General features: G+C 37.1%; 5 protein-coding genes across 25 annotated transcripts; 1 reads left to right on the top strand and 4 right to left on the bottom strand.

Moving 5' to 3' along the window:
* Positions 1-47,263: 47,263 nt before the first annotated feature.
* LOC137246929 (uncharacterized) lies at positions 47,264-113,953 on the bottom strand. 2 transcript variants are annotated; one of them, XM_067777970.1, is made up of 3 exons: positions 113,501-113,953; positions 91,582-91,655; positions 47,264-47,710 (listed from the first exon to the last, which is right to left on the bottom strand). In XM_067777970.1, the coding sequence occupies exons 1-3, from the start codon at positions 113,519-113,521 to the stop codon at positions 47,491-47,493; spliced, it is 315 nt and encodes a 104-aa protein (XP_067634071.1). In that variant the 5' UTR covers positions 113,522-113,953; the 3' UTR covers positions 47,264-47,490. The 2 variants fall into 2 exon arrangements, 1 of the variants encoding a protein (XP_067634071.1); XR_010951741.1 differs by lacking the exon at positions 91,582-91,655.
* A 52,788-nt stretch (positions 113,954-166,741) lies between these two features.
* On the bottom strand, positions 166,742-429,885 carry Hr3 (Hormone receptor 3). 5 transcript variants are annotated; one of them, XM_067774875.1, is made up of 11 exons: positions 428,115-429,885; positions 410,204-412,391; positions 407,338-410,070; positions 189,873-190,100; positions 189,622-189,787; positions 179,507-179,670; positions 178,669-178,772; positions 178,378-178,524; positions 176,896-177,139; positions 176,682-176,832; positions 166,742-172,261 (listed from the first exon to the last, which is right to left on the bottom strand). In XM_067774875.1, the coding sequence occupies exons 3-11, from the start codon at positions 408,848-408,850 to the stop codon at positions 172,141-172,143; spliced, it is 2,838 nt and encodes a 945-aa protein (XP_067630976.1). In that variant the 5' UTR covers positions 408,851-410,070; positions 410,204-412,391; positions 428,115-429,885; the 3' UTR covers positions 166,742-172,140. The 5 variants fall into 5 exon arrangements, with proteins under 5 accessions (XP_067630976.1, XP_067630977.1, XP_067630979.1 ...); XM_067774876.1 differs by having other exon boundaries at positions 407,338-412,391; positions 428,122-429,885; XM_067774878.1 differs by having other exon boundaries at positions 407,338-412,246; positions 428,122-429,885.
* LOC137244985 (probable basic-leucine zipper transcription factor O) lies at positions 321,455-365,186 on the bottom strand. Of its 15 annotated transcripts, none has more exons than XM_067774883.1 (3): positions 364,954-365,186; positions 360,560-360,794; positions 321,455-322,633 (listed from the first exon to the last, which is right to left on the bottom strand). In XM_067774883.1, the coding sequence occupies exon 3, from the start codon at positions 322,327-322,329 to the stop codon at positions 321,868-321,870; it is 462 nt and encodes a 153-aa protein (XP_067630984.1). In that variant the 5' UTR covers positions 322,330-322,633; positions 360,560-360,794; positions 364,954-365,186; the 3' UTR covers positions 321,455-321,867. The 15 variants fall into 15 exon arrangements, with proteins under 15 accessions (XP_067630984.1, XP_067630989.1, XP_067630990.1 ...); XM_067774888.1 differs by having other exon boundaries at positions 321,455-322,566; XM_067774889.1 differs by having other exon boundaries at positions 321,455-322,563.
* Positions 429,886-491,106: 61,221 nt separating the features above from the next.
* Positions 491,107-523,248, top strand: Hdc (histidine decarboxylase). Of its 2 annotated transcripts, XM_067774873.1 has the most exons (11): positions 491,108-491,454; positions 505,548-506,126; positions 507,831-507,940; positions 511,584-511,637; positions 511,717-511,892; positions 511,955-512,223; positions 512,288-512,542; positions 518,440-518,585; positions 518,646-518,697; positions 518,765-518,926; positions 519,250-523,248. In XM_067774873.1, exons 1-11 carry the CDS (start codon positions 491,427-491,429, stop codon positions 520,344-520,346), a joined length of 2,928 nt encoding a protein of 975 aa, XP_067630974.1. In that variant the 5' UTR covers positions 491,108-491,426; the 3' UTR covers positions 520,347-523,248. The 2 variants fall into 2 exon arrangements, with proteins under 2 accessions (XP_067630973.1, XP_067630974.1); XM_067774872.1 differs by having other exon boundaries at positions 491,107-491,454; positions 518,440-518,697.
* Positions 521,682-529,938, bottom strand: LOC137244983 (protein lifeguard 3-like). Its single transcript, XM_067774874.1, has 6 exons — positions 529,011-529,938; positions 528,785-528,929; positions 528,602-528,727; positions 526,626-526,775; positions 526,356-526,543; positions 521,682-524,011 (listed from the first exon to the last, which is right to left on the bottom strand). The coding sequence occupies exons 1-6, from the start codon at positions 529,142-529,144 to the stop codon at positions 523,912-523,914; spliced, it is 843 nt and encodes a 280-aa protein (XP_067630975.1). The 5' UTR covers positions 529,145-529,938; the 3' UTR covers positions 521,682-523,911.
* Between the last annotated feature and the right edge of the window lie 243 nt (positions 529,939-530,181).

The following is a 530,181-nucleotide window of genomic DNA, read 5'->3' as shown; positions in this document are numbered from 1 at the left end:
ATGCACGCCTATTAAACAACGGTGACTAATTTTACACCTTCTTGTCTTAGCCTTAGTTTACAGAAAGTATGTATTTTAATCGGAAGTCCAAGTAAAGCACGAGTATATACAGTCTATGGTAGAGTTGATCAACTGCAGTTCACTTGGCGTATCTGACTAAACATGTGTCGCCCGTCGTTCTTAGATTTCAAAAATTTTAGAAGTTCCCTTTCCATGGCTTAGTTAAAGCCAAAAAATGGATGGCTGACCTACTGCTTATTAAAAAACATGCTCCTTCGCGGTTCCGCTAAAATGTTTGCATGAAGTTGCATTCTTTTCGATTGTTTTGATATACAGCATAATAGCAGTGGCAATTTTTATTTAATTTCGACAATAAACTTCCTTTTTCTTATGTTCGATATTATAAGAAAAAAACTTCTATAAACTTAGTAACTTAAATTATGCCACTCAATATCTTCAAATTTTTTGAAAAAGTTCTAAAAAAAATTACCAAAATTCGAGCTTTTTATTTTATGTTCACTGAACTTTTTGAGTATATAGTTTTGTACCCCAATGAATTTTTGTAGGACACAAAGTTTAACTAATAAGTCTCTGAAAATTCGAATTTTGAGTGACCTATAACTTTTACCTTGTCCGACTGAAATTTATTTGGCTACGAAACTGCATACTCAAAAAAGAATTGGGAGAATTCCAAATAAAAAGTGTGATGATTTCGTAAAACTGTCTTGAATTTCCGCATTCTTCCGAATACTTTTTTGAGATTCGTTCGCCCAGTTTCAAAAGTCCTAGAAGTTTTTTCTACAGATATCTAAAAAAAAAGAAAAAAGAATTAAATTGGCGAAATGTGAAAAAAAGTTGCCATTACTATTTTTCTCTTCGTTGTTGTACGTAATTAATTGAAAATAATAACTGGGACCTCATTATGCGCTCCAGAGAACTTTTATGAAAACACAACCTTACGTACCTACTAAGAATCGAAGCTGTCAAAAAAGTCCGTCAAAAGGTTATAATGGAGGGCCGTTCTCTAAACAACACAAAGATCTTCAATGGCACTAAAGCGAACCTGTAGCTGCAACTAATTTCTTTTTCTAATCCACCACAACTCAAACGAATATTCCACTCCCGAAATGAATCTGCCCGCTTTTAAGCTGTGTGTTTAAAATCTTGATTTTCTTTTGCACTGTCATTACCTCTTGGCACCTGCTAACAACAGACACAAACTTTTTTGCTCTTCTCGTACTCGTATTTGTAATGTGCTCGCTGATCTGAATCGAAGCGCAAAGTAAAATTCAGGTAAAATATTTCAATTGCAGTAAAATATAAAAGAAGCAGTATAAGAAGCATAAGTTGACTTGCAGCAACAATAACAGACTACAAAAACAATAAACGTCCACCCCCAAGAAGCAGGAAGAAGAAATCACACCTTTGTGCAACACTTGAAATTGGAACATTTTGCAAGCGTTTTTGTTTACCAAGAGGAGGACGAGCACTTCCACTATGAAAACCAAGTGCTGAGAAACACTCAATCATTGGAGTATACAACAAAAGTTAAGTATACTCTCACTGAATGCGTGTGAATATGACTCGTACATCAAGGGCACGAGCGTAGTCGTCGTTATGTGGTGAAATGTGCTCAAAATGCAACAGTTAATATTTTGCCCATTCGAAGCCCTTGATGAGTATCTATGAGTATTGGGTTAAATAAATACAAACAAAGATAAGCAAAAGAGATTGACGGCTGGTGCGTAACTTGAGTGCCTTTAGTCGGTTTCAAATAAATGGTATGGAATCAGCGCTGCCATAAAGAGTCATTTGCCTTAAAATGGAGATTTCTTTAGTGGTTTTTCGTGAGCTATTTTTATACCTTTCATGAAAATGAAATGGTATATTAATTTCGTCACGAAACCGAAAATTGTAAGTCCTTAAAGGAAAATAGATAGACCCACCATTAAGTATACCGAAATAATCAGGTTGAAGAGCTGAGTTGATTTAGCCATGTCCGTCTGTCCGTCTGTCTGTTTGTATGCAAACTAGTCCCTCAATTTTTGAGATATCTTGATAAAATTTGGTGAGCAGGTGTATTTGAGTGTCCGATTAGACATTTGTCGGAACCGACCGGATCGGACCACTATAGCATATATCCTCCATACAACCGATTTTTCAGAAAAAGAGGATTTTTGTAATATCTTACCCAATTTAACAGATTGAAGCTTCAAACTTCACCATATACTTTCGTATATTGCACATATTGTTGCCTGAAAAAATTTATGAGATCGGTCGAATATATAGTATATATCCCCCACAACCGATTGTTCAGATAAGGAACTTTTCGTAATTACTGCCCTATTTTAAGAGCTAGAGGCTTCAAATTTCAGCGAATGCTTACGTATATAGCATATATTGTTGTTTGAAAAAATCATAAAGATCGGTGGTATATATAGTATATATATGGTGGTATATATAGTATATATATATAGTATATATATATATATTTTCGCAAATTTTAGCCCCATTTTAACAGCTAGAAGCTTCAAATTTCACCGAATATTTACTTATATAGCATATATTGTTGTCTGAAAAAATCATAGAGATCGGTTATATATATAGTATATATCTCATACAACCGATTGTTCAGATAAGAAACTTTTCGTAATTTCTACCCCATTTTAACAGCTATAAGCTTCAAATTTCACTGATTGCTTACGTATATAGCATATATTGTTGTCTGAAAAAATCATAGAGATCGGTTGTATATATAGTATATATCTCATACAACCGATTGTTAAGATAAGAAACTTTTCGCAATTTCTACCCCATTTTAACAGCTACAAGCTTCAAATTTCACCAACTACTTACGTGTATAGCATATATTGATGTCTGAAAAAATCATTGAGATCGGTGGTATACATAGTATATATCTCAGACAACCGATTGTTCAGATAAGAAACTTTGCGCAATTTCTGCCCCGTTTTAACAGTTAGAAGCTTCAAATTTCACAAAATGCTTTCGTATATAGCATATATTGTTGTCTGAAAAAATCATAGTGATCGGTGATATATATATTATATACTTCATATAAACTGTCATATTGACCCCTTTTTTACGGCTAGAAGCTTCAAGATTCATCAAATTTCATCAAATAGTTACGTTTACGTCATATATTTTTGAAATACGTGATTCGTAGCCATAGTTTTTACATGCAGACCACAAAAAACGTGAAGCTTTGCATCCTCACACAGATTACCTACCTATTTTTTATTTTATATTTATCTTAAAAATCGTTTAGATATGTTCAAATTTCACCAAATGCTTACGTGTATAGCATATATTGTTGTCTGAGAAAATCATAGATACCGGTGGTATATATAGTATATATCCCATACAACCGATTGTTCAGATAAGAAACTTTGCGCAATTTCTTCCCCATTTTAACAGTTATAAGCTTCAAATTTCACCGATTGCTTACGTATATAGTATGTATTGTTGTGTCAAAAAATCATAGAGATCGGTGATATATATAATATATATATGATGGTATATATAGTATATATATATAGTATATATATATAGTATATATATATAGTATATATATATAGTATATATATAGTATATATATATAGTATATATATATAGCATATATATATATTTTTACGATTTCGGCCCCATTTTAACAGCTAGAAGCTTCAAATTTCACCAACTGCTTACGTGTATAGCATATATTGATGTCTGAAAAAATCATTGAGATCGGTGGTACACATAGTATATATCTCATACAACCGATTGTTCAGATAAGAAACTTTGCGCAATTTCTGCTCCGTTTTAACAGTTAGAAGCTTCAAATTTCACAAAATGCTTATATTGTTGTCTGAAAAAATCATAGAGATCGGTCGTATATATATTATATACTTCATATAAACTGTCATTTTGACCCCTTTTTTACGGCTAGAATCTTCAAAATTCATCAAATTTCATCAAATAGTTACGTTTTCGTCATGTGTTTTTGAAATACGTGATTCGTAGTCATAGTTTTTACACGCAGACCACAAAAAACCTGAAACTTTGCATCCTCACACGAAGTACCTACCTGTTTTTTATTTTATATTTATCTTAAAAATCGTTAAGGTATGTAGATCTGTTCACTATATATTTCTTATCTTATACATCCGATTATTCGGAGATTACGAACGGGATAAGATTATTGTTCAGCCCCATTCATGAAAGGTATGAAGTCTTCGGCACAGCCGAAGACAGTCCCGTTCTTACTTGTTTTAAGTAAAGGTTATTAAAATTCCATTAATTACATTTAAAGATGGCCAGAATATTGATTTCAATGTTTGACATGCGATTTTTCCGTTCGTGTTTGTTTTATTGATAGGTACTGAAATTGCATACTTGAGTATGTGATTCTACAATTACCGAGAGCATTGAGTTATTGAACCCTAGTGTCGAATTGACTGCAATGAAGTAATAATTTTCAGCTACGACATATGTATGTAGACGTGTTCAATGTTGTAGCGTCACTACATACCCACAAGATATTCCACATAGTCATTACTCGCGGAGGGTAGACAAAATTATGATATCTTTAGTCATGGCAGCTTCTCATAGATTTCCTATCTAAACAAATATATTACAGTCGAAAACTTTCAGAGATAGTCTAGATCTTTGGAGCTAAGAGAAAAAAAAAATCGGTATCGATATTTGAAGTTTTGAGTCCTTCTCTTCGGGGAGCAAATATTTAAGAGCTAAGCTGGGAACGAGTACCATATAAATACTTTTCATTCATCATCGCGTCCCTGGACTTGCTTGGTTAGATTGTAGAATTCACTCCTGTTGAAATTGCTCTCAATGAGTGCTGAGTAAAACGCAGCGGCTGCGCTGGTATGTTATGCGAATGAAAGATGACGCTCCGGCTAAGAAAGTTTTCTATCCGAACCCGCCTATGGAAGTTGAGTAAGAGGGCGGCCTCCACTCCGCTGGAAGGAACAGGTGGAAAGCAATTTAAACTCCCTTGGAGCCAGTTGGCAGGGCGAAGAAGCGACTGGCGCGCCTTGTTGGACGGCCATAACCGTTTAAATGGTTAAGCGCCAATTAAGTAAGTAAGCAAGTGTGCTAAACGAGATATATTCTTCTTCTGGGATGCTTTCAATAGTTTATTTTAATATATGGACTTGGGTAGAAGTGAAATATCCACTTCTGTCTCCACCGAAAAAGTATCAAGAGAACGAAGCTCTAGAAATTTAGAATAAGGATGTAATGAACTGAACCCGCTTCCTCACAGGGAGGAAGTTTTCCTACCTTAACACTATGGACACATTCAGTCCGTGTGAGGTCTTTATTGACCGGCTAGTTCCTATCATAACATTATCATAACTTCATATCTATTGCTGAATGGAATATCATCCTATCTAGGCTGGTGTTTCGGAAACTCTCTATATCAGAAAACGTTTGGATAACGCCCCATTGCGGAATTTGTGTTAAAATGTTCCTAATATCCTAAGAACAAAAACGCCCTACCTTGGATTGAATTGAGTACGTTTTGACATTAGCTGAGTATCTTCTGAAAATATTCTCAGATAGACCGTTTTCGAACTGACATCTGAGACAGGTTGATATTCCATTCAGCCGTCGATATATAGTACAATCTGACCATTTACATAATTCACCCAGGAGCTGTAAACAAAATAACTCGATACTTGCCAGGGCTCAAATTTTATTGGCCTAAAAAACAGCAAAAATCTATTTAGTCAACAAAAATATTCCACCTGGAAGCCTAACGGGGATGACTAGCCAGCCTTTCGAAGAAAAAATGTCTCTTCTTTTGCATGAGCTTGCTTTTTTAACAAAACGAGAACCATACTTGAGTTCGTATTTTATCAACTCTCTTTTAAATGTAAATAAAGGTAGACCAGACTTTCAAAGAAAAATTTTATTGGCGTTGTTATAGCCATTCAACGCCAGCCAGGTCTACGCAGTATAATGTGAACACGTCAAAGGGTTGTTATCTTATGATGCCACGAGAAGGCGTTCGTTGCAGGTCATGAATATAAATTACTTTTCCCCGATAATTTACCTAGCAGAGTAAAAGAGCTTAAGGGCCTGTGAAGACTTACAAATTAAAATTTATAAACTCTTTAATATCTCCCATGCCTTAATTTTAGATTGATCACCACGTATGCAGAACATATTGTATCCCAGAAACCATTATAATTTCGATTTGAATACTGATGTCAACTAATGATCTGATCAGGTCAAACCTACAAAAAATTATATAAACAACACTAGCATGACATTTTCTTCGAGGGCCCATTTTATTTAAAAAAAAATCTAACCAGAACCTTTTGCAAAAATGAGTTCCATTCTCTGTCCATGTTTCTTTGAATATAAAATTTAGGGCAACGCTATCCGGCAGGAATTGAAAATTGTTGAGCTTACGAGAATTAGCTTGAATTAAAAAAATTATTCGCAAAAATGGCAAATCTATGAGATCTAATATTATAAAAAGAAGAGGATGAAGATAGACAAATTTTAGCTGTCTCGCGTAGTGATAGAACGATATGAGTACTGAGTGAGTAGTATCGATACTTTTACAAAAAATACTCGAATATTTCGTACCCTATGCTTTTCATCAAGAACTAAGTAAAGTATCGATACTTTTTATAAAAAGTTTCTTGTATTTTTTTGGTAAATATTCCGAAGTACTCACCTGGATAGAGAATACTCACTACCTTTTACTGAGTATAAGTATAAGCATCGGTACTTTGATTCGAGTATTTCAAATTAGGACCGGTATCGATACTTTTTCTAAAGGTTCTATCACTAGTCTCGCCTATAATTGAAAATTAACGTGTCAAGATATTTCATGGAGAGGGGCGACTCGTAAATTTCACTTCTTTATTTATATGACTTGTATTCCGCAATCAAAGTTTGAACGTCCCAACTTACAGCTGAAGATATTGTGACGAATATTAGCAACGCTTAGGGAAACTATCATCTCTAAGCCGATGCTAAGCAGTGACTTGTATGCACATCAATAAATCAATCATTATGTCTACACAGATGAATGTACACGCAGCGGAGAAGAGACGCACAAACACATGCAGATATCTTATCTGAGATGCTCCCAAAAGAATGCAATTATAATTGTGTTCACACATACACGCGCGTATGAGAAGCAGGGATGCACCTTAACGTTAAGCTAATCGTTTATCTAAATTTCCACCGTTTCCGTTGAAACACTTCGAAATATTATCGATAAAGAAATTATCAAGATAAATTGTATCTCGTTTTTAACCGAAACGAAAAGCTTTCGTTAACGTTAAAAACGTTAACAAAAACGTGATACTTTATGTTTGAATTGTGCTGGCAATTCTATAGTCATGGTGAAGCCGTAAGGTGGTAACAACGAGCGCACATACACACACAAACTCCATGTAATTTGTTTGTGTAATTCGTTGGTGGTAACGTCAAAAATACTCTGAGAAATGTTCGTAGTGTCAAAATTCATGAGAAAAGTTGCAATCAGCTTGGCTAATGCTTTCACCTTTAATGACTCCGCCATCAATCAGCTTTGCCAGCATAGTTTGAAATTAATAATCAACATAAACGATTTGATTTCGTTTTGATATGGCAGAAAACGAAACGAAATTATTTCGTTAATTTGACGTTCTTAACGTTAATAAACGAAACGAAATGACTTTGTTTCGTTTATTAACGTTAATTAGCGTAACGAAATGATATCGGTTCGTTGGTTAAGCATGCCTGATGAGAAGCTATAAACGTATTAATTTTATAACTAATGGCCAACTAGTAGATTCTGGAAATGGAAGCGCCTAGAAGATGCGAACGAGAAATAACATAGTATAAAAGCAGCAACAGTAGAGGCGCGACAATCAGTTTGCTTAAGACGCTATCTGGCGAGCAATAGTAGTGTTATTGTAAAGAACTTTAATAAAGGCCATTTTGCATTATTGAATAGTGGAGTTATTTATTCAACAGTTTAGTGATTCGAACGTTAGCAGAAAGTTGCAAATAAGCAGAATTTCAGTAAATTCGTTACAATATTTAAAAAAAAAAAAGAAGAGTAATTTCAAATTACTTGATCTGGCGAAGCTCGTAGGAATGCGAGCAGGTTATTGTAATATGAAGAGAGGGTTGCATATAAGAGTGTTTTTTTTTTTGTATTTCCCTTCTGAAAAAAAAAAACAAATTTTCACAAGCAAAATGTTACTGTTCAAATGTTACCTAAAAAGATCTGTTTTTTTCACAACAAAGTGCTGGTGATGTCTGTTGAAAGGCGCCTCTTGGGGGTTCAGTTGATTGGACGCGTTATGAAAGCTCATTATTATGTTGTAGCATGTAAATAGTCAATGTTATGATGACATTTTAGTGAATAATAATTAACAAATGAATAATATGCATAGTAATAATGATGTTGTACTTGAGTGTGTACATTTGTATGTAGAAATGTGTGTGAAGGCATATGTCCACAATTTTGCTCACTTTTTGTGTTGTTTTACCATTAACGGTGTTGTTGATGTTGCCACGATAGGATGACGTTGATGACAAAGATAATTATGCGTGCTAAAACCGAAAACGAAAATGCTTTTGTGAATTTGCGTATGATTTGTGGGTTGTAAGAGGCGGTGCATGTCTGCTTTTGGCACATTTACTATGAGTATATGTGTGTGTATGTATGTGCATGTATACGTAAATGCTGACAGGCCCAGATAGGTAAATATTTGAGTTCAATGAATTTAGACAAGTATAAAATAACACAAGTTGTCAACAACAAACATAATAATAAGTATCTATCGATGTAGTGAACAACTGGTTTAATTGACAATGGACGGAAGGATAATATAATTGAAAATTTTATTGAATGAATAAAGGGAAATTTTTATTAATTCTAGCTTGCCTTGTTAACAATACCATTGAAGTCAGTTAAGAACAAGTAAGGAAGGCTAAGTTCGGGTGTAACCGAACATTACATACCTACTCAGCTGAGAGCTTTGGAGACAAAATAAGGGGAAATCACCATGTAGTAAAATTAACCTAGGGTAACCCCGGAATGTGCTTGTATGACATGGGTATGAAATGGAAGTATTAAATAGTATTTTAACAGGAAGTGGGCCTTAGTTGTATAGGTGGAAGCCTTTTCGAGATATCGCCATAAAGGTGGACTAAGGGTGACTCTAGAATGTGTTTGTACGATATGAGTATCAACTGAAACATATTAATGAGTATTTTATAACGGAGTGAGCCTTGGTTCTATAGGTGGACGCCTTTTCGGGATATCGCCATAAATGTGGACCAGGGGTGACTTTGAATGTGTTTGTACGGTATGGGTATCAAATGAAAGGTGATAATGGGTATTTTATAAGGGAGTGGGCCTTAGTTCTATAGGTGGACGCCTTTTCGAGATATTGCCATAAAGGTGGACCAGGGGTGACTCTAGAATGTGTTTGTATGATATGGGTATCAAATTCAAGGTATTAATGGGGGGTTTAAAAGGGAGTAGCTTCTAGTCGTATATGTTAAGGCCTTTTCGAGATATCGAACAAAATGTGGACCAGGGTAACCCAGAACATCATTTGTCGGGTACCGCTAATTTAGTTATATATGCAATACCACGAACAGTATACCTGCCATGATTCCAAGGGCTTTTGATTTCGCCCTGCAAAACTTTTTCATTTTCTACTACTTAATATGGTAGGTGTCACACCCATTTTACAAAGTTTTTTCTAAGGTTATGTATACTTTGCGTCAAAAAACCAACATCAATCACCATGTTTCATCTCTCTTTTCGTATTTGGTATAGAATTATGGCATTTTTTTAATTTTTCGAAATTTTCGATTTAGAAAAAGTGGGCGTGGTCATAGTCAGATTTTGGCCATTTATTATACCAAGATATAGTGAGTTCAGATAAGTACGCGAACTAAGTTCAGTAAAGATATATCGATTTTTGTTCAAGTTATCGTATTAACGGCCAAGCGGTAGGACAGACGGTCGACTGTGTATAAAACTGGGCGTGGCTCCAACCGATTTCGCCCATTTTCACAGAAAACAGTTATCATCATAGAAGCAATGCCCCTAAATTTTTGTTCGACTTATGGCATTAAAAGTATTCTAGACAAATTAAATTAAAAAGGCGGAGCCACGCCCATTTTGAAATTTTCTTTTATTTACATATATATATATATATATATTCACATATATATATATATATATATTCACATATATATATATTCACATATATAGTAATAATAGTAACGTTTCTGCCAAATTTCGTTATGATATCTTCAGCGACTGCCAAATTACGGCTTGCAAACCTTTTAAATTACCTTCTTTTAAAAGTAGACGGTGCCACGCCTATTGTCCAAAATTTTGGAAATTTTCTATTCTGCGTCACAAGATCAACCCACCTATCAACTTTCATCGCTTTATTTGTCTTTGGTAATGAATTACAGGAACCTACATACCAAATTTCATCAAGATACCTCAAAATTTACTCACGTGTTCACGGACAGACAGACGGACGGACATGGCTATATTAATTGTATTTTTCGCCCAGATCACTTTGATATATAGAAGTCTATATCTATCTCGATTGGTTTATGTCGTTACGGGGTACCGTTATGCGAACAAAATTAATATACTCTGTGAGCTCTGCTCAGCTGAGTATAATTAGGTAATGAGTGTACAGTTGTGGGTGTAAATTATAAGAAAAGTTTTGGAAAAAAGACGGTTGGGCCAGAGAAGTAACTAGAACATAAAGCAAAACTAAATAGAAAGCTTAAAAAACTTTAAGGAAAAAAAAGGTTAAAACAGAAAGTTTTTAAATATAAAACTACGGATAGAAATTTAAGCCTGAAAAAACTACCAAAAATTATAAACAAAAACTAAACTATAAACTTCAACTTACAAACTATTAACCATACGCTCTAAAGAAGAAGACAAACTGGAATTCGTTTAGGTAGAATAAATTGGGAGCCATATCGAAAGGAATGATTTCAAAATACGGAAAAGATTTTCGTATAGTCCCTAGAGATCCCTAATTATTTTAAACCGAAAACAAACTGAAATATATTCCAAAATATTTTTGAAATCGGGACTATTTATCTTTAAAGCAATCCCGCAATGTTATAAAAATTCAATAAGATATATCAAAGTCATCCCCTTAAGCATCCCAAAAGCACTTTCTATATCAACCCGAAAACAAAATGATCCTTAAATAATTCAGAATTTACTACAAAATTTACCAAAAATGCTTCTTGAGAAGAACTGTGAAATGGTATCGGAATTATCTAAACCAATTGGTTCCAAAACGACTTTAAAAATAGTGTGGAACTTATCGTGAAATAGTTGCGAAATTTGCCTGAAAACAAGTCTAAATTTATCCAGTGGTGGGTCTAGAATAATCCAGGAAAAGTGCCGGATTGATGCTTTAAATAATCTCCTTTTCCTATTGATAGCATCGAAATAATCTATTACACTATCCCAGAAAAATCCTGAAATGATCCAGATGTAGTCCCCGAAATAGATCAAAGTTGGATTAATTTAAGAACTGTTCCGGGAATGGTTTAAACAACAGTCCAGCAAGGATTTTGGGATCCGATTATCGACTATCGCTAAGCTGAAGTGAAAATTAATCGTTAGTATCTTTAAAATAATCGTCAACTGTATCAAAAATTAAATGGAAATATGTTGATATAGTTCCCCTCAAATACGCCAGAAGCACTTTCGATAGCGAAATATGTAATCTCCGAAATATACCAAACAAAATCCGGAAAAGTAGAAGCAATCTATTTAGTATTTGGAGCGATTGCTCCAAAATAATCCCGAATTTATCCCTGAAATAAACTCGAAGAAGACTTCCGAAATTATTACTAAAAAAGCCAAAATTAATCGAATAATTCCTCTGGATAGAACCAAGATGATCAGTAACATTACCGCGGAATAATCTTGAAATAATCAAGAAGTGGTCCCTGAAATGATATGAAATAGTACCAAATTGATTTCAAAATAGGCCTGATGTGGAGGTTACATATTCTTAAATCCCGAAATAGTTCTGAAGCAATCCACTTCTTACTTTTATAACTTTGCTTGGATCTTCATCTGAATAAGCCATTTTCAAAATATTTCTTCTCTTGGTCACAAGGAAGTGTTACAACGATTGAATGCAAATAGCAGTATCTACCTATTGAATCTTCAATGTAGTTCCATTTCAAGCATTTAATTACACTATTTTCTAAACCATACTTTCACGGAAAGAAAAGAAACAAATAGTTCAACTTCTTTATTGAATATAAGACTTATACTCGCACTATAGCAGCCAACTTAAAGTTCTGTTTCAAGTGCCACAATAGCGCTAAGTTACCAGTTTATTATAGTTTTACGAGTTCGGAATTTATAGAAAAATTTTCCAAGCATGTACTCTTGTATACAAATATATATACATATATATATATAAGGTACTATAGTAAGGGATTAACGTTCGTATCGGCAAAAAGTTTCAAACGCCCAAACTCTTAGAGGTTTTTTATTACAATTTAACTTAGTTTGTCCTACATTTGGAGTTGATATGCATGGACTTGACACGCACACATACTTACCAAATATAAGGAAATATTAACATTGCTTGCGTGGGCGAGAATTGTATTGTTTGATATCTTGGTATGTATTTACTCCCACTTTTGTTCACCAAAAATTACAAAAGATTAATTCATTTCCTTCTGCATAATTATGTGTAAATTCAACAAGCACAAGAAAACACACTGAGTATTTACAAAAAGAAAGTTTTATACCAAATGCATAAGTGTTTTTAGGTTTGTATAAAAAACCGATATATTCTGCTATGAGTATGAATATGAAGCACACAGAAAGCTAAATCAGGTCACGATAAAAAGAGCGGCTTGTCTCAGACATGCTTCGGATGGCAACGAAAAGAGCAGAATTGATATTACTAACAAACAAGTAAGGAAGGCTAAGTTCGGTTGTAATCGAACATTACATACTCAGATGAGAGCTTTGGAGACAAAATAAGGGAAAACCACCATTTAGCAAAATTAACCTAGGGTAACCCTGGAATGTGTTTGTATGACATGGGTATGAAATGGAAGGTATTAAAGAGTATTTTAAGAGGAAGTGGGCCTTAGTTCTATAAGTGGACGCCTTTTAGAGATATCACCATAAATGTGGACCAGGGGTGACTCTAGAATGTGTTTGTACGATATGGGAATCAAATGAAAGGTATTAATGAGGGTTTTAAAAGGGAGTGGCCCTTAGTTGTATATGTGAAGGCGTTTTCGAGATATCGGCCAAAATGTGGACCAGGGTGACCCAGAACATCATCTGTCGGGTACCGCTAATTTTTTTATATATGTAATACCAGGAACAGTATTACTGCCAAGATTTCAAGGGCGTTTGATTTCGCCCTGCAGAAATTTTGTCATTTTCTTCAACTTAATATGGTAGGTGTCACACCCATTTTACAACGTTTTTTCTAAAGTTATATTTTGCGGCAATAAACCAATCCAATTACAATGTTTCATCTCTTTTTTCATATTTGGTATAGAATTATGGCATTTTTTCATTTTTCGTAATTTTCGATATCGAAAAAGTGGACATGATCATAGTCGGATTTCGGGCATTTTTTATACCAAGCTAAAGTGAGTTCAGATAAGTACGTGAACTAAGTTTAGTAAAGATATGTCAATTTTTGCTCAAGTTATCGTGTTAACGGCCGAGCGGAAGGACAGACGGACGACTGTGTATAAAAACTGGGCGTGGCTTCAACCGATTCCGCCCATTTTCACAGAAAACAGTTAACGTAATAAAGTTTATGCCCCTACCAAATTTCAAAAGGATTGGTAAATTTTTGTTCGATTTATGGCATTAAAAGTATTCTAGACGAATTAAATGAAAAAGGGCGGAGCCACGCCCATTTTGAAATTTTCTTTTAGTTTTGTATTTTGTTGCACCATATCATTACTGGAGTTGAATGTTGACATAATTTACTTATATACTGTAAAGATATTACATTTTTTGTTAAAATTTGACTTTAAAAAATTTTTTTTTTTAAAGTGGGCGTGTCTTTATCCGACTTTGCCAATTTTTCCTTAGCACACATATAGTAATAATAGTAACATTCCTGCCAAATTTCATCATGATATCTTCAACGACTGCCAAATTACAGCTTGCAAAACTTTGAAATTACTTTCTTTTAAAAGTGGGCGGTGCCACGCCTATTGTCCAAAATTTTACTAATTTTCTATTCTGTGTCATAAGGTCAACCCACCCACCAAGTTTCATCGCTTTAGCCGTCTTTGGTAATGAATTATCGCACTTTTTTGGTTTTTCGAAATGTTCGATATCGAAAAAGTGGGCGTGGTTATGGTCCGATTTCGTTCATTTTAACTAGCGATATGAGATGGTTACCCAGGAACCTACTTACTAAATTTTATCAAGATACTTTAAAATTTACTCAAGTTATCGTGTTTACAGACGGACGGACGGACATGGCTAAATGAATTTCTTTTTTCGCCCAGATCATTTTGATATATAGAAGTCTATATCTATCTCGATTAGTTTATGCCGTTACGGATTACCGTTATGCGAACAAAGTTAATATACTCTGTGAGTTCTGCCTAGCTGAGTATAAACAGGACAACTCACATGAAGTTGGCTTGGAAACACTCTCTGAAAACAAAATCCCAAATAGGGTATTCAACCATTTAGAAGCGCGATTAGACTCCCAACTAACAAACTGCGTGCAAATTCAACTTACAACCGAGAACAAAGGTAAGCTGCTGATGGACACCACCCTATCCACACTCCTTTGCTGCTCCGAAAACTGCGTAAGCATACTTTAGAATATAGTAAATAAAGTTTTTATCAAAAATACTGAACAACCCAGAAGAATGGCAAGAAATCGGCAGCTTCATAGGCAGCACACTTAGATAAAAATTCGGAGCCTGGGCGAAGGTACAACAGAAGGCTATGAAAAATGGGGCATGTGAAATGTCATTCTGAAACAATGTGAAATCACAGAGAGGTACGGTTCCTAATGACGGATGTTTTGTAGTTCACGGTCAAACGGTTGCCGAAAAAATTACAGTGATGTGGAATACCACGTGTGTTGGAGGTGACTCAAGATTTTAACCTCTTACATGTTCAATTCGAAATTGTGTGGCACTGACTCGCGTCTCACTGATAAGTCATCTTTTCTACTTCAGCGAAAATAGGACATTTGGTTCTGTTAACAAAGCTCACAGGGCGTTACTTAGATACATAATTTATCAAGCCTGTGTTGCTTATAAAGATATCCCATTATTTAACTAGTGCAGTTTCTGCGACTTCTTCTTCGTTACTAAATAAACCCCGCAAGCTTTGGGGAGTTAGGTCGATGTTGATGGTCAGGCATGTTCCAGAATATCCATAGATACATAACACCATAAAGGTACTAGCCCTACCATTTCGGAAACGATTTCATATGGCCACGTTGAGTCTTATAGGGTAACCAAACCCTCCTTCCCTCGGGGTTGCCAGCCCCTAATCTGCTGCAAAAACAGTATTCACCACGGGAAGCTTGAAAATTGGGTTGCAGAAGCTAGAGCTGAATCAAACTGTTATCTGCTCGGAAAAGCTGGTTTGTTTCATTTCAGTAAAGCCTACCTGTTCGGGATTTCATTTCACACTATAATTTTGAGCATTTTCACCTCACTATGTGAATCATTAAGCATAGCGAGAAAAGCTGTGGCAATGCTATGTAATGTGTTAAAGCGGGACTGCAGATTTGTCAAGGGTGTGTATTTTAAGTTGAACGACCATACTTGCGATAGTTATACAGTCGTTTTGCCAATTGATTTATGTACTGCTGGTAACGCCATTTTCTCAATTGTTGCCGAAAAAGAACTTGAATTGAATTAAGAAAAATGTGTAAGTCTCAAACAGTATATACATATTTACTAATTACCAACTTTTTCCTACAATTTAATCACTTCCTTCAGCTAATTATATCACGGTCAGTCAAGAAAAACAACAAAGCCTTTCAACTGCTTATCGTCATCGAAAGCAATTATCACAGGTATGCACGCAAATTTATTTCAGTTATATGGAATTCCGTGATTGAGGTATTTGTGGCGGATAACTTAATTTGACTACAACTTGCAAATTGAAGTGCCGTTCATGCTAGAGTAACTTCAGCTTGAGTCCTATTTCGGTACAAATGTTCCATATTTGATATGCATGAGCTTTCGGTTACGACTTACGATTCCGATTTCAGATGTCGGTTAGCAGAAAAGTTGAATGGAAAAATGTATAAGGCGACTTTGTCTGGCCTCCATATAAGATATCGGTGTCTCCCTATAGTTGTTCCCTGGGCATGAAAATAAAGAAAAACAAGTAAGGAAGGCTAAGTTCGAAGGTAACCGAACATTCCATACTCAGCTGAGAGCTTTGGAGACAAAATAAGGGAAAATCACCATTTAGCAAAATTAACCTAGGGTAACCCTGGATGAATGTGTATGACATGGGTTTCAAATGGAAGGTATTAAAGAGTATTTTAAAAGAGGGTGGGCCATAGTTCTATAGGTAGGCGCCATTTCGGGATATCGCCATAAAGGTGGAGCAGAGCTCACTCTAAAATGTGTTTGTACGACATGGGTATCAAATGAAAGGTGTTAATGGGTATTTTAAAAGCGAGTGGGCCTTAGTTGTATAGGTGGCCGCCTTTTCGAGATATCGCCATAAAGGTGGAGCAGGGGTTACTAGAATGCGTTTGTACGATATGGGTATTAAATTAAAGGTATTAATGAGGGTTTTAAAAGGAGTGACCCTTAGTTGTATATGTGAAGGCGTTTTCGAGATATCGATGAAAATGTGGACCAGGGTGACCCAGAACATCATCTGTCGGGTACCGCTAATTTATTTATATATGTAATACCACGAACAGTATTCCGACCAAGATTCCTAGGGCTTTTGATTTCGCCCTGCAGAACTTTTTCATTTTCTTCTACTTAATATGGTAGGTGTCACACCCATTTCACAAAGTTTTTTCTAAAGTTATATTTTGCGTCAATAAACGAATCCAATTACCATGTTTTATCTCTTTATTCATATTTGGTATAGAATTATGGAATTTTTTTCATTTTTCGTAATTTTCTATATCGGGAAAGTGGGCGTGGTCATGGTCGGATTTCGGCCATTTTTTATACCAAGAGAAAGTGAGTGCAGATAATTACGTGAACTAAGTTTAGTAAAGATATATCGATTTTTGCTCACGTTATCGTGTTAACGGCTAAGCGGAAGGACAGAACTTCGACTGTGTATAAAAACTGGGCGCGGCTTCAACCGATTTCGCCCATTTTCACAGAAAAAAGTTATCGTCATAGAATCTATGTCCCTACCAAATTTCGCAAGGATTGGTAAATTTCGAACTATGGCATTAAAAGTATTCTAGACGAATTAAATGAAAAAGGGCGGAGCCACGCCCATTTTGAAATTTTCTTTTATTTTTGTATTTTGTTGCACCATATCATTACTGGAGTCGAATGTTAACATAATTTACTTTTATACTGTAAAATTTTTTGTTAAAATTTGACTTAAAAAAAATTTTTTTTTTAAAAGTTGGCGTCTTCGTCATCCGATTTTGCTAATTTTTATTTAGCGCACATATAGTAATAGGAGTAACGTGCTTACCAAATTTCATCATGATATCTTCAACGACTGCCAAATTACAGCTAGCAAAACTTTTAAATTACCTTCTTTTAAAAGTGGGCGGTGCCACACCCATTGTCCAAAATTTTACTAGTTTTATATTTTGCGTTATAAGGTGAACGCACCTACCAAGTTTCATCGCTTTATTCTTCTTTGGTAATGAATTATCGCACTTTTTCGGTTTTTCGAAATTTTCGATATCGAAAAAGTGGGCGTGGTTATAGTCCGATATCGTTCATTTTAAATAGCGATCTGAGATGAGTGCCCTGGATAGGATAGGATAGGTTAGGTGGTAGCTGCCCTGATAAGGATAGCTCACTTGGACAACACGAAGGTCCGTTGTGATACCACATACACCAAAAATAATGGTGACCTAGATCCAGCTACTTAGAGAATCGTTGGGTAGCAACGATAAAGCTCCGAATGATACCGATCTCAACTTTGGATATATCCTCGGGAGATCCAAGTGAGTCGCGACCGAAGTACTTTTGCCTAATTCTGGCAAAAGCTGGACAATCAAGCATAAAGTGATTTGGTGATTCCACCTCATCATCCTCCATACAGCTGCAGCAGGATGGAGTTTCCAGTATATTGAGACGTACCGCATGGATACCCATGGGACAGAGCCCTGTCAAAACCCCAATGACCATTGATAGGTGAGCCTTAGTGAACCCAATTATTTCAGCAGACCTTCTGCCATCCTCTTTCGGCCAGAAAGATCTTGCTACCCTGCAAGACGTGGTATCCGCCCAACGTTTGCTGAGCTGATTCGAGGCCCAGCTATGGAGGAGCAATCCACAGGTGGCCAGCGGGATCCCGAAGTCCCTGCAGCCATCTTCATCCGGTTCAGTTGTACCGATGCGGGCTAAGAGATCCGCTTGACAGTTACCCGGGATATCACTATGGCCCGGGACCCACATAATCTTAATTGTAAAATAATTCGATGCAATCGCAAGCGAGGTCAGGCACTCCCAGACCACCCTCGATCGCACTGTAGTTGAGCTCAAGGCCTTGATAGCCGATTGGCTATCAGAGTAGATGTTAAATTCCCTAACCGTGGTAGCACTGGATAGCATTCCATCCACCGCATCCTTAATCGCAGCAATTTCCGCTTGGAATACACTGCAGTGATCAGCCAACTTAAACTTGCGGCTTAAATTTAGCTCTTGACAAAAGACCCCCCCCCACCAACCTTTCCATCCAGCTTTGACCCATCCGTGAACAAGTTAACCGGTCCCATGCCCCAGATAATTCCTCTTCCCCAATCCTCTCTCTCTGGAATAACTGGGGTGAAGGTTGTATAGGGAGCTGTTATCGGCATACAGTAGTCCGTTCTGTCCGGGATGAAGTAAGAAGGCTAGAGTGTCCGCGGTCAGAAAGTCTATATCCCATATCACGAAGCCTGACCAACTACCTTGCCGCGGCCGCCTTTCCCGCAATATCTACTGGGTATATGTTCAGCATGACGTTCAGTGCCAAGGTAGGCGTTGTTCTGAGAGCGCCACTGATACCGATCAGCGCCGTCCGTTGCACTGACACTAACATTTTGGAGGTGCTCACCGTGTCCAGTGCTTTCCACCAGACCAGCACCCCATATAGCAGAATCGGTTTGACCACCATCTCATAAAGCCAGTGTACTATTCTTGGCGAGAGTCCCCATCTCTTTCCGATAGCTCCTCTGCAGCAGTACAAGGCAATGGCGGCCTTCCTGGCCCGATCTTCCCCATTGGGTCTCCAGGACAGTTTCTTGTCCAAAACAATCCCCAAATATTTAACCCTATCAGAAAGTACCAACGGTACCCCTCCAATCGAGGGAGTTTTGAAATCGGGCACCTTATATCTTCTTGTGAAAAGGACCAATTCCGTTTTTCCCGGGTTGACCGCCAATCCACATGATTCAGCCCACCTAGCCACAGTATCCAGGTAGCCCTGAAGAACATCGCGCAGGGCGCCCAGAAATTTGCCTCTGACTAGGATAGCGAGGTCATCTGCATAGACAACCACGCGACAACCATTGGCTTCCAGCTCCACAAGAAGCTCGTTGACTACCACAACCCAGAGGAGATGAGATAGGACACCCCACTGTGGCGTGCCCCTGCACACCTTCCTCTTAATTATGGCCCCTCCCCACTCCGCTGCGACAATTCTGCCGCATAGAAGTTTGCTAATAAATTCAACCAGAGCCGCCTCGACTCCTAAACCCACCAGAGCTCTTTCGATTGACCCCGGTAAGACATTGTTAAAAGCTCCCTCGATGTCTAGAAAGGCACCCAGAGCATACTCTTTGTGTTCTAGGGACTCCTCTATTTGCTTTACAATCGAATGGAGAGCCATTTCCGTCGATCTGCCCTTGCAGTACGCATGTTGTGTAGCCGACAGTAACCCCCGAGGTATCCTTTCCCGTAGGTACAGGTCAATCAACCGCTCAAACGTCTTAAGAAGAAACGACGAGAGACTGATTGGCCTGAAATCTTTAGGTGATACATGAGAGCTTCTGCCAGCCTTCGGAATGAAAATAACCCGTACCGTGTGCCAAGACTTCGGGATATAGTTAAGCCTGAGGCAGTTAGTATATATGATGGCCAACCAGCGGCAGGAAATCCCCAAAGACCTTTGAAGCTGCGAAGGAATGATTCCATCCGGGCCCGGAGACTTATAGGGCTTGAACGACCCTATAGCCCAGGTTATCTGACTTTCCCGTATTGGAATGGCAGGCACTTCTGCATGGCCAACGACCGCCGACCATGCAGGCGAAGATCCCTGCGCAACTGGGACATCGGGAAAATGATTGTCCAGTAAAAGCCTTAGGGACTCCTCGCTACTCATCGACCAGTCCCCACCATCATCTCTCAGATACCCCAGAGGAGCGGGGTTCCTAGAGAGCATTTTCCTAAATCTCGCGGATTCATTGCAGCCTTCTACGTTTTCGCAGAAGCTTCGCCATGCATCTCGCTTGGCTATCCTTATTTCATATTTATAAATCCCCAGACTCACCTTATAGAGCTCCCAGTCCGAGGGTAATTTACTCCTCCTGGCTCTGTTGAAGAGCCGCCGACTGGACGCTCTTAGGTCGTCAAGATAATCCGACCACCAGGGCGGCTTGCCCTTCCCCCTGTAAGTTTTCAATGGGCAGGACAGCTGAAAGGCGCTATTGCTTGCCGAGGTGAAGTTTTCCACCAGAACGTCTATCTCAGATTCGGACAGGCCCGAACTAATGATAGGCACCGCAGGCAGTAGCTCTCCCAGCTTCCTACAATACAAGTCCCAGTTAGTACTTTTAGGGTTCCTAAAAGATATTTTACCGGGACGTTCTTCGTTCACTGAGAACTGAATATATCGGTGATCAGAGAAGGAGTGCTCGTTGAGAACCCTCCATCCAGATATCCGACCTTCCAGTTCTCTACTAACCAGGGTGAGGTCCAGGACCTCCTCCCTTAACGCAGTAATAAAAGTCGGGTCATTCCCTCTATTACATATACAAAGTCCCTCATCTACAATAAAAGTAAATAAAGACTCACCTCTAGTGTTGGTATCCGAGCTTCCCCAAATGCTATTATGGGCATTTGCATCGGCACCGATGATCACGCCAACACCTCTCCGCCTTGCTTCAACGGTGATTTCACCCAGTATCGCAGGTGGTGGTCCCACTACGTCCCCGTGGGGCATGTACGCTGAGACCACCCACATTTCATTACTTCCTCGCTCGAGGCAGACCGTGGTTACGTTAGCATTGCTGAAATTAGAGAGAATAAAAGCTTTAATCTCTTTTTTAACAAGCACACAGGATCTAGGCCTACTTGCCTCCCCATGCACCAAGGTGTTGAATTTTCCAGTCCTTAATCCAGAAATCTTACTGCCGTTACTACTCAGCCACGGCTCCTGGGCAAGGACTATATCCACTCCGCCTTTTTCAAGGCAGAGCACCAAATTTGCGGAAGCCGCCTTAGAGTGCTGAAGATTGATTTGACGGATTTCCATCAAAAGCGCTCTTCTTCCGCACCCCATCCTTGGCGGATTCGTATTAGTATTGTCCATTCTAAAGAAGTCCCCCCTCAAGGCCGCTATCCGGAGCCGATTGTGTAGTCGCCCTTTAACGATATCGTGGTTATCTATGCTACGCAGGGAGGCCACGCGAGGGTTGACGCATTACCTTATGAGTAATGCGTTCAGAGCCAGACCGGACGCGAAGCGGGAAAATCTTCAACCGCACCTACACCACCAACTTAACGGCGACGGAGCCGGAACGTACCTTGAGGCCCGCCACGGTTTCAACGGGACGTGGGCAGGTGCAGCATTAGCCTACCAGCCATTTTGGTAGGGTTTCACCCCGACCTACTAAAGTGGCAGAATACCGCACCTACCCGCCCAATGTCATCAAGTCAAAATGTAATGTGAAATCAAAGTCCTAAAACAGTCCAGTTCGTCACCGTTGTGTACCGATCTTGACTCTCCCTCCCCTGAGCTCGGCACAATGACTCAAGGGGTGCGGGTTTTATCGAGTTGTCCTCTCTAGATCCGCCATTATCAGTAGAAGCAGGGGCACCTCGTGCAGGACGTGATAACTAATCACGCGTGACATTCGTCACTATGGCCGGTCTAAGACTGATATCAGTCCCTGATCCAGAGCCTGAAACCACTTATGATATCCAAGCCAAGTATCTTAGTCCCCGAGTGCCCTGGAACTCACATACCAAATTTCATTAAGATACCTCACAATTTACCCAAGTTATCGTGTTTACGGACGGACGGACATGGCTAAATGAATTTCTTTTTTCGCCCATATCATTTTGATATATAGAAGTCTATATCTATCTCGATTAGTTTATGCCGTTACGGATTACCGTTATGAGAATAAAGTTAATATACTCTGTGAGCTCTGCTCAGCTGAGTATAATAAAAAAATAAAACCAACGCGCAATATTTATACCTCCGATGAGATTTAGGCCAAGCTGCCTTTCCAATTTGCACCATGCTCCTTTTTATACCTTTCATGAAAATGAAATGGTATATTAATTTCGTCACGAAACCGAAAATTGTAAGTCCTTAAAGGAAAATAGATAGACCCACCATTAAGTATACCGAAATAATCAGGTTGAAGAGCTGAGTTGATTTAGCCATGTCCGTCTGTCCGTCTGTCCGTCTGTCTGTTTGTATGCAAACTAGTCCCTCCATTTTTGAGATATCTTGATAAAATTTGGTGAGCGGGTTCATTTGGGTGTCCCATTAGACATTTGTCGGAACCGACCGGATCGGACCACTATAGCATATATCCTCCATACAACCGATTTTTCAGAAAAAGAGGATTTTTGTAATATCTTACCCAATTTAACAGATTGAAGCTTCAAACTTCACCATATACTTTCGTATATTGCACATATTGTTGCCTGAAAAAATTGATGAGATCGGTCGTATATATAGTATATATCCCCCACAACCGATTGTTCAGATAAGGAACTTTTCGTAATTACTGCCCCATTTTAAGAGCTAGAGGCTTCAAATTTCAACGAATGCTTAGGTATATAGCATATATTGTTGTCTGAAAAAATCATAAAGATCGGTGGTATATATAGTATATATGTGGTGGTATATATAGCATATATATATAGTATATATATATATATATTTTTGGCAAATTTTAGCCCCATTTTAACAGCTAGAAGCTTCAAATTTCACCGAATACTTACGTATATAGCATATATTGTTGTCTGAAAAAATCATAGAGATCGGTTGTATATATAGTATATATCTCATACAACCGATTGTTCAGATAAGAAACTTTTCGCAATTTCTACCCCATTTTAACAGCTATAAGCTTCAAATTTCACCGATTGCTTACGTATATAGCATATATTGTTGTCTTAAAGAATCATAGAGATCGGTTGTATATATAGTATATATCTCATACAACCGATTGTTCAGATAAGAAACTTTTCGCAATTTCTACCCCATTTTAACAGCTAGAAGCTTCAAATTTCACCAAATGCTTACGTATATAGCATATATTGTTGTCTGAAAAAATCATAGAGATCGGTGGTATATATAGTATATATCTCATACAACCGATTGTTCAGATAAGAAACTTTGCGCAATTTCTGCCCCGTTTTAACAGCTAGAAGCTTCAAATTTCACAAAATGCTTACGGATATAGCATATATTGTTGTCTGAAAAAATTATAGAGATCGGTGGTATATATATTATACACTTTATACAAACTGTCATTTTTGCCCCTTTTTTACGGCTAGAAGCTTCAAAATTCATAAAATTTCATCAAATAGTTACGTTTACGTCATATATTTTTGAAATACGTGATTCGTAGTCATAGTTTTTACATGCAGACCACAAAAAACGTGAAGCTTTGCATCCTCACACAGATTACCTACGTATTTTTATACCTCTCATGAATTAATTTCGTCACGGAACCGAAAATTGTAAGTCCTTAAAGGAAAATAGATAGACCCACCATATTTACTGCCCTATTTTAAGAGCTAGAGGCTTCAAATTTCACCGATTGCTTACGTATATAGCATATATTGTTGTCTGAAAGAATCATAGAGATCGGTTGTATATATAGTATATATCTCATACAACCGATTGTTCAGATAAGAAACTTTTCGCAATTTGTACCCCATTTTAACAGCTAGAAGCTTCAAATTTCACCAACTGCTTACGTGTATAGCATATATTGATGTCTGAAAAAATCATTGAGATCGGTGGTACACATAGTATATATCTCATACAACCGATTGTTCAGATAAGAAACTTTGCGCAATTTCTGCCCCGTTTTAACAGTTAGAAGCTTCAAATTTCACAAAATGCTTACGGATATAGCATATATTGTTGTCTGAAAAAATCATAGAGATCGGTGGTATATATATTATATACTTCATATAAACTGTCATATTGACCCCTTTTTTACGGCTAGAAGCTTCAAGATTCATCAAATTTCATCAAATAGTTACGTTTACGTCATATATTTTTGAAATACGTGATTCGTAGCCATAGTTTTTACATGCAGACCACAAAAAACGTGAAGCATTGCATCCTCACACAGATTACCTACCTATTTTTTATTTTATATTTATCTTAAAAATCGTTTAGATATGTTCAAATTTCCCCAAATGCTTACGTGTATAGCATATATTGTTGTCTGAGAAAATCATAGATACCGGTGGTATATATAGTATATATCCCATACAACCGATTGTTCAGATAAGAAACTTTGCGCAATTTCTTCCCCATTTTAATAGTTATAAGCTTCAAATTTCACAGATTGCTTACGTATATAGTATGTATTGTTGTGTCAAAAAATCATAGAGATCGGTGATATATATAATATATATATGATGGTATATATAGTATATATATATAGTATATATATATTTTTTTTACGATTTCGGCCCCATTTTAACAGCTAGAAGCTTCAAATTTCACCAACTGCTTACGTGTATAGCATATATTGATGTCTGAAAAAATCATTGAGATCGGTGGTACACATAGTATATATCTCATACAACCGATTGTTCAGATAAGAAACTTTGCGCAATTTCTGCCCCGTTTTAACAGTTAGAAGCTTCAAATTTCACAAAATGCTTACGGATATAGCATATATTGTTGTCTGAAAAAATCATAGAGATCGGTGGTATATATATTATATACTTCATATAAACTGTCATATTGACCCCTTTTTTACGGCTAGAAGCTTCAAGATTCATCAAATTTCATCAAATAGTTACGTTTACGTCATATATTTTTGAAATACGTGATTCGTAGCCATAGTTTTTACATGCAGACCACAAAAAACGTGAAGCATTGCATCCTCACACAGATTACCTACCTATTTTTTATTTTATATTTATCTTAAAAATCGTTTAGATATGTTCAAATTTCCCCAAATGCTTACGTGTATAGCATATATTGTTGTCTGAGAAAATCATAGATACCGGTGGTATATATAGTATATATCCCATACAACCGATTGTTCAGATAAGAAACTTTGCGCAATTTCTGCCCCGTTTTAACAGTTAGAAGCTTCAAATTTCACAAAATGCTTACGTATATAGCATATATTGTTGTCTGAAAAAATCATAGAGATCGGTCGTATATATATTATATACTTCATATAAATTCTCATTTTCACCCCTTTTTTACGGCTAGAATCTTCAAAATTCATCAAATTTCATCAAATAGTTACGTTTTCGTCATATATTTTTGAAATACGTGATTCGTAGTCATAGTTTTTACACTCAGACCACAAAAAACCTGTAACTTTGCATCCTCAAACAAAGTACCTACCTGTTTTTTATTTTATATTTATCTTAAAAATCGTTAAGGTATGTAGATCTGTTCACTATATATTTCTTATCTTATACATCCGATTATTCGGAGATTACGAACGGGATAAGATTATTGTTCAGCCCCATTCATGAAAGGTATGAAGTCTTCGGCACAGCCGAAGACAGTCCCGTTCTTACTTGTTTAATTTTTCTTTTAACTCCGAGCGGCATCTGTACGCAGTTGCATTTTGCGGGAGAAGATTTTTATGGCAGAAATACATCCGAAGTCTTTGCTAAATCACTGCTACGGCAACTTTGGCTAGACAATTTTTATTTTATTGATTAATATTTGTTTTTTTTTTTCAAAAGATTTTCACGCTGCTATTACCGGGTATACATCTTCCAAATAAACAAGAATGCGGAGGATATATTGTACACGCAGCTTGGCAAAATGTCGTTCGGCACAGGAAAAATTTACATGCGACTCAAGAAAAGAAGACCTGACGATAAAAATCCTAACACGCCAGAGAAAAGCCTAAAAGAAAAAAGACAGGTGGAGGTAGCCGACGTCACCACGAAGGTGTTAGAATAGGAGCAACAGCCAAATGGTGCTGTGACTCGCACCGAGGAACACTCGGCACAACAGTTACGAGAGGCTGAAGGGGGCCTCGAATACTCTAAACCAAAAGTACAAAGGGAGGACGACGACGTCACGACGAAGGTGCTGCAGGGGGACAAAGAGCCTGATGGGCCTGCGAGTCCTACATATAAACCTCCAACACTGCAAAGTGGCATCGAGCGAACTCCTCCTAACTCTTGAGGAGGGTTCGTTTGACATGGCGCTGATTTAGGAGCCGTGAATCTCTGGAGGAAAGGTTTCTGGACTTAGCACGCGCTGGTTTGTCGTTTACTATGCGCAAACGGAAGGACGGGTGCGAGTCGTAGTAATGGTAAGGAAACAGCTGCATTCATATATGCTGCCTAATTATACTACTGAGGACTTCATGGGGGTGTCCGTTGAGCAAAAGAATAAGCAGGCATTTATCCTGGCATCCTGCTATATGGCCCATGCAGCGGAGGTGCCACCGATTGAGTGCAAAAGGGTAGTACAGGAGGAAGGGCGCAAAGGGCGGTTGGTCATAGCCGCAGATGCAAATGCGCACCACAATGCTTGGGGAGGAGCATATACGAACGAGAGAGGCGAATCTCTATTTTGTTACATCCTGCAAACCAATTTGCAGATATCGAACAGGGGAAATGTCCCTACATACATTGGTCCGACATCCAGTAATGTTTTGGATATTAAATTGAGCTCCGAGCGTGATATATCAAGGTATGATTGGATGGCTCTTGATAGACCATCCATCTCCGACCATGCGTACATCAGCTTCAGCATCCCCCTAAACAGGGTAGAGAAGGGAGGAACCTTTAGAAACCCTAGCTCAACGAACGGGACTAAATTCCAGAAACAGGTAGAAACAAAACTGGGACAACCCAAAGAGGTTGCCAATGTGGAGGAACTGGAGGAGTCGAATGAATTCCTAACAAGGACGCTTATGACTGCGTATAATAAAGATTGCCCTATAAGAAGATTCAGAGGTAAAGCAAAGGTGCCATGGTGGAGCAATGAGCTGAGTCTTCCAAGAAGACAGGTAAAAGAAGTGTTTAAGCTAGCAAAGACCGCGGAAAGCGAAGCATGTCGGGACGACTACAGGGATCTACTGAGGATCTACAAGCGTGAAATTTCGAGGGCGAAGAGAATCTCATGGAAAAGTCTCTTTACGGACATAGAGTGCTCCAGAGAAACAGCACGGTTGAGAAAAGTCTTAGCAAAGGGAAACATAGTCCACGGACTAATAAAGAAAGAGAACGGGGAATGGTCACGTAATAGTGATGAATCCCTTGAGGTGCTTTTCGACACACATTTCCCATCGGGAGACGGTTCAGAAGAGCCAGCAGATATCACTCACACTTCGATCACGGAGAGCGTAGTACCGGTCTTGGTGACCGATACCAATATTGAATGGGCAGTGAAGACGTTTTCTAAGTTTAAATCGCCGGGCCCAGATGGTATATTCCCGGCCATGCTACAAGTTTCAAGTATGGTGGTCGCGGAATGGCTTAAATAATATTCGATGGGTACATACGGCTGAATCATGTACCGCACTCTTGAAGAACTGCTCGTGTAGCTTTCCTACCAAAGGCGGGGAAGATCGGTTACATGTATCCCAAAGACTGTAGACCCATTAGCTTAACATCATTTCTGCTCAAAATCTTTGAGAGGCTGATAGATGTGTACGTAAAGTCCAACGTGGATGAAAAGCTGCTCTCCACAACACAGCATGCGTACACCAAAAGCAAGTCGGTAGACACCGCATTGCATAGAGTGGTAATAAGCATAGAGAAATCCCTGGAATATAAGGAATGTGCTCTAGGAGTCTTCTTGGCCATTGCCGGGGCTTTCAATAGTGTTTCTAAATGTGCGATTATGAATGGAGTACATCCAGCCTTAACCAGATAGATCGGCTGCAAGTTAAATTGCAGGAAGATTACACATTGGGGATTGTACGAGGCCACGAAATCAGTGGACAGGGGCACGCCACAGGGAGGGGTGCTATCTCCTCTGCTGTGGACGCTGGTCATCAACCAACTGCTCAGGCGATTCGATGAGGCACCCGTAAAATTTACGGCATACGCAGATGACGTTGCAATTGTCATAAGTGGAAAGTGCCTTCCAACGATTAGTTCTTTGATGGATCGGGCGCTTCGGGATATTCATACCTGGGCATCTAATGTCGGGTTGAAAGTAAATGCGGAGAATACGGATATGGTCTTGTTTACAAAGAGGTACAAGGTCCCAAATTGGACCAGACCTAAGTTAGGAGGGGTGACTTTACAGGAGAAACCCTGCACAAAATATCTAGAAATCATCCTAGACAGTAAGCTGTCATGGAAGCTCAACGTGGAGGAGAGGGTGAAGAAGCCCTCAATGACACTTTATGCATGCAAAAGAATGCTGTGGTGTACGTGGGGCTTATCGCCTTCTCATTGGGTTTTTACAGCGATTGTAAGCCCTATTCTATACCATGGAGTTCTTGTTTGGTGGAAAGCCACACAAAAAACCACATATCTCAAAAAATTAGAGGGAGTATGCAGACAATCGATGCTTGGCATTACGGGAGCCCTGAAAACAACCCCGACGGCTGCACTGTATGACATTCCACCTGTAGACCTGGTAGCAAAGAACATATCATTAACAACTGCAACCAGGCTCGGTGCCTCGGGGCAGCTTCAGCGCCGACCATATGGCCATAGTAATATAGCGTCATCAATCACAAGACGAACAGACGACCTGATTCCTTTTCTGCGCTTCGAGGAAGATCTTAAGGCCACAATATAGGTGGACTCTTGGCGAAAGGGTGCGCAAATGGCGGACGAGGCGATACATGCGTACACAGATGGTTCCAAAGTAGTGGTAGGAGTAGGGTCTGCGGTATACTGCTCTGATCCGGAAATAAGCAGATCCTACAGGATGCCGGACTGCTGTAGTTTAAGCTGCAACCGTGTTAACTTTTATATTGACAGTCAAGCAGCAATTAAGGCAATAATCTCGCATAGCACAGCATATAAATGAATGTTAGAGTGTAAGCAGTCCCTGGAGAGAATCGGGACAGGGAGAAGCATACATCTATAATGGGTCCCAGGGCATATGACTTCCCAATTAGACTGGGCGAGATTAAGCGAAAGCAAGAGGTGTACATGACGACCAATCAGAAAGGCGTAGGTTCAAACGCGGGGTTGTAAAGTGTAGAAGATTATGTGTAGGTCTTACAACCTTAGACTAACAAAGTTGCCCCTATCATTAAAAAGAGAGGACTGTAGACTCATGGCGGGTATTCTGACTGGACACTGCCTTCTGGCGTCACATGGCTTTAAATTAGGCTTGTTCAGTGATAGCAGATGTAGGAAGTGCGGATTGGAGGAGGAAACGATCGAGCCCGTTCTGTGCTCGTGCCATGCACTTGCCAGGCTAAGACTCCAGCTATTAGGGGTGATACAGCTGTCAGATCTAGAAGCAGAAAGTGGCTTAAGTCCTAGGAAGCTTCTAGTATTTGCCAAGAGGACGCAGTTATTTTATAACATAGGTCCTGGTTTTTGATAGGGGTTTTCAATTTGGTCGTTAAAACACACACTAATCAGTCTATGTGATTCCAGTTTAACCTAACCTAACCTAGTGGATGATTGTGATTGTGATGATCTGCACTGAGGGTTCTTACGGGCGTCATCACATGTCACTGCGCTATTGCACAACTGTCAAAATGAGGCGGAAGCAGTGTAGATTTACTCCTCTTTCGTCGGATTTTCAGGATTGCTAGCAAGATGACTCTGATTTATAGGTGCACGATTTTTTGATGGTCTGTTGGATGTAAGTAAGGTGGATCTCGAATTCCTTCTTAAATAAATATGGAAAAGGAAGTAGGTTAGCCGGTAATGTCAATTGCGAACAAAATACTATATCAAGTTCTATTTTTGGGAACTCATTGGATGTAGGTCTTCCTAGTCCTCTTCTGTAGACTTTTAGAATAGAATACGTCAAGGGAGAGCCATCCCATTATCTTTAGACACTAGGATGGTTTTGATGCGAGACTTATAGCATACGATTTTTGTTCATCATGGGAGACCGCCGTGGTGTGGTGACAGTGTGCTCCGCCAAGTGTAAGTTGAATACCTCAAACATTTTTATCAAATAAGTACTATCCGAAGCTTATCCAACCCTGCTTTATAACAAGCTTTCATACCTACATACAAGCGTAAGCTATCCTTGTTTAATAACTATTTTTGCCCACTTAGCCAATGCAATGTACATTTGGGACGAATAATATTTGGTACGCCTCCTTGTAGCTAGAAATACTATACCTATATCTATACACATAATTATATAAGGATGGTCTTTATAAATCAATTAGGTAAATGTTATTTTTTCCAGTCTCGCCTCTTCGCACGACATAAAAATCTTGGTCCAGATTAGAAACAGGTAAGACGTGTTGTATAGGAATCCAAGGTCAGGTTGCCACATGAGGAATTAGTGAGTGCTAATAGCGACAACCCTACCATACCCAAACGCGACCAAAACTTACATCTGATATTTCCGACGTAGGTATTACCGTATGAACGGATGAGAATGGAAAAAATCGCTAGTTTGAATTATACGAATCACCTTAATGTATAAACTCTCGAAGAATTGATCATTTTTACCGCCATGTCTCAAAATGCATCTTCACACATTATCTGTCATGTCATTGCAATTGATTCTCCTATGTAATCAGCGTTTTTTTGTCAAATGTGTCAACATTGTTTTTGTGGTCGCTTCGTACATCATCACTGTCAGAATATATAATTATTTGCAAGTCGCAATGGTTTTGTTGTGGTAATGTTTTTGGCAATATACTACATTTGTACGAGCTAGCGGTCTCTACACCCAAACAATGACAAGTTATTTCAACTAAAGCCAGCTATTTAGTTAGACCAATTGCTTAGCAAACTACGTAGCAACTAAGTATGCAATATTAATCAGAACTTACTTACTTACTTAATTGGCGCTTAATTGTCTAAACGGTTATGGCCGTCCAACAAGGCGCGCCAGTCGCTCCTTCGCTCCGCCAACCGGCGCCAATTGGTCACACCAAGGGAGTTTAAATCGTTTTCCACCTGGTCCTTCCAACGGCGTGGGGGCCGCCCTCTATCTAGCTTCCATAGGCGGGTTCCGATAGAACCACTTTCTTGGCCGGAGCATCATCTCTCATTCGCATAACATGGCCTAGCCAGCGCAGCCGCTGCGTTTTAATTCGCTGGACTCTGTTGATGTCTGCGTATAGCTCGTACAGCTCATCATTAAATCTTCTTCGGTACTCGCCATCGCCAATGCGTAGAGGTCCATAAATCTCTCGAAGAACTTTTCTCTCGAACACTCCCAAAGCCGCTTCATGTGCTGTAGTCATGGTCCATGCTTCTGCCCTATATAACAGGACGGGCACGATAAGTGACTTGTAGAGTATGATTTTGTTCGGCGAGAGAGGACTTTACTTTTCAATTGCCTACCTAGTCCAAAGTAGCATTTATTGGCAAGACTGATTCTTCGCTGGATTTCAGTGCTGATGTTGTTGCTAGTGTTGATGCTGGTTCCCAAAGAAACGAAGTCTTTTACTATTTCGAAATTATGGCTGCCAATAGTAGCGTGGTTGCCAAGGCGTGTATGCGCTGACTCTTTGCTCGATGACAGCAGGTACTTCGTTTTGTTCACATTCACCATCAAACCCATCTTTACCGCTTCTTTTTCCAGTTTGGAGTAAGCAGAACTAACAGCGCGGGTGTTTAGGCCGATGATATCAATGTCAAAGCTTAGATGTCAAAACCGAAGATGGAATTGAAACCGGACGGCGTGTTATCAATTTGTTTCCGATAGGTTGTCGGTTTACTATCGAGGGAATATTCCCGCTTTATAGTTTTACGGTTCTTATCGGTGCGGCGGTTTCAACGAGTGATAGACGAGTTATCGCTTTTTTTCGAAGTGTTATAAACTACCTAGGGTTGTTTTTAGAAAACTAGCGATTTTTTTTATCGAAAAGCTATTCATTATTTACTGATACGTTGTCGTTAAAGAAAGGAAAAAAATACTGTTTTGCTTTCAACAAGTTATTTATTTATTTTCGAAAAGCTCTCGATTTGTTATCAGAGTTTTATCGATTCGTTATAGAATAGTAATCAATTTGTTATTCAAAAGCCCTATTATTGACTATATAACGATTCTATCAAAAATTTATCGATTTGTTATCGAAAAGCATTCGATTAATTATCGGCGTATGGATTTGTTTTCTTAAACTTATTGATTTTTTGTTATGTATATAAATAGGCTATTTCTGACCACAGATTTGCGTTAGTGCAAAATAAATGAAAACTCCACTATTTCGGCTCCACGTTTCGCTAAGCAACTTATCTTTTCAGGAGCGAAGATATTTAAACATATGTAGCAATATCTACATCAAGGCGTCAAAAGAATAAGATCTTTTGTTACAAATTGTATACATTGTGCAATGTAACGTAAAAAAGCGAAATCAAATAAATAAGTATGGCACTCGATGTTTGCAGTACACTTGTCAGAGTGCTGCCAGTTTGTTATCGGCGTGTGTGTTATCGATTTGTTATCGACCACTTATCGGTTTGTTGTGAAACAGATCCTGATAAAACTTCAATATAAAATCAATAAAACATCGGTAATCTGCTGATCGGCAGTGTTTGGCAAGCGTTCCGAGTGTATTTCTGCCATGAAAAGCTCTCAGTGAAAACTCATCTGCCTTGCAGATGCCGTTCGGAGTCGGTCAACAATTAACTTAAATCCTGATCAAGCCCTAGTTTAGTTAAAAATATAACTTTTCTAGACCTGAATATTTACACATCGAACTTCAAGAATACTTGGCACTCATTGGAGCACTTAAAAATATTGGAATAATTGGATTAATCGACTATTCGGTTTTAAATTTTTGTACGCCTATTAATCGAATTTCACTATTCGAATAGTTGATTTATCTTATAACTTTAAACGAGCAATTCTTGTGTATTCGTATATTTGTATGTTTGTATAGCCCGGAACGGCTCAACCGATTTAAATGAAATTTGGCACAGAGATAATGTATCACCTTCTAAGCCTTTCTACCTAGGTGTTGCCACTAAGAATGTTTCACAAGGTTGCCACCTATTCGAAATTAAAAAAAAAATTGCATGAGATATGCTGGTATGGGTATCAAATGAAAGGTATTTCACTCCGAATTACAATAGCGACATTTTTGAGTTGGGTTGCCACTTAGGGTTGGGGTAGTTAGACGAAAAAGTATTCGGATAATGGTATGTTTGTATAGCCGGACGATCTCGGGAACGGCTCAACCGATTTAAATGAAATTTGGCACAGAGATAATGCATCACCTTCTAAGACTTTCTACCTAGGTGTTGCCACTAAGAATGTTTCACAAGGTTGCCACCTATTCGAAATTAAAAAAAGATTGCATGAGATATGCCGGTATGGGTATCAAACGAAAGGTATTTCACTCCGAATTACAATAGGGACATCTTTGAGTAGGGTTGCCATCTGGGGTTGGGGGAGTTAGACGAAATAATATTCGTATATTTATATGTATGTATAGCCGAACGATCTCGGGAACGGCTTAGCCGATTTAAATGAAATTTGTCACAGAGGTAATGTATCACCTTCTAAGATTTTCTACCTAGGTGTTGTCACTCAGAATGTTTCACAAGGTAGCCACCTATTCGAAATTAAAAAAAGATTGCATGAGATATGCCGATAAGGGTATCAAACGAAAGGTATTTCACTCCGCATTACTATAGGGACAATTTTGAGTAGGGTTGCCATCTGGGGTTGGGGGAGTTGACGAAATAATATTCGTATATTTATATGTATGTATAGCCGAACGATCTCGGGAACGGCTTAGCCGATTTAAATGAAATTTGTCACAGAGGTAATGTATCACCTTCTAAGATTTTCTACCTAGGTGTTGTCACTCAGAATGTTTCACAAGGTAGCCACCTATTCGAAATTAAAAAAAGATTGCATGAGATATGCCGATAAGGGTATCAAACGAAAGGTATTTCACTCCGCATTACTATAGGGACAATTTTGAGTAGGGTTGCCATTTAGGGTTGGGGTAGTTAGACGGAATAGTACTCTACTTGCTCATATTCTATTAAGGCTTTAAAGGAGAACATTAAAGTTAAAAATCTTTGTAAAAAAATCTTACTCATGATTCGACTTAATTTTCTTAATTTCACACACGCTAATAAAATTGAAATGCAATATCAAGACACCGTGGCAAATTCTAGCAAAATATATTTAAATGCATATTTTTGGCAAATATGGAATGAATAATTGCAATTTCTCACAGATTACTATTAGAAAGATTTCTCGACATAGCAAAAAGATATCTCACCATGGTAATTTGCTACCGATGAACACTAGAGGCATATGTTGAATTTGAAAACATGTAACCATTTAACTACTAACCAACAGATGGCGCTTAGGGAAGTAAGTTGCCACCTAATTAAACTAACTGATAGTTGTCATTCGTGAAATTTACAAGTTTTTGGAATGTAAAATAACGTGAGACTTTCATAGTGTATAACTAACAAAATATTTGAAATTAATAATTTGGCGATGATGACATGTAGAACAAAGTATGTTATGGGGCATACTCGAAGATTGCCGAGCAAAGCTCGGTCGCCCAGGTACTTTAGATTATTCCAATAATCGCAAGACAAAAATTATTCGATTTTCAAAATCAAACTTTGATTTATAGAAAAAAAAAAAAAAAAAATTACATATCGTTAGCTTAATGTGAAAATGTGCTAAGTCACTGTTTTTGAAAAATTGTATTTTAATGCAGTTTTAGAACTGAATTCAAAATACATCGATCACCAAAAAAAATTTTTTTAAATTTTAATTTTTACGTGCTGTGGGCAATGATGTGTAAATCTGCTAAGTCGTCAGCTGTGTAAAAAAAATGTGCTAAGTCAACCTGTCAATAATATCAATCTGAATTACTAGTCATTTCTTTGCGCGCGCATTTTATTTATTTATTTAACTCATGCAGTCTAAAAGTACATCTTTTTTGTTGTTGTATTAACGATAAAGACACTTTCAGAAGGCTTTGGGAGTGTTACTGATGTTGATGGCCCTTTGCCGGATAAAGATCCGGTACGTTCCGGTAACAAAGCACTATTAAGGTACTACTAGCTCGACCATCTCGGTAACGATTTATATGACCACCCCCTAGTTCCAGGAGGAACTTGTGGTCGCCAGAGCCTCGGCTCTCAATGAAACAGGATTCGCCACGATTAGGTGAGTTGACAATTGGGTTGGAGAAGCTATATATTGTGTTGGAAACCCCTTGAGAGGGTTGCGAACACAACCCCTTGAAATTGGATTTACCCAATTGAGACATGCCTTTGGTGTATCATAAATGTTTTGCGCTGACTATAATCTACTTCAATTCTTACATGTCTATAACTACATGCTTTCTTACAGGCTAGTTAAAAATATAAAACAATTCAAGCTTAAACTTATATAAGCTGTTATTAAAATTAATAACACTACTGAATCGATTTGCTAGATGTATAGTCCTAGTTATAGGTTCATTCATAGCATAATTCGTTTTATGAGTCATTTCGATAAATAATCTATAGGAGTTAGATTCATAGAAAGGATTCCATATTATTAAGCAATATTCAATACCACTTCTGACCAAGCATATATAAAGTGCCTTCAACGTCATAGGGTCTTTAAAGTCACTGGTGTTACGTCTATTGAACCCAGCCATTGCAACAAATTTTGAAACAACGAAATCAATGTGACTAGAAAAAGAGAGTTTGGAGTCAAGAATTACACCCAAGTCTTTACTGTCTTGACAACGACTAAGAGATTTAGTTTGTAGATAAAGTATGTGGCAGTTGTCTTTATGGAATAAGACACAACACGGCATTTGTTTGAATTGAAAAATAAGTTATTGTGTGCACACCATCCGGCTAAAGAGTCCAGCTCAGCACCGTTATAAATAAAATAAATAAATAAATGTAAGGCGCGATAACCTCCGAAGAGATTTTATGCCGAGCTTCTCTTCCAATTTACGTCGTGCTCCTATTTTTTAATTTTTCCTACGAATTGGCGGGACGGGACCTACTTGTTTTATGCCGACCCCGAACGGCATCTGCGAGGCAGATTAGTTTTCACTTAGAGCTTTTCATGGCAGAAATACACCCGGAGCGCTTTCCAAACACTGCCGAGGGGCGACCCCGCTTAGAAAAATTTTCTTCTAATTGAAAAATTTATTTCTAAAATTTTGATGTTGCTTTGTCCGGGGTGTGAACCCAGGGCATTCGGTGTGGTAGGCGGAGCACGCTACCATCACACCACGGTGGCCGCCAATAGTTAGAAATAGTTTGACAAATAAATAGTAGATATTTTTTGTGAAAAATATAGTTGTAGTGCTATATTTCAATCATTAAAGGGGAGGAGTGATGGGGAAACCTATTGAGTAAAAAGTGCTAGGAGAAAAAATTGCTTTTGAGTGAGGAAATTGTGCTAAGTCATAAAATAGCTGCTGGGTTAGCATATATGATTTTTATTTATCTTTTTCAACGCTTTTACACTCAAAAGTATTACAACTAAGGTATCCTCATTCACAGTTTTGGAAAAAAAGGTTATTTCAAAAATTATTCAGTTTTTTTCGTCTCCTGTAAAATTCGTAAAAAGTGACTTAGCACATTTTCACATTAAGCTAACGATATACGCCACATAATACGCATATTCCACATAATTCTTCATTTTTGAATCTTTGTTAATTTGATGGATTAGTATTGAAAACTTGGAATAGTTTTTCTAAAAATGTGATTTGTTATAAGTATGTTTGGAACTGACCGGCTATGGGTTTTGTTATCGACATTTTGTTGGTTTTTTTTCGTTTTTTTTTTTGTTTTGTTTTATCGATAACAACACTTTGGTTGTCGTATTTCGGTTTGCTTTAAACAAGTTGTCAGTTTGGTATCGGATTGTTATTGATTTGTAATTGACGTTATATGGGTTGATTGTCGGCGTGTTTTTGGTTTGTTATATGTTTGTTATAGGTTTGTTATCGATGTGTTGCCGATTTCTCATCAATAAGTTATCGCTTTTTTGAGGAAGCAATTGATAAATAAATTTAAAGAAGTCACACCACACCCTTTTTGATTCGAAATTGTAAAATCCTTATACTAAAATGAGACTTTGGTATATGTTTGAAAGAAGAAAAAAACTTATTTTGCTTAGGTCTAATATAAATACATATGTACATATTTATACATAATAATAGCAACTGCAATTTAAATATTGGCTATCCAGTTTTATAAATTTGTAATTTAAAATTTGTTTACAAATTTACGCAAATAAGCTGAGTCTCGACTAGACAGAGAGACGAGAAGTAAAATTGAGAATGCTGGCTGAATTGAGGGTTAGTAAAGCTTCGTTGTAAAGCTAATCAGTAAGTATGAAGAGGATTTCAAGTATTCAAACTTTTTCCCAATCCAGGTATGTAAATATTTTGACATTTATTTTTACAAATATTTGCTTTGTTCTGAATGATAATTGGAATTTGAGGAAAATGTTTTTTTTTTTAATGGTGTGTTCAATTTATACTTATTATAAAGAATTCATGAGCTTAACACCGGCTTATAATAATTGAATATGTAACTATTGTGTTTTTCTAAGAGAAACTGAAAAGAAACAAAGAAACATTTGCTGGAATATTGCGATGGTACCATTTCGAAATCAGCCAAGTAATAGCATTAAATGTTTATTTCTTTCTTTTCAGTTTCTCTTAGAAAAACATAATAATTGAATATTCAATTATTATAAGCCGGTGATAAGCTTTAAGGAAAATGTTTAGAATTTTAATTGAAAGCAAATGTTGTAATTCAATAAAAATTATTAAATGATACATAGAAAATTTACCTTATGTTTTCAAACCCAGAGGGTAAACTTTAAAGTTTTTTTCTCCGCACATCTTAATACGCTTGAATGACCATGCTTAAACATACAATGTACCAAGCATGTAATTTTTATTTTCCCACATTTTTCCAAAATTTCTTGTTGTAGGTGAAAATTTTCATATATGTAAATTCCATGAACCAAGTGAGAGATTGCGCATTAAAGACAACGACAAAGAGTGAAAACTCTTGATGTGACGTCACGCTTTCGAAATTAAAAGAGGACAAAAAAAATGTTTGAATTGGACTTTTGTTGATATGTTTTGAAGCTTCTATAGGAAAAACTAAATTCATGTTATTAATTTATGAGAAAACTTAAATAAAAATTACACAAAACTTTATTTTGAGACATTAGTCATGGATTTTAGATACCGCGACGAAAAAATGTCAGAGGTTAGTGCTCTTTAAGTTGCTAGCTGTCAGCGCTTTAGGGGATGATAAAGAAGCATTGTTTTTAAAGCAACTGGCCAGTTGCCTGACTTAAGGAAGGTTGCAGGGTTGTTAGAATACTGACAGAAAACAACGAGGAGCCTAATCCACACAGTGTCCTTTGTTATTCATCCACTATCAGCTCCATAATTCAAACTGCTTCAAAATATATTTTTCACATCGTGGTTGCAGCTTAATAGGGCGTTTCTGTGAATGACACATTTCCATTTCACAGAGACAAAAAAGGGGGCGGATGCGGAGATAGCCCGATTCCCGTTTGGTTGTTGCTTTAGCAGTGCTTTTCCCCATCTAATAGGTGCGACCACTAAGAAATTGCCATCAATTTCCTCTAAAGGAAGTCCGCGGAAGCTAGATGTTTCAACAATGTTGTATCAAAGAAAGTCAAAGTCGTTGGTGTCACATTGCAACTGAAAAGGTGGTTGATGTCCAACATTCAGGATATACATTATATGTTTGCCGGGGTTCATTCTTGATAGATAAAGGTTTAACCTATACGGTATTCAGCTCGAAATTGTGCCACAGCGACTCCCTGGATTTCGCTTTCTTCAACTGCGAGCTTCGGCTATTGAACCCTGAGAACGGGTTTCGCCTGGCATTTATTGGCTTAGGACATTTCCGACGCTTTTTTGGTTCACGTGGTGAATATTGTCGCTGCAGAATAGGCCGGTTATAATGTCAAATTTCATAAGGCGAAAAAACGCCAAAGGTTGGGAAGATAGTTGTTAATTTTATAGCAAAGTTCATAGATGAAATGGCAGCACCTGTTGCAATTATCGTGGAATCATTGGCCTAGAAAACAATGGAAAGTGCTTCGGGTGGGAAACAGAGCTTTGATATGTAAAAATTACACAATAGTGGGGATGGAACACGCCCTGCGGCATCACTTAATAAATTATTCTTGGTTTTGATGATACTATTCAACAACAAAAACGATTAAAAGTCCCTTGGCTTAGATTGAAAATAATAAACAATCGTAAGGAAAAAATCAACTCTTACGAAATTTAAATGTTTATTCGTTAAGAAAAATCGTCAATGAAAATTTAAAGAAAAATAAAAACTTCAAAAGCGCTACGTCATTTGACAGTAACTTTTCTCCTAAATTAAATTATAAATAGGTACATGCTTGTGGAATTGCGGGATCTTTAGTCATTGGTTCATACATAAGTTCTGTCCAAAAGCATTGTACTCTCGTTTATTTATATATGTGTGCATGTAAAAAAAAAAAAAAAACAAAATTCCAGCAAAAAAAACTAAGAATATGCGCAGAAAGAAAATTAAATTTTAACTTGTTTTGGATTTTTTCTTTCAATCTAAACACAAAAGTTCTTATTGTAAAAAATTGTGTACCATTAAATCACAAACATATTTCTACACACATACACAATCACATTCTAAATTTATGTGCTCTCATCCAAATCTTAACAATTATCTTGAAAAAGTTTTGTTCTATTCAAAAAAATTAAAGCGAATATTTACCGACGCGTCCTTGACTTTATTATTTAGTACTTATGCAGAAGATTTTTGCTGTCACCGAATATTTTGCCGCTAAAAGTTTTGTTTATCTTCTTTTTCATCCTGATTTCATTTTCTTGCCATATGCTTTAAAATGCTAATTCAAAGTTTACCGCGTACAAATAAATCTGTTAAAATTATTTCTTGATAATAATGCTGGTATTTGTTTATTGGAGTATTAGGGTATTACATTCATGTGCCCTTTTATTCATAGTAGAGCCTTGTATGGGGTCTTTTGAGGAGTATTACCATGTTGATGGTCATTTCCCGGATATAGATTCGATAAGTTCCGGCAGCAAACACCATTCGGGTGCTAACTCAACCATTTTGGGAACGTTTCAATATGACCACCGTGAACCTTCTTTTCCCACCCGTGTACATCGAGATAAGCAGCAGTTTTTGTTGTTTTTTTATTACAGGCCTCCAGTGAAAGTGGAACACATGTGACGTTCTTAAGTACAATGTTAATAGCGGTCCCGATCTGCATCGTAAATGAAATGTTGTTATTGCTGTAGTAGTCGTTGTAGCAATGTCTTGCCCCGTTTACACTGAAAGAAAAAGACTGGTAACATCAACCGAAATACGTGTCAATTCAACCGAAATTTCTGTCAATTTTTATCCATTGCAACAAGATGCTGAATCAACTGCACACAAATCGTTGATTCGTAATTGACCGTTTTAGTAGTCAAATGAATAGAAAAAGTTGTTGCGACAGTTTTGTACGAAAGTACCTATGTTGCGGCATTTGCAAGGCAGATGAGTTTTCACTGAGATCTTTTCATGGCAGAAATACACTCGGAGTGCTTGCCGAACAGTGCCGAGGGGCGACCACGCTTTGGAAAATTTTCTTCTAATTAAAATATGTATGTTGCTTTACCCGGGGTGTGAACCGAGGGTCTTCGGTGTGGTAGGCGGCCGCCATATACATACGTAAATATGTGCATACATATAGTACACAGCATACATAAGTATAAAGTAGAGAGCGCAGTGAGCGTAAACTTCTCTTTGAAATTTGCTCATATATTGACAGTTGATCGCCATTGAAATGACCTGTAAGATCAGTTGTGGTAACAGAAAACTCAGATTGATTAGGAATCTGTCAATTTTACAAAATTTTGTTAACTTAAGTGCGACAATTTCTCTTCTGTTGAAATGACTAAACTAATTTTTTCGCTTGACAAAGAACTAGGTCGAATTAACCATAATTCGATCAATTTCACCGAATCTCCGTTAAGTCAAGAACAACAGAACCGATTTGTTGATTTTACTACCACCATTTCTTTCAGTGTATTGCATATGCGCTTGCAGAAATTTTCATCAAAACACTCTAACTGAACTCCAAGAAAGTTCACACTTTGAATGGGGTTGTACCTTAAAGAAATTACTGCTAGAGACATTGGTTCCACAATTACAATTAAATTGTTGGTTTGTACCTGAATGGTTAAGAGTTTAACCGGTTACAATATCCAGAACCAAGTTGAGCCAGAGCGACGCGCGACTACCTCGGAAATTTATTTTCTTCTGCAGCGGTGATTGCAAGTGCCGTTCTGACAACGAAGTTCACAGGAAGCGACTTTCCAAGGGAAGTCACCAACTCCGTGTGGACATGGTTGCCGGCCTGCGAGTATTACTTCGCATCAAATGGCTAAGTTTGGTGTGGCCGCATCTTATCAAAGTATTTACAGGTGCGTCCTTAACCATCTAGAAAGGCTGAGTTGCATAGATTTTCTGGACATAAAGTATATTCCATAGTCAGGTATTAGGGAATCGTAAATCATCTTCCTGACTTCGTAAAAAGAAGGAGATGTGATTCGTCGATAACTTAAGCAACACTTATACGACCGTAATTGAACGACAATATAATTACAGCATTTCTAATTTCTATATAGGAGTCACTCCTCATCGCCGTAGAGATTTAGGTCGTTTCGTAGCAAATCACAACAGGTATTCTTGAAGAATTAAAGGAGGTTAAGTCGCAACTCAGTGAAGGTCTCCCCTTCCTCTGCTTTAAATCTGCGGGATTGAAATACTTTCTTGGCCGCAGCGTCTCCGTCCATTCACATATTTCACCTAGCCAGCGAAACCGCTAGACTTTTATTCGGTACCTTCACACTTCAGGAGCCATCACACTTCTCTCAACATCGTCGTCTTTATATGGAGAAGCCTGTGGTCATAATCGACAGACAGAACGAAAACAGATTGCTCATTGTACTGTGAAATATGCTTCCTCGACGTAAAATTTCGAGGAATCAAGAGAAAAGAGTAGAATAGTTCATAGTGCATGAAAGTTTGGAACCGAATATTTTTAGGAATGCGTAGCAGAAATGGTTATTGGGTATAATCGGTAGAAAATGTGAATAAGAGCACATATAAATATAAAAGATCAATACAGGTGGAATGGTGGTTAGTGATGACATGGAATGCATTGTGGCACTCCTTAGAACAAAGGCTTGGTTGCGGAGTTTCATTGCCCTCAACATAAAAGTTTCAAGCAAGAAATGTGTTCGATCAGGATCATCAGACCTACAAAGCTGATTGATGTTACCAAATAAAGCACTAATAGACAACGATGTTAAAACAACAGCCACAATGTAAACCCATGTCAGTATGCTAATCAGTTTAATTTTAACTCGTTGTTAATGAATTATTCTAAAACTCGAATGTTTTAATTTTTAATACTATTATGGGTTTTTGCGTGTATTTATTTGACAATTGAGTGAAATGAACCCAGAACAATAAATCTATAGTTCATCGAATTCATCACAATATAGTACCTCGTCCATTTTGGCAATGAACACGGGTCGACACAAAATTTGACCTTGACTTCAAAGTAGGGCTGGGAGTATCTGCATTTTCAATTATCCGGATATCCATACGGATATCCGTTGACACGGATAAAATCAAGATGGCATGGATATCCGGTTAATATTCTTTTGTGAATTTATCCGGATATCCGGATTTATGAAGATCCGGTTAATAACCGTATTTTTGGATATCCAGTGAAAGCAACAAATTGATGTACCATATATGTTTATTTAACATTAATAACAATAAATTAGTGGGACATTTAAATAAATTAACAGCGTTTTTGTGAATAATTTTTCGATGTTTGCTTCGTTCAATTCTGATATGCAGATATTCAACTTTTATATTCCAGTATCCGGACATACCTATATACGGATTTTCCGTTTACGTATCCGGATAGAAGAACAGCAGATATCCCGATTTTCCGTTTATGAATCCGGATATCCGGATATCCGAATTTTTTTCTTAGGTATCCGGTTATTCGAATATCCGGTTTATCCGGATAGTTGAAAAATCCAGATGCAGTTCACAGCCCTACTTCAAAGCATTAAATTTCAATTCTTTAGGTAATTTTGATTTGAAAATGAAACAATTCAAATAAATATTTTTTTTTCAGTTTTATGATAGAAATAACTTACAAAACTTACAAAAAAGTGGAAAATGATTTAAAAGTATACACTTTTACTTTTTCTTTTATGTTCATGTTCAATAAACCCCAAATATAGGCTCGCATCATGTTTTCATTATATCGGCCTTGATAACGTTGTTCGAAGAAAAGCCTGAAAGCTCCGCTTTACTTTTTGGTAAATTTAAATCTCTAATCAAAACATTAAAAACCTCAGTACTGATGAAATGATGTTTTGGTTGTTCTGGTGTCGGTAAAAACTCCTTATCGGCATTGCTTTTATAGGAACTAAGAGATGAGCCACTTCTCTGCGATACGTTTTTCGGTGGCTCTGGTAGTGGTCGTGTCAGATCGTATGCGACTGGAGCAGACGAAGATTCAAGATCAGGATATTCGTTAGGTTTTGCATTTTTACCTCTACGTCTTTTACTCGGATGCACAATGTAAAAGTAGCAGTCTTTAACGTGGTCTTTTGGTTCTCGCCAGATTCTTGGTGTTGCAAATTTCATAGATCTTTTCTCACCTCGATACCAACCTAAAATATATAAAGAGAAATCAATATGTCTACTATATTTAATTTACTATATCCAAACATCTTTTACAATAACTACACGCAACATGTCGAGCCCATGTCTTGTCTTGATTCCAAACAGGAGAACCAAAATATGCTTCGTAGGCTTCACAGAGGATGAGCGATGTATTTAATTCATATTTTATATCTCGAACTTTAATAAAATGCCCAAATATATAACAAAAAGCATCAGCTTCATATCTACACTTTCGCGACGACATTATTATAGGTTATTCTCGATTTGTACAAAACACCTGGTCGTTGTTTAGATATCACTCTAGCGCCATGAGTATTGTTACTATAAATATTACGAAAGCAAACTTTATACCGAAAAAAGGTGTTTTCTTTTCGTTTTGGTTTATAATAAAACAGAAAATCATGAAATAAAATTTAGTACAAAGAACCAACTTTTTTTTTTAGAGTCGTGGTAGTATTGTAAAAAGTTCTATAATATGAAATCGTACTACTATTATTAGTATTTGCGTGTATTTATTTGACAAATCAGTGACACGAACCGATAACAATCAATCGAGAAATCATAAAATTCGTCTCAATATGGTACGTTGGCCGTTGCTGTTGTTGTAGCAGTGCTTCGCCCCACATAATAGGTGCGACCGATCAAAAATTGTCATCAATATCCTCTAACGGTAGTCCAAGGAAACTTGCTGTTTCAACATGGGTGGACCATAATGAAAGGGTTGTTAGAGGCGTTGGTTCCACATTAAAATTAAAGAGATGGTTGGTGTCATGTGGGGACACATTGCAAGCGGGGCATACATTTTATATGTCGGGGTTGATTCTAGATAGGTAAGAGTTTGGGCTGTTACAGTATCCAGAACGAAGTAGAGCTATAGTGACTGGCGTTTCCCTGGGGAGTATGCGTTCCTCTTCCGCATGTTTTGGGTACTGTTCTTTGAGTACTGGATTTACCGGGCAATTCCTGACATAAAGGTCCGACGCCTGTTTGTGGAGTTCACTGAGGACCCGCTTGTGTTTTTTTGCTTCATACGGCTGAGTTCTCAGGTGCCGTATTTCCTCATAATACTTACGGAGATGACTCCTTAAGCCACTAGGCGGTGCTGGTTCATCAATCAGATGTCTGTTGGGATGCTCAGGTTTCTGGGTATTCAACAGGAACTGTTTGGTCAACATCTCATTTCTCTCCCTGATGGGGAGTATTCTCGCCTCATTATTTAGATTGTGTTCTGGGGACATAAGAGGACAGCCCGTGGCAGTTCTGAGAGCAGTATTTTGGCAGGCCTGTAGCTTCTTCCAGTTAGTAGTTTTTAGGCTTGGCGACCATATAGGGGACGCGTAGCATGCAATCGTCTGGCCAATTGCTTTGTATGTGATAATGAGCGTTTCTGTGTCTTTTCCCCAAGTACTGCCAGCAAGAGATTTGAGGATTTTATTACGGCTCTGGATTTTCGGTACAATTGCGGCTGCGTGCTCACCAAAATGTAGATTCTGATCAAATGTCACACCCAAGATTTTGGGGTGTAGGACAGTCGGTAGCGTAGTGCCATCGACGTGGATGTTCAAAATGGTCGAAATTTGGGACGTCCATGTTTTAAGTAAGGCCACGGAGGATTTAGTCGGTGATAATGCCAGGTTTCGCGAGGCGAAAAAACTGGAGAGATCAGGCAGGTAGACGTTTATTCTGTTGCAAAGCTTGTCGATCTGTGGGCCTGTGCGTGTGGCCATTATTGTGCAGTCATCGGCGTAGGAAACGATAGTAACTCCTTCTGGTGGCGAAGGTAGCTTAGATATGTAGAAATTAACCAAAAGTGGGGACAGGACACCACCCTGTGGCACCCCTTGCATAATTCTTCTTGGTTTTGATGTTTAGTTTCTAAATTGCACCGATGCCTGCCGACCACCCAGATAATTTGCGGTCCACCTTTTAAGACATGGGGGAAGGGTAGACCATTCTAGGTCTTGCAGTAACGTGCCATGGTTGACTGTATCAAAAGCTTTTGATACGTCTAGCGCAACGAGTACTTTTCCATGGTGGGGTTTTGATTTAAACCACAATTTATCTGGATGCTAATGGCATTTAGCGCGGTGGTGGTGCTATGAAGTTTTCTGAAGCCATGCTGATGACAGGCTAGTTGCAAATTTGCTTTGAAGTAGGGGAGCAAAATGGCTTCAAGCGTCTTGGCTACTGGCGATAGGAGAGATATCGGGTGATATGACTCTCCTATGTTAGTTGGTTTCCTAGGCTTTAGTAGCGGGACCACCTTTGCCATTTTCCATTTTTGGGAATGACAAAGGTGGAAAGAGACAGATTGAAGACATGTGCTGAGTATTTGATGCCCTCTTTCCCTAGGCTTTTAAGCATCGGCATGTCTATGCCGTCTGGGCCCATTGCGTTGGCCATCTTTACCGTTTATAGGTTAGTTAGGCCACAGCCGCCATACAGGGTCTAGTTGAAATACATTTTTATCTAATTTTTTCTGTCAGCAATGTTTAAGCGCAAGTGTTAATTTCGAAATTTTTTAAAGTGCACTCCCATAGAAATGAGGCTTATATTCATTGCGTTTTGCTTGCATCGCTATGTTGCTGGTTTGTTTTCTTGGGTTTGTTAGTTTTGTCTAAGTTCAGTAAATTTGCTGATTTCTAAAAGAGCTGTATCCCTAATACGATGTTTTGTTTGCAAAGCAGCACATGATTCCAGGATGAAGCTGCTACTTGAACTGCTTAGAGCAATGTTTAAACGTCAACAATTTAATTAAAAACAAGTGAATATATATATTTACATACATACATATAAATAACAATACATAATTGTTTGGAAATTTAATAGCTATTTGTGAATCACATTTGACCTTTGCCCTTCACTTCAACCTTATTTAATATTTTCTTTGCTTTCTCCAATTGCTCAGCAACATCTTACATCCTTTTCCTTCAAATTGCTACGCCTGATCTATTTTACTCCTCATTTAAAAGCGCTTCATATGAACGGATGTCTAGGTTTTCTTTTTTTCTTTGGATAATCATAACTTTCATAGCCTTCAAAGTCGTCCTCCTCATCGTTTTCATAGTGATGATGATGATGCTCCTTAATGGGTTTGTGTTCCTTTATCGGCACCGGTATTGGTAGCGGCACTTTCCTGATGATGGTTTTTGTATGTATGTGTGTATGATGTTTAACGGGCACATGTATACGAATTCTGTAAATATAAAGCGAAAAGAGTAGAATACCAGAATAAAAATAATAGCTTTAATAATACAACTGTAAATATTTATATTTTTCATATTATTTGAATAAAGGGACAGAGAAAATCCTTAGTTTAGATATGTGTGTGTTTTTCTATTTATAATACGTATGTATGTTTGTGTGTATGTTATGAAAAGAAATTCTGTTTGACATGCCTTCAAATTTATGCATATTTTGCATTATAGTAAAGTGTGTTTGTATGTATTTGTGTGCATTAAAGATACAAAATTCTATAGAGACAGCAATATTTCGTGCCTTTTGTAATGAAAATGGAATTATCATCGATGCAAAGATGCTAAGCTTAATGGTGCTGGTTTGTCAAAATCACAGTGCTCGTAAAATATAATAACATACATACAAAGATACATATGCATGGATTGGGCATCCTATGGAAGAGAGTTTACTGGAAACGGAATCGGGCTTTCACGTTTGCTTTAGCGACAACAGAACCAAAGACGAAAGTAAAGGCAAGGCTTAATATATACCAGGTGCCCAATATTACTTTTTTAAAACCATTTACAATTTTGAAACCGCTTACTTTTTTTAGAACTGGTTACATTTTTACAACCGGCTTGTTTTTTTAACTGATTGTCATTTTATAAACGTCTACTTTCTATAATCGGTTTTTTTAGTAACTGATTACTTTTTGGAGCCGGTTATATCCTTGGAACCGGTTATATCTTTAGAACCAGTTAATTCTTCGTAATTAGGTCCTTTTATACAATCGGTTACTTTTTATACTCAGCGTGCTTTGCACACTTTTATTGGATAACGGTTGGTTGTACAGGTATAAAGGAATCGAGATAGATATAGATTTTCTTATATCAAAATCATCAGTATCGAAAAAAAATTTGATTGAGCCATGTCCGCCCGTCCGTGCTTCCGTCCGTCTTCACCAAATTTGGTACACTAGCTTATCTGGACCTAGAATAGATTGGTATTGAAAATGAGGGAACTCGGATGATGGCTTGGTGCCCACTTTTTATATATATAAAATTTTGGAAAACACAAAAAACTTGGTAATTTAGTAAATAATATACCTAGAATGTTGAAATTTGACATGTGGACTAATATTGAAACTCTTGATAAAAATTTGGAAAAAATTTTTAAAATGGGGTTTTTAAAAGGGCCGTGGACGCATAAAATAAGCTATAACTTAGCAAAAAATAGTTTTGAATCAATGATATTTACTTATCAAGTTTTATTGTAAAAGGAAATGTGGAGACATTTTTTTTAAAGGGGCGGTGCCACGTATTATGTAGAAAAGTAATTTATCTGAAATGAAATGTACAATTGAAGCTCACGCTGAGAATATAATGTTCGATTACACTCGAATTTAGACACTTTCACTTGTTTATAATGTTTTTTTTTTAACCGGCCACTTTTTTAGACCAGGTTACATTTTTACAACCGGTTACTTTTTTATTACGGGTTACTTTTTTACTGCCGGTTACTTTTTCAATGGTTATTTTTTTAACCTGAAACTTTTTTATAGCTTGCTTCTTTTTTAAAACTGGTTACATTTTGCATAACCGGGTACTTTTATGAAACCGGTTACTTTTTAATTACCGGATACTTTTTTATAACCGATTACTTTTTAAGTACCGGGTACTTTTAAAAAACCGGTTACATTTTAAGTACGGGGTTCTTTTATGAAACCGGTTACTTTTTGATTACCGCCTACTTCTTAATTACCGCCTACTTGTTTAGGCAACGTTTTACAAGACGGTGCACCACCTAATTTTTATCAAAAATTATCAATGGTGGTATCAAAAAAACGCGTCTCGACCGCGGAAATTAAAAATTTAATTTCTGTCGAAAATTATTTACAAAAAACCGTAAAATGACCCCGAGAGGGTCCGAAATATTGGGTGGTGCACCGTCTTGTAAATCGTTACCCTTGATTATAACCGATTACCAGGACCGCCGAGAGAAAATCCGGGCCCGGGGGCATCCATACTAAAATGGGCAAATTCTCAAAATCAAAATTACCATATTTTACATATTTATATGTACTTGTATATACATGTATATTTAAGCGTATACATGCATACATGTAAGTTAATCTCTCGTGTCCTGAGAGATATAAAAATTAAAGGTGCGGCGAGCCCACTGTTCGCCGATACTAATTTAAAAGTAAAACACGAACAACTTCAATTTCAATTAATCACAATTTATTACGTGCCACTTGCACGTCCCAAAATTAACTGAACTAAACATCCAAATTAACTTATTAGCTAACCTATTACTGCTAACTATTTATGCTGCGGTTGCAGTTCCCACATTTCGCAAGTCAAACGCTTGTGCGTGTAGACAGGAAATGCTTATATTGCAATTCCCATGATTTCAATAATTTCGATACCTGAACTGATCGTTGGTTGCGCGTGTGCTGCGTCAGCGAAGTTAGTAAGTGGAACAATATGATCACATGCCTGGCAACGTGAGTAAAGGGTGTGTCATTAGTTAGTATTGGGATTACAGGTGAGATAACTTATATATTATATTCAATGAATATATGTGACCCGGTCTAAGAGAAGATGGCTTATGGCTCAAAAAAAAAAAAAAAACAGAAACAGCTGTTAACAGCTGTTTCTCGCAATTTCTTTTTTGAGTCCTAAGCCACCTTTTCATAGACCGGGTCACATATAGTTACGCACTTCCATTAATCTACACATTCATACAGATCAACATATGAGTAAATATGTTTACTTAGAAATATACATATTCTTCATAAAGTATTAATATATTTGTATAAAATAAATTATTATATTATGAGGTGGGTTTTGTCTAAGGCTGGGGTAACACTCAGTCAATCCAGAGTCGAGTAAAGGTCCCACAAACCCCTACTGAATAAATACACGATATTTATGTGTTACGAACGCACGCACACACGGCTGGGGATATTAGGCGGACAGCAGCTTTCCGTGCAAGGATGGAGGCGGTGGCTAATAGGCGTAGTAGTAGCGGAGGGGTCAGTACGGTGGTTTAGCGGCGGTGCAGTAGCGGGCGGGATGGTACGGTTGTCCGGGAGCAGCGGCGGGATCAGCGCGGCGGCCGGACGGCGGACAGTATTAGCGGACGGATTGGTACAGTAGTATGAGCGCAGTGGCTGGACGGCGGACAGTATTAGCGGACGGATGGGTGTAGCGGTATAGACGAAGTGACGGCACCAGCGAACTGGATAGACGGTGATGCAGCGGCTTAACGGCGGTAGGATGGCGAGCGGCCAACGGTCGTTGTAGCAGCGACGTGACGGGTGCAGCGGCTTAACGGCGGTAGGATGGCGTGCGGCCAACGGTCGTCGTAGCAGCGGCGTGACGGATGCAGCGGCTTAACGGCGGTAGGATGGCGAACGGCCAACGGTCGTCGTAGCAGCGGCGGGACGGATACAGCGGCTCAACGGCGGTAGGATGGCGAACGGCCAACGGTCGTCGTAGCAGCGGCGGGACGGATACAGCGGCTCAACGGCGGTAGGATGGCGAACAGCCAACGGTCGTCGTAGCAGCGGCGTGACGGATGCAGCGGCTTAACGGCGGTAGGATGGCGAACGGCCAACGGTCGTCGTAGCAGCGGCGGGACGGATACAGCGGCTTAACGGCGGTAGGATGGCGAACGGCCAACGGTCGTCGTAGCGGCGGTGGCACCAGAGGGGCGACGGTGCGACGGCAGCGGCGGTGGGCTACGGAGCGCGTACCAGGGCAGAGAGAGAGAGAGAAAATAGGCCGGTGACGGGGTTTACCTGGACAGCGGCTGCGTGTTCCGGGCGGGGTCGGATAGGCGTACCAACGGGCTGGTATTGGTCGGTCGGCTGCAACGGGATCTCTAGTCGCTCTTCTTCGGCAGCTGTGGTAGTCGCGGGGTCAGTCACCTGCGGAAGAGACTGCGAGGACTCGTTAGTGCTGGTTTCACTGCTGGACACCCCCGCCTCCCTAGTTGCACGCTTATAGAAGGTGCGTAAGAGGGGCGGGGCTGTACCAGCCGATATACCGTGGATCGATCCGTGCGCGGAGGGGAAGTGCACCCTAACGGCACAACGGTAGCCCCTTATGCGCACGCATCGACTCACGGCCGAACCCAGAGTTGAGGGGGAGGGGGGGTATAGTCATTAAGGCGTCGGGCCGCTTAACACCCAGGGGGGCGACGGGTGGCAATAGCACAAAGGCATCCGCCCCGCTCGTCCTTACCCGGGTGAAGGGTGACCCGTGCCATGACGGCTCCCCTTCCACTCAACTAGCCGAAGCCAGAGCTGAGGGGGAGGGGGTTATGTAGTCTTTAGGGCGTCGGGCCGCCCAACACCCAGGGGGGCGACGGGTGGCAATAGCACAAAGGCATCCGCCCCGCTCGTCCTTACCTGGGTGAAGGGTGACCCGCGCCATGACAGCGCCCCTTCCACTCAGCTGGCTGAAGCCAGAGCTGAGGGGGAGGGGTGACATAGTCATCAAGGCGTCGGGCCGCTCAACACCCAGGGGGGCGGCGGGTGGCAATAGCACAAAGGCATCCGCCCCGCTCGCTGGCTAGCAGGAGTGGCAATTTTGTCTTTAAAAGGACAACCACTCCCGCTGGCTCACCTGCGAGGACTGAATTGCAAAAATGCAAATTCAGTGTTTATATGGGTGGTGACACAAACTGGTTGAGAATTCAACGCTCCGTTATTGTGTTTTTCATTGGTTTGCTATTTTAGTGGTTGTTGGCTACGCTATTGGTTTGCAATTTAGTGGTTGTTGAATATGCTATAGAAAAATGAGTACAGGGAGGTTCAGGTTTAAGTGAATAAGGAAATACAGGGGGTGGTTACGTTATTGTAACGCTACGTTACAGTCCCCCTCCCACTTCGGTTGACGGAAAGCTGCGGTGGGGGAAAGGTGGATCTCCAGGCGTGGCCTAGGTGTTATGCCGGTGTGCGTGTGGGCGAAGCACTTTATTTAAAAATTATTATTGCTTTTTTTCAAAAATATACAGAGTCATTCCACTTATATATATAACAGAGTTAATGTTAACATTTCAGGTTTTAATGGCAAAAAGTATTGTTTTTAAAAAAAAAAAAAATGTATCTTTCATTTTCCTATTTTTTTTTTTTTTTGTCGGGGATGGAGTCGTACTAAACTGTATCCGTTGTCGTACTTCTCTTGTTCCCTGTATAATGTTATGTAGATATATGTGTATATATATATTGGTTGTTATTAGTTTTTTTTTTTTGTTGTTGTTTTTGTAGTATATATTTTTTTTTCTTATTATTTGCAACATAATTCACAATTCATTTATGTCTTAAGTCTAACAGTTTTGTAAATGGTATAAGTGTATATAAAGAAAAGATATATATTTCGGCCTCCTCTCTTCGTGTCTTATTCGATTGGTACCACCCTTTTTTTTCCCCATCAGTGAAACTGTCGCCTGTGTTTTGTCTATTATTTTTATCTTGACCCGCTTGGTTTTCCAGCGGAACGTATAGCTCTTCCTGTCGTCGTATGATGTTTTTTTCCCTGTTTGGTTGTGTTCGGTGTCGCCCCGTTTTTGTTGTTTTGGCGTAATTTCTTTAATAGACTCCTCTGGGTCCGGCCGTTCATTTATTGCCTTCTCTGTGGGCACCTGTTTTGCGTGCGGGTCGGCTTTTCCTTTCTCTGGTGCCACCTCCTGTTCCCTGATGGCCATTAGGTGGTCGTAGATTGGTGGGCCGTGAAAAATTTGTATATTTTGGATTTTTGGCTTGTTCGCCGGCCATAATGTTGCCTCAAACGGTGGGCGCCACGGCCGTATTGGTTGTGGTGAGTCCGGTGGTATGGGTTGCCGGTGTTTTCGACTCATATTGGACGGTCTGGTTCCTGCAATGAAGAGGTAAACGGGTTGTCTATGATTTGTACGGCTTTAAGTCTTGCAAGTGCGCGTGTGCACGTTGCTGCTTTGGTTGCTCTGGGTGGCCTAATTTTACCGTGTTCGTCGAAACGTATTCCATCACCAAGTACGGGCCGGAAAATTTTGGTGCTAACTTCTGGGCGAATTTGTCTGCCGCGGATGAGAGTGGGTGGTCCCTTTTCATCACCTGCTCGCCTATACGTGGCTTCCATTGCCGTCTGCGTAAGTCGTAGTGTTTTTTCTGTTGCTTTGAAGCTTTGGCTAGGTGCCCTTTTATCTCGTCCCACAACTTGGTGATGGACGGTGGTACGGTTGGTGGCTCTGCTGGTACTGCTCCCTCCGTGCGCACTTGCTGCGGTGCTGTAAGGTCTCTACCGAAGTTGATTTCTGCTGCTGATGCTGTTGTAGATTCGTGGCTGGCCGTGTTTATCGCGAATGCTATTTGCGGTATCTCCTGGTCCCAGGTGCGGTGGTCGTCCTTGCATCGCTGAGCCATCATGGTTTTCACGACTCGGTTGGTTCGCTCGGTGGGGTTTTCGTGCGGGGCGTAGGCTGCCGTAAACTTGTGATCGATGCGGTGGTCGTTCAAAAACGTTGCTAATGCCTTCGCGACGAATTGTTTGCCATTGTCTGTGAGGAGGGTTTTCGGGCAGCCAAATCGGTATATGACTCTTTCTTGGAGTGCTTTGATTACGCTTGCCGTTGTCGCTTGGCGCACTGGGATCAACTCCACCCACTTGGAGAATTTGTCCACCATGACGAGGAGGCAAGTATTTCCTTGCTTGGAACGGGGTAGTGGCCCTACGAAGTCAGCGGTTACTATTTCCCACGGTCGTGATGATTGCATGGTTGCCATCAATCCTGCTGGGCGTCTTTGCTCGACTTTGTATTCTGCGAATCTGATACACTTCCGTACGTGTTTGAGGACATCGCGGAACATCCCGGGCCAGTAATAGTTCTGTTGTGCTCTCTTAAGCGTCTTCTTCACCCCGAGATGTCCGGCGGCGGCGGCGTCGTGGACTTCCTGTAGTACGTCCTTTCGTCGGTCGGCTGGGATGCACAGCTTCCATTGCGGTGACCGCGACAGTTGATTTCTCGGGGAAATGTGGCGGAAGAGTCGGTTATCGACGATCTGGTAATCTGGATGTGCTTGAGGTTTTTCCCGCACCTGTCTTGCTTTCCTCTCGTGCCAGTCGTTTGTTCCGTTGGTTATGGTGTACAAAATGTCGTCATCGGCGTGTTGTAGCGGGCAGCGGGAGAGTGCGTCGGCTACCACGTTCTGTGCTCCTTTTCGGTATTCTATCTCGAAATTATATTGTTGCAATTCCAGTGCCCATCTTGCCAGACGTCCAGAGGGGTTTTGGAGTGAGTGCAGCCATTTTAGTGAGTGGTGGTCGGTGATGACGGTGAAGTGATACCCCTCCAGGTACGGTCTCATCTTACGGATACCCCATAGCACGGCGAGGCATTCTTGTTCGGTGGCCGAGTATCGCCTTTCCAGCTGGGTTAGGCTTCGGCTGGCGTAGGCTACTACATTCTCGTGGTCGGAATGGCGTTGATAGAGCACGACGCCCAGACCCTCTCCGCTCGCGTCGGTCTGGAGAAAAAACGGTCGAGAGAAGTCCGGACAACAAAGTATTGGCGCGCTGGAGAGCTTATCCTTGAGTGCTTTGAAAGCGTGATTTTGTTGCGCCTCCCATTTCCAGACTTGTCCCTTTTTCAGCAGTTGGTTAAGCGGCGCGGCGAGCGTAGAGAAGTCTGCCACGAAGCGGCGGTACCATGACGCGAGTCCAAGAAAACGGCGGAGCTCTTTGAGCGTTTTCGGTGCGGGCATCTCCTGTACAGCGGATACTTTTGCTGGATCGGTGTGAATTCCTTTCGAACTGATGATATGTCCTAGGTAATGGAGTTGTTGCTGGACGAAGCTGCATTTTTCGAAGTTTACTTGCATCCTGTGTCTTTGTAGGCGCTCGAACACTTCCCTCAAGATCGCCAAGTGTTCTGCGAAGGTATCTCCCAATACGATGATATCGTCCAGGTAGGCGAAAGCTTTTGGTTGGAGTTCGGGTCCAAGTATCGAATCCAGAGCGCGTTGAAAGGTCGCCGGAGGAGAGTGTAGGCCAAATGGCATGACTTTCCACTGGAACAACCCTCTGCCAGGAACTGTAAATGCGGTGTATGGTCGGGATGCTCTGGCGAGCGGGATTGCTAGTAGCCGTTCTTCAAGTCAATGGTCGAGATGAATTTCGCCTCTTTCAGCTGGTCGAGAATGGCTCCAATTTGCGGCAACGGGTAAGCGTCTGGTTCGCTGGCGGCGTTGAGTTGACGGTAATCGATGCACATCCTCCACGTGCCCTGTTTTTTGCGGACTAGCACGATTGGCGAGCTGTACGCGCTTCGTGATGGTTCTATTCTTCCTCCGGCTAATAACTCGTCTACCTCTTCGTTGATTACTTGTTGCATGGCCGGGTTGCGGGGATAGTATCGTTGCTTCAGCGGTCGGTTGTGTTTGAGACGAATCGTATGCTCGGCTGCAGTGCTTGGTCCGATGATTTCGCCAAACCGCTTTTGGTGATGCGCCAGGAAGTTTCCCAGTTCCGTGTTTTGTTCGTCGCTCAGGTGTTCTCGGCTCGTCAATGTACATAGCGTATCCAGTTCGGGTGCTCTCTTGGTCACGGTGGCCTCTAGCGGCTGACCATCCAGCGTGAGGATGATTCCCCTCTGTCTTAGGAAGTCCATTCCGAGGATTACCTGTTCGGCCAAGTTTGGGATAACGGATAGCATCGCGTCTGTGGTTCGTCCTTGATACACAATCCTTGCCGGGTAGGAGTTCGAGGTAAAGACACACGTTTGGTCTGCCAGCTGGATGCTTCGCTTGTTGGGGCGCGCCTTGATGTTGTTCCTTTCTAGGTGTTTCCGTACGGTGTCATCTACATAGGATAGGGTGGCGCCGATGTCCACTAGTGCGCGCACGCTCATGTCCTCGATGAGCACTGGTATATAGAATCGGCCATCTACTTGTGTTTTTGCGGTCGATTTGCTGGCGGGTGGTTCCTTCGGCTTCTCTGGTCGGACGTACGGTGCTTGGCGGCTTCCTTTAATAGCGTTGGACGGCGTTCGGGGTGCGTTCTCGGTAGCTGGGCTGGTCGGAGGGCATGGGCAGTCCCTGGAGAGGATGTTGTCTTGGCCACACCGGGAGCAGAACTTCCTCCAGGGGCCCTTACATTGGAAGCGTTGGTGTCCGCGTTCCTTGCAGCGCCAACAGCACTCTTTGCTGTCGTATTCCATGGGTAGGTGGTATAGGCTGTGGGCCACCATTTTTCCCTGTTTCGCTTCCTCGCCTCTTAACAGCTCATACTCTTCCGTTAGCTCCAGGAGCTCCTCGATCGTCCTAAACTCGCTGCGTTTGACAAAAAGCGGTATTCCACGCGTAGACCATCATAGATCCGTTCGAGGTGATTCTCTTCGCACATCGTCGGGTGTTGGCGGATCAGCGTTTCCAGTGCGAGGATGTAGTCCTTGGCCTTCTCTCGGCCTTGCTGTTTGCGTTGTCGGATGGCCTCTTCCAAATGTCGTATGTGTCGCTTAGGTAGAAAAAAATTTTGCACCTCCCTCCGCAGATCGCTCCAGCGGTGTATGTGTTGCTTACGGACGCGGTACCATTGCAGTGCTTTCCCACGTAGAAGCTCCGGCAGTGTTGGGAGGAGTCGGTCGACGGGGATGCGGTAGCATTCGGCAAGCTCCTCTATCCTCTCAAGAAATTCGTGCAGTGACTCCTCCCCCGAAAAGTGCAAGTCCCAGCGGCGAACGGTATTCATAAGTTCACCGTCGCTCATTTCGTCTCGTTTTGGTAATGCGTTCTCTCCCTTTCCTCCGTGCGGCTGTGGGCTGTGGATCTGGATTGAAGGGATCGGCTTTGTTGTTGGCTGGGGTAGCGTAGCGAACTCCCCCTCTTCCTCGTTCACTTCTCGTTCCAGCTCTTTCAACAGGTCTTCACTGGATTTCCTGGCGCGTTTCGCTCGCACGTAAGTACTCAGTGCGCGGCGCAGCTCGGCTACGGTTTGGCCTTCCACGTCGATTCGGTTTTCCTTACACTCCTCGATCAGCTTCTCCTTCCTAAGTAGGTAGATCCAATTGAGCGAGTCGGTGTTCAGCAGCGTGCCTTCCGGAGCCTGTGTGTGTGTTGTTTCTAGCGGTGCGTTCGTCGAACCCGCCCCGGCAGTGTTGGTGGTGGTTGTAGTTGTTTTTCCACGGTCATCTGCGGAGGAGGGTCCCTGCTCGGGCGCCATTTATGAGGTGGGTTTTGTCTAAGGCTGGGGTAACACTCAGTCAATCCAGAGTCGAGTAAAGGTCCCACAAACCCCTACTGAATAAATACACGATATTTATGTGTTACGAACGCACGCACACACGGCTGGGGATATTAGGCGGACAGCAGCTTTCCGTGCAAGGATGGAGGCGGTGGCTAATAGGCGTAGTAGTAGCGGAGGGGTCAGTACGGTGGTTTAGCGGCGGTGCAGTAGCGGGCGGGATGGTACGGTTGTCCGGGAGCAGCGGCGGGATCAGCGCGGCGGCCGGACGGCGGACAGTATTAGCGGACGGATTGGTACAGTAGTATGAGCGCAGTGGCTGGACGGCGGACAGTATTAGCGGACGGATGGGTGTAGCGGTATAGACGAAGTGACGGCACCAGCGAACTGGATAGACGGTGATGCAGCGGCTTAACGGCGGTAGGATGGCGAGCGGCCAACGGTCGTTGTAGCAGCGACGTGACGGGTGCAGCGGCTTAACGGCGGTAGGATGGCGTGCGGCCAACGGTCGTCGTAGCAGCGGCGTGACGGATGCAGCGGCTTAACGGCGGTAGGATGGCGAACGGCCAACGGTCGTCGTAGCAGCGGCGGGACGGATACAGCGGCTCAACGGCGGTAGGATGGCGAACGGCCAACGGTCGTCGTAGCAGCGGCGGGACGGATACAGCGGCTCAACGGCGGTAGGATGGCGAACAGCCAACGGTCGTCGTAGCAGCGGCGTGACGGATGCAGCGGCTTAACGGCGGTAGGATGGCGAACGGCCAACGGTCGTCGTAGCAGCGGCGGGACGGATACAGCGGCTTAACGGCGGTAGGATGGCGAACGGCCAACGGTCGTCGTAGCGGCGGTGGCACCAGAGGGGCGACGGTGGGCTACGGAGCGCGTACCAGGGCAGAGAGAGAGAGAGAAAATAGGCCGGTGACGGGGTTTACCTGGACAGCGGCTGCGTGTTCCGGGCGGGGTCGGATAGGCGTACCAACGGGCTGGTATTGGTCGGTCGGCTGCAACGGGATCTCTAGTCGCTCTTCTTCGGCAGCTGTGGTAGTCGCGGGGTCAGTCACCTGCGGAAGAGACTGCGAGGACTCGTTAGTGCTGGTTTCACTGCTGGACACCCCCGCCTCCCTAGTTGCACGCTTATAGAAGGTGCGTAAGAGGGGCGGGGCTGTACCAGCCGATATACCGTGGATCGATCCGTGCGCGGAGGGGAAGTGCACCCTAACGGCACAACGGTAGCCCCTTATGCGCACGCATCGACTCACGGCCGAACCCAGAGTTGAGGGGGAGGGGGGGTATAGTCATTAAGGCGTCGGGCCGCTCAACACCCAGGGGGGCGACGGGTGGCAATAGCACAAAGGCATCCGCCCCGCTCGTCCTTACCCGGGTGAAGGGTGACCCGTGCCATGACGGCTCCCCTTCCACTCAACTAGCCGAAGCCAGAGCTGAGGGGGAGGGGGTTATGTAGTCTTTAGGGCGTCGGGCCGCCCAACACCCAGGGGGGCGACGGGTGGCAATAGCACAAAGGCATCCGCCCCGCTCGTCCTTACCTGGGTGAAGGGTGACCCGCGCCATGACAGCGCCCCTTCCACTCAGCTGGCCGAAGCCAGAGCTGAGGGGGAGGGGTGACATAGTCATCAAGGCGTCGGGCCGCTTAACACCCAGGGGGGCGGCGGGTGGCAATAGCACAAAGGCATCCGCCCCGCTCGTCCTTACCTGGGTGGAGGGTGACCCGCGCCATGACAGCGCCCCTTCCACTCAGCTGGCTAGCAGGAGTGGCAATTTTGTCTTTAAAAGGACAACCACTCCCGCTGGCTCACCTGCGAGGACTGAATTGCAAAAATGCAAATTCAGTGTTTATATGGGTGGTGACACAAACTGGTTGAGAATTCAACGCTCCGTTATTGTGTTTTTCATTGGTTTGCTATTTTAGTGGTTGTTGGCTACGCTATTGGTTTGCAATTTAGTGGTTGTTGAATATGCTATAGAAAAATGAGTACAGGGAGGTTCAGGTTTAAGTGAATAAGGAAATACAGGGGGTGGTTACGTTATTGTAACGCTACGTTACAATATTAATTGCGAGAAATATTACACTTTAAAAATCGGTGAATAGAGGTGTGAAAGCTAATGAAAAAATAAGTACAGTTTATTACTTATAGAGTTTTATATAAAGATTTCATTAATTGTATGAAGTAAATTTCTTTAAATTGCAATACAAATATTTTTTAGTAGTAATGTGGTATATTAAAAGAGTTTAATTAACACAAGTGGGCTTTCCTGGCCTTAACATGCTCATCCATGTATCCAAATTGCCACAAAGAAGAATTGAAATTAAATTTAAAACGATTGCTAAATACGAAAGGTGATTAAAGGTGTGGTTTGTTTATTTTCTGTAAGCAAAATGCTTGGATAGCATTTAGAGATTCCCCGGGGTAAATGAATCCCTCAGCCCCCCCCCCCCCCCGCCCCCCCCCCGCCCCCCCCCCCCCCCCCTCTCGTCGGCCCTGCCGATTACTGTTCTTATAACCAGCTACTTTTATAAAAACGGTAGCTTTTGTGAAACCGGCTACTTTTGTGTAACCGGTAACTTTTTGAACTGGTTATTTTTATATAACCGGATTCTTTTTTAACCGCTTGTACTTTTATGACCTGGTACTTTTTTATAACCGGTTACCGTCTTATATTTGGTCACTTTTCTTCTACTTGTTATTTTTTTATTGGCGCTTGCTTTTTTATAACCGCTTACATTTTTTAACCGATAAATTTTTCATAACCAGTTACTTTTTATTAACCGGTTACATTTCACATAATCGGTTACTTTTATCGCCCATTATTTTTTTATAACCGGTTCCTTTTTTAGCTGGCTGTACCTTTATGATAAGGTACTTTTTATAACCGGTTATATATTTATAGCTTGTTACATTTTGTAACCTGTTATTTTTTTTTAACCGTTTACTCTTTTTTATTTTTTTACTTTTTTAAAACCGGCTGCTTTTAGAACTGGTAATTTTTTATAACCCGCTTCTCTTATAAAATTCGCTACCTTTTTGAAGCGACTATTTTATACCAACTTTGTTGGAACCGACAGCCTCTTTTAGATTGGTATTTTTTAGAGAATCTGGTTTTCTGTATAACTCAGTCAGAACAAGAGTCTGAAAAAATGTAAGTAATAATCAATCGGCCTAAAATCTCGTTATCGCGCCTTACAATATTTTATTTTTTTAATAATAATTAATCGGAAGCTCCCACGTTTCGGAATCAAATTGAAATTGGAATTCCGTAACATCTCTAAAATGAATATAAGTAGTATGTATGTATAAATATTTATCTGCCTGTGAATAGTATACTAAAAAACTTTAGTGAGAAAGACAATAACACATCTCAGAATAACATTAAGCTAAGATAATTTTGAAAAATTGCATAGATTATTTATCAATTTTGCCAATTAAATAAGGTCAAGTTGCCAGTTGCGGATGTCATACTTACAAGAGACCATTGTGATGACGCTAAAAAAGGCTACTCCTGTGCTATCCGACCCACTAATTTTAAATATTGGCAATGCAGTTTCAACGTTGAGTATGAAATCAGTCTTTCGATAATGACAAAGAGAGGAGGGTAAGGCTCCTTGGAACTTACGGTTACGGCACAGCAATTGCAGGGTTAAATTCAAGCCAACTATAACTGTGTGGTTCTACACACAAAAGGAACGAAGAAGTACTTCATCGGACGAAATATTTTAAAAATAAAAAAAGGCCCTTAAAGTGCTAAAATAAACGAAACAATAAACGAACAAAAGCAACAAACACAAAAGATAAGTCAGCCGCTTAAATTTTCTGACAAACCTTCTTCAACTAACCACAACAACGGTTAAACTCATACCTTTTCTGAATGTATACGATACTTCAAAGAGTTTCATAACACCAACACACATATAATAAACCAGTTTAAAATGATGCTGAAGAAGGTACTATACCGTCAACCGTTCGCTTCCAAACCACATTTGATAAGGTGCTCAAATCCCAAATATACAACAACTATCCGAAGAGCCTTATTAGCACAAGGCTGGCTGATCAGTTTGTATAAACTGATATGTAATGGAACCTTATATCAACTCCAAGTTAAATCTAAATTTGACTCTACTTATCAAAAGAACAGAGAAGGTTGTGGTTATCGAATCAAAGAAGTGTTAACAATAGCCGTTTTTTTTACATGTATATACATCTACATTTGCAACTAAAAAAAGGTTCATAGTGATAGTAGTAATGTATGGAGACACAAAAAATTTAGGTCATTGTGTATGACGCGTATTGAAAGTGGAGAATAGTGGAACAATTTCATAAGTGGAGATAAAGTTATGCACTTAGCAGTCCATATAAAGTTTAAGTGCATGTGTATATACATGTAAAAAAATATAGCTAATGCTAATAAACTTTTCGGGTAATTATTGATGCAGCGGATTTTACCCTGTCCAGTAATTTCACTTTCAGGGAGTACATATTGTGACGAATATTAGCAACGCTAAGGCATACTATCATCTCTAAGCCAATACTAAGCAGTGACTTATATGCACATTAACAAATCAATCATTATGTCTATACATATGTCCATACAAGCAGCGGAGAGCACAAACACAAGTATATATCTGAGATACTCCCAAAAGTAGGCTATCATCGGTGGAAGTATCACTCTCATATACACGTGCATATGAGAAGCTATAACATGCATCTGTAGTTAAAGCTGGTAATTTTATACCTGATAAACAAGTAGCAATTTCTAGAAATAGAAACGCCTGGAAATATGTCAACGAGGAAACCAAAGAGTATAAAAGCAGCACCAGCTGAGGCACGACGAATCAGTTTGATCTAAGCACGCTATCTGTCGAGAAGTAGAAGTGTTATTGTGAAATTAGTCTAATAAAGACCATTTTGCATTATTAAATATTGGAGACATTTATTCAACAGTTTAGTGATTCGAACGTTAGCAGAAGGTTGCAAATAAGCGGAATTGCACTGAATTCTATACAGAGAATGAGGCGAAAGTTTTAGCTCTTGCCTCTACAGCTATGCGATTACGAGTTTTCTGAACCCATTCTTAGTTGACTTGAATTATTTCCGAATAACAACACTCTGAGTCTTACTGGTTCACGCTTAACCATTCAAACAGTTTTGGCCGCTAAACACATCGCGGAAGTCACTTTTTTGATTTTTTGAAATATCTAACCATCTGATCCCGGAATATAATCATATGACGTGTTAATACCTAATAGTCAAATATAGGCAGCGGTGGGAATTTCGTATTTCCGTTCGTCTTTACACAAGAGCAGTCTGTTCTTTGTCAGTTCACAGTCTCAGCCCAACTAAGCAATTATTGAGCTCACAACAATATTTGGTAGAATGATACTCCTTGGGTTTACGAATGTTAATAAAATTAACTAAAAAGTTAAATATAAATTGACTGTAAAGAAATATAACACTTTATAAGTTCATTGTAACCTTTAACGATAATTAGGCTTCTTCGTCTGCAACATAAAATTCCATATTGTATATAATTATATATTTTTAACATTAACACTTTACACCTAAATTATTAAATCTTACAGTCTATATCACAGTCCTAATTGTTCTAATAAAAAGCGTGTTAAATTTTATTAGAACAATTAGGACTGTGATATAAACTGTAAGATTAATAGTTTAGATGTAAAGTTTTAATGTTAAAAATATATAATTATGTACAATATGGAATTTTTTTGTCGCAGACGAAGAAGTCTAATTATCAAGGTTACAATGAACTTACAAAGTGTTATATATCTTTACAGTCAATTTATTTTTTACTTTTTAGTTAATTTTATTAACCAATAATAAAAGCTTATTTAAAAAAAATTTGTTTTCTTTAATTTTATTTTTTACTTTTTAGTTCGTTTTATTAACAAATAATAAACTCTTGCTTGTTCTTAGAAAAGCTTTTTTCTTAAATTTAATTTAAATATCAATTTTCTTTTAAATTTTTAGTTGGGTAAAATATTGTTTAAATTAGTTATGTAATCTTTACTTAGTTATTCGTAATATTTCTCATCTTATCCATTTCTTTGTTCTTTATTAGACTACTTTGAAAATACTACACAATAACACTTATAATTCGCAACTGATAGCGTGCTTAAATCAAACTGATTGCCCATGCCTCAGCTGGTGCTGCTTTTATACTCTTCGGGTTCCTCGTTTGCATATTTCTAGGCGTTTCTCCTTATAGAATTTACTACTTGTTTACCAGCTATAAACTCTCCAGCTATAAACTACAGAAGCTTCGGGGTACCTTGAGCGCCGACCATATGGCCATAGTAGTATAGCGTCATCAATCACAAAACGAACAGACTACATGATTCCCTATCTGCGCTTCGAGGGAGATCTTAAGGCCACAATAGAGGTGGATGGTTGGCGCAGGGGTGCGCAAATGGCGGACGAGGCGATACATGTGTACGCCGATGGTTTCAAAGTAGTGGAAGGAGTAGCGTCTGCGGTATACTGCGCTGATCCGAAAATAAGTAGATCCTACAGGCTGCCGGATTACTGTAGCGTTTTCCAAGCGGAAATAGTAGCCGTAACCAAAGCAGTAGAAACCCTGAAGAAAATAGCCCAAGCTGCAATCGTGTTAAATTTTATATTGACAGTCAAGCAGCAATTAAGGCAATAATGTCGCATAGCACAGCATCTAAATGCGTGTTAGAGTGTAAGCAGTCTCTGGAGAGAATCGGGACAGGGAGAAGCATACATCTATATTGGGTCCCAGGGCATATGGGAATAGATGGGAATGAAAAGCGGACGAACTTGCTAAAAAGGGCGCATCCCTAGAAGCTTGCTCAGTAGATGTCCCAATTAGATTGGGCGAGATTAAGCGAAGGCGAGAGGTGCACATCATGGACCAAGCGGGAAAGGCGTTGGTTCAAGCGCGGGGCTGTAAAGTGTCGAAGATTATGTGTAGGTCTTACAACCTTAGACTAACACAGTTGCTTCTATCATTAAAAAGAGAGGACTGTAGACTCATGACGGGTATTCTGACTGGACACTGCCTTCTGGCGTCACATGCCTTTAAATTAGGCTTGGTCAGTGATAGCAGATGTTGTAAGTGCGGGTTGGAGGATGAAACGATCGAACACGTTCTGTGCTCGTGCCCTGTACTTGCCAGGCTAAGACTCCAGCCATTAGGAGTGATACAGCTGTCAGATCTAGAAGCAGCAAGTGGCTTAAGTCCTAGGAAGCTTGTAGTATTTGCCAAAAGGGCGGAGTTATTTTATAACATAGGTTCTGGTTTTTGATAGGGTTTTTCAGTTTGGTCGTTAAAACAAACTTCTGGTAACACTACGGACTCAATCAATCTATGTGAGGTCCTCATGGACCGGCCAGTTCAACCTACCTACTTTGCCTATGTCGCGTTCAGTTTACAACTACTCATTGCAGATCTCTGCTCTGTTTTAAAATAAAATTCCAACTTTCACTTAGCTAAAACTCCATCGCCAAAAATCTGTAAAACAAAATCGCAGGAAAGTACGCAACATTTCGCGATAACAGCCTAACTTCTACGTTGGTGTATACACAAACAAATCGAAGTTACCTGCGTTCTTGAGGACTTAGGATTTTATGCCAAAGTAACTACAAATCTTTACCGATAACTCTGTTATCGATTAATTTATCGAATTCTCGCAAAGTAATATTGCATTCTCATCGGAGCTAGAAATGCGCGCAAAATTTCAGCTCAATCGGACACCGGGAAGTGTATCAAATTTAACTTGCAAGATTTGATTACAGACAACAGCCAAGTGAAACTAAATAGAAGCTTATAATAAATAAATATCCACCTTGTGCGGAAATAAAAAAGGAAGCATTTAAAATAGGTATAAGTAGTCGTAGTCGGGGTTATTTTCTTATGGGGTTATTTTACTTCTGAAAATAGTGTCGCGCTTCTGATTCTTCTCAGCTTTCCCAGGTAAACTATGGGGATAACATTAGCTGAATTGTACTCATTTTTTCTTCTCAGGCTAATATAGTAGGTATAACAAGGACTGAAAGAACAAAACTGGTATATAAGCAAGTTATTGTACTATGACAACAGACCATTAAGAACTTTTTAACAATTTTCTTAAGTGGCTTCTTTTTTTCACAATCCTTTAACCATTTTCTCCAATAAAGTTTCCCCTTTTGACCTTTTATCAGTTTATGAAATGGCTTTTTGAAATAGTTTTGTTTTTCCTTTTAAAACGGTTGCTCAAAGTATTAATGTCATAGCCGCGATAATGTAACGAAACGTATCGTGGTAGCTTTTTTTAATCTTAACCGTTACGGTTCCTGATTTCATCTACTGCCAATAGAATAAACATAATAGAATTAAAACAGTACTAGCTATTTACTGCACACACACACAAATATAGAAAATTAATCAAATAAAATAATTCAAATGCAAATATTTGCTTAAATGAATACATACGAATTTGCATGGTTAAAAAGAAATAAAAAGTGAACAAAAATGAAAGAATGACTTTGAATTTTGCTTACCTTTTCCCTTGTATCAAAATAAATAACTACCTAGATATGTGCAGCAGCCAACGGAAAAATGGCAATGCATAATCTAATCTAATTTCTAATATCTAATATATATTATAAATGGCAAAGTTTGGATGTGAAGATGTTTGGATGTTTGGATGTTTGGATGTTTGGATGTTTGGATGTTTGTCCAGACGTTTGTCTTTGTGACTCAATCACGCAAGAACGGCTGGACCGATTTGGATGAAATTTTGCACACATATAGCCAATAGTCTAGAAGGATCTACTAACTATATATTTTTGAAAAGGGGCGTGGTCCCCGCCCCCTAGGGACAGTTATAATTTAATTATTATATTTTTTCGTCTTTGCGACTGAATCACGCCAGAATGGCTACACGGATTTTGATGAAATTTGGGACACAGACAGTAGTGTACTAGCGAAATTTTTTTCGAACATGGAAAGAGGGGTGGGGGTCCCACGACCCCTTCGAGAAATTATTTTTCAATAATTTTTACACATTATAACTTTACGTATACTGGCCTTCACCAATATCACAGACTCAAGGGGTCAAATAAGTCGAGGGCTTACAAAGTAAGCAGTGACACCCTCCGCCCGCCCCCTTCCTTTATCTCCCCCTCTGGTGTAAAATCTATAAATTGTTATAACTCAATATAAATTTTCTCCTAAATCAATAGTTTTTAGTATCTGGTACATACAGAACGAGATCTAGACAATTTTGGAGGAACGATCAGTGGTCCTCTCCTCTACTCCCGCCAACCGCCCTCCTTCAATTGTTTTTATTAGCACGCTTTTATTAGCTTTACCTGTATGTTTCTATGTAACTTTTTATTCGCTCCAATGCGCCTGCTGCCTTATTAACATGGTTTTATAATTAGCTTCACCTTATTTGTAATCCCGTAAGGGTCATATCGAGACCCTCCGGGATCATTTCTGGATGGTTTTCGGGATCGGTCCGGGATTACGCCGGGGTAATTTCGGGACTTTTTCGGGACTATTTCGGGATCATTTTGGGACCCTTCCGGGATCATTTCTGTATAGTTTTCGGGATCCGTCCGGGATCCCGTCGGGGTTATTTTGGGACATTTTCGGGACTATTCCGGAATCATTTCGGGACTATTTCGCGATCATTTGGGGACCCTTCCGGCATCATTTCTGGATGGTTTTCGGGATCCGTCCGGGATCCCGTCGGGGTACTTTCGGGATCATTTGCGTACCTTCAAGAGATAAATTCTTGATGGTTTCCGGGATCATTACGGGACTTTTTCGGGGTTAGTTTGGGTCCTTTCCGTAATCATTCCTGGATGGTTTTAGGGATCCGTCCGGGATCCTGTCGGGACCATTTCGGGGCTATTTCGGGATCATTAGGGGTATCTTCCGGCTACATTTCTGCATGGTTTTCGAGATCCGTCCGCGATCCCGTCAAGGTCATTTCGGGACTATTTCGGGATAATTTGGGGTACCTGCCTGCATCATTTCTGGATGGTTTTCGGTATCCGTCCGGGATCCCGTCGGTGTCATTTCGGGACCATTTGGGGTCCATTCCGGCATCATTTCTGGATGGTTTTCGGGATCCGTCCGGGATCCTGTCGGGGTCAATTTGGGACTTTTGCGGGATCATTTGGGGTCTCTTCCGGCATCATTTCTGGATGGTTTTCGGGATCCGTCCGGGACCCTGTCGGGGTCATTTTGGGACTTTTGCGGGATCATTTGGGGTCTCTTCCAGCATCATTTCTGGATGGTTTACGGGATCCGTCCGGGATCCTGTCGGGGTCATTTTGGGACTTTTGCGGGATCATTTGGGGTCTCTTCCGGCATCATTTCTGGATGGTTTACGGGATCCACCGGGACCCTGTCGGGGTCATTTTGGGACTTTAGCGGGATCATTTGGGGTCTCCTCCGGCATCATTTCTGGATGGTTTACGGGATCCGTCCGGGATCGTGTCGGGGTCATTTTGGGATTTTTGCGGGATCATTTGGGGTCTCTTCCAGCATCATTTCTGGATGGTTTACGGAATCCGTCCGGGATCCCGTCGATGTCATTTCGGGACTATTACGGCATCATTTGGAGTACCTTCCGGCATCTTTTCTAAATGGTTTTCGGGATCCATCCGGGATCCCTTCGGGGTCATTTCGGAACTTTTTCTCGACTAATACAGGATCATTTGGGGAACCTTTCGGCATCATTTCTGGATGGTTTACGGGATCCGTCCGGGATCCCGTCGGCGTCATTTTGGGACTTTTTGCGGGATCATTTGGGGTCTCTTCCGGCATCATTTCTGGATGGTTTACGGGATCCGTCCGGGATCCTGTCGGGGTCATTTTGGGATTTTTGCGGGATCATTTGGGGTCTCTTCCAGCATCATTTCTGGATGGTTTTCGGGATCCGTCCGGGATCCTGTCGGGGTCATTTTTGGACTTTTGCGGGATCATTTGGGGTCTCTTCCGGCTTCATTTCTGGATGGTTTCCGGGATCTGTCCGGGATCCTGTCGGGGTCATTTTGGGACTTTTGCGGGATCATTTGGGGTCTCTTCCGGCATCATTTCTGGATGGTTTACGGGATCCTTCCGGGATCGTGTCGGGGTCATTATGGGACTTTTGCGGGATCATTTGGGGTCTCTTCCGGCATCATTTCTGGATGGTTTACGGGATCCGTCCGGGACCCTGTCGGAGTCATTTTGGGACTTTAGCGGGATCATTTGGGGTCTCCTCCGGCATCATTTCTGGCTGTTTACGGGATCCGTCCGGGATCCTGTCGGGGTCATTTTGGGACTTTTGCGGGATCATTTGGGGTCTCTTCCGGCATCATTTCTGGATGGTTTTCGGGATCCGTCCGGGACCCTGTCGGGGTCATTTTGGGACTTTTGCGGGATCATTTGACGTCTCTTCCGGCATCATTTCTGGATGGTTTACGGGATCCGTCCGGGATCCTGTCGGGGTCATTTTGGGACTTTTGCGGGATCATTTGGGGTCTCTTCCGGCATCATTTCTGGATGGTTTACGGGATCCGTCCGGGACCCTGTCGGGGTCATTTTGGGACTTTAGCGGGATCATATGGGGTCTCCTCCGGCATCATTTCTGGATGGTTTTCGGGATCCGTCCGGGATCCCGTCGATGTCATTTCGGGACTATTTCGGCATCATTTGGGGTACCTTCCGGTATCAATTCTAGATGGTTTTCGTGATCCGTCCGGGATCCCGTCGGAGTCATTTCGGAATTTTTTCTCGACTAATTTTGGGGACCCTATCGGCATCATTTCTGGATGGTTTCTGGAATCCGTCCGCGATCCCGTCAGGGTCATTTCGGGACTATTTCGGGATAATTTGGGGTACCTGCCGGCATCATTTCTGGATGGTTTTCGGTATCCGTCCGGGATCCCGTCGGTGTCATTTCGGGACCATTTGGGGTCCATTCCGGCATCATTTCTGGATGGTTTTCGGGATCCGTCCGGGATCCTGTCGGGGTCATTTTGGGACTTTTGCGGGATCATTTGGGGTCTCTTCCGGCATCATTTCTGGATGGTTTACGAGATCCGTCCGGGATCCTGTCGGGGTCATTTTGGGACTTTTGCGGGATCATTTGGGGTCTCTTCCGGCATCATTTCGGGATGGTTTACGGGATCCGTCCGGGACCCTGTCGGGGTCATTTTGGGACTTTTGCGGGATCATTTGACGTCTCTTCCGGCATCATTTCTGGATGGTTTACGGGATCCGTCCGGGATCCTGTCGGGGTCATTTTGGGACTTTTGCGGGATCATTTGGGGTCTCTTCCGGCATCATTTCTGGATGGTTTACGGGATCCGTCCGGGACCCTGTCGGGGTCATTTTGGGACTTTAGCGGGATCATATGGGGTCTCCTCCGGCATCATTTCTGGATGGTTTTCGGTATCCGTCCGGGATCCCGTCGGTGTCATTTCGGGACCATTTGGGGTCCATTCCGGCATCATTTCTGGATGGTTTTCGGGATCCGTCCGGGATCCTGTCGGGGTCATTTTAGGACTTTTGCGGGATCATTTGGGGTCTCTTCCGGCATCATTTCTGGATGGTTTTCGGGATCCGTCCGGGATCCTGTCGGGGTCATTTTGGGCCTTTTGCGGGATCATTTGTGTTCTCTTCCGGCATCATTTCTGGATGGTTTACGGGATCCGTCCGGGATCCTGTCGGGGTCATTTTGGGACTTTTGCGGGATCATTTGGGGTCTCTTCCGGCATCATTTTTGGATGGTTTTCGGGATCCGTCCGGGATCCTGTCGGGGTCATTTTGGGCCTTTTGCGGGATCATTTGTGTTCTCTTCCGGCATCATTTCTGGATGGTTTACGGGATCCGTCCGGGATCCTGTCGGGGTCATTTTGGGACTTTTGCGGGATCATTTGGGCTCTCTCCCGGCATCATTTCTGGATGGTTTTCGGGATCCGTCCGGGATCCTGTCGGGGTCATTTTGGGACTTTTGCGGGATCATTTGGGCTCTCTCCCGGCATCATTTCTGGATGGTTTTCGGGATCCGTCCGGGATCCTGTCGGGGTCATTTTGGGACTTTTGCGGGATCATTTGGGGTCTCTTCCGGCATCATTTCTGGATGGTTTACGAGATCCGTCCGGGATCCTGTCGGGGTCATTTTGGGACTTTTGCGGGATCATTTGGGGTCTCTTCCGGCATCATTTCGGGATGGTTTACGGGATCCGTCCGGGACCCTGTCGGGGTCATTTTGGGACTTTAGCGGGATCATTTGGGGTCTCCTCCGGCATCATTTCTGGATGGTTTTCGGGATCCGTGCGGGATCCTGTCGGGGTCATTTTGGGACCTTTGCGGGATCATTTGGGGTCTCTTCCGACATCATTTCTAGATGGTTTTCGGGATCCGTCCTGGATCCCGTCGATGTCATTTCGGGACTATTTCGGCATCATTTGGGGTACCTTCCGGTATCAATTCTAGATGGTTTTCGGGATCCGTCCGGGATCCCGTCGGAGTCATTTCGGAAATTTTTCTCGACTAATACAGGATCATTTGTGGACCCTTTCGGCATCATTTCTGGATAGTTTTAGGGATCCGTTCGGGATCCCGACGGGGTCATATCGGGACCATTTGGGGTACCTACCGGCATCATTTCTGGATGGTTTACGGGATCCGTCCGGGACCCTGTCGGGGTCATTTTGGGACTTTAGCGGGATCATTTGGGGTCTCCTCCGGCATCATTTCTGGATGGTTTCCGGATCCGTCCGGGATTCCGTCGGCGTAATTTCGGGACTATTAGGGGGTTATTTGGGGACCTTTTCGGCATCATTTCTGGATAGTTTTAGGGATCCGTTCGGGATCCCGACGGGGTCATATCGGGACCATATGGGGTACCTACCGGCATCATTTCTGGTTGGTTTTCGGGATCCGTCCGGGATCCCGTCGGGATCATTTCGGGACTATTTCGGGATCATTTGGGTACCTACCTTCATCATTTCTGGATGATTTTCGGTATCCGTACGGGATCCCGTCGGAGTCATTTGAGGACTTTTTCGGGATCCGCCCGTGATCCCGGCGGGGTCATTTCGGGGCTATTTCGGAATCATTTGGGGTACCTAGATGGATAGTTTTCGGGATTCGTCCGGGATCCCGTCTGGATCATTTCAGGACTTTTTCGGGATCATTTGGGGTAACTTCCGGCCACTTTTCTAGATGCTTTTCGGTATCCGTCCGGGATACCGTCAGGGTAATTTCGGGACTATTTGGGGATAACTTGGGAACCTTTCCGGCATCATTTGTGGATAGTTTCCGGGATCCTTCGGGGATCCCGTCAGGGTCATTTCGGAACCCGCGACTAATGCGGGATCATTTGGGGACCCTTTCGCCATCATTTCCGGATGGGTTTCGTGATCCGTCCGGGATACCGTCAGGGTAATTTCGGGACTATTTGGGGATAACTTGGGAACCTTTCCGGCATCATTTCTGGATAGTTTCCGGGATCCGTCGGGAATCCCGTCAGGAGCATTTCGGAACTATAAGGGGATCATTTCATTTTTCATCTTTCTTTAAGGGGATCATTTCACCTTCCAGGATCATTTCTGTATACTTTTGGGGATCCGTCCGGGATCCCGACGGGGTCATTTCTGGCCTATTTCGGGATCATTTTGGGGTACCAACCGGCATCATTTCTGGATGATCCGGGATTCGTCCGGGATCCCATCGGGGGAATTTCGGGAATTTTTCGGCATCATTTGGGGTCCCTTCCGGCATCATTTCTGGATCGTTTTCGGTATCCGTCCGAGATCCCGTCGGGTTTATTTTTTTACATTTTCGGGAAAATGTCAGGGAATTTCGAGACTGTTCTTGGATCATTTGGGGATCCTTCAGGGATAATTTCTGGATGGTTTTAGGGATCCCGTCGGGGTAATTTCGGGACTTTTTCACGACTATTTCGGGGTCAGTTGCCCTTAAAGATCATTTCTGAGTGGTTTTCGGGATCCGTCCGGGATCCCGTCGGGGTTATTTCGCGCCTTTTCGGGACTATTTCGGGATCATTTTGGGACCCTTCCGGGATAATTTCTCTATGATTTTCGGGATCTGTTCGGGATCCGTTCGTAGTTTTTCGCGACTTTATCTGGGATAAATTGCGGACCATTTAGAGATCAATTCTGGATGGTTTTCGGTATCGGTCTGGGATCCCCTCAAGGTCATTTCGGGACTTTTTCGGGACTATTTCGGAATCATTTTGGGCCCCTCCGGCATACTTTCTGGGTGATTTTCGGGATCTGTCCGGGATCCCGACGGAGTTTTTTCGGGACTTTTTCCGGGCTATTTCTGGATTATTTGCGGACGTTTCAGAGCTCAGTTCTGGATGATTTTCGGGATCTGTCCGGGATCCCGTCGGAGTTATTTCGGGGTAATTTTGGGACCCTTCCAGGATAATTTCTTCATGATTTTCGGGATGGGTCTGAGTTTTTCGTGACTTTCGGGACTATTTCGGGATCATTTGCGGAACCTTCAGAGATCAATTCTGGATGGTTTGTGGACTTTTCCGGGATCATTTGGGGATCCCTCCAGAGTCATTTCTGGATGGTTTTCGGGATCCCGTCAGGGTCATTTCGGGCCTTTTTCGTGACTACTATTTCGGAATCATTTTGGGACTCCTCCGGGATAATTTCTGGGCGATTTTCGGGATTTGTCCGGGATCCCGTCAGAGTTTTTTCGGGACTTTTTCGGACTATATCGGGATCATTTGCGGACCGTTCAGGAATCAAATCTGGATGGTTTTCGGGATCCGTCCGGGATTCCGTCAGCGTCATTTCGGGACTTTTCGTGACTACTTCGGGAATATTTTGGGACCCTTCCTGCATCATTTCTGGATAGTTTTCGAGATTTGTCCAGGCTCCCGTCGGCATCATTTCGTGACTATTTGGTGTCATTTAGGGACACTTCCGGGATCATTTTAGGTCTCTTCGAAACCGGTAATTCAGCACACATGGCCGTGGATTTACGGCAAATTATTCGTAATTAAAATTCGGTATGTTTTATCTTTAATATATCACAGCTTTTTCGTTCTATTTTTAAATGAATCCTGTAAAGAACTATTACAACTATAATTAAAATTTTTGTAATATTTTAACCAACTAAATACCCGAAAAAGCAACACTGCTTTCATTTAAAAACTTCTTTTTGGTTTTAGCAAATTGCAGTTTCACTCCTTTGTTCTATGAGTAGTAATTCTTTCACCCCTGTCATATCAATTAATTTAACTTAGAAACAAAATGTATTTTTTTTAATTCGAAAAAAGTGTATTGTACTATTCATGTAAGCGTGCCCATCAGCTCAGTTAGTTCTTTTTTTTACTGTATTAAAAAATAAAATACTTGGACAGAAAAAATGTTTAAACAGACAACTTGATAAGCAGGCTAACGTGAATAGCACATATATTTATTTTCTCCTTGCGGACGGGGCCGCGGGTAAAGGCTAGTCTAATATATATTATAAATGGGAAAGTTTGGATGTTAAGATGTTTGGATGTTTGGATGTTTAGATGTTTGGATGTTTGGATGTTTGGATGTTTGGATGTTTGGATGTTTGGATGTTTGGATGTTTGGATGTTTGGATGTTTGTCCAGACGTTTGTCTTTGTGACTCAATAACGCAAGAACGGCTGGACCGATTTGGATGAAATTTTGCACACATATAGCCAATAGTCTAGAAGGATCTACTAGCTATATATTTTTAAAAAGGGGCGTGGTCCCCGCCCCCTAGGGTCAGTTATAATTTAATTATTATATTTTTTCGTTTTTGCGACTGAATCACGCCAAAATGGCTACACGGATTTTGATGAAATTTGGGACACAGACAGTAGTCTACTAGCGAAATTTTTTTCGAACATGGAAAGAGGGGTGGGGGTCCCACGACCCTTCGAGAAATTATTTTTCATAATTTTTACACATTATAACTTTACGTATACTGGCCTTCACCAATATCACAGACTCAAGGGGTCAAATAAGTCGAGGGCTTACAAAGTAAGCAGTGACACCCTCCGCCCGCCCCCCTTTATATCCCCCTCTGGTGTAAAATCCATAAATTGTTATAACTCAATCTAAATTTTCTCCTAAATCAATAGTTTTTGGTATCTGGTACATACAGAACGAGATCTAGACAATTTTGGAGGAACGATCAGTGGTCCTCTCCTCTACTCCCGCCATCCGCCCTCCATCAATTGTTTTTATTAGCACGCTTTTATTAGCTTTACCTGTATGTTTCTATCTAACTTTTTATTCGCTCCAATGCGCCTGCTGCCTTATTAACATGGTTTTATAATTAGCTTCACCTTATTTGTAATCCCGTAAGGGTCATATCGAGACCCTTCCGGGATCATTTCTGGATGGTTTTCGGGATCGGTCCGGGATTACGCCGGGGTAATTTCGGGACTTTTTCGGGACTATTTCGGGATCATTTTGGGACCCTTCCGGGATCATTTCTGTATAGTTTACGGGATCCGTCCGGGATCACGTCGGGGTTATTTTGGAACATTTTCGGGACTATTCCGGAATCATTTCGGAACTATTTCGCGATCATTTGGGGACCCTTCCGGCATCATTTCTGGATGGTTTTCGGGATCCGTGCGGGATCTCGTCGGGGTCATATGGGGACTTTTTCGGGATCATTTGGGGGCTCTTCCGGCATCATTTCTGGATGGTTTTCGGGATCCGTCCGGGACCTCGTCGTGGTCATTTGGGGACTTTTTCGGGATCATTTTGGGGCTCATCCGGCATCATTTATGGATGGTTTTCGGGCTCCGTCCGGGATCCCGTCGGGGTCATTTCGGGACTTTTTCGCGACTAATACGGGATCATTTGGGAACCCTTTCGGCATCATTTCTGGATGGTTTTCGGGATCCGTCCGGGATCCCGTCGGGGTCATTTCGGGACTTTTTCGCGACTAATACGGGATCATTTGGGAACCCTTTCGGCATCATTTCTGGATGGTTTTCGGGATCCGTCCGGGATCCCATTAGGGTAATTTCGGGACTATTAGGGGATCATTTGGGAACCTTTCCGGCATCATTTCTGGATAATTTTCGGGATCCGTCCGGGATGCCGACGAGGTCATTTCGGGACTATTTCGGGATCATTTGGGATACCTACCGGCATCATTTCTGGATGGTTTTTGGGATTCGTCCGGGATCCCGTCGTGGTCCTTTCGGGACTTTTTTTCGACTAATACGGGATCATTTGCGGACCCTTTCGGCATCATTTCTGGATAGTTGTCGGGATCCCGTCACGGTCATTTCGGGACTATTAGGGGATCATTTGAGGACCTTTCCGGCATCATTTCTGTATTGTTTTCGGAATCCTTTCGGGATCCCGTCAGGGCCATTTTGGAACTTTTTTGGGGCTAATACGGGATCATTTGGGGATTCTCTAGGGGTCGTTTCGTGACTTTTTCTGTTTTATTTCGGGATCATTTGGGGACCCTTCCGGCATAATTTCTTGATGGTTTGCCGGGTCCATCAGGGTCATTTCGGGACCATTTTGGGATCATTTGGGGACCCTTCCGAGATCATTTCTGGATCCGTCCGGGATGCCGTAGGAGCCATTTCGGGATTTTTTGTTACTTTTCCGGGATAGTTTTCGGACCCTTCCGGGATCATTTCTGGATCTGTGCGGGATCCCATCTGGGTCATTTCCGGACTATTTCGGGATCATTTTGGGATCCTTCCGGAATCATTTCTGTATGGTTTTCGCGATCCGTCGTTGATTCCCTCGGAGCCATTTCGGAACCTTTTCTGGAGTATGTCGGGGTCATTTGGGGACTTTTTCGGGATCATTTGGGGCTCTTCCGGCATCATTTCTGGATGGTTTTCGGGATCCGTGCGGGATCTTGTCGGGGTCATTTGGGGACTTTTTTGGGATCATTTGGGGGCTCTTCCGGCATCATTTCTGGATGGTTTTCGGGATCCGTCCGGGATATCGTCGGGGTCATTTAGGGACTTTTTCGGGATCATTTGGGGGCTCTTCCGGCATTATTTCTGGATGGTTATCGGGATCCGTCCGGGATCCCATCAGGGTAATTTCGGGACTATTAGGGGATCATTTGTGGACCTTTCCGGCATCATTTCTGGATAAGTTTCGGTATCCGTCCGGGATGCCGACGAGGTCATTTCGGGATTATTTCGGGATCATTTGGGATACCTACCGGCATCATTTCTGGATGGTTTTTGGGGTTCGTCCGGGATCCCGTCGGGGTCATTTCGGGACTTTTTCTCGACTAATACGGGATCATTTGCGGACCCTTTCGGCATAATTTCTGGATAGTTGTCGGGATCCGTTCGGGATCCCGTCACGGTCATTTCGGAACTATTAGGGGATCATTTGAGGACCTTTCCGGCATCATTTCTGGATAGTTTTTGGAATCCTTTCGGGATCCCGTCAGGGTCATTTCGGGGCTTTTTCGGGATCATTTAAGGATGGCTTTCAGGATTCGTCCGGGAACCCGTCAGGGTAATTTCTGAACTTTTCCGAGACTATTTCGGGATCATTTTGGGACCTTCTCAAGATCATTTATGGATGGATTTCGGGATTTGTCCGGGATGCCCTCAGGGTCATTTTGGGACTATTAGGTGAGCATTTGAGGACCGTTCCGGCATCACTTCTGAATGGTTTTCGGTATCCGTTCAGATTCCCGTCGGAATAATTGCGGGACTTTTTCGGGATCATTGGGGTCCCTTCCAAAATCATTTCTGGATGGTTTTTGGGATTCGTCCGGCATCCCGTCGGGGTCATTTCGGGACTTTTTCTCGACTAATACGGGATCATTTGCGGACCCTTTCGGTATCATTTCTGGATAGTTGTCGGGATCCGTTCGGGATCCCGTCAGGGTCTTTTCGGAACTATTGGGAGATCATTTGAGGACCTTTCCGGCATCATTTCTGGTTAGTTTTCGGGATCCTTTCCGGGTCCCATCAGGGTCATTTCGGGACTTTTTCGGCATCATTTAAGATTGGTTTTCAGGATTCGTCCGGTATCCGTCAGGGTAATTTCTGGACTTTTCCCAGACTATTTCGGGATAATTTTGGGACCCTCCCAAGATCATTTCTGGATGGATTTCGGGATCTGTCCGGGATGCCGTCAGGGTCATTTTGGGACTATTAGGTGATCATTTGAGGACATCTTCGGCACCACTTCTGGATGGTTTTCGGTATCTGCTCAGGATCCCGTCGGAATTATTGCGGGACTTTTTCGGGATCATTTGGTGTCCCTTCCGGCATCATTTCTGGCTGGTTTTTGGGATTCGTCCGGCATCCCGTCGGGTTCATTTCGGGACTTTTTCTCGACTAATACGGGATCATTTGCGGCCCTTTCGGCATCATTTCTAGATAGTTGTTGGGATCCGTTCGGGATCCCGTCAGGGTCTTTTCGGAACTATTAGGTGATCATTTGAGGACATTTCCGGCATCATTTCTGGATAGTTTTCGGGATCCTTTCGGGGTCCAGTCAGGGTCATTTCGGGACTTTTTCGGGATCATTTAGAGATGGCTTTCAGGATTCGTCCGGGAACCCGTCAGGGTATTTTCTGAACTTTTCCGAGACTATTTCGGGATAATTTTTGGACCTTCCCAAGATCATTTCTGGATGGATTTTGGGATCAGTCCGGGATGCCGTCAGGGTCATTTTGGTATTAGGTGATCATTTGAGGACCTTTCCGGCATCACTTCTGGATGGTTATCGGTATCCGATCAGGATCCCCTCGGAATCATTGCGGGACTTTTTCGGGATCATTTGGGGTCCCTCCCAAGATCATTTCTGGATGGATTTCGGGATCTGTCCGGGATCCCGTCAGGGTCATTTAGGGGTGCGTTCGAGATCCCGTCAGGGTCATTTAGGGAATATATCGGGATCATTTCTGGATGGTTTATGGGATCCGTCCATGACCCATTAAGGGTCATTTCGGGACTATTAGGTGATCATTTGAGGACCTTTCCGGCATCACTTCTGGATGATTTTCGGTATCCGTTCGGGATCCCGTCGGAATCAATGCGGGACTTTTACGGAATCATTTGGGATTCCTTCCGGCATCATTTCTGGATGGTTTTCGGGATTTGTCCGGGATCCCGTCGGGGTTATTTCGGGACCTTTTCGGGGATAATACGCGATCATTTGGGGATCCTCTAGGGGTCGTTTCGTGACTTTTTCTGTATTATTTCGGGATCATTTTGGGACCCTTTCGGCATAATTTCTTGATGGTTTGCCGGATCCATCAGGGTCATTTCGGGACCATTTTGGGATCATTTGGGGACCCTTCCGAGATCATTTCTGGATCCGTCCGGGATGCCGTAGGAGCCATTTCGGGATTTTTTGTTACTTTTCCGGGATAGTTTTGCACCCTTCCGGGATCATTTCTGGATCTGTGCGGGATCCCATCTGGGTCAATTCCGGACTATTTCGGGATCATTTTGGAATCCTTCCGGAATCATTTCTGTATGGTTTTCGCGATCCATCGTGGATCCCCTCGGAGCCATTTCGGAACTTTTTCTGGAGTTAGTCGGGATAATTTAGGGACCCTTCCTGGATATTTTCTGGATGGTTTCTGAGATCCGTCCGGGAGCCCGTCAGGGTAATTTCGGAACTTTTTCGGGACTATTTCGGGATCAATTTGGTACCCTTCAGACATCATTTCTGTGTGGTTATCTGGATAAGTCTAGAATCGTGTCGTTGTCATTTCGGGTTTTTTTGGGACTACTTCGGGAACTTTTGGAAACACTTCCGGGGCGTTTCCGGGTGGTTTTCGGGATCCGTCCGCGATAGCGTCGGGGTCATTTCGCGGCTTTTTCTGGATAATTTCGTTATCATTTTGGGATCCTATCAGATTATCAGCTCATAAAGTTCGTTTTTTTACTCAATTACAAAAATAAAATGCATTAGACAGAAAAAAAATTTTAAACAGATAACTTTATAAGCAGGCTAACGTGAATAGCCCACATATTTCATTTTCTCCTTGCGGACGGGGCCGCGGGTAAAGGCTAGTATATTATAAATGGCAAAGTTTGGATGTTAAGATGTTTGGATGTTTGGATGTTTGGATGTTTGGATGTTTGTCCAGACGTTTGTCTTTGTGACTCAATAACGCAAGAACGGCTGGACCGATTTGGATGAAATTTTGCACACATATAGCCAATAGTCTAGAAGGATCTACTAGCTATATATTTTTCAAAATGGGCGGGGTCTCCGCCCCCTAGGAACAGTTATAATTTAATTATTATATTTTTTCGTCTTTGCGACTGAATCACGCCAGAATGGCTACACGGATTTTGATGAAATTTGGGACACAGACAGTAGTCTACTAGCGAAATTTTTTTCGAACATGGAAAGAGGGGTGGGGGTTCCACGACCCCTTCGAGCAATTACTTTTTAATAATTTTTACTCATTATAACTTTACGTATACTGGCCTTCACCAATATCACAGACTCAAGGGGTCAAATAAGTCGAGGGCTTACAAAGTAAGCAGTGAAACACTCCGCCGCCCGCCTCCCCCCTTTATCACCCTCTGGTGTAAAATCTATAAATTGTTATAACTCAATATATATTTTCTCCTAAATCAATAGTTTTTGGTATCTGACACATACAGATCGAGATCTAGACAATTTTGGAGGAACGATCAGTAGTCCTCTCCTTCTACACCCGCCATCCGCCCTCCTTCAATTGTTTTTATTAGCACGCTTTTATTAGCTTTACCAGTATGTTTCTATGTAACTTTTCATTCGCTCCAATGCGACTGTTGCCTTATTAACATGGTTTTATAATTAGTTTCACCTTATTTGTAATCCCGTAAGGGTCATATCGAGGCCCTTCCGGGTTCATTTCCGGATGGTTTTCGGGATCGGTCCGGGATCCCGCCGGGGTAATTTCGGGACTTTTTCGGGACTATTTCGGGATCATTTTAGGACCCTTCCGGGATCAGTTCTGTATAGTTTTCGGGATCCGTCCGGGATCCCGTCGGGGTTATTTTGGGACATTTTCGGGACTATTCCGGAATCATTTCGGGATTATTTCGCGATCATTTGGGGACCCTTCCGGCATCATTTCTGGATGGTTTTCGGTATCCGTCCGGGATCCCGTCGGGGTACTTTCGGGATCATTTGCGTACCTTCGAGAGATAAATTCTTGATGGTTGCCGGGATCATTACGGTACTTTTTCGGGGTTATTTTGGGTCCCTTTAGGCATCATTTCTGGATGGTCTTCGGGATTCGTCCGGCATCCCGTCGGGGTCATGTCAGGACTTTTTCGCGACTAATACGAGATCATTTGGGGACCCTTTCGGCATCATTTCTGGATGGTTTTCGGGATCCGTCCGGGATCTCGTCGGGGTAATTTGGGGACTTTTTCGGGATCATTTGGGGGCTCTTCCGGCATCATTTCTGGATGGTTTTCGGGATCCGTTCGGGATCCCGTCGGGGTCATTTCGGGACTTTTTCGCTTCTAATACGGGATCATTTGGGGACCTTTTCGGCATCATTTCTGTATGGTTTTCGGGATCCGTTCGGGATCCCGTCATGGTCATTTCGGGACTTTTTCTCGACTTATACGGGATCATTTGGGGACCTCTTCGGCATCATTTCTGTATGGTTTTCGGGATCCGTCCGGGATCTCGTCGGGGTAATTTGGGGACTTTTTCGGGATCATTTGGGGGCTCTTCCGGGGTCATTTGGGGGCTCTTCCGGCATCATTTCTGGATGGTTTTCGGGATCCCGTCGGGGTCATTTCGGAACTTTTTCGCTTCTAATACGGGATCATTTGGGGACCTTTTCGGCATCATTTCTGTATGGTTTTCGGGATCCGTCCGGGATCCCGTCATGGTCATTTCGGGACTTTTTCTCGACTTATACGGGATCATTTGGGGACCTTTTCGGCATCATTTCTGTATGGTTTTCGGGATCCGTTCGGGATCCCTTCAGGGTAATTTTGGGACTTTTTCTCGACTAATACGGGTTCATTTGAGGTACCTTCCGGCATCATTGCTAGATGGTTTTCGGAATCCGTCCAGGATCCAATCAGGGTCATTTCGGGACTATTTCGGGATCATTTGGGGTACCTTCCGGCTTCATTTCTAGACGGTTTTCTGGACCCGTCCGGGATCCCGTCGGCGTAATTTAGGGACTTTTTATCGACTAATACGGTATCATTTGGGGTAGCTTCCGGCATCATTGCTAGATGGTTTTCGGGATCCGTACGGGATCCCGTCACGGTCATTTCGGTACTATTTCGTGATCATTTGGGGTACCTACCGGCTTCATTTCTAGATGGTTTTCGGGATCCGTCCGGGATCCCGTCAGAGTCATTTCGGGACTATTTTGGTATCATTTGGAGTACCTTCCGGCTTCATTTCTAGATGGTTTTCTGGATCCGTCCGGGATCCCGTCGTGGTAATTTCGGTACTTTTTCTCGACTAATACAGGATCATTTAGGGTAGCTTCCGTCATCATTGCTAGATGGTTTTCGGGATCCGTCCGGGATCCCGTCGTGGTCATTTCGGGACTTTTTCTCGACTTATACGGGATCATTTGGGGACCCTTTCGGCATCATATCTGGATGCTTTTCGGGATCCGTCCGGGAACCCGTCGGGGTCATTTCGGGAGTTTTTCTCGACTAATACGGGGTCATTTGGGGACGCTTTCGGCATCATTTCTGGATGGTTTTCGGGATCCGTCCGGGATCCCGTCGGGGTCATTTCGGGACTATTTCGGGATCATTTGGGGTACCTTCCGGCATCATTTCTAGATGGTTTTCGGGATCCGTCCGGGATCCCGTCGGGGTCATTTCGGGACTTTTTCTCGACTAATACGGGATCATTTGGGGACGCTTTCGGCATCATTTCTGGATGATTTTCGGGATACGTCCGGGATCCCGTCTTGGTCATTTCGGGACTTTTTCTCGACTTATACGGGATCATTTGGGAACCCTTTCGGCATCATTTCTGGATGGTTTCGGGATCCGTCCGGGATCCCGTCGGGGTCATTTCGGGACTTTTTCGCGACTAATACGGGATCATTTGGGAACCCTTTCGGCATCATTTCTGGATGGTTTCGGGATCCGTCCGGGATCCCGTCGGGGTCATTTCGGGACTTTTTCGCGACTAATACGGGATCATTTGGGAACCCTTTCGGCATCATTTCTGGATGGTTTCGGGATCCGTCCGGGATCCCGTCGGGGTCATTTCGGGACTTTTTCGCGACTAATACGGGATCATTTGGGAACCCTTTCGGCATCATTTCTGGATGGTTTTCGGGATCCGTCCGGGATCCCGTCGGGGTCATTTCGGGACTTTTTCGCGACTAATACGGGATCATTTGGGAACCCTTTCGGCATCATTTCTGGATGGTTTCGGGATCCGTCCGGGATCCCGTCGGGGTCATTTCGGGACTTTTTCGCGACTAATACGGGATCATTTGGGAACCCTTTCGGCATCATTTCTGGATGGTTTTCGGGATCCGTCCGGGATCCCATTAGGGTAATTTCGGGACTATTAGGGGATCATTTGGGAACCTTTCCGGCATCATTTTTGGATAATTTTCGGGATCCGTCCGGGATGCCGACGAGGTCATTTCGGGGCTATTTCGGGATCATTTGGGATACCTACCGGCATCATTTCTGGATGGTTTTTGGGATTCGTCCGGGATCCCGTCGTGGTCCTTTCGGGACTTTTTTCGACTAATACGGGATCATTTGCGGACCCTTTCGGCATCATTTCTGGATAGTTGTCGGGATCCCGTCACGGTCATTTCGGGACTATTAGGGGATCATTTGAGGACCTTTCCGGCATCATTTCTGTATTGTTTTCGGAATTCTTTCGGGATCCCGTCAGGGTCATTTTGGGACTTTTTTGGGGCTAATACGGGATCATTTGGGGATCCTCTAGGGGTCGTTTCGTGACTTTTTCTGTTTTATTTCGGGATCATTTGGGGACCCTTCCGGCATAATTTATTGATGGTTTGCCGGATCCATCAGGGTCATTTCGGGACCATTTTGGGATCATTTGGGGACCCTTCCGAAATCATTTCTGGATCCGTCCGGGATGCCGTAGGAGCCATTTCGGGATTTTTTGTTACTTTTCCGGGATAGCTTTTGGACCCTTCCGGGATCATTTCTGGATCTGTGCGGGATCCCATCTGGGTCATTTCCGGACTATTTCGGGATCATTTTGGGATCCTTCCGGAATCATTTCTGTATGGTTTTCGCGATCCGTCGTTGATTCCCTCGGAGCCATTTCGGAATCTTTTCTGGAGTATGTCGGGGTCATTTGGGGACTTTTTCGGGATCATTTGGGGCTCTTCCGGCATCATTTCTGGATGGTTTTCGGGATCCGTGCGGGATCTCGTCGGGGTCATTTGGGGACTTTTTCGGGATCATTTGGGGGCTCTTCCGGCATCATTTCTGGATGGTTTTCGGGATCCGTCCGGGATATCGTCGGGGTCATTTGGGGACTTTTTCGGGATCATTTGGGGGCTCTTCCGGCATCATTTCTGGATGGTTTTCGGGATCCGTCCGGGATCCCATCAGGGTAATTTCGGGACTATTGGGGGATCATTTGTGGACCTTTCCGGCATCATTTCTGGATAATTTTCGGTATCCGTCCGGGATGCCGACGAGGTCATTTCGGGATTATTTCGGGATCATTTGGGATACCTACCGGCATCATTTCTGGATGGTTTTTGGGATTCGTCCGGGATCCCTTCGGGGTCATTTCGGGACTTTTTCTCGACTAATACGGGATCATTTGCGGGCCCTTTCGGTATCATTTCTGGATAGTTGTCGGGATCCGTTCGGGATCCCGTCAGGGTCTTTTCGGAACTATTGGGAGATCATTTGAGGACCTTTCCGGCATTATTTCTGGTTAGTTTTCGGGATCCTTTCCGGGTCCCTTCAGGGTCATTTCGGGACTTTTTCGGCATCATTTAAGATTGGTTTTCAGGATTCGTCCGGTATCCGTCAGGGTAATTTCTGGACTTTTCCCAGACTATTTCGGGATAATTTTGGGACCCTCCCAAGATCATTTCTGGATGGATTTCGGCATCTGTCCGGGATGCCGTCAGGGTCATTTTGGGACTATTAGGTGATCATTTGAGGACCTTTTCGGCATCACTTCTGGATGGTTTTCGGTATCCGCTCAGGATCCCGTCGGAATTATTGCGGGACTTTTTCGGCATCATTTGGTGTCCCTTCCGGCATCCTTTCTGGCTGGTTTTTGGGATTCGTCCGGCATCCCGTCGGGTTCATTTCGGGACTTTTTCTCGACTAATACGGGATCATTTGCGGGCCCTTTCGGCATCATTTCTAGATAGTTGTCGGGATCCGTTCGGGATCCCGTCAGGGTCTTTTCGGAACTATTAGGTGATCATTTGAGGACATTTCCGGCATCATTTCTGGATAGTTTTCGGGATTCTTTCGGGGTCCAGTCAGGGTCATTTCGGGACTTTTTCGGGATCATTTAGAGATGGCTTTCAGGATTCGTCCGGGAACCCGTCAGGGTAATTTCTGAACTTTTCCGAGACTATTTCGGGATAATTTTGGGACCTTCCCAAGATCATTTCTGGATGGATTTCGGGATCTGTCCGTGATCCCGTCAGGGTCATTTAGGGGTGCGTTCGAGATCCCGTCAGGGTCATTTCGGGACTTCTTCGGGAATATATCGGGATCATTTCTGGATGGTTTATGGGATCCGTCCATGACCCCTTAAGGGTCATTTCGGGACTATTAGGTGATCATTTGAGGACCTTTCCGGCGTCACTTCTGGATGATTTTCGGTATCCGTTCGGGATCCCGTCGGAATCAATGCGGGACTTTTACGGAATCATTTGGGATTCCTTCCGGCATCATTTCTGGATGGTTTTCGGGATTTGTCCGGGATGCCGTCGGGGTTATTTCGGGACCTTTTCGGGGCTAATACGGGATCATTTGGGGATCCTCTAGGGGTCGTTTCGTGACTTTTTCTGTATTATTTCGGGGTCATTTTGGGACCCTTTCGGCATAATTTCTTGATGGTTTGCCGGATCCATCAGGGTCATTTCGGGACCATTTTGGGATCATTTGGGGACCCTTCCGAGATCATTTCTTGATCCGTCCGGGATGCCGTAGGAGCCATTTCGGGATTTTTTGTTACTTTTCCGGGATAGTTTTTGCACCCTTCCGGGATCATTTCTGGATCTGTGCGGGATCCCATCTGGGTCAATTCCGGACTATTTCGGGATCATTTTGGAATCCTTCCGGAATCATTTCTGTATGGTTTTCGCGATCCGTCGTGGATCCCCTCGGAGCCATTTCGGAACTTTTTCTGGAGTTAGTCGGGATAATTTAGGGACCCTTCCTGGATATTTTCTGGATGGTTTCTGAGATCCGTCCGGGAGCCCGTCAGGGTAATTTCGGAACTTTTTCGGGACTATTTCGGGATCAATTTGGTACCCTTCAGGCATCATTTCTGTGTGGTTATCTGGATAAATCTAGAATCGTGTCGTTGTCATTTCGGGTTTTTTTGGGACTACTTCGGGAACTTTTGGAAACACTTCCGGGGCTTTTCTGGATGGTTTTCGGGATCCGTCCGCGATAGCGTCGGGGTCATTTCGTGGCTTTTTCTGGATAATTTCGTTATCATTTTGGGATCCTATCAGGTTATCAGCTCATAAAGTTCTTTTTTTTACTCATTTACAAAAATAAAATGCATTAGACAGAAAAAAAATTTTAAACAGATAACTTTATAAGCAGGCTAACGTGAATAGCCCACATATTTCATTTTTTCCTTGCGGACGGGGCCGCGGGTAAAGGCTAGTAATAATAATAAATGCTGAACTATCGAATTAATAACCCCAATATTCAGTACGGCAAAATGGTCTTTATTTAGACTACTTCGGAAATAGGACAATTATCGCGTACTTCACTAGAGCGTGTTAAAATCAAACTGACAGATTATTCCCCATCTTGCGCTATTTTTATACTCTCTGTTCCCTCGTTCGCATATTTCCTTGAAGGTCTAGAATTTTCGCGAACATACCTTCTGGAACAGTTGTATCTCATACTTGGTTACTTAGCTATAAGAGTGTATATGTGTGCGTAACAACTTCTACTCTTAGCTGATGATAACGATGTGTGATTGTTGCTTGCTTTAATGTATATATGTACATAAGTGTGCCTGCTTGCTTTATTATTGTTGTGTAGTTATTTAGTAGCAGCATAGTGAACTGCTAATATTATATTCACAAAAATACACTTGTTCACCTGTTTATTGAAATATTTTTAGATATCAAACATACTTTTGATGAAATGTAAATGAATTTTGAAAATAAATCCATATAGTTTTTAGCATTGTGGATAAAACAAGTGTGATATCTTATCCGTCAACTGCCTGACAGGATGTTCAATATGGCTGCTTTTAAGCGATTTGGCAGCGCTTTGACAGGGTGTTTAATATGGCGGTGCATAGGGCCGGCTATCTTCACCGGAAGATAGAAAAATATACAGAATGAGACAGCGATAGTCAATAAAAAATCAGCTGATCCAATCTATTTGTAATTTTGACGTCTATGCAGAAGTCATCACACTTGTCTTATCCACAATGGTTTTTAGTTTTGAGTTTGATTAAAAGCGAGAAGACTGAAATTACTCCGAATGTTTAATTTCTTACAATGTATTTAAGCGTGATAATGTTGTTAATGGTGAAGAATACTTACATCTAATGAAAATTCTTTTCCGTTAAAAAAACGTTTTGTTAAAGTTCTTAAAGAAAAGGTTTTTTTGTATGTTTGTATGTTTGTATGTACGTGTATGCTTATGTTTGTGTACTAAGGCGATTTAATCTATCTACATATATACACGTATAGACAGAAGGATGTACATATATTTGTATGCAGCTTCTGAACTCCGAGGCGCCGTTTTATTCAAATTTGCGACGTTTCACTGTAACACCGAGAGTGTTCCTTTGCAGTTTCTTTCCGGCAAGTGGTCCAGGGACCTATATATTCGAACAAATTTTGTTCATAGTTCGATTTATCTAAAACTTGGTATATAGGTGGCCCTTTTTATCATAAAAAAAAAAAATAAATAAATGTAAGGCGCGATAACCTCCGAAGAGATCTAAGGCCGAGCTTCTCTTCCAATTTGCGCCGTGCTCCTCTTGATTTTCCCTACAAATTGGCGGAACGGGACCTACATGTTGTATGCCGACTCCGAACGGCATCTGCAAGGCAGATGACTTTTCACTGAGATCTTTTCATGGCAGAATTACACCCGGAGCGCTTGCCAAACACTGCCGAGGGGCGACCCCGCTTAGAAAAATGTTCTTCTAATTGAAAAAACTTATTTCTAGAATTTTGATGTTGCTTTCCTGGTGTGTGAACCCAGGGCATACGGTGTGGTAGGCGGAGCACGCTACCATCACACCACGGTGGCCGCCGTTATTTTAATTAATTATTTGCATGCAATTAAGAACTATTTTTCATTAATGATGACACAGACGTACACACCTATTTTTTTCAAATTTCATCAACAAAAGTTAAATTTTTTTTATTTCCTTTTATTATTTGCGAAAACCTTCTATGAATTTTGTAGCTGAACCCATGTAAAACAATTTCAATTCAAAAATTCTTGAAAAGTTTTCGAAAAATTTAAAATTTTTATTTGGAGCTCTCTAAATTTTTTTGATTATACAGTTTTGTAGCTTAATAAATTTTTGTCTAACTAAGTACAAGTGATAGATCTCTAAAAGTTCGCTGTAGTTTTTGACAGTCGTTTTTTAAAAAGTTTTTCAGATTTTGCTCCATAAAAAAATTTAATTTTTTTCTTTTTATTTGCAAGAAAATCTGAAACACTCTTCAGAAAAGAGTGTCAACAATCAATTTGAATTTTGAAAGACATAACTTGTACTTTATTGTACTAATACCAACTTCACACAGAAACTTAATGGACTCACAATTTGTTTTAATGAAATATTTATTTTTTCCTCTTCACACAGGACCACTTCCTTCATCAAAGAACATCTGTAAGTAGCCCAAATAATTAATTTTTACAAAAAACAGTTAAAGTGCATGGTACCTAAGAAGCGAGGTTAGGTTAGGTTGAACTGGCCGGTCCATGAGGACCTCACATAGACTTAATAAGTCCGTAGTGTTACCAGAAGTTTGTTTTAACGACCAAACTGGAAAACTCTATCAAAAACCAGGCCCTATGTTATAAAATAACTCCGCCCTCTTGGCAAATACTAGAAGCTTCCTAGGATATAAGCCATTTGCTGCTTCTAGATCGACAGCTGTATCACTCCTAATAGCTGGAGTCTTAGGCTGGCAAGCGCAGGGCAAGAGCACAGTACGTGCTCGATCGTTTCCTTCTCCAGTCCGCACTTCCTACATATGCTATCACTGAACAAGCCTAATTTAAAGGCATGTGACACCAGAAGGCAGTGTCCAGTCAGAATACCCGTCATGAGTCTACAGTCCTCTCTTTTTAATGATAGAAGCAACTTTGTGAGTCTAAGGTTGTAAGGCCTGCACATAGTCCTCGACACTTTACAGCCCCGCGCTTGAACCCACGCCTTTCCCGCTTGGTCGATCATGTGCACCTCTCGCCTTCGCATAATTTCGTCCAGTCTATTATGCGCCCTATTTAGCTAGTTCGTCCGCTTTTTCATTACCATCTATTCCTATATGCCCTGGGACCCAATATAGATGTATGCTTCTCCTTGTCCCGATTCTCTCTAGGGACTGCTTACACTATAACACGCATTTAGATGCTGCGCTATGCGAGATTATTGCCTTAATTGCTGCTTGACTGTCAATATAAAAGTTAACACGATTGCAGCTTGGGCTATTTTCTTCCAGGGTTTCTACTGCTTTGGTTACGCTAGGAAAACACTACAGTTCTCCGGCAGCCTGTTGGATTTGGTTGTTTCCATATCAGTACAGTATACCGCAGACCATACTCCTTCCACTACTTTGGAATCATCTGTGTACACATGTATCGCCTCGTCCGCCATTTGAGCACCCTTGCGCCAACCGTCCCCCTCTATTGTGGCCTTAAGATCGCCCTCGAAGCGCAGATAGGGAATCAGGTAGTCTGTTTGTCTTGTGATTGATGGCGCAATACTACTATGGCCGAGCCTGGTTGCATTTGTTAGCACTATTTTCTAGCCGCTTCTCAACTTTAACAAGTAAGGACGGGACTGTCTTCGGCTGTGCGGAAGACTTCATACCTTTCATGAATGGGGCTGAAAAATAATCTTATCCCGTTCGTAATCTCCAAATAATCGGATGTATAAGATAAGAAATATATAGTGAACAGATGTACATACCTAATCGATTTTTAAGATAAATAAAAAATAAAAAATAGGAAAGTACTTTGTGTGAGGATGCAAAGATTCAGGTTTTTTGTGGTCTGCGTGTAAGAGCTATGACTACGAATCACGAATTTCAACAATACATGACGTAGACGTAACTATTTGATGAAATTTGATGAATTTTGAAGCTTCTAGCCGTAAGGGGGCAAAAATGAGAGTTTATATGGGGTATATAATATATATACCATCGATCTCTATGATTTTATTAGACAATAATATACGCTATATACGTAAGCATTCGTTGAAATTTGAAGCCTCTTGCTCTTAAAATAGGGCAGTAATTACGAAAAGTTTCTTATCTGAATAATCGGTTGTATGAGATATATACTACATATACCACCGATCTTTATGATTTTTTCAGACAACAATATATGCTATATACGTAAACATTCGTTGAAATTTGAAGCCTCTAGCTCTTAAAATAAGGCAGTAATTACGACAAGTTTCTTATCTGAACAATCGGTTGTGGGGGATATAAACTATATATACAACCGATCTCATCAATTTTTTCAGACAACAATATGTGCAATATACGAAATTATATGGTGAAGGTTCAAGCTTCAATCTGTTAAATTGAGGAAGATATGACAAAAATCCTCTTTTTCTGAAAAATCGGTTGTATGGAGGATATATGCTATAGTGGTCCGATCCGGCCGGTTCCGACAAAAGTCTATTCGGACACCCAAATACACCCGCTCACCAAATTATATCAAGATATCTCAAAAATTGAGGGACTATTTTGCATACAAACAGACGGACATGGCTAAATCAACTCAGCTCTTCATCCTGATTATTTCGGTATACTTAATGGTGGGTCTATCTATTTTCCTTTAAGGACTTACAATTTTGGGTTTCGTGACGAAATTAATATACCATTTGATTTTCATGAAGGGTATAAAAACGATCAAAATTTGTATTTTGTATGGAAGATTGAGCTACATAATAAGGGATTAAATGTAGAAAACTAGACTAATTATTCAATTCAACTTTTTTTGTGAAATTGGCATGATGAGTGTGCTACACAATTGTATACTCAAAAAAATTCTTAAAACTGCAAATAAAAGGTTCCAAAGTTTACTTAAATTTTCCCCAATTTTCGAAATCATTTTTGAGACTGTTTTGCGGAATATCGGCTACAAAGTTCATAATATTTCCTTCTTAAAATATCGAAAATAAAAAAGTTGAATTAAATTTCCAAATTTGAAAAATATTTCCACTGCTATTTTTCTGTTCGCTGCTGTATATGTATAAGTATATTACCCTTATTCCAGCTAATACACTTACTTTAATGTCTCCTTGGAAGGATAGCCGCCAGTGAGTGCAAATAACATTGTTATGATGACGAGTAGTGAAAGCAACTGCATACGAAAATAAATTTTTTTAATACGTATATGTGCGTAGATATGTATGAGTGAACGATATGCAAATAGAGAAAAAATATAAAAATGTTATTATATAGTGGAAATAAAAATGAATGAAATAAAAAAAAAAATTAAATGTGTGAGAATAAAATTAAATGGGATTATCAATGTTAAGATGTGCTTGCCAACGCAATTGTTGTAGTGTTTGGATGTAAATCTGTCCGTCTGGCAAATGAATGAGTATGCCTGCATGTAAGTATGTCTAATCGTAATATTATTACACTTGTTTATATACAACATCCGCTTTAGTAATAGAAAAAATATACATATATCATTTCCATCAACTTTATCAAATAACATTGCACACAATCAAAATTCATGTATCAAGTACAGCAATTCATATAAATTTATATATATTTTGCAAACATATCCTTCTTTATATTTGTACAAGGGGTCATTCCATATTTATGGCTTTTAAATTCGCTCTTTTGAGTTCAAGTTAAAAATAATTAAGTAATTGTTTGATTTAGTGAAAGTTAATGGTCGAGAATTGCGAAGGCAAAATTTAGATTTCCTTTTTCCCTCCTACGCGTTTCGAGGCTATCACGTGATCCTCAGGGAGGCTGAGTGGTTTTTTGTTAACGAAATGCTTTTAAAATACAACAAGTAAAGAAGGCTAAGTTCGGGTGTAACCAAACATTACATACTCAACTGAGAGCTTTCGAGACAAAATTGTCTCTTTCATGGATACATACAAATGGTAATACTAAAAAGAGGAGCAACTTGCCTTTGCTATCTTTCTTCAGCTTTCAATTCGTTTTATTTGAATATTCTTTTTAAATATTTAAAGAGTTTTTTAAAAGGGAGTGGGCCTTAGTTCTATAGGTAGACGCCTTTACGAGATATCGACCAAAATGTGGACCAGGGTGACCCAGAACATCATCTTTCGGGTACCGCTAATTTATTTATATATGTAATACCTGCCAAGATTTCAAGGGTTTCTTATTTCGCCCCGCCGAACTTTTTCATTTTCTTCTACTTAATATGTTAGGTGTCACACCCATTTTACAAAGTTTTTTCTAAGGTTATATTTTGCGACAATAAAGCAATCCAATTACCATGTTTCATCCCTTTTTTCGTATTTGGTATAGAATTATGGCATTTTTTTTCATTTTCGAAATTTTCGATATCGAAAAAGTGGGCGTGGTCATAGTTGGATTTCGGCCATATTTTATACCAATACAAAGTGAGTTCAGATAAGTACGTGAACTAAGTTTAGTAAAGATATATCGATTTTTGCTCAAGTTAACGTGTTAGCGGCCGAGCGGAATGACAGACGGTCGACTGTGTATAAAAACTGGGCGTGGCTTCAACCGATTTCGCCCATTTTCACAGAAAACAGTTATCGTCATAGAATGTATGCCCTACCAAATTTCACAATGACTGGTAAATTTTTGTTCGACTTATGGCATTAAAAGTATTCTAGAGAAATTAAATGAAAAAGGGCGGAGCCACGCCCATTTCGAAATTTTTTTTTATTTTTGTATTTTGTTGCACCATATCATTACTGGAGATGAATGTCGCCATAATTTACTTATATACTGTAAAGATATTAAATTTTTTGTTAAAATTTGACTTTAGTTTTTTTTTCGTCATCCGATTTTGCAAATTTTTAGTGAGAACACATAGGAGCAACGTTCCTGCCAAATTTCAAAATGATATCTTTAACGACTGCCAAATTACAACTTGCAAAAGTTTTGAATTACCTTATTTTAAAAGGGAGCGGTGCCACGTCCATTGTCCAAAATTTTACTAATTTTCTATTCTGCGTCATAAGGCCAACCCAACTACCAAGTTTCATCGCTTTATCCGTATTTCGTAATGAATTATCGCACTTTTTCGGTTTTTCCAAATTTTCGATATCGAAAAAGTGGGCTTGGTTATATTCCGATTTCGTTAATTTTAAATAGCGATCTGAGATGAGTGCCCAGGAACTTCCACACCAAGTTTCATTAAGATACCTCAAAATTTACTCAAGTTATCGAGTTTACGGACGGACGGACGGACGGACATGGCTAAAAGAATTTCTTTTATCGACCATATCATTTTGATATATAGAAGTCTATATCTATCTCGATTAGTTTATGCCGTTACGGGGTACCGTTATGCGAACAAAATTAATATATTCTGTAAACTCTGCTCAGCTGAGTATAATTATCAGACTCCCCGAGGAAGACGTCAGAGCGTCGAAGCGCGAAGTAGGAAAAAAGGAAAATTGAACTCTGTCTTCTCATTTTTCGGTTGTAAAGCGCCATCAAAGCAAACCGTAAGGTGTAAATTTGACATAATAAAAAAAACAATAATTGACTAAGTAACTTTCACAATGCCAGCGAACTTAAGACCAATATAAAATTTATGTTATTAACATAATATGACAATTTGTGAATTCAACTATAGAGGGTATTCATAGAGTATCATAAAACCTTTTACTTAGTAACAAAATACATTTTATAACAGTAATCATTCTATTGTGTATGGTGACAATATGATGAGTTATGATTCGTTGTGAGTTCCCCAATTACGCTTCGTCACATTGGCTATAGGCTAAAGTGGTTGCTTCACAGCAAAGCAGAGGCACACACACATACCCCAGCTGGCTGATATAGATATTACTGGACTTTGCAATATCTAAGAAATGCCACCAATTTGTCCGTTTCATGTAATGTAGAATATTTTTGATGTCAGCATAGCGAATCACTGCAAAACAATCGCACATTATAGGAGCTTTAAAGGAGGGTGAAATATCTAGATATCACTACCAACACTTCAATCTTGGGCCGGGTTTGACGTTATATCCTACATTTTACACATGGCTCCGTAAGATGCATAGATACCAGTTAAAGCCTTCCTGGCAATGTCCTCGTCATGTTTGTTCCAATGTCATTTTTGTATTTTGTAGTGCTGGTAATATAATCATTTTAGTCATCGCAGCATTCAGGTTCGTTGTAAGTGGTTGCACCCATTTGATGAAGCAAACCACTGCCAGAAGAAGAAGAAGGACTGATGCCGTCTGCAGTAGGTCTCAAAATCAATGATTTTCGGTTGCTGTTAGAGGTATGTCGTCAGCGAAGGCGATAGTTTGCATCCAGTCCTTTTGCATCAGCAGTAAGGTATTCATCCTTCGGTTATGCGTACCGTATACTGTAGGAGACCTGCCGACTTGATAAAATAGCTCTTCCCGCAAAAAGTTCATCCAGGTATTTCACTATCTTGGGATCCAATCTCCTTATATCGAGAAGGATGTCTAGATTAAGATCTATTAAGAGAATCTCTTTCTCTATCCCGATGGCTATAGCGTGGAGAGCTGTCTCGACGGACTTGCCCTTGGACTAGATAGCTCTTATCAGGGGGTGGGGGGGGGGGGGGGGGGGTTGAGAGTTTTATATAGTAGAAAAAGTTTTTCCACAGTCGCTTTGGTCCTTATTGATAGTTTTCATGAAAATTTTTATGGTATACTATTAAGACTTGCCTACGAGTTCCACCATAGTATTTACACCTTTTTCCTTGGCCGATAAACAGGACAAGATATGCTAGATGTAAAGTTACAAGGCTCCGGCAACACATCTACTGCCTCGCCAACTTCGTTTTCCAAGTCAGCATAAGTGAGCTTATCTTATTAACTAAAGAAGAATGTGTGTGTGCGTGCTGAGGAACCAAAGTTCTCAAACCGATCTTGACAAAATTTCTAGAAGTGGGCTCTTGTGTTTGCTCAGTTTTTTCTGGTTATAAAGACCTATGGAAAAGTGCGGGATGCTTGAGTAAAAATAGTAGGCGGCGCACAGTGCAACGAAATTGAAAATTAGGAACGTAGAACTTTAAATGTACATTTTCGTATTCTGTGATCTTTTTCCATAATTTATTGTTATATAACTTTTTTTCCTAAAACCTAATTTAAAAAAGTTATGACACTTTTAGTAACCGGGTTTCATATCGACATACCCTAACGAGCATATGTGTACATCTAGGTATTTTTTCCAATTTCCAGCAATTTTGGCTTCACTAAAATAATTTTTAATATTCAGACTGGTTTATTGGTAGACGTGGTAAAGCAAGGGCACGGTACAACGAATGATGGAAATACCGCTAGACGATATTTCGCTGACATTAAAACTACCGTCTCTATAACTGGTGTTAGTGAAAATCTCATTCAAAGATTCTCTACAATATTAGGGGCACTTTCATGTGGGGTTCAACATGTACGCCAGAGAAACCATTCGAGTTTACGTCGAACTATATGAATGGTATTTCATGCCTTCAAGTGTACATACAATTTTAGTACACGGAGCTTCAATAACAGAGCATTTTGGTTCCATTCCTATCGGAAAGTTGTCCGAAGAAGCCGCTGAATCCAGAAATAAAGATTTTAGAGCATATCGTCGAGACGATGCACGAAAAATTAGCCGCAAAGCCACAAATGAGGACATTTTAAATAATTTGTTAGTTACTTCTCCCCATTTATTTCATCGAGGAGATCGAAATTGTATAGTAAGCATGAGGAAATATTCGAAGAAGTGAAAGCTCTACTACTCCTATCGCAAAACCTCGACTATGATACAGAAAACTAAATATTTTAGTTTCTCAATTTTAATTGGGTACGAATATACATACTACATATAAAACGCAACATTTACTTAAAATAATAAAACTTGTTTTTTTTTTTTTAGGTTTTTTTGGTTACATACCTATGTATATGTATATTTGAAGATTTCGTGGACTATTGAACGATCGAAAAATTTTTGTTTTTAATTACTCTTTGGTACTAACGAACAACCTGGAATAGTAAGCATCATAAAAAAACAAGTAAGGAAGGCTAAGTTCGGGTGTAACCGAACATTACATACTCAGTTGAGAGCTATGGAGACAAAATAAGGGAAATCACCATGTAGGAAAATGGACCTAGGGTAACCCTGGAATGTGGTTGTATGACATGTGTATCAAATGGAAGGTATTAAAGAGTATTTTAAGAGAGAGTAGGCCATAGTTCTATTGATGGACGCCATTTAGGGATATCGCCATAAAGGTGGACCAGGGCTGACTCTAGAATTTGTTTGTACGATATGGGTATCAAATGAAAGGTGGTAATGATTATTTTAAAAGGGAATGGGCTTTAGTTCTATAGGTGAACGCCTTTTCGAGAAATCGCCATAAAGGTGGACCAGGGGTGACTCTAGAATGTTTGTACGATATGGGTATCAAACGAAAGGTGTTACTGAGCATTTCAAGAGAGAGTGGGCATTAGGTCTATAGGTGGACGCCTTTTCGAGATATCGCCATTAGGGTGGGCCAGGGGTGACTCTAGAATGTTTGTACGATATGGGTATGAAACGAAAGGTGTTACTGAGCATTTTAAGAGGGAGTGGACATTAGGTCTATAGGTGGACGCCTTTTCGAGATACCGCCATTAGGGTGGGCCAGGGGTGACTCTAGAATGTTTGTACGATATGGGTATCAAACGAAAGGTGTTACTGAGCATTTTAATAGGGAGTGGGCATTAGGTCTATAGGTGGACGCCTTTTCGATATATCGCTATTAGGGTGGGCCAGGTGTGACTCTAGAATGTTTGTACGATATGGGTATCAAACGAAAGGTGTTACTGAGCATTTTAAGAGGGAGTGGGCATTAGGTCTATAGGTGGACGCCTTTTCGAGAAATCGCCATTAGGGTGGGCCAGGGGTGACTCTAGAATGTTTGTACGATATGGGTATCAAACGAAAGGTGTTACTGAGCATTTTAAGAGGGAGTGGGCATTAGGTCTATAGGTGGACGCCTTTTCGAGATATCGCCATTATGGTGGGCCAGAGGTGACTCTAGAATGTGTTTGTACGATATGGGTATCAAATGAAAGGTGGTAATGAGTATTTTAAAAGGGAGTAATCCTTAGTTCAATAGGTGGACGCCTTTTCGAGATATCGCCATAAAGGTGGACCAAGGGTGAATCTAGAATGTTTGTACGATATGGGTATCAAACGAAAGGTGTTACTGAGCATTTCAAGAGAGAGTGGGCATTAGGTCTATAGGTGGACGCCTTTTCGAGATATCGCCATTAGGGTGGGCCAGGGGTGACTCTAGAATGTTTGTACGATATGGGTATGAAACGAAAGGTGTTACTGAGCATTTTAAGAGGGAGTGGACATTAGGTCTATAGGTGGACGCCTTTTCGAGATATCGCCATTAGGGTGGGCCAGGGGTGACTCTAGAATGTTTGTACGATATGGGTATCAAACGAAAGGTGTTTCTGAGCATTTTAAGAGGGAGTGGACATTAGGTCTATAGGTGGACGCCTTTTCGAGATACCGCCATTAGGGTGGGCCAGGGGTGACTCTAGAATGTTTGTACGATATGGGTATCAAACGAAAGGTGTTACTGAGCATTTTAATAGGGAGTGGGCATTAGGTCTATAGGTGGACGCCTTTTCGAGATATCGCTATTAGGGTGGGCCAGGTGTGACTCTAGAATGTTTGTACGATATGGGTATCAAACGAAAGGTGTTACTGAGCATTTTAATAGGGAGTGGGCATTAGGTCTATAGGTGGACGCCTATTCGAGATATCGCCATTAGGGTGGGCCAGGGGTGACTCTAGAATGTGTTTGTACGATATGGATATCCAATTAAAGGTATTAATGAGGGGTTTAAAAGCGAGTGGCCCTTAGATGTATATGTGAAGGCGTTCTCGGAATATCGACCAAAATGTGGACCAGGTGATCCAGAAAATCATCTGTCGGGTACTGCTAATTTATTTATATATGGAATACCACTAACAGTATTCCTGCCAAGATTCCAAGGGCTGTTGATTTCGCCTTGTAGAACTTTTTCATTTTCTTCTACTTAATATGGTAGGTGTCACACCCATTTTACAAAGTTTTTTCCAAAGTTATATTTTGCGTCAATAAACCAATCCAGTTACAATGTTTCATCCCTTTTTTCGTATTTGGTATAGAATTATGGAATTTTTTTATTTTTCGTAATTTTCGATATCGATAAAGTGGGCGTGGTTATGGTCGGATTTCGGCCATTTTTTATATCGAGATAAAGTGAGTTCAGATAAGTACGTGTGCTAAGTTTAGTAAAGATATATCGATTTTTGCTCAAGTTATTGTGTTAACGGCCGAGCGGAAGGACAGACGGTGGACTGTGTATAAAAACTGGGCGTGGCTTCAACCGATTTCGCCCTTTTTCACAGAAAACAGTTATCGTCCTAGGAGCCAAGCCTCTACCAAATTTCACAAGGATTGGTTAATTTTTGTTCGACTTATGGCATTAAAAGCATCCTAGACAAATTAAATGAAAAAGGGCGGAGCCACGCCCATTTTGAAATTTTCTTTTATTTTTGTAATTTGTTGCACCACATCATTACTGGAGTTGAATGTTGGCATAATTTACTTATATGCTGTAAAGATATTAACTCTTCTTTTAAAATTTTAATTTAAAAAAATTTTTTTTTAAAAAGTGGGCGTGGTCGTTCTCCGATTTTGCTAATTTTTATTAATCAGACATAAAGTAATAAGGGTAATGTTCCTGCCAAATTCCATCATGATATCTTTAACGACTGCCAGATTACAGCTTGCAAAACTTCTAAATTACCTTCATTTAAAAGTGGGCGGTGCCAAGCCCAATGGCCAAAATTTTACTAGTTTTCTATTTTGCGTCATAAGCTCAACTCACCTACCAAGTTTCGTCGCTTTATCGGTCTTTTGTAATGAATTATCGCACTTTTTTGATTTTTCGAAATTTTCGATATCGAAAAATTGGGCGTGGTTATTGTCCGATATCGTTCATTTTAAATAGCGATCTGAGATGAGTGCCCAGGAACATATATACCAAATTTCATGAAGATACCTCAAAATTTACTCAAGTTATCGTGTTAACGGGCAGACGGACGGACGGACGGACGACTGTGTATAAAAACTGGGCGTGGCATTAACCGATTTCGCCTATTTTCACAGAAAACAGTTAACGTCGTAAAATCTACTCCCCTACCAAATTTCAAAAGGATCGGTTAATTTTTGTTCGACTTATGGCGTTAAAAGTATCCTAGACAAATTAAATGAAAAAGGGCGGAGCCACGCCCATTTTGAAATTTTCTTTTATTTTTGTATTTTGTTGCACCATATCATTACTGGAGTTGAATGTTGACAGAATTTACTTATATACTGTAAAGATATTAAATTTTTTGTAAAAATTTTACTTTAAAAAAAAATTTTTTTTAAAAGTGGGCGTGGTCCTTCCCCGATTTTGCTAATTTTTATTAAGCGTACATATAGTAATAGTAGTAACGTTCCTGACAAATTTCATCATGATATCTTCTACGACTGCCAAATTACACCTTGCAGAAATTTTAAATTACCTTCTTTTAAAAGTGGGCGGTGCCACGCCCATTGTCCAAAATTTTACTAATTTTCTATTCTGCGTCATAAGTTCAACTCATCTACCAAGTTTCGTCGCTTTATCGGTGTTTTGTAATGAATTATCGCACTTTTTCGGTTTTTCGAAATTTTCGATATCGAAAAAGTGGGTGTGGTTATAGTCCGATATCGTTCATTTTAAATAGCGATCTGAGCTGAGTGCTCAGGAACCTACATACCAAATTTCATCAAGATACCTCAAAATTTACTCAAGTTATCGTGTTAACGGACGGACGGACGGACATGGCTCAATCAAATTTTTTTTCGATCCTGATTATTTTGATATATGGAAGTCTATATCTATCTCGATTCCTTTATATATGTACAACCAACCGTTATCCAATCAAACTTAATATACTCTGTGAGCTCTGCTCAACTGAGTATAACAAAAAAAAATTACGAACAAGCTGGAATAGCTAAATTTTTGATTTGAACCTTTTTTGGATTGTTAAATGTAAATTCAATATAAAAAATTAAATGTATATGAATTAAACAAAAATATTTCGGTTTTTAAATTCTAACCAAAATTCAAAAGTGATTCGCAATACTAAAAAAAAAAAAAACAAAAAAAAAAACGCTAGCCTTTTCGAACCATGAAACCGAGTACCTACATTACATAGTATATAACCCTAACTATATAAATGAACTAATCAAGTTTTGAGGAAATGTAAGGAAAATGAGTTAACGGTAAAAATATGATTTTTTCCATACATAAAATTTTTTTATTTGCTATAACTTTTTTATTTAAGACTTTATGAAAAAATACTCATATATAAAAACGTCATGTAATGAGACTTAAAACCGATCTCCATCAAATTTTTGCGTTATTAACTAATATTTTTTCATTTCCCTAAGTCCACTGAAAGCCAAATCCAGACCGCTGTGCGGCGGTACGCTATTAGGAAAAATTTAAATTCGCTATATCTCCGAAATTTGGAGCAGGTAGATTCCACATATGAGCCCTTGATTTTGAAAGTGGTCTAAGTCATATTTTCCTTGTTTCGAGATAATTAGAGTTTTGCGTTATAAAGGATTGAAAAATATTTTTGCACTATGGAAAATGATTTTTCGACAGTAAAGTAGTGCCAACAAACAAGAATTTATTATGGTTGTGAAATTTATTACCATTTTTAACTGGAAATGTGCTTTTGAAAGGTTGGAAATGACTTAGACCACTTTCAAAATTAACAGAATGACTTTATAAATGACTTATACCAAGGAAACATTTTAATTAGTAATTAACATTTTATTCAAACTCATTTCATTATAACAAAGTAAATTATTTATTATGACATATTTAGGGAAGTGAAGTGTTTGTGAAAAATTGGTGGGATATAGGGTAGTAAATCCATCATATCTTTATGTTTTTCTTTTGTTATTGGTCTAATAGTTGTGTATAATGGAGGCAAATCAATATTTGCATATATTCTAGGTCTTCCTTTTTTAGGTGAGAGGTCTAATATTTTGAATTCGGAATTGTCATCCAAGGAAGTTTTATAAAACAACTTATATGGAGATTTTTTTAGAAATCTGATCCATTGAATTTTAAGCCAAGACACAGCTTCTCCATTGGTGTTTTTCTTTCTATTATTCGTTGAATCTTTAAGTTTTTTTGTCGAAATAAAGTTTCTCTGAGCCATTTGTACCACCAAAAATGGGTTTTTCTTTTTACATACTTCTATTAAACTATAATAATGCTCAGGTATGTATAAATAATTTGATTTTTTAATTTTAGTTTCTATTAAACCAAAATCCCGATCATTTGGCAAAAAAGAATGGCCGGATACCATAAATTTATGATCAACAGTTTCAACATTATTATCAGATGACTGAACAATTTTTAACCAAATTAAAGCTATGTTGATGTTACGATTTTGTCCTGTGCAGGCATCACTGTAAGCTATGACATGCTTTTGAGTGGTAATGTCCTGAATGTGCTTTAAGATGCAAGACGCAACTTCCTGTGATCCCCTTGAAGCGATTGTTTCATCCCATACATACATTTTAGCATTTTCATTGTGGAAATTATGAAACCCTAAATTGTATACATACATGTTGCGCTTATAATAAGCTACCGAGACAGAAAGTTTTGGGTAAGAAAGTGCTTTCTGTAGATCAAATGTGAAACCGTAATATTCACTCGGGTTATCTTTTGCTCTTTGTATGTCTTCTGTCAAACTTTTTCTAGCCTGTTCGGTACTGTTAAGATGGGAATCATGAATTTCCATAAGATGCAACTTCTCGTCTTCGTTACTGGATGCTTCTATTTTTAGTTTTAGTGAATCACACTTTTGGCAAGTGTCCTTGCGAGGAGTATGAAAATTTAAGTTGAACTCCGTATTGAAAATTTTCCTGTAAGTCCACTCCTTCACACGTGGTGTATTATTTTCATCACATTTTTCTACATACAGCTCATACATTTTTCGAATATCTAAGTCAGCACTTAAATACTTTCGACCTGAAGTGTGATGTGATCTCGTGTAATGGCTCTCACATGCTGGAAAATTCAGAATATATTCTCGTACCACTTTAATTTTTTCTTCATCTGTTTTTCGCGATGAACCAGTCATTTTGCCACATAAATCCATTCCAGGGGATTTAGCATTTAAGGCACGGCTTAATCTTCCGTAAGATATTTTAAAAGTATCCAAAAAAAAAAGTTCTACAAACAGAAACTTCTGACATCCGTAAATTTATATGAAACTTATAACTACATTTTCTCATGTATCCTTTGTTATTTCTGGGTCGCCTTTGCTTTATTAATAGTTTTCCAACCAAACCATGCAGAAACAAATTCTGTTTTTCGAAACTTGCTAATTTCCAAAATGTATCAAAATTAGCTTTCCTGTCTTCATATCCAATTGCATTTATACATTGTTTGGAACAAAGGCAATATTTATTTTCGAAAAGTTTGCCACTCACAAGCTTAGACTTTTTTGTTTCATATTCCTCTCCCCTATTTCTCTTAATTTTTCTTAAATTTTGTGCATAATTATGTTGATTTCGGCTCCTCTTTCTTGATTTCATGTTAATTTCTTCCATTTGTAGGGGTTCCGAATTCACTTTTAAAGTATCAGTTGATTCATCTGAAGACGATATTACTCTTATTCGTTTCCATTTCTTGGGAGCATTACTTACATTTCTTCGCAGGATAATGTCTACAATTAACTATGTATAGAACATTTTTACATTTTAAGGATTACTTGATCATACCTGAATCGTTATCTGAAGGCATTACAAAATTACTATTTATTTTCCAAAATTTCTCAACAGACTGACTTAGACCACTTTCAAAATAAACAGTTTCTATATTTTGTTTAACAACCAAAAAATTCTTCAATTTTACGAGTTAATTTTCATGGCATACCGCCAATCTCTTCAGATTATGTTATTTTATTATGGTTAGATAACAAGTAGCTGATAAACTCGATTTTTAAAAATTTTGACTTAGACCACTTTCAAAATCAAGGGCTCATATATGAAAATTTAGGAGGGAAAGGAGATGGAAGTGAAAGCTGGCGTGGGTGTATTAGTGGGCTTAGGGAAGAAAGTTGGATTTTGAGTTGGAATGACGTGGCTTCCAGTGGAAGTGGGAGAAGGAGTAGAAGTGGGAGTAGGATTAGGAGTAGGAATAGGAATAGAAGTATGAGTAGAATTAGGAGTGAAAGTGAAATTGGAACTTTTAGTAGGATTGCTATTATTTAAATGTTTTCAAAAATATTTGACAATTACTCTCTATTTTAGAGCACTCAAAATTATTCAACGTAGCCTGTTACATTCAATGTTTTTTTAATCGCTTAATCAGCATCATTGCTGTCCATCTGCTGTTCATCATTTCCTTGTAGTTCTTCACTTCTTGTTCTTCTTATTTTAATGCACCTTTCCCTTATTTATCTTTTTATTCTTCTGTTTTCTTTTTCTGTTCCATTTCACATTGATGCATTTCAATCGGTTTCTCCCCAACTTTCCTTTTTACTCTTGCTACGCCTTAGTCGCATTTTTTGCCAAGTTTCCAAGCTTTTGCGCATTTCCGGCTCTCTCTCCTGTTATTTATGCTGCAAGTTTATTCGAAAAATATTTGGTATCGACTTTTGTGGAATGCGCCTTATGTAAGTAATTTCTACACTTGTTTGCACTCTGTTGTCATCTTGTGCGCTTGGATCCATTAAGTGTGTCCTTTACAAACATGTCATAAATATTGGAAATAACAGTAAAATCACTTCGTCCCACTCAACTTTTCAATTTTATGAGCACTTAATCTTTGCTTCTTAGGAAAATTTAATTTTCATGCTTTAGTCAAGTAGGTAATGAAATAATTGTCAGTTCAGTTTTGAAAATTGTAGTATTCGCATTTTGTTGTTTGGATGAGAAATAATTTTTTTGTTTGGTAATATTTTAAACTTGTTTACATTGTTAAGTATATTTTATGTGCAGTTGTGTAAATATTTTTTAGATATAAGATTTTAAGTAGGAGCTGGTAATAAAATTTGGTTTATTATGATATTAATATTTCCAACTTCATTGTTTTTGTTGAATGGCTTAGCGCTCAAATATCCACGCAACTTTGAAGAGCACAGCTGAAGCTTTCGTTTTCTTTAATAACTGAAAAATGACTCAGCACAAAAGTTCATTTGTGCTTTAAGTTTTTCCTATTAACATTTCTCTTCTGATTTGGGTCGTGCTCCTTTTAGTTTTTCCTTCAAATTGGCGGGACTGGCCATACTTGTTTATTGCCGATTCCGAACAACATCTTCAAAGCAGATGAATTTTCATTGAGAAACTTTTCATGGCAGAAATACACACGGAGTGCTTGCCAAACACTGCCGAGGGGCGACATCGCTTAAAAAATTTTTTTTCTAAATTAAAAATTTTGTTTCTAAAATTTTAATGTTGATTTGCCCGGGGCGTGAACCCAGGATCTTCGGTGTGGTACGCGGAGGACGCTATCATCACACTACGGTGGCCGTGCCTTAAGTTCACAAACATAATGCCTCTTACTCTGCCTCCTCTCTCTTCCCATTTTCCTTTACACTCCTCTTTCTTTCTCTTTCTTCTTATTTTTCGCTCCATCTATCCCTATCTCTGTATCTTCGTCCGTCTTTATCTCTTGCTCAAAATCATTCTCTTTCTCTTTCCCTCTTTTATTTTCTCTCCAGTTATTTTATTCTTTTCCATTCCAAGTCCCAGTCCCTATCCCGATCGGCCCCTGGTCCATTTATCGAAAAAAAATGTCGTGAATACTAATTTAGGGAAAGGGCAACCTGTACACCAAATTTCAGGCAAATAGTACCGTGAACAGTTTTTTTTCGGATAGATCGGTTCCTGGCCGACTTCCCAGAAAGAAAAGTATCGTCAATACTAATCCAGGCAAAGGGCTACCTGTATGCCAAATTCAAGACAAAGCCAGCAATGAATGAAATTTGTTCGAATAGTTCAGTCCCTGATCCACTTCCCGGAAAAACAAGCATAGCAATCACTAATCTTGGCAAAAGGCTAACTGTATAACAAATTTCAAGCAAATCGAACTGTGAATAGAATTTGTTGCAATAGATCGGTCCCTGGTCCAGGTCCCGGAAAGAATCTTCACAGAAACACTCTGCGGGTTGCTGTGAAACTATACTACAAATTTTATTAAATTGGAGTGGTTTGGGAGTCTGCTGCAAACAAACACACATTCTTATTTATATATATAGATAATAATGATCAAAAATGTTACGTATACGCACCGGTACCCGTCTTTTCGAGTGGTATGGATATGTTTGCGTGTAATTTGGTGTTGGCGTGGTTTTAAATTAAATAACGAGCGCTATTTCTTTAAAGCAAGCTGCCAACACAAATTTTGTAAAAAATGAAAATTATTACAATAAAAGATTTCAAGCCAAACGTTCACTGTTTGAATAACTCGTATTTGCCTTAGCACAAAATTCGTAAATTGGGTAAATATTCTTTTCATTTAAGCCATTTTCGATATTTTTAAAAAGAATATGCCATCCAAAGTTTTATATTTCATTAAATTCTTCAAAGGTTTTGTTTGTTATGTAAGTTTCCTTGTTGCAATATTGAAAATAGTAAACTTGTACGATTTCTAAGTATATAATTCGACTATGTGAAAAAAATTCTTCCATTAGATTTCCCTTAAACTATTTGTAGCGTTCCTTTCGAATTGAACCCGTTTAGTGCAAAACCCAACTATGAATTTAATTAAATAAGCTGTTGCTTAGTTTCAAGTTATTATGCATTATTCGTTTGCTGTAGCGCGGTTTCCCTTAATACAGATATTATGTTAAAGGCAAAATCATCAAGTAAGGAAGTCTAAGTTCGAGTGAAACCGAACATTACATACACAGCTGTACGCTTGAAATGCTGTTGTTGTTTGTTTTGTGTGCTTGATAGTGTTACAAGGCTGCGCAATAATACATATACATATTGTAACAAATTTAGTGAAATTCCGCTTATTTGCAACCTTCTGCTTACGTTCTTATCGATAAACTGTTGAATAAAAAACTTCAATATTCTGTATTACAAAATGGTCTTTATTCGACTACTTTGAAAGTACTTCGCAATTAAACTTCACTTCGCAACTGATAGCGTGCTTAAATCAAACTGCTTCGACATGCTTCAGCTTGTGCTGCTTTTATACTCTTCGGTTTCCTCGTTCACACATTTCTCCTAAGGTCTAATAATTTCGTGAACCTGATGCTTGTTTACCAGCTATACATATGTATATTTGTAATTTGTATCCACATGCGTGTGTATATGTGAGTACTACTTCGCTGATGATGACATGCGTTTGTGAGTATCTCTCTGTTGCTTTGTATGTATGTGCGTACATGATGATTGATTTGTTTATGTACATACTGCTTAGTATCGGCTTAGTGATGGTAGTATCGCTTAGTGATATTAATATTCGTCACAATATGGTTCTATTCTGAACTAATTTTTCTTCGTGTTATGGCTCCTGAAACATAGAAAATTGGTTAATCATAAAAGGGGCGGTGCCACGCCCATTTTTTAAAATTTGAAAATTTTCCTATTTGTTGTTATAAATCCACTTGAGAAATGAAATACAGTTGATATAAAGCTCTCTTTTGCAAAGATACACCTTATTTTATTCGTCCACGACCCTTTTAAAAATCTTTTATATAAAAGTGGGCGTGGTCCTTACCCGATTTCGTTAATTTTTCTTCAAAGCATTGCTTGTAGTAGAGGCAACCTCTCTGCCGCATTTTTTCATGATAGGCTTAACGATTTTTGATTTATGATTAATAATATTTGTAAAATTTATTTTATCACAAGTGGGCGGTGCCACGCCCATTTAAAAATTGTATTTCAAATTTTTATCAAAAGTCCCAATGTCAGTCCACACGTCAAATTTCAACATTCTAGGTATATTATTTACTAACTAATCCGGTGTTTTATATTTTCCAAAATGTTATATATAAGAAGTGGGCGTGGTTATCTTCCGATTTCGCTCATTTGCAATACCAATCTATTCTGGGTCCAGATAAGCTCGTGTACCAAATTTGGTGAAGATATCTCAATATTTACTCAAGTTATCGTGTTAACGGGCAGACGGACGGACGGATATGGCTCAATCAAATTTTTTTTTGATTCTGATGATTTTGATATATGAAAGTCTATATCCATCTCGATTCCGTTATACTTGCACAACCAACCGTTAACCAATCAAAGTTATAATACGCTGTGTACAAGTACTTCTTGATAAAAGTGAGCGGCATATTTTGATGCCCGTTTAGACATTTGAAATCTGATTGAAGAGGCCCCGCCTCCCAACGCCTTAAGAATTCATCTCCGCAAGCAATACGAGGAAGGACTGCGCATGAGAAATTAGGCGTAGATTTGTATGTAGAACAAAAGCACAGAGATGTTGTTGTTGTTGTTGTATTAACGATAAACATACTCGCAGAAGGTTTTGATGAGTGTTATTGATGTTGATGGTCCTTTGCCGGATATTGATCCGGTACGTTCCTGTAACAAAGCAACATTAAGGTACTAGGACCATCACGGGAACGATTAATATGACCAAATTAAACCTTCTAGATCATCGCTCTTACCCATCCAGAATTAACACCGACATAAATAATGTACGTCCTGCTTGTAATATGCCCTCACATGACACCAATCATCTTATCAATTGCAATGTGAAATCAACACCTTTAACACCCTTTTCTCTCTGGTCCACCACTGCTGAAACTGCAAGTTTCCTCGGACTGCCGTTAGAGGATATTGATACAAATATTTGAGTAGTCGCATATATTATATGGGGCTATATGCTACAACAACAACATGAAAGGTTCATCGTCATAGCTATCTCATATAGACAGCAAGAACAATGCAAATTTTTATGATGATTTCCAAACAGTTATTTTTTTAACACTTTTCGAAAATGTCGCTAATATCTGTTCTCCTTACTTTATATATCTCAAACATACGACTATTCAGATATTAAGAATTTTTGAAAAATTTCTTAACCCGATAAGGGGTTTAAAATTTGGGCCTAAACGATCCGATTTTTCTATATAAGGACTGGTACTGAAAGTTCTGCAAAATCAGAACTCCCTATACGTTTTTTTTTTGTTGTTGTGACATAGTACGCTTTGAATAAACTGTTTCTGAATTGGTGTTTCATGACATTTTTTAGAATATATTAGCTTCAGAAGTCAGTCCTTCAACAACGAGAAAAGTGAATACGAACGAAGAGCTATCTAAAAAAAATAAATAAGAAAACCATTTTAAGTTAAACGGTTTTATCGAAAACAATACTTGCATTAATTATAGTAATCCTAAAGGCTAGAAAATAATTAGGTAGATCCTATGTAATATTCATCATACTCATCATCAATCCAGGGCGTTGTTCAGACAATTAAATATAAGCGTTGGCCGCATCAAATTTCTATTGATAGTCTGATCAACGGCCCAGATTGATGAGGAGTGTAATGAATAGTACCTAGGACCTACCTAATTATTTGCTAGCTTTTAGTATTATTATTACTTCATGTAAGTATTGTTTTCAATAAAACCGTTTAACTTAAACATTTTTTTATTATTTTATTTTCAAGTTTTTATACTCAGTTGAGCAGAGCTCACAGAGTATATTAAGTTTGGTTGGATAACGGTTGGTTGTACAGGTATAAAGGAATCGAGATAGATATATACTTCCATATATCAAAATCATCAGGATCGAAAAAAAATTTGATTGAGCCATGTCCGTCCGTCCATCCGTCCATCCGTTAACACGATAACTTGAGTAAATTTTGAGGTATCTTGATGAAATTTGGTATGTAGGTTCCTAAGCACTCATCTCAGATCGCTATTTAAAATGTACGAAATCCGACTATGACCACGCCCACTTTTTCGATATCGAAAATTACGAAAAATGAAAAAATGCCATAATTCTATACCAAATACGAAAAAAGGGATGAAACATGGTAATTGGATTGGTTTATTGACGCGAAATATAACTTTAGAAAAAACTTTGTAAAATGTTTGTGACACCTACCATATTATGTAGAAGAAAATGAAAAAGTTCTGCAGGGCGAAATAAAACACCCTTGAAATCTTGGCAGGTATTACATATATAAATAAATTAGCGGTATTCAACAGATGAGGTTCTGGGTCACCCTGGTCTACATTTTAGTCGATATCTGGAAAACGACTTCACATATACAACTACCACCACTCCCTTTTAAAACTCTCATTAATACCTTTAATTTGATACCCATATCGTACAAACACATTCTAGAGTCACCCCTGGTCCACCTTTATGGCGATATCTCGAAAAGGCGACCACCTATAGATCGAAGGCCCACTCCCTTTTAAAAATATCCACTAACACCTTTCATTTGATACCCATACGGTACAAACAAAGTCTAGAGTCACCCCTGGTCCACCTTTATGGCGATATCTCGAAAAGGCGACCACCTATACAACTACCACCACTCCCTTTTAAAACCCTCATTAATACCTTTAATTTGATACCCATATCGCACAAACACATTCTAGAGTCACCTCTGGTCCACCTTTATGGCGATATTTCGAAACGGCGTCCACCAATAGAACTAAGGCCCACTCGCTTTTAAAATACTCATCAACACCTTTCATTTGATACCCATATTGTACAAACGCATTCTAGAGTCAGCCCTGGTCCACCTTTGTGGCGATATCTCGAAAAGGCGACCACCTATACAACTCCACCACTCCCTTTTAAAACGCTCATTAATTCCTTTAATTTGATAACCATATCGTACAAACAAATTCTAGGGTCACCCCTGGTCTACCTTTATGGCGATATCCCGAAAAGGCGTCCACCTATGGAACTAAGGATCACTCCCTTTTAAAATACTCATTAACACCTTTCTTTTGATACCCATATTGTACAAACAAATTCTAGGGTCACTCCTGGTCCACCTTTATGGAGATATCTCGAAACGGCGTCCACCTATGGAACTAAGCATTACTCCCTTTTAAAATACTCATTAACACCTTTCTTTTGATACCCATATTGTACAAACAAGTTCTAGAGTCAACCCTGATCCACCTTTATGGCGATATCCCTAAATGGCGTCCACCTATACAACTATGGCCCACTCCCTCATAAAATACTCTTTAATGCCTTTCATTTGATAAACCTGTCATACAAACACATTCCAGGGTTTCACTCGGTTCATTTTCCTACATGTTTATTTTCCCTTATGTTGTCACCATAGCTCTCAACTGAATATGTAATGTTCGGTTACACCCGAACTTAACCTTCCTTACTTGTTAGTCTTTATTTAATTGCCTATTATTTCTCATTCTATTTAGCTCATTTAGTAACTCATTATTACAATGACTCTTTCCTGACAATTTGTTACAATGTAATTCCTCAATACATAATCCTTCCAAAGACTTTACTCTACTCGGCGCAACGTACGCTTGTCCCTCCTCGAACTGCAAAGTATTTTGATGTCACTTCTACCGGACTGTATGTAATATTTGGTCCAAATATGAGCCAAATCGGACCACAAATACGATTTTTTAAATATCTCCATAACTGCGCCGCCTAGCGGAGATTTTTTTCATAAGTCTCTTTCTATTTCTGTATGCAATATGTGTTCCAAATATGAGTCAAATCGGACCACAAATACGATTTTTTGAAATACTTCGATGCATGCGCCACCTACCGAATTTTTTTAAATCTTATTATTGCATTGTCACGGGGTTCTGAACCATATTCCCAGTATCAAGCTTGTAGCTTATCGGGAAGTTACTTAAATTTTAATTAAAAATTCGTTCACAACGACCGGCCGGTCGGTCAAGTCAAGCTAAATAAAATCGTTTAAAAATTTGGAGAATATTCCCAATGTTAGTTACAAAAATTTGACGAAACACTAAGGATCATTATACGACATTGCCCGAAGAACGGGTTTGTGCTTAAAAGAAGGTGGCCTAGAGAAGGCAAGCCAAGAAGTGGTCGAAAAAACTCGGCAGACGCAGTTGGAGAATAATATGTTATACCTAATTTGAAAACCCCGATTCATATCAATTAGAAATGTAACCAAAATAGCTAAAACCACACATGTGAAAGTCACACTAATCAAGCACAGAAATGGTATCAAAACGTGAAAAAATTTCTAAAACAAGGTGAAAGAGAGACGGTCAAAACACATTTCGCTTGCAAGTAAGGTCTATGAGACCAAATTGGCAAACAAAAATTTTTTTTTTTGTGTGATTATGGGACGAGGAAAGGTAATTGAAAAAGCCCCTGAAAACTTTGCCGCGTACTTTAATACTTGCAATCTGGAGAGGAGATTGCTAGTTCAAAAAAAGCTGTCCATATTGAAAAGTTTGACAGAAAGGTTCTGATTGGACAGGCTATTTGTGAATGCGGCCACAAATCCATGCCACTCTTTACGATGGGAAATTTACGAGAACGGTGTCTTCAAAAATGTCTTTTACTCTTCTATGTCGTTATAATTATCCAACTTTATATTGGCTGGTCTTGGCTTCAACAAATGGTGCTCGTTTCAACCAAAAGTGGTTTGAAAATAAAAAATATACACTATGTTAGGAAGAACTTGTGTCCACCCAACGTGCTTGAGTTGCGCGGCAAATTGGGCGATAGTGTAGCCTGATAAAAGCAAATGTTTTAAAAATAGAGAAGCCGCCAAAAACCGTTACAGAAGTAGAAAGAATGGGGCGAACAGTGTACCAGTCCTTATCTCGATTCATACGGTTGTTACAGAAACTTTTTGTCATATGTATTAAATTATTATTGAAACCTGAACCTGATTTTAAATTTCAAGTCTCTAGCTCACCAGAAACTTACTTAAAAACCGATCACTTGATTCCAAATCTCGTTTGAATTTTGTTATTATCTCGACTCGTGTCCCACCTATCGGAACTTTTCCCTAATCTTTGGCCTTGTCATGATGGCCTGAGCTATGTGTAATGTTTCAAATTTCTAGATCAATTTTTGTTTTGTTTTTAGGATCGCTGATTATAATTACTAAATTAACTTGAAAAAAAAAACGAAAATGTTACTCTAACATAAAATCTATTTCTGCGTGTTGTTGCAAAATCCATTTGTTGGCACTTATTTATAAACAGACGCTTCTCTCGAAGCGAGATTGCAGTAACTTAACAAAAAAGTTGTACAATCAATGACCGCATCCAACATTATTTCTTCACATGCACACATACAACATTTAATCTTTACATTTTAATGAATTTCATAAGGATGAACATATAAATTTCCGCAAATTTGTAACTAAAATATCGCGCAATCACAACAAAATAAATGATTACCTAATCTAAGCTTATTAAAGTACTTCCGCAGATCATACACTCAATCATTTATTTATAAATAATTTAATATATATTTTTTTGCAGACAATTGGCTTAGGGGCAACAACATTTGCACGTTTTGCACTTTTCTTCGAGACCATGGCCAAATAATGGCTGAAATTATAATTTTGCATGCTCATTGTTTTTCCCAAAGATTTTCTTGTATTTCAATGGTAATTGTTATTTTCATGCACACACACACACACACACACAAAGCCATTTAAACAGACTGCATATGGAAATAAGTACTGGAGAATATCCGCTATGTTGGCAAGTGGTTTTTACTGTTTTTGATTACTTCGATTATTGTGTTGTTGTAAATTTATGAGGTTTGTTGTTGTTATTGCTGTTATGATTTTCTATTGTTTTGCTTTCATTTTTCTTTGTTATTTCTTCACTTTATTTTTGAACGAAATTTATGCTTGTGGCGCTCTGGTTGATTACATTTTGCTGCTGCTTCACAAGTACAACAAGCACAACAACAGCAACAACAACTACATTTGGGTATAAACACTAACAGCAACAAAACTTACACTATTCGATAGCAGCAACATGTTGCAGGCGTAGATACCTTAACGCAAAATGCAAAACAAAAAGCAATAACAACAACTTTAATAAGCGTATAAACGCCGGAACAAATAAAGAAAATTGAAAAGGCGTTGCCGAGCCACTGAACTTTGTTTCGTTTAACTTTTACGTTTTGATTGACTGATTGTTGTGAAAACAAATGTTTGTTTGTTTGTATATATTTATGTTGTTGTAATTGTTGCTTGCAAAACTTATGCCGTTGTGGTTGGTTGATTGTCCGCAGTCGGATTTGTTGCCACTTTTTATTAGCTGATGCAGACAATGATTATGATGGCTTTATCGCAAAGAAAGATTTGATTTTCCGCCAGCAGCGTTTTAACAATGTATGCACCACGAGTATTGCACCACAACAACAAAGTTTCCCAAGTGTTACTTGTAACGCGTCGCAAACGATATTGAAATAAGTTAAGCTGTTGCATGCTGTTTAAATATGGAAATGTTTTGCTATTCCATGGGGAAAAAGAAAAATTGGTTGGCATTTTTTTATTTTTAATAAATTTTTTTTTTTTGCCAACACTCAACAAGTTGTTAGGGTATTCGAGTATGAGTGTGTAGGTGTTTCGTTGTGTGTTTAAAGTAGTTTTCCCAATTTTAAGCGGGGGCTTGATTCGGGTTGTTATTGTTTTGCTGACAAAGGAAATCAGCAATAAGTGGGGCATAAGTCAGTAATAATATGTAATATTTATAAAAAAATAAAACAATTAAGGTAATAAAATTGTGGTTTATGTTGAACATATTATACCCTACTGTGTTGTTGAACTATAGCTCAATTATATTAAAGGTTAAAAGAAAGATAAAGCCGAAACCGAAGCCAAAACCGATACAGAACCGAAACTGGACTTTGTGTTATCAATTTATTATAGCAGTGATTTTTCATAGGGTGTTATCGACGAGGTATGGACAATTTATCGTGCGTTGGTAGCGTCTTCCGCCTATCACACCAGAGATCCTGAGTTCAAGTCCCGGTTAAAGCATAATCAAAAATTTAGAAACAAGTTTTTCAATTCGTAACAAGTTGGTCGCCTCTCAGCAATGACTTGGCAAACACTCCGAGTTTGTTACTGCCATGAAAAGCTTCTCAGTGAAAACTCAACTGGATTGCATATGCCGTTCGGAGTCGGCGTAAAACGTGGAGGTCTCATCCCACCAATTTGTGGGAAAAATTCTAAATTCTAAATTCCTAAATCTCTTCGGATGTATTAGCCTTGTTACGGGAGGAGGCCTTATAGTTTTTTTCAATACATTTGCTATCGATGTAAGTTATAGATTTGTTGTCGCTTTGCTATCGAAAAGCCATCTCATTTTTATCGAAAAGTTTTTGCTGCTATCAGAAATGTATCCTTTTTTATCGAAAATTTTTTGATTTAGTATCAAAAAGATATCTATTTGTATCTAAAAGTTAAATAATTGTTATTGGAGCATTACCAATTTGTTAACGGCGGTTTATCGATATTTTATCGACTTATTATAGAAAAGTAATCGGTTATCGATTTTATTTCGAAAAGTTCTCGATTTCTTACCGACGTGTTACCTCCAGCGCTTTTCTTCTCTCGTTCTCCGTTTCTTCCTTTTTCCCTTATCCTTCATATTTCACTTTTCTACTTTTCTCTTTCTCCTTATCTTTATATTTATCTTGATCTTCCAGCTTCCCTCCCTTTTTCACTTTCTTTTCCACTTTTTATTATTACATCATGTGCAACTATTATTGTTATTGAGTTGATGGATTTTTCTAAAGATAGCGTCAGGAAGTCTAAATTTGACTTCTCCCACTTTGTACACTACCTTCTGCAAGATAGAATAAGCATTGCGCTGACATATGTCCCATAGCTGAACTGTAGTGGCAACACGCTCCTCGAATTGCGTACAGATAAATGCAGTATATTTTCACACGACCAGATAAGGGCTAATATGGAACTAACAATGGATATAAAAATTTCCCTCATGTATAATTTCAATAACGGTGAACTAAGAACGATCTGAATCGAAACATAGCGCAATGAAGTTGTTGATGGTCCATGCCAATGTTATGCCAAGCTGGAGCAAGGTGGAGGGCATTAGGAATTAGAGATATACGCCGCCGATTTTTGTCGGTTATCGCACGCCACCGCCGAATGTTAAAATATCAGCGCGGCGGCGGCGTCGTTCGACGCGTTTCTATAGTTTCTACTCATTTAAGAATGTTGTTGTTGTTGTTGTAGCGATAAGGTTACTCTCTGAAGGCTTTGGGGAGTTATAGTTATGGTTTATTAATTTTTTCTTCCATCGTAACATCATTTAGATTGAAATATAAGAAAAAAGATAAAGCATTCTGTAAAATATGATATAATAGTGTTGAATGCTATAACTACATAAATTTGGGGAGTGTTATCGATGTGACCGTCCTTTGCCGGATACAGATCCGGTACGCTCCAGTAACACAGCACCATTAAGGTCCTAGCCCGACCATCTCGGAAACAATTTATATGGCCACATTAAACCTTAAGGCCATCCCTCCCTCCCCACCCCCAAGTTCCATAAGGAGCTTGGGGTCGCCAAAGTCTCGTCTGTTAGTGAAACAGGATTCGCCGCAGGTAGGTGAGGTTGACAATTGGGTTTGGAGAAGCTATATATTGCGCTGGCAACCTGAAGGGTTGCGCTAAACAGCCCCTTGAATGTGGTATTTTAGTCGCCTCTTACGACGGGCATACCTACCGCGGGTATATTCTGACCCCCTAACACGCAGGGGTGCATTTAAGACTGTCTAGGGTATTTATTGTTCATGTCAACGGATTCGCATCACTGCTGTTATAAGAATCCAATTGCGAAATTTAACTCTTTTCACTCACAGTCGCTTTCAATGCCAGCTTAACGCGGATTTTGCATCACCCAATTCAACAAGTTGTTAAAAGAAATAAGGAACAATGTATTCAAATAAATGACCCAAGTCGTACATGTTTTCAAATTGTTCTCAAGTTGTTAAAAAAGCAAAATACCCAAAAAAAGTGCAGATTTTTTCAAAAATTCTATATTCCGATTGGCTGAAATAATAAGCGAAATCAGTGATGCAAAGTCCTTTATTAGGTTCCAGGGGTTTAAACACTCCTTTGAAATGATTCCCACCTCATACTTAAGTTGAAGATATATGTAAGTATGAGAGGGTTTGAAAAATCATTTGGCCTTATACTCAAAGATATTTGCGAAACTTTAAAATATCGTCTGAAATGTTAATGTTGATTTTCACACTTCATCATTCAATACCCAAGTCTCTTGGTTTGACACTGCTTAAAGTTGGCGGTCATATCCCCAACTAGCCCAATGGAGTGAATCACATTATTTATAGCCTACCAAGAAAGTTTAAATATAACCTACGCGTTACGGCTCCTGTTACATATGTGAATACGTAGCCACATATATTTACCAGGTTAGTCTTTGTCCTTCGCAAGAATACTCAAATTGGTGAAGCTAAAGCTTTCCCAAGACAGTCGAACAAATGACCGGGTGTGCTACTACCCTAACGTAGTGGACAGTCGAACTAGGCTGAAAACTGAAGCTACGCGGTTATTTATAATGAATTCTTGTATCAAAACGCATGAAAACAACAGTTTGGACTGAGCCTAACATTAACATATTTCAACCTAAAATCGGTCGACTTTCATTCTTAAATATCGTTTTGGTTTAACGAAGACTACTGAAATCAATGTTTCGAGCAGAAGCGTAAGCAAGTTTTGGTCTACATTCGAAAAAAAATTATCCAGGTCTTTGTAAAATTTATTATGTAGGATTATATTGTGTTCACCTATAAGTTACGCAATAATATCCACTTGGACTGCTTATGATTTTGAGGGCGGCATCCTTGGCCGAATAGTTAATCCATAATGTTTTAAGGTGTATTTCTAGTAGCGTTCGGCAGCATAAATAAATAAATTTAAGGCGGGATAACCTCCGAAGAGATTTTAGGCCAATTTGCGTCGTGCTTCTTTTAATTTTTCTTACAAATTGGCGGGACTGGACCTACTTTTCCCGGCTCATGAACCCAGGATCTTCGGTGTGGTAAGCACACTACCACCACACCACCTCGGCAGCATAGCGCGACAAAAAAAATCTGTTAGAAAGTCTTCAGTGTTACACCTAGGGCTTCTAGGAAAGAGACGTCCACGAAGGTATGAGTTCGAAGTCGCAATCCTATAGCTTCTGTGCTGGCATGTGGGGTGAGGGCCAGGAGGATTACTACTGTTCGCACGTCGGGAATTGTAGCTCCTAAAACAGCCGAAAAAACTAGAGGCACCTATGCCGCAATCAACAATAGGCCAGCGTTGGATTTAATCGTTAAAACTGTGCCACGAGAGCCATGAGCATTAAAAGGCCATTAATAGCAACCGTAAGTTGCCTTTGTGCGGGACCAGCAAGGGGCCACAAATAATATAAAGAAATCGTGTCTACAAGACGCCTTTGTGCGGGACCAGCAAGGGGCCACAAATAATACAAAGAAATCGTGTCTACAACGATTATTAGGCATTCGACCAGAACATCTCCTTCGGTGAAACTACGCTTTGCATACAGACAAAATTGTGACCATTTTAAATTTAAATTTTTCCATTAGGCCAGGGTTAGTCTAGAAGCCCCCCTGGAGTAAGTGAATGCCGGACAGTCCCTCGGTAAGGAGCTGAATGATCTGCGAAGCTTTGAGGCATACCCCCGTATCTTTCCGAAATGGCCAATACGTTGATTTCCTTAAATACATACAAACAAAACCTTTCGCAAATATTATTTTTTAAATAGAAAAATCAAGCTTTTTAAAGTAAGAACACCGCCGTAAACCGGCGCGCCGCCCACGCCCCTGCCGCCGGTATATTATAGTGCCTACGCCGTCTCCGCCGATATAGTTGTCGGCGTAAGCCTCTAGTAGGAATTATCGTCGGAGTCAATGTGGTATATGCGCTATGGTATAGCGTAAGCCCCATAGTTTGGGCTTAATCACTGCTTGATTTCATCTTTAGATTTTGGATATGTGGGATGGACGCAAGTAATGAAATTTTCCAGTACATAGGACCGAATGCCTTGCGAAGCGGATCCGGCTGCCTGGGAAAGCAGCCAACATAGGAAAACCAGACGCCAAGACTGTTCAAGCCATTCTGCTTTCCTATTTCACTGCAAACGTGTGTCTTGCCTACATAGCACTACCACCGTAACAGTAGTCGTAGCGCTAGACTTATCAAAAGATTATGATACAGACAATCGTGGCACGTTACTGCAAGACCTGGAAGGGTCCTCCCTCCCTCCAACTCTCAAAAAATGTACCCTCAGTATCTGTCTGGTCGGAAGGCATCGGTGCAATTTACGAACGTAATATCTAAGCCCAGAAGAATTGAACAAGGGGTAACACAAGGTGGGGCCCTATCTCCGCTTTTGTTTAACATCTACATATCGAAGCTCCATTCGCTACCAGAAGGAGTCACCATTGTATTCTATGCCGATGACTGCACGATAATAGCTGCATGTACCGGCCCACCCATTGATGAGCTATGTAATAAAATAAACTGCTATCTCCCTGATCTTTCCAGTTTTTACGCCTCGCGAAACCTGAGATTGTAACCGACCAATTCTTCGGCGACCTAGTTTAAAAAATGGATGCTGATATCGACCATATGGGACATCCACGTCGATGGCATTACGCTGACGACTGTCTTACATCGAACAAGTAAGGAAGGCTAAGTTCGGGTGTAACTGAATATTACATACTCAGCTGAGAGCTATGGAGACAAAATAAGGGAAAATCACCATGTAGGAAAATGAACCTACTAACCCTGGAATATGTTTGTATGACATGTGATTCAAATGGAAGGTATTAAAGAGTATTTTATGAGGGAGTGGGCCATAGTTCTATAGGTGGACGCCATTTAGGGATATCGCCATAAAGGTGGACCAGAGGTGACTCTAGAATGCGTTTGCACGATATGGGTATCAAACAAAAGGTCTTAATGAGTATTTTAAAAGGAGTGAGCCTTAGTTCTGTGGGTGGACGTCTTTTCGAGATATCGCCATAAAGGTGGACCAGGGGTGACTCTGGAATGTGTTTGTACGATATGTGTATCAAATTAAAGGTATTAATGAGGCTTTAAAAGGGAGTGGTGGTAGTTGTATATGTGAAGGCGTTTTCGAGATATCGACCAAAATGTGGACCAGGGTGACCCAGAACTTCATTTGTCGGGTAACGCTAATTTATTTATATATGTAATACCGCGAACAGTATTCCTGCCATAATTCCAAGGGCTTTCGATTTCGCCCTGTAGAACTTTTTCATTTTCTTCTACTTAATATGGTAGGTGTCAAACCCATTTTACAAAGATTTTTCTAAAATTATATTTTGCGTCAATAACCAATCCAATTACCATGTTTCGTCCCTTTTTTCGTATTTGGTATAGAATTATGGCATTTTTTTTTAATTTTTCGTAATTTTCGAAATCGAAAAAGTGGGCGTGGTCATAGTCGGATTTCGGCCATTTTTTATACCAATACAAAGTGAGTTCATATAAGTAGGTGAACTGAGTTTAGTAAAGATATATCGATTTTTGCTCAAGTTATTGTGTTAACGGCCGAGAGGAGGGACAGACGGTCGACTGTGTATAAAAACTGGGCATGACTTCAACTGGTTTCGACCTTTTTCACAGAAAACAGTTATCGTCGTAGAATCTAAGCCCCTACCAAATTTCACAAGGATTGGTCAATTTTTGCTCGACTTATGGCATTAAAAGTATCCTAGACAAATTAAATGAAAAAGCGCGGAGCCACACCCATTTTGAAATGTTCTTTTATTTTTGTATTTTGTTGCACCATATCATTACTGGAGTTGAATTTTGAGATAAGTTACTTATATACTGTAAAGATATTAAATTTTTTGTTAAAATTTGACTTTAAAAAAATTTTTTTTAAAGTGGGCGTGGTCGTTCTCCGACTTACTATTTTTTGTTAAGCATACATATAGTAATGGGAGTAACGTTTCTGCCAAATTCCAGCATGATATCTTCAACGACTGCTAAATTACTGCTTGCAAAACTTTTAGATTACCTTCTTTTAAAAGTGGGCGGTGCCACGCCCATTGTCCAAAGTTTTACTAATTTTCTATTCTGCGTCATAAGTTCAACTCACCTACCAAGTTTCATCGCTTTATCCGTCTTTGGTAATGAATTATCGCACTTTTTGTGTTTTTCGAAATTTTCGATATTGAAAAAGTGGGCGTGGTTATAGTCCGATGTCGTTCATTTTAAATAGCGATTTGAGATGAGTGCCCAGAAACCTACATACCAAATTTCATCAAGATACCTCAAAATTTACTCAAGTTATCGTGTTAAAGGACGGGCGGACGGACGGAAATATATGGAAGTCTATAGCTATCTCGATTCCTTTATACCTGTACAACCAACCGTTATCCAATCAACGTTATTATACTCTGTGAACTCTGCTCAACTGAGTATAAAAATATAGGGTACGACGTTCGATCAGGATCTACATGTGATTACGATTGTATCATAAATACAGAGCTGTAATGAAATCCCCAAATCTCTTGCCGGCAGCACTTGGGTTAAAGACAAAGATACGCTCATTGCCACTTACAAAGCAATTGGCCGGCGTCTTACTTACTTACTTAATTGGCGCTTAACCGTCTAAACGGTTATGGACGTCCAACAAGGCGCGCCAGTTGCTCCTTCGCTCCGCCAACCGCCGCCAATTGGTCACACCAAGGGAGTTTAAATCGTTTTCCACATGGTCCTTCCAACGGAGTGGGGGCCGCCCTCTACCTCTGCTTCCATAGGCGGTTTCCGATAGATGGGTTTGGCCGGCGTCTTGCATGCTAAAATGACTCACTGGAAGAAAAGATAGGCCCGACAAGATACTGCTCTCAGGATTAGAGAGAAAAATTAAATGCTAAACAAACAGTTTTTGCTGAATATCCAGAAACCTGGGCATCCCAACAGGCATCTAATTGAAAATGCCCCACGTTCCAGGGGCTTAAAAAGCCATCTATGACAGGAATTGCTCAGTGAACCCTGTTTTTAAAGATAAATACCTTGAACTCGCCGAAGAGAAAGGCATTATCTTTAATTGCAATGTGAAACCAACGCCTGTAACACTCCCCTCATGATCTCCCCTGTTGAAACTGCAAGCTGCAAGTTTCCTTGGACTCCCGTTAGAGGATATTGATGACAATTTGCGAGTAGTCGCACCTATTGGATTGGGCGAAGCACTGCTACAAAAACAACAACAACTTGGCAACATTTTTATGAAAAATAATTGAATACATACAACATGAAGTTCCAAATTGCATTGAAATTGCTGGCTGGTATTGTATTATTAGGCCTATAAATATAAAAAAAACAACACTACTAAATTGTATATGTTTAGATATAAATTTTAATAATATGTATGCTTTCAGGTTCATTACGACTATGAAAAAGCGTCCATTTAAAAACTTGTTCTTAAAGCCAGTATTGCCTAATTGTTGAATAACTTTTTGAAACAACTTGCGAATTGTATTGAAATCGACTATTTACACATATACATACATACTTATAAACAAGAAATACTAATAATAGTAATGTCAACGAAGAGCTAACAACTTTTCAAGTTACGGAAAGAGTTCATTTATTTACTTCCTGTTTGTTTAAAAATGAAATGCAGGTGAACAACTTTAACTTTGTATTAAATATTCATGAAATTGAACATTAAATAACTCGAATATTACAATTTACAAGAAATATAATTTTTATTGTATTTGAAATTGTAAACACAAAATATGCTCGCTAGAGCATAACTTTAAGATAATTACAAACGCGATTACATAAGCATAAACTTTCCATATTTGAGGAAAAATAGTTAGATATATATACACAAGGGAATTCATATTAATACTAAAAGCAATGAAATGGTGCTGGAAAGTGTTTACGGATTATTAAAATTTTTATTTAATTAAGGGAGTTATACAGCACGTCAGGCTTTATGAGGAACTATTAGAACGTGTTTTTGTTCGTCGAGGAAGGGCATGTCTTAGCGGCTACCTTGTCCATCCTATGTATGACTTGTCAACAAGATTGATTTTTGGTAAGATTTCTAGGCTAGCATTAATAGCAGTTACCCCTGAAGCTCGAACAGATGAAGTCTTTCAAAAGCTGCCTTGCAAAAAATTATGCGATTAATCCAAAAAACGAGGGGTCTGCGATTGATTTCTTTTGTCTATATAGGAGTTTAATTGATCCCCGTCTAGTCCCTTTTGGGTAGTTTGAAATGTATGTAGCCAATTTTAAGAAAAAAAGGGCAAAGGAATCGGTGAAATAAAAAAATTAATGGAATTAAAATTAATTATTTAAGCAAATTTCGGAGCCCTTTACCGAAACTATAATACCGCGGTGTGGTGATAGCGTGTTCTGCCTTGCACAACGAAGATCCTGGGTTCAAGCACCCGACAAAGTAACTTCAAAAATTTAGAAAAAAATGTATCATCCCTCGGCAGTGATTTGGCAAACACTCCAATTTCTGTCAGTGAAAATTCGTCTGCCTTGCAGATGCCGTTCGGAGTCTTCATAAATATGTAGATCCCGTCCTGCCAATATGTAGGAAAAACTAAAAGGAGCACGATGCAAATTGGAAGAGAGGCATTTATTTTATTTACTTATTTTATATGTTCCATTATCGTTGTATTTGTTTTATTTTTATTGTTCTACTATATCGATGCGAAAAAAATTTTAAAGTTTCAATTAGATTAAAAAAAAAAAGATAAAATAGCTCAGAACTCCCGTATGGTTAGAAAAATTACTTATGCGACAGTAGGGATACGAAGTGAAACCGCCCGACAGTGCCCGTAGCGATACAAAGAACCTGTCCGACACTACCCGTTCACGCGTAAACGGATGCAATTGGTCTCTCCATTGGACATAAACTCAAACAAAAAGGATCACTGCAACCAATACGAAGAGGTCAAAACTTACTATAGTCGCATATTCCTTGCAACTCATACTGGATTCGTCTTGGTCTAATCGCATTTTGTGCAAAGTTGGAACATGGTTGTGTGTACCATGCACGATCGAATGGTTTTGGTAATATCGTGGATTTATTTCAGGACCAGTTTTGGAATATATGAACGAGTATTTTGTGTTTATTGGTCCGTTACGAGACTTTATTTTCGTGTCATTAGGGACCTGTTGATAGGTACCTATAGGTCTACTTTTTATCCTGAAGATAATCCAGAAAGCTTCCCCAAGGAATATCAAATTAGTGTCGAAGTCAGCCAATGATACTGATCTCCTAGCGAAATGGTCGAAAATAGTCCTGACATGATTCCAACGGATACTTTAGATGAAACTCGAACTTACCTTTAGCGTTAGTGTCGTATAGCTTCAGAGATGAGTTGTAAGTGGGATTAAGTTTTAAATGTGAACCCATTGCTGAGATAGAGAGCAAAATATGGACCAGGGCAAGATAAAAATGTGTTTTCACAATATAAGTATCAAAAAGAACGTATAAATTACGGTTTTAACAAGGGGTGGTAGTTAAGGAACAAAGCTAGAGGGAACGCAAAAGTTATACGAAGAGTTAGGTAAAATAAGGGAAAAATTAAAATAGGATATAGAAATGGTTATTGGAGAGGGGGAGAGGAAGAAAAATAGAGAAACAGTATGGGAGAGCAAAGAAAGTGAGAGTAAGAAATCGTGATAAGAATGAAGAAAGTGCAAGGGAAAAATTAGAAATACACTCAGAGAAAAAATCGTTCTAAAACGAACGAAACAAGTTTAAAATTAAGAACATTCGTTGACAAAATTCTGTTAGGTACGTTTTTTCTTTACTCGTGACCGATGGGCTTGTTTTAAGAACAGTTTTTCCAAGCACAAATTTCGTATTTTATGACCACTTTGGTATTGATGTGTGAACCTTCTGTGGTCATTTTAAGCACTACTTGGGCTTGATTTAAGATTTTTCGTTCTCACGCTTCGAGAACGTTTTGTGGTCGATTTAACAGTTTTCGGGGTCAATTCAAGAACGGTTTGTGCTTGATCATTGGTAGGAGGAAGGAAATTTTTAAATTTTTACCCATTTATTTATTTATTTTTTATTAATAAAAAATATTAAAAACAAAAAAACTATTATTAAAAGCCAAAAGGTTTGAAAAAAAAGCATAATATGCATTTTCATATATTTATCTTATCGAGAAATTTTTCTTATTAGATGATGCAATCTAAATATATATTTAAAACATTTCATAACAAGTTTGAGAATTACCTGAATGGAACTGAACGAAAAATAAGAGTTATAAAAATATAATATAAAAAAATTGTTTTAAAAAACTTCAGAGTTTGACGGTGATCGAACTCGCGCCACACGATCGCAATCGCAACATCGTAGCCGCTGTGCCACTACAACTGCTTAATAGCTTGTGCCAAATGTTGTATTTAACATTGTAGTAGACACGAATTGTACCGTTTCTTTTTTCTTGAACTTAATTTATGAACATTGTGCTTAATTTAAGAACATCGTTCTCATAAATAGAACATTTGCTCATATTTTAAGACCAACCGTTCTCTTTTCAAGAACATGGTTGTCAGTTCAAGAACAAGGTTATTGTTTTGACAACAGGTCGTTCGTTTTTCAAGAACAAAGAAGTAAGAACATGAAAAGCTTGAATTGAGTCCGGTGGTGCTGGAGTTTAGAACGGCGCTTTTCTCTGAGTGTAAAATAAGCAAAAGAAGGAGGGATATGAAGAAAACTAAAGGCAGATTGAATTGATTGGAAAGAGAAATGGGTGTTCTAGTCGAGAAGTAGTTGGAGTGGATGTGAGAGTGGGAGTGGAAGCAGTGTGTGCTTGGGAGTGGAATTGAGAGTTTGAGTATGATTGGGAGTGGGAGTCGGAGTATGAATGGGAGTGTGAGTGGGAGAGACATAAATGGAGCAAAGGATGGACCATAATAAAAAGAAAAATGTAAGACAAAGCATGACAGAGGAGGATGGAGAGTGAAGAGGTGAATGTAAACTCACTTTTTAGATGGAGGCAAACCGATCGGGCAGAACAAAGTCTGTCCGGTGTTCCACCTAAAAAAATATATTCATTATAAGGAAGGATAAAACAGACATCTTAGAGTGAAAAAACGAATTTTTGTGTTATATCAGGGTGCTAAACAAATATTTTGTATCACTTTTCTTCAGAAGATTATTCTCAACTTTTTTCTGATACGCTCTAATCGACATATTGTGACGAGCCTACTGACCACTTTGATGTTGCCTTTCTTTTGCATTCAGATCCTGTTTCGAAAAAAGTGGACTCTGTTTCACTGTTGTTTGATTGACATTTTTTACATGTTAATTATGTGGGACAATTTAAGTGGCAGTAATTAAATTGCTTTTGCCCCATTTCACCTCAATCAATTCACTTTAATTTATTTTATTTTACCTATCCACATAATTAAGTCAATCAAACTGAATATTGCGTATCAAAGCAGTTAATATCTTCACCAAAAACACGTTAACGCTTTGCCACATTTATCACGAATTCATAAATTTTTTGTTTTTTAATTGTCAAAACGTTTAATGGCTACTCATAAATAAAAATAAGTCCACTTTTTCAAGTTTAATAGCAACAAATTAATAAAGTCGTTATTCTTGCATTTTGTGCTGTCGCTCGCTTTTGTCATTAATCTCACACAAATTTACTCGTAAATTCCACACTCGTATGCAATTTGCAAAAAAATGCACTCACGTGCAACACCTTTTACATATACACAACTCACACATAAATGCAATGTGTAAAGCGCACCGACCGAAGAGTAAAACAAGGAGATTAAAAAGAAAAACGTGTACGAAAAACTTGTTACATCCTGCATCATCCGGCTAAGAGATATATGGCATACCGGAAATGGTTTAAATCGTTAACGGTGCGAATAAAAGTAAACATATACATATATATTTATATGTGTGTGTATGTGTTAGTGTTGATTAAGAGAAAAAGCGCGAAATCAAGATTTAACGAGAAGTCTCGAAGCATAGTTGAAACGTGTTTTCGAATTCAGCACGTCAAAACATTGCACAACATAAAAAATAATTGGAAGTTGAACAGAAATAATGCAATCATAGCATAATTGAAAAATATAACAACAAAACAAATGGATGACCAAGCATAAAGGATGGACAAGAAAATTGATCATTAACCCATAAACAATGGCGATTCTACCAGTTTATGCTGGTTAACGCCTTTGTATACCCAATTGTAATGCGGTATGGCTGTAGCTTAATTATAAAATTTGCTGGATTTTTTAGGACTATCTCATGACAAATAAAAACTTACGAAGAAGTGTCTCACTATAAAATAGAATTGCTGTTTTGACGAACAGATAGCTCAGACCAGTGTCCACAAAACAAATGAGATATCTTATCCGTCGATTTTTTTTTGTATTCATCTCAATTTGCTATAGCTAAAAAAACAAACAAAATCCCTAAACAATGTTAAATGTATTAAATTTGCTAAACAATTTTGTCTAAAAAAGTTTCTTTATGAAAAATAAACCCACAAAATAGTTTAATACGAATTTTTATAAAAAAAGTGAAATACTTTTTTCGTGAGTTTATTTTAAATTTTGAGGAAAGAAAATAAAATTTTAATCATGAAAAAATATAGAAGAGAGGAAGCTTGAAAATTATTTATAGTTTTGAAACCCCTTATAGTTTTTCGAGAAAAGACCGATTGGTAACTTAAAAAGGTAAAAGTAAAAAATAAAAGAAATTGTACTAAGAAACAAAGAGAAGAGAAAGCTTATGAAAAAAAATAGTTATTTTATTTTTATTCAAATATTTCTCGAGTTCTTTATATTTTTCGATTTTCCAAGAAAAACGATTGTTAATAGCTAAGATATGAAAGAAAAAAATTGGTTAGGGGGAAAAAATAAAAGTCTTTATTGAAAAAACAGGAAGAATATTTATTTTATTTTTTAAGGAACATTTTTTGAACTAAGCTAGCAAATACACATGGTTCAATTACATGGTTGGCTCATCTCGTCAGCTGATTTTATTTATTTCATTGCATGGCCGATGGGATTGTCAAATGGAGATGGCAAACTCAAAATGAAGCCAACACATTGGCAAAATTTTCTTACACATACAAATACTGCTAAGTTTTATGTTTCCATTCCATACCGTTCGCACCAATACCAATACATAGATTTTGACAATTTTAACAGACATATTTTGTTATTGTACAGATGAGCAACCATATAACTGAACCATGCAAATACATGATGGAAAATGAAAAAAAAAAAAAAAAAAATATTTGATTAGGAAAATAAATAAATACACTGGAGTTTTGTTGACTTGCACTAACTACTAGTTTGTAAAAAATATATATTGTTTTCTTAAGATTTTTTGAATTCTTTAATGAAACCATGGATTGTTGTTAACTAATTTAAAGAAGAACAAGTAAGGACGGGACTGTCTTCGGCTGTGCCGAAGATTTCATACCTTTCTTGAATGGGGATAAACAATAATTTTATCCCGTTCGTAATCTCCAAATAATCGGATGTATAAGATAAGAAATTTATAGTGAACAAATCTACATACCTAAACGATTTTAAGATAAATATAAAATAAAAAATGGCAAAAAACCCCTTTATCTGAACGATCTTGTATGGGATATATATTATATTTAACTCCGATCGAAATGATTTTTGCTATGTTAGAATATATATCACCAAGTTTCACGTTTTTATATTGGAAACTAAGGGAGAAATTGCCAAAAATCTTTCTATCTGAACGATCGGTTGTATGGGATATATACTATATATAGATCCGATCAAAGTGATTTTTTCACAAAATCTTCTATGATATTTTAAAATATATATCAACGAGTTTCACCTTTATACTTTCGAAATTAAGGGAGAAATGGCCAAAAATCTTTCTATCTGAACGATCTGTTGTATGCGATATAACTATATATAGCTCCGATCAAAGTGATTTTTTCGTCTTATCTGAACGATCGGTTGTATGGGAGATATATGTTATAGTGGTTCAAACCTACCGGATCCGACAAATGTCTAATATAATACAAAAATACATCTTTGTGCGAAATTTCATTGAGATATCTCAAAATTTGAGGGACTAGTTTGCGTTCAAACAGACAGACGGACGGACAGACGGACGAACGGACGGACAGACGGAAATGGCTATATCAACTCAGTGCGTCGCCCTGATCAATTCGGTATACTTAATGATGAGTCTATCTTCTATATTTCTCAACGTTACAAACATCGGACCAAAGTTAATATACCATTTCATGATTGAGACAAAATAAGCAAAAAGATTTTTCTTTATGTGAAAATACACAAAAAGTATTTTTTTCGTTTAATATTTATGGAGTTCTATATTTTTTACGACTTTTGAAAAAAAAATATTAGAAATTGCTTATATATGAAAAAAAGGAAAATCAGTTTTGAGTGAGAAAAAGAATTTTTACTGGAAAAATAGAAAACAGAAGAAATAAAAATTACTTAAAAATTACTTAGTCTTGACTTATCAGGAAAATAAAGAGAATAAACGCAAAAAAAAAAAAAAAAAATAAAAAAAAAGTTGGTTTGAAAAAGTAAAAAAAATATTGTTTTGTTTTTACTACAATATTTGTTGGTTTTAAGCTTTTTCCGATTTTCGATAAAAGGCCGAGTAAAAATATGAGTAAAGAAAAGACTTAAGAAAAAATAAAAATTGTATATTAAAAAAAAAAAAAATTTAATATTTTTTTAATAATTTTTTGAATTATTATATTTTTATTAAATATCGAAAAACGCGATTTTAGCTAGTTTATATGTATTTTCAATGAAATAGAAAAAAATTATTTTAAGATTAACAATGGACAAGAATCATTTGTAAAAAAAAATTAAAAAAGAAAGAAACGAAAAGAAAAGAAAAGAAAATAGGAGCTTTATTGACCTGCACTGATAAAAAATTTCGGTCAAAAAGCCTAATTTTTACAGTTTTTGAATTTTTGGACTTTCTCCAAATTGGAATCTAACATATTTCATATCTCACAATTGAATCACTATCACAAGAAATACTGAAGAATATTTATATTTTATGAAACACCCGTACCGAGTAATTTGTTTTCATTGTGTTCATATGAGCATAGCCAAATTGAAAAGAAAAAAACAAGTAAGGAAGTCTAAGTTCGGGTGAAACCGAACATTACATACCCAGGTGTACACTTGAAATACTGTAGTTGTTTGTTTTGTGTGCTTAATAGTGCTAGCGCAATAATACATATACATATGGTTCTATTCTGAACTAATTTTCGTTTAAAAGAAGCAAAAAGGATACAGAGGCTAACAACAAAGACCTTGAGGGGGTAATAGCAGTTTTCCTTCAGATATGGGGATTTCCCTACTGTTTATTTTAAAATATGTTATATGAACAATAAACCCAAACACACAAGTGCCATTGTACTAAAAAGCGTTATTTCAAAAAAAGGGCAGGGGTATTAACGAAATTTTTCAACTTTTACTAGAAATAGCTTATTACCTGCATCTACGCACTTTTACAAAATCTTTTATGTTAAAGAAGGCGATTTAACCGATTTAGTCCATTTTTACTGAAAATATTTCCGGTTAAAAGGCATACGTGTGCACCAAATTTTTCGTCGAGTTATGGCGTTGGGAATTGCATTGTAAGATTTGAATTTTTCCCATTTCTTGTTATAACGGCACAAAATACGATTGGTCAAAACTATTTTTCGCTAAGATTTAACTTATTATTTTTGCCTATGACCGTTTTTAAAGTCATTTATATAAAAGTGGGCGTGGTCCTTAACTAATCTTATCCATTTTTACTGGAAATATTTTTTGCTATAAGGAAACTATGTGTACCCAATTTTATTACGATCCGTTAATTTTTCTTCGAGTTATGTCTCCCGAAGCATAGTAAATTGCTTAGTCATAAAAGGGGCGGTACCACACCCATTTTCAAAAATTTTTGTGTTTTGCAATTTAATGTTATAATTCAACTTAGAAAGTAATATTCTATTGATACAAAGCTTTTTTTCGCTAAGATATAGCTTATTATTTTCGTCTACGACCCTTTTAAAAATCTTTTATATAAAAGTGGGCGTCGTCTTTAACCGATCTCGTCCATTTTTCTAGAAATGTTTCCTGCTATAGGGAAAATTTGTGTACCAAATTTTATTACGATCCGTTAATTTTTCCTCGCGTTATGGCTCCCGAAACAGAAAATTGCGGTGCGGCCATTTTTTAAATTTTTAAGTTTTTCCTATTTATTGTTATAAATACACTTGGGAAATGAAATGCCATTGATATAAAGCTCTTATTGTGCAAAATTTAGCTGATATATTCGCCCACGACCCTTTTAAAAATCTTTTATATAAAAGTGGCCGTCCTTAACCGAATTCGTTAATTTTTCTTCAAAGCATTCCTTATAGTAAAGGCAACCTCTCTACCGAATTTTGTTACAATAGGTTTAACGATTTTTGATTTATGATTAATAATATTTGTAAAATGGATTTTGTCACAAGTGGTCGGTGCCACGCCCATTCTAAAAAAAATTTCAAGATTTTTATCAAGAGTCTCAATATCAGTCCACATGTCAAATTTCAATATTCTAGGTGTATTATTATCTAAATTATGAGGTTTTTTGTGTTTTCCAAAATTTTATATATATAAAAAGTGGGCGTGGTTATCATCCGATTTCGCTCATTTTCAATACCGGACGGACGGACGGACATGGCTCAATCAAATTTGTTTTCGATACTGATGATTTTGATATATGGAAATCTATATTTATCTCGATTTCGTTATACCTGTACAATCAACCGTTATCCAATCAAAGTTAAAATACTCTGTGTGCAAAGCACGCTGCATATAATTAGGGAGGTCTTCATACTCCTCATCAATGTAGGGCGTTGATCAGACAATTAAACAAAAGCGTTGGACGCGCCAAATTTCTAGTAATAGTCATATATAAGACCAACTGAACCTTAATAAGGTTATGCTACGCCTCACATTTTTAGAAATTTTACGCGCCCAACGCTTTTATTTAATTGTCTGGTCAACGTCCTAGATTGATGAGGAGTATGATGACTAGTACCCAGGACCTACCTAATTATTTTCTAGCTTTTTGTATTATTATTACTTCATGTAAGTATTGTTTTCAATAAAACCGTTTAACTTAAAATTTTTTTTTTTTATTTTATTATAAAAAATACAATCTTCAACTGGGTATATATTATGCTTTTTCCACTGACTTTTCATCAACTCGCGTGCGGTGCAACTGACATTTGTTTTGGTTCCTATTTAGGAAAAGCTTTCCGCTAAAACCACACTTAATACACCAACAAATAAAAGATAAGCTTAATATGTAATAATTGTTATTATATTATTCCAAAATTAGCAAATATGCGGCAGTAAGTCAGTCAGTCAACCAGTTAACCGCTAAATAATAAATTATTTTTCATAAAAACTAACAAGACAAACAAAACTGCGTATTTGATGTCGTAAATCCTTTTTGGGTTGCTCTGTTCACCTATGGGATCTTTCTGCTAAACCAGCATTGCAACTGCATTGTTTACAATTTTCATTTTTTGCTGCTGTTGTTGTTGATATCACGGTTGCCACTTTTGGTTCTTTTGGACCAAAAATGGTCCCTTCCAATTCCATTTGGTCCGCTGGTCCGTTTTTTCAATTTTGGTCCTTTTTAGGCAGTAGCCACGGTTTTGGTCCTTTTCTCCCTTTTTCACTGAGGTTAAAATTCACAACTCTGTCCACAAAATTTGGAACACTTTCATTACACATATAATTTTCAATTTACTTATGTATATACTTACCACAAAAATTGTTCAGTTAATAAAATGTAGCAGACCAATGACATTTCTTAGGAGATTTTTTAGGCGATGATGCATTAACAAGGAAAGTGATGGATCTAAGGGCAAACACATTACATGGACTTATCAGAAAAAATCTTGTTTTAGTATCCAGATATTTCGATCGGCTATCAAACACTTTTCGGGATAGATTTTTTCACTAGTTAGGCTAAGAAAATTTTTCTGAAATACACGTGTGCCTCTAAGAAATTTGGCAGGACTTCCACTGATGGAGCCATTACGATGGCCGTCGAGTTAAGATTTGAATTGAAAACTAAGTAAAATAATGAAACTAATTGGTTTCATGTTAGGTAACACTTAAAAAATTTTTTGCAAAGAAATCCTATGTAAAAATTGCAGGAGTATCGTGGTGTTCCAGGAGGTTTGGGTGTTAAGGCACGCCGAATACTTGAAAACTAAGTAGCTTGGCATAAGAAATATTTTAACTGTAAATAAGGCAGCAATACCTCTTGAAAGCGGTAACTTTATAAATAAATAATGAATCGCCATTTAACAAATTTACTTTTATATTCAGATTTTTAAGCAAATGTAAAAAAGATTTGATTTCGAAAGAAATGTTTTGAGTTTTATTCTCGTAGGTACAGAACCCCATAAACTTCATAAACCCCATAACAACACTGTTAACTAATTTCTAGTACCTACTTAAATGTATTCGGGTTTCGTTATTGCACAGTTGAAACTTTTAAGACGTTTGATTTTTAATCTGAAGCCTGGGGCTAGATTCAGTAAATGTGAGTTTTCCAAAAATCTAGGCTTTGGTATGAAATTTCAAGGTTAAGGGAAAAAGTAAGCATCATTTAAGATTTATTGAGTTTGCTCATATTTCGGCTACACCAAAACGCAAATTTTCAAGCCTTTATTACTAATACCTAACTGCGCTATACATTTTATTTCTTTCCAATTAACAACATAATTGGCCTGAGTACGATGGGGATATTGATGACAGTATATCCCATTTTAATAATGTATTATACGGAATATTTAAAAAATGCATACCTACGTCAGAAACCACTGCTATATCATCGTCGGCTTGGAGCACTAAAGAATTGAAACGCCTGAAAAACCAGAAGACGCGTTCATTCAAACGTTACAAACTTTCTGGATCAATGACTGACTATGCGGCCTACTCAATTTTACGTCACAAATATAACACATTGAACAGAATTTGTTACAAGAACTATATCAGTAGGATTAAATGCCAAATTTTTGTCAATCCTAAGTCGTTTTACAGCTTCGTTAATTCAAAAAGGAAGATAAAAGAGTTTCCTTCTACAATGAAGCTAAATGATCAGATTTCCAACGATAATTTCGAAATTGCTAACATGTTTGCGGATTTCTTCGAATTTAATTATTCAAACACCTATGATTACCCGCCATCGAATTATCCTTTCAGATTGTCTCCTCTGGATTCCCAGGCAGTCCCATATATATGTACTGATGATGTTTTAACTCATCTGGAAAATCTAAAAATTTCTTACTCTAGTGGTCCGGATCATATTCCGTCGGTAGTGCTGAAATTTTGTGATCGATACTTATATCGACCTCTAACCTGTTGGTTTAATGCGTCCCTGAAGCAAGGGCTATTCCCCAGGAAGTGGAAAGAATCATTCATTATACCACTGCATAAAAATGGAAGCAGAACGTTGGTTATAAATTATAGAGGAATAGCCAAACTCAACACTATTCCTAAGCTATTTGAATTGATTATCACAAAACAGATTGCTTTTAGAGTATCTTCATTAATTGACTTTTCACAACACGGCTTTTGCAAGGGTAAATCAACGGTGTCCAACCTGCTCGAGTTTACAACCTTTGTATCCAAAAGTTTTAAGACTAATTGTGAAGTTGATGTTATTTATACTGATTTTAGTAAGGCATTTGATAAAGTTTCTCATTCTATACTTTTATTCAAACTTGATCGGTTAGGATTTCCTCCTTTCTATCTTGGGTTTCTTCTTATGTGAGGGAAAGAAAACAAACAGTTATATTTAATAATTGTTGGTCTCGGTTCATAAACGTAACATCTGGTGTTCCCCAAGGCAGCCATCTTGGTCCAGTTTTGTTCCTGTTGTTCATTAATGACCTTACTAGTGTTTTGAAGAGCTGTAAGCCGTTGATGTACGCTGATGATGTCAAACTTGTAATGCCTATCCGCTCACCCGTGGATAGGGCATGTCTTCTGGCTGATCTGAATAGTCTTGACGACTGGTGTAATATAAACGCCATGTCACTAAACCTACCTAAATGTAAGTTCATGTGTTTTACAAGGAAGTCCTTCCAATCCCATGATTATGTTATTGGCGACTATGTAATCAAGCAAGTTACTAGTTTTATTGATTTAGGCGTTACAATGGACCCAAAACTCGATTTTAAACTTCATATTGAATCTTGCGTGAATAGCGCGAAAGGTACTTTGGCTTTCGTTAAACGTTGGTCTAAAGAATTTAATGACCCATACGTTACAAAAACTCTTTTTACCACATTGGTCAGACCTACTTTGGAATATGCTTCAATAATTTGGAATCCGCGTTATCAGGTTCATTCTGACAAGCTGGAATCGGTCCAGAAACAATTTTTGCTTTTCGCTTTAAAACACTTACCATGGGATCCTTCTAAAAATCTTCCCCCCTATTGCAGCCGGTTAAAACTAATACAGCTACCTACATTGCAGAGCCGCAGGGAGATGCTGGGTGTCTTATTTATTGTTAAATTAATAAGAGGGTCAATAAATAGTCCATTTTTGCTTGGTGAAATTAAGTTTAACGTTCCTATTAGGCCATCTAGACATTTTCAATCAATTTTTGTAGCTACATGCAGGTCGAATTATGAAATGCACGAACCACTTCACTGCTTATGTCGTGATTTTAATAAACACTGTAAAAATTTAGACGTCTGCGGCTCGTTTCTTGGTATTAAAAAATACCTTTTAACTACATTAAATTTGTAATTCGAAATGAAGCAAAGAACGCTAAACCGTGATATACTGTTCAACCCTCTGTTTCAAATTTGAAGTACCAGTTACTTGAAACTTGGTTGCAAAATTGCGTTGTGATCATTATTTTTTTTATGTATGCAATCAAATTTACTCTGTATAAATTCTATTCTGTATATATTTTATCTACTATTAATTTGCTTTATTGTCAATTTCATAAATTATTATTTACTAGCTCCTTCATGAGTACATTTTAACACATTTTCAACATTTTATCTTTTGCTTACTTCTAAGTTTTCAATTGAAATACTGTTTAGATATTACTTTAAAATTGATGACTGCTTATGTTGTTTATATCGTGTATTACATCTGAGATTTAAGTGTCGGTATATTTGGTCTGTATAATTGTTTAATTTGTAGACTGATAAATAAATAAATAAATAAATAAATAATGCTGGAACTAAGAGCTTTGTCAGCAAAACTACATTCAAAACGTTTAGTTAGTGAAGGCATAGACTTATGCTAGAAATTTGAAAATATAATACCTAAAAGTAGTGTTTTTGTAAGTTCAGTTTGAATTAAGTCTCCTATTCGCTAAGTTTATTAAAAATTTTTATAGGAAACCATGGAAACATTCTGAAATTTTATATTTAACAACGACTACGACACTTTTGTGAATTGCTTGTATCACAACCAAATAAAACAAAAATTTGGTCCTTTTTTCTGAGATTTGATCCTTTTTTCAATACATTTTGGTCCCAAATGAAAACATGGTGTGGCAACCGTGGTTGATATTTATATGCCTTATGCGGAAGTTACTCACGAACGTACGTACCAAAAACGTGTCAGCTGACACGACCTATCGTATGAGTGTGCAATGTAAACGAAAACTCACCGACGTGCAACGCCCGTACGTACGTAGCCCGGAACATAGAAATCAAAACAATTTTGATTTTTTCCGTAAGAACGTGTCAGCTGATCGCTCTCTCACTTGACAGAGTTGCCTAGTAAACTTTTGTGTGCTAATTTTTGACCTTTTGCAGTTTTATGCAAAAACACATAATTAAAGTTTGAAAATTTGTGAAAATAATTCGAAATAATTATGTAAAAGTGCAGATTATAAATATGTAAACTACTTATATTTATTTAATAGTAATTCCAGCCTTTTACAACATCAAAAATTAAATTGGAAAAAGTTGATGTTTCCATGAGCATGCATGCAAAATGGTCAATGGCAACAGTGCTTATCTGTAAATAATACACACACAAATATGTTATGTACATGTACACAGACGCACACATTGATTCCTACGGGCTTGAGGCTTCGGTCAAACGTGTTTCGTACGACAAACTTCCGTACGTATGGCACACGTCTGTGGGTAATTGCCGCTTTACATATGTATGTAAGTTGGCTTTTTCATTTGTTTTGGTTTCCGCTGTGCGTTTTGAGCGTTCTCAAATTCAACAACATTTCCAATTCAGACGGATGTTAACCGTGCCCCCGTGCCCGCATATTCCGCTGTTGAATTAATATTAGGGGGACTCATGATAGCATATAAACTTATAAGGTGTAAAATTATATCCATTTACACACGCTGTTATATGAACGCACCTAGTAATACTCTTGATAAACTTGATTGTTTATCAGCTGTATTATTGCCGAACAACATTTTTTGATTGTTACACAAAATCAAAACTAAAACGCCTTTACTTGCTGATGTTGGAGATTTTTGATGAAAATGTCGTCTGTAATGTCTGCAAGGTTGCATTCCTTTGAGTTTACCGCGTTTACACAATGAAATGTGCACGTAAATTTATACAGATTGTGTAAATGATTTTTCATACAAAATTTGACAGCTCGTGCGTAAACTAGATAAATTTATACGTTTACACACTTTATAAGGCATTTATACGGTTACATGAGTCCCCCTATTATTTTTGTTTGTCAGTTGCGTCATATTGGCTTGGTGCTGTCCATCACAACGCACTTTTAGTTGATATGATGGTTGGTTGAATTGACTATTATCCGAAAAAAACATATGTTGTGGTCTCGTTGTACATAATTTATTGTAGTTTATATGTACTACGTTTATTTACCGTTACTGTAACTCACTCCGCGTGCACGTATGTATGTGTGAATTTATGGGTATGAATTGTTTGTTATTATATTTATTTGTGTTTAACTGGCATCATTAAAATACAAAAAAGGATGTCAAAAGGTATTGCCGATTTTATGGTGCAGAGCGTCCTGAATTCGGTGCACCATGGAATATGCAATAAACTCATATTTGATTGCATGCGAGCGAAAGCAGTTTAATAATTTTTTTACGCAAAGTCGATAAGATCTTCCCACTTTGAGCATGTTAATAGAGTGAACGTATAAATTGGATTGACGTTTTTATGTAAAAAACCCTGGGCGAAAGCCTATTGAAGCGGAGTCAGGCTAACCGATACAAATCAGATATTACTAAGAAACAAAGATTTATCAAGGAAAGAAGTTTGTTGTTGTTTTTTTTATTTGTTCAAGCACCTACAGTACACTTAAAAGCGAACTAGGACCCACCAAAAGAAGTGTATCATAAAACTTTCCGGCTGCAGACGTTTAAGTAAATTCTAAAGGGACATGAGTGTTCAAGCGAGCGACTCCAAAAAGGAAGGCGCATTACGAATGACGGCTAGCTGCGATGATATTTCGGCACTCTCTCAGCTATAATGAAGCTAAGTTGTCTGTTGTTGTTAGTGTTGTAGCGAAAAAGACACTCCCCGAAGGTTTTTGGTTGGGGAGTGCTATCGATGTTGATGGTCCTTTGCCGGATATAGATCCAGAACGTTCCGGTAACAAACACCACATTGAACCTTCGCCCCCTCACATCCTAGTTCCATGAGGAACTTGGTGTCGCCAAAGCCTCGCCTACCAAATATGCATATGATGCGGGGTTCACCTCGCGTAGGCGCGGTTGACAATTGGATTGCGAAAGCTATGAATTGCTCTTATCAAACCCTCGAGAGCAAAGCTCAGTTGTCTCGCACACTGGAGTGGGTCAGGTGCGTTTTGAGCGAATCCGACTCAGTCTCGAAGCAGAGTGCCACCGATTAGCCGCTAAATGATTGTGGGGCAAAGACAGGGGCAAAAACAAGAGGATAGAGGATAGAATCAAGCGCTTAGCAAAATGCTAGACGTGCCACCAGCATAACTCTGGGTGTCCTGGCTAGGAGCAAAAAAAACGGGGCATCTCAATTAGAGTTTGGAAGTCCTTGCGGTATAAATGGTTGCCGTATGAGAGTTTCGTGGAGCTCAGCCGTTCTTCGAATATGTGATATGATATCACATGTTCTAACTGTCGCGTGTATGTACCAGGGCATTTTTTAAGGATTTTTCACTAGGTGGCCAAAAGAAAAATATCTCCTCGACATGACTGACCACAGGAATTATCTGGGGCATGGGACCGGTTAACTTGTTCACGGATGGGTCAAAGCTGGATGGAAAGGTTGGTGGGGGGGGGGGGGGGGGGGGGTCTTTTGTCAAGAGCTAAATTTAAGCCGCAAGTTTAAGTTGGCTGATCACTGCAGTGTATTCCAAGCGGAAATTGCTGCGATTAAGGATGCGGTGGATGGAATGCTATCCAGTGCTACCACGGTTAGGGAATTTAACATCTACTCTGATAGCCAATCGGATATCAAGGCCTTGAGCTCAACTACAGTGCGAGCGAGGGTGGTCTGGGAGTGCCTGACCTCGCTTGCGATTGCATCGAATTATTTTACAATTAAGATTATCTGGGTCCCGGGCCATAGTGATATCCCGGGTAACTGTCAAGCGGATCTCTTAGCCCGCATCGGTACAACTGAACCGGATGAAGATGGCTGTAGGGACTTCGGGATCCCGCTGGCCACCTGTGGATTGCTCCTCCATAGCTGGGCCTCGAATCAGCTCAGCAAACGTTGGGCGGATACCACGTCTTGCAGGGTAGCAAGATCTTTCTGGCCGAAAGTGGATGGCAGGAGGTCTGCTGAAATAATTGGGTTCACTAAGGCTCACCTATCAATGGTCATTGGGGTTTTGACAGGGCACTGTCCCATGGGTATCCATGCGGTACGTCTCAATATACTGGAAACTCCATCCTGCTGCAGCTGTATGGAGGATGATGAGGTGGAATCACCAAATCACTTTATGCTTGATTGTCCAGCTTTTGCCAGAATTAGGCGAAAGTACTTCGGTCGCGACTCACTTGGATCTCCCGAGGATATATCCAAAGGTGAGATCGGTATCATTCGGAGCTTTATCGTTGCTACCCAACGATTCTCTAAGTAGCTGGATCTAGGTCACCGTTATTTTTGGTGTATGTGGTATCACAACGGACCTTCGTGTTGTCCAAGTGAGCTATCCTTATCAGGGCAGCTACCACCTAACCTATCCTATCCTATGACTGACCATACCGGTCAGCTTTTGAATATTGCCATTTTTGGTCAAAAAAAAAAACATGCTGTGGCAACCGTGGTTGTGACTCACTCATACCAAAACATTTGCAATAAAAGAGTAATCCCAGGAATAGTTATTTTTCATATCCAACTTATTACATACTTGGCCAAATTTTTTTTATTATATGCTGACAAAAAACCCTCGAGCACGTGCAGAATTTGTAGAATTTATATATGTCACGGAAGTCGTGAGTACCTATGTTCTTTTCCATATAAATCCTCATTGATAGTATATTTGATGAACTATCATTAGAGTTGGGATTCTACCGGGTATTTACCATTTTTATGGGTAAATACCGGGAAAATACCCGGAATATTCCTTTTTTGTATCTTTTTTTGCGTATTTAAAAATCGTTTGAATCGAGGCTGCTTGGAATTACAATTCAGCAATTAAATTTATACGCCATTTGAAATTAAAAAAATTTCGTTTTTATTTTAAACAAACAACCCAGCAAACACTCGGAGTCAACAATTAGTCTGAAAGGAGTCCAAACTTTGGATCGTTTGTACTCGTTATGAACTCATTTAGGAACCTGAAGCGAATGCTATATGCTTATATTTTGCCTCTAACATAAGTCTTATACAGACCTTCTTCCGATATCATATATGAGCCTTATTGGCGTCATATACTGCTAATTTTGAGCCTTTTAATGACACTACTTCAGGGCTTTTAGGAAGAATTTTTGACATATATCCGAAGCGGAAAACATAGGGGAGAATGTGATAAAACTCACATGAGGATAAGATAGAAATGAAATAAGAATTAGTTGAGTTAATTATTTATTTAGAATAAATTGTCGCAGAAAAATTTCAGAGTTTTTTTCCGGAGCTGCCTAGTTTACTAATTCTAATATTTTTCGTTTGTTTATAATTTCATCAAATCGGAGTCATAAAAGACTCTAAGGTGATAGCATTTTTGAAGCTTTTGAACCATATTAAACTCCAGAACTGTAAGTGAATATTTATAAGGGACACATATTTACCCAAACAAACAGGCTCACGGCGCTCATAATTTAAGAATCCGAAACGAATCCAAAATAAGTGGGCAATATAGGAATCAGAAAAGCGTCGAAACGCGTAGGAGGGTAAAAGAAAATTTAATTTTTGCCTTTTATTTAACGGCCTAAAAGCTCCTAATCTTGCATGCAAAAATTATCATTTATCAACTATTTATGTTCGTCACAGCGAGTTTGGAACAAATTTTGAATCTTTGTTACGATCACTGTTCATTTTAATACAAAATGAATTACATTTGTACATTATTTTTACCCTTCCTATTCTTTTATTGTATAATAGGCCGGGTCGATTTATGGGGAGGCAAAAAAATCGCCCATTGATCTGTGAAAATCATATTCTAGGGATCAAAATAAGAAACTTTGCCGAAGGAACCATACCTCTAAAACGAATTCGAATTTGGGTCGAACTTGCAAATTTTGAAAAATCCCACTTTGAAATGCCTATGTTTTTTTTTCTTTTTGGAGTTTATTTTTCTCTTTAGAAATTTATTTAGTCAGAACATATGTAAATGAAAAAATGAATTTAACTTAGTAATAGAAAAGAAATTAAAAAATTATTAGAAATTAGCGTTTTTACAACCCCCTTTTAAAAGCAAGGCATCACTGTGATAAATTTGCATGTCGTAAACATAGTTGTGTGGGTTTTTTATTGAACCATTTTAAAAAATGAAGGTATCACTGTGACACAATTGCAGATCGTAAAATTACTTGTGTTGTTGTTTTTAAGCCACCACAAGACACAGCAGGTAGAATTAAAATTGCCCCTACCCAAAAGTTCGACCCAAAGGGGGGGACATCAGAATTCGTTTTAGAGGTATGGTTCCTTCGTCAAAGTTCCTTATTTTGATCCCTAGAATACGATTTTCACAGAGCAATGAGCGATTTTTAAATCGACCCGCCCTATTGTATAAGCATCTTTTTTAGGCTCAAATGATTTACGTTAATAGGCTCATATAGGACGACTATTGCAAGAAGGAAATACATTGGTTTCGGCCTCCCAAATGAGCACATACCGGCTGTAAAGGCTTCAATTTAGATATTTTTCCGACTCTTTTTCGACTCAAAATGTTTACTGGGTAAACTTAAATATTTGCAACGGCATGCATTATTGGCTAAATATTTTTGAAAAACGCTGGATTACAGGTTAAAACTAATTCAACCGATAGCATAATGGATAACTACCCACCAATATAGGACAAATTGGATACATTTTGGAATGAATTTGTGTGTTGGTTTCCCATATTTTCCAAAAGATTATTTTTACCCTTAAAAATAAATAAATAAATGTAAGGCGCGATAACCTCCGAAGAGATCTAAGGCCGAGCTTCTCTTCCAATTTGCGTCGTGCTCCTCTTGATTTTCCCTACAAATTGGCCGGACGGGACCTACATAATTTTATGCCGACTCCGAACGGCATCTGCAAGGCAGATGAGTTTTCACTGAGAGCTTTTCATGGCAGAAATACACCCGGAGCGCTTGCCAAACACTGCAGAGGGGCGACCCCGCTTAGAGAAATTTTCTTCTAATTGAAAAACCTTATTTCTAAAATGTTTGATGTTGCTTTGCCCGGGGTTTGAACCCAGGGCATCCGGTGTGGTAGGCGGAGCACGCTACCATCACACCACGGTGGCCGTCGTGGGTATTTATTTTGGGTAAATATTTGGGACTTTACCCATTTTTACCATGTATAACCAATTTACCGTGTATTTACCATTTGGGTATTTACCCCTTTCCCATCTCTAACTATCATTCATTCGTTGATAAATTTCTTCGATTAGTACCAAAAACTTCATTAGAATTAGCAAGTTATATATATTTTGACATTTTGGGGAAATCATGTATGTTCAGAAAATTTCTGACATTATTTCAGTTAGGTGTTGTTCACGCATTTTCGAAATTTAGTTGTGGCCAGATTATGATTACTACGTGGCCACGGCGGACTACTACGTGGCCATTTGGCCACGTTCGTATTACTTAAAAAATGCCCTGGTATGTACTAACGGTGAGCGCTGGTTTTCAAAAGAATATTCTTTTTGTTTGGAGAGATATGGCAAGGAGCAAGGCTTGTACACCGTTGCAGTGAGCTCTTTTTGTGATCAAGGGCACAGGAATGCCTTCCTGCGATACATTCGACGCCACAAGATATCTTGGAACTAAAAGGGACAGCAACCATTTCTTTACGGATTATAACTGGAGGACTATCAGGCCAGTAGAATCCATGGGTCAACGTAGGCAAGCGATGATTCTGCTTAGTGAGGAATCACACCGTTGTTCTTTGACAGAAATCGATCTCAAATGTGTTGGCCGCGTGCTCCATACGATTGAGGAAGACAGGCTTTTTGCTTCGGACAGCGGAAACGTCAGTAGATAGTTGCTATTGTGTAATGAATGATGACTCGCCAAGTAAACCTTCAGCACGCTAAGGTGGTCTCTGCAAATATTTTACTCCGCCTTGCAACATATTGATAATACAGTGGTGGTGGCTAAGTAGAGATGGCAACAAAACCCAAGCACAAAAGACAGTTAAATACAACGCCAGGGTGCATGGGGGGCAGGCATGCCGAGATCTTTTTTGTAGGTAAAAAGAAAGAATAAAGCGTTTCAGCTGTGAAATTTCATTGATAACGATATTAAAGGTATATTATTTTAAATGTTAATGCTTGTTCCTCATACCCGCCTAATGAATAGAAAATCATAACACCATCTCGTACATTTTTTATAATTCAGATATATTTATTAAGATTGAATTGATTTATTTTTATGTTAATTGTTATTAGTCTATGGAGTATAATATATATTAGTGTATATATATATATATAAATCGATTTATCTAATAAAAAATTAAAAAAACCATTTACAAACATAAATGAATTAATCTAGTTGAAACTTAATGCAAATGCATCTACATATGCATGTGTGTGTGTGTGTGTTTGTGAGCGTATGTTTTTTTTTTTTGATGTGTGAGTTGCCGGATATATGTACGTGTGTGGTTGCAAATTTATTTATGCACGTTTGTTAATTTGTATGATTTTTGTATTTAAATTTTTAATTTGTAGGGCGAGTATCTAGGTCTCTATGTATTTTGGGGTATTTGCTTCACTTTATTCCGCAGGTAGATGTAAACAATTAATTTTCACACACTTATTATATAAGTCATGTTGTTGTTTTTGTATATTTAAGTTACGAATAAAATTAGCTTTAATGCATCGACATACTCGTTAACATCTGATTATTTTTTTGTTTTTTATTTTTCATGTAAATTTATCAATTCAATATCAAAGACCAACAAAATTGTATAATATGTATATATATATTTTTATTGTTTTTGTGTTGTTAATATTTTTGAATTTTGGTTTTATTATTATTACACATATACTTGTTATGTATATATGTATCTATATTTATATATAAATATAAATACAAGATACTCATACAGCCCCACTCTATCAACACATAAACATTCTTAGTTAATGCGCATCTTTTTGCATTGAAAAAAAAAAAAAAAAACAAAAACAAAAAAAAATTTAAAAATTTAAAAAATTAAGATGTAGGAATTTTTTTTAGAAACATAAAAAATATATATAATATATATATAAAAAAAATTATTTTTTGTTGGTTTTTGGCCTTTATTTTGTAAAATGTTTGTTGGTACATCCAACGATTCCTGAAGATGACTTCTAATTGAAGTCGAAATATCGATAAATAAAAGAACGACAATATATAACATATATAAATAAAAAGTTTTTGTATGTTATTTAATATTGTATGGCCTCGAGATCGAAAATTTACAAACATTTTATAAAAAAAATTAAAAAAAAAAAGAAAAAAAAGAAATAAAACATTTTAGAAGCTCCGATTTAAAATCTATATATATAAAAATAAATCGTGGTGAGCGTATGTTTGGATACTTAAAACTTGAAAACTACTGTACCGACTTTTATAAAATTTTGTAGGTATGTTATCTAGATACCCCAATAGGCTATAAGCTATATTTCATACCGCTGGGAGACTAAAACGTGGAACCGGGTACCACTAGAATGTGTTTATACAATATGTATACCAAATGAAAGCTGTTGATTTTACTGCAGAGCAAACCTCTGGGTGACTAGGGTCTCGAGATATAGGCCAAAACGTGGACCCAGATACCCCTAGAACGTGTTTATGCAATATGAATATCAAATGAAAGATGTTGATAAGGGCATTCGTAAAGAATATTTTTTATACCGCTGGGTGACTTGAAGTAACAAGAAGGTTCAAAAGATGCTTATCAAGCAATATTTCATCCCATTACTGCGCGGGTATGGGATTAACCATGCTATTTTATATGAGAAAAATGAGCATTGTAGAGTCGTTCATTCGCCACAAAGTGGGACGGCTGCAACAGGAATTCACCATACGCTTTGCCCCTGCTTCGATTTCACCATCTGGATTAAAAAAGTTACAAGCCTGGGCATTCGCGCAGTTTTAGTGATGTAAATTGCTTGGCGCCAGCGCCAATGCCGATGCCAGCTCATTGACGCAATGACTCCAAGCGAATTTTTGACGCTGCTCAGTAGTACATTTTACTTGCGCTATTGATTGATACGATTTGTGTGTGTCAGGCACGAGTTTGGTGTTATTGGCGCTAATGGCAATGATGACACTGAGCTGATGACGGTAGCGCTGGTAGTTCAGCTTTTGAATCAGAGAAAGAATTGATGCCCCATGTAAATTATTATGGCTTTGGCTATTATCGGTTGTGTGTTTGAACCAAATAAATGCTGCGGACATAACAACCGAAGTCATTTTTGAGTTTTATATTTTATATTTAATGCAGAATTAATATGGGAGTGTTTGAGCAGAAGTAGTATTGCTAAAGTACTGCTGAGTTGATGGAGATGATCAATAGATTGTCAACATTTCGTTCAACGAACGCGCGAAATTACCACATCTGCTCAAATTTTGCTGAAGAACGTTATCCGCTGCACATAGGTAGATAGACATTTAGGCGACCATAATTGAATTTCTGAAAGTTGCCACAATTACAAAAAAAGTACTCCCACAGCTTGAGAATAGACAGGGGAACAATAATTCTATCCCTACCCATCCATCACATATTTGGCGTTAGCTGTCAAATAATCGGAATTTAGCTATTTATGAAACGCGTGTTATGTTTTTTTTTGTAACCTATGTGAAATCGCATGTTTTAACGTGAATATTTTAAGTTTCAAGACAATTAAATTAAGTAATTGTGATGGATTCTGATATCTGAGGCAAATACTAACATTATTAATGGTGTTTGTGATTTTTAAAAGTTATAAATTGATAAAGAACCTATTTTATTTAGGATGTTAAAAAAATTGTTTATTTTTTTTTATTTTTGGTTTTCAAAACCAGTTTTTTTATGTTTCCAAGTCCGTCCAACTGAAAGTTAGTTTTGAATGTGGTACTTGGTACAATTAACTTGCCAACTGCATTAAATTTAGCTGCAGATACTTGTAGATAGGGGGTTAGATAGATGGTTTGATACACCCTTGTTGCTGTACAACAAGAAAAATAGCCTCACTGCGCCGGTATTTTTTTAGTGTTACACAGTGTAATATCTATTCTAATATAACCAATTAGTTACACAAATTATTATAATTTTTCATTTATTAAACAGTTTTAAGAAGATATAGGCAATCGAATATTTTTGGCCGCCTGAAACTTGAAAATTTACCTATGTGCGCTGTCAAAAAAGTAACACTGCTGCAGCTCGAACACACCCTATATCGAGAAAGTAAGAAACAAATAGACAAATTAGTTTTTTTACCCATCGCTTGGCTGAGATTATCAATTGTTGATTTAACTTAAGCTGTTATGCCAATATTTTTCAGCCAGCTTATTTTCAAATAAGTAATTTTTCCAAAGGCAAAATAAATTACAGAGTTATATATCCTTAAATGTTGAGACGGACAGCATAGCAAAAGGTATGGTGAATTCCTCTTATAGCCGTCCTACAATTTCCACAAAGTTTTAGAACTACAATGCACCATCTTATATTTAAAGAGTCTTTGGTTGAAGTGTTGAGAATTGATATTATGTCGAAGATGTGTCTGTAGTGGTACTGCTGTTAGTGGCGTCATTGCGCCACGGTATAACGAAACGGTGTGCTAACTTCTGTGACACCAGCCCCCAAATTCCAACTTTCGCTAAGCTAAAATTCCATCGCCAAAAATCTCTAAAAGAAAATCAAGTGCGCAGAAAAGTGTGCAGCATTTAGTACTATGGAGTTATAAGCGATAACAGCCTAACTTCTATCACTTAGGTGGTATTTGCTTGCTATCGACCACATGGTACTAAATATTGCATGCTTTTCTGCGCACTTGATTTTGGGCAAAACGAAGTTTGCCGGGGTCAGCTAGTAAATATATATGGGGTATTCCATTCCAGTTCGACCAATTTTGAACCCGACCCCTTTAGAATTGGCTGAAAGTTTTTCTTCTTTTTATACCTTTCATGAAAATGAAATGGTATATTAATTTCGTCACGAAACCGAAAATTGTAAGTCCTTAAAGAAAAATAGATAGACCCACCATTAAGTATACCGAAATAATCAGGTTGAAGAGCTGAGTTGATTTAGCCATGTCCGTCTGTCCGTCTGTCCGTCTGTCTGTTTGTATGCAAACTAGTCCCTCAATTTTTGAGATATCTTGATAAAATTTGGTGAGCGGGTGTATTTGTGTGTCCGATTAGACATTTGTCGGAACCGACCGGATCGGACCACTATAGCATATATCCTCCATACAACCGATTTTTCAGAAAAAGAGGATTTTTGTAATATCTTACCCAATTTAACAGATTGAAGCTTCAAACTTCACCATATACTTTCGTATATTGCACATATTGTTGCCTGAAAAAATTGATGAGATCGGTCGTATATATAGTATATATCCCCCACAACCGATTGTTCAGATAAGGAACTTTTCGTAATTACTGCCCCATTTTAAGAGCTAGAGGCTTCAAATTTCAACGAATGCTTAGGTATATAGCATATATTGTTGTCTGAAAAAATCATAGAGATCGGTTGTATATATAGTATATATCTCATACAACCGATTGTTCAGATAAGAAACTTTTCGCAATTTCTACCCCATTTTAACAGCTATAAGCTTCAAATTTCACCGATTGCTTACGTATATAGCATATATTGTTGTCTGAAAAAATCATAGAGATCGGTGGTATAAATTAATCAAATTTCATCAAATAGTTACGTTTACGTCATATATTTTTGAAATACGTGATTCGCAGTCATAGTTTTTACACGCAGACCACAAAAAACCAGAAACTTTGCATCCTCACACAAAGTACCTACCTGTTTTTTATTTTATATTTATCTTAAAAATCGTTAAGGTATGCAGATCTGTTCACTAGATATTTCTTATCTTATACATCCGATTATTCGGAGATTACGAACGGGATAACATTATTGTTCAGCCCCATTCATGAAAGGTATGAAGTCTTCGGCACAGCCGAAGACAGTCCCGTTCTTACTTGTTCTAGCTTACGAAAGACGTTTTTCAGAAGTTTTTCAAATTTTTTCATCCAACTCAAAAAAAGTTATGAATTTTTAAAAAAACACCGTTTTTGTTTTCAAAATGCTATAACTTTTTCAAAAATTGACCGTTTGGGATCTTTTTTCTTTAAAAATTTGTTTTTAAATGTACTTTTCGGAAAAAATTCAAAAAGCTTTTAAAGTTTTTTTTTTTTTTGTAATTTTTCAGTTTTTCGAGATTTTCCGAATTTCGCCCTTTTTTTTCTCATAAAAAACTTCAATCAATTCTGCAATCAGCCCCACTAATCCCGGAGTGGGCCGAGAATTTTTTTTTTTTTGTTTATTTAATGGGAAAACAACTTTAAATTTTTGTTTGTATTTTTTTCCGAAAAGTACATTTAAAAACATATTATTTTGGTCTCGGTCCACTCCAGGATTAGTGGGGATGATTGCAGAATTGAAGTTTTTTATGAGAAAAAAAAGGGCAAAATTCGGAAAATCTCGAAAAACTGAAAAATTACAAAAAAAAAAAACTTCAAAAATTTTTTTGAATTTTTTCCGAAAAGTACATTTAAAAACAATTTAAAAAAAAAAGATCCCAAACGGTAAATTTTTGAAAAAGTAATAGCATTTTGAAAACAAAAACGGTGTTTTTTTAAAAATTCATAACTTTTTTTGAGTTGGATGAAAAAATTTGAAAAACTTCTGAAAAACGTCTTTCGTAAGCTAGAAAAAGAAGAAAAACTTTCAGCCAATTCTAAAGGGGTCGGGTTCAAAATTGGTCGAAATGGGATGGAATACCCCATATATAAAAACATTGAAATAAAAAAAAATGTTTAGAAACATAAAATTTATGCTTTCAACAGCCTAAACATTATTGATGTAATTAAAAAAAAATAAATTTGCAAAAGTAACATATATTCTTGAAGAAAAACAAAAGTTGTGGAATACAAGTGAGACATTGGTTATTATGAAATATGTGTATAAAAAAAAACAAATAAAAAAATATTAAAAAAATAAAATTAAATAAATGAGGAACTTAAAAATACGTCTAAGTTAGTAAAAATATTAACTTACAATAAAAGAAGTTCCGAAAACCATGAAAGAAAATATTATAAGAACAAAAAGAAAACTATTGGTGGTAATCACAAATAGAAAAAAGTTTTTAGTCAAGCTAACTGAATGACTGGATTTTCAGAGTATCACATTGTCCACAACTAAAAAATATGGAAACATACTGCTGACAACAATGAGATGAATGACAACCTGGAACAATATCATGAAGTTGAACATGAGCATCTGGGAGGCTTGTTATACGAAAACTCGGGATTAACAGTATACTGTCCCAAGACCCAACATTTATCTATGTAAACGAAGATTTGAGTTAGGCTCATTGCGTAGAAAAGGTGGCTGGTGTAAAAATATATGGCGGCAGTGGTTTTACAGCAACGATGCTTCAACAAATCACAGCTAAAAGACTTACCTGATGGGGGGAAAAACGATGGAAAGAACTTTATTTTGAACAGCTCAAGCTAACCCTGGCAACGTTTAGACAAACATGAAACACTCTCACCGTATTATAAAACCCGATAGAGATTGCTTTGATTTTATCTATCTTACCACCTGTCTCTTCTCTGTCTAACACTCTTCCTCTCACCACTGCATTTTATAGTTTACCTTGATCGGCCAATTATATTTCCCTATCTCTTTTATTCTTGTGTAAATCTTCCCACTCTTGCTCCTATCTAAGTCACCCTCACTATATCTCTTCATTTTGTCCTTATTCTTAATCCTCCTGTTAATCTATTTTTACTACTTTCTCTGAAACTACTACCCTTATTTTTACTTTTACTCTCACTCTCTATCTTCCTCTTCTTCTCTTTACTTATCCGCCTTCCCTCCAACTTCCTTTTTTTATTTTTAATTTTTTTTTGTTGTACTACTAACTACTGTTAATTCGATAGGAATTAGCATTCTGTTAACTTTGTTGCACACAAAAAAAGTTAAGTGCAGTGTCAACAATTTTCGGAGTAATATCAAGACTAATTTTGGAGTCAACGCTGTTGCTCGTTGTATTGAATAATGGGATATGTAAGCAGGAAGCTGCAGTGGTGAGGCGATAGCGTTAACCGCTTTTCACACCGAACGTGCTGGGTTATAGTCCTGGCTGAAGCAACATCCCAATGAGGTGGCTCTTGGAGTTTTCGAGAGCAAAGTTCTCCGGAAGATTTATGGTTCGTGGTGCTGACGTCGAGTATCGAAGGAGGGATAGTGATGATCAGTATGAGCTTTGCGCAGATATTCAGCCCTATTCTTGAATCTATCGTATATTCGATTTTCATAAATTCTACGAAAGTACGTTTACTGAATCCATCGTAAGTTCGAAATTCGTAGAAAGCCTTCACTGAACACACTCGAACTGCCAAATCTTAAATTTTCTACGACGGGGACCAGCTTGCGGGAAAAAGTAAAATCATTAAAAATTCAAAATAAAAAGGTATATTAAACAAATAAAATGTAAGTATATTATTAAAAGTGATATATATACTAATTCAATTACAATCTATTGTTATAATAGGACAAAAATTGTGACAACTCGCAAATAATGTTCCCGCTTACTTGGCCTATTGCAGTAGCAACCTGAAATGGCGCAAGGCTTTACAAAGTGCCCAAAGGAGGAGGTTAACACATTTTGGGAAAACATTGCAAAGGAGCTAACTAGTCTTGCGCCACCAACAAAAGATGCAACTACCTGGAAAAAAGTAATGCTTTTGTAATACGTATGCATGTATGTATGTGATTTCATTGTTTCCTTTTGTTTTAGGTATATTTGGACTAGAAGTCGTATGTAAAATGCAAACTCTTGGAAAATAAAAGGGGCAGACAGAAATGACTGATAGCTGTCTAGCAGGGAAGTGTATCAATTGTGGACATAGCCGCGTTTGGAAAATTAGTAAGGCATCTTTCAAAACTTTGGAAAATGTGGACTGACACATCGGAGAGTCAAAATCTTTTCCAACTCCGTGCTGATAGCTACCTTCCGCAAACAACAAACGTAATACCGATGCTAAGCGTATTATAGGACTCCTTGAAGATGACCCTCCGAACGGTGTACTTCTTTCATTTATTACACCGAGCACGTAGGTAAACATAGCCTTGTTTAGGCGGAAAGTTTTTACAAAACTGAATTTTTTAAAAACTTTATAAGTTCATTCACGGATCCTTTCACTTGCATAGCCTCTTCTAATCTCAAGACTCTTCGTAATTTTTAAATCACGTCTTTCATGCTCATTTTCTTCTAACAAAACTGCAAATGATATGGAATCCATTTTAACCACTAAACTTTTTTTTTAAATTATATAATGCAATTTTAAACTAAAATTTAATTTGAAATTTTTTATTTACAATTTACAGCTGACTTCAAATAACCAAAACTTGACATTTTATGTTGGCAGCACTTTTTTCGGTTTCACATGAGTTGAGTGATAGCAAAGTCTTCGTATTCGTAGCGGAGTGTTGTATTCGTAAATTTCTTACGATGGATTCAAGAATAGGGCTGATTACGATTGTGCAGCGAATAAAAACGCAAAGGCTTCGCTGGCTAGGTCATTTTATGCGAATGGACGAAGATGCTCTGGACAAGCAAGTATTTCAGTCGACACCGTAGTTTCGAAGCAGAGGAAAGGGGAGACCTTTGAATTGGCAGAGACAGGTGGAGGAAGACTTGACCTCCCTTGGTGTTCGCAATTGGCGTCAGTTATCGCGAAATTGAGATAGCTGACATGACTTGTTACGAAACGGCCCAAGTCGGTTAAGCGCCGATTATTGATGAAGATGAACAATTACATAGATGGTGCTTACAGACAGATTTTATTATCTGGGTAAATATAAAAAGTGTTAAACTTGCCACCAAACTGTGTTTACCCTGCATATTCAACATATGTATGTATTTACAGCAAGTTTAAGGAAAAGAAGATAGAAAAAATAAAACCGTTTAAAAAACGTCAAAAGATAAATAATGTAATTCTCAAGAAGAAAATTTGAAAGTTATAAAAATGTATGAACATGAAATTTTAGAAAATAGGAGAAGAAAAAATTGTAAAATTAAGAAGAAAACCATCGAATATGCAATTTTAGAACAAGGAAAAAGAAAAATTAAAAAAATGTGAAAAATTAAAGAAAAGAATAAGAGTGCTACTATAATTAAAGAAAATAAAAAAATTACACTTTAAAGAATAGTCTGGAAAAGAAAAAAAATTACTAAACAGATAAAAAAGGGTTAAAAAAATATTTTTTTATCGTCCAGAATGAAGAAAAATAGCAAAATATTTAACAAAAAAGTATATAATTTCTAATTTAAAAATACAAAAATATCTGAAGAGATCTTTCGCAGGATCGAAATAGCTATAATGTTAGCAATTATGTTAAATCCTTTTCAGTTTTTCCATCATAATAAAAATAATGATTTAATGAAAAAATTATTGTGAAAGGCGTATAAAAGTAATTTGAGAAGATAAATATACGACTAAAATCCGATATAAAAAAAAACCAAATTAAAAGTTCGGATATTTTTAAACCTTGCCCATATTCTGTTATATGTTCTATGATCACGTATTGTAAAACGCTTTCACTGAAACGCTAAATATGAATCCGTCAAACAATTCGTAAATATGATAATGAATTACGGATCTAATGAATACTCGAAGCCCCTCTTTCATAAATTTTCTTAATCCGATTGACCGCTAAAAGCTAGTGAGATTTAAAAAATTAATTTCGGTCACAGATCGTATAACACGATTCGGGCGATGCATTTTTCGGGCGATGAATTTTCCCTGAGAAGCTTTTCATGGCATAAAAACCAAATCACTTTCGAGAGGCGATCCCAGCTGAGCAGAGCTCAAAGGGTATATCAATTTTGGTCGTATAACGGAACCCGTAACGTCATAAACTAATCGAGATAAATATAGACTTCTATATATCAAAGTGATCTGGGCGAAAAAAGAAATTCATTTAACCATGTCCGTCCGTCTGCCCGTAAACACGATAACTTGTGTAAATTTTGAGGTATCTTAATGAAATTTTATATGTAAGTTCCTGGGCACAATCTCAGGTCGATATTTAAAATGAACGAAATCAGACAAATGTGTCCGTTTTTAGAAGGATTCACAAAACATAAAATTTTGCTTGAAGATCCTCTTGAGATACACTTCAAAGTTAGAAGCGGTATGTACTGTCGGTCTTCAGTTAGTTTACGTTGGGTTCCTCCATTGTCATAAAACTTATAATAAATAATTCTTCTGGTCTGCTTGAAACTTTGCGAGATATCTTCTTGAAATGTTAACTCTTTTGCTCTTTTGCTTATCGGCTAATAATCTCGGCAACTAACGACGTTTCCAAGGTTTCTTTGAATACTGTAATATGAGATCCCTATGGCGCTATCTCAGGGAATTATATGGATGGGCATCCTATGCTAGTCTTTTGACAATAGCCGTGTTTTTTTTTACACGCGTGTACGTTTACGTTTAATAGTATATACTAATTTTATGCGCGGAAATTTCAGAAGAGTAGATAAAGTCTGACGCTTAGCAGTCCATATAAAGTTTAATCGTAAACGTGTATAGATGCAAAAACAAACGCAGCTAATGTTTTTGTTCCAACATAAACTTTTATAAAGAGAATAGTGCCCTATTAAAACCAATGAGAAGCTGTGTATGTCATCGGTAGAAATTATTTTCGAACAGAGGTATTTGATGATAGCTCTGGTTTCATTTTTGTCCACTTTGGCGTTCATGTGTTCATTCATAACCATTTCATTTTCAAAAGAATGTAGCTCCCGGAAATCAGAGTTTGAGCACTGCTAAAACAATAAAAACAGGGTCTGAACATACTTACACTCCAGCATGTCTGAGATATTTTTGTTTATACTTAAATATTTAGGGGTCACACGAGGCATTTGGCAAACTTGCAACAAATCTGGAAGATTTAAAACGTTGCTGTCTTAAGAAAATATGTTGCCCTCTACAAAGCTTAACATCTTATGCGAAGACTTAAACTATCACAGTTCTCTACTTGACACCAGCGGGAAAAATGTGAAAATATGGTGATTGAAGAAATGATGAACATTTCAAGTTACTTATTTTATAAGGCCCAATACTCCTTTGGAACCAAAGCATAAGTTTCAGGATTCTGCACACATGGCCTAAGAACACCTATGTATACCAGTTTAACCTTTAAATACAAATCAAGAGTAAACTAGATGAGCTGGAGCAAATGGTTGTTAAAAAAAATTTCTTTGAGATACCACCTTTTGGAAAAATGAAAAAAATTGGCTGCACAGCGTTATCGTCAATGCTTGAGTATGGCGCTGAGATGTTATCTACAATGCCTTAAACAGACAGAAAACTCCTATTATGTAGTAAAATTTGCCTAATATTTCATTAAGTTTCCTTGATTTTTTAATTTAATTACCGCATCATGACAGCACAAGCAGGTTAAGGGGCTTAGAAATAATGACTAATATTCACAAATCCATCAGTTTTATACTCGCCAAAGGACGGCCTGCATCCCTTACACATTCATAAACCTGCAAAAAGAGCAGTATTGTTCTATATCATCCGTTCCATATCCCCACTCTCCTCAATCACGCCAACCTGCTTTTTGGAACATATCGGACAAAATTCGATGTGAAAAAAATTGTTCTTGGCACCCTGTGAAATCAGCTTTATCGATTTTTTCCAGAATTTCTATTTTTTATGCTCGATTTTATCAATATATAGTACTTAAATATTTACATGTGTGCTTATGTTTTAATTATATAATATATTCGTTTAATAAAACATAAATCACATATTTCACAGGGTGAACAAACGTTTTGTTTTAGAGGTTCTCTTGAGTTATGTTTTCATTCCGGTGAAAACATTTTCAACTTTCTTTCTGTATACGTCGTGATGCGCTCCACCGATTTTGTTATCATTGTCACGAATGCTCTCACATATAAATTATTGAAATTTTGTTGTAGAACCACATTGGGGGCCTTGCTCCTTGTTTGTTGTGAATTAAAATTAAAAAAATTTAAACACGTACATATCTACTAAAAGAGTTAAACTATGGACTGGTACAGAAAGTTCTGCAAATTTATAATTCTCTATTATAAGTTTTTCAGTAATGACAAAGTAGGCTTTGAGTTATTTAGTCTAAATAGGAGTTTTATAAAATTTTTAAGAAAGTATTAGCTTCTAAAGTCAAGCCTTATACAACAAAGGAAATTAGTCTTCTGCCGTTCTTACGTCTCCCTAATGTTTATTCCATATTTTGAACAGACTTGTTCAAGAACATTGTGCTCGTGGTACCCAACACGATATTGGGCTCAGATGAAATCCAAACTTTTGAAAATAGGAAAACCAACAAGTTGTCAGAATTATTTGAGTATATCGTTAAACAGAAAATGTACTTCTCCGTAAGGCATCTAATCAATGAAAATCAGCACGAATTCATGTTCGGTGGGTCCACTCTGACTAACCTTTCAATTTTATCTGATTTCTGCGTATCCGCTTTCAACAGCCGTCTTCAAGTTGATGTTATATACATGGATTTCTCAAAAGCGTTTGATAAGGTTAGTCATTCAATATTGATTTCTAAGATAGCCTGTCTGGATTTTCACTCAATATTCTTATCTTGCTTGAGATCATACTTTAGCCAAAAGAGCTGTGTGGTAGCGATTGACAACACTTACTCAAATTCTTTTATGGCCACCTCTGGCGTGCCACAAGGTAGTATCCTGGCGCCATTGCTGTTCGTCATTTTCATAAACGAAATTTCGTCCTGCTTCGAGTACTCTAACTTTCCCCTATACGATGACGACTTAAAGATTTTCAATACCATATCAAATTCTTCTGATATGGAATTGATTTAGTCAGACTTGGACAATGTTGCAGTATGGTGTGGAACAAATAACCTACCGCTGAATGTCAACAAATGCTTTCATGTTACCTTCGCTAAGTCGCGTAGCCACATTCCCACCTCGTATTCCATTGATGGTGCTTGTCTCTCAACTCTGAGAGAGATTAAGGAATTAGGGGCAGTTTTCGATTCAAAATCCCCATTTATGACTCACATAATTAGTACTATTGCTAAATCATATTCAGTCTTGCTTTTCGTTCGGCGTTGTAGTTCAGATTTCACTGATCCTTATAGTCTTAAATTACTTTTCACGTCGCTCGTTCGTTCTCAGCTGGAATATGCTTGTTTCATTTGGCGACCGTATCATGAGCGCTATATTATGAGGCTCGAACGGTTGCAAATAACTTTTCTTCGCTTTGCGTTGCGGCCGTTGAAATTTTCTGAACCGACTCCCTCATATGAAGCTAGATTTGCACTCATAAACCTTCAGTCACTTCAATGCAGAAGAACCATCTTTTCTCTTACTTTTGTTTTTGACATTATTAGTGCATCCGCTTCCATGCCCCTAACAGGACTCTTCGTAGTAGATATATCTTTTATACGGATTTTTCGAGGACCCTTTTTGCCTCTAATGCACCTATGTTTAGGGCAATGACAGAATCTAATAATATCTCAAGTTTTTCAGTCATTGATTTCCCTTTAACAAAACCCATGTTCAAAACAATTGTAGCCGATATATTTTCATAGTGAGTTAAGTTTTTAGTATAGAGTCGGGCCTCGATTATCCGTGATCCGGTTAACCGGTAACCCCGATTAAGCGTGATGGCCAAAGATTAGACTATTGTTTTTTCTTTGCAGTGTTTTCAAGTTGTTTGCTTCGATTAACCGTGATTACCTCTATTATCCGTGATGGCAGCGAAAATTGTGTTTGTGTTAATAGCACGTCACTGTAGGTGAATATATACATATATATGTATAATAAACATGAAAACGGGGAATTCGCTTGTTTGACGATGAGCCAAAAGCATTTACAAGTTATTATTGTAGTTTAATTTTGAAATTTGATAAGTGCGGGTGGTTAGATCTAAATATATTTTGTATGGCACCGTTATCAGTGGTAAAAAGAAAAAGAAACTTTTTAAATATTGAAGATAAAGTAAAAATAATTAAAGAGCATTTGAAAAGTAATGTGAGTATTAAAATGATAGCTCAAAAATACGAAGTTGGGATGCAAACCGTTTATGACATTTTAAAAAGCAAAGACAAGCTTTTAAAGTTTTGTGCAGGGAGTGATTCGGTGGTTGGATTTCGTAACCGAAAAACTATAAAGACAGCTGAAGAACCAAAAGTAGATTTGGCACTTTACGAATGGTTCAGACAAGAGCGTTTTAAAGGCACTCGAATTACAGGACTGATGATAAGAGAAAAGGCTAAATATACCACACAAAAATATACCACTGAGTGTGAATACTCCAACGGGTGGTTGCAAAATTTTAAGAATAGACATGGAATAAAAAGACTTCATGTGGAAGAAGAAAAACCTTCAGCAGACTATGTAAGTGCCACAATGTTTGTAGAACAATTAAATGAATTTATGTCAACGGAAAATCTTACCAGTGAGCAAATTTATAATGCGGACGAGACGGGCCTTTTTTGGAAGTGTTTGCCCGAGAGCAGTTTGGTTTGTCATAATGAAAGATTCATAGATGGACATAAGGTGTCAAAGGAAAGACTAACCACTTCAGTTTGCGCTAATGCTCCTGGTACACACAAGTGCAAAGCTTTAGTTATTGGTAAAAGTGCCCGTCCAAGAGCCCTAAAAAATGTATACTACCTTCCCGTAATTTATAAGGCCAATTCAAAAGCATGGGTAACGCAAACAATATTTTTAGAATGGTTTACCAAAAACTTTGTGCCAGAGGTAAAAGAGCATCTTAAGAAAATCGGTCTTACGGATGATAGCAAAATCCTTCTGTTATTGGACAACTACCCGGTACATCCAGACGTTCACGATTTTAAGGCTAAAAACGTTATGGTAAAATATTTGCAACCGAATTGTACGTCCTTGATCCAACCGATGGATCAGGGTGTAATATGGAGTTTTAAATGCCATTATCGTAAAAATATAGTGCAAAAACTAGTCTGATCAAATAATATAGAAGATTTTAAGAAATTATTTAATATAAAGAAAGCTCTGTGGTCCATTGATAATGCTTGGGACGCTGTTACTTCTGAAGTTTTGAAGACCGCTTGGAATAATTTGTTATGCCCAGATAATGAAGGTGCTTAGGCATATTTTTATAATTTTATAAAATATTTTCATGCAAAAATTCATTGATTTTTGTTATAGGTATGGACATATCGAATACGCACGTGAATGTGGCACAAATGATCAATATTACGGATGACTTTACCATAGAGGATATAGAGAAATGGCTGAAATGTGATGAAAATGCGTCCCAATTTGCTGTTTTGTCAGATGAAGAAATTATAAGCATGGCAAACAGTAACTCAGATGAACCTAAGCGAGGCAATGGATTGGAAGACACTGATGAACACGATGTAATTGTTTCAGAAACCACTTTAGAAGAAGCGATAGAGGCATCAAGCACATTGCTGAATTTTCTGGATACATTACAAAGCAGGATAAAATTCAAGTTTATCGCATACAAGAAAAACTTATAAAAGAAAATTATAAATTGAAAAATATTAGACAAGCAACATTACACGACTTTTTTTAAGAAATTGTATTCTTTTTTTGCTTGAAGTCATTTTTTTGCCTCATGTTTTCAGTAGAAAATTTCATGTATACATACATTGTATTTAATATAAAAATTTACATAATTTTCTTGAGTTAATTTTTTTTAATGTAAATATGTATGTACACCAATGTTCACTTTTTAAATAATAAAAATATTAAAAAAACTATAATCAAAATTGTTATTCCATTAACCGTGAAAATCGATTATCCGTAACGCTTCTGGTCCCGACCATCACGGATAATCGAGGCCCGACTGTACTTGTTATCTATGTAGTCTGTACATTTATTGTTACTAGTCAGTTAATGTTTTAATCAATTTATAAGTTAACCAAATCATTATAAATCTACAAATGTTATCTAGTCTGTAAGCTTTGTAATACCATAGACTGAACTAAAATAAATAAAAACCGTTACAGAAGTAAAAATACAGTCGTCGGGTCTCTGCAGAAAAGTTCGGTTATGCGGACAACGAGTAGAATGATAAAAGTTCTTTACCTGTCATTGCTTAAATATATTTCCACACTTATCAAAAAAAAAAAAAAAAAAAAAATACAAAGAAAGTAATTTACGAGCATCTTTAAATTTGCTGAACTTTTTGTACCACAATAACACAAAAAATGTTTAGGAACAAATAAAAACATATTTTAAAGAAATGGAGAAAGAAAAAAATTTACTATTTGCAATTGTGAAATGGAAAAGCGTTGATTTTTTTATTCTTGTAAAATTTATGAAATGAGACACGTTTTATGTGTTGTATACAAATAGTATGTAACAAGTTTCTTGTTGTGGCTAAAAAAGTATAAAACTCAGGTTTATGTTCTATTTTCTATTTTATTAAATTTATTTTTTGATATTTTTTTGTAAATAATTTTTTTTTTTTGATAATAAAAAGTCAAAATATGTATTGAATTAAATGTGTTTTTTATTAATATTTTTTTTTCATTATTTCATTAACTACTTTTTACCGTAATATGTAAGTATGTATATTAATTATTTTTGACATGTGTACCGTAGTTCCTCTACTTAAACAACATACTCTTGCTTTATTGTATATTAAAACTTTCATTAGATTATATAGTAAATGTATATGTGTGTGTATATAAATATGAACTAATTTTAATTAATAATAATGTTTTGATAATAGATGTTACACAATTATAATAACTGTAATAATAATAATATAATTAATTATAATAATAATGATAATTATAATTATATAAAAAAAAAATAACCATTTCACTAGTTGCAATAAAAACTTACAATATAACATTAACATTATTATAATTTATGTATGTATGTATAACGCTGGAGTTTTTTTTTTGTTTCGTATTATACATATGTAAATATTGATTTATTTAATTTTAATTGCCTTTTTTATAATTAAATATTTTCTATTACTAAATATTAATTTTTGTTTTTTTCAATTTCCACATTAGTCCTTGTATATATATATTTTTTTAGGGATGTATGTATTGTATATGCGTGTATGAATGTCTATGTGTGTTGCTTGCATGTGTATTCATATTGCATTTATTATTTTTATACATATATATAACTTTATACTGTATATATATATAGCATATCATTGTTTTTCAAGTAATTTAAGGCAAAAATATTGAAAGAAATTTTATTTTGTTTTTGTTCTAAATTTTTTTTATGCTACTGCGTTTTTCGGGTCAGCTATACATTTTTTTTTATCATTTTTAGTATTATTTATTTTTTTTTAATTAAAATTTAGACTTAAAATTTTTTATACGTTTCTCGGAATCGGCTCAAAAATCAATTCGCAATAAAAAAATCGTGTTAATCGTTACAATAATTAGAGTAATATTAATAATAGTTGTGATAAAAAATTAAAAAAAAAACGCATGTATAATTTTTATTTTTTATATTTTTAAGACACACTAATTATCACCGTCCTCCAAGTGTTGTTTTTATTTTACTTTCAATTTTAAACAATTTTTTAATTTAATTATTTATACACCTATTGATAATAAACTAATTGCTTGTGGTTGTTGTTTTGATGTTGGTGTGTTTTTATAGGCGAGGTTAGGACATGCAATTCGCTTAAATCGGTTTTGCTCAAATGTATGCGGAAAAACTTTTTTTTTTAATTTTGCAAAAATTTTTAAAGCTCATTGAAAAGCTATTTTTTCCCAGCACGCGTTTGGCCACCACTGACTTAAGTATCTGCTTGTCTGTTTGCATGCATCCATGTACGATAGTTGAGCTTAATGCTTGAATTGTGTGCGAGTTGAATTTTTTTTTTATTGAAATGATCGTGAGATATGAAGCTTAAATATAAAGTTCAGACTTTAATTTTATATTTGTGTGAAAATGTCTATGCAAAACAAAAGCAAAAATTTGCAAAATTATTAAAACTTGTTTATATATGTATGCATGAACGTTTCAAATAGTAAATCAGTCATATGCCTATTAATTTTAAATGCGCTGCTTGTCCGTTTTTTGTATTACTTATTTGTTTTTATTAAAAAAAGGTCAACTTAAAGAGTGCAACAATTGCTTTATTGCGTTAATATGGTAAAAATTTATAAAAAATTGTAATAATTAAAAATTTAAGAGCTTTAGAGAAACTTAAAAACAATGTAGTAGCTTAAAGACGAAGTAACTAAAATATGTGAAAGCTACTCAATTAAAACCCGTAACACAATGTACTCACTCAGTCTATGTGAGGTCATAACGAACCGGCCATTGCAACCTAACCAAACCTAGACGCTTAGAACTTGGCTGTGAACTTATTGAAACTTCAGTTATTACTCTGTGAAAGTAGATTGAACCGATTGCGAATTCAAAATTCCAAAATTGATTGAAAAGCTTTCCAGTAAAACTTAGGATCATTTGAAAGCATTTGGAATTTACATGCTTTAAAGCTTACAAATATATTTAAAATTAAGAGTTTTTAGGCAACGAATAAAGTGGTAAAAAAATATATGTCACCCGGTCTATGAAAAGGTGGCTTATGACTCAAAAAGCAATTGCGATAAACAGCTGTTAAAGATAAACAATGCATTTCTTCAGTTTCTTAGTAGTTTTTCTTTTGCATTATAAACAGTCATGCCCAAAAGGCAAAGCACAAACCAGTTTCTGCCCGATATTTTGGCTCCATTGCCATCGAAAAAAAATGCTATCAAAAAAACCTGAGGATGCTTCACCAGCCACCAAAGTGGCATCGAAGGAACCAAAGGCTTCATAGTCTTTCATTTGTGCTCTTCTTTCTCTACATTTTTAGTACACTTCTAAGCAAGTTAAGACTTTCTAGTTTTCACCGCGTGAAGGAGCGTCTCAAAAACTATCGAAACCAGAAAAAAAGTGGAACAATTTTTTTTGAGTCATAAGCCACCTTTTCATAGACCGGGTCACATATATATGAAAATAACATACACTAAGTACTTTCCGCAATCTATGGTTTTAACAGTGTGGCTGAGGAATGGCTTTCCCATAACAAATTTTCTTGTTCAACATAGCAACGCGCTTTTCTCTGCTATGCGGTTTGTTGCTGTTTTGCACCTTCTTCAGGTAGTCTATCAGCAAATATATTTCAACCAATGTTGTGCTAAATTCTATTTATTTTCATGTAATATTTTTAAGTGCTAATTCTGGAAAGATTTTGAGCTATTTCTTACTTGCTTATTATTATACTAAAATTTATTGGGCTACAAAACTGCATACTCAAAAATTTTCTAGAAATTCTGAAAAAAAATTTTAAAATATTGATGGACATTTTTGAAATTTTGATTAACTCTCCTTACCTTTGAATAACCTTTAACTTTTTTTTAAATGTGGTTTCTGTTAGGGAATTTGCGATATTTTAAATGAAAATCTATGAGGCTGTGAGCCACTGCATTTGAGTTTTTTTCAGCATAAGCCAAGTGTGTACTTATTTTTGTGAGTAACCGTATCTACATCAGAGATTCACAACTCTAACAGAGCCTCAAATGCAAACGTAAAATTTGTTTTGCAGAAGTATTGGTTTACATGGAGAATAGCGAAAAAAGGTTTCAGCATATAATATACATAGATATTTACTGCTTCAAGTACCAGCGAAAACTGCCGCTGCGCTCAGACGACTTGTAGTTGAATAACGAAAACTTTTCCGTTGCTATGCGAAGCTCTCAAAAGTATCTCTGCTCTACATGGTCTTATATTAACTCGATGCATTTGGTCCTGCCCTTTTTCAACTTCTTAAACCTCGACACTTCTTATTTGAACAGAATCATTTACCGCACAATTATTTTTTTATGATTGAAAACCGGCGATAGCAGATGCTCTGAAGCCCGGAGAATATGACAACCAGATGAGGTTTCATTTCATCACATAATTCATAAATTTATTGACTGCACACATAAGCGACTTTTCATTTTCTAGATTAAACAGCACTTCTCCTTTCGTCAAATGCGACCATTCAAAACATTATAGAATAACATTTAGAAGTTCGTAATAAAATTCATTGCGCATCTTTTACGCTCTGCAAGATAATCAATGTCAATTTTACTCCCTTGTTGGGCGACAGATACACCTATATCTTTTTGGGTGCACGTATACCCGGAGATATCTACTTCCTTTGTATATAATAGTATGCTGTAACGCTGCTATATTTTTCATGTGCGAATATTCATGTGAAATATGATGAACCCTCTCAGATGAGATGTTGGTAGTCTTAGCTATTTTATGAAATGTCATTTTCCCTACGCCTATATGATTCATTGGATTTTTGCGATGTTTTATTGCATGGCGACTTAACTATTTTGGGCGACCTGCACGGTCAGCGCCATTTGTGCTGCGACGACCAAAACGGAACTGAGTAGCGCAGTTATTAACAATGAAAATGTGTGGTTTAAAGTCTCCATAGCATTTCTCAAGCTTTTACTTGGTTTGCGCTAAGGGTTTTTTATGCAAAAAATAAGTCACTAAGTTAGCACAAAAACTGCACTTGCTTCCAGCGCTGTTAAACTTCAAGAGGTCGCTCGTGTCAAATACAAACTACCTAAGTATACACAATTTCTTCGCGATTTACCTCCGAGAAAGCCCCACTTAAAAAAACGTTTTCCAAAACTTAAACCCACGATAAGCTAGGCGAGTCACGCTACCACCACATCACGCGGGCCGCTGTATATTTATTTCTAGACAAATTCAAAAAAATTAAAAAATATTAAACAGCCCTTTTATCAAATGTACAAGACTCTTTGAAGAAGCGGTAAAATAGCAACGAAACGCGTCGTGGCAACGCCAGTTCAGCTAATTAGCATAAAAAAGATTCCTCGATAATTTTGTACTTTTATCTACAAAATCGTAGTGACGTATTAGATTGAAAAAATTTCGGTTTTCGCAGTAAATACATACATATATTTACTTTGGCATTAATTAAGTTTCAAATCTCCTCTTTTCTTAAACTTGTTTCAGTATTAAAAAAAAACAAGTTTTGCCTAACACACAATTACTAAACTCTAACTTTAACAAATATATGTATGTATAGCTTGTCAACAATACTCAAACAGGCCATTTTTGTTTTCAGTTTGAAGTATAAAAATCACTCAGCAAAGCTCTAACGAGGCTGAACACAAATGTGGTGGAAAATATCTCCTTAGTATTTATGCAAATATACAAGAAAAGAAAGAAAGCTTAAAGCTAAAAAACATATTAAGAAACTAAAAGATAGTAAACTATTAAACAAAAATAAAAGAAAGAAATTTACTAAAACAATAAAAAATATATTTTTTCACTAATACATGCATACATATTTAAGTATTGGTTGAACACTATTAGCTGGTGTAAAATATCTCAGCTTTTTTTAAATTTTATTTTGTTAATTGTGATATTATAAGGTTAGTAGTATAATGCCGACTTATAAAATTCCAATAAACATAATCCCAAACAATCCAGACACGTTAAAATATGGAACAAACATAAAATCGAAAATGCACAATCCGCACACAAATCATAACAAATAATAAATTTTTTTTTTACTATTTCCCATTTTCCGCCCACTATTATCACTAAAAATATTTCTGAATTGTACCTTGAGGGATTTTAGAGAGTTTTCCATACACTGAAAGTCGGCATTATTTTTAGTAGATGAAATTAAAAACAAAGACTTCGTCCTATCCATTGAAAAAGGCCTGCACTTACTTATGAACACAATTGGATAATGCCAGTTATTTAGCTTTGCATGAATGACTTTCATATACACTTTCAACATTTATAATTAATGGGTACCCCTGATTTGATTATTTCTTGCAGGTATGTTCAACAAAAAGCATTTTTTTAAACGTCAACACAAGAAAATTTCCTTCATTACTATGATAAATTGAGGAAAAAGACCTACCGCAAAAACTACTCCCATTTTCCTTGTTCTAAGGAACAGTTTCTAAGAGCTTTGGAAAATTATCCGCAGATTTAACAAAGCAAGCTATTGCCAGCACAAAAAGAGTTTACTGGCGCTGTGTTGCGAATAGTGTGTCAACGCAATAGCTCATCACTGCACAGAGTTGAACAGCCTTAGCTTGTACTTCATATAGTAAACATCTCATATGTAAATTTAATGCTCAAAATTAATAATAAAAAGGTTGAGCAAAACCCAAAATTTTTCTCTAATCTATTTATTCACAAGAGCATACTTTCGCACTTTTATTTACGGGACATGGAGTCATTCGCATGTTTGGATTATTAGTTCCTGTGGGAAAGCTTTCTGCTAACCAAGATTTGACAAGACATTGGCGAAGGCTACCGAAAGATTCCTACATTTCTAACCACCTCTACAAATTTTAACTTCCGAAAATACCCCATCGAATTAATTACTTTCGTGATACAGAACTACTATCTTCCTCGACACTTTTCGTCTTATCGCTTTAGCAACTTTTTTTGCTATCGAAATAGTTTCCAAATACTGTGCCGCTTTGGTATCTTAATTTCGTTTCGCTTTAGGGGAATACTTCTTCCCGAAAGCTGATAAGAATTCGTAACAAGGGCGATATCTCCGGCGAGTATCTCTTCTGAAATGTCATATGGAATAAATGACTTGGGCAATAGAAAATTCTGGTAGGGATCATTCCCTCATTGTACACTATTTAAAAAAAATTGCGTTTCTATTCGAAGCTCTGCCATCATTGTGCACCTCTGATCTAAAAACAACTTTAAATAGCCGTTTCATTTTTTTTTAAACTCTCTTGTACTTGTACATTATCTTAAGGCATAACGACTCCTTTGATCACTGTCACGGGGTGTTTTCTAGCTTAATGAGCACACGCATCGAAATTTCATGTACTATTATTCACAGCTGTGGTCAAATAGGTTACTACTAACACCAGATCGCAAGATCTTAATGAAGCCAAGCAATCAGTCGAACTCTTTTTCACTTTTTTAAAAGACGTATTTCAATATAGGTAAAAAAAATCGAGGATGTTAAATAATGATTATTAATGGTAATGATTACCCGTCCAATTGGTTATTTTCTTTAAAAACCATATAATGATTCTTTGCCATTATTTTCTATTTTTAATGATTCATTTTCAATTGATTAAAAAATAATCAAAAAAAAAAATATGATTTTTTACGATTATTGAAAAAATCAAAAATAATCAAAACAATTTTTGATTACTTTTGATATTTTTTATTTTTTCAATTATTTTTGATCTCTTTTAATTTTTTTTGATTATTTTCCCGTTTTGTTGAAAAAAAAATTTTTGTTCACAGCCGAAAAATATAATCACAAAAAAGATCAAAAAAAAAAAAAAGTAAAACAAAAAATAATCAAAAGTAATCAAAAAAATATTTTTTTGATTATATTTGATTTTTTTTCAATAATCGGAAAAGATCATGTTTTTTCTAATGGTAATCAGTTAGTAATTGCTTTTTTCGGAAAACAATTGAAATAATCATTGGCCATTAAAATAGGCATCTAATTAATTGATTACTAATGCTAATTCAAATTAAACAGGTCTGTTAGGAACTAAAACCTACTTGCGATTCACTTCGAATGTATGAAAAATGCACAAAAATTAATTAAATTATGAAGTAAGTCCCTAAAAGCAGTCAAATACCAAACTATCAAATGAAAAAAAAAAAAAAAAAATACAAATAGTGAAACAATACAAAAGAAGGGCCTATAGTTTGGATTCAAGAATGAAGTAAAGTGAGGAACTACGAAAAAAAGGAAATAAAAAAAGAAATAAGTGTCAGAAATTTGTATACATAATTGCATGGCGAATCCATACAAGGTGATAGCAAAGCGAGTTCAATTCGCCGTGCAGAAGAATGTCAATTCAAAAGAAAATTAGCATTGATTTCGATTAACTGACTTATTGTTGTACCAAGGCGGGTGTATGAAAAATATCAAGAAGAAGCAATCAGCTGATGGGATACCCCCACCTGGCATTGAATTCGAATTAACTTAATTGTTTTGAAGGATAGGAAATTCCAAATAAATCCATAACAAGTCAAGACAAAATATTTGAATTCTCATAAAAAGTACTTTCTTTGCTTTGTCATTTAATAAATTTTAAATTAGTACTTTTAGCGATTTTTTTATGCCAATAAGAATAAAGCTGTCCCCATTCATACGCAAATTTTCATAGTGGACATAAAAATAAAAAATATTCATACGAACTTTCCGTACGAATAGCCGCTTTCTAACAATATCAAATTTCGTTGGAGATATTCGAAGCTTAGTAGGAAGAATCACACGAAAATTTGAATAAGAAGATCGACCTTAATTTCCTTGGGGGTAAAACGCGCAAAGTATTTGTTTTTTATTTAAAAATTAAATGTAAGAAAATTTAAATTATATACTTTTTGGTATACAAAAAACAAAATTTTGGCATACCTAATTAAACTTGCTTCTATATAAAATCTACAAATGCGCCTAAAATTATATTAAGCAATTAAAAAAACTGGATACTCAAGCAACTAAATCTCACTCAATTCGCACTCACAGTGGGCCTATAGCAATAAATATTACAAAAAGTCTTTTCGTATGATTTTTACGATTTTTGCGTCAACTATATGCAAGAATTTATTCTTAAAGAAGGTTTAAGCTCAATTTTTCTAAAATACAAATTTCGTAATCTAAACATTTTTTTTTTTTTGTAATTTTTAGATCTTTGTTTTTATATATGTATATTGAAATGATTTAAAAAGATTTTTAGTACAAAAATGTACTTAAGTCATTTTGAAAGATATAAAAGTTAATTATCAATTTAAATTAAAAAAAAATGTTACTATTATTGTTTTCTTCGTAATTAAAAAATGTGGTTATTCGAAATTTATCGAAATAATAAACATAGGCTCGTAAATTTGACTTTTTTTTTGTAATTAAAAAATCTTTAAATAAATAATTTTCATGCCGGCTTGAGGTTCAATTTTGTAAATAAAAAATTCAAAAATGATTGAGTTTTGAGTTTTTCAATATATTTCGGTTACCTATGTAACCGTCTTCAGGATTGACTATAACAATATAAAGAAACATAAACAAAATAAAATAACAATTGCCATCAAAACAAACATTCATAAAAACATTGTTTACATACATTATTTTACGCGTCTTCACTGCTCAACGCTGACTTTTGTACTCTCCGTCTGTTTGTTATCAATTGTCTGTATGAGCTCGCGCTATTATCGATGTCCGTCTTGTAGTTCATTCTTATGCTGGTTGGTGTGTTAATTATATGCAGCATTTCCAGTGTAAATATTTTGTTATAATTGGAATAATTTCTTCTTTTTCTTATAATTTCTTTTGATTAAGGTTTTGATAACATTGTCAGCAAAGTCATTACTTTTTAATATTAATTTAATTTCTTCTTTTAAAATCTCAACTAGCGCAACATAAATCCGACTTTAAATATTGCCATGAAACTATTAACCAAAAAACAGCATTAATGACACACTGTGCAACGAAGAACCATTTTCCAGACTTTGAGAAAACGACGGTACTCCAACAAGAACCAATTATAAAGTGACAGTTACCCACCGACGTGTGCCGACGAGTCAATGTGTGCGTCGGTGTACATGTACATAACATATTTGTGTGTGTATTGTTTACAGCAAAGCATTGTTGCCATTGACCAGTTTGCATGTATGCTTATGCAAACATCAACTTTTGGAATTACAATTTTTCATGGTGCAATTGGCAGAAACAAATACTGAATAAGAATTTCTAGTTCATTTATTCGTTCCAATTTTATATAATAATTTTAGGATATTACAACAAAATTTTAAACAATCATTAGGCCTTTTTGTATAACCCTGCAAAAATCGTTGGACCATGTGGTCCACTAGAGTACTTACCATTCTACTCCACTGTAATGCAGCGATGGACCAACTCATGTTTCTACACGAACATGTTGTAAGCCGATCATTGCTCGTTTTTAACGATTGTAATCACTACACGATGTTTATTGAACTGTGGGTACTCCATGGATTACTCTGATGTAATGCAGAGCTGGAGTATATGGTCCAGTCCTAGGACATCGCAATGTTAATTGGACCATATTTTTTGTATGAAATGTGGTTAATTTTGGAGCACTCGCTTGGTCCATAGCGAGTACTCCATACATGCATGCATGGAGTACTCGCGATTTTTGCAGGGCTCATAAGTTAGGTCGTGTCAGCTGACACGTTTTTCCTACGTACGTTCGTGGGTAATTGCCGGTTAACAAAATATTTACACTGGAATTGCTGCATATAATTAACACACCGACCAGCATAATGACTGTGACACTGGCGCCATCTGATATTGAAAAGTAACCAACTCCCCAATTTTCCTTGCAAAAATCGCGAGTACTCCATGCATGCATGTATGGGGTACTCGCTATGGACCAACCGAGTACTCCAAAATTAACCACAATTCGTACAAAAGTATACTCCAATTAACATTGCGATGTCCTAGGACTGGACCATATACTCCAGCTCCGCATTACATCAGAGTAATCCATGGAGTACCCACAGTCCAATAAACATCGTGTAGTGATTACAATCGTTAAAAACGAGCAATGATCGGCTTACAATGTGTTCGTGTAGAAACATAAGTTGGTTAATTGCTGGTTTACAGTGGAGTATAATGGTAAGTACTCCAGTGGACCACATGATCCAATGAGTTTTGCAGGGTTGTTTCAAGCAAATCATATGAAGAAGAATTTGACATTTGCTTTGGCTAAGGGTGTTGGAACACTTTGCAAGTGAAATTCTTTTTCCCACTGGTTGGTAAATTTTCTAACATTTTTCACAATTAAAAACTGCAATATAACAATCGAATACGACACAAAATATGTTAGCAAGTATTTTTGTTGTATTGCGAGAATGTTTACAACAGCGCTTCGCGAAATTTTGTATGTGAATGGGCAAAGCGTAATAAACTTCAATTGCCAAGTTTGAAGTTCCTTCATATTTACAAACGCAACATCTTGGTTGATTGTGGCGATGTTATTGGAATGCATAAGCTTGTGTTAAATGCATCTATATGAAAAATGTCAAAATTGGACCTCAAGCCGGCAAGAAAATTATTTATTTAAAGAGGAAAGGTCGCTTAAAACTTATAATAAAAAATCTTTTATTAAAAATTTATTGGAATAGTAAAAATAAATTTTGCACAGAAATGAACTTAAACCCTCCTCAAAGGACCACTCATATGTTGCACGTCTTACAAACACGGATTTTTTGGGGGCATTTAAATGTTCTCATACAATATGTATTTTCATTTTTTTTCTCTAATTTCGTGTGTGTGTTTGTGTATGTGAGCTTATGCATGTACTTTGTATGTGTTTGTGTGTTTGCAAAGTCTTTTCAATAATATTTGCAGGATTTCCAGTTTTAATTTGTAATTTGAGACTTTTCTTCTCCTTTTTTGTTTTTAGAAAAAAATTTGTGCTGGTTCGAGTTGAACAGATTTGATTTTCTTTGACCGTTCGTCGATTGCGCCGGGATTACTGAATATTTATAAATGTTTTTCTTTTTTGTTTTGTTTAAAGGATGAGTTAGCATGATTTGATTGGCAACGTTTTTGAAAGTTGAATGTAGTTTCCTTACTTAGGTTTTTGCTTTTTTGTTCGGGTTTTTGTTTGTTGGTTGTTTTTTTTTTTTTTAATGTATGACTTAAAGTGTTATTTTATGTAGGCGTATGCGCATGAATTTTATTTGTTGTTGTTGACTTACATATTAACTTGTTTGTTTCTTTCTTTTTCTGTTTTGCCTTATTGCTAAGGCCTAAATGCTGTTTTAAACTTCCTGTTTTTTGTTTTTTTGCGCTTTTCGTTTATAAAGTATGAATTTCGTATTATTTACTGTTTATTTAGATTTTGTTGTTATTGTTATACCAATTTCGTATAACGTATAGTGTTTTTAACTTGGTCTGCTTTTTTTGTTTTTTATTTTTTAACATTATTTTTGTTTTTGTTCATATGTTTAGTAGCTTTTTGTCTGTCGGTGTGAAATGTGTTTTTTTTTTTGTGTTTGCCTTTTTTGGTGATTTGTGTGCATGCAATGTGTATGTGTTTTTTCTGTTTTCTATAAATATTTTCCTTTTCTGTTTCTATTTAAATTCTGTATAAATATTCTTAAACATAATTTGCTGCTTAAATTGTTGTTTTCTGTTTTTCGCTTTTAAGTGAATTGAAATTATTTTTATAAATTTTATTGTATTTGTTCTATTTCTATTACTTGATTTGCTATTTGTTTGTTGCTTACTTAGTATTCATAATATTTATATTTTTCTGTTTAACAATGTAAATATGAGCGAAACAATTTTAATATTTGCATATTTTTTTGCTTTTGATACCAAAACAAAAAAATGTTTATTGCATGATTTGACTGTTATTCTTTAGGAGCTTTTCTGCATTTCGAAAATAAATAAAAAAAAATCGCATGTTTTTATGGTTGTTTGTGTTTGCACGTATGATTGTTCTCTTGTTTTTATGTAACACCTTTTGCAAACGCTTTTTAACAAAATAAATGACAAGCCGTTGCAGCAGCAGCAAACCAGTTTTTATATTACTTGCCGTTGTCGTCGTACACGCCGTCGCTTAACCTACGTTAACGCATCTAACTTGTCTGGCGCATCGATCGCGATTGTAGTTTCCACAAAATTTTCTTGATGTTATGTTAGATCCTGGGGTGAGTCTATTGAGAATAGTTCTTTGTATAGCGCCGGAAAGACGACATTTGGATGTTGTTGCTTAAATTTGCTCAGTGCTTCCATATGCAATATGGAGATATCGCTGTGACAAATAAGGAAAAAAACAACTGACGTTAGGATTTTGTTAAGATGTTAATTTTTTAATGTTTATGATTTTGTTACCACTTTTCGCTGCCCTCATCTATTTTAACGCCTTACGTCTAAGTCTACGTTTACGTCTAGGTCTAATTTAACGTTTACGTTGAGCCTGCGTCCATATATACTTCTACGTCTAAGTCTATGCCATCCATTTCAACGCCACGCCTTAAGTTTGTGTCTACGTTTACCTCCCCGCCTACCTCTACGCCTCGGTCAACGTCTAAGTTTGTGTCTACGTCTTCGTCCATGATAAATTCTGCGTCTAAGTCTACGTCCATGCCTAAGTAAAAGTTTATGTCATCTATTTCACGCCGCGTCTAAGTTTATGTCTACGTTTACGTCCCCGCCTACGTCTACGTCTACGTTTATGTCTATTTTTACGTCCACGTCTATGTCTGCGTCCATGTCTAACTCTACGTTTACGTCCATCTCTACGTCTACGTCTATGCGTCTATGCGTGCATCTAAATCTACGTAGCTATTTAAGTTTACGCCTATATTTGCAACTACATCCACGAATACGTTTACGCCTGTAAATATGACCATGGCCACGTTTGTGCCTACTCCACTCCGAATGCATCCATGTTAACATTTACATCTTACCTAAGTATGTTCACGTCTATGTCCACTGCTATCTTAACGTCTTATTTATTTAGTTTTTATACTCAGTTGAGCAGAGCTCACAGAGTATATTAAATTTGATTGGACAACGGTTGGTTGTACAGGTATAAAGGAATCGAGATAGATATAGACTTCCATATATCAAAATCATCAGTATCGAAAAAAAATTCGATTGACCCATGTCCGCCCGTCCGTCCGTCCGTCCGTTAACACGATAACTTGAGTAAATTTTGAGGTATCTTGATGAAATTTTGTATGTAGGTTCCTGGGCACTCATCTCATATCTCTATTTAAAATGAACGATATCGGACTATAACCACGCCCACTTTTTCTATATCGTAAATTTCGAAAAATCGAAAAAGTGCGATAATTCATTATCAAATACGGATAAAGCGATGAAACTTGGTAGGTGAGTTGAACTAATGACGCAGAATAGAAAACTTTTAAAATGTTGGACAATGGGCGTGGCACCGCCCACTTTTAAAAGAAGGTAATTTAGAAGTTTTGCAAGCTGTAATTTGGCAGTCGTTGAAGATATCATGATGAAATTTAGCAGGAACTTTACTCCTATTACTATATGTATGCTTAATAAAAATTAGCAAAATCGGACAACGACCACGCCCACTTTAAAAAAAAATTTTTTTTAAAGTCAAATTTTAAAATTATATAAGTAAATTATGTCAACATTCAACTCAAGTATTGATATGGTGCAACAAAATACAAAAATAAAAGAAATTTTCAAAATGGGCGTGGCTCCGCCCTTTTTCATTTAATTTGTCTAGGATACTTTTAATGCCATATGTCGATCAAAACATTACCAATCCTTGTGAAATTTGGTAGAGACTTAGATTCTAGGAAGATAACTGTGAAAAAGGGCGAAATCGGCTGAAGCCACGCCCAGTCTTTATATACAGTTGACCGTCTGTCCTTCCGCTCGGCCGTTAACACGATTACTTGAGCAAAAAGCGATATATCTTTACTAAACTCAGTTCACGTATTTATCTGAACTCACTTTATATTGGTGTAAAAAATGACCGAAATCCGATTATGACTACGCCCACTTTTTAGATATCGAAAATTACTAAAAATCAAAAAAAAATGCCATAATAATATACCAAATACGAAAGAAGGGATGATTGGTCTATTGACGCAAAATATAACTTTAGAAAATGACTTTGTAAAATAGGTGTGACACCTACCATATTAAGTAGAAAAAAATTAAAAAGTTTTGCAGGGCGAAATCAAAAGACCTTGAAAGCTTGGAAGGATAACTTTTCGTGGTATTACATATATAAATAAATTAGCGGTACCCAACAGATGATGTTCTGGGTCACCCTGGTCCACATTTTGGTCGAAATCTCGAAAACGCCTTGACATATACAACTACCACCACTCCCTTTTAAAACCCTCATTAATACCTTTAATTTGATACACATATCGTACAAACACATTATAGAGTCACCCCTGGTCCACCTTTATGGGGTATCTCGAAAAGGCGTCCACCTATAGAACTATGGCCCACTCCCTTTTAAAATACTCAGTAACACCTTTCGTTTGATACCCATATCGTACAAACAAATTCTAGAGTCACCCCTGGTCCACCTTTATGCCGATATCTCGAAAAGGCGACCACCTATACAACTACCACCACTCCTTTTTAAAACACTCATTAATACCTTTAATTTGATACCCATATCGTAAACACACATCCTAGAGTCACCGCTGGTCCACCTTTATGGCGATATCTCGAAAAGGCGTCCACCTATAGAACTAAGACCCACGCCCTTTTAAAATACTCAGTAACACCTTTCGTTTGATAACCATATTGTACAAACGCATTCTAGAGTCACCCAGGTCCACGTTTATATTCATATCCCCAAAAGGCATCCACCCATAGAACTAAGGCCCATTCCCTTTTAAAATACTTATTAACACCTTTCGTTTGATACCCATATTTTACAAAAGCATTCTAGAGTCACCCCTGGTCCACGTTTATGTTGATATCCCGAAAAGGCGTCCACCCATAGAACTAAGGCCCATTCGCTTTTAAAATACTTATTAACACCTTTCGTTTGATACCCATATTTTACAAAAGCATTCTAGAGTCACCCCTGGTCCACGTTTATGTTGATATCCTGAAAAGGCGTCCACCCATAGAACTAAGGCCCATTCCCTTTTAAAATACTTATTAACTCATTTCGTTTGATACCCATAGTGTACAAAAGCGTTCTAGAGTCAACCCTGGTCCACCTTTATAACGATATTCCGAAAAGGCGTCCACCTATAGAACTAAGGCCCGCTCCCCTTTAAAATACTTATTAACACTTTTCATTTGATACCCATATCGTACAAACAAATTCTAGAGTCACCCCTGGTCCACCTTTATGGCAATATCTCGAAAAGGCGTCCACCTATAGAACTAAGGCCCACTCCCTTTTAAAATACTCATTAGCACTTTTCATTTGATATCCATATTGTACAAACGCATTCTAGAGTCACCCCTGGTCCATGTTTATGTTGATATCCCGAAAGGGCGTCCACCCATAGAACTAAGGCCCATTCCCTTTTAAAATACTTATTAACACCTTTCGCTTGACACCCATATCGTACAAAAGCATTCTAGAGTCACCCCTGGTCCATGTTTATGTTGATATCCCGAAAAGGCGTCCACATATATAACTAAGGCCTGCTCCCTTTTAAAATACTCATTAACACTTTTCATTTGATACCCATATCGTACAAACAAATTCTAGAGTCACCCCTGGTCCACCTTTATGGCAATATCTCGAAAAGGCGTCCACCTATAGAACTAAGGCCCACGCCCTTTTAAAATACTTATTAACACCTTTCGTTCGATAGCCATATTGTACAAACGCATATCTCGAAAAGGCGTCCACCTATAGAACTTAGGCCCACTCCCTTTTAAAATACTCATTAACACCTTTCGTTTGACACCCATATCGTACAAACAAATTCTAGAATCACCCCTGGTCCACCTTTATGGCGATATCTCGAAAAGGCGTCCTCCTATAGAACTTAGGCCCACTCACTTTTAAAATACTCATTAACACTTTCATTTGATACCCATATCGTACAAACAAATTCTAGAGTCAGCCCTGGTCCACCGTTATGGCGATATCCCTAAATGGCGTCTATCTATAGAACGATGGCCCACTCCCTCTTAAAATACTCTTTAATACCTTCCATTTGATGCACATGTCATACAAACACATTCCAGGGTTACCCTAGGTTCATTTTACTACGAGGTGATTTTCCCTTATTTTGTCTCCATAGCTCTCAACTGAGTACGTAATGCTCGGTTACACCCGAACTTAGCCTTCCTTACTTGTTTGGTATACTTTTAAATAAGCGAAAAACGCGTTACGTGAACTCTACGAATTTTCTCACGCTAGCCGTATCCCACCTGTGAATTTCGTCTATCATGTCAATGATGACACTGCCAGTGGATAGATAACTAAGAGTAAAAGTCGACCTCTTCATGTGATTCAGGTATAGATTCTTTTTGAGAACTTATTTCAGGCATCATTTTCCTGCTGATACCTTCAACCCAACAATAGCTGTGCTCTGCTACTGTGTAGCTCTTGACCATGACGGTTATTGTAGTAAGCTAAAGCAATTCGCAATGCCTCTCTTCGTTAGAACGAAGTGAAGAACTCGATCGTCATCGTCATTCACATCGTCATCGTCATACTCAATATAAAATACTCGATTTAAAAGACTCACCGGAAATTCGGTATATTGTTTAACAATGTATCTAAAACAGTCACGTCACCCTTTAAGGGCGCATGATTCGCTTCAAGCTCCTGTCTTATTGCATTCATGCTTAAATTGAAAAGCCTCTGGATTTCTGTATTGCCGCGCACGCCATTTCGTTCTATAGGAAATAAAATGTTAAGTTTTAATTTGTATTAAATGTTCATGTGATCTGTATTTTTACCCGGCCAGAGTAGCACTAAACTTTGATATAGCGCCAACTCTGTTTCAGTCAGTTTCAGTTCAGCTATCGATTTAGCCGTTTGAAATACACGCGATACTAAACGCATTTCGTCTGAATCGGATGTATAGAATGCTTCCTGCGGCAGCATAACGTCACCATAGAGTACCGCATTCTGTGAGAGATCGAGCAATCGTGACATACGCACGATGGCCAATTCGAATGATCCAGTTTTCAATAGCAGAATCTGTTGGAGAAAGAAAAAAGTTAAAACAAAAATGTTCCAGGTAAGGGTAGTACTAAAAGAAAAAAAGTTACAACAAAAATGTTCGAGATAATGATAATACTAAAAGAAAAAAAGAATATTTATTTTATCATATCGCCTGAGTAATCTATATATAGTGACTTCTTGCCTATACTTCCCTACAACCTAATATCATATCGCTTCTGTTTAGTTTGAACTGTGTGATCGCCATACATATAAAAAAACACAAACAAAAAACTTACACTATGTAAGTATTTAAATTTCAATAAAACATATTATATCACATCATATAAGATGAAAATATATCATTCGATATCGCCATCACATCACAAAAATGTAATATGAAATTGTTTTATCGCATCATATTAACCACATTATATTCCATATATTTCCTTACGAAAGTCATCTCCATCACATATTTATTAAATCATATCACCCGAAATTGTCATATCTATAGACATACCCAAACATAAATTCACGTCGCCATGATTATCAATTCTTCTTTAGTTTTTGCCATAGAGTAAAAAATACAGCCACACAAGCAGATAGCCTGATAAGCATGCCTACGTAAGATTATTTAGAATTTATCAAACAAATCACATCGCACCACATAAGATCGCCATCACATCACAAGCATATCACAACGACATATCATTTCACTGATCGTCATATAAAAAATATTAAAATATCGCATCGAATTTCACCACACACCATATCATGTCATAAAATATCATCTAAAAACAAGCACACTGTCTCACAAAATGTTATCAAACAGCAAAACCAAAAAAAAAAAAAAAATGTCTCAACCTTTCACATCACACTAAATCAGATGTAGACGTAACATAATATTTAATTTTTTTTTGGGAAAACACAAACAAAACCTAGAAAGAAATACCAGAAAAATCCTGAAATAGTTTGTTAAATTTGTTCTGTTAAATTGGATACCAGTTCAAAACATACATTCCATATGAAGTGAGACGAAATCATATGATGACAGATGATCATATCGTAAATTTCTATAGTATCACGTCCAACATATCAAATCAAACATGCCTATCACATCTTAATATCCCATTACAAATTTGCACACATCATACTAATTTCATAGTTCACAATACCAGATGATACTAATACGTATTGCATCACATCGCCTACCATTATATGCGTATCACATATAATCATCGTTTTCTTAACAAAGTTACAAACTATATAGAACTCACCTGATCATCCTGACTTAATCGCATAAATCCTGGTATCAGCTTCGCAAATTCGATAATATTTTGTATCATTTGTGTAAGCTTTTCGGCACAGTCTAACCACAGTTCCTCCTGACCCAGATTCTTGTAGTAAAGTATTCTCGATATATCCTTATGAGCGTAAGCCGAAAATGGGGTTTAAGAAATAAGTAATAAATTCATATAAAAAGATAAGGAAAGAGAAAAAAATAAAATATGCCAATTAGTTGCAGTTCGCGCACGAACAAATTAAAATACAAATATCATCGGTTTTACCTGAGGCTTGCGAAACATTTCGTGTACCGCTTCGAGTTTGGTGCTTGTATTTGCATGTGCCTCTGCTAAGGTTTTTATGAGAACATCATTGATGTCGCCATCAGCTGGTTGATTGTGTGGAGAGGAGAAGAAGCAATGTTTAAAGGAATGTACAATCAAAATAATTACCAATGATTCTAAATATAATTGTTTTCTTTCTGTAGATAATAGCGCAAGATTGATGTGGCGTAAAATATATAAAATATTGTCCCTCCCACTTATTAACTTGTAATGAATGTTTATGCCAATGATAAATGATTAATAAAAATTAATATCAACTAATTTAGAAAAAGAATTTTTGAAAAATTCATAATATTTATACGCCCACCTACATTTTCTAATTCAATAAACGATTGCGATTATTTCTAAAACATATCACAATTATTACATTTAGTTGTTAAAGTCCATGGTTGTAACGCAAACGCAACTCAATTACTTACAATCCACACACACTCACTTCTAAACAATGCGCTGACCAAAAAAAAAAGAAATTATAGCAAAAATAAGTAATAAAAGATTTGATGCAAAAATGTGTAAATAGTGTGCGAAAAATATTGATAAAACTTGAAACCGTGATGGGCTCACAGTATGAACTTGATAACTGTACTGCATAACTTCAATGATGACTAAGTTGAGTAGTAGTAGTGGTAGCAGTATTGGTAATAAATAGTGGTGGTAATGGTAATAGTAGTAATGGTAATGCGTATGATAAATGATTATACGAGCATTAAATGCTGATACGTCTCTATTGTTATGCACATTGGCACGAGTTTTTGCTGTGCATTTTTGTGTCTCCTACCATGACTAACGAAATCAGGGTCCACCATCGTGCCACGCGGTTCGTATGTGGTGCTGTCGACATAATTCGCTGATATATCGTAGGCCATGGTTTGTTGCGGCGTCACCGATGCCGAGTAGCCATAGGGGCTGCCAAAGCTCACTTCATTGCTCGAATAGCCATAACTAGAAAAAAATATGTTGAGAAAAGCGTGGAAATTGAAATAAATACATATTTTAATAATTATCATATATACTGTTGGGTGGCAATTATTACTTTTGCAATTTAATTACTCTCAAAGCACAAACACAAAGAAATTTAATGAATGAATGAATGAATGCAAGGCGTGATAACCTCCGAAGAGATTTTAGGGCGAGCTTCTGTTTCAATTTGCGTTGCACCGACACCGAACGGCATCTGCAAGGCAGATGCATTTTCACTGAGAAGCTTTTCAAGGCAGCAATACACTCGGAGTGTTTGCCAAATCACTGCCAAGGGCGACCCCGCTCAGAAAAAATGTAATACCTTTACATATATCTGAAAAATTTCGTAAGTACGTATTTATATTTTAATTAGTTTACAAGTAATCTTCTTCCTCTAATTAAATTACTCCAAATTGCAAGCTCAAAAATGCGTAACTCTTATTCAATTACTGGACCATACACTCGAAATAATTCGATTACTTCACACCTATATAAAAAGGGTTTTATATATTAATTTTAATCACATTGAACCTTCGTCCAATTCAGTTGTCTTAAAAGCTAAAAAGATGTACAATTATTATGGGATTCCTCACGCCTTTCCTGTACCTTTGCTTTAAAAAAAAGCAGGGATGGAAACTATTATTCCTTTTATAATATAATTCCTTGCAAAACTATTAATTTTGGACTTCTAATATGTTTGGATCAAGATAAAAATTATTTTGGGATTTTTTTACCTGAGTCCGATAGAACTAGCTAAACTCGGACTTTTAAAAACAAAAGTCCGGAAATAAAATTTAAATCCGGACTTTTATTTTTTAAGGCCAAAATAAAAGTCCGGCTTGATAACAAACAAATGGCTTATCCGAATTAAAAAAATTTCATACCAATCGATTCTCCTGGATTCCTAAAACTTAAAACCTTATAGACTTTTGAAAATTTATGTTAATAATACTAGAAATTTATCATAAACAAACTATATTTAAAATCTCGTAGTATAAATAGTGAACATGCAGTGGATTTTTGCAATAAATTTCGTTCCAATACAACTATTGTAGTGAAAATTGGTACACCACATCCTGCTATGATGGGAAAGTTTTGTAAAAAATGGGCGTAATCGGTCAGTAGCCACTCCCCTTTCTGTATATAGAAATTTCCGCACAGAACATGCGATATTTGAGTATCTAAAGAAGACACGTTTTTTAAATTTGGCGTGTAAATTACTGACATTGCATGTAGTTGATCCAAATAATTTTTTTGGACAATGGGCGTGGCAGCGCCAACTTTCCAAAAAAGATTTTTTGGACTTTCAAGCGCGATAACTCGTACATTATTTGAGCTATGTTTTTGCAAATTGGTAAGCGAACTTCGTATTTGTATTTGTACAGGCCGACAGAAAAATTTAAAAATCGTATTAAAGCCACACCCACTTGTATATAAACCCTGCAAAAAATTATGCGATTAATCCCTAAAAAGATTGGTCTCCGATTGATCTCTTTTGTGTACATTTCTGCATAATTTGTCCCCTTTAGTCCCTTTCGGGTACAGTTGAGATTAGTCAGTTTGAAATCTATGTAAGCCATTATAAGAAATATTAGAAAAAACGGCAACAAAATTAGAAAAATAAAAAAGATAACACGGGATTGAATCGAATTATTTAAGAAAAATGCGGAGCCCTATACGAAACCTAAATTACTAGGACTTAACGACCACGCCGGAGTTATGGTAAAATTTTCGGAGAATATCTTTTATTCCTTCTTGAAAAGCGGGCGGTCAACTTACATCAAATAGATTTGGTGGCTGGACAAACCTTTCGATTCTGTTTCTGCCATGAAAAATGCGACTGGTCCCTATTTGAGTCCTTATTGAACCGAAAAGGGCATAATCTTCATATGGGCCCCTATGGGTATAAAGGGAATTGGTCCTATCGATCCCTTTCGGGTGTAAATGGGTACAATTAGTCTCTTCATAGGACATTATCACTCAACTCATACAAAGAGATCAAAACTGGCATTGGTCGTATACTCCTTTGCGACTCATTCCGGATTCATCCTGGACTAATCACATTTTGTGTAGGGAAAATATCAAAACTGGCTACTTGAAGTCATTGCTAAGTACGTGAATATGTGTGTACATAGTTGCATTTATATATGGGGTATTCCATCCCATTTCTACTAATTTTGAACCCGACCCCTTTAGAATTGGCTGAAAGTTTTTCTTCTTTTTCTAGCTTACGAAAGACGTTTTTCAGAATTTTTTCACATTTTCATCCAACTCAAAAAAAGTTATGAATTTTTAAAAAAACATCGTTTTTGTTTTCAAAATGCTATAACTTTTTCAAAAATTGACCGTTTGGGATCTTTTTTTTTTAACTTTGTTTTTAAATGTACTTTTCGGAAAAAATACAAAAAAATGTTTAAAGTTTTTTTTTGTAATTTTTGAGTTTTTCGAGATTTTTCGAATTTCACCATTTTTTTTTTTTTCTCATAAAAAACTTCAATCAATTCTGCGATCATCCCCACTAATCGCGGAGTGGGCCGATTTTTTTTTTTTTTTTTTTGATTAATTGAAAAAAAAACTTAAAAAATTTTTTTGTATTTTTTCCGAAAAGTGCATTTAAAAACAAATTAAAAAAAAAAGATCCCAAACGGCCAATTTTTGAAAAAGTTATACATTTTGAAAACAAAAACGGTGTTTTTTTTAAAATTCATAACTTTTTTTGAGTTGGATGAAAAAATATGAAAAAATTCTGAAAAACATCTTTCGTAAGCTAGAAAAAGAAGAAAGACTTTCAGCCAATTCTAAAGGGGTCGGGTTCAAAATTGGTCGAAATTGGATGGAAAACCCCATATATACTAGCCTTTACCCGCGGCCCCGTCCGCAAGAAAAAGTTAAAATACATGTGCTACTCACGTTAGCCTGCTTATCAAGTTATCTCTTTAAAAATTATTTTTGTCATTGTATTTTATTTTTGCAATAGATTAAAAAACATAACTAAATGAGCTGATAACCTGAAAGGAGCGCTTACGTGAATAGTACAATACAGTTTTTTCGAATTAAAAAAATACATTTTGTTTTTAAGTTAAATTAATTGATATATATTGGCGGCCACCGTGGTGTGATGGTAGCGTGCTCCGCCTATCACACCGTATGCCCTGGGTTCAACTCCCGGGCAAAGCAACATGAAAATTTTAGAAATAAGATGTTTCAATTAGAAGAAAATTTTTCTAAGCGGGGTCGCCCCTCGGCAGTGTCTGGCAAGCGCTCCGATTGTATTTCTGCCATGAAAAGCTCTCAGTGAAAACTCATCTGCCTTGCAGATGCCGTTCGGAGTCGGCATAAAACATGTAGGTCCCGTCCGGCCAATTTGTAGGAAAAATCAAGAGGAGCACGACGCAAATTGGAAGAGAAGCTCGGCCTTAGATCTCTTCGGAGGTTATCGCGCCTTACATTTATTTTTTTAATTGATATGACAGGGGTGAAGGAATTACTATTCATAGAACAAAGGAGTAAAACTGCAATTAGCTAAAACCAAAGGGAATTTTTTAAATGAAAATATTGTTGGTTTTTCGGGTATTTAGTTGGTTAAAATAGCACAAAAAGTGTAATTATAGTTATAGCAGTTCGCTACAGTATTCATTTAAAATAATCAAAAATAGAATGAAGGGAAGGGCCTCAAAATGATATCAAAATAGTCCCAAAATGATCGCGATGGGATCCCGGACAAATCCCGAAAAATATTCAGAAATGATGCCGGAAGGATCCCCAAATGATCGCGAAAAAGTCCTAAACTAACCCTGACGGGATTCCGAAAGTCATCCAGGAATGATACCGGAAGTATCCCCAAATAATTCCGCAATAGTCCCGAAATAACTCCGACATATTCACGTACTCAGCAAAGAATTCTAGTACCCAGTTTTGAAATTTTTATATACAAGTGGGTGTGACTTTAATTCGATTTTGAAATTTTTCTGTCGGTATGTACAAATACAAATATGAAGTTCGCTTACCAATTTGCAAAAAATAGCTCAAACGGTGTATGAGTTATCGCTCTTGAAAGTCAAAATTATCTTATTTGGAAAGTAGGCGGTGCCGCGCCCATTGTCCAAAAAAAATATGTGGATCAACTACATGCAATGTCAGTAATTTACACGCCAAATATAAATAACGTGGATTCTTTAGATACTCAAATATCGCATGTTCTGTGCGAAAATTCCTATATGCAGAAACAGGCGACCGTTTACGCCCATTTTTAAAGAAAGCTTTCCCATCATAGCAGAATGCGGTTTACCAATTTTCACTCTAACAGTTGTATTGGAACGAAATTTATTGCAAAAATCCACTGCATGTTCACTATTTATACTACGAGATTTTCGACATATTTTTTTTATGATAAATTTCTAGTATTATTAACATAAATTTTCAAAAGTCCATAAGGTTTTTAATTTAACGAATCCAGGAGAATCGATTGGTAACAAATATTTTTTGTTATCAAGCCGGCCTTTTTTTTGGCATTAAAAAAATAAAAGTCCGCATTTAACTTTTATTTCCGGACTTTTCAAAAAATAAAAATACAAATTTTACTTTTATATGTGGACTTTTATGGCAAAAGTTCGAAAAATAAAAAGAATGCATAATACGACATGATATTGCTATAGGGATACCCGGGAACTCAAACATTTTCCCCTAGGACCATATTTTGACTCGGACTTTTTCGACTCCGAAAAAAATATAATAGTTATTTTCGGTCCCTGAAAAAGAGTTACTTTACAAGTAAAATTTTCTACTCAACCGAGCCATTTCATATTAAATTATTATCAGGGGCTTCAAAGAGTAGCATTACATACCAATACATTACATTTAAACATAGCATTCCTGGTAACGGCGGCCACCGTGGCGTGATGGTAGCGTGCTCCGCCTATCACACCGTATGCCCTGGGTTCAACTCCCGGGCAAAGCAACATCAAAATTTTAGAAATAAGATTTTTCAATTAGAAGAAAATTTTTCTAAGCGGGGTCGCCCCTCGGCAGTGTCTGGCAAGCGCTCCGATTGTATTTCTGCCATGAAAAGCTCTCAGTGAAAACTCATCTGCCTTGCAGATGCCGTTCGGAGTCGGCATAAAACATGTAGGTCCCGTCCGGCCAATTTGTAGGGAAAAATCAAGAGGAGCACGACGCAAATTGGAAGAGAAGCTCGGCCTTAGATCTCTTCGGAGGTTATCGCGCCTTATATTTATTTTTATTTATTCCTGGTAATGCCAATTAAAACTCGTCAGTTTTGAAATTATTTTTGGAAAAGTTGAATATTCAATCTATTTGCGCTATTGATTGCTATTAGCAATTACTTTAACTATAATGTAATTCCAGAGTATTTTAGTGCAATTTTTAATAGTAACACTGGTTATTTGTTGGCGATGAATTGAAATAATATTGTGATGCAGGTCTAATGTAAATGTAATGCAGCTGCAATTTTTTTTTAATTTTATGATAATGTAAGCGGTGGCCCGTTCCACCAATTTGTCTTATTGATTTATATTTACCATTGAATTGATTTGCTAAAATAATGTGATGATGTTATACTAGGTTCAAACACACACCAAATTGGCAATTTATACTATTTGGGCAATTTATTACGCAATTTGTCATATAATAAATTGTAATAATAAATTGCCAATTTAAAACAAGTAAGGAAGGTTAAGTTCGGGTGTAACCGAACATTACATACTCAGTTGAGAGCTATGGTGACAACATAAGGGAAAATAACCATGTAGGAAAATGAACCGATGGAAACCCTGGAATGTGTATCAAATGAAAGGCGTTAAAGAGTATTTTATGAGGGAGTGGGCCATAGTTCTATAGGTGGATGCCATTTAGGGATATAGCCATAAAGGTGGATCAGGGTTGACTCTAGAATGCGTTTGTACGATATGGGTTTCTAATGAAAGGTGTTAATGAGTATTTTAAAAGGGAGTAATCCTTAGTTCCATAGGTGGACGCCATTTCGAGATATCGCCACAAAGGTGGACCAGGGGTGACCCTAGAATTTGTTTGTACAATATGGGTATCAAAAAAAAGGTGTTAATGAGTATTTTAAAAGGGAGTAATCCTTAGTTCCATAGGTGGACGCCGTTTCGAGATATCGCCATAAGGTGGCCCAGGGGTGACCCTAGAATTTGTTTGTACAATATGAGCATCAAACGAAAGGTGTTAATGAGTATTTTAAAAGGGAGTGGGCCTTAGTTCTATAGGTAGACGCCGTTTCGAAATATCGCCCTAAAGGTGGACCAGGGGTGACTCTAGAATATGTTTGTACGATATGGGTATCAAATTAAAGGTATTAATAAGGGTTTTAAAAGGGAGTGGTGGTTGTTGTATAGGTGGTCGACTTTTCGAGATATCGCCATAAAGGTGGACCAGGGGTGACTATAGAACGCGTTTGCACGATATGGGTATCAAATGAAAGGTGCTAATGAGTATTTTAAAAGGGAGTAATCCTTAGTTCCATAGGTGGACGCGGTTTCGATATATCGACATAAAGGTGGACCAGGGGTAACCCTAGAATTTGTTTGTACAACATGGGTATCAAAAGAAAGGTGTTTATGAGTATTTTAAAAGGGAGTAATCCTTAGTTCCATATGTGGACGCCGTTTCGAGATATCGCCATAAAGGTGGAGCAGGGGTGACCCTAGAATTTGTTTGTACAATATGGGTATCAAAAGAAAGGTGTTAATAAGTATTTTAAAAGGGAGTGGGCCTTCGTTCTATAGGTGTTCGCCTTTTCGAGATATCGCCATAAAGGTGGACCAGGGGTGACTTTAGAATATGTTTTTACGATATGGGTATCAAATGAAAGGTATTAATGAGAGTTTTAAAAGGGAGTGGTGTGAAGGCGTTTTCCAGATATCGACCAAAATGTGGAACAGGGTGACCCAGAACATCATCTGTTGGATACAGCTAATTTATTTATATATGTAATACCTGCCAAGATTTCAAGGGTTTTTTATTTCGCCCTGTAGAACTTTTTCATTTTCTTCTACTTAATATGGTAGGTGTCACAACCATTTTATAAAGTTTTTTCTAAAGTTATATTTCGCGTCAATAAAACAATCCAATTACCTTACCATGTTGCATGCTTTTTTTCGTATTTGGTATAGAATTATGGCATTTTTTCATTTTTCGTAATTTTCGATATCGAAAAAGTGGGCGTGGTCATAGTCGGATTTCGTTCATTTTTCATACCAAGATAAAGTGAGTTCAAGTAAGCACGTGAACTAAGTTCATTAAAGATATGTCGATTTTTGCCCAAGTTATCGTGTTAACGGCCATGCGGAAGGACAGACGGAAGCCTGTGTATAAAAACTGGGCGTGGCATTAACCGATTTCGCCCATTTTCACAGAAAACAGTTAATGTCATAAAATCTATGCCCCTACCAAATTTCAAAAGGATTGGTTAATTTTTGTTCGACTTATGGCGTTAAAAGTATCCTAGACAAATTAAATGAAAAAGGGCGGACCCACGCCCATTTTGAAATTTTCTTTTATTTTTGTATTTTGTTACACCATATCATTACTGGAGTTGAATGTTGACATAATTTACTTATATACTGTAAAGATATTAAATTTTTTGTTAAAATTTTACTTAAAAAAAATTTTTTTTTTAAAAGTGGGCGTGGTCCTTCTCCGATTTTGCTAATTTTTATTAGGCGTACATATAGTAATAGAAGTAACGTTCCTGCCAAATTTCATCAAGATATCTTCAACGACTGCCAAATTACAGCTTGCAAAACTTTTAAATTACCTTCTTTTAAAAGTGGGCGGTGCCACGCCCATTGTCCAAAATTTTACTAATTTTCTATTCTGCGTCATAAGTTCAACTCATCTACCAAGTTTCGTCGCTTTAGCTGTCTTTTGTAATGAATTATCGCACTTTTTCGGTTTTTCGAACTTTTCGATATCGAAAAAGTGGGCGTGGTTATAGTCCGATATCGTTCATTTTAAATAGCGATCTGAGATGTGTACGCAGGAACCTGCATACCAAATTTCATCAAGATACCTCAAAATTTACTCAAGTTATCGTGTTAACGGACGGACGGACGGACGGACGGACGGACGGACATGGCTCAATCAAATTTTTTTTCGATCCTGAATATTTTGATATATGGAAGTCTATATCTATCTCGATTCCTTTATATATGTACAACCAACCGTTATCCAATCAAACTTAATATATTCTGTGAGCTCTGCTCAACTGAGTATAAAAAAAATGCGTAATAAAGTGTTTCAAATTGCAAATGCAACATTGTAAAGTGTGTTTATTGAGTATTTTTAAACGTCAGTTACGCATGGCTGAACTATATGGTTGGCTCATCTCATCAGCTGTTTTTATGTCTTTCATTTCACTGGAGTAGGGATTGTCAAAAGAAGATGGCAAACTCAAAATGAAACCAAAACATTGAACACATTTTCTTACAACACACAAAAATTTCAAAGTTTTATGTTTTCATTCCATTTCATTCGCCCAATAATGTGCGTGTTCATTTTGACAGTCTGAACAAAGGTATGTTCTTGCTGTAGAGATGAGTCAACCAGCTATCAAATTACTATTGTGTAAGCTAAATCGAGTTGTATGAACAGCATTCAATTCAAATCTAAATTTCCTCAATTTATTTTTCTGTTTGAACATAGTATTACTGTTATGCAAGTGTTATTTAGTTATAATGTAGTTTATATGTTAATGATGTAAATGTCAGTAATTATGTTTTAGATTTGTTTTATAATCATATTGAAAAGGTAATGCGGTTTCAAAATAAATGAATATAACTATTCATAACATATCAATTTTTATATTAATGTATATTACTTCCAGGAGTATTTTTATGCAATTTTTATATACTTATATTGCATATATGTAGTTCCAAAGATATATAGTTATAAGACAACTGTAATGTATATTTTTCTTAAAAAGCTAATTATTTCGTAGGGAGTATAGGTACTTTTTGGTACTTTTCGTAATTTCTGCCCCATTTTAACAGATAGAAGCTTCGAATTTCAAACAATGCTTACATATATTACAAAAAATGTTTTCTAAAAAAATCGTAGAGATCGGTGATATATATAACTTATATCACATGTTTGCAACGCATCAACAAAAATAAACTACGGTTTTTGAGGTTGCGTATTTGCCATGACGTAGCAAATGCAAAGCCGTATATAATTTTTTGGAGAATACAATGCTAAATATCTATTACTTTTGGAATGCAATCCACAAAGCATGTTTTTTGATCCAAATTGTGTGGTATATTTACAGGCGCGCATCAACAGAGCCTAGTTACATTGGATTTTTAGCAGCGCTTTATTTAACAAGGCCTCCGCTGTTCACTACCTTATCACTGACTGATATAGAGAATTGGAGATAAATTGGAAAAATATTATAATGCAATGGTAATGTATGTATTATTTAGTTGTAATGCAAGCGCTATGTAATTGTAATAGTATTTTCATAAGTTTGTGATGTAGTACTTATATGTATAAAGACTAGAGGTTGCAATGTTAACGTTTTGCAGTTTGATTGCAGTAATATAATTCTCAAGTAACTGTAGGCAGATTTAACTTTGTAGAAAAAAAATGGGACGTTTTTGTTATACAATTATAGTTTAATTGTATTGTAATTTTAATGCCTAATGGAATGGTAAAATAGCTTTAAATTAAAAGTATCGGAATTTTTAGGTAATTTTAATTAAGTATTAAAGTAAGATTGATAGTACCTAATATATAAATTATACAAAATTACAATATATGTTTTTTAATACTATTATAATGTAAAGTTATTGTAATGAAATTCTAATTAAATCATAATATAATCATTACATTTTATATAATTTCATCGTAACAGCATTACCACCCAGCAAACAAAGCTAAGTAATCCAAAATGCATACCCATTATAATTATGATGCAGTTGATCACTACTCGATGGTGTTTGTGTATCGAACACTGAACTATCCGGCGCCGCGTCACTTTGTGCTCTCAATTGCGCCTTATGAAATTCCACCTCTTCTTCTACCTTTTCACGCTGTTTCTTCGACATTCTACCGAATTTTACAGCTACACATTTTTTTTGTGAATATTATTTAAATTTTTTGTTATGTACTGCAGCATTGCTCTGCTCAACTATCTTTCAAATACTCACCATCACGACTCATTCCCAATTTTAGGCACTTTTGCAGTCTACAGTATTGACACCGATTACGATTAACACGATCGACAACACATTGTTTATTGCGTGGACATTGATAATTTACCACAGAACTTTGTGAACGACGAAAAAAACCTTTACATCCCTCACATGTTATAACGCCATAATGTACACCAGATGATTTGTCACCACACACTTTGCATGGAATTATTTCAATTTGAGCTAAAATGATACGGAGGAAAGAAGCACATTAGTTATTTGAAAAAAAAAAAAAAATAGATATATATATATAAAATTGTTTAAGTATTCAATATCAAATATAAAAAATGTCGAATAAATATTTAGCAGATATATTATTTATGTCCTTGTCATTGTTTGCTTTTGCGAAAATAACTAAAAATTTGTTTACTTGCTCGAAATGACCTAAAATGATCCAAGCAATTAAATGCTCATAATATCTCTTTTTTTTCTCAAACAATGCACGTCATCTATAGTGTATCCGCTAGTTTTGTTGTTGAATTTGTTTCTTAGGTCAGGTTATTTTTTGGATGAATTGAAAGTGACTTCTGTTACTCCAGTTTTTAAGAGTGGGAGTAAGAATCTGGTTTCAACTATCGTCCTATCTCTAAAATTACTAATATTGCTAAATTATTTGAAAAAATCATTAGCTCTAAAATATCTTTTGCTATCAAGCCCTATATTTCGTATACTCAACATGGTTTTATACCGGGCAGATCTACGGTCACTAATCTAACTGTTTTCTCTAATTTTTGCATTTCAGCCTTTTTAGATGGCTTTCAGGTAGATAAAATCTATACTGATTTGTCAAAAGCTTTTGATAGAGTGTCTCAATTTTGGCTTTCATTATGCTTTCTTGTCATGGGTCAAATCATATCTAATAGATAGAATTAACTATGTTGTTGTTGATGGCGTAAAATAATTTTCATATAGAGCTACCCCTGGGGTTCCTCAAGGTAGTATCCTTGGTCCTCTATTTTTTTGTTATTTTCATCAACGGTTGCTCAGAGTATTTTTCCTTGTGTGAACATCTACTTTATGCCGATGATTTAAACATTTTTAAAAAAATAGCAAGCTGCTCTGATATTGAAATTATGCAAAATGAGATTAACAAATTCCAGGAATGGTGTGATCGAAATATGCTAATGATCAATATCGAAAAATGCTACTCGGTCACCTTCAACAAAATTAGATTGCCACTCATATCTTCGTACTCTATTTCTGGCTCTGTTCTCAGTTCTAGTTATAAAATCAAAGACCGTATATCTAAAGCATATTCCTCTCTAGCTTTTATTAGACGAAATATTTCAGAATTTAAGGATCCTTATACTAAAAAATTATTGTTTAGTACATTTGTAAGGTCCAAATTGGAATATGCTTCTATAATCTGGAATCCGTATTATGAAGTGCATTCCAATAGACTTGAACGTATACAAAAAAAGCTCCTAAAATTCGCATTATCCAGTTTTAGGTTTAATAATCCAGTATAAAGGTTTAGACTGATCAGTCTGCATACTCTTGCAGTAGGCGATTGATATCTGGCTTAGTTTTTATTCGAGATATTCTCAATGGGACTAGTGATTGTCCGTTCTTATTGCGTTGTATTAAACTCAATGTTCCAGCTAGAAACTTGCGACATCATGATTTATTGGCTATTGACCTCTGCAAAACCAGGTATGCTCAAAATGAACCAATTATCAGACTGCTATCGGAATTTAATTTGTTATGTAGAGAAATAAATTTATATATGTTTGGAAATCGCAATGAATTTAAAGAAAAACTTTGTATGTACTATTTTTAATAAAATTAATAACCTATGTACGTCTTAGTCTGTAAGGTTTCTAAACCATAGACTTAATAAATAAATAAATAAAATATAAATACGTAAGAAATAGATCTAAACTCCTTTCAAAATTTTTAAGAAAATCAATGGTGTTTTTGTTGCAGCGATTAAAACACTTCCCGAAGGTTTTGAGGAGTATTATCGATGTTTGTGGTCCTTTGCCGGATATAGATCCAGAATATTTAGGTAACAATCACCATTAAGGTACCAGTACGACCATCTCGGCAACGATTTTATATGACCACATTAACCTTCTAGCTCTCCCCCTGCTCCATCCCCGCGCCATGAGAAACTTGGGATCACAAGAGCCTCGCTTGCTAAAGAAACAGAATTCGTCACAGGTATTTCGACTATTCAGTGGAATATCACCCTATCCTGGATGCTGTTTTTCAAAAACGCCCTAGCTCAGAAAACGTGTAAATATCGCCCAATTTTAGAAAGTTATACAAAAGAGTAAGGGCGGAAATATTTTTGACCTCATACCTTTCATGAATGGAGCTGAACTGTAATGTGTTGAAATTTCAAAAATTCATAAAATCTTAACAATCAGTTGTATGAGATGTATTTTATATACGCGACCGATCTTAAATGTTTTCAGACAACAATGTTTGCCTGTGAAATTTCAAACTTTTAGCTGTTAAAGTGAGGAATAAATGGCACAAACCCTCTTTTTTGGAAAATCGGTTGTATGGGGGGTATATGCTAGAGTGATCCGAGCCGGTCGGTTCCGACAAATGATAAATCGAACACCCGAATATACCAGCTCACTAAATTGAGGGACTACTTTGAGTCTGAGAACCACCTCTACAACAACAGCAACTACTTTGAGTTCAAACATACAGACAGACGGTTAGGCAGACATGGCTAAAACAACTCAGCTCGTCATTCTGATCATTTCGGTGTACTTATTGGTGGGTTTATACTTTTTCCTTTGAGGACTTACAATTTTGAGATTCGTGACAAAGTTTATATACCATTTCATTTTCGTAAAAAGCTCTATCTCAGAATTTAGTCAAAGAACGCGCTATTTCAGAATTTGTTGCCAAAACGCCCCAGCTTATGTCAAAATGTATTAAAATTGAGCTCTGATAGGCATATAAATTGCGCTGCATAACCCCTTGAATCCCGCAAACCAATGTTAGCAAAGGAAAACGTCTGCTCGATTTGCCAGTGCAGTATTTGTTATGTGGGTACGTTTGACATCCGATTTTCTAAATTTTCATAAACCTACTTTATTTTAAATTAATTTTAAGCACGTCCGTAAATATTTTGGTTTGTATGCAAGTATGAATGTAGTTTTATTGTTATTTTATGCGCACCAAAACTAATAATACTTAAAAACAATTGTCATCGATTGTTTGTATAGCCTGACTTTACAAAAAAAAAAAAAACAGTATAAGAATAGAATGGGACTAAGTAAAGCTAGTGTAACGAAGTAAGTATGAGTGTTTATACGCTTATGCTAACTTGGCTGCGGTAAATTCAACTAAAAATGAAGCCACACTACTTCCTCTACAAGCGGGTTCTTTTTGGTTGTATTTCCTCAAAAACTGTGTCAAAGCTTTAAAAAGGTTTTTTTTTCTTTAAGCACCAGCGCTAACATTAAAATAAAAGGTAAACACATAAATAAGTATAGAATAAATGGGTTGGTGGCGATTTTAGCTTTAGAATAGCAACAAGATAAATAGAAGCCAAAAAGATCGACGAGCAGGTATTCGCACATTCGTAAATTAAATAATTAGATAATAGATTGCAAAACTAATGTAGGTATTTATATTCATATGTATGTGTATTTTGCCGCATTTCCCCGTAAAATACGACATAGGCTGAATAAAGGAAAGTGAACATAAATTTGAACGCAACTGGGTTACCTTAAATTTAATAGAAAATATAAGGAGTGACGATCTGCGGGATCCCGGTAGCCCGGAATTTTTTCTGAAGTCCCGAAAATCCCGGGAAAATGCTTTCGTGTTTTGTATTTTTGACAGTAAGTCATTATGAAATTATAAAAAGACAAGAAGTTAACTGATGTTAAATGTGCCAAAATGAACAAAATCGGCCGACGCAATCAAGAATTCTGTAAAACCAAAAACGCCATAAAATATACATTAAAATGTACTGGCTAAATTTCGGAATCCTAGGATTGAACTTTCAAATCTCGAAAATCGTGGGTGGCAAAAAATTCAGGTAATCGTCATAACTAGTATATACCTAGGAAGCTCCACTAAAATTGGTTTACCACAAATATTTAATGTGAAATTGAACTGAACCTTTTGCAAAGATCTTTCGTGAAAATTAATTTAATTTTAAAATACTTGAATGCGAGACTATTCGGAACGGTTATGGGCCGTTTAGAGACCTTTCTTGAAATCATTTATGGACTATTTCTTATTTTCTTTTCAGGGTTTTTTTTTTTTTGAGGGTTGTTTCAGCGATCATTTCGGAGATATTTCAAGTTCCTTGGCTCTGAGGTAAACATAACTTGAAGCGGACTGGGATGCCTACAGATGCAGTTTTAAAGAAAGGAATCATGTCAACATACAGTGCCTGCATACAACAAGTGAGGTATCGCAAAATAATATCTGGATCAAACGTAACCCTAAGCAGCATAAAGAAGCGTGATGCCTCAAGGTCGTTTCAAGTGATGAAATTTCGGAGGCCTTGACGGAGACACATTTTCCGGGGTGCGCGGATACGAGGAGCATCACTATGCTTTCAAATCATACGAACCTTTCAAATCGGTGGGGCGGGATGGAATTTCAGACCGCGAGCGACAAATTGATAGCCCATCTACATGGTATCTTTCCAAAGTTTATACAAGATTGTTATATTCCTGAACCCCGGAGAAGTGTACGAGTGGTGTTCGTTCCTAAAACAAGGAAACTAGGTTATTCGGAAGCCAAAGACAACCGGCCAATAAGCCTCTTTTTCTTTATCCTTAAAACACCGAAGATACTTATTAACCTCCATATAACACATACTCCTGCAGGATGAACGCAGCGCAACATGCATACAGGAAAGGCAAATCAGTTAAGAGTGCCCTTCACGATGAAGTCAGCGTCATCAAGAAGTCACTGAACTGCATAGACATTTGAGTGTGCCTTTAAAAACGTTCAAACAGTGGGCATCTGTCGTGCACTTATACGACATGGAACCCAAGATTTTGAAGTTGCATGGATCGATTCTATGCTTGGGAGTAGGGTGTAAAATGGCCACCAGAGGCGCCCCACAAGATGACCTGCTATCTTCTCTTCTATAGATACTGGTAGTTAATGAAATTCCATGAAACTTCAGGGCAGAGGGAACGAGGGCAAACGCACTCGTCAACGACTTAATGATCATAGGTAAATACCGGCATACGATTAGCGAGTTCTTGGCAATGGTTCTTTGCTGCATGTCGCGTTTGACAGATCAAAACGGGATAGCGTAGATACTATAAAAACAAAACTTCAATTCTTATTCTGAATCAAATATCTTGGCATGATTCTCGAACTCAAGTTAAGGTGGAAAATGAACATTGAGGTGAGATGAAAGAAAGCTCTGGCAGCATACTATACCTTAGTTTTTGGGATGAACTGGCTACTGTCATCCGACCAATTCTAACACATGGAGTTCTTCTCTGGTGAAAGGCGTGATATAAGGGAAAGAAACAGTGAGTAGGGAAGGTGCAAAAGCTAGTGAGTAGCGCAGAGAGCGGCTTACCTCAGGAAGGGTTAAACGTAATTTTTTACTTGATTCTCTAACAAAAGTTCCTGCAAGAATTGACCGCTAAAAGGGAACTGCGACCAAGAGAACCCACTGTATGGACATCAACCAAATACGGGAACGTGAAGGTATTAGATGACTTAGCAAGACGGTTAAACGGAATATTAACTGACCTAGCGTTCGACAGAAATCATACACTTTGACCGAGGAGTGCCAAGACAATGCTACGAGCATAGCAATCTACCTATCTAGAGCTGGAATATACTCAAAATATCTGCAGATAAATTAGTCGTACCGACTTCCTGACTCATGAAGTTTCTCCCAGGTGGAGGTCGATGTCATACAGGGAGGATAGCCAGGCCGCGTTAAAGGCATTAGCATCCACCGTTATAAAGTTAGCGTTCAAAAGACACCTAAATGTCGCGCTTTGCTGGGTCCCTGAACTTGGCGGCATTGAAGGAAATAAATGAATTCACAATGAAAATTTTTTTCAAAGTGAAAGTGTGGGAAGCTCCCATTTACATCAACTCAACTTAACCTAACCTTGTCACAAGGCCGAAGCTAGAGAGAAACAGGAAGTGAAGAGGAAGAGAAAAAGGATGAAAAGGTGTAAGAAATAAAGAGCGCTGTAAGGGACTTGAATTATTCCCGCGCCAGGCATGATTGTCATAAGAGACGATTAAAATCCACAGCCCTGAAAGTTTAACTGATTTAATAAAATTGTTTCCGCAGCAGCCGCGGTAGGGTGCGCTAAGGTGCTGGATTCTTATCTGCCAAAAACTGTTCAGGCGGGGAATAGAAGAAAGGGTACAAGAAAGAAAAAATATTTTTGTAAAGATGGGATGAGAAGGGAAAGATGACAGTTTATTAAATGAAGGCGAGCAAATTTTCGTGTCGGACAACATCTGTCAGTTACGTTAGTAATAAGTATCTGGCGGGTTAGGGTGCTAAGAATATAACCGCGGTAGGTATGTTTGTCGTAAGAAGTGACTAAAATGCCCAAATGATTTAAGGGGATGCACAGCGCAATCCTTTCAAAGGGTTGCCAACGTAACTTATAGCTTCTCCAAAGTAGTTTTCAACCTCGCCTAACAGGAGCGAATCCTGTTAATTCAGCAGTCGAAGCTCTGGGGAATCCAAGTTTCTCAGGGAACTGGGGAGGTGAGTGATGGGATGGCACAGAAGGTTCCATGTGCTCATATTATATCGTTCCCGAGATGGCCGGGCTTGTACCTTAATGGTGGTTGTTACCAGAATTTACCGGATGTATATCCGGCAAAGGACCATCAACAACGATAGCACTCCCCAAAACCCTTAAGGATGGTCTTTATTGCTACAACAACAACAACAACATCTAAGGCCTTTGATGATGCCTGACTATTTTAATAGAAGTTCTGATAAAGTAGCTGGCAGTCTTGGCCTGAAGTAAGTAGAACATATGCTCCAGAAATGGAAAAATAGAATTGAAGCCTGAATTTTTGCAGAGTATTGCATGATTTCAGGCTTTCCGGTCAGGTAGACATATTTGGTGTTTTATCAAGAAAATGAACCGTGTTAACTTTTATATTGACAGTCAAGCAGCAATTAAGGTAATAATCTCGCATAGCACAGCATCTAAATGCGTGTTAGAGTAAAAGCAGTCTCTGGAGAGAATCGGGACAGGGAGAAGCATTTATCTATGTTGGGTCCCAGGGCATATGGAAATAGATGGGAATGAAAAAGCTGATGAACTAGCTACGAGGGCGCATTCCTTGAAGCTTGCTCCGTAGACGTCCCAATTAGACTGGGCGAGATTAAGCGAAGGCGAGGCGTGCACATGATCGACCAAGCGGGAAAGGCGTGAGTTCAAGCGCAGGATTGTAAAGTGTCGAAGATTATGTGTAGGTCTTACAACCTTAGACTAAAAAAGTTTCTGCTATCATTAAAAAGAGAGGACTGTAGATTCATGACGGGTATTCTGACTGGACACTGCCTTCTGGCGTCACATGCCTTTAAATTAGGCTTGGTCAGTGATAGCAGATGTAGTAAGTGCGGGTTGGAGGAGGAAACGATCGAGCATGTTCTGCGCTCGTGCCCCGCACTTGTCAGGCTAAGACTCCAGCTATTAGGAGTGATACAGCTGTCAGATCTAGAAGCAGCAAGTAGCTTAAGTCCTAGGAAGCTTCTAGTATTTGCCAAGAGGACGGAGTTATTTTATAACATTGGTCCTGGTTTTTGATAGGGTCTTTTAGTTTGGTCGTTAAAACGAACTTCTGGTAACACTACGGACTCAATCAGTCTATGTGAGGTCCTCATGGACCGGCCAGTTCAACCTAACCTAACCTATCAAGAAAATGCACAAATCAACTGTCTATTTTTTGAATTTGTATTCTACTAGACCCCAGACAACAAAACCTGCGATCACCTTTGCACTACAATACATCTAATACATAAATTTAAGAATTAATCATTTCATCAATCGGCAACTTGGAACGCATAGGCTGACTACTTAGAACCAACCTTACGTTTAAATATTTAAATATGCAAACAGATACTATGAGTCAATACATAAATAAACTAGCGTATGGTTTATGTAGATATGTAAATGTGTATTTAATGTTTATTTGTGAAATGACAAGTATACAAAAATGTCAATGAACTTTCTTGCGATTTATGTATGAGCACTACATATGTACATCAAATGGCTTGTATTATCAGATAGTGTTTATATTTCTATTGCTTTTGTTGTTGTATATAGTATAGAGTAGAGCACAGTACAAGATATGTACTGTGTTTTCCAAAGCTGTTTTGGCGCGCGCACATGAATATTTGAAAACAATTTGAATAGAAGAAATGACATGAATGAAAAACTACTAAATAGAATCAAATATCTGCATATTGAGTAATAAAAGCTTTGAAAGCTTTTGCTAACAATATAACTTTCTCTTTTAATAATTAACATTACACTCTTAAAATGTGTGTTATTTTTGTGCTCTTTATATTTGCATTTTTCTCTTTAGCGTGCGCTTTTCTTTAATTTTATATTTCCTAACAAAATTGTAAAGCTTTTTAAGTTTTTAATGTGTAAGTTGGTTTGTATGTACATCTGTGAGCAAGTATATATATGAATATATGTAAGTATGTATTTTTAGTTTCTAAGTATTACATGACATTTTCATGCACATAACATAATCATACATAACCCTGCAAAAAATCGTGCGATTAATCCCTAAGGAGAGGGTCTGCGATTGAACTCTTTTGTCTACATTGGGGTATAATTGTCCCCTCTAGTCCTTATTGGGTATATTTGGCATCAGTCGGTTTGAAATTTATGTAGTCATCGAAAAAAAAATAATAGAAAACAAACAGCAACGAAATGAATAAAATAAAAATCTTAAATATGATTGCAAAGAATTATTTAAGAAAAATACGGAGCTCTATACAGAACCTAAAATACAAGGACCATGTGCTCCACTATCGTAATTTTTTTTTATACTCAGCTGAGTAGAGCTCACAGAGTATATAAACTTTGTTCGCATAACGGTAATCCGTAACGGCATAAACTAATCGAGATAGATATAGACTTCTATATATCAAAATGATCTGGGTGAAAAAAGAAATTCAATTAGCCATGTCCGTCCGTCTGTCTGTAAACACGATAACTTGAGTAAATTTTGAGGTATCTTGATGAAATTTGGTATGTCGGTTCCTGGGCGCTCATCTCAAATAGCTATTTAAAATGAGCGAAATCGGACTACAACCACGCCCACTTTTTCGATATCGAAAATTTCGAAAAACAAAAAAGTGCGATAATTCATTACCAAAGACGGATAAAGCGATGAAACTTGGTAGGTGCGTTGACCTTATGACACTAAATCGAAAATTAGTAAATATTTGGCCAATGGGCGTGGCACCACCCCTTTTAAAAGAAGGTAATTTAAAAGTTTTGCAAGCTGTAATTTGTGAGTCGTTGAAGATATGATGATGAAATTTGGCACGCACGTTACTCCTATAACTATATGTGTGCTAAATAAAAATTAGCAAAATCGGACGACGAACACGCCCACTTAAAAAAAAAAAATCTTTTAAGTCAAATTTTAACAAAAAATTTAAAATCTTTACAGTATAAAAGTAAATTATGTCAATATTCGACTCCAGTAATGATATGGTGCAACAAAATGCCAAAATAAAGGAAATTTTCAAAATGGGCGTGGCTCCGCCCTTTTTCATTTAGTTGTTCTAGAATACTTTTGATGCCATAAGTCTCCAAAGCTCTCAGCTGAGTATGTAATGATCGGTTACACCCGAACTTAGCCTTCCTTACTTGTTTTTTTTATTATTGTACAAAAACCAATACGAAAAAATTTAGAATATTGTATTAAATTTAAAAAAAACTGCAACATCTGTAAGAATTCCCGTACGAGTAGAAAGAGGAATTGTCCGATAGTACCCATAGGCGAGCAAGCGAATCTGTCTGACAGTACCCGTAGGGGTTCAAAGGGGACGCATCGAACAGTATCCAAAGGGATACAAAGAAGAAGTATCGAACAGTACAAAAAGGATCTGTCCGAAGTACCCGTAGGGGTATAAAGAGGACCAGTCCAACACTACCCGTTCAGGCATAAACAGTTACAATTGATCTCTCCATAGGACATGCTCAAACAAAAGGGATCACTCCAATCCATATAAAGAGATCAAAACTGGCATTGGTCGCATACTCCTTTGCGACTAATCCCGGATTCATCCTAGACTAATCGCATTTTTTGCAGGGAAGCTGCACACGCATACATACTTGCATTCATACATACATACATACAAATATTTGCATGAACTACTATGTATCCCTTCCATTCTTTGTTGCATTGCTTGCAGTAAAAAAGCTTTTGTTTGTTGTATTTGTATGTTGTTGTTGTTGCACGCTAGTGATTAGACGTTTTGCTTGTTTAATTTTGACTGATGAGCGCGACTTACAAATGCGGCAACATTTTTTCCACATTCGCTATGACTTTTTGTTTTTTTTTTTCAATTTTTTTATTTTTATGTTTTATGCGATTTTAGTTGCTTACAAAGCGCACATTAAAGCTGCTTGTTGCTTAAAGATAAAATTTGTAATTTAGATTTGTTAGAATTTAAATTTCAACATATTTAAGCACTAATCTAATAGTTGTCATAGTTTTAAGTGGCATTTTATTGTGTTCAGCTTAAGCAACGGCGATTTGATTAATTTATAGACTCATAAATTTTAAGAACGTCTGTCTACTTGTCTTATTGAAAGTGAAAAATATGAAAACAATAAAATATTTACATCAGCAAATAGAAAAATAGCAGTGGATTTTTTTAAACAAATTTCGCAAATTGGATTCTTGATTTTTTACTTTTGATATTTTAGAAAAAACATCGACGATTTTTGCAACTGGAAGCATGCAACCAATTTCAAGAACATTTTAGAAAAAATCGAATATTCGAGAATATTTTTCGAAGTTGGGTATGCAGCTTTATAGGTCTCTCCAAACTTGCACTGATTTTTGACAATTTGTTTCAAAGGGGGTTTTAGATTTTTTCTCTAAAACTCTAAAACTAATCAAAAACTTCCTTCCAAAACAAATTGTCAAAAAACAATCCAAATTTCGTTATAAATACTTTGTGGGACTTATAACTTGTACTTTGTGAGACTAATGCTGTTTTCTTTTCTGGGAAAAATGTTGCCCTCATGTTGCACTATTTTATTTTAACTTTTCAATTAGGTTATCTGGCGCTATGTAAATTGGGTCTAATTGTAGGTGATGAAACTCAGTGGAAAATATTTTGTGAAAGAAGCACGCAAACTTCCGAGAGAGCTAAGAAGAACCCACAGGGCGACATTTCCAGAAAGGAAAACAACATATCGTCGGTCCAATGCCAAAGTCACGAATGTGCATATTTGATGTTTTGAGAAAAACGCGCAAAACATTGTTAAAAATATAGATTTAATTAATAGAGATTTAATTTTGTATTTTTCAACCACTATTGGAATGTTTACTTTTGTAAACCACTAAGTAATGTTAATTGAAAAATGATTTTTTAATTTTTTTTTTCAAAAAAATGCACATTTGTTGTTTTGACTTTGCAAAATTTGACATATATAATATTTCGTTAAAACAAAAATTGCACATTCGTAACTTTGGCATTGTACCGACGATATATTAAATTGATTGTGCGACTCAAAAAAATTCATAGAACTGCAAATTAAATGTTCGAAATTTTAGTAAAATTTTTCCAATTTTCGAATATTTTCAAGAACGTTTTTGAGATTGTTATGCACAGCTTAGTTACAAAGTTACACCTTTCTTAGATTTAGTTGAGAAAGTTGCAATTGAGGTTCAGATTTTTCAATTGAAGCTCAGAAAATTATAATTGAAGTTCAGATATTTCAACTGAAGTTCAGAAAATTACAAATGAAGTTCAGAAAATAACAATTGAATTTCAGAATCTATTTGTAGTTCAGAAAATTTAATTGAAGTTCAGAAAATTACAATTGAAGTTCAGAATTTTCAACTGAAGTTCAGAAAATTTAAATTGAAGTTCGTATTTTTCAATTTAAGTTCAATAATAAAATTTTGAAATGATAGTTATCTGAACTTCAATTGCAAATTAAACTGGAAAATCTGAGCTTCAACTGTAAATTTCTGAACTTCAATTCCAAACTGAACTCAAACTAAAAAGGGTGTTGTTCAGATTTTGTTTTAAAGGTCGATATTAAAGAACAGAATAAAATAATTTAAAAAAAATTTTTTAAGTTAAACGGTTTTATTGAAAACAATACTTACATAAAGTAATAATAATACTAAAAGCTAGAAACTAATTAGGTAGGTCCTAGGTACTAGTCGTCACACTCCTCATTAATCTAGGGCGTTGATCAGACAATTAAATAAAAGCGTTGGGCGCGTGAAATTTCTAAAAATGTAAGGCGTAGCATAACCTGATTAAGGTTCAGTTGGTCTTACTTATGACTATCAATAGAAATTTGACGCGTCCAACGCTTTTATTTAATTGTCTGATCAACGCCCTAGATTGATGAGGAGTGTGACGACTAGTACCTAGGACCTACCTAATTAGTTTCTAGCTTTTAGTATTATTATTACTTTATGTAAGTATTGTTTTCAATAAAACCGTTTAACTTAAAAATTTGTTTTTAATTGTTTTATTTTCAAGTTTTTAGTCTTTAGTTAATTGCCTATTATTTCTCATTCTATTTAGTTCACTTAGTAACTCATTATTACAAGAACTCTTTCCTGACAATTTGCTACAATCTAAGTCCTCAATACATAATCCTTCAAAAGACTTTACTCGACTCTGCGCCGCGTATGCTTGTCCCTCCTCCACCTCCAAAATATTTTGATGTCACTTCTACCGGACTGTATGTAATATTTGTTCCAAATATGAGCCAAATCGGACCACAAATTTTTGTGAATATATCGATCCTTGCGCCACCTAGCGGCGATTTTTTTTCAAAGGTCGCTCTCTATTCTTGTACGTATTATGTGTTCCAAATATGATCAAAATCGGACCACAAATACGATTTTTTGAATATCTCGATCTTTGCGCCACCTAGCGGCGACTTTTTTCATAGTTCGCTTTCTATTCTTGTATGTATTATGTGTTCCAAATATGAGCCAAATCGGACCACAAATACGATTTTTGTGAATATCTCGATCCTTGCGCCACCTAGCGGCTAGTTTTTCTTATTATTGCAATGTCATCGGGTTCTGAACTATATTCCAAGTTTCAAGCTTGTAGCTTATCGGGAAGTTACTTAAATTTCAATTACAAAATTCGTTCACAACGGCCGTGCATGCGGCCTGCCTGTCAAATCAAACTAAATAAAACCGTTTAAAAACTAAATTGATACAAACAAATAAACATAAAAACTGAGCCCAAGTTTAAATATAGTACACAAATAATCTTCTACAGTGAAGAAGAGTGGTACATTAACAATAACGAAAAGCACACCTTGTACAAATTTACGTAAAGACAGAATATCTCAAATTGTGCGAGAGTGTGGAAAAGGGAGTAAAACTGAAATTGGCAAAAAAAAAGCAAATACAGCACAGTAGTTCAATGGTTGGGCTATTGTGCCGTGGTTCGATCCTCGATGCGACGTGTTAGGAAAACATTACGAAATTGCCTGACTATGATGACATGGTGGTTTTCGAAATGGCCCGGTATTTTCAGTTTCCCTAGTAAACAATAACTGACTACGTCTTCTATTAAGAAATAAAACCGCGAGCAAAAAATAGCAGTGGTAGTTTTTATCAAATTTCCTAAATTTTTTTTTTTTTTTTAATTGGCTTAACACCAATTAATAATAATTGAATAAGCTCATTATTCCAAAAACAAAAAAAATACGAAATTTGATAAAAATGACCACTTGTATTTTTTTGCTCGCCGGTTTGTTTCTTAATAGAAGGCGTAGGTCAGTTACGGGGTGAGTAACCTTTTGCGTATAGACAATGTTAAAAGTCTCGAAATGGTTGGAATACTTTGACACAATACCTTATTGCATATAAATCTTTAATAAAAACTCATAGTTGCAGGAGCCAAATATTTGAATTCACGTTAATTTATGATATAGCTGTGAAGTGTTTTGTCAAAAAACATTATATGGAACAGCAATTCTAAAACTCATCTTTCTGCAAGGGTTGTCAGTCACCAGTATTCATGAAGAACTTTTGAAAATAAGCAGCAATTTACATACCACATTCTATTATATTTAGATCATAACACCTTCCTTGTTCTGTGAGCAATTTTGCAATGATTATTTTTGTTTCCAATATGCTTGTGAAGTGCTATACTTCACAAATTTTCAGTGGTTCCATTCAAGTTATTTAATTTTTAGAGGATTAGAGCTATATATGTCTTTATGTGTCATAAGCCGGCAAGGAATTATGCAAAGACCTATGAAAAAAATATCGCCATAGCTTAAGTTATCCCTACGTAATCTAGTAAAACTTTGATATCGGGCCGGTGAGTCGGTTTGAAGGACCATTAGCGAAGAGTAAAGTAAAAAATTTTAAACTTCATAGTTATTCATAAAACAGGGTTTCACTAATAAATATCCCGGTTCCACTAATAAATATTCTGTTATTAGTGATTAATGGTCCCACGATTCATACAGAGGGGTCTTGGGAAAACCTAGAAATTATATTGGTACATATGGGGAAGTCAATCTAGTTCGCGATATCTAAGTTTGGGGTTTTGTAGGCCGAGTATTTTATTTTAGCTCGAAAAACCAAGGCAAATCAAACAAGGCCGAGTTGGCAAGTGAAGTAAGAATTTTGTTTTTTGTAGAAATTCTTACTTAAAAATATCATAAGCAAGTGCATTAACTCGTTGTGGGCTGACTGTATATTTTGGTATGTACACAAGTCATTTGTAACATCCTGAAAATATATAGATTTTCTGGACTTTTACTGGTTGAGAATCAAAATTATCAGCGAGATTTAAATCCTTATTCGGCGAATAATATAGATATATATGTTTTGGAATATCCGAGGGAGAGTTGTTTCAAAATTTTATGGATCTTTGCATGCGGTAAGCGCCGAGTATGGAAGATTTTTCATAGCATAACTCGATTCGAAGGAGGGTGGGGCCGTGTGTAGAAGTCCACGAAAGTGGGGAAAGCTTCTGACCGCCATTCACCTGGGAATGGCCAGAGCGATTCTTTTGCATGCGGTTCAAACAGCTCACTACTGCCGGTCGCTTGCGGCCAAGTATCCTCTGGGTAGCCGCTAAACACCCATTTAGCGGTGAGCTAATGTGAGAAGGTGACAACCTGGCTAGGCCACTCTGACATAATCGGTTTAAGGGCTAGCCGGGGGGAGATCTCATCGGCAGCGTCTGTACACCTCTAGGTGCGGCTGCAAGCGGGCGTCTGTCTTGGAGCAAGCGGCTCGCTATATAAACGTGCCAAGTAATATTTTCACCCCCGCTGAGCGGGTTGTGCGCTGGGCTTGGGACCCGCCACGTAAACCCATACTCCAATGAAATATAACAGCAAGCCTCGGATAAATACACTCTCTATTGATGACGACCATGGCAAACGTTTGAAGGACAATGAATTGAGGGCATGCACCTGGAACGTCCGCTCCCTGAATGGGATTGGTGCAGATGCCCGGCTGGTTGATGTCCTCGTCAAAGCAAAATCTGACATCACCGCCATCCAAGAAATGCGTTGGACGAAGCAAGGAAGAAAAAAGATCAAAAATTGTGACATATATTGGAGTGGCCATGCGAATAAGCGCAGTTTCGGCGTCGGATTCGTGGTGGGAGAGAGACTTTGTCGCCAAGTGCTGGCGTTCACGCCTGTGAACGAGCGTCTCGCCGCTATCCGAATAAAAGCAAAATTTTTTAATATATCATTCATCTGCGCACATGCGCCGACAGAGGAGAAAGACGATGAGGTGAAAGACACTTTTTATGAACAATTAGAACGCACATACGAGCACTGCCCCCGTCATGATATAAAAGTCGTGCTTGGCGACTTTAACGCCAGGGTGGGCAAAGAAGGTGTTTTTGGCCCTACAGTCGGAAAGTTCAGCCTACACAATGAAACTTCTCCTAACGGACTGAGGCTGATTGACTTTGCCGGTGCTCGAAACATGGTCATATCAAGCACGAGGTTCATGCATAAAAAGATACATCAAGCTACATGGCTGTCTCCTGATCGAAATACTCGCAATCAGATCGATCACCTTGTGATAGACGGACGGCATGCCTCCAGTGGTTTAGATGTGCGCACGATCCGAGGACCTAACATCGATTCCGACCATTATCTCGTTGCAGCCAAAATACGCACCCGCCTCAAGGCGGCTAAAAACAAGGAACAAAAAACACAAGGAAAGCTAGACGTCGAAAAGCTTCAATCACAACAGACTGCCAATGATTTCGCAACTCGACTCTCACACCTGCTCTCTGAGGGCATAACTCATCCTGAAGGAATACAGGAGCAGTGCGAGCATATCTCCAAAGCACTTCGTAACGCCGCCGAGGAAAAAATTGGTTACCGGCGGCCACGAAAAAACAACTGGTATGATGAAGAATGCCGCGTTGCAACCGAAAGAAAAGACGCTGCCTACAGGGCTACGTTAAAAGCGAGCGCGACAAGAGGAGTGTGTGAACGCTATCGTGAGTTGAAAAGGGAAGCGAGACGCCTTTTCAGGAAGAAAAAAGCAGAAGCAGAAAGGCGTGAGTGCGAGGAGCTTGAGCTGCTAGCCACCAGGAATAACGCCCGAAAATTCTACCAAAAAATACGGCGACAGACGGAAGGTTTTAAGACCGGGGCAAACTCCTGTAGGAATGAAAACGGTGACCTTGTAACTGATGTCCAGAGAGTGCTTAGATTATGGAGGGAACACTTCTCTGCTCTCCTAAATGGAGGCAGCAATTCACCGCGCAGAGATGAAGAACCCGATCCCGCAATCGATGGTGATGGAATATATGTCCCCCCGCCCGATTATGACGAAGTTAGAATAGCAATAACCAGATTGAAAAACAACAAGGCCGTGGGCGCTGATGGATTGCCTGCGGAGCTATTCAAGTTCGGCGGCGAGGAGTTGGTAAGGCGCATGCAGTAGCTTCTTAGCAAAATATGGGCGGACGAAAGCATGCCCGACGGTTGGAATCTAAGTGTTCTTTGCCCAGTCCACAAGAAGGGGGATACTGCAAAATGCACCAACTATCGTGGAATCAGCCTTCTTAATATCGCATGTAAGGTCCTTTCAAGTGTATTGTGCGAAAGATTGAAGCCCACCGTGAACCGGCTGATTGGACCTTATCAGTGCGGCTTCAGACCTGGTAAATCTACCATCGACCAGATTTTCACAATGCGCCAAATCTTGGAAAAAACCCGTGAAAAGAGAATCGACACACATCACCTCTTCGTCGACTTTAAAGCCGCCTTCGACAGCACGAAAAGGAGCTGCCTATATGCCGCTATGTCTGAATTTGTTTTCCCCGCAAAACTTATACGGCTGTGCAAAATGACGTTGAGCAACACCATCAGCTCAGTCAGAATTGAGAAGGACCTCTCCGAGCCGTTCGAAACTAAACGAGGTTTCAGACAGGGTGACCCCCTATCGTGCGATTTCTTTAATTTGATGCTGGAGAAAATTATACTAGCTGCAGAACTTAACCGCACTGGAACAATATACTATAAAAGCGTGCAATTACTGGCATATGCTGATGACATTGATATCATCGGCCTAAACACCCGCGCTGTTAGCTTTGCTTACTCCAAACTGGAAAAAGAAGTGGTAAATATGGGTTTGATGGTGAATGAGGACAAAACGAAGTACCTGCTGTCATCGAGCGAAGAGTCAGCGCAAATGCGCCTTGGCAACCACGCTACTGTTGGCAGCCATAATTTCGAAATAGTAAAAGACTTCGTTTATTTGGGAACCAGCATCAATACTAGCAACAACATCAGCACTGAAATCCAGCGAAGAATCAATCTTGCCAATAAATGCTACTTTGGACTAGGTAGGCAATTGAAAAGTAAAGTCCTCTTTCGGCGAACGAAAATCATACTCTACAAGTCACTTATCGTACCCGTCCTGCTATATGGGGCAGAAGCATGGACCATGACAACAGCAGATGAAGCGGCTTTGGGAGTGTTCGAGAGAAAAGTTCTTCGAAAGATTTATGGACCTCTACGCGTTGGCGATGGCGAGTACCGAAGAAGATTTAATGATGAGCTGTACGAGCTATACGCAGACATCAACATAGTCCAGCGAATTAAAACGCAGCGGCTGCGCTGGCTAGGCCATGTTATGCGAATGAAAGATGATGCTCCGGCCAAGAAAGTGTTTCTATCGGAACCCGCCTATGGAAGCAGAGGTAGAGGGCGGCCCCCACTCCGTTGGAAGGACCAGGTGGAAAACGATTTAAACTCCCTTGGTGTGACCAATTGGCGCCGGTTGGCGGAGCGAAGGAGCGACTGGCGCGCCTTGTTGGACGGCCATAACCGTTTAGACGGTTAAGCGCCAATTAAGTAAGTAAGTAAGTAACTCGATTCGAAAGTAAATTGATTACAATTTGGGTTGAAGGGTTAATCCACAAGAATGAAGTTTCTCAGTTGGCCCTATCACCAGAAGAGTAGCAACTTGCAAGAGACCGCTAGTCAGTGAGCAAAAGTATTGGAAAAAGCATTCAGGCACCAGCAAAAAAATTTCAGAAAGGTCAAGCTCCCGTGACTCGCCGAAGGTTATCGACGCCAGCCGTCCTACTTTGATAAGCTATTGCATGCATCAATTCATTCCGCGCTTCCAGAATAGATGCACATACATTATTAATTCAATGTTGTAAATTTGTTTTTCTCATTTGACGTAAGAATTCTCACAGAAAAGAGAGAATTGTCAAGTTCACTATTACTTTATTAAATATACATATTTGGGCAAAACCCCTGATTTGGACCAAAAAACATAGCAATGTCTTTGGAATATGTATTTCATAAAGCGGCCAATAAAGGAAGCAAAGAAAAAAATGCATATATAATTTACACAAATTAATCATGTTTAATTATTTAATCAATGCGTTCTAAAGTTTAGCTCTATTTTTCGGAGTATTGATAATTTCGCATTTTATAGTGTCAGGTCCTTAAAAATCAGGGAAATAAATAGAGAGAAAAGCAGTAACGCTGAATTTGCGTAGAGCTATTGCGGCCGCTGTGGTGTGATAGTAACAAAAAAAATTTAGAAACAAGTATTTTCAATTAGAAGCCATTTTTTCTAAGCGGGGGGGGGGGGGGGGGGGGGGTCGCTCATCGGCAGTATTTGGCTAGCACTCCGAGTGTATTTCTGCCATGAAAAGCTCTCAGTGAAAACTCATCTGACTTTCAGATGCCGTTTGGAAAACATCAAGAGGAGCACGACGCAAATTGGAAGAGAAGCTCGGCCTAAAATCTCTTCAGAGCACTGAAAGAAATGGTGCTAGTAAAATGAACAAATCGGTTCTGTTGTTCTTGACTTAACGGAGATTCAATGAAACTGATCGAATCATGATTAATTCGACCGAGTTCATTGTCAAGCGAACAAATTAGTTTAGTCATTTCAACAGAAGAGAAATTGTCGCTTTTAAGTTAACAAAATTCTGTAAAATTGACAGATTCCTAATTAATCTAACTGATTTTTTTGTTAACACAACTGATCGCATTGATCATTTCAACAGCGATCAACAGTCAACACATGAGCAAATTTCAAAGAGAATTTTACGCTCACTGCGCTCTCTACTTTGTACTTATGTATGCTGTGTACTATATGTATGCACATATTTACGTATGTATATGGCGGCCGCCGTGGTGTGATGGTAGTGTGCGCCGCCTACCACACCGAATACTCTGGGTTCACACCCCGGAGAAAGCAACATAAAAATTTTAGAAATAAGGTTTTTCAATTAGAAGAAAATTTTCCTAAGCGGGGCTGCTCCTCGGCACTGTTCGGCAAGCACTCTGAGTGTATTTCTGCCATGAAAAGATCTCAGCGAAAACTCATCTGCCTCGTAAATGCCGCAACATAGGTACTTTCGTACCAAGCTGTCGCAACAACCTTTTTTGTACATTTGACTACTAAAACGGTCAATTACGAATCAACGATTTGTGCGCAGTTGATTGAACATCTTGTTGCGATGGATAAAAATTGACAGAAATTGCGGTTGAATTGACCCGTATTTCGGTTGTTACGAGTATTTTTCTTTCAGTGCGGTTATCACGCCTTACATATATTTTTGTTTTGTTTTATTGACGCATTACTTAGCCTTGACGCTGTGACTATTTGAAAAACTTCAATAAGGCTGGAGAAGAATTGGAGAATTGTGTTGGATATAAACTTAAGTACTATAAATTTCTTAAAGGAATTTTTCGATGTTTGTTAGGTTTTCATTGCACACTCAATATGTTGCACATACGACTCGGCACCCGTTCGCTCAACAATTCCCAATGACGCTATGACGCGAGTTTATTTAGGGCAATGTATCAAAGTAATGAGTATTCAATAATTTGCTTAGAAAATAAAAATAGCAATAAAAACATTTTAAATTAAACAAAATCCCCAAGTGATCCATTGATTTAAAAACGTATGTACTATTGAAATTATTTACGACACCCGCGAAACACGGTCACATTAAGTTATAAAATTTTAATTAAATAGTGATTTAATAAGAGCCACTACCATTGGATTGATGACATATTTTCAAACTTGATTGGCACGACATTCCAAATATTATTAATGGCAACAGTAGCGCGTATCCAACACTCTAGAAATGGCTTCAGCACAAAAAAAAGCTTAATTTTCACATTACTACATTCACAAATTTTTTATTGGACTTATTGAATTAACAAAGCTACAACAAAATTACAAAAAAAAATTTAAAATTTTTAATTTCCAGAATGATGGCTACGCGGTATCTCACCTTCAACAATATTTTTGTTCATTTATCTATATTATTAATTTTTATGTTCCTTTTTGTCTCTTATCGCTATTGTTTTTAACTTGTCATTTTTCTTTTGTTTATTTTCTTAATAAATATTATTAGTTTTGTTTCGCTTGGAATTCGCAGCTGCATATCAACATCGAAAATGCGTGTTTAAAATTGTTTAAAATGACAAAAATAGGAAAACCCATTGAAATCGCATAACAAATGCGTTTATTGAATTCTTTTTACTTATTTTCGTTTTCTTGTTTGGTTTTTGTTTTTTAGCCACAAAAGTTGTCACAGGTGGGAAGCGCTTAAATTTGTTCAATGCATTGAATTAATGCATACAAATAGCTACATATACAGTCGAGCAGCGCGTTAGCACACACATATACATACATATGTGTATGTAAGTATGTTCATTTATGTGAGTGCATAAATTTACGCACTGTTGTATTGCACTTTGTCACTCGTTTTTGTTTTTACTTTTTTTTGGGTTTGAGGTTTTGTACTTTTTGTGCTTTTCTGATTGTATTCGTTATTACGAGAAGGTGACTCGCAGTCCATTCAGCCGCCAACCTTTTCGTTCACCTTATGTTAAAAACTGCACGCGACGACAACACAAGATAAGCATTTCCATAAAAATATATATGGACATATAAACAGTTTGTTTACTTGTATAATATGTATATTCAAGTCATTTACAGATGCACTTCCCTGCAAAAAATTCGATTATTCTAGAATGAATTCGGGTTGAGTCGCAAAGGAATATGCGACTATAGCTAGTTCTGATCTTTTTATATGGGTTGGAGTGATCCCTTTTGTTTCAACATGTCCTATGGAGTGATCAATTGTACCTGTTTATGCCTGAACGGGTAGTGTCGCACTGGTCCTCTTCATATCCTTACGGGTACTGTTGAACATATCCCTTTTGTACTGTTCGACACTTCCACTTTTTACCCATTTGGGTACTGTTCAACGCACCCTCTTTGTACCTCAACGGGTACTGTCGGACAGATCCTTTTCTACTCTCCGTTATTCCCTTATGGGTACTGTTCGTCGCGTTCTAATACAATATTCGTTATTTTTTCGTATTAGTGTTGTAGAATAATAAAAACATAACAAATATTACGATAATGGAACGTATGGTCCTAGCCTTTTAGTTCGGTATAGAGCTTCGCATTTTTGCTTAAATAATTCTATTCAATCACATCTAAACTCTTTATTTTATTAATTTCATTGCTGTTAATTTTTTTCAATTGGCTACATAAATTTCAAATTAACTGATGCCAAAAAAATGCAAAAGGTACTAGAGGGGATCAATTATACCCCAATATGGACAAAAGAGATCAATCGCAGGCTGCTCTCCTTTGGAGCATAATCGCACGATTTTTTGCAAGGTTATAATATATACTTTTGTATATATGTAAGTAGGTTTGAACGAGTCAATAAGTATAAATGCATGCCATTGCTTTTAATAACTATACAAAAATAATTATATAAACAAATTTTGGTTATTGTAAAATTTTAAATATTATCAATCCGAATTTTCATATACTTCCAAAACTTTACTTCTTATAAATTTCAAATTTCTGTGAAAGGCAATTCCCATTCTAAATGTGCAGGGAGATGTATTTTTGGATGGTAGGATGGTAAGATTATTTCACTTTCGGCATTAACGGTCGGAGGAAAAAAGGGAGTTTTATTAAGATTGAACAAAAGAGCAACTTATAAACATATCCGGTGCGGTAAAGTAAACAAAACTGGCAGTAAAAATAGGACTTATTCAACTAGGACACATAAATTTGCATAATGATAATAAAATAAATATAGGTTGAAAAAAAAAACTAAAAAACACGCAAATATGGTCTCGTTTTAGTATCAGCAATCCACTTAGATATTTGATGTTGATAGCACCGTAGCCAAGAGGTTTGTGTCTCCACTATTAAGCACAACTCGTTTTGTAGCGAGTTAATTAACCACTGCCTCGAGTCATCAATAATTACCGCTAGCTGTGTCTAACTCTCCTTTGCGCGCCTAGCCTAGAGAGTTACGAAGAAGCATACATACAAATAAAGCTAATATAAGCGTGTTAAAAGAGGGACTTGATGGACTTCGTTCAAATTTTGTTTTGGAATTATAACGTATATTTTTAAACCATTTTTGGGATATTACGGGACTGTTTCGAGAACATTTCGGAATGACTTCAGGAGCACTTTATGATTTTATAAATAGTACTTTCGAAATTATAGCGGCGCAGTTTTGGGGCGATTTCCGAATCACTTCTCGATTATTTTCGGAAAGATTTCAAGACTATTCGAGGGTCAATTTGAAATAGCTTCAAAACTACTTCGCAACTATTTTAAGTATCACTTGGGGAGAACTTCAGGATCATTTTGAAACTATTTCGCAACCATTTTACAGCATCACTTTGCGATTAATTTAGGTATAATTTCGGGATAGCTTCTGTACCATTTCTAGACTATTTTGAAACTATTTTAGGCTTGTTACAGAATAATTTCAAGACTATTACAAGATCATTTAAAGACTGTTACAATATCTCTTCGGGATTATTTTTTCGAGACTATTCCGGCACTAATTTGGAACAGGATTTCAGGATTACTTGGGGATTATTATACTTATCATTTTGGGAAAACTTCAAAATAATTCCGAGCAATATATCGTAGGGAAAATACCATCAAATAAATATTTCGACATTCGACGCGTTGACCAGCGGCTACACTCAGAGAAAAACGCCGTTCTAAAATCCAGCACCACCGGACTCAATTCAAGCTTTTCATGTTCTTACTTTTTTGTTCTTGAAAAACGAACGACCTGTTCTTAAAACAATAACCTTGTTCTTGAACTGAGAACCATGTTCTTGAAAAGAGAACGGCTGGTCATAAAATATGAACGAATGTTCTATTAATGAGAAAGATGTTCTTAAATTAAGTTCCAGAAAAAAGAAACGGTACAATTCGTGTGTACTACAATGTTAAGTACAACATTTGCCACAAGCTACAAAGCAGTTGTAGTGGCCCAGCGGCTATAATGTTGCGGTTGCGATCGTGTGGTGCGAGTTCGATCACCGTCAAACTCTAAAGTTTTTTAAAACATTTTTTTGTATTCTATTTTTTAACTCTTATTTTTCGTTTAGTTCCATTAGCATATGTACAGGTAATTCTCAAACTTGTTATGAAATGTTTTAAATATATATTCAGATTGCATCATCAAATAATAAAAATTTCTCGATAAGAGAAATATATGAAAAAATGCATATTATGCGTTTTTTCGAACCTTTTGGCTTTTAATAATAGTTTTTTTGTTATTAATATTTTTTTATTAATAACAAAAAAGTTATTTATTAATAAAAAATAAATAAATAATGGGGTAACATATAAAAAATTACCTTCCTCCCACCAATGATCAAGCACAAACCGTTCTTGAATTGAGACTGAAAACTATTAAAACGACCACAAATCGTTCTCGAAGCGTGAGGACGAAAAATCTTAAATCAAGCCCAAGTAGTGCTTGAAATGAGCACAGAAGATTCACACATCGATACCAAACTGGTCATAAAATACGAACGGTGTGCTTGGAAAAACTGTTCTTAAAACAAGCCCATCGGTCACGAGTTAAGAAAAAACGTACTTAACAGACTTTTGTCAACGAATGTTCTTAATTTTGAACTTGTTTCGTTCGTTTTAGAACGATTTTTTCTCTGAGTGTACTACTTCCCTGCCCTGCTTCCCTGGCCCATTGTTTAGATATACAATTACCCCACATAGAAAACAGAAGTTCCAAAAGATCAGTCAGTTTTGGAATTCAGCAGTTCCCGAAAAGGATCTATACAACGAGCTTTGGTAGTTGTCAAAATTCTTCTTTCTTCTATTCTAATTTAAACAATTTCTCATTTAAGGAAAAATTAATCATAACAATAATAATGTTAAAATAGTTATTGTTAGGCCTTGAGCTAGCTTCGAACCCGCGATCTTACAAATCAGTAGGCCGATATAAAAACAAAAAATTGTTAAAAAACTTCATCAAAAAACAAAAAAGTTAATAAAAAAATCAAAAGTTATTAAACAATTAGTTATTTTTAAAAAACCTCGAGTTTTTTTAAAAGATTATGTTTAATTTTAATTCAAAAAAAAAAAAAAATTATGGAAACCTTTTTCCGAAAGAAATTGGTGATACAAAAACGCGACTGTGATGAAAACCACTGAATTTTTTTTGCGAAAAAAAATGAAAAAAAAAGTTTTGTAACAAACTGTACTCTTAAAATTATTTAAAGCATTACAAAAAAAAAAAATAAAAAAGTTTTTAAATGTTTTATTTTAAAATTTTCATATTTCCACATAAATAAACAAAACAAAAACTGGGTGATCTGTTTTGATTTGATTTGATAAATTCTAATTAGATTACATTCCCACACAAAAAATATGTCAGACCAGCACATGTATTCCTAGGATAGGCCTAACGAGATGTGATTTGGCTATTACTTTGAAAGTCGAACAAAAAATCTTTGGCGATCGACCGTTTCTGAGCTCAGGGCCGAATTGGTCAATTCTGGTAGCGGATTCGTGTCGCATTACCAGTCTTAATATTTCATTAGTAATAGCAACTAGAGTTTAAAAAAAGTTTTATGTTTTTACAACGAAGCTGTAACATATTTACTTTTTTTTCTTTATTATTTTTAACAGTTGTAATAATTGCAATTTTTTTTTTATTTATTTAACATATTTATTACTAAATAAAATTTATTTTTAAACATATTCAAGCTTAAAATACCTATATCATAAAAAATTTATTTTCTTAGTAATTGTTATATGTTATTACCTTCAATAATTTTAAAACACAAAAATTTTTTTATTTAGCTTGGTCTAATTACTTAATACTTAAGAATAACAGGAGCACAATAATCATAAGTAAAGTTTAAAGCAATCATATTTTTACAACAATACAATTAAAAAATTAGAAAAAAATGAATGAAAAATAAATAAACAAAAAAAACCGTTCAAGTTTTTTTTACATTTTATAGGTTTTTATTATTTTTCACTATTTTACAAACTTCTGAGTTTTTTTTTTTGTTTTTTTTTTTTTTTTTTTTTAAGAAGATAAGTTTATAAAGATTTGGCTTATTTTTTTATTACTTTTAATATTTGTACTTTAAATATTTGTTAAAGCTCCTGATATCTTGAAATAAAATAACAAAATTAACTGAAAAAGTCAAAAAATATATATGTTAAATGCAACGATACTGTGAAATAATTGAAAATATCCAAAATTAAAAAAAGGAATTTAAACAAATTTTTCTTGTTATAATATTTTTATTTGCATTTAATATTTTTACCAATTAAAAGTTCAGTGTAATATTTTTTTTTTTTTTTAATTTTTTAGTTTTCTTCAGTTAATAAACTTAAATTAGCTGTGTTTTTTATCATTTATATGCATACGCACTTAAACTATATATAGACTGCTAACAAAAAATCCATAGATGTTTTTTTTTTATTTTACAGATAAGATAAGATAAGGGAAAGATAAAAAATTTCATAATTTTAAAAATTACTGTTTTTTTTTTTTTTTGAATTACAATTATTAATTATAACAGTAGTGCAATCAAATTCATTATTAATCATAACTAAAAGCTATAAAAATAAAAAATTAAAAATTACACTTTTTAAATGATTTTGTTATTTTTGGAATATATTTCATCATTGCTTAATACTTTTTATACTCAATTGAGCAGAGCTCACAGAGTATATTAAGTTTGATTGGATAACGGTTGGTTGTACATATATAAAGGAATCGAGATAGATATAGACTTCCATATATCAAAATAATCAGGATCGAAAAAAAATTTGATTGAGCCATGTCCGTCCGTCCGTCCGTCCGTCCGTCCGTCCGTTAACACGATAACTTGAGTAAATTTTGAGTTATCTTGATGAAATTTGGTATGTAGGCTCCTGAGCACTCATCTCAGATCGCTATTTAAAATGAACGATATCGGACTATAACCACGCCCACTTTTTCGATATCGAAAATTTCAAAAGACCGATAAAGCGACGAAACTTGGTAGATGAGTTGAACTTATGACGCAAAATATAAAATTAGTAAAATTTTGGACAATGGGCGTGGCACCGCCCACTTTTTAAAGAAGGTAATTTAAAACTTTTGCAAGCTGTAATTTGGCAGTCGTTGAAGATATCATGATGAAATTTGGCAGGAACGTTACTCTTATTACTGCATGTACGCTTAATAAAAATTAGCAAAATCGGAGGAGGACCACGCCCACTTTTAAAAAAAATTTTTTTAAAGTAAAATTTTAACAAAAAATTTAATATCTTTACAGTATATAAGTAAATTATGTCAAGATTCAACTCCAGTAATGATATGGTGCAACAAAATACAAAAATAAAAGAAAATTTAAAAATGGGAGTGGCTCCGCCCTTTTTCATTTAATTTGTCTAGGATACTTTTAATGCCATAAATCGAACAAAAATTAACCAATCCTTTTGAAATTTGGTAGGGGCATATATTTTATGGCGCTAACTGTTTTCTGTGAAAATGGGCGAAATCGGTTGATGCCACGCCCAGTTTTTATACACAGTCGTCCGTCTGTCCTTCCGCATGGCCGTTAATACGATAACTTGAGCAAAAATCGGCATATCTTTAATGAAGTTAGTTCACGTGCTTACTTGAACTCACTTTATCTTGGTATGAAAAATGAACGAAATCCGACTATGACCACGCCCACTTTTTCGATATCGAAAATTGCGAAAAATGAAAAAAATGCCATAATTCTATACCAAATACGAAAAAAGGGATGAAACATGGTAAGGTAATTGGATTGTTTTATTGACGCGAAATATAACTTTAGAAAAAACTTTATAAAATGGTTGTGACACCTACCATATTAAGTAGAAGAAAATGACAAAGTTCTGCAGGGCGAAATAAAACACCCTTAAAATCTTGCCAGGTATTACATATATAAATAAATTAGCGGTATCCAACCGATAATGTTCTGGGTCACCCTAGTCCACATTTTGGTCGATATCTGGAAAACGCTTTCACATATACAACTACCACCACTCCCTTTTAAAACTCTCATTAATACCTTTAATTTGATACCCAAATCGTACAAACTCATTCTAGAGTCACCCCTGGTCCACCTTTATGGCGATATCTCGAAAAGGCGTCCACCTATAGAACTAAGCCCCACACCCTTTTAAAATACTCATTAACACCTTTCTTTTGATACCCATATAGTACAAACGCATTCTAGAGTCACCACTGGTCCACCTTTATGGCGATATATCGAAACGGCATCCACCTATAGAACTAAGGCCCACTCCCTTTTAAAATACTCATTAACACCTTTCTTTTGATGCCCATATTGTACAAACAAATTCTAGGGTCACCCCTGGTCCACCTTTATGGCGATATCTCGAAAATGCGACCACCTATACAACAACCACCACTCCCTTTTAAAACCCTCATTAATACCTTTAATTTGATACCCATATCGTACAAACACATTCTAGAGTCACCCCTGGTCCACATTTGTGGCGATATTCCGAAAAGGTGTCCACCTATAGAACTAAGCCCCACACCCTTTTAAAATACTCATTAACACCTTTCTTTTGATACCCATATTGTTCAAACAAATTCTAGGGTCACCCCTGGTCCACCTTTATGGCGATATCTCGAAACGGCGTCCACCTATGGAACTAAGGATTACTCCCTTTTAAAATACTCATTAACACCTTTCTTTTGATACCCATATCGTACAAACAAATTCTAGGGTCACCCCTGGTCCACCTTTATGGCGATATCTCGAAACGGCGTCCACCTATGGAACTAAGGATTACTCCCTTTTAAAATACTCATTAATACCTTTAATTTGATATCCATATCGTACAAACGCATTCTGGAGTCACCCCTGGTCCACATTTATGGCGATATTTCGAAAAGGCGACCACCTATAGAACTAAGGCCCACTCCCTTTTAAAATACTCATTAACACCATTCGTTTGATGCCCATATTGTACAAACAAATTCTAGGGTCACCCCTGGTCCACCTTTATGGCGATATCTCGAAACGGCGTCCACCTATGGAACTAAGGCCCACTCCCTTTTAAAATACTCATTAACACCTTTCGTTTGATGCCCATGTTGTGCAAACGCTTTCTAGAGTCACCCCTGGTCCATCTTTACGGCGATATCTCGAAAAGGCGTCCGTCTATAGAACTTAGGTCTACGCCCTTTTAAAATACTCATTAATACCTTTCATTTGATACCCATATCGTACAAACGCATTCTAGGGTCAACCCTGATCCACCTTTATGGCTATATCCCTAAATGGCGTCCACCTATAGAACTATGGCCCACTCCCTCATAAAATACTCTTTAATGCCTTTCATTTGATACACATGTCATACAAACACATTCCAGGGTTTCCCTCGGTTCATTTTCCTACATGGTTATTTTCCCTTATGTTGTCACCATAGCTCTCAACTGAGTATGTAATGTTCGGTTACACCCGAACTTAACCTTCCTTACTTGTTATTGTTATTTTTAAAGATCGGAACTTGTATCCTAATTTTTTTTTACATAAAATAATAAAATAACAAATGCAAATGAAATAAGCAGTAAAAAATATGTTTATGGCAATGAAACCGTTAAAGAATCAAAAATACCCAAAATTAAAAAGAAAAGTTTAAATGATGAATTTTTTTCTAAAACTTTTTTATTTTCATTTAATAAATCTCAGTGAAAACTCGTCTGCTTTGCAGATGCCGTTCGGAGTCGGCATAAAACATGTAGGTCCCGTCCGGCCAATTTGTAGGGAAAATCCAGAGGAGCACGACGCAAATTGGAAGAGAACCTCGGCCTTAGACCTCTTCGGAGGTTATCGCGCCTCACATTTATTTTTTTTTTAATTTACCAATTAAGACTTCAGTGTGAAAGAATATGTAAGTAGAAACCATAATTGAATTCTAAAAGTTTTAATATTATTTTGCAAAAATTTTTTGTTAAAATTCGTTCTCTTTTACATACACAAATAATAAGAAAATTTTCTAGTTCCGGCACTTAATAAACTTAAATTTAGTAACCATTATCTAACAATTAAAATAACCATCTAATCATTTCTTTCGTAATCCAAATTCAATTTTAACAGGTCACTAGAAAAGCTCCCGTGGACCTATTGATAAACATGTACCTACATGTATGTATGTATATATGGGGTGTTCCATCCCATTTCGACCAATTTTGAACCCGACCCCTTTAGAATTGACTGAAAGCTTTTCTTCTTTTTCTAGCTTACGAAAGACGTTTTTCAGAATTTTTTCAATTTTTTTCATCCAACTCAAAAAAAGTTATGAATTAAAAAAAAACACCGTTTTTGTTTTCAAAATGCTATAACTTTTTCAAAAATTTACCGTGTGGGATCTTTTTTTTTAAATTTGTTTTTAAATGTACTTGTCGGAAAAAATACAAAAAAATTTTTAAAGTTTTTTTTTTTAATTTTTCAGTTTTTCGAAATTTTTCGAACTTCGCCATTTTTTTTTCTCATAAAAAACTTCAATCAATTCTGCAATCATCTTCACTAATCCCGGAGTGGGCCGATTTTTTTTTATATTTTTTTTTTTTGTTTAATTAAAATGACTCGCTTTCGCTGTCCAGCAACTGCATTTGGCCGGTATACGTAGATTACCATAATATATAAAGAAAAGAATACTTAAAAATCATTTTCTTAAATTTTTTTTGTTATATAAATAAAATTGATAAAAAAAAAATTTTATTTTTAAAAATTTTTTTTCAATTAGATAAAAAAAAAATATAAAAAAAAATCGGCCCACTCCGGGATTAGTGGGGATGATTGCAGATTTGATTGAAGTTTTTTATGGAAAAAAAATAGCGAAATTCGAAAAATCTCGAAAAACTGAAAAATTAAAAAAAAAACTTTAAAAATTTTTTTGTATTTTTTCCGAAAAGTACATTTAAAAACAAATTAAAAAAAAAAAAAGATCCCAAACGGTAAATTTTTGAAAAAGTTATAGCATTTTGAAAACAAAAACGTTGTTTTTTTTAAATTCATAACTTTTTTTGAGTTGGATGAAAAAATTTGAAAAAATTCTGAACAACGTCTTTCAGCGAATTCTAAAGGGGTCGGGTTCAAAATTGGTCGAAATGGGATGGAATACCCCATATGTAGTATGTAACAAGAAACTACATATATATATACACACTACAAATATATATGTATATGTACATATAGTATCTGCATTACGGTCTGCTATTTTTAGTTTATCTTGTTTTATTATTATTTTTTTTTTAATATCAATCGCACATCAACAAGGAAGTTTCCAAGAATTCGTTAACTATTCAAATTGCATACAAAAAATATTTGTTTTGAGTATTATCGTTTATTATTATAATTTACATTTTATTGTTATTGTTTTTAATGTTTTTTTTACGAGCATTTTTGGGCAATGGACAGCAGGCATGAATGTTTTTTTTTATTGAGTCGTTGTTTTCGTTATGATTGTTTCACTTTTTTAATTATTGTTGTTGTTGCATTCCAGTAACAGAAATTGCCAAGCACAAATTTTTAAGCGACAACAAGCGAAACAATAAAAACGCAATGTAAACAACAAAAATGACACGTACATATGTATGTACGCTCCCACATACGCAAATATAAATAAACATACATGCACACACACATACCTACATATGTCAGTGGCTGTGCCTCAGCATGGGAATGATGTGATGTCGCTTGGAAGGTGCAACGACTGCATGCCAAAGCTGCATTGTTGTTCTTTTTGAAGACTTACATGCCAATAGGCAGTTCGTATATGGTTTTTTTTTGTTTCTGTTGTAGTTGTTTTTATTGCGTTTTACGTTATAAAGCGGGTCTGTGGGCCGGTGCAATGCAGTTTGTACAAAATGCAAAATTCAACAAGATAAAACAATAAAAGTTTCAAAAAAAAAAGGAACAACAATAAAAACAATACCTAAAAAAATTCAACTCATATTCAAAAAACAAATGAAAAAGCTGTTGATGAGTGACCAGCAAGCGTGCGGAGCGGTAGGCGCAGGGAATGATTGCACAAGCGTCACGACATACAACAGCAACAACAACAAGCAACGATAATGACAAAAACTACAGAAGCAGGCGCACACAAAAAGCCGCACAATAACGTTAAAGACTTTAGTGACAGCAGAGCAACGACAACAAACAAGAAGGCACACAACTCAAAGCAACCAGCTATCCGCCATTAATAGTAGCACCGCATCGCACCTCAGCACTTCATACAGCGCGCGCCTCCGTTAAACAATCAACCAACAAACCAGCCGGGCAGCCACATCACAGCAAGCAATGCTGGTGCTGCTACTCAATCGCTTGCCTCGTCACTCAACCAGTCAACTTCGTTGCATATTCGTATTCGCAGAGCAACTTCGTAAGTGGGTCAACGCGATGTGGGGTCATTGCACTGCAGAAAACACTTTGCAGTTAGCACGTTGCTGGCGCAGTACAAAAGCAAACGCACACATACTTTCATTTATGTATGGATGTGTGTAAAAACGCGCGCTCTCATACTCAGCATGAAATGCCTACATGTGGCTCCAATATACAAAAGTGGCGGCAACAGAATCAACAACACAACCAGAAAAGGCTTGCATGCCATCAGCGGCTTTTACTTTACACTACCTACACACATTCATATTTATATGACAATCGGCGTCAACGTCGTTGCAGTCGTCGCCAATTGTTTACAGTGAGTAAATTTGCCTCCAAAGCATGCATAATTCTCTGCTTAGCGAGTATAAATTCGAGACTGCTGTGTGAACGTCGACAGCAGCGCTAGCAGCTACGTCAGCGAGCACATTGCGAGCGCCACATACATTCTGAATGCTTTTGTGTATTGCCGTTGTGCTCCCTTAAATTGGGGGTATTGCTTGCTCTTTACTTAAGACAGCTCACTTGAATGCTCACTACACACACCTTCAACAAAACAAATGCAGACAATTTGTTCTATTCTATTCGTGCTGTTGATGTTGTTGCTGCTGCCACATTGGAGCTCTGCTGCTATTTTTTTCTTTCTATATTTTATAGTTAACTATTTTCTATTCAACTTCTATACATTTATTAATTCGTTGCTATTCTATTCAAAATATGATTGTATTATGCATGAATGTGAATTTCTATCAACTATTTTGGTATTCGATTTTGTTGTCTGGTTTAGTTTGGTTTGATTTAGCTCCTTTACGAGTTCTAACTCCAAAGTGGAAATTTTTTATATATACTATATAGTTAAAGATAATTGTAAGGTTAAATATATTTTTTAAGTTTTTTTTTTTATTCATGCATGTATTTATTTATTTTTATAGAAAACTCTACTACTATGTTTGTAATTATATTATAACTTTGTCCAAATAACGGAGGTCTTAACGTTATCAGGAAATGATCCAGAAAAATCCATACATAACCTGGGACCTGCCTAGTTATGCCTTATGGTAGGTAACACTTTTTGGTCTCCCCTGAGCAGCCTTCAATGTTGTAAACGGACTTTTGTCCTTTTATGGGCAGTGCGCCATAAATTCTGTAGCTGCATGAGTTTACATGCTGCTCAAAGCGAAAATTTCATCTAGCGTTCGTAAAGGAATTATCTATGTTTTTCTTAGTTATTACATTTTCTGACTGTCAATTTGCTGAAAGGGCCTGTCTAGTTTTTTCTGGATGATTATATTTATTTTTTCTAAGTATACTTTTTTCTTTATTATAATATATCCTTCCTAAGCGTAAAATTCTATAAAGGGGCCTGTTCGGTTTAAGCGCCTTTCCACATTATTCCAAATACTAGCTAGATTACTAAAGACCCTGGATGGCTTGAAATTATTCTAAAAACGGTATCTCGGTTTAACTCAGTAAAATAGTGTCGCTTGATGGCTGAATAGCAACGAGGTTTCCACAAAGTTCATTATGACTCCCTTTGTTTAGGGATACATTTTTGTCTGCTTTAATCCATTTTATGAAAGGGCCTTGTAGCTACAGATTGATAAAAAATTACAACCTTATATGTTCTGACCGGTTTTAGACCGGTAAAAACTACATTATGTGACCTGGAATCATGAAAGGGGCCTATTGTGCGAAAACAAGTTTTCGAGAAAAACGCGTTTAAAGTTTTTGTTTAGCTTAACTCTATGTAGCGGCCGGCCGTTGTGAACGAATTTTGTAATTAAAATTTAAGTAACTTCCCGATAAGCTAGAAGCTTGAAATTTGGAGTTTAGTTCAGAACCCGATGACACTGCAATAATAAGAAGAAAAAACAAGTAAAGAAAGCTAAGTTCGGGTGTAACCGAACATTACATACTCAGCTGGGAGCTTTGGAGACAAAATAAGGGAAAATCACAATGTAGGAAAATGAACCTAGGGTAAACCTGGAATGTGTTTGTGTGACATCGGTATCAAATGGAAGGTATTAAAGAGTATTTCAAAAGGGAGTGGGCCATAGTTCTATAGGTGGACTCCATTTCGAGGCGCCTTTTCGAGATATCGCCATAAAGGTGGACCAGGGCTGACTCTAGAATGCGTTTGTACGATATGGGTATCAAATGAAAGGTGTTAATGATTATTGAAAAGGAAGTGGGCCTTAGTTCTATAGGTGGATGCCTTTTCGAGATATCGAGATATGAGTATCAAATGAAAGGTGTTAATGAGTATTTTAAAAGGGAGTGGACCTTAGTTCTATAGGTGGACGCCTTTTCGAGATATCGCCATAAAGGTGGACCAGGGGTGACTCTACAAATTGTTTGTACGTTATGGGTATCAAATGAAAGGTGTTAATGAGTACTTTAAAAGCGAGCGGTCCTTAGTTCTATAGGTGAACGCCTTTTCGAGATATCGCCATAAAGGTGGACCAGGGGTGACTCTAGAATTTGTTTGTAGGATATGGGTATCAAATTAAAGGTATTAATGAGGGTTTTAAAAGGAATGGGCCCTTAGTTGTATATGTGAAGGCGTTTTCGAGATATTGATCAAAATGTGAACCAGGGTGACCCAGAACATCATCTGTCGGGTACCGCTAATTTATTTATATATCTCATACCACGAACAGTATTCCTGATTTTCCAAGGGCTTTTGATTTCGCACTCCAGAACTTTTGCATTTTCTTCTACTTAATATGGTAGGAGTCACACCTATTTTACAAAGTTTTTGCTAAGATTATATTTTGCGTCAATAAACCAATCCAATTACCATGTTTCATCTCTTTTTTCATATTTTCTGTACTTATGGCATTTTTTCATTTTTCGTAATTTTCAATATCGAAAAAGTGGGCGTGGTCATAGTTGGATTTCGGCTATTTTTTATACCAAGATAAAGTGAGTTGAGATAAGTACGTGAACTAAGTTTAGTAAAGATATATCGATTTTTGCTCAAGTTATCGTGTTAACGGCCGAGCGGAAGGACGAAAGGTCGACTGTGTATAAAAACTGGGCGTGGCTTCAACCGAATGCTGACATAATTTACTTATATACTGTAAAGATATTAAATTTTTTGTTAAATTTTGACTTAAAAAAATTTTTTTTTAAAGTGGGCGTGTTCGTCATCCGATTTTGCTAATTCTTATTTAGTACACATATATGTGTATGTATATCATCATGATATTTTCAACGACTGCGAAATTACAGCTTGCAAAACTTTTAAATTACCTTCTTTTAAAAGTGGGCGGTGCCACGCCCATTGTCCAAAATTTTAGTAATTTTATATTTTGCGCCATAAGTGCAATGCACCTACCGAGTTTCATCGCTATATCCGTTTTTGTTAATGAATTATCGCACTTTTCCGGGTTTTCGAAATTTTCGATATCGAAAAAGTGGGCGTGGTCCGATTCCGATTTCGTTCATTTTAAATAGCGATCTGAGATGAGCGCCCAGGAACCTACATACCAAATTTCATCAAGATACCTCAAAATTTACTCAAGTTATCGTGTTTACGGACGGACGGACGGACGGACATGGCTAAATGAATTTCTTTTTTTGCCCAGATCATTTTGATATATAGAAGTCTATATCTATCTCGATTAGTTTATGCCGTTAAGGATTACCGTTATGGGAACAAAGTTAATATACTCTGTGAGCTCTGCTCAGCTGAGTATAAAAATTGCGATAGGTGGCGCATGGATCGAAATATTTCATAAAAACGTATTTGTGGTCCGATTTGGCTTTAAATGTTATTTGTTAGAAAAACTAAGAAAAATAGAAAACTGCGGTTTCTTCCATTGGAAAGAGCGTTAAATTTCCTATAAGAATCACTCAATCCACCTACTTTTGTACTTGTAAGATTTAGCAGCCACTAAATAACCCTGCAATTTAGTAAAACGTGTCTGAGGCTAGGAATGGATTGTAGATGAAATTTTAAATTTTTAAGTTTTATTTAAATTTGTTCTCGGAAAGAAATAAAAGAAATACCACAAGTGGCATTGTGGATGAGCGCGGCAGTGTGGCGACCTACATATGCAAAGATCACAGTTAACGACAGCCCGTTCACAATGACGCTTTTACCAATAATAGCAATCACAGACTCAAACACAGTTTCTGCCACAGGTGCAATTCGCTGCTATGCTATGATCCAATGAGTTTTTTTCTTAGACTATGACTGAATGACAATCGATGTCGCTGTAAAATGCCACAGAGGCGGCTATGCAAACGGTCCTCTAACAGGCGAATTTCACTGTTAAATCTATGACTGCCAGCCATAACAGCCAAAGTTATATTTCAGAGATTTTCAGGAGAGTTGAATGTCATGAGGGTATTACAATGAGCTGGAAATTGTTATCGCCAGGTGCAGGTGAATAAGTTTCTGGTATATATATTTTAGTAACATTCAAAGGAAAAATTAAAAAAAGAAGTTATTGTGGTATTAAGTTATATTAAAATTTGAAAATCTCAAACAAATTTTTGCATAAAACAAGTAAAGCTGTCTAAGTTCGGGTGTAACCGAACATTATATACTCAGCGTGAGCTTAAATTGTACATTTAATTTCAGATATATTACTTTTCTATATAATACGTGGCACCGTCCGTTTAAACAAAAATATCTCTCCATTTCCTCTTACAATAAAACTTGATAAGTGAAATATCATTGATTCAAAACTATTTTTTGCTAAGTTATAGCTTATTATTCTAGTCTACGACCCATTTAAATTTTTTTATATCTAAGTTGCCGTGGTCTTTAACCGATTCCGTCCATTCTTACTAGAAATATTTTCTGCTCTAAGGAAAATATGTGTACACAATTTCATTACGATATGTTAATTTTTCTTCAAGTTATGGACCCCGAAACATAGAATTTTAGTCATAAAAGGGGCGGCGCCACACCCATTTTCAAAAAATTTTGTTGTTTCGAAATTTAATGTTATAATTCAATTTAGAAAGTAAAATTCTATTGATACAAACCTCCTTTTTGCTATGATATAGCTTATTATTTTCGTGCACGACCCTTTTAAAAATCTTTTATATAAAAGTGGGCGTGGTCCTCAATCGATCTCGTTAATTTTTCTTCAAAGCATTCCTTATAGTAAATGCAACCTCTCTGCCGAATTTTGTTACGATAGGTTTAACGATTTTTGATTTATGATTAATAATATTTGTAAAATTGATTTTATCACAAGTGGTCGGTGCCACGTCCATTTTAAATGTTTTTCAAATATGTATCGAGAGTCTCAGTATCAGTCCACAGATCAAATTTCAACATTTTAGGTGTATTATTTACTAAATAATCAGGTTTTTTGTGTTTTCTAAAGTGTTATATATATAAAAAGTGGGCGTGGTTATAATCCGATTTGGTTCATTTTCAATACCAATATATTCTGGGTCAAGATAAGCTCATGTACCAAATTTGGTGTAGATATCTCAATATTTACTCAAGTTATCATGTTAACGGACAGACGTACGGACGGGCGGACATGGCTCAATCAAATTTTTTGTCGATACTAATAATTTTGATATATGGAAGTCTATATCTATCTCGATTCCTTTATACCTGTACAACCAACCGTCATCCAATCAAAGTTATTATACTCTGTGTGCAAAGCACGCTGAGTATAAAAAGTCAAACTGTATATTTTGTTATATATCTTCTAAACAAAGTACTTTGAATCTCAACTTATTTAGTTACATCTAGCGTGTTCTGATTTCATCTTAAACGATCTTCTGTAAAATGATAAAAAATTACTTTAACTGCTATGTCTTTGAGGTGCAAAAGTGTCGCCATAAAAGCAATTTTATATAAAAGTTAATGTCACATCTAGCAGTGGAAAGTGTGAACTAGGATTTATATCAGATTGCCGTTCTATCATTATTCAGTCGCGGATAAATACCCGTGTGACTGTAAACCCTAACTTTTACCCCATGCATTGGCACAACAGCACACTGACACTCAGAGTATCTGCATTTTGAGCCGATACTCAGCAGGAGTACAGTAGCATCTTCATTCTACAGGCATAATTAGTTCCGAAATAATTTTTCAATTTTCTATTGTTGTTATTAACAAATCCAGGAATTGCAAAAAGTCGGGTTTCCTTAGGAAACATATAAAAAAAAAAACTTAGCCATAAGGGCTCACAATTTTCTGAACATGGGAATAAAACCTAATTTTTAGGCTTTCATATTCTCCTACATAAGCACTTAATCTGCATCAGCTTGCAGATAATGAGTTTAAGCTTGGATTATGGAAGAATTTATGTCTCTGCCAGTCAAAACTATTAACAGCATGAGGTGCGAACAAATTTCATTTCTAACACCTTTCAGCATTTGGCAAGGTTAAAAGCAGGTGAGGACTGTACATGATAAACCAAACGGGGAAGGCGTAGAAGCAAGCGGGGGCTGCAAAGTATCGAAGATCATGTGCAGGTCTTACAGGCTTAGATTAACAAAGTTACTCTTATTATTGAAAAGAGGGAACTTAAAGGACACCGCCTTCTGTCTTCAAATGTTTCTAAACTTGGTCTTTTCAGTGATAGAAGGAAGTGCTGATTGGAAAAGGAAACAATTGAGTACGTTTTATGCTCGCGCCGTGCGTTCGCGGGGCTAAGACTCCAAAAGTTGCACAACTATAAGATCTAGAAGCAGCAAGTAGCGTTGAAAGCTTCTAGTATTCTGGATTGTTCGTTGAATAAACTTCTGGTAACACTAAGGGCGCATTCAGGCTATATGAGGTCCTCACTGACCGGCCAGTTCAACCTAGCCTTACGTTCCATCGTCTGGACTATCATAAAAGTTTAAGTCACACAATACGAATTTTTAAAGTAGAAAACTGCATACCATAATGATAATAATATACATAATCGATATTTTGAGCAAATTAGTATCCTCGGCTTAAAAATAGGGAAAGTTTTATTAAAAATATGGAAATATCTATAAATAAATGCTGAATTTTGCGAAATAAAGTAACAATAAAAAACAATCACAATGAAATCAACATTTTCTAATTCTGTTAAAATAAATCTGCATTAATAATTATGTTTTGAATTAATTAAGCTTCGCTAAGAATAGAATTTTTCGTGTGATTTCAATAATAATTTTGAATTGCTAATAGAAATCCAAAATTATTGCAAAAAAATTATACAAAAGAAATCCAAATGAAGATATCACCAAAAGATTAACGACCGCAAAAATGAAAAAAAAACTGTAGCCCTGACGAATCGCTACTTAATTTCATTGTTTTGTATTGTTTTTTTGTTGTTTTCTGTTTTTGTGCGCTAAATTTTGGTTGTTTTTTTTGGAATGTTGCAAATGCGGTTGAGGTTTGGAAGTTTTTTGTTGCACTTTGTGCAGCAACCGATTTGGTTTAGTATTTCATTTTTTGTTTTTGCCAGTGCACTGTACAGTTGCTTATATTTTTTTTTGGTTTTATATAATTTTTTTCTGTTCTTTCTGTGTGTTTCTTGCCGGTTTTTATTGTTTAAGAACAAAACTTTAGACAAAAGCCTTGAGGCTGAGTGTTGCAACATGGCCACAAGCGGTTACGCATTGTTGCAACGCCAAAATACACACAACAACAAAAATAAACAGTGCAAGAACTGCGAGAAATATAAAACCAAAAAACAAAAATATATATATAAGAAAAATCATTTGAATGGAAAATTGCAGCAGCAGTCAAAAATAAAAATGCATTAAATTGCACGCAACAAGAACCGCAAAATTCAGCTGGAAGTAGAAGAGACAAGAGAGTGGGTGCAGAAAACAAAAATACAAACAAAATTTCATACATACAAAGAACAACAACAATTATTCAATAAATATAAGAACTTTAACAAATTCAATGCAAAAAGGATTTAGAGATAAACTTGGGTTAAAGAAAGAAGTAAGAAATTGTACAAGTAAAACAAAAAAAAAAAAAATAACAACAACTTGAATAAGCCGATAACTGGTTTATGTTTGACCAATTACAGTAAAATAAATAGAATACTTCATAACATTTAAAACAGCTTCCATATTCATACACAAGAAACATCATCGCTGGAAGAACAAAACTGCGTATCACACTATTACTAAACTTTGTATATAAACCCAAAACTATTGATGTGAGGATGTTTTGTAAAATGCGCCACCGTAGAGTTTCACATATTTGGGACATTCTTGAAACGAATTCTTAGATAGGCCGATTAAGCACTCACGAGATTTGGCGAGGCTGCAAAAACTCGACAAGCCAACTACTTACTTTTTTGAGCTGGTAATATTTTCTAAACCGATGACTTACGTTTTCCGCTAAATCCGGTTACTTACACTGAACTCAGCTACTTTTACTGAGCCATGTAATTTTTAGTGAACCCGGTTACTTTTAGCGAACCTGGTAATTTTTACTCAATTCGGTCGCTTTTACTTAATCCGTTTATTTTCACTGAACTCGGTTACTTTTACGGAGCAAGTTAACATTTATTGGACCCGTTTGATTTTGTTGAAGCCGGTTGTGGTGTGAAGGTAGCGTGCTCCGCATACCACACCAAAGATCCTGGGTTCAGTTCCCGTGCAAAGCAACATCAAACAATTTTGAATTATGTTTTTTCAATTAGAAAAAGTTTTTCTAAGCGGGGTCGCCCCTCGGCAGTTATTTGAATAGGAGCTCGGTCTAAAATCTTTTCGGTGGCTATAGCGCCTCATATTTATTTATTTTTCATTAACTGAACCGGTTAATTTTATTTAGATCAGCTACTTTTACTGAACCCCGTTAACTTTAACTGAACCGGTACTTTTGCCAAACCGGGAACTTTAACTGAACTCGGTACTTTTACCAAACCGGGTACTTTAAATGAGCCCGGTACTTTTACCAACCCGGTTTTTCTCTAAACCCTGTTACTTTTACTGAGCCGGTTAATTTTTTTAAACTTGTTACGGACCTAGTTATATTTTTTGGACCGGCTACTTTTAATGAACCAACTAATTTTTAGAAACGGTTAGTTTTACTCAGCCGTTAATTTTTTTCAATCGATTACTTATACTGAACCGGTCATTTTTGTGGAACCAGCTAATTTTACTGGAACGGTAAATTTTACTGAACCGGCTACGAAATACTCTCTCCGAAACGAAGAACTTTTTTGGAACCGTCTAGTTTTCTGGAATCGGTTCTTTTACTCCTATGGAACCGGTCACTGCTACCGAACGGATGAATTTTTTGCATCCGGTTTACTTTTGCAGAGCCTATTAATATTAAGGATTTGGTTAATTTTATTGAACCGATTAAGAAGCGGGTACTTCTTTGAATTTGAAAAGCTTTCAATTTAAAGAGAATCTTTTAGTTGTTTTTGAATCAGTTACTTTTGTAACCGGTTACTTTTCAAAACCGCTTAATTTTTCGAAACCGGTTACTTATTTGGATTCAGATAATTTTTCGAAAATGAAAAAGCCTTCTATTTTTTTGGCAAAAAAAAAATATTTGGCTTCATTTAACTGATTTTATATTACCATGAAAATTAAATGTACAGTCGTAAAAATTATTTTTATTATAAAAGTTTCAACTGTTTGGGTCCTTGGAAAGTTTACTTGCCTGCTTTGAAATATTTTCTTTATTTGATTGGAAAAATAAGGTTTGGAAATTTGAAAGTCAGTCAAATAGGTTCGGTTTGGAGAGTATTTCCGTTTTCGCGAGCCTCTTCAAATCAACCCTTTCTAAAGCTTAAGTCTATCATGAAATTATTGGTGAATAGGCGGAACATATTACAATGTATATAGCCAGAAAAACTAATAAAGTCAGCTACAGAAGCCGCATCTGTAGTTGTTATTGTAGAAGAACACTAAAGAAGAAAAGATACAACAACAATATGCCGCAGACATTAAGGGCGTCGACACAACGATTTAATCGTGTTTTAAGTGCATTGCTGAGTAAATCACAACAGCATTAGAAACAACAACAAAAAATACAACAACACAATATAAATACATATAATAATAATAACGAAAGTAAAAATAAAAACAACAAAACAAATTTTAAAATGCATCAAGTTAAAAAAAAAGAGAAAAAACTCAAACATATAATGAATAACACCGTCGGCTAAGAGTGCAAACCTGCTAAGTGCCATTTTTCCCCGAACTGACTTTTCGATGCAGTTTGGTAAAGCAAGCGGTAAGGCATCAACCAGGCACAACTTTAATATACAATTTTAGTAAGACACAAAGTAAAACAACTTTAAGATGAGTACAATTCCTATGCTTTCAATGAAAAATTTTAATAGTTTCTTGCGTGCCATGTTCAATTTTGTTTATGTCAGTTACCAGGTTTGCACTCTAAGCTGACGATATTTAAAATAAAATGAGGAGTTCCAAATCAAACCGCAAGAAATGCACCCTCACTTTTTTTCTAAAACCTATGCAATAATCTTTATGCGAAGTAAAAACAGAATATTTTTAGCCATTCTAGAACGTTTCATAGCAAAACGTAATAGTTTCACATAACTTTAAATTTTTGATTTGAAAATTCTGTTTTGTTCAAATGAATGGCGCTCAGTTGGGGAATACTGGTATAGTCCTTACGGCCTATTTAAGAAGTACTTTAAGAGTATTTAGGTATTACAAGAGAACTCCATAACTGATCCTCAGACGTATAAATATTCTAATAAATTTACATTGCGATGTCCTGGGCAATGATCACCTACCTCATTTCGAAATACTCCTGCAGAGTTCTCCATGAAACAACTACGGGATCAAACTTTCCAAAAAAACCCTACAAATTTACTTAAACAGTGAACCGGGGACGCAAAAGGAGCTTTAAGCTTTATGCTTCAGAAAATAATGAATAAAACACTGAGGAGAGAGAGGGTCTGACGAAGAGAAAAATCCAGTTAGGTTCTTTAACGGCTTACATGGTATATATCCCGTAAATATACAAACATGTGTTTCCATAAAACCGTTCTAGGCCGCAGAAAGTATTAACTATCCTACGTTATATTTAACCAAGGCCTGGGTTATGTATACATTTTCCTAGATTTCTTTACAACCGGCGTAGTTATATAAAAATATCAGAAATATCTGATATCCCTTAAGTGGTACCTTACGATACCAAGAATGATGTTTTTATTACATTCTGGATTACATTTTGTTAGATTGATTTCGAAAGATCATTGTGAACGTAGAGCTTTTATGCATTTCACGCCATTTCTTCGGTCACTTATGACCACAGTAATACCCTGCAAAAATCGCGAGTACTCCATGCATGCATGTATGGAGTACTCGCTATAGACCAACCGAGTGCTCCAAAATTAACCACAATTCATACAGAAAATATGGTCCAATTAACATTCCGATGTCCTAGGACTGGACCATATACTCCAGCTCCGCATTACATAAGAGTAATCCATGGAGTACCCACAGTCCAATAAACATCGCATAGTGATTACAATCGTTAAAAACGAGCAATGATCGGCTTACAATATGTTCGTGTAGAAACATGAGTTGGTCCATTGTTGCATTACAGTGGAGTATAATGGTAAGTACTCCAGTGGATTACATGATCCAACGATTTTTGCAGGGTACCAGCTAGACCCTTTTAATCCGTACATCTCATAAAGTAAAATTCCTAAATTACTTTTAATTGCAATAACTTCGTCGGAGGCTGCCGTGGTGCGGTTTTAGCGTGCGCTGCCTGCCAAATCGAAGGTACTGGGTTCAGTTAGAAAAACGTTTTTTAGGCCGGCTCGGCAATGGGGTTGGCATAAATTATACCAATATGTAGGAAAAATTAATAAGGAGCACGATGCAAATTTGAAGAGAAACTATGCCTAAGTCTCATCGGAGGTAATTAGCGCCAATTATTATTAATAAATTTTTTACGATATTTCGATATATTTGATTTCGGGATGACTTCCTTCAGAATTCCCCCTTGCACGACGTGCCGGACGCACAATTGCAGCCATATTGCAATTGCACTCACTAAGTTAGTCAGTCATTCAGACAGCCAACAACAACATGTAAACAACAAAAACAATCGCAGCAAACTAAAAAAACAACAACTACTTGAAAAGCTATGTACATTAGAGCACCAACATAAAAACAGACATACATAGATATTTGCAAAAGCACACAAACCGATTAACATCCATACACAAAATAGAGTTTTCCCCACTAAATAGTTGTTATTTTTGTAAATTTGCAGTTTTATTCCATTTATACGTTTTGAAAAAAAATTGTCTCAGTATTCGCGCATTTTGCTTTTGCGTTGTTTTTCTCTTCTAACTAATATCCGTCCTTGGCTGGTGTGTTCAACTTTGTCCTACTTATTTTCATTTCTGTTGGCTCTAAACTCGGTGCTTCATAGTTGCATGCGCGCACACAATAACAACAACAAAACCAATTATAACAACAACAACCATAATATCGGCTATAGAAAGAGCAATAGCAACAACAATAACAGCAATAGATTTTCATGTAAACGAACGAATAAAGATACTAAAAACCAATAGGTGAACACACACACACTCACACTGTCGTACGCATACAAACAATTGCATTCATTTGCAGCACTCATCGCTTGGCTGGCGTTTGCATTGTTGTTTATGTTTTTGGGCGCGGTGGCAGGCTTTTGGGTGGGTGGCGCGCGGTGGCCCGATGACACAGTTGCACGCAGGCAAATCGGCAAATTGGCGATAATACAACAACAACAGAAGGAAATGCAACACAGATACACAGCCAGAGCCAACCGATAATCGCACACCGCTGCCTGCACACACACACACATATGCAACAAAGTAAACACAGACACAAAGCGAAAAGGCAAAAGAAGCAGCAGACACAAACGCAAATAGTAAAGCGGCATAAAAGCAATTCGACATGCAAAATGCAATAGCACTTATTGGCGATGTATTGTAAGTTTGCGTGTAGTTATGTGTTTAGGTAAGTCTTATGTGTTGTTATTTGACTGGTTGTTTGATAAGGCGGTGGGGCAATGGGCCGCACATCAGCGTACCCCGTACGCACATTCATGCGTTCTCAAATAGGCGTAAAGTGTGCAATGTATGTATATACATATGTTTGTATGAATGTAGCTAAAGTACGACCCAGCGACCGATCGACCAACCAACCAAACGACCCATCACCTAAACCGAACAAATGGTGATCACAAAACTTGAAGTTCTAGTTGCTAGCGGAGATAAGATACGCAGATAACCATTTATCTATGTATTTTGTTATGTAAAAATTTATGTAGGTATGTTCACCTGTAAGTTGCGTTTTACTAGATTGCAATTTGTCGCTGCGAAAATAACAACAACAACGACATTAGATTTTCAGAAATAAGAAAAACCCGATTATACATTATCTCGTTGATTTCAAGCACAGTAAGTCTACTGTTGAACAAATATTCATAATACGCCAGTCGTGCAGAAGACCTGATAATTTAAGAGTCGCAACGCGTTTTTGAGAATTTAAATGCACCTTTCGGAGGCATGACGATTTGTCTAGATTTTCGACAAATGAATTTAAAACACCTTCGTCGTCAAAAACGGTCCAAAGTAGCATTTTTAATCAAGATTGGAAATAGTTTGTATTTGAAACTCACGGAGAAGTAATTTACAAATTTCCCAGTGGCTGGATACATTTAGTAACCTCAAAGCTTCAAGTCGGCAGCTCCTCAGCGGGGCAAAAGGGATTAAACTAACCTAAGGAGGGGTTGGGTATTTTTAAATGCGAGAGCCATTCGTGACTCCTGAGTAAGCTTTTGCCAAAACGTTAAAAAATTTAGGGGTTCCTGAGAAATGTGGATGGAAACGAGGCGATGACCCATGAGGAGTTTTTTTTTGGGATTCTAAAGCGCAAGCATTTTCTGTGCTTCCCAACTGAGCAGCAATCGGATTAATTGTCAGCGACTGCTGGTCTAAGAAAAATGCTTCACATCTCCCTTGGTTAAACGATTCTGTATCTGTACTGGGTTAACATCGTGGGAAAAATAGTCGGAGTCCAGGCGGGACATAAGCTTTTGAACCACGGTAGCGAATATGGGGTATGAGTCTGGTCAACCTGTTCGCAGATGAATCCATGCTGGACATTAAGGCAAGCGGGGAAGGAGTAGGGGGAATTAACTACCTGATCATTGAAACGTCTTTTATGAGAAGATTGTCATTGTGGTAGCGAAATACTTTTTGGAAAAAAAACTATTTGGGTTTTCATGACCCCACTGTCAGAACTATATCTTGGCCCTAACAGTCAGTTGCGAACTGAACGTGGCACACCTACGCGAGGAAATTCTTTTACATATATGAATTTATCAACTTGATAGACGGTTCAATGTGATAGTATTAAATCGTTGCCGAGATGGTCGGACTAATACCATGCCATGTTACCTGAATGTACCGAATCTACATATATCCGCCAAAGGAACGTCAACATCGATAACACTCCTCGAAACCTTTGCCGAGTGTCTTCATCGCTACAAAAAGAAAAACAACATGTAAAGGTGTCTAAGCTCGGGTGTAACCGAACATTATATACTCAGCGTGAGCTTCAATTGTGCATTTGATTTCAGATAAATTACTTTTCTACATAACACGTGGCACCGCCCGTTTAAAAAAAAAATTCTCCCGATTTCCTCTTACAATAAAACTTGATAAGTGAAATATCATTGATTCAAAACTCTTTTTTGCAAAGATATAGCTTATTTTATTCGTCCACGACCCTTTTAAAAATCTTTTATTTAAAAGTGGGCGTGGTCCTTAACCGATTTCGTTAATTTTTCCTCAAAGCATTCTTTATAGTAAGGGTAACGATAGGTTTAACGATTTTTGAGTTATAATTAATATTTGTAAAATTGATTTTATCACAAGAGGGCGGTGCCACGCCCATTTTAAAATTTTTTTTCAAATTTTTATCAGGAGTGTCAATATCAGTCCATTTGTAACATTCTGGGTGTATTATTTACTAAATAATTAGGTTTTTGTGTTTTCCAAAATGTTTTATATATATAAAGTGGGCTCATTTTCAGTGCCAGTGCATTATGGGTCCAGATAAGTTCGTGTACCGAATTTGGTGAAGATATCTCAATACTTACTCACGTTATAGTGTTAACGGACGGACGGACGGACATGACTCAATCAAATTTTTTTCGATACTAATGATTTTGATATATGGAAGTCTATATCTATCTCGATTCCTTTATACCTGTACAACCAACAGTTATACAATCAAGGTTAATATACTCTGTGTGCAAAACACGCTGAGTATAAAAACAACATGGGATTCCGCTACTCTGTGCTTACCGCTTTCCATATGTTTCTGTTCTGTTATTGACTCCAAGTCCTCCGCGAAACTATAGGAGTTCGAAAAGTTCCTTACCAATTCTTACGCAGTTGGTGGGGTTTCATTGCGTTATTTGGCAAATCCTAACGTCAAAGGTAGCTTTAAATTTCACGAAAAGATGATGAATGCTGATTGTCTTATCGTTAACGCATGCTCCTTACGAACTCGTAAAGTATTTTCCGTCATCAGTGATAATAGTATCGGGCGCGTCGTCCCTTACTAGCTAGCAATGAGGAGAAGTGCTTCCTTTACAACTTAAGCGCACTCTATATATCAGTTACATTCTCCCAAAGGAATATCCAACAATGAAATACGTCTTATCCTTACTTTGTCGTGCCACCCAGCGATTGCGCTAAGTAAGTGATTGGAGGTCAGTATCACTACTAGATATTGCGGAAGCAAAACGGATCGAAAAATTGTCCAAAGAGTTTTCCTCTAACTGCGCTGCGGCCTAAATAGGTTGAAACTATTTTTGCTACTAATGGTGGTTCCAACAGTAGAGAGTAAGTTGTCGTGGAAGCTCGATGTGGAGGAGAGAGTGAAGAAGAATCCGTAGATGACTTAATTGTATTGGACGAGACCAACAGAAGATGAGAGTTGCTCATGATCGACCAAGCCTGTAAAGTGTCAAAGATCATGTGTAGGTCTTACAACCTTAGACCAACAAAGTTACTCCTATCATTAACAAGTAAGGAAGGCTAAGTTCGGGTGTAACCGAACATAACATACTCAGTTGAGAGCTATGGAGACAAAATAAGGGAAAATAACCATGTACGAAAATGAACCGAGGGAAACCCTGGAATGTGTTTGTATGACATGCGTATCAAATGAAAGGTATTAAAGAGTATTTTAAGAGAGAATAGGCCATAGTTCTATGGATGAACGCCATTTAGGGATATCGCCATAAAGGTTGACCAGGGCTGACTCTAGAATTTGTTTGTACGATATGGGTATCAAATGAAAGGTGTTACTGAGCATTTTAAGAGGGAGTGGGCCTTAGGTCTATCGGTGGACGCCTTTTCGAGATGTCCCCATTAAGGTGGACCAGGGGTGATTCTATAATGTGTTTGTACGATATGGGTATCAAATGAAAGCTGTTAATGAGTATTTTGAAAAGGAGTGATCCTTAGTTCCATAGGTGGACGCCGTTTCGAGATATCGCCATAAAGGTGGACCAGGGGTGTCTCTAGAATGTGTTTGTACGATATGGGAATCAAATGAAAGGTGTTACTGAGCATTTTAAGAGGGAGTGGGCATTAGGTCTATAGGTGGACGCCTTTTCGAGATATCGCCATTAGGGTGGGCCAGGGGTGACTCTAGAATGTTTGTACGGTATGGGTATCAAACGAAAGGTGTTACTGAGCATTTTAAGAGGGAGTGGGCATGAGGTCTATAGGTGGACGCCTTTTCGAGATATCGTCATTAGGGTGGGCCAGGGATGACTCTAGAATGTGTTTGTACGATATGTGCATCAAACGAAAGGTGTTACTGAGCATTTTAAGAGGGAGTGGGCATTAGGTCTATAGGTGGACGCCCTTTCGAGATATCGCCATTAGGGTGGGCCAGGGGTGACTCTAGAATGTTTGTACGATATGGGTATCAAACGAAAGGTGTTACTGAGCATTTTAAGAGGGAGTGGGCATTAGGTCTATAGGTGGACGCCTTTTCGAGATATCGCCATTAGGGTGGGCCAGGGGTGACTCTAGAATGTGTTTGTACGATATGGGTATCAAATGAAAGGTGGTAAGGAGTATTTTAAAAGGGAGTAATCCTTAGTTCTATAGGTGGACGCCTTTTCGAGATATCGCCATAAAGGTGGACCAAGGGTGACTCTAGAATGTTTGTACGATATGGGTATCAAACGAAAGGTGTTACTGAGCATTTTAAGAGGGAGTGGGCATTAGGTCTATAGGTGGACGCCTTTTCGAGATATCGCCATTAGGGTGGGCCAGGGTGACTCTAGAATGTGTTTGTACGATATGGGTATCAAATGAAAGGTGGTAATGAGTATTTTAAAAGGGAGTAATCCTTAGTTCTATAGGTGGACGCCTTTTCGAGATGTCGCCATAAAGCTGGACCAAGGGTGACTCTAGAATGTTTGTACGGTATGGGTATCAAACGAAAGGTGTTACTGAGCATTTTAAGAGGGAGTGGGCATTAGGTCTATAGGTGGACGCCTTTTTCGAGATATCGCCATTAGGGTGGGCCAGGGTGACTCTAGAATGTGTTTGTACGATATGGGTATCAAATGAAAGGTGGTAATGAGTATTTTAAAAGGGAGTAATCCTTAGTTCTATAGGTGGACGCCTTTTCGAGATATCGCCATTAGGGTGGGCCAGGTGTGACTCTAGAATGTTTGTACGATATGGGTATCAAACGAAAGATGTTACTGAGCATTTTAAGAGGGAGTGGGCATTAGGTCTATAGGTGGACGCCTTTTCGAGATATCGCCATTAGGGTGGGACAGGGGTGACTCTAGAATGTTTGTACGATATGGGTATCAAACGAAAGGTGTTACTGAGCATTTTAAGAGGGAGTGTACATTAGGTCTATAGGTGGACGCCTTTTCGAGATATCGCCATTAGGGTGGGCCAGGGGTGACTCTAGAATGTTTGTACGATATGGGTATCAAACGAAAGGTGTTACTGAGCATTTTAAGAGGGAGTGGATATTAGGTCTATAGGTGGACGCCTTTTCGAGATATCGCCATTAGGGTGGGCCAGGGTGACTCTAGAATGTGTTTGTACGATATGGGTATCAAATGAAAGGTGGTAATGAGTATTTTAAAAGGGAGTAATCCTTAGTTCTATAGGTGGACGCCTTTTCGAAATATCGCCATTAGGGTGGGCCAGGTGTGACTCTAGAATGTTTGTACGATATGGGTATCAAACGAAAGCTGTTACTGAGCATTTTAAGAGGGAGTGGGCATTAGGTCTATAGGTGGACGCCTTTTCGAGATATTGCCATTAGGGTGGGCCAGGGGTGACTCTAGAATGTTTGTACGATATGGGTATCAAACGAAAGGTGTTACTGAGCATTTTAAGAGGGAGTGGACACTAGGTCTATAGGTGGACGCCTTTTCGAGATATCGCCATTAGGGTGGGCCAGGGGTTACTCTAGAATGTTTGTACGATATGGGTATCAAACGAAAGGTGTTACTAGCATTTTAAGAGAGAGGGGGCATTAGTTCTATAGGTGGACGCCTTTTCGAGATATCGCCATTAGGGTGGGACAGGGGTGACTCTGGTATGTTTTTGTACGATATGGATATCAAATTAAAGGTATTAATGAGGGTTTTAAAAGCGAGTGGCCCTTAGATGTATATGTGAAGGCGTTCTCGTGATATCCACCAAAATGTGGACCAGGTGATCCAGAAAATCATCTGTCGGGTACTGCTAATTTATTTATATATGCAATACCACTAACAGTATTCCAGCCAAGATTCCAAGGGCTGTTGATTTCGCCTTGTAGAACTTTTTCATTTTCTTCTACTTAATATGGTAGGTGTCACACCCATTTTACAAAGATTTTTCCAAAGTTATATTTTGCGTCAACAAACCAATCCAGTTACCATGTTTCATCCCTTTTTTCGTATTTGGTATAGAATTATGGCATTTTTTTCATTTTTCGTAATTTTCGATATCGATAAAGTGGGCGTGGTTATGGTCAGATTTCGCCCATTTTTTATACCAAGAAAAAGTGAGCTCAGGTAAGTACGTGGGCTAAGTTTAGTAAAGATATATCGGATTTTGCTCAAGTTATTGTGTTAATGGCCGAGCGGAAGGACAGACGGTGGACTGTGTATAAAAACTGGGCGTGGCTTCCACCGATTTCGGCCATTTTCACAGAGAACAGTTACCGTCATAGAATCTATGCTCCTGCCAAATTTGAGAAGGATTGGTAAATTTTTGTTCGACTTATGGCAATAAAAGTTTTCTAGACAAACTAAATGAAAATGGGCGGAGCCACGCCCATTTTGAAATTTTCTTTTATTTTTGTATTTTGTTGCATCATATCATTACTGGAGTTGAATTTTGACTTAATTTACTTATATACAGTAAAGATATTAAATTTTTTGTTATAATTTGAATTTAAAAAAATTTTTTTTTAAAAAGTGGGCGTGTTCTTAATCCAATTTTGCTAATTTTTATTTAGCACATATAGAGTAATAGTAGTAACGTTCCTGCCAAATTTCATCATGATATCTTTAACGACTGCCAAATTACAGCTTGCAAAACTTTTAAATTACCTTCTTGTAAAAGTGGGCGGGGCCACGCCCATTGTCCAAAATCTTACTAATTTTCTATTCTGCGTCATAACGTCAACCCATCTACCAAGTTTCGTCGCTTTATCTGTCTTTTGTAATGAGTTATCGCACTTTTTCGGTTTTTCGAAATTTTCGATATCGAAAAAGTGGGCGTGGTTATAGTCCGATATCGTTCATTTTAAATAGCGATCTGAGATGAGTGCTCAGGAACCTACATACCAACTTTCATCAAGATACCTCAAAATTTACTCAAGTTATCGTGTTAACGGACGGACGGACGGACGGACGGACGGACGGACATGGCTCAATCAAATTTTTTTTCGATCCTGATTATTTTGATATATGGAAGTCTATATCTATCTCGATTCCTTTATATATGTACAACCAACCGTTATCCAATCAAACTTAATATACTCTGTGAGCTCTGCTCAACTGAGTATAAAAAGACAGGCCTTTAGACTCATGACTCAGGCTAAACAAACTACGTACTCATTCAGTCTATGTGAGATCCTCACGGACCGGCGAGCTCAACCTTACCTAACCATGGTGTTTCCAAAAAATACATAAAAAGATTCTGGAAAGACGTGGATTGATACATATAATAAATTGATGAGACTCACATTCACATCTTATCGGAATATCTAATTGTAAAAGAAGATCCAATCTTGCTTAGCAATGAGTCCTACTGTTATATAGATATGTATGTCCATATACAGTACACAGTTTTAATTTTATTTTCTTAATTTATCTTTCCGATTCAAACTTCTTAAAACAAAAATATTACACCTGCTTCTAATTAGGATAATTAACTTGCTTGAGACAATCGGCAAGTTGTGTTTTGCTTTTCTCATACACACATCAATGTGAAAAATCTCAATTATTACAAAATTTCACACGACACGCATACAAAGATAAAACTTATATAAACATATCAGCAAACATGGCAGAGCATAGAATTGCTTTGAAAACTGCAACAAAGAATTTTTTTAATTCTTTATCTATTTTCAATGCATTTTCTTCTCTGCGTCTTTTTTTATATTATGCGTGTATATATATATGTATGCGTTTTTTTCTGTGCTTAATGAATCTTATATACTCAAACTATGAGCATATCCGCAACAAATTGTTTCAGATGTGTAGATATTTCTGGCAATTATCCATCATCTATCTTACTTTACATATGTATGTACTGAAGTATATTTTCAAATCTACAAGTGCGAACATCACGCATAATAGTTACATACATACATACATATATTTGTACATATTTGTAGCTGCATTAGAAATAAATGTGCAGTTTTGAAAAAATGCATTTTACATATGTTGCTGTCGATCAAACATAAATTGTTTGTACATACTTACAAATGTACATATATTGCGCGTAACCGCAAAATAATTGCACACACTTGTAAATAATATAAATTCATCGACATGCACACTTACACATACCCACGCAAATAATAGTTCTCATACGCCCCGGTGGCCATGCAAGCGATAAGCGATGAACCAGAAATTTGCATTTTATCTTAGCAACATTTGCTGTTGTTTCATAAAGCATACAATTTCTTATTTGTGGTACAATCATTTAATTCATGTTATTGTTTTACACTGAAGGAACAAGACTGGTAAAATCAACCGAAATTTCTGTAAATTTTTATCCATCGCAACAAGATGTTGAATCAACTGCGCACAAATCGTTGATTCGTAATTGACCGTTTTAGTAGTCAAATGAACAAGAAAAAGTTGTTGCGACAGCTTTGTACGAAAGTACCTATGTTGCGGCATTTGCAAGGCAGATGAGTTTTCACTGAGATCTTTTCATGGCAGAAATACACTCGGAGTGCTTACCGAACAGTGCCGAGGGGCGACCCCGCTTAGGAAAATTTTCTTCTAATTGAAAAACCTTATTTCTAAAATTTTTATGTTGCTTTGCTCGGGGTGTGAACCCAGGGCATTCGGTGTGGTAGGCGGAGTATGCTACCATCACACCACGGCGGCCACCATATACATACTATATGCACAGTGTTTAAGGTAGGCTTGGAAATATTCGTAGAAGTGGTATGCGTCAAGCACATTCAGGTAGTAAGCAGGGCGTGTCAGTCCCAGTGTTAACCATACCGCGGCACTATCTAAGTACAGCAAAGTGACCCCGACAGACGTAGAGCTTAGTGCTCAACCTACCTCCCGACGGAATACTTGACGGTAGTACCGGGGGGTAAATGGTACTCAGACGGTAGGAGGTTGAGTGCGGTTAAAGTTCCACACTGACTATGAGGTTTCGATGCTTCCTCCCCGTAAAAAAAAAAAAAAAAAAAAAACATATACATACGTAAATATGTGCATACATATAGTAAACCGCATACATAAGTGCAAAGTAGAGAGCGCAGTGAGCGTACAATTCTCTTTGACATTTGGTCATGTATTGACTGTTGATCGCTGTTGAAATGACCAGTGAGATCAGTTGTGTTAACAAAAAAATCAGTTATATTGATTAGGAGTCTGTCAATTTTACAGAATTTTGTTTACTTAAGAGTGACAATTTCTCTTCTGTTGAAATGACTAAACTAATTTATTCGCTTGACAAAGAACTCGGTCGAATTAACCATAATTCGATCAATTTCACCGAATCTCCGTTAAGTCAAGAACAACAGAACCGATTTGTTGATTTTACTAGCACCATTTCTTTCAGTGTATTAGTTTTAAAAGTTTAATTACCTTGAGGTCGTTGTTTTTTCACACTGATTTATTATCATTCTGGAAAATCCAAATAAGTTCGCCTATTTGAAGGTATTCTTTATACTAATTTTTGCCATGATTTTAAAAGTTTATATTTTCTTCAATTATATAAAGGGAGTTCGGGATTTAGTGCAAGTGGTCTAGCATAATTGCACTACAAACCTTGCGTAGCAAATTTTTTACATTACACTAACAAAATACACGGCTATGCATTTGAAACGTCATTGCAAAGATGCAACACCAAAAACCGTGGTTAATTTTTTTTTAATGTTGAATAGGAAATCAGCTTTTGTCAATACAAAACAAAATTTGGAAAAAAGAGTTGAAAATGAAAAAAGTTGCTCACGATCACGATACAAAGAAGGAAGTAGTTCCATTTAATGTGACGTTAGCCACTTGACTTTTGCGGGGATAATGACAATTTCATCAAATACAAGCTACCAGATTGAAAAATGTTACGAATTTGTCTAATTTTGATGGATTTACATTAAGTGATAAGACTCAATTTCTTTCATAGTTATTTTAAATACAAAAAAAAAAAATAGCCATATGCGTTGGAAATATTTTAATACAAATATCAGTCTATCAGCCTAGAAAAGAAGGTATTTAATAAGTTTTTCGAGCTCCCGAAAATTGCTTTGATGGAAGAAACATGGATCGAAGTATGCAAAGCAAGGGAATATAGCCTTCCCAAGTGTCTGTACGAAAATTTTGATAAAACATTCACGTTTGTCAATTGCTTGCCCAAAGAAGGTATTTCTAAACCGACGCCGCCTTTTCTTAAGAGCTTAGCAAGTATGCTAACAGATTTTTATGAAATTGCATGGTGATAAATTGGCTTCATGTACACATTTTTATACCCAGCTGTACTTGTACACAGGGTATTATAAACTTGATTGGATAACGGTTGGTTGTACAGGTATAAAGGAATCGAGATAGATATAGACTTCCATATATCAAAATCATCAGTAAAGAAAAAAATATGATTGAGCCATGTCCGTCCGTCTGTCGGTCCGTCCGTCTGTCCGTTAAGACGATAACTTGAGTAAATATTGAGATATCTTCACCAAATTTGGTACACGAGCTTATCTGGACCCAGAATAGATTAGTATTGAAAATGAGCGAAATCGGATGATAACGACGCCCACTTTTTATATATGTGACCCGGCCTATGAAAAGGTGGTTTATGACTCACAAAAAATTGCGAGAAACTGCTGTTAAAGATAAACAACTCATTTCTTCACTTTCTTAGTAGTTTTCTTTTGCATTATGAACAGTCATGCCCAAAAGGCAAAGCACAAACCAGTTTCTGACCGATATTTTGGCTCCATTGCCATCGAAAAAAATGCTATCAAAAAAATCTGACGATGCTTCACCGGCCACCAAAGTGGCATCGAAGGAACCGAAGGCTTCATCGTCTTTCATTTGTGCTCTTGTTTCTCTACATTTTTAGTACACTTCTAAGCAAGTTAGGACTTTATAGTTGTCACCACCTAATAGAGCGCCTCAAAAACTATCGAAACCAGAAAAAAAGTGGAAAAATTTTGTTTGAGTCATAAGCCACCTTTTCATTGGAAAACACAAAAAAACTGATTATTTAGTAAATAATACACCTAAAATGTTGAAATTTGACGTGTGGACTGATATTGAGACTCTTGATAAAAATTTGAAAACATTTTTTAAAATGGGCGGGTCACCGCCCACTTGTGATAAAGTCAATTTTACAAATATTGTTCATCATAAATCAAAAATCGTTAAACCTATCGTAACAAAATTCGGCAGAGAGGTTGCCTTTACTATAAGGAATGCTTTGAAGGAAAATTAACGAATGGGCGTGGTTTTATATAAAAGATTCTTAAGAGGGTGGGACGAATAAAATAAGCTATATCTTTGCAAAAAAGAGCTTTATAACAATGGTATTTCATTTACCAAGTGAGTATATAACAATAAATAGGAAAAACTTCACATTTTAAAAAATGGGCGTGGCACCGCCCCTTTTATGACTAAGCAATTTTCTATGTTTCGGGAACCATAACTGGAAGAAAAATTAGTTCAGAATAGAACCATATGTATATGTATTATTGGGCAGCCTTGTAACACTATTAAGCACACAAAACAAATAACAACAGCATTTCAAGTGTACAGCTGGGTATGTAATGTTCGGTTTCACCCGAAGTTAGACTTCCTTACTTGTTTATTTTTTTATTTGTTCTATAATTCAAGCGTAGTGCTGGATGAAGTAATTGTTAAACCATTTTTTAGACAATATTGCTCTGTAGTTCTGCAGGTTAGCCACTAGTTGTGAGAGTTCTTATGCCCGTTCTAGCAGGGGTAACCTTGGGGCAAGCCTCGCTTTTACACATTCTGTGCCCTTTTAGCATTGACATGGATGTGACATCCCACAAACCTAACAAAATAAATACCTACTACACACTGCAGATTTTGGAGGTACACTTTTTCTGAATATGCCTTGAACAACAGGGGCTTTCTTGTTTTTTTTCTGTCTTGACGTCAAGCTTCCATTAACCACTATTTTTCAACAAAATTGCATGTTTTACTGTATTCTCAAACGATATGCATGCACATAAATTGTGCCAACGCATATTATTATTGTCTCAGATGACCATTTTATTTTCATCCTGAAAGAAATTCCCATCCCGAAAAACCACAATTTCGCCTTAAACAGTAACGGTATGGCAACACTTCTTGCATAACAAGAAAAATTATGAAACTTCAAAAATCCCCAAATACGTCAAAAATTTGTATTTAGCTTGACTTGACAGGCTTGTTGGTTGGCTGGCTGGCACGAATTTTGTAATTGAAATTTAAGTAACTTCCCGATAAGCTACAAGCTTGAAACTGGGAATATAGTTCAGAACCCGATGACAATGCACTAATGAGAAAAAATCGCCGCTAGGTGGCGCACGGATCGAGATATTCACAAAAACCGTATTCGTGGTCCGATTTCGCTCATATTTGGAACCATAATACATACATGAACAGAAAGCGACCTATAAAAAAATCGCCGCTAGGTAGCGCAAGGATGGAGATATTCACAAAGATCCTATTTGTGCTCCGATTTCGCTCATATTTGGAACACATAATACATACAAGAATAGAAAGCGACATATGAAAAAAATCGCCGCTAGGTGGCGCAAGGATCGAGGTATTCACAAAAATCGTATTTGTGGTCAGATTTGGCTCATATTTGGAAATCATATTTGACGTACAGAAATAGAAACCGCTTTTCCTGAAAATGTGAGGTGTAGCATAACCTGATTAAGGCTCAGTTGGTCTCACTTATGACCACAATAGAAATTTAACGCGTCCAACGCTTTTATTTAATTGTCTAATCAACGCCCTATATTGATGAGGAGTGTGATGACTAGTACCTAGGACCTACCTAATTATTTTCTATCTTTTAGTATTATTACTACTTAATGTAAGTATTGTTTTCAATAAAACCGTTTAACTTAAACATTTTCTTTAATTATTTTTTTATACCATACTCACGATCCGTAGCTATATTTGCTATAGCAACGTCAAATACCCAAAATTCTGGACTCCCTTATAGTTTTTTCATTTGTTATTATGTTTTTCGGTTAGTTTTAAAACAAAACAAATAAATTTTTTAGTCTATTTTTAAGTTGCTTTCTATAAATATTGATAACTGAATTTGAAATGAAAGCAAATAAGTATTGTTTGGTGACGCACGGATCAATGTATTTTGACAATTCGTACAAATATAGGAAACAGCAGAACATAGTATACACGTGTGTGCCGATGGAGCCAAATTAATGGAACGAAGTGAGTCTAAGTCTGCTGTTTACTGTGTCAATCCAGAAATAATTAGATCCTTAAAGCTGCCAGACTACTGTAATACCTTTCAGCCAGAACTTGTAGCCGTAACGACAGAAATTCTGTAGAAAGCATGCTGAAGCTGTAGTCTATATTGATAGTCTGGCGGCCATTAAGGTAATAATCCCATACACTACTTTATTAAAAAATGTCCTAGTGGGCAAACAAGCATTGGAGAGACTTCACATGGCTGCGCCATACATTTTTACTGGGTCCTAGAAAACTTGTAGTATATGCCAAGAATACGGAGATGTCTTACAGCACAAGACCTGGTACCTAATTGGGTTTTTCCGTTTGACCGTCAAACAATTCTGGTAACACTACACTGAAAGAAATGGTGCTAGTAAAATCAACAAGTCGGTTCTGTTGTTCTTGACTTAACGGAGATTCGGTGAAATTGATCGAATTATAGTTAATTCGACCGAGTTCTTTGTCAAACGAACAAATTAGTTTAGTCATTTCAACAAGAGAAATTGTCGCTCTTAAGTTAACAAAATTCTGTAATATTGACAGATTCCTGGTCAATCTAACTGATTTTTCTGTTAGCACAACTGATCTTGCAGGTTATTTCAACGGCGATCAACTGTCTATACATGACCAAATTTCAAAGAGAATTTTACGCTCACTGCGCTCTCTACTTTGTACTTATAACGATGGTGCCACTTGTTAAAAAAATACCAAAATAAGAAAACCATAGAATCGAAAAACACACAAAATGGGAAAACAATAAAAAAAAATAGTTTTTCAGTTATCAATACAAAACGAAAACCACCTTTTTTGAATTTACTGTGCAAAAAATTATGAGATACCGGGACACTTATCTATCGGGTACAATTTTGCAACTTCTCTTCCAAGCGAAATGCAAAATTGCGTCCTCTTGTTGCAAAAGCTTTGTTTGAACGAACAGGATTTTTCTAAAGTTAGTAACATTTTGTTCAAGTTTTAACGAATTTTCACTCACGCGAACGAATTTAATAAGATAACAAAAACATCCTTTTTTAGTGCTGATGTTTACGACAAAATAAAAGTTTGAGTTGTTTTGAAATCGTTTCAACTTAAAGTGTTACGAAAATTAAACTTACCGAATTACATATAAAGTTACTCCAGTGGTGGTCTTTACTTTTCTATAACTTACAAGTTCTCTATTTAAAATGTTATTTCAAACATTTATACTAAAAGTTTTGTTCGAAACAATCAAGTGTGGCAACTACATGCGAGAGGAGAAATTGAGAATGAGCTGAGCTGCAACTGAAAGAATTGAGTATCAGTTTTGTGGCGACTATTTTCGTTTCTATTTGCAAAGCGAAGTTCAAAACTATAAATTAAATAAATTATAAAATTTGGTGAAAGTTCGTTTAATAAAACAAAATAATAAAGTGTATAATGTTTAATGTGTGCCAGCATATTTTATGTAGCCCAATAGTAGTTAGTAAGTGCCACCGTGGTGTGATGGTAGCGTGCTCCGCCTGGTACACCGTATGCCCTGGGTTCGCACCCCGGGCAAAGCAACATTAACATTTTAGACATAAGGTTTTTAAATCAGAAGAAAATTTTTCTAAGCGGGGTCGCCCCTCGGCAGTGTTCGGCAAGCGCTCAGAGTGTACTTCTGCCATGAAAAGCTCTCAGTGAAAACTCATCTGCCTTGCAGATGCCGTTCGGAGTCGGCATAAAACATGTAGGTCCCGTCCCGTCCGGCCAATTTGTAGGGAAAATCAAGAGTATCACGATGAAAATTGGAGAGAAGCTCGGCCTAAAATCTCTTCGGAGGTTATCGCGCCTTACATTTATTTACAACTTTTTTGTTCATTTGACTACTAAAATGGTCAATTATGAATCAACGATTTGTGCGCAGTTGATTCAACATCTTGTTGCGATGGATAAAAATTGACAGAAGTTTCGGTTGAATTGACCCGTATTTCGGTTGATTTTACCAGTCTTTTTCTTTCAGTGTATGGACACTTTCAGTCTATGTGAGGTTTTTGTTGAGCAGCTAGTAACGAGAGTTAAGCCAAAAGCTCAAAAGTACACCCAACATGTAGAGAATTGCCGCGTGGTAGTAAGCAATCATAAATCGAACTTATACCAGTCCACTGCCTCAGATGTAGGGCGCTTTCAGTGTCTACATTTAGCTGAGTCAGACATAATATCCTTTCAAAGTTTTCAGCTCAATATTAATTTTAAGTGAAACGGATGTTATTTGAATACAACTTCGATAACAAAAAGATAACACGCCGATAGTATATCGATACATTTTTTTATATAAAACCGATAAGTTTTCGATAACAAATGGAAAACTTTTCGTTAATAAACCGATAAAACTTGGAAATAAACCGATAACTCTTCCATAATAGTTGTTATGGAGAAAAGGCTGCTAACACGTCGATAACAAACCTAAAGCCAAAAAATGATTTAAAAATAGTCGCTAATACAATCCTGAACCCTAATTAAACCAAGATAATTCCATAATGACCTCAAAATTGTCGCGGAAAATCATTATCTACATTTTTGACAAATTTTGTAAATTAGCTCTGAGCTAAAAAAATGCCTTCCCGTTCCGCAAGTGGGCCTAAGAGTTTTAAAAAACCGTTGGCGAGAAAATATTTAAAAATAAAAATTAATCACTGTAAAAATGAAAAACTGAAAAAACTCAAAAGCAAACACATCTACTCTGAAAGCCCTTTTTTGTTCTCGGATATCAGTGGTAATCCGAAACAAACCGAATAGCTTTTTCTGATTAACCGTTAATTGCAATATCTGGTATTAAATGCCGAACAAGGGAAAATCTCATATAAAGCCTAAAGCAGTTGTGGGAGCCCTAGGCACTGAGGATAAAATTTGGCCCCCAGAAGTGACTACAGAGAATCTTAAGAATCTAAAACGCGGAATGCGGCTTGTTTCTAAACCGAATTTGACAAAGGATGACGTAAGATTGTTTCAATATATGTACAAGAAATAAATTACCTTAACTTAAGTGTTTAATTTAATTGTCAATATTCGGGCTTTTTACCTACAAGAAACTGACACTATTGCAAAGCTAAATGACTCGAAACCCTCAGCCCCAGCGGCTTAGGGGCCTAGAGTATACCCGCGGTAGGTATGCCTGTCGTAAGAGGCGACTAAAATACCAAATTGATTCAAGGGGTTGTATAGTGCAACCCTCTCAAGCGGTTGCCAGCGCAATATATATCTTCTCCAACCCAATTGTCAACCTCACCAACCCGTGGCGAATCCAGTTTCATTAACAGCCAAGGCTCTGGCGATCCCGAACTCCTGATGGATCTAGGGGGTGGGAGAGCGGTATTGCTTAGAAGGTTGCATGTGGTCATACCAAATCGTTCCCGAGATGGTCGAGCTACTAGCTTTATGGTGCTTGTTACCGGAACGTACCGGATCTGCATCAGGCAAAGGACCATCAATATCGAGAACACTCCTCAAGGCCTTCGGGGAGTGGCCTTATCGCTACAACAACAACACCAACTCGAAACCCTGCGCCACACGCCGACCGCAGCTACTAAGGAATGATAAAATAAATCTTGGATGTGGCATATAGTAAACCCAACTAAATTAGAAAAATATTTACTTTTATCATAAAATGTTAAGATCAATTCTTCATATAAAGGAAACAATCTTGATTTATAGTAATGGTGAAGCCAAATAAAATATTGAACCTCCGTAAGAAAAACTTAACAGGTTAAATACTGCATCTACTTTATAAAGTTATATAGAGCTAAGTTTCCTCCCGCTTTGTTAAATATTAAATATTTACTTAGCTGTATGTGGAAACAAAATGCACTTTGAGTTTAAAAATGTTTGTATTATTCATATGGAAAGTTTTATGAAAACGCTATTATTTTGGTATAAAAGAAAATCTTCAACAAATTGTTTTGCGATGTGTCAATTAAAAACAATTTCATTCAAATGCTTTGCATAAGTAAGAGTACGGAAATACTCAAATATTTAAGAATCACAAAAATTCGAAAAGGGCATTGACCACCAATAATAGATTATTATTTGATTCTTACAGAAAATGAGTTTGCACGATCACTAATGGCAATCTTTGTACGTGAATGTGTATGTAAATGTGTGTGTAAACTCGAAGAAAATTCAATGTAAGATTTGTTAATTATAAAGCACAGCATTCAAATAAATTATCCATAAATCAATAAAAACTGCTTAGAACCGTATATGTACATACATACATACATATGAATGCATGACTATTCACACCCATACAATTTAAGTAGGCACAAACCCTTTAGGAAAAATATCTAGTTGAAATTATATTTTTATAAAAATTGGTTGTGTCAACCACGCTGACAAACATTTCGACGAGAGCAAATAATGCATGTGGCTGCCATAATCAGATAAAATCAAAGTCTCCTAAAAAAAACCGATCTGGCAAGCCATTTGCTTAAGTGGAAAGAAAAGCCCAATTTGCCTGCCGATATTGCCATTCTTCAAAGAAAGTGATAAGTAGGCAAAGGTTTATGCGGCCAATACCTAAAATAAATGGTGTAATGCGCAACTCGTCCGATCAGGAGCATTGTGGAATCTTGTGCGAGAACCATTACGTCCTCTTTTCACCATTTTTGATTTAACTCGGGGCTATTTCAAGCCAATTATTTATCACCAACTCGGGGATATTTTGAAATAGTTTCGGCATTATTCCAAATCACTACTGATATATTTTCGGGTAGTCAGGAACCATTTCGAAATGGTTTTCAGGATCATTTCAGGAGTAATTTGGAATCAGTGCAGGACTATTTCGTGCTCACTTCGGATCATACCGGAGCTATTTCTGAAATTGTTTTCGTGAATTTTAGGCCTTTTTCGCGAAACTTACAGAATGTAATAACTTATGGATTATTTCCGGTATAATTTGGGAATTGGAGATCATTTCAGGACCCTTCTGAAGCACATCGGATGTATCTTGGGACCGTTTTGGAATTGTTTAAGTATTACTTCGGAACTATTTTTGGAATTTGGTTTCGAATAATTGTAGCATCAGAGGGAGGTTATTTAGGGATGCTTTCGGATCTAAACTCAGATCGTCCCAAGATCATTTCAACAATGTTTTAAGGATGAATTCGAGGCTATTTTCGTACAAATTTGGGATTGTTTTTGTTTTTTTATTTTGAAATAATTGAAGTGGAGCCGCGAATAACGTTTCAAAAGCCAATTTTTGCAAAACGTGTTTATTTCAGTTTTCCGTTACTGTTACTCTCTTGCTTCTCTAAAACATCAAATAAGTTAAAATTACGTATTAAAGGGCAATTAAAAACCAATTAGAAGAAATCAGTCCGTGGAAGAACGTTGTAAGTTACACGTAAAATGATACGATCGCAGTTGTCGCAGGTAATTCGTAAGTGTAACAAAGGTACAAAAAGGAAATGTAATGTAGAAAATTGGAAAGATATTAAAAACAAAAAGTTAAGAAATAGTGGAAGTGCATATACAACCAGGAAAAACAAAAGCATCCCTCAAAAAACGCTCCAGAACAAGTAATGTGGAAAAACGTTTTAAGTGCACTTGCTGTAATTTTTATTTTATTTATTGTTTATATTTAGGTTTGTGATTGTCGTTGCTACTTCAATTGCCATAAATTTAGTGTTGCTCAAATGAAGGACTATTGGCCTGAGAAGTACGCAGAGTTCTATAAATCGATCTGCAGTAAATAAAGATTGTATATAAATCTCTTACTTGAACGAGCACCCTTACACGATGGTTTGTCGCCCTCTTTATCTAAAAGTCACCGTGAAAACACTCGGAAATTAATATTTAAAAAGAAGTAAACAAAAAAGATAGGTTGGAAAATTATTGTGTAAATGGGCTCAAAGCAAACCAAGCTTTATTCACAGTTTTTGGAATATTTTCATTTCTGTTTTGAACACATTTTTGTTTTGATGCCGAATTAACTTTTTGTATGAAATAAACTGTAAGCATTCTATAATATACTCTTTATTTAAAAAACAAACCAATACGTATTTTTTTTGCGATAGTAACATTTTAAATCCGTTCGTACAAACCGTTTTGCTCAGTGGAACAACGTTTTAAAAGCCATCAGTACAGTTGCTAAGCATAATGGAAAAACGTTTTAACTGCTGTCGCGTTTGGGATATGAAACGTTTTTCCACAGAAAAGTTTTAAAATGACCCCTTACTTGTAATTCGAAATTGAGGTTCCTCAATTTTTTTCATATAAGTTATTAATGTCATGGTTTTGGACAAGCCAACAATACAGGAACAAAAAAAAAAAAAAATCACAAAGCCTCCAAAAAAACTTTTTTTATTTCCTGTAAAAAACGATTTTGTCATTTACAACGTTATTCGCTGCTCCGCTTCAATTGCAGAGTTGTTTCCTGGATACTCTTGGCAGCTGGAGGTCTATTCGGGATGACTTTGGGTCTATCCTCTAATCAGTTCGCGACCATTTTGGTATTGTTTAAAAATGGTTTTGGCGTTTAAAGATTGTTTTCGATATAATTTTGGTATCAGTCGGAGATCATTTCAGAATTACTTCAAATCTATCTTCCGATCATTGCGGGCGCCATTACGAAAATGTTTCAAAGATGTTTACGAAGATATTTTAGGTTAATTTCAGAAATACTTTTGGATAATTTTGTGGTAGTTTTGGGATATTTTTAAATCATTTCGGGACTATTTGGAATCAACTGGTACCTATTTTCGGATTATGCCCACACCATTTCGAAACTCTCTAAAGTATAATTTCTTAATAATTTTGGGATTTTTTCGGAATCACTCGCAGATTATTTCCATACCAATTTGGGTTGAATTCTATGGAATTGTTTAAGCGTAATATTAGGACTATATTGAGATAATTTCGGGATCACTTTGCAATAAGTTTGATATAATTTGGGATGTAATTAGCGACTGTTTCGCGATTAACTTTGGTTGATATCTCAACTTTTTCTGGAGTTCTTTAACAATTATTGGTATCATTTTGGTATTGATTTTAAAACATTTTTCAACTGTTTCGGGAATATTTTTAGGACCGTTTCGGGATGGTTTTAAGAATCAAGTCTGAATCATTGCAAGATTTGTGTGTCTATATTAGTATATGGTTTCTAGGCTTTAACTGCATTATAGATTGTAGTACGGATACCATAAATTCATCTACATTATTTTGAACCTCGTATAAAGTTATTTCAATACCACAAGAAATGAAATATAATGGTACGCCTGAACTCAGTTTAGATGAGAGTTCATCTCACTATACATATTTTTAACATCCTGAATTTCTAAAAAAATTTTAACATTTAAAACAATTTTTTTTTTAAGAAATTGATTATTTCCGATTTGTATAAAGCTATATGTAAAAAGCTTAACTTTAAATTGCAACAAGTTCTAAAATAGATTTCGTATCACGAATCCTTGATATTCCAATAGGGTTTACGCAATTATTTATATATAAAGTGTACGACGAGTACAATGAACTTTAGCAAAATTACTCATACTGCAAATTTGAAACTAATTTTATTTTATGTACATCATTTTATTTTATTTTTTCAATATTTATATGTGAAAAACGTGCATATTGGCAGGTACATATGTACATATATATCTACGAGAATATTTTTTTTTTACGAGAATATACATTAATGCATATGCAAATAAATTTCTTTTTGTTTATTTTGTAATGTGAAAAAAATTGTGGGCCGTCATTCTTACGCCTTCTCGATTACTAATAAATTCTGTGGCAAACTATTTTTGTATGCATAAAAATATTTTTATTAATAAATAATTTTTTGGTAAAATTTAATCCCAAAAATGTATTTGGCAAAACATCCTTTGTGTAAGTAAAAGGGTTCAAAATGTTATTCAACCACACAAAAGTATTAAATATTAAAAACCATCTCTTGATAAAAGGAATAAAAAAAAAAAAAAACAAGTAAAGGTGTCTAAGTTCGGGTGTTACCGAACATTATATACTCAGCGTGCGCTTCAATTGTACATTTCATTTCAGATAAACTACTTTTCTACATAACACGTGGCACCGCCCGATCAAAAAAAATGTCTCCCGATTTCCTCTTACAGTAAAACTTGATAAGTGAAATATCATTGATTCAAAACTATTTCTTGCTAAGTTATAGCATATTATTCTAGTCTACGACCCTTTTAAACTTGTTTTATATCTAAGTTTCCGTGGTCTTAAACCGATCCCGTCCATTTTTACAAGAAATATTTTCTGCTATAGGGAAAATTTGTGTATATAATTTCATTACGATCCGTTAATTTTTTTTCGAGTTATGGCTCCAGAAACATAGAAAACTGCTTAGTCATAAAAGGGGAGGTGCCACGCCCATTTTTTTAATTTGAAGTTTTTCCTATTTGTTGGTATAAATCCACTTGGGAAATGAAAAACCATTGATATAAAGCTCTTTTTTGCAAAGATATAGCTTATTTTATATGTCCACGACCCTTTTAAAAATCTTATATATAAAAGTGGGCGTGGTCCTTAACCGATTTCGTTAGTTTTTCTTCAAAGCAATCCCTATAGTAAAAGAAAGCTCTATGCAGAATTTTGTTACGAGAGGTTTAACGATTTTTGATTTATGATTAATAATATTTGTAAAATTTATTTTATCACAAGTGGGCAGTGCCACGCCCATTTTAAACATATTTTCCAAATTTGTATCAAGAATCTCAATATCAGTCCACATGTCAAATATCAACATTCTAGGTGTATTATTTACTAAATTATCAGGTTTTTTTGTGTTTTCCAAAATTGTATATATATAAAAAGTAGGCGTGGTTATCATCCGATTTGCCTCATTTTCATTACCAATATATTCTGGGTCCAGGTAAGATCGTGTACCAAATTTGGTTAAAATATCTCAATACATACTCAAGTTATCGTGCTAATGGACGGAGGGATGGACGGACGGACGGACGGACATGGATAAATCAAATTTTTTTTCGATACTGATGATTTTGATATATGGAAGTCTATATCTATCTCGATTCCTTTATACCTGTACAACCAACCGTTATCCAATCAAAGTTAATATACTCTGTGTGCAAAGCACGCTGAGTATAAAAACTCTCAAGTCGTGGGAATAAATGCGATCATAATCCGCATTTACAGCGGTAGCGCGTGCGCATGCTCACCAAATTGCTTATGATCGGTGATCTAATAAAAGTGATCTGTTGAGTGATCGTTGACCAGATGGCATTTAAACCTTTCAAATGTTTTTCTTTTTTCGAAAGATGACTCTCAATGTAATTTCACAAATGCGCCAACTATGAAAGTCACCTAAAATCGCAGGCATTCATCATCGCAAGCTCGAGGTTAAGTTGAGTGTATGTACATATGTACATTGTACATATATAGCTAATGTTTAGAACTGGGTGTGTGACGTTAAGCAGGTAGAAATCAGAACACTGTGGTTGATTATCGACAATGGAAATATTTTTTGCATGCCTCTAGAAAGCGATGTGTGGGAATCTTACTTACGACAACCAATGCACTTGGTATTTTATACCATAATACCTGCATGTGACTCTAGAGTGCTAATTATTTGTCAAATTTACGGTGTTTCGAGTCTGACTGAAACACTAAAGGGTGTCGCATAAGGTTCAGAATTTATTATTCTCTTTGGAGACTCAACAACTACCTACAATCATTTTTTTTAATTATACCAAAAATCAACCATACCATAGTTGGCCATATTATTTATATATTTTGGTTCGATTGGAAACCGTAAAAGTGTGTTGCACTGGGGTTCAAATTCCAATTTTAAGGGTGACATAAGGACAACGGCCATAACGTCAATTGACCTTTTGACCACAACAGATGGTCACGCACACAATTGAAGTTATGACCATATGAAATAGACACAACGTCAAATTTGAAAGGGCTACAATGTCAACGATACTGACATTTTGACCATCTAGCTTTTGTGCTGATTTACAGTTAAATCTTATTGTTTTCGCTATACTTTTTGCTTTCATTATAGCGAAAAGTCAAATGAAAACTGGCCCAATGAGTTGCTGTAAGATGTAAGAAGTGCTTATTCAGCTAAAAGTTTAGAGACATTTTAGAATAAAAAATTGGGTTATTTTTCCTTCGATTTAAAATCAAAATCGGATTGAAAGATGGGTAGGTGAGGATTCATCAATGGAATCGAAAATAAGAAGAGCATATGCAACTAACGTCTTACCACAACTTGGAAGTTTTTTGCACAACAAGTTGGGGATCTTAGGCTGACGACAGAGTGGAATCGAGAAACGTTTAATAATAATATAAAAAAAGCTATGAAGCTTGTTTCTTATGGAAAATTGTAAAATATGTCAGAGACCCAGAAACGTTTCGAGCTTGTAAAATAAATGAAAATAAATATGTCTTCCCGCCTAGCATAGCTTATAGCGAACACTCTGCCGTGAGCCTTAGGATCCAAGTTTTAACTTTTTCCAACTTTGAAACTAAAAAATAAATTTTTTTACTGTTTTAAGTATTTTTTCAGATTCTTAAAAATTGTCTCAAGGTTGTAAATGGTTTGTTAAGTAACAAAAAAAATTAAAAAAAAACATTCGAAATTTTCAAAAATACAGTTTTGTTTAAAACATTAAAAAAAAAAAAATTCAAAAACTACTTTTTATCGGAGATTAGAAAAATATGCCCAAATTTCAACGAAATTAGTGATGCAAAATCCATCAGCAGTACGAGTTGGCGCGGAAAGCCCAATACGTTATATGTCTTGTGGAAAGTTTTAATCGAATTGTTTCTTCAATTTTATATAATAATAGAAAGTATAACGAATTATGACTCTTTAGGTTATACAGCGCTACAGGGGTCTGAGTGCGATAAATTGTATTTATTAAGCCTTTTTAATTTAATGTCCTCCAATAATTCACATGCTACATCATTGACCGCGGTACTACTTTTTGAAAGTGTCAGACTGAAAAAAATAGTAAACATGATTATTAAGGAACACCCCAAAGTTCCTTATAGATACGTATGTAAGCTGTGCAGGTTTTTTTGAACGGACACCAATGCCCGCGATTCAAAAGTTATGACTAACGGTACATGATGCATGTCAGACTTTGTAATAGGTGAGTCGCATTTCAGCAATGTGAAATTTAAATTGTTACTCAAAAATAATAAATCTAAGGTGCGACCAAGTAGATTTGGGTAACAATTAATTTGCCTTAAATCAATGCTTATTAGTTGTGGGTCTATCAAAATTCGTATTAATTTTTAGCAACTTTTTCCCAAAAATGTTATTAAAGAAAACAATGAATTTCAAGAAACCTCTAATTTTTATTTTGATAGACTAAAATAGATTTTGCTAATACTTGACTTGTCTAAATAAAAAGTTCAAAAGTTTCCGAATTTTTTTTGGAATTTTCTATTTTTTGAAGCAGGTTTTTGAGATTGGTTTACATAGTTTAATTTGCAAAAGACATTTTTCTTGAAAAAATTGTATAAAAATTACTCGTGCTTTTGGTATCCTTTGCCTTATATGGATGTCTCTTTCATACTGAACATTTGTTTCGTATCAATTTCTACGGATATGTTTGTAAGTTTCATTACTATTCAGTCTTGATATAGATCCATTTTTATTGCCGGACATACATTTATAAGCCGAAAGTAAATGAGGCACGCATGTTTACAAAAGAGTTTAGAGTGCAGCAAAGTAGTCCTACACCCGCACGGGAGTACCCCGGAACTACTTAAAAGTTTTCTCTGGTTCTATTGGAATTAAATGAAAACGACTGAAAATTTTAAATATTTTTTTCCCTAATATAATTGGTATGTAGGTAAGTGTTATACAAAAATCGGAATTCTTAAATATTACCATTGAATATTTCGTAATTCAGGGAACATTTTTTAAGAAAATGGTTTCCCAGTTTAAGGACTATTTTTTCTGAGATCAGCTTGTTTAGCATCTTGCCTGCTAAAAACAAGAGAATTGTGTACGCTTTTGTTGAACAGACTGTGAATTCTATTTTCTTGTTTTGTTTTGAACTATCGGTTATTGGCCTGATGGCACTACACTCGCATACACTCTTTTTCCCTATCTGACTCTCATCTACTCGCATGTTAAGTTCTAATAATTATTATAACTATGTACGTACATATACGAGTATGTACCTGCCGACATACATATACATATACATATGTACAAACAGCCAAAACATTTTTGGACATATACATACATCTAAAAAAAATTATCTATGCGTTAACCAGCTGTTTTTAAACACCGCTACGCGATATCCCGCAATCTGCGTAAACGTTTTATAACTGTAAAAATTTCGCCGCTATTTAAGAAAGAATACCACATCCATACAAACATACATACATAGGTACCTACAACAAAACGATCATACGAAATTAAAGGCGCAGCAGAGAAACAGCTGGACTAGCAGAGTGTCGACTTCTAGGCGCATCATCACCATGGAGAACGCAGAGCGGTTGGCGCTGTCGTCGTCACCTACAGACAGTTCAAGCTAACGTATTGGCGGACACATAAACTAACACGCATGCAGACAACACCGTAAACCCTACTAGCGTATGTGTGAGGGGTGAATGACCGCCGAAATAAAATTTTTGTCGATTTTAGACTTTTACTATGTTGACGTTGACGATTACGGCGTCTTGCGCGTACACCATATCACAACAACAGCGCGGTACACAAACGAGGAGTCCCTCCCTACTGCTCCCTACATCACATCGTTCCTACGTCAGAATTCTCGCTCATTTATTTTCTTTCTTGTTCGTTTAATTGTCGTATCGGTAGCTTTGTACTTTTTCCTACTGGTTTCTTGTATTGCATGTGTTTTTTATACTCAGCTGAGCAGAGCTCACAGAGTATACTAATTTTGTTCGCATAACGGTACGCCATAACGGCATAAACTAATCGAGATAGATATAGACTTCTATATATCAAAATGATCTGGGCAAAAAAAGAAATTCATTTCGCCATGTCCATCCGTCCGACCGTCCGTCTGTCCGTAAACACGATAACTTGAGTAAATTTTGAGGTATCTTAATGGAATTTGGTAAGTACGTTCCTCGGCACTTATTTTTGGTGTATGTGGTATCACAACGGACTTTCCTGTTGTCCAAGTGAGCTGTCCTTATCAGGGCAGCTACCACCTAACTTAACCTAACCTTACCTGGGCCCTCATCTCAGATCGCTATTTAAAATTCGGACTATAACCACGCGCATATTTTCGATATCGAAAATTTCGAAAAACCGAAAAGTGCGATAATTCACTACCAAGGACGGATAAAGCGATGAAACTTGGTAGGTGGGTTGATCTTATGACGCAGAAAAGACAATTAGTAAAATTTTGGACAATGGGCGTGGCACCGCCCACTTTTAAAAGAAAGTAGTTTAAAAGTTTTTCAAGCTGTAATTTGGCAGTCGTTGAAGATGTCGTGATGAGATTTGGCAGGAACGTTTCTCCTATTACTGTATGTGCGCTGAATAAAAATTAGCAAAATCGGATGACGAACACGCCCAATAAAAAAAAAAAATTTAAGTCAAATTTTAACAAAAACTTTAATATCTTCACAGTATATAAGTAAATTATGTCAACATTCAACTCCAGTATTGATATGGTGCAACAAAATAAAAAATTAAAGAAAATTTCAAAATGGGTGTGGATCCGCCCTTTTGCATTTAATTTTTCTAGAATACTTTTAATACATAAGTCGAACAAAAATTTACCAATACTTGTGAAATTTGGTTAGGGCATAGCTTCTATGACGATAACTGTTTTCTGTGAAAATAGGCGAAATCGGTTCAAGTCGCGCCCAGTTTTTATACACAGTAGACCTTCTGTCCTTCCGCTTGGCCGTTAACGAGATAACTTGAGCAAAAATCGATATATCTTTACTAAATTAAGTTCACGTACTTATCTGAACTCACTTTACCTTGGTATTAAAAATGAGCGAAATCCGATTGTGACCACGCCCACTTTTTCGATATGGAAAATTTCGAATAATGAAAAAAATGCCATAATTCTATGCCAAATATGAAAAAAGGAATGAAACATAGTGATTGAATTGGTTTTTTGACGCAAAATATAACTTTAGAAAAAACTTTGTAAAATGGATATTAAGTAGAAGAAAATGAAAAAGTTGTGCAGGGCGAAATCAAAAGTCCTTGGAATCATGACAGGAATACTGTTCGTGGTATTACATATAAAAATAAATTAACGGTACCAGACAGATGAAGTTCTGGGTCACCCTGGTCCACATTTTGGTCGATATCTCGAAATCGCCTTCACATATACAACTAAGGGCCACTCCCTTTTAAAACCCTCATTAATACCTTTAATTTGATACCCATATCGTACAAACACTTTCTAGAGTCACCTCTGTTACACCTTTATGGCGATATCTCGAAAAGGCGTCAACCTATAGAACTAAGCCCCACTCCCTTTAAAATACTTACTGACACCTTTCATTTGAAACCCATATCGTACAAACGCATTCTAGAGTCATGCCTGTTGTTGTTGTTGTTGTAGCAATGCTCGCCCCACCTAATAGCCGCGACCGATCACAAATTGTCATCAATATCCTCTAACGGGAGTCCAAGGAAACTTGCCGTTTCAACAGGGGTGGACCATAAGGAAAGGGGTGTTAGAGGCGTTGGTTCCACATTACAATTAAAGAGATGGTTGGTGTCATGTGGGGACACATTGCAAGCGGGGCATACATTTTGTATGTCGGGGTTGATTCTGGATAGGTAAGAGTTTAACCTGCTACAGTATCCAGAATGAAGTTGAGCATTCCCTGGGGAGTATGCGTTCCTCTTCTGCGAGTTCTGGATATTTTACTTCAAGTACTGGATTCACCGGGCAATTCCCGACATAAAGGTCCGACGCCTGTCTATGGAGTTCACCAAGGACCTGCTTGTGTTTTTTCGCTTCATACGGCTGGGTTCTCAGGTGCCGTATTTCCTCAAAATGCTTACGGAGATGACTCCTTAGGCCCCTAGGCGGTGCTGGTTCGTCAATCAGATGTCTGTTGGGATGCCCAGGTTTCTGGGTATTCAACAGAAACTGTTTGGTCAGCATCTCATTTCTCTCCCTGATGGCGAGTATTCTCGCCTCATTATGCAGATGGTGTTCTGGGGACATAAGAAGACAGCCCGTGGCGATTCTGAGATCAGTATTTTGGCAGGCCTGTAGTTTCTTCCAGTGGGTGGTTTTTAGGCCTGGCGACCATATGGGTGACGCGTAGCACGTAATCGGCTGGCTAATTGCTTTGTATGTGGTCAAGAGCGTTTCTTTATCTTTTCCCCAGGTAGGTACTGCCAGCAAGGGATTTGAGGATTTTATTACGGCTCTGAATTCTAGGAACAATTGCGGTTGCGTGCGCACCAAAATGTAGATCCTGATCAAACGTCACACCCAAGATTTTGGGGTGTAGGACAGTCGGTAGCGTAGTGCCATCGACGTGGATGTTCAATATGGTCGACATTTGGGGCGTCCATGTTGTAAATAAGGTCGCGGAACATTTAGTCGGTGACAATGCCAGGTTTCGCGAGGCGAAAAAACTGGAGAGATCAGGGAGATAGCCGTTTATTTTATTGCATATCTCATCGATCTCTGGGCCTGGGCCTGTGGCCATTATTGTGCAGTCATCGGCGTAGGAAGCGATTGTGACTCCTTCTGGTGGTGAAGGTAGCTTAGATATGTAGAAATTAAACAAAAGCGGGGATAGGACACCACCCTGTGGCACCCCTTGTTTAACTCTCCTTTGTTTTGATGTTTCGTTTCTGAATTGCACCGATGCCTGCCGACCACCCAGATAATTTGCGGTCCACCTTTTAAGACATGGGGGAAGGGTAGACCCTTCCAGGTCTTGCAGTAACGAGCCATGGTTGACCGTATCAAAAGCTTTTGATAAGTCTAACGCTACGAGTACTGTTCTATGGTGGGGATATTGATTCAAACCGCAATTTATCTGGGTGCTAATGACATTTAGCGCGGAGGTAGTGCTATGGAGTTTTCTGAAGCCATGCTGATGAGGGGCTAGCTGCAAATGTGCTTGGAAATAAGGGAGCAAAATGGCTTCAAGCGTCTTTGCCACTGGCGATAGGAGAGATATCGGACGATATGACTCACCAACGTTAGCTGGTTTCTCAGGCTTTAGTAGCGGGACCACCTTGGCCATTTTCCATTTCTCGGGTATGACAAAGGTGGAAAGAGACAGGTTGAAGACATGCGCTAAATATTTGAAACCCTCTTTCCCTAGGTTTTTAAGCATCGGCATGGCTATGCCGTCTGGGTCCACTGCTTTGGATGGTTTAGCGCGACCAATGGCGTCCTCAACCTCTCTAGCGGTGATGGTAATTGGTGACGCGCTGAGTTTGTGTTTATGTGCGTGTCTATTGGCTCTCCGTCTATCTTTGTCGACCGTAGGATGCATTATATATTGTCGGCAGAAAGCGCTAGCCCATTTTTTCGCATCCGACAGCACCTTATCGCCAAAGGCGATGGAAACTTTGTCTTTGTGCTTAGTCGGATTCGATAGGGACTTTACGGTGGGCCAAAGTTTACCTACAACGGTAGAGAGGTTACAACCTCTTAGGTGCTCTTCCCATTTCGCCCGCTTGTGTTCGTCCACAAGCAATCTGATGCGTTGGTTTATATCCCTTATTTGGGGGTCGCCTGGATCAAGCTGTCTTATAAGGTCGCGTTCCCTCGCTAAGCTCGCGGCCTCCGCCGGGAAGTGGGCCGGATTTCGGGAATTCTCCCGGCGGGAATGAAATGTGCCGAGGCGGATTCAATGACCTTACGGAAGGCACGCTCCCCTTGGCGGGCATCAGTCGGGATGGGGAGGGCAGCAAAGCTGCTGTCTGTTGCAGATTTATATTCTTCCCACTTTCCTTTTTTTAAGTTTATGAAAGTGCGTTTTTCGGTGACGATGAAGTCGGCGGTACGCTTGAACGAAATAAGTATGGGCAGGTGGTCGGATGCCAATGTTACCATCGGCTGCCAGTTGACGCAGGTTACGAGTTCTGCGCTCACGATTGAGATATCTGGCGAGCTATGACAGCTTCCTACCATACGTATGGGGGCGTCTCCGTTTATTGTGCAGAACGTCGTTTCGTCTATTTGATCCGCCAACATCTCACCCCTACTGTCCGCCCGCAAGTTTGAATGCCATAGGTCGTGATGGGCATTGAAATCGCCTAAGATAATGCGATTGTTGCCAGTGAGTAAGGCCTCGATATTAGGGCGGTATCCACTGGGGCAACAGGTGACAGGAGGGATGTAGATGTTGATGATTTCTAGATTTGCATCGCCTGACCGGACAGATAGGCCTTGACGTTCTAAGACATTGTCCCTGCGGTCGATGCCAGGATCAAATATATAATATTGCACAGAGTGGTGTATAATAAACGCGAGCCGCCTCCATTTCCGCTCTCGCGGTCTTTCCTGTGGACATTATAACCAGAGCAGGTCTGGAATGCAGATCTTGCTGTGAGTTTAGTCTCTTGAATCGCAGCAATGCGGATGTTGTGCCGCTTCATGAAATCGACTATCTCCTTAATCTTCCCAGTTAGTCCATTACAGTTGAACTGCAGAATTCTGAAGTGCATGAGGGGTGACGCCGCCACTCTAGTGGTAAGTAACGGGTGACTACGCCTAGGTTGTGGAAGGCCAGGACGTAATTGCTGTTGTGGCCTTGGGACTGGGCGCCCTTGGGCAAGCATTGGGGTACCCGGATGATTTGGGTTTGCGACCTGGCAACATGGCGCGATGAAACCCGTCGAGGGGTTGCCGTCGCGGAGACCAGCACATCTAGGAAAGTGGCACCACCCAAGGCAGGAGCTGCATTGAGCGGATGTCGCAAACCTATATATTCTGTGCTGGCAGACGGTGCAAACGGAGGCAGGGACTAAGAGTCTGTTTCCCTGACCTGCACGATTGCTGCCAGAAAAGAGGGGGGGAGAAGAAGACGGGGGCAGGGGCTGATGCTCAGCATTGCTACCAGCTCTACTACGAAGGCAGTAGTTATGAGTGGCATCAGCTGTTTGAGTTGTTGGCGCCGTGGGGCGCGAGCAGCAGCGGGTACTTGTTGTGGCCTGCTGAGCAGCGAAGCTGCTGGAAGGTAGAGGGGATACGCTTAGGCGTAGACTACGGGACGCCCTTGGGCGTGAGCAGCAAGGAGCCACAAAAGATTTATAAAAGTTACGTGGACGTCGGGTTTTGGGATCAAGCCCAGAACAACCTGTCTGATGCAACCATCCCTTGCACGAGACACACTGAACAGAGTATGACCGTCCTAAAAAGATTATTTTCTGGCAAATGCAGCAAAACCATTTCTCAGGACCGGGGTCAGGAGACGGACCCGGATTGGGTTCGATACCTTCCCGGAGTAAGAGAATATGTAGCAGTCCTGCTGCAAGGAGCTGCTGGGAGGATGACAATTTGTGGGAGGGACGAAACAAATTAAATGGGGTCACACTGAAATGACAGTCCTTGGTCGGGAAAAATTCCGAGTCGCTCCGGTACATAGAACCGACTGCCTTGGGAAGCGAAGAGTCATCCCTGGTCCACCTTTATGGCGATTTCCCAAAAATTCGTCCACCTATAGAACTATGGCTCACTCCATTTTAAAATACTCTTTAATACCTTCAATTTGATACCCATGTCATACAAACACATTCCAGGGTTACCCTAGGTTCATTTTCCTACTTGGTGATTTTCCCTTATTTTGTGTCCAAAGCTCTCAGCTGAGTATATAATGTTCGGTTAAACCCGAACTTAGCCTTCCTTACTTGTTTTCTGTTGAGGCTGACTTACACATTAGGGTGCACCTGAAATACATATATGACAAAATAATTAATAATACTAGTTGTGATATGCAGGGTTGTTGGCTGAATTGTTGATGAATTATGCAATGGAAACTAACAAGTCTTTGATATTCCAGCTAATTATTTGTATAGGCTCGTAACTATATAAGTGTCAGTAATATAACCCTCGCGCACAGAATCTTCTTCAGAAGGATCTTGGTGATAATATGCAATAATATACAATCTGCTGTGTTACTAAAGCGTTAAACCTACAGTCAATAAAAATTCCTAGAAAATTCTGAAAACAAAGAAAAAAGGGGATTGATTTTGCGCCACTTCCCTTAATCTAGACCAGATATTTTCTTAAAAATTAAGATGTTTTGTTTTCTTGGTACAGGAATACATTTCTTAAAAATGGAGAAACTTGTAAATCTGTCACTCCCGGGGATTCCTTGTCGAGGTGTCCAATTTTGCATACACGTTTAAATGCTCAACCGTAACCTCCTCTGAAGAATATTTCGCCGAATCATTATAATTACAACGAAGCCAAATGAGCTCTAAAGACGTACAAATAAATCAACAATGCGAGTACTAATACAGTAAAATCGCGCAAAAGTTAGTTCTTCAAAAAGTTGGGCGCCCGGCTAAAATAGCCTAATTTGAGCGTCCAAGAACTATTCTAAAAAGTTAAATAACATGAGGGCATTTTGGCTAACTTTTTCGAGATTCTACTGTATCTCCAACTTAGTGTATGGATCAAATCTCTGTCACCTGGAGGCAGGTAACTTCAAACTCAATTAAGAAAACTCGTAGAGAAAAGGGTAACCCTTCCGAACTCTTCGAAAAGCCATACAAGGTTTTTCTGCAACGTAAGGTTTCTATATAACAATAAATTCTGATGCTATAGCATATTCCATATGCAGTTTGTGGTAGGTATAACCGCTATTTGTAATATCAACATGTTAAAAAGAAATTAGTATATGGTAACTTTGAGATCAAAATATAGTGCATCTATCCATCGTTTCGGCTACAATGGGCTAACGGATATAGTAAGAACTACTCAGTCTTAAAACAATAAAAATGTTGGCGATAACAGTTTTTTGAAAAAAAAAAAAAAAAATATTTTTAGGGCTTTGAGGGGTGTTTTGGTCGAAAAATGTACCCTTTCGCCATTTTTTTTTTGCAGGCTCGAAAATTATTCTTTTGGGTATGCGTAGTGGAATTTTTTTCCTAAGCCCAAATCCTATCGAAAAATCGATGGCACGATATCAGTTAATAAATCGACCCAGTCTAATATATATGCTTCGAAATCTCGATTGCACGTTACCGTTTTATTTATCAGAAGACCATAAGTTTGTCTCCTCTGTTCCGTTAGAGCTTAAAAAACACCAGTTTAAATTATTCTCGCTACACAATTCGTCAACACAAAGTCATTGGAATTCTATCCCAACTGCTGTGACAAACTCTTTACACCAAACCAACTACTTCTTAGCAAAAAGGGAAGCCAACTTTAAATGCGGCCTTTTGGAGAACTTTTATGTCAATTAATTGTTGCCGTTATAATTTACTCATTAACTAAAAAAATATATTATCATAAAATATCCAAATGGAAAGATAAATAATGGATTTTTGGAGTGAGTCTCATTTTAGGGACTGATTTTCAATTAAAAATAATAAAGGACACTTCACATTTTATGCTCAGAATATAGTAATGTAATACAATCACATGACGACTTCCAGCAATAAAGAAATATGTTGACTCAAGACTCATTACTTTTTGGTTTCAGCTGTAGAGCTCTTTATTTCGTTAAAACAATTCGATTTCAATTTTGCGTTTGAGCTAAATAATGCCCTCCTTTATTCAATTGTGATCGATCTGTATAGCCGAGTCAATAATAACGAAATCGGATAGTGATTGAAATTAAAAAAAGGGTTCACCCTTATATTCACATAACCATTGAAACATACATATATGCTGTGGCTTCATGCAAATACGCACATATAGGCATGGCGAGAGCGAGATATTAACGCACTATCGTGAAAGCAATCATCGGGGAGTAAGCAAATTTATCAGCCACAATTTCGTAAATATTTGTGAATATGTATGATGTTGTGTATCTGTGTTTATTTGGGTATATGAGAAAGTGAGCTTACGAAACAGTGCACGCACTGCAAATTGCTTTTGGGTATGTTTTATTTCGGCAGTGGTTCGCTCTCTATCCGCTTCGCTCGTAGCACTACCATTGTACAGTGAGTATGATGTGCTTATTTTCTGTTCAAAAGTGTTTACCAAAAATTTTAAAGGTAAATAACTTTGTGAATCCTTAAGGGCCCCATTACTCATACTTAGCATAGACTTGACTTGACTTGAGAACTATCACTTACAGTTCTGTTCAATGAACATTGCTTGTTACTGATTACTCAAAACTTGGCAATACTTAACTTGACTTAAAAGTCTGTTGAATTTTGATTTTCTATGTAAGTTCTAAGTGGCGTTTACATTTTGAGATGCCATTTGTTTGTTTCCATTTCATTTTGACATTTTGTCATACAAATTGACATTTATTTAAAAATAAATTTCAAAGCTGGTTATGATGCCAGATTGTATGCGCTAAGTGGAGTATAATCGTGGCTAAGTTGCCAAGTTTACGCCAAGTCAAGTCAAGTCTATGCTAAGTATCAGTAATGGGCCCTTTACCCATTTCGGTTACGCAGCTGTAAGAGAAACATAAAAATTATATAGTGCATCCTCTTTTAAGGATAAGAGATGGCTCAACTTCAAGTTTAAATGCATGAATTAATTTTAATTGAACTTATTTGAACTTCAATTGAAATTTTCAGAATTTTAAATTAAAATTTATGAAATTCCATTTTAATTTTCTGAACTAACGAAAAATCAGGATTACAATTGTAGTTTCTAAGCTTCAACTTACAATTCTGAATATACGGAACCACTAATGAAGATTTTCTGCAAACATCGACTATGGGAACTAATAATACAGTGATAAAAATTCCAATGACACTAGCACCAATAAACTGAAAGTAAATATGCATTTATTAAAATTCCAGCAGTCCTCCTTCATAATTACCAACTTTGGAAAAAGCTATGTATTCGCTAATTTTTGAGTACTTTCCGCGTATAATATCCGATTTAAACTGTAATTACTGTCTCAAAGTAGAATTCTGTATTTATCCCTTATTACTACTATATGTAAAGTATCCGAGTATCTTCGTAATTTAAAACAAAATTTTTCCTGAAACTGTTGAAAATATACATACATTAGTAGGCTGTATGGATTGGATCAAATGGTCCTTAACATTTTTTAAATAAATAAAAAATTTTGGCCTATAAATAAACATCAGTATAAACCAATGGTCTGCATTGTCTAGGCGAATTTCATTCAATAAAGAGGTAAACATATATTTTATAAGACGCAGTTAGATCACCTTCTAACAGAACCTTATTTGAACGTTATAAGTAACTACCTCGAAAAATGCAGGGATACTTTCATGTACATAGGCTGCCAAAATCATACCTCTTAATGTTTGGTATTGTTTTGGTATAACACCTGAAAAATTAAAAAAAAATGCTACTGGTATACCCAGTTTTTGGATTTCTTATTGTACTTAAATAAATTCACATGTACATGAAGTATAAAGTGTAACTTTATCCCGACGCCAATTCTGTTTAAGTGAAGAACTACTGGTTAATTATCTGATAATTATCTAATAAATACCAGTAGTATGTTTGCAGGGTCAGGATTATAATTATAACTTTCAGTACTAAATTCTGTAGCTTGTTGATATGCGATATGTAACGTGGTGTTTATTGAAATATCTTTTTTTGCTCTTACTCATACGAAATAATGTGTTTTTTATTATTACACACTATATACAAAATTTGTTCCAAATGTTTCAACATTCTACCCACAGTCATTGCTGCTATCTCTATCTCCTACACCTACCAACCATTGAGATACACCTTTTTTTAATTGTATGCCAAATAAGTGAGAGAATTTTTAATTTCACTACCCTATCAGCTTTTTACACACATACATACATATATTTGCGTATGCAAGTTTATACCCTACAGTGAATATGAATACACCTAGCTGGATTCTGGACCAGCATGCATTTGGCCAGTCACCATGCCTTGTGATCTTGAACTTGGTACTCGTAATATACAGTACTAGTACTAGTACTAATATTGGGATAGTGTACAAAAATAGGCATTCCTGCAGGATTGCAGAGTATACATTCACTCACATACTTGTACAAACCTGTAGGGGACGTATTGTTTTACATTGGGTATTTTTGGACAGCAGGTTTTATTTGTATATAGTAATGGCTCGACCAAGTGGCATGAACGTTGTCCTGCTTGTTAACCGACAAAATAAAAAATAAATTCGAGAAGTTCTTCTCTCCTCTCCTTTGCTCCTTCTTATCTCCTATAACACATTCCTGTCCTACGGCCTCTATTTTACCTTTTTCTTAAATTTTTATTCCTATCCCTCGCTCCGACATTCCTCTATATATTCCTTGAATCATAACTGGCATATTTTGAATAGATCGGGTCTGTGCGCTATAACACCTTCATTACCACAAATTGTATTCAAGCCAAGCCTCCTCTACTTGTGTTGGTCTGATGGAACGCACTGGACACTGCATGCAATTTTAAAAGGTCCTGACTGAAATTGGCAAGGCCCTTCGTCCAACGCCAACTCTGGATTTGAGCGCGTTGTTAAATATATGCCCTATGGACATTGTCCGAAAGCCAGCCGCTGGCCGGGTTGTAATCAGGCTTCGTGACGCAGAATTTGGACTTGGAGACTGATTCCTGTGCACCCGGTTTTGTCCGGCTGTTAACTTCACAACTATATACCCACGCGGGACAAGTGGGGCGGGGAAAACATTTAGTGCGGTCCAAGAAAGATGGAAAGGAAGAAGAGTGCGTATACTTACAAGAGCTTGGAGTTAGCCCAAAGTTAAGACCGGACTTACCACTGCCGCGACTTCAGGGCGAAATTCGCCGCTATCAAGAATGCTATCCTGTATGTCATATGTCAGAAAGTTTCGCGACTACTCGGATAGTCAAGCGTCTATCAAAGCGCTGTGCTCTAAAGCTATGCGGTAGAGTGTACTTACCGGATCTCGAAATCTTTCTGGCCGGTTGTGGATAACAAACGCTCAGCTACAGTACAGTTGTTTAATAATGCCCATCACTTAATGGTAAATGAAGCATTGATGGGACACTGCCCTAATGGAGTGCATACAGTGCAGCTCATTATTCTGGCAAGCCGTAACTGTGTCAGTTGCATGGAAGATGTTCAGGTGGAGTTTTCCAATCAACTCATGCTTAATAGTCCAGCTTTTACAAAGACAAAGCGGCGGCTTACCAATAACTAGGTACTGATCATTTTTAAAAACTAAATTGCTAATAAATTAACTGGCTCCTTTTCGAATAACTCTTAACAACTCTTAGACAATCGGCATACGAAATATCGCTTTATTGAATGTATTGTACTTAGTCTGACAATAAGGTCACATGACCATTTTCGTAATGCAAACTTTTACTTTTATTTCGTATTTATAGACACATCGGTGAAATAATTATGCCGTTCAATCTCGTCTTAAGTAGGTTCAGTCGCGTTAATTTTTAAGAAAAATTAAAGAGTAGCAGAAGGCAAGCTGAAGGAAAAATTCGAACTAAATGTCCTTGGAGGTATATCGGAGGTTTATCTAGATTAAGGTAAGTACTCAAATGTTGATTAGCAACATCGATGTATTCAATGAAGGAATTTTCAAGTGTCAAGGGTGAAAATCGTATTTTTTTCCGGTAGATAAAATGCGTCAAGGTCTATAAACTTTGTTTTTTCTAATTTACTCGTTTCATTTTACTAAAATAATAAACTTGCTCTTGAAGATAAGAAATCAATATAAAAATTAATTATTTACAGACCAGCAAAACCGAACATAACATTAAATACTTTCAGTCTACGGAAAAAGCACCCTGGAATTCTAACAAGAGCAAGAGCTTAAAGAAAACCCATATGGGCTGCAACAAAAATCCTCGTCTAATGAGATAATAGCACCTGATTGGCGCACTCAATTGATGGTGGTAAAGAGTAAAAACAACAAACAGTAGAAAACGAATTATAAATAAAAACTTGCAAAGTGCATTGAAAACGGATTATAAATAAAAACTTGCAAAGTGCATTGATGGCCTGATGTGCTAAATGTCAAGCCTTCAATGTGTGGATCGCTGATGATATATCGTCATGGGTTTTGAAATAGTCGGCTATACGGTCTATGAACTTTGTTTGTTTCTAATTTATTCGTTTTCTACGTATAATATTTTAATATAATATAACTTGTAAAATATACATTTTACAAAAATAATAAATTTGGTTTTGAAGACAAGAAATTAATGTAAAAACAAGTAAGGACGGGACTGTCTTCGGCTGTGCCGAAGACTTCATACCCTTCATAAATGGGGCTGAACAATAATCTTATCTCGTTCGTAATCTCCAAATAATCGGATGTATAAGATAAGAAATATATAGTGAACAGATGCATATACCTAAATGATTTTTAAGATAATATAAAATAAAAAACGGCAAAAAAACCCCCTTATCTGAGCGATAGGTTGTATGGAATATATGTTATATACAGCTCCGACCGAATTGATTTTTACAGGAAATCTTCTACGATATATTAGAATATATATCACCAAGTTTCACGTTTTTATATTGGAAACTAAGGGAGAAATGGCCAAAAATCTTTCTATCTGAACGATCGGTTGTATGGGATATAACTATATATAGCTTCAATCGAAGTGATTTTTACAGGAAATCTTCTATGTCATATTAGAATATATATCACCAAGTTTCACGTTTTTATATTGGAAACTAAGTGAGAAATGGCCAAAAATCTTTCTATCTGAACGATCGGGTGTATGTGATAGGTATATACTAGATACATATAGCTCCGATCAAAGTGATTTTTTCAGGAAATCTTCTATGATATATTAGAATATACATCACCAAGCATAACATTTTTGTATTGGAAATTAAGAGAGAAATTGCCAAAAATCTTTCTATCCGAACGATCGATTGTATGGGATATAACTATATATAGCTCCGATCGAAGTGATTTTTACAGGAAATCTTCTATGATATATTAGAATATATATCACCAAATTTCACGTTTTTATATTGGAAACTAAGTAAGAAATGGCCAAAAATCTTTCTATCTGAACGATCGGTTGTATGGGATAGGTATATACTAGATACATATAGCTCCGATCAAAGGGATTTTTTCAGGAAATCTTCTATAATATATAAGAATATATATCACCAAATTTAACATTTTTATATTGGAAATTAAGGGAGAAATTGCCAAAAATCTTTCTATCTGAACGATCGGTTGTATAGGATATAACTATATATAGCTCCGATTGAAGTGATTTTTACAGAAAATCTTCTATGATATATTAGAATATATACCACCAAGTTTAACGTTTTTATATTGGAAACTAAGTGAGAAATGTCCAAAAATCTTTCTATCTGAACGATCGGTTGTATGGGATAGGTATATACTATACACATATGGCTCCGATCAAAGTGTTTTTTCAGGAAATCTTCTATGATATATTAAAATAAATATCACCGAGTTTCACGTTTATACTTTCTAAATTAAGGGAGAAATGGCCAAAAATCTTTCTATCTGAACGATCGGTTGTATGGGATATAACTATATATAGCTCCGATCAAAGTGATATTTTAAGGATATCTTCTACGATATATTAGAATATATATCACCGAGTTTCACGTTTATACTTTCTAAATTGCGGCAGAAATGACCAAAATCGTCTTATCTGAACGATCGGTTGTATGGAGACGTATGTTATAGTGGTGCGATCCTACCGGATCCGAGAAATGTCTAATATAATACAAAAATACATCTTTGTGCCAAATTTCATTGAGATATTTAAAAATTTGAGGGACTAGTTTGCGTTCAAACAGACAGACGGACGGACGGACAGACGGACATGGCTATATCAACTCAGTTCGTCGCACTGATCAATTCGGTATACTTAATGGTGAGTCTATCTTCTATATTTCTCAACGTTACAAGCATCGGACCAAAGTTAATATACCATTTCATGTTCATGAAAGGTATAATTAATTATTTACAGACCAGTAAAACCAAACATAACATGCGTCAAGGAATACACCTACTTTACCTAAAATTATAGGCCCGTAATCATAGTCGATATAAAATATACTTTTATTGGTTTAAACATGGTTTTAAAATAAATATCATTTTAAGTCTGTTATAGTCCACTTAAACACTATTTTATCTCTAAAAAAGTATTTTTTTAATTTAAAATGACATGAGCCCGATTTTAACTTTTTAAAATAGGTTTTAAGGTGGCGGTCTGCTCTCAAGAGTTGCGAGAAATTAAACAATTTCCTATTTAAACGCGACGAACTTAAATGGAAGTGAAAAAAAGCTTCTCGGACAAGCAAGTATACGTCAAGAGCTAATTTATTATACCTAGAATGAGTATTAATATGTTTGTGACGAAAATTACACAATCGTAAAATGTGCGATGGTAACTTGGCTCCACATGCGAAATATTTAATTAAGACTATTCTGCATTCAAAGGTATTTGTGAGTTTTGATATTTTAGTATCTTTTGAGGAAAAAGTAGCATCCTATACTGGTTTTGGCATTAAATTTAGAAATAAATATTCAATGGAAGGAAATATTTACCACAGGCGTCGATTTTTAATACATGTCTAAAAATTTCGGCAGAGGTGTCAAATGACGCGTTTTAATTTCGGAAGCAATAACCCGAAGGCGGCAAATTAATCATTTTACTCTGTCAAGATATTTTTGCAAAAAAAAAAAGCTTAAGACTTTCATGTGGTTGATCTAATTTTGGTGATATCGTTGTACACAGAAAAGAATTAACTAAAAAGGCGTTTTTGCGCTAATACAATTTTCACTAGTTTCGCAGCCGTTTGAGGGTAATTATTCGGTTTTTTGTGAATATCTATTAATAAAAGAGCAATTTCTTATTTTCGACTTCTAATTATTGAATTACATTACAGAATTCTTGAATTCAATTCTGCTGACATTTCCTTTTGTGTGTTCTATTCCCCTTTAAATTTGCCAATTCCTCTTAAAAGAAATCGTGAAATAAAACACGGAATACAACAAGAATTAGCAACAAAAATTTTAAGAACTGCTTGGAACGGGCGCTGCTGAACTACTCCCCCTCTTTATCACCCTCTTAGTGTATGTCATCGACTTGAGTTCAATGATTGTCTAATGTAAAAGGGACATACACTTTGCAGGTCCATGTGCAATGGCTCAACATTCTAGGTCACTTCATTCCTATGGAAAACTATACTAAACTCCCTTTATTTATGCTGACTTTGCTAAGACAAACCTAAATTTGATTTAACCTGATTATCATTGAATGTCCTGCATACTTATTCCCTGCAAAAATCGTTGGACCATGTGGTCCACTGGAGTACTTACCATTATACTCGGTTTCGGGTCTATTAAATTAAACGGCTTTAACGGGTAGGGCCACCTAACATTTAAGGTTTGCATCATTTTGGCCGTCACATCTCTCTTAATGCAAACAACTTTTCTTTACCACATTCTTACAAACTATTCAACATCAGTATGAGTGGATAGCCTTGTTGCTTCCTCTACTTTAAGGAGCCCAAATCCGCTTTAACTACTTATTCGTTTATGTTTCGAGATTTAAATAATTTTTTAAGAACGAAATTAAGTAAATTTTCTTTAAATAAGTATGTGCATGTTCAATTAAAAGATTGTGCACTCAATTTTAAATTGACGGCTGATAAAAAACAGCGAATTTTTACAAAACGTTTGCTAATAACTTTTAAATAGAATTGAATTATAATTACCCGCCACCGGATTATGATCAAAAGGCGTTTTCATGTACTCCTTTGACAATTTTTGTGGTATTGTAAGAGTCTTTGACAAGTAAAAAACAAGTAAGGACGGGACTGTCTTCGCCTGTGCCGAAGACTTCATACCTTTCATGAATGGGGCTGAACAATAATCTTATCCCGTTCGTAATTTCCAAATAATCGGATGTATAAGATAAGAAATTATAGTGAACAGATGTACATACCTAAAGGATTTTTAAGATAGATATAAAATAAAAAAAATGGCAAAAACCCCCTTATCTGAACGATCGGCTATATGGCATATATATTATATATAGCTCCGATCGAAATGATTTTTACAGGAAATCTTCTATGATATATTGGAATATATATCACCAAGTTTCACGTTTTTATATTGGAAACTATGCGAGAAATGGCCAAAAATCGATCGGTTGTACGGGATAGGTATATACTATATACATATAGCTCCGATCAAAGTGCTTTTTTCAGGAAATCTTCTATGATATATTAGAAAAAATATCACCAAGTTTAACGTTTTTATATTGGAAATTAAGGGAGAAATTGCCAAAAATCTTTCTATCTGAACTATCGGTTGTATGGGATATATACTATATATAGCTGCGATCAAAGTGATTTTTTCACAAAATCTTCTATGATATATTAAAATATATATCACCGAGTTTCATGTTTATACTTTCTAAATTAAGGGAGAAATGGCGAAAAATCTTTCTATCTGAATAATCAGTTTTATGGGATATAACTATATATAGCTCCGATCCAAGTGATTTTTTCAGGATATCTTCTATGATATATTAGAATATATTTCACCGAGTTTTACGTTTATACTTTCTAAATTTCGGCAGGAATGGGCAAAATCGTCTTATCTGAACGATCGGTTGTATGGGAGATATATGTTATAGTGGTCCGATCCTACCGGATCCGTCAAATGTCTAATATAATACAAAAATACATCCTTGTGCCAAATTTCATTGAGATATCTCAAAATTTGAGGGACTAGTTTGCGTTCAAACAGACAGACGGACGGACGGACAGACGGACATGGCTATATCAACTCAGTTCGTCGCCCTGATCAATTCGGTATACTTAATGGTGAGTCTATCTTCTATATTTCTCAACGTTACAAACATCGGATCAAAGTTAATATACCATTTCATGTTCATGAAGGGTATAATTACCATTTTTTATACATGGAGTCAAGTAACCACGGTTGTAAGGAACAGGGTGAACTTTTAAAATTTCTAAAAAATTTCTTCATAGCGCCAATCAAAACCTTTTTTCATGCGGATACCCTGCCCATGCATATTTTAGCTGAAAACTGTGTTTAATATGTCTATGATAGACCAAAATTTTTAATCCCATTTTTTATTTAGGCAAGATTCTAACTAAAGAGTATTTTAGTCAGCGACTATGATTACGGGCCATAATATTTAAAATTGTCAAATTGTGCGTATGCCACAATTTCTATTATTTTTGCTCTTTCTACCATATTTTCGTTGTTTTCTTAGTGTTGGTAGAATTTTTTGTTTTATTTTTTTTTTTAATTTTTGTTTTTTTGTTTTGCATACTTATTTACATACATACACACACAGTATATATTGTACAATTCGTATGGTTACCATGTGGGGCCAAATGTTCCGTCAACGCATTTCTCTTTGTGCAACGATGACACCAGCGACCGACAGCAATGGCAACTTTACATACTCAAATTCATTCGGAGAAATTTTACCTAAAAATATATATATGGGCATATTTTGGGCTTTCTTTTTTACCACTACAAGTACACGTGCCATGGCGTTTCTGGTTGCGTGTGCAAGCACTTTTTACCATTTCACAGCTCTCAGCACACTAAGCAAACACAAAAGCACGCATAGGAAAGTTTGAGCAAATGAGAGCTAAACCAATGTAGTGTATAGTGTGGGGTGCGGAGGACGGTGGGCAGTCACGAGAGGTTTAGCAGTTAGCTACAGGGCTTGCATACACAGCTTTTTCTATTGTTTTTATTTATTTTTTATTTTGCTGCTTTCGCTGCGCTGATTCAAAAGCGATAAGGAAATGAAATACAAGTCAAAAGAAAGGCGAGGTAAAGCAATATTTGTGGAGTTAGGCAAACTAACAGTGCGTGCGATGTCAAAGAATCATAGCACACGAGCGAACGCATCACGATCAACAACAAAAAATTCAAAATACTTATGACTCCTAGTTCCCCAGCATTTGGAGCGCTTTATGACTCGATTCTCCAATATTAATGTCTAAGAAGTATTGAATGTTTCTGAAAACTTATTTAAGTCTTTCAGACTGGGGTCTACACCGTTCCTGAAGTCTTTCGAACTCACATCTGTGTCTGCTAAACGAACTTATTTTTATCTTGGGTTAACGATTATTATCTAAGCAGGCAATTTAAGTACTTTACTTTCTACTTTGGAAAAGTAAAGTTTTCTCCCGACGAACGAAAAATTGCACTCTACAAGTCGCTCATCATACCTGTCCTAATGTACGGCTCCAAAACATGGACGGTGTGTAGAAGAGATAAGATAGCTCTTAGAGCTCGGCCTAGATCTCCTTGTTTACAGTGGTTAGTATTGGACACCGTTATGCAAAGACTCCCATATACGTCTAGAACCTCACTGAACTTTGAGTGCTGTAGGAAACGATGAATTCATAGAATAGTCCTTACTCAGAGGTCTGATTCTCCAATGGATCAATATTTGATAAAGGTAAAACTGGAGCTGGTATTAATGATCTGAACTACAATATATTGATACCAATGGGATGTTTAGCCACTAGTAGATTAAAAACTTAGAATATTCCCGCATTAGGTATTCCCATCAAATAGTAAACAAAATCATTGAAAATACTGTCGGGCTAGTACTGTGGCATTTCGGATTTATATCCGTAAAAGGAACAACCATAACCCTCACATTCCCGCAAGCTTGCAAGGACTGAAAATTAACGTAGTTATACGTATATCGCCAAGTTATTGTTTTGATGTTCAAGGAATTTCAAAGTTAGAGCTTGTCCATTCCAACAGAACACACTAGCCCCCTTCCCTCTACGGTGGATCTTAGTTCTGCGTAGACTGAGTTGATAATGCTTGTGTTTGGACTTTAGGTGCTTTCTGCATATGAGTGAGTAGGAATGTATACGAACACGAAATGCGTTGAAAGTGTTGGTGCTGGTGTCGATTTGTCAAAGGTTATTGCCACTAAATACAGTTGCCTTTTTGTCTAATCACTAATATTTTCATGTAAATTTGTATATCGGTTTAGTTATTGCTTTTATTAAGCACTCGCTGGCCATGGTTGCGCGAGGCTTCGCCGAAAAATTATATTTTGAAAATTTATGTTGCATATATTTGCTATTGAATTTTAAAACAATATGCAAAAGCAGTATCGTTTGCATAAACTAAATGCGGCAAATAATTTGTGTCACAAAGTTTTGTTATACCTCGGTATTCATTCAACCTTCGCTAATGATAAGGAAGTAAAAACGAAAATAGAATAAATAAAGCGCGAAAACAAAACAAAAATATTAATAAGCGTGCGAAAAACGCAGCTCAACAAATATCTGACAGTTTGGTAAAAGACATTTCACATTACACTTATTTAGGCCCAGTTTTTTATTAGTTGGTAAAGCTAAGCTTAAACCAAGTTTGCTTAAACTCTAGTCAAATTTAAACTCCAGTTAAACTACTGAGTAGTTTTGCAGTCACAGTTTGGGGCCGCCTTTGGGTAGGCTTTTTGTAGGGCAACATTGTGTTTTTATTATCTAGATAATTTGTAGATACGGCAAAAGCTGGATTTTGTTAACCCAACAAACATGGCAAAAATATTTCTGCAGCCTTAGAGGGAATCTTGGCAGTAATATGGCGAAAAGGAGTCCACCTATAGAACTAAGGCCCACTCCCTTTTAAAATACTCATTAACGTCTTTCATTTGGTACCCATATTGTACAAACGCATTCTAGAGTCACCTCTGGTCCACCTTTATGGCGATATCTCGAATAGGCGTCCACCTATAGAACTAAGGCCCACTCCCTTTCAAAATACTCATTAACACCTTTCATTTGATACCCATATTGTACAAATGCATTCTATAGTCATCCCTGGCCCACCTTTATGGCGATATCCTGAAATGGCGTCCACCTATAGAACTATGTCCCACTCCCTTTAATACCTTCTATTTGATACCCATTTGGTTCACGATTTCATTATCTGTGTTTTTTTTACATCTATATACCTTTACGCTTAAGTTTTATATGGACGGCTAAGCGCTAAACTTTATCTACTCTTCTGCAATTGTTGCGCAGAAAATTATCTAGTACTCCTAAATTTCAATACGCATTATACTCAGATACAACTGAAATATGTGTCTATGTTTCACCTCTACACTACCTCTATGTATTACCTCTACAAATGGTGTGTGTCCACCATTCACCGCAACAGAGTCAGCTAAAGCTTATGCACTATGTCCAACAGATGTTTATGGCTCCGCTTTTCGGTGCAACATGTTCTGTAGCTAGTTGCCGCTAGATGGGTATCCTAAGCATTATCTAAGTGAGGATAAGCGTTTTTTACGTGGAAGCGTAGACGTCTGAACGTGTTAAATCACGGCTATTTTGTATGGAGAGATACGCGCGCAACACTATCCACATTTAGCTCTCCAAAAAACATAAAAAAAAAATAAATGTAAGGCACGATAACCTCCGAAGAGATCTAAGGCCGAGCTTCTCTTCCAATTTGCGTCGTGCTCCTCTTGATTTTCCCTACAAATTGGCCGGAGGGGACCTACATGTTTTATGCCGACTCCGAACGGCATTTGCAAGGCAGATGAGTTTTCACTGAGAGCTTTTCATGGCAGAAATACACCCGGAGCGCTTGCCAAACATTGCCGAGGGGCGACCCCGCTTAGAAAAAATTTCTTCTAATTGAAAAACCTTATCTTACCTGGGGTGCGAACCCAGGGCATACGGTGTGGTAGACGGAGCACGCTACCATCACACCACGGTGGCCGCCAAAGAACATAGCTTGTAATAATGCGGGGCTAGTTTAAAAACTTTATTCTTAAATATTTCAAAAAATTATGGGTTAGTTCCTTTAATTTTAAATAACTACCTTTGTACAGCTAAGTGTAAGACTTTTTTAATTGCTTTCATTACGCATGAGAGTAATAATTTTTAACCAGCCCCTTTGTGCGCTAGCGGTACTTTCGATTTCCCCTTTGTATTATACCAAAAAAAAAAAAAAAACAACAAAAAATGGTTGTTAATGGTTGTTAACCTTTTATTGAATATATTTTACATAATACATCTTATACAACGGTAGATACTACAGTACATTTATAATTAAATGTTACCACATACCAATACATACAAATCAGTTCATATAACAACAATTGCAATAGTTTGGGTTGTGTTTGGGATTTGTTCATTGTTGCAAATGAGTAATGCAATAGTGAGTTCTGAAGTATCTAATTACTGGATTAATGTTATGCGCTTGATACGCGCCAAATAGACGGAAGTATATCCGCACCACCTGAAAATATGAGTGCCGGTGCGTATACGTAACATTTTATTATTACGTATAAACATATAAAAATTGCAATAAAATAATATTGCGACTATAAACTGAGATATAACCTATCATATATATCAAATTAGATCAAACTACACACGGGGTACAAAACAAATTCAAAATCGGTTTAGTAGTTTAGGAGTCCATCGCGGACAAACAATGTGACACGTGATTTTTATATATAAAGATGATGTATATTGGAACGATTTTCCGTCATCCCATTTGGTTTCGAGACAACGAAAATGGACAGTGATGATGGCACAACGCCGAAACCGGTTTGTCTCGAAACCAAATTTGACAAGGGATGACGGAAAATCGTTCCAATATACATCATTTACCCACCCTTTAGGAAAATCAACTATACAAATATGTTTTGTGTTTTTGTTCTCAGTGAGCAAATTTTTTATTATTTTGCGAAAATGTCCCAAATTTGGTTGAAATTGCAAATTCTTGAATGGGTAACCTGGCTGAGTTCAGTGTTATTAAATCTCGTCTAAGGAGCTCTTCAGCTTCTTCTTTAATTGACGCTAAGTGATTTTGGTCGTTCGTCACAGCAGCTCTGCCTGCTTCGCGATAACTGACGCCAATGGAGATAAAGTCTTTCTCCACCAGCATCTCCCAACTCAGTGGAGGTTAACCCTTCCTCTGCTTCGAAATTCGATTACAGATTGGAGTACTGGAGGAGAGCCTTTGTCCATTCGCACAACATAACCTGGCCAGCAAAGATTTTCGAATTTAACTTCAAGAGCCACCATCTTCATATTCTCATCTTCTTTTGAGACCGTCCATTATTTAGAACCAATGATTCGTGACTTTTTGAGCATATTTTTGTTCGTCGAGAAAGGACTTTTCTCTTCGATTGCCTTCGATTTTCAAGGACACATTATGTTTACTGTTAATTCTGGTTCATATCATCAACATACCACCGCAATTGTACTCTCTTATAACAGATTGTACCATCTCGGCTTAGGTCCCGCAGCGGGCTAGGGGATCAGAATATACCCGCGGTAGGTATGCCTGTCGTAAGAGGCGACCAAAATACCAGATTCAAGGGGCTATGTAGCGCAACCCTTCAGGTTGCCAGCGCAATATATAGCTTCTCCAAACCCAATTGTCAACCTCACCTATCCGCGGCGAATCATGTTTCACTAACAGGCGAGGCTCTGGCGACCCCAAGCTCCTCATGGAACTTGGTGGTGGGGAGGGAAAGAATGGTCTGAGGGTTTAATGTGGCCACATAAATCGTTGCCGAGATGGTCGGGCTAGCACCTTAATGGTACTGTGTTACCGGAGCATACCGGATCTGTATCCGGCAAAGGACCATCAAATCGATAACACTCCTCAAAGCCTTCGGGGAGCAACTTTATCGGTACAACAGCAACAACAACATCTCGGCTTAGGTCTGCTGCTAGAACTATCTTCTATCTCGTTTTAGTTTCGAAGCACTCGGAACGATTCGTCTCAATTTTGCGGAGGTCATGGTGTTATGATATACAATTCATTTAATCATAATTTTCAAATAGATGGCAATCCTTTAAGGACATTTCCAGTAGAAACACATAAAAAAGGGTTTTAAAGTAGAAGAGTTTGTGCTGTTACAAAGTAAGTAACATTACAACAAAAATGTATAATTTAAAATTTTAGGATAATAGTGGATGAACCCAGCATTGCTTTTTCTCGCCAAACTTTGACTTTGTTGTACTTTCTCCCCCCTTCCTCCTATACTCAATGCCCATATCCCAACCTCTTTCTATAGAATAATATAGAATATATAATAATAGTTCCCAACGGCTTTTTCTTACCTCCCAAAACGCGCCCAACCGACACGAGGAGTGCATCCTCATGGCCAAAGTTAAACAGCCCTTCCCTAAATCGACAATCTCGAAATATAATGAGATTTTACTCTGTAGTTTGTTGAATCTCAAAAGCTGGCAATGGTAATACCACAATAAGATTTGATGAATTCATGAGTGCAAAAGGTACATTTGTCTATTTATTACTTAACAATTTCAACATTTTCTCTTGTCACTAAATTTGAAAAAAAAAATTACAATTTTGGTGCTCAATTAAAAATCCGCGACCAACTGCGTCAATGAATTTCACATTCAGTAATGTTTTGTTTTTATTTTCGTAGGTTTTCTGTTTAATTTCAATAAACAATACGCAAAATATGCAGAAGCATACATACATATATTACTACATCTATTTTGTCGAAATTTTAACTAAAAATTGCAAAATACCAATAAAACTATTAAAGAGGAAAGAAACTGAAGCTGAAAAGAAACTGAGATCAAAAGCACAAACATGTCACTTTTTACGTCAGAAACTACATATATTTTGAAAAGCATATGAGCCGGAAGGAAATCAGTAAATTTTATTCCAAATTATTATTTTTTGTGATAAACAAGATGTAGCTTTTTGTATTAAAATTATATTTTTTTCATTTCAAATGAAACTTTTTTCATTTCAATTGAAATTTTTTCAAACCAAGTAAATGTTTTTTAAATCAAATTAAACTTTTTCAATTCAAATACAACTTTATTCAAATCAAATGAAACTTGTTTAAGTGAAATAAACTTTTTCATTTCAAATGAAACTTTTTTTATTTCAAATGAAACTTTTTTCAAACCAAACCTTCTTTAAGTCAAATCAAACTTTTTTAAACCAAATAAAACTTTTTTCGAATCAAATTGAACCTTTTTCATTTCATATAATACCTTTTTCATTTGAAACAAATGAAACTTTTTCATTTCAATGGAAACTTTTTTTTATTGCAAATGAAACTTTTTCATTTCATATGAAACTTTTTTTATTTCAAACTAGCAGACCCGGCAGACATTGTTCTGCCCTAAATTTGGTCTATATGCATAATTTTTAATAAGCTTTTTCCGTCTAAGTCTGCCCTCCCCCTCAACACTTTTTCTAATCTTTTTATTCCCTCCTCCCTCCGTCGTTTTCGCATAATCTATCTCCATCTTCGTCTCATTCTATCTCTTTCTCAGTCTCCTTCTCTCTTTTCTCTTCTCTCAAGTTTTTCTCATTCTGCTTCATCTCTTATTGCCAGTCTCAGAGGTGGTATGCATTTTGTTCTAGTCCCATTCTGAGTCTCAGTCTCAGTCCTACTCCGAGTTCCAGTCTCAGTCCAGTCCCAGTCCTAGTTCTAATCCAAGTCCCAGTCCGTCTCTGGTTTACCTCCCGGAAAAAAACATCGTTAATACTAATATTGGCAAATTTATATACCAAGTTTCAGGCAAATCGAATAGGACGTATGTAAATAGGTATGTGTGTATTATTTATTCATGTCTTTATTTCGGCTTCGCATGCATATTTATCAGTTTTGCCAGGTTGATGCGACTAAATCGAATATCACAATGAAAATTACTTTAAAACTCTCAGCAACAGCTTTTATTTGATATCCATATTACACACGTATCCTACTGTTACCCTGATCCACGTTTTGGCCTATCTCGAGACCCTAGTCACAAATAGGTACGAAAATTACTTTGTACTAAAGCACTCATCAACAGCTTTAATCTGTTATCCATATTTGATAAACACATTCTAGGGGTACCCGGGTCCGCCTTTTGGCCTATATTTCGAGACCCTAATCACCTAGGAGTATGAAAATTACCCTGTACTAAAGCACTCGTCAACAGCTTTAATCTGTTATCCATATTGTATAAACACATTCTAAGGGTACCCGGGTCCACGTTTTAGCCTATATCTCGAGAACTTAGTCACCCAGGTGTACGAAAAATACCCCGTATCAAAGTACTCAGAAACAGATTCCATTTGATATCCATATTGTACAAACACATCCCAGGATTACCCAGGTCCACGTTTTGATCTCTCTTGTTTCTAAGCTACCACACCACCAATTTTCAGCCAAATCGGTTCATCCGTTCTTGAGTTATAAATAGTGCAACTAACACTACTTTCTTTTATTATCATTTATCACTTATTGTTTGTATTATTAGTTATTAGTTTTAGTACATTAGCACATTAAGATTAGAATATTTTATTGCGCAATACAAACATAAAACTTATGTAGGTATATGAAAATACTTACATATATAAAAATTAAAAATATGAGATAGATAAATTTATCAAAACCGTGTTATGCAATTTGATCACTAAAATAGTCAAGTATAAGATTTTTAAAATTATTTTCTCTCATACAGTTCCTTAAAGACTGAGGAATGGAGTTCCATAGCCTAACGCCGTTAACAAAGAAAAGCCTGGAAGAGGTTAAATAATTAAACTTTGGAAGAATAAAATTAGAGGTGCGTGTGCTTTTGGAAAACGAAAGCTTAAACATAAAAATGCAATTACGCGCTTTGATAACATTTATTAGGTCACATCTAAGAATTGAGTTTCTCAGCGTAGATAAGTTAGCGAATTTCTTCAAACCGTGCAAATATGTAGTGGCGTGGTTGAAAGCAACACTGAGTTTATGAAGGGAGACAGCATGTAAATTGCTATAAACGACAGCAAAGTAGGTTATGTAAGGTACAATAAGACACAGAATAAGCTTTTTCTTTGTATCAGAAGGTACGAAAATTGATGACACTCTAAGGCACCGCAATGTATAATACATTTTTCCCACAACTTGATTGCCGTGGTCTTCGCAGGACAACTTAGAGTTGATTACAGAGCCCAGATTTCGTACTTTTTCGGCACACTAAATTCTTGCAGATCCAATGTAAAGGTGTGGGATATCAGAAATCTGGATATTATCTTTATATATTGGAAGAGCATTAAGATTTGACTTAGACCACTCCATAATCGAGCGTAAGTCCACATTCAGTTTACCTGTTAAATCATGAACCAAGCTGATATGGCTTGAAATGTATAATTGCACATCATCCGCATAAGCATGCCGTCGAGCATAAGAGCAGACATTAAAAATGTCATTTATAAAGATACTTAAAAGAAGGGGACCCAAGACAGAGCCCTGTGGTACTCCAGACCTGGTAAACCACGCTGCAGAGAAACTATGCCCGACTTTAACCTTTTGAGTTCGATTGCTAAGATAGCTGTTTACCAGCTTAGCTGCGTTTTTGTCAAAACCAAAACATTTGTATAGCTTATCACAGAGAAGGCTATGGTTGACAGAGTCAAATGCCTTAGAGAAATCCAAAAGACACAGAAGCGTCAAGTGACCCTGGTCAAACTTCTGACGGATGTCATCGAGAACTTTCGTGGCAGCAGTCCAGCTTTTTTCAAACCAAATCTTCTTTAAATCAAATTAAACTTTTTTAAAACAAATACAACTTTTCTCGTATAAAATTAAACTTTTTGCAAGTCAAATGAAAAATTTTTAGATCAAATTAAGCTTTTTTCAAATTTTAGTATTTCATTAAAGTTTTACTGATTTGGAGCTAGCTTATCTCCGATGAGTTTTAGATCAACTCAGAACTCAGTTCACACTATTAGTGTACACAAACACACAAGTGTACGCGGACAATACCAAAAGAAAATGGCAGTTGACATATCTTCCAGGCCATCCTATCCCATTTCAACATTGTGCACGATTTCTATTTGCCTTTTTATCCCAAAGTAGAACTTTTTGGCAAAAGTAATGATCCGTTGCATTTCTGTAAGGCATTCTTGCAGTAGGTAATGCTGGTTTCCAAGTATACGAAATCATTTAGAGTTTCTTTGATGACCGCGCGTCATAAAAAACGTGACCGCAGCTATAGTGGATGGCAGTATGAGGTTACGTGACTAGGGAGATAAATGTAAATTTTAAGCACAGCTCACCAATTGAAAGCCATGTCCGTTTATATTATAGCGCAGTCGCTTGCGTAAGAAACTGTTAGGACTTTCTCCTTTAGGGAATAAGGGTCTTTGAATATGTAGAAATTAAACAGAAGTGGGGATAGGACCTACTGAAGCACCCTCTGTTAATTTTTGCTGATTTATATCTTCGGTTTTTAAATTCTGCAGACGTCTGTTTGCTATTCATATAGCTGGCGGTTCACCACTTGAGACAAATGGGGGACGGATAGGGATCCGCCAGTGTTTTGTAGTAGGGTGTTCTTGTTGAACGTGTCGATATTTTTTATCAGGTCGAGCAATGTCTGATGATGTGGTTTGTTTTTATTGGCTACTTCTTAATCTGAGTTTTAGAGACATTTAGCCGGGTTGTAATGCTATGAGTTTAAGGAAAGCCATGCTAGTGATTTAGCCAGTGGGGCTTCAGGTTTGCGGTATAGTAGGAAAAGAGAATCGCCTCGAGGCTTTCGCTCTGGACAAAGGAATAAATATCGGTTAATACGACTCTTTAACGTTAGTTTTAAAAGCGGTACCACCCTTGCCTGAATATATTTTTTTATGGTATTACAAAGGAGAAAGGTTGCTGACATGCGTTCACTATCTCTCTCCGCCATTACGTATGTAGGTGTAACATCGGCATATGCTATATGCCGCTTGGCGCTGATATGTATAATAGCGCGACGTAGTTTTTGTGATCATGCGTATTTCTTATGGTTCGCTGTCTGACCTTATCACCCGAGAGATTACAGTTTTTTACAGTTTACCTTCTCCTGTTTGTGTTTGTCCGTAGGCTATTTTTAGCTGTACTTGTAAATCTAGCGAGTTTAACTGTTCACACAAGATTGCGTTCTCTCTCTAGGGATGCATATTCAGGAAATTCGGTCTGATTTTAACTCACCCTACCGGATATCCATCGGAGTGGGGAGAACAACAAATAAGTCCCGTGTATGTTTTGAAGTCACCCTAATTCGTTTTTGTACTCAGCTGAGCAGTGCTCACAGATTATATTAATTTTGTTCGCATAACGGTAATACGTAACGGAATAAACTAATCGAAATAGATATAGACTTCTATATATCAAAATGATATGGGCGAAAAAAGAAATTCATTTAGCCATGTCCGTCCGTCCGTAAACACGATAACTTGAGTAAATTGTGAGGTATCTTTATGAAATTTGGTATGTGAGTTCCAGGGCACTCATCTCAGATAGCTATTTAAAATAAAGGAAATCGGACTATAACCACGCCCACTTTTTCGATATCGAAAATTTCGAAAAACGAAAGGTGCGATAATTCATTACCAAAGACGGATAAAGCGATGAAACTTGGTGGTTGACCCTCTGACGCAGAATAGAATTGGTTGAAGTCACGCCCAGGTTTTATACACAGTCGATCGTCTGTCCTTCCGCTCGGCAGTTAACACGATAACTTGAGCAAAAATCGATATGTCTTTACTAAACTCAGTTCACATACTTATGTGAACTGACTTTGCATTGGTATAAAAAATGACCGAAATCCGACTATGACCACGCCCACTTTTTCGATATCGAAAATTACAAAAAGTGAAAAAAAAAATGCCATAATTCTATACCAAATACGAAAAAAGGGATGAAACATGGTAATTGGATTAGTTTATTGATGCCGAATATAACTTTAGGAAAACAACTTTGTAAAATGGGTGTGACACCTACCATATTAAGTAGAAGAAAATGGAAAAGTTCTGCAGGACAAAATCGAAAGCCCTTCGAATCATGGCAGGAATACTGTTCGTGGTATTACATATATAAATAAATTAGCGGTACCCGACAAATGATGTTCTGGGTCACCCTGGTCCACATTTTGGCCGATATCCCGAAAACGCCTTTACATATATAACTAAGGGCCACTCCCTTTTAAAACCCTCATTAATACCTTTAATTTTATACCCATATAGTACAAACACATTCTAGAGTCACCTTAAGGCGATATCTCGAAAAGACGTCCATCTATAGAACTATGGCCCACTCCCTTCTAAACTACTCTTTAATACCTTCCATTTGATAGCCATGTCATACAAACACATTCCAGGGTTACCCTAGCTTCATTTTCCTACATGATGATTTTCCCTTATTTTGTCTCCAAAGCTGTCAGCTGAGTATGTAATGTTCGGTTACACCCGAACTTAGCCTTCCTTACTTGTTTAGAGTTATGAGTGAGCGATATCCACTCTGGAAACAAGATACTTAAGGTATGTAGTTGTTAATAATTTCGATGTGGGTAAAGCAGACTCGACGGATTGTACGAAAGCGAGAATCCATTACCTCTTTCACGATCTGTCATATGAATGTTTAAGCCTCCGCAAATTCCGATATCCGATCTATTGGTTATGCGGCTGCCGTGGTATGGTGGTAGCGTGCTTGGTCACCGCACCGAAGGTTCCGGTGCAAGGACCGGGGAAAGCAGCATCAACACCGCTTGGTGTCGGCATATTAATTGTATGTAGGCCCATTACCGGTAGTTAGTAGCACTACACAAATTGGCAGAACGGCTCTACCTAAATCTCCTCTGAGGTATATCGCGCTTATGTTTATTTTTGAATGATCCATCGGTTAGCTTGGTTTCCCTTAGAACTTTTTACCGCAGTCCAAACTCTGCACACTCCAAACTCCACTCAATAAAAGAGCACAGAAAGCTTGTCAGTTATGACATTCAAAACTACTTTTTATGCGCAAGAGTAAAGTAGTTTTTAATCCTCCCAAATTTAGTAAAAGTACGCTTTGTTGATTTAAATGGGTCAGTAAGTAAAACGAAGAATAAAAAACTGCAAACTGCAAATGTTAAACGCAGTTAAATTAATCAGAGATCGAATGAATTTACATTTTTAACGCCAAAATCTCCACGATGCAATAATCGAGTGTAATATGTGTGTATGTGTGATTATTTTTCAATATCGACTTATGAAGTAATAAACGAGTTATTCAACTGACAAATCCGCCTAAACATAACAAAAAAAGCAAAATCAAACTCAGGCATCAGTTAGGCAATCACTTGGCTAACTCGCCAAATCCATATTTTAACAACAAATTCATATGGCATTTACATACTGACACATCATATACATACATATATGTAACTAAATATGTGTGTGTGTGTGTATAAACGTAAGCGTGCCAATATGTAAGTCACTCAATCAGTCAGTTGCACGATTGGTTGTTTGTTGCGTTTTTGCCTTACAAGCGTAAGTAAGTCAGTGAGCCGTTGAACTAGTGCATCAGCACAGGCACCGCACCAGCACCAGCACAAGCAGCAACAGCATTGCGGCATTATGTTGGCAAGCTATTTATTTTGTTTAGTTAGTCATCTGATGATATTACTTCATACTTAAAGTCTTATATGTTTGCATGTGTGTATGTATAATGCGTCCAACGACCGACCACAGACAAAATGCGGCTGAAAATGCACAAAAGGACGGCGGCGGGATGGATGGTTGGATGTAAAGAAAGCAAAATCATTTGTGGATCGAAGCGGTTGATAAAGTGTGTGTTTAGCTACAAAGTTGTGTGTCGTAATGCTATTTACGATTTCATGGGTTTCCCTTCAAAAAGCTGTATACAATAGCAACTCACATAGACATAGACGGCAACCAACAACAATAGAAAGGAACCAGAAAGAAATGTTTGAAACAAACGAAAATTTCGGAGCACGCATTTCGGGTTCATACAAATGTTATATATACCCGGTATTTGGAATTGTAGTGGAATACACGATTAGGGATGGTACATGTATTACATAATTAATATTTGGCACCGCTTAAATCATTTTGCCGTTGGTTAGTGATAACTGACGGCAATTGGCAGCACCATGGAAGTTCAAGCCTTCCTCCACTTGGCTCTACAAACTCAGTGGAAGTCTCTTTTTATGTTGCTACCGTGTCGATGGAAATTCTTCCTGAACCGGAAGGCCTTCATTTCAAGCGCATAACATGACATACCTTTGGAGACCCAGACGAGATAAAATTCTCCCGAAGAGCTTTTCTCACGACAACTCCATTTGTTATACCATCATCCGTAAATACTGTCCAAGACTCCTTTGCTAGTTCTTTTTGGATGACAGCAAGTATTTTGTTCTATCCTCATTCACCACAAGACCTACTTTTTTTTTGCCCCTTAAGCATATCTAGAGAACGCAGAACTCAGGACGCGTTGATTTAGACTATGGATCTGCAAAAATTGTAAGCGATTGCTTTTTCGCATAAGCACTGAGAGCACAATTGTGCTACGGAATGCAGACCACAAGTTTAGACCAATTTTATCAATATCATCGGCATAAGCCAATTATTTGCTGATATAAAGGATACAAAAAATAATACATATAAGGCGCGATATAATTCCGAAGAGATTTAGGCCGAGCTTCTCACCCAATCCGTGTCGTATTCCTTTTAACTTTTCCTACAAACTGGTCGTTCGTTTTTCAAGAACAAAAAAGTAAGAACATGAAAAGCCTGGATTAAGTCCAGTGGTGCTGGATTTTAGAAAGGCGTTTTTTTTTCTGAGTGTATCTGAATCACCCTTTACTTACGATAAAATGCTATGACAGTTGACTTAGTTGGCGAGGAAACTGGAGGCAGACATTTATTTTGGGACTGAGCTCATACAGCTGATTTCCTTTACTGCTAAGTAGTTATTAAGTTATTGTTGCTCCTTCTCCTTCAGTGTCGTTTTTCAGTCTCAAGACAAGCTCTTTCCTCCCGAAGTGTTTGAGAAGCGTGGCTTGTCTATCCATATCGAATATTTTAGACAGGATAAGTGCCCTTCTATTATTATTGGGTGCTTGGCTCACGTCGTACCATGAATTTTATGGATGTATTCCTGCTGCTGCTCCAAGCAAAATTATGAGAAAAAGTCACTGGTATCTCCGCTACTGATGAGATAATATATTGGCTTCAACATGATTTTTCTTTAGTACATTAGTTTCATGTACCTGTGATTTCTTCACTTGGACTAAAAGATCACTATAAATTGCAGTAACGACCTCAAAAAAAAATTGCCGACCCTACTTCCATATTTTGCAAATGACCAGACAGATAGAATTGTCAGACATGCTTTTTGTCTGAACTAAGTATGAAAGGACAAAGTTGACCGTGGTATCATACCCAATGTCTAAATTAACTGGCAATATAGGCTGCGGGAGGGAAATACATAATGGTGTAATATACGTCTACACAATTCTTAGCACTTGTAAAATTATTTATGTGATTGAAATAAATACTGGGTATATAAACTAAGAATGAAACATAAATAAAAAATTATAACAACAACACAGGCCAATCCGGCAAAACACTGACGAGTAGCTTGCGGTGTGGTGGTGGCAAAGCACCGACTTTCACTCTCGTTTATTATGCTGCTACGTTTGCGTTGACTGTAAAGAGATAGCTAAACTTAAAATATAAAATACAAATGTACATATATTTGTTCATTAGTGCGTTTCATTAAAAACAAAAAATTTTTGCATTTCCTCGAAACCAAACATAATAGTTTTGTTTATTTGCCATTAAAGGCTTCTAAAATTCTGAGCTTCTAATACAAATATTTGATATCTAAACACCACTTCTAAGCGTGGTTCTCAGAAAAAAATATGAAAATATTTTTCAACCAGCTAATGTTATTGCGTGCAAAGTTATTCCCTTCACAAGTGCTATATAGGAATATTTATAAAGGATGCATTTCTACAAATAAATCGTGGTTGAAATATAGTTTTTTGTTGAAACAGTAACGTACATATGTATGTATATTAACCTGGGTCGATTTGTATCGACGAAAGTTAACCGATATCGCGCCATCGATTTTTCGATAGGACTTGGGCTCAGGAAAAGAAGTTCCACTACGCATACCCAAAAAAATAATTTTCGAGCCTGCGAAAACAAAAATGGCGAAAGGGTGAATTTTTCGACCGGAGAGTGTTTTTATTTTTTTTTCAAAAAACTGTTGTAAAAACGTTGCACATAGGTAGATTTTAGACATTTAGGCGGCCATAATTGAATTTCTGAAAGTTGCCACAATTACATAAAAAGGCACTCCCACAGCTTCAGAATAGACAGGGGAACAAAAATTCTACCCCTTCCCAACCATCGCATACCTGGTATTAGCTGTCAAGTAATCAGAATTTAGCTATTTCTGAAACGCGTGTTATAGTTTTTTCTTTTTAACCTATGTGAAATCACATGTTTAACGTGAATATTTTAAGTTTTAAGACAAATGAATTGAGTAATTTTGATGGATTCTGATATTTCAGGTAAATACTAACATTATTAATGGTGTTTGTGATTTTTAAAAGTTATAAATTGATAAAAACCTATTTTATTTAGGATGTTAAACAAATTTTTTATTTTTATTTTTTTATTTTTGGTGTTCAAAACCAGTTTTGTTATGCTTCCAAGTCCGTCAAAGTGAAAATTAGTTTTGAACATGGTACTTGGCACAATTGGCTTGCCAACTGCATTAAATTTAACTGCAGATACTTGCAGATAGGGGGTTAGATAGAGGGTGTGATACACTCTTGTTGCTATACAACAAGAAAAATAGCCTCACTCCGCAGGTATCTTTTAGTGTTACGCAGTGTAATATCTATTCTAATATTACCGACTAGTTACACAAATTATTATAATTTTTCATAAAACCAATTAAAAATTTACCCTAGCTAAAGACAGAACTAAGTTATTACACTTTTTGCTGTACAACAAGAAAAGTAGCCTCACTGCGCAGGTAATTTTTAGTGTTACACAGTGTAATATCTATTTTGTTAATATATATTTTGTTAATATAATAAAATATTTTTGGCCGCCTAAAACTTGAAAATCTATGTGCGTTGGCGATAACAGTTTTTTTGAAAAATAAAATATTTTTTTGGTTTTGGCGTGTTTTGGTCGAAAAGTTAACTCTTTCGCAATTTTTGTTTCGAAAATTATATTTTTGGGTATGCGTATTGGAACTTTTTCTTCCTGAGCCAACATCCTATCGAAAAATCAATGGCGCGATATCGGTTAATAAATCGACCCAGTCTAATGTATATGAACATATGCTGTAAAGTAGTAAAGCTTTGCTATAATAAAAAGAAACGTTTTGGGGAAATATTTAGAATAAGGTGCCACGATTTTCCGTGGCGGGGGTCCTAAAAATTACAAAATTATCATCCGTAACTCTAGGAAACTCTTAGTTTATGAAATATAAGCCTTTTAATTTCCAAATTTAGTAAAATTTCAACTTAAGTCCTGCACTTAAAATTCGGGTCACACATGTCGATAGCGATATCAAAAGACGCGTGTTTGCGTCAAGATTCAGAATCCGAAAGCAGAAACTACATTTTTTATCTCGTTTAAAAGTTATTCGCGGAAAACCCGTCGGTACTATTGTCGTTTTTTCATTGTTGCAATTAAACAAACGAAAACAAATGAAGGTGGTGTATAGTGTTGCCAGCTCCGCAACAATATCTTTTTAACTTGGTAGAAGATTATAAGGTGGTGGCACGTCGACATAAATGCAAACAAACATACACTATCAATGTATTTTGTTTTGTAATTCTCTGAACAATTTGAAATTAATGTATTTAATTGGAACAAGTGCAGAATACATACAATTGTCAAAAAATAAATAAAAATTAGACTTTATAGAGATTTTTATGCTGATTCCAACGGTAATTCTGCGTAGAACACCTTTCTGCATAGGCGGCCTTCGGCCGCGCTTATAAAAAATAACCCTGGGCTACGCCATGCCAAGTCCGGGTGTGTGGTATAACCGTGGCTCCCTTTCCTCCTATTCTGAACAATGTTCGAAAAAGCGGAAACCGGTTATGGGAGAAAAGTAGGTATTATGAATGTGAGGGAGAGGGAGATTTCTCCACCATTTCATAGGAGTTTTTTCACTAGTTAAATTAAAGGGAATGCATCAAAATAGTTAAAGGAAATTGGTTCTTTTAAGAAAGAACACTTATTTGTACAAACTTGTGCTAAAATATGTATTTACATTATACCCCAATATTCTCACTGTTAATACAACACCAACCACAATATTTATTTTAAGTCGAAAAGTATATCTTAAGCAACGGTAGAGCTCTTGGTATACATATTTGATGCAGCCATCCAGAAATTGTGCAAGGATTTTTTAATAAGGCGTAAATAGATTTTGGCATATGAAGAAGTAGGAATTCAACTCAACTTGGCCGCCAGAAAATTGCTTTGCTGAACGAAAGCAGGCAACTCCTTCAGATTTGTGTTATGCGGCCGTCTTCTGTTGATGTTGCTGTGTCACCAATTCATTACTAATTTCAGTGAATACCACATGAAATGCAATTAATACTGTGCATTGTTTATATTTTATTTCTTAATTTCCAACAAATTTGCAACAATAATTAAACTTTTCAATCTTTTAAACAAAATAAGAAATGTGCAACGAAATTTCAATTGACAAAACAGCTGATTTCGAAAATTCGAAATTCCTGTTCCCCAATTATTGTTCTCCCTAGGAGAACAGAATTGGAGGAATTTTTCCGCGGGAATAAAAAAATGCGCGAGAACAAAATTCCGCGAGAATATTTAGAATTGTTCTGTATATTTCATAAACTAAGAGTTTCCTAGAGTTGCGGATGATAATTTTGTGATTTTTAGGACCCCCTCTACCCCTAAAAACCAGCAAAAGTTTGAAAATCGTAGCACCTTATATAACATCCAACCCACGCTTTGCACTACCGTACTCATAAATTTGCCCAGTGATATGAATCTACTAGCCTTTACCCGCGGCCCCGTCCGCAAGGAGAAAATAAAATATATGTGCTATTCACGTTAGCCTGTATATCAAGTTGTCTGTTTAAAAATTTTTTCTGTCAATGTATTTTATTTTTTAATACAGTAAAAAAAAAGAACTAACTGAGCTGATGGACACGCTTACATGAATAGTACAATACACTTTTTTCGAATTAAAAAAAATACATTTTGTTTCTAAGTTAAATTAATTGATATGACAGGGGTGAAAGAATTACTACTCATAGAACAAAGGAGTAAAACTACAATTAGCTAAAACCAAAAAGAAGTTTTTAAATAAAAGCAGTGTTGCTTTTCGGGTATTTAGTTGGTTAAAATATTACAAAAATTTTAATTATAGTTGTAATAGTTCGTTACAGGATTCATTTAAAAATAGAACGAAAAAGCTGTGATATATTAAAGATAAAACATACCGAACTTTAATTACGAATAATTTGCCGTAAATCCACGGCCATGTGTGCTGAATTACCGGTTTCGAAGAGACCTAAAATGATCCCGGAAGTGTCCCTAAATGACACCAAATAGTCACGAAATGATGCCGACGGGATCCTGGACAAATCTCGAAAACTATCCAGAAATGATGCCGGAAGGGTCCCAAAATAATCCCGAAGTAGTCACGAAAAGTCCCGAAATGACCCTGACGGGATCCCGGATGGATCCCGAAAACCATCCAGATTTGATTCCTGAACGGTCCGCAAATGATCCCGATATAGTCCGAAAAAGTCCCGAAAAAACTCTGACGGGATCCCGGACAAATCCCGAAAATCGCCCAGAAATTATCCCGGAGGAGTCCCAAAATGATTCCGAAATAGTAGTCACGAAAAAGGGCCGAAATGACCCTGACGGGATCCCGAAAACTATCCAGAAATGACTCTGGAGGGATCCCCAAATGATCCCGGAAAAGTCCACAAACCATCCAGAATTGATCTCTGAAGGTTCCGCAAATGATCCCGAAATAGTCCCGAAAGTCACGAAAAACTCAGACCCATCCCAAAAATCATGAAGAAATTATCCTGGAAGGGTCCCAAAATTACCCCGAAATAACTCCGACGGGATCCCGGACAGATCCCGAAAATCATCCAGAACTGAGCTCTGAAACGTCCGCAAATAATCCAGAAATAGTCCGGAAAAAGTCCCGAAAAAACTCCGTCGGGATCCCGGACAGATCCCGAAAATCCCCCAGAAATTTTGCCGGAGGGGTCCCAAAATGATTCCGAAACAGTCCCGAAAAAGTCCCAAAATGACCTTGAGGGGATCCCAGACCGATACCGAAAACCATCCAGAATTGATCTCTAAAGGGTCCGCAATTTATCCCAGATAAAGTCGCGAAAAAACTACGAAGGGATCCCGAACAGATCCCGAAAATCATAGAGAAATTATCCCGGAAGGGTCCCAAAATGATCCCGAAATAGTCCCGAAAAGGCGCGAAATAACCCTGACGGGATCCCGGACGGATCCCGAAAACCACCCAGAAATGATCTTTAGGGGCAACTGACCCCGAAATAGTCGTGAAAGTCACGAAATTACCCCGACGGGATCCCGAAAACCATCCAGAAATTATCCCTGAAGGATCCCCAAATGATCCAAGAACAGTCTCGAAATTCGCTGACATTTTCCCGAAAAAGTAAGAAAATAAACCCGACGGGATCTCGGACGGATCCCGAAAACGATCCAGAAATGATGCCGGAAGGGACCCCAAATGATCCCGAAAAATTCCCGAAATTCCCCCGATGGGATCCCGGACGGATCCCGGATCATCCAGAAATGATGCCGGTTGGTACCCCAAAATGATCCCGAAATACGCCAGAAATGACCCCGTCGGGATCCCGGACGGATCCCCAAAAGTATACGGAAATGATGCTGGAAGGTGAAATGATCCCCTTAAAGAAAGATGAAAAATAAAGTGATCCTGACGGGATTCCCGACGGATCCCGGAAACTATCCAGAAATGATGCCGGAAAGGTTCCCAAGTTATCCCCAAATAGTCCCGAAATTACCCTGACGGTATCCAGGACGGATCACGAAAACCATCCGGAAATGATGGCGAAAGGGTGCCCAAATGATCCCGCATTAGTCGCGGGTTCCGAAATGACCCTGACGGGATCCCCGAAGGATCCCGGAAACTATCCAGAAATGATGCCGGAGAGATTCCCAAGTTATCCCCAAATAGTCCCTAAATTACCCTGACGGTATCCCGGACGGATACCAAAAACCATCTAGAAAAGTGGCCGGAGGATACCCCAAATGATCCCGAAATAGTCCCGAAATTACCCCTCCGGGATCACGGGCGGATCCCGAAAAAGTCCTGAAATGACCCCGACGGGATCCCGTACGGATCCCGAAAATCATCCAGAAATGATGAAGGTAGGTACTCAAATGATCCCGAAATAGTCCCGAAATGATCCCGGACGGATCCCGAAAACCAACCAGAAATGATGCCGGTAGGTACCCCAAATGGTCCCGATATGACCCCGTCGGGATCCCGAACGGATCCCTAAAACTATCCAGAAATGATGCCGGAAAGGTCCCCAAATAACCCCCTAATAGTCCCGAAATTACGCCGGCGGAATCCCGGACGGATCCGGAAACTATCCAGAAATGATGCCGGAGGAGACCCCAAATGATCCCGCTAAAGTCCCTAAATGACCCCGACAGGATCCCGGACGGATCCCGTAAACCATCCAGAAATGATGCCGGTAGGTACCCCAAATGGTCCCGATATGACCCCGTCGGGATCCCGAACGGATCCCTAAAACTATCCAGAAATGATGCCGAAAGGGTCCCCAAATGATCCTGTATTAGTCGAGAAAAAGTTCCGAAATGACTCCGACGTGATCCCGGACGGATCCCGAAAACCATCTAGAAATGATGCCGGAAGAGACCCCAAATGATCCCGCAAAAGTCCCAAAATGACCCCAACAGGATCCCGGACGGATCCCGAAAACCATACAGAAATGATTCCCGAAGAGACCCCAAATGATCCCGCAAAAGTCTCAAAATGACCCCGACAGGATCCCGGACGGATCCTGTAAACCATCCAGAAATGATGCCCGAAGAGACCACAAATGATCCCGCAAAAGTCCCAAAATGACCCCGACAGGATCCCGGACGGATCCCGAAAACCATCCAGAAATGATGCCGTGAGAGCCCCCAAATGATCCCGCAAAAGTCCCAAAATGACCCCGACAGGATCCCGGACGGATCCCGTAAGCCATCCAGAAATGATGCCGAAGGAGACCCCAAATGATCCCGCTAAAGTCCCAAAATGACCCCGACAGGGTCCCGGACGGATCCCGAAAACCATACAGAAATGATGCCGGAAGAGACCCCAAATGATCTCGCAAAAGTCCCAAAATGACCCCGACAGGATCCCGGACGGATCTCGTAAACCATCCAGAATTGATGCCGGAAGAGACCCCAAATGATCCCGCAAAAGTCCCAAAATGACCCCGACAGGATCCCGGACGGATCCCGAAAACCATCCAGAAATGATGCCGGGAGAGACCCCAAATGATCCCGCAAAAGTCCCAAAATGAGCCCGACAGGATCCCGAACGGATCCCGAAAACCATCTAGAAATGATGCCGGAATGGACCCCAAATGGTCCCAAAATGACACCGACGGGATCCTGTGCGGATCCCGAAAACCATCCAGAAATGATGCCGTGAGAGCCCCCAAATGATCCCGCAAAAGTCCCAAAATGACCCCGACAGGATCCCGGACGGATCCCGTAAGCCATCCAGAAATGATGCCGAAGGAGACCCCAAATGATCCCGCTAAAGTCCCAAAATGACCCCGACAGGGTCCCGGACGGATCCCGTAAACCATCCAGAAATGATCCCGGAAGAGCCCAAATGATCCCGCAAAAGTCCCAAAATGACCCCGACAGGATCCCGGACGGATCCCGTAAACCATCCAGAAATGATGTCGGAAGAGACCCCAAATGATCCCGCAAAAGTCCCAAAATGACCCCGACAGGATCCCGGACGGATCCCGAAAACCATCCAGAAATGATGCCGGGAGAGACCCCAAATGATCCCGCAAAAGTCCCAAAATGACCCCGACAGGATCCCGGACGGATGCCGTAAGCCATCCAGAAATGATGCCGGAGGAGACCCCAAATGATCCCGCTAAAGTCCCAAAATGACCCCGACAGGGTCCCGGACGGATCCCGTAAACCATCCAGAAATGATGCCGGAAGAGACCCCAAATGATCCCACAAAAGTCCCAAAATGACCCCGACAGGATCCCGGACGGATCCCGTAAACCATCCAGAAATGATGCCGGAAGAGACCCCAAATGATCCCGCAAAAGTCCCAAAATGACCCCGACAGGATCCCGGACGGATCCCGTAAACCATCCAGAAATGATGCCGGAAGAGACCCCAAATTATCCCGGAAAAGTCCCAAAATGACCCCGACAGGATCCCGGACGGATCCCGTAAACCATCCAGAAATGATGCCGGAGGAGACCCCAAATGATCCCGCAAAAGTCTCAAAATGACCCCGACAGGATCCCGGACGGATCCCGAACACCATCCAGAAATGATGCTGGAAGAGACCCCAAATGATCCTGCAAAAGTCCCAAAATGACCACGACAGGATCCCGGACGGATCCCGTAAACCATCCAGAAATGATGCCGGAAGAGACCCCAAATGATCCCGCAAAAGTCCCAAAATGACGCCGACGGGATCCCGGACGGATCCCGTAAACCATCCAGAAATGATGCCGAAAGGTTCCCCAAATGATCCTGTATTAGTCGAGAAAAAGTTCCGAAATGACCCCGACGGGATCCCGGATGGATCCCGAAAACCATCTAGAAATGATGCCGGAAGGTACCCCAAATGATGCCGTAATAGTCCCGAAATGACATCGACGGGATCCCGGACGGATCCCGAAAACCATCCAGAAATGATGCCGGAAGAGACCCCAAATGATCCCGCAAAAGTCCCAAAATAACCCCGACAGGATCCCTAACGGATCCCGAAAACCATCCAGAAATGATGCCGGAATGGACCCCAAATGGTCCCGAAATGACACCGACGGGATCCCGGACGGATCCCGAAAACCATCCAGAAATGATGCCGGAAGAGACCCAAAATGATCCCGCAAAAGTCCCAAAATGACCCCGACAGGATCCCGGACGGATCCCGAAAACCATCCAGAAATGATGCCGGAATGGACCCCAAATGGTCCCGAAATTACACCGACGGGATCCCGGACGGATCCCGTAAACCATCCAGAAATGATGCCGGAAGATACCCCTAATGATCCCGAAATAGCCCCGAAATTGTCCCGACGGGATCCCGGACGGATCCCTAAAACCATCCAGGAATGATTACGGAAAGGACCCAAACAGACCCCGAAAAAGTCCCGTAATTATCCCGGAAACCATCAAGAATTCATCTCTCGAAGGTACGCAAATGATCCCGAAAGTACCCCGACGGGATCCCGGACGGATCCCGAAAACCATCCAGGAATGATGCCGGAAGGGTCCCCAAATGATCGCGAAATAGTCCCGAAATGATTCCGGAATAGTCCCGAAAATGTCCCAAAATAACCCCGACGGGATCCCGGACGGATCCCGAAAACTATACAGAAATGATCCCGGAAGGGTCCCAAAATGATCCCGAAATAGTCCCGACAAAGTCCCGAAATTACCCCGGCGTAATCCCGGACCGATCCCGAAAACCATCCAGAAATGATCCCGGAGGGTCTCGATATGACCCTTACGGGATTACAAATAAGGTGAAGCTAATTATAAAACCATGTTAATAAGGCAGCAGGCGCATTGGAGCGAATAAAAAGTTACATAGAAACATACAGGTAAAGCTAATAAAAGCGTGCTAATAAAAACAATTGATGGAGGGCGGATGGCGGGAGTAGAGGAGAGGACCACTGATCGTTCCTCCAAAATTGTCTAGATCTCGTTCTGTATGTACCAGATACCAAAAACTATTGATTTAGGAGAAAATTTATATTGAGTTATAACAATTTATAGATTTTACACCATAGGAGGGATAAAGGGGGCGGGCGGAGGGTGTCACTGCTTCCTTTGTAAGCCCTCGACTTATTTGACCCCTTGAGTCTGTGATATTGGTGAAGGCCAGTATACGTAAAGTTATAATGTGTAAAAATTATGAAAAATAATTTCTCGAAGGGGTCGTGGGACCCCTACCCCTCTTTCCATGATCGAAAAAAATTTCGCTAGTAGACTACTGTCTGTGTCCCAAATTTCATCAAAATCTGTGTAGCCATTCTGGCGTGATTCAGTCGCAAAGACGAAAAAATATAATAATTAAATTATAACTGTTCCTAGGGGGCGAGGACCACGCCCCTATTGAAAAATATATAGCTAGTAGATCCTTCTAGACTATTGGCTATATGTGTGCAAAATTTCATCCAAATCGGTCCATCCGTTCTTGCGTTATTGAGTCACAAAGACAAACGTCTGGACAAACATCCAAACATCCAAACATCCAAACATCTTAACATCCAAACTTTCCCATTTATAATATACTAGCCTTTACCCGCGGCCCCGTCCGCAAGGAGAAAATTAAATATATGGGATATTCACGTTAGCCTGCTTATCAAGTTATCTGTTTAAAAAGATGTTTCTGTCCAATACATTTTATTTTCGTAATTGAGTAAAAAAAGAACTAAATGAGCTGATAACCTGACAGGATCCCCAAATGATCCCGAAATTATCCAGAAAAATCCACGAAATGACCCCGACGCTATCGCGGACAGATCCCGCCAACCATTTAGAAATGCCACGGAAGGGTCTCCAAAAGTTCCCGGAATAGTCCCAAAAAACCCGAAATGACAACGACACGATTCTAAACTTATCCAGAAAACCACAAAGAAATGATGCCTGAAGGGTACCAAAATGATCCCGAAATAGTCCCGAAAAATTTCCGAAATGACCCTGGCGGGCTCCCGGACGGTTCTCAAAAACCATCCAGAAAATATCCAGGAAGGGTCCTTCGGGGATCCACGACGGATCGCGAAAACCATACAGAAATGATTCCGGAAGGGTCCCAAAATGATCCCGTATTAGTCCCGAAAAAGTCCTGAAATGACCCCGACGGGATCCCAGACGGATTCCGAAAACTATCCAGAAATGATGCCGGAAAGGTCCTCAAATGATCCCCTAATAGTCCCGAAATGACCCTGACGGGATCTCGAACGGACTCATAAATGACCCTGACGGGATCCCGGACAGATCTCGAAATCCATCCAGAAATGATCTTGGAAACCCAAAATAATCCCGAAACAATATCCGAAAAGTCCAGAAATTACCCCGACGGGATCTCTCACGGATCCCAAAAACTATCCAGAAATGATGCCGGAATGTCCTCAAATGATCCCCTAATTGTTCCGAAATGACCGAAAACCATCCAGAAATTATGCCGGAAGGTACCCCAAATGATCCCGAATACCATACAGAAATGATGCCGGAAAATACCCCAAATGATCCCCAAATAGTCCCAAAAAAGTTCCGAAATGACTCGGAAGGGATCCCGGACGGATCCCGAAAACCATCCAGAAATTATGCCGAAAGGGTCCCCTATTGATGCGATACCAGTCGATAAAAAGTCCCGAAATAACCCCGACGGGATCCCGGACGGATCCTCAAAATCATATAGAAATGATGCCGGAAGGTACCCCAAATGATCCCGAAATAGTCCCGAAATGACCATGGCAGGATCCCGTACGGATCCCGAAAACCATCCAGAAATGATGCCGAAAGGCTCCCCTAATTAGCCCGTATTAGTCCCGAAAAAGTCCCGAAATGACCCCGACGGGATTCCTGACGGATCCCGAAAAGCATCCAGAAATAATGCCGAAAGGGTCCGCAAATCATCCCGTTTTAGTAAAGAAAAAGTCCTGAATTGACCCCGTCGGGATCCCGGATGGATCCCGAAAATTATCCAGAAATGATGCCAGAAGGTATCCCGAAATAGTCCCGAAATGACCCTGACGGGATCCCGGACGGATCCTTAAAACCATCTAGAAATGGTGCCGGAAGGTACCTCAAATGATCCCGAAATAGTACCGAAATGACCCCGACGGGATCCCGGACGGATCCCGAAAACCATCTAGAAATGATGCCGGAAGGTACCCCAAATGATCCCGAAATAGTCCCGAAATGACCCCGACGGGATACCGGACGGATCCCGAAAACCATCCAGAAATGATGCCGAAAGCGTCCCCAAATGATCCCGTATTCGTCGAGAAAAATTCCAGAAATGACCCCGACGGAATCCCGGACGGATCCTCAAAACCATATAGAAATGATGCTGGAAGGTACCCCAAAGGATCCCGAAATAGTTCCGTAATGAAACCGACGGGATCCCGGACGGATCCCGAAAACCATCTAGAAATGATGCCGGAAGGTACCCCAAATGATCCCGAAATAGTCCCGAAATGACCCCGACGGGATCCCGGACGGATCCCGAAAACCATCCAGAAATGATGCCGAAAGCGTCCCCAAATGATCCCGTATTAGTCGAGAAAAAGTCCCGAAATGACCCCGACTGGTTCCCGGACGGATCCCGAAAAGCATCCAGATATGATGCCGAAAGGGTCCCCAAATGATCCCGTATAAGTCGAGAAAAAGTCCCGAAATGACCAAGACGGGATCCCGGACGGATCCCGAAAACCATCCAGAAATGATGCCGAAAGCGTCCCCAAATGATCCCGTATTAGTCGAGAAAAGGCCCGAAATTACCCCGACGGGTTCCCGGACGGATCCCGAAAAGCATCCAGATATGATGCCGAAAGGGCCGCCAAATGATCCCGTATTAGTCGAGAAAAAGTCCCGAAATAACCCCGACGGGATCCCGAACGGATCCTCAAAATCATATAGAAATGATGCAGGAAGTAACCCCAAATGATCCCAAAATAGTCCCGAAATGACCCTGATTGGATCCTGGACGGATCCCGAAAACCATCTAGCAATGATGCCGGAAGGTACCTCAAATGAACCCGTATTAGTCGAGAAAAAGTCCCAAAATTACCCTGAAGGGATCCCGAACGGATCCCGAAAACCATACAGAAATGATGCCGAAAAGGTCCCCAAACGATCCCGTATAAGTCGAGAAAAAGTCCCGAAATGACCAAGACGGGATCCCGGACGGATCCCGAAAACCATCCAGAAATGATGCCGAAAGCGTCCCCAAATGATCCCGTGTTAGTCGAGAAAAAGTCCCGAAATGACCCCGACGGGATCCCGGACGGATCCCGAAAACCATCTAGAAATGATGCCGGAAGGTACCCCAAATGATCCCGAAATATTCCCGAAATGACCCTGACGGGATCCCGGACGGATCCCGAAAACCATCCAGAAATGATGCCGAAAGCGTCCCCAAATGATCCCGTATTAGTCGAGAAAAAGTCCCGAAATGACCCCGACGGGTTCCGGACGGATCACGAAAACCATCGAGAAATGATGCCGAAAGGGTCCCCAAATGATCCCGTATAAGTCGAGAAAAAGTCCCGAAATGACCAAGACGGGATCCCGGACGGATGCCTAAAACCATCTAGCAATGATGCCGGAAGCTACCCCAAATGATCCCGTATTAGTCGAGAAAAAGTCCAGAAATGACCCCGACGGGATCCCTGATGGATCCCGAAAACCATCTAGAAATGATGCCGGAAGGTACCTCAAAGGAACCCGTATTAGTCGAGAAAAAGTCCCAAAATGACCCTGAAGAGATCCCGAACGGATCCCGAAAACCACACAGAAATGATGCCGAAAAGGTCCCCAAATGATCCCGTATTAGTCGAGAAAAAGTCCCGAAATGACCCCGACGGGATCCCGGACGGATCTCGAAAACCATCGAGAAATGATGCCGAAAGGGTCCCCAAATCATCCCGTATTAGTCGAGAAAGGGCCTCGAAATGCCTCTGACGGGATCCGGAGGGAACCCGAAAACCATCCAGAAATGATGCCGAAAGGGTCCTCAAATGATCCCGTATCAGTCGAGAAAAAGTCCAGAAATGACCCCGACGGGACCCGGAAGGATCCCGAAAACCATCCAGAAATGATGCCGAAAGGCTCCCCAAATGATCCCGTCTTAGTCGAGAAAAAGTTCCGAAATGACCCCGACGGGATCCCGGACGGATCCCGAAAACCGTCCAGAAATGATGCCGAAAGGGTCCCCAAATGAGCGCGAAATAGTCCCGAAATGATCACGGAATAGTCCCGAAAATGTCCCAAAATAATCCCGACGGAATCCCGGACGGATCCCGAAAACTATACACAAATGATCCCGGAAGGGTCCCAAAATAATCCCGGAATAGTCCCGAAAAAGTCCAGAAATGACCCCGGCGGGATCGCGGACGGATCCCGAAAACCATCCAGAAATGATCCCTGAAGGGTCTCGATATGACCCAAACGGGATTACAAATAGGGTGAAGGTAATTATAAAACCATGTTAATAAGGCAACAGGCGCGTTGGAGCGAATAAAGAGTTACAAAGAAACATACAGGTAAAGCTAATAAAATCGTGCTAATAAAAACAATTGAAGGAGGGCGGATGGCGGGAGGAGGAGAGTACCACTGATCGTTTTTCCAAAATTGTTTAGATCTCGATCTGTATGAGCCAGATACCAAAAATTATTGATTTTAGGACAAAATTGACATTGAGTTATAACAACTTATAGATTTTGCACGAGACGGGAAAGGAGGGGGGGGGGGGGGGGGAGGTGTATCACTGCTCACTTTGTAAGCCCTCGACTTATTTCTCCCATTGAGTTTGTAATATTGGTGAAGGTCAGTATACGTAAAGTTATAATGTGTAAAAATTGTTAAAAAGTAACTATTCGAAGGGGTCGTGGGACCCCCTTCCCCCTTTCCATGTTCGAAAAAAATTTCGCCAGTAGCCTATTATCTCTGTCCCAAATTTCATCAAAATCCGTGAAGCCGTTCTGGCGTGATTCAGTCGCAAAGACAAAAAAATATAATAATTAAATTATAACTGTTCCTAGGGGGCGGAGACCACGCCCCTTTTGAAAAATATATAGCTAGTAGATCCTTCTAGACTATTGGCTATATGCATGCCAAATTTCATATAAATCCGTCCCGCCGTTCTTGCGTGATTGAGTCACAAAGACAAACGTCTGGACAAACATCCAAACATCCAAACATCCAAAAATCCAAACATCCAAACATCTAAACATCCAAACATCCAAACTTTGCCATTTATAATATATATTAGATATTAGATCTGTTTAGATTTGTATCAGCAATGAATGCTACACGGTCAAAAATTTTGGTTTATTTTTTGAACCTAGCAAAAATTTACTGCTGATTTTATGCTTTTTTATATTTATTTTAAAATCACTAAATATTTTTAAGCAATTTCTAAAATATCTTGGCATTAGTTTCAGTCCAGACAGTTGAGAAATATAATGTTCGATAAAAAGTTTAAAATAAAAACCAAAAAATTGTTCACGTACCACGTTTTTAAACTCTTTTGGTCTACATTATAAACTATGAGGGGATAAACCCAATTTTTAATATATTTGGGTTTAAATTCTAGTCCAGAAAATTGAAAAATATTATTTCCAATTAGTAGTTTGAAATTAAAACCTAAAAGTCTTACGTTTCAAGCTAGCAGGGAACTAAGTTTTAATATTTTTAGCCTATGGAGCAGTTTAAAATAAAAACCAAAATATTCTACCTTAAACCTCTTTTTTTGAACGCACTGTTGGCCGATTTGGATGAAATATACACCAAGGAAATAGAGTTCTTCAATGCATGTGGGGTAACTTTGGTATGTAGGGGCGTGGCATCGTATAAATATACCAAACTAAGAAAACTCAAATATGTATCTCTGAGGGTAGTAATATCAGGACAATGATACTTTATGGGCAGATGCCCAAACCCGATAATATATCATATAGAATTGGAAAAGAGGGTGTGGTACATCCCATACAACTTTCCCTTTCCATATCACGTATCTCCTGAACCGATTAAGTCACATTAATTAGCCCATTCGCATGGTTTAGTCTAAGTAAGCTTTAAATTTCATATCCCTTACCTAATATATTGGATTGGTCGAATTTCGACCCCCAATACATATTACATATTAATTTTGTGAAAAATGGGGCGTACCGAAGACGTTTTAATTGTTCAAACTAAGGTTGGGTACAAGTTGACCTTAATTTCTGCTTAAATAGAGAAAAAACCTAAATCATTGGAAACTGTTGGTAAGGCAGTGAGAAATAAAATTTTTTTATTTTTATGAGCATACACTTTTTAACCTAAATTCAAATATCAAATTTCAATAACAAACTTATTCTTGATTTTTCATTTTATTTTGTTTTCAAATAAATCGCTCTTGTCGATACGATTTAAGTAAAATATAGATCCGGAAGCCATGATCCCTACTGCGATTAAGGTCCGACCGATTGTGCGTGGTGGTGAGCTCAACTTAATGTCAACCGATGTTGGCGGCACAAGAGTTGGATCCTGCTTCTCAAATATGGATCACAATCTGAACATTTGTGGCAGACAAGTGGACTAATTGGCCTAAAATGAGTTATTGGAGGCGTACCAACATCAGAGTATTGAATTCGAGTTTTTGGCAATGGTCATTATGCATGTGCTTCACGATGTCAGGCAAAAAAACCTTATTAAACGGAGCCACTGCATTTTCTTGTACTGCTATCTAGGTATAGGTACTTACCGCGGACCCTAATTGAACCCCGTTCTTTTTATTTTCTAAGCAGAACTAAACAATTTCGGTTTTCAAATGAACTCGCAAAGTTTTAACCGCTTTTTCCCAAATTATTGCAGTGTTGGAAAGTTCCAGTGGAATATTAGTTTAGGTTCCTAAAACTTAGGCGAACTTGCATACAGCCTGAAAATGTCCAGGTAATTGTTTTGCGAAAAGCAAATTATATAAAATGCATTGTATTGAGCAACTGGTAAGTAAAACACTTTTGTGTTCAGAAGTCGTCTTGACTTAACATGGAATCCTTTCAATGTATAAAATTGAGAGAGTTCACAAAATTTTTACGAAAATTGCTTTACATATGCTTCACTGACCAGACTGCCTCCCATTGTATACCAGCAGTCGCAAATTGCTTGGTCTTCAGGCTTTTTATGACAGAAGAACTTGTATCTCATGCTTGTCTATAATGTAATAAACTTTTACATAAATTGCTCTGATTTATATAATTTGTTCATTCCATATATTCCACTGCGTGATTTTCGGCGTAATAGACTATTTATCGAAGCAACTCATAAAACGAACTAAGCTATGTATGAACCTAATTCTAGGACTATACATCTAGCAAATCGATAAGTACCGTTCTTAATTTTAATAACAGCTTACTATGTAAGTTTAAGCTTGAGTTGTTTCCTATTTTTAACTAGCTATACCCGGCGTATTTTTTCTTTTTTGTTTGTTGATAATTTAGTCTATTGTTCTGTAAATATTGAATGGCAAATCTGTAGGAATCATTGGGATCCGTGGTATGAGCACATCTTCACCTTTTTTTTACTGCTGATGATTGTTCGATTACATTCGGCATTTCTTAACGCAAAGTCTGGTTCCATTGCACAATTTTGGTGGGCCTAAATAACGAAGAATCATGATTGTTGAGCCAATTTTTAAAGTTAATGTATGCACGGGCTCCAGATGGTTCTAAAGAGTTTAGAGATTCAATTGGATAATTCACAATTTTATCTTCATCTGTAACTGTGTCGATCGATTTATCACCAGGAATTTGGTTTTGAATGCGATCATTGATTTTGTTAACATGATCATTTTTTGGAGCTAAGATTGCTCGTTCGCACAGCCAAAAAAAAAAAATTTATTTAAAATTCTTTATTCTGAAATATGAAAAACCTTCGTCTTGGCCGAAGGAACCTATCTATAGCCGAAATTTGGTGATGATTGAAGTGTGGGAAATACATTTCCATAGGAAACACACACACAGAATTTGTATAGAAGATATATGTAGATAGACTGAAGCTAACAATTTTTTTAACGGCGGCAGATTACTAAACGTCCAAAAGGAATAACAGCCAAACTCAACAATGCAGTCAAACTTTAGGTGTTAAAATAACCTAAGTTTGTACGGCAGCCATAGTTCTGGAAAATCCCATTTGTATTGAAGTTGCCACGCCCCTTTTTTCCCAATTCCACATTTTATAGAAGGTGTTAGGAGTTAACGTCATATAGCTCTTTACCAATTTTCATTATCCTTATTTTTTTCATTTGTATGGGAGGTGCCACGCCCCCTTTTTCCCAATTCCACATTTTCTTGGCGGTGTTAGGGACTGACCTCATATAACTCCTTACTGAATTTCAATGTTCTGGCATGTATACCTCCAGAGTTGTGCAGTACCAAAAATTCCATTTGTATGGGAGGTGCCCTTTTATATATCGAAATTATTTTTAGCCTAAAACCTTTGTGTTGATCGAAGGAACTTATAACCAAAATTTCGTGATGATTGAAGTGTGAGAAATACGTTTCCATAGCGAGCACACACACACACACAGAATTTAATTCTATATATGTATATAGACTAAACTGTAAGAAAACATGTATTTTAGACTGAATTAATCAAATGAAAAAAATATAAAGTAACACCCGCATTTAATTTTAGTAGCAGATGCTTTCGGAATTCAATATGAAGGAATAGGGTTACGCAAGGCGCGGGACAGCGAGTTTACAAAAGAAAGCACTGCCAGTATTATTTTGCAATTTCTACTTCTTTCCTGCTGAAAGTTGCAGATCCCTAGCTTGAAGAACAGTCTCCCATAAAAAGACAAGGCGGTGGAGGCTTCAAAATCGGCTGCGAGGTAATTGATATTAGTGTTGTTTCATTTTATGGAAAGAACTTAACTTAAGGCATTTGTTAATCTATTGATTTTGTAATGAAACAAATTTGTTGAACACAAATCAAAATGTTTTAATTCTAGGGTTTTTTTTAACACATAGATTCAAACCAAAAAGTTTCAACTGCAGATTCTATGGTTAAAATTTGGACAATTGTTGGTCTAAAATTTAACGGCAATGTTTTAATTCTAGGTTTTAAAGATTTTAAATATAGACTCAAGGGTTTCAAAAGCAAACAGAAACGTTTCAGTTCTAGTATTTTTTGGTTTAACATTTAAACAATTAAGTTTTGAATTCAAACAGAAATTTTTTAATATTAGTGTTTAATTTAAACCAAAATGTTTCAATTCAAAACCAGTCATATCAGCTCTTTTCGTTTTAAACTGCGCAAGGTCTGCACTCAAAACCAAAAAAAAAAGTTTTGTCATGTATGTATGAAGGTTTACATTTAAACCAAAATTTTCAACCGTGTACTTGTCGTGGTTTTGTCTTCTGCCTTCTTTGATTGCTCGTTTTAATTTGTTATACACTTTTTTATTATTTATTTTTAGCAAAATCAACGAAAATTTAGTTATAATTTCGCTAATGTTTGCTGGGTTGAAGTTTGCTTCATTTTGGTTGACTGGTTGAGTGATTGTCGGCATGACTTGCTTGTAACTTTTGATTATTTAAATGTTCCGTGTACTTTTAATATTGTAATATATCTATGCATGTGTTTATACATGTACTTATAAGTTAAAACAAGTAACACATGTATTTATATCAGTATATGTACATATGTACACAAGCCCTAAATGAGCAACTTTTACTTTCGTTTACTTTCGAACTTTAGCTAATGAAAAGGTGAGATGTATAATTAAACGATAATTAATTGCGAAAGTTTAAGCAGTTTTCAAATACAGTTGTAAAAAAAACTTTTAAATTGTATTTCTAAATTAGCAACAGTGAACTTAACACAATGTTATATTTTATTGGTAAATTTTAAGGGCTATAGGTGGTTTTGAGAAATTTTCTTTCTTCAATTACTGTATATTAGACTGGGTTGGTCCCCATACAAAAAAAAAGTTGCTAATGTCCGCCCCTAAATTTGAAGATTATGTTGAGAGGCTTTCGAAAAAATGTTTTTTTAATTTTTTTTGATCCTTCGAAATACAGCCAAAAAGGTTTTTTCTTTGCAACTTGGTTATTTGACGTCCAATTTTTAAAATTGATATGTCATTATTTTGGCCTTGAGTAACTTCACATTTCCGTTTAATGTCCTTTTAAGCTATGAATCGTTTTCACATGATTAGGTCATCTAACAAAACAGGGCCGGATTAACAAGTAGGCAAATAGACAGTTGCCTGGGGCCCCGATTTTGAGGGGGCCCCCGAAAATGAAAAAGACCTAACATTTTCTTACAAACATAAAATTCTAGAGAGTAAAAGAAAAATATAATCAGGGCCCATATTACGTGTTACGATCAGTGACTGAAAACCATTTTCACTCAAGCAATAACTATGCAACTGTCAAACTTTTTTAAAAAATTATAATAAAGAATGGATCTTACGAGTACTATTTGTCGCTAGTTCACATATGCCATTAATCGGATCCTCCTTTCAAGAGCTATTGTGATTTAAAAAATGAGTTTCGATCACGGATCGTAACACGTAATACGGGCCCAGAACTGAAAATAATTTGTACTCAAATAAAAAGAACTCAATTGACCACATTCAAAAGGCGACGACCGACTAACTAGACAAGGTTCCTAAAAAGGACTTTTCCGACTCATTTGACAAATTGTATGAGCGTGCAAAGAAGTGTACGAAGTGAAAGAGGAGTATATTGAATAATAACAAGTAAAGGTGTCTAAGTTTGGATGTAACCGAACATTATATACTCAGTGTGAGCTTCAATTGCACATTTCAGATAAACTACTATTCTAGATAACACGTGGCACCGCCCGTTTAAAAAAAAAAATGTCTCCCCATTTCCTCTTACAATAAAACTTGATATGTGAAATATCATTGATTCAAAACTATTTTTTGCTAAGTTATAGCTTATTATTCTAGTCTGCGACCCTTTTAAACCTTTTATACTTGTGCACACAATTTCATTACGATATGTTAATTTTTCTTCAAGTCATGGCTCCCGAATCATAGAAATTTGCTTAGTCATAAAAGAGGCGGTGCCAAGCCCATTTTCTAAATTTGAAGTTTTTCCTATTTATTGTTATAAATCCACTTGGGAAATGAAATACCATTGTTATAAAGCTCTTTTTTGCAAAGATACAGCTTATTTTATTCGACCACGACCCTTTTAAAAATCTTTTATATAAAAGTGGCCGTCCTTAACCGAATTCGTTAATTTTTCTTCAAAGCATTCCTTGTAGTAAACGCAACCCCTCTGCCGAATTTTGTTACGAAAGCTTTAAAGATTTTTGATTTATGATTAATAATAATTGTAAAATTGATTTTATCACAAGTGGGCGGTGCCACGCCCATTTTCAAATTTTTTTTTCAAATGTTTATCAAGAGTCTCAATATCAGTCCATATGTCAAATTTCAGCATTCTAGGTGTATTATTTACTAAATAATCAGGTGATTTGTGTTTTCCAAAATGTTATATATATAAAAAGTGAGCGTGGTTATCATCCGATTTTGCTAATTTTCAATACCAATCTATTGTGGGTCCATATAAGCTCGTGTACAAAATTTGGCGAAGATATCTCAATATTTACTCAAGTTATCGTGTTAACGGACCGACGGACGGACGGAGGGACATGGCACAAGAAATTTTTCGATATTGATGATCTTGATATATGGAAGTCTATATCTATCTCGATTAGTTTATACCTGTCAACCAACCGTTATCCAATCAAAGTTAATATATTCTGTGTGCAAAGCACGCTCAGTAAAAAAGAAGAATTATCTCAAAATGTACACTGGTTATTTTTATTTAGAAAAATGTCAGTTATTTTCGGAACAGAGGCTATGCGATCAGGGGGCAAGTCATTGCAAAGTGAAAAGCAGATTTGCAAACGTGTGCTTTTTGTATGGATCGTTAGAAGAGAGTTTAGTTTCATTCCGTGAAAAGTTCAATGACTTCGAGGAAAAAACAAAATAATTATTACCAGGTGTAGGTTATACAGAAATCGTAAAACGTGCGCGTCGTAGAAAAAAACAACTAATGACGGAAATGTTCCAGAAGTAGAATTTTCGCTTCGCGATGATTTTATGCAAAAAGTTTTCCGAAAAATCATCGACAATCTTCACAGTGAAAGTATATGGAAGTTTCAGACAGATTTCCATTTCTCATCAACTTTTCTCTAAGTGAAGGAGACTTTCACGAAGTTATAAATAACTTAGTTCGCTTTTATTCTAGAGATTTGGAAGAATTTTTCATTGAAATGAAACAATTCGGAAGTTACGTGAACTCCAGATACACTGATGTACAAAAAACTCATAGTCATTTGTATAAGTTTCTAATGGAAGATCAATTAGCCGATGTATTTCCCAACACAGAAATGGATCTTCGGAATTTTTTAACATTAATGATAAAAAATTGTTGTGCCGAACGATCCTTCTCGCAATTAAAAGAATCAGAGCTGCTGAAAGAGCTACAACAGATTTATTGGACAAACTCGATATTGATGATATAATTGATGAATTTGCCGAAAACAAATGTAGAAAACGACATGTTTAAAATGTAGACAGTAATTTTATTGATATTGTTACATTGTTACAATAACATGTTTATAAAAGATATAAGTTTGTGTTTTTAATCGAAAAAGAAGTGAACGGACGTGTAAAAAGGGCCCCCAAATTGATGGTTGCCTAGGGCCCCATTGAGGGTTAATCCGGCCCTGTATACCAAATATCGAATATTAAATTAGCTTACTTCTCTTTCCGTTCGTATTTAATCCCTGTTTCTCCTCCGTATCTTTTCCTTTTTACACTCTCGATTTTTCTCACTCTACTCCCGATTGCTTTCCTCTCCCTCAACCTTTCCCTATTCTTTTTCATCTCCTTCCTTGCACATGCTTGCTCTTCATCCCATTTTACCATCGCACTTTCTTTATTTACTTTCTTCCCCTTTTCTTCTTTTTCTTTCCCTCTTCAATTTCCACTCCGATCTCTTATTTTCCTTTTTCAAAAGACTGTTTAAGTAATAATTTTCAAACAAATTGCATCACAAATAATATTTTTTGGAATCGGTATATAGGTTCCTGGTCCAAATTACGGAAAATAAGTTTTCCAGGTACATAGCTCGTCGAAGAGGAACTCCTGTACAAAATTTCAAGCACATCGCACAGTAAGTAAGACTGTTTCAAATAGGTTGGTCGCTGGTCCCATTTCCGGAAAGAAAAGTTTCTAAAATAAAAGGCTAGACAAAGAGATACCCATATACCAAATTTTAAGCAAATCACAAGATGAATACGAATTATTAAAATAGGTGGAGCCCTCGTCCACAGCCCGGAAAGAAATGTTTCTCAGGTGATGAACCCAAGCCTATTACCTTTCTGAGGGCAAAATATAGAACATTTTCGCGTTATTTGGTGGTGTGGCTTAGGCGTGATGCTCCGATCCCCTAGAGACTTTCCCATTTATGTATAGAGATTACACGGTTAATCTGAAACTTTTTTACTACATATGTATATATGCTCTACCCACTTAGCTATCACATCCTATCATCATAACTCTTAATAGGCATAGAAAAACTGCAATGAAAAAGAATCTATGACTTTGACAAATGAACATTATTACGTCATCTGCAGTATGTTTAAACTATTTGGTTTTATTTTATAGCAATTTCCAGACTTAGTTCTTAAATCCCTAATCTGATCTTCAGTTAAGTTTCAAATTTAAACCGAAGAGGTCTCCAATTTAGTACAAAAAAGTTTAAAAAATTGCTCAAGTCGGGGAATGGTTTAAAATTTAGAATCTTATTTATAGTGGTCTATAAAAACTGAAAGACATATCGCGATATCTCCAAACTTACTTAAAACAGACAACTTTTCTGTACCCTTTCTGAACCCGCGATCTTAAGAATTTCTCCTACCGTAAGCTTTTTTGAGAATATCATTCTGAGCAGTTTTTTGAACAATTTGCAAGAAAATTTTTAACATTCTAAAATCTTGGTTATCTTCAGAGACGACGAGGTATAGAGAATAAATCGTTCCAGAGTTAGTCGGGATACTACCTTTATGGTGCTTGTTACCGGAACGTACTGTCAAACAAAGGACCTTCAACATCGATATAACGATACCCAAAATTTTCGGGGAGTGTTCTTATTGCTACAACAACAATAGTGATGAATAAAGTTAAGCGATTACAGACAAGTTTTCACAAATATACCTCTCGAACCGAATGAAATCCTTCTCCGCTCGTAAAACACTTTAAAGCAGATGTATGCTATGTTTATCATTTACATTTTATTAGATAGCATTTGATTTAATATTTCGAGAGAAATCTCTATAATGATCCCGTTGCTCGTGCTATTTAAAAACTTAGCTAAAGAAGAAATGCCATCAAACTGGGGCTTTTCTGTTTCAAGGGAAGATTTGTTTAAATTATAAGCAACTTTATGTTTTAAAATACTATGATTATATTTGAGTTTACTTTGAGTCAGAGGGTGTAAAGATTGAAACTATAAGCTTAATTAAATTGATAAACGGTTAAGCGTTATTTGATACTCTATTCTATCATATTCGGGCCTGTTCTGGATTCCGATTCCGACCAATTCATTCGGAATCGAAATGGATTGGTGTTCTGAATATCGATTCCGACCAGACTTGGTCGATTTGAAAAGTTTTGCCTCTGAGCAGTCGGAATCGAAAGTAATTAGCTTATTAAGCAGAGATAATTACATTATTTTTCCCACAAATAAGTTTTATTAAATTATTCATTTTATTTGGAAGATTTATAACAACTTTTTGCTGGACTATTTGTTTATTTAGTATAACAAATCTTAATTTGAAAATTCCTATCAAAAATTTTCCAAGCTAAACAAAACGCTTCTCGTCTAAAGGAAACCGACGTGTTCTCAATTTCGATCGATCGATTTTTGCGATTTTTATGCACAATTGCACGTCTTCTTGCCTCTGCATCTCCGAAAACCATAGTTCTGGCATTTTGTTCAAATTTTTGCACAATTTTAATTTAACCAAAACCAAAATAAATAAAAACTGATGCTTCGCTTGAATATCGCCTCGGAATGAAAACGATTCGAAATCGACTTCTAATTGATTTGTTTCAATCGGTATTGAGAACACCAAAAAGAAATCCACTTGGAATCAACCTCGTTTTAATTTTCAAAACGAGTCGGAATTCAGAACGCGCCTGAATGTGTAAGTTATCAATGGAATTTATTGGTTGACTTGTTAAAATTAATATAAAACAGGTTATGTTTATTATTCTATATCAAATAAACGCGAACTTTAACATTTTCATTATGTACATATCTCAGTACATTCCCATCAAATATGTATTTTTTGGTATAATCTCTATATTTATATCTACGTACAGTTATTTAATATGCACATTTAGTATATATGTACATATGCATATTCCTTGTTTACCTTTTATTGATCCACTGGAATTATTGTGTCCCGGCGATTGTACGTTGCTTTGCCCTAAATTGTTTGCGTGCGCTTCCAGCTTGCATGTAACACTGCTCCACATGTCAAACATACGTTGCGTATACATTATAGTAATTTTGTTGTTGTTGTTGATTTAGTTGCACGTTTTACTTGTAGTTGTGATTTTATTTGATGTGTTTGATGTTTTTTTTAGATTATTATTATTTTTGTCGTTTTTTGTTAGCTTTGTGTATGTTGGTTTATGTGAGTATGCAATTACAAGTTGTTGTTTTTTCTTGTTTTATTATGTTTTATTGTTATTACGAAACTTTTTACGTTGCTGGCTGATTATGGTTTTGTTGTTGTTGTTGGTGTTTAGTATGTGAGAAAAAGCTTTAATGTTTTTTTATTGTTTATGCTCGCATACATAGAGCGCTCGTCGCCGTTGTAGATACAAAAATGAAATGAGTGATTGCAGTCTATGTATTTAGGCTCGCTTTTTTGTTTGTATGTGTGTAAATGTTGGTTTGGTTGCATTTGTGTGTTTCCCAGCGCGTTGTTTAACGTAAATTGTTTGTATGATAATTTTTTTATAAAATTTTTTTTTATTTAATAATGTTTTTTTTTGTTTTTATTTTTTAATGTTATTATTTTAATTTTGCAGCTTTTGCTTACTTGCTTGTAGCTTTTAATTTCTGCCGCGCGTAATAATTTAGCTTTTACGCTTTATTTTTCTTATTACTTTTGTTTTGTAAACAAAGCTTTTGTAATAAACTAGCTTTTTAATTGCTTAATTTGTAAATTTCGTGTGAAATTTTGACATTCGTACATCTCTCGTTTCCCACAAGCTTACGTCCTCGTCTACGCACGGTCAGCATTTTTAACGCACACATTTCGAAATTTTTAGATCTAGATTTTTTTTGAGTAAAAATCTTGATTCTTTATATAGTTTGTTTGTTCTTGCAAAATTTTTTTAGTAACAAAAAATTATTTTGTTTTCATAAACTGTTTTTATTATTATACAATTTGCTTTTAATTGTTTTAAATTTTTTTTTCAATTTTTCGAATTTTATGTTTTGATTTTTTTAAAGAATTTTTTTTTTCTTCCTTTAGTTTCTGTATTAATTTCGCAAATAATTGCTTTTCAGTATTTCCGATTTTATTTTTTAATATTTACTTGCCAGTAGTTAACAATTAATAATTAAGTATTACGTTTTAATTATATAATTATTATTTATATAACTTTTTTATACAAAAATTTTATTCTAATATTTTATGACTATTTTATTTCAATAATAGTTAATAAGTTTTTTTTTTTTTTTGTTCTTACTGTATATAAAAAACTTTTTTATTAATTTTTTGCCAGGGGGGCCATTGCACTTCGGAGTTGTGTATTATAAATTTAATATGTTTATTTATAAAAAAACGAAATTTTGCTAGCAAAAATTTTAGCATATCTTTTGAAACTCAGTTGCTTGTATTTTTTTACTTTATTTTATACAGTTTTAATAATGCACGGTTGTTTATACAAAAGATCGGAAAATTTAGTTTTTGATTTTCTTTCAAAAACTTTAAATTTTTTCGCGAGCTGATATTGATATTTGTCAAATATGCTGTGATAGGATTTTTAGTGTTTTTTTGAAAGAATATTTAACAAAGTTTTTTATTTTATATATTTTTTTAAATTTTGTTAATATTTTATAAAACTTTTGTATTTACTGTACAAAACTGCCTTGCTGCTTATAACTTCTATAGGTGCATATATATTTATTTTCGGGGTGTATATATATAAATTTTTGTTTTTAATAATTTGTGGTACTTGATTTTTAATTATTATTAAAGTTTTTAATTTGAAACTATTTTTTTTCTAAATACGCAAATTAAATTTTTCGTACATACCAAAAATCTCGCGTTTTATGCTATTAAATGCTTTCTGTTGCAACTTTTTTTTCGCATGATAATAATTTGTATGCACGTACGTTTTTTTTAGCTATTATGTATATATGTATGTATGTAAATGTGAAATATTAGTATCACAGTTTTGTTGTTTTTTTTAATGATGCCGCTATTTTTTTTTTTTTTTGGAATTTTGCTTTTTTAATTTTTGTTTATTTTTTATATTTTTTTTTCAACTATGTTTTGTATACAATTTAAATGCTTTGTTAATTTTATTTTCTTTGCTATTGTTATTGTTTTAACTGCTTTACCAATAGTTTATATTATTTCTGTTTGTTTTCTTATTTATTTATTATATGAAAAGGTACTATTTGCTGGTTATTTGCTAATTAATATTTTATTAACGATTAATTTTACTGTTATATATATTTTTTTTGTATATATATAATAATATATATGCTTGCGTTTGTATATATAGTTCATATATGTATGTATGTTTGCATGTAGATTATTTTAAATTATTTAAATTTTTATTCTTTTTATGCTAAGACACTTGTTCGAACAAATAGCGCATTTTTATTTTTATGAATGAAGTAATTCTTAAATTCGCTAAGCAGTTCTTAAATCATTCAAAATTTATGTACAATGTTGTATAGGTATATAATAAACAAATGCTTTGTAAACAAAATATTTGCAACGATTTGATATTCACGCGCTCTAAAAAAAAAAAATAGAAAATGAGTTTTGAAATTTTTTAGATTATTTTTTTATTATTTTTATTTTATTTTTTTTTGTTGTTCAACAAGTACGTATGTTGCGGATGAACTTTTTAAGTAGTTAAATTTCTCAAAATATTTTAAACATTTTGCAGTTTTTAAAAATTGTAAAAAAATTTAAAATTTTTTTTATTTTGCAAATGATAAAAACAACACGTTATTTGTTTGCTTTAGATACCCTTTTCTTCACTCGCATGCGCTTTCTGTCTTACCAACACATAAACTCATAACGCTTTACGTAAAATTTCTTTTAGTAGCAATTTCTGCATTTTCATTTTAGAAATAGCTTTTTATTTCTCGCACAAAAACTTTTAAATACATTTTTTTTAAATAATTTTTTTAGCCCTTGTTAGTTTTTAATTTAATTTTGCATTAACTTAAAACGATTTAAATGCGTATTGTTGTTGTTATTGCTGCTTGTTGTCTGCTTTTGACAATGATCTAAATATTGCTGTTGTTGTTGTTGTTGCTGTTGACGATGACCAGCACTTTGCTGATAATCGTTGAATTTTTGGCTTTTGTTGCTGTTGCTTTGACAACCGCTGATAATGTGGTTGTTGTTGTTGCTGCGGCTATTGTTGCTAAAACTTTGCTTATTAATATTATTAATATTATACTTGAACACTTTCACTGCGTTGCTGTGTTGCTCTGGTTGTTTTTGTTGTTGGCCACTGTCTATGTTGTTATTGTGCCGCTGTTGCTGCCGTTTTTGTTGCTGCTGTTGTTGCTTATGATGATTTCTCTTCTTTTGATGATCCCTTTGGTTCCAAAGTAAAATTTCCAAAAATACGAAGATTTCACGACAACTTATTCCGGAAGACATTTGGAATATATTTTTTTATTAATATAAGATAAATGCGGCAACGACGATGACGAGTCCATTTCAACTTTCTTGTAGGTTGCTGGCGTTGTTTTTTGTTATTTTTTTTTTCTCACCTCACTTGTGCCTTTCTGTGGTTCTGTTTGATTTTTCTTTGCTTTTATTTGTAAGAAATTCTTATTTCTTTTCTTTGTTTTATTGCCTAAATTTCTTTGCTTATCTGCCGTGTTGAGGTCGCTTCTTGGTTAATGAGGATATAATTTTTTTATTAAATTACATAAGCTGTTTTTGCATATTTGTTAGTTATCTTGAAGGATTGAATAGGAAAAATTGTTTGAAACAAACCAAAAATTTCCAAAATAATTTTTTTTTAAATAATTGTCTTTTGGCTTTTCAAATAAGCTTATCTAGAACGAATATTACTACGTACTTAAAAGATTATTATAGCATAAAAAATATCCAAAATTTGCAATAGTCTTAAAAATAAAATCTTTTCAAACTATTTTGAGACTTGAGAAAAGACTGAGCCTCGAGCATATCAATGAAAGTGCACTCCCTGAAATTTGACTTGGTAAGTGTGAATTGAAATCACTATTCAACAAAGAATCACCGTGTTTTATTTTATAAGGTCCTTAAACTTAAATTAGCCTTTGTTATCTAAGAGAAAAAGTGCCCTAGTGCGTGTGTCAGACAATTTTGCACTGTGAGCATTGAAAGACCGCGGTAACAACTGTCAACTCAAATAGGCTTCAAAATATTAAAAAGCTATCAAAACTTTGTTTATAAGGGCAAACACAATCTTTAAATTTTCCAAACGAGTAAACGGTAAAAAGTTTTTTTCTTACCTGACTTTAGTAGGGATGTGTAACTCTGTGTGATGTTGATATTGAGTTGACACCGAGGTGATGCTAACACACTATTTCGTGATACTGTGGCGCAATAACATGACGCAACAACAAACTAGTACAAACTCTTTTTGAGTCGGCGACACTGCAACTCACTACAATTACGACTGCTAAAAGTTTTAAGAAGCGAGCGACATCTGTTTACAGCTGCTGTTGTAACAGCCACCTAATCTGTTAACAGCCGTATCCGGTTAGTTTGCATGTTAGCTAAATATACAAGGAAATGAAATAAGGGGTCACAATCGACAACAGCAAAGGTCAAATTTGGTGTAAAATTTTCAAAGATTTCGCTCAAAATATAAAGATTTCATGAACCTAAACAAAACAGCACTACTGTGATTTCACTTCAGCTTCAGCAAAAGCCTTTTGAGTAACAGTTTTATCCTTATTTTCGCTGCTTCAAACAGCCACAGCGAGTTCGGTGGCGTCATCACCAAACCCTGTTACCCCAAAAACCTGGATCGTTTTCTTAAATTTTTAGTAAAAAATCAACTCAATATTGATTAAGAAACGCAGCTTAACTTATTCAATTTTGTTACTTTTATTTTGTTTCGTAAAAACAACCAAGTAAAAGAAAGGTCTCAACAAAATGCTTTTTTGACTTCGGCCCTTAATATTGTGGCGAATATGAGCATAACTATGCTGTTAGTAAATAAGCGCAACAACAAAACACAGCAAGCAGCAACACTTATGTACTAGGCAACGAAGAGATATCTCAGACACACATGTAGTCATCAGCCGAAGTAGTTACTCATACATACACACCCATATGGCTAGTAGAAAAGCATAAACTACAAATATACCTGTATATAGGTGATAATCAAGCATGAGATAAAACTGTTCACGAAATTACTATACTTTAGGAGAAATGAGTGAACCAGAAAACCGAAAGTATAAAAGCAGCGCCATCTGAGGAAAGAGTAATCAGTTTGATTTAAACACAAATCCACTTCCACAATCTCTCGCCTTAAATGTCATTGAAATTTGTGGTAAATTTTGGAATCGGCTACACGGCAAAGGCAGATTAGTAAGATTAGCAATTTAAAAACAACTCTTGTCGAAGAAAGGCATAAGGTCCCACCCGAATCCGTTTAAAAACAAATTTCATCTATGGAAAATCATCTTAAAGATGTTATTTAAGAAAAACGTGGTCATACAATGTACTAAACTAAATGAAAAAGTAATTTTTTCTAAGGCAGGGTGCAGTGCACGAAATAAGCTGTGACCTTAGTTTTTGAGATAATTTTAGTTTCTAATAAATAATAAGCACAAACGTGTAAACACATGGAAAATAGGTATTTGTTCCAAACGAAGCATATTTTAATTAAAATTGTGCATATTAATTTTTTTGACATCGTCGCTACTTTCCTTTCTATATAGCTCTACAGTTTTGTTCTGTAGCTGCACGAAATAAGCTGTGAGCCACTGTAGAAGCATCAATCTTCTTCTCTTTCAATCTCTCTTTATACAGTAGATACTCAAACATGGACAAAATTCGTTTTAGATTTTCAACAAACGGCAAAACGTCAAAGCTAGTAAGTAAAGTTGTCGAAATAATACTCCTTGAGATTACAGTCATGGCCTCAAGCTGTGATTCAAGTCATAGAAAACCAAGCCAAGATGGTTTCGGTATTGCTAAATAATTTTCTTTAATTTGAAGCTCTGTGCGACCTCTACTATTATGTTTCATAATTAAATTATGTTCCGTAATAAGGAACACCCTACTGTACATGCATTATAATCTTCATAGGGATGGTATTCACGCCAAAAATATAATTCACACCCCAACATCGTGTTAAAAGCAAATATTGGAGTCAGTCGATGCTTTGTGGAGTTGCTGGCGTTTGGTTCATTAAAGCTTAGTTAAATAATGTACATATGTATACTTTTAATATTGTGTGTGTTTGCATACGTACTATGTGCTATGTGCTATGAGTTTTCCCATGTGTAGAAGCTAAGGAAATATGTGGGGGAGGAAAATTTTGTTTTGCATGTAATGGCCGAGTCAGAATGAATTTTTCCATATAAGTGCGTTCAACGCAATCTTATGCATGACTGTAACATCGCCACAATTACGCAAGATGTTGCGTTTGTAAATATAAAGGAACTTCAGACTTAGCAACTTAAACTTATTTCTCCTTGCCCATTCGCATACAAAATTTCGCGAAGCGCTGTTATAAATAATCTCACTATAGAAGAAAAATAATTGCTTACATGTTTTGTCTGCTATTCTTTTGTTAAAATTTTGTTTTTAATTGTGAAAAACGTTGGAGAAGTACCAAAGAGTGGGAAAAATAATTTTACTTGCAAAGTGTGAAAGCACCTATAGCCAAAGCAAATGTCGAATGTAGCAAAAGATGAAGATGGCCAACTTTTTTGTCAGATTATGTCAGTGTCGCTTGATCTACCGCTCTTCACACATGCAATCTACTCATCATGCTTAAGATTGTATTAAACGCATTTATATGAAAAATTTCATTGTGACTCGGCCATTATAAAATTTGCAGTATTCTTCAATAGTTTTTTTTTATACTCAGCTGAGCAGAGCTCACCGAGTATATTAATTTTATTCGCATAACGCTAACCCGTAACAGCATAAACTAATCGAGAAAGATATAGACTTCTATATATCAAAATGATCGGGGCGCAAGAAATTCATTTAGCCATGTCCGTCCGTCCGTCTGCCCGTAAACACGATAACTTGAGTAAATTTTGAGGTATCTTAATGAAATTTGGTATGTAGGCTCCTGGATACTCATCTCAGATCGCTATTTAGAATGAATGAAATTGGACTATAACCACGCACACTTTTTCGATATCGAAAATTTCGATAAACCGAAAAAGTGCAATAATTCTTTACCAAAAACGGATAAAGCGATGAAACTTGATAGGTGAGTTGGTTTTATGATGCAGAATAGAAAATTGGTAAAATTTTAGACAATGGGCGTGGCACCGCCCACTTTTAAAAGAAGGTAAGTTAAAAGTTTTGCATGCTGTAATTTGACAGTAGTTGAAGATATCATGATGAAATTTGGCAGAAACGTTACTCCTACTACTATATGTGTGCTAAATAAATAAAAATTGGCAAACTCGGATGACAAAATTCGGATTAACAAAAAATTTAATATCTTTACAGTGTGCAAGTAAATTATGCCAACATTCAACTCCAGTAATAGTATGGTGCAAATAAATACAAAAATAAAAGAAAATTTCAAAATGGTCGTGGCTCCTACCTTTTTCATTTAATTTGCCTAAAATATTTTTAATGCCATAAGTTGAAAAAAATTTACTAATCCTTGTGAAATTTGGTAAGGGCATAGCTCTATTCCAGTAACTGTTTTCTGTGAAGATGGGCTAAATCGGTTAAAGCCACGCCCAGTTTTTATACACAGTCGACCGTCTCTCCTTCCTCTTGGCCGTTAACACGGTAACTTGAGCAAAAATTGATATATCTTTACGAAACTTAGTTAACGTACATATCTCAACTCACTTTATCGTGGTATTAAAAATGGGCGAAATCCGACTATGACCACGCCTACTTTTTCGATATCGAAAATTTCGAAAAATTAAAAAAATGCCACAATTCTATACCAAATACGAAAAAAGGGATCAAACATGGTGATTGGATTCGTTTTTTGACGCAAAATGCAACTTTAGAAAAAACTTTGTAAAATGGGTGTGACACCTACCATATTAAGTAGAAGAAAATGAAAAAGTTCTGCAGGACGAAATCAAAAGCCCTTGGAATCTTGGCAGGAATACTCTTAGTGGTAGTACATATATAAATAAATTAGCGGTACCCGGCAGATGGTGTCATGGGTCACCCTGGTCCACATTTTGTTCGATATCTCAAAAATGCCTTCACATATATGACTAGCGGCCACATTAACACCTTTCATTTGATACACAATCTAGAGTGACCTCTGGTCCACGTTTATGGCGATTCCTCTCCACCTATAGAACTATGGACCACTCCCTTCTCAAATAATCTTTAATACCTTCCATTTGATACCCATGTCATACAAACACATTCCAGGGTTACCCTAGGTTCATTTTTCTACATGGTAATTTTCCCGTATTTTGTCCTGAAAGCTCTCAGCTGAGTATGTAATATTCGGTTACACCCGAACTTAGCCTTCCTTACTTGTTTTTATTTATTTTTTTATGGGTGTGGTCATAAAAACGGCCGTAAGATCGTAAACTATAATAATTTTTTAAATATTTGCTTACTTTAACTACTGGTATTCAGCGGCTTATATTTTCCAACTCAGCAACAAAAGATTGCAGAATGTATACATTTTTTGTTGTTTACCGAAATGCATACGCAAATAATGCATGTTTATACGTATATACTTTCTATAAATAAATTATTATATACATAAAATATATATGTTTTTATGTATGTATGCATCAATAAAGCTGCACTTATGTAGCTCATGTAGCTTCTCTGTGGGTCTCCATTTAAAAAGTTGGGAAAAACTTCGACAAACTTTAGTGGCTTTTCCGGCATGCGGTGGATGTGTGTTAATTTCCTCACAACATACATATACATACATATTTGTGCTCATGTATGTATATTAGTTGTTGTTGGGTATGTGGGTTGCTTGGCAGCAAAATAAAATCGATAAACAAATGGTTGTGGGGTTGCTCCATATATGGAAAAGCGACACAGAGATATATGTATATGCTTTTATGCTGACACGCTTACTTAAGTTCCTATCTTTAATTACCCAGTTGGGAAAAACCTTAATTAATTAACGCTAGAGAATAAATCTTATTACCTACTAATACAAAAAGTCTAATACTTTTTTCACTAAAGATATTCATGCATTAAACAAGTTATCTACAGTTTCTGTGTTTCAGTTTAAGTGGAGGTAATGCGAATTAAAACTGAGTGGTCCTCCATGTAACATGAGGCGTAAGAAACGGTTTTAACAGCGCGTTATGGGCACAGACACTGGTCGCTTTACACCACGATGGCTAGTCAGGTAAGAGTCTTCCTCTCGTGCGCTTATTACGGCCCGAAATACAATAGAAGCAGGTATAAAGCTCAATAAGGTCATGATACGCACAAAAGAGTAAAGTTAGTTTCCTGTCTAGCATACTGGTCGCAAATTCAACATGCGCCTAAGAAGGCATTTTGTTGTTGTTGTAGCTATAAAGACACTCCCCAAAGGTTTTGGGGGTTCCAGTAACACGTACCATTACAATACAAGCCTGATCATCTTGAAAATAAAAATAAATAAATGAAAGACGCGATAACTTCCTAAGATATTTTAAGCCGAGCTTCTCTTTCAATTTGCGTCGTGCTCGATTTTAATGTTTCCTATAAATTGACGATACGGGACCTACATGTATTACGCCGACTCCGAACGGCATCTGCAAGGCATATCAGTTTCCGTTGAGAAGCTTTTCATGGCAAAATTATACTCGGAGTGCTTGCCAAATCACTGTCGAGGGCCGACCCCGCTTGAAAAACTTGCTTCTAATTGAAAAAACTTTTCTGAAATTTTGATGTTACTTCGAACGGGACGTGAAATCGCTGTGGTAGGCGGAACATGCTTCCACCAAAACACGACGGCGCCATCTTGGGACTGATTTAATATGACCGCAGTCCCACTCCGGTTCCATAAGGAACTTGGGATCGCCAGACCGCGGATGCTAAAGAAACAGAATTCGCCACGGGAAGGTGAGGTAGACAATTTGGTTGGAGAAGCTATAAATTAAGCTGGCGACCCCTTGAAAGGGTTGCGCTACGCAGCCCCTTGAATCATTTGGGTATTTTAGTCGCCTCTTACGACAGGCATACCTGCCGCGGTTATTTTCTAAGCCACATAACCCTCTGGGATTTTAATAGGAGGTCTACACCCTAAACGTTTTTTCAGAATACTACACTGAAAGAAATGGTGCTAGTAAAATCAACAAATCGGTCTGTTGTTCTTGACTTAACGGAGATTCCGTGAAATTGATTGAATTATGGTTAATTCGACCGAGTTCTTTGTCAAGCGAACAAATTTGTTTAGTCATTTCAACAGAAGAGAAATTGGTGCTCTTAAGTTAACAAAATTCTGAAAAATTTACAGATTCCTAATCAATCTAACTGATTTTTTTGTTAACACAATTGACGTCACTGGTCATTTCAACAGCGATCAACAGTCAATACATGAGCAAATTTCAAAGAGAATTTTACGCTCACTGCGCTCTCTACTTTGTACTTATGTATGCATGCACATATTTACGTACGTATATGGCGGCCACTGTGGTGTGGTGGTAGCGTGCTCCGCCTACCACACCGAAGGCCATGGGTTCACACCCCGGGCAAAGCAACATAAACATTTTAGAAATAAGGGTTTTCAATTAGAAGAAAATTTTTCTAAGCGGGGTCGCCCCTCGGCACTGTTCGGCAAGCACTCCGAGTGTATTTCTGCCATGAAAAGATCTCAGTGAAAACTCATCTGCCTTGCAAATGCCGCAATATAGGTACTTTCGTACAAAGCTGTCGCAACAACTTTTTTTGTTCATTTGATTAATAAAACGGTCAATTACGAATCAACGACTTGTGCGTAGTTGATTCAACATCTTGTTGCGATGGATAAAAATTTACAGAAATTTCGGTTGAACTGACCCGTATTTCGGTTGATTTTACCAATCTTTTTCTTAGTATACCAAACAATTTTTAAATATTGAAGTGGAATAAATATCGTTCTCTTAACAATTTCAAATATCAGTTTGATTTTTAAGGCCAGCCTTTCATATTTTCTACTCTGACAAATTAAAAGCATGTGCTACGTGGAAAGGTTCCAGCACACTTAGATTTACCAATAAATTTAAGCGAACTATTTCTTCCTATGAGCTCCTACTAATTATTGCATTAAAAAAAAATCTGATTGACAAAGGCCATAATAAATCGATGGTTGTTTAAGCGAACTCCAATTCCTCCTAACACGATAAAAAATAATAATAAATAAAAGTGAAACACTTTTGGCATCTCTGCAGGACGTGGCTATGGAATCGTGTGCAGATTTTTATTAAAAATCAAAGGCACAGCAAAACAAATAAAACAAACATAATAAAATATAAAAATATACAATAAAAGCAGCAACAGTATAGGCTGAGGAAAAAAATGTAAGAAAAAGAAAAAAACCGTAAAAAAAAATCAACAACCCAATAGCACAATAGCAGCAACCCAAAAGTTCTATGACCCAAAGCTCCACTCATCGTTGTCTTTGGTGACAGCGAACAGCGAAATAAAACATCCCAACAAGCAGAAATGCAAAAGCAAACAAATTTTAATATATATTTATGTAGTATATAGGCAATATTCAGAGAAGCTTGGGCACAAATATATACAAAGAAAATAAGAAATCGACATGCACATAATATTTTCAAATATTCATATATAATATATAAATATATATATATAATATACATATATATGTTTGTGTGCATCTAATAAATTTTTCAAATATGTGTCCATAGTGTGGCAACCAATGTGGCAAGAATACCGGTATCTAACAGAATATAAACATGTATACATGTCATCTAACAGATTCTATGCTTATTTATGTTTGCTTGTTCTTACATACACATGTATATATTTAGGTATAGGTTGGTATGTACATATGTACATGTTTTTTTTTTGTTTTTTATAAATCTATGTAAAAAAATATATCTGGATACCATATACATACATAGGCATTAGATAGGGCTACTACCAGAAACAAGAATGTAATAAAATACATAGAATGTACAGTAAATCGAAGAATTATTCGTAAAAAAATATTAACAGTTTAACTTTATTTCGATTATGTTGGATAGTTTAATCGAAACATCGCGAGTGGGAAACTAAAAAAAAAATGTTTACTACAAAATAGTTAACAGTTTATTTTTAAACTAGGTAATAATTATACCTTTCATGAGCATGAAATGGTATATTAACTTTGGTCCGATGTATGTAACATTGAGAAATATAGAAGATAGACTCACCATTAAGTATACCGAATTGATCAGGACGACGAACTGAGTTGATATAGCCATTTCCGTCTGTCCGTACGTCTGTCTGTTTGAACGCAAACTAGTCCCTAAAATGTTGAGATATCTCAATGAAATTTGGCACAAGGATGTATTTTTGTATTATGTTAGACATTTGTCGGATCCGGTAGGATCGGACCACTAAAACATATATCTTCCATACAACCGATCGTTCAGATAAGACGCTTTTGGTCATTCCTGCCGCAATTTGGAAAGTATAAACGTCAAACTCGGTGATATATATTCTAATATATCATAGAAGATATCTTGAAAAAAATCACTTTGATCTGAGTTATATATAGTTATATCCCATACAACCGATCGTTCAGATAGAAAGATTTTTAGCCATTTCTCCCTTAATTTCCAATATAAGAACGTTAAACTTGGTGATATATATTCTAATATATGATAGAAGATTTCCTGAAAAAATCACTTTGTTCAAAGCTATTTGTATATAGTATATATCTATCCCATAAAACCGATCATTCAGATAGAAAGATTTTTGGCCATTTCTCCCTTAGTTTCCAATATAAAAACGTGAAACTTGGTGATATATATTCTAATATATGATAGAAGATTTCCTGTAAAAATCATTTCGATCGAAGCTATATATAATATATATCCAATACAACCGATCGTTCAGATAAGGGGGTTTTTTGCCATTTTTTATTTTATATTTATCTTAAAAATCGTTTAGGTATGTACATCTGTTCACTATATATTTCTTGTCTTATACATCCGATTATTTGGAGATTACGAACGGGATAAGATTATTGTTCAGCCCCATGCATGAAAGGTATGAAGTCTTCGGCCACATTCTTCTTTGAACCCAAATTTACATATCTAGCGTTATTTTTAGCAAATTCCCGTGGAGGTAGATACTTGAAACTTGGAGCAAAGCCCAGTAAACTAGGGCACTGTAATATGATTGAAAAATTTCCAATTTTTGAAGAATTGTGATATGTAGAAAACTCGTCCAAGTCTGGTGAATTTGCGGCCTACTTTGAAGTAACTACATAGTTAAGAGCTCAATGGTAATTAATGGTGCAGTGTTATAAAGCCATAGGTAATAAAGCCATATGGCCTTATATCTCAATAAAACGAGAAATTAAACCATATGGCTTTATTGCATATACCCAAGTGCAATATCACCATAAGCGTTAAGGGACCAAAGTGGAAATAACGCCATAACGAGCTGATATTACCTTATAACTCTTATGTTTATTGTTATGTTAGCCGAACCAATACCGGCCTCCTATGCAGAAAGGGAAAGGCAAATACTCTTTGATCCATGCAAACATTTCAAACTTTGTCAACCATGTTACCAACAACTAAAAGAAGGTGCTGAGAAAAAAGGAACACAAACATTGTGCCCAATTTGTCGTGCCATTATCAATAATGCCACATTTATATATTGTTAATTATTAAAACTGAACTAAACTTAAAAATTGCAAATAAGAGAAATCAAATAAATATGAATTATTTCAAAAAAAATTTTAATGTGAAATAATACCATAATGGCTTTACTTCACTCCTTACATCGAAATAAAACCATAGGGCCTTATTTCACACTCCATTGAGAGATAAGGCCATATGGCTTTATTGCCTATGGCTTTATAACACTGCACCTAATTAATACAATATTTAAGATACACAATTTTGTTAGATGTGGCAGGGCCATCATCAGTGTCAACTTTCGTTCTGATCTGTTGCTGTCGTTTGTCTCGTATTTATAGTTCGTTTAAACGCACCAAAGCAACAAACACATAAAGAAGGTAAAACGAATAGAATTATTGATTTCCACCTGCCTATGTCAGCCACACAAATCGATCAGTAAAAATGAGGATAAAAGGGGTTAATAAGCGCAATACAAAGCTTTCTAGCTTCAAAACTTCCACAACCTCACCAGGGGGAATCCTGATACAAATATGTATGAATCATACTCATATTTAGCAGGCGAGGCTCTGGCAACGCCCCCCCCCCCCCCCCCCCCAAGAACGAGACTCATAAATTTCGTACAAACTACTACCCATTTTTCAAATGTGTTTCGCGACTTGAAGTTTGGAATTCGAAATTGCAATTAATTTAAAAAATCATCATAATATCAAACAGCCTTCGTACATAATATAATCGACTGTGGAATATTACCATCTCTCGGCTGTCAGTTTGAAAACGCCGTATTCCATATTTTTATTATTTATTTAATATTTTTCAGAACGTCGTATATCAGAATTTCTTTCGAAAACGGCCTATCTTCGAATTCCGCTGAAGAAGATCCCATCTCAGATATTTTTTAATATAAATCTATCTCAAAATATCATTCAAATAGGAGCAGTGACGTAAGATCATTTGCCATTAATGTAAATTCTCCTTATGAACACTTCAAATAGCCACAAAGGTGATTTAATTTATGGCCATATGAACTGGTCACAAAATGGTAAATTGTCAAATGGTAACAATTTCCACGATACTGACATTATGACCATCCCGCTTTTCCGAAATAGTGACCAAATAAATTTTTTTTGTTACAAGTGGCCACACGGCCATTTATTTTGTTTCGCTGAAATTTAAGTTTTCTTGCTTTATCTCTATATTTGTTCAGCACCCTTCCAAATGGATCTATCTGTGCAGCTTTGACAGGTTGTCTGAAAAAATGTCTACCTACTATTCCCACATGGCTCAATTATATGGTTGGCTCATCTCATCAGCTGATTTTATTTTTTTCATTACATGGTCGATGGAATTGTCAAAAGGAGATGGCAGACTCAAAATGAAACCAACACATTGGCAAGCACTTCCTTACTACATACAAAAACTGCTAAGTTTTATGTTTTCATTCCATTCCATTCGCATAACGCCAACACGCAGATTTTTACAATCTGAACTGACATATTTTGTTTTTGTACAGATGAGCCAACCATATAGTTGAACCATGCTATTCCAAAACCAAAAAATACAATTTTTCAGTTATAGAAAAATTAAAAAAAAAAAACAATAATTATCATTATAACAACAAAAAACAAAAAATTATTGTACTGGCCTTGAGCTCGAATCGAACCTTGAATCCTTGATATTTTTTTTATTTCAAACTTTCGAACACGACGCCCCTATTGTAATGAAAAATTGGATGGCACAATGAGGTAAATTCTGAGATAGGAAGAACTTATTCAACTATATTTTGAGAAAATTTCAAATTAAAATTTGTTGGTCTCGTTTTAGTGAAAAATCAGATCTAAACGTGGTCCAGCGTGGATTCCGTTGAGCATTCATTCACTGCAGTGGGTTACAATAAACCTGAATACCTTTATATTATTTTTGGTGTTATACAGTGATGACTGTAAATGCGAGTGACTGCGACGCAAAGTGTCACGGCGTCATACATAGTCTGGCCCTATAAATAAGAATAAATTGTTTGCAATTGCCCAATTTTTTATCACGAATTTTCGCCTGCGACGCTAATTTTCAAAATTCTGATTTCATTACAATACAAAATTGGATTAAAAGCTGGGATGGTGGGTAATCCTTAGAAATAAGAGGAATATATTCAAATAAACGCGTAACCGATCCTTTGGAAGTTTTTTGTTTTTGTGCTGATCTTGAATCTCTGTATATGGTTATGATCTTTTTCCCGAAATGGTCATAAGCTTAAACGGAAACTTCCTTAGTGACAATAAAGTCAAATTACGAAAAGTGATAAAGTCCGCTAACTTGCAAGTGGTCCTAAAGCCAATTGATCTTATTGCCATTTAAAGTGTTCGTAACGTCACTTGAGCTTTTGGTCGTTCAACTTATGCCACCTCAAATTTTCTTTTTCCCTTAAACCTTGAGGTCTAAATTTGGTATTCCTTTTTGCAGATGGAAACGTAAATGTTTTAAAATTCCGGCAACAAATCCCTTTTGAACGGTTCATTGTTTAACAATAAAGCATTATTCCAGAAATCCGTGGTCACAAGGTTTAACAGCACAAGTCCATTTTTGGCAAAATTGAGTTATTATCATGGTTGAATTCTCCTTATTCGATTTCATATTGTGTGAAAATGTTGTTAAGATCACTCCAATAGTTAAAGTCAAGTCAAATTTATTGCAGTTTGCATAGGGAATAACAATCTTTAAAATGCACTCCTGAAAAACGCAAAAAATGCACTTGTGCCTTGTGACCACAGAAATATTATGAGTACCTGCATATTGAAGAAGCTTTGCAGAAGAATTTGGCTGTGTCTGTACGTGCATCATTAAAACTTGAGCCGCTACAGCAAATGCTTAGTAGATATGCAACCATTCCACCAACTCAGAGGCAACCAACTGAGCTGAATTATCATAGAAGCAACGCTTTATTTTACTATATACATATATATACATATATGTATGTACCTGAGTACTGTACAACTATATATGACATCTTCGTCAACGACAGCAATTTACAGTTACAACCGTAAGTCGCTAGAACATTACCACCAACAGCAACCAGCAGCAACAACACAATTACAGCAACACTGGCAACACTAACCTCAACAACAAAAACACTAGCTTGAAGAATCATAACATAACATAGAATTACATTAATACGTAAAACACGAACTAAGCCAACAACAAAGTTGACTGCGCTGCATAATTATGGGTGTTTTTGTGTGTATGTGTTGTTGGTAAAAAGCAGCGCTGCTCAGAAATTGTGCCAACAGCAATTGCCGGAGAAATTGACTTCGTCGCGCGACTAACTGCACAAATGAGGAATGATTATTCTGCGCATGGAATAAATAATACAAAAAAATGTTTACCAAAGTGCATTAAATGCGTTTTTATTACTATGTATGTATGTATATATGTATGATACAGCTTGCATATGCCTACTTGTACATATTGAAGTGTTTGTATCTACAAACATATACAAATATTGAAACTTAAATTTCCTTAAAAAAACAAAATTGAATATTAAATAAATGTTTTTATGCGCCTAAAATGGCCAAGAGCATTACAGTTTATGCATCGGCTAGCAGGCAGCCCGCAAGCCCCCAAACAGTGCCGAAGCATAATTTCACATACACATATATACGTGCATTTGTGCATATGTTCATAGGTATGTATGAATGCATATAACGGCGGCCTCACCTAGCCAGGACCTAGTTAGCAATTACAATTGCCGTTATTCGCCGGCATGTTAGTTGCATGCATTTATGTTGCAGGTATGTATGTATATGCAAATGTACATATGTATGTATGTAATTGAAGTAGCAATCAGCATTTAAATACAGTTTTTTTAAAGTCAAACACGCGCCATAGTTAGGTCGTTGGTTTAATGGCACAAAGTCAAAATCTTAAATAGCTCATTGTCATAAAACTTTCCTTAATGTATGTTATCAGACCACGCAGAGGTTGTTCTGCCCTAATTTTGATCTATCTGCATAAATTTTAGAAGTTTTTACCCCTTACTCTCCCTCCCTCTGCTTTTCTTTTCTCTCCATCTCTTTCTCTTCGTCTAACTCTATATCCTTCTCAGCATTTTTCCCTCTTTTCTCTTCTCTCTAGCTGTTCTTATTGTTCTCCAGCCCTTATTCCCACTCTTAGTCTTAGTTTCAGTTACAGTTACAGTCCCAGTCCCAGGGACGTACTTGGTAAGTTACTACTTATGTCGCTGAACACGTATTCAGGACCAGAATATAAAAATTTGCTCTGAATTCGAAGTTAGAAAAAACAAAGCTAATACTATTTTCACACAGACGGCTTATTGAATAATAAAGGCAGTTTTCTACATTAAGACGCTTATTGAGCTCAATCTTCCCTACAAAATTCGAATCTATAATTATTTCATTAGTAGCTAATCGAATGCTTAATGAAGTCAAAAACACAATGCAAATCTGTTGGCCGTGTTCCGCTTCTTAGTTTTTGGTGTGTTCTGTGCTTAAAAATGTCATTTGTCAAAGTAAATGTCATTGTCTGCATGGCGGAACGATACAAGGTGGCCGCATCGAACAGCTGATTATAACCTTTTTTATTTGATTTGATACATCAACTACCGGCGCAGTACGATTTTGACATTTGTCCATCGAATTTACAAGTACATGGAATTTTGTTTGTTTGTAGGTATGTCACCATGCTGCCACCTTGTATCGTTCCGCCATTATTGTCTGTCATGTAGCATTGTCATTTTATTCGCTTGACATTTCATCCTTCATACTAATCGAGCAGTTACTTCTGTGCGAAAGCAAAAAATTTACGATTTTATTAGAAGGTGAAATGAGATCATTAAGTTTCTGTGTGAAAACAGTATAAGTTTGTAATTCTGACAGCAGACTCATGTTAAGCGACCAAAATTCATAACAGTTTGATCTGATCTCTTTAGCGCCTGTTATGGTTACGGCAAAGACTGGTACTTTTGCAGAAATATCATAAGATGACCGAGCAGACATGCTCAAAGAGGCCACTTTTGTATGCTATACTAACTTCGAAAGATTCTCAATCAAATTAACAATGCAAGATTTTTCGACCGAAGAGGATTATTAAATCACTTCAGATCCTTACGAAAAGTATTTAGGAACACGTATATGTTGCGTCAAATCTCAGTTCCAAGAAGCACTTTAGAGCGTAGGGAGAGAAAGTACCCTGTGAAAAATCGTGCGGTTAAGCCCTAAAGAGTGTGGCCTGCGATTGATCTCTTTTGTCTACAATAGGGCATAATTGAACACACTTTGTGAAAAGTTGAGATTAGCTAGTTTAAAATATATGTAGCCAATTTTATTAAACAATAACAAAAACAGCACCTAAATGGATAAAATCAGAACAATTAAGTGGATTTTAATCGAATTATTCAAGAAAAATGCATAGCTCCATAAATACTAGAATTATGTGTTCCATTATCGTAGAATTTGTTTTTGTTTTATTTTATACAATGGCAAACGAAAAAAAAAAGCAAAAAGTATACATTATTCGAGGTTAAAAAAAATTATAAAATCGGTAAGAATCTCCGAACGGGAAAAGTACTCTGAAGGGTATAAAGGGTACCCGCCCGACACCAACTTTTCAGGCATAAACCGGAACAATTGGTCTCTTCATAGGACATGATCAAACAAAAGGGTTCACTACCAACCATATAATGAGATCAAAACTGGCTACATTCGCATATTCCTTTGCAATTCATTCCGGATTCATCCTAGACTAATTGATTTTTATTGTTGGGTGCCCAAAGTTAGCAGAGCCCTAATGCGAATAATGTCTAACATTAATTTTCCGGGCGAAGCTAGGTGTCAGTTACTGTTCAAGTTAATCAACTCGATAATATTACCTTGTCGCAATGGCTGCTTTGTCAGGGGTAGTCGCCGGTAAATGCTCCGTTCGGCGGGGACGTTATCTAAAACCAGAACTGCGAGGACTCGTTTACTACGGGTTCGCTTTTCCTCGGGGTCATTCGTTGAAAAACAACTATTCGTATGAGCACCCTGTGTCGGAGGGAGGCGGAGTTAGGCTAAGAATGCGGAGATACAAATGACGACGGTAGAAGCTGGTGCTGACGTATGGGTCGAAGAGGCTCAACAGGCACAACAACAAAACTTTACATACTTTATGAGCCGGCCTAACGCCGAAGCCAAATCTGCGGAGAAGTGGCTATATGGTCACAAAGATGGTACGCTCTTTCTCACTAGGCGTTGGCAGGGAATAAATAACCTATACGGCGTCATCCTCTTAAAGGGTAACCAGCTCTGTGCCAGTGTTCTCCCACTCAGCTAAATAGTAATAGTAGTTATGTCCATTAGCATATTTTTACTATGATTCTTTCTAGTTTCAACAAAGGATTCTTCACAGGTTATTTATGGGCTCAAGATCGAATATACATTCGTAGTAACGAGGATTCACACCCTGATCGAGGTGGTCCTGCTTCTACTGAATATGGTAAAATGAGGAAGGACAACTCACTAAAACCCATAATTGTGAGTGTTAGCCATAAATTGGTTATGGGATGCATGGCAGAGCCTTCCTACAGTCATATTCAGATGACTAACGACCAGTTTCTTAGTTTTGCTGGGATATTGAGGACATGTCTATTTGCCAGCAAGTTTATTTTCTGTCACACTCTTGGGTATTAATAAATGTATTATATAAGCCAAATCAACCAGGAAACTCCAACTCAGGGGGCGAATAACCCCACTCCCGCTAGGAATTTGTGATGGCTAATGTAAAATTTTTATATCACGATTGCCTATGTGATAAAGCTCGTGTATATATAAAGCATTGTGTACAAAACAAGTGTGATATCTGATACGTCAAACTAACTGACAGGTACTAGATGGCTATTTTAGCATTTTGATAGGATGGTCAATATGGCGGCGCATACCGTCGGCTGGCTTTAGCGGGTAATAGAAAGAGATAGCAAGATGATATCATCTCTAAAAATCAGGTGAATGTGTCTACTTATTATTTTGACGCCTACGCTTAAAATATCGAACTTTCGCTATCCAGAATGCTCGTAAGCACCTAAAGCGAGCTCTTCCTAGAATGATCAGCTATGAATAAGCTCGGTAGTTCGCCAAGGGATCTCGGGGGCTAGCCTGTAGTGAGTAGTGTTATATGAAAGGGGTTCTTGGCCAATTTGATTATCTTAGACGTGATACGATAAGCATAGGCAAGCTCTAGAGCACGATTGGCTGTGTGGTGAACCTCGTAAGCACCTAAAGCGACTTTTTTCAAAAATTATAGGTTATGGTGAAACTCGGGAAGTTAGATAGGGGAGTAGCCCATAGTAAGGGGTGAAATAAAAAATGGTCCCTCGGACAGAGAAACTTTACAAGAGCGATAGCCCAAAAAGGAGTTTTACTGGCTATAAAAAATATGGTCAACTGTACAAAGCTTTCAATCGAGTGCCGAGGTAACCAATTGTTCTTTGTTAAATATGTTAATCCTTTTTATACTCAGCGTGCTTTTCACACAGAGTATATTAATTTTGATTGGATAGGTATTGTACAGGTATAAAGGAATCGAGATAGATATAGACTTCCATATATGTTGTTGTTGTTGTAGCAATGTTCGCCCCACCTAATAGCCGCGACCGATCACAAATTGTCAATATCCTCTAACGGAAGTCCAAGGAAACTTGCCGTTTCAAAAGGGGTGGACCATAAGGAAAGGGGTGTTAGAGGCGTTGGTTCCACATTACAACTGAAGAGTTGGTTGGTGTCATGTGGGGACATATTGCATATTGTGGGGACATATTGCAAGCGGGGCATACATTTTGTATGTCGGGGTTGATTCTGGATAGGTAAGAGTTTAACCTGTTACAGTATCCAGAACGAAGTTGAGCGAGAGTGACACGCGTTTCCCTGGGGAGTATGCGTTCCTCTTCCGCAAGTTTTGGATAATTTTCATTAAGTACTGGATTCACCGGGCAATTCCCGGCATAAAGGTCCGACGCCTGTTTATGGAGTTCACCAAGGACCTGCTTGTGTTTTTTCACTTCATACGGCTGGGTTCTCAGGTGCCGTATTTCCTCAAAATGCTTACGGAGATGACTCCTTAAGCCCCTACGCGGTGCTGGTTCATCAATCAGATGTCTGTTGGGATGTAAAGGTTTCTGGGTATTCAACAGGAACTGTTTGGTCAGCATCTCATTTCTCTCCCTGATGGGGAGTATTCTCGCCTCATTATGCAGATGGTGTTCTGGGGACATAAGAAGACAGGCCGTGGCGATTCTGAGAGCAGTATTTTGGCAGGCCTGTAGTTTCTTCCAGTGGGTGATTTTTAGGCTTGGCGACCATATGGGTGACGCGTAGCACGTAATCGGCTGGCTAATTGCTTTGTATGTAGTCATGAGCGTTTCTTTATCTTTTCCCCAAGTACTGCCAGCGAGGGATTTGAGGGTTTTTGTTACGGCTCTGAATTCTCGGAACAATTGCGGCTGCGTGCTCACCAACATGTAGATCCTGATCAAACGTCACACCCAAGATTTTGGGGTGTAGGACAGTCGGTAGCGTAGTGCCATCGACGTGGATGTTCAAAATGGTCGACATTTGGGGCGTCCATGTTGTAAATAAGGTCGCGGAAGATTTAGTCGGTGACAATGCCAGGTTTCGTGAGGCGAAAAAACTGGAGAGATCAGGGAGGTAGCCGTTTATTTTATTGCATAGCGCATCGATCTTTGGGCCTGGGCCATATATCAAAATTATCAGTATCAAAAAAAATTCGATTGAGCCATGTCCGTCCGTCCGTCCGTCCGTCCGTTAACACTATAACTTGAGTAAATATTGAGATATCTTCACCAAATTTGGTACAACGAGCTTATCTGGACACAGAATAAATTGGTATTGAAAATGAGCGAAATCGGATGATAGCCACGCCCATTTTTTGTATATAAAAGATTTTGGAAAACACAAAAAACCTGATTATTTAGTAAATAATACACCTAAAATGTTGAAATTTGACATGTGGACTGATATTGAGACTCTTGATAAAAATTAAAAAAAAAAATTTAAATGGGCGTGGCACCGCCCACTTGTGATAAAATCAATTTTACAAATATTATTAATCACAAATAAAAATCGTTAAACCTATCGTAACAAAATTCGGCAGAGAGGTTGCCTTTACTATAAGGAATGCTTTCAAGAAAAATTAACGAAATCGGTTACGGACCACGCCCACTTTTATATAAAAGATTTTTAAAAGGGTCTAAGGTGAAAATAGTAAGCTATATCTTAGCGAAAAAGAGCTTTGTATCAATAGATTTTACTTTCTAAATTGAATTATAACATTAAATTGGAAAACACTAAAATTTTTGAAAATGGGTGTGGCACCGCCACTTTTATGACTAAGCTATTTTCTATGTTTCGGGAGGCATAACTCGAAGAAAAATTAACATATCGTAATGAAATTGTGTACACATATTTTCCTTATAGCAGAAAATATTTCTAGTCAAAATGGACGGGATCGGGTAAAGACCACGGCTACTTAGATATAAGACAAGTTTAAAAGGGTCGTAGACTAGAATATTAAGCTATAACTTAGCAAAAAATAGTTTTGAATCAATGATATTTCACTTATCAAGTTTTATTGTAAGGGGAAATGGGGACACATTTTTTTTAAACGGGCGGTGCCATGTGTTATGAAGAAAAGTAATTTATCTGAAATGAAATGTACAACTGAAGCTCACGCTGAGTATATAATGTTCGATTACACCCGAACTTAGACACCTTTACTTGTTTTGTTTTATTTTATATTTTTATCTCTAAATATACTTTTTTCCCTGAGAAAGATGGAGGAAGTTCGTGAAACTTCGAAAACTTGTGTTTTTCCGTTACATTGCCAGCAGAAAAGCTCTAATAAACACATGGCTGTGTCGTTGCCAACGGCACATCTGAGCAGTTAGGGACTTTAAGGGTTGTCCTAAGTGAGGCTAGGCTGGTAGCCGCTATCAAATTTTTTCTTTATGATGCAACGTTTGCCAACGTCAGTGTCATATGGTTCAAAAAAATTGCTCACGCTTAACAATAAAATATATAATAAAATATTTCCGTGGTTTACGATTTAAATGTAATTACCTAATAATCACCTAAAAAAAAAAAAATAAAACTCGCCTACAAATCTAAATATGTACATAAGCATATTTGTATGTATGTCTGAGCAGTTTAAAATAGCGCAAAATTGTCTGTTAGTGGGCCAGACAGTTAACTTGCAGACATTGGCAAAACACTCGCAAACATTCGCCCACCCATTAAAAGCCGGTGTCGCCCCGCTTTCGGTTCAACGAATAACAAGAAACATCAAACAGCTATTCAACCCACAAGCGAACCAACCATTCACACATTTACCAAATTCCAATTCACAGTTTTCAGATTCTCTCACATAGACCCCCTACCAACTCCCCCTAACCTAGTCAAAAGCCCGACACTCTTTCTTCTCCCATTTCTGTTTAAGTATTGCTAGTTGTTTTCTGCTAGCGTCATATAGTCACCACTACAACTAGGGACGTTTGCGTTGGCAGCAGCAGCAATGAGAGCATTCATTTGACTGGTTATTAGGCTATGACAACCGACGATGACGATGAATACGTCGTCGTCGTAGTCGTAGTCGTATAGAACTGTAGATTGTTTCGTTATTTGCTTGGGCTAGCCGTCATGTCGTTGACGCCGAAAAAGTCCAATGACCTATGCTAGAAGTAGAAATTTATATGGATATGCATGAGTATATATGTATGTTTGTGCGAACGGTACTCGTATACAGTTACTATTACAACAACAAGCAATTAATTTCTCCATTTCTTTTGCTTTATCATCATCTTCTTCGTCAAACTGTTTGTTCTATAAAGCGCACAAATACATACACAATCATACATACTCATATTTATGCGCGTACGTGAATTTCTCTTAGTTTTAGCTGGGTAGGCAACAATACGGCTTTTGTTCTACAAACAGTAACAGCACACTAAATGAGTTTGGGGGATAGTTGTGTATTTTCATAATCCCATGCAATTAATAAAATGCTTTTGGATTGATAGAATAGCTTTTTCGTTTTGCGTCACTTTAAGAGTGGAGTAAGCAGTAGGTTTCAATTTCCTCGATTTTTTATTGATTTCGAACTTTGTTCGTTGAATTATAAAAAAAATATTAGTATGAGATATTTTAAACTTAATTATTGCTTCTTCTTCCTCTAGTGAAACACACACTGCAGCCTGTGTTACTTATACGATGTCCACATGCAACCTTTGAGTCTAATTCCACGCTCCTATTGCTTATTCAGCCTCGAACTAAGAGCGGAAGTATCTCATATTCCTAACTCTCTTTCGGCGTTATTTAATCCAAGCCCCAATCGGGAGCAAAGCATACTAATTATTTATTTTACATTTGTCGAAAACTAACAGAAATTCCAATGGAAAAACACAAACAAATAAGCACAATCAAATTAGATCTAAGCAAATAAGGGACTGCTACTCTCCTACCACATCAAAGGTCTTGAGGCCTTGAAGGCCCGAGAAAAGCAATATCAAAATTTTTAGTAAAAAGTATTTTCCTTTAGAAAGTAAGTATACAAGCGGGATCGCCCCTCGGCAATGTTTTGAATAAATATGTATTTCTGCAAAAAAAAAGCTTCTTAGCGAAATTCATCTGTTTGCATATGCCGCTCGGAGTCGACAGATCGCGTCCCGCTAATTTGTAGGAATAGCACTACGCAAATTAGAAGAAGTTTTCAGCCTAAATCTCCTTGGAGGTTTGCATTTTTTATTTTCTTTTTTTAAGAGACCTTTCAATTAAATTATGCTTCAATGAGATCGCGGGTTCGAATCGAGCTCAAGGCCCAACAATAATTATTTTATCATTATTATTTTTATGATAAATTTTTTCTTAAATGAAAAAAATTAAGATAAACAAACAACCGCTGTGATAGCTGAATGGTTATAGCGGCGCCTAAACTTTGCCGATGATGGAATTTAGAAGTTTCCGAAATCTATTCTAATTTAAAAAAAATTTCATTTAAAAAAATGTATCATTACAATCATAGCGGAATGATACAGGTGGCAGCATGGTGATATACCTATAAACATAAATAAAAATTTCATGTACTTTGTTTTTGTAAATTCGATGGACAAATGTCAAAATCGTACTGCACCGGAAGTTGATGTATCAAATCAAATAAAAAAAGTTTATAATCAGCTGTTCCATGCTGCCACCTTGTATCGTTGCGCCATGATAACAATAAAGATGATAAAAAAATAATTGTTGGGCCTTGAACTCGATTCGAACCCTCGATCTTACAAATAATGGAATTGAGGAGCTCAGTGTAGGCACTCTGCAGTAAAATAAAGGATCAGTTTCAAAAATGCGAAACTGCAGACATTTTAACGTTTTACGACGTTAAAAAAAAACGGTTAATAAATGACATTTCGAAGTGTCGATAATATCTTGTCAATGATCAGACCTGTCCGAACTGAAATTGGTCAAGGAACAGTTAAAGATAAACTATCTATGAACTATATGTGATAAAACAATCGATTGACGACTAATTGCGAAGTAATCCACTGATGAATTCCTACCGCCACTGACATTGTCGCGTAAAACTAGAGAGCTGAAATCATTAGGCCCGAACCAATTGAACACGGCGACCAAGACCACAACAACAAAAAAGCAAAGCTTGATGACAACCGTAGCCAAGCATTGGCTGCTTAATTAATTTGAACGCGCCAGCCATAGATATAAATTTTCGCAAATAGCATCGAACAATTTTGAAATTAAACCTTATTTATGGTGCATAAGAATGATTTTAAACTATATTTTCTGTTATTTATTTTTATTTTTCATTTTAGACGTGGGCCGTTACGTAAACTACCTTCTCTCTATTAACCGAAGTATTATAATTTTTTCTAGCTCCTTTTTAATTTTTGGATGTAGTAATAGCTCGCTGACACAAGTAAGAATTGTTATTGTGCTTAACAAAAAAGGAAGAAATAAGTTCCTGCACTGAAGGATGATCTTACATTGATTGCAATTGTTAGAGCTACTTACTAGTTCTACCTGGGATCTACACCCTGTCGGATTTCAGGCAGAACTTCATAAAATTCTCACACCATGCACATCAAGAAATTGTGCCCTGCCGGTACGTCATTGTATAGAAAAGCTTAAGCTATCTTCTTGACCTAAATTTCAATAACCAAAAAAGTGTGAAGAGGCAAGGTTTTTTCAAATATTTCCCTAAAATTTTACGTTCTTCAAAGGTATCCCTTAAATACATTACCTAAGCATTTTGTTGGTGGATACGAAATTCAAGTTATTCGAAACCACTTCGGAAGTACTACTAGCGAACTTAGAATTTATTTATAATAATACACCTGATTCACACTTCGGCCGGTCGGGTGAAGATATCTCAAAAATTTAACATTTTTATTAAAGCCCTTTTCAGCGGCTTTCATTTGATATTAATATTGTACAAATAAATTTGTGTAAAAAATTTGTAAACCCAACGTAAAAAATACCTGGTTCCATGTTTTGGGATTCAAGATCTAAGGGTTTAAAATGTATCCTAATATTTAAGTTAGGCGTCGGCTGATGCAACATTGTAAGTTACAATCGTTTCTGAGTGATGCGTGTACAAACATATTGACAGACAGAAACAAATTTTTAAAACTGCAGATTTACTGGCTTCAAGGGGTCATTTTAAACATACCGACGTCAGGACAGCCCAGGCGACAGGTTTTTAAATAATAGCTTACTTAGTCCATACTGATGTCGTTTTGTTAAAATTTTTCCCTAAAGAGTATGTCACTGAATTCCATATAAAAAAAATTGCTTGAATAATGCTTCAACAAATTAAGCAAAATGGCCATCCCCCCTTTGCAACAGCAACAGCAATGGTGATTTATTGTTGTTCTGTATTAATTTGTACTGTTAATATAAATCAAATGCTGATTTGGTAGAACGACTTTAAAGATTAGTTGTAAACCGGGTATTGAATGTAGTTTATCAGGATAATTATGAGGTCAATGTATTTAGATTCTGGATATTTTCATTTACGTCGAAGCATATCGAGAACTTCACACGAATAGTCTTTGTAAAAGAATCTAAGTGCCGGAAACAAATTGAGAATTAATTGATTCAAGCAGTGTCACAGTAAATTTGTATTCCAATTATCAGCTCCTTTTGATTTACTCGTGATAGGAAAAAGCTGTGAGCATTATTTTAAATAAATTTCCTATAACGCCCGCCTAGATCAGTAGAGAGCTAAGTTATTATTATCGGATTCCCGAATTCAATACCTACCGATCTTTATACTATATCACTACTCACGCAGAAAAGGCTTGGTTCAAAATAAGCTGATACCTGTTTTAATCTAATCTGATAAGAGCAGCGTAGAGATGGGAAGTTTAGAAATTCTTTCCACAAGAAATTATTAAAAAAAACTGCCAACTTTTAAGTACGCCATATGAAATGCTTGCGATCACTCGTCCATAATTCGATGTTAGTAAATTCTAAGAGGACAATCCTAAACAAATTTATACTATAAAAAAATTTAATATATACGTTTTATAATCCCTGGCAACAATAAAAACTTCTCGTCCCGTTTATTACACCCAGATTGAATCATTAAAAACAATTTTTTTATACTAATATTTTACTAAAAAATCCTAACCACTCTCTACAGCGAAATCCTAGACACGCCACTTCTAATGCTCCACATATGTGCAACCCTCCTACATCGACATCTAAGTGGAATATCAGCCTATTTCCGTTGATGCACGCCCTGCTGAAGAACTTGTTTTAAAAATGCGCTTTTTTGGCATAAATTCATTATAATTTGTGTGTCACCTATAAAATAATCAAATTGTACTTAGATGTCGATTTTTAATAAATATTTTGAAAATTTTTTCGTGCATGCAATTATACACAAATTATATTTTGTACGAAAGTATCCCTGCAAACATAGACTACCGAAATTACTAATCTAGTGATAAAAATTTCAATGACACTAACACCAATAAACTGCAAGTAAATAAGCATTTGGTAAAACTCCAGTAGCCCTCCTTCATAAATACCAATTTTAGAAATTGCTATGTATTCGTTAATTTTTTAGTAATTTCCACGTATAATATCCGATGTAAACTGTAATTACTGCCTCAAAGTAGAATTCTGGTATTTAGCCCTTACTACTAGATACTACATGTGAACTGGAGTAAATTTCGAGTATCTTCGTAATTGAAAACTTAATTTTTACTGAAACTGTTGAAAATATACATACATTAGTAGGCTGTATGGATTGAATCAAATGATCTTTCAAATTTTTTCAATAAATAAACAATTTTGGTCGATAAAAATACATCTGTGTTAACCATTAGTCCGCATTGTCTAGGTGAACTTCATTTCAGGAAAGAGGTAAACATATGTATGTTTTATAAGATGCATAAGATCACCTTCTAACAGAAACTTTTTGAACTCTTATTGGACTAGTAATAATGATTTATCATTTCTTCAACAAGAAATCCACAAGTTATTAGATACCTTTTTATTATATTAATTAAATTTAGACCTACGTTTGTAAACATAAAAATCATAAATGTAAATAAAATCTGCATAAATTAATTAAGACGTTTAACTGGAAAAATACTTCCTGACCATTATGTTACTGGCAAGCAAAATACCAGTAGTCTATGCGAATTTAAAGGGTATTTCATATAAAATATTCTGGGAAAATACCATTATCTTCCTTTATATTGTAAGGAAAACTCACACAAAAGCTACTGATTAATTATTTGAAACAAACTTGTAAGATTCCAGAATACGAATCCAAACTTTAAGGCATGTTACAAGTGACTCCCCCGGAAAATGAAGGAATACTTTCGTGTAGGCTACCAAAATCCTACCTCTTAATGTTAAGGTATTGTTTTGGAATAATATCCGAAAATTCAAAAAAACAAAACTAATGGTGTATTCCAGTTTTTGCATTTCCTATTGTACTAAAATAGATTCCCATGTCCATGAAGTATAAAGGGTAATTTTATCCCTACGCCAATTCTGTTTAGCTGAAGAACTACTGATAAATTATGTAATAATTTTCCGACAAAATATCAGTAGTAAGTTTGCAGAGATGAGAATATGCAGCAGAAGGCAATGGGAACAAGTTTTGCACAACAAGGCCTGGCTTTTGTCGAGTATGTTTGTCAACAGAACTATAATCATTTTCAAATCTATCCTAACTAAGAATTTGTTTAAAAACGTCCACTCTTAGCACAATTTCAATATAGCATGTGGTGAGGTTGAAGATATTATAATATTTTACACGGATGTCGATATCAGAATGGACTAGGCGACAGCTGTTTCGATTATATGTACTTTGAAATGAGTCGTAAAGAGTATGGGTTACTGCAAAGTTTTTTCTTCCGGGAGTGAGAGAACCAACCCACTACATCATATAACTGTGGTGGAGTAAACTAATTACAAAAACTATATTCAGTATGAAGGTCTAGAAGAAGAAGCAGTAGAAGACAATTAGAAAAAAGTTGTACAACAAAAAGACGTAGCTTTGGTCGAGTTTGTTTAGCAACAGATGTATTCTCGTAGGAGTGCACTTTCTAGTCACAATAACTGGAGAAAAGGCTTTGAACTGATTAATAAGGTGTAATCGAAAGAATGACCTGATATATTGTTGTTCAAATATTTCCTAAATTATTTAATAAAAATAAAATTATAAACCATTTTTATACATTAAGCAATAAAGGGAAATCCTGTTGGGTTAGCATTGTGAATATTTTCAAAATTAAACAAACTGTGACCAGTTATTGGAGGGTGGAGCCGTGTGTAGAAGTCCACGAAAGTGGGGAAAGCTTCTGACCACCATTCACCTGGGAATGACCAGAGCGATTCTTTTGCATGCGGTTCAAGCAGCTCACTACTGCCGGTCGCTTGCGGCCAAGTATCCTCTGGGTAGCCGCTAAACGGATCCGTTTAGCGGTGAGCTAATGTGAGAAGGCGACAACCTGGCTAGGCCACTCTGATATAATCGGTTTAAGGGCTAGCCGGGGGGAGATCTCATCGGCAGCGTCTGTACACCTCTAGGTGCGGCTGCAAGCGGGCGTCTGTCTTGGAGCAAGCGGCTCGCTATATAAACGTGCAAAGTAATATTTTCACCCCCGCTGAGCGGGTTGTGCGCTGGGCTTGGGACCCGCCACGTAAAACCATACTCCAATGAAATATAACAACAAGCCTCGGATAAATACACTCTCTATTGATGACGACCATGGCAAACGTTTGAAGGACAATGAATTGAGGGCATGTACCTGTAACGTCCGCTCCCTGAATGGGATTGGTGCAGATGCCCGACTGGTTGATGTCCTCGTCAAAGCAAAATCTGGCATCACCGCCATCCAAGAAATGCGTTGAACGAAGCAAGGAAGAAAGAAGATCAAAAATTTTGACATCTATTGGAGTGGCCATACGAATAAGCGCAGTTTCGACGTCGGATTCGTGGTGGGAGAGAGACTTTATCGCCAAGTTCTGGCGTTCACACCTGTGGACGAACGTCTCGCCGCTATCCGAATAAAAGCAAAATTTTTTAATATATCATTCATCTGCGCCCATGCGCCGACAGAGAAGAAAGACGATGAGGTGAAAGACACTTTTTATGAACAATTAGAACGCGCATACGAGCGCTGCCCCCGTCATGATATAAAAGTCGTGCTTGGTGACTTTAACGCCAGGGTGGGCCAAGAAGGTGTTTTTGGCCCTACAGTCGGAAAGTTCAGCCTACACAATGAAACTTCTCCTAACGAACTTAGGCTGATTGACTTTGCCGGTGCTTGAAACATGGTCATATCCAGCACGAGGTTCATGCATAAAAAGATACATCAAGCTACATGGCTGTCTCCTGATCGAAATACTCGCAATCAGATCGATCACGTTGTGATAGACGGACGGTATGCCTCCAGTGTTTTAGATGTGCGCACGATCCGAGGACCTAACATCGACTCGGACCATTATCTCGTTGCAGCCAAAATACGCACCCGCCTCAGCGCGGCTAAAACCAAGGAACAAAAAACACAAGGAAAGCTGAACGTCGAAAAGCTTCAATCACAGTAGACTGCCAATGATTTCGCAACTCTACTCTCACACCTACTCTCTGAGAGCACAATTCATCCTGAAGGAATACAGGAGCAGTGGGAGCATATATCCAAAGCACTTCGTACTGCCGCCGAGGATAAAATTGGTTACCGGCGGCCAAGAAAAAACATCTGGTACGATGAAGAATACCGCGTTGCAACCGAAAGAAAAGACGCTACCTACAGGGCTACGTTAAAAGCGAGCGCGACAAGAGGAAGGTGTGAACGCTATCGTGAGTTGAAAAGGGAAGCGTGACGCCTTTTCAGGAAGAAAAAAGCAGAAGCAGAAAGGCGTGAGTGCGAGGAGCTTGAGCTGCTAGCCACCAGGAATAACGCCCGAATATTTTACCAAAAAATACGGCGGAAGACGGAAGGTTTTAAGACCGGGGCAAATTCCTGTAGGAACGAAAACGGCGACTGATGTCCAGAAAGTGCTTAGATTATGAAGGGAACACTTCTCTGCTCTCCTAAATGGAGGCAACAATTCACCGCGCAGAGATGGAGAACCCGATCGCGCAATCGATGATGATGGAATATTTGTCCCCCGCCCGATTATGACGAAGTTAGAATAGCAATAACCAGATTGAAAAACAACAAGGCCGTGGGCGCTGATGGATTGCCTGCGGAGCTATTCAAGTACGGCGGCGAGGAGTTGGTAAGGCGCATGCAGCAGCTTCTTAGCAAAGTATGGGCGGACGAGTGCATGTCCGACGGTTGGAATCTAAGTGTTCTTTGCCCAGTCCACAAGAAGGGGGATACTGCAAAATGCACCAACTATCGTGGAATCAGCCTTCTTAATATCGCATATATGGTCCTTTCAAGTGTATTGTGCGAAAGATTGAAGCCCACCGTGAACCGGCTGATTGGACCTTATCAGTGCGGCTTCAGACCTGGTACATCTACCATCGACCAGATTTTCACAAAAGCGCTAAATCTTGGAAAAGCCCCGTGAAAAGAGAATCGACACACATCACCTATTCGTCGACTTAAAAGCCGCCTTCGACAGCACGAGAAGGAGCTGCCTATATGCCGCTATGTCTGAATTTGGTTTCCCCGCAAAACTTATACGGCTGTGCTAAATGACGTTGAGCAACACCATCAGCTCAGTCAGAATTGGGAAGGACCTCTCCGAGCCGTTCGAAACTAAACGAGGTTTCAGACAGGGCAGGCATGCTTAACCAACGAAACGATATCATTTCGTTACGATAATCAACGTTAATAAACGAAACGAAGTCATTTCGTTTCGTTTATTAACGTTAAGATCGTCAAATTAACGAAATGATTTCGTTTCGTTTTCTGCCATATCAAAACGAAATCAAATCGTTTATGTTGATTATTAATTTCAAACTATGCTGGCAAAGCTGATTGATGGCGGAGTCATTAAAGGTGAAAGCATTATCCAAGCTGATTGCAACTTTTCTGATGAATTTTGACAGTACAAACATTTCTCAGAGTATTTTTGACATTACCACCAACGAATTACACAAACAAATTACATAGAGTTTGTGTGTGTATGTGCGCTCGTTGTTGCCACCTTACGGCTTCACCATGGCTATAGCATTGCCAGCACAATTCAAACATAAAGTATCACGTTTTCGTTAACGTTTTTAACGTTAACGAAAGCTTTTCGTTTCGGTTAAAAACGAGATACAATTTATCTTGATAATTTCTTTATCGATAATATTTCGAAGTGTTTCAACGGAAACGGTGGAAATTTTTTGATAAACGATTAGCTTAACGTTAAGGTGCATCCCTGAGACAGGGTGACCCCCTATCGTGCTATTTCTTTAATTTGATGCTGGGTAAAATTATACTAGCTGCAGAACTTAACCGCATTGGAACAATATTCTATAAAAGCGTGCAATTACTGGCATATGCTGATGACATTGATATCATCGGCCTAAACACCCGCGCTGTTAGTTCTGCTTACGCCAAACTGGAAAAAGAAGCGGTAAGGATGGGTTTGATTGTGAATGAGGACAAAACTAAGTACCTACTGTCATCGAGCAAAGAGTCAGCGCATACGCGCCTTGGCAACCACGCTACTGTTTGCAGCCATAATTTCGAAATAGTAAAAGATTTCGTTTATTTGGGAACCAGCATCAACACTAGCAACAACATCAGCACTGAAATCCAGCGAAGAAACAATCTTTCCAATAAATGCTACTTTGGACTAGGTAGGCAATTGACAAGTAAAGTCCTATCTCGGCGAACGAAAATCATACTCTACAAGTCACTTATCGTACCCGTCCTGCTATATGGGGCAGAAGCATGGACCATGACAACAGCAGATGATGCGGCTTTGGGAGTGTTCGAGAGAAAAGTTCTTCGAAAGATTTATGGACCTCTACGCGTTGGCGATGGCGAGTACCGAAGAAGATTTAATGATGAACTGTACGAGCTATACGCAAACATCAACATAGTCCAGCGAATTAAAACGCAGCGGCTGCGCTGGCTAGGCCATGTTATGCGAATGAAAGATGATGCTCCGGCCAAGAAAGTGTTTCTATCGGAACCCGCCTATGGAAGCAGAGGTAGAGGGCGGCCCCCACTTCGTTGGGAGGACCAGGTGGAAAACGATTTAAACTCCCTTGGTGCGACCAATTGGCGCCGGTTTGCGGAGCGAAGGAGCGGCTGGCGCGCCTTGTTGGACGGCCATAACCGTTTAGACGGTTAAGCGCCAATTAAGTAAGTAAGTAAGTGACAAGTTATCTTTAACGCCGTCTAAGTTACTACTGGGTGTACTAAACGCCAACAACAAACTATGACTTTGCCTTAGCAGAAGATTACTAAAGTTTCGGCTGGTTTTTTTTTTTTTTTGTTCTTTGATAGTGTTGGTGAAGAGCAAAGTTTTTTGTTGTTGTTGAAGGAGAGCATATTGCAGCTATTGGGTTGGGTCGCTTTGCTATTGCCGGCGCATAAAATACGTGTTTAATGGGCATAGAGATGTACATACATTCACACATACTTATATATGTACATATGGGCTGATAAATACATGCATTAAAGAAACAAACATAAAAAAAGACAAACGCACAAGCAAACATGCAAGCTAACAAAAGTCAAATGCCTAAAATAAAACAAAATATTATAAATAAATAAGTATATACATACATACAAACAACAACAAAAAAAAGCGTTGAGCGAACGCTTTTAATAGTTTGCTTGGTTACATTGCAATCTCTGTTCGGAGTTGGTGGTTGTTTTTTAGTGGATTTTTTTAGCTTTTTGTTTTTTTGTTTCAACTTTGATTGCTTGCTTGCAGAGAAAGCGCTCGCTTTGTCATAGATTTTTGTAGAGAATCCACATTGGCTATTTGACTTGCCTTCCTGCTTGTTTGGTTCGGCTTTTTTTTTTTTTTGGACACAAAAAGAATTCATATGAGCTTATGTGTATAGGGAATGTTTATATGCATGTATGTATGTTTTATGTAGTTATGGATCTGAGGTTGTTTGAATGCATTCAGCACAATCGTTCGACGTATTTGTGTGTGTGCATAGCAAAAAGATGCGCTTTAATTGTTCAGGAATTCATTGCAAATGTAGGCCAAATAGTTACTCATTCGCAAAATGTGGCGCTGGTAAAATTGTATTTACATAAGTTTGTGCAAATGTATGTATGTATGTACGTGTGTAAGCATGTTGCATGCAAAAATGTGCATTTAATGTGTATGTGCTATTTTGTGTGGATATATGTTTCGTATCTATGGTGTCGCTCATACCTAAATTTGTGGGTATTAATATTTATAGAATCTTTTTGTATCTATTAAATGTGTGTATATATGTGAAGTTGCAGAGGTCATTCCTATACTTTGATTGGAATTTCGATGTTTGTTTTGATTTTTTCGCATGATATGATAGAATCTTTCATACGTACATACATATGACGAGATAACCGGCGTCGAGGTCCTTCAAGTGATGAATAGACTGCAATACCGCAAGTCTCCTGGTCCAGACGGGGTAGAAAACAGAGGTGGGACTAAAGCTTATTTACGCAGGGTACCAGTTCGCTTAAGCTATGCCACGCGACTGTGAAAGTGCAGCAACGTGACCCCGACAGACGTAGAGCTTTATGCTTAACCTACCTCTCGACGGAATGCTGCATGGTAGTACCGGAGGGTAAATGGTACGCAGACGGTGAGAGGTTTAGTGCGGTTAAAGTCCCACACTGACTTTGAGGTTTTCGATGCTTCTTCCACTTAAAAAAAAAATAAAAATTAAAACACAACATATTTATATTCGTACTCTGGTTTTTCACATTGTTACAGATATTAATATTTTTTTATTTTTTTTTTATGAATTAAAATTTTTAAATTAGGCCAACATTTTGCGAAAGTCGATGTGCTTTGTGAAACTCGTAGTTTGGGATCGCAAAACATTTTTCTAAATTCAAAGAATTATTAGGCTGAAGCAATAAACATGTTTCCGAAATTCAAAGCTTTTCTCGCAAATGGAAGATGATCTTGATTTTGCTCATTTTTGACACAATGGGAGTTTATATTAATTTTCGGCAATTAAATTCTTATTTTCCATGAAATTCTTAACTGAAATTATGCAAACCAATTCCAAAAATATGTTTGAAAAAATACGAAAATTCGAGAGTTTTTCACAAAAACTTCGAACATTTTATTTGGAGTTCTGTGAAATCTTTTCGAGTATGCAAACCTGTGGCCCAATCAATTGTAAGCAAGTACAATTCATAAGTCAAAACTCCAAAACGATGTTGCTACCCAAATTCAAAACCTCAGAGCCACAGCGCTCAGCTCTAATAAGGAAAGCGAAAAGGACCATGTTCAAAATCCCAGGTCGTGGAATTTTCTATACTAAATAAGAGAGAGAGAGAGTAGATACCCGATGCTTAAACCTTAGAGCCCTGGCGTTCATTAAAAAAAATTGTCATTGATATGTGGCAGTTTTTCTATTCAAAGGGAGTATATAATTTTCCTCCATATGAATGGAACAATTTTTTTTATGGATGAAAATATAAAGACTCTTCGGACAAAAAATGTCAAAAATCAGTGCGAATTTTGAGTGACCTATAATTGAACTTTGTTGGTCTAGAATTGATTTGGCTACAAAACTGCATGTTAAAAAAATTAGGAGAAAAAATTGCAAAAGTTTGTAAAATTTTTAAAAATAAAAAGAAAACAAGAATTTAATTGGCGTCATTGATACAATTGCGATTGCTGTTTTGCTGTTGGATGCATTTACATACAAACATCTTAAAAATGGTTCGAATTTCTAAAAACTGTATATGTATGTATATATGATTTGAAATTCCGAAATTTTCAGTCTGCATACATTGGGGTGGTCCTTATAAATCAAACAAATTACTTTTTCCAGCCTCACTCTTTCAGGTGGTAATACCTATGTCAAAAATATCGTATATAAATTCTGGAACCGTTTGGAAATGGTTGAAGGGTATCAAACAGATTGGAAAAATTAAAATAAATTTTTTAATTCTAATACCCAAAATCGATCATTTGTACGACAGTAGGCGATATCACATACACATTTTTGACCCGATAAGAAACGGTTCAGGTGTGTCGCAAGGCGATTAAAGTTCAAATTTAATATAGTGTTGTATCATAAGGACCACCCCAACGTAGATAGATATTGAGTTAAACGAAAGAGCATTTTGGTGAACTTCAAAAAATTATTATCAAAAATAATTTCTTTTCGATCCGAAGTACTAAGTTAAACCCCTGATTTGATTCTTAAGCAGAGTATGATAACAAAGGCATACAAAATCAAAAAATGAGGCTTGTACCTTTGCTTAATTTGAATATGAGGTCTGGTTAACATGAAAACCTTTAGAGAAAAGTGCTTAAAGTTATCGTTTTCACAGCGCATTGAAAAATTATAATTTGTGGTAGCAAGTTTCAACACAAAAACCAGACACCAAGCTACATGCCTGACTCCTGATCTAACAACACGACACCAACTCTAATCACGTCGTGATCGACGAGCTGCAAATATCGACTTGGCCCATTGCTTTGTGGAAAGTTTTCTACTGAAAAGCTAAATACGAAAGAAACAGCTGATTTTTCCACTCTTTGAATGAAATCTTCTATCCTATAATAATGTAACCTAGCAGTGAGATCGAAATCATTTGGGCAATGAGCTACATTATTGATACATAACTCACAAAAATTTTAACAAAAAATATAGCAGATAAGGTCAGTTTCACGAGCGCATCTAATTTATCTTAAAACGATAATACCGACTAGGTAATGGAAGTACAAAGCCTACCTAGAATTTACATATATGTAGAACTGAGCATTTTTTACACGTAGGTGAAGAGATGGTAAACAACCTACATCAGTCAGATTGACCCGGAGTGTGCTCTCCCCAAGAAGGTCCGCTTCTGTAATAAAAATATGTACATAAATATATCCTTTTGGCGAAGTATTATCTCTAGGAGCCCAGTCGAGCTCCTCTGATGCATAGTTAAGCAGAAAAACAAACCCAATGTCATAGCAAATGTTGGAAACATGGGTTCGAGTAGGAAACGATCGAGCAAAAAAGGTTGCAAGTTTTCATAGAATTTTAATTGGTGATAAGAAATATGTACATATATACGCATAAACGCATATGTAAGCTTGCATTGCATAAGTAAAAAAAAATTACACATAACTCAACTCAACGTAACCAACAAACAAAATGAAGTTGACTTGAAATATTGCTTAAGCTTTCTCATCAATTTAGTCACACACGTAAGAATGTGTGAAAAAGCTTCACAAATCTTTATTTCAAACTCAACTTTAATTTTATTAATAAGACACGGTGCATTTACAAACACATACGCACATACAAATGTAGTATGTAAAGTGGTGTGTTAAATAAAAGCAACGAACTCAATAAACAAATATCTAAATGTAATTGACTGTCTGTTTTTCTAGCTTTGATTTACTAACACGACATTTGTTTGGTAGGAAGGTTAGGTTAGGTTGAACTGGCCGTTCCTTAAGGACCTTACATAGAATGAATTAGTCCATAATGTTACCAGTAATTTGTTTAACGACCAAATTGGAAAACTCTATGATAAACCAGGAAATAACTCAGTCCTCTTGACAAATACTTGAAGTTTTTGGTAGAAACAACAAAAAAAAAATATTAAGAAGAAGATACAACATGAAATTATTGAGATATATTCCGATATGATCCTGATAACAGTTGCGAAACAGTCCAGATATAATCTTGAAAAAGACCCGAAAAAAAACGAAATTAGAGCGCATACAATCGCGAAATAGCCCGGAGAAAACCCCGCAATAATCCATAGAAGGAAGGGTATACTGGAGCAATCCGTAGCAGTCCTTCCTTCGAACCCTGGCTTTGGCTCCGAAAACATTCACGAAACGGTCCGAAATAGTCGTGAAATAATATTGAAAACAATTTCGGAACTATACACAAATAATAATGAAATAGTCATAAAATGATCTCGACGATAAATATTATAAAAGCAACCAATATACTGATCCGAAAGAGTGCGGAAAATATCAGGATCGCAGTCACGAAATGGTCCCAAAGCAGTCTAAGAACTCCTGATAAGCCTCGAAAAGTTTTGAAGTATTCTAAGAATGACCACGAAACGATTACAGATATAACTCCAAAACGGTCCTGAAATAATAGTGAAGTAATGTAGAAATATTCTTGAAATAGTCATGAGAACGATCTCGATATTATTCTATAAGTAACCCGAACTTGACAACTTTCTCTAAATTATTTAGACCGAAACCTATATGAAGCATGAACCATAAAAAAATACAAGCCGCTTTTCTTTCAATTTACGTCATGATGCTTTTAAATTTCCATACAAATTGACGGGACTCGACCCTAAATCTTTTTTGAGGTTGTTTTGTACCGGGCTTGAACCCACGATATTCGTTGTGGTAGGCCTCCGCCTAGAAATATAATCCTCAAAAAGGATCTACTGGGTATAATTTTTTAAAAGCCGGGATGTCTTTAAATTATGCCCAGATAGCTCCGAAATTACCCCTAAAACAATCACATAATTATTTATAGGGAGTCTCTAAAGAATCGTAATCATCTTGGAATAGTCCCGAATCAATCCAGAAAAAATACGAAATGATGAGAAAAGCAATTACGTAAATATTCCCAAATTGCATCGAAGAAGTTCCGAAATAGTTCTATAGCTAACTATCTGTCAAATTGAATCCCAATCCGTATAGCCGTTCTGACGTGATTATTAACGAGAACACACATTAGGGTAGGCAAATGTTCATATAAGATTTCCCAAGAGTGCACTTAAGAAAACTTTCTCGGAACATAGAGAATGGAATTAATTTTTCACCGTAGAAATTTGTTCCTTAATTCAGTATACGATATTTTAATAACGAAGAAAATTTCCATATATATAAGGCGGATATCCTTGTTTTTGATAAAACTTCTTTGATTTGAGAAAGAAATTCCTATGGTGACAAATCTATCCCATATTCGAAAAAATTGGCCCCTTAAGGGACTGTTTCTTATAGAAAAACATTTATCCAATTGGATTGCAGAAATATAGCAAATCGGGCGAGTGACTGGAATATCATCATATCTCGGTTGTCTTTTCGAAACCCCTCTATTTAAGAGTTCAATCTAAAACGCGCTACCTCAGAATTTTTTTCAAAAACACTGCTTCTTTATATTTTGACGTTACGTAGGACATTTATGAAAAAATCCTTAGATAGGGCGTTTTCAATTGAACACTGAAATTGAGGATTTTCGAAAACATAGCCGAGATAGGCTAAGTTCCATTAGCAATCGAAATTATATGAGAATATTAAGTTGCTTTTATTTTGCACAACAATATAAGCATGCAATAATGCTAGACACATCTTCACACAGCCAACAGACAATTAATTTACAGTAAAATAGTTTTTGGTTTTTTGATTAATTAAGAGAAATCGTTTAGTAATTATGTAATAATTGATGACTATGATTTCGTATGAAATCAAATTTTTATGTGTCCAAAAGTTGAATGTTTTTTCCTAATAGCTTTCAAATTCATTGGCCAAAATATTGAAGTTTGTTGATTTTTGGTGTTTTTTGCCAAAACCTTGAGTGTTGAATTTTGGATTTGGTTTTTTGGGTTTCTTTAAATAAACTATCTGCATATATCACTGGATTGGAGCTGGGTTTGGAGCTGGATTTAGGGGTAACTATGCACCTCTTAATTAATAGACTCTCCAACCATTTGTTAAGTTTTATTTTTGTAGATCTTTCTGTTTTTTTATTTTTTTATTTTACAGTAATTTTATTTTGTTTCAACGCCCAGCTAACACTGCAAAGGCGCCGCTGCAATAATTAAACACAAATCCAACATTCTCGATGAACAGCGCGCTTTAATAGCGGCTCTGCGACGCTTCATTGATGAAAATTATTTGCTTTTTGAAGAATTTCACTGGAATTAAACTCTGCACTATTCATGCTGAATTGTTTTCTAAGTTTTAAATTCTTTTTTAAATTTAATCGACATTTTTTTGAAAAAGAAAGAAATAAACTATTTTATTTCATCGATATGTTTTTTAATTATCGTAGTTTTCTAATTTCTGTACACATTAGTTTTAAATATAAAATTTTTGTGTTTCTGAAATCTTTTTAAATATTTGTTGAAAATTTTAATTTTTACATTTTGTTTCTCACATTTTATTTCAAATTTTTTTGTTTTCAAACTTTTTTATTTTCAACACAAATAAGTATAATATTGTATTTTGGAATTTTTCCTGCCCACTTACAGTTTCACAGGTTTTTTTCTATTTTCTTTTGTGTTATGTGCGTGTGTCAAATTTTTCTTTTTTGTTGAACGTTCGCTAGCAGCAGCAGCACTAAACTGCTGTTGTTGGCCATTACATTTGTCTAAGCGTTCGTTGTTCGTTTACTCAATCGCTCATTTCTATGCTTGCCACAACTGCTACACATACGCGCACAGATTTGTACATATATGCATATGTAAATGTATGCTGCTGCTTCCTGTTTAGTAAATTACGTCACTTCCGTCACTGCACAGCTGCGACAGCCGCACAACGGCGACGTTGCAGATTTTCTGTTCTAACAGTTCGCTTTTATTGTTGTTGCTACCTACTGCTGCAATGCAGCTTTTCATTTGCGTGTGTGTGTGTGAACCGAAACGACAACCACTACTTCGTGTTGAGCTTTGGTTGCAGACGCGACGTAAGACGCTTCATATGGCTTAACTACTTGCTATTAGTTAAGCGCTTTATGGCTGCCGGGCGCTGGTAGAGCGAGACATATGTACATACATACATGTATTTATATTTATTTTTAAAGGCTTCTGCACCTAGCAGCCGGTCTTAACTGCATCAGCCGGCAAGATGTTTAATATTAACAACAGTCACAGAACTACGAAGGGTGGCGGAAGCCAAGTGGCAAATGAAGAGGCAGAGTTATTAGTATGTAAGGTGGTAATAGGTGACAAAGCTGCAAACAAAGAGGAGTTTGCAGCCGCCAACGAGCAACTTTGTCTGTAGTAAGCCAACGACCGTCCAACGACCCTGCGACCGACTGACCGACCAAACGACCGTTAGGTTCGCAAACGATTGCCACTTTGGGGCACTTCCTTTATTTCTTACGGCATGCATTTATTAATTTTTTATTAAAAAAAAAAAGAACGCGTCACAACACACAGCGGGTTCGCCGCATAATGCGTATGCTTTGAAAGGACTTTTAAGAAACTTTTTTGGTTTAATTAGAAAAAAATGGATATAAGAAATTTTATATTATTATTTTTTAATGAATTAAGCTTTTGGTTTTACTTTATGTATTTCATGAGTTAAAAACAAAAACAACGAAATCATATTTTTTTAAATTCAAATTTTTATCTGTTTTGTTATTTTACATTATTCATGTTTAATTTAGTTTAGGTTAGGTTGCGCTGGCCGGTCCATGAGGACCTCACATAGACTGAATAAGTCCGTAGTGTTACCAGAAGTTTGTTTTAACGACCAAACTGAAAACCCGTATCAAAAACCAGGGCCTATGTTATAAAATAACTCCGACCTTTTAGCAAATACTAGAAGCTTCCTAGGATTTAAGCCACTTGCTGCTTCTAGATCTGACAGCTGTATCACTCCCAATAGCTGGAGTCTTAGCCTGGAAGGCGCAGGGCAAGAGTACAGAACGTGCTCGATCGTTTCCCCTCCAGCCCGCACTTCCTACATCTGACCAAGCCCAGTATAAAGGCATGTGATGACAGTCCTCTCTTTTTAATTATTTTAATGTTTAGTTTAAATTTGCTTCATTTTTTTTATATTTTTTTCATATTTCAGAGTTGGATTGAGTTTAAATTTGATTTAAGTTTAACTTAACTTTTTTTAATAATAAATTTATTTTTTTTTTTTTTTTTTGAACTTGAAATTTTTGTATTGTTTCATATATGTATTTCATAATGTGTTTCTAGTGAACTCTATTAAGTGGCTTTAAAATTTTTTATGTATGTATACAATTTCTTAATGCTTTGATATTTCAGAGTTGAGTTGAATTTAAATTTGAGCTGAAATTAGATTTGAATTTATTTAATATGTTACTTTGGAATTGTTTGATTAGATTAAGTATTTTAAAATTTATAGTTTTTTATGTATACGATTCCTTTTTTTTCAATTTCGGTACATATTTCAAATCTTTGCAGTTTTAAAAACAGTTCATATTTAAAATTTTCAATTTACTTTTAATAAAAAAATAGTTTTTCAGAATAAAAAAAAATATATAATTTATTAGAACTATTTTAATATTTCTAAACATTTTCTATGATTTTCTAAATTTTTCCACAAATTTCTTCTGAAAGCAGGGTTCATAAGTTTTTAAATTTTTTTTCAACTCCATGAAAGCTTTTGAAAAACTTATTTTTGACAAGTTTAAAAATTTCATTATAATAGTCTTCCAAGAGTTATTTTTTTATATAATAATTTTTTTTTAATATCATAACTTTTTTTGCTCTCTAACAGAAATTAAAAAAACACTAGTTTTTTATATTTGTATTGAGTTGAACAAAAATTTTGACTTTTAATTTACAATAAATCATTTTTTTGAATAAATAATTTATTTTCAAATTATTTTGTTAGTTCAAATAAAAGTTCAGTATTTTCCAATTGTTTCATTGTTTTTGTTTATCAGAAAATAGATTAAAGATCCTTTGGCTATATTTTTTAGTGCTTCTATTTTAAATTTAACATTTTTTGAATTAAAAAATATTTCTTTTTTTTTCGAGAAATTGCTTGATTTTTTTAATATACAGTTTTCGCTTGTTTTATTTAATTTATGATATCTTTTCTATTTCAATATGAATTCCTTGATTTTCCAAATTTGAATAGAAATTAAATTTAATAAATAAAATTTTAATTTTATATCCCGTTATATATTCTTCAATATTTTCTTGATCATATTTAAGTAAAATCTTGCTTGAAAAATTTTTTAAAATGTTTATCAAATTTATAAAATTAAATTAAAATTATTTAATAATTTGGGAAAAATTTAAACAACGTGACATCAGGACGGACAAGGCGACAGCTGTTTCGATTATACCTTGTAAATCTCTTCAAAGCCTTTTACAAGGTATAATCGAAACAGCTATCGCCGGTGTCACGTTGTTTAATTTTTTCCCAAATTATTAAATAAATTATAAAATTAAAAATTGCTTGAAATAAATGTTTCCATACATTTAAAGCAATACGGGCAATCCCCGATTAACTCATACGAATAAATTACAATTAGTTTCAATATTGTGTTAAACTTTTTTCTATTTGCAGTAAATTTTTGTTTTTGTTTTTTTTTTAATAGTTTATTATAAAATTTATGTAAATTTCAGCTTCATTAGCTATAACTTTTTAAAGTTCAAAAATGTTTCTGAAATTAAATTTATCTATTTTTTCAATTTTTTTATTTGTTTTGCAATATTTTCAAAATCAAGTGTTAATAAAATTTAGCTTTAATAACTATAATTTTTTCAAGTTCAAAAAAGTTTCTCGAATACAACGTTCTTAATTTCAATATTTAAATTTAAAACATTTTTTTTACTTTTAAAAAACTTTTGGTCTAATTTAGTATTTGTTTATGATTTTCATTTATATTTTATTTTTAACAAAAAAATCCCTTAACATCTCTGCTCTATTTTTTTTGGGTTTTTATGTTGTATTTGGTTTTAATTTGTCATTACTATCATTTGTTGTTTTTTTCAACTCAAAAAATTTCACATTGCTAGATATTTTGTGCAAAATTTGTTGATAAATTTGTGTTTCATTTTTGATAAATTATATATATTTTTTCATTATAATAATTTTTGGACAAAATGTACTTATTTATTTTGTGTTTTCTATATTTATCAAAAAGTTTCTTTATTATTTTTATTTTCAATAGCGCAATCTTTAAATATTAATATTTATTTAATTTTTTTTTTAATTTATATAAGTTTTGAATTTATTTATTTTTTAATTTTTTTTTAAATTTTAAATCACTTTTGAAATTAATAAATTTGTAATTTCAATTGTTTTTTAGCTTTAAACAAATTGTTTAATAAATTCGCGAGATTATTTCTTTCAAGCCTTTTCAAAATTGCTTGTTGAGGTGCTTAAATATATTTAAAACGTGTGGAAAACTTGACATGTAAAAAACTTTTGTTGTGTAATTCCCAAAAATTTGTTGGGCCTTTGGTGCGCTTCAGTTAATTTCATTTAAATATGTTTCAGTTAAAATTTTTTGTATTTAATTTTTGAATTATACACAAATTTGTATACATTTTTTAAATTTTTTGCTAGGGCAGAACTCATACTCATATTTTTATCAATATGTAATTTTTTGTTTTAGTTTTCATATAATTTCTCAAAAATGAAGTCACTTACTGCACGCATGATATTGTCCACGCACACAAACTTACACATTTACATATTTTTGCTTTAAATTTCTCTTTTTTATTTGCACCTCAATTTTTACACAAACAAATCCAAATTATTTCACACAAATTTTTGTTTTTCGTTTATTAATTCAATGCTTTTGTAACTTGCTTGCCTTATGCACTGCCTTCATACAAATTAATGGACATATGTACATGTATGCAAAGGTATGTATTATCCACGTATAATAATTTATATAAATTTTTTTTATTTATACCGAAAAAAACCTTTTTTTTTTTGAAACAGAAAGAACAATATTAGAGTTGCATGCGAAGAATTAAGATGAGTATATAATAAAAAGAGTACATCAAATGGACTTTAATGATAATGATTCTTTGATGTTGTTGTTTTTATAAATTTTATTGTGAGTGTTGTTGTACGCAACGCGAATCAACGCAATCATCATCCGCGATACGTTCAATGCGAAGTGTAGCCAAAGACTGCCTCAAAATGTTATCGAGTTCGTTGTATTCCATCATCGTCAACGCTCCATATTGCGGGGCGCGCGCGTGTATTTTACAACAATAAAAAAAGCATTGAGTGGTGGCGGCAGCAGCAACAACTACAGCAGCAAGACACCCAACAACAAAAAACCCAGCATAGCAAAGCAAAAGCAACGTCATAAACGCAGTTGACGTTAGCACCGCTGCTGCGATTGTGGCAGCAACAGTGACTGCAGCAACAACAAGAACCCAATCAACTAGTAGAGCAGCAAGCGATACCACCATCACCAACACAACTACATATGCAGCCAGAGTATTGGTAACCGGGAAGAATTACATAGCTTTGAAGAGTTCGGGTGGAGACGTTGTAGTAGAGGCAACTCACCGTATACGTAAAAAAAGTTTTGCTTCTGCTATACAAATGAACGGTACAAAAGCTACATGCATATGTGCCTATGTATGTAGGTATGTAGGAAATAACCAGCTAACCGATAGCACGCCGGCTAGTGGGAATCGGGAAAAAGCGCCAGTCGGCAACGTTTATATTGGGATAGCGAGCTGCTCGTGATGTATTTTTGGGGAGCATTTTTCGTTTATATATATTTTTATGTATATTTGTATGTTTGTATAATCATACATTCTCAAAATATCTGCTCAAATACATCTACGCACAATAAAAAAAAAATTAAAAAAATTGAGCAGCAAATATGCAAAGCAATAGCAACAGCAACGATTGAGTATAAAAGCCTAAATCCCAAACACAGCTAAACATCATACATACATATACATAAATACATATTTATGTTTATAGTTATGAAATATTGTAGTTTGGTTATGTACTGGGTCGGTTTATGTGCTTTTGTGCCGATATTGGTACCTCATTATTTTTTGGTTGATCATTCGCTCAGCACTAAAGAAACATTAATAATGTAGTGGTAATAGAGGTACGTAGGTCCGTATGTAGTGGTGGTACGTATGAGTAATGTAAGAATTGGTTTTGGAGCACAGTGGTTCACACAGTGGTTCAAAACAGAAATCCATTTTTCATAACACTGCAAACGCAAATTTTGCAAAAGCTTTTATACTTGATCCCACTCAGAATTTGATAGTTTTAAATAATGACCTTTTCGGTTCACCATAGTGGCTCTGTAGTGTAAACAGCCAACAATTTCAATGCCAAATGAGTAAACCAGTTAACATACCACCCTGTAACAAAAATAGTCTAAATTTTAATCAACACAAAAGGGGCATTTGCTAATTGTTGCTGACAGAGCAATTCACACGATTTAATACAGGTGTGTGTACAACGCACGACTAAACCAAATTTGCATTCAGGCAAATTTGCTGACATTGCGTTTCCCACAGACGTCACAACTCAACAGAAATATGTAGGTACATATTTGTGCCGATTGTATGTAGTTATGTAAGTATGTATATTTAAAGTAAATATGTATGTAAAAATAGGTTTAGAATAATTTAGTATAAATAAGCTAACAATATTTGAATAAATATTCATTCACTCATTCGCACTTACACCTCAAAAAACAGACACTTCATTTTCCACCTTTTATAGCTCTATTTTTTAAGGAGTGATATTTGAAAATATTCTAAAACTTGCACTCAAAAAAAAAACTTTTTCTTAAAATGAGATTTTTTTTTTAATTTCGAATTTAGCCAACGGGTTCCTCTACGACTAGTTTAATCTTTGAAAACCTTTTCTTTCTGAATAGATGTCTACAGGCCGACCTATTTGAACAAATATTATTTGAGGTGAGATTTGCTTGCAACATGGTACATGGTTTCCTCTTCGACTTGATTATTATTTAGAAGCTTTTTATTATAATAGATATTATTTATGTTGGATTTGTTTGAAATTTATTATTGAGGTAAACTATCGAATAGGTTTATATTTGGGAGACTTTTTCTTCCGGGAAGTGAATCACAGCTGGCCTATTCTAAAATAAAATAAAAAAAATATTTTAAGTTAAACGGTTTTATTGAAAACAATACTTACATGAAATAATAATACTAAAAGCTAGAAAATAATTAGGTAGGTCCTAGGTACTAGTCACCACACTCCTCATCAATCTAGGGCTTTGATCAGACATTTGAATAAAAGCGTTCGGAGCGTGAAATTTCTAAAAATGTGAGGCGTAGCATAACCTGATTAAGGTTCAGTTGGTCTTATATATGACTATCAATAGAAATTTGACGCGTCCAACGCTTTTATTTAATTGTCTGATCAACGCCCTAGATTGATGAGGAGTGTGCTGACTAGCACCTAGGACCTATCTAATTATTTTCTAACTTTTAGTATTATTATTATTTCATGTAAGTATTGTTTTCAAAAAAACCGTTTAACTTAAAATTTTTTTTTAATTATTTTATTTTCAAGATTTAGCCTTTATTTTTTGCCTATTATTTCTCATTCTATTTAGTTCATTTAGTGAATCATTACTACAAGGACTCTTTCCTGACAATTTGTTACAAACTAAGTCCTCAATACATAATCTTTCCAAAGGCTTTACTCTGCTCCACGTATGCTTGCTTGACCTTCCTCCAACTCCAACATATTTTGATGTCACTTCTACCGGACTGTATGTAATATTTGTTCCAAATATGAGCCAAATCGGACATCATAGGTCGCTTTCTATTCTTGTATGTTTTATGTGTTCAAAATATGGACCAAATCGGACCACAAACACGATTTTCGTGAATACCTCGATTCTTGCGCCAGCTAGCAAAGATTTTTTTCATTGATCGCTTTCTTTTCTTGTATGTATGCATTATGTGTTCCAAATATGAGCCAAATCGGACCACAAATACGATTTTTGTGAATATCTCGATCCTTGCGCCACCTAGCGGTTATTTATTTCATAGGTCGCTTTCTATTCTTGTATGTATGTATTATGTGTTCCAAATATGAGCCAAATCGGACCACAAATACGATTTTTGTGAATATCTCGATACTTGCGCCAACGGCGATTATTTCATAAGTCGCTTTCTATTCTTGTATGTATTAAGTGTTCCAAATATGAGCCAAATCGGACAACAAATATGATTTTTGTGAATAGCTCGATCCTTGTGCCACCTAACGGCGATGTTTTTCATAGGTCGCCTTCTAATCTTGTATGTATGCATTATGTGTTCCAAATATGAGCCAAATCGGACCACAAATACGATTTTTGTGAATATCTCGATCCTTGCGCCACCTAGCGGCGATTTATTTCATAGGTCGCTTTCTTTTCTTGTATGTATGCATTATGTGTTCCAAATATGAGCCAAATCGGACCACAAATACGATTTTTGTGAATATCTCGATCCTTGCGCCACCTAGCGGAGATTTATTTCATAGGTCGCTTTCTATTCTTGTATGTATGTATTATGTGTTCCAAATATGAGCCAAATCGGACCACAAATACGATTTTTGTGAATATCTCGATACTTTCGCCACCTAGCGGCGATTTATTTCATAGGTCGCTTTCTTTTCTTGTATGTATGCATTATGTGTCCCAAATATGAGCCAAATCGGACCACAAATACGATTTTTGTGAATATCTCGATCTTTGCGCCACTTAGCGGCGATTTTTTTTCATAGGTCGCTTTCTATTCTTGCATGTATTATGTGTTCCAAATATGAACCAAATCGGATCACAAATACGATTTTTTGAATATCTCGGTCCTTGCGCCACCTAGCGACGATTTTTTTCATGTGTCGCTTTCTATTCTTGTATGTATTATGAATTCCAAATATGAGCTAAATCGGACCACAAATACGATTTTTGTGAATATCTCGATCTTTGCGCCACCTAGCGGCGATTTTTTATAGGTCGCTTTGTATTCTTGTATGTATTATGTGTTCCAAATATGAGCCAAATCGGACCAAAAATACGATTTTTGTGAATATCTCGAACCTTGCGCCACCTAGCGGCGAGTTTTTTCATAGGTCGCTTTCTATCTTATATGTGTGTATTATGTGTGTCGCCAAGTGAAGTACACTGGCTTTATGAGATGGTGGTCAAACCGATTCTGCTATATGGGGTGCTGGTCTGGTGGAAAGCACTGGACACGGCGAGCACCTCCAAAATGTTAGTGTCAGTGCAACGGACGGCGCTGATCGGTATCAGTGGCGCTCTCAGAACAACACCTACCTTGGCACTGAACGTCATGCTGAACATATACCCAGTAGATATTGCGGGAAAGGCGGCCACGGCAAGGTCGCTGGTCAGGCTTCATGATATGGGATTTGGACTTTCTGACCGCGGACACTCTGGCCTTCTTACCAGTTTCGACTTTATCCCGGACAGAACGCACTATTGTATGCCGACAACTGCTCCCTATACAACCTTCACCCCAGTCATTCCAGAGAGAGAGGAGTGGGGAAGAGGAATTATCTGGGGCATGGGACCGGTTAACTTGTTCACGGATGGGTCGAAGCTGGATGGAAAGGTTGGTGGGGGGGGGGGGGGGGGGGGGTCTTTTGTCCAGAGCTAAATTTAAGCCGCATGTTTAAGTTGGCTGATCACTGCAGTGTATTCGAAGCGGAAGTTGCTGCGGTTAAGGATGCGGTGGATGGAATGCTATCCAGTGCTACTACGGTTAGGGAATTTAACATCTACTCTGATAGCCAAACGGCTATCAAGGCCTTGAGCTCAACTGCAGTGCGATCGAGGGTTGTCTGGGAGTGCCTGACCTCGCTTGCGATTGCATCGAATTATTTTACAATTAAGATTATCTGGGTCCCGGGCCATAGTGATATCCCGGGTAACTGTCAAGCGGATCTCTTAGCCCGCATCGGTACAACTGAACCGGATGAAGATGGCTGTAGGGATTTCGGGATCCCGCTGGCCACCTGTGGATTGCTCCTATATAGCTGGGCCTCGAGTTAGCTCAGCAAACGTTGGGCGGATACCACGTCTTGCAGGGTAGCAAGATCTTTCTGGCCGAAAGTGGATGGCAGGAGGTATGCTGAAATAATTGGGTTTACTAAGGCTCACCTACCAATGGTCATTGGGGTTTTGACAGGGCACTGTCCCATGGATATCCATGCGGTACGTCTCAATATACTGGAAACTTTATCCTGCTGCAGCTGTATGGAGGATGATGAGGTGGAATCACCAAATCACTTTATGCTTGATTGCCCAGCTTTTGCCAGAACTAGGCGAAAGTACTTCGGTAGCGACTCACTTGGATCTCCCGAGGATTTATCCAAAGTTGAGATCGGTATCATTCGAAGCTTCATCGTTGCTACCCAACGATTCTCTAAGTAGCTAGATCTAAGTCACCGTTATTTTTGGTGTATGTGGTATTACAACGGACCTTCGTGTTGTCCAAGTAAGCTATCCTTGTCAGGGCAGCTACCACCCAACCTATCCTATCGTATCCTATTATGTGTTCCAAATATGAGCCAAATCGGACCACAAATACGATTTTTGTGAATATCTCGATCCTTGCGCCACTTAGCGGCGATTTTTTGTTTTTTTCTTATTATTGCATTTTCATCGGGTTCTGAACTATATTCCAAGTTTCAAGCTTGTTACTTATCGCGAAGTTAGTTAAATTTTAATTACAAAATTCGTTCACAATGGCAGTGCATCCTTGCAGCCTGTTAAGTCAACCTAAATAATACCGTTTAAAAAACGTGTGTACGATGCGCTTTTCTTCAAACCTCAGTGCATAAATAGCTTTTGATCTAGGTTGAAATTTAGTGCAAAGAAGGGAAGAGAGCAACAGGCAGAGGGAAAGATGAAAGAAGAGGTTGAGGGGAGATGTAGGGCGATTGATAGACATGTAATGAAAAGAAAAAGAATTGGGAGAAAAGCGGAAGAGAAAGATTAGTAGAGAGTAAATGAGAGAGTGGACAGTGTTGGAGATTACAGTTTTCTTTTGAATTTCTTGCATTAAACTGGCTGTTAGGCTGCAATCTTGAAAATGTGGCTGCACTCATTATACTAGTGCTGTTTTCTTGTTTTAAAACAGATATGTACATGTATATTTTATCCTGTGATATTGCTATAAAAAATCACGTTTTTATTTCAGGCCATGCATGCACAAGCTAATCGACAGCTTTTTCTGTCTTAAATTCAGGAAATTAATGTACTTTTTTGGTATATACAACGCAATTAGTATTCAACAGATTCTGATTTTATCATGAGCACTGTAGGTCCCAAAAGTCTCATTCAAGCTCCCATCGAAAGCTTAGCAGTAATCCGAGTAATATAACTGCCGCCCTATATTTTATAATCCTAAACAAATGGTCATGAGGTTATAAACGATTGGTATTCCTGACTAAGAGACAGTGAAGTTAAGATTTTTGCAATAATCTATACACATGTTCTTTTTCTTAAATTTAACATAATGAAATGGGTTTGAAGACATTTTCTTAAGAGACAACTAAAATCATTTTTTCGGAAGTAGCGCTTTATTATGCCAGAAAACCAATTTTCTTGCCACAAAAAGAGAACAATTAGCATCATTCAGTTTTTCGGAATTTTACATGACACAAAAACTAGAATGAGAAGTTAAACAAGTCGTTAAATCAATACAATTCTTGAAATATATACAACTAAACTAATGCTTTTCAAAAACCAATAGGGGTTCGGGAAACTCAGCAAAAAAAAAATCATTTTTTTATTTATTTTATTTTCTATTTTTCTTCATATAGATGGTAATAATGATATTAATAATAAAAGCTTTTCTGGACATATATCCACTTCCGTTAGTGAAGAATTAAACACATTTAAAAATGACACAAACCATTAATAGATCCTACAAACATTTACAGCCCAAGCTCGGCGGTAACACCTATGTATGTATACTGTCCCCTTTAGAGAACATAGTCCATTTCAGGGCAAAAATAGTTATACCATTTTTATACTCAGCTGAGCAGAGCTCACAAGGTATATTAATTTTGTTCACATAATGGTACCCCTTAACAGCAAAAACTAATCGAGACAGATATAGATTTCTATACATCAAAATGATCTGCGCAAAAAAAGAAATTCATTAAGCCATGTCCGTCCGTCAGTCCGTCCGTCCGTCTATCTGTATACACGATAACTTGAGTCAATTTTGAGGTATCTTAATGAATTTTGGTATGTAAGTTCCTGGGTACTAAAATTAACGAAATCGGACTCTAACCACGCCCACCTTTTCGATATCGAAATTTTGAAAAACCGAAAAAGTGCGATAATTCATTAGCAATGACGGATAAAGCGATGAAACTTGGTAGGCGGGTTGACCTTATGGCGCAGAATAGAAAATAAGTAAAATTTTAGACAACGGACGTGGCACCGCCCACTTTTAAAAGAAGGTAATGTAAAAGTTTTGCAAGCTGTAATTTGGCAGCTGAGTTTGTAATGTTCGGTTACATCCGAACTTAATCTTCCAACTTTCAATTCAATTGGACATATACATTACATACATATTTACAAAAAAAATCAACGCCTTTTAAAATTAAAGTCTTTAGACAATTTCAGCACTACATTTCAGCTTGCAACCACTGTACAGCGTAACTTATCGCGCTATAAACTTGTGGCTGCATAGTTTGTGGTAGTAAGTCGTATGTATCTCTTTTAAAAATTTTTCATTAAGGCTCTCTTAGTTATTACAATTTTGGGTTCTTTGAATTGCCCATTGCATTTTCATGTAACTTCCTAAGAGAATTAATTTAAGCTGTAATGTGCTTGAAGACAGCTAATGGCAGAGTGTCCTTTCTGTGGCTGTGTGATTGCTTCTTTACCGAAGAGAACAATATAGGAGGAAGACATTTGCTAGGCAGAGTTAGTGGGGAGACCAAAAGCGCTTGAAGCATTGTGCTTTTAAAATGCATATATCTACGTAATTATATGTACAAACGTATATGTACGTATGTAACTACATACATATATGCATGCATACTTACATATATACATATTTGCATATAAATATGAATGAGTTGTAAGAACAGATTTTCAGAAAAAATAGAGATTTACTTTAAAGAATGGTTGAATAAGTCTGTTCTGGAAACTTTAATTGCATTTCAAGACCTAGAGAAATTTACTTGCATGTAATATTACAAAACATGCCAAAAGTATACAATATTTAAAGTACTATTTAGGTATATAAAATAAGGACAAAACCGGAAATAATTCATTTCAATAAGTTTTTTTTTACTTAACTGATAAAATACACTTTTGGATCGGGAAAACACACCTATGGGCTTCTAAATTTTGAAAATGCAGAAGCATCCGGCAGTGTGGCTATATTTCGAAACCTATTGCATGTTTTAAAATTTTGACTTCGTACCCATCATCAGTCAAATTTTACTCAAAAGATTATCATACTTAATATATTCACACTCTTGCGAAAATCCGTATGTTGAAATTTTCAGATTTTCAGTTCATGACTTCACACCTTAGTCCTAAGATTGTATTCATTAATATTCACTCTTCCAGTTCTTGCCACTAAACGCACCATCACCGTAATAAATGATCAGCGAGAAAATACAAGACACGAGCAAAATGCTAGTGAGCGCCATGCATTTCGTTCGCTTAACTTAAGTGCAAACTTCTCAAATGGTTTATCGGGACTTATATTTAAGCATGTCATTTTGTGCTTAATAAATAGTAGTGAGCGCGTTATAGATTATGGAGGTCTATAGTTCAAACATTGTGCAAGCATACCATTTCCCTTCTTTACCGACACAAACCTTCTACTCTATCAGCCCAATTCTAAACAAAATTCCGTGCGAGTTTTTCCCTTCCCCCATTCCTGGTATCCTAAATAAAAATTCCTTGTGAGTTTTTTCACTTCTCCCTTTCCTCCTATTCTGAACAATGTTCGAAAAAGCGGAAACCGGTTATGGGAGAAAAGTAGGTATTATGAATGTGAGTGAGAGGGAGATTTAACTGCCATTTCTTAGGAGTTTGTTCACTTGTTAAATTAAAGGGATTGCATCAAAGTAGTTAAAGAAAATTTGTTCTTTTAAGAAAGGACACTTATCTGTACAAATTTATGCTAAAATATGTACATTCTATCACAATATTCTTTATTTTAAGTCGAAAAGTATATTATAAACAACGGAAGAGCTCTTGGTATATTTGATGCAGCCATCCAATTGCGGAAGGCTTTTTAAGGCATAAATAGATTTCGGCATATGACGAAAAACGAATTCAACTCGATTTGGCCGTCACAAAATTGCTTTGCTGCGGATTTGTGTTATCCCGCCATCTTCTTCTTCTTATGCTCCTCTGTTGATGTTGCTGTGGCACCAATTTATTGCTCATTTCAGTGAATACCACATGAAATGCAATACTGTGCATTGTTTATATTTTATTTCTTAATTTCGAACAAATTTGCAACAATAATAAAACTTTTCAATTTTTTAAACAAAGTAAGAAATGCGCAACAAAATTTGAATAGACAAAACGGCTGACTTCGAAAATTCGAAATTCCTATTCCCCATTTTTCCGCGGGAATAAAAAAATCTGCGAGAACAAAATTCCGAGGGAATATTTAGAATTGGGTTGTATATTTATTTCTGTTGGTAACCAACTTTTTTGTTACTTCAAAAGACTTGAATTAGCCACAGCGTTACCAAAATTTTGGTACACTGTCACCGTATATATTACGGTTTTTCTGATACACAATTAATTTTGGCAACAGTAATCTATTTTCCTCGGCAAAACATGCATACGTCTCAATCGTGTTTCCGGTTACAAAGAAATAAAGAATTTTTAATAGGTCGTTGAGTTGGCAAAGGACAGTATAGTACTCCAAAAATATACGGTAGACGTCACAAATTCAGTTAGGAAATACTCAAATGATAGAGGAGTTGCATATGATCAACCAAGCAGGAAAGGCGTGCACTCTTTGAGGTTGAGGTGCTCACCGATACTACCGCTAATTTTTTGGCATCCAGCAACCGATTTCACCGTTCAACTACTTGCGTCATTGCGCAAAAACTCTCTTAGCAGCTACGGAAGCTTCCATCAACTTTGGATGAAAGTTTACTACATTCCTGCTCGAGAACAATTCTCTACTCTACTCGTTATTAGATAGTAAATAAGTTGTGACGCCTAGTAATCTGTCTTGCTAGGGACGAAGTCGAGATGAGTTGAAGAATGCTAGAATACCATTGTTCATGAATCCATGAGTCCACGTATAACCTAATTAGTTCCGCCTTTAACATTGCATACAAAGTCAGATTTGATATTTCGTGGTATGGTTCCGCTTTTGCCAATTAAGGCAATTCGTTACACGTGTGCATCTCTTTCACATTATACGCAGTATTTAGTGCGTTCCACTATATAAACACTCCATAGAAGTGGATCGGCTTGTCCACCTTATCATTCATTCAGTGCACCAACACGACAGCAGTAGAAGTCGACTGAGGACAGAAACAGAATCCTTTACATTAAATTTCATAGTTAGTTCCTACTCCTCTCCGCCTCGCTTACGCGGACACCTAACAAATTTACGATGCCTTGGAAATAATTTTAATAAAGTGGTGCAACAAGAAATGTAGGCATTTAAAATGTGTACTCATTTTATAAGAACCGTTATTTACTTAAAGCTAAATTTCTTTTGGATTCTGTACACATGGGCCGAGAACTGTTCGCACCAAGATTAACCTTCTAATAATTAAGAAGTTAGATGCGCTCAACTATAAGTTTGTTCGGACAACTTTCAGCTCGATGACACCTTGTTCCTTTATATCGGAATTGTTGTTGTACAGTGTAAACAATCTTAGTGTTTTCAAAATTATTAGGTATATCTTTATAAAGTTTTAAACTAGGCGGAGATTAACTCAAGAACATGCCCCTAAATACCGTAAGAAGAGGTTTATGCAAATTCTGGAAATATATATCCACATCCGTCCCGACGAACCTACAAATTGCTACCATTCCAGAAAATTCCCGAAACTGTCTCTAGTCATACTCACGACTGCACATTCCAATGTGGTTTGTTCTAATGCATAAACTTTCCACATACAACAACAAACTCAACGCTCTAAAGTCTTATTACATTTTCGACATGCCCTGCAGCAGAAAGTGAATTTCTGCAATTTAGTAGTTTTTTATTGTTTCTTACTTGTCTTCCTGTCACTTCGTTTATTTTGCCTTCAAACCAATTTGAACCAATTTTAGCAGATTACTATCGTAAACGTTTGGCTGTGAACAACGCATCTGCACTGACCCATCCTATTGCCCTACTTTTGGCGGACACATTGCTATTGTCTATACATATGTGTGATTCACACATACACATATGTAGGAATTTTTATAAACATAAATATTTCTTTCTGTGCGAAGTATGATTGTGTACGAGGAAATATGCCTAGGGCTACACATATGAATTATATCTATTAGCTTAACAAATCTGGCATATGTTCGTTAGATTCGATGCAACTACACAACACAATAAACGCACCTAGTGATGATGATATTGAGTCTAGTTCTAGGTGAACTTGTCAAATTTGTTTTTCTCAAACTCAATTCTTCGAAGCCGCTGTAAATTAAAGGGAATAAGTTTTAAAAAAATTTAAAATAACAATTTTTCATATAAATATATAATTTAGAAAAGAATTTTAGCTGTCAGTGTCGGACATATCAAACTTTTTCGTAAGTCTTTATTCCCCATAGTCGTTATTGAGATAAAAAAAAACTAAGAATTCCAAAGATACTTTGTTAAGAAAATCTTCGCAAATAAAACTAATAAGAATACAATAATAAAATAATTAAAAAAAATGTTTAAGTTAAACGGTTTAATTGAAAACAATACTGACATGAAATAATAATAATAATACTAAAAGCTAGAAAATAATGAGGTAGTTCCTAGTATTCCTATAGTAGTGACTAGCAACATCACACTCCTCATCAATCTAGGGCGATGATCAGACAATTCAATAAAAGCGTTGGGCGCGTTAAAAATGTGAGGCGTAGCATAACCTGACTAAGGTTCAGCTAGTCTTACTTATGACTATCAATAGAAATTTGACGCGTCCAACGCTTTTATTTAATTGTTTGTTCAACGCCCTAGATTCATGAGGAGTGTGATGACTTGTACCTAGGACCTACCTAATTATTTTCTAGCTTTTAGTATTATTATTATTATTTCATGTAAGTATTGTTTTCAATAAAACCGTTTAATTTAAACATTTTTTAAATTATTTTATTTTCAAGTTTTTAGTCTTTATTTAATTGCCTATTATTTCTCATTTTATTTAGTTCATTTAGTGACTCATTATTACAAGGACTATTTCCTGACAATTTGTTACAATCTAAGTCCTCAATACATAATCCTTCCAAAGGCTATACTCGACTCTGCGCCACGTATGCTTGTCCCTCCTCTAACTCCAACATATTTTGATGTCACTTCTACCGGATTGTATGTATTATGTGTTCCAACTATGAGCCAAATCGGACCACAAATACGATTTTTGTGAATATCTCGATCCTTGCGCAACCTAGCGGCGAGGTTTTTATAGACCGCTTTCTATTTTTGTATGTATGTATTATGTGTTCCAAACATAAGCCAAATCGGACCTCAAATACGACTTTTGTGAATATCTCGATCCTTGCGCCACCTATCGGCGAGTTTTTTCATAGGTTGCTTTCTATTCTTGCATTATTATGTGTTCCAAATATGAACCAAATCGAACCACAAATATGATTTTTGTGATTATCTTGATCCCTGCGCCACCTAGCGGCAATTTTTTTCATAGAACGCTTCATATTCTTGTATGTATGTATTATGTGTTCCAAATATGAGCCAAATTGGACCACAAATACGATTTTTGTGAATATATCGATCCTTGCGCCACCTAGCGGCAAGTTTTTTCATAGGTCGCTTTCTATTCTTGCATTATTATGTGTTCCAAATATGAACCAAATCGGACCACAAATATGATTGTTGTGAATATCTCGATCCTTGCGCCACCTAGCGGCGATTTTTTTCATATGTCGCTTTCTATTCTTGTATGTATTATGTGTTCCAAACATGAGCCAAATCGGATCACAAGTACGATTTTTGTGAATGTCTCGATCCTTGCGCCACCTAGCGGCGATTTTTTTCATAGGACGCTTCATATTCTTGTATGTACATATGTATTATGTGTTCCAAATATGAGCCAAATCGGACCACAAATACGATTTTTGTAAATATTTCCATCCTTGCGCCACCTAGCTGCGTTATCTTTCATAGGTCGCTTTCTATGCTTGTATGTATTATGTGTTCCAAATACGAGCCAAATCGGATCACAAATATGATTTTGTGAATATCTCGATCCTTGCGCCACCTAGCGGCAATTTTTTTTTCATAGGTCGCTTTCTATTCTTGTATGTATTATGTGTTCCAAACATGGGCCAAATCGGATCACAAATATGATTTTTGTGAATATCTCGATCCTTGTGCCACCTAGCGGTGATTTTTTTCATAGGTCGCCTTCTATTCTTGTAGGTATTGTGTGTTCCGAACATGAGCCAAATCGGATCACAAGTACGATTTTTGTGAATATCTCGATCCTTGCGCCACCTAGCGGCGATTTTTTTCATAGGACGCTTCATATTCTTGTATATATGTATTATGTGTTCCAAATATGAGCCAAATCGGATCACAAATACGATTTTTGTGGATATCTCGATCCTTGCGCCACCTAGCTGCGTTATCTGTCATAGGTCGCTTTCTATGCTTGTATGTATTATGTGTTCCAAATACGAGCCAAATCGGATCCCAAATATGATTTTGTGAATATCTCGATCCTTGCGCCACCTAGCGGCGATTTTTTTTTTCATAGGTCGCTTTCTATGCTTGTATGTATTATGTGTTCCAAATATGAACCAAATCGGACCACAAATACGATTTTTGTGAATATCTCGATCATTGCGCCACCTAGCGACGATTTTTTTCTTATTATTGTATTGTCATCGGGCTCTGAACTACATTCCAAGTTTCAAGCTTGTAGCTTATCGCGAAGTTACTTAAATTTTAATTACAAAATTCGTTCACAACGTGCAGGCGTGCTGTTAAGTCAACCTAATTAAAACCGTTTAAAAATAGATAATTCAACGTCCTTTTTTTCAAAGTTTGACTAAAAAGAATTCAATAATATCTTTTCTTCAAAACAAAATATTATTCTTTAAAAAAGAAATATTACAATACAAAATATATGTATGTAAAATAATAAGAATTCAGAAAATTCATCGGTGATAAAAATTTAAATACGCACCCGCCTCAACGCGGCTAAAACCAAGGAACAAAAAACACAAGGGAAGCTAGACGTCGAAAAGCTTCAAGCACAACAGACTGCCAATGATTTCGCAACTCGACTCTCACACCTGCTCTCTGAGAGCACAACTCATCCTGAAGGAATAAAGGAGCAGTGGGAGCATATTTCCAAAGCACTTCGTACTGCCGCCGAGGAAAAAATTGGTTACCGGCGACCACGAAAAAGCAAGCGGTACGATGAAGAATGCCGCGTTGCAACTGAAAGAAAAGACGCTGCCTACGGGCTACGTTAAAAGCGAGTGCGACAAGAGGAAGGTGTGAACGCTATCGTGAGTTGAAAAGGGAAGCGTGACGCCATTTCAGGAAGAAAAAAGCAGAAGCAGAAAGGCGTGAGTGCGAGGAGCTTGAGCTGCTAGCCATCAGGAATAACGCCCGAAAATTTTACCAAAAAATACGGCGACAGACGGTAGGTTTTAAGACCGGGGCAAACTCCTGTAGGAACGAAAACGGCGACCTTGCAACTGATGTCCAGAGAGTGCTTTGGTTATGGAGGGAACACTTCTCTGTTCTCCTAAATGGAGGCACCAATTCAGCGCGCAGAGATGAAGAACCCGATCCCGCAATCGATGATGATTGAATATATGTCCCCCGCCAAATTATGACGAAGTTAGAATAGCAATAACCAGATCGAAAAACAACAAGGCCGTGGGCGCTGATGGATTTCCTGCGGAGCTATTCAAGTACGGCGGCTAGGAGTTGGTAAGGCGCATGCAGCAGCTTCTTAGCAAAATATGGGCGGAAGAGTGCATGCCCAACGGTTGGAAGTGTTCTTTGCCCAGTCCACAAGAAGGGGGATACTGCAAAATGCACCAACTATCGTGGAATCAGCCTTCTCAATATCGCATATAAGTTCCTTTCAAGTGTATTGTGCGAAAGATTGAAGCCCTCCGTGAACCGGCTGATTGGACCTTATCAGTGCGGCTTCAGACCTGGTAAATCTACCATCGACCAGACTTTCACAATGTGCGAAATCTTGGAAAAAACCCGTGAAAAAAGAATCGACACACATCACCTCTTCGTCAACTTTAAAGCCGCCTTCGACAGCACGAAAAGGAGCTGCCTATATGCCGCTATGTCTGAATTTGGTTTCTCCGCAAAACTTATATGGCTGTGCAAAATGACGTTGAGCAACACCATCAGCTCAGTCAGAATTGGGAAGGACCTCTCCGAGCCGTTCGAAACTAAACGAAATTTCAGAGAGGGTGACCCCCTATCGTGCGATTTCTTTAATTTGATGCTAGAGAAAATTATACTAGCTGCAGAACTTAACCGCACAGGAACAATATACTATAAAAGCGTGCAATTACTGGCATATGCTGATGACATTGATATCATCGGCCTAAACACCCGCGCTGTTAGCTCTGCTTACTCCAAACTGGAAAAAGAAGCGGTAAAGATGGGTTTGATGGTGAATGAGGACAAAACGAAGTACCTGCTGTCATCGAGCAAAGAATCAGCGCATATGCGCCTTGGCAACCACGCTACTGTTGCAGCCATAATTTCGAAATAATAAAAGACTTGGTTTATTTGGGAACCAGCATCAACACTAGCAACAACATCCGCACTGATATCCAGCGAAAAATCAATCTTGCCAATAAATGCTACTTTAGACTATGTAGGCAATTGAAAATAAAGTCCTCTCTCGGCGAACGAAAATCATACTCTACAAGTCACTTATCGTACCCGTCCTGCTATATGGGGCAGAAGCATGGACCATGACAATATCAGATAAAGCGGCTCTGGGAGTGTTCGAGAGAAAATTTCTTCGAAAGATTTATGCACCTCTACGCATTGGTGATGGCGAGTACCAAAGAAGATTTAATGACGAGCTGTACGAGCTTTACGCAGACATCAACATAGTTCAGCGAATTAAAACGCAGCGGCTGCGCTGGCTCTGCCATGTTATGCGAATGAAAGATCACGATCCGGCTAAGAAAGTGTTGCTAGCGGAACTCGCCTATGGAAGCAGACGAAGAGGACGGTCCCCACTCCGCTGGAAGGACCAGGTGGAAAACGATTTAAACTTCCTTGGTGTGACCAATTGGCGCCAGTTGGCAGAGCGAAGAAGCGACTGGCGCGCCTTATTGGACGGCCATAACCGTTTTAACGGTTAAGCGCCAATTAAGTAAGTAAGTAAGTAAATACCTTCAATCGAGTAGTTTCGTAATTCTAAAAAACTCAAAGAGTTCCAAAAATGTACTTCATGGGCAGAAATAATTATTTTTTTAATTAATACGCGTAAAAAAAAAATATTTTTTCGGCATCCTTCTTTATCATAGTTCATATTTCATTTATTCTTTTCGAAATTCAAATAAATCTTAGAGCTCAAAAAATGTCTTTAAACTAATAAAATATTTATTTTTAACAATTTTATTTTTTTAGGAAAATATTTATAAAAAAAATTAATGTAAATACAATAGAAATTTTTTATACGATATCTTTCTTCTTCAAAGTCTGCCATATATCATAAATTAATTGTTTTCAATCAAAATTTGGAAATATTTAAGCGTTCAAAGAAGTATCAAAAACAATTTTTGTCCTTGAGAAAAGCTCCCAATAAAAAAATTATTCGTTATATGAACCATCAGTTCAGACAAATTCAAATGCTCCCCGAATTACTTCTTCTTTGTACTCTTGCATTTTTCATAAATTAGACTACTTCAGTAAGCCATTTTCGAAAAATAAAAATTCAAAAAATGTTTTAATAAATAAAAATAAATTGTTTTTAAAGAAAATTATTTGTCTTAATGAAATTCATTTTTTAATGAATCATTTTCTTCTTAATAAAAGCCTCTTTCAACAGTGTCCTATGTCAATGAATTTTTTCTCTATGAAAACTAAAAAAAAAGAACAATTATTCGGGGCCCGATCTGCCTCGATCGCTAACGATAAATGCCACGTCTTGAATTTCGTTTTCACTGGTCAATCGCCCCGTCGTATCGCCTTGAAAATTATATTGAAGCGCGTTCGCCGAATTTTTTTCTAACTGGGTGTGTGTTTATCTAGTTCTATACATGTTTTTATGCTATTGATGCTCTATTTGTTGTTGCATATTATTATATTATGATATAATACAAATAGAAAAACCACTAAAGCCCAGGTTTGCTTGCTGTGCATAATTTGTGTGCGATTGTATAAGAGAACTGCAAAAGTACGCTGAAATGAAATTATGTTTCTGAGGCTACTCAAACTTGGGAATTAAAGTGGTTTATTTTTAGGGGATATTATATTTTTATAAAGTAAATCTTATTCAAAATTTGTTTATACAAATCATAGGGAAAAAAGTGTATGTTACAAGACTTATAGGGAAAATGTCATAAGCAATTCATTTCGAGGCCCTTTGTAAGGTTATTTTCTACACTTTTCAATGAGATGAATAATTTTAATTAATTAAGGAAAAGCAAAAACACTTCGCTGCAGAATGAATATGTTTGGAGAGGGTGGCGCCAAAGTGGCTACAGGTAAGTGCCAGCTGAGAAGAAAAAACATTCAAAAGTGCATACTATTCAAAATAATTACTCACACCTATCTTCGGTCTAAGCAAACGCAGTATGCTCCTTCATAAATGCTAAGACTTCCAATGTACGCACATTCGACTGGGCGGTGCATTCCTACTCTTGTAATACGACTTTTCGCACATTATAAACTTTGTATTTTATGATTTTTACTCTTCCACTTTACATAGTTTTATTTTGTTTATATTGTTGTTGCTACCGCATTTGGTAGCCAAATGTTATTGTACAACTTTGACAAGTGTCAACCTGTTGCTGGTGAATGCAAATTGCAAAAATATGGCATAATTTTATACATACATATGTATGTATATATGGACATTAAGGGGTGTGCAATTTAAAGACAATATTGGTTTATTCATTGTACATTAGGGAAATAGGTGATTGGCAGCATAAAATGGTGGTGAATCCCACAAAAATGGATCTTGTTATTTTTAGCAGAAAACAAAAATTATCCCCTTCAATTTGACGCGTTGAGGCGCACAACCACAAATTTAGCCGCTGAAACCAGGCATAATTCTTGGCAAATAGGAAAGTTATAGTCATAAAATGACACTTTCTAATGCGAACATGTTTTAGTTGGCTTATATAAGGATGTTCTTATACGAATATGTAATTTTCCGAGGTAACTTTGGAAAAATAACGGATTTTCATTGTGTTCAAATGAAGTTTTCTTAAAAATTAGAAAGGAAAATATGTATACCAAAAATATATACATTTTTTTGAATTTGTAAAAAAATTCCCCTAAAATAAATTTATTATTTTCATTTTTTTTTTAATTATTAAATTTTTTTTCGAATTTAAAACAGAAATCAATAGAAGGCATACAATATGAAAAAATATGAAGCAAAAGGAATCAGGAAAATTTTTGAAATATCAGATATTGCTACACTGAAAGAAAAAGACTGGTAAAATCAAACAAAATACGGGTCAATTCAACCGAAATTTCTGTCAATTTTTATCCATCGCAACAAGATGTTAAATCAACTGCGCACAAATCGTTGATTCGTAATTGATCGTTTTAGTAGTCAAATGAACAAAAAAAGTTGTTCCGACAGCTTTGTATGAAAGTATCTATGTTGCCATATACATACATACGTAAATATGTGAATATATAAATAGGCATGCTTGCTACATATGCATACATATGTACGCACTTACTAACCGAACTTCAATTGAGCGTACGTCAAATATGCTGGCATACATAAAACATTTTAATGTTTTGTTTTATTAAACGCACTGTCACCAAATTTTATCTAATATATAAAATTCTTCTGTCACGGTTTTAGAGGCTGAACTCCTCCGAAACGGCTGAACCGATTCTCATGAAATTTTGTGAGCATATTGGGTAGGTCTGAGAATCGGCCAACGTCTACCTTTTTTTCGCTACGTGTCTAGTGTCTTGAGATCAAAACGTGGACCCAGGTACCCCTAGAATGTGTTTATACAATATGGATATCAAATGAAAGCTGTTAATGAGTGCTATAGTACAGGATAATTTTCATACCCCTGGGTGACTAGGGTCTCGAGATATAGGCCAAAACGTGGACCTGGTACCACTAGAATGTGTTTATACAATATGGATATTGTATGTAAGCTGTTGATGAGTGCTATAGTACAGGATAATTTTCATACAACTGGGAGGATAAGGTCTCGAGATATAGCCCAAAACTTGGACCAGGGTACCCCTAGAATGTGCTTATACAATATGGATATCAAATGAAAGCTGTTGTTGAGTGATATAGTACAGGATAATTTTCATACAACTGGGAGGCTAGGGTCTCGAGATATAGCCCAAAACGTGGACCCGGGTACCCCTAGAATGTGTTTATACAATATGGATATCAAACGAAAGCTGTTGATTAGTGCTATAGTACAGGATAATTTTCATACAACTGGGATGCTAGGGTCTCGAGATATAGCCCAAAACGTGGCCCGGGTACCCCTAGAATGTGTTTATACAATATGGATATCAAATGAAAGCTGTTGATGGGTGCTATAGTACAGGGTTATTTTCATACAACTGGGAGGCTAGGGTCTCGAGATATAGCCCAAAACGTGGACCCGGTAACACCTAGAATGTGTTTTTACATTATGGGTATCAAATTGATGCTGTTGATGTGTGCTATAATACAGAGTAAGTTTTACACCGCTGAGTGACTAGGTGACTAGGGTCTCGAAATATAGGCCAAAACATGGACCCGGATACCGCTAGAATGTGTGTGTATTATGGATATCAAATGAAAGCTGTTGCTGAGAGCTCTGAAGTTCATTGTGATATTCGATTTAGTCGCATCAACTTGGAAAAACTGATAAATATGCATGCGAAGCCGAAATAAAGACATGAATTAATAATACCCACATACTTATTTGCATACGTCCTATTCGATTTGCCTGAAATTTCGTATATAAATTTGCCAATATTAGTATTTACGATGCTTTTTTCCGGGAAGTATAATAGAGACGGACTGGGACTGGGATTAGGACTAGGACTGGGACTGAGACTGAGACTCGGAATGGGACTGGAACAATATTCATACCACCCTCTGGGAATGGCAATAAGAGATGAAGGAGAAGGAGAAAAACTTGAGAGAAGAGAAAAGAGAGAAGGAGACTGAGAAAGAGATAGAATGAGACGAAGATGGAGATGAAGCGAAAAAGACGGAGGAAGGAGTGAGTAAAGAGATTAGGAAAAAGTGTAGAGGGGTAGGGCAGAGCTAGACGGAAAAAGCTTATTAAAATGTATGCAGATAGGCCAAATTTAGGGCAGAACAACGTCTGCCGGGTCTGCTAGTATTTTATAATTTCTTTGATTTATAGTTTTGAACTTCGCTTTACAAATATAAATGAAAATAGTAGCCACAAAATTGATTCTTTATTCTTTCAGTTGCAGCTCAGCTCATTCTCAATTTCTTCTCTAGCATGTAGTGGCCACACTTGATTGTTTCGAACAAAACTTTTAGTATAAATGTTTGACATAACATTTTAAATAGAGAGCTTGTAAGTTATAGAAAAGTAAAGAATCAAATCGCGGGAAGATAATTCACCACTGAAGTAGCTTTACATGCAATTCGGCAAGTTTAATTTTCGTAACACCTTAAGTTGCAACGATTCCAAAACAATTCAAACTTTTATGTTGTCGGAAACATCAACATTAAAAAAGGATGTTTTTTATTATCTTATTAGATTCGTTCGAGTGAGTGAAAATTTGTAAAAACTTGAACAAAATGTTACTAACTTTGGAAAAATCCTGTTCGTTCAAACAAAACTTTTGCAACAACAGGGCGCAATTTTGCATTTCGCTTGGAGGAGAAGTTGCAAAATTGTACCCGATAAATAGGTGTCCCGGTATCTCATAATTTTTTGCACAGTAAATTCAAAAAAGAGGTTTTCGTTTTGTATTGATAACTGAAAAACTAGTTTTTTGTTGTTTTGCCATTTTATGTGTTGTTTCAATTTGGTGGTTTTCTTATTGTGATGTTTTTTTAACAAGTGACACCATCGTCATAAGTACAAAGTAGAGAGCACAGTGAGCGTAAAACTCTCTTTGAAATTTGCTCATGTATTGACTCTTGATCGCTGTTGAATTGACCAGTGCGATCAGTTGTGTCAATAGAAAAATCAGTTCGATTGATTAGGAATCTGTCAATTTTACAGAATTTTGTTAACTTAAGAGCGACAATTTCCCTTCTGTTGAAATGACTAAACTAATTTGTTCGCTTGACAAAGAACTCGGTCGAATTAACCATAATTTGATCAACTTCACCGAATCTCCGTTAAGTCAAGAACAACAGAACCGGTTTGTTGATTTTACTAGCACCATTCCTTTCAGTGTAGCTAGAATCCGAATAATTGCTTTTGTGTTCTGTGTTCCTTGCTTCTAAATTTTTTAAGAAATAAAAAAAGCTGTTTATTGAAAAAATTCATATTTTTAGTGTTTAAAAAACGTTTTTCTGAATTTGAAAAAAATTCGAAATCGAATTTGTGATACATCGAAAACTATGAAGAAGAAAGATTCCTAAAAATTGTTTTATATTTCGCTAATATTATTGCTTCAAAGAAATAAAATGTTGTTTATTGAAAAAAAATATACTTCATTAATTCTTAGATTTCTTCCAACTTTTAGTGAAATCCTTGTTGTAGATATCAAAGAAAAAAAAAATGAAGAATTCATGAGCTTAACACCGGCTTATAATAATTGAATATTCAAGCCGGTGTTAAGCTCATGAATTCTTAAAAAATAAGTATAAATTGAACACGCCATTAAACAAACGAAAACAAAATTTTCGAAATATTTTTGCAGTTTGACGATAAAACTTCGAAGAAAAAATCTAAATATTTAAAAAAATATTCTAAATATTTTTTTGAGTTCTCGGACCTAGTTTACATAAACAAGAATAATCTTTATTTTCATACTTTACTCCTAATCGGTAATTATATAACTATGGTAATTATATATAAATTTTAAAGATACCGATTTGTTTTCTTAGACCTGGAATCTTTAGATAGAATCACAAAATTAAAGAGAAACGTGAAATTTTTACAGCTATTAATCTAGTTCCTAGGGATGGGACACATGTGAACGCGTAGATTAGCTATTGTAGATTGTTGCATGTGTAAACGTGGTCATATATTTCTTCCAAATTTCGAAAAAAATGTTCTAATTATATTTTGCGCTCTTGGACTTCTTCCAAGTTTCGAAAATCAGTTTCTAAAAATTATTGTAGGGTAATTTTTCACATAAACTTTAAGGTTTGATTATTTGCCCGATCCAAACATTTTTTGTGAAAAAACCTGGTGTTTATAGGGCAGATAAATTTTAAAATTAACGTCAGAAAACGATTATAAAAGTTTCCGTACTAGGGCATTTTCGAAACGGCGCCCGAGATTGGGTTATACTCCAATTAGCAATGGATATCTAAGAACGAAAAATAACTTCTGGATAAACAAAAAAATAGTTTATGTTATTTTTTAAATGCCATTTTGTAAATTTCGAGTTTCTAATAAAGCAAGTTCGAATCCCAACGATCGCATTGCAAGTATATCAAAAAGAAGATTTAATACAACTTTCTAGATTTACCGTTATATGACCTTGATGCACTGTAAGAAAAAGACTGGTAAAATCAACCGAAATACGGGTCAATTCAACCGAAATTTTTGTCAATTTTTATCCAGCGCAACAAGATGTTGAATCAACTGCGCACAAATCGTTGATTCGTAATTGACCGTTTTAGTAGTCAAATGAACAAAAAAAGTGGTTGCGACAGCTTTGTACGAAAGTACCTATGTTGCGGCATTTGCAAGGCATATGAGTTTTCACTGAGACCTTGTCATTGCAGAAATACACTCGGAGTGCTTGCCGAACAGTGCCGAGGGGCGACCCCGCTTAGAAAAATTTTCTTCTAATTGAAAAACCTTATTTACATAATTTGTATGTTGCTTTGCCCGGGGTGTGAACCCAGAGCCTTCGGTGTGGTAGGCGGAGCACGCTACCATCACACCACGGCGGCCGCCATATACATACGTAAATATGCGAAAACATATAGTACACAGCATACATAAGTACAAAGTAGAGAGGGCAGTGAGCGTAAAATTCTCTTTGAAATTTGCTCACGTATTGACTGTTGATCACTGTTGAAATGACCAGTGAGATCAGTTGTGTTAACAAAAAAATCAGTTAGATTGATTAGAAATCGGTCAATTTTACAGAATTTTGTTTACCTAAGAGCGACAATTTCTCTTCTGTTGAAACGACTAAACTAATTTATTCGCTTGACAAAGAACTCGGTCGAATTAACCATAATTCGATCAATTTCACCGAATCTCCGTTAAGTCAAGAATAACAGTACCGATTTGTTGATTTCACTAGCACCATTTCTTCCAATGTGACAACTTTTGACAGATTTCACTAAGCTGGATTGAGATGTGCTGCTACAACAATATCATTAACAATTCTCACGTAAGAGAACGTAACGGTTACACAGGTACATACATATGTACAAAAGTATGAATGTCTGCATGGAGGATCTCACGCTTACGTGGAATTAGCACATACAGTTTATGTCATAAACTCACAATCCTAATCGGAGATATAACGATATTTTTTTCTAACATATAAATTAATAATACACAATTTCGTAATAAGTAAATATGTACATATGCGTGTACACAGTCACAAGATTGCGCTATACATCAATATGGAAAGTTTGGCAAGATTATTGGCGAGAGAGTGATTAAGTCAAATTTAGAGATAATTAATTTGGTTTGTTTTGGCATCACAGTAATCTTCAGTGATTGTAATTTTGCATGACTATATTTGGTAAGTTTACAAGCAAACAAGGCTGAGCTTTAAAAGTTGGAATACGAAATAAAAGCAAAATATTTTCAAAAAATTATAAAATTTTCTACACATTTTTTATTTCTAATGTGGCTGAAAAATAAATTAATTTTGTGAACATTTTTCCCAATCAATTTTTTTTCTTATTTTTAATTAGTTTATACGAACACAATAGCCGTGTTTTTTACACGTATATACGTCTACGTTTGCGGGTAAAAAACAAAAACGCTTATCCTCACTTAGATAATGTTTAGGAGACCCATCTAGCGGCAGTGGTTAAATAACTAGCTATAGAACATGTTGTACCGAAAATCGGAGACACACACCTCTGTTGGCCATAATGTATAACTTGTACCTGAATCGCTTACGGTGAATAGTGGACACACACCATTTGTAGAGGTAATACATAGAGGTAGAAACATAGACACATATTTCAGTTGCATCGGAGTATAATGCGTATTGAAATTTAGGAGTGCTAATTTTCAGCGCATCAATTTCAGAAGTGTAGATAAAGTTTAACGCCTAAGACCGCGGCACAATGACATTTTTCATATAGATGCGTTTAACACAAGCTTATGCATTCCAATAACATCGCCACAATCAACCAAGATGTTGCGTTTGTAAATATGCTCGATCTTTAGACTTGGCAATTGAAGTTTATTACGACTTTCCCATTCACATACAAAATTTCGCGAAACACTGTTATAAACATTCTCCCTATACAACAAAATAACTTGCTAATATATTTGGTGTCGTATTCGATTGTTATATTACAGTTTTCATTTGCGAAAAATTTTAGAAAATTTACCGACCACTGGAAAAAATAATTTCACTTGCAAAGTGTGCCAAGACCCTTAGCCAAAGCAAATGTCAAATTCTTCTTCTTGTGATTTGCTTGCGACAAAATTTGGTAGTTGGCTACTTTTCAATATCAGATGGCGCCAGTGTTGCTCATTCTACCGTTCTCCATAAAAATACGTGCAATCTACTCATAATGCATAAGCTTGTGTTAAACTCATCTATATGAAAAATTGCTAATGTGCCGGGGCTTTTAGCAGTCCATATAAAGTTTAAACGTGTACGTATATAGATGTAAAAAAAACACAGATAATAAAATACAATCCTTCTTCGGTATGTGAGCTTTGATTGTGTGAAAAATAATATTTCCCATATCTCTTTGCTTTACTCTTTCATTTTTTCTCATAAATTTAAATAGTTTTATTCTTCGAAATCCGATAAAATGTATTGAAAATAAAATTCGAGTTTTTTCGAAATCGATTTAAATATTATATTATATATTATTATATTTATTTCCATTCACGATATTTCATCTAAAACACATAGAAAAAGCCTAAAAATTCCAAACATTGATTTTTTTCGTAATCCTAATATATAAAAAACACGTGTCACAACATTTTTGGGCGCGATGGACTCCTAAACTACCGAACCGATTTTGAATTATTTGGCACCCCGTATGTAGTTTGATCTAACTTGAGAGATAGGATAGGTTGTATCTCAGTTTATAGTCGCAATATTATTTTATTGCAAATTTTTTATTTGTTTCTACGTAATAATAAAATGTTACGTATACGCAGTGGCACTCATATTTTCAGGTTGTGCGGATATACTTCCGCGTAATTGCTTGGTGTTTAATTAAACAACCTGCTTATCAATAAAAATATTATAGCGACTGATATCAAGTATAGCACATCACCAGGCCCGCCGAGAGGGTGGGGGTTCTGAGTGGGCCCGCTATTTAGAGGTACTATGACATTGTTTTAATTCAGGAGAGTCTTTAATTGTGTAGAGGGTAATTTTCGTACCCCTGGGTGACTAGGGTCTCGAGATATAGGCCAAAACGTGGGCCAGTGAATGCCTAGACAGTGTTTATACAATATGGATATCAAATGAAAGCTGTTGATGAGTGCTTTATTATAGAGTAATATACTATCCAGAGACGGACTGGGACTGAGACTCGGAGTGGGACTGGGACTGGGACTGGAATAAGATACATACCACCCTCTGGGACAGGCAATAAGGGATGCAGAAGAATGAGAAGAAATTGAGAGAAGAGAAAAGAGAGAAGGAGACTGAGAAAGAGATAGGATGAGACGAAGATGGAGATAGATGAAGCGAAAAAGGCGGAGGGAGGAGTGAATAAAAGGATTAGGAATAAGTGAAGAGGGGGGAGGGCAGAGTCAGACGGAAAAAGCTTATTAAAATGTATGCAGATAGGCCAAAGTTAGGGCAGAACAACGTCTGCCGGGTCTTGTAGCTGTAAATAATTTGTGAATTCAAAAACTACTTAAAAATAATATCACTGTCTTCGTATGCGCAATTTTTCATTCAAAAACATGGTTTTTTTCCTATGTTCAAAAACGTGTTTAAAAAAGAGAAACAAAATTCTATGAAATCAATCATAAAAAAATGTTGAAACAATTTGACCAAATTTATATGAACGCAAAGCAACTACTAAAATTTCGAAGTTCTCTACCAACTTAATATTAACAAAATCGTTTTGCTTTTTCTTTTTATAACGTAACTGTGTGAAAAGAGATTGCCCATGAAATATTCTTCTTTTTTTCTACAAATATTCATTAAGCCACTAATTCGAACGATCATTCGATATATTGGCTAAATGACCGCATATAAGCAGGTTAACGAAAATGCATATATTAAGTTGAAAATTGCGCAAAAATTTAGTTTTAGTAATTAATATGCATTTTCGAACAAAAAATTTGCAACCCAATATTTGCAATATTGGGCAATAGTAGTGATATATTTTAATGTTTTTAATTTCTTAACGCTTAATATATGTAAGGGGACTTTATTTGTAAAATATTAAGGAGAGTGAAGAAAGGGCCTACGCCCCCGAAAAACTGTAACTTTTAAATAATATATGCCATATGAATCATAAAGGTCGCGGCTTAAGCAGTTTTGAAAAGGTAACCAGTTTCGGTTCTCCCCCCTTTCCAAAGCAATTCGGGACCATCTTTGCCTAGTTCTTTATAATTTAAAACAATTCCAAAATGATTTCCGAATTGTTTCAGTACTATTTTTTCCATGCTTTAATATTTTCTTCGAATTATTTCGGGATTGTTCGTCAGTTAGTTTCAAGACCAAATATTTCGGGATAACTTATGTTTTCTTATCAGTCCCAATTTTTTCTAATTTGTATGCCTTATATTCGGGAGATGGTCTCGATAGATAGATAGTACGGTACAGTCACTGAACTGTTCCAGGATTGTTTGGAAATTGTTTCAGAACTTTTCGTTGCCATTTCGTAATTATTTTTCAATCATTTCCGGATTGTTTTAGTGATAATTTATAGCCTTTTTCGAAATAGTTTCATAACTATCTTCCGAGCAGTCGCTTCTCTCCCAATATTTAAAATTTTTTCCCTACGGCTTAGAGACCGTATCGGGACTATTTTAAACTAATTAGCCATAATCTATTAAATATTGCGGAATGATTTCGAAATTGTTTCGGGACTATTTCAGCTTATTTTAGCAGTGTTTTAAGGATAATTTCTGAAATATTTCAGAAGTGTGTCGGGACAGATTCGGGATTGTGTTCGGGATTTTTCAAAACTATTCCAAACAGTTTTTAACCACTTCGAGTGCAATTTGGCACTTTATCTAGATAATTTAGAGGCCAATTTCAGATAATTTTTGACAATTTTTCGATCATTTCGGGATCACTTTAAAATCATATTGAAACCAATTTGGGATGTTTTCCGGATATTTACAGGATTATTTTTAGAATGAGTTCGGCAACGTTTCGGAATTGTGTTCGGTATCACTACGGGCCGTTTTCGGGATTATTTTAAAACTTTTTCGGACCATTTTCGAATTGTGTTCGGCATCATTTTGGAACTATTTCGGGATGGTTTCCAGGTTCATATCTGTCTTATTTGGAATGCATTTCGGAACAATTTCAAAATTGTTTTTTGGATCTATTCGGCATCCTTTTAGGATTGTATTAGGGGTCACATCGGAGTAGTTTAGGAATTATTTCGGAGAATTTACCGAATTCTGTTCAGGATCATTGTGGAATTCTTTCAGAGTGTTATCCTGCATAGTCCTGGGCTTGTTTGGAATCAATTTCCGAGTAATTTCAGATTGTTTTCGGGATCAATTCGGAAGAGTTTCGGGATTGTTTGCGGGATAATTTCGGGCTTGTCTTCGAATAATTTCAGGACTTGCTCCGGATGAATTGAAAAATGCTTTCGGTATAATATTGTGACTACCTCAAATAATTTCGGGATTATACATGACTAATTTCAGAAGTAAAAAAACCCTCAAGTGGCAAGGAACCCACGACCCTTTTTCAAAAAGTACATCCAGTAGAATTTTCCAAACTTCCAAATCCTCTCTGGCGTGATTGTGTCTCAGAGACGCTTAAAAATTATAATGTAAGCATACCCAGCAGATATGGCACCCCTCCTTAAAAAAGTTATAGTCAGCTAGGATCACAGGGCTATTTCGAAATAATTTCGGTGTCATATGATTCATTTAAAGACTATTTTCCGATTAATTTATAATTGCTTGCGTTATTACTTTGTGGACATTTTTGTATTGTTTTCGGTACTGTTTCGGGATTGTTTTAAAGATGATATCGGCGCCTTTGTTTTAATTTTTTCGGACGTATCTGCCGCTAAAGGCTAGTAGATATATACTTACTTAATTAGTTGAAACTAAATAAAATTAAATATACAAACAATAAAATATTAAACTTTATTAAAACAAATGTTTGCAAATACTTGCAAAAAATCCCCATCATTAAAAATATAAATAAACCATTTGTTTGCAAAAGTTTGAGGTTTTGCATAAATTTAGCATATAAAATATATAAATATATATTATGAAAGAGAATCACTCATAAATACATAGTTACAAGTGAATGCCTGTATATAATTTATATTTGGCGCGGGTTGCGATGGTTAATTTGGCAGCGAAACGATCATCAAACGATTTCAAAGCGCATTGAGTAAGTCTATGCACAAATATATGACTGCATGCCAAAATATATACAAATATACATACATACATACATACATATGTTCATAAATAATATAAAAATAACCAATTTATAATAATATAAATACTAAAAACTTAACAAAAAAGTGATAGCGCGCAGATATTTTTGTAATAACTTGCAAATTATGAAATATTCGAATTGTTGCGCGATCAAAGACTAAAATCGAAAACCCAAGTCCAACGACCATGTTCAGGGCCAAAACTAACAACAGCATTAGTTTAAGTTACCACAAAAACAATAAAAATGCATTTACAATCGCACGAAACAATAATAACAATAATAACAGCAACAATTGCAACTTTACTTTATGCTGTTATTAGCCACTTTAACGCCACCTCTACTACAAACTAACATGGCCAGAGGTGAATTGTAGATAACGCAAAAAAACAACAACCAATAAAACTGAAAGACACATACACACATATACCTGCAAATTTACGGAAAGTCAATAAAGTAAAAATTTACTACAAAAAATCTCCACTTGCGGTGGCAAAAAATATTTCGAAAAATTTTGCAATATTTTGGAAGCAAAAGACAAAAAATAAATGAATGATCTGTGCGCGATAGCTGCTGAGTTGAGAGAAGGCGGGATGCAGCACGCGTACAGAGTAAGCTAGTCAAGGTGTATTTTATAGCGTTTTCTTTTCTGAAATAAATTGTTGCCTAAGTAAATGGTAAAGCCTTAATAGTGTTAATCCTACCCCAGAAAATTGTCAACATTTACAGTGCATACAAAGAACATTTCATCTCACCATATTCACTCATATCACAAATCACACAAGAAGATTGCGCATTGCGCATGTAAACATTAGATCATCTCTTTTTTATGGGCAATTCTTACGTCATTTTCCTCTTGTTTTTTTCTCTCTTTCTTTCATTCGCTCAAACAGTCAACGGTGACGTAGATGCGGAGAACGAAGCAATTTTGAACTCGTGACTCATATTAACAGAGTATATGTGGAACTCAAGAGCGAATTGAGAGTTTCACAGAGTTGCACTGCCACACCGCCATTTTATACAAGGTAAAACGGCGACTTTGTAACTGACGTCCACAGAGTGCTTAGATTATGGAGGGAATACTTCCCTGCTCTCCTAAATGGAGGCAGCAATTCACCGCGCAGAGATGAAGAACCCGATTCCGCAATCGATGATGATGGAATATATGTCCCCCCGCCCGATTATAACGAGGTTAGAATAGCAATAACCAGATTGAAAAACAACAAGGCCGTGGGCGCTGATATATTGCCTGCGGAGCTATTCAAGTTCGCTAGCGAGGAGTTGGTAAGGCGCATGAAGCAGCTTCTTAGCAAAATATGGGCGGACGAGTGCATGTCCGACGGTTGGAATCTAAGTGTTCTTTGCCCAGTCCACAAGAAGGGTGATACTGCAAAATGGACCAACTATCGTGGAAGATGTCTTCTTAATATCGCATATAAAGTCCTTTCAAATGTATTGTGCGAAAGATTGAAGCCCACCATGAACCGGCTGATTGGACCTTATCAGTGCGGCTTCAGACCTGGTAAATCTACCATCGACCAGATTTTCACAATGCGCCAAATCTTGGAAAAAAACCGTGAAAAGAGAATCGACACACATCACCTCTTCGTCGATTTTAAAGCCGCCTTCGACAGCACGAAAAGAAGCTGCCTATATGCCGCTATGTCTGAATTTGGTTTCCCCGCAAAACTTATACGGCTGTGCAAAATGACGTTGAACAACACCATCAGCTCAGTCGGAATTGGGAAGAACCTCTCCGAGCCGTTCGAAACTAAACGAGGTTTCAGACAGGGTGACCCCCTATCGCGTGATTTCTTTAATTTGATGCTGGAGAAAATTATACTAGCTGCAGAACCTAACCGCACTGGAACAATATACTATAAAAACGTGCAATTACTGGCATATGCTGATGACATTGATATCATCGGCCTAAACATCCGCGCTGTTAGTTCTGCTTACTCCAAACTGGAAAAAGAAGCGGTAAAGATGGGTTTGATGGTGAACGAGGACAAAACGAAGTACCTGCTGTCATCGAGCAAAGAGTCAGCGCATACGCGCCTTGGCAACCACGCTTCTGTTGGCAGCCATAATTTCAAAATAGTAAAATACTTCGTTTATTTGGGAACCAGCATCAACACTAGCAACAACATCAGCACTGAAATCCAGCGAAGAATCAATCTTGCCAATAAATGCTACTTTGGACTAGGTAGGCAATTGAAAAGTAAAGTCCTCTCTCGGCGAACGAAAATCATACTCTACAAGTCACTTATCGTACCCGTCCTGCTATATGGGGCAGAGGCATGGACCATGACAACAGCAGATGAAGCGTCTTTGGGAGTGTTAGAGAGAAAAGTTCCTCGAAAGATTTATGTACCTCTTCGCGTTGGTGATGGCGAGTACCGAAGAAGATTTAATAATGAGCTGTACGAGCTATACGCAGGCATCAACATAGTCCAGCGAATTAAAACGCAGCAGCTGCGCTGGCTAGGTCATGTTATGCGAATGACAGCAGAGGTAGAGAGCGGCCCGACTCCGTTGGAAGGACCAGGTGGAAAACGATTTAAACTCCAAACTTGTGACCAATTGGCGCCGGTTGGCGGAGCGAAGGAGCGACTGGCGCGCCTTGTTGGGCGGCCATAACCGTTTAGACGGTTAAGCGCCAATTAAGTAAGTAAGTAAAAGAATGAAATACCCCATAAAGGCGTTGCCTGTTTTTTAGAATAGAACAACAACCCTTGCGCGGCGTACAAAAAGCGTAACACTATAGCCAGAAAAGGAAACGCTATTAGTAATAGCAACTAATACCGTTAAGTCATACATTTTTATACCTTTCATGAAAATGAAATAGTATATTAACCTTGGCAAGAATCTCAAAATTGTAAGTCCTTAAAGGAAAATAGATAGACCCACCATTAAGTGTACCGAAATATTCAGAATGAGGAGCTGAGTTGATTTAGCCATGTCCGTCTATCTGTTTGTATGCAAACTAGTTTGACCTCAATTTATATCTTAATGCTGACTTATTTAGATGTGATATGATTAAAAGCATTGTGGTGAGATGTAATGTGAAAGGAGCAACAAATCTATTAGCTGGTTACAGGAAATATATTACATTTTAATCTTAGAAATTTGTATATTTAAAATTCATGTGACTTTACTTGATATGATGTGATGTGATATGCGTAAATGTAATGTCATTGTGCTTTAATATGATGTGATCATGTAAGTCATACACTTTATGGTGACTTCACTTTAGATGTTGCTGCTGACTTATTTCAATGTGTTGTATTCCAAAGCAAAATTATATTATTTGATAAAAGAGAAGCGCAATAAATTTATAATAATCCCATTTGCTGCAAATATACAATGTATTGGTATTTAATTTTAACATTTTTTTGTATTTGAAGCTGATGTGATTTGATATGATGTGATGGGACTTGCGTCGATGTGATGTCGTTCCTTTTGATATGATGTTATCATGTCGCTCTTACATTTTGTGGTGACCTCGTTTTGGATCTTAATACACAAGAAGGTGATATGATTATATTTTAAACTTAAGCCATGTGATGTGTCCTGCCTGCTGTGATCTGATGTTATTTGGGTGATCTGATTTCAATTAATACGGTGTGACCTGTTTTTATGTGATGTGATTTAAGTGGGTAGTGATATCATTTTAACGATCTAATGTTATTTTCATGTCCTGGATGTGTGACCCCACAAGGTCCCAATATCGTCAGTGGCAGCCACGATACGCAACTGGATACGTAAGAAAAGTTTCCCATCGACCCTAGCACTTGCTCTCTAAGAAGAATGTTCGACTTAACGATCTAATCGAAAAGTAAGTGTACATTTCTCACTCACTACCATCTGTCGCTGAGAACATGCTGGGGTTCAAGTCCAAGAATAATTACTTGTAAATTAGGGACATCGTGGTGCCTTTAAAAAGAAAAAGGATAAAGGCAAAAAGGGAGAGAGTGGAATAGCTGGAGATGCAGACTTATCTAAATAATGCATAAGCAGAAGAACAAATAGAAGAAGAGGAAGAGCGAGAAGGGAATGAGAAGTATGCAGGCGAAAATGGAGATGGTGACAGAGAAGAAGGAGGAGAAGAAGATAGAGAACAAGAAAGAGAAGGAGATGAAGACGGAGAAGGTGAAGGACAAGAATAAGTATAAGGATAGAGAGAAGGAGAAGGAAAATGGGAGGGATAAGCCATTTACTTTTTGAATCTGATTGCCTGTTTGGACTTGTTACTATTTTGAAAGAGGGTTGTATTTTGAAAAAGTTTTTTGCTTTTTAAGAACCTTAGACTAATTTTTAATATTCCGGTACCGATTACTTTTTTGAACCGGTTACTTTTCTGCAGCTTTTGGAAGCGGTTTACGTTTTGGAAGTCGTTAATTTTTTGCACCTGCTTAGTTTTGCAACCTGTTATTTTTTGAACCTTGTTACTTGTTTTAACCAGTATGATTTTGAAACCGATTATTTTTATTATACTGTTGCTTTTTTTGTAACCGAGTACGTTTCTGCAACCTGTTAATTAATTGGAGCCGTTTACTTCTTTAGAAGTGTTTACTTTTTTGGAACCGGTAACTTTTTGGAAACAGCTATTTTCTGTAACCAATTATTTTCTTGAACTGGTTTCTTTTTCAAAACTAGTAAGTTTCTTCTGGAACAGGTTGTTTTCTGAATTAATTTTCTTGTTAAACACTTGATAATTTTTAAATTCCTTTACGTTAACTTTTTTGGAACCGGTTATTTTTCTCGAACCGATGACTATTGAATAGGCTACATCTTTTCATCCAACTACTATTCAAGTCAAAGAAATTATTACTTCTTCTTACACAACATAGAATTTGAATGAATGCAGGTGCGTAAAACTGCAATTGTATACTTAAGTCTTACCAAATGTTCAAATTTCGTAACCAGACAGAGTATTGCACACCATATGAGAATATGTTCGTTGTTATATTTGTATTGCGCATGCGCAACGCACAGTTACGAAATTATTAACTGAAAGAACTAGACACGCATAGTTGTAAAGTTTGGCATTAAAAATAGACGTGCAGCATGGGTATGTAAATAAGACCAACAAAAAAATATGAAAAAAAACGTATTTATTCGAGAACCTGCATATCTATAAATATGTATTTAGGTAACTATGATTAGGCTACATACAAAAATAAATACCAAAAGCTATGTCTGACTGCCTGTTGGTTCCATTCATGCGACGCGAAAACTTGATTCAAACAACAATGCCATTAATGCAGACATAAGTATGTACATATATACTCAAGTTTATTTTTATACCTTTACCTTTAACTACATACTTACATACTTAGCAAGTACGCATGCAACCAGTCAGCCAGTTGGTGGCTCCCTTCCCACCCATTTGGCTGATTGCCATGCTCTTACTTGTAGTAGTTTGGGCGGTGGAAAATTTAACGAAAAAGAAAAACAATAACAAAATCATGAGTTTTTATTTTTCTTTGCCAACGAAGACAATGTCAGACAGATTTCAGTTACTTGGCTTAATGCGTCAGTCAGGTAGGCAGGCAGGCATTCAGCTAGTACCTACTAGTTAGGCATTCAATGGGCTTCCACGGCAGTCAATTTTTATGCAACTTTTTCCACATACAAAGCTACAACAGTTTTTTGTTACACGTTTATGGGTAAGTAAGCATTGTACTGTTATAACTGCTTACATACTTACATTCGTGTATACATAAAAATATGTATGTACATACTAGTAAGACAGGCTTTATTATTCTGTGTGCCATCATTTTTGGTATGCCTATTATAATGCTTGTTCTTATTCTTAGTCTTGGTCTTGTGCGTTCTTCATGCCGCTCTTCTTTACGTGTCTATTGGCATTTCCAATGTCTTTGGCACACTACTTTGACTAGATAACTGTATAGTTTGTAGTAGAAAATTGTACCGCTAAAGTTCGTGCTACGGTAAAATTATAAAAGCTTACTGCATACATAGAAAAAATTTAAGAAATACACTTGCGTGAAATATATTTGTTAAGTACACAGAGACAAATGTGGGTATAAAAATAATATAATCACTAAGCTAATTCCTATATAATGATAGCGCAAAAAATGCTGGAATAATCCGGAAATGATCCGAACACAATCCCATAATTAGCCGGAGATAGTCCTGCAACAATTTCGAAATAGCTCGAAATTTTACTGAAATAATCCCAAAACTAATCACTAAATGACCTGAAAATAGTACGAAAATTATGAGTAGTAATTTAGGTGTAATCCCGAAACCTATCCCGAAAATATGCCAACAAAAATCCCGAAATTATTCGGAAATACTACCAAAAATATATCGAAAATAATTTCGAAATTATTCGAAAATAGTCTAAACAATTGAGTAATATTTCCGATATGGTCCTTAAAACAATACCAAACATTTCATAAAATAGTCCCGAGAAGATACCGAAACCCTCCCATAATAGCTCCGTAATGGTCCGAATTCAATCCCAAAAAAATCGGAAGCAGTCCTGAAATCATCCCGAAATAGTTGGGACGATCCCTAAAATCACAAAATGATCCGGCGACAGTTTCAAAATGATGCCAAAATTATTTCGAAGTGACCTCGGAACCTATTCGGAAATGTTCCTATTTTTGGAAAAGATCCGGAAACAGTCCCGAAATGATATCAAACATCATTTCGAAATTAATCTCAAAGTCTTGAAATAAACTCGAAAACAATTCCGAAATATTTCGGATATGATGCTAAAACCAACACCAAATCAAAATTATCCCACACGATACTGTAATAGTTACAAAGTATCACCTCGAACGATCCCGCAATAAACCGAGCATAAAGAAGAAATTGATCCCTACAATAGTCCCGAAATGGATATGAAATGATAACAAATAATCCGAAATTATCTAGCAAAAATCAAGAAAATAGTCCCGAAATGTTTGTAAGGTAGTTCCGAACAGCAAAATGCACCAAAACTATTCCGACCTTGAGGAAGGCCTCAAAAGAATCCAGACATAATCCCGAAAACAATTTCGAAATGATGCTGATAACTTTCGAAGTATTTTTGGAATGTCCCGAAATTATTTTGAAAACAATCCTGAGGGAGCTCCATTTAACATGGTTAAATGAACTTTGAATTTTAGTTATATATAGTATATACATATATATACAAATTGATCACGTAATGACACAAATGACCTACTGTTATCAAAACACTCCTTCGTGGATATTTTGTCAGCTATGTAGATTGTTTCCTGGTATAATTTCTCTCCCTCCCCCTCTCACTATATCTCTGCCTCTCCGTTTACTTCTCTCTCTCTTTTCCCTCTATCTTCGTCTCTGTCACCTTCTCCCTGTCCGTCTCCTTCTCACTCTCTATCCCTTTCCTCCTATCTTTCTCCCTCTCCCACACCCCTTCCTATCCGACGCTTTTTCAATTCAAACAAATTTCAAAAATGTATCTAATCAAGACGAATCTTAAAAAAATACTGCTCATCACTGTAGATTAATCGAGAAATGTTTGTCGTACTCAATCACGTTCCATTTGTGTGTGAGTCTGTGTTTCTTATGTATCCTGTAATATGGCTTACTATTACATAGATCACAGTCTAAATAAGCAAATCACCGATTCTTGTAACGATGGCAAATACTCGACTAAGCCAAATTTGAGACTACAACTTCGGCTTGAGTTTCAGCTAGAACTCGAGCTACAAAATTGTTATTAGCATGATGATGTGCTGTAGGCCCAACATATCCAGCGAGCCAACTAATACGAGAAAAGCATACAATGTTGGTTGTTAGTGAAGTGAAGTAAATGGTCTCCACCTCATATTGTGTAAGATTCAACGTAATATAACAGACAGGGATCGTGACAGTTAAAAATTTGATTATGAAATTCAAATTTTAATGATTATTTTTGTAATTATATTTTGCGCTCGAAAAACAACAGTAATTTTTTTTAATTTATGCGCTTTGCTTAGAACCTTTGATTTTCATGACTGTAATTATGCGAACGAGATAAAAACTCGAAAAATATAGTTACATAGAACAAACAGGATGGCAAATAAGAACGAGGTTCAGAGAACATATTAGAGATTACAACAAAAAAAATACGGAATTCAAACATTATACCCGAGTCTAACTTCGCGAATCACATGGTCGAGAACGAATGTTCCCCCGCAAACAACAATAAAACAGTTAGGATTCTTCACATACAAACAAAAGTCCGATGTCTAAACGTACTCGAAAACATGGAAATCTACAAACAGAAAACATTCGTCGGTAGAATAATAAATGAACAGATAATCACAATTTCTGACACAATATTTGAGCCTTTAAAACTTGTTTACAAGAAACAAAGTAATCACACAGGTACAACAGATAAACACACAACAACAAATAAACACAAAACAATTAACGCACCAAAACAACAAACCCACAAAGAAGGTCAATTGACTAAAATTACGGATTTTTACCTGCCCCAGTCAGCCACACAAATCGATCAGTAAAAACCACCCTCGGTTCTGAATGAACACAACCATGAACGACAACAACAGATCAGAACGAAAATCGGCATTGATGATGGCACAATGCCGAAACCGGTTTGTCTCAAACCCAAATTTGTCAAGGTAAGACGGAAAATCGTTCCAATATACATCATTTATCAACCCTGTCGGAAAATCAACAAAACAAAGTAAGTCTTATATTTTCCTTTTTAATAGTAAACCTCAAAGAAAACGAAAACCCAGTATGTTGTTGTTGTAACGATAAAGACACTACCCGAAGATTCTGGGGAGTGTAATCAATGTTGATGGTCCTTGTGCGGCAAATAGATCCGGTACGTTCCGGTAACTAGCTATATTATTAGTCCGACCATCTTTTGTAGACCAAAATCAGTACTTTTGCCTTTGTTGGATTAATTCTTGCCCAAGAAAACTCATTTGCAATCCCTGATAATAGAACTTCCACAAAAAATAAAGAGCACCAGCACCAACATTAGTATTGATGTTTTTTTTAAGTCAGTAAGAGCAACTAAAGAAGAAAGAACGCCAAAGAAGTAGCAACCGCAAGCACCAAAACCAGCTTGAAGCACCATAAAGAAGTCGAACTCAAAGTCGTATTCAAGTTGAAGACGAGGAGTAAGACAAAGAGGTGAATCATGAAGACGAAGCCAAAGCTGTCGTTGAAATTGCAATTAAAGCCGTAAGCGAAGCGGTTTCTTAACGCATTTACAATTTCCTTCTATGAGTGGTGGTGTTGGTATGTTAGTGTGTGTGTGTACGTGTGTGTGTGTGTGTGTATGAGCTTGTAGAACGCGTTGCTTCTATAACAGTTCTTTCTAGCTTAGCTTCTAAGTTTTTCTGTCGTTCATTCTTTGGTGCTGCTGCTGATTGCTGTTGTTGTTGTTGCTTGCGGTTCTTCGCGTATTATAGTCGTTGGATCAGTGTGGAAAGTAGGACACCTGAAAGCGCACCAAACAAAGGTGAATAGCCAATAAATGTTTGCAATTCATACCAACGTGCAAATAATACAACAAATACATACATACACACACACACTCATACTACAAACATACACAGAGCACGTCATGGAGAAATCTTCTTTGTGATTTTATGTTTATGTGTTTGTTTTATTTTACAGGTTGAAATTGCAGTTCTGAAATTTTTTCCTCCATCTGTTGTTTGCTATTTGTTCTTTTAGTTTTTATTTATGTGCTTTTTTTCCTGATTTATATTTGTTTGCTTAATTTTTTTTCAGTTTTTGCTAGCTATCTCTTTAATTACTCGGCGTTACATACTGTTATGTGTTCTTCTTCTACAGATCTTGATCGTTGTTTTTTTTTCTTGCAGCCAATTCGGCCTCCGCGGGGTATATGACATTTTAATTGTATTGCTATTGTTGTAGTTCTTTAGCAAACAATTTTGCAATTAAATTACAAAAACAACAGCGCCAACTCATATAAGAAGAACGGTTTCGATTTATAAGTTAATTATACATTAATATTTTCGGTAATCATTCAAATTATTTACTTTTTGTTGTATTTTTTTTAAGCCAAGCATTGGAACGGTTAGAACGGTTTGCTTGAAAACTCGGTTAAGGTAATTTTCTACAGTACATTAGTCATATGTTCTAAATCGATATATGTATATTTTTTTCTTCTTTGTAGATAAGTATTCAGTTTAATTTCTGCATTTACAGTTAGACTCTCAAAATGATTATTTAAAAGAATTTTTTAATATGATATATACCAATAAATAACGAAGAACATGTGAATTCTGAATTTGGTTTTTGTTGCTGATTATCATTTGAGACTGAATACTTTACCGCGAAATGTCCGCTCTAATGAACACAGAAATGTAATGAACACACTCAGAAAGACAGATCGTAGCCACAGCAGCCGGAAGAGATGCAAAATCTCTTACTTGAACTCCTTACTCTATTGCAGGCTATCAGTAGAGTGGCAGAGCAAAAGCCTACTAACAAAACTTACCACTGTCCAGGGATTGCAATCAACTTTGTCTACTTTCACCCCATTCAAGTCAGCAGGACCGGATGGAGTCTATCCTGAACTTTCATAGCAGGGAAAAAAGCATAAGCTTCATTCAGCCTTATCAAACTTATACAACGCATCTCTACTACTCGGCTATATTCCACACAGGTGGACAGTGGTTTAAATAGTATTAATAAAAGAGTCATGGAAGCCCGAGCAACTGCACTCGTTGCATCGAATAATTAGCCTCAGTTCGTTTGTACTGAATGGAAATTGTGGATCATCACATTGGGAAGGGGAACTCAAACAAACATCCTTTGTATAAGGAATCAGTTTGCGGATTAGTCAGAAAGATTAATGGAAACGGCTACTCAAAGCCTTGCAAAAAAAATTAAGTAATATAAGGTCTAAAAATACTGCCCACTCCGATTTTATTGGCATTTAAGCAGGAGACATCAAGCTTTCGCACCAGCTTTCCCTGGCAGGGTCATAAGTCCAGTGATTATTAGCTGGGTTCTATTCATACCAAAAAGTACAAAAAATAGTCTCGAGCTGGAAGTTACAGCCGAGTCAATTGTGGTCCCTAGGGGATGCACTCAAGGAGGTGTACTCTCTCCTCTCTTGTGGACGCGAGTCATGGATGACCCCTTTCAGTTACTGAAAACCAATGGATTTGATACGCAAGGGCATACTGATGATTTATTTATCTGCATCACAGGGATGAACGAGGAAATAATATCCAATCGCATGTATCAAGCCCTCCGCATCATAGAAAGATGCCAAAGGACTGTCTATCAATTCTTAAAGAAACTGTCGTAATGCCTTTTATCCGGGGAAGGAAACTATAGGAGAAGAAACTAAACCGAAATTTCGATGGAAACAAAATACCTTGGGGTTACACTGGGCAGTACCCAACAATAGCTTTATAAGCATGCACTCGACTCTGCTTTGTCATACATGGAGGTTTTCTCCCAAATGTAGACCAAGCAAGGAACAGAAATAACAAAGCTAAGCAAACTGCATCGACAAGTTTTTATTGGAAGAACTGGTACGATTAGAATGTCCCCTGGTGATGTACTTAGTACCTGAGTGGGAGTGCTTCCCTTCCTTTTTTTTAAAAAACAACAACACTTGCTGCACTAATATTTCACAATATTTCTGAGCTAGAGATCGAAAACAAAACAGCCAAATAAAATTTATAAAATAATTCATAGAAAATCGAATACCTACCTCAGAATCTCAGAAGACTTTGAGGTGCCCATTGTGGACAGAAATCTTTGAAAACCAGAGAGTCCATATACTGCCCCAGACTCAAAGGTCTGGTTCACGGATGGATCTAAATGTTTTGCCATAAAAACGGGAGCTGGCATCTATGAGACGAATCTTAACCAATGGGATGCTATTTCAGGCAAAAATCTATTCAATAGAAGTTTGCGGTAGATAATGCCTACGGAGAGCCTATTCTCGAGGAGTCCCCTCATTATGTCAAACAGCGAGGTGGCTCTGCGTGGTTTGCAGTTTTGTACTTCTAAGCTAGTGGATGAATGTCTTGGAGTCTTAAATGGTATCGGAACCAAACACAAGATTTTGTTAGGATGGGTATCCCAGCATCTAAGGCATGAAGGATATGAACATTCAGAATACCTAGCCAGATCCTTTCCTTATACGCACAAACAAAAGGGAAATCTTAAGTAACTGGGAAACAAAGCAGTTCAGATAACACTCAAATGACTGAATATGGCAAAGACGAGCCAAATTGTATATATTCCTAGCAACCAAAGTATTAGCCAAACTTAACCACCTAAGCAGGGAGGACCTACGGACCCTCACTGGGTACTATGCCCGACATTGTTATTTGGTAAGAAATTAAATCTATCGGATACACAAATCTGGCGCTTTTGTGAGCTGGTGGATGGGACGACGGTTCACACTCTCTACAGAAACAGATACTCTCTCGTGATATAGAGTAAAAAGCTTGAAGAGGTACCTAGATACATTAAAAGCCTCCACATACAGTTATAGACTCAAAGCTCAACCGCAATAGATCTAACTAAAAGTCGCAGTGCCTTGAGGCCTAATAATAGTCATCAAACAAAACTGTGCGAGCATATATTGCACATATAACCGATCTATATAGAACATCCACTGGAAATCTACCAGATATGGTAATGGCTAAAAATACGTTACAGCAAGGGCGTGGCACCTCCCATACAGATGGACTTTCCATGCTGCATATCATTGGGAAGTACCCAAGCCAGAGAACTGAGGCTTGATATCAAATTAAATGAGATTAATCCCCAACATCCGCCGAATGACGGGAACAAACAAAAAGGGGATGTGTGACCAAAGGGAGGCATCGAGAGAGAGGGAAATATGCAAATTTGTTTAAATAGGTACATAAAAGCCAACGTTCGGCCAGAACAAAGTCCGAAACAGATTTAACAACATTTATTTGAAACCTACCAGGAGAGAAGGTATAAAGATCTAAATCGAGAAATACGAAAATTATTCCAATAACTTACCTGTCATAGCTCCACCAGCATTGAGTCCCGTCGATGATGACGGCGTTATTGTAGTACCGGATGTAGTAGTCGGCCCCTTAGACTGTTGCTGTGGTTGCAAACTTCTATCAACCGCATTCAGACGCGTTACGGTAGCCGTTGCAGACGCTGCGACTGTCGTGCCTGTTGCCATTGAAGTGACCGCCGTTGCAGGCGTGATCACAGTCTCAATAACAGTAGCTGCCGCAGGCGCAGTTCCAATAGTTGATTGTTCGACTTTTATTTGCTTAACAAACAACTGGTGTGCTTTAGTAGTAACATTCTTTTGGCTACTTGCCTCAACAAACGTTGATTCTTGCACCACTACCTCATTAGTTGATGACGTGTTAGCGCTAACTGGTATCAAACCTGGAGGCGAGTCAAAAGAAACATCTACCAGCGTAGCGGATGTCGTCTGCAAGCCAGCAATATCCTTCAAATCAATCCAACTCGCACCTACTTTATCAGCATCGGATAGTGGTAAACTGAGTACACGCGTATCCGATTCATCGACTATGTGAAACGACTGTGCCGGTTCGATCTTCACAATAATTGGTTGACTACCAACTGCTGTTAGTGTGTTACCAGCAGCACTACCGCCGTCGCTAACACTACCTAAAACGACCTGTTGATGTAGTGCCGCAATTTCTGTATCCGCTTCTGCATCATCGGACATGTCTTGATCGTAAATTGTTTGCTGCAAAGCTTGCAAGTGTTGTTGGCGGCGTTCGGTACAATTCGTTGGTGTTGTCGTCGTAAGTGATAAAGCGCTATTCGCTGTAATGGTCGCTGTATGAGGTGGCGCTCCCATCGCTGCATTTGTTATAATATTACGTGGCAACAATTCGGCGGCATTGACCAAAGCGGGCTTACGTACGACATCAAACTTTAATATAGTGCATTTGTCAGTCTGCTGATATTGATTCTGAAGTAATGGACGTTTAGATTGTACTCCACCGCCAGCATAATCGCCGCTGCTATTGCTGCGTGGTGATGAATTGAAGATCGGTGGTGGTGGTGAGGTGGCCTTATTCGAGGTAGTCACGGTGCGTACAATAGTCGTATTTGTAGTCGCACCGCTGCACGTAGAGCTGCCGGCGGCGGCTGTGCTGACGTTATTGCCTCCGTTAACTGGCAATGGTATAATCGAGATCGATGGTATTTTATTGCGAAAATTGTTTGCTCCACTGCCTCCACCTCCTGTATTATCCTTACAGGTATCGCTCACTGCAGCTACACTTGTGACATTGTGATTAGGTTTGTTGTTATGTGCACTCGTCGTGGTTGTGCTAATACTCGCAGCATCATCGTTTGTGCATCCGCCGCCGGCAGTTTTGTTGTCCTGACGATGTTGTGTGATTAATACGAGATTGCTTGCTATCGCGCGTTGTTCATTGCTGGCGCTTCGTGATGGCCGACAGCGTAGCGTATACGGTGGTGAACTGTGTGACGCTTTGGTGCTGCCACTTGCGTGCGTTGAATCGATGGGCAACATTTAAATGCGTTTTGTTGATTGATGATAATGCGTCGAATTGACAAAAATCGATGATAAGTCTTTTAGTTGTTGTCTTTGATGTTGTTGTTTTAAGAATTATGTTGTTGCGATTGCTTCATTTTTAACGCATGATTGTTGCTTTAATATGTTTTTTTTTTCCTATAATATTGATATTCAGTGCGCAGATTTGTGCCCGTTTTTGAATTGTGCGTTTTATTGATAGTTCGTCTTCATTTGCTTTATGAAAATCACGCGTGACTGCGTTCGGGCAGCGTTTTATTACGTCTTTAAGTCATAACGCTTTTGCAGTGACTCAATATGTTATCTTGCGCCCTGATTTTTGATATCACTTAGATTTTAGAGCGCTGTTATTAACGCTGTTTATTATTTTTTACGTATATTTTCCACTATTAGCGTACGTGACTTTTGTGTGAGTGCATAACTGGTATATATTTTTTTTAATTTCTCACAATTTTACCGCTCTTGCGTATTCGTGAGTTTTGCGTGAGTGCTTTACTTTCGTAACACTAACCATTCCTTTACGCTTTATTTACGTTTAAAAGTGCGTGTGTGTTTTATGTCGTTATTTATATGCGTGAATATACGTTCGAAATTGTTTGCTTCAGTCAAATTTACCGTTTCAGACTATTTCTTGTGCATTGCTATGCTAATATATTGGGTTTCAGTGCTATGCGTAAATTAAAAGCACGCCTCTTATATAAATCTTAATTTATTCTAATATCTAATTTTATAAACTTAATTCGTAGTTCCTCTGGGATGAGACTCACCAAATACTGCACTATTAACGCTTTTCAAATTTGTTTCCTATTTAATTTAAGTTCTCAAAAATATTATTCACATACGTTTTTGTGTGAATATTCACCATACTTTAGTATCATTCATTGAATTCTTACGTGTGCGCGTGAGTGATATTGAGCTCGTCTAATTGAACTGCGTGAGGCAAATCATTTTTGACTCCCAATTCTTCATCCCTTTGTGGGTGATATTTATATACGCTACGTAATACAGTAATTTCGTGTATGATCGTGAGTGCGTTATATAGATAGTATAATAATTCCAATTAGTTATGCATTCGTCAAATCTTCTATGAATGCAAGATTTCTAAATTGAAAATCTTGCGTGTTTGAAAATTTCCATATTTTCCACTTGCACTTTTGTCACTTCCTTTAAAAAATTTTATGTGTGGCTTAATTTATTTCCTGTAAGATATCGAGATTTTGAACTATCAACGTCTCTGAATTTTTATATATATATATTTTTTATTTTTTATTTTTTTTTTATTTGAAGCGCCTTTATTTTTTATGTCAATTTTTCGTTTTTAGGCTTACTTACGTGAGTGATACGTGAGAGCAGAGCATAACTTGCTTGTTGATTCGTGACTTAATTTATTTACAGTCGGATGTCGTTAAAATCTGTTTTTATGAAAGTATGTATTGAACACCGTAATTTTGAATGTACACTTATCACTTTTATCCCAACGTGAGTGCTTTGTGAATATAGTAAGCTACTCTAAAAAAATATCTATATTTTATGTAACTTTTTTAACATTACATATTAAGTATCACTGCTCTCTTAAAGTATGAGTTTGTTTTATATATGCTACAATTACGTTTTCGAAAGTTCGTGTATATCATTCATAACTACCTGACTTTTGCGTGAATACTTCAAATACCAGCAAATAATTATTGCATTTTTGTTTATTTTTTAAAATTTTGTTCCTTTTTGGTACTGCTTTTCGGCTGTCAAATACATGTGCAATGCACTCGCGCGTGAGTAAGTGCAAACACTCACTGAAACTACTTTGATTGTACTCTTATGCGTTTTCCGTATAATTTCGTGTAACTTATTATGAATTTTGCGAACTTTCTTTTTAGCTCACGTGTGTGCTGCGTGACTCTTTAATTCAGATTAATAGTTACTCTCTTTTTTCGCTGAATTGCAGTTTTTACTCTTATTTTTTCATTACAACGTTCTAACACAACTCTTTTATGTTACATGAGTATTTGTTGATTCTTTATTAAGCAAATTTCACTTTTGTATTAAGTGATTTTCGGGCTCTTTCATTTCCCTTAAGATTATTTCAGCCAAAAATTTCATTTTTCAAGCTTGCGTGAGTAATGCGTGACTCTTTAGATTGCATAAATACACTTTGTTTTAACTGATTTGTCAGTCTTCACGTATAATTTCATTTGAATATGTATTAGCTGCACTCTTTTAAGTTGCGTGAGTAGCTCGTGAATCAATAATAACTCATTTTATACGCCTCAAAGTCACGCTTGGCTGTTGTCTTAGTGTCTTTTAGTGCATGAGTGTGTATAAACACGATGGTTATTTGTAGTCTACCGTAAGGCGCAAATATGTCATTTGTTTATTATTAATTTCACTGCAACTTTTATATTTGGTTGTTTATTTTCATTTTGCAAAATTTTCTTTTTCATTTCTTCACTTAAATTTGTTTCTATAACAGCAAAACGCCCTTCGAAGGGTTTCAGCTTGCAGTTAGTGGGAGTTGTATCACCTTTTGGTTTTGTTGCAATTTTTTATTTATATTTACTTAAACACACACACACATATGCATGTGTTATTTGTGCGCATATTTATGAATGTAGAATGTTGCGTGAAAAACGCAGATGTTGCTTATTTTGTTTTTGTACTTGTATTTTATAAATTTTTCAACGAAATTTGTATCTTATGTGAAGCGATTCGAAGTGTTGAATATTTAATTAGATGCGTATGTATGTATACAGTATTTATAATATATATTTATAGAGTAGATAGTTTGGAGTATAAAGAAGCAGTTTATTTAATATGAGCTAAGTTATTTATTGTTTTTTTTTGTTCGTTTTTTTTTTTTTTTTTTTGTTTGTTTGAGTTTATCGTCGCAATTTTTATGATTCAATTATATTTGTATAATGCTTGCTTGAATAGTGGAAGCAAAAGAGCTGAATTTCGTTTAAATAGTTTTAAGTTTTATTATGAATAGTTTTAGAAAAAATACGATATTTTTTTTTTTTTTGCTACTTAATATTGTTTTAAATATTTTTTATTTTTCACAATAATTTATTTATTGATACAAGAAGGGCTGATTATAATTATATACGTAAACATGTGTTTTTTTGTTTGTTTTTATATGCGTATATAATTCGAGATCCTTTGTTGCTTTGTCGCTTAATTTCGTATACTACACTTTATTTAATTTCCTTTTTTTTTGTTTTCGACGCCTTCCACAACTTCTTTACATAGTTAGTATACTTTTCTCATAGCAGTTTGGCTAATGATATCGCATGAACAGCATCGAAATGTAGCGCGATGATTTTAATATTTGTTTATTATTTTTATATATATTTTTTTAGATTATTTTAAGATAGTTTTTATCTTTATTATATGTGTACAGCAATATATATGTAAGTATATTTTTGATTTCAGTAAATTATATCGGCAGTCGATATATCATATATATTATTTCTAATTGCTTTTTTTATATACGGGTCCCTTTTTCGCTCTTATTTGGAATCCAAATCTATAAATAAAGTTTCGGTTGTAAAGATGGAGATTCGGGCTATTAGCGATTTTGAGCACACAAAGAAATCTATTTGTACTATGGCATTATTGTGAATGTTTGCACTGCATTACCGGCAGTTGCTACCATACGTCAGATGGCAGCGAAAGCTGTAAGTTTTGAATGATTGATAGAACAGCTGATTTCTGTTGATATTTGATAAGAAACTTTTATATTGGTTGCGCAAGTTGCGCACGGGTCCGGCTCGTAATAATAATAATAATATAACCATATCTCAGCTGTCATTTCGAAAACGCCCTATCTCAAATTGTGTTTCAAAAACGAGCTATCTGAGCTAAAATTCAATACATTTTGACACAAGCTGGGGTTGTTTATGAAAAAAAACCTGAAATAGGGCATTAATCAAACGTTCTCTGAGATAGGGCATTTTCGAAATGGCAGCCGAAATAGAGTGATATTCCACTCAGCAATCGATATTGAATTAATTTTCTTCAGCAATCTCTCACTTAGTCCAAAAATTCATTTCACTTAGGTATGGGATTTCTAATGTCAAGCAAATCGACTTTAAAAATTATACACCTGCAATATCCACGAAAGTTGGCGGAAATGCATACATAAACAGTGGAATAGGTGGCACCGCAATATGAACAGGTTGCAATGATAAACGGTCCCGAACTTTAGCTCTTTTTTGCGTGAGATTCAAGGTTGCGTGATTTTTATTTGAATGTATCACGAATCCAAAAATAAAATGTATTTTTTATTTGAAAATGTTTTCAAATCAAAGATATATTTTATCTTTTATTTGATTCGGCATCCAAATAAAAAATAAATTTTATTTGTTATTTGATTCTTCAGTCGAATCAAAGATACTTTTTATACTCAGTTGAGCAGAGCTCACAGAGTATATTAAGTTTGATTGGATAACGGTTGGTTGTACATATATAAAGGAATCGAGATAGATATAGACTTCCATATATCAAAATAATCAGGATCGAAAAAAAATTTGATTGAACCATGTGCGTCCGTCCCTCCGTCCGTTAACACGATAACTTGAGTAAATTTTGGGGTATCTTGATGAAATTTGGTATGTAGCTTCCTGAGCACTCATCTCAGATCGCTATTTAAAATGAACGATATCAGACTATAACCACGCCCACTTTTTCGATATCGAAAATTTCGAAAAACCGAAAAATTGCGATAATTCATTACAAAAGAGAGATAAAGCAACGAAACTTGGTAGATAAGTTGAACTTATAACGCAGAATAGAAAATTATTAAAATTTTGGACAATGGGCGTGGCACCGCCCACTTTTAAAAGAAGGTAATTTAAAAATTTGCAAGCTGTAATTTGGCAGTCGTTGAAGATATCATGATGAAATTTGGCAGGAACGTTACTCCTATTACTATATGTACGTTTAATAAAAATTAGCAAAACCGGAGAAGGACCACGCCCACTTTTAAAAAAAAATTTTTTTAAGTAATATTTTAACAAAAAATTTAATATCTTTACAGTATATAAGTAAATTATGTCAACATTCAACTCCAGTAATGATATAGTGCAACAAAATACAAAAATAAAAGAAAATTTCAAAATGGGCGTGGCTCCGCCCTTTTTCATTTAATTTGTCTAGAATACTTTTAACGCCATAAGTCGAACAAAAATTAACCACTCCTTTTGAAATTCGGTAGGGGCATAGATTCTATGACAATAACTCTTTTCTGTGACAATGGTCGAAATCGGTTGGCGCCACGCCCAGTTTTTATACACAGTCGTCCGTCTGTCCTTCCGCATGGCCGTTAACACGATAACTTGAACAAAAATCGACATATCTTTAATGAACTTAGTTCACGTTCTTACTTGAACTCACTTTATCTTGGTATGAAAAATGAAAGAAATCCGACTATAACCACGCCCACTTTTTCGATATCGAAAATTACGAAAAATGAAAAAAAAGCCATAACTCTATACCAAATACGAAAAAAGGGATGAAACATGGCAAGGTAATTGGATTGTTTTATTGAAGCGAAATATAACTTTAGAAAAAACTTTATAAAATGGTTGTGACACCTACCATATTATGTAGAAAAAAATGAAAAAGTTCTGCAGGGCAAAATAAAAAACCCTTAAAATCTTGGCAGGCATTACATATATAAATATATTAGCGGTATCCAACAGATGATGTTCTGGGTCACCCTGGTCCACATTTTGGTCGATATCTGGAAAACGCCTTCACATATACAACTACACCACTCCCTTTTAAAAATCTCATTAATACCTTTAATTTGATACCCATATCGTACAAACTCATTCTAGAGTCACCCCTGGTCCACCTTTATGGCGATATCCCGAAAAGGCGTCCACCTATAGAACTAAGGCCCACTCCCTTTTAAAATACTCATTTACTCCTTTCGTTTGATACCCATATTGCACAAACGAATTCTAGAGTCATCCCTGGCCCACCTTTATGGCGATATCTCGAAACGGCGTCCACCTATGGAACTAAGGATTACTCCCTTTTTAAAATACTCATTAACAACTATCTTTTGATACCCATATTGTACAAACAAATTCTACAGTCACCCCTGGTCCACCTTTATGGCGATATTTCGAAAATGCGACCACCTATACAACAACCGCCAAACCCTTTTAAAACCCTCATTAGTACCTTTAATTTAATACCCATATCGTACAAACACATTCTAGAGTCACCCCTGGTCTACCTTTATGGCGATATTTCGAAACGGCGTCCACCTATAGAACTAAGGATTACTCCTTTTTAAAATACTCATTAACAGCTTTCTTTTGATACCCATATTGTACAAACAAATTCTAGAGTCAACCCTGGTCCACCTTTATGGCGATATTTCGAAAATGCTACCACCTATACAACAACCACCACTCCCTTTTAAAACCCTCATTAATACCTTTAATTTGATACCCATATCGTACAAACACATTCTAAAGTCACCCCTGGCCCACCTTTATGGCGATATCTCGAAACGGCGTCCACCTATGGAACTAAGGATTACTCCTTTTTAAAATACTCATTAACAGCTTTCTTTTGATACCCATATTGTACAAACAAATTCTAGAGTCAACCCTGGTCCACCTTTATGGCTATATTTCGAAAATGCTACCGCCTATACAACAACCACCACTCCCTTTTAAAACCCTCATTAATACCTTTAATTTGATACCCATATCGTACAAACACATTCTAAAGTCACCTCTGGTCCACCTTTATGGCGATATTTCGAAACGGCGTCCACCTATAGAACTAAGGCCCACTCCTTTTTAAAATACTCATTAACACCTTTCATTTGATACCCATATCGCACTAACAAAGTCTAGAGTCACCCCTGGTCCACCTTTATTGCGATACCTCAAAAAGGCGTCCACCTATTGAACTAAGGCCCACTCCCTTTTAAAATACTCATAAACACCTTTCGTTTGATACCCATATTGCACAAACGAATTCTAGAGTCACCCCTGGTCCACCTTTATGGCGATACTTCGAAAATGCGACCACCTATACAACAACCACCACTCCCTTTTAAAACCCTCATTAATACCTTTAATTTGATACCCATATCGTACAAACACATTCTAAAGTTACCCCTGGCCCACCTTTATGGCGATATCTCGAAACGGCATCCACCTATGGAACTAAGGATTACTCATTTTTAAAATACTCATTAACACCTTTCTTTTGATACCCATATTGTACAAACAAATTCTAGAGTCAACCCTGGTCCACCTTTATGGCGATATCTCGAAACGGCGTCCACCTATAGAACTAAGGCCCACTCCCTTTTAAAATACTCATTAACACCTTTCGTTTGATGCCCATATTGAACAAACAAATTCTAGGGTCACCCCTGGTCCACCTTTATGGCGATATCTCGAAACGGCGTCCACCTAAGGGACTAAAGATTACTCCCTTTTAAAATACTCATTAACACCTTTCATTCGATACCCATATCGTACAAACAAATTCTAGAGTCAACCCTGGTCCACCTTTATGGCGATATTTCGAAAATGCGACCACCTATACAACAACCACCACTCCCTTTTAAAACCCTCATTAATACCTTTAATTTGATACCCATATCGTACAAACACATTCTAAAGTCTCCCCTGGCCCACCTTTATGGCGATATCTCGAAACGGCGTCCACCTATGGAACTAAGGATTACTCCTTTTTAAAATACTCATTAACACCTTTCATTTGATACCCATATCGTACAAACACATTCTAGAGTCAACCCTGGTCCATCTTTATGGCGATATTTCGAAAATGCGACCACCTATACAACAACCACCACTCCCTTTTAAAACCCTCATTAATACCTTTAATTTGATACCCATATCGTACAAATACATTCTAAAGTCACCCCTGGCCCACCTTTATGGCGATATCTCGAAACGGCGTCCACCTATGGAACTAAGGATTACTCCTTTTTAAAATACTCATTAACACCTTTCATTTGATACCCATATCGTACAAACACATTCTAGAGTCACCCCTGGTCCACCTTTATGGCGATATCTCGAAACGGCGTCCACCTATGGAACTAAGGATTACTCCTTTTTAAAATACTCATTAACACCTTTCTTTTGATACCCATATTGTACAAACAAATTCTAGAGTCAACCCTGGTCCATCTTTATGGCGATATTTCGAAAATGCGACCACCTATACAACAACCACCACTCCCTTTTAAAACCCTCATTAATACCTTTAATTTGATACCCATATCGTACAAACACATTCTAAAGTCACCCCTGGCCCACCTTTATGGCGATATCTCGAAACGGCGTCCACCTATGGAACTAAGGATTACTCCTTTTTAAAATACTCATTAACACCTTTCATTTGATACCCATATCGTACAAACACATTCTAGAGTCACCCCTGGTCCACCTTTATGGCGATATCTCGAAACGGCGTCCACCTATGGAACTAAGGATTACTCCTTTTTAAAATACTCATTAACACCTTTCTTTTGATACCCATATTGTACAAACAAATTCTAGAGTCAACCCTGGTCCGCCTTTATGGCGATATTTCGAAAATGCGACCACCTATACAACAACCACCACTCCCTTTTAAAACCCTCATTAATACCTTTAATTTGATACCCATATCGTACAAACACATTCTAAAGTCACCCCTGGCCCACCTTTATGGCGATATCTCGAAACGGCGTCCACCTATGGAACTAAGGATTACTCCTTTTTAAAATACTCATTAACACCTTTCTTTTGATACCCATATTGTACAAACAAATTCTAGAGTCAACCCTGGTCCATCTTTATGGCGATATTTCGAAAATGCGACCACCTATACAACAACCACCACTCCCTTTTAAAACCCTCATTAATACCTTTAATTTGATACCCATATCGTACAAACACATTCTAAAGTCACCCCTGGCCCACCTTTATGGCGATATCTCGAAACGGCGTCCACCTATGGAACTAAGGATTACTCCTTTTTAAAATACTCATTAACACCTTTCATTTGATACCCATATTGTACAAACAAATTCTAGAGTCAACCCTGGTCCATCTTTATGGCGATATTTCGAAAATGCGACCACCTATACAACAACCACCACTCCCTTTTAAAACCCTCATTAATACCTTTAATTTGATACCCATATCGTACAAACACATTCTAAAGTCACCCCTGGCCCACCTTTATGGCGATATCTCGAAACGGCGTCCACCTATGGAACTAAGGATTACTCCTTTTTAAAATACTCATTAACACCTTTCATTTGATACCCATATCGTACAAACATATTCTAGAGTCACCCCTGGTCCACCTTTATGGCGATATCTCGAAACGGCGTCCACCTATGGAACTAAGGATTACTCCTTTTTAAAATACTCATTAACACCTTTCATTTGATACCCATATCGTACAAACACATTCTAGAGTCACCCCTGGTCCACCTTTATGGCGATATTTCGAAACGGCGTCCACCTATAGAACTAAGGCCCACTCCCTTTTAAAATACTCATTAACACCTTTCGTTTGATGCCCATATTGAACAAACAAATTCTAGGGTCACCCCTGGTCCACCTGTATGGCGATATCTCGAAACGGCGTCCACCTATGGTACTAAGGATTACTCCTTTTTAAAATACTCATTAACACCTTTCATTTGATACCCATATCGTACAAACACATTCTAGAGTCACCCCTGGTCCACCTTTATGGCGATATTTCGAAAATGCGACCACCTATACAACAACCACCACTCCCTTTTAAAACCCTCATTAATACCTTTAATTTGATACCCATATCGTACAAACACATTCTAGGGTCACCCCTGGTCCACCTGTATGGCGATATTTCGAAACGGCGTCCACCTATAGAACTAAGGCCCACTCCCTTTTAAAATACTCATTAACACCTTTCGTTTGATGCCCATATCGTACAAACATATTCTAGAGTCACCCCTGGTCCACCTTTATGGCGATATCTCGAAACGGCGTCCACCTATGGAACTAAGGATTACTCCTTTTTAAAATACTCATTAACACCTTTCTTTTGATACCCATATTGTACAAACAAATTCTAGAGTCAACCCTGGTCCACCTTTATGGCGATATTTCGAAAATGCGACCACCTATACAACAACCACCACTCCCTTTTAAAACCCTCATTAATACCTTTAATTTGATACCCATATCGTACAAACACATTCTAAAGTCACCCCTGGCCCACCTTTATGGCGATATCTCGAAACGGCGTCCACCTATGGAACTAAGGATTACTCCTTTTTAAAATACTCATTAACACCTTTCATTTGATACCCATATTGTACAAACAAATTCTAGAGTCAACCCTGGTCCATCTTTATGGCGATATTTCGAAAATGCGACCACCTATACAACAACCACCACTCCCTTTTAAAACCCTCATTAATACCTTTAATTTGATACCCATATCGTACAAACACATTCTAAAGTCACCCCTGGCCCACCTTTATGGCGATATCTCGAAACGGCGTCCACCTATGGAACTAAGGATTACTCCTTTTTAAAATACTCATTAACACCTTTCATTTGATACCCATATCGTACAAACATATTCTAGAGTCACCCCTGGTCCACCTTTATGGCGATATCTCGAAACGGCGTCCACCTATGGAACTAAGGATTACTCCTTTTTAAAATACTCATTAACACCTTTCTTTTGATACCCATATTGTACAAACAAATTCTAGAGTCAACCCTGGTCCACCTTTATGGCGATATTTCGAAAATGCGACCACCTATACAACAACCACCACTCCCTTTTAAAACCCTCATTAATACCTTTAATTTGATACCCATATCGTACAAACACATTCTAAAGTCACCCCTGGCCCACCTTTATGGCGATATCTCGAAACGGCGTCCACCTATGGAACTAAGGATTACTCCTTTTTAAAATACTCATTAACACCTTTCATTTGATACCCATATCGTACAAACACATTCTAGAGTCACCCCTGGTCCACCTTTATGGCGATATTTCGAAACGGCGTCCACCTATAGAACTAAGGCCCACTCCCTTTTAAAATACTCATTAACACCTTTCGTTTGATGCCCATATTGAACAAACAAATTCTAGGGTCACCCCTGGTCCACCTGTATGGCGATATCTCGAAACGGCGTCCACCTATGGTACTAAGGATTACTCCCTTTTAAAATACTCATTAACACGTTTCATTCGATACCCATATCGTACAAACACATTCTAAAGTTACCCCTGGCCCACCTTTATGGCGATATTTCGAAACGGCGTCCACCTATGGAACTAAGGATTGCTCCTTTTTAAAATACTCATTAACAGCTTTCTTTTGATACCCATATTGTACAAACAAATTCTAGAGTCAACCCTGGTCCACCTTTATGGCGATATCTCGAAACGGCGTCCACCTATGGAACTAAGGATTACTCCTTTTTAAAATACTCATTAACAGCTTTCTTTTGATACCCATATTGTACAAACAAATTCTAGAGTCAACCCTGGTCCACCTTTATGGCTATATTTCGAAAATGCTACCGCCTATACAACAACCACCACTCCCTTTTAAAACCCTCATTAATACCTTTAATTTGATACCCATATCGTACAAACACATTCTAAAGTCACCCCTGGTCCACCTTTATGGCGATATTTCGAAACGGCGTCCACCTATGGAACTAAGGATTACTCCTTTTTAAAATACTCATTAACACCTTTCTTTTGATACCCATATTGTACAAACAAATTCGAGAGTCAACCCTGGTCCACCTTTATGGCTATATTTCGAAAATGCTACCGCCTATACAACAACCACCACTCCCTTTTAAAACCCTCATTAATACCTTTAATTTGATACCCATATCGTACAAACACATTCTAAAGTCACCCCTGGCCCACCTTTATGGCGATATCTCGAAACGGCGTCCACCTATGGAACTAAGGATTACTCCTTTTTAAAATACTCATTAACACCTTTCATTTGATACCCATATCGTACAAACACATTCTAGAGTCACCCCTGGTCCACCTTTATGGCGATATTTCGAAACGGCGTCCACCTATGGAACTAAGGATTACTCCTTTTTAAAATACTCATTAACACCTTTCTTTTGATACCCATATTGTACAAACAAATTCTAGAGTCAACCCTGGTCCACCTTTATGGCTATATTTCGAAAATGCTACCGCCTATACAACAACCACCACTCCCTTTTAAAACCCTCATTAATACCTTTAATTTGATACCCATATCGTACAAACACATTCTAAAGTCACCCCTGGCACACCTTTATGGCGATATCTCGAAACGGCGTCCACCTATGGAACTAAGGATTACTCCTTTTTAAAATACTCATTAACACCTTTCATTTGATACCCATATCGTACAAACACATTCTAGAGTCACCCCTGGTCCACCTTTATGGCGATATTTCGAAACGGCGTCCACCTATGGAACTAAGGATTACTCCTTTTTAAAATACTCATTAACACCTTTCTTTTGATACCCATATTGTACAAACAAATTCTAGAGTCAACCCTGGTCCACCTTTATGGCTATATTTCGAAAATGCTACCGCCTATACAACAACCACCACTCCCTTTTAAAACCCTCATTAATACCTTTAATTTGATACCCATATCGTACAAACACATTCTAAAGTCACCCCTGGCCCACCTTTATGGCGATATCTCGATACGGCGTCCACCTATGGAACTAAGGATTACTCCTTTTTAAAATACTCATTAACACCTTTCATTTGATACCCATATCGTACAAACACATTCTAGAGTCACCCCTGGTCCACCTTTATGGCGATATTTCGAAACGGCGTCCACCTATAGAACTAAGGCCCACTCCCTTTTAAAATACTCATTAACACCTTTCGTTTGATGCCCATATTGAACAAACAAATTCTAGGGTCACCCCTGGTCCACCTGTATGGCGATATCTCGAAACGGCGTCCACCTATGGTACTAAGGATTACTCCCTTTTAAAATACTCATTAACACGTTTCATTCGATACCCATATCGTACAAACACATTCTAAAGTTACCCCTGGCCCACCTTTATGGCGATATTTCGAAACGGCGTCCACCTATGGAACTAACGATTACTCCTTTTTAAAATACTCATTAACAGCTTTCTTTTGATACCCATATTGTACAAACAAATTCTAGAGTCAACCCTGGTCCACCTTTATGGCTATATTTCGAAAATGCTACCACCTATACAACAACCACCACTCCCTTTTAAAACCCTCATTAATACCTTTAATTTGATACCCATATCGTACAAACACATTCTAAAGTCACCCCTGGTCCACCTTTATGGCGATATTTCGAAACGGCGTCCACCTATAGAACTAAGGCCCACTCCCTTTTAAAATACTCATTAACACCTTTCGTTTGATGCCCATATTGAACAAACAAATTCTAGGGTCACCCCTGGTCCACCTTTATGGCGATATCTCGAAACGGCGTCCACCTATGGTACTAAGGATTACTCCCTTTTAAAATACTCATTAACACGTTTCATTCGATACCCATATCGTACAAACACATTCTAAAGTCACCCCTGGCCCACCTTTATGGCGATATCTCGAAACGGCGTCCACCTATGGAACTAAGGATTACTCCTTTTTAAAATACTCATTAACACCTTTCTTTTGATACCCATATTGTACAAATAAATTCTAGAGTCAACCCTGGTCCACCTTTATGGCGATATTTCGAAAATGCGACCACCTATACAAAAACCACCACTCTCTTTTAAAACCCTCATTAATACCTTTAATTTGATACCCATATCGTACAAACACATTCTAAAGTCACCCCTGGTCCACCTTTATGGTGATATTTCGAAACGGCGTCCACCTATAGAACTAAGGCCCACTCCCTTTTAAAATACTCATTAACACCTTCCATTTGATACCCATATCGTACAAACACATTCTAGAGTCACCCCTGGTCCACCTTTATGGCGATATTTCGAAACGGCGTCCACCTATAGAACTAAGGCCCACTCCCTTTTAAAATACTCATTAACACCTTTCGTTTGATGCCCATATTGAACAAACAAATTCTAGGGTCACCCCTGGTCCACCTTTATGGCGATATCTCGAAACGGCGTCCACCTATGGGACTAAGGATTACTCCCTTTTAAAATACTCATTAACACCTTTCATTTGATACCCATATCGTACAAACGCATTCTAGAGTCACCCCTGGTCCACTTTTATGTCGATATCTCGAAAAGGCGACCACGTATACAACAACCACCACTCCCTTTTAAAACCCTCATTAATACCTTTAATTTGATACCCATATCGTACAAACACATTCTAAAGTTACCCCTGGCCCACCTTTAGGGCGATATTTCGAAACGGCGTCCACCTATGGAACTAACGATTACTCCTTTTTAAAATACTCATTAACAGCTTTCTTTTGATACCCATATTGTACAAACAAATTCTAGAGTCAACCCTGGTCCACCTTTATGGCGATATCTCGAAACGGCGTCCACCTATGGAACTAAGGATTACTCCTTTTTAAAATACTCATTAACAGCTTTCTTTTGATACCCATATTGTACAAACAAATTCTAGAGTCAACCCTGGTCCACCTTTATGGCTATATTTCGAAAATGCTACCGCCTATACAACAACCACCACTCCCTTTTAAAACCCTCATTAATACCTTTAATTTGATACCCATATCGTACAAACACATTCTAAAGTCACCCCTGGTCCACCTTTATGGCGATATTTCGAAACGGCGTCCACCTATGGAACTAAGGATTACTCCTTTTTAAAATACTCATTAACACCTTTCTTTTGATACCCATATTGTACAAACAAATTCTAGAGTCAACCCTGGTCCACCTTTATGGCTATATTTCGAAAATGCTACCGCCTATACAACAACCACCACTCCCTTTTAAAACCCTCATTAATACCTTTAATTTGATACCCATATCGTACAAACACATTCTAAAGTCACCCCTGGCCCACCTTTATGGCGATATCTCGAAACGGCGTCCACCTATGGAACTAAGGATTACTCCTTTTTAAAATACTCATTAACACCTTTCATTTGATACCCATATCGTACAAACACATTCTAGAGTCACCCCTGGTCCACCTTTATGGCGATATTTCGAAACGGCGTCCACCTATGGAACTAAGGATTACTCCTTTTTAAAATACTCATTAACACCTTTCTTTTGATACCCATATTGTACAAACAAATTCTAGAGTCAACCCTGGTCCACCTTTATGGCTATATTTCGAAAATGCTACCGCCTATACAACAACCACCACTCCCTTTTAAAACCCTCATTAATACCTTTAATTTGATACCCATATCGTACAAACACATTCTAAAGTCACCCCTGGCCCACCTTTATGGCGATATCTCGAAACGGCGTCCACCTATGGAACTAAGGATTACTCCTTTTTAAAATACTCATTAACACCTTTCATTTGATACCCATATCGTACAAACACATTCTAGAGTCACCCCTGGTCCACCTTTATGGCGATATTTCGAAACGGCGTCCACCTATGGAACTAAGGATTACTCCTTTTTAAAATACTCATTAACACCTTTCTTTTGATACCCATATTGTACAAACAAATTCTAGAGTCAACCCTGGTCCACCTTTATGGCTATATTTCGAAAATGCTACCGCCTATACAACAACCACCACTCCCTTTTAAAACCCTCATTAATACCTTTAATTTGATACCCATATCGTACAAACACATTCTAAAGTTACCCCTGGCCCACCTTTAGGGCGATATTTCGAAACGGCGTCCACCTATGGAACTAACGATTACTCCTTTTTAAAATACTCATTAACAGCTTTCTTTTGATACCCATATTGTACAAACAAATTCTAGAGTCAACCCTGGTCCACCTTTATGGCGATATCTCGAAACGGCGTCCACCTATGGAACTAAGGATTACTCCTTTTTAAAATACTCATTAACAGCTTTCTTTTGATACCCATATTGTACAAACAAATTCTAGAGTCAACCCTGGTCCACCTTTATGGCTATATTTCGAAAATGCTACCGCCTATACAACAACCACCACTCCCTTTTAAAACCCTCATTAATACCTTTAATTTGATACCCATATCGTACAAACACATTCTAAAGTCACCCCTGGTCCACCTTTATGGCGATATTTCGAAACGGCGTCCACCTATGGAACTAAGGATTACTCCTTTTTAAAATACTCATTAACACCTTTCTTTTGATACCCATATTGTACAAACAAATTCTAGAGTCAACCCTGGTCCACCTTTATGGCTATATTTCGAAAATGCTACCGCCTATACAACAACCACCACTCCCTTTTAAAACCCTCATTAATACCTTTAATTTGATACCCATATCGTACAAACACATTCTAAAGTCACCCCTGGCCCACCTTTATGGCGATATCTCGAAACGGCGTCCACCTATGGAACTAAGGATTACTCCTTTTTAAAATACTCATTAACACCTTTCATTTGATACCCATATCGTACAAACACATTCTAGAGTCACCCCTGGTCCACCTTTATGGCGATATTTCGAAACGGCGTCCACCTATGGAACTAAGGATTACTCCTTTTTAAAATACTCATTAACACCTTTCTTTTGATACCCATATTGTACAAACAAATTCTAGAGTCAACCCTGGTCCACCTTTATGGCTATATTTCGAAAATGCTACCGCCTATACAACAACCACCACTCCCTTTTAAAACCCTCATTAATACCTTTAATTTGATACCCATATCGTACAAACACATTCTAAAGTCACCCCTGGCCCACCTTTATGGCGATATCTCGAAACGGCGTCCACCTATGGAACTAAGGATTACTCCTTTTTAAAATACTCATTAACACCTTTCATTTGATACCCATATCGTACAAACACATTCTAGAGTCACCCCTGGTCCACCTTTATGGCGATATTTCGAAACGGCGTCCACCTATGGAACTAAGGATTACTCCTTTTTAAAATACTCATTAACACCTTTCTTTTGATACCCATATTGTACAAACAAATTCTAGAGTCAACCCTGGTCCACCTTTATGGCTATATTTCGAAAATGCTACCGCCTATACAACAACCACCACTCCCTTTTAAAACCCTCATTAATACCTTTAATTTGATACCCATATCGTACAAACACATTCTAAAGTCACCCCTGGCCCACCTTTATGGCGATATCTCGAAACGGCGTCCACCTATGGAACTAAGGATTACTCCTTTTTAAAATACTCATTAACACCTTTCATTTGATACCCATATCGTACAAACACATTCTAGAGTCACCCCTGGTCCACCTTTATGGCGATATTTCGAAACGGCGTCCACCTATAGAACTAAGGCCCACTCCCTTTTAAAATACTCATTAACACCTTTCGTTTGATGCCCATATTGAACAAACAAATTCTAGGGTCACCCCTGGTCCACCTGTATGGCGATATCTCGAAACGGCGTCCACCTATGGTACTAAGGATTACTCCCTTTTAAAATACTCATTAACACGTTTCATTCGATACCCATATCGTACAAACACATTCTAAAGTTACCCCTGGCCCACCTTTATGGCGATATTTCGAAACGGCGTCCACCTATGGAACTAACGATTACTCCTTTTTAAAATACTCATTAACAGCTTTCTTTTGATACCCATATTGTACAAACAAATTCTAGAGTCAACCCTGGTCCACCTTTATGGCTATATTTCGAAAATGCTACCACCTATACAACAACCACCACTCCCTTTTAAAACCCTCATTAATACCTTTAATTTGATACCCATATCGTACAAACACATTCTAAAGTCACCCCTGGTCCACCTTTATGGCGATATTTCGAAACGGCGTCCACCTATAGAACTAAGGCCCACTCCCTTTTAAAATACTCATTAACACCTTTCGTTTGATGCCCATATTGAACAAACAAATTCTAGGGTCACCCCTGGTCCACCTTTATGGCGATATCTCGAAACGGCGTCCACCTATGGTACTAAGGATTACTCCCTTTTAAAATACTCATTAACACGTTTCATTCGATACCCATATCGTACAAACACATTCTAAAGTCACCCCTGGCCCACCTTTATGGCGATATCTCGAAACGGCGTCCACCTATGGAACTAAGGATTACTCCTTTTTAAAATACTCATTAACACCTTTCTTTTGATACCCATATTGTACAAATAAATTCTAGAGTCAACCCTGGTCCACCTTTATGGCGATATTTCGAAAATGCGACCACCTATACAAAAACCACCACTCTCTTTTAAAACCCTCATTAATACCTTTAATTTGATACCCATATCGTACAAACACATTCTAAAGTCACCCCTGGTCCACCTTTATGGTGATATTTCGAAACGGCGTCCACCTATAGAACTAAGGCCCACTCCCTTTTAAAATACTCATTAACACCTTCCATTTGATACCCATATCGTACAAACACATTCTAGAGTCACCCCTGGTCCACCTTTATGGCGATATTTCGAAACGGCGTCCACCTATAGAACTAAGGCCCACTCCCTTTTAAAATACTCATTAACACCTTTCGTTTGATGCCCATATTGAACAAACAAATTCTAGGGTCACCCCTGGTCCACCTTTATGGCGATATCTCGAAACGGCGTCCACCTATGGGACTAAGGATTACTCCCTTTTAAAATACTCATTAACACCTTTCATTTGATACCCATATCGTACAAACGCATTCTAGAGTCACCCCTGGTCCACTTTTATGTCGATATCTCGAAAAGGCGACCACGTATACAACAACCACCACTCCCTTTTAAAACCCTCATTAATACCTTTAATTTGATACCCATATCGTACAAACACATTCTAGAGTCAACCCTGGTCCACCTTTATGGCGATATTTCGAAACGGCATCCACCTATAGAACTAAGGCCCACTCCCTTTTAAAATACTCATTAACACCATTCGTTTGATGCCCATATTGTACAAACAAATTCTAGGGTCACCCCTGTTCCACCTTTGTGGCGATATCTCGAAACGGCGTCCACCTATTTCATGTTCATGAAAGTTATAAAAAGTACACAATCAGCTGTCCCGTGCTGCCACCTTGTATAGTCCATGGTACTTAGAAACAAATATTTTTATTTCCGACATTCAATAGAGTTGTTTGCTTTTCTTACTTCTTACGCATGTTTTTCTTTTTTAAATTCACCAATCGTAAAAGTGGTTTGGTTTGTTTGAGTGTTTTTTGTTTGTTTTCGTTTTTTTTCTTTCAAAACGAACGATTCAAGCCGAGTGTAGAAGCACAACATCAAAATAAGTAAAAATAAAAATCATTCTTTTAAGTGCACTTTTAAGAATAAGTACAACGTTTCACATATTCCACCATTCACGATAACGATATACCAGCAAATTATCGATAAAACGAAAAAACGATACACAAACGATATCGAAAGTTTACGTTGTGATGCGTTAATTACTAAAGTTGTTGTTGGTATTGCTTGCTTTGGTGTGAAGTCGTAAGTTTTTTTTTATAAATTTTAAATTTTAAATGAAATTCAGTTATACACAAAATTGCTTGATGAAAATTTTCACAATAATTAAATTTTTTTTTTTTTTATTCACGCATTATGATGTGAGTCTTTGTGTGACTTTCGACGTATTTTAATGCTTTTATACGAAAAAATAAAATCCATGTCTACAGAGTTTTTCGCAAAAATTTTTTTTTTTTAATTTAGGAGCAAATTTTTTTTAAATACTATTTTCTCCGATTTTAAAAACAGTTATTTCCCCCCATATTTGTTTGCAAGCAATTTTAATTTTCTTTTTTCTTTGTTTTTTTTTTATTCTCTACTCTTTTTCCTTAATTTCCTTGCGATTTTTTAACTTTTACGCCAACAAAAATTTGCTTGTGCACTTTCACTGCTTCAATTTCTTAAATTCTTGCTTGCACCAATTCAATGCCGGTTTTTTATTGCAATTTTTAATTTGCACCAATAAATTTTTGAAAAATTTAGAAGAAATTTTTTTCATATGCCATTCGCTATTGCTGCTGCTGTTGTATTGCAATCAAAAGTTTTTGCATTGCTGCTGCTGCTGCTGCTGTTGGTCGCACTTCGGCACTTCCTTTGCATCTTTGTTGCTATTGCAATAGGAAGTTTTCATTCGTTATTTTCGCTTGCATTCGGCAGCTGGAAAGGTAAAACCAAAAAACAACAAATCGCATAGCTTGTTGTTGCATACAATATTTCAGCATTAAAAATGTATAACATTAAATGCTGTTGCCGTTGGTACCGCTGTCTTTAATTATTTAGGCCATTTAATGAAAAAAATTAGAATATGTATATCGCAGAAGATGTTTAATAAGCTTAAGCGCCTTGCAGTATGCAATGTTTAACCTTTGCAACATGCATCCTAGCGTTGTTCCTGTAGGGGCAGTTGTTTCGTATTTCTCATTCGTTTGTATGTGTAAGAAGTATTGAAATGCTGCAAAAAACAACTACAATGTGCACATCATTCGTATTGATAATCGATTTTTAGTTCACTGTCACAACGCACGAACACAAACACTCACACATATACGAGGGCACTAGTGTAAGCATGCACTTGCAATACAAACACACGCACGAAACTTTGATGTTCTTTTTTTATTTTTTTGGTTTTTTTTTTTATTTCTGCTTTTGGAAAATCGCTGCCGATGGAATATAACAGCAAATTACAGCTGTGTTCGTATGCGCTTTTCACGGAGCTTTTGCGTATAAAAAATCTATTAAATTCACATTTTATTTTTGTTTTTGTAATCTTCATTCACTTTACATAAATCATATAACTTAGATAAAATAGCTTTTAACTATTTATTTAAATTTAAAATTAAACACAACCTCGATAAACTTTAACTTTTATGCAGCAGCTGTTTTGCGAACCAGCTCACGCACACGACCGCACTAACGTTATGCCGCAAGGTTGCAGCAAAAGGAAAATATTCATCGTAGTATATGACACAGTGCAACACGCAAACAAGGAAATTCAAACACACACACACATGCACATACATGCACGTGTATACGAATCATGGAAAATTTTTATATCTACCACTCATCCCCGCCCTCAATTATTGGATGTGTTTGTGTTGTACACATAAAAGCGCTTCCAATGCGCCTGGAAATGTGCTTTCAAAGTTTACTGAAATTTTCAAGTTAAAGCAGCTTTAATGGCAGGATATGATATAAATTCCATTACATATCTTTTTAAAGGAAATTAAAGTAGTCAGAATGTTTAGTATATGCAGGGCATATAAATTATTATATAAAAAATGTCGTTCGTCAAAGAATATTAAATAAACTTTTCTTGCATATTTTTACAGTAATTATTATGTACTAGAGTTCAAGATATTCTACATTGGTGTTGCCACAGCGATTGTATGTACAATGTTGCTACTTTTTGCGAAATTTCGAAAAAAAACTAATGAAAAAGGAAATTTCGGCATACTTCTAACAAAACGGCCAAAATCGGCCAGGCAGTTAAGCGCCAATTAATGATGACCTGTGGAATTAATTTTCTGTTATATTAGTACAAAACGGTTTTGTAGAAGAGCTACCACCTCGCGTACCAACCATTATATTTATCCCTTTGAATATTCACTACAAATTCGAAAATAGTGATGACCATTTGTATCCAATATTATTTTTAACACGCTTTTGTTAGCTTGGCCTGTATGCAACGGAATCTTTGAGCTTAATTTTCACCGGTTTCTAGAAGTCTGATTAAATTGAAGCTTTGCATACGTATCAAGGACCGATGACAATGCATTAATGTGATGGTATGGTGACATAAAGCCAACGGCCATAAGGCCATTGGCCTTATTATCACTTTGAATGGCCATAAGTTTGATTGAATCTTTGCACACGTATCAAGGCTCGATGACAATGCATTAATGTGATGGTGTGGTGACATAAGGTCAACGGCCATAAGGCCATTGGCCTTATTATCACTTTGAATGACCATAAGTTTGATTGAATCTTTGCACACGTATCAAAGCTCGATGACAATGCATTAATGTGATGGTGTGGTGACATAAGGTCAACGGTCATAAGGTCAATTGGCCTTATTACCACTTTGAATGGCCATGAGTTTGATTGAAACTTTGCACACGTATCAAGGCTCGATGACAATGCATTGTGTGATGGCGTGGTGACATAAGGTCAACGGTCATAAGGTCAATTGGCCTTATTACCACTTTGAATGGCCATAAGTTTGATTGAAACTTTGCACACGTATCAAGGCTCGATGACAATGCATTAGTGTGATGGTGTAGAGACGTAAGGTTAACGATAGTTAATTAAGTTATTAATAAAATTTAATTTAATTTTTCGGGATCCTGCCATCTTCGCTGCTCTCGTCTATAATGCCAATGATCTGCCGACCCTTGACAATTTCGGCGAAAGACCGCGTCCAGCCTTCCTGCGTCTTAGCCCTTTTCGGTGCCGTGGGGTTGGATTCATCCATGGACCGCTGGCGTTTCGAGGTTTCATCACTCTCGACTAAAACTTTTAAAATGACTTGAACTAAAAAATTAAAAATAAATAATAGTTTAAAGAAACTAAAAAAAACAACCTTTTATAGCTAACCGAACTAAAAGATAAAAAATAATTTTCAATTAAAAAGAGTTTATATAACAGTAGTAGAAGGTCAAACAATCATTTATAGTTAATCGCCTCAAAATAAAATTACAATAAAATTTAAGTTAATAGCAGAATAATTTAGTTCACAGTAAAAAGCGTGGGGTGCTTGATATTGAATGTTACAATCATTATATTGGCAACTATCTGAGAGGAAAGATATGAAATGTAGTCAAATGCACCCCACGCTTTTTACTATGAATTAAATTATTCTGTTAATAACTTAAATTTTATTGTAATTTTATTTTGAGGTGATTAACTATAAATGATTGTTTGACCTTCTACTACTGTTATATAAACTCTTTTTAATTGAAAATTATTTTCTATTTTTTAGTTCGGTTAGCTATAAAAGCGTGTTTTTTTAGTTTTTGTAAACTATTATTTATTTTAAATGCTACATTTTTCATATTCCAATAAAAATATCGCTATTTAAGATTTCCACCTTACCTTACTTTATTTATTACTGTACAGAAACAACAGTGTGAGAGTGCGATTGCCAGTGCGCTAGCACGTTTGCACATTTATTTGTTTGTACTTTATGCTATGCGCATACGACTACGAATACCACAGTGATTATGATTTCGATTACTAATATATATACCGGTTTACGCTTTTACGCTACTAGGAATTTACGCAAATACGGCAAACATTTGTACGATAGTACGCTTTTAGGCTATTTCCCTCTTAAGCTCTCACTTATACGCTTTCATGTCAATGAGAATTTCGACAGTTTACGCTTCTACGCTTTTATGGTCACGCCGTTCAGCTTTACGGTTGCCTACCTTTTATGCTTGTTAGCTTTTACTTTAATACACTCAATCACTACCACGCCCATATGTATGTGTATATGGTAATACACGCTTACGTTATTACGCTTGTACTCAGAACATTTTTAAAGTAAATCACCGCCTTTTCCGACAACTTTTGATGGCTAAGTGATCAATTATATCTACGATTAAAAGAATTATTCGAATCTGATTTATTGAAAATACATTAACCAAATATTAGAGTTTTAAAAATTGACAATCATTTGATTTTCAACAAACGATTATCTTGTTTGATTGTAGTCGGATTTAATTGCCTTCTTTGCGATTGTAAAATCTACAATCACCAAACATTTTCCAATCAACTATTGCCTTCAAATTTGACTGCTTTATTTGCGTATGTAAAATTTACGACCTACAATCAAACTGATTGTAAGCGCTTTGTTGGCAATCAACCTGATTGAAAGGAATTCAAAAATACAATCAAATAGACGCTAGCAAAACCTTGTTTAAAAAAAGTATGTGATTCTTTGTGAGCAAAAATACGCGCTAACTTTGGTGCCATATGCATAACTAATTGTATGAGAAAACGAAAATTATTGTTTTGCAAGATTGATAATAATTATAGTTGTTTACAATCCATGATTAAGCCAAGACATGCATGCAGTCAATGATTGTACCCGACACATACTTGCAATCAATGAATGTAGCAGAAAACCGATTACAATCTCATACGTACAAATGACTGTAGATTATAATTTATAAACAATCAATGATTGTGAAATCAACTTAGAAATCAACTTGGAAGTGTTTACACATTGCAATTTTTACAATCATAAAAACTGCAATCACATATGATTGAAATGTAATGTGATTGCAATATTTTACAGCTTTCCAAAAGTGCATAGATTTCTAAGCATTTTTATGATTAATTTAAAATTATTTAATTTAATTGAGCTCAATTCATTTAATCAATTCAATTCATTTCACTGCAGTTTAAGTCAACTCAATTAAAGTCAAATCAGTAACCTAAATTTAAGTAAATTAAGCTAAATTAATTTCCCATATTTATTTATTTCATTTTACCTTGTTTCTTTAAATTTCACCCTAATTCATTTCAATATTGTATATAAGTGAGTACAATATTCCCAAATTATTTTCTCATTTACTAATTCATACATGTTAGCGGTATTTATTCCTGCATTAAGTTCCTCACTTCAACGTCACCGCTCCAAAAGGAAATTAACCTACCAAGCAATATTTGCCTCTACGGCGAGCTTTCGTCGTGAGTTACGATTATCATTTTGTCCAATGTACCCACATACGTACATACACACACACGTAATCACACATACATACATATGTATGCTTGCATTAAAGTTTATCCTGCGCTCTCATATGCATGGTAGTGTTTGTATGTTTTGTTTTTTTCCGTTTGTTGTGGCGCCTGGAATAGTATTTGTGGCGTATGAGTGTTGAACTAAATTCCATGTGTAGAAAATAGGACTCGCTGCTGGAAAATAGGGTTAGTAGGCATAATGCCAAGTGCAGCGAGTAAGGAAAAATTGGAAAATGTGACAGCGCTAATTGTGGTGGTGGTGGCGATGGTGGTGTATTTCGTGTATTCGTGTTGTACTTTTTGTTGCTATTGAAAATTTCGTGGAATGGTGAATTTCTTTGCTACCCTTAAATGCAGGTGCGGAGCTAACAAATAAATATGCGAAAAGGCTACATTTGCTTGAAACTTTATTTTGTTCTCTCTTGTTTTTTTTTTTTTTTTTTTGTTTAAGAAAATAAGGAAAAGACGATAAAAGAGTTGTTGAGGACATTCCAAATATAGAACTCTTGCCATGTTGATCCGCTTTGCAATTTGACAGCGCCATAAGTTAAGAATATGTCAACATTTTGTGTCATTTTATATTCCTAAAACGTTTTATAGCAAGATATATCAGCGACATACATATACCTTATCTGTCAGGCGAAGCAAAGCAAACCATTCTTTGTAAATCCGGCATAATTTCGGCTAAAAGTCTGTGATAGAAGCTAACAGGAAGTTGCAAAACGAAAAGCTTACTGGTAAATGTATACATCTGGGTTTCGCTTTAGCTCACTTAAACCACATCAGACATTGGAAGTTTATCAAGCGGTCCTCCTAAACCAGGCAATATAGCCACCAGCTGTTATGTTCGATTACAACAGGGCAAGAAATATGGCTAAGCGGCAACAAAAACCAAAGTTTTGTTTCTCCTGCTCATAAATCAGAATTCCACATTCCTCCAGGTGAATATCATCATGCCAACGCGGGCTCAGACGTCGTATTCAGTGAATAATACAGTAACAATTAATGACCAAATGGGTTGAGCTAAAACAGCAACTAGTAATAAAAATATTTGATACTTAAAAAAAAAATGGTCGTGACACCGCTCACTTCTGACAACTTTAACTTTGCAAAATTTGTTGATCTTAAAGCAAAAATTGTTCAAGTTGCCAACACAAAATTTGGCAAACGCATTTATCTTGCCGTACAAAAATGTAAAAATGAACGAAATCGGTTAAACAAAACCGCTAACTTATTTTATAAGATTTTATTTACTTTCATTTGGCTGTTTGTAATCAAATCTTGCAAGTTAAATTTGATACACTTCCCGGTGTCCGATTGAGCTGAAATTTTGCACACATGTATAACTCTGATGACAATGCAATATTACTTTGCGAGAATTCGATAAATTAATCGATAACAGAGTTATCGGTAAAGATTTGTGTTCACAAGGGAATAAAAGCCTAAGTCTTTGGTTTAGAGGGATGGTGAATAACCTACAGCGGCTCAAAAACGAGGTAATTTCGCTTGGTTTGTGTATACAACGAACGTAGAAGTTAGGCTGTTATGGCTCAATGTTGCATACTTTTCTGCGCACTTGATTTGGTTTTACAGATTTAACCCACAGAACAGAGTTCTGCAATGAGTAGTAGGAAACTGAACGCCACATAGGCAAAGTCAAAATAAAATATGATTTGAAGTTAGTTAGCACTGTTTGACACAATTTTATATATGTTCTCCGTCAAAATTTCTTCAACTAACTTAGTCACATATTATTTCGATTATGAATATGCCCCAATATATTCAAAACATGATATAAAAAATCGTGTACTCAGTCAGGGTTATTTAAACGTAGCGATTCGTATCAGTAATTTAGTTAAAAGTCTTTTTCATCCTGACACCGCGTTAACGTTGAACGCGAAAGATCTGACAACCGAAGATGTTGATAAACATTTTCCGCTCTATTCACTCAACGTTTTTATCGATTGGTTGTTGACAGTTGGCTCAACGTATCGTTTCAAAAACATAGCTTCTTTCACTCAGCTGATAACTGATTATTAGCAAGATCAATTAATTGATGGAACAAAAAACAATGATAAGATTGATGTTAATAATATAATACACTCAGGCATTAACAAAACAGGAGGTCTTCCAAAACAACTAGAAATATTTGTTGGTGGTAAAGTTATGTTGAGATCTAACGTTGACATTGCTAAGGGACTTGTAATTGGAGCAATAGGTCACATCATTGAAATTATATGGCCATATTACAGACGTGCTCAACTATACCATAACGATATACCATCGCTTCGCGTAGACTTTGGTAACGATGGCGTTCACATAATACAGCCTAAATCAGTTCAATTTCCTTCTAAATTTAATCACGGCACAGCTGAAAGAAGAATGCTCCCGATTGTCTTGTCGTGGGCTTCAACTGTGCACAAAATGCAGGGAACTATTGTAGATCATGCTTTTATTTATCTAGGCTGCAAATTATTTGCTGCTGGTGAAGCTTATGTGAATGTAAGCAGAGTTAGGTCTTTAGCAGGTCTTCGAATCGAAGAACTTGACTGTTCAAAGTTGACTTCGAAGCAACCTTGTAACGTTGATGCATTAAAAGAAATGGATAGCATGAGAAACGTTACAAATAACTTAGCAAAGATTACATAACTAATTTAAACAATATTTTACCCTACTAAAAATTAAAAAAAAATTAATATTTAAATTAAATTTAAGAAAAAAGCTTTTCTAAGAACAAGCTTTTATTACTTGTTAATAAAACGAACTAAAAAGTAAAAAATAAAATTAAAGAAAAAAAAACTTTTTTAAAATAAGCTTTTATTATTGGTTAATAAAATTAACTAAAAAGTAAAAAATGAAATAAAAAAATAAAAACTTTTTTAAAAATAAGCTTTTATTATTGGTTAATAAAATTTTAAAAAATAAATAAATAAATGTAAGGCGCGATAACCTCCGAAGAGATCTAAGGCCGAGCTTCTCTTCCAATTTGCGTCGTGCTCCTCTTGATTTTCCCTACAAATTGGCCGGACGGGACCTACATGTTTTATGCCGCCTCCAAACGACATCTGCAAGGCAGATGAATTTTCACTGAGAGCTTTTCATGGCAGAAATACACTCGGAGCGCTTGCCAAACACAACCGAGGGGCGACCCCGCTTAGAAAAATTTTCTTCTAATTGAAAAACCTTATTTCTAAAATGTTGATGTTGCTTTGCACGGGGTGTGAACCCAGGGCATACGGTGTGCGGAGCACGCTACCATCACACCACGGCGGCCGCCATAAAAAGTAAAAAATAAATTGACGGTAAAGAAATATGTATAACACTTTATAAGTTCATTGTAACCTTTAACGATAATTAGGATTCTTCGTCTGCGAAAAAAAATTCCACGCTTTTCTTAGAACAATTAGGACTGTGATATAAACTGTAAGATTTAATAATTTAGGTGTAAAGTTTTAATGTTAAAAACATATAATTATGTACAATATGGAATTTTTTTTTTAGTCTTTTAAACTTTTCTATTTTTATTATACATTTTGTTTTTATTTATTTTTCAACACTTTAGTATCATTCCTTTTAATTTGTTTCTATCTATTTTTCTTACCGTTGGTTTTTTTTTCAATTTTTGTGTCTTATTTTTATATGAGAATTTTTTGTTCGTTTGTATTTTCTATATATCATTGTTTTTTGTATTTAATTTTATTTTCATATTATTTAACATTTTTTTGTACTTTTTGTTATTTATTCCATTTAATTTTTTTAATTTTTATTGTCTAATTTTTTCGTTCTCAATTTATCATTTTTATTTTTTTTATTATTAGATAAATATATCTAAATAGAAAAAACAATACGAGAAATATGACCAAAAAAAAAATTTTTTGTCTTGGTTTCATGTAGTTCTTCAATTTTTTTATTACTCCGTTTATTTTTTTAATATTTTGTTTTTAATTTTTATTTATAATGTTTTTTGTACTTCAGATTTTTGTTTGTATTTTCTGTATATCATTATTTTTTACAATATTTGTATTTTTTTACTTGGTTTTTTAATTTTTTTTGCCATATTGTTTTTTATTGTCATTTCATTTAACTTTATTATTTCTCAAATTTTAATGAGTTTGGTTTTCATTATTTAAATTTTTTTTGGTATTATTTTTATTTCTTTAATTTTATTTTATTTTTCTCAAATTTTAACTTTTTCCAATTTTTATTTTTACTATTTGTTTAATTTTGATTATTTTATAGTTATTCTTTTTTGTGTACATATTTTATCGATATGTCTATACTTTTTTTATTTTATTTTGGTTCCCTTCATATTTTTATTATTTTTTTTTTCTTTCTTTTTATTTTTTTATAGTAATTTTTTTTTTATAATTTTATAATTTTATTATTTCTTATTTTGTTTGTATTTTTGTTGAAATGTTTTTCGGTCAGTTTTTCATCTATTCTAATTTAAAAATATTTTTCTATAAAAAAATATATGAACAAAAATAACAACAAAAATTATTGCTAACACGTTTTCTATGTATAATAATACAATATAAAATTACTTGTAATATTTACGTTTTACAAAAATAACAAACTTGGTCTTGAAGGCAACAAATTAATATACTAATTAATTATTTTCAGACCAGTAAAACCAAACATAACTTTTAATTAAACTGTTTTTCTTTTTTCCCGTTTTTTTTTTTTTAATATTCTTAATTTTTCCTTTAATTTCTGTATTTTCTTTAAAAACTATTATTTATTATTTGTCTTCAGTTTTACTTTTTTATTTTGTTCATATGAATACAAATTTTGATATTTTATTGCACTAACCTAAATGCGCAGCGGCTGCGCTGGCTAGGCCATGTTATGCGAATGAAAGATGATGCTCCGGCCAAGAAAGTGTTACTATCGGAACCCGCCTATGGAAGCAGAGGTAGAGGGCGGCCCCCACTCCGTTGGAAGGACCAGGTGGAAAACGATTTAAACTCCCTTGGTGTGACCAATTGGCGCCGGTTGGCGGAGCGAAGGAGCGACTGGCGCGCCTTGTTGGACGGCCATAACCGTTTAGACGGTTAAGCGCCAATTAAGTAAGTAAGTAACCTGAATGCCTCAATAAATTATATTAAATAAAACACTTTTCGTAGGGTACGTAAAGTTTTCAAAATTTCACTGAAAACGACGATGCAAAATCTATAAGTACGACGAGTTGGAGTGGAAAGCCCCCTTATGTTCATAATAGAGAAAAAAAACATTCACTGTATGCAAAGATAAAGGATACGATGATTTCCGCCCGCTCAATAGAATATGCGGACACATGTGCATATTTCGTTTATTGGTACTCAAGTATTCACTCACCTTTGAACTGAATATCTGCGACTTAAATCAAAGCGCTAAAATTCTGATCAAACATTTAGGAAAGCAATAACCAGCTGTTACTTACTTTAAAATGCAATTCTTCAATTCATACGAACAGTATTACGTATTTGAAAAGAAGCATTTTTCATTGAGCAGGAAAACAAAGCGCAGCAACAGGAAGATCGCATTGCAGGCGCACAGGTAAATATAGTAGGGATGAATAAAATAAATATCTAATATACCTATACATATGTATGTTTGTACAATCATTCTGACATACACATATGCAATAATGTGATGTTAGTTGTGTTAGCAAGCAAATTGGAATAGACGGTTTATGCGCATGCGCAACACCTTGTATGTAACAAATTTAACTGCGCGCCATCCATGCAACACAAATACTGCTTACAACGTTGAGTGTTGCTGGTTGCTCTTTGCTCAATGGCAATTTCACATACCAACCAAACGCAAAAGCAAAAACTTGTTACTGATTCTTAGCAACAATATTCTGCTGCTGCTTCTGCGCGACTCGTTGCTTACCAACTTCACTCGACGTTAGCGCTAGTTCTTCACAGAAGCATTGCGAATGCAGAAATTTCTTTTTTCGTAATACATACTTACATACGTATAGTTGTTGTTGCTTCGGTTGTCGTCTTCTTCAAACCTGTTCACTCAAACGTAGTAAAAGTCCCGTAATAAAGTCCCAGTTTTGTTTAGCAAACAACCAACCAGCCAGGTAACATTTGATGAAACAACAACTCTAAACCAGTTATATGTTTGTATGTATGTTAGTTTGTGTGAATGTATGTATGTATAAGTACGTTATTTGGAATGATGGCGCGCACAGTACCGTTGATTCTGAGTTTTTTCTATGTTGCGCAATTGTGTTGCAAGATTAGTTAGTAACGACCGGTTCAATTACAACTAACATGCAACAAGAAAAAGCAACAACAACAAAAAAGCAACAACAAACTAACTCCTGTTGACTAACTTATAAAAACAGAAATGATGAATTCTTCTGCTACGTAAATGGGATACACCTTAAGCTGAAGATGGTTGTAGAGATGAGTTTTGGCAGAGGGGCGCTATGACTTAATATGGGGGAACGAGGCACTTGGAGTCTGCTTGTTTGGATGTACATTTGAGCTGCAGCTGCATAGCTTTAAAAGCGTACTGAGCAAAAGCTGGTTGCGGAGTTCCCTTACAAGCACTGGGTTCATGGTGATTTCTTAACCCTTAAAGGTTAGGTTAGAGCGGATGCGGACCAGCCGCAGAGGGGTACAGTCAAGAGATCTGATCCATTATATTATCACTGGATGAGCTCGAGCCTTTCCTTTTTTAAATATTATATAAGCAACTCGTTCGTCTAATGAATCGCAGTTTGTTTTAAATCTTTGCTAAGCCAAGCTCTGCGAAACAGTTAATTAAGTTCCGGTTTAGACACTCCATGCGTATCCTGAACAGAGTGGAGCAACGATTGTATTGTGTTATTTTTAGAAAGTGTCCCGCCAATTGACATGCAAATTAATGGAGCCAAGGTGAGACATTTAAGCTAAAGAAGGAATCTAGTTTTGTTTTGTCTGCTTTGCAAGCAGCTAGATGTGAAGCCAATTTAACTTTTTTTGCTCGATGGCCTTCCCCTACTTGGTCAACAGTACAGTTCCTGATACACAACTGTGAACTAGGACCCGTAACACAGCTGTGACGCACCGAGAGCTATTGTTTGCAGTCTACTGCTGTTTCTGTGTCAGAGGCCTTTGATTAACACTTGACGTGATCAACCTTCCACGCGTTTCCATGCCTTTTAAGGTAGCTCACCCATTGTATGAGAATGTCTAGCGAATGTTGTAGTCAGCTGAGCCTCGGCTGCTAAAGAAACACGACTCGCTACGAGTAGGTGAGGTTGACAATTGAGTTTGAAAGCCTATAAATTATTAGCGCCGAGCACTCCTACAAAATCTTAACCTGGTCAACTTGTTCGACAAACTCTGTGAGAGCTGCGGCTTCTCTGAGAAAAATATCAAATGCTGATACTCAAAAACCATGATGGAATTATAGGAGGTGGCGTATGTAAGCAGTTTCTCGCTCTAACGCCGCCATCTTGAACGCCCTTAGAAATAAGAATGTTGTCGCTTTATAAAACTACTTTTTTACTCCAATTCTGTTTGGTGTTGACTTTTCTCATATTCAAACTTTCGACAATTCTCATGTAATAATTTTGTTTATTTAAAGAAATTATTAAAATTTACACATTTTTCATGTTAAATTATGGTAAGATGTTTTAAGATTTGGAAAATACCTATAATAATTGATCGAATCATCTTTTTACAGCTTCCTTTATAGGTTTTGTTGGTTCGAACTACGGATATATTGATATTTTAATGTTTAAGCATGGTGCTGGATGATAACATATTTCGTGGTCCAGCAAATTCAATCGGCCATTCTCATTCGTGGAGGCTGATAAGAGGCCAATTACACTTTCTTTGCCAACACTGACTTTCTGGTCACCAAGCATAATAGGCGTGGGCAGCGCTCATATATGCGTGCATGTCAGAGCGCATTCGTCTTCAGACGCGAACTATATTATATGTCAGCAACGTCGCAGTATCTAAATTTCCTTGATTCGACAATGGCATCTCGGGGACGGCAATGAGTTTGCAATTATGTTTTATAATTCAGACCAGAAAGTGAACTTAAACCAAGCATACACCATTGTCATTAAGGTACAGGCCTTGAAACCTTTGCCACGGTAGTGAGAAAAAAACTAACCGATGCTTTTTTCAGTTTTCAGTTGAACTTAGTTTTATACTTATACCCAGCTTCAAGGCCAGTGCGCAACTCGATCTGCAGGGCGCATTGTTCCTTTACACCGTTGTATGAAGACCCGCTTAACCTCAACCAACTACCCAGGTGGATGATTGACCCTGTGCTCCCGCTCCCAACCTCGTGCCATTTGTTGGCTGGTGCAATGGTCTGGGTTATGCTCGAAGATGTGCATCATAGGGAAAAGGTGACCCAAACAGGCTTGTGGGGAATTATAACAGCTAGCTTGACAACTTCGCTGGTGACCGGTGCTCTTTCTGGCTTCGGACCCCCTGCCCACAATTTGCCAATTTCAGAGAGCGACCGAAGTAATATAACTGCTCCATGCACCTTCATGTGTCAACCTCAAGAGTTTCCCCCACGTTGACGAAAGGGCTCTTTAACATAAATCGTTTTCCTCTGTTTTCCTGCGTTTATTTAAAGTTTTAACGCAATCGATAACGAGAAATCTACCACCAGAATATCGGCGAGTCTAATAGGCCCTACACTCTATGCATCTAAGCTATTAGTCAGTTTCAATGTGTTCAAAATGGGTTTGATATTAATAACGAGTCAACACACACAGATTACTAGTCAACCGCACCATGTGAAGATCCTATTAAAGAGCCTTCAGTGTCAAATTTCTAGGCGTGTGGGTCAAAGATCGATCTTCTTACAAGTTTACTTGATTAATACTCCAAAGCAGGACCTGAGTTGATAGCCTTGTCCGGCCTGCTGTTGTGTTGTTTAATTTTTTCTCGAAAATATTTAATTATTTAAGAACTTATTTCATATAGATTTGAGGCATTAAGCATAGAGCAACCCTCGATTTGCAACGTCAACTAACATGCAATATTAGTTGGTATTTTAGTCAACAACAATATATACCCAACTAGGTTGTATAATTCAGACCGGATTTAACTTTTTGGGGGACGTTTTTATATTAATTTCAGACTAGAAAGGTAAATGAATGCTTCCAAAAGAAATTGATTTGCTGCAAAAATTAAAAAAGTTACTTAAGGATAAGTAAGTTAATTATTTACATCATAAAATTGCACTTATACCACGTTTTGAAAAAGTACGAAGCTATGTACTATTTTACAAAGCGGCCCTCTTTTTCGCCCTTATTCTCTTGTACTTCCAAATTTCAACCGGGAGCTAAGGGCAGTCGATATGACAGCTGTCAAATATTCCTCCACTTTCTTTTATTACATTATGCCTTTGGCTCCGAACCCCTGCCTACAGTTGACATGAGCGTTGAATTGTAATGGTGGGTGACTTTTCAGGTTTACGGGTTAAAGACTCAAATCCAGAACTTCAACTTACATCCAACGTATTTTATACACCTACTATTGTATGTTGTTAAATTTTTCCACCACTCCGCTGGAAGGATCAGGTGGAAGAGGATTTAAACTCCCTTGGTGTGACCAATTGGCGTCAGTTGGCAGAGCGAAGAAGCGGCTGGCGCACCTCGTTGAACGGCCATAACCGTTTAAACGGTTAAGCGCTAATTAACTAAGTTATACTACAGGACAGGGGTAGACTGCTAATACCCGTTCAAAACTGTCAGGAGCGTGTTCAAAAACACGTTTTGAGCTCGGTATTTAAATGCGAACAATGACCTTCAACCGCTCCAAGACCAGAAGTATGATCCGTAGTCTTTTGTCGCCGAACCGCTTTCAGCATAAAATTTAAATAGTTTATTTTGCAAACATCTTTTGACATTAGAAAAGTCTTTACTTCTAGGTTATTGATATCGGGGTCAAACACGTCTTTTGAAACCTTTTCCCGACATCTTTGGCAGTGTATTAACAGCAGACCTCTGTCCTAGAGTATTACCAGCAAAATCGATAGGCTGCAAACGCTTCAAAAATGAATAAAGCAAACTTAGTTTCATAGTTTTTATACTCAGTTGAGCAGAGCTCACAGAGTATATTAAGTTTGATTAGATAACGGTTGGTTGTACATATATAAAGGAATCGAGATAGATATAGACTTCCATATATCAAAATAATCAGGATCCAAAAAAAATTTGATTGAGCCATGTCCGTCCGTCCGTCCGTCCGTCCGTCCGTTAACACGATAACTTGAGTAAATTTTGAGGTATCTTGATGAAATTTGGTATGTAGGTTCCTGAGCACTCATCTCAGATCGCTATTTAAAATGAACGATATCGGACTATAACCACGCCCACTTTTTCGATATCGAAAATTTCGAAAAACCGAAAAAATGCGATAATTCACTGCCAAAGGCGGTTAAAGCGATGAAACTTGGTAGATGGGTTGACGTTATGACGCAGAATAGAAAATTAGTAATATTTTGGACAATGGGCGTGGCACCGCCCACTTTTACAAGAAGGTAATTTAAAAGTTTTGCAAGCTGTAATTTGGCAGTCGTTGAAGATATCATGATGAAATTTGGCAGGAACGTTACTACTATTACTATATATGTGCTAAATAAAAATTAGCAAAATTGGATGAAGAACACGCCCACTTTTTAAAAAAAATTTTTTTTAAATTCAAATTTTAACAAAAAATTTAATATCTTTACTGTATATAAGTAAATTAAGTCAAAATTCAACTCCAGTAATGATATGATGCAACAAAATACAAAAATAAAAGAAAATTTCAAAATGGGCGTGGCTCCGCCCATTTTCATTTAGTGTGTCTAGAATACTTTTAATGCCATAAGTCGAACAAAAATTTACCAATCCTTTTGAAATTTGGTAGGAGCATAGATTCTATGACGTTAACTGTTCTCTGTGAAAATGGGCGAAATCGGTAGAAGTCACGCCCAGTTTTTATACACAGTCCACCGTCTGTCCTTCCGCTCGGCCGTTAACACAATAACTTGAGCAAAAACCGATATATCTTTACTAAACTTAGCCCACGTACTTATCTGAACTCACTTTATCTTGGTATAAAAAATGGCCGAAATCCGACCATATTTATCGATATCGAAAATTACGAAAAATTAAAAAAATGCCATAATTCTATACCAAATACGAAAAAAGGGATGAAACATGGTAACTGGATTGGTTTATTGACGCAAAATATAACTTTGGAAAAAACTTTGTAAAATGGGTGTGACACCTACCATATTAAGTAGAAGAAAATGAAAAAGTTCTACAAGGCGAAATCAACAGCCGTTGGAATCTTGGCAGGAATACTGTTCGTGTTATTGAATATATAAATAAATTAGCAGTACCCGACAGATGATTTTCTGGATCACCTGATCCACATTTGGTCGATATCGCGAGAACGCCTTCACATATACATCTAAGGGCCACTCGCTTTTAAAACCCTCATTAATACCTTTAATTTGATATCCATATCGTACAAACACATTCTAGAGTCAACCCTGGCCCACCCTAATGGCGATATCTCGAAAAGGCGTGCACCTATAGACCTAATGCCCACTCCCTCTTAAAATGCTCAGTAACACCTTTCGTTTGATACCCATATCGTACAAACATTCTAGAGTCACCCTTGGCCCACCCTAATGGCGATATCTCGAAAAGGCGTCCACCTATAGACCTAATGCCCACTCCCTCTTAAAATGCTCAGTAACACCTTTCGTTTGATACCCATATCGTACAAACATTCTAGAGTCACCCTTGGTCAACCTTTATGGCGATATCTCGAAAAGGCGTCCACCTATAGACCTAATGCCCACTCCCTCTTAAAATGCCCAGTAACACCTTTCGTTTGATACCCATATCGTACAAACATTCTAGAGTCACCCTTGGTCAACCTTTATGGCGATATCTCGAAAAGGCGTCCACCTATAGAAATGAGGATTACTCCCTTTTAAAATACTCATTACCACCTTTCATTTGATACCCATATCGTACAAACACATTCTAGAGTCACCCTGGCCCAACCTAATGGCGATATCTCGAAAAGGCGCCCACCTATAGACCTAATGCCCACTTTCTCTTAAAATGCTCAGTAACACCTTTCGTTTGATACCCATATCGTACAAACATTCTAGAGTCACCCCTGGCCCACCCTAATGGCGATATCTCGAAAAGGCGTCCACCTATAGACCTAGTGCCCACTCCCTCTTAAAATGCTCAGTAACACCTTTCGTTTTATACCCATATCGTACAAACATTCTAGAGTCACCCTTGGTCCACCTTTATGGCGATATCTCGAAAAGGCGTCCACCTATAGAACTAAGGATTACTCCCTTTTAAAATACTCATTACCACCTTTCATTTGATACCCATATCGTACAAACACATTCCAGAGTCACCCCTGGCCCACCCTAATGGCGACATTTCGAAAAGGCGTCCACATATAGACCTAATGCCCACTCCCTCTTAAAACGCTCAGTAACACCTTTCATTTGATTCCCATATCGTACAACTAGAGACACCCCTGGTCCACCTTTATGGCGATATCTCGAAACGGCGTCCCCCTAGGGAACTAAGGATCACTCCTTTTCAAAATACTCATTAACAGCTTTCATTTGATACCCATATCGTACAAACACATTCTAGAGTCAGCCCTGGTCCACCTTTATGGCGATATCCCTAAATGGCGTCCATCCATAGAACTATGGCCTACTCTCTCTTAAAATACTCTTTAATACCTTCCATTTGATACACATGTCATACAACCACATTCCAGGGTTACCCTAGGTTCATTTTCCTACATGGTGATTTTCCTTATTTTGTCTCCATAGCTCTCAACTGAGTATGTACTGTTCGGTTACACCCGAACTTAGCCTTCCTTACTTGTTTTTATCATAAAACTGCATTAAAATCAACCCGGCCAGCATTTTTTGAAAATTTTGATCAAAAAATATTAAAATATCATACCCCGAGATGATCAAAAACGTTCAAATTTAAAAGCATTTTCTTTTCGAAAATTAACGTATCGTCGGGAGAAAAATGTACCATAAATGTGATTATTCTTGAATAATCATTTATGATTCATATTTCGAAACGCTTTTTATTCATATTTGATATCATTGTAAAATTGGGCTTTAATTGTTTTATAGTAATATTTGAATGCTTTTCACAGTCATTTTGTGATCATATTCGTGAATATATTTCAATCGTTTTGGTTTAGATTTTTGACTCATTTTTGAATGCGATTATGATGCATTTATTCTTCATATCTCATTCAAAATAAGATACTACATAATAATCTTATTTCATCAGGGGAAGAAAGCATGCGGAAGTGAGCTATTTAAACCACAGGTCACTCGGAAACAAACTTGACCGATATTCACCTGCGACTACAACATCCAACATCAGCTATGATCGTCAATATCTTAAATTACGATACGGTACGGGATGTTGAAGACATATCCAGGTACATATGTCAAGAGAGTTTCACTTACCTGGTCAAATAGCTCACAACTTTTGTATTGTCCAACTATTATGTATTATCTGGGAAGGTGGAGAAATGGTTGGGGAAATCTTCGGGCATGAGCAGCATTTGCATTAAATTGTCTTGAAGAATGTCTTAATAATAAAAATTTTATATACATATTTTTTCTGAACTTCATGATTTAAAAAAATGTGTGTATGTGAAAAAAATAAGTTTTTCAATGAAAAGTAAAATTTTAACAAGTATAAAACTCATTATTCAGTTAACAAATATAGTCAGAAAAGATTCAGAAAGCTGAATTAAAAATGATTATAAATGTTTGATCACCTAAAGTAAACACATTTGATTCAAATATGATTCAAAATGTGATTGAAAAACTATATTCAGTTTTTGTTCATCGAAAGGTGAGCATATTTCATTATTCTTTTTGTTGACTTTTATGAAATATTAAAATTTAATCATCAAAGGACTTCAAAAATGATTCCAAAACGTGATCGAAAAATGATTTTCAGTTTTTGATCATCAAAGGTATTCATATTTGATTATTTCTTTTGTTCAATTGTATGATAACTCATTATTTAGTCAGAAAGAAGAATCAAATTGTATTTATATGTAGGGAAATTCAAAATTTAATCATCTAAATGCCGTGTGGGAAGCTACGTCTATATTCCATCCTTATTTAAAAAGTATTAATTTAAGTACTATTTCAAAAGGGGCCCTCTTTTATGCCCATATTCTCTTGTACTTCCAAAATACAACCTGTAGCCCACTGGAGCTAAGGGCGTTCGATATGATAGCTGTCAAATCTTCCGCCACCTTCTATAATTACATTATGCTCAAAAACTATACATAATAAGCCCAATTCAAAAAAAAAAAATTCCGTGCGAAATTTTTCCTTTCTCCCATTCCTCGTATTCTAAATAAAAATTCCTTGTGAGTTTTTTCAATTCTGCCTTTCCTCCTATTCTGAACAATGTTCGAAAAAGCAGAAGCCGGTTATGGGGTATTATGAATGTGAGTGATAGTGAGATATCTCAACCTTTACTTAAGAGTTTTATCACTTGCTAAATTAAAGGGAATGCATCGAAATAGTTAAAGGAAATTTTTTCTTTTAAGAAAGACCACTTATTTGTACAAACTTGTGCTAACATATGTACATTCTACCACAACATTCATTATTTTAAGTCGAAAAGTATATCATAAGCAACGGAAGAGCTCTTGGTATATTTGATGCAACCTTTCAAAAATTGCGCAAGGATTGTTTAAGAGGGCTTAAATAGATTTTGGCATATGACGAAAGACGAATCCAACTCGACTTGGCCGCCAGAAAATTGCTTTGCTGAATGGAAGCAGGCAACTCCGGCGGATTTGTGTTATCCCGGCGTCTGCTTCTTCTTATGCTTCTCTGTTGATGTTGCTGTAGCACCAATTCAGTACTAATTTCAATGAATACCACATGAAATGCAATACTGTGCATTGTTTATATTGTGACGAATATATGCAACACTAAGGGATACTATCATTTCTAAGCCGATACTAAGCAGTCACTTGTATCTACATAAACAAATCAATCATTATGTCAACACATATGTACATACAACAGCGGAGAGATACTCACAAAAGTATACAGTCATCAGCAAAGTAGTTCTCACACATATACATGCATAAATCTGAGATACTCACAAAAGTATGCAATCTTCAGCGAACTAGTAAATTCTAGAAGGAGAAATGCCTAGAAATATGCGAACGAGGGAACCGAAGAGTATAAAAGCAGCACCAGCTGAGGCATGAGAATCAGTTTGATTTAAGCACGCTGTCAGTTGCGAAGTATAAGTGTTATTGTGGAATATTTTCAAAGTAGTCTAATAAAAACCATTTTGCATTATTGAATATTAGAGTTATTTATTCAACAGTTTAGCGATACGAACGTTAGAAGGTTGCAAATAAGCGGAATTCCCCTAAATTCGTTACAATTGGTGTCAGAAGCAATTCCCAGCTGAATAAATTTCGAAGATTTCGAGTACAACAAGGACATGGCAAAGTAGAGTGAAATGAAAATCCTGCAACTGAAGAAGGAGTTGGAGAGCCGTGGATTGAATACAACCAGCAATAAACTCGAACTACAGGCACGACTACGAGAGGCAATGGAAATAAAAGGAATTAACATTGAAGAGTATGACTTTCATCTTGATGGCAACGAGACAACAACAAAAATTTAAGAGAAAAACGAAACATCGCAGACAGTTACGAGCACAGACTTGAACACGATTTTGGCTGCAATATCTGCACAAACATCGACAGTAACACCCAAAATGGAAGCACAGGAGGCACGTATTTCAGAAATGTCGTCGCAAATGTCATCTCAACTGAAATCGCAGGAGCCATGCATAACATCGAAGATTGAAGCACAAGAAACGCGTATTTCAGAAATGTCGACACATATTGCATCCAAGATGGAAACTCAATTGGAAGAACAGAAGACATGTATGATACCTCAGTTGGCTGAGCAGTTGAAAGCATAGGAGGTCCGCATATCTTCGCGGCTGAAGGCACAGGAGATACGGGTATCATCGAAGCTGGAGGCCCAGGATACAAAAATTTTACAGTTTGAGGAAAAAATCGAGGCCGAGATGGATGCTTTGAGAGGACGTATCGAGCAGTTACAACTAAAGCGCCCAATAGTTTCAACGAGTAATACAAAGGTAAAAACACCATCCTTTGACAGTTCTGTTCCTTTCCAGGTATTTAAGCTTCAATTCGAGAAGACGTCAGCAGTTAACAACTGGAATACTGAAGATAAGATTGCTGCGCTGTTCGTTGCATTGAAAGGACCTGCAGCTGAAATCTTACAGACCATTCCAGAGTACGAAAGGAACAACTATGAAATATTGATAAGCGCTCTAGAGAGGCGATACGGAAGCGAACACAGGAAACAGATATACCAAATTGAGTTGCAAACCCGTTACCATAAAGCTAAGAGACTTTGCAAGAGTTTGCTTCAGATGTTGAAAGGTTGGCTCATTTGGCAAATGCGGACGCACCCGTGGAACACAACGAGAGGGTAAAAATCCAGAGTTCTATAAATGGCATACGGGACGTGGAAACGAATCGAGCGACATAAGCAAACCCAAAATCGCATTCGCAGTAACGGTATCACATGCATTGACTCAGGAAACTGCCTCCCTATTGAGTAAACCAGCATATAAGGCTCATCGTGTGGAAGTAGAAAGACCAGAGTGGGTATACACAATTTTGGAAGCATTAAAGGGTACGCAGCAGAAGAATAATGATGTAGTCAAATGCTTTAAATGTGGAAAGCCAGGACGTTATTGGCGCGTTATTGCAACACCAACCCTAACAGTTTCAACAATGTGGGTGGTCGTAAACGCAGAGCTGAAGGAGATGAGCAAATATCCAAGACCAAGCAATCGTTAAACTAAAGCAAGTCAGCCGCAAGGGGCGACAGCTGGCTCCCTCAATTGAAGGCCCCATAATCTCTATCTCACAAATTGGAAGAAGGTCAAACAATCTTACTGTCGGAGGACATCTAGATGGAAAGGAACGTTTACTGACTGTAGATACGGGTGCATCTCATTCCATCATTCGAGCGGATTTAGTCAACAAGAAATTAAAAGCATTGCATGGAGCAAGATTGCGTACAGCCACTGCAGAAGACACCACGGTTCTAGGAGAAGTATCATGTGAAGTCGCAATTGGGATCATCACGGTAGTACACAATTTTATAGTGGCAGAGATTGTTAATGAAATCATAATTGGAGTTGACTTCTTAATCGACCAAGGCATCAAGATCGACAAGCAAAGCAAGACGATGTGATACAAGAACATGGATGTGCCACTTAATTTCGGCTACGAGAGAGACTACAGCAGTAATCGAATGCTGGTGGTAGAGAGTCAGCAAATACCACCAAAATCAGAAACAGTCATCTGGGCAAATGTTGATGGAGATTGAGGACAAACAAATTGTGGGTTGTCGAGGCAGCAACAAAATCAACACCGAACATACTTGTAGGAAAAACCCTGACTATGACGAAACAAGATGGACGTATCCCGCTAAGAGTACTCAATGAGTTCAAGTCACCACTCAAACTGACCAGAGGAGCTATTTTGGGAAGATTTCAAGAGGCTGAAGTAGTTATTAACTGTGCACAGCTCCAGGAACACATTTCATCTAGTAATACTGATCTTCCAAATGAAATCATGGCATGGACGGAGGGAGTAGAGGAAGCCTATCAGAGTAAGGCAAATTAACTGCTCCTAAAGTGCGCGAACATATTTTACCAAGATGGCTCCAAACCAGGCCGCACCAACGTTGTGAAACATCAAATTGACAGTGGAGATGCGAGGCCGATCCGTAAAGCTCCTCGTAGTGTTCCACTGGCGAAGCGGGAAGTTGTGAGTCAAATCGTACAAGAAATGAGCGACAGCGGCGTCATCGAACCATCAGCTAGTCCATGGAGCTCACCTGTGGAACTTGTGAAGAAGAAGGATGAAAAAATGAGGTTTTGCGTGGACTATCGAAAGTTGAACGACGTTACTAAAAAGGATAGCTACCCATTGCCAAGAATTGACGATACTCTGGACTCGCTATCTGGTACGAAATGGTTCCAGTGGCTTCAGTTGTCAGACTTCCCAAGTGAAACTACCTGTAATGGAGGGCCGCTATCGACATCTAACGAAAACAAGATAGAGTAATATAGTCTAATTTATGTTGTAAATATAATCCATTACTACCAAATGTCAAGAATGTTTAAGGGATTATTAACAGTCCTACGGTTCAATAAGGGTTTTATGATTTATCATGAACCACCAAAGCAATGAAGTTCCAAGCCCTTATATTACACTCCCACCAGATGGTTCGTTATAGAATCAAATATCATACAACTTATATTATCAGTATGCAAGCGCTGTATCAAAAAATATTTTTATAAAAGACCTTCCTAGTAGTTACTGAATATTAGCTCTCATCAAAAGCCATCCGGCGTTCGACAGTTACGCTGGCTAAACTGATCAAAGTTGCGGCATTATTTCCCAGGTTTCCTTGGACAGATTGCGTTCTTCTTCTTCGACGGCTGTTGATTAAGTTTTAATCCCAGCGTTGCCTGAATTCGACTTAACGAGAGAAGAAACCAGCACTCATCAAATACCCGAAATCAAAAACCACTATCAATCATTACAACGCATTTTCCCAAAAAAAAAAAAAAAATATATATAAAAATGTGTCTTAAAAAAACTTGCGCCTTCAAGAGGGTTAAATCTAAGTTCGTCTTTTGCAGACTTCAGAACTTGGTCACAACGTGCATAATAGTTGATTGGTGGCACGACTGTGACAGGAGCTCTGCAGCGACTTTAGAAGCTCACTGTGGCCTAACAAGTCCTGTGTGTAAATCTCTTTTCTTTATTTTCTTTAATCTCGTTCTTCTCCCCTCTTCTCCTTCCTTCAGTTTTTGCGTATTAAACATTTATCTTTGAGCAAGTATGTACATACTTTTTTCTTCATTTTTTCAGCTCCACTCAGCAATTGCAATTGCCATCAATCGGACGGACTGTTGTGGATTGGGTCAAAAGTATTTCTCTTTATTTTTTTCCCACCTTTCTCGCGTTAATGATGATGATGATGAAAACGTTTGACGGCAGGTCATCTTGCAAACCTACCCAACCTCAACTAATTCCGCTCCTCCCACCGCTAAAATCCAGCGCTAGTTGCAAGTACGAGTAGTTATTTTAAAAGACAGCTGTATCGTTTTTTTTCTGTAAATCTTTCAGTTCTTATCATTTTCGTTTTGAAGTTTATGTTGCTTCGTGTTTGGAAATTTATCGTAAATTACTTATACATGTTAACGGTGAGAAATTATAATCAACAAATTGCATGACCAGAATATTTAATGGAAATGAAATTATTTTTTAAGCGTGATGGGCTTTATAATGATTTTTGTATATTAATGTAGGACTGGAACCTTTGGGTTTATGTCGAACTTCTTTCTTTCGATCAATTGCCTCTCAGTACTTCTATCTTTATAATTGCACCGATCCTCTGAACTTCGCACACTTCAAAAAGACATCACACACTTCCGATATACTACTTGGCAGCTTTGATGCATCCATTGCCAAATTCACGACAGTTTAACTATTATAAGGAAGCCATGAATTGGAATCGGAGAAATGCAGTAAAATACCCTGAACTGGGAGCTCCACAGTGTGTGACTGTGCTTCTTGGTAAGCTATTCGAAACGTGTAAACGAAATGAGTTCGCGAGTCTCAGGAATATCCTCCCGTATGATATCTGAGAGATTCTGATGAAAACTTAGCGAAAAGTGGCAACACATCCCCCAAGTTTCTAATTGACAATCTTTTTTGGGATATTCCAGTTGCGCAGGATTATTTTTAATTGTTGGACCTAAGAGGAACACCATAATTCATTGGGGGAAATCAACTAATATAGGCCGTTATCTTTTTTAAGCCCTTTTTGTCTACACGCCCGCATGGCATAATCCATTCGCAGCTTCAGAAATCTCTGTGGATTTCTTTCAGCTGTCGGGCTTCCCTTCACCCTTATTGTCTGAGGTTGTGCTGTGTCCCCAAGTCATGGAATATGATTTAAGATACCTTCATGACAAAGGCAGCGATAGCCGCTTACATTTTTAAAGGCATCCTGTCCTTGTTCTTTCAATACGCTGGAGCAGGATCTATCGAAAGTGGTTTTCGACATTTTAACACGCCTTATAGTAGGGCAGGTTCACAGAAGGAGCTCTATACTCGGTAAGATCAACGTGTTTTTTTGCAGGGCGCCTTTGTTTATATCGAAGGAGCCTTTAACATTGTTCCAACTTCGGCTATATGAATCGACTCTAGTAAAGTGCTGCACGAGTAGATTTTACGCTTTGGGGCGCGGTTATAGGCTTGTGAGTCATGAGCAAAACACACGGCCTTTGTCAAGGTAGGAATTGATTGGCGAATCAATATGGGGCGAGATTTTCGGTTTGAGGATTTGAACATCAACCGGGATCATATGCAAGTCAGATACACACACTAGCCAGAAATAAATAAACGATTTCGCAATATTTAGAAATACCTCATAAACAATCACTAAAACACTCCCAAATTTATCCGGATAAGAACACCAGAAATAGTTTCGAAATAATTCTAAATACAATCTGGTGTCAAAATAATAGTATAAATATTGTCCTAAAATTGCCCCAAATTCCGAAGTGTCTGCAAATAATAAAGAAATTATTCTGAAATTTACCCGAAACTATCCCGAACTAATCTGAAAGTGATCCGGATATAATCCCGACAATGGATCCGGAAATTATTCCGAATTTGCTGTATGTTGGAACGATTTTCCGTCATCCCTTGTCAAAATTAGTTTCGGTTCAGGAACAAAAAATGGCACTGAAATTGGCAAAACATTATTCACCCTTTAGAAAAATAAACACAAAAAATGGATGAATTCCGAAATTGTCTTGAATTTATGTGGATTTTTTTTTGAAATATCCAGGAAAAAATATACCAAATTAACCCCAAAACGAAAAGATCCCGAAATATGTAGCTCTGATAGGATTCCAAAAATATTTTTGAAAATAGTCTTAAATAATTTCAAAGAGTTCCCTCAGCATCCCAAAAACCATCCCAAAGTGTTTCCGAAATAGTTCCGATAAAATCTCGAATAAATTAACGAAATTATTCCTAAATTGCCTCAAATGAACCCTCAAATCTCCCCCAGCGGGTTAGGGGGTCACAATATACCCGCGTTAGGTATGCCTGTCGTAAGAGGCAACTAAAATACCAGATTCAAGGGGCTGTGTAGCGCAACCCTTCAGGTTGCCAGCGTAATATACAGCTTCTCCAAACCCAACTGTCAACCTCAACTATCCACGGCTAATCCTGTTTCACTAACAGACGAGGCTCTGGAACTTGGGGGTGGGGAGAAGAGGATGGCCTGAAGATTTAATGTGGCCATATAAATCGTTCCCGAGATTGTCTGGCAAAGGACCATCACATCGATAACACTCCTCAAAACCTTCGGGGAGCAACCTTATCGCAACAACAACCACCCTCAAATCTCCATCCCAAAATCAATTCCGAAGTGGTCCCAAAATAGTTCATTTGGACTCGCAAAAACCACTCCGAAATTGTTTTAACATAGTTCAAAAATGAGCCCTAACAGGGTTCTAAATTAATAGCCTCGTAACAGTCTCTCAACCATCCCAAAACAAGGTCGGAGTGCTTCTTAAATAGTTCCGAAATTATTCTTAAATATAAACCTTAAATTTCCCAAACAAAATATCGCAAAATAGTTCCTCAACTATCCCAAAAAACAGTTGAGATCCCGAAAATAACAAATTGAACCCAACTATCCCAAAAAACAGTTGAGATCCCGAAAATAACAAATTGAACCCTAAATAGCCTTAAAAAAGATCTCAAAATAGCCAATCAACTTTCTTAAACAAAGTTTTGAAGTGTTTCGAAATAGTTCTTAACATTTTTCATTCAAAAATTATTTACTATTAATCCTCTTAAATAAAAAATCTCCCAATAGCCGCCCAATCCCAAAAACAGTTCCGAAGAGGTCCCAAAATAGCTCTTATTCTAAAAGAGTCCCTAAAAGTTTCTAGATCAAAGATCCCGAAATAGTCGCTCATCCTCCTTCAAAATATCCCGAAGTGGTTCCGAAATCATTCCCATAAGATTACAAAAATAATTTAACCACCCGAAAACAAGTTCCTGTTGGTTTCCAAAAATCATTCCGAAATTATTCTTTAATAGTCCCTTAAGGAGCCCTATAAGCTCCTAAATAATTGAATTCGAAATAATCCCTCAACTATACCAAAACTCATTCCTAAGTAGCCGAATTATATATCCTATTTGATCCCGAAAATAGCTTCCAAATTATTTTAGATAAGACCCCTAAAAGGTAATAAGCAAATGCTCTGAAACTAGTATCTCAACCATCTTAAAAAAAGTGCGAATGGTTTCGAAATTATACCGAATTGTTCCCGAATGGGACCCGACATCGGCGCGACATAGTTCAGAATTCTCCCTCCCAGTTGAGGTGGGTAATATAATCGGTGGGTCAAATAGACTCAGAGCTAAACCTTCTAAAAAAACTGTTCCCGAATGGTGCCTAATATATTGTGGGTATATTTTGCTTACCTCTGATTGTACTGGGCATTTTATACACGTTTTAGTTGTTTGAGGTACTTCTTCGTATTTGCTGATGATACAAATTCGATGATGCAATTTCGCGCATTTTATATGACACTCTCTTTACGATTTTTACAACTTCATATTTGTGTTTAAAAAGTTAAATAAATTTCACAACTGCAACACACTCAACATTAAATAGTATAAACAAAATAACAGTACTTCACTATATCGATCGTACGTGACGGTAAAATATAAAATCAAAGGTATGAGTAAAATATAATGCAAAAAGAACACAAAAAGCACAAGTTTATTTAAATCACTTTGTTGTAATGAATGATTCGAAAGCTTGTTAAGTATGTAAGCAAACACACACACATACCAAAAAATAGTCAAAAGCAGCAGATTTCAAGAAATGCATTTACGCATGCGCAAAGACAATTTTTCAGTTTAACACCTGTAATGCACGCGCACAAAATTGTTCGTGTATAAATGTTTGTGTATGTACTTCATTTTCGTGGGCGTAAATTGTTTCTGAATCGAATACTCAGGCCGTTTTCGCGCGATTTTTACATTCGAATGCTTTGTTGGACAAACTTTGGTACACTAAAAAGGTACTTTCTAACTGTTTTGATGCCAACGTACATAGTATGACGGTTTGGTAGTGGACGCTGGGACTGCCTTGCCGCGAAACTACAACAAAGATCAATATCTGTACATACATACATATATTTTACAAGCTAAGTGCAGTCATAGCACCTTTCTTTGTCGCGGCTCACGTAATATTTACCATCGGCATTGGCATCATCATCATCATCATCTTCGCGCATCTTCGTATTGGCTAGTGGATCGTGGTGATCACATTTGCCGAAAGGCCTCAAACTCCTTGCTGCACGCTTACAAGTTTTTGCTTTCCTTACATAAGTACATACATACATATCTACACACAGGAAAACCAAAAACTAACGAGCGGACATGTAACGTTTGCATGGACGATTGAAGATTCTGTCAAGAAGCAACAGCAGCAGCAAAGGCGCGCCAATTTGAGAAAGCAGCTGTTGCTGCATTTCTTGATATTTGCTTTCTTCTTTGGTTGTCTTTCCAATTTCTCTGTTTGGTCAGCAATACTTAAGTAAGCTTGATCGATCTTTAGTTTTGCGCAGAAATTCCTGTTCAGCAAGCAGTTTGCTGTAAATGGATAAACGGGTATGGAAACATATCAATTGCATGCGGGCAGCTATAGTTTGCATCAAAGGCTTAATAAAAAAATAAATCAAATGTCTAAAGTTAAGCTACCTGACTTACAGCTACTTCACTTAGTAATTAGTAACTTTGACAATTAAATACCACTTGACAGAGCCATCAATTTGTAAACAATAAAGTTGGGGGATATGTTTGAGATTTGTTCCGGATCCTGAACAAAATTATATGTATAAGGATTAAGTAAGAATGTCGAGAAGCTCGCCAGATTTACGAGTACTTCGAGACACGATAATCTCCCGAGAAGTCGAGTTCTCGATTTCTCGGGTCTCGAAAATCTCGCTTGTGTTCGTGAAGAAATCGTAGGCTCTAGTAGAAAGTAAGTAAAATCACAATTTCATTCTGATTTGAACACTCGCAGTTGTAACGAGAGCTCTGATTTGGATCACTCTTCAGTCATAGGCACGAATAAAAATAGCTGAGACAGACACATCACAGCCTAAAATCAATTGATTAAGATAGGCGCTACAGACCACCTACTAGTCTCATCTCTGTCGCGTAGGTTTTCCTCCTTTACGGCCTTCACCTCTCAATACGTACAAAATTAATAGTAGCCGCAAAATCATGTTGAAAACCCACGACAATGAAACTCCAATCGCCATCATCCCAGTTACGTTAATTCATGTCTTTCTTCTTCCCTTCATTGAGTCCCTATCCCAAAGAGGGAACCCTTGGACCTCATTCTGCCTGTAATATGTGGATCCGGTATGTACCAAAATATATCAACAGTTCAGTACAATTATTATGAAGATTATGTCTATAACAGTAATGTCTAGCTTTTGAGCGTTCAACTTTTGGACATAAGCATATGATGTTCCATGCCACGTGGGACTATGTAGCTTGTTTATGGTTTAGAAATATGTTACCGACGAAGGTAATAATTTTCGGAATATAAATTTGGATCGTTCCGTTACGCCCTATGTCATAGGGCGATTCATTTAGCCCCTCGAGCCTCCAGACCGTCTTTTCTAGTTCGGCTTTAATTTCCGGTTTTGTTTCCTTTTCCTATTTCGACTCATGTTTGGGATTCTCTTTCGGTTCTGGTTTCATTTCTGGATTTCTTTCTGTTTCCGGACCGACTTCCTTTCTGGATTAATTTTCGTTTTCGATACCAGTATCTTTTCTGTATTCTTTGACGTTTCCGGTTCCAGGTTATTTTCTGGATTCCTTTCCGTTTCCGATTCCAGTTTCTTTCCTGGATCCCTTTTTGTGTCCGCTTCCAGATTCTTTTCAGGATTCCTTCCGGTTTCCGGTTCCAGGCTCTTTTTAGGAACTTTTCCGTATCCGGTTCCCATTTATTTTCTGAATTCCCTTCCGTTTCCGGTTTCTGTGCCTTTTCTAAATACCTTACCGTTTTCGCTTCCTGTTCCTTTCTGGGTTCTGCCCGCTTCCAATTCTAGTTTCTTGCCTGGGTTCCTTTCCGTTTCCGGTTCAAGGTTCTTTTCAGGATTCCTTTCCGTTCCAGCTCGTTTTATGGTCAGAGTTTTTTTCTCGCACTGCGTCCGGGTTATTTCCCTGCTCTTTCCCGCTTCCAGTTTCTTTTCCAGTTCCGTTTCCTGTCCGGTTTTGTTTCTTTTTTCTGTTTCAGTACCTTTTTCGGTTCTGGTTCTTTTTTCGCTTCCTATTTCATACCCGATTCCAGTTCTTTTTACTTTTTTCTCATCTACTATTCAAAATGGAGTCCGACCTAACGTGAGGGGGAGTAAAATATTTATAGTGAGAAGTGAGAGGCAGTTTTACGTTGATATGCTCAACACATTTTCTCACGTCTACTACAGCAATACCTTACATACCAAGAGAAACCCGAGCCTCATCCCTGCAGTTTGTCATTACAGGGAAGTCCCAAAGTTATATCAATTTAATTGCAATGGAATAAGAGGTTAAATCGCAGATATATCGGGATCCATGAACATAAATGGATTGAACAGCTGCCGTACATCAGATCATGATGAGTAAAGATTCGTCCCTGCGCTGGAAATTTGGAAAAGGCGTACATACCGTCACGGTCGTATTATGCGTCATGTAAATTACTCAAATATCATACAAAAACGGTGATCGATACAAACTTTAGGATTCTCTTTCTTAGAAGGTAGAACTGGGCAGATGGCAAGCTCACTTAGAGATTTCAAATCTCATTATTTATGGATGGATCTTGAACGGCTTCTGAATTGGGAGGCAGTGTGTGCAACAATACTGACGATGTCCATATATATGCCGACTCAGTAACAAGCCGAAGTTAGCGAGTGCCGGTAACAGGGTAGTTACGCGGCTCTCGGTAACAAGTCAGACTGGCCAGTTTAGTGGGCGGGCCATGCAATTGGCGAGTCGACATAACGTTTTCAATACGATCGATTGGTTAGCTTTTCATATCGCCTCAGCGATGGACGCCCTTGATGCTCGGCAAGAGTCGCATCTCGTAGCACACGCTTAGCGTGACTAACCAAAAACACAGTGCCCCGGAAGAATAATTCAAAGGAGCTAGCACTGACTTCTTTTTTTTCAAAGCGGGGCACGATCTAGCTCGCAACATGGCCTTCATTTAAATGTGTCAGGCTACGTCTAATGACTATCTATGGCTTCTTGCATAATTCGCCAAATTTATACTTCCATGTATTTTTTCATATTCAAATTTTCAGCAATGGCTTAGCATAAATTTGGCCAAGCGTGAAATGCTTGACTGTAGACGTTAATAATTGCCAATGCGATTATTTAATGAAGATTATTCCAATGCGATTATAAAATACAAGTCGCGCAATAAAAATGATTCTTGAAGAAACGACTTAAAATTCAAAAAGAAAAATCGGAAAAACAAATTGCATTGAGGAAACATTAAATTCAGTATTTTATTTCCCATATAATCTGCCCAGGAAAAAAATGCAAGATACCAGCGGATATTTGGATTTACAAACGAAATTCGTATTAGAGTGGCTCAAGAAATGTTCATTAGAGGTAACAAACGACCCGGCTGGTGTAAATTTTTGTGGGAAAATATTTCAATAGGAGGGGCTGTACCCAAAACATCTTATTTATGGACCGATTTAGTTCATACTTGTAATGTAGCTATTTGTGAAGAGAAACCTCGAACGAGAACTGCGAAAAATTCATAACTTTTTTAATTATAGAGGACACATTATTTAGGTATTCATCCAATGAGAACTACTCTTATCATTATCATTAATTGACATCTAGCGATTTTGTCCACATTTTAACAAGTCACGCCATCTAACCCTGTTTCGCGATAACTGACGCCAATTGGGTGCACCAAAGGAGGTCAAGTCTTTTTCCATCTGCCTCTCCCAACTCAGTGGAGGTCTTTCCCTTCCCCTGCTTCCAAACTGCGGTGTCGACTGGAATGCTTTCTTGCCGGAGTGTCTTCGTCCATTCGCATAACATGACCTAGCCAGCGAAGCCTTTGGGTTTTTATTTGCTGTATTATCGTCATATCTGCGTAAAGTACATACAGTTCATCCTTATACCTCCTTCGCATAGTATGGTAGATAGAACCTTATACGCGAAATAAAGCAGGCTGATTCCGCCGTAATTGGCGCGGTTTTCGGGATCGTCTTTCATGTGGGTTGGACAGAGTACACTTAAGTTCCAATCTGGAACAGGATTTGAGGCAAACTCTTTACCAGCTTTTCGCCTCTGTGTTTGAAGATCTCGGCGAGTATTCCTTCATTACCTGCCGCCTTGTGATTTTTTAGCCGGCATATTGCCGTTCTAACTTCGTCATATTCGGATGCCGGAATGGGTTTTCCATCATCGGCGATTGATTGAAAAATGTTCCCTTCACAACTCAAGAATACTCCGTACATTAGTTACCAGATCGCCATTATCGTTCCTGCTGGAATCTGCCCCGCTCTTGAAGTTTTCGTCATCCGCCGAATTGTTTGGTACAATTTTCGGCCAATATTCCTATCAGCATCCGAAGCTCTTCGCACTCACGCTGTTCTGCCTCACGCTTTTACCTTCTAAATAGGCGTCTTTCTTCCTCCTTTGCCTTACGATAACGCTCCAATGTACCGCGCTTTGCCGCGCCCGTGCGCAGCGTGACCCTATAAGCAGCCTTCTTTTCCGAGGCAGCGCTATATTCCTCGTCGTGCATTTGTTTTTGCGGATTCGTTTTCTATAACTTCATCGCGTGTGGGATCCATATTTTGACCTTGGATATCCTGGCAATCTGGGCTCTATCCACTAATTCAATCCGCCCTCTCGTGTCTTGCTTTTGGAGGCTAGCTACTGGACTCTTCCAGCATCATCTTTGCCATGAAGCTAATAAACTCCACCTTTTCGTAGACTTCTGCCCAAAGGAACTGCTATGACCAATCAGTGTAAAAGTCAGTTGTCTTGTCAATACCACTGGCCTACCTCACAGCCATAGGACTTTGTCCTTTCAATCTCTTGAAAACAGGCTTGTCCCTTTAGCCGAACATTGCTTCTTCTTTCTGCCGTTCGAATCTTCTTACTTCTCGTACTATTTTCGACCTACCTATACCATTTTATTCTCCAGGTCTGTTGGGTCGACCAAATCTCCTATGCTTCGGGCAATTCTTACTGATGCACGGCACTGCTAAAGGGTTATCTTATTATCTCTGCTTCATACCCTTCTCTACTCTACTTCTCGTTCCGGTGCTCGGCTTAGCTATGGCGTTTCTGAGCCCTCACACAAACACCAATGTGCCTACTTCAGTGATGTCTTGGAGGTCATTATAAAAATAACAAAAAAACAATTTCCTACCAAAACAAAAATACATCATATTTAAGACATAACAATAATAATTTTTAAAAGACATTTTTTAACCACTCTAATGTGTATAAATACGTGCATTGTTGTATGGATGTCCCAGAACATTTAAACTTTGGTGCTGGATTTCGTAATACTACACGCTGCCAGTAGCTTTGCAGTGGCTAAGGCAAAAACAACAGCAACGATGAGTTCCTAGCAGCAGCTGTTTGCTGATCAATGTGCAGCAAGAAGATGAAGCAGCAGCAATTGCAGCGACGTCGGCAGTGTCGACGATCAAGCGGGAAATAATAAAATGCCAACACATCTGAATACAAACAATCGCACACATACACATACATATGTATAATCATACTTACACTCACATACTTTTTTACGTACTCCATTATTTTTGTTTTTGTTTCTATTAAGCAGCGGTTCTTGCTGCCGCTTTCGTACAAACAGTTACCAAGTCGAAAAACGAGCTAAGAAGTACCGCTAGTCAAGAAACCGAACCAGCAACAATGGCCAAAAGCCATACCCGCCACACCAGCAAGAAGAACAACTACAACACACATACATACATACATACACACACGGCATATAAAAAAAAAAAACAAGAAATACAAATAAAAAAATATTTTAAAGCTGATAAAAATCAACAACGACAACAAAAAAAAAAAGATGACGTTCCTCCAACAAGAGGTCATCGAACGTTCTTACTTCGACTCAGCTAAGAATAATGTAATCAAAACAATAACGAAAAGGTGAAAATGTGAACAAAGCACACACAAAAGAAGAGTGAGAGACCGACGAATAAGCGAATAGCTGAAGTGTTTGCATATATGTGTGCCGGCTTATGTTCATGCGAGTGTGTGTGGGGAGCATCTCAGCAATTCACTGTGTGGCAGACATTCACTTAAACTTGAATGAAAGTAGTGCTATGTATGCAATTTTATTTTTATTTTTTCGCTTTTTTTGATTGCGTATGCGGCAAATTCTGAGAGGACGATAGTACCCTGCCAAACTTGCTATATCCATATCCATATAAAACAGTTCATCCAACCAAACTTATGGAAATAAATTCAAATGGTTAATGGTGCCATACCATAACACCCTAGCCATAACCATATCATAGCCAACCAAATGGTTTTTGTCTCATCCATAATCTATAAATTTGAGTTGGTGAATTTATAAATTTTTTGAATAGCTTAACCTTTGTTTTGCATAGGTTTAGACTAAGTGACTTACTAATTCTGCAATTTGTTATTAATTTATGTAATTTTCTCCTCTTTTATTTAGTTAAGGCACCAATAACAGATGGCAAAAGATATGGATGGTGGATTGCCTGCGGAGCTATTCAAATACGGCGGTGAGGAGTTGGTAAGGCGCATGCATCAGATTCCTCGCAAAATATGGGCGGACGAGTGCATGCCCGACTATTGGAATCTAAGTGTACTTTCCCAGTCCACAAGAGGGAGGATACTGCAAACTGCACCAAATATCGTGGAATCAGCTTTCTTAATATCGTATATAAGGTCCTGTCAAGAGTATTGTGCGAAAGATTGAAGCCCACCACGTTACTTCGTTTATTTGGGAACCAGCATCAACACTACCAACAACATCAGCTCTGAAATACAGCGAAGAATCACTCTTACCAATAAATGCTACTTTGGACTAAGTAGGAAATTGAAAAGTATAGTCTTCTCTCGGCAAACGAAAATCATACTCTACAAGTCACTTATCGTACCCGTCCTGCTATATGGGGCAGAAGCATGGACCACGACAACAGCAGATGAAGCGGCTCTGGGAGTGTTCGAGAGAAAAGTTCTTCGAAAGATTTATGGACCTCTACACGTTGGCGATGGTGAGTACCGAAGAAGATATAACGATTAGCGGTACGAGGTATAGGCAGACATCAACATAGTTCAGCGAATTAAAACCCAGCGGCTGCGCTGGCTAGGCCATGTTATGCGAATGAAAGATTACGCTCCGGGCAAGAAAGTGTTTATATCGGAATCCGCCTATGGAAGCAGAGGTAAAGGCCCCCACTCCGTTGGAAGGACCAGGTGGAAAGCGATTTAAACTCTCTTGTGTGACCAATTGGCGCCGGTTGGAAGAGAGAAGGAGCGACTGGCGCGCCTTGTTGGACGGCCATTACCATTTAAACGGTTAAGCGCCAATTAAGTAAGTAAGTAAAGATATGGTTAAGTGAAAATATGGTAATGATTAAGGCATTATGACTATGTGAAATTTGACAGGGTTTTTAAGGAGTAGTACCTCATTGGCACTCAGTTTTCAATGTTTGTAGACAGAAGAAAAAACCTAACTCCTATACTTTTAGAAAATTACGTATATGAATTTCGCTTGTTTCCACATAAAACACTATTTTAGTCAATACACACAATTTTAGAATTTTACAGCTTTAGTCACTCCACCAGCCTAGAAATTTCTGTACAATTCAAAGTTGTTTCACTAATCAATGAGTTGATTATCGAAAGATAAACATAAGGGGGTTAATTTTCATATATTTAAAGAAGTCCAAACTTTTTGTTGAAAAAAAAATTTTTTTTTTAAAGCTGTACTATATACTCTTTTCGAATTCGTCGTCCAGCCTGTTTTTGAGGTGAGTTATGTGTAAGCGGGGTCGCCCCTCGGTATTTGGCAAGCGCTCCGGGTGTATTTCTGCCATGAAATGCTCTCAGTGAAAACCCATCTGCCTTGCAGATGCCGTTCGGAGTCGGCTTAAAACATGTAGGTCCCGTCCGGCCAATTTGTAGGGAAAATCAAGAGGAGCACGACGCAAATTGGAAGAGAAGCTGGGCCTTGAATCTCTTCGGAGGTTATCGCACCTTACATTTATTTTTTATGTGTAATACTCTTTCTATCAGCATCTAAGGAATGGAAAGGTCGAACGAATGTTAACAAGTAAGCACAGCAAAAAATTTGAAAATGACGATATCACAAAAAAATAAATTTTTTGAATAAGAGGATGTTTGGCGAATCAGTAAACTTTAAATCAACAACACCTTTTCATTGGTTAAGGAACATTTGATATCATCGGCCTAAACACCCGCGCCGTAAGTTCTGCTTACTCTAAATTTTAAAAAGAAACAGAAAGTTGGGTTAGATGGTTAGACATAAGCTTTGAAATCCAGTGGATAATCACTCTTGCCAATAAATGCTGCTTTGAACTAGATAGGCAATTGAAAAGCAAAATCTTCTCTCGGCAAAAGAAAATCATACTCTACAAATCACACATCATACCCTTTGTTCTTGTCATAGCGGTAAGAACACTCTCCGAAAGTTTTAGGGAGTGTAGTCGATGTTGATGGTTCTTTGCCGGATGCAGATCGTGTACGTTCAAGTAACAAGCAATATTAAGATACTAGCCCGACCATTTCGAGAACGATTTAGTATGACCACATGAAACCTTCTAGCCCATCTCGCCCTCCCACTCCCCAGATCCATGAGGAAATTGGGGTCGCCAGAGCCTCGACTGAAAAAAAAAAAAAGTTTCGCCACGGGTAGGTGAGGTTGACAATTGGGCTGGTGAAACTATAAATTGCGCTGGTAAGCACTTGAAAGGGTTGCGCTACGCAACCTCTTGAATTAATTTGGTATTTAAGTGGCCTCTTATGACAGGCATACCTGCCGCGGATATATTCTAAGCCCCATAACCCGCTGCTATATGGCATGGATCATAATAACATAAGATACGCGACTCTGGGAGTGTTAGAAAGAAAAGTTCTTCGGAAGATTTACGGACCTCTACGAACTGGCCACGGCGAGTACAGAAGAAAATTTAGTGATGAGCTGTACGAGCTTTACGCAGACATCGCCATAGTCTAGCGAATTAAAACGCAGCGACTACACTGACTTTGCCTGTTATGCAAATAAAAGATGATGTTCTGGCTAAGAAGTATTTTTTATCGGCACCCGCATATAGAAGGAGAGGAAGAGGATGACCCCCACTCCAATGGGAGGACCAGGTGGAAAACGATTTAAATTCCCTTGGTGTGACCAATTGGCGTCAGTTAACCCAACGAAGAAGCGACTGGCGCGCCTTGTAAGACAGTACTAATCGTTTAAAAAATTGGGAGTTTATTCCAAAATTATGAGCTTTCGACCCAGTGTACAGTGTACTGCTTATCTTACTGCTTATTTCTAAAAGAGTGTGTCGAAGAAAGCAAGCACGAAGAATAAAAATGATTGGACGATTCACCAGATATTCGTTTTCAGAGAGTACCAAAGTATGGTACTAAAAATTATATAATTGTAGTTGTATTTAATGCAGAGCATAAATATATATTTTTTACAAGTAAAAGAGCGAGTAAAACAATTTAAGAGAAATTTCTTTGCATCGAAGTTCCATCAGTAACTAATAAATTGTTAAAACATGCTTAACACATATGAATGTATGTACATACGATGAGTATGTGTGAAGTGTAGGGAAAGCTGAGGGCGTAATTGGCGTTGCCACTCGAATACCCAAATATATTTATGTATGTATGTAAATATATATGAACACTCTTAATAAATTATGCGTACGTGCAGGATTTTGAATATAAATAAAAAATTCACAATCGTTTATCATCATCCTCATTGACATTTGAGTGACCTAATTCCTATTTCATAAAATGCTACTGGAATTTGAATTTGTTGTGGGAAATCGGATAATCAATTGACAATTAGGGGATGAAAGTAAAATACATAGGTGCAGAAATATAGAACTAGCAATCAAGTGAAATGATAGCTTGGAATGGACACTCACATACACTTGAATGGACAAGGCTAACGTTTCACGATCAATCGGTTGTTTTTTTATACCCAGCTGAGCAGAGCTCACAGAATATATTAACTTTGTTCGCACAACGGTAATCCGTAACGGCATAAAATAATCGAGATAGATATAGACTTCTATATATCAAAATGATCTGGGTGAAAAAAGAAATTCATTTAACCATGTCCGTCCGTCCGTCTGTCCGTCCGTCTGTAAACACGATAACTTGAGTAAATTTTGAGGTATCTTGATGAAATTTGGTATTTAGGTTCCTGGGCACTCATCTCAGATCGCTATTTAAAATGAACGAAATCGGACTACAACCAAGCCCACTTTTTCGATATCGAAAATTTCGAAAAACCGAAAAAGTGCGATAATTCATTACCAAAGACGGATAAAGCGATGAAACTTGGTAGGTGCGTTGACCTTGTGACGCAAAATATAAAATTAGAAAAATTTTGGACAATAGGCGTGGCACCGCCCACTTTTAAAAGAAGGTAATTTAAAAGTTTTGCAAGCTGTAATTTGGCAGTCGTTGAAGATATTATGATAAAATTTGGTATGCACGTTACTCCTATTACTATATGTGTGCTAAATAAAAATTAGCTAAATCAGATGATGGAAACGCCCACTTTTAAACCAAATTTTTTTTTTAAGTCAAAGTTTAACAAAAAATTTAATATCTTTACAGTATATAAATTACGTCAACATTCGACTCCAGTAATGATATGGTGCAACAAAATACAAAGATAAAAGAAAATTTCAAAATGGGCGTAACTCCGCCCTTTTTCATTTAATTTGTCTAGAACACTTTTAATGCCATAAGTCGAACAAAAATTTACCAATCCTTGTGAAATTTGGTAGGGGCATAGCTTCTATGCCGGTAATTGTTTTCTGTGAAAATGGTCGAAATCGGTTGGAGCCACGCCCAGTTTTTATACACAGTCGACCGTCTGTCCTTCCGCTTGGCCGTTAACACGAAAACTTGCGCAAAAAAACAATATATCTTAACTAAACTTAGTTCACGTACTTATCTGAAGTCACTTTATCTTGGTATAAAATATGGCCGAAATCCGACTATGACCACGCCCACTTTTCCGATCTCGAGAATTACGAAAAATGAAAAAAGGGCCATAATTCTGTACCAAATATGAAAAAAGAGATGAAACATGGTAATTGGATTGGCTTATTGACGCAAAATATAACTTTAGAAAAAACTTTGTAAAATGAGTGTGACACCTACCATAATAAGTAGAAGAAAATGAAAAAGTTTTGCAGGGCGGAATCAAAGGCCCTTGGAATCTTGGCAGGAACACTGTTCGTGCTATGATATAATAAATAAATTAGCGGTACCTGACTGAAGATGGGTCACCCTGGTCCATATTTTGTTCGATATCTCGAAAATGCCTTCACATATACAACTAAGGGCTACTCCCGTTTAAAACCCTCATTAATACTTTTAATTTGATACCCATATCGTACAAACACATTCTAGAGTCACCCCTCGTCCACCCTTATTGCGATATCTCGAAAAGCGCCCACCTATAGAACTAAGGTCCACTACGTTTTAAATAATCATTAACACCTTTCATTTGATACACATGTCATACAAACACATTCCAGGGTTACCCTAGGTTCATTTTGCTAAATGGTGATTTTCCCTTATTTTGTCTCCAAAGCTCTCAGCTGAGTATTTAATGTTCGGTTACACCCGAACTTAGCCTTCCTTACTTTTTTTTGTTGCGATTAAATTAAAAAGCCTTCCGTTTTTATACCCAGCTGTACTTGTACACAGGGTATTATAACTTTGATTGGATAACGGTTGGTTGTACAGGTATAAAGGAATCGAGATAGATATAGACTTCCATATATCAAAATCATCAGTATTGAAAAAAATTTGATTGAGCCATGTCCGTCCGTCTGCCCGTTAACACGATAACTTGAGTAAATATTGAGATATCTTCACCAAATTTGGGACACGAGCTTTTCTGGCCCCAGAATAGATTGGTATTGAAAATGAGCGCCCCCTTTTTTTTTGATAACCACGCCCACTTTTTTATATATAACATTTTGGAAAAGACAAAAACCTGATTATTTAGTAAATAATACACCTAGAATGTTGAGGGCTGACTTAAGCTACATGAAGATTTATTGTGACACGACATAAGATTACGGCGACTTTGTGGCTATGCATCTAGTTTCGAATTTGAACGATCTCTAAATACTTTCGCCCAGTTCTTACCATTGCTGGGCTGTCAGCTGTAGCAGGATGGGACAGTGGCAGAAGCAATCTCGTTTTACAACAACAGTTCTCGAATGCGCTGCGATGCGGAAGCTGAAACTTTCCTTCACCAACATCAGGTCTCGCTTTAACTTCGTGGTCGTTCATTATCTTTATATTTATGCGCCGGAGTTCTGGCGGTCAAGTTCTTTTAGAAAGGAGAGTTAGGGGTAGTTTCCTAGAAGGTTTGACATGATCATGTCAATTCGTTCCCGATATAGTCGGGCTAGTACCTTAGAAGTGCTAGATTCCGGAACGTATCGGATATGTATCCGACTCAGGACTATGAACATTGAAGATACTCCCCATAGCTTTCGTGCAGCGTCTTCATCGCTAATACAACAACAACAGCAGCATCTATGAATTGTTATTAGAAGACCAGGTGAGAGGATGCGAGGTATGCGTATATTCACATATTCAAGGAGAACTAATATCTCTTAATTCCTCTAACGCATGCTCTTTTGTTGCTGTAAGCAGTTCAACCATCTAGGTGCCAGGTAGACGACAGACAAATATGTAAAAGCAGGTCCTACACCTCTACTTCTCCCCCACCTCCACCCTCTACCTCTACCTTTCTACCTCCACTTCTATATTATTGAAGGCAATGGGAAGACAGACGAAGCTACAAACGCAGGTCCCACAGCTCCACCATTACCTCTACGTCTAGTTTTATCTCTACCTATATCCCTAGCTATGTTTATGCCCTGGTTACACATAAAAAATATATAGATAAGAGCCTTATAACTGTCACTTACATTAATTTTTGTTCACAAAAAGAATGATTATAAGATATGGACATACATATATATGTGCCCGAATAATAATTGGAATGAAAAGTATTTCCAAGTAATCTGGGATTTATGCCATTAAAAATTTAAATCCAAGAACATTTCGATTTTTATTGCGGCGTTGACATTATTTAGGTCGAAAATTTCCACCTACATACTTGCTGAGTCGTTTACTTAAAGCTTAAATTAAATATGACTGGTACAAATATTTGGTCACATTGAAAAAAGCGAATTACTCACACACAACTAAACATTAGGGACGTCCGAGAAATGCGAACTTTACTCAAATAAATCTTGATATTTAAGTGAAAGATCATTTCAAAGATTTGTAGAAGATATGGTCAGCACTGTGAAACTGATCATAAACATTATCCTCAGAAATTGCTGACCCCTGTTTTATTCTCATATATGGTGTAGAAGCATAAGAGACAGAATTCCGGACGATATTAAATCCACTGCTCTGAAAAGCCGTATTCAAAGCCTTGGCTACTGCTTCACTGTACGAGTAGATGTCAAATTCTATAACCGTAATGGAGTTCCACTTGCAGCTTGAGCTTAGGGCTTACATCGAGGTCCTAACAGAAAACCTTCCCTTTCAACATCGACCCATACAAGAACCAGTTCACGGATTCGCTAGTGTGTTGGTTGCAACTTAAGCGGCAATTACCCACCAACGTGTGCCGTACGTACGTACGATTGTCGTACGAAACGCGTTTGACCGAACCCTCAAGCCCGTAGGAATCAATGTGTGCGTCTGTGTACATGTACATAACATATTTGTGTGTATTGTTTACAGCAAAGCGAACATCAACTTTTTCCAATTTAATTTTTGATGTTTTAAAAGCCTGGAATTAATATTAAATAAATATAAATAGATTACATATTTATAATCTGCACTTTTACATAATTATTTCGAATTATTTTCACAATTTTTCAAACTTTAATTAGGCGTTTTTGCATAAAACTGCAAACGGTCAAAACTTAGCACACAAAAGTTTACTAGGCAACTCTGTCTAGTGAGAGAGCGATCAGCTGATACGTTCTTACGGAAAAAATCAAAATTGTTTTGATTTCTACGTTCCGGGCTACGTACGTACGGGCGTTGCACGTCGGTGAGTTTTCGTTTACATTGCACACTCATAAGATAGGTCGTGTCAGCTGACACGTTTCTGGTACGTACGTTCGTGAGTAACTGCCGCATAACTACCGCATACTCCATATGAACGGTTATCCCTTAAACAGCGCCACTTTCCGCCAATCTCGTTAATATTTCATTTATTAGCTAAACACCATATAATTATGTACAACTCACAAGGAAACCAGAAAAAATCAACAACAACCGAATTACAAAAAATGCTTAAATAATCGTTTAATTTTTGTTAGCCGACGATCTCGCTTAGTAAGCAACATATGAACTGCCTTGTGGCGTCACGGTTGGGGGTCAATGATCTGGCGTACAATTCGTCGTTCGCAATGTTTTGGCTTATACCTACCAAAAACACCGTTATATGAATTTTGAAGCTTCTGAAATACAAATTGCCAAAGCAGCAAGCGAAAGAACGAAAATGAAAATAAATTACAATAAAATAAAAATAAATAAAAAAGCTGTCCAAAAACACATACCCACATAAATAAATAAAGTTGAAAAACAACAACAATCAACAACTAAATGAAGCAACAATACAAGAATTTCAGAACAGTTATGTTTGGGTTTGCGCTTTTTATGACCGTGTACGAACTGCTTTTCGGTTGTGCTTGTTGTTTTTGTTAATGTTGTACTTACCCCCATACCTACATACCCACTGTCGATCCGCTGTTGTGTCACTATTAAGTTAACTTTTCATTGTTGTTGCTTTTGCCGTTAGTCAAATTGGCGTTTTTATTACACACTCACTCACGCACACAGTCATATTCAGAAAATATTTCGCCAGAAAATGTAAGTAAAAATTGGTTAAGTGGCCGAAATTTGTAAGTTCTGCGTCAGCGGCAAGCGTTTAAGTAGTGATAGCGTGCAAAGTTGGGGACGAAGATTGGGGGTGAACCTTAACTGGCATTCTGGCGTGAGACATTAACAACAAATATTTGTTGTCATACGCGCTATCGTTGTGTTCTCGATTTATTTATTTACATATTTCTTACCCAATTGGAATAGAATTGCCGTAAAATTTTGAAAGATCTCTATAGCCTTAAAGAGGCGAGTGGATGAAATACTACAAACCAATCGAAGTGCAAAGCTGGGCTGCATACCGAAGTTTTGGAACTTGGTCAAAACTAACTTAATACCAAAGGACAGTATAAACTCACCTTCGGACTGACTGACTTGCTTCCCTGATTGATCTGTACATACGCACATGATTTCTTAAGAAAAAGGCCTGAAAGGCAGCCGCCGTTGTGTGGTGGTAGCATGCTCCGCCTACCACACCGAAGGTCTTGGGTTCAAGACCCGGCAAATCAACATCGAAAACACTTCGAGTGTATTTCTGCCATGAAAAGCTTCTCAGTGAGAATTCATCTGCATCGCAGATGTTGTACGGAGTTGGCATAGAACGTCAAGTTCCTGTCCATCCAATTTGCAGAAGAGAAGTTCGGCTTAAATCTCTTCGCATGTAAAAGTATATATTTATTTTTTTTAGATCTAAAACACTTACACGGGTTTCCCACGTTCTTTTGCTTTGACAGCGCCATATGATAACAATGTAACGCCTTGCTGCTTTGTTCGCTTTCGTTCTGTGTTCATCCGGCCTAACTGTTAGCATCACAGCATGCCTCTTGTAACGTTAGGTCAACAAAAAACAAAGATTGCCTGTATTTGTTATTTAGCAATTATTTGTACACTTTTTATTCAGCTAATCTGTTCAGAATTTACATTTTTACACTCTAAAACTAAAATCAGTGTATTTTGTGACCTTAAATTATGTTAAAACTCGTGTTAAAGTTTGTGCTGTGGTGGAAGTGACCTACTAGAATCTTGTGAAGCTCCGCTGTTTTCCACTGAAGTTCGCGCATGCAACATTTTTATTCTTCGATCAATCTTTGCAAAAAAACGGGTCTTTACTCGATTATGAAGCGAAAAGAGGCATCCGCAGAGCGCAAAGACTTTGGGTGCCTTTCTATACATCAAATGACCGTTTAACAATGGCCTGCCGTGTTTAGAAGTCGAACAGTGCTATGGTGGAACTCATTCGGCGAGACTGATTGTTCCCGCAGCAGACAGACTGGTACTAGAAGGTGGTAGTACTGCGAGCTAGAGAATCAGGATATCAGAAGTCCACAACTGCCTGCCTTTCTGCACATTTTCTGTGCAACGCAGACGCCAACTATGTTTGTGTTACTTTTTCACCGTCATGTAAGGAGGATATAAAACTTGCGTAGGCTGCCGAAAGTCTACATCTGTAGCAAGCATGCAACTGCTTGTAAAAATGGGATGATGCTTAAAAAAATGGTTGTATATTTATACGTAATAATTTGTAAGTGTATACAACGTTTTTCATTAAAAACTAAATTAATTTAACAAATTTCTGGCCAGAGTTTTCAGAGCGATCTTGAACTAGGTGAGCTCAATTTAACCTTACTACTGGCCAGTTCGTTATAATTTTACTTCTAATCTTAGTTAAAGCGCCCAAAGTCCGTGTTAAACTCGAGTTAGCTCACAATGTACAGGGTGAGTTGAATGTTTATCATAAGAAACATCAGAAGTCGGAGAAAGGGACCGATCTAGTGCCATTTTGATAGTCATACAGTTGAGGCTTCCTTCTCTTGTTGTTGTTGTTGTAGCGAAAGTTTTGGGAGTGTTATCGATGTAAATGGTACTTTGCCGAATATAGATCTGGTACGTTCCGATAACAAGCACCATAAAGTTACTAGCCCGACCATCTTGGGAACGAATAAATATAACTCCATTTAAACTTCTACAGCATACCACGCCCATTTTGAAATTTTCTTTTACTTTTGTATTTTGTTGCATCATATCATTACTGGAGTTGAATGCTGACTAAATTTACTTATATACAGCAAAGATATTAAATTTTTTGTTAGAGTTTGACTTTTCAAAAATTTTTTTTAAAAAGTGGGCGTGTTCTTAATCAGATTTTGCTAATTTTTATTTAGCACATATATAGTAATAGTAGTAACGTTCCTGCCAAATTTCATCATGATATCTTCAACGACTGCCAAATTACAGCTTGCAAAACTTTTAAATTACCTTCTTTTACAAGTGGGCGGTGCCACGCCCATTGTCCAAAATCTTAGCAATTTTCTATTCTGCGTCATAAGTTCAATTCATCTACCAATTTTCATGGCTTTATCCGTCTTTGGCAATGAATTATCGCATTTTTTCGGTTTTTCGAAATTTTCGATATCGAAAAAGTGGGCGTGGTTATAGTCCGATATCGTTCATTTTAAATAGCGATCTGAGATGAGTGCCCGTGAACCTACATACCAAATTTCATCAAGATACCTCAAAATTTACTCAAGTTATCGTTTTAACGGACAGACGGACGGACGGACGGACATGGCTCAATCGATTTTTTTTTCGATACTGATGATTTTGACATATGGGAGTCTATATCTATCTCGATTCCTTTATACCTGTACAACCAACCGTTATCCAATCAAAGTTAATATACTCTGTGAGCTCTGCTCAACTGAGTATAAAAATTGTAAACAGTTGTAAACTCATACATAGCTTAAGCGTTGTAAAGCATGCAATTTCTTTAGTCAGCTGCCTATCTTTGTGCGTTTAAGATGGAGGAGTCATCGCCTGCGGCAAAATTAAACGATCTCTCAACGTAAGTTAAAATATACGTCTATTATGCTTTTAATAATAAGAACATAGTGTGTATCAAATATTATTTAAATGCATTGTAAAAGATTTTAGGATGATGGGTGAAATATTGGCGGGCTCCACTCACAATGGCGAAACAAGCGACACTTTTTATGAGTAAGTACTTAAACCATTTTCACATATTAACAGAAATAAGATATAAAATAATATAGTTCCAGTCATTCATCTGAAGAAGAAAATATACCACCGTGCAACCTTAAAAAATTTTACGAAAATGCTGGAGATATCCTTGATATAAGTGCATCTGCAAGTACTTCACGGGCCATCTTGCGACCACTACCCTCTGACTATAGTTCTTCTGAGTTGTTTATAGTTCCTTAATATATAAACAAAAAGTCTTACAACTTTATCATTTCAGCTTGAAATGAGTCTCCAACACCCACTAGAAAACGCCAAAGAATCCCAGCTTATGGAAGCAGAACATAAGAAAAAAATTAAGAGAATGAGGAAAACCATATACGGCAGGAATGGTATACAGAGATCTGGAAGAAAGATGGGCTTGCCTTGCGGCGAGAAGTGCTTTCATCAATGTACCCAACATTTTAATGAGCATGCCCGTGCAGAACTTACATTTCAACGACGCAGAGAAACAATGCAATCTTCTTTCATTTTTTAAGCTGTCTGAAGCAAAGCGTCGCCGAAAGTCTTCGGAAAGGTCTTCTACCCTGCGTAAGAGAAGATTTTTCCAATAATATTTTAAAACTAATAACGCAACTTTACAAGTTTCCAAAAAGTTTTTTTAGAACCATCGGGATATCTGAAAGGAAAGTTTATTATTTATTTTATGTTTCTTCCGACGACGAAGGGGTTGTCCACTCAACACGAAAGAATCATGGTAGACCAAAAACAAGTATTGCTAAAATTGAAGAAGTAAAGGAACACATACTTAATTTCCCTACTATTGACTCCCATTATTGTCGCTCGTCAACTTCTCGTAAATATTTGGAGAGCCATTTAAATGTACAAAAAATGTACCATTTATACAGATAAAAATATATTGTACCGGTATCTCTAAATATTTACAGAAATACTTTCAATAATTCTTTTAATTTATCGTTTTATTCCCCCAAAAAATATCGATGCGATCGTGGCGTTTGGTTCAAAAACAATGAAAAAGCGTGTTCCGAAGATAAAAAAAAAAATTGAATTTTATAAACATATTGAAGAAAAAAAATTTTGTAAAGCCCAAGGAGAAAAGGATGGTCAGAATATTGATCAATCGCTTGCTATCATCTGCTACGATCTCGAAAATGTAATAACTTTGCCTAAATGTGCTGTGTAGCGCAACCCTTCAGGTTGCCAGAGCAATATATAGCTTCTCCAAACCCAATTGTGAACCTCACATATTCGCGGCGAATCCAGTTTCACTAACAGACGAGGCTCTGGCGACCCCAAGCTCCTCATGGAACTTGGGGGTGGGGAGGGAGGGATGGCCTGAAGGTTTAATGTGGCCACATGAATCCTTCCCGAGATGGTCGGGCTAGCACCTTAATGGTGCTGTGTTACCGGAGCGTACCGGATCTGTATCCGGCAAAGGACCATCACATCGATAACACTCCCCAAAGCCTTCGGGAGCAACCTTATCTCTACAATAACAACAACAACAACAACAACATAGCAAGCGCAAATGAAACGCCAAATAATTTGTTTCATCAAGTTGTTCTTGTATTAAGCAAACCAAAATTGGATAAAAATAAAGCAAAGGACTTAAGTCAAATGATACCGTACTTTGAGACTGTGACTGATAAAAAATTTTATAGAGCAATATTGGGAAACGCCTAAAGTGTTTCTTAGAAATACTTATCTTTAAAGTACCTATACAAAAGTACAAAGTATTGAATTCATGAGAATTATTTTTTTTTTATTTTGTATGGAAATGTTTAAAATTTTTTGTATATTATTTAAAAGTATGTAAATATTTCTTTACGCTTGTTGAGTTCTCAAAATAAATCAAAAACGACTGATTAAAGTTATGATTTTTATTTGAAAAACGTTGGTGGTGGAAATGTTTTCTACGTTAAGTTAGAAATGTTTGAATTTTAACATCTTCGAAAGTCATTGTTTACAAGAACGTATTTTCACAACAAGGAATTTTGTCGTATGTGCTATGACGAAAACATATTTGTGAGCAAACGTCACATGCGACATATGCATACCGAATGAAAAAGTCTTTTATCTCTTAATCTTTTGAAGATATTGAATTTTTGAAAGTCGGAAGTCGAAATCAGTCACACTTTCTACAACTAGTGAAAAAATCATAAAAATGTACCGTATAGTTTTTGTATAATCGCTATTTAAACTTCAAAGTCTATTTTCTCGAAACTGTGTTTTCTAACATACGCAATATTGCAAACTTTGTGTTTCTTAATTGGAAATCTCCCAATTTACTACTGTATGTACTGGCTTAGCATTAGACAGCAACTTTTTTATTATACCATAAAATTTATTAAAAACATAATAGAAGGAACTTTGCCTGCGTATTTGAGGACTAATATAAAATATGTAAAAGATGTGCACTCTGTAAATACTCGTAATAAAAATGATTTTAATCTGCCGGCTTATAAAACTGAAGCAGACAAATGTAATCTGTATTATAAAGGTCTTAAATCATATAATGAACTACCGATTGATATTAAATCATGTCACTCTAATAAATTTAAACAAAAATTGTACAATTATTGCAGAACACTACCAATTTAGTGCTGGACAGGCGGACTTCCATAGCATCGATAGAAGTGCAGCGAAACTATACTGCTGTGTAGCGCCAAGACTTCCAAGCTCTTGTGCGCATACAAAAAAGGTTGCCGAAGCACATACTGAAACGCATCACTCGATTAACTCAGTGCATCGCCGTGCAGATGTTGCCTTCGCGCTTTACTAACATGCGTAAAATGCCTACATACTGCATAATCACAACGCTTTGTTCGCATGATCTGGAAGTCTCCCATCCATAGTACTCCAAGGTAGGACATAGATGTAACTATTCTAGATTGCATAGTCCAGAAGACAATAATAAACATGTAAAATAGATTTAAGTTAGGCTTAGGAAAGCCGTAATAAATAAATACATTACATTATACATTACATTATTTTATTCGGCATATATTTTAAACTTAACTTAACAATAAGTTTTAAACCTTCATATTGTTTTAAAACATTGTTTTAAAACATAACCAGAAAGTTTGCAAAATCTAAAATTATAGACTTGTAGACAACTCCAGTTTTAAAACAAAACCAAATGGTTTAAACTTACTGTTGAAAACCTAAAAATTTCATTTGTGAAAAGTGCTGCAAGTCTTAGGATCTTTTCTTCAACATTAAATTATACAGATGTGATATCTTAACTGGTAGAGCATACAACTCTGACCAATAGCACTTCGAATCATAAGTTTCAAATTTGTAGGCGGTTCTTAAAAAGGTATCTGTTTCGTATGGATGCCGGCTCAGTCTAATGAACACTCACTTCTGATGTCTCTGATACAATGGCGGAGCGTGAGCTTGGAAATGGAATCAAAAAGTTTCATTAATTTTGTTTTATTTTTATAAAAGCGGTATTCATGCATAAATTGCCATGCATCGTGAAATGTCAAAATTTTGTGCCTACTGCTATTTTCATGCTTAAGAAAAATGCAAAATTTTTCCTGAAAGTTTGCTTTTAATCTGCGTACAGCGCTTAATAATACCAAAATGTAAGCTTTCGATTTCAAAGTATTTTCGAAAGTATGTATGTATTATGTTTTTAAATACTTTTTGTATTTTTTATTTGGTACTTTTATCATCACTGGGTGTGTACATTTCATGCTTATATAATTTTAATAAAACAGTGTAATAATAAAAATGTAAATAAATGTTATGTTTAAAGACACAGAGTGAAAATTTCTGAAAGTGATCACCGAAAAACGTCATAATTTATTTTTAAGCAACAAAGATATTATTTGATAGCTATCGATAATACAAACAAATGCTCGTCTTCGATTTTTCCAAAAAAACTGTATCCTTAATTACCGCCATTTGAATTTTATTTGTTATACTCAGATGAGCAGAGCTCACAGAGTATATTAACTTTGATTGGATAACGGTTGGTTGTACAGGTATAAAGGAATCGAGATAGATATAGACTTCCATATATCAAAACCATCAGTATCGAAAAAAAAATCGATTGAGCCATGTCCGTCCTTCCGTCCGTCTGTCCGTTAACACGATAACTTGAGTAAATTTTGAGGTATCTTGATGAAATTTAGTATGTAGGTTCCTGGGCACTCATCTCAGATCGCTATTTAAAATGAACGATATCCGACAATAACCACGCCCACTTTTTCGATATCGAAAATTTCGAAAAATCGAAAAAGTTCGATAATTCATTACCAAATATAGATTAAGCGATGAAACTTGGTAGGTGAGTTGAACTTATGACGCAGAATAGAAAACTATTAAAATTTTGGACAATGGGCGTGGCACCGCCCACTTTTAAAAGAAGGTAATTTAGAAGTTTTGCAAGCTGTAATTTGACAGTCGTTGAAGATATCATGATGAAATTTGGCAGGAACGTTACTCTTAATACTATATGTCTGCTTAATAAAAATTAGCAAAATCGGAGAACGACCACGCCCACTTTTTAAAAAAAATTTTTTTTTAATTCAAATTTTAAAAGAAAAGTTAATATCTTTACCGTATATAAGTAAATTATGTCAACATTCAACTCCAGTAATGATATGGTGCAAAAAAATACAAAAATAAAAGATAATTTCAAAATGGGCGTGGCTTCACCCTTTTTCGTTTAATTTGTCTAGGATACTTTTAATGCCATAAGTCGAACAAAAATTTACCAATCCTTGTGAAATTTGGTAGAGGCTTAGATCCTAGGACGATAACTGTTTTCTGTGAAAAAGGGCGAAATCGGTTGAAGCCACGCCCAGTTTTTATACACAGTCGACCATCTGTCCTTCCGCCCGGCCGTTAACACGAAAACTTGAGCATAAATCGATATATCTTTACTAAACTCAGCTCACGCACTTATCTGAACTCACTTTGTATTGGTGTAAAAAATGGCCGAAATCCGACTATGACCACGCCCACTTTTTCGATATCGAAAATTACGAAAAATGAAAAAAATGCCATAATTATATACCATCTACGAAAAAAGGGATGAAACATGGTAAGGTAATTGGATTGTTTTATTGAAGCGAAATATAACTTTAGAAAAAACTTTATAAAATGGTTGTGACACCTACCATATTAAGTAGAAGAAAATGAAAAAGTTCTGCAGGGCGAAATAAAAAACCCTTAAAATCTTGGCAGGTATTACATATATAAATAAATTAGCGGTATCCAACAGATGATGTTCTGCGTCACCCTGGTCCACATTTTAGTCGATATCTGGAAAACGCCTTCACATATACAACTACGGGCCACTCCCTTTTAAAACCCTCATTAATACCTTTAATTTGATACCCATATCGTACAAAAAAATTCTAGAGTCTCCCCTGGCCCACCTCTATGGCGATATCTCGAAGGGGCGTCGACCTATAGAACTAAGGCCCACGCCCTTTTAAAATACCCATTAACACCTTTCACTTGATACCCATATTGTACAAACGCATTCTAGATTCGCCCCTGGTCCACGTTTATGGCGATATCCCGAAAAGGCGTCCACCCATAGAACTAAGGCCCACTCCCTTTTAAAATACTCATTAACTCCTTTCATTTGATACCCATATAGTACAAACAAATTCTAGAGTCACCTCTGGTGCACCTTTATGGCGATATCTCGAAAAGGCTTCCATCTATAGAACTATGGCCCACTTCCTCTTAAAATACATTTTAATACCTTCCATTTATACACATGTCATACAAACACACTCCAGGGTTACCCTAGGTTCTGTTTACAAAATAGTGATTTTCCCTTACTTTGTCTCAACTGAGTATGTAATGTTCGATTACACCCGAACTTAGCCTTCCTTACTTGTCCTTTTTCTGTTAAAGTTGAATAGCATTGACAATTCAAACACCAATTTGTTTGTAATTAAAAACTCTTCAAGAGCACATTTTTGGTTTCTGTGAAATTAATTTCTATTTTTAAAATTGTTGCCAAAATCTTGCAAAAAAATTGTTCTGGAGCACATTTTTGCACGCAAGGAAGACCAAGTATTGAACATTTGAATATTTGATTTCTTTGGATATTTCATTTTTGGTCTGTAAAGTATTTGAAAAATAAAATTTTGTATGGAAAATCTTCAAATCCAAGGTGTGGAAATGAAAATATCTAGCATTAATACTGCGGGCCATTTTTTTCTCAACGGAATATCATAGAGAGTAAAATTTTGCGTATGTGGTCTTCCTTGCGTGCAAAAATTTGCTCGGGAACAATTTTTTTTGCGCGGTTTTTACAACAATTTTAAAAATATAAATTTATTTCACAGAAATAAAAAACGTGCTTTTAAAGAGTTTTTAATTACAAGCAAATTGGTGCTTGAATTGTCAAAATCGGTGAAGCGTATAGGCTTCTACTGAACTTACAAAGAAAGAGGACAAAAAACTCAAATGGCAATTGTTAAGGACACATTTTTTTTTTTGGAAAAATTGAAGATAAGCATTTTTTTGTATTGTCGACAGCTATCAAATAACACTTCTGTTGCTCAGAAATAAATTAACAGGTTTTTAAGTAATTTTCACTCAAAATGAAACACGCACTATAAAACCAACCCATGTCCTCCCTGATTCGCGAATCGTTCGACGATATCTTCTACTTTCACTTCAATGTCAGAATGTTTATTCAGCAACGCCAAACCGACCAGTCTTTGCTGAAGCATAGTCGTTCTGAGCCACGTTTTCAACCGACTTAATGCTGAAAAAGACCTTTCGGCGCTTGCCTTCGTGACACAAATCGTACATAAAATTTTGAGCAAAGCATGGGTGGTTGGGTATACATCTTTGTCACAAAATTCCAAAGTTTCCATAGTGTTAGTTGGTATACCAGCCTGCTGAGCTTTTCTGAAATTATGGACTTGGACCAGACTTGGACTAACAACCGCAACGCAAGCCATAGTGTTATTACTCCCTGCTCCTTGTTGCGTGGGCTAGAGGTTTACGCTGATCACTTTATAGGCGGCGGCGGCGTATACTCAATTTTATATCGGCGGCGGCGGCGTGGGCGGCGCGCCGGCATACGCCGGTGTTATTACTTTAAAGAGCTTGATTTTTTCTATTTAAAAAAATAATATCTAAGAAAGGTTTTGTTTGTATGTACATATTTAAGGAAATCAACATGTTGGCCATTTCGGAAAGATCCGGGGGTTTTGCCTCAAGATCTCGCACACCGTTCAAAAATGTTCAGGAGTAGCTCCTTGCGGAGGGATTGTCCCCCGTTCCCTTACTCCAGATAGGCTTCGAACCTAATCCCGGTCTTTGGAATTGGTACTGCTGCGTCTGCTGAAAAAATAGATATACATAAACTAATCACACTTTTGTCGTAGCGTAGTTTCACCTAGAGTTAACTCCTAATAATCGTCGCGAACACAATTTCTTTAAATCATTTGTGGCTCCTTGGCGGTCACGCACAAAGGCGACTTACGATTGCTATTAATGGTCTATATACTCATGACACTCGTGGCACAGGGCGCCTCCAGTTTTTTCGGCTGTTTTTAAGAGCTACAATTCCGCATGTGCGAACAGTTGCGATTCCGACCACCGGTATGGGAAGACTATACCAATTGGGAAGACTACACAACCTTTACAAACCATCTTTTGCTGCTCTTCCCGTTCCGACCGATGTCCGGCAGGGTGGGCGTGCGTTCCGCAAGGTCATCGCTTCAGCTTCCCGGCCGAAGCCGTAAATTTAGCAAGAGAGCGTGACCTTGCGAGACACCTCAACCCTAGAGACTCCCTTATTAGGAGTCTTAATTTGGATATCATGTGTCTGGCAAATGAACATAAATGTACCAAATGAGCGGAGCATCTAAAGAACTGTAACCTCTCTGCGGGTGTTGGTAAATTGTGGCCAACCGTCAAATCCTTGTCTAATCCAACTAAACACAATGATAAAGTTTCTATTCGGTGATAAAACTTTATCTGATTCGAAGAAATGCGCGAGCGGCTTTTGTCGACAATTTATAATACATTCTTCTGTAGACAAAGCCAGACGTCGTGCTAACAGACGAGCCCATAAACATAAACACGACGTCCTATCCACTAACATCACCCCCACAGAGGTTGAAGCAGCCACCCGTAAAGCCAGGCCCTCCAAGTCGATAGGCCCGGACGGAATAGCCATGCCAAAGCTTTAACACCTTGGCGATGAGGGAATAAAACACCTAACACATGTTTTCAACCTGTCACTGTCATTCCCGAAAAATGAAAAATGGAAAATGGAAAGGATCAGGGACGGAAAATAAAAATTTTTTTTTTCGGAGTCGAAAAAGTGTCTGGTCAAAAAATTGTCCTAGGTGAAAATGTTTGAGTTCCCAGGTATCCCTATAGCAATATCATGTCGAATCATGCATCCTTTTTATTTTTCGAACTTTTTCCATAAAAGTCCACATATAAAAGTAAAATCTGTATTTTTATTTTTGGAGTCCGATAGAACTAGTTAAACTCGGACTTTTAAAAATAAAAGTCCGGAAATAAAAGTTAAATCCGGACTTTTATTTTTTAAGACTAAAACAAAAGTTCCGCTTGATAACAAAGAAACCGCTTATCCGAATTAAATTTTTTTTTTTTATTTCGGATAAGCCGTTTCTTTTTTATCAAGCGGGACTTTTATTTTGGCCTTAAAAATATAAGTCCGGATTTAACTTTTATTTCCGGACTTTTATTTTTAAAAATCCGAGTTTAACTAGTTCTATCGGACTCAAAAAATAAATATCCGAAAATAATTTTTATCTTGATCCCAATATATTTAAAGTCCAAAATTAATAGTTTTGCAAGGAATTATATTATAAAAGGAATAACAGTTTCAGCCCCTGGCAAGGATAATCTCGCTCTTAAAGTCTGGCAAACCAGCTAACGAAGGCGAGTCTTATCGACCGATATCACTCCTTTCGCCAGTAGCTAAGACAATGGAAACCGTTCTGCTCCCTCATTTCACGGCAAATCTTCGCCTAGCCACGCACCAACATGGTTTCCGTAAATTGCACAGCACCACCACCCTCCTTAATGCCATTAACACTCAGATTAATTACGGATTAAATCAGCAAAAACCCCATCATAGGACGGTGCTCGTGGCACTTGACCTGTCGACACAGTCAACCACGGCACGATGCTCCAAGACATAGAAGGCTCACACCTTCCGGCTTGTCTAAAAAGATGGACCGCTAATTATCTGAGTGGTTGGCAGGCGTCGCACGGTGGGGTATTTGATCAATCTAGCTGGCCAAAATTAAAACAGCAGTTATTTCTGTTCAAAAAGTGGTTCTTTCACTTCACTGTTATGAAAGTAAATATTTGACAGTAAATTCATGGTGTTCCGCGCAGAGTTACTATGGATCGGAACCCCGGTTTCGGATGGACCCGGGGTTATTTCTTTGGGCATTACATGAGATATGTCACTATGGGTATCAAACGAAAGGTATTGTACTCCGCATTTCTATTGACATTTTTAATAAGGGTTGCCACCTCACATTTTTTATATTTCTTTGTATATCCACTACAATCTCGGAAACGGCTTAACCGATTTGAATCAGACTTTGTACATCGATATAGTATTACATTTTAAGATTTTTCACCTAGGTGTTGCCACTGATGATGTCTTCACAAGGTTGCCACCTTTTGCCAATAAGGGTATCAATCTTAAAAAATTGATCACCACTCAAAAAAGTGCGGGTATGCGCAGCCGTTTTTGTTATTAAACTTTGAAACAAACACAAGCTCATGTATTGCCAAAAAATTACTGACATGACATGCCATGAAAAGATATATCTTTTTGTTTGCAAGGTTTTTAAAAAATTTGATATTAAAAATTAGTAGTATTACAAGTAGGATAACTCAGTTAAAATATGCGGTATAAAAAATCTAACATATGAATTAAAAACACATTTAGCTGTACTAAAAGAAAATTTAACTAGATTTGATTAAGGCTAAACTAGTGAACAAGTATTTAGGTTAGAAAGGTATATTGCTATTTAATCCAAAAATACATCGAACTGCACACAATTTTTATACAAATTTAGATGTGCGCGGTTAGCTCCATTGACGTTGCAGATGGGTTTTGGGGTATATACACTATTCAGTGGACATCTAGGAACGGGAGTATATTTAAAAAAATTGGAATATTTGGAAAAATCGACTATTGGCAAGCTAGATTGATCACATACCCCACCGTGCGTCGGTTGAATTTTGGAACGAAATTTCTAAATATATATGGATAAAATTTTAAAATGTAGACCAAAGTTTGCAAACGTTTGTGTTCACAACATTGATTTCAATAGCCTTAGTTAAATCAAAACAATATTTTAGAATGCAAGTCGATCGATTTTAAGTTGAAAAATGTTAACGGCACTTTTTTTGGGTATTTTGCGTTTTTTAACAACTTAAGGACAATTTGAAAACATGTTCGCCTTGGGTCATTTTATTTGAGTTCATTGTTCATTATTAATTTTTTTTTAAAAATATGCAAAGTGGGTATATAAATTTATTATATAACTTTTCTTTTAGTGTTTTGTTTTAATAACTTGGTGAATTGGGTGATGCAAAGTCCTTGTTCAGCTGACCTCGAAAACGCTTGTTTTTTTTAAATAACTTTTGAACAGTTCGAAAGAGTTAAATTTCGCTATTATTATCTTATAACTGACAGTGATGCGCATCCGTTGATACCAATTTCGACCATATCCGACATGAAAAATAAATGGCCTAAACAGTCTTAAACGAGTAGAAAATATAGTATCGCGCCGGACGCCGCCGCCGCCACGCCGATATTTTTGACATTCGGCGGCGGCGTGCGAAAACCGGCCAAAATCGGCGGCGTATATCTCTAGCGTGGGCGGCTTTAAATAGTCACAAAGTGTACTTAAGTCAATTGAAATTAGTTCTCTTTCGGATTTGGAATTAACGTCATTGACACTAGTTATATTTAAAAGTGCATTAATGTCAATTGACGTTAGTTCTATTGAGAGTATTGCACGTCGCCTATATAAAACATTTGAATTGTACTGCCTTTAAGTAATTTTCTTATAAATCTTAATGACCATTCCTTTTGAGTTAAGTCGACCTACCTCCTTCCTTCATTAGCTTTAATCTCAGCTTAAAAGCAACTGGGACTAACGATTCACAGTGAAATATACCAATTCCATAATAACATCGTTGACAATACCGTTAACCACCCGCAATGCGCTTTTCTGATTGGCCGGTAAGTGAGATGTTGACGTCATCGTTACTTTATGTTGCTCACACTCGGCCAATACGAATTGGAGCTTTGCTTTGACGCTTCGCCTTAAGGATATTACAATTACATATATACATGCATATGTATGGATGGATGATTAGCAATGGAACCAATCGCAAGCGCTTTTCTCTATATACATACATATGTTTATATATATATATATATATGTATATATGCAAGGATAAGTGCTGTTGTATGATTTTGTCACAGGACTCGCATATAAAAATGCATCCTCTGTGCAAAATGCTACAGTCGGTAATGGCCATTGGCCATAGTCGAATCAAATTTTTTTTAGTTTTGAAGTGATTTACTATACAAAATTGAGAAAATACGATTAGATTTAAATGGAATTTTTAAGTAAAATTAGATACATAAATTTCAAACAATTTTAAGTGCAAATTTGTTTAAAATGTGTGGTGAATGCAATGGACAAAAATATATTACAGGTATGAAGCTGATAAGGCGCTATTGGAAGAGTATTGAGATTGGGATACAAAAAAACGAATAACAAGCTTTTCATCCAAATTGTGAATTTAAGGATGAACTGAACTTAGCAACTCCGAAAGCTCCATCGACGATATGAAGATTCTCAGCAAACTGGTGAAACAGCCAGCGTTCAGATAGCCTTGAGTGTAGCCCACAGGCAGCGGGGCTGGGATTTCGCGCCAGTGTTAGTACGCTGGTAGTGAAACCCCAATTCTTGATTAGATTCTTCGAATGATGTCCACTAAGATTTTTGATTCAAAAAGGGCCATCACATATTTTTTCGACGCCGTCCATGTTTCCGAAGCACTCATCCCATAATTTGGCTCTCGAGGTGAAACTAGGACTAACTTATATTCGGAAATAACCAATTGGAACAGTGGCGAAATTGATTTCGTGTCTTTCGAAATATGCTCGCACATACAGACATACATATGTACATACATAGCTTACATGTATATTTGTAACTTTTGTACGATACACAGAATGTTTCATTTCCTTTAATATAACCTTTCTTCGGCGAAATGAAGAAGCCTTACAAATGTCAACTGAAACCTAGCATTTCAAAAGAACTAAAGACTACAATATTCAACAACACATTAGAGATGTGAAATTTTTATGCTATAGAATATGTAGCACATAGCGCTGAAATCCCGAATCTTTAACAGAACTCCCTTAAATAGTTAAGTGTCTAAACAGAGGTTAAATCCTTGTTTTATAGATATAATGATATAAACTCGACCCCAGCAGACTACAGTAGGTATTTTCTCATGCTGCGTGAGCAACCAACATGTGAAATACGTTAACCTGCTTCAAGCCTTTGGTCACAATAGAAAAAAAAAAATTCTGTGCACTTGTTGTTGTACTGATAAGCCAACAATTTGTTAGAGGGAGTTCACCAGTGATAAGCTTTACGACGTCCGCAGCGTAAGCGACTTTTCACTCTTGTAGTTTTATACATAGAGCTCACGCTGAACTGCCTCTGGATGCCCTACTCCTAGAAACAGAGTTACTTGTTGCCATTGGCGTTGCAATTTATTACCAGATTCCTCCCGTGTGACTTTGCTAAGGTAACGTCGGCATCATCGTCAGTCATATATTAACGCCAGTTTAGTTGTTTAGCAAAATTATCTTTTGAGTGGTTGTCCACCAAATAAGGACGTCATTGTAAAGGATGATCTGAACAGTCGCAGTAAATGCCCGATTCGTAAGTAAGGGCGAAAAGCCTAAGCACATCTCAGAGTTCCACTCCGTGAATACTCTCATCGTCCTCTACTTTATTTGGACTTGCGATGAAAGATTACTGTATACCATAATAGCTTAGACCTGGTCGAATTTGGCGTCCAAAATTCAACCTAATACCTAACATCAGATGGCTAAGCATATATTTACATCCTGGAGTACCTTATCTATTAGAGAGTTTATTGTTGGTAGACATTTGCTTCTATTGATAAGTGAAACATTATTAAAGTTATACAAAGTCGCTCTCACAGTATAGAAAATATCGGTAACGAATGATGAAATTATCGTATCGTATTCCTCTTTAGATATGCAATTAAGAGTAAATCTTGTATTTAGGTTCTACTTCGAACGTAGTAGGCTTTTGAAAAGTGACGACTTAAAAACGACGACCACCAAAGTTAACAAGTCAATAGAGGTAGCAAATTTTCATGTATCTGCGATTTTGTTACAGCGATTGAAATACCAGGCTAAATCCCAGCGATAGCTTAGAAGAAATCGCTGTGACTGCTACGGCATCTGCATATCGTTTGCAATTGAACTTAACAATAATAGCAATCACAGCTCCAGTCACAGCTTTTGTCGCAAGAATAATTGGCTGCTATAATATAAAGTCACAAGCCTTTGGTTCGTGCTGATAAGTAGCACCATAAACTGTTACGTAAGCGGCTATGCAAATGCCCATAAAAAAACAAAAAACAGCATTGTGGCTAAGACGTTTTTGCTCTTTTATCACTTTCAAGTCATAGTCCCGGATAAAAGTCGCTGCTACTGAAAAAACACAAACAAACAAAAAACGTTAAAAGAATTGTAATCTTTTTCTGTTTAGCCAAGCCATGATTCAATCACAAGAGATTTGCTCGACAGACTCATTTTTGACAATTGCAGCCGTTTTGCTCCCAAATCGAATTGACATCCGTTAACAGTGGTGTTTCTTTGCGAATTTTCGAAAAATATTAGTAGTAGAAATAAGAAGCAATCAGTTTACAAATACCCGATAAGTACTTAACTGCATAATTCCTTAGAATATTTATTTTAATTTTATCATGAATTTATTAACTATGCCATTATCTATTAGTGTAGCTGAAGATAGGTTTTATGAAAAGTACGGACACCAAGGGATCGTGCACTCTCGTAAACCTACATATGAACATACGAAACCTAAACCAATTCAAAATTCATCGTTCAACGTCAAAACCTCGACTATTAAATCGATTCACGTAAAAATGTCATTAGAAAATAATGGAGATGCCATAACGTAATGTACTCATTGGCTATGTTAACTTATTCAGTTAAAGTCTAGAATAGCAGTCTACTACTAATACGCGTCCAAAAATATCTAGAGCGGTGACGGAAAAGAAAAATTGTTCTCTGTCCGGAGATATTTGCAGTTAAAGTTGGCAATTTTCATGTGGTTGTTGTAATATTTTTGTGCACTGAAAAAGATTTTGTGTACAAAGGGATTTTGCACGCACTTAATTTTGATCCCACCTCAATGGTGGACCGGCCAGGGTAATTTTTTATAAGCTCGACTGAAGGCCACCAACGCAACCCGGGGTCATTTTTCAATTTTTCGTCAATATCTTTTGAACGAGCTAAAATATTTATTTCCGCCTTTGAATTATTGTTATCGAGGTCAATACGCGTCTTTTGACACATCTATCGATAATTTTGGGCGCGTATTAAAAGTCGACCTTTTGTTCTATTAATTGCGTATGTTCGGAACTTTCGTCTCCATTTAAGAATTTGGAGAATCGGTTTATATTTGGACAATTATGCATATTCGGACCTCTTGAGGTAATATCAAATGAACGTAATCCGAATATTCTAAATTAACGGTTTATCCGTAACGCTTCCATGAATACTTAACGGAAAAGAGCTTTCCAAAATTTCAGAATAAAAAGGTGAATACTCCCTGACTGCCTGTGTAGCAGGGCCGCACAAAAGCTTAACTCTTCTGTCAAAGTTCTTAAACAAAAAGCCATTTTCTTTTATTTTTGTTTTTGTCAGTTCATTGCGGCTGCTGAGTAGCATATCACCACATGTCGGCTGCCTGTTCAAAATCATGCTATATCACAATATTTTTCAAAAATTTCCCAATTCAGGATTTGTCACAAAACTGCCCTATATTAGAGTTAGATTGAAGAACGCTTCATCTCAGAATGCTTTTCATTAACTCCCTCTTATGTCAAAATGCACTGCACTTATGCTCATGTAGGGAGTTTTGGAAACAAATTTGAGATAGCGCATTTTTGAATAAAATTCTAACGTACGGCATTCTTCAAACAATTTCTGAAAGAATGACCAAACGAACATAACTTTATCGATTCACGAAACATTTAGTAGAAAATGAATTATTTCTCCAAAAACTTTTGGCATTTACAAATTTATTATCACTACTAATATACTACCAAAGATACTTGTCTACTAAAATTTCACTGAAGGGGATTGAATTATTCCCGTTTTCCTTACTTCGTAAAGCAACCCGTCCAGGTTTTTCAATTTGGGAGTGTCAAAGATATGTCATCATTGAAGAACAAACCTCTAGTAATTGAATCATGTAGCCAAGCTCTCATATTTTATATACAAACAAAACTGTCATTCGGTACCAGTGATTTTCAAGTATGTACCGTATACCGAAAATATCATGAGAAATTTGTGATCATGACTGAATTGAATCGAATATTTTATTACGAAGCTACTGCCAGAATGCATGGGTTGCTTTCTGCAGCTCCTTTTTTAAAAGAAAACACACAAGTGATATTTCTATAACGGGCCTATCATCCCTAATACTTACATACCTTCGTACCTCTGTCAATTTGCATGAGCTATGCGAATTCTATACGCGAATTTGTTTTTTAGTACTGCCAACCAATGAAAGAAAGTGTTGAGTTACATAGCAAATAATAGGTCAGACGTGTAAGCTCAAGTCTATTCTTTATTCTATTGTTAAATGAAAATTGACTTTTCTTTATTCATTTGAAATTTCATTTTGTCTACGTGAAGTTGCATTAGAAACCACAAATAATTATTTTTGAATTTTGTGCTAAGTTAAATGTGCAATTTCAAAGATTATGATTTGTGATATCTAATGCAAGCAAAATTTTGTTGTTTTGCTGTTTATTTAAATAGTAAAAATGTATCGATTTTTTCACTCTTCACGCTGGCACAGAGGCTTGATAACATCGATCCACGTCTTCAGTAACTGAGCTAAGCGGAATATTGCAGCAAACGGGGATTGAAAGTACGTTGGAGAATCAAAACGCGGAGTATAGAAAAAAATCTTAACAAAAAATGGATGTGAACGAGTATAGGCGAAGGGGTGAGTAAATAAAAAATATGTTTATTTTAGGGCCAAAATTCACTACCAAAACCCACCAAATAAGTTCGTTTTAATTCCAATATTTTTTTCATAGAATACACTATCAGAACTTTATAAATCCACGTTATGAACTTTATTTTCATCTTTTACGATTTCAAAAAAGGTTCTAAAATCATTTTTTTTAATTAAGCGTTGTTTAAAACTTAACTCGAATTTCTTTGTCTAATTGACGAATAAATAAATGAATAAATGTAAGGCGCGATAACCTCCGAAGAGATCTAAGGCCGAGCTCTTCCAATTTGCGTCATGCTCCTCTTGATTTTCCCTACGACGGCCGGACGGAACATACATGTTTTATGCAGACTCCGAACGGCATCTGCAAGACAGATGAGTTTTCACTGAGAGCTTTTCATGGCAGAAATACACCCGGAGCGCTTGCCAAATACTGCCGAGGGGCGACCCCGCTTAGAAAAAATGTCTTCTATTTGAAACACCTTATTTCTAAAATTTTGATGTTGCTTTGCCCGGGGTGTGAACCCAGGGCATACGGTGTGTTAGGCGGAGCACGCTACCATCACACCACGGTGGCCGCCAAATTGACGAATAAGCTACTTTAATTATGGAACAAGGAATAATTAGGTTAGGTTGAACTGGCTTGTCCATAAGGACCTCACATAGACTAAATGAGTCCGCAGTGTTACCAGAAGTTTGTTTTAACGACCAATCTGAAAACCCTATCAAAACCCAGCATCTATGACTTAAGCCACTTGCTGCTTCTAGATCTGACAGCTGTATTACTCCAAATAGCTGAAGTCTTAGCCTGGCAAGCGCAGGCCACGAACACAGAACGTGCTCGATCGTTATCTCCTCCAGCCCGCACTTCCTACATCTGCTATCTCTAACCAAGCCTAATTTAAAGGCATGTGACGCCAGAATGCAGTGTCCAGTCAAAATACCCGTCATATATGTAATAATTATTCTAGAAACAAAATGTTAGTCGAGCTATGATTCCATACTTACAATAAATTAAAAAAAAAAATCTATCTAAAATGGGTAAATATTAATATGAGTTTAAGACCACGTTTACATAAGCACTAATGTACATTGATCCACATAGATAATCTAGACGTTCACATATGTCCCATTCCTAGCAACTAGATAATTATCTCTCAAATCTATAGCTATCATCCGGTGGCAAAATCCTGAGCCAGATAAATAATTTTGCATGTAAATTCAACAACAACGATTTGAGCCAGATAAATCCAGATAGAAGTCTGGTTCAATTTGTGAGCCAGATAATTTGTTAATTATTTCTTTTTAGGTTGGCAACGCGGCCTTTAATATACCTACTTTTTCAAAAATAGATGTCGCTGCTTAGCCTTTCGCCGTATGAGTTAAATGAAAAACAGCGTCGACATCTGCCTATCACATTTCACGTGTGCGAAAATTTCACGATACCTGCTTCTCAAGTCTCTCAATGATCCAGAGCATAAAACCCACTGAAAGACGGCATATATCTACAAAATTCAATTGCCGTCTTTCAGTGAGTTTTACAGCTCCGGCTCACGCTCAATTCTCACGGGAATGCTCTGGATCATTGAGAGACTTGAGAAGCAGATGTCGTGAAATTTTCGCACACGTGAAATGTTGTAGGCAGATGTCGCCTCTGTTTTTCATTTAACTCATACGGCGAAAGGCTAAGCAGCGACATCTAGTTTTGAAAAAGTCGGTATATTAAAGGCCGCGTTGCCAACCTAAAAAGAAGTATTTAACAAATTATCTGGCTCACAAATTGAACCACACTTCTATCTGGATTTATCTGGCTCAAATCGTTGTTGTTGCATTTACATGCAAATTATTTATCTGGCTCAGGATTTTGCCACCGGATGATAGCTAATGTCTGTTCGTTTGGGCACTTATAACTTTTGAACCACAACATGGAATGCTATGAAATTTTGTATAGTGATTCTATGCCATCCTGAAAGTAAGATCGGCGTGTTTTCATGATGGAACTAAAAAAAAAAATTATTTCAATTATATTATCATTTATGTAAAAACTCAACTCACATACACTGAAAGAAAAAGACTGGTAAAATCAACCGAAACACGGGTCAATTCAACCGAAATTTCTATTAATTTTTATCCATCGCAACAAGATGTTGTATCTATAGTGCTAACTACTTTGTATTATTTACTTTAATTTTTAAAATAATTTTTAATTGAGTTTTCATGTTAACTTGAAATTTTTGAATAACTTCAAAAAAAAGAAAATTCTAATTAGTTGGAAAATATTTAAACTCAAAAATAAACAAAAGTAAATTTTTAAAAATAAAATAAATATTTGGTTAATCACGAAATATATTGGCGATTCTACCAACGGACCTAATTTTTAAATCTATATTTGATACAAATGCTGAATGTGGCGCTTTACGTATCACAGAGCTACTGAACAATACAATATCGCAAATAGAAGTGCAACTAAGTGACGTGCTACCAAAAAAAAAAAAAAAAAATTTTTATTAAGTTGTCTGAACCAATTGCAGACTATCAACCGGTTTCGGCAAATGTGCACACGATCCAATACAAGGAGTAAATGTGGAGTTATCTACTTTATATAAATATACTTTATTTTTGTAAATTATTTTTTGAATTACTTTATTTTTGAATATTATTTCAAAACGAAAATTTTAGTGTCAGTGTATTTATAAATTTTCAATGTTAATATTAATATTTTAAAATAAAATAAATAAAATTTTTAAAAATATATAGTTGTATTATCAACTATATAGTATCAACTGCGCACAAATCGTTGATTCGTAATTGACCGTTTTAGTAGTCAAATGAACAAAAAAAGTAGTTGCGACAGCTTTGTACGAAAGTACCTATGTTGCCATATAAATAAAAAAATGTAAGGCGCGATAACCTCCGAAGAGATCTAAGGCGAGCTTCTCTTCCAAATTGCGTCGTGCTCTCTTGATTTTCCCTACAAATTGGCCGAACGGGACCTACATGTTTTATGAAGACTCCGAACGGCAACTGAGAGATTTTCATGGCAGGGGCGGCCCCGCTTAGAAAAATTTTCTTCTAATTGAAAACCCTTATTTCTAAAATTTTGATGTTGCTTTGCTCGGGGTGCGAACCGGCAGGCGGACCATGCTACCATCACACCACGGTGGCACTAACTAGCCGAACGTCAATTGGGCTTACATCAAATATGCTGGCACACATTAAACATTGTACACTTTATTATTTTGTTTTATTAAACACACTTTCATATAATTATATATTTTTTATATATAATTATATATAATATAATTTATTTAATTTATAGTTTTGAACTTCGCTTTGCAAATAGAAATGAAAATAGTAGTCACAAAACTGATTCTCAATTCTTTCAGTTGCAGCTTAGCTCTTTCTCAATTTCTTCTATCGCATGTAGTTGCCACACTTGATTGTTTCGAACAAAGCTTGTATTAATGTTTGACATACCATTTTAAACAGAGAACTTGTAAGTTATTGAAAAGTAAAGAATCAAATCGCTAGAAGGTAATTCACCACTGGAGTAACTTTACATGTAATTCTGCAAGTTTAATTTTCATAACACTTTAAGTTGAAACGATTCCAAAACAACTCAAACTTTTATGTTGTCGGAAACATCAACATTAAAAAAGGATGTTTTTATTACCTTATTAAATTCGTTCGCGTGAGTGAAAATTCGTAAAAACTTGAACAAAATGTTACTAACTTTGGAAAAATCCTGTTCGATAAAACAAAACTTTTGCAACAAGAGGGCGCAATGGAGGAGAAGTTGCAAAATTGTACCCGATAAATAGGTGTTCCGGTATCTTATAATTTTTTGCACAGTAAATTGAAAAAAGGGGTTTTCGTTTTGTATTGATAACTGAAAAACTAGTTTTTTGTTGTTTTCCCATTTTGTGTGTTTTTTCGATTTGGTGCTTTTCTTATTTTGGTATTTTTTTTTAAACAAGTGGCACCATCGTCATAAGTACCAAGTAGAGAGCGCATTGAGCGTAAAATTCTCTTTGAAATTTTGATTGTATTGACTGTTGATCGCTGTTGAAATGTTCTGTGAGATCAGTTGTTTACAGAAAAATCAGTTAGATTGACCAGGGATCTGTAAATTTTACAGAATTTTGTTAACTTAGGAGTGACTAAACTAATTTGTTCGTTTGACAAAGAACTCGGTCGAATTAACCGTAATTCGATCAATTTCACCGAATCTCCGTTAAGTCAAGAACAACACAACCGATTTGTTGATTTTACTAGCACCATTTCTTTCAGTGTATCAATTTTCAGCACGTTATCTGTCTTTGATAATGGATTATCGCAATTTTACAACCGACTCTGTTTATTTTTACAAACTGTATACATGATTGTAAAGACACTTAAGTTCAAAATGATATCTCTAACCTTTCTTCTTCTAAATTTGGGAGGTTCTACGCCCATTTTCCACAACTTTTCAAAATATCCATTTTCGACATAAACACAGCTCACTTATCAAGTTTCATTATCAATTTTTCTAAAAAATAGACGTGGTCGTCAACAGATTTTTTTAATTTACATAAATTTTATGCATACAAACTCCATGCCAAATTTCAACACGTTATCTTGAACGGCTTTTGACTTACGGTTTGAAAAACTTTCAAATTTTCTTCTTCTAAATATGGGCGGTGCCACTTTATCAGTCATTCGTAATGAATTACAGAATTTTTTCTTAAATTTTTCGAAATTTTCTATACCGGAAAGGTAGGCGTGGCTATAGCTCGATTTCGACCATTTTCAATACTTATCTATTTTGGATGAAGATGCCCGGAATACCAGATTCTGTAAAGATATCTCCACTTTTACTCAAGCTAAAGTGGCTGCGACGAACGATCATTTTGATATAAGGAAGTACATATTTATCTCGATTCTTGAAAACAATTCAATAACTGGAGCTATACAACGAGTAATTCTCGCTACAGGAAGTTTCGATGTTTAAGGGGTTGCAGGCGAAAAAATATGGGCAGCGATCAGCGAAGAGCAACACGCCTAAATAAGACCGAACGAATTTTGAGGAAATCAAACCTAAGAGCCTCGGGTTGGTCAATTCTTTTGCAAAGGGTGCGCACCACTAAAATCAGAGGTGGAAAGGATGTGGTATACCGCCGCATGCAGCCGCAATTGTACCGAAAATCCAGAGCCGTATTAAAATCCTCAAATCTCTTGCTGGCAGTACTTGGGGAAAAGATACAGAAACGCTCATTACCACTTACAAATCAATTTGCCAACCGATTGCATGCTACGCGTCCCCGATATATTCGCAAAGCCTAAAGACTACTCACTGGAAGAAGCTACAGGCCTGCCAAAATACTGCCCTCAGAACCACTACGGGTTGTCTTCTTATGTCCCCAGAATATAATCTAATTAATAAAGCTCGAATACTCCCCATCAGGGAGAGAAATGAAATGCTAACCAAACAGTTCCTGTTGAATACCCAGAAGCCTGAGCATCCCAACAGACATCTGATTAATGAGCCAACACCGCCCAGGAGCTTAAGGAGTCATCTCCGTAAGCATTATAAGGAAATGCGTCACCTGAGAAATGAGTCACACAGCCGTATGAAGCCAAAAAACACAAGCAGATCCTCAGTGAACTCCATAAACAGGCGTCGGACCTCTATGTGAGGAATTGTCCTGTGGATCCAGGCCAAGCTTTTCTTCCTTTTTGCGTCGCGCGAGATGGGGTAGTCTGTGACTGCTTCACTTCCCAGCAAGAATTACTCGTCTTCTTGAGCGCATCCGTGGCTTGCTCGTAGGAGATCGCAATAGCCTTGACCAAATCCCGAAGGTTTTGGTTAATGGTGCGTTTTCCACTTCCTACAAACTCCTTCATCTCCTTAATGAGCTTTCCGAGGCACTGGAAAGGATTTTCATCGTCTGATCCGCCCTCCGCCACTGGCTCTGATTCGCTCAGTCTCTGCGAAGAAGCACTAATGGGTGGAGCGGAACGTGGAGGCGACTGCGTAAGTCTTGACCTCCTGGCGAATGGGTTCATACTGCTGTCTTCGTTTATTTCAACAGGGACAATTGGTGGTGTTCTCATATTGCCCTTCTTCTTTTTCTTTTCAGTTATATTATTATTATGTTATATTTGTACTTATTTTCCATTATATTTATGATTTTAATTTATTTAGTTATATTTTTGGTTATTTGTTTCTTTATTTATTTACTTATTTTTTTTTTTTTTTATATTTTGTTTTTTGTTTTTTTCCGCTTTATTTTACCGAATTTTAGTTGATTTTACTTTATTTTATTTTATTTTATTAATTTACTTTAATTTTTAGGTAATATTAGGTGTTTATCATATTATGGTATGTTATATATGCCTCATTTACCCTATAGCTAGAGGCTTTGTTTAATTTAAAAGAGCTTATTTGAAAAGCTCACTTGTGGTGAGAAGCTTCGCGAAGTCAAAAGCTTGCATCGATTTTGATGCAAGCTTCTACGCATATATCTTCGTCTCGCTTGTGGGGCGAAGGATTGGATACAAAGAGAAGAGAAGGTTCGCTAAACCCACCACACACAGCTGATTATGTGGGTCACAGTTTCGCGCTCTTTTCTTTGTGTTATATAGGAAAATATAAGATTTTTTAAAATATAAATCGATTCGCTTACCAGCGCAGGTTTGGTCTTTTACCGGGCTGTATACAAAGATACAGCCTATACCAACTTACGTTGCACCGATGGAATTTTTTTCCTCGCGTGTTTACCACTTTTATTTGGGCTTTTTTGCCGAGCAAAATTTTCGCGTTCACTTCACTTCACTTCACTTCCCAATGGTGTAGGTATGGATGTGTGGTTAAGGCAGCCGACGATCTCTGTTTTATACAGTGTCAGAAACCGAGTATACTGAATTGAAATTCAAAGATGGACGGACAGCATTACATTCTCCAAATGAACAAGGCAACAGAGGTTATGATACATTAGCTTGTTATATTTTCCTAGCATATGGGCAGTAATTTTCTGCGCCTCATGAAGAGAAGTCCAAACAAGTAAGGAAGGCTAAGTTCGGGTGTAACCGAACATTACATACTCAGCTGAGAGCTATGGAGACAAAATAAGGGAAAATCACCATGAAGGAAAATGAAGATAGGGCAACCCTGGAATGTGTTTGTATGACATGTGTATCAAATGGAAGGTATTAAAGAGTATTTTAAGAGGGAGTGGGCCATAGTTCTATAGCTGGACGCCATTTTAGGGTATCGTCATAAAGGCGGACCAGGAGTGACTCTAGAATGCGTTTGTACAATATGGGTATCAAACGAAGGTGTTAATGAGTATTTTAAAAGGGAGTGGGCCTTAGTTCTATAGGTGGACGCCTTTTCGAGATATCGCCATAAAGGTGGACCAGGGGAAACTCTAGAATTTGTTTGTACGATATGGGTATCAAATTAAAGGTATTAATGAGGGTTTTAAAAGGGAGTGGGCTTTAGTTCTATAGGTGAACGCCTTTTCGAGATATCGACATAAAGGTGGACCAGGGGTGACTCTAGAATTTGCTTGTACGATATGGGTATCAAATTAAAGGTATTAATGAGGGTTTTAAAAGGATGTGGTGGTAGTTGTATATGTGAAGGCGTTTTAGAGATATCGACAAAAATGTGGACCAGGGTGACCCAGACCATTATCTGTCGGGTTCCGCTAATTTATTTATATATATATAATACCACGAACAGTATTCCTGCCAAGATTCCAAAGGCTTTTGATTTCGCCCTGCAGAACTTTTTCATTTTCTTCTACTTAAATGGTGTCACATCCATTTTACAAAGTTTTTTCTAGAGTTATATTTTGCGTCAAAAAACCAATTCAATCACTATATTTCATCCCTTTTTTCGTATTTGGTATAGAATTATGGCATTTTTTCATTTTTCGTAATTTTCGATATCGAAAAAGTGGGCGTGGTCATAGTCGGATTTCGGCCATTTTTTATACCAATACAAAGTGAGTTCAGATAATTACGTGAACTGAGTTTAGTAAAGATATATCGATTTTTGCTCAAGTTATCGTGTTAACGGCCGAGTGGAAGGAGAGATGGTCAGCTGTGTATAAAAACTGGGCGTGCCTTCAACCGATTTCACCCTTTTTCACAGAAAACAGTTAACGTCCTAGAATCTATGCCCCTACCAAATTTCACAAGGATTGGTAAATTTTTGTTCGACTTATGGCATTAAAAGTATCCTAGACAAATTTAATAACAAAGGGCGGAGCCACGCCCATTTTAAAATTTTCTTATATCTTTATATTTTGCTGCACCATATCATTACTGGAGTTGAATGTTGACATATTTTACTTATATACTGTAAAGATATTAACTTTTTTTTTTAATTTGACTTTAAAAAATTTTTTTTTAAAGTGGGCGTGGTCGTTCTCCGATTTTGCTAATTTTTATTAAGCATACATATAGTAACAGGAGTAACGTTCCTGCCAAATTTCATCATCATATCTTCAACGACTGTCAAATTACAGCTTGCAAAACTTCTAAATTACCTTCTTTTAAAAGTGGGCGGTGCCACGCCCATTGTCCAAAATTTTACTAATTTTCTATTCTGCGTCATAAGTTCAACTCACCTACCAAGTTTCATCGCTTTATCCGTCTTTGGTAATGAATTATCGCACTTTTTCGATTTTTCCAAATTTTCGATATCGAAAAAGTGGGCGTGGTTATAGTCCGATATCGTGCATTTTAAACAGCGATCTGAGATGAGTGCCCAGGAACCTACATTCCAAATTTCATCAAGATACATCAAAATTTACTCAAGTTATCGTGTTAACGGACGGACGGACGGACGGACGGACATGGCTCAATCAATTTTTTTTCGATACTGATGATTTTGATATATGGAAGTCTATATCTATCTCGATTCCTTTACACCTGTACAACCAACCGTTATCCAATCAAAGTTAATATACTCTGCTCAACTGAGTATAAAAACACAATAATCATAACAAGCTAGAAGCTGGGACTTTTATATTGATTGTTTCTTCCACAATCGGAATCTAAGCTAGTTCGAAAACTAGTAATGCGAATGGCTGAAGACGATCCGACTGAGAAAGAATTCGCCTATATTTGCAAGCAGAGATAGACGGGGCCCTTCACTGTATTGAAAGGCAGGTGGAGGAAAACTTGATCTTCCTTCTTTCTCCCATATGGGAGTCACTTATTGCGAAACAGGAATAGCTGGCGGGACTTGTTGCGCGACGGCCAAAATCTCCTTTGAGGTTGAGCGCCAACGAAGATGTATATTTTGACATACATATATGGAATTTGAAAGTGTAAGAAAAGTTAATTGTCTGACTACTTGCTAGCGCCTTTATCCTATCTGTATATACATACAATAAACGAAAAGTACTAAATACTTACAAGTGAATCGAAACAATAACCCTTCTTCGACCCACACGCAAGTCAGCTCTGTGGGTGTCCTAGCATAAAATTGGATTTACGACATAACTTTGGAATTATTTTAGCAAAGAGCAAGCAGTTTTAGCTCATTCATTCACACTTTGATTTGCATATAAATTTCAACTTAATTTAATTTGTCAATCCTTGGGTAAATACAATAAAAATAACAGTAATAGAAATGCTAACGAAATGAAAAGTATGCATCATTGTTAGGACGTGTGGGTGTTAAATACACATATGCCTTAGGGTGTTCCAATTACATGCGATATTTTCTTTTTATTCCTATTAGCGCCGTTGGTCCCATTTTTTGACCTATTATTATTTTCTTAGGGATCGGAAAGGACCTGTTCAAGCCATTCGTAACTAAACGAGGTTTCGTACAAGGCGACTTGCTATAGCGGAACTACATAATAATCTGCAAAAAAGTAGTTACAGGATCTTGTAATAACTTTTGTAAAAACCAAACTATTTGATCCACCCTAATGCGTATTATATGTCAGCTTTATGTCTCATTTGATAGCATTTGGTTCTCTTTGCATTTCTCTGCCAGCAATGCGTTTCGCTAGCACATAAGTAATCAGATTTTCCGACTTTTTTCTTTGACATTTTGTGTACTTTTCCCTTTAAACATTTTGTTTTATCCTTTTATGTCTTTGTTAGTTTGTTAAGCAAAGTTTTAGTACTAACTATTTCGCAATTTTTCAATTGTTCCTATTTGTTTTCCACTGGAATGCCGTAAGCCGTGAATCATTGCACAAAAGCTTACCACTAACTGCCCAAAGGTTGTGATATTTTGACAAAAAACGGGTAGATTTGCTTGAAACTCTGAAGGGCTTGGCCCATCTGGGAACCAGCATTACTTACTTCCTTAATCGGCAATTAACCGTTTAAACGCTTCTCTCTGCTAACGGGCTCCAATTGGTCACACCAAGGGAGTTTAAATCGTTCTCCACCTGGTCCTCTCAACGGAGGGGGGTCGCCCTCTTTTTCTGGTTCCATAGCCGGGTTCCGATAGAAACACTTTCTTGGCCGGAGCGTCATCTTTCATTCGCATAATATGGCCTAGTCAGCGCAGCCGCTGCGTTTTAACTCACTGGACTATGTTGATGTCTGCGTGTAGCTCCTACAACTCATCGTTAAATCTTCTTCGGTACTCGCCATCGCCAACGCGTAAAGGTCCATAAATCTTTCGAAGAACTTTTCTCTCGAACACTCCCAAAGCCGCATCATCTGCTGTTGTCATGGTCCATGCTTCTGCCCCATATAGCAGGACGGATACGATAAGTGACTTGTAGAGTATGATTTTCGTTCGCCAAGAGAGGACTTTACCTGTCAATTGCCTACCTAGTCCAAAGTAGCATTTATTGGCAAGATTGTTTCTTCGCTGGATTTCAGTGCTGATGTTGTTGCTAGTGTTGATGCTGGTTCCCAAATAAACGAAGTCTTTTACTATTTCGAAATTATGGCTGCCAACAGTAGCGTGGTTGTCAAGGCGCGTATGCGCTGACTCTTTGCTCGATGACAGCAGGTACTTCGTTTTGTCCTCATTCACCATCAAACCTATCTTTACCGCTCCTTTTTCCAGTTTGGAGTAAGCAGAACTAACGGCGCAGGTGTTTAAGCCGATGATATCAATGTCGTCAGCATATGCCAGTAATTGCACGCTTTTATACAATATTGTTTCAGAGCGGTTAAGTTCTGCAGCTAGTATGAGTGTCTCCAGCATCAAATTAAAGGAGAATGACCAGAGCAATTATTTTGCATGCGGTTCAAGCAGCTCACTACTTCCGGTCGCTTGCGGCCAAGTATCCTCTGGGTAGCCACTAAACGGCGAGCTAATGTGAGAAGGCGACAACCTGGCTAGGCCACTCTGACATAATCGATTTAAGGGCTAGCCAGGGGAACTTTCATCAGCAGCGTCCGTCCACCACGAGGTGCGACTCTCTGTCTTGGATCAAGCGGCTCGCTATATAAACGAGCAAGTAATATTTTCACCCCCGCTCCCGCCCCCCCCACCTGAGCACGTTGTGCGCTGGGCTTGGGACACGTCACATCAAACCGACTCCAAAGAAAAGCAACAACAAGCCTCGGGTAAAAAGATAATCCTTTATTGATGATGATCATGGGAACCAACATTAATGGCGAAAAAATATTAATCGAGAGATCCAACATCCCAGGTAGAAATATATGAAAGGAAGCAATTAGTTAAGGAGAGTAAAAAGAAAGGAGAACCCTTCAAAATAGAAGGTCATTGATTGGACTAAATCGGATAATTGTAGTATGCAATTTGGGAAAGTAGATAGTGCTGCGCTCTGAGTTCTGCTTTTTTAAATTATTTAAATCAGCAAATAAGGGGCTTTGCGTAAATGAGGACAAGACGAAGTACTTGGTATCATCCAAAAACGAATCGGTGCATTCGCGCTTGTGAAGGATTTTGTCTATTTGGGAACCAACATTAACAGCAAAAACAATATCAGCTTAGGAATAAAACGGAGTGCTACTTTTGACTGAGTAGAGAATTGAAAAGTAAAGTCCTCTCCCTACGAACAAAAATCGTGTTCTACAAGTCGCTCATCATACCTGTACTGATGCATGGCTCGGAGTCATGCTCGAGTGAAAAGTTTTCCGGAAGATTTATGGTACTGCCCGTGATGCCGACGGCGAGCATCAAAAAAGGTATAGTTGGGATGTATAAGCTTCATAAAGATATGACGATAGTGCAGCGTATAAAAACCCAAAGGCTTCGCTGGCCACGTCATGTTATGCGAATGGACGAAGACGCTCTGGCCAAGAAAGTAGTTCAGTCGGCACCAAGGCTTGAAATCAGAGGAAGCGGGAGACCTCCATTGAGTTGGAACAGCAGGTGGAGCAAGACTTGCCCCCTCCCCCTTAGTGCTCCCAACTGGCGTCAGTTATTGCGAAACAAGGAAAGCTGGCGTGACTTGTTACGAAACGGCTAAAATTACTTAGGCTTAGGATATTTCGACGCCCCTTTACAAAAATTTTAGTTCGAAATATTTTCAAAAATCAAAAACACGTCAAGTAAATATTCAATATTTTGTACTTCTTAGGCATTTGAGATTTGAACCATGGAATTATTAACCTTAAGCTTTAAGTTTTGTCATTGAGATTTAAGCTCTGTCCATTGAGCTTTAAACATTGTATATTGAGCTGTGAAATTTAACCTTTGACCTTTGGCTTAAGAGCTTTGCATTTACACTGAAAGAAATGGTGCTAATAAAATCAACAAATCGGTTCTGTTGTTTTTGACTTAACGGAGATTCGGTGCAATTGATCGAATTATGGTTAATTCGACCGAGTTCTTTGCCAAGCAAACAAATTAGTTTAGTAATTTCAACAGAAGAGAAATTGTCGCTCTTAAGTTAACAAAATTCTGTAAAATTGACAGATTCCTAATCAATCTAACTGATTTTTTGGTTAGCAGAACTGATCTCACTGGTAGTTTCAACAGCGATCAACAGTCAATACACGAGCGAATTTCAAAGAGAATTTTACGCTCACTGCGCTCTCTACTTTGTACTTATGTATGCTGTGTACTATATGTATGCACATATTTACGTATGTATATGGCGGCCGCCGTGGTGTGATGGTAGCGTGCTCTGCCTACCACACCGAAAACCCTTGGATCACACCCCGGGCAAAACAACATAAAAATTTTAGAAATAAGATTTTTCAGTTAGAAGAAAATTTTCCTAAGCGGGGTCGCACCTTGGCACTGTTCGGCAAGTACTCCGGGAGTATTTCTGCCATGAAAAGATCTCAGTGAAAACTCATCTGCCTTGCAAATACCGCAACATAGGTACTTTCGTACAAAGCTGTCGCAACAACTTTTTTTTTGTTCATTTGACTACTAAAACGGTCAATTACGAATCAACGATTTGTGCGCAGTTCAACATCTTGTTGCGATGGATAAAAATTTACAGAAATTTCGGTTGAATTGACCCGTATTTTGGTTGATTTTACCAGTATTTTTCTTTCAGTGTAGGTTCATATTTTTAGCTCTGAACATTGACTAAAGAATTGAACTTTGAGCTTCAATTCTGACCATTGATCTTTGGGCTAACAGCTTAAAGGATTGGAAATTATGCTAGGACCTCTGAGGTTTGAACTTTGATCAAATACCTAAACTTTGGCTTTTAACTCTAGCAGTTCATCTTTTTACTTTAAGCTTTGGAATTTGAGTTTAGACCTTCCTACTTTGAGCTTTCCCCTTTGGGCTTTGATCAATCCGACCTTGGATCTATGAGTTTTGATTTCTGATATTTAATTTTTGGGCTCTAGACTTTGAGCTATGAGCTCTGGCTTTTCACTTGCCCTTGAAGCTGTGACCCTTGGTTTTAAAGCATTTAACATTGGACTATGAGTTTTGGGCCTAAAGGTTTGAGATTGGACCTTGAGAGAAAAGCAATAGGAACAGAAAGTAGAACGGTTAAAATGATAATATAGAAAGAGAGGGGAAAGAAAAAGATTAAAAAAAATGATCGTAAGATCTACGTAACGTATAGAAATTCAAGTCCCCATCTACATCTTGGTTTGTGATTTATGGAAACAAAATAAAAGCCTTAATACCTATTCTCCCTTACCATTCATTAATTGTTTCTACCACACAGGCAAAGAGATGGTCGACTACATCGCCGATTATTTAGAAAACATTCGTGACCGTCGCGTATTTCCCGATGTCAAACCGGGCTACATGAAGGGTTTGTTACCCGAATTCGCGCCAATTGAAGGTGAAAATTGGGATGCGATATTTGCCGATGTGGAACGTGTCATCATGCCTGGCATTACACACTGGCAAAGTCCACACATGCATGCCTATTTCCCAGCGGTCAATTCCTTTCCATCACTGCTGGGCGATATGTTGGCTGATGCTATCAACTGCTTGGGCTTCACATGGGCCAGTTCGCCAGCTTGTACCGAACTTGAAGTGATTGTAATGAATTGGTTGGGTAAAATGATCGGATTACCTGATGATTTTCTACATTTACACAACAAAAGTCCTGGCGGTGGTGTCATACAAACAACAGCGAGTGAGGCGACGTTGGTATGTTTGCTAGCGGGACGTACACGTGCCATACAGCGATTTCATGAAAAGCATCCAGGTTTTCAAGATGCGGAAATCAATGCAAGACTGGTGGCTTATTGCTCAGATCAGGCGCATTCGAGTGTGGAAAAGGCGGCGCTTATAGGTAAGTTTTGTGGTATGATGACTAAGTTTTAATAAAATTTTAATGTGGTCGTCACTTATACACCTGCTTGTGTAAAATTAGCAGCAACAGTTTCTACACCTTTTTCAGTTTAAGTGCAGAAAGTTGAAATTGAAGTTCAAAATTTTCAATTTAAGTTCAGAAAATTAAAAATGAAGCTCAGAATTTTTATTTGTAGTTCAGAAAATTACAATTGAAGTTCAGAAAATTATAATTGAAGTTCAATTGAAAATTCTGAACTTCAATTATAATTTAGCTAAAACTGAAAAAGATGTGGTCAATTCAAATCAGTTTTTTTTTTTTATTATTTGCGTTAACTCAAAACAAGCATTTTAATAACTCATTAACTCGAACTATCTAAATCAATTTTAGAAAACTTTTCGAACAAAATTCGAGCATTCGAGAAGTACATTTGTAATTTCAAAAACATTTTCGAAAAAAATTGAAACTTCCAGAAATAAAAAAAAAAAAACAATTATGAAACGTTACAGGTTTTACGCAGAGCTTTAGAAAACTTTAATACGCAGTTTTGTAGTCCAGAAAATTTTTGACTTCCAGGAGTTCTTGGATGTCTCAGTCTTTAAGAAGACTGTTAAAAATTAATGCGAATGTTGAGAAGTTGCTGTCAGAGTAAAATGAATGACGTTCTTAGAAAACTTCCTAATTATAAAGAAAAATTTTAGGACATGCATGATGCTTATTAAAGTGTTTTTCATATTCGATTTTTTTTTTTTTTTTTTGAAAACGTTTTCGAAATAAGCAGACATAGTTTTCATGCCTACGAAATTTGCTAAATTTAATTAAAAAAGCTGGAAATTTTCATTAGGTTTTTTAGAAAATTCTCGAATTTTCGATTTAGTTTGAAATTGGTTGACATTCTCAAAAACTGTCCTTAAATTCAATTTAAAGATTTGAAAATTTCATTAGGATTTTCAAAATTTTTTTGAATTTTTTCGAAAACGTGTTTGAAGTAGGTTAACGCGTGGGCGTTTCACGTCAATTGGTTATCAATCTATTCGCTCAAAAATTTATTCTTTATAATGTATCTTGGTTTTATAAACTGTGTTCAAAATATAACCACATAAGCTGATAATCAGTTTCATGTGAATAGTTTTCATACTTTAAAAGTTTCTTCAGGTTCTAAATAAAAATTTGGAAATTATCGTAAAGGATTTTTAAAAACTACGAAATTTAAATTTTTTTAAAACGTTTTTGAAATTAGTATTAAAGAAAATAAAAAAAGTAAAATTAATACATTTTGCTAATAACTTCTGCTGCTATATTTGTATACGCAGGTGTATTTACATTAGAGTGGTCCTTAAAACTTAAATAACGATTCACTTTTCTCCAGACGGCAATGCCATGGTGGAATTGAAATGCTGGTGCCAATGTTAGGGCGTATTGCACAGGGGGCAAAGCTCAAGCTTACCTACGAATACTCAGACAGTTAATTGTTTGTTATCTAATAATCACAATCGATATTACTACAGCCGAAGGCCTCACAAGCCAATGTTAAGTCCCGATAGGAATTTTCACCAATAGTATGAGCTTTGACCCCTGTGTGATACGCTTTAACCGTCTCCAGTCGGGGCCAAAATGTGTATTTAAACTGAAAAAGTTGTTTATTTTATTTTTTAGGTACCACCCTAATGTGCCGATTTCTTTTTTTTCTCCTTTCATTTACAGGACTTGTGCGTATGCGTTTCATTGAGGCCGATGACAGTTTGGCAATGCGTGGCAATGCTTTGCGTGAGGCTATCGAGGATGACATTAAGCAAGGACTTGTGCCATTTTGGGTAAATAATTAACGTTCACAGTAAAAGTATTTTCAACAACAAATTATTTATATCCTATTATGTATTATTTTTAACCAAAAGAGCTTAGCAATTAAATTGTGGTCGAGTCGCTACTGTTAAGCCATGCTCTGGCTGCAATAGGTACTACTTATTTAAAAGCTGTCACTCTAACTTTATTTTGTCCAATGGGCATTGTGTGCAAAGAAGACGCGTCTGCTCTGGCTTTTGATTGCTATCCTTTGCTTTTTCAGTCCCTTTGGGGCCAATTAGTATTGGTGTCTCTGTTGAGCACTTGCATAGACACAGGCATATAAACACTTCTTGTAGAAATTTGCTGTTTACAGTTAAGTAGTGGCATGCGGCAGCTGTCATTACAATCAGACCAAAGAGGATTAGAGCTTGCATTTTATCGAGCAAAAGTAATAATAATATTGCTTGCGAAGCTTTCTTGTCAATGCGCTTTTGGTGAAAGCGAAATGATAAATAATAAGCAATAAACTAAGAAACGGTGAATGGGCGCATTTGTTTAAGAAAGTAGTGGACTTGAAATTATGGAAGTATTTTTATTTGTCTGAAAGGATGTTTGAATTTACTGTATTTCAAGGAAGGGTGGCGCGAAATTTTTAACAGCAGAGTAAGCATAATAGGCGTGTTGCTGGGTCAGTGATGCAGAACGGATTATAAATTTGGAATGTAAAGTGATCGGTGTTATCCTGTCTCACTATAGCTGACTTCAATTCAAGAGAATAAAGTTCTTCTCCACCTTTCCCGCAATAATTACTTCAGAGTGGGAACGTCTTCTTTCAATCGCATATGAACCAAGCAGCCAAGCTTTTGTTCGTTGCCTAAAGTTTGTACACCTCATCATTTAACCTTCTTCGATTAGCACCGTTCGCGTTATGGACAGGACTATAAATCTCCCGTAGAACTTTGCTCTAGAATACTCCAAGCGCCATCCCGCCTTCTCTAGGCACCGTCCATGATACAAACTCATTTATTTGGGAACGTTTTATAAGAGACTTCTGACGTAGAGATATAGGCCGCCGATAAACGCCGCCGCCGATTAGCGTGGTTTTTCGAACGCCGCCGCCGAATGTCAAAAAAAATCGGCGCAGCGGCGGCGGTGTCCGGCGCCTTACTATGTTTCTACTCTTTTGATGCTGTCTAGGCCATTTATTGTTCGTCTCGAAAATTGGTCCGATATGGCGAAAGGAGTATCAAGGGATGTTATAAAAATCCTATTGCGAAATTTAATACTTTCTAACCGTTCAAAAGTTATTTGAGAAAACAGGCGCTTTCAATGCCGGATTTCGCATTGCCGAATTCACCAAGTTATTAAAACAAAACACTTAAAGAAAAGTTATACATATAATAAATTTAAATGCTCACTTCACATAATTTTTTCAAAAAATTAATAAAGAACAATGAATTTAAATAAAATGTCCCAAAATGTAGAACACATTTTCAAAATGTCCTCAAGTTGTTAAAAAAGCAAGTTACCCGAAAAAGATGCCGAATTTTATATCCCTAGTGGCTGAAAGAATAAGGGAAATCAGTGATACAAAGCCTTTAGAATGCTCCAGTGGTTTATATTCTCCTTTGAAATGAGTTATTAGAAGGGTCGGAAAAATCATTTTATTTGCTTAACTATAAAATAGCGTTCCAAATATTATTCTTGATTTTCACACTTCTTCATTCGACACCCAAGTCTCCCGGTTTGACACTTCCTAAAGTTGGTGGCCCTATCCCCAACTAGTTAGTACCTTGGAGTGAATCACATTGTATATAGCCTAACAACCGTGTTTAAATTTCACGACGTTACAGCTCCTGTTACAAATGTGAATACGTAGGTAAGCACATATATTTACCAGGTGCTTCGCAAGAACACTCAAAGTGGTGAAGCGAAAGCTTTCCCAATACAGTCGAACAAATGTCCGAGTATTCTGCTACCCTAACGTAGGAGATAGTCGAGCTAGTCTGAAAACTGAAGGCGGTCATCCATAATGAGCTCTTATATCATAAGGCCGGAAATGAAGACTATTGAAGTAAATTTATCGAACACAAACGTATGCAAATTTTGGTCTACATTTTAAAACTTTTATCCACGGTCCTTGCAAGTTTAAATTATGTAGATGCGCCAAGGATTATACGATTTTCACCCATGAGTTACGCAATGATATCCACTTAGACTGCTTATGATGTCGAGAGCGGCATCCCTGGCAGAATAGTTACCTCCTAATGCTTCAAGGTTTTTTTCTGGTGTAGCTCGAAAGCATAGCGCGACAAAAACATCCGTCAGAAAGTCTTCGGAGCTACACCTAGAGCTTCTAGGAAAGTGACGTCGACGAAGGTATGAGTTCGAAGTCGCAGACCTATAGCTTCTGTGCTGACATATTGTATAAGGGTCAGGATGCGCGGTAGCGACTGGTGGTCGGGATTGCTACTGTTCGCACGTCGGGGATTGTAACTCTTAGAAACAGCCGCAAAAACTGAAGGCGCCCTTTGGTGCGATCAACAACAAGCCAGCATTGATGCTAATCGTTAAAACTGTGCCACGAGAGTCATGACTTTTAATAGACCATCAGTAGCAACCGTAAGTCGCCTTTTGCGTAACCAACAAGGAGCCACAAATGATTTAAAGCAATCGTGTCGACGACGGGTATTATAGTTAGCCCAGAACATCTCCTTCAGTGAAACTACGCTACAAAAGTGTTACCATTTTAAGTATTTCTCCCTCTGGCTGCACGAAATTTTCTGAACGATCCGCGAGACGCAAAAACCGCGGATCTTTGCGAAATGGCCGAAATGTCGATTTCTTTAAATACATATAAACAAAACCTTTCCAAATATTATTTTTTTGAATTTTCGCTTTACAAGCCTCCCAGATACTCATCCGCAAGTTAATGATGGTGTTCCAGATAGTCAAACATACCATTGACGGCAGCAGTATGTTTCCATATTCATTAGTTGTGGACAATGTGATACTCTGAAGTCCAGCCATTCAATTCAGAGGTTTACGCCGATCACTTTGCCGGCGCGCCGGACACGCCGCCGCCGCCGGTATATAATAAGACGTAAACCTCTATTCTGATGTAGATCAATAGTGATGTGACTGCCAAGGCATGAATTCGCCGATTCATTTATTCTTTCCTAACTCTAATTCAGACATAGAATACAGGCCACTGTTGGCGCTGTTCTGCTCTGAAGTCGAAGAGGACGTTGTGCATGTCGATTATCTTTTCGTGGATTTTCTGCGGGATTTGGCATATCGGAAGGACCTATTCGATAGTAGATCTTCCAAGTATGAAGCTGCAATGATAAGCTCGAAATTATGTGTTCGCTTATGGCTTGAATCTCTCACGCAATTTTTAGATAGAGTCATGTACTAATCTGGCTAATTCGCGGTAGATAATGCAAACGACTGTGAAGGCAGATATCGGGGTAAAAAATCGCTCCGACCGAGAAGACACTGTCACATATTCCGTTGTTCCTCAAAAAAGGCGGAATCTGCCAACTCTATTGCGAACTTGTTGGACACCAGAACGTATCTAATAGTGTAATCGTGTTTAATGTAAAATTCATAGAAATTTCAACGTCTCTCTTCAAGTTATGGTAAACTATTAAAATGTCACAACTTTTCTAGGTTTGCGCCACTTTGGGTACAACGGGTTCATGTTCCTTTGACAATTTGGAAGAGGTAATAAAACATAACATTTTGCAAGTGCTAGTGATACTGTTGTTTAGTTTATTTTAAATCTTAAATCTACCTCCCTCAGATCGGCAATGTCTGTCGTGATTTCAATATTTGGCTACATGTCGATAGCGCATACGCCGGCAGCGCTTTCATATGTCCGGAATTTCGCACTTGGCTACGGGGAATCGAGCGTGCTGATTCAATTGCTTTCAATCCATCCAAGTGGTTGATGGTACATTTTGATGCAACAGCTTTATGGTAAATGATTTTGGGGGAAAGTGAGCAAATCACACTTAAGAGTAATTTTTGCTATCGCTTAGGGTCAAGGACAGCACGGCCGTACATCGCACCTTCAATGTTGAGCCTCTCTATTTGCAACATGAAAACTCCGGTGTCTCCATTGACTATATGCATTGGCAGATACCGTTGAGTAGGCGTTTTCGCGCTTTAAAAGTTTTCTTCGTTTTACGTTCGTTCGGTATTAAAGGTCTACAAAAGCATATACGCGAAGGCGTGCGTTTGGCGCAGAAATTCGAAGCATTAGTCTTGGCTGATCATCGTTTCGAAATTCCAGCCAAACGGCATTTGGGTAAGTTAAAATTTTATTAATTGGCACTATGTTACGTAAACCAAATCCTTTTCTAATCTTCAAGGCATGGTTGTGTTTCGGATTAAGGGTGATAATGAGATTACTGAACGTCTTTTGAAGCGTCTCAATCATCGTGGTAATCTTCATTGTATACCTTCGTCGTTGAAGGGCAAATATGTTATACGATTTACAGTTACATCTACAAATACAACTGTCGATGATATTGTTAAAGATTGGAATGAAATAAGAAGAGTAGCTTCTATGATTCTAGATGAGATGAATATTACGATATCAAATAGAAATAAGGTTTATCTAAAAGGTGAGTTCAAAGTTCGTTTGATGGGCTGTATTCTAGACCAAACCAAAATGGGGTATCACATTGGGCATGAACCAACTTTAATTACAAAGATTTTGGTTATTCTATATTTTTTTACTCAGCGTGCTTTGCACACAGATTATATTAACTTTGATTGGATAAGGGTTGGTGGTACAGGTATAAAGGAATCGAGATAGATACAGACTTCCATATATCAAAATCATCAGTATCGAAAAAAAATTTGATTGAGCCATGTCCGTCCGACCGTCTGTCCGTTAACACGATAACTTGAGTAAATTTTAAGGTATCTTGATGAAATTTAGTATGTAGGTTCCTGGGCACTCATCTCAGATCGCTATTTAAAATGAACGATATCGAACTATAACCACGCCTACTTTTTCGATATCGAAAATTTCGAAAAACCGAAAAAATGCGATAATTCATTACCAAAGACTGAGAAAGCGATGCAACTTGGTAGGTGGGTTGACCTTATGACGCAGAATAGAAAATTAGTAAAATTTTGGACAATGGGCGTGGCACCGTCCACTTTTAAAAGGAGGTAATTTAAAAGTTTTGCAAGCTGTAATTTGGCAGTCGTTTGAAGATATCATGATGAAATTTGGCAGAACCTTTACTACTATTACTATATATGTCCTAAATAAAAATTAGCAAAATCGGATGAAGAACACGCCCACTTTTAAAAAAAAAGTTTAAAGTCAAATTTTAACAAAAAATTGAATATCTTTACAGGATATAAGTAAATTATGTCAACATTCAACTCCAGTAATGATATGGTGCAGCGAAATACAAAAATAAAAGAAAATTTCAAAACGGGCGTGGCTCCGCCCTTTTTCATTTAATTTGTCTAGAATACTTTTAAAGCCATAAGTCGAACAAAAATTTGCCAATCCTTGTGAAATTTGGTAGGGGTATAGATTCTATGACGATAACTGTTTTCAGTGAAAATCGCTTGGAGCCACGCCCAGTTTTTATACACAGTCGACGGTCTGTCCTTCCGCTCGGCCGTTAACACGATAACTTGAGCAAAAATCGATATATCTTTTCTAAACATAGTTCACGTACTTATCTGAACTCACTTTATCTTGGTATAAAAAATGGCCGAAATCCGACAATGACTACGCCCACTTTTTCGATATCGAAAATTACGAAAAATGAAAAAAATGCCATAATTCTATACCAAATATGAAAAAAGGGATGAAACATGGTAATTAGATTGGTTTATTGACGGAAAATATAACTTTAGAAAAAATTTTGTAAAATGGGTGTGACACCTACCATATTAAGTAGAAGAAAATGAAAAAGTTCTGCAGGGCGAAATCAAAAGCCCTTAGAATCTCGGCAAGAATACTGTTCGTGGTATTTTATTTATAAATAAATTAGCGGTACCCGACAGATGATGTTCTGAGTCACCCTGGTCCACATTTTGGTCGATATCTCGAAAATGCCTTCACATATACAACTAAGGATCACTCCCTTTTAACACCCTCATTAATACCTTTCATTTGATACACATGTCATACAAACACATTCCAGGGCTACCCTAGATTCATTTTCCTACATGGTAATTTTCCCTTATTTTGTCTCCAAATCTCTCATCTGAGTACGTAATGTTCGGTTACACCCAAACTTAGCCTTCCTTACTTGTTATACTCAGTTGAGCAGAGCTCACAGAGTATATTAAGTTTGATTGGATAACGGTTGGTTGTACATATATAAAGGAATCGAGATAGATATAGACTTCCATGTATCAAAATAATCAGGATCGAAAAAAAATTTGATTGAGCCATGTCCGTCCGTCCGTTAACCCGATAACTTGAGTAAATTTTGAGGTATCTTGATGAAATTTGGTATGTAGGTTCCTGAGCACTCATTTCAGATCGCTATTTAAAATGAACGATATCGGACTATAACCACGCCCACTTTTTCGATATCGAAAATTTCGAAAAACGGAAAAAGTGCGATAATTCATTACAAAAGACAGCTAAAGCGACGAAACTTGGTAGATGAGTTGAACTTATGACGCAGAATAGAAAATTAGTAAAATTTTGGACAATGGGCGTGGCACCGCCCACTTTTAAAAGAAGGTAATTTAAAACTTTTGCAAGCTGTAATTTGACAGTCGTTGAAGATATCATAATGAAATTTGGCAGGAACGTTACTCCTATTACTATATCTACGCTTAATAAAAATTAGCAAAATCGGAGAATCGGAGAAGGACCACGCCCACTTAAAAAAAAATTTTTTTTTAAAGTAAAATTTTAACAAAAAGTATATAAGAAAATTATGTCAACATTCAACTCCAGTAATGATATGGTGCAACAAAATACAAAAATAAAAGAAAATTTCAAAATGGGCGTGGCTCCGCCCTTTTTCATTTAATTTGTCCAGGATACTTTTAACGCCATAAGTCGAACAAAAATTAACCAATCCTTTTGATATTTGGTAGAGGCATAGATTTTATGATGTTAACTATTTTCTGTGAAAACGGGCGAAATCGGTTGATGCCACGCTCAGTTTTTATACACAGTCGTCCGTCTGTCCTTCCGCATGGCCGTTAACACGATAACTTGAGCAAAAATTGACATATCTTTAATGAACTTAGTTCACGTGCTTACTTGAACTCACTTTATCTTGGTATGAAAAATGAACGAAATCCAACTATGACCACGCCCACTTTTTCGTTATCGAAAATTACGAAAAATGAATAAAATGCCATAATTCTATACCAAATACGAAAGAAGGGATGAAATATGGTAAGGTAATTGGATTGTTTTATTGACGCGAAATATAACTTTAGAAAAAACTTTATAAAATGGTTGTGACACCTACCATATTAAGTAGAAGCAAATGCAAAAGTTCTGCAGGGCGAAATAAAAAACCCTTAAAATCTTGGCAGGTATTACATATATAAATAAATTAGCTGTATCCAACAGATGATGTTCTGGGTCACCCTGGTCCACATTTTGGTCGATATCTGGAAAACGACTTCACACCACTCCCTTTTAAAAATCTCGTTAATACCTTCAATTTGATACCCATATCGTACAAACTCATTCTAGAGTCACCCCTGGCCCACCTTTATGGCGATATCTCGAAAAGGTGTCCCCCTATAAAACTAAGCCCCACGCCCTTTTAAAATACTTATTAACACCTTTCATTTGATACCCATATCGTACAAACATATTCTAGGGTCACCCCTGGTCCACCTTTATGGCGATATCTTGAAAATGCGACCACCTATACAACAACCACCACTCTCTTTTAAAGCCCTCATTAATACCTTTAATTTGATACCCAAATCGTACAAACACATTCTAGAGTCACCCCTGGTCCACCTTTATGGCGATATTTCGAAACGGCGTCCACCTATAGAACTAAGGCCCACTCCCTTTTAAAATACTCATTAACACCTTTCGTTTGATGCCCATATTGTACAAACAAATTCTAGGGTCACCCCTGGTCAACCTTTATGGCGATATCTCGAAACGGCGTCCACCTATGGAACTAAGGATTACTCACTTTTAAAATACTCATTAACACCTTTCGTTTGATACCCATATTGTACAAACAAATTGTAGGGTCACCCCTGGTCCAGCTTTATGGCGATATCTCGAAACGGCGTCCACCTATGGAACTAAGGATTACTCCCTTTTAAAATACTCATTAACACCTTTCATTTCATACCCATATCGTACAAACGCATTTTAGAGTCACCCCTGGTCCACCTTTATGGCGATATCTCGAAAAGGCGACCACCTATACAACAACCACCACTCCCTTTTAAAACCCTCATTAACACCTTTCATTTGATAGCCATATCGTACAAATGCATTCTAGAGTCAACCCTAATCCACCTTTATGGCTATATCCCTAAATGGCGTCCACCTATAGAACTATGGCCCACTCCCTCATAAAATACTCTTTAATGCCTTTCATTTGATACACATGTCATACAAACACATTCCAGGGTTTCCCTCGGTTCATTTTCCTACATGGTTATTTTCCCTTATGTTGTCACCATAGCTCTCAACTGAGAATGTAATGTTCGGTTACACCCGAACTTAACCTTCCTTACTTGTTTTATTTTATTCTTACATACTTTCTAACAGTTTTAAAATTTGAATAAAATTCCACAAGGAACTCTTTAAAAAAATAAATAATAATAATAAAGAAAATATTAAGGGTATTCACGTAAGCCTGGTTTTTTAGTTAAAAGAAGTAAATAAACCAATACCTGGTGCGATTTACCTGAGAAGCTTTTCATGGCAGAAATAGTTACTTACATTCGGACCAAAGCACTGCTGTTAATTTGTTCTCTTTAATGCATTTTCTTTTCGTAAACTGAGTGAAGATATAACCATATGACCGGCATACGTGAATATCCCATGTTATTTTTTGTTTTATTTATAGTTTACATTTTAAATTTTTTTTTGTCTCGGTTTTTTTATTTTTTTATTTTTTTCGCTTTTGTTTCTGTTTTTGTGTATATTTTTTATGTTTATATTTATTGTTATATTTATGTTAATGTTTATGCTTATGTTTATGTTGATGGTAATGTTTATGATAATGTTCATGTTTATGTTTGAGTTTGTCTTTTTCGTTTATCTGTTTATGCTTATTTTAATTTTTATGTTTTTGTTTCTGTTTATGTGTTTATGGTTAGTTTATGTTTGCGATTATGTTTATATTTTTATTTTGGTTTTGTATTTGCTTTTCTTTTTCTTTTTGTTCTTTATTTTTTTGTTTTTGTTTTTCCTTCCCCTTTCTTTGCAAAATTAGAAAACGAGGGCTATGAAATGTAGCATGAGCTGCGTTTACCAGTTCGGGGTGACAGTGTAGACAGAATTGGTCCTCCTCCATCCTACGTTTGTATAAATACTCCTTGAAGGTGGCATGTCCAATCAAAATCTGCGTAAGATGGTAATTTAGGTCGTCGTGCTTCTGCTAATATCATTGCGTTATATCCCGAACTGATGTGAATATCAAGAGCCTTTTTTCTTGACTCTTTCTTACGTTAACTAATGTTCGTGACATTGAGTTTTTCTTGGCGTCTTGACGTGGACGCGGAGATAATGGCATTTTTCGAGATAGGACGACGTCCGATAATGCGCTTGCTGATGGGTAGCTTCGCTTAGATCATCAATGTTAAGCATTTATCGCTTGAAGGCGCTGCTTACTTTAGCAACTTCCCGCCCACCGCTCTAAAGTCCTCCCTGAATGCTGTTTGAATTGCATCCACTGTTGATCCTCATTATTATAAGATCAAAACCGATTATTTGACAACCACCTGGACTTTTCAGGATCATCGTAGGTGTTCACTTATAATACGCTCAAGTAATGTGAAGGGTGTAACGAACCTGAATTTTAAAAAAATTTTGGAACCATTTGGGGATTGTTTTAAGATTTTGTTTAGACTGTTTCATGACCACTTAGAATATTTTTGAGATTTTCCCGGAACTTTTTTGGTATAGTTTCGAGGCAATTTTGGCATAGTTTCAGCAATTCGGGACTATTCTGGTATCGTTTCGGAATTACTTTGATGATCATATCAGGACTATTTTGTTGTCATTTTCGGATTGCATTCGTGATCATTTTGTGGACAATTAAGAAACTGTTTCGATATTCATTGGGCACTAGTCCAAAATAATTTCGTAAAACGGGATAAACTGTATGCAGATTGTTTTCAGGCTTGTTTGAAAGTGGGAATGGGGTGGTAGTGGAAGTGGGAGTTGGATTAAAAGATTGAACGAAAATTAGAAAAGAATACAGTGTGGAAAATTTTTTAAAACTCTAACACCAAAGTTTGCTAGAATAAACTACGACCCATATGTTTTCTTTAAATATTATGTCAACTATTTGTAGTCTTTACAATTCCACAGATACCAAAGAAAAAAGCGAAGGCTTTGGCTCCAGCCTCCTACTCTCGAATTCACCACTCTCACCGAAAATCGTCAACGGTTCATTTGCAGCAATATTCGATGCGGATGAGTTTTTGGCAAAAACCTATGCGGGCGTACGAATTGCTGTAAGCACAACTTATTTCACTTTTTATAAAAACAATATAAAATATCACACTTTTTCACAGCACCAGGAATCACCATCGATGCGGCGACGGGTGCGAGGTATTTTGATGTCAGGTAAGGGGTGCTTTTCTTAAAACTCGCACTTAATACTTATCATCTCTCTTTGTTACTCTTTATGTAGGCAAACAGTTCTCATTGGATTCGCATATGGATGTGGTTGTGCAGAGCTCTTTCGATTCGGGTACAAATAACTCAAGCATCGAAGCAAATGGTACAGCTTCGCCTGTTAAAAAACTGAAAAACCCCATTTCGATATGTGAAGATAGTGAAGAGTCTACGGAAGGTATGCAGTCCAGGTAGAGTAGACGCCAAACCGCTTTGCAAATGCTAAATGAAATAGAATAATTTATCTTTGTTGTTGTTTTAGTTTTATTAAACGTAAAGCTTCAAATGCAGTGGAGTGTAGAGAGGAGCTTGTCTAATGTTTAATTCCTTTAATCTCTCATACCGTGAGGGTATTCATGCAATGGTTGAAAGAATAAAAACAGAAAAGGCGGTGAGAACTTTTCCCGCTCACATGCACTACAGTGTGAATACCCCCGCATAAACTCACTTTTTATAAGCTGCTCATTCCTTATATAATTTATTTATAAATTGGTCTCACAGATTATCCAACGGCTAGAGGAACTGCAACTCCGCCCGGCTACTCAACTACGAAGAACGCGGCTGAATATATGAGTCAAAACACTATCATCGAACCCACAGCGCTTAGAACATCTGCACGCAAAACTACCGCTACGCAAACACCACAAAATCACTACAATCCGTTACATCCGCATTTAGATGAAGTCTCCGATGAGATGTGCGATGAGTTCGCTTCAGCGCAGTGCTTACTCAATAGGCCGCATGCAAAACTCGTTGCTGCCAGCTGCAAGTTACTCTTTTCCAGTACGCAACCGACTTTCAACATAACCGCGTCATCAACAGCGCCAGCTTCATTGCGTACAACACCATCTCCACCCCCACCTATGCGCAGCACCGCCTCCAACAATAATTCAACTACAGAACACATGCAAACCCATACGCAACTTCAAGCGGCAAACGATAGTGCAACAACAGCATTCCTTTCTTCACGGCCTTTTATGCGCGCCAATACTATGCAAGATGTTTACCATGGCAAACGTTACCTCGAAGCATGTGCGGCTGTTGGATCTTTAAACAATTATTTTGCTAACACTATCATAAATCCAAATACACCAAGTGCTGGTAACACACCCACTACACCCATTGCAGATACAGCAGCAACAGATATTGACTCACAATGGACTGCTATATTTCACAGTTTTGATTCGTATACCGCTCCAGCACCAGTGCATAGTGCTGTTCCGACGCGTTTAATCAATACAGAAAGCGCTTCAGCACGTTCTACTTCATCAACGCTGCCGAGCATTGATGAGAGCGCATCGGAGAGTATGTCAATTTCATCGGCATCCACGAATGGTAGCACATGTAGTATGTCGACACAGCTACTACCGAAGCGCCATGGTTTAACGAGGTTTTATAGTGCGCCTAGTAGTCGTACAATGTTGGCGACTACCACGACGACGGGCTTATCTCAAATTTCGATAAGCTCAGTGACGACTATCTCTGAGGATGATGCGGATGCAGATGCATGGCAAGTGGCACGTTGTGGCAGCTCGGAAGATTATTCTCTACCATCATCGGGTGCACAGTCGCCTTCTTCATCGTTAGATTTGGGTTGATTTGATTTGATTTTCAAGCATTTTCAATTCTTATTTGTATAGAGATTTAAAAACGATATATACAACAAATTTTCGATGAAGAAATTGATAAAATGAAAAGTTTAAAAAAATTTTCAACAAAGAAGCTTATAATTAGTTAAAACTACCGAAACTAACAGTACTTTTCTAAACAAATTTCGAAAAATAAACTTTTACAAATCTTTCTCTAGATATTTTTTTTATTAAATATTTTAATTGTTATTTTTAACTGGTTTAGGATGATTAAAAAAAACAGTCAACATTTTTGAAAAACAAAAATTTTCGACTTTCTTATATATTTTTCATTAATAGTGTATAAGAATTTCCAAAAGAAAGTACGCAAAAGCTTTAGAAAATAAGTTGAAAGCACATCATAATTTTTTTAATTTTTTGTATGGCTATTTTCAGGAAAATAGGGTAAAGAGCTTTTGAAATTGTTTTTCTTTTTTAACTATTACCACCACTAATTAAAAAAAGAACACAAAGAAAAATTTGAAAAAACTTTAAACCTTGCATTTTTAATTTTATTTCTTTTGCTGATTAATTAACTAATCATTTTCGAAAAATCAATACAATCCAAATTTTAGAAAAAAACAACTTTAAAACAATATTTATACCTTTTTATAAATTTTGTTTTGCTTGGTTGGAGATTTACAAAAAAAAAATAATGAACTAAAGATCTTTTGACAAAAAAAAATGCAATTTAAACACAAAAATTTCCAATTAACAAAAAAAATTCACTCAAAATTTTCGAAAAAAAAATTTTATTTTAAATTTAAACAAAAAATTTACAAAATGCCTTGACAATTGCACAATTTGGAAAAATACTTTTGATTAAACATTTTTGGAAAATAAACTCGCTACAAATTTTCGTGAAAAAAATGTGATAAAAGTATATGTTTTTACATTTTTTTTATTCTTGGTGGATTTACAAAAACAAAAACATTCAGTGAGAATGTTTAATAAAACTTAAAAAATTCAGCCAAATAATTTTCAAAATTCTTTCACTTTAAAAAATCGCTTCTTGGTTGGCAATTTGCAAAAAACAAAATCAGTTAACATGTTCGAAAAAACGAACTAGACAAAAAACTTTCAAAATTCTTTTACTTTAAGAAAATTGCCTTTTTTAAGTTTTTCTTAACTCGTAATAGCGGTTTTTCAATTAAAAAGTTGTTCAAATTTTCGAAAATTTGTTATTATATCTATATTACATAGATGTTCGACTAATAAGTTTAATCTAACATAACATTAACCACTAATTTTTCAAGAAAATAATTAAATACTTAACATCTAAATCAAAGGCTTTTTGAAAATTAATTATTTTAAATTTTTTTTTTTACTTAAAAGATTTCTAAAATTCAACGGTTACTCAACTTAAAAGACATCTGAAAAGAAGGCAAATTCTTAGTCATAAGAAAGTAACAGTTCCGCTGTGCTAGCAATAAATATTATTACAAATGAATAATCTACAATTAAAAGTAGCAAAAATCAAAAAAAAAAAAAAAATTAAAAAATATTAATATTAATACTTGAAAAAACTACATATTATCTATAAACCCAACTTAGACCATAAAAATAAATAATATTACTATGTTATTAACTTTTAAAACAAAATGTTGTTTCTTACGTCTAAAAAAAGTCTGTCTCTTTAAGAAAATAGTAGCAATGTTTAGTTTAAAAAAAAAACTTGAAAATACAATCATATATGTATGTATATCAATATACCTATATTTCTATAATTAATCATATTTATAAATATATATATGCTTATATATAATCCATATAAAAAATGTCTTACTATAGGGGCGTTTCCCCCTTTAAAAGAGCGAACAATGTTTATGAAAATATTTGGCAATTGGAGTGATTGTTTTTCTATTATTTTTAAGCAAAGAACAACATTGCAATAAAGTTACTGAGGACAAGTTAAGAAATATAAAGTATATAATAAACGTATTGAACTATATATATGCATACATATATATTAATAATGGTAATAAATTAAGACAAAGTTCATATCCTACTATTTACTAATATATTTACAGCCTATATAACCATGGACGAATGTACGCTACTGTAATAAATTATAATAATATAAGCAGTCTGCATACTGCGTACAGATGTACACCAAGCAAAATACTTAAAAATAGTAATAAGAAAAAAATTGAAAAAAAAATTATTTGAAAAAGTTGCAATTTTAATCAATATATTGAAATAATAACAAAATAAACATTTTTAATATAAATGTAAAAAAAATATTTTAGTAGTTTTTGCGAAATCACGCAATAACAAAACATAAGAATACAAACAACATACCAAAAAATTAAGAGTAATCGAGAACAACATTTTAAGCCGAATTTTTCTGTTTTTTGCAGAATATTCAAAACTTACACAGCTCAAACAACAAACATGCCAAAATTATGCACCCTATACCTCTAAAAGTACAGTTAGAAATATTCAAGGAGTGGAAAAACGGTTTAAGTGACGCGCGTTATAATACAAGGAAAACTCCATTTTTCCATGATGAAAACTTTTATGCTCTCCTAAAAATTTTCAATTTTGTCGCTTAAAATGTTATTCGCAAATACTCTTCGAATATTTTCTTAAATTTTTGATTGCTAGCAATGTTTACAATTTGCATAAAATATGTAAAAAAAAGTCAAACAATTATAAATTTCAAAATAAAACTATTCTCGAAATTAAAAATTTATCAACTGAATATCTAAATCTATAACTACACTATGCACCACTGAACTAAAGACATACCTAAAAATTCAGAAAACATATAAACAAATTTAAAATATATTTAAGCATTAAAAAAAAATATATACATATATACAAAAATAAATATAAAATGTTTTGGTGTTTCCCAACACTATTCAATATATTCAGAATATCGTTCAAAATTGTATTCGTTACATGCAGATATAATACAAAAGTACCTGTGCGACCGAGCTTTGCTCGGCAACGTTTCGTTGTGCTGGCAACGTTTCTTTTTGTTTTGATTTCGCATAAGTGGCAACCTTAAATGGCAACCCTACTCAAAAATGTCCCTATTGTAATGCGGAGTGAAATACCTTTCGTTTGATACCCATATCGGCATATCTCATGCAATTTTCTTAAATTTCGAATAGGTGGCAACCTTAAATGGCAACCCTACTCAAAAATGTCCCTATTGTAATGCGGAGTGAAATACCTTTCGTTTGATACCCATATCGGCATATTTTTTTTTTTTTATCTCATGCAATTTTTTTTAATTTCGAATAGATGGCAACCTTGTGAAACATGCTGAGTGGCAACACCTAGGTAGAAAGTCTTAGAATGTATCGCTCTTGTCTCTGTGCCAAATTTCATTTAAATCGGTTGAGCCGTTCCCGAGATCGCTCGGCTATACAAACAAACAAGAATTGCTCGTTTAAAGTTATAAGATATACATACATTTCGATATAGTTACAGAACATGGTCCTTTACACAAAAATAAGTAGTGGAGCATAACAACATGACCATTTTTTAGTTTTCGAAAAAGTGCTGAAAATTTAAGTACATTTTTTCACAAATAAATTGGCGCCACTTTGTTTTCACCGTCGGCATCAGTAAATGGCATACCTCCTCCGGCGTATCTTTCAGTGTCATTCCTATCAACTCCACAACTGAAAAAGAGAATTTATTTCAAATCAAAGAAAGTGTAAAATGTGTATATACAGCAGCGACAGTAAAAATAGCAGTAGCAATTTTTTTATCAAAATTTGTCAATTAAATTCTTGTTTTTCTATTTTCGATATTTTATGAATGAGCTTCAATGAATTTTATTACTGAAACCAATCTCAAAAGCGTTTTCCGAAAAAATTCGAAAATACGAGAAACTACGAAAATTTACAATTTTTTACAAAATATTTTTTTTGTTGTTTGTGTTTTTTTTTTTTTTTAGTATGCAAGTTAGCCTAGCAAAGTACAAGTCTCTTCAAATTCGCATTGAATTGTGACAATTTTTTTCCAGAGGCTGCTTTAGATTTTAGATTTTCTTCCATATAAAAAAAAATAAATCCGACATTTTATAGAGGAAAATCTATACACCATTCGGCAAAAAAAAATCTCAAAATTCAATGCGAATTTTGAGAGATTTTATTACTTGTTCTTTGTGAAGCTAAAATTGAGTGGACTACAAAACGATATACTCAAAAATATTCAGTGAGCTCCAAATAAAAATTTCGAGATTTTCGAATTTTTTCGAAAACTTGTTCCACATTTTTTGCGTTCAATGACAGAATTCATGGAAATTCACTTAAAATATCGAAAAAAAAAAATAGTATTGATAAAATTTGATGAAAATTGCCACTGCTATTCTTGTGTTCGCTGCTGTATATGTATTCATTAGAGAGTATCGAAATATCGCGCCAAAGCATAGGAATAGAACTCTAAAGCGGGTTAGGGGGTCAGAATATACCCGCGGTAGGTATGTCTGTCGTAAGAGGCGACTATAATACCAGCTTCAAGGGGATGTGTACCGCAACCTTTTCAGGTTGCCAGTGCAATATATAGCTTTTCCAAACCCAATTGTCAACCTCACCTATCCGTGGCGAATCCTGTTCCACTAACAGACACGGCTCTGGCAACCCCAAGCTCCTCATGGAACTAGGGGGTGGGGAGAGAGGAATGGCCTGAAGGTTTAATGGGGCCATATAAATCGTTCCCGAGATGGTTGGGCTAGCACCTTAATGGTGCTGTGTTACCGGAGCGTACCGGATCTGTATTCGGCAAAGGACCATCACATCGATAACACTCCCCAAAGCCTTCGGGGAGAAACCTTATTGCTACAACAACAACGACGACAAATAGCAAAAGAGGTGATCCGTTGAAGGAAGAGAGCAGCTGAGTTCCTGCAATCCATCCATCTAATTCATAAATAGTTTTAACTCTTGGCTGTGCCTAGGTTAAGTTTGGTTGAACTGGCCGGTCCATGAGGACCTCACATAGACTGAATGAGTCCGTAGTGTTACCAAAAGTTTGTTTTAACGACCAAACTGAAAAACCCTATCAAAAACCAGGACCTATGTTATAAAATAACTCCGTCCTCTTGGCAAATACTCTCGTTTTAATGGCAGAAGCAACTTTGTTAGTCTAAGGTTGTTAGACCTACACATAATCTTCGACACTTTGCAGCTCCGCGCTTAAAACCGACGCCTTTCCCGCTTGGTCGATCATGTGCACGTCTCGCCTTCGCTTAATCTCGCCCAGTATAATTGGGACGTCTACGGAGCAAGCTTCAGGGGATGCGCCCTTTTTAGCTAGTTCATCTGCTTTTTCATCCCCATCTATTCCCATATGCCCTGGGACTAAATATAGATGTATGCTTCTCCCTGTCCCGATTCTCTCCAGACTGCTTACACTCTAGCACGCATTTAGATGCTGTGCTATGCGAGATCATTGCCTTAATTGCTGCTTGACTGTCAATATAAAAGTTAACACGGTTGCAGCTTACGCTATTCTCTTCCAGGGGTTCGACTGCTTTGGTTACGGCTAATATTTCCGCTTGGAAAACGCTACAGTAATCCGGCAGCATGTAGGATCCGTTTATTTCCGGATCAGCACAGTATACCGCAGACGCTACTCCTTCCACTACTTTGGAACCATCTGTGTACACATGTATCGCCTCGTACACCATTTGAGCACCCGTGCGCCAACCGTCCACCTCTATTGTGGCCTTAAGATCTCCCTCGAAGCGCAGATTGGGAATCAGTCTGTTCGTCTTGTGATTGATGACGCTACACTACTATGGCGCTCAAACTGCGTCGAGGCACCGAGTCTGGGCAGTGCTTAACCGAAATTTTTTTAAATTCAATTTTTGAAATTTCTTAAAATATTTGGCGGCACTAATAGCGACAGTTTGGAAAACTAAAGTAGGCTATTTTCGAGCGGGCAGTTGACATAGGGAGATATTTTAATCACACGTCGATTTATTCGCATATGGCTTGTAAGGTCAAATTAAGAACTTACCACGATTCGCCAAATAATCTTAGGCCTGTTCCACCAATCCATTCGTTAAATTTAGCGATAAAATAAAACGACATGATTAATAATAAAGTCATATCGTGATAAATGATGAGGGCAGCCAATAAAAAGTCATTGATCCGCATTTCAGCATAGCGAAACCCGTTTATGGTTTGGGCATGATACATCATGAACTGTAAAGGGTTAAAGGAATATGTAGAAGCTTACATTTATTTTTCAAATTGTAATTGTTTGCAAACCACTAAGTATACTCACCATTAGTACCGTTATGATGATAAACAGTGCATATATACTGTAAGCTAATTTAACGCCAGCCAAAATTTGCAGCATAACAAAGAAGACGGAGACGACAAAAAATATAACCGCTACCACAAAAAGGATGACAACATCCAGGGTTAGATCGTGCTGGAAATAAATAAAGAATGATTGTGAAAATTCATGTACGAATGTCTTTACTACTTCCCGTTCACCTGCTCTTTTGAGCTCCCGACCTAAAAAGCTAGCACTGCGACGTGATAGGACATCTTACCAAATACGATATTACCAAAAACCGGGTTCTCATCAGGTTTATGTACCGAGGATGGAATGAAGGCGAGACATTTCTTATAAATTTCACAGGAAACCCAAATTTACACTTAGTGCCATATATGTAGGCAGATCCCAATGTATGTTATTTTAATGGGTCTTCTCTAAGCCACGCTTATGAGGTTTAACAAGCTCGTTTATGGAGAAGCTTCAGATTTTTGGATGTTAGCAGATCGTAATAACGGTTGTAAACCTTCTGTTATTCGACGGGCATTAATCCTATCACCCAGCATCTCCAGCATCTGTTGTTGTTGTTATAGCCATAAGGTTACTCCCCGAAGGCTTTGGGGAGTGTTATCGATGTGATGGTACTTTGCCGGATACAGATCCGATATGCTCCGGTAACACAGCACCATTAACGTGCTAGCCCGACCATCTCGGGAACGATTTATATGGCCACATTTAACATTCAGGTCATCCTTCCCTCCCCACCCCCAAGTTCCATGAGGAGCTTGGGGTCGCCAGAGCCTCGTCTGTTAGTGAAACAGGATTCGCGCGGAAAGGTGAGGTTGATAATTGAGTTTGGAGAAGCTATATATTGCGCTGGCAACCTGAAGGGTTGCGCTACACACCCCTTGAATCTGGTATTTTAGTCGCCTCTTACGACAGGCATACCTACCGTGGGTATATTTTAACCCCCTAACCCGCTGGGCTTCCAGCTGCTCGTACTTTTGTCTTTTGCCCTACTTTTTCAACATTCTCACAAGGCGTCTCTCCTCCCCAGTGACCCGTAACGATATTATATCCTCGAAAAGTGAGATTATCAAGGACACTGCAGATGACTACCGCCGCTGTGGTCGTGTTTTATGGGTTTCTTGTTTGGTGTGCTGGGACCTGCATATCCCAAGCTGCTGCGACGTCCAACAATATTTTGCCAGTGGAAGATTTTATAAATGAATACTGAATTTCCTGACTGTAGCACAGATACCTTTCTTTCCCCCGCACGTTGTTGGTGTCCCGAAGCACGATTACGGGATAAGTGATGTTCAGCGAGGAAACGAGTACCCGCGTATTATCTGACTCTATCCGCTTTCAAATACTCTATCCCCCTGAATACAAATACACCAGGCCACATTGATCTCCCGCCCCCACTTTCTTAGCACGGAAATCTACTGCCCTTTTTAACCCGTGTGTGTGGTTATGTATTCGATCTTAGTAAAGTAAATGCTGTGGCTTTATTCAGTAGGGTTTGGGGGGATGAGAAAATTAAAATTGGCCGATAATCTCCTGCCTATTAAGACACGCAGGCAAATGCTACATGAAAGAGGTAAATTATAAATAAAAAGATATGACGAAATCCAACTCAGTGCGTTTTGCTTTTCCTTCTCAATATAAAGGAGAATGAAGCTAGCACAAATGCTAGCCAGGATAAATAGAACAAATCATCATGATTCAAGAGATTATGATGGGCAACAAATAGATTACACGTATAACCCAAGATTCAACCTCACCGATGCTTGACGAATCCTGTCGCATAGTAAATAGTTGATAGGAGGCTCCAAGTTATCTAGTTCCTAAAAGCTAGTAACCGAAGGTTCCCTTTTCGATGGCGACAGAGGACTTGTTAAACCAAGTACAGAGCTTTCTCAATCTAATCTGCACACTACTGGACTCCTTACTTTCATAATAATCGCCAAAAAACTCACCCCAATACAGACGCCAATCATTATGAAAATCACAGTTAAAATAAGCACGAACAGTACAGCAAGCAATAATAGAGATGTATTTGCTTCGACGATGGCACGTGAAAGGCCCCAAGTCGTTGCGAAGACCTGAAAAGTATAATATATAAAAAATGACTTATTTCTGCTTAGCACCACGAAACTTACAATTATAAGCGTTATTAACCAATTTAATGGCGCCGCGAAGCGCAGATTTTCGAAGAACACAAAGGCCGTCACCAGGAGCAAGCTAATAATGAGCGCCAATATCGAAATATAATAGAAATCAATAATAAAGTCTCGTAGTCCTTCTCTGTAAGCGTACGGGCAGAGAGATAACATTAAATTAGCTAAACTTAAACCAAGAACTACATAACATTATTAAGGTTTATACATCACAATCATAAGGATCCATTGCAAAAGGGACACAGCGAAGAAGATCACAGCCAAACTATAAACGATGCAAGCAAATCTCGAACGATCATGTCGATATTGGGATAGTCGAGTTATTCTATTCGGATCTTCCATTATGCCATTTGGCAAACACAAATTTACTTAAAAATTTTACAGAAGTTTTTACTGCCAAAATTATTTTGTGTTTGGTGATTTTTGCGGTTTTTTGCATGCAAAATAAACAAATAATTTTTAAAAACAAATTTGTAGTTTATTATTTCACCCACAAAACGTAAACATAATATTTGAAATTTAACTTCATTGATATTTGTGATGTGAAATTATTCCCAATAGGAATTTGTTATATTGAAATTTAATTCGTGTATTTTAGAAATCCCTCTCGATGTTTTACCTACCTAAAATTACTGGTGGTGCTTGTTGACCCGCACACGGCTGACTTCCGCCGAATGGACAGCTCAACACGCTTACTGGAAAAGCAAATCAGTTGCAGGTGCCATTTAAGAGTTAGTTTCAACGAGAAATCTCTGAGGACAAAGAGGACAACTTCACGGGCTTTCTTGATATTAGAGGTGCCTTCAAAAACACCTGGGGATTTCGTACGACATAGAAAGTAAGGCACTTTAGTTCAATGTATTGATTATATTCTTGGGAGGAGGGTCGTCAATGCAGGCGCAGAATGTAGAGCTACCAGCAAATAGTGAAACATGCTGTCGCCGCTGCTATGGATACTGGTTGTCAACGAAGTTCTGCAAATCTTCACAGCATAACTACCGAAGGCAGTCGGTTGAAGCCCCGGCACATAAGCAGTCATTCATATAGATGCAGTATTTTCAATCTTATGCATTATGAATAAATTGCACGTATTTCCATGGAGACCAGCAGATTAAGCGACACTGGCACCATCTCACATGAAAAAGTAGCCAACTTCCAACTTTTGTTGCGAGCAAAGCATACGAAGAAGAATTCACACTTTGCAAGTGAAATTTTTCTTCCCACTCATTAGTACATTGTTTACTGTTAACAACTTCAATTTAAGAAAAACTTCAATGTGGCTCGGCCTTTAGGGATCTTTCTGGTCGATGTTTTTACGTTCAACCAAAATTATATGGCATTATAATCGACTGACAACTCAGTAACACTCTTCACAAGTC

This window comes from Eurosta solidaginis, chromosome 3 (genome assembly GCF_040869045.1).
Source record: "Eurosta solidaginis isolate ZX-2024a chromosome 3, ASM4086904v1, whole genome shotgun sequence".
Classification (NCBI taxonomy): Eukaryota; Metazoa; Arthropoda; class Insecta; order Diptera; family Tephritidae; genus Eurosta; species Eurosta solidaginis.
Note: the sequence above shows the minus strand (reverse complement) of the source record. Positions and strands in the feature narration are given on the sequence as shown.

Excerpts from the sequence above, each read along its gene's own strand:
- Hdc (XM_067774872.1), top strand. The coding sequence starts at position 491,427 with ATGGATGTGAACGAGTATAGGCGAAGGG. Across the intron at positions 511,638-511,716 it reads CCTTTGACAATTTGGAAGAG|ATCGGCAATGTCTGTCGTGA; the intron begins GTAATAAAACAT and ends TACCTCCCTCAG. Across the intron at positions 518,698-518,764 it reads GCGAGGTATTTTGATGTCAG|GCAAACAGTTCTCATTGGAT; the intron begins GTAAGGGGTGCT and ends CTCTTTATGTAG.
- LOC137244985 (XM_067774880.1), bottom strand. The coding sequence starts at position 322,329 with ATGTCTTCCGGAATAAGTTGTCGTGAAATCTTCGTATTTTTGGAAATT.
- Hr3 (XM_067774875.1), bottom strand. The coding sequence starts at position 408,850 with ATGTTGCCCATCGATTCAACGCACGCAAGTGGCAGCACCAAAGCGTCA. Across the intron at positions 177,140-178,377 it reads GATTAAGTCAGGATGATCAG|ATTCTGCTATTGAAAACTGG; the intron begins GTGAGTTCTATA and ends TTTCTCCAACAG. Across the intron at positions 172,262-176,681 it reads AACAATATACCGAATTTCCG|CGATATCTCCATATTGCATA; the intron begins GTGAGTCTTTTA and ends TATTTGTCACAG.
- LOC137244983 (XM_067774874.1), bottom strand. The coding sequence starts at position 529,144 with ATGGAAGATCCGAATAGAATAACTCGACTATCCCAATATCGACATGAT. Across the intron at positions 526,776-528,601 it reads TGATTGGCGTCTGTATTGGG|CACGATCTAACCCTGGATGT; the intron begins GTGAGTTTTTTG and ends ATTTATTTCCAG. Across the intron at positions 524,012-526,355 it reads AGATTATTTGGCGAATCGTG|TTGTGGAGTTGATAGGAATG; the intron begins GTAAGTTCTTAA and ends TCTCTTTTTCAG.
- LOC137246929 (XM_067777970.1), bottom strand. The coding sequence starts at position 113,521 with ATGTTGCTGCTATCGAATAGT. Across the intron at positions 91,656-113,500 it reads TGTTGCTGCTATCGAATAGT|TTGCTTTCACTACTCGTCAT; the intron begins GTAAGTTTTGTT and ends TTTCGTATGCAG. Across the intron at positions 47,711-91,581 it reads CCTTCCAAGGAGACATTAAA|AATTCGTATACATGTGCCCG; the intron begins GTAAGTGTATTA and ends TTATATTTACAG.